Source organism: Vitis riparia, chromosome 1 (genome assembly GCF_004353265.1).
Source record: "Vitis riparia cultivar Riparia Gloire de Montpellier isolate 1030 chromosome 1, EGFV_Vit.rip_1.0, whole genome shotgun sequence".
Taxonomy (NCBI): domain Eukaryota; kingdom Viridiplantae; phylum Streptophyta; class Magnoliopsida; order Vitales; family Vitaceae; genus Vitis; species Vitis riparia.
In genome coordinates this window covers 4,543,113-5,103,371 of record NC_048431.1, presented here as the reverse complement: position 1 = coordinate 5,103,371, position 560,259 = coordinate 4,543,113, and the positions used below count along the sequence as shown (strand labels likewise).

At 33.9% G+C, this 560,259-nt stretch overlaps 44 protein-coding genes, 2 non-coding genes and 5 pseudogenes across 59 annotated transcripts; 20 read left to right on the top strand and 31 right to left on the bottom strand.

The window, feature by feature from the left end:
• Window positions 1-21,564: 21,564 nt before the first annotated feature.
• LOC117917147 (myosin-binding protein 2) lies at window positions 21,565-26,134 on the bottom strand. Its single transcript, XM_034833398.1, has 5 exons — window positions 24,361-26,134; window positions 24,079-24,261; window positions 23,836-23,994; window positions 22,339-23,743; window positions 21,565-22,197 (listed from the first exon to the last, which is right to left on the bottom strand). Exons 1-4 carry the CDS (start codon window positions 26,012-26,014, stop codon window positions 22,362-22,364), a joined length of 3,378 nt encoding a protein of 1,125 aa, XP_034689289.1. The 5' UTR covers window positions 26,015-26,134; the 3' UTR covers window positions 21,565-22,197; window positions 22,339-22,361.
• A 4,722-nt stretch (window positions 26,135-30,856) lies between these two features.
• On the bottom strand, window positions 30,857-43,668 carry LOC117917116 (putative clathrin assembly protein At2g01600). 2 transcript variants are annotated; one of them, XM_034833341.1, is made up of 15 exons: window positions 43,287-43,668; window positions 43,128-43,197; window positions 42,913-43,010; window positions 37,641-37,779; window positions 37,332-37,459; window positions 35,368-35,460; window positions 35,170-35,220; window positions 34,525-34,590; window positions 34,364-34,429; window positions 34,129-34,209; window positions 33,941-34,021; window positions 33,014-33,187; window positions 32,773-32,854; window positions 32,540-32,664; window positions 30,857-31,459 (listed from the first exon to the last, which is right to left on the bottom strand). In XM_034833341.1, exons 1-15 carry the CDS (start codon window positions 43,374-43,376, stop codon window positions 31,103-31,105), a joined length of 1,701 nt encoding a protein of 566 aa, XP_034689232.1. In that variant the 5' UTR covers window positions 43,377-43,668; the 3' UTR covers window positions 30,857-31,102. The 2 variants fall into 2 exon arrangements, with proteins under 2 accessions (XP_034689232.1, XP_034689241.1); XM_034833350.1 differs by having other exon boundaries at window positions 32,540-32,661; window positions 43,287-43,667.
• A 3,971-nt stretch (window positions 43,669-47,639) lies between these two features.
• LOC117911716 (probable NAD(P)H dehydrogenase subunit CRR3, chloroplastic) lies at window positions 47,640-48,718 on the bottom strand. Its single transcript, XM_034826117.1, has 3 exons — window positions 48,433-48,718; window positions 48,181-48,320; window positions 47,640-48,041 (listed from the first exon to the last, which is right to left on the bottom strand). Exons 1-3 carry the CDS (start codon window positions 48,648-48,650, stop codon window positions 47,917-47,919), a joined length of 483 nt encoding a protein of 160 aa, XP_034682008.1. The 5' UTR covers window positions 48,651-48,718; the 3' UTR covers window positions 47,640-47,916.
• A 272-nt stretch (window positions 48,719-48,990) lies between these two features.
• Window positions 48,991-55,801, bottom strand: LOC117919286. The gene is made up of 9 exons (XM_034836431.1): window positions 55,401-55,801; window positions 53,723-54,073; window positions 53,416-53,631; window positions 52,362-53,008; window positions 51,869-51,965; window positions 51,721-51,774; window positions 51,528-51,646; window positions 50,282-50,472; window positions 48,991-49,891 (listed from the first exon to the last, which is right to left on the bottom strand). Exons 1-9 carry the CDS (start codon window positions 55,665-55,667, stop codon window positions 49,254-49,256), a joined length of 2,580 nt encoding a protein of 859 aa, XP_034692322.1. The 5' UTR covers window positions 55,668-55,801; the 3' UTR covers window positions 48,991-49,253.
• Window positions 55,802-55,978: 177 nt separating this feature from the next.
• On the top strand, window positions 55,979-57,096 carry LOC117919301 (NAD(P)H-quinone oxidoreductase subunit L, chloroplastic). The gene is made up of 5 exons (XM_034836455.1): window positions 55,979-56,160; window positions 56,240-56,329; window positions 56,408-56,515; window positions 56,615-56,709; window positions 56,807-57,096. Exons 1-5 carry the CDS (start codon window positions 56,035-56,037, stop codon window positions 56,952-56,954), a joined length of 567 nt encoding a protein of 188 aa, XP_034692346.1. The 5' UTR covers window positions 55,979-56,034; the 3' UTR covers window positions 56,955-57,096.
• A 276-nt stretch (window positions 57,097-57,372) lies between these two features.
• Window positions 57,373-64,062, bottom strand: LOC117919292. Its single transcript, XM_034836443.1, has 10 exons — window positions 63,409-64,062; window positions 63,184-63,321; window positions 61,079-61,267; window positions 59,352-59,489; window positions 59,119-59,240; window positions 58,895-59,027; window positions 58,674-58,803; window positions 58,482-58,561; window positions 58,228-58,362; window positions 57,373-58,100 (listed from the first exon to the last, which is right to left on the bottom strand). The coding sequence occupies exons 1-10, from the start codon at window positions 63,889-63,891 to the stop codon at window positions 57,864-57,866; spliced, it is 1,785 nt and encodes a 594-aa protein (XP_034692334.1). The 5' UTR covers window positions 63,892-64,062; the 3' UTR covers window positions 57,373-57,863.
• Window positions 64,063-66,307: 2,245 nt separating this feature from the next.
• On the top strand, window positions 66,308-71,132 carry LOC117920222 (annotated as a pseudogene).
• A 9,371-nt stretch (window positions 71,133-80,503) lies between these two features.
• On the top strand, window positions 80,504-82,897 carry LOC117918321 (DELLA protein GAI1). The gene has a single exon (XM_034834881.1). It carries the CDS (start codon window positions 80,756-80,758, stop codon window positions 82,526-82,528), a length of 1,773 nt encoding a protein of 590 aa, XP_034690772.1. The 5' UTR covers window positions 80,504-80,755; the 3' UTR covers window positions 82,529-82,897.
• Window positions 82,898-97,724: 14,827 nt separating this feature from the next.
• On the bottom strand, window positions 97,725-99,018 carry LOC117925890 (uncharacterized protein At4g22758-like). Its single transcript, XM_034845003.1, has 2 exons — window positions 98,232-99,018; window positions 97,725-98,125 (listed from the first exon to the last, which is right to left on the bottom strand). The coding sequence occupies exons 1-2, from the start codon at window positions 98,464-98,466 to the stop codon at window positions 97,941-97,943; spliced, it is 420 nt and encodes a 139-aa protein (XP_034700894.1). The 5' UTR covers window positions 98,467-99,018; the 3' UTR covers window positions 97,725-97,940.
• An 8,570-nt stretch (window positions 99,019-107,588) lies between these two features.
• Window positions 107,589-108,979, top strand: LOC117925992 (protein C2-DOMAIN ABA-RELATED 7-like). The gene is made up of 3 exons (XM_034845090.1): window positions 107,589-107,748; window positions 108,275-108,370; window positions 108,484-108,979. Exons 1-3 carry the CDS (start codon window positions 107,638-107,640, stop codon window positions 108,775-108,777), a joined length of 501 nt encoding a protein of 166 aa, XP_034700981.1. The 5' UTR covers window positions 107,589-107,637; the 3' UTR covers window positions 108,778-108,979.
• Window positions 108,980-115,795: 6,816 nt separating this feature from the next.
• LOC117904431 (phosphoethanolamine N-methyltransferase-like) lies at window positions 115,796-119,565 on the top strand. Of its 2 annotated transcripts, none has more exons than XM_034817138.1 (12): window positions 115,796-116,004; window positions 116,193-116,313; window positions 116,542-116,679; window positions 116,763-116,900; window positions 117,037-117,180; window positions 117,346-117,429; window positions 117,546-117,687; window positions 117,961-118,241; window positions 118,566-118,727; window positions 118,817-118,870; window positions 118,970-119,044; window positions 119,141-119,565. In XM_034817138.1, the coding sequence occupies exons 2-12, from the start codon at window positions 116,230-116,232 to the stop codon at window positions 119,243-119,245; spliced, it is 1,407 nt and encodes a 468-aa protein (XP_034673029.1). In that variant the 5' UTR covers window positions 115,796-116,004; window positions 116,193-116,229; the 3' UTR covers window positions 119,246-119,565. The 2 variants fall into 2 exon arrangements, with proteins under 2 accessions (XP_034673029.1, XP_034672952.1); XM_034817061.1 differs by having other exon boundaries at window positions 115,796-116,107.
• A 2,065-nt stretch (window positions 119,566-121,630) lies between these two features.
• On the top strand, window positions 121,631-125,564 carry LOC117922526 (phosphomannomutase/phosphoglucomutase). Its single transcript, XM_034840701.1, has 7 exons — window positions 121,631-122,383; window positions 122,856-123,119; window positions 123,766-124,282; window positions 124,400-124,599; window positions 124,694-124,806; window positions 124,896-125,036; window positions 125,134-125,564. The coding sequence occupies exons 1-7, from the start codon at window positions 121,847-121,849 to the stop codon at window positions 125,213-125,215; spliced, it is 1,854 nt and encodes a 617-aa protein (XP_034696592.1). The 5' UTR covers window positions 121,631-121,846; the 3' UTR covers window positions 125,216-125,564.
• A 4,083-nt stretch (window positions 125,565-129,647) lies between these two features.
• On the top strand, window positions 129,648-133,368 carry LOC117924788 (phosphomethylethanolamine N-methyltransferase-like). Its single transcript, XM_034843505.1, has 12 exons — window positions 129,648-129,984; window positions 130,100-130,215; window positions 130,648-130,785; window positions 130,881-131,018; window positions 131,133-131,276; window positions 131,401-131,511; window positions 131,597-131,738; window positions 131,972-132,252; window positions 132,427-132,588; window positions 132,674-132,727; window positions 132,824-132,898; window positions 133,027-133,368. Exons 1-12 carry the CDS (start codon window positions 129,972-129,974, stop codon window positions 133,123-133,125), a joined length of 1,473 nt encoding a protein of 490 aa, XP_034699396.1. The 5' UTR covers window positions 129,648-129,971; the 3' UTR covers window positions 133,126-133,368.
• Window positions 133,369-136,650: 3,282 nt separating this feature from the next.
• LOC117930578 (MLP-like protein 28) lies at window positions 136,651-139,736 on the bottom strand. The gene is made up of 2 exons (XM_034851238.1): window positions 139,451-139,736; window positions 136,651-137,151 (listed from the first exon to the last, which is right to left on the bottom strand). The coding sequence occupies exons 1-2, from the start codon at window positions 139,635-139,637 to the stop codon at window positions 136,883-136,885; spliced, it is 456 nt and encodes a 151-aa protein (XP_034707129.1). The 5' UTR covers window positions 139,638-139,736; the 3' UTR covers window positions 136,651-136,882.
• An 11,984-nt stretch (window positions 139,737-151,720) lies between these two features.
• LOC117924253 (MLP-like protein 34) lies at window positions 151,721-154,252 on the bottom strand. The gene is made up of 2 exons (XM_034842848.1): window positions 153,980-154,252; window positions 151,721-152,205 (listed from the first exon to the last, which is right to left on the bottom strand). Exons 1-2 carry the CDS (start codon window positions 154,164-154,166, stop codon window positions 151,937-151,939), a joined length of 456 nt encoding a protein of 151 aa, XP_034698739.1. The 5' UTR covers window positions 154,167-154,252; the 3' UTR covers window positions 151,721-151,936.
• A 16,394-nt stretch (window positions 154,253-170,646) lies between these two features.
• LOC117924263 (MLP-like protein 28) lies at window positions 170,647-172,364 on the bottom strand. Its single transcript, XM_034842860.1, has 2 exons — window positions 172,069-172,364; window positions 170,647-171,221 (listed from the first exon to the last, which is right to left on the bottom strand). Exons 1-2 carry the CDS (start codon window positions 172,253-172,255, stop codon window positions 170,953-170,955), a joined length of 456 nt encoding a protein of 151 aa, XP_034698751.1. The 5' UTR covers window positions 172,256-172,364; the 3' UTR covers window positions 170,647-170,952.
• Window positions 172,365-196,081: 23,717 nt separating this feature from the next.
• LOC117925228 (MLP-like protein 43) lies at window positions 196,082-196,933 on the bottom strand. Its single transcript, XM_034844185.1, has 2 exons — window positions 196,696-196,933; window positions 196,082-196,408 (listed from the first exon to the last, which is right to left on the bottom strand). Exons 1-2 carry the CDS (start codon window positions 196,880-196,882, stop codon window positions 196,140-196,142), a joined length of 456 nt encoding a protein of 151 aa, XP_034700076.1. The 5' UTR covers window positions 196,883-196,933; the 3' UTR covers window positions 196,082-196,139.
• A 6,016-nt stretch (window positions 196,934-202,949) lies between these two features.
• On the bottom strand, window positions 202,950-204,702 carry LOC117922055 (MLP-like protein 34). The gene is made up of 2 exons (XM_034840051.1): window positions 204,435-204,702; window positions 202,950-203,484 (listed from the first exon to the last, which is right to left on the bottom strand). Exons 1-2 carry the CDS (start codon window positions 204,619-204,621, stop codon window positions 203,216-203,218), a joined length of 456 nt encoding a protein of 151 aa, XP_034695942.1. The 5' UTR covers window positions 204,622-204,702; the 3' UTR covers window positions 202,950-203,215.
• A 5,372-nt stretch (window positions 204,703-210,074) lies between these two features.
• LOC117914830 lies at window positions 210,075-223,503 on the bottom strand (annotated as a pseudogene).
• Window positions 223,504-232,618: 9,115 nt separating this feature from the next.
• LOC117914819 (MLP-like protein 34) lies at window positions 232,619-247,334 on the bottom strand. Its single transcript, XM_034830308.1, has 3 exons — window positions 247,097-247,334; window positions 236,309-236,460; window positions 232,619-232,762 (listed from the first exon to the last, which is right to left on the bottom strand). The coding sequence occupies exons 1-3, from the start codon at window positions 247,281-247,283 to the stop codon at window positions 232,619-232,621; spliced, it is 483 nt and encodes a 160-aa protein (XP_034686199.1). The 5' UTR covers window positions 247,284-247,334.
• Window positions 247,335-254,478: 7,144 nt separating this feature from the next.
• On the bottom strand, window positions 254,479-256,220 carry LOC117919903 (MLP-like protein 34). Its single transcript, XM_034837557.1, has 2 exons — window positions 255,953-256,220; window positions 254,479-255,002 (listed from the first exon to the last, which is right to left on the bottom strand). The coding sequence occupies exons 1-2, from the start codon at window positions 256,137-256,139 to the stop codon at window positions 254,734-254,736; spliced, it is 456 nt and encodes a 151-aa protein (XP_034693448.1). The 5' UTR covers window positions 256,140-256,220; the 3' UTR covers window positions 254,479-254,733.
• Window positions 256,221-261,856: 5,636 nt separating this feature from the next.
• LOC117919040 lies at window positions 261,857-268,533 on the bottom strand (annotated as a pseudogene).
• A 7,468-nt stretch (window positions 268,534-276,001) lies between these two features.
• On the bottom strand, window positions 276,002-277,758 carry LOC117907331 (MLP-like protein 34). Its single transcript, XM_034820876.1, has 2 exons — window positions 277,471-277,758; window positions 276,002-276,602 (listed from the first exon to the last, which is right to left on the bottom strand). Exons 1-2 carry the CDS (start codon window positions 277,655-277,657, stop codon window positions 276,334-276,336), a joined length of 456 nt encoding a protein of 151 aa, XP_034676767.1. The 5' UTR covers window positions 277,658-277,758; the 3' UTR covers window positions 276,002-276,333.
• Window positions 277,759-290,376: 12,618 nt separating this feature from the next.
• Window positions 290,377-291,961, bottom strand: LOC117923455 (MLP-like protein 43). Its single transcript, XM_034841748.1, has 2 exons — window positions 291,665-291,961; window positions 290,377-290,753 (listed from the first exon to the last, which is right to left on the bottom strand). The coding sequence occupies exons 1-2, from the start codon at window positions 291,849-291,851 to the stop codon at window positions 290,578-290,580; spliced, it is 363 nt and encodes a 120-aa protein (XP_034697639.1). The 5' UTR covers window positions 291,852-291,961; the 3' UTR covers window positions 290,377-290,577.
• A 6,639-nt stretch (window positions 291,962-298,600) lies between these two features.
• On the bottom strand, window positions 298,601-299,765 carry LOC117904207 (MLP-like protein 43). The gene is made up of 2 exons (XM_034816752.1): window positions 299,510-299,765; window positions 298,601-299,243 (listed from the first exon to the last, which is right to left on the bottom strand). The coding sequence occupies exons 1-2, from the start codon at window positions 299,694-299,696 to the stop codon at window positions 298,975-298,977; spliced, it is 456 nt and encodes a 151-aa protein (XP_034672643.1). The 5' UTR covers window positions 299,697-299,765; the 3' UTR covers window positions 298,601-298,974.
• Window positions 299,766-308,620: 8,855 nt separating this feature from the next.
• On the bottom strand, window positions 308,621-314,128 carry LOC117914810 (MLP-like protein 34). Its single transcript, XM_034830297.1, has 5 exons — window positions 313,848-314,128; window positions 313,317-313,579; window positions 312,455-312,529; window positions 309,169-309,361; window positions 308,621-308,889 (listed from the first exon to the last, which is right to left on the bottom strand). Exons 1-5 carry the CDS (start codon window positions 314,032-314,034, stop codon window positions 308,621-308,623), a joined length of 987 nt encoding a protein of 328 aa, XP_034686188.1. The 5' UTR covers window positions 314,035-314,128.
• Window positions 314,129-315,742: 1,614 nt separating this feature from the next.
• LOC117914804 (MLP-like protein 34) lies at window positions 315,743-322,327 on the bottom strand. Its single transcript, XM_034830283.1, has 5 exons — window positions 322,141-322,327; window positions 320,164-320,276; window positions 319,649-319,895; window positions 316,428-316,601; window positions 315,743-316,175 (listed from the first exon to the last, which is right to left on the bottom strand). The coding sequence occupies exons 1-5, from the start codon at window positions 322,325-322,327 to the stop codon at window positions 315,907-315,909; spliced, it is 990 nt and encodes a 329-aa protein (XP_034686174.1). The 3' UTR covers window positions 315,743-315,906.
• A 2,888-nt stretch (window positions 322,328-325,215) lies between these two features.
• On the bottom strand, window positions 325,216-325,909 carry LOC117911460 (annotated as a pseudogene).
• Window positions 325,910-328,321: 2,412 nt separating this feature from the next.
• Window positions 328,322-329,285, bottom strand: LOC117922282 (MLP-like protein 28). The gene is made up of 2 exons (XM_034840360.1): window positions 328,780-329,285; window positions 328,322-328,642 (listed from the first exon to the last, which is right to left on the bottom strand). Exons 1-2 carry the CDS (start codon window positions 328,964-328,966, stop codon window positions 328,377-328,379), a joined length of 453 nt encoding a protein of 150 aa, XP_034696251.1. The 5' UTR covers window positions 328,967-329,285; the 3' UTR covers window positions 328,322-328,376.
• Window positions 329,286-329,738: 453 nt separating this feature from the next.
• On the bottom strand, window positions 329,739-334,368 carry LOC117922272. The gene is made up of 7 exons (XM_034840347.1): window positions 333,854-334,368; window positions 333,325-333,566; window positions 333,116-333,238; window positions 332,830-332,946; window positions 332,526-332,708; window positions 331,710-331,851; window positions 329,739-330,183 (listed from the first exon to the last, which is right to left on the bottom strand). Exons 1-7 carry the CDS (start codon window positions 334,269-334,271, stop codon window positions 330,020-330,022), a joined length of 1,389 nt encoding a protein of 462 aa, XP_034696238.1. The 5' UTR covers window positions 334,272-334,368; the 3' UTR covers window positions 329,739-330,019.
• A 1,834-nt stretch (window positions 334,369-336,202) lies between these two features.
• On the top strand, window positions 336,203-339,040 carry LOC117912505 (pentatricopeptide repeat-containing protein At2g01510, mitochondrial). Its single transcript, XM_034827102.1, has one exon. It carries the CDS (start codon window positions 336,314-336,316, stop codon window positions 338,144-338,146), a length of 1,833 nt encoding a protein of 610 aa, XP_034682993.1. The 5' UTR covers window positions 336,203-336,313; the 3' UTR covers window positions 338,147-339,040.
• Window positions 339,041-351,671: 12,631 nt separating this feature from the next.
• LOC117925657 lies at window positions 351,672-356,533 on the top strand. Of its 2 annotated transcripts, XM_034844723.1 has the most exons (7): window positions 351,676-351,892; window positions 353,308-353,580; window positions 353,733-353,785; window positions 353,902-353,980; window positions 354,072-354,210; window positions 355,101-355,214; window positions 355,990-356,533. In XM_034844723.1, the coding sequence occupies exons 2-7, from the start codon at window positions 353,411-353,413 to the stop codon at window positions 356,179-356,181; spliced, it is 747 nt and encodes a 248-aa protein (XP_034700614.1). In that variant the 5' UTR covers window positions 351,676-351,892; window positions 353,308-353,410; the 3' UTR covers window positions 356,182-356,533. The 2 variants fall into 2 exon arrangements, with proteins under 2 accessions (XP_034700622.1, XP_034700614.1); XM_034844731.1 differs by lacking the exon at window positions 355,101-355,214 and having other exon boundaries at window positions 351,672-351,892.
• A 1,419-nt stretch (window positions 356,534-357,952) lies between these two features.
• On the top strand, window positions 357,953-360,633 carry LOC117912792 (WUSCHEL-related homeobox 1). Its single transcript, XM_034827508.1, has 4 exons — window positions 357,953-358,834; window positions 358,942-359,253; window positions 359,479-359,558; window positions 359,916-360,633. The coding sequence occupies exons 1-4, from the start codon at window positions 358,639-358,641 to the stop codon at window positions 360,339-360,341; spliced, it is 1,014 nt and encodes a 337-aa protein (XP_034683399.1). The 5' UTR covers window positions 357,953-358,638; the 3' UTR covers window positions 360,342-360,633.
• Window positions 360,634-362,545: 1,912 nt separating this feature from the next.
• LOC117924907 (phytanoyl-CoA dioxygenase) lies at window positions 362,546-373,803 on the bottom strand. Its single transcript, XM_034843647.1, has 9 exons — window positions 373,645-373,803; window positions 373,440-373,564; window positions 373,290-373,350; window positions 372,775-372,843; window positions 372,538-372,656; window positions 363,952-364,099; window positions 363,697-363,841; window positions 363,520-363,606; window positions 362,546-362,872 (listed from the first exon to the last, which is right to left on the bottom strand). The coding sequence occupies exons 1-9, from the start codon at window positions 373,697-373,699 to the stop codon at window positions 362,830-362,832; spliced, it is 852 nt and encodes a 283-aa protein (XP_034699538.1). The 5' UTR covers window positions 373,700-373,803; the 3' UTR covers window positions 362,546-362,829.
• Window positions 373,804-374,779: 976 nt separating this feature from the next.
• LOC117918714 (protein ESMERALDA 1) lies at window positions 374,780-381,648 on the bottom strand. Of its 2 annotated transcripts, none has more exons than XM_034835566.1 (10): window positions 381,075-381,648; window positions 380,438-380,507; window positions 378,430-378,497; window positions 378,213-378,301; window positions 377,276-377,473; window positions 376,889-377,093; window positions 376,610-376,777; window positions 376,062-376,229; window positions 375,765-375,976; window positions 374,780-375,564 (listed from the first exon to the last, which is right to left on the bottom strand). In XM_034835566.1, the coding sequence occupies exons 1-10, from the start codon at window positions 381,438-381,440 to the stop codon at window positions 375,402-375,404; spliced, it is 1,707 nt and encodes a 568-aa protein (XP_034691457.1). In that variant the 5' UTR covers window positions 381,441-381,648; the 3' UTR covers window positions 374,780-375,401. The 2 variants fall into 2 exon arrangements, with proteins under 2 accessions (XP_034691457.1, XP_034691464.1); XM_034835573.1 differs by having other exon boundaries at window positions 375,786-375,976; window positions 381,075-381,645.
• Window positions 381,649-384,662: 3,014 nt separating this feature from the next.
• Window positions 384,663-385,544, bottom strand: LOC117918726 (10 kDa chaperonin, mitochondrial-like). Its single transcript, XM_034835585.1, has 3 exons — window positions 385,340-385,544; window positions 385,114-385,256; window positions 384,663-385,024 (listed from the first exon to the last, which is right to left on the bottom strand). The coding sequence occupies exons 1-3, from the start codon at window positions 385,439-385,441 to the stop codon at window positions 384,976-384,978; spliced, it is 294 nt and encodes a 97-aa protein (XP_034691476.1). The 5' UTR covers window positions 385,442-385,544; the 3' UTR covers window positions 384,663-384,975.
• Window positions 385,545-388,637: 3,093 nt separating this feature from the next.
• Window positions 388,638-388,719, top strand: TRNAS-AGA. The gene has a single exon. It is a non-coding gene; the product is annotated as a tRNA-Ser (tRNA).
• Window positions 388,720-389,448: 729 nt separating this feature from the next.
• TRNAS-AGA lies at window positions 389,449-389,530 on the top strand. The gene has a single exon. It is a non-coding gene; the product is annotated as a tRNA-Ser (tRNA).
• A 2,548-nt stretch (window positions 389,531-392,078) lies between these two features.
• Window positions 392,079-396,521, top strand: LOC117916896 (probable sulfate transporter 3.3). The gene is made up of 12 exons (XM_034833153.1): window positions 392,079-392,729; window positions 392,826-392,874; window positions 393,010-393,217; window positions 393,335-393,506; window positions 394,122-394,187; window positions 394,586-394,699; window positions 394,801-394,917; window positions 395,024-395,150; window positions 395,228-395,514; window positions 395,617-395,902; window positions 395,988-396,064; window positions 396,147-396,521. The coding sequence occupies exons 1-12, from the start codon at window positions 392,433-392,435 to the stop codon at window positions 396,303-396,305; spliced, it is 1,959 nt and encodes a 652-aa protein (XP_034689044.1). The 5' UTR covers window positions 392,079-392,432; the 3' UTR covers window positions 396,306-396,521.
• A 1,352-nt stretch (window positions 396,522-397,873) lies between these two features.
• On the top strand, window positions 397,874-408,814 carry LOC117918173 (SEC12-like protein 2). The gene is made up of 10 exons (XM_034834688.1): window positions 397,874-398,217; window positions 400,842-400,936; window positions 402,293-402,443; window positions 404,991-405,082; window positions 405,232-405,331; window positions 405,741-405,816; window positions 405,923-406,043; window positions 406,664-406,780; window positions 406,872-406,939; window positions 408,474-408,814. Exons 1-10 carry the CDS (start codon window positions 397,936-397,938, stop codon window positions 408,554-408,556), a joined length of 1,185 nt encoding a protein of 394 aa, XP_034690579.1. The 5' UTR covers window positions 397,874-397,935; the 3' UTR covers window positions 408,557-408,814.
• Window positions 408,815-411,157: 2,343 nt separating this feature from the next.
• LOC117917850 lies at window positions 411,158-434,239 on the bottom strand. 3 transcript variants are annotated; one of them, XM_034834283.1, is made up of 26 exons: window positions 433,960-434,234; window positions 433,342-433,454; window positions 433,058-433,184; window positions 427,533-427,631; window positions 427,347-427,415; window positions 427,089-427,223; window positions 426,950-427,018; window positions 425,821-425,876; window positions 425,532-425,691; window positions 423,930-424,094; window positions 422,751-422,835; window positions 422,400-422,633; window positions 422,186-422,280; window positions 422,020-422,062; window positions 421,084-421,241; window positions 420,031-420,141; window positions 419,326-419,394; window positions 419,063-419,206; window positions 418,445-418,519; window positions 418,177-418,353; window positions 417,974-418,059; window positions 415,913-415,967; window positions 413,433-413,555; window positions 413,216-413,329; window positions 411,941-412,054; window positions 411,158-411,727 (listed from the first exon to the last, which is right to left on the bottom strand). In XM_034834283.1, exons 1-26 carry the CDS (start codon window positions 434,074-434,076, stop codon window positions 411,662-411,664), a joined length of 2,859 nt encoding a protein of 952 aa, XP_034690174.1. In that variant the 5' UTR covers window positions 434,077-434,234; the 3' UTR covers window positions 411,158-411,661. The 3 variants fall into 3 exon arrangements, with proteins under 3 accessions (XP_034690174.1, XP_034690184.1, XP_034690192.1); XM_034834293.1 differs by lacking the exon at window positions 433,960-434,234 and having other exon boundaries at window positions 433,058-433,176; window positions 433,342-433,432; XM_034834301.1 differs by lacking the exons at window positions 411,158-411,727; window positions 411,941-412,054; window positions 415,913-415,967 and having other exon boundaries at window positions 413,222-413,329; window positions 433,960-434,239.
• An 11,378-nt stretch (window positions 434,240-445,617) lies between these two features.
• Window positions 445,618-450,939, top strand: LOC117925880 (nudix hydrolase 25). The gene is made up of 6 exons (XM_034844992.1): window positions 445,618-445,742; window positions 447,504-447,554; window positions 447,941-448,033; window positions 448,866-448,960; window positions 450,100-450,211; window positions 450,308-450,939. Exons 1-6 carry the CDS (start codon window positions 445,677-445,679, stop codon window positions 450,410-450,412), a joined length of 522 nt encoding a protein of 173 aa, XP_034700883.1. The 5' UTR covers window positions 445,618-445,676; the 3' UTR covers window positions 450,413-450,939.
• A 382-nt stretch (window positions 450,940-451,321) lies between these two features.
• LOC117919324 lies at window positions 451,322-453,798 on the top strand. Its single transcript, XM_034836500.1, has 2 exons — window positions 451,322-451,932; window positions 452,260-453,798. Exons 1-2 carry the CDS (start codon window positions 451,720-451,722, stop codon window positions 453,382-453,384), a joined length of 1,338 nt encoding a protein of 445 aa, XP_034692391.1. The 5' UTR covers window positions 451,322-451,719; the 3' UTR covers window positions 453,385-453,798.
• A 1,858-nt stretch (window positions 453,799-455,656) lies between these two features.
• LOC117919310 (mitogen-activated protein kinase 9) lies at window positions 455,657-465,081 on the top strand. Of its 3 annotated transcripts, XM_034836478.1 has the most exons (12): window positions 456,040-456,130; window positions 456,427-456,495; window positions 459,197-459,605; window positions 459,694-459,821; window positions 459,906-459,965; window positions 461,300-461,449; window positions 461,599-461,754; window positions 461,878-462,015; window positions 462,147-462,220; window positions 463,633-463,734; window positions 463,822-464,080; window positions 464,646-465,081. In XM_034836478.1, exons 3-12 carry the CDS (start codon window positions 459,200-459,202, stop codon window positions 464,718-464,720), a joined length of 1,548 nt encoding a protein of 515 aa, XP_034692369.1. In that variant the 5' UTR covers window positions 456,040-456,130; window positions 456,427-456,495; window positions 459,197-459,199; the 3' UTR covers window positions 464,721-465,081. The 3 variants fall into 3 exon arrangements, with proteins under 3 accessions (XP_034692360.1, XP_034692369.1, XP_034692378.1); XM_034836469.1 differs by lacking the exon at window positions 456,427-456,495 and having other exon boundaries at window positions 455,657-456,130; XM_034836487.1 differs by lacking the exons at window positions 456,040-456,130; window positions 456,427-456,495 and adding an exon at window positions 456,586-456,688.
• A 561-nt stretch (window positions 465,082-465,642) lies between these two features.
• LOC117914795 lies at window positions 465,643-467,086 on the bottom strand (annotated as a pseudogene).
• Window positions 467,087-467,964: 878 nt separating this feature from the next.
• On the bottom strand, window positions 467,965-470,052 carry LOC117925683 (serine carboxypeptidase-like 50). Its single transcript, XM_034844753.1, has one exon. It carries the CDS (start codon window positions 469,410-469,412, stop codon window positions 468,054-468,056), a length of 1,359 nt encoding a protein of 452 aa, XP_034700644.1. The 5' UTR covers window positions 469,413-470,052; the 3' UTR covers window positions 467,965-468,053.
• A 1,081-nt stretch (window positions 470,053-471,133) lies between these two features.
• Window positions 471,134-473,548, bottom strand: LOC117919454 (serine carboxypeptidase-like 50). The gene is made up of 2 exons (XM_034836664.1): window positions 473,083-473,548; window positions 471,134-473,006 (listed from the first exon to the last, which is right to left on the bottom strand). The coding sequence occupies exon 2, from the start codon at window positions 472,694-472,696 to the stop codon at window positions 471,377-471,379; it is 1,320 nt and encodes a 439-aa protein (XP_034692555.1). The 5' UTR covers window positions 472,697-473,006; window positions 473,083-473,548; the 3' UTR covers window positions 471,134-471,376.
• Window positions 473,549-474,273: 725 nt separating this feature from the next.
• Window positions 474,274-480,712, bottom strand: LOC117919464. 2 transcript variants are annotated; one of them, XM_034836674.1, is made up of 6 exons: window positions 480,590-480,712; window positions 480,221-480,277; window positions 478,396-478,536; window positions 478,225-478,306; window positions 478,014-478,130; window positions 474,274-474,714 (listed from the first exon to the last, which is right to left on the bottom strand). In XM_034836674.1, exons 3-6 carry the CDS (start codon window positions 478,512-478,514, stop codon window positions 474,664-474,666), a joined length of 369 nt encoding a protein of 122 aa, XP_034692565.1. In that variant the 5' UTR covers window positions 478,515-478,536; window positions 480,221-480,277; window positions 480,590-480,712; the 3' UTR covers window positions 474,274-474,663. The 2 variants fall into 2 exon arrangements, with proteins under 2 accessions (XP_034692565.1, XP_034692568.1); XM_034836677.1 differs by lacking the exon at window positions 480,590-480,712 and having other exon boundaries at window positions 480,221-480,383.
• A 622-nt stretch (window positions 480,713-481,334) lies between these two features.
• Window positions 481,335-527,562, top strand: LOC117912767 (ATP-dependent DNA helicase homolog RECG, chloroplastic). Of its 5 annotated transcripts, XM_034827507.1 has the most exons (19): window positions 481,335-481,466; window positions 481,780-481,836; window positions 483,080-483,171; window positions 489,877-489,959; window positions 490,056-490,191; window positions 492,049-492,612; window positions 492,704-492,816; window positions 493,841-494,075; window positions 494,489-494,652; window positions 494,904-494,985; window positions 497,922-498,011; window positions 500,187-500,420; window positions 513,545-513,616; window positions 513,845-513,997; window positions 514,074-514,217; window positions 519,449-519,607; window positions 520,283-520,366; window positions 521,448-522,020; window positions 527,186-527,562. In XM_034827507.1, the coding sequence occupies exons 3-19, from the start codon at window positions 483,133-483,135 to the stop codon at window positions 527,276-527,278; spliced, it is 3,018 nt and encodes a 1,005-aa protein (XP_034683398.1). In that variant the 5' UTR covers window positions 481,335-481,466; window positions 481,780-481,836; window positions 483,080-483,132; the 3' UTR covers window positions 527,279-527,562. The 5 variants fall into 5 exon arrangements, with proteins under 5 accessions (XP_034683398.1, XP_034683567.1, XP_034683646.1 ...); XM_034827676.1 differs by lacking the exon at window positions 483,080-483,171; XM_034827755.1 differs by lacking the exon at window positions 500,187-500,420.
• A 2,286-nt stretch (window positions 527,563-529,848) lies between these two features.
• Window positions 529,849-533,115, top strand: LOC117911521 (homeobox-leucine zipper protein HOX3). Its single transcript, XM_034825929.1, has 4 exons — window positions 529,849-530,031; window positions 530,379-530,575; window positions 530,665-530,744; window positions 532,611-533,115. Exons 1-4 carry the CDS (start codon window positions 529,941-529,943, stop codon window positions 532,918-532,920), a joined length of 678 nt encoding a protein of 225 aa, XP_034681820.1. The 5' UTR covers window positions 529,849-529,940; the 3' UTR covers window positions 532,921-533,115.
• A 9,231-nt stretch (window positions 533,116-542,346) lies between these two features.
• Window positions 542,347-546,120, top strand: LOC117917982 (auxin efflux carrier component 3-like). The gene is made up of 6 exons (XM_034834487.1): window positions 542,347-543,972; window positions 544,061-544,361; window positions 544,450-544,535; window positions 544,932-545,089; window positions 545,203-545,279; window positions 545,384-546,120. The coding sequence occupies exons 1-6, from the start codon at window positions 542,712-542,714 to the stop codon at window positions 545,448-545,450; spliced, it is 1,950 nt and encodes a 649-aa protein (XP_034690378.1). The 5' UTR covers window positions 542,347-542,711; the 3' UTR covers window positions 545,451-546,120.
• The last annotated feature ends 14,139 nt before the right edge of the window (window positions 546,121-560,259 follow it).

Sequence of the window (560,259 nt, the reverse complement as noted above, 5' to 3'; positions counted from 1 at the left end):
AATTAGTATTTAAAAAAATTCCCCATTTACAAGGGAACTCGTCTCTTGAAGAGACGAGTTCCTTGAAAAAAAAAATATATTTTTTTTTTAAAAATCCCAAATTATTATTTAAAAAAAAAAAACAACAATTCTCAAGAGACGAGTTCCCATGGGAAAAAAATATATATTTTTTTAAAAAAATTTTTTAAAAAAATTCCCAAAAAAAAAAAAAAAAAAAAAACACAATACCACAAGGGAACTCGTCTCTTGAAGAGATGAGTTCCCATGGGAAAAAAAAAATTTTTTTTTTAAATATTTTTTTTTTATAAAAAAGTTCCCAAATTAAAAAAAAAAAAAAAACAATTCTTCAAGGGAACTCGTCTCTTCAAGAGACGAGTTCCCAGGGGAAATTTTTTTTTTTTAAATATTTTTTTATAAAAAAATTCCCAAATTAAAAAAAATAAAAATAAAATTCCACAAGGGAACTCGTCTCTTCAAAAAAAATTTTTTTTAAAAAAATTTTTTTATAAAAAAATTCCCAAATTAAAAAAAAAAAAAAAAAAAAAAAAAAAAAAAACAATTCCACAAGGGAACTCATCTCTTGAAGAGACGAGTTCCCATGGAAAAAAAAAATTTTAATTTTTTTTTTAAAATACCCAAATTAAAAAAAAAAAAAAAATCTTCAAGGGAACTCGTCTCTTCATGGGAAATTTTTTTTTTTTTAATATTTTTTTTATAAAAAAATTCCCAAATTTAAAAAAAAAAACAATTCCACAAGGGAACTCATCTCTTGAAGAGACGAGGTCCCATGGGAAAAAAAAAAAATTAAAATTTTTTTTTTTTAAAAAAGAATACCCAAATTAAAAAAAAAAAAAAACAAAACAATTCTTCAAGGGAACTCGGCTCTTGAAGAGACGAGTTCCCATGGGAAAAAAAAAATTTTAATGAAGAGACGCAACCACACAATTCAATTGAAGAGACGAGTTCCCAAATTAGTAATTTTTTTTTTATTTTTTTTTATATTTTGGGATTTTTTTTTAATGAAGAGACGATTTCCCTTTTGCAATATTTTTTTTTTAATTTTTTTTTATATTTTGGGATTTTTTTAAAAAATATATTAAAAATATTATTTTTTTTTTAAAGAGACTATTTCCCCTTTGGAATTTTTTATTTTTATTTTATAATTTGGGATTTTTTAAAAAAAAATAAATATATTTTTTTTATGGGAACTCATCTCTTCAAGAGACGAGTTCCTTGAGGAATTGTTTTTTTTTTTTTAAAATAATAATTTGGGAATTTTTAAATATATATATATTGGGAACTTTTTTTTTTTTTTAAAAAAAGACGAGTTCCCTTGAGGAATTGTTTTTTTTTTTTTTAAATAATAATTTGGGAATATTTTTTAAAAAATATAATTTTTTATTTTTCATGGAACTCGTCTCTTGAAGAGACGAATTCCCTTGAGGAATTTTTTTTTTTGTTTTTTTTTTAATTTGGGGACTTTTTTTAAAAATATATATATATTTTTTTCCATGGGAACTCGTCTATTGAAGAGACGAGTTCCCTTGCGGAATTGTTTTTTTTTTTTTTTTTTTAATTTGGGAATTAAAAAAAAAAATATTTAAAAAAAAAAAATTTCCCATGGGAAACTCGTCTCTTCAAGAGACGAGTTCCCCTTGTGGAATTGTTTTTTTTTTTTTTTTTTTTTAATTTAGGAATTAAAAAAAAATATTTTAAAAAAAAAAATTTCCCATGGGGAACTCGTCTCTGTTCCCCTTGTGGAATTTTTTTTTTTTTTTTTTAATTTTGGGAATTTTTTTTAAAAAAAATATTTAAAAAAAAAAATATTCCCATTGTGGAATTGCTTTTTTTTTTTTTTTTGAATTTAGGAATTTTTTTTTTATTTTTTTTTTTTTTAAATATTTTTCCCATGGGAAACTTGTCTCTTGAAGAGACAAGTTCCCTTGTGGAATTGTTTTTTTTTTTAATTTGGGAATTTTTTTAAAAAAAATATTTAAAAAAAAAAAATTTCCCATGGGAAACTCGTCTCTTGAATTTCCCTTGTGGATTTTTTTTTTTTAAGGAATTTTTTTTAAAATATATACCTTGAGGAATTTTTTTTTTTTATATATATTTTTTTTCATGGAACTCGTCTCTTGAAGAGACGAGTTCCCTTGTAAATGGGGAATTTTTTTAAATACTATTTTTTTTTTTTCATGAAACTTGTCTTTTGAAAAGACGATTTCCCTTTGTTTAAAAAAAAATTATCCGCTGAACCTCTCTCCTCTCTCCTCTCTCCTAAGTGGCAAATCCTCTTTCCTAGGTGGCAAAAACTACCGTATATTTGTAATAACTTCTTCTACTACAGTAATTTAAGCATAACTTTTTTAAATTACCGTACTATTGAGAAAAATCCGCTAATAAAATCCTAAACCTTGATATGTGGCACTTGTATTTAGGAATAGCAATGGGACAGGTTTGGGATGGGGTACTCTTATCCCATTCTTGTTCCAAAATATAAAACTATTTTCCATCTCCGCCCCAAACCCGAGTCAGGTGGGGTAAGCGTTTTCATTCCAATTTTCAAACCAAAATTATAATTTTGTCCCCATCCTTGTCTCGCCCCATTTGGCAAATGCAAATCTCAAATGCGTAATGAAATCTTGTTTCCGAAGAGAAATTATCACCTAAGATGCAACAAATTGTAATCAATTTGAAGGGAAAATACCTTTTTTTATTTATTTATCACAATGAACCCATAAGATTCAACTCAATATCCGAAACATTTAGATCAAATAGCAACAACCCACGTCAATAATACAAACATTAAAAACCAATTTTTGATGACACCCATAAACATCTTTACAAAAAAACTCAAATTACAAATCATACAATGATTCATTTGGTAGCTGAGAAAAAAACTCATAAAAAATATAATAAAACCAACAAGAAAATCACATTTGGAATTATAATAATGAGTGTCAAAATTCCATGGTTTTAAAAACCAGACTGGACTAGTCGGTTCGACCGTTGATCGGTCATGGTTCCAGTCCGGTCTGACCAATTAGACCGGAATGGTATTGAACCAAGGTCGGACTGCTTGAACCGGCGGTCCAATCGGTAAACTGGACGAACTGTCTTGTCTATTCGAACTGGCCGATTCGATTAAAATTATTTTTTCCTCCTATTGTTGTCGTCCCTCGCCGGCAACACCCCCGTGCTGGAAAAGAAAAACTTCCCCTTTTTGCCCATCAGAACCCACCCCTGCGCTGGAAACCCCATTTTTCCACGACCCCGTCGGAACCCTCGCCCCCACCCCCATTCTCGCTGGAAAAGGTTCCATTTTTTGCCTGTTGGAACACCCCCACGCAACTCCCAGGAACCCTCGCCCACACCCTGCGCCGGAAAAGCCAATTCCCCTCCCCCTTACCTTGTGTTGCTGCTGCTGGAGGAAAACACCCCCACCTCGTGCTGTTGCTGCTAGAGGAAAAACCCTCTTCCTCCCAACGACCCCCACTGGAACCCCCCACTAGAAAAAGTAGCCCCTTTTTGCTCGACCCTCTCATCCCTTCTTCCAGATTAATTTATTTTTATATTTATTATTTTTTTACTTCATATTTAAAACTTATTATTTTAATTTAAATTAATAAAAATTACAATTTTAAATCAATTTCTGATTTTAAAATAAGTTTTTTATTTAAAAATGAAATTTTAAATTTTAAATTAAAATTATGATATTAATTTAAATTTTAAATTTGAAACTAATTTTTTGATTTTCAAATAAAATTTTAATTTTTAAATAGTATATAAATTTTTATTTTTTATAATTATTTTAAATTTTAATAATTTATAAATTATATATTTATGACGTCATCGGTTCGACCGTCGGTTCGACCAGTGAATCGTGAACCGGTAACTTTTCCGATTCAATGATTGGTCTGGTTCTGAAAACATTGAAAATTCCAAATTAATGAGAAACAAATGGGGAAAAAACTCACATAGAGGTGGAGTGAAGAGTGGGGGCCATGAAAAATTTGAGATATGGCATAATGAGATTGAAGAGGAATGTTGTGGAATGAAGAGATGAAAACAGTAAGGAGCTTGAGAGCCATTGAAGTGGGTGTGATTTTGGTTGAACTCTGCATTTGTGAGAAAAATCGACTCCAAAAAGGCATTGAGTGAGAAAGAGAAACAAAGAGAAGAATGTCTCTACGATTGAGAAGATGATAAAATCTTGAAAATGAAGAGAAATATTTATAGGGGGTTTTATTGGAATATTGTAAGCGGGGCTGGGCGGGACGGGTTATTACAAAACCCAATCCCGGCCCAAACCTGATTCAGGTTGTAAAAAATAAACCCAATCCCGCTCATTCCCTGATTAGTATACTCCCATACCTGTCATAATAGGGATGGGGCAAAGCAAGTAACCCAAAAAACCCATGAAGTTGTCATTCCTACTTGTATTGAATGCAACAGGAATTGGTGTAGATAAAAATGAGAAATTTGAAAGAAAGAAATATGTATTGCATTACATGAAGAAAACATAATAATGATTTCATATTTAAAGAATTTTGAGTGTTAACATGATCCTAAACATATTAACTGGAATGACGCCATATTTATTTTATTTCTTCATTTTCATCCATTCTGCTTTGTCACAAAGCATGAACGTTTTTTCCATAATTTTTTCACGTTATGTAAATAGTTAGAAACCCTTTGTAATAAGGAAAGCAATAAAAAGTGAGACAAGACACACAAAGTTATAAGGTTTCCCAATTTGTATTACTTATGTCATGAACCCACTCTCCACTCGATATTGTTTGGTCTAAGGTTGTAGTAGTACACATATGGCTCACCAACCTACACCCTTAAGAAAAGGTTTTGATAGAATATCGTAAAAACCCTTTATATATGGCTTTAGGGCTATTGTGGTACACACATGGCTCACCAGCTGGTCTCGATTTTGCATTTTTATTGGGCTTATGCCCTTAAAAAATTGTTTTGATAGTATGTTGTGAAAGCCTTTCATATATGACTCTTCCCTATTCATTTCTCGAATGATGTAGGACATTACTATCCATCATTCTTAGGGCTCAGCGTCCTTGCTGGCATACTTCTGGGCGGAGATGAGACTCTAATACCATTTTGTTACGATCCCACTCTTCACTTGATATTGGCGGGTTTAGGGTTACAGTGACGCACACATAGCCCACCAGTTGACCCCAATTTTGCTTCTTTATTGGGTTTACACTCTAAAAAAAATGCTTTGATGGTGTGTTGTGAAAGCCCTCCATATAGGACCCTTCCTTATTCACTTCTCGAGCGATGTGGGATATAGCAAATTCTACACAAAGTTGATAAAAACACTTGATCTTTCTTTTAAGCATGGCTCTTATACTCTCTTTAGTGAGTTTATGCTTTGAATAGTTGATGGGCACACTATCTATAGGCTTTTTCAACCAATGGCTTCCCACATATATGTGAACAACCTATTTGAATTCAAATGTAAACTTAAATGTCTTTGACCTATCTCCATGCTTTAACCATTTGTTACATGTCCTTTAATCGATTTAAAGTCCTCAACTACCTCCAGTTGGCAACATATAATGCCACCATTTAGGAACTATTTGCTTGCATATGTGCTTGCGACTTAGTGCTTACCATGGAAATTGACTTGGCCCATGCCAAGCCTTTTTTTTTTTCAACCCACATGGTAGTCCATCAAATGTCAAATCCTTATTAACGACCCTTTAGTTTTTTTCGCCCTAACTCCAAGGTGTCTTTCTTACTTGGGTTGGCCCTAATGTCATGGAGTCTTCCATGTGTCATACATGGTATTAACCCATGCTTGTTGTTGAGCCCATGAGCATCAACCCATTTAAGTGTTTAGTTAGCCTTTTATATGCCCAACTTATTGCTCGTGTGTCTAGGCAACCCATGTGTGTGCCAAGTCCTCTTTTAACCTACATGCTTGCACCTTGCCTTGGTGATAAGCCCTCTCTTAGCTCATGATATGTGTTACTATTTTGGCCCTTATGTGTGCCAACCTAGTTGATCCATCCAACTTGAGACAACCTTGCTCATATGCGTGCCATAACCTCACCCTATGTTATTGCACTCATGAGTTGCACCACACCTCATGGTATTTTGCCCATGTGTGCGTGTTAGTAAGATTTATTCATGTTGTGCTCTTGGTATAGCTCAAGCCACCATCATCACTTTTGAGTCATGCATTGCTTCCTTAAAATGCATTTTAAGTAATTTTTAAAGTACTAGGATGAAACATTGTAAGTGCTTGAGCATACATAATGATTTTGATAAAAAAGATAGAAGATCAAAAAAATCAAAATTTCCTTTGAAATCTCATCTCAAAGCCTCTTATTCCAAGGAAAAATACCAATAACCCAAAATCCCACACTTGAAATTTCACCTATGTCCATGTGTTGAAATTTCGACTACTACCCCTCCTTGAAAATGTTAGAAAAAAAAAAACTCTTCTTACCACAAGAGACTCAAACCCAAGTCTATTTCTATACCCTATGAACAATTACAAGGTTGAACCATTGGGCTAAGGACAACAATTGCTTTTAGTCAGCAAAATTTGTATGTGTACTAAAGTTGCATTGCCTAATGTAAAGTGTTGGCGCCGCCACTGTGTGTTGCACCTCAAGCCACCACCAAATCTCCACATGATGCCCTTGTAAGCCTTGATTATCACATTACCTTGCTCAATAGGCACTTATGGGTACAGGGTGCAACCCCATGAGGCCTTGGTGCCACATTCTCTAAGTCAAGGTGTTAATACTCTTCCATGCTCACAAACTTAATTTGGTTACCATTTATTAACTTATAAGTCTCTATAACCATAAATAAAATTTCAAACATACTATTAGAACAAGACCCTATATTTTGGGTTTTTGATATAAATTGTGGGGAAAATGTTATGTTACAAAATAAGTGTTATGTGTACTTAAAATCTAGAGCTTTGAAGTACATGATTATATTTGAATTGTTAAAGGAATATACGAAAAATGAAACTCAAATATAAGAAAATGAGATCAAAATATCAAAAAAAAAAAAAAAAACCTAAATATAAAACAATGTAGAGGCGCAATGATCCACCGACACGTGGATTGATCAAAAAGCAGTATTGGGCGATGCACTATCCCAAATCTGGGAAGTTGCCTTGTCATCTCAATTGAGCCCCTCCTCATCACAATGTAAAATGTGAGTTGAGCCTTACCATCATTACTTTGATAGGATGTTATGTAGGATGGCAAGGGTGGACCTTTACTCAAACGAAGACAAGACAATAGATGACCCTACACTAATGAATTTAATGAATAACCCCTCATTAATGATATGACAATCATGAACAATAAATATAATTAGTCCTAATAATCATAACTAATGTAATGATACAATTCAAGTTGTATAATGGTAGGTAAATAAAGTTTATCACCATTATGACCTTCTTGTAATCAACCTTGAAGGATTGGTAAAAAACAACATCTACTCTCCAAAGTGTCATATAGTAAGGATGAACTAGATTCAAATTCTTCTCACACAAAACAAAAGAAACCAAAGATGAACAAAACAATAGCAAGTCTATAAACAACCCAAAATCAATAAATCAACGGGTGAATTCTAATATTCATACCCAACCAACAAGAAATTTATGATAATGGTGGATGAAAAGATAGGGAAACTAAACTAAGCATTGATTCCACAAGTGAGAGCTTACCTCAAAGAAGTATGCCTATAAACCTCCTCATCTTTTCCTTTGGTTCTTTGCTTTCTTCTTTTCAAAGTTGTTTTTCTCCCTCTCTTTCTCTATCCCAAAAATCCCAATGAAAAAAATATTATTCTTTGCCAAAAGAAACTTCTTTTTCTCACAAAAAATAAAAAATAAAAACTGCTCTCTTTGAAAAAATGCCAAAAAAATAGTTTTTCTCTCAAAAAGCTAAAAAGGTTTTTTTAAAAGAGCAAAAAGCAAGTGAGATTTGAACACTTGTCTTCATCTCCACCCAAGCTCCAAAATACCTTTAAAAACTCCTTAAGCTAACCTAAACTAAGAACCAAGCAAGGACATTAGGTCATGGCTCATAAACAATTGCACTCCTAGACCTAAGCCTAAAGGGTCACTCAAAATCATGTTAGGATCCATAAAATCCTTCCTAATGGTCTCGAAAAAGGCTTGAAAATCAATAACAAACTGAGCAATAGTGGACTACCAAGAAACGCAACAAATGACTAAACAAAAGAGGATCTTAAACTTATATCACAAATAAGTAAACTAAAGGAAGACAAATATGAAAAATACATGTGCCACGAGGACAAAATGGAGGGTCTGCACTTGCATTAATGAAATTTATTTTATTTGTTTAGGTGAAACCTAAACTTAATTAACTTTTCTACTCAGTTCAAATTTTACTTTTGCATATAAAAAATCATGACTTTTAATTTTTTTTAAATGTTATTTTCTAAAAGAGTAGCAAAGTATTTTATCATTATAAAGAATTTTATATTTTTAAAACATATCAGTAATGTTCTATACTAAGTGTTAGGAATTTTAGGCTAATCCAAACTATGGTAATCACCCTAGAGGGGGGGGGTAAATAGGGTGATGGTCTTTTTTTCTCAAATTTAAACTATGTAAAAATAAGAGACAATTATATGCAAATATATAATAAACAAAATAAACACAATTGCATATAATTTAAAAGAGTAAGGGAAGAGAGAGTGCAAACACAAGATTTATAGTGGTTCGGCGCAACCCGGCCTACATCCACTCTCCTCTAGCTTCAATCCCAAGCTTGAGGTTCCACTAATTCAAGGCTTCCAAACCAAGCCTTCAAGCAATACAATTGGATTATGGTTCCAATCCACCCTCTTGGACTTTTGGCTCCAAGCACCCTTTACACTTCTCAAGAGATACCACACTCTTGGAAAACTTCCTCTCAAAGATATACAAATAAAGATCTCACAAAATCCTAGTACAAAAGCTTTAGGCTCAAATGATACAAGAAACTAGGATTGAATGGTGCACTAATGATATGCAAGTTTTGGAACAATGGTGCACTCAAAAACACTCTTCTAAGGCTCAAATATATTCAAGAATGATTTAGGAAGGTTAAGCTCTTGAAACAATGAAGATTGGAGCCTTTTTATAGAAGAAAAAAGCCAAACTAGCCGTTTGGGGTTCGACCGGTCGAGCTGGGGGTCGACCGGTTGACTAGCCGTTAGCATTTAATGCTTGGCAGGTGACCGTTGGGCCTCGACCGGGCCTCGACCGGACCTCGACCGGACCTCGACCGGACGAGGTTCAACCTTGACCGGTTGAACAACCGTTCTGGAAGAAAGAGAAAATTTTTGCATTTTTCGAACGGTCGACCGGTTACTGTTCATACCCCTCAACCGGTTGAGCTGAGGGTCAACCGATTACTGTTCATAACCTCAACCGGTTGAGCTGTGGGTCAACCGGTTACTGTTCATCCGGTTCAACCGGTTGAGCCATTTTTGGCTCAACACCCAACTTTTTCAATTTAAAACCTTTAAAACAAGTTTGGAAAATATTTGACATAAGGTTTTAATTGAAAACATGAAATCATCCAATTTTAAAAGGATTTAAAATGAATTAATTATTGGATGATTTTGGTGCATAAGTAAATAATGCAATGCATGAAAAAACCTAGTGCACCAACAACCTTACAAAGAGATCTTATGAAGCTTGGGTCTTGAAAAGCACTTCTCTTTGAGGTGGTCTTCTTCTTCATGATTTCTCTTTGGCTTGATATGTCTTTGTAATTGCCACTTTGGAAATCATCTTGCCTAATCACAGTTAAAATATAATCATTAGTTCTAAACCTTGTTTTGTTATCATCAAAATCAAGATTAACCAAACCTTGGTTTCACAATCTCCCCCTTTTTGATGATGACAAAACCAAGGTTGCTAAAAAGCTCCTCCTCAATATATGCTCCTTTGAATTTAGAAAATATTCAAGTTTAGAAACTTCAAGGAGTATATTAAGGATGCTCAAAATGATATAATCAAACATAAATAGCATAAAGAGCAATTTAGCAATTGGCAAGACATTATTATTAAATATGATGCATGCAATTATAACCAATAAAGCACATAGCATCAATATGGATAGGATTGCTAAAACAATATTGACATTTCTTCCCAAGTTAGCAACCTACCATTATTTCTCCCCCTTTTTGTCATCAACAAAAAGTTTCAATAAAGTATATAAGGGGAATCACATGATATCAAGAGTTAAAAATAAACATTAAGCATAATATCATTTCTCATGAATATGGATCTCCCCCTTTTTCATTTGAGAACATTTTCCAAATAAAAGATGCTCAACCTTAGAGCATTTCCAATTTAAGGCATGATTTGGAAAAAATATGTGAGAGAACATATGCATTTAAAAAGATATATAATATGCATTGAATGACACTATTTAAAGCATACAAGCATATGATCATTTAATATAGGTATATATAAAAAAACTTCTTTTTAAATCCAAAACCTTGGTTTAACAAATTGTAGACCCCCATTTGGGGCTCATTTTCTGCAGCTGACTTTGGACAGGTGTCACAATCTCAAGGAACCATGTGTCACCTGGTAATTGGCTTTTAGTGAATCAAAATAGTGGAATTGATGGACCAATCAGAGATTGACACCTGGAGGGGAGCTGCAGGTACGTTTCTGTTATGAGGAGCGTATGAGAGAGAGAGAGAAGGGGGGTGCTTCGGCAGGTGGTGCTTTTTCAGGTGGTGGCTTTGAGAGAGGAAGGGGGCAGAGATCCTTGAGAGAGGGAGCTTTTTGGTTTTGGTTTTTTTTCAGAGAGAGCGGCTGCTAGAGAGGGTTTTTCTGAGAGGAGAAGGAGGTTTTTCTTTGGAGAGGATTGAGTTTGGGGAGAGAGCTGCCGAGAGGTGATTTCCAGGCTGCCAGTGAGAGAGCTATAGAGAGGTAAACCCGCTGGTTTTGAAGGCTGTTCGAGGAAGATCAGAGAGCGCAACTAACTTGGGAGGAGGAGCTTGCTGGTAAAGAAAGAAAAGCAGAGGAAAGCCGTGTTGTAGACTTCCAGGTAAGGCCATCTTGAGCTTGGTATGTTCCTGTTTCTTAATGTTTTGCTTCGCCCCTTGTTGATCTCTGAATGTTGTCTATTGTTTGCTGTGGACACCAAGGGTCACAGAGTTGTGTTGGTTGAACATGCCTATTTGCATATAATGCCCTGTTTGCTCCTTTGCATATTCTTGATTTTCCCCTGTAATTGGCTAGATTCTTCTTTGTGTTTGAGTTGGAAGATTGGTAAGTATATCATGGACCTTTAATTCATCCCACCAATTTGCAGCCCGTTTGTCATTCTTGAAACGAGGTTTTTGCTTAATAAAACCTCAGGTCTCTTATTCTTGCTGAGTTTTAGCGATTCCTTTTTATATATTTTTCTGTTCCTGGATGTCTAGTTGTGGGATGTTTTGGTTGGTGCATTGCCATTTGAGGGTTCCAGCATAGGGAATGAAAGTTGTAGTCGCTGAGTCCATGTATCCCTATCAAGAAGACAAGTGCTCCATTACTCTTGATGCCTTAAAGTGGGCTGATTGAGGAATTGAGAAGTTGTCCTCGAGCGACGCCGGCGGCTTGCCGCCGGCGGCGAAGCACCTCCGCCATCACCACCACCACCACAGCGACCAGCTCCAGCAGCAGTAGCAGCAGTACCAGTGCAGTTGCCAGTATCTTTGCTCCAAAATTCCAGGAGGTAGCTGCATTGGCTTTCTTCAATTGGGAGATATTGGATTGAAGGTGAACCTAGCAGTTTATGGTAAGTTGGTTGCTGGGTCTGGGTTTTTTTTTTGTATTGATGCATCCTGGAAGAATGGTATGTCTGTAAGAGATGGATCATCCCTCCTCCTTGTGGACCAAAGCTGGAGTTGCATGAACGGGAGTGATTCGTGGTAGAAAGTCATTGAGGTCGAAACATGGGAGGAGATTGTTGCAGCCACTGGGTCTTGTTAGAATCTATTTGCCATTGGGATTATTCTGGAGGATTGAATGCTACTTGATATAGAATTTCAAGTTTCTGAGACGCCATGTTTGGGAAGGGCATTTGTGTTTATCATATCTCAAACTGCTGGGAGTGTTCTTTGTTGTAAATGATGCATACTGATGGATCACTATACAACCGAATCTCTTCAATAGAGATCAATGTATCAACTATAGCCAAAGAGTCACCTGCTCAGCACATTCAAAGTCCCACTGCTATGGTTCCTGCCTGTGTACATGCGAGGAAAAAGATTGTCCCTCCAAAAGCAATATTGAAACTATGGGTTCCAACCTTTTCATCAGCATCCCGACTTCGCATGCCTGTGCATGCGCATGTTGAGAGTTAGACAACAGCAGATTGCTGACTACAGTGGTGATCGGTGGTTTTCAGTTGATGACATTGGATCCCTCTCTGTTATCTACCAGATGCTTAAATCTGATGCTGCAATGGGTGTTCTTTACTTCAAACAGTCTTTGCTTCTCCTGAGGTTGAACTGCCCCGATGCAGCCATGCGAAGTTCATAGCTTGCTCGTCAACATGCATCTAATGAACATGAATGCCTAGTATATGAGGGACGGATCTTATATGATACAGGTCACTGTGCTGAAAGGTTTTAGGAAGCAGAGATACAGAGGGACAAGAGAGTGAAGGTCATTCTCACCTGGCCAGAAGTCAAAAGTTTCATCTCCATTACTGGGCGTGTTGTGAGAATCATTATTTGCTATACAGATATCATAGTGAGCAGTGGGAATCTGAGGTTAGACTAAGACTTTGTTTTTTTTTCCATCCGAAAACAAACTGGCAGAAACTGAAGTGAGGGTTCGAATTGGGGTTCTAATATTCATTGATGAGGGTTTGGCAGGGGTTCTAACCATATTAGATCCGTTGGAGCCTGGTACTCATGATGGCAGATCTATTCACTGGCCCATGAATGTGGAGAACATAATAGTGATGGATGACAAATAGAGAACTGCAGATTCCATAGTGAAGGAGGTTGGGTTGAGAACTGTTATTGTTGAAACCAAACTTGAACAGAAAGAGGATATCCTATGGGGTATCCAAAAATTCATATGGGTTCGGGATGCAGGGAATACTAATTGAATCGATTTGGATGATCCTAATGGTGTCGTGCTAGATGAAAACTGCCAAAACACTAATTCCAAACCCACTATCTCTCTATCCACCATGCCTATCATCAACATCCATCATCACATCCCCACATCATACTTCATTCCCTCTTACCTTGTTTGTTAATCTCTGCCCACTTCTTACATCATACCTGACCATTCTTATTTTTCCTCATGCATGAAAATCCTCACTAACCCCTCTTTCACGTTACACTTCTCATCATCCATGCCGTTCTTGAATGACACCACCAACTCCTCCTTCTCTCATTGAATGGTCCACCACCTACTTTCGATCCATTACCCATTCCACCCATGATGCCCATTGTTTCCCTTCATTACACCCATCTGCTACAACTCATTCCACTGATCATACTTACTTTATCCTTTTCCATCACTACCTTCTGCCACTCGTTCAACTAATCAATACCCATGTATTCATTAAATCACTTCTCATTCATCCCACTCACGACTCATGCTAGCCATTTCCTCAAACCATCCCATTAAACCCATTTCATCTCTCAACCCTCTCACTTATTTCAATAGTGAAGCTGTTTGAGGAGAGATATGATGAGACCAAAAGGTGAAATATTTTCAGCTGAGGATGCTGACAGTGCTGAATCTGAAGATGCTACAAGCAGTGATGTTATTCCCTTGAGATTTAGCTGGCTTCGCATAGGAGTTATCATCACCAAATAGTGGCAGCATCGTTATGGCTGGCTATCCCACCTCCATTTTCAGAGGTTCAGGAAGATATCGCTAATAAAAATGCCCTTCTAGCATGCTGTTCTCACTGCCAATGAATCTATCACCGTTGATAATTCCGAGTCATTTTTTTCTCGTGATTGAAAGTGACGTCCCAAATTGCTTTTGCCATAAACAAGAGAGCATGAGACTCATAGCAGGAAAGATGTGCCGCAGCTGCTTCAGAGACTGAACTAAGTTTCAGATGAGCCAGTAGACTCTCATCTTGTTTGCTCTGGATCTGACTTGGATGGTGCCAGCCTTAGAGTGGGGTTGGAAGTTTTAGTCTCGAGGCCACCCTCTGATCTTGATATGTTTGTGAAGCTCAAACAACTTGATTTTGATGATATGGAAGATTGGCGTCAATACCAAGACATCCAACAAGGAATCTGATTGCTGTTCAGGCCCTTCCTGCCCAGAATCAGTTACCAAGTTTGGTCTAGCATACAAGATTGATGCCCACTAGAGCCGCTTACACTGGTTCTCAAACTACCTCTTTCATGGCACTCAGTGTGGAAGGGTGAGATGCGGTTAATGGAGTCGCAGAAGGAGATCTTCAGTTTTCAAGGTCATTAATGGGTTCATTTCCGGTCTCTGGTCAATTAGTCCAATGTGTGGGTAGCCTTCGAACCTGAGAACAAATCAAGCCATGAAATGAGCCACAGAACACCATCCACCCAGTGATTCATATCCAATCCGTGCAACGTCAGCAAAGAAGTGATGACAATCAGGTCATGGGTTCAGTACATAACAGGCAATCATCACATGCAATGGTAGCTCTGCATGATAGTCCAGGTGTCAAGATCACCACCCTCAGTGCTAATTCATGCTCCAATCAACACCCCCACTCAAGCATTTTTGCATGGCCACCTTGAGTCACTTGCCATTTTTCTCATCCTTCGTTTTTTTTTAAATGATTTCTCTACATCTCATCTTGTAAATATCCTTTCAAATTCAGCTTTTCAAATAATCCCAACTCCTCTACTTTTTCATCCTTCGTTTTTTTAGATACCCAAACATCCCGCTCCCAATAAAATTTGATCGTCATTTTCTTTCCGGCGAGCCGTTTTCAAATTTTCTTTAATTTTCTAAAATATTTTTAAAATAAGCAAGAATCAAATTTTGTAATTCCTAATGATGGAATTTACGGATTTGGTTCATGCAAAATAAACGGGCTTTGGTGGGGGCCCTACATATGAGATTTCATTGATTATTTGGTTGACTTGTTTGCCATGCATGACTGACTTATTTCTGTTCTTTGACATGCGCATAAATTATATATATTCCTTGTTCACTAATCCTGCCTCATGATAGCGCATTTGTCACTGGAGATCCAGGTATGCATCCACTTTCACCTCGGTTATCCTCTATTGCATATTCTGATACTCATATGTGCGTGATTGATTCGAGTGTTCGTTGATTTTCTCATTGATTGCCATGTCACCTTCATTTTATTAGTAGAGACCCGACTTTAGGGACTTAGAGGGGTGCTACGGTCTTTACCGTACCTTCCCGATAAGTAACCTGACCCCCGAACCCGATCCGGTTTTTCGTAGATCACCTTTTCCAAAATAAGGAGTCACACTTAGGGTTTTTCTTTCTTATTTTGTTTACCCTTTAAAAATAAAACAAAAATAAGTGGCGACTCCAAGTCATTTTTCCTAATCAATAAAAATCAAATTTTCAAAAATAAAAATCGAGTTTCGCCATCGAGTGGGAAACGCATTGAGCCGAAATGCGGGGTCCACACAAATATGCCAATTTTATCAAAGTGATACCAAAATTTATATTATCAAAAGATATACCAAGTGTTAGCAAAGGGATACCAATTGCAAATTTAGCTTTAGAAGGGATACCATTACCAATATTATCAATGCATTTCTTCCAAGGTAAGCATATCCTCCTTTTTGCATGGATCCCTACAAAACAAATTTTGTAACCTTTGGTACCCATATCTTTTGGGTCCTAGAGGGTTAGTCTTTCTTCCCTTTAGAATCCAAAATAATTTAGAGTTTTGAAAAATATGAGGAGATTTTCTTAAGGGACAAATATTACTAATGTGACCTCATTTTTCACAAAAATTGCAAATAATTGAAGGTGAAAAACTAGAGGTTTCCCAAAAAAAATGATTTTTGAAAGGCTTGTAGGCTAACCTCTTTTTATCAAAAATGTAATTTTTGATTTGCCAAAATCATATCAAAAGTCTTTTGGCCATTTGAGAATTTTTAGCTCCTCATTTTCCTTTTCAAAAGGGATTTTTGTCTTCTCAATATTTTCAAAATTTTCATTATCCTCATTGAGCTCATTTAGAAGACAAGAAATCTTTTTCTTGAGAGGGATATTTTTGGAACCAAGTTTTTCAAGATTAAAATATAATTTTTGAAGCTCATCTTGAAAATCAAAATGGTTAGAGTTGGAGTTTACCTCATCACTTTCACTTTCACTTTCTTCCTCTTCATCATCATTTGTTATGGCCATAAAGGCTATACTTTTCTCATTTTCTTCAACTCTTTGATGATTGTACAACTCTATCTCATAAGTCATGAGTGACCCAATGAGTTCTTCAAGTGAGAGCTTGGTGAGATCCTTCGCTTCTTGAATAGCCATCACTTTTGTTTCCCATTTCTTTGGTAGAGACCTTAAGATCTTCATGACTTTCTCTACTTCGGTGTAGGTCTTTCCCAAGGCTTCAAGTTCATTCACAATCACAAGAAACCTAGAAAACATCTCAACAATAGATTCAAAATCCTTTATAGAAAATAATTCATAATCATGCATAAGGATATTGATTTTAGACTCTTTAACTTGGTCATTTCCCTCATAAGTGACTTCTAATAGTTTCCAAATTTCTTTAGCCGACTTACAATGCCAAATACGATTAAATTCATTTCTATCAATAGCACAATGTAAGATAAAAACGGCTTTGGCATTTAATTGAATTTTCTTTCTATCAAGTTGATCCCATTCATGCTTAAGTTTTGGAACCATCACTCCATTTTCTAATTTTGAAGGAATGTGGGGACCATCTTCAATGACGTCCCATATATCAAGACTAGTAGATTGGATAAACCAAGTCATTTTATTTTTCCAATAGGGATAGTCGGTTCCCGTGAAAAGTGGAGGTTGGGTAGTTGAAAAACTTTCAATTTTGGATGAGCTTGATGGAATAGCCATTTTCCTCTTAGACGATTAAGTCTTAAGCAAGAGGTCTAGCTCTGATACCAATTGTTAGGAATTTTAGGCTAATCCAAACTATGGTAATCACCCTAGAGGGGGGGGTAAATAGGGTGATGGTCTTTTTTTCTCAAATTTAAACTATGTAAAAATAAGAGACAATTATATGCAAATATATAATAAACAAAATAAACACAATTGCATATAATTTAAAAGAGTAAGGGAAGAGAGAGTGCAAACACAAGATTTATAGTGGTTCGGCGCAACCCGGCCTACATCCACTCTCCTCTAGCTTCAATCCCAAGCTTGAGGTTCCACTAATTCAAGGCTTCCAAACCAAGCCTTCAAGCAATACAATTGGATTATGGTTCCAATCCACCCTCTTGGACTTTTGGCTCCAAGCACCCTTTACACTTCTCAAGAGATACCACACTCTTGGAAAACTTCCTCTCAAAGATATACAAATAAAGATCTCACAAAATCCTAGTACAAAAGCTTTAGGCTCAAATGATACAAGAAACTAGGATTGAATGGTGCACTAATGATATGCAAGTTTTGGAACAATGGTGCACTCAAAAACACTCTTCTAAGGCTCAAATATATTCAAGAATGATTTAGGAAGGTTAAGCTCTTGAAACAATGAAGATTGGAGCCTTTTTATAGAAGAAAAAAGCCAAACTAGCCGTTTGGGGTTCGACCGGTCGAGCTGGGGGTCGACCGGTTGACTAGCCGTTAGCATTTAATGCTTGGCAGGTGACCGTTGGGCCTCGACCGGGCCTCGACCGGACCTCGACCGGACCTCGACCGGACGAGGTTCAACCTTGACCGGTTGAACAACCGTTCTGGAAGAAAGAGAAAATTTTTGCATTTTTCGAACGGTCGACCGGTTACTGTTCATACCCCTCAACCGGTTGAGCTGAGGGTCAACCGATTACTGTTCATAACCTCAACCGGTTGAGTTGTGGGTCAACCGGTTACTGTTCATCCGGTTCAACCGGTTGAGCCATTTTTGGCTCAACACCCAACTTTTTCAATTTAAAACCTTTAAAACAAGTTTGGAAAATATTTGACATAAGGTTTTAATTGAAAACATGAAATCATCCAATTTTAAAAGGATTTAAAATGAATTAATTATTGGATGATTTTGGTGCATAAGTAAATAATGCAATGCATGAAAAAACCTAGTGCACCAACAACCTTACAAAGAGATCTTATGAAGCTTGGGTCTTGAAAAGCACTTCTCTTTGAGGTGGTCTTCTTCTTCATGATTTCTCTTTGGCTTGATATGTCTTTGTAATTGCCACTTTGGAAATCATCTTGCCTAATCACAGTTAAAATATAATCATTAGTTCTAAACCTTGTTTTGTTATCATCAAAATCAAGATTAACCAAACCTTGGTTTCACACTAAGATATCTTGTCCTAGTCAAGATGAGTTGTATTTTTTACCCTTACTCGTCTAATTGTATAAGGATTAGAAAACCTAGTCAATATGGTAGTTACTGATCTGATGATACCATGTGATTGACTAGGTCTTTTTGAATTGAATGGTCATCTCTTTATGAAGGTTTCACAAGTTTAAAAAAATTTGTTTGTTTTATATATTTGATCATTATGTTATATATTATGTTTTTTTTTTTAATTTTCAAAAAAAGATATTATTAGTATGTTTTGTGTTGAACTAAAGTTCACTATTTTTGTTTTGAAAACCCCTTTCAAATATCCTAGATGTAGATAACAATGAGTGACATGGTAGCTAAGATGTGTTCTCATTAGTTTAGTATTTGTTTTGCCTTAGTTTAGACATGTTGATTTGGATTATGTGTCATATTTAATTATTAGCTTAACTTGAATTAAATTAGTATTTCATAGTTATATGAATTGTTAAACTTTTATATTGAAAAAACTCTATGAATTCACACTGAAAGGAATATCTCTAAGGTTTGATTAGTGTGACTATTTGATAATTTGTACATGTTTTACCTTTCTATGAGATACACAAAATTGACAAGGTTACCCTTATCCTCTTGGGTGTCACATTTGCACTCTAGTTTTAGATCTATGTCCATCTTAATTTATGATGTGGTATGGAAGATGAAAAAACCAAAGACAAAGACATGGCAACAAAGGTAAAATTAATTGAGAATGATATAGCAAGCTAAAGAGAGCATGAAAAGATGTTCAATTGGGTTTGGGGACATATTGGAGGACAAGACAAACTAAGAAAAGGAGGAAATTAGCAAAATGAACTTTAAAATATTAAAAGAGCGAAAAACAAAAGTCATCCGAAATTTAGAAGAAATTTCATATAGGAAAAGTGCATTGGAGCTAGTGGCAAAGGTTGAATTCGAAATCATCCATCCATTTCGAATTCGGCCATCCAATTTCTAATTCTTCAAAGTTGAATTCCAAATGCAGGTTAAATTTAAAATCATTTCAAATTCACATGTAAATTTCAAATTCAAGGGTTGTCATTTCAAAATCAAACACAAATCCATTTCGAAATCCCCATTTTTAACATCCATTTAATTCAAAATTGCTTTATATATGTGAGTTAGTAGAAAATAAAGAAATTATTTTGAGTTTTGTTTTCCTAAAATTAAATTACACATATTTTTACAAAGTCAATCAATGTGTGGAAAGATAACTCAAGAAGAGGACATATAATGAAATTTGAAGAACATAATTAAGCTAAGATCATATTTCTTTTGTTTGTTAGAATTATTTTACTGATATTTGAGTTAGATTTTTCTTAGGATTTGGAATCCTAATAAGTTTAGTTTCTATTAGAATTATGGTTTTATACTTACTTGTTTAGTCGTGTGGTGGAATTGTTGTAGTGTCGGAAAGATTGTTTTTGGTGGTTGTTGTTCTTGGCATTACCCACTTTGAACATGTCCGAAACCGAGCACAGGCCCAAAATCCTAAGGATAGAATCATGGAACCTTGATGTCTTTTTCCATAAACCCAATCTGCAAAATGGTTTGGGTAGCCTTCATGACATCTCGTCAACTGCAAGGTCTCACCACCCTTCATCACGTTGCACCCAACTCACCACCGAATAAAAAAGAAGCCACCTCCCCAAACCAGATTATTAACAAAACTGCCAAAATTCGGTAAGCCATATCCTCCAATAGACGATAGAATTAATTAAGTGCAGCATCTTCTTATACTGAACTGGCCCCTAAAATAAAAAATAAAAAATAAAAAAATAAAGAAAAAGTCCTGTCGACACAGACCCTAAAAAGACATGGCCTTTGATTCTGCATGTGGGTATAATGAGTTATGGCAGTGGTTATGTAACTTTACTGCGGAATTAGTCTATTTGGTGGGGAATGTGGCAGTGGATATGAGAAACTATAATCTTACATTTTTCTTTTTTTTTTTTTTGTGGTGATAAATTATAAAAATGGCTATGAACCAACTCAATTGACAATTCCGGCAACGATTTGATGAAGCAACCCCAACAACCTCTAATCAGGGGTATAGTTACAAATATTTTTAAAGATAGTAAAGGCTGGTTGTTATGAGAAAGGTGATAGCTAATCTAAAAAGGACTTCAAGCCAAAATTATTGAGTTTGGTTGTGAAAGCGCTTGAACTGTCTGGCCTTGGGTCATGTGCCCTTTGGCTTTGGCTATGCGGGATCGGGATTGGGGCGTGGCTCCTATTTTCCTGACAATATAGCAAAATGTCCACTCTCCTGATTCCTTTTCACCCAAACGAGGAAAAAGATGAAGATATGAATGAGACCATTCCATGGTGAAATTCAATTTTAGAAACTGATGCACTGACCGCATGAAATTTGTGATGGGAGGGTCGCCTAAATTTTGAGGAGACATTTCACCAAATTAGCTTTGTAGGATGCTTTGGCAGCATTAGAAGCTTTGGTGAATGTGGGTGGCCCCGGTACATTACTAGATGTTAATGGAAAGGGTCCTACTAAAGCAGGCAAACCTGTTGCCTATTGGGAATTGGGATTACCTCCCCTCTTGTACATGAGATCCAAAACAATCTCTCTTTAAGTTGGAAGGAGATAGGTCTTGGTACCAGGTGCAAGTAAAAAGGTAAGTCACAATGACATTTAACAGCAATTAGGTGAGAGATGATCCTCCAGTGAGATTAATACAAAGTGAATATGAATAATATATGAACCATGAGCTTATCCTGATCCAACCAAACAACAATGATGAGTTGATCTCCACAGGCAATTTGGGATCAAACATAACCATATGATTGGGTAATTCTCCTAGCAGGTAAGACTGCCCAACAATTGTTGTTGTTGTTGATTAACTTATTTTACTAATTTTTGTCTGTCCTTACCTACCTATAGTTTTCTTCATTGCTTAAAGCTACAACAACCATTGTTAAAGCAATCTTTTGATTCTTCCTTCTTCAGATTGTTTTATTTTATTCCAATTTATGTACATCATCTGCCCCATGAACTTAGAAACAAAGAAAAGAATGTAAGCTGACTCCAAGACCAGTGTAAACAAACACTCACTTTATATACTTACAAATGGATACATATAGTATACAAGTAATCCAACTTTGCCCCTCAAATGATAAACAAACCCCATATGATGAAATGATGCAAAGGTGAGAAAGAAAAAGGGAGTTACTTACCCCTTCTTTCCTTCTCTGAAAAAGGAAAAAAAAAATTAAAAAATGAAGAAAGAAAGAAAAAAAAAATCCTAGTTCTAACTGTCTATAATAAACTAATGCTATGTGCCTGGCACTGGAATCTTTGTTGGATCTCTCCAGCTTTGCAAGCCAGACCTTTTCTCACAACGACATACAAATGACAGGGTGGCTTCACCTCACTAGCCTACACACACATACACTCATCAACCACCTTTCCCTCGAAAGTTGGTGATGGGCACAACCCACAAAAATTTGGGCTCACTTGGATACAAAAACCAGGAAAAGTAGGCAGACCTCAATTTCTTGGTCCACCATTATCACCAAAACAGACCATAACAGGAGCTTCCTCTCCATCAAGGGACTTCCTGTTGAATTTTTGGAAGGCTCAGGGTACAATCAGCTTTTCATTTCATCAATGCAGAGTGGTGGGTGCTCGTGTCCAAATTCACTGACGTTAAATCAACTTGAAAAGACCAATCTGCATGAAAATAAAAATAATAGTAATAATAATGAAAATAAGAAATAAGTCAAGTGAAAAAAAAATGTAATCACAATTAAACAGTAGATTCATTCTAGGAGAAAATGTAGCCCTATGGAGAACAAGGAATATAACATTTACCTATTCTCTTGTTGAGGATGAAGTCATACTAGAGCACCATCACTGAAATTCCTCACTCGGAGTTCCACACTCCTCAGATCACGAAGATGTTGTAAGATCTCCTGGAGAAGATCCATCCCCTTATCTCCTTTGTTCAAGGAGCTTATGCAATGCTTTAGAAATTCCCTATCTGCCTCAAGAGCTTGTAGCCTCTCATAGAGATTATCCACCTCCTCTTCAATCGCATTCTTCTTATTCTCTATATCAAACTTGGTGACTGACGAGTCTTGTAAGAGGAATGAGTCAAACACTATGTCATTTCCATCCAATAACCCATCTTCAGTTTCTGCAACAATTGCATCAAAAAGAGGAAGAAGTCTCTTTGCCTTTGGTCCTGAGATTCTTCTCTCTTGGTGATGCTTTCCATTCATGTCCTTGGAAAATCCATTTCCAAGACCATTTACTTCAGGGCTATGGTCACAATTCTCATCAAAATCTTTGCAATTCTCTTCATAGGAATGCTGAATTGGCTTCATATTGTTAGGGTCATGTTCCTCCTCATCAGCCAACGTGAAAAGCTTCTCTTCTAAAACCTTCAGTTGCTCAAGAATGGAAAGCCTCTCTTCCTCAAAGGTAGCCAAAGATTCCTCCAAACTTAGAACTGCATCAGCAGGGGTGTTGTGGTCGCCACTTTCTCGAAATCCATATGAGCTATCTTCTTCCTTTTCTTCATGATTCAACTCAACAGATAGCCCATCACTATCTTCTGCATTGCTACAAGATGCAGAGGAAGTTCTGCTTCTGGCACTACCCTCTTTCATTCTTCTTAACATCATTTTTTCTCTTGCCTCATAATCTAAGACCTTCTTGCGATATATTTCCAGCTCTTTCTCTAGCTCTTGTTTCTCTTTTTCCCTCTTTATCATAAGCTCATTCAAAAGCTGCAAGGCTTCCTGGTCATACTCAGATTGTTCTTCCATCATTCTCTGGTACTGCAAAGCTTCCATCTGCATTGCTGCCTTCTCTTCCTGCAGTCGATTTATCATTGCCATAGTCTGATTGGCTGCTACTGCGGAAGCACTTCTTTCTTCTTCTAGTTCTGCATATAAAACACTTGAAGCCTTTCGTTCAGACCTCAGTGCTGATTTCAGCTTTTCAACGGTCAGACAAACATCACCACCTTCAAACTCACTTATGACACTACCATCCAAAGACTCTTCAGTTCCTGATTCTCGTTTCTCGAGGAGCAGTAATCTCTTGTGTAAGTGATTGAGCCCATCAATGGAAGTGGGTGTATCGGGAACTCTCTCCTCCTCGATTTCATTAAGCTCTAAACATGTTGAGAAATGAGTGTCTATAGCTTGCTCACTTGTCTCAACAAGTATGGTTTTGCATTGTAATGTTTCTTCCTCGGCTGGCGTAGGACCTAATATGGACAAACGCACATCAATACAAATAAATTCGATTTCTAAATGTGGAAAAATAAGAAAAGTAATTTTGTGTGCAAGTGAAGGAGACCTTCAATGGAAGCGGGTGAATTAGGCACTTTAGCTTCCTCAATTTCATCCTCAATTTCATTAAGCTCTGTACACAACAAATGAGTGTTTATTGCTTGCTCACTCATCTCAACTGTCATGGTTTTGCATTCCAAAGTTTCTTCCTCAGCTTGCTCAGAACCTAAGATGAAAACACTCAAATTATACACAATAACTATCAACTTATCAATTTCTAAAGACAGTAAAATAAGAATTAGTTGCATACAATGATCATCATCAGCATACAAATTAGCAGAACTAGTCGATGGATCTTCCTGGATGCAAGGATCTGAAGGAAGAATTTCTTGAGCTCGAATCTTATCTGTGGGTGCCTGATCAGGCATCTCTGTCCCTATCAAGATCTCTACTTCAGTTTCATCAATCCTCATCCGAAACACTTCAACAGATGCTGCATATATCCTCACATTACTAAAAATTTCTACTCCAAAATTAATATACGAGTAAAAGCAAAACTAGAATCAATTGGAAAAAGATAAAATCAATATACCTGGATTAGTTTCTGAAATCTTTTCTCCTCCGGCCGCTGCATCAGTTTCTTGAACATCAACTACATCATTAAATGGGGTTTGAGTTGCTTGAGTAATGGCAACAGGTTGATATACCTCCCACACTAAATCCCCTTCTTCACCACGTAAAGTCGAAGAATTCTCATTCTCATCTATCTCCATGGATTCAACCAATGCAAACTCCAGTTCGGGTTCCTCCTTAGTCTCATGAGCACAAAATTCTACTGCCACTGGCTTTCCTTGACTGCATTTGTTCTCCATAATTGATTCAATTTGCGCCTCTGCACCAAATTCAGAACCCAGTATGACTTCTCGGCGATCCCAGTTTGCTTGACCTACGTCCTCTGTTCTGTACCCATTCTGGATATCGGCAGCAGTGAAATCGATCAACTCAACCGGAACCAATCGAAAATCATCACGATCAACGTAATACTCAAGATGCTGAGGCGGAATTTTAATAGATGCATCTTCCTCGGCGCAAACTCGACTACTGTTCCCATCACAAAACGGATCTTCGATGCAAAAATTCCCACCTTCCTCCTTCGTACCTTCCTCCTTGATGGGTTCTTGCGCTTTCTCTACGATCATCTCCACTTTATCATCTTCACTAGCCATCGTCTCCCTGCAACCAAAATTAGATACGGAATATGAACAATCCTCCTCTGCCTCCTCTTCTCTTGTTCCAGAGCTTGCATCAACATCAGAAAGTATCTGATTTCCCTTGTTTCCATTAGTCCCCTCATCTTCCTCGCATCGATCAGCCGCAAAATCCGATCTGCTTCTATCGGAATTATCGACTTCGTCAATGCCATCGTCGATCCCAGTTTCGGTTATCAAATTCCCTTTCTGAGTATAATCCAAAACCCCCCAAGAGGGTTTGATCAGAAAATAAGGAGAGTAGAATTTGCTGTTCAAGCTAACATCACAGCAGGAACACCTCAAATTTACCTCCCCATTTTCCACAATCTTCTCACCATCACTCTGAATCATACCAATCTGCTTCACCCATGGAATGAAAGCGATCTTTTTCGATAATTCACAATAATCAGGCCGCGATGAGGACGAGCAATCCTCACACATATCTTGCAATTCAGCCAACTTCCGATGATTCGAACAGTACCCCAGTTTCGAAATCTCCGCAGCGTGGGTTTCACACACAAGACCTCTGTAAGAAGTCTTGCCCTTCTCAGACTCAAAAATGTGATCGAGCCTAGAACACCAGAGGCAGGGTCTCTTGAGGCCGAAGTAGTCTGCAAATTTCACGATTAGATAAGAGAAAAGAGAGTTAAGAAGAAGAAGGACGATCAGAATCCATTCGAGAACAGCATAGATGAGAATAAGCGTGATCTTGTTCGTGTTTCGATGCAACATCGTTGCAAACTTGTTTGCCGCCATTGATGATGACGATGATGATGATGGTGATCTGTTCTTGGTATTTACAGAGAGAAAAACAGAGACTATTTGAGAGAGATTATGAGCAGCAGATGGAGAAGTGGTTCTATTTTTTAGACTAAAAAAAGGCGGTTTGAAGGGAGGGACTAGGGAGTAGGGAGAGACAGCCAACGAAGACCCAAAAGCTCCGAAAAGAAAGAATCGGAGAGAGTCAGTCAGAGAAGTAGAATGTTTTTCAAGCATCCAATCCTTTTGACAAAGTTCCAAGTAACCACTACTATTCAACCATTCATCCTTTGTTTACGTATAGTTTGATTGTTCTAAATCCATCTTTTCATATAAATTTTTTTCTTTTTTTTTTTTTTTGGACGTTTACAGAAAACCATTTGGCCTTTAATGGGCAACTAAGAACACAGCCTACTGTGAAAGGTAATCCAACTAAAAATGGAAACTATTTTCTCATAATTAATGTTCAATGACATGGGCCAAGAATTAAATCCCAGAGGGGGACGGAGTTGGTGTAAGTTTGCATCCAAACACCCAGAGAGAGCCATTTGTGCTTCTGTTTTCTGGAAAACAAAAATAAGGTGGCCCACCAAACCATATCGGTAAGTGGGTAATGGGTGGGTGGGCCATTCTCAAAGTAGGGTGTGGGCTCCATTTTCAGGATGCCCAGATGCTGAACTTCATCGTATGAATCTCATTTTTTGAATTTTAACCAAAGGAACTATTTTCCACTATAAAATTCATTTGAAGGCTGTAATCACCGAATGACAAAGTAATCTTACTTTAATCAATAACAAATCTTTATTCACAAACCTAACTCATTGCCATTCCAACCTTTAACTTTTCTAATTTTTGTCAATAATCATTTTTTACCTCTGCCTCAATGCCCTGTACCCCATAGCTTTAAGATTTTTTTCTTTTCTTTTTTGGTTGCCTTTAATGTTTCCTGAGGAATCTCACTTTGCAAATGTTTTTATTTTGCCTCCACCAGCTATAAATCATGCAAATATCTATCAGTTCAAATAATTTCCACCACTGAAATGAATCCATAATTAAACCCATGGTGTTTGCTTAAAGCTTTGGATGCATTTGGTTGGCAAGCTCAAAGGAGACCAAAGAAAAGTGACATTGAAATTTGTACTCATTGCCGGGATTTTGATTTGAACTGGCCGATGCTTTTCACATAAACAAAACAAATTTTCTTTTGCAAAATATGTACTAAGCTTGCTTAATTTTTTGCTTTAGTGCCCAACTGTTATTGTATGATGATCTTCTTTTCTAACCCCGAAAAAAGAAAAAAAGAAATGAACTGTTTGATTAGAACATTATGGTCTGTGAAATGAAAGAAAGTCTTGGCTTGTGGTCAGGACAGGCATGGAGATTGAGATGGAGGATGGATTCCAGGATTTGCAGTGGGGCGGTCTTGGAAGCAACTTTAAAGCTAAACCCTTATTACTTTCCATCTATATTTTCCTTTTAGCTTTTTAATTTTTCTCTTTTTTTGACCAACTAAGAATTCCTAGGCAGAATTCAATGGCCATAACAGCATTTGGTGAGTGGTATTGTTTGTGGGGTATTTAAGCTAATAGATATATGTGGAATGATCTACACATTGACCGTTTAGAGGCGCGTATTAGTCTCAAATAATATGACCCACAGGCCACAGCTCCCAGTTTTCGATTGAGAAATTCAAATTTGACAACTAGAAGATCCGGCGACTGGAATAAAAGAGATTTATTGGCGGTACCGACCATTGAATGGTCTGAATTGAACTGGGGTCCCATGAGCATTATCAGTACACTTGCGTGGTTGCAAAGACATCATCTCAAAACACTAAGAAATGACTAAGTATTTGCTTAATCTGGTGTAGAAAATAATACAAAGGGGCCCTATGCTTATTGCCAATGAATATAATCATCCATCTAGACCCTGGTGAGTATGGGGGGGCCACGGCCACGGCCACGGCCACCTCTTGTTGGGATCATTGCTCGAAAAATTTAGATCCTACATACGCTTTACTTTTGTATGTTTTAATGTTGATTACGCCCTGTTGAAGGGGGTTTTTTATTGGTAAAATGGCCCCAAGAAAGGCACATCTTCCTTTTTTTTACTTCCTTTTTTCAAGTGGGCGTAGGGCTAAAGCATCAAATGAGACTATTTTCAATTGGGATAAGCTCCGGGGATGGTTGAACTGTCCAAATCTACATGGCCCAACCCCATATTTTGCTTCTCTGAGAGGACTGTTAGGATGCAAATGTGAAGTGATGAAAACCCAATTGAAAACACACATGAATTCAAGGTGTTTGGGGACACCAAAGCGTGACAAACCGCTGTGATGATTTTTCCATAAAGTATGGGACTATGGTCCCACGCATTGAGGCCCAGAATTTTGACTGTGTGATGTTATTTAAAGCGCAGTGTGTTAAAGCCTAAAGGCATGTGTGACAGACAATCATGATATATGCCCATGATGCTGCTCTTGTTATACCATTATGCATATCCATCCACCTTTTCCTTGTTAACCAGCATGCACTTCCTCTGCTAAGGACACTACCCAGTGGAAATGAAGTGTAAAATGAAAGATTTTAGAGAATCTTTTTAGTCCTTTTGCCTATTATATAGGGTCGTGTTCCTGTCTCCTCATTCTCTTCATTCTTTTTCTCACCTTTTGGGTGTTAAGGAATTAACACCCTGAACTGAACTTTCCATTAACTTCATTTAGATTATAATTGGAAGTTAATTATTACAATGTGGTAGCATGTTACAGGCATTCCAGGGCTACTAGACTTTATACCATGATTTTAAAACTATATAATTTAGTGGGTTTTTTAATTAACAATCTTCCGTGCAACATTTTCTTTTCTCAAGTTTCCAAAGAGGTGTTCCCATCAATGGCCGCCCGCCCACTTTTCAAACATTCAGCAGCCTAAACTTAAAATGAGTTTGGCTTGTTGAACAAACTGATCTTTAAATAATGCTTAAAATAGACTCATTTTAGCTTCCCATTAAAGCCAACAGGCCATGAGATTGCTTGGTTTGTTTGATAGCATAATTCCAATATAGAAGGATTTTTTTAAAAAAAAATTCTTTAGTAAGCTTCAACTCTCATGGGAAAAGTATCTATGCGTCAATTCAATGAGTCCCACAACAATTTAAATGTCGTCTCCTATGAGTACATTTCACAGTTCCCTTTCAAGATAGAAATCTTATAAGCTTGAATGTTAGAATTATTACAATTATAGGAATGTCTTCCGCCATTGTTCACCAGAGTGGGTGTTGTTTTTTTCCGGCTTTCACTCCTAGGATAAATAATGCAAACAAGATCTAGATCTTTCCAAATGTGGAATGGGTCCTTGTGATTCAAGGTGGGAGACCTCACTTCTTTCAAAATTTTTAAAAATTTGAGAAAACAAAAGCGTATGCTGTTAAGCATTCATTGAATTTCAATAGCTAAAGCCATGGAAGAGGGAAAAGAAACCTTGGAATTTAGATTTTTTTGTTAGATTCATAACTTTTTTGTGACCCTCTTTTTTACAGGCAAAGGTCCCATTGAGATATTGTGCTTTTCATTGCTGAAACTTAGGATTCTACCATTAAAATATGAGAAAGATGAGGATTTTATTTAAAAATAAATGAAAATACAGCTGTGAAAACAATAGGATTCCAAACAAGGCTAAGTAAAGAAATGGGAAAAAGAAAAAGGAAAAGGGCCAAGAAAAAAAAGAAAAAAAAAAAAGAGGAAGGAATTCTCAAGTGGGGTGTGGCATCGTAATGATGATGATTTGAGAGCGTTTGAAGATGTGTGCTGGGATGGGGACCCTCCCATCTGCTTTTTTGCCTCAACCTCACATCCCTCTTTTGCTTTTTTGCCTTCCTCCTCTCATGTATGTTTGTGAATATGTGCGCATTCCACATTTTAATTTTTAGGGCATCCTCCCTCTCCTATGGCCTTTTTCAGTTTTTTGCCTCCCCCTCCCTCTACCTAGAGTGTATTATTGGCCAATGTTTGCCATGATCCTTAGGCTTTAATACCATCATTCTAAGGTATTCGACCTTTTGTTTAAAAAAGTAAATAAAAATTAAAACTTTGTATTTTGAGTAAAGGAGAATTAGACAAAGGTAATTATGAATCCAACTAGAGAATTTATGAAACAAAGGACAGATGGGAAGGTGAAAAATCAAGGCATGGAACTAATTTTGTGAGTAGGTCCAATCAATGATGAAATCCATCTGCATGTGGGTATGTCCAATTAATATGAACAAGAAGTTAGATGCACATTATGCATAATCAACAAAAATGACAAACATTGAACTTTCCACCGCCGTGTGAAATATCAAGCAACTAAAAAAGAATATTAGGTAGACAACCAAAGTAGATGAACGACTGTATGGCTAGGCTGTTATGTGCTTGGCTACACCACATTTAGTTATTTTATCAACTACATACAGTGTAGCCCTTTTTATTAAAATAATTAAGCCAAATTCTCTTACGATCATTACAAGCGCATGGGCCACCACCAGTGAGCAAGGGGTCGGTGGGACGGTGCTGAAAAACTTCAAACTTGTTAGGAGTGGTTCAATGACGCGCTTGTCAGCTGGTCCTGCAAAATTCTAACATAATAGGAAGCATTAAACACGCTCCACCGCAATGGAAGGCTTCACCAATGAGTGCTCCGGCTCTCCTGATTCACTCAGTGCCTCAGGCTTCGGCCAGCCCTGGTTTTTGCTTCACCAAGGTTCCAGCTACATGGCTTTCCCACCAAATGAGTCTAGGCCCGATTCAAACGCAATACGTCTTTGATTCTTCTCTTTCTTTTGCACGTTTCTTAAATAAGTAGTCCTAGGCCGTTGCTGTACATAATCTATTAAATGTTATGATTCAAGTGAGGTCATAAAGAACCGATAAAAATGTTTTCTAAGTTGATTGATCATATGCCACAACTTGCTTGCACCACTCATTCAATACATGCACAATGGGTCATGCCTTATGAAACAATACCAAAGCTATGGCTCTTAGCAATCTATTGGAAATAATAATAATAATAATAATAATAATAATAAAGAAATAAGATCCCCTGATAGCTTAAGTGATTTGATGACGATATAATCAACCATTCCTCTTTACTCATTATACATCTTTCAGTATCCAATCATTGAGTCCATCTTTCATAATCCAGACAAACAAATGATCCATGCCCCAAACCAATAATCGATCTAATGGTGTGGAAAGGATACAAGAAACCACACTGCTTTACTCGCCTCAAATACAAAAAGAAAATCAACTGAACCACCAAGATTACATTCTGTAGATGTTCCAAACTGTCGTTACAGTAGGCCGGTGCTTCCAAAAGGATTGTTATTTTGAGGGTGAGCAGTAGTAGTGTTGGGAGGAAATGCCCCAAACCCTGTGTCCCCAAAAGGATTGGGTGGACCAAACATCAAATGTTGCTGTTGCTGTTGCTGCTGCTGGTAGGTAGGGTATGGAGCAAAGGGATTGGGCTGCTGTTGAGCCATCGCAGCCATTTGAACTGCTGGAGGAGCAGCAACACCATTAGATACAGCAAATGGATCTTGTACCTCAAATGGATTCGGGGCTGGAGCTCCATAAACAGGCTGCTGGGCAGCTCTGTATGCTCCTTCATCATACAAACTGTTCAAAGTGAGTGTGTCCAGTCCGCCAGCCTGAATGAGTAACAAAAAGGAGGAAACACATAAGATTTAATATGTTTTTAAACAATATTCCTAATTATATATATATAAAAGATCCAGGTTTTTGTTGCTCACTATTGTATACACACACCCACAAGAACAATAGTAAGCAGTAATAAGAATAAACCAACTCTCGAGAAGATTGTGACCAGCATAGAATACCTATTCAAAAAAATGAAACTTTTGAACACCGCCCTATATAGGCTAGAATTCAGGTACAAGGCATCCAGTCAGGAAAGCCCCTAGAAATAGCATTCCATTCTGATTTATACACAAATAATGTTATTTCTAGCATGTTATTCCGCATAGCAGGTTCACTTCAACTTGTTCCTTCCCTTTGATATCATAATTTGAGAGATTGGGAACTCATTCTCGAAGCATGTCCCGTGACTCCCTCCGCTTGAGACATGTAGAGACTGATTCTTTAAATTAGACCACAGAGGATGACTTACAGCATATTTTCTTGCTCAGAATTGTCACAAATTTTCCATCTTATGAAAGGTGTAGGCACCTCTTCTGTGACGCATACGTTTCTATTGATCCTCAAAGTTTAGTCCAGAAATTACACTTGGCGGCATTGAACATTTAAAGAAAACAGATGTGCCCACAGCTAGGTCTAACATGAGACCATCATTGAGGATTTAAATGAATATATATGGCTATGAAATCCCAGTCCTCATAGTTGTTCCAGGCTACCTAAGGCAATTTGTTTAGAGGCATTGCAATGTAGGGCATCTTCCTCTAGCTCAATGCAGATGATACTATTGTGTCATGTGGGGCAAAGAAGAATGAAATTAGTATATTTGAGGGTACTCTATTTGACACCAAGATCTAGATACACCTGCACCTAAGTTGCATATATCTGAGCCCATGTAACAAAGATGCCTACCAATGGGAACACGCATACCCAAGTCATAATAGATTAAAAGAACCATACCTTAAACTGTCTACTGCTCAGAAGGGTGACATTAAACAGGAATATCATTCCCTCATCAGAATAGCCATAAACAGAATGATAAAATGAAGGAAAAAATAATGAACACAATGACCTACCAATTGCCTCTCATTCGCTGAAGAAATATTGCTGCTTGGAGTGGTCACCAGGGCAAGCTCCCATCCAGTAGGATCAAAGTCTTTTGCTTGAAAAGCACCGGAGTCAAATGTTGGTGCAGCAGCTGCTAACATGTTTTTACAATGTATTCAAGATAAATGTGACAAACAATAGAAAATCACTTGAGTAGCATGACTAGGAAAACACTGAAGAAGAAAATTTAAGAAGACTATACCAGACCCAGATGGAACTATGGCTAGAGCCAAAGCATTGCTTTCCTCAATTGCAGATGCATCATGAGCAACAACATTTATTCCCTGAAACCACCCAATAAAAAATAGATAAAAATAAAAAAATAAAAAATAAAAAAGAAAAAAGAAAAAGGGGTATGAGAGAATAAGACTAAAAGGAAATGGGTATAAGTTCTAGGGTAAAACATTAACTGACTTAACAACACTGAAAACTGATAGATTTACCAGTAGATCTCCATTATCCAAGTTGTTCGGCGGGAGAGGAGGGGGAGGATGAGCAACCTCAACACTGGAGTCTTCAACATTTTCTGAAGACTCTAGCTTGGGTTCATCATCACTAGGTAATTTTGTGTCTTCAGAAGGAGAAGGAGCATCTTCTGATTTATATGTCAATTGAAGCTGTCAATACAAATTTCAAAAATTAAATCAATGACCAAATTATGAAGAGCAAATTTTTAGTTTTATTGTAGGAAGGGATATAATCTCTATGGTGTACTCATTCTACAATAATAATCATCATCTTCCCTGTTTGGAAACAAGGGCCCTAGAAACTTGTTCTTGACTCCAACCTTCAAGAGGACCTTTGAATCAACCATGTTCAGGAAAGATTGAAGATGATAATCATTCAAGAACTTATGAAACTTGTTCTCAACCAATTTGTTCATGGTTCTCTCTCAAAATTAACAAAGTCTCCAGAATACTGTTTCTTATTCTTTTTATTTATTTATTTTTAACAAAAGAACAATTAAGGAGCTATAACCCAAAAAAGGCATTTTTTACTAGAAATTTTGCCTATTAAGAAATTTGACTTCCTTGATTATATAATTTGAATTCCTCAATTAATGAGAGAAAATTTTTCCCGAATTGAAGTGAATTGGATCTCATATTTTTACATGTGTTTACTTGTGGACCCACACGAATTTCATGGGTTTTCACATCTTTTTATGATTCACAATGACTGCAGATTAGTTCTGCAGCACATTTTTTCTAAAACTGTAGCTCAATTGACATAGAAGAAAATGAGTACAGACCAAATATTACAGAAACCCAGAAAAAAAAAATGATGCTAAAGATAACTATGAAATCCAATGTAATATGAAATTATTTTTGTAAGGAGTGTTTTCTTGCACATCAAAAACTGTATGTACTAACCAATGGCTCATTTGGAACAGAAACCATCCGTGGTGCCTCTCTTATATAATCTTCCATGGTTGCAAGAAAAGATTGTGGAGGCTGAAAAAGGTGAGCAAAGCATCAGGCTGCCATCCAAAAAAACCCAAAACAAAACAGCAACAACAGAAAACAAGACAAAACAAGAAACCATGTCACAGCATCACTACCTCTCGCAAAACAGGAAACTGGAAATTTCTAGCAAGTTCCAAACCTTTGCAAACTTCATAGAAATCAGAAAGGCTCCCAGCCTGCATACAAATATAAATTTCTTTAGAAAAGATCACAAAACTGCTTTTTAATATCTCCTCCTGATATTATGATTAATGGTAAAATAAAAATTACTCATACTTGTTAATCAGAATATTGAACATGAATGAAATTCTAATAAACAATGGACATCACCTGCTGGCCAGCTCGTTTATAGATTTCAAGGGCTTTAAAAGCTTCATGTCTGGGCATCTCAAAGAACTGCCATGAAATAGAAATGTAAATGCTAATGCAAATAAAAGTACATAGCTGTGTTAAAATTAGGTTGCTCTAGCATGAATGATAAACCAATTTACCTTATCAACAAGATTGATAATTCCATCATTAATAGCACAATAAATTTTAAAGCTCTCTTTGAGTACCTGAAAATCAAATATATCAACAAGGCCAAGAATCATTTAGTCTTTCACAGGGCTTTTCTTGAGTAAGCGCATGGTTGGTGGCATTGGTCGACTTCCTTTCCTTTTAGGAGTTCAGGTTTGCAGGGGGGATGGGGCAGAGAGGTATTCTCATACAATTTTGGTAAAAAAAAGGTTCAAAATTAACCTGTCTTCTTCCACTTGATTAACCAATCTGTTGCCCTTTCTTCTTCCCTTTTGCATAGCAACCTAACTTTCTTGCCATGACTCACAGGGAAATTCTGAGCCTATCAACAGTTTGTTTGATATTCTCAAAGATTAAAACTATCTTCTTTTATTTATTATTTTTTCATTAGATAATCTTTTCCCCCCTAAATGCCCCTTGCAAGGAGCAGAACCAGTACATTTGTGCCATCCCTTCTTTACGTGAAGCTTTACACTCAAAGGAAAATGGTCGGGAATCAAATTTGGCACCTCCCACACCTCCCCCCGCACAACCACTTGCCCTATTAATATGTACAATCAAATAAAAACTTCTGTACAATTTTTAGTAATGCAACAGAAAAGAGATGCTGGACATACCAAAGCCAGTGCATACTGTATCACATAATTGCCAATAGCAGCTCCCTCCGGCTGTAAACTCAGAAGCAACACCAATTTTTCAAGCACGCGTTTAGAATTGAAGATGAACAGTTCAGTATTCCCATAAGAAGATGTATAATAAATGCAAATTTATGTGCACATCTCTTTAAGGAATAATAGAAGTTCCAAAAAATGTACCCGGCATCCAATAAGACGATGTAGCAGCTGCTGCAAAGCAGGCAACTGTTCCAATAGTTCTTCACTATCCAATTCCCTGGTCCTGCTGTAACCCTGTCGGTGAAAATATATCAAAGTTGAATGTTGGCCCTGATCATCGTTATGGTAAACCAATGACAATGGAATACCCAAAATTAAAAAATAATATAACCATGTTCTGAGTGGAGAAAGATCCAAAGAAGGTCTATATACATCAATAGGACAGCATTTTGAATCTCCTATGGCTAATAATCCTTACAAACAGAATACTAGAAAACATTCCACCAGTTCCCACAATTACAAATGGGCTACTAAAGATCATTTTTAGTAAAAGCTTCTCTTTGAAAGTATTGTCCAAGGACAAGGATCAAAATATTGGAAAATGCGAAAATATCAGTGGTTGGATCTATGGAAATATTGGATGAAAATCCAGGAAAAAAAACATATATCGATAGGAAGGAAATTGATAAAACTCATAGAAATGTTGAGAAAAACTTCCAAAAAAAATGATAAAACAAGCAATGACACGTATTGAAAAAATCATATATGTATGATAAAATCTGTAATATTCAAAAATAATTTGCAAAACTTGAAAATACATTTAATACTAAAATATGATCTATCTTGTTTGAATGTATTCAAGGATCTAAAAGAAATGATCATATATATATATATATATATAAAATATTTTATAACATGGGCACAATTGCCCTAGTGGCAAGGGTCCACCATTTCCTCTTTGAAGGGCTTTGGTTCAAGCCCAATGCCCCCTTCCCTTTTAACTTTTAAAGGCCCATCCAGTGCATGGTGCACATTGATGCACACATGGCACAATTTTATCACCAATATAATCAGGAAAATTGTGATAAATGGGAAAAAAAAACCATGATTTATCAGAAAAAAATAGTGAAAATCAAGATAAATTCAAGAAAAATCGGCAAAATTTGATTGGCCAAAATTGAGGCTAGGATATAGTTTGAGTGTTTGCCGAAATCTGAAACTCTGGGGACATTCACTGAAATTTGCATCCATGTCTAAGGACAAGTTAGCTGACTTCCATCCCCCAACAGAAAGCATTTGATCTGAGGTAAACCTCAGCACATTCTATGGCAACAACATGAGCTAGTCACTCCAAAGGATTCCATAGCATTCAAGGAGGTGCAGTTCCCAATAGAAGCATCTTGGAGTGGATTGATTCGATGGTTCTAGATGAGATAACAGCTTTGTATCCCTATGAACCTCACGCTTGTTTGAACATGACATACATGGATGGAAAAAGGAAAATTAATCTAAGTCTAGGGACATCACAAGAAATGACAAAAATCTGGTGACATCCCCATATGAACTTGCCTCAAAATTTTGAAACAAAGGAAACCGTACAAGGAAATATTTATTTATTTTCAATAATCAAGTAAACACTAAACACTAATGTAAAGACTATAGAGAGTTGCCTTTGTTTAGAATCCATCTATCCAGCACCCCTCCCACCAGTCGCCAAGATCTTAAAAGAACATTTGAGTAATTTTTTGAAATTTATTTTTTAACCAATCAAAAGCATAGTCTATTTTTATCAATTCTTAACAACTATGATGGGTTCATGATCATTCAAAGAATAAATGCAAATGTTACAGAGCCAATGATTGGAAAAAATAAAAAAGAAGCCAATTCCTAAAATGAACTTCACCAGGTCAAAAACAAGGTTTTATTTTTCTTTCTTTTATTTATTTATTCTTTATTTGGGCTCTATTTAAAGATATTTTATTACCATTGACCTTCACTCTCCTATAGTCACCTTTTGTCTATCAGAATATTATTACTTTTAAATTAAGTTTATTTCCCTTATCTATCAAATATATATATATTTGATAAATAAGAGTGTATTAAATAATGAAAAAAGCTTTTGTCTATCAGAATATTATTAATTACTTCCATGCATGGTTACATACCTTCTCCTGCCCTTGGGCAGGTCTGGGGAGGCGCTCAGCCTCAATGTCATACTTCAGAATTCTAAAACATTCAAGTCGTTCCTCTAGAAACAGTGCATATGTACGTACCCAGGCAGAGCAATCCCAAGCTGAAAAGCAAAATAAAACAACCCAACATTTTTTAGAAAATGCATTCCCTCCCTCATCCTAAATATAAGGCAATCCCTTTTGCCTATCCAAAACAAAATTATAATGCATTCTGTTATTCTAAATAAAGGAATAAGCTAATAATGATGACAAGAAGAAACAAAACATGGTGTCGAAGTTAACCAATAGGGCTTGAATCATCTTTGAAATTGGACAGTTGGAGAATGCGTCCCCTCTGTGAGAAATTAAGAAGTTCTTCCCGGAAAGTAGGATCACCCTCCCTTAATGCTCTATGGATAACTATGAGTGTCTTTAATGCCACCTGTTGATCAACAACATGAAAAATGATCATTTCAAAAATATAATAAGCATGGCTATCTTCAGGACATTGGTGAACTAGATAGTGGCAAGAAATAAACAAGAACTAGTAACTAACTTAATCAATTATTATATAGCTATGATGAATAGGACACATAATTCATACATAATGTGGTACTAATTGATGGAAATTTAATATTTTTTAGAACAATAATAAATTTATAGAAGAAGTCATAGCATTTCACAAATGTTGTAGCAAACCAAACCATAAATGGACGGTGTCCAAGCTCTATGAAATTGTAAAACGTGAGTAGAGGGGGGAAAAATATTCTACACAATAAATTAATTTCCTAGAAACCATCATAGTTGATAAAAACTTAAGATACATAATATGATAGAATGATAAGTTACATTTTCTATGGAAATTGATACTCATTGCAATCTCATCTTTAGCGCATCTTACAATACAAATACAACACAATATGAGAAATAATACAACATTTCAACGATACACACACCTTTAAGGATTCTTCACAATTTAAAAATAAATAAATAAATTCAAAAAAAAATTCTTAAAAAAAATTATTATATTAATTGTTTAAAATGTACAGTAAGATTAGAAATTGATCATAAAAGGGAGAGAAAGGTAAAATAATCCTATATGAAAAGCTCTATTCTTGTTGTCAAGGGTCAAGTTGAAAGTTAAGTGTTTTCTTTTTAAAGGTAATCTCAATTGAATTAAAAGTGCCTACTAAAACAACACACAACAGTATATACACGAAGGTGATAAACAAAGCAACTCCCCCTTTCAACTCAACCAAACAATAAAAACAAGCAATGATAAGGAGTTATCTCCTATGTGCCCCTCAGCCCATTCCAGGAACATGTACATAAGATTGTTTAATTGCTTAATTCACCTTCTTGTTGTTTTCAAAAGTTTTCCTATTTCTTTCCTTCTATAAGGTCCAAAATAAATACACAGAAGCTACCCATCATGCTTTTGTCCTTCTCTTCTCAACAAAAGATCCATGCTAGCTAAGAAGGATATCTTTGACTAAGGAGAATCACCCACTGAATGCCAAACAAAGCAAAAACTGTCATAGGATGATTGCTTTGAAACAATGAAGGATGACATGATCCACCATTTATTTCTCTCTTCTTTACACAAATAATATCTACTATGCAATCTCCAACCCCTCCTTGTGAGGGGATCTAGAGTCAAAATTCTTCCCCACAAAACTTCCCAAGCCAAAAAGCTTTCATTGGGACCCAAGGGTTCAACACAATGCGTAATGGAAATTGCTTTCAATTTGATAAGGAGGAATACAAAGATTTATTTATAAACTTGTCACTCTTTGATTCCTATCAAACCATATTGTCCTCTACATCCCTTCTAATTGTTTGCCCTTGCAACCTCCTACAAAAAGCCCCCTAACTCTCCCAACTCCGGTCATTGTTTCACCAAACTATTTATAGGCAAAAGTTTGATGTCCATAATTGGTTTTATTGATTCGTTGAGTTCGGTTCAAGGCAGAGAGTAGTTTTTTATTTACACTTCCTTTTTTTTTTACACTTTTTGGCAGCCGTTGTATACATTGTGTGTACTTTGGAGTGCCACTTTTTGGTGTTTTTCAATACTATTTTCAATTATTGATCCAAAAATAAAAAATTATTTTGCCTAGTGAACAAGGGATTCCAACTACACAAACAACCCCCTTCCCCAAAATTTTGCTCCCATAATTGGTCTACCCAAACATCTTTAGCAGCAATTATAGAGAATAGCCCAAGAAACTCCTCCGCACAAGTTGAAAGTTAAGTATTATGACGGTCTTTTCCTTATTTGGATATGCACGGGTATAACATGCATCGGTTAATGGTAGATTTTGTCAATTGGTTAGGTAGTAAGCAAGGGGAGGGATTGTTCTTTTATTTTCTCTCCTCTTATTCTTTAACTTGTAGCACACTTGTATATGTCATGTGTACATTGTACACCTTTTGTTCAATGTTGTAATAATTTGAGAATAAAAACTTAAGTGGTGTTTGGATGCACTTCTTTGTTTTTTGTTTTTAAAAATAAAAACTTCTCTAGAAAATGTAGGAACTCTTACACAAAAAGCAAGCATTTACCTTGTGTTCTTAAAACTCTTTTCAAAAATTTTAAAATTTGACGAAATGAAAATTTTTTATTTACTTAAATTTTAAAAAATGTTTTCAAATACATAAGGTATCTACCTACTTTTTGTATAAGAATTCCTATGTTTTATACAAAACTTTCTATTTTTAAAAACAAAAAATAAGAAATGTAACAAACCTAACCATCCCATCCAAAATTTATTATATATGGATTTTTTTTCTAGATGAGGAAGAAACAATGACATACATGAAAAGTGGGAACTTGACAACAACACACATAAGTACCGAATCTATACGTTAAACTCTTTTTTCTTTTTCTTTTTTAATTTAACTTTTCAAAACTCTAATATTCAATTTTTCATATGAAATGGTATGGCGACGATGAGTATAGAGTATTTATATAACAAGTTTTCACCATCCTTTCCAAGTGTTCCACACCATCAAAGCATTATTCTCAGGCCAGATGGATCCCATCATGCAAAGGGGTCCATTCCTCCATAACTCCTTCCAAATTCAACTAATTTCCCGTTCCAACGTAACAGAAGCTCCATGACTGAATGAGGAAGGCCCCAAGAGATGCCAAACAAAGAGAAGATCAAAGTCAACAAACCACTTGTCAGCCGACAATGAATAAGAATTAGATTGGCCAACTCTTCCTCCAGCTAGCAAAAGGTTTACAAAATGGTTCAAAATCCTATTCCTAGAGGAAATGGCAGACACTCGAGACAAACAAAATTCCCTTCCAAATTACCAAATAGTAATTGAACAATGCACTCTATCCCATTACATCTAGAAAGTTACTACACACTTTTTTTTTTGATAGATAAGAAGAAAAATATATTAATAAGGGCTAAAAGAGTAACCCATGGTATACAAAACGTTTACACCTACCACCACCAAACACCACCAAAAGCCAAAACTACAAAATAAGAATGATTTAAGTCATCCCACCCTCACCAAGATCCCAACCAATCAAGAAAACTAAAAAGAGTTAAAACAACATCATTTATACACCACTTTCCTTCTTACCAAAGAAGACAAACAAAAGAACTTTTTAGACTTTGGATTGAAAGCTCATCCCCATCAAAGGTGATTCTATTTCTTGCCTTCCAAACTATCCAAAATAAGCATAAGAGGCCCACTCTCCACACCTTCTCACACTCCTTGGCCACAAACAAACCATGCCAACCTAAAAGTGTCTCTCTAATTGACGAGGGTAGCACCCAAGACACCCCAAAAATGGCAAAAAGCAACTCCAACAAGACCCTTGTCTTTACATAATGGACAAGGGGATGGTTTAGGGATTCTTCCTCAATATGACACAGAAAGCATCTCTACACAAAGAAAACCTAAAACTACAAAAATGTCTTTCTACAAAATACAACACTGCCCCACATTCCCCTCAAGCTGTGGATTGGTATCACATGCGCCTAACTTGCTCATAAAAAATTATATAGGTTTCTACTAGGCTTTCTTTCATCAAGGCATCTGCAAGTTTTTTTCTAGTTTTTGGAAAAAATATGCAAATAATACTGTCATTCAACTTTTCCTTGGTGAAATGTAATTGTTATGCTTCATTCTAACATGTTGGATTGGGTCATGAGCAACATCAATAACTGTATTGTTAATACAACATCATAGGGTCTCTAAAACCAAATTCCAGCTCTCTTATAATAACCCAACCACACCAACCCATAAACCTTATGCTCAATCTGGTAACCAATTGTTTCTTGATCCTCTAAGTGACTGCATATAGGTTATAGTCTAAGATAGACCCTCTGTCAACAACTCATTCAAACAATTAGCATCTGTTATAAGACTAACTTTAAATTGAGCCTTCCAAAAAGAAGATCCTTTCCTCAAAAGGGCTTCAGGTATCAAAGGATTCTAAAACAGCAGCCCAGTGAGAAGATTTAGGAGCCCGCACTGACTAAAAGAAACACAATGTTCTGACAATTTGGCAAACCAAATATATGGAGTCTGGCCAAGGTCATGAATGTTAAAGATTGTAACATATCCCAGAGATTATATGTAGTTGAATAACTTCATAGAAAGGGAGAAAAAAAGTATCAAATAAAAAAATTATCCAACATCCAAATATTCAGTGAAAAATAAAAGAAAAGCAATTGAGGATTCATGATTAATGTTTATTTAAGAAAACGAAGCTCAAAACATGCTCGAAAATTTTCTCATAGCCAGCATCAAATAAACTATTGTCATGTGCTTGATTGATAACTTCCGACAGTAACTCTTAAGGGAGATCCATTAATTCTTGCATCTACAATGTCAATGTGCTTGAATACAAATTGGTGGAAAAACTAAAAACTGATTTTAGATGCACACCAACAGTATAGATACAAAAACTTAATTCAAATAGGCAGAATCCATAATAAATAAATAAAAACTTACGAATTTTTAAATTATTTAATCTTTATATAGAAGAGTTAAAATAAGTTAAATGAGTTTGAGGCAACATACAAAAATAAGTCAACTCTAATCTATTTTTTATTCCTACTTTTCCTTTCTATTTTCCTTCCCTCTAATTTTCCTCAAATTTTCCAAGAACCAAGAATAGCCACCACATTTTGGGGCCTAAAGGTTTTTTATTGGAAGTTCTAATGCCTAAGGGCTTGGAACTGTACTTGCACAACATAATTCACAATTGCAAGCTTGCAAGCTTGCAAACTTCAATGAAAATCAGAACAGAAGCATAAATTTTCACTACTGCGTGTTAATAACCAAAAGTGCTTATTTTAAAGAATAATCTAGAATAATGGGTAGAGGTCTGACTATCAACAATAACTTAATTATATTCTACTTACACAATCCCAATCACATCAAACTCAGATCTAGAAATTAACTAGGTGTATGAACAAACCCTAGTTTCTTTCCAAATCAAGGCATACCCACAAATCAAATTGAGACCCAGAACAAATCTTAACTAGGAGAACAAAAATATACAATAGAACACCCTAGTTGAATCCTTAAGGCATAGAATCAGTACCGTCCAATTATGCGTCTTCGCCAATCGCCTCGAGAGCGCATGAATGCAGTAGGCAACATCGGCTCGTGGCCTGATCGCAGACGTGGCGACCAAAATTTCTGCCACAAATCAACATATACAAAAAATCATCAACTTGGAATGAAAACTGAAAAACCCTCGGATATATATATACAAATATATATATAAAAATGGATTTACGAACAAAAGGCACCGACTTCTGATGTGCCTCTCCTTGGGTGGACATTCGACGTGATTCGTAGCTTTGACGACCGCAACGTCCAAATCCTAATTATGGAAGCCAATCAAAGTATAAAAAATGGATTTAAAATAAGAATCAATATATATCCGAACAAAAGAAATGGAGGAAGGGTTACCGCGAAATCGCTGTTAACGTGGGCGAGGCCGACTTTGGTGGAGTCCTTGAGAGCACCATAAGCCTTCCTCCAAGTCTGAAGCGTGGCCATCTGTACACACCCCTCTACTCAATCGCCGTTGAGATCGGTGCCCCGCTGCTTTTCTCTCCACAAAAAAAAAGAAAAAAAAATTCTCTATATGAAGCGGTCCTCAGACCTTGATTCTCTGTCTGTGACTTTGGGCAAAGACACGGGACGATTTCGGGCTCGGCAATAATCAAAGAAAGAAAGAACTAGAAGAACTGAAATTTTGGTATTGTTTTGTGATTGGCTCTTTCTCTCTCTAGAAAGTTAATAGAGAGAGAGAGAAAGAGAGAGAACAACACCCGACGTCCTCGGCTTCTGGCGGCCCCTCTTTTGGTATGCGTCATCATCATTTTTTTAATTTATTATTATTATTATTTTGGCTTTTATTATAAGCGCACCACATTTAATGTAACAAATTATATTTTATTATAAAAGTAATTGACCTATTAAAAAAAATGAAAATGCTTACAAAAATTAAAAAGATGGGAAGTATAAGGAAGAAAAGAATTTAGACAGAAAAAAGCGTCACAAGAGGGATGAGACGTGTAAAGGAGGTTTAATAATACAAACTGGTAAGCTGCCACCCTCGTGACTTACAAAAAGGAATTGATAATAAATATATACAATATGCATATGTTACCAAATGAAATATACATTAAATCTTTCATAAATGTAGAAAAATGAACTGCACGGTCGATTTTAATTTTTGGATGAAGAAAAAGGAAATAGAAATAGAAATAGCACGTGGAAGATGTTTGAAAACGGCAAGGTCAATTGGGTCGAACGTTGATCCAGTCTGGATGTCCGTCTAACGAGAACAATAACTTTATGTTATAATAATATCGGTTGTTCGAAGTTTAGTGTGCGGATGATAAATCGAGTCCAAGGGCTTCATGGGTGAGCGGGTGAGCGGCCCAAGTGATTGGGTAAGGATTGTGGATGGTCAACGGGCCTAATGGCATATGATTGCCGCCCATAAATGGGGAGCATGCAGTTGGGGGAACTCCACTCTCTTTCGGTCTGTTACTTTCATTCCATCTGTATCATTGATCGGTTCAAATGGGTTTCACAAGCAGCACAAGAAAACTGAAAAAATGATCTTAAATACAGCATAGATTTTGTGATGGAATCTTCCATTGAAGGATTCTTCTCTCCGCAATCATCGCCACCGCAAAAATTGATTTATTAATGTGGGGGATTTCACTATAGATTCACCTCATCATTCTTAGCTGGAACAATTTAATATCACTATAGGTTTTTTACAACAAAAACCACGGTTTTAAAGCGAAAAAATGAGTGTTCACACGTTCACATAAAAATAATTACAATATAGAAATCCTTTAAATATAATTCAAATTTTATACACTCTTCAATCAAATATAGTATTTAAGATAGTCAAACGTAATATCTAGATTATTAAAATATATTATCTGAATGATTAAAAATATCATTTTAAAAAAAATATACAAAAAATATTAATTATTTTTCAATAACTATTTAAAATTTGTATTTTATAAAATTTAATTTTTATTTTATCATTTTTTTTTTCATATGAATGTACAAAAACACATTTTTCTTTTTCAAGACTGACGATTATTAAATTAAAGTAAAAATATAATTATCTTAAAAACATCTTAACAGGTTTTAAAAGTCATATTTTATAGACTTGAATTCTTATTTTATGATTTTTTTTTTTTTACACATAAGTGTAAAGAAACACATTTTTTCCTTTTTAAAAATGCTAAGTTCAAAACAGAAAATTAAATATTTAATAAATTAGATTATTAATTTGCAGTAGAAAAATAATTATCTTTAACATGGTTTTAAAAGTCATGAATTTAACTTTTTTTTTTTTTTTTTTTTACAAACCACCTTAATGGAATTATTATAAAATAATTAAAAAATTCAAGGATATAAAAAACAAAAATTATATAGTTAATAGTATTTTTTAGGTCATGACCAAAGTCCAAGTTTTTCCATGAATAATAAATGTCTCTATTTTTTTTTATGTAAGTGATTAACAATGATTTTATGAAGTATTTTTAATATTTTTAATATTTAAAAATAAAAACTTATTTTTAAATATTAAAAAAATCATAAACATTTCATAAAATCATTGTTTTAAGTATGTATTGTGATTTATTATCGGGATTCTTCTATGGTTTTCTTTTGTTATAATTATTATTATTATTTTAGGAGAACATTAAAAATTTTAATGAAGGTGACGCTTTATTTAGAAATGCTTTGTTTCTTTGCAATTTCTGAGAGTGAAAAAGCAAATATAGAATATTTCAGAGCCCAGCTCCTCTCGTTGTCGTTAGAGTGGAAAGTATTATTTTAAGTTGGATTTTGTTTTCATGTTTTATAAATGAAAGAGGTGTAATTGTAATTTAGTAGGCTGTTACACCCCTCTTCAATTATCTCTAACAACATTCTGCAACCACCGCTTTGCGGCAGCTCTCCTTTGCTGTCATTTTCCAAATCTGGATGTCTCTTCCCTAACCACTGCTTTTGTGTTAATGGTGTGCAAAGCCTTCATTTTTTAGCAATAAAACAACCTTTCCAGCCTTTTTACCAGATATTCTCCATTACTTTTATAATTTCAAGTGAGTCGTTACTCGGTATAAGAGTTGATTCCCAACCTCGATATAAAGTTTGTTTGAATTCATGAACGGCAAATTTCCCTTATATCAATATCGATAAGAGAGTTTGTTTTACCTTGTAACAAAAAAAAAATTTTTAAATTATATATGCATGAGCTATTCCCAAATGATGCCTCTTAAAGTCATCTACTTTAATTATGGTGTATTTTACGTGGAAGCACATGCAATCAATGAACTACCATGGGAAGCCAGGGAGACATTCAATGATGTTGGCCCTATTATCTTTTTGACCCTATAATCTACCTTTAGATGTGTCATTGATTAATTTATAGACAATGATTTAAAAATCCCTAATTCATAAAATCATTGTTAATTTTTCATTAAAAACTATGATTAAATTGAATCAATAGCCGTCAGCAGCACTGGAGGAAGCATAGGACCCTCCAGCCCCACCACCGGACAGCCACCACTATCACTGTTACCAACTCCCAAACACCCACCATTATTACCACTACTGCACGACCATCACTGAACTATCAACCTCGCTTTCTGCAATGCACCCTCTGCTAGTTAAATAGGACAAACATGCGTGTCCTATCGATCAGACCTGCAAATTCCCCAATCAAGACATGGGGTCATCTCTATATTATAAATATTTAGTGACCAACTAGGTGTGGGATGTAGGTAGCGATGTCAAAAAGCGTAGGACATGGCAATGGTGAATGGTTAGTGTGGATTGTCCTACAGATCATTGTGAATAAGAAATTAAGAACAACTATCCACACACTACAATCAGTAGTTAGCCATACCCATTGTAATGTAGAAAACACTGTTGCTGACAGAGATTGGTCCCAAACTTGCAAAAACACTAACAAATTGTAAGGCATATTTGTTGCGCTAATTATGGAAAATATATTGAAATAATAAATAAAGTAAATAGGAATTAAACTCACAATTAAGATTAATTAATATTAGAATTTGTGTCGATATTCTCAATATGAATTTACCTCACACTACATGTATTTCTTAGTGAATGAATGAATTGTTGCTCTTGGACTTCCGTCATGAATATCTTGGAGTCTTGTCATTTTGAAGTCATCAATTCTTCAAGCCAACATCCTCTACCCTGTACTTTTTCCTCAAGAACATTTATAGTTCCTTTGCAGTATTTATTAGACTATACATATTATACGGTTTGTTCTCCAAACCATTGAGAACGTAGTTTTTTCCATAGATTTCAAGCATTTGCTTATTAGTTTCACCCTCCTTTAATGTACCAAACATCCTTGATAAGACCTAAGCAATATTTACAATAATTTTTTTTTTGTTATTGCCACCTCTTGAAGTCTAATAATCAAACAATAAAATAATTTTATCTTAAAATTATTATGCTAATTATTGAAAGTTTATTGGAACAATAAGTGCATAAAATAAATAAAACAAATAAAAAACAAACTCACAAATAATATTTGATGGAGACTATAGTTTGACTCTATCTCATTGAAACTAGAGTTTGATTCCATGTGCTTAAGATAAATTTACCCCACCATGTGTTAATGGTTTCATAGTAATCATCTCCTTTTGAAGTGGTTTCCTAAAATCATTTTTCAACAATATTATCACGGCTACTCTCATACAGCTAAACCGTCATAATAACTTTATTATCTACAAAATGCACATAAGATACCATATTAAAAAATAATATCATATTGAACTAGTGATAAGGATGCTGGAAGCCACACATACGGTTTATCCCAGGAAAACAACTTAGAAGGATGGGTCCACCACAGTACCTGTACAGAACCCAAGCAACTCTTGTGCCCGCTTCCCTGGGACACCCATCAGAATAAGCGATGGCCGTTGGTATAGGATGTCAAATTGATATGTAAGCTGGATCATGGAATAGACACAGCTAGCAGTCACGCTGGAGCCAGGGCTTGAACTGAGATGGAAATTGTTGTTCACATAATGAGGTTTTCAAGAAATGGAATGCTGAATGGTAGCTTTAAGACTCCGGAAGCTACTAGGAGCAACAGAGTCCATGTTGGTAGAACCCATAGAAACGTAACCATTAGAATTTGCTTTGCTGCATAATAATGGTGAACAACAAGACTTGGGTAATCATAAGTGGAGTTTTGAAATGTCAAAACAGATAAGAAAAATTGCTTTTCCTTCATGTCGAGAAAACAAGAGAGAATAAAAATGAAAAGAAACCGATAAAATACCAGCAGAGCGTGACGTCCCCTCTGCTCTATCAATGATCCATTCGCCAGTCTCGCGGAGCTTCTTTTCGACAGACCCTTCGGTCTTGCCAATAGAATTGGACAAAAGTAGGTCAAATAGAGTCTTGTTTTGCTCGGAACCCCTGATTTTGCCCAAAATTCCCGTTATCCATAGACTAACAGAAATTAAATTGAAAACCCAATAAACGAAAATTGAAGAAAACGGGAAAGAGAAGCGAAGGGTTTGGGATGAACCTGGGGTCGCGGTCGCGGAAAATGCCAGCACCGATGGCTCTTTCGATTTGGATGACGGAGGGCTGCCGCTGTGGTGGTTGAGGGCGCTTAGTTTTTGGTAGGGTTGTAGGTTCAATGCGCTTGGGCTGAGGAAGAGGTGGTTGTGAGTGGTGATTAAGGGAGGCAAGAGCGATAGGTGTGGACATGGAAACGCACCTCATACTGTGTGACGCTCGCATCAACTTCGTCAAACCACCCAGAGTCAGGGAGTAAGAAGTGAGGACATGGTTGAGTATTCGACCAAGACGACTGGAAATATCTTCATTTATGAGATATTATTTTTAAACGCCCTTGTCCTATCTACGTCCTTTCTAATCTGACTCCAAAGAAGAATTATAACTTGGTAATTGGTTTGAATGGATTAGAAAAGAGCGGAAACACAACCGTCACAAAGGGGGGAAAGGATTAGTAGGCTAGTTGTATTAGGTTATTAATGAAATATATTTGAGAATTAGTCAGAATTTAAATATTCATGGCAGATTGTTTAGATAAGAAAGAAATTTGTAATGTCAGAGTCTATTATTTGAAATGGCTGTCAAAGGAGCACTTCTTATTGAAGATCATGCAACATAGATTTGTCAAAGTCACAGCATTTCCACTACAAGAATAAACCTCAACCTTTTCATGGTAGTAAATGGTAGAATCCATGAAGGGGGCTGAAATTTATATATGCTACGCAAATCCTGACTGGAAAAACAAGCACCAGAGTACAGCAAAAATGATGATAATTTACATAAGTATATCTTATTTGTGTAACTACGGGGGTTCACATCTTCATTTCTTCATGTAGGCAAAGTCCTCAGCAAATGAAGCGCTCGCATCCACTGTGGCCCTTGTGAAAGAACAATTCTCCTCAATGCTGGGATTGCTCCAGCAGCTATAATTGCCGAATGGTTCTCACTGTCCATGCTTATATTATACAGTATAGCTAAGGCAGCTTCAACAGCCAGAGCACTCCCTTCTTCAATCACCTTCACTAATGGGAATATTCCTCCCTCAGCAGCAACTGCACGAGTAGAATCCACCACCCCTTCCGAAATTATTCTGTTGAGTTCTATAACAGCAGCTTCTTGTGCTTCTGGAGAGAAAGAGGTTTTGATCTGCTCAACAAGTCTTGGGACAGTCTCATAAAGAGTTACCTCCAGGTTGACTGGATCATCAAAATCTTGGTTGGGACCAGACAAAGAACTCAGTTTAACTAGGCAAGCTGCAACCCAGTCTTTGTTGTGAAGAGGAATATTTGACCTGAGAGTTTTACGTAGCAATTTTGTGAACCGTGCAGCGTTTATTGTTTGGCGAAACTGCACAAAGTCAAGTAATTTTGTCAGTAAGCGTGATGCAGCAGATATAGCGAGACCGGCTTCTTCGACTTTCAAGGCATGTGGTTCTGGCCGCTGATCACCCATATCAGATTCTGTATCTGCCAAATGTTAAACCAAAAATTCATAAATTTGAAAAAGTACGATAATTTGAACACCAGGGAAATCAAATCCTTCTCCTTTTATTTTGCATAGAATTTGAAATGACCTATCTGCTTTTCATGGCATCCAGAATAAGAATTGTCACAGGTAGACTCTTAGGGACTCCCTTATCAACCAATGTTCCAAGCGAGCAAATGAAAATTAAATAAATGAAAGGGCAAATTGCACAGATTTATCATGGGCAAGATAAAGGCAAGGCCCACTTCCAAATTTCCAGTTATTTTGTAGAGTTAAGTTTTTAACAATGTTATTGGAAATGGAATATAGATGAAACCACAACATAATTATATAATTTTACATCATGAAGGAAAGAAAATTGTTCCCCATACCGTCCAAAATCTTCTGTTGGAAAACAGCTTCCAAACCAGATTCAATGTCTACTGAAAGGATTGTGTCCAAGTGTGGCTCAATAATTGTCAGGAACTCAAGGATGGAAGATGCTTTTCTCTGCAAATTTGGGGATGGAGTCTTTAAAATTTCAACAAGGCGAGCAATGATGGCAGAGTCCATGACATCTTTCCTATAAAGCAAAACATCAGTTTGTGTGATGCTCACATTTCCAGTTTTCTCATGGAAGTGCTCAATTAATCAGTACATCACAATTGGAACTTCAGATTGGTTTTGTGAAGATATAAAATATGACCAAAAAAATATGAATAGAAAAATAAGAAATATTGAAATTTGTCAATCATGCAAGAAGTTAAACACATATAATTAATGAATACAACTATCAAAACATTGCCAAACTGATACAGCTGAGCTGTTTCAACTTCAAAGTTACATCTTTTCACAAATGAGATAGACTTAACAAGGAAGGCACAACACCTGGCAGGAGAAGCCACAACCCAATAGATTGTGGTGATTTTTACCTAGCAGGAGGCTTGAGATTGCCTCAAAAGGGACCACCTGTTTATAAAATGTCAAACAAATGATAGAAGTTTACATAAAATTATGCTCTGTTTGATTCCAGAGAAGACAAAGGAAAGTGAATTTTGGAAACCCACAAACATCTGGGTTTGGAAAGGTTGTTGAAAGAATCCAAAGCTCACTTTCTTTACCTGGCACGCCTATGCAACCAAATGGAGCATTAGAGGGTTCCTGAAACTAAGCATCAGCCTGCAGTAGTAATAGCAGGACAAAAATTGCAAAATGGAAAATGCACCCAAAAAAGACAAAAAAAAAAAAAAAAAGAGAGAAAAAAAGAAAAAGAAAAAAAATCAATGATTGAAATTTAAGATTTAACTAGTTCCTTGTGTTCTTGCAGCAACCAAATTAAGGTGCTAGCAACGAGTAGTAGCTCGGTGATGGAATGGTTTATGTTGCTAGTCTACAAGGGATTGCACTTATTAAGCCCTCTCCCCAGGTAAAACTGTAAAAGTTCGTCTTATTCCACTTATAACGAAAGAAAAGTGAAGGTTAAACTCTGCATTTTGTTCACTTTATAATATCTATATTTCTAATGAAGAGTAGTGGCAGTAGGTAATATCAATAATAATCATACTAAGAAAGACGCTTACACAGGAGAATAAGGTGATGATGAAAAAGGAGGTTCTGCTATAGAAAAGGAGAACAAACCCTGTAGTTGATTTTGATACAGCTGTCTCGTCCATGTTTCCAACAAATTGAATAGTGGCATCAGGGCTTCCCATTGCATTCAATCCCTTCTTTGATCCATTAACTGGTCCATCATAAAACTGGAGTACATCATCATAGGGTTAGTTAATAGGAACTTGCAAGTTTTCAGGACAAGCCACAAAAAGTAACTAACCTTTGATTTCATTTCTTTACCAGGGTCTAAAATCCGTGCCAAAATATCCAAAGTCTGCAGTCCATGAGAGTTTCTTATCATTGAGAGATAAAAGCATAAGAAGTATTTTTCAGAAATTTTCCAGGGAACAGGAAACACGACTAAAGACCTTTTCCATCAAAGTTTCAGATGTCCCTGAGTGCTTCAGAGCATTAAGTAAAGGATATATAACACCTTCAGCTTCGATTAGCTGGCAGATGCTGTTGCTGCATTGAGGAGGATGAGAAAACAGTTATTTGACATTAGAGAACTCAAGCATGTACAAAGTACAATTTATTTTTGGAAAATCTTAGTAGTATAGAGGAAGTCTGATGTAAATAAATTGCATGAGTGAATTTTAGGCTATACACAAGAGCACTAACACAGGTATCAATTCCCGACTAGGTTTTTGACATAGCACACCATAAAGTCCTGCCCAAGCCCACAAACTTCACCCTCCAATGCTATCTTCCTCTCTTACACATATTTTCGTTAACCCAAACAAAATGCTTTCCATTTTGCTCTTCTAGTTTTTACTAGAAAATTTCTGATTCACAGCCTCAAGGTTAGCTTGCAACACCTATAATGGAACAGGGACTTGAAAGACAAGAAAAGGAAATTACCTGACAGACAACCTTTCCAAAGCACAAGTTACAGCAAATCTAACCGAATCATTATTATGGTGTAAAAGTCGAACTAGATGCTTCACAGCTCCAGCTTCCTTGAATGAGATCCGCATATGCTCATTAATAGATGCATCAGCAATTGATTCTGCAGCTCTTGAAATGGCCAACTCATCTTCAAGCCCAAGAATCAGAACTAACCGAGCAACACCATCCATCCATGGCAAAAGTGTAAACCGCTGACTTGTGGATACAGATTGGGATTTTCTTTCATCTTCCACCTCTATAGCCCCAATACGAGCAAGAAACTGTTGCTGTGTACGCCCAACTACTGCATTTATCTTGCTTTTATCTATTTCAGCATTCTTGTCATCAATATTCAATCCAAGGAGTAATTCAGAGGCGCCATACTTTGAGGGAGCTTTGGAACTCTGTTCGATCTTCGTACCATCAGGTAAAGAAGGCCATGAGTACAAACCTGGTGTCAAGGCCTTGTAGGCAGCTGCACCAATCATTGGCACTATGACCAGACCCTCCTCAATGATGAGAATTCTATTATATTCATCCTTAGCAAGTTCCAACAATGCATTTCTTGCTTCCTTTTTAATGACTTTAGATCCTTCTACATCAATTCTTAAAAGCTTTGCCTGCACTCAGTATATAAGGTGGTCAAGATCCCTGGTATTTGATCATGAAAAATCAAATAGGATCATGATTAGATGTTCAATGGAAATTGAAATGAATGATTGTCCATAAATCCATCATCCTAAATGGAATCACCGCAAGAAATTGCAGCTAGTATAAATCTTTGAAATGGGGTTATCTACGGAGATCCTAAAACTTGTCTTATAATGAATGCTACATAAATGGGTCAAAGACAATAGAGTAATTAAGTTTCCATCACACATCTGGGAAATAAAAGTTTAATTTTTATTTGAAGTATATTATGTCAAATAGCATTTACTTCTGAAGCTCAGCAAAAGAATTCATCCAATTATTCAATTCTTAGGCATAATCTTCCCGATTAATAAAACAGAAAAAATGGAAGTCTCACCAATTTTGGAATAACACCTGCTTCAACCATGATGCTGTGAAGAGATGTGCTTAATGCCAAATTTGCCAAAACCCCTCCAGCTGCCTCCTTCACTTTAATATCCTCATCCTCCAGGGACCTGATTACTAGCGGCAGAAGATCAGTGTTAGCAATTTTCATTCTGAGCTTTTCATCTACAGACAGATTCCATAAAGTACAAATACTTTGCTCCTTCACCTGCAGAAATAGGTTCATGATAAACCTTAATCATCAGTGCTCAAAAAAACTCTGAGGATGCTGGAAAAATTCCAATGATGTGTTTTCATACCTCAGATGTCAAGGAAGAATGCCTCAACAAACCAGTTATCTCTTCTATTGCCCCACTTTCTGCTACTGACTCTCTGTATAGATTAATTGAAGCTATTTCTCGTAGAAGGCCTGCAGCTGCTTCACAAGTAGAACTGGAGTCTGATTTAAGGAGATTTACTGTGAGATTTAAGCAGCCTCGGAATTGCATTATGGCATCAATATACTGCTTTCCTCCAAGTGAATATTTCCACAATGCTACTATTGCCTGTTCCCTATCAAGAGGATCATTATCTAGCCCAAGCATCCGAACAAACAATGCCACATAACCATCACCAAGACTAGGAGAGCTGCTGTTTATTGTATTTCTGTCCTGCAACAGTAAGTGAGAGGATGCATCATCATGTAAAGCCAGGAGGGAAGAGCACATGCCATCATTGATGAAATATAAGCACAAGTAAGAAAAAGAAAACAAATATAAACAAATCTCAAGACATTAAAACAATCTCTGCCAAATGAAGATATACTAATTCTAAAATCAAGAAGGATAATTATAAATTCTTTGGATCCTTTTTCAAACTTTAAATAATAGAGGCAGTCAAATGAAGGTTTTAGGGGCAAGAGGATATAAGAGCTCAAGCTGTTGGTATCAATACTCAATCTTCCATATCTTTCCTAGCTGGCATCAAAACAATTGTTTCACTAAACTTACAGTCTGCATAAACATGACAATCCATTGCAAGCTCTGAGTTGCTTAAAATGGGGCATCTGGACACCCCAAAAATCTTGAATGAATCCAAAGTCACTTTGTTTTATAAGCTATGTGAAATTAAGACAATTTTCCTCTGCTAGCTTTTAATTGAGTCTATACGTACTTAGTAGGACCTTTTTTGTAAATGACCCCACAAGTTCTTGTGCAATGGCTTTCTTTCAATCTTCAAATATCAATTCATCCATGGCAAGGGCTATGGTTTCTGCACTGTTCACATTCTAGAGTATGTGCTTTTGGCTCTAAAAACAATGCATTACAGACAATTTGGATTGCACAGGACATCAAGCACACTCTACATAATCATTCAATTTTACAGTTGAAAAAAGAATCCTGATCCATTACTTCATCTCTTGAAAATGGGAAACAAACACCCTAGCTTCTTATCTTCCACCCACTTTAATTCGCCAAAATCAGTTTATGTTAAAAAAATTATCAAACCATTATCCAACATACAGCACAAAAATATCGAACCTGTTATCCACTTACATTACATCATAGTTCAAATAATGATATAAGAGTCTAATAGCAAGTAAAATGCATTCAAATTCATTAGTTCCTCCGTGTTGATAAGGTAAGGAACGCCCAATTTTTTTCTTCAACTGGTTTCCCTAAAAATGATCACGACTAAGTAAAGAAACTCCCAACAGCGCCAACATTCAATATTCCGCTTCATACCCATACCATAACTCAAAGAGGAAAGCATTACCAAATTCACAGAAAAGCAAATTCCATCATCAACACCAACCATTGCTAAAATTTAAACAACCAAAAACGTATCTTTGGGACACAAACCCTTTCTCAACAAGCAAGGTATCATCAGTACCCAAATACCAAATTCCCACCCAGAAAATCCAGGGAAACGTGGAATAACTAAACCCGACGGGCGGAGCGGCATAAACATTAAGAGAAAGAAAAGTTCAGAACTCACCGCAGAAGCAGACTGTTGTGAGGCGGCATCAACAATACCTCCACCATCGCCGCTGACCCTTGTGAGGACTGTACGGATAGAACTTGATTTGTGGTTGAAGATATGATGATGAAGAAGATGATGCTGATGGGTAGAACAGAATGAGGCAGTTGGACTCCTTCGGGTTCTTGTGGGTCTAACTGCAATAACATCCAAGTGGATGTTTGGGTGTGGATGATTGTTCCAAACCTTAAACTTGAAATGAGGTGGTATTGTCGAAGCCATCATTGAATCGAATCTTAAAACGCAGAGTCTAGGGTTTAGAGGAGAGATGGAGAAACTTCAAGTCTTCAACAAAAAAACAAGGTTCCAGGGTTTTCAGTTTTCACTCATCTGAACACTCGTTTGGGTGATGGACTGTACTGGATGACAGAACGACACCGTTTTCCGAGGGCCCAGTAACAACCAAAAGTAGTATAATCAAACGGTCACAAACAATTATACCGCGAGTGGTCTATAATGAAACATAAGTGCCACGTGGCACTCCTAAAGCTTTTCAGATACAGTTTTTCTGTTGAGGGAATGAATGTACTACCATGAAAAAATGAAGCAACAAAGATAAGGAAAGAGAAGCAGAGGGAGACAGAGCTCTAAAATGAGCTGCTCATTCAGTATCCAAATTCCAAAGGCTTTGCCTTGTCTCTTCCATTCTCAATGCAAATTCCCTTCTCTCAGTATTTCTTCTATACAAAAACAATCCCATCATGCCAAACCCATCAAGGTATGCATTTTTTCCCCTTTTCTTTTCAGCAATCTTCAATATAACCATGTAACTCACAACCCTTCTGTTCGAATCGTAGACAATTACAAGCATCATCAAGAAGTCGGTTGATTATATCAGTACAAATAAACATAGTTTGGCAATACAAGTTGGAGCACTCTTGGCCACTGTAAGGCTGTAATCCTTCTTTCTTTGCGGGTATGGCATCCTTTTCTTGAGACTAACTGGTAGGAAATAATTCTAACAGGTTGAGAAACCGGCATTTGCAGTAACCGGAGTGAATAAGGAGGTGGATTTGATATGGGTTTTGATTCAGTTGGGAATTGTTTTGTTTTGGTACTTTCTTATCATGCCAGTGAGTAGATTTGTGTGTGAGCTTCTGTTTTCTTGCTCTAGAGTTCTATCGTGTTATTGGAACTGAATCCAGATGATAATGGTTTTGGGTGGTCTGCAGCCAATCATCATGAACTGGCTTAGGATAAGATGGTATGAAAGAAACCTGTTGGAGATGTATTTGCAGTTCATGTTTGTCTTCATGTTCTTTCCAGGGTGAGTTCGGTTCTTCATTTTACTTTGATACAGAGAATATGGGGAAAGGGTATGGATAATATTATTAACCCAATTTTTTTGCTCTTCCCATGTGTAGTGTGATGCTCTGGGCACCATTTCTGAACTTCAGGAAATTCCCAAGAGATCCGTCAATGAAGTATCCTTGGTCCACGCCTCAAAATCCCACACAAGTTAAAAATGCCTTTCTCAAGTACCCTTTTGCTAAACCTGAAGACTATCGATGACCTAAGAGGTATGAATATCTGAAATATCGATCGGAATTTAAGAAACCTATCGTTTCATTGATGTATCATATATGGTATATTTGGCTTTTTCAAGCTTATCACAATGGAAAAATGTATTTATTTTTTTTATTTTTTATCCTTCTTTCCTATCCATAGCTAATGTTGCTAAGAAAGCCAACTGTGTCTTTTTAGAGAATAACAAACCGGCTGAGAAAAAGAATGGAACTTCCCGCTCCAGGGCCAACCCCACTTCTGAAATCCACATGATAGGTCTTTACTACCACTAAAGAGTGGCCAGGAAAGGAAAATTAAAATGTTAAATCAACTTTAAAATCGAATTTCAATCAGCCATGGCCCTGTGTAAAAGATCCTTTTACATTCTTCCCGCAACATTTTTCCACAAAAAGTGAACCAAACATAAAATGAAACCTCCAAGATGGATCGTACACCAAACATAAGATAAAACTTCCAACTTATTCAACATGATTGCAGCTACAAAGACTACCAAACCACATGTTTACCGCATCCAAAGCATATAAAAAACTACATAACAACCACAAATCAAAACTAAAGAAAAAAAATAAAAGGCCTTGTGTCATCAAATTCCCTTCCTGATAACTGCATGACCCTATCTCCTTGATATCATTTTGCTGGTATTGCAGATGTTAGAGATGAATAGTCAGTCCTAAGAGACTCCCAAGAAATTGAAACAACTTCCATGGAATTCACTTTGAACTCTCATCTAGTTTCAGCACCCTATCAAGCCACATAAAATTACATGAAAATAACTCATCCTCTGCCATATTATTATGGGGCAAAATTTGTTTACTTCGCTGATGCTGAATTTTTGGATTTAAAAGAGAAAAAAATTGATAGTTTGCACCACTGGCTGCTGTTGCGGTGTTCCAATCAGAAGGATGGTGAGGAGCTGAACACTACAGACAGCTTCTTCAAATCCCAGGATTCCATGTTTGGGGACATTAGTGCGGCACCAACAGCTACAGCGGCAATGACAGCAAAGGTCAAACTTTTCATGCACCCATGGCCACGAGATACCCTTCCTAAAATTCCCTTACAGTACTTGTCTGCATCCTTGAGGAATGCTTGATGAGCAGCATCCTCTCCACCAGCCAATTCTTTCTCATTCTATAGGTAAAGAAATGATAAAATTAAGAATTTCCTCAAACAATTGTTGAGGAAAAGTATTTGTTTTTTTGGGAAATTTAATGCATGGCAATATAAATTTCAAAAAATCTCAACAAGGAAAAACTACCTTGTGCCTAAAACTCTTGAGAGTTTCCCTTAAAGGATCAAGAGAAGATTGTTTCAGAGATAACTCCTTCAATTGCTCGGTAAGCTTTCTCAGAATTGCAACACTAGCTTCTAGATTATCCAAATAGATCCTGTCCTGTTAACATTGAATTTTGAGAGAAAAGAATAGATTTTTCATTGCTCAACCCAAGAAAAAGATGAAAAGATAAATCCAAGAAAAATGCAGAACTGCATGATAATAAAACAGTTCCTCACCCATTGCTTATAACAATCAGGATTTTGAGTCAAACACCAGATAAAAATGCTACTTGCTTCATTGGATAATTCTGGGATACCTGCAAAAAGCAACAGAATTTCTCAAGATCAACCGTAAAACTAAAATTTCCACATAATTGTTAAGAAATAAACTATAGAGAATAGAATCAGTCAGTTCAAGGTTTAAATTACTTTCTCCTGCTGCTTTGATGGTGAAAGTCAGTATCTGCTGTGAAGCCTGCTTCATTGCTTTGCTTCCAGCAGGACCAGCTAGGGCTACTTCTTTTAGAGTGGGGTATACTGCCTCAAACCTTTCAGTTGCCTGCATAAAATAACACTTGAAATTTAAAAACTATAATTTATTGTATATCCAGGGAAAATTCTACAAATAAATGCTTCTCGATATTACCCACCTTTATCCGTGCTGAAGATGCAGGGAAGGTAGCTCGCATCAATATCTCAAATGCTGAGGGAGGCACTAATCGCTCACCCTTCCTAATAGCTCCATTTACTAAAATAGTTCGGGCTTTTGGGGCAGACAAAATTCTGCAATCAAAGAAAGAAAGAAAGAATCAGACCTACAAAATCCAAGGAACAAGAGACGAACAAAGACAGTAAAAACTTCATGCGTACAAACCTTTCCACTAATTGTAGAACCAAATCCCTGGACTGTGGATTACAACTTGATTTTCCATTAACTATAGGCAATATGTTATGTGCCCATAAATACAACCCTACAGCCAGGTCTCCTTGACAAGCCTACATGAGAAAAATAAAAACATCAAAGTTAAAAGGAAGAAAGGAGAATATTTAGTGATTTTTATGCTTCAAAAGACTGCCTTAACTGCACTTATATTGCTATTCACTCACCTGAGCCACCATCCATACTATAACCGAAAGCTTATCCTGTCCTTGATACTTCGAATTTTCCCTCAATGTTGGTAACAAATTAATTAACACATCAGGCTTTCTCCTCAATACCATTGCTAATACTACAAATATTGCAGCCTGCCATTTCATAATTTGTCAACTGAACATCAGCCCCTTTAATGGGTAAAATTTTTGGGTGAAGCTAACACATGATCACAGGAAAGTACGCCAGGAAACAAATACATAAAAACCGAAATTATAGATATACGAGAATATTTAAAGACATGCAAGCCTAACTTATTAAAGAGATAAAAGTATCTGACAGCAGAATGAACTGGACCACAAATGGAAGAAAATCTCTTTATGCCATTTAACATTTTAATTCCGAAAGTATTTTTGAGCCAGTATCATTATTTAACCATGAAATTACTTTAAGCCAGTCTCATTTACCAAAGTGCACTCATAGTGTGTTAAACTCATGTCAGTAGACAACCATAGTAAAACTGAGAATCCCAAACTAATTGCACCTATTTTAAGCTAAAATTACCCATACCCTATTAATTATCTACCAAAGCCGGCTCGTTATCGTGTATTATCCTGCCATGGTAGTAGTCAAACATGGTAAAACTAAATATCCCCAAATAAACCAAAGCAGAAGGTACATAACATCAGTTGATGCAATATATCAAAACCAATGGATCTATTAGATAGTGTATAGTTATTTAGGTTATTTACTTTTCCTTTTCCTTTTCTTTCCTTATTGTATTGTGGGTCCCACTAACATGTATATATATATATCCAAGTCCAATGTGTATTATTAACAGTTTTTTCAATAACAAAAATTAGGGATTCTCCATTTTCTCTCTTTTCACAGAATCCATAAAATGTCCAACACTGAAAAAACAACAGAAAACAGAAAGACCATTATGCTAAATTAGGAGTCCAATGCAAGTTTCTTAAAGTAAGCATTCTAAACCATAGCAGCCATCTTGACCATACTAGTAGAAAGATCCTGGCAATTTCCTCTTGAAGAACCTGATAACTCCATCATATATGCTCTATCCACTTGAAATTATCAAAATTTGGTGTAGTGCAGGATCAACTTAGAAAAAAAGGGAAGGGGAAAAAAAAGAGAGAAACACTCTTTTCTTAAGTTTAGTAATTCAAATTCCATATAACTACCACACTACATAAACCAGTCCTAGTTATAAAGAAGCCTACTGCAAGGAATCCTAAATTTACAACTGTTCAAACAGCTAAAATTAAAATTTTCGAAATATTCAAAATATTCTAGTACTGTAAGTCAACTCTCCTAATTCCAAATATCCACAAATCATCCCAACTCTTTCCAAAATAAATAAGATCTTTAAAATCTTCCTGATCTATGAATAGAACAACCATATCATTCATGGTGCTTAATCGCATTGTTGGAAATTTCAGAAATATAATAGCTGAAAGTACCCGTTCAGATAAACTGAGAGTGCATATAGAAACAAGTTTTCCCAAGGATCAAAGAAGCCATTGCTTCTTTGCAATCAGAAATAGCATTTTCCAACGAATTATTAAAATAAGATGAAAGAAAAAAGAACCTACAGATGGTTGAGCACATCACTATTGTTACCATCAGTATTACTAATAAATGGTACCATCAATCAAAATGGTGCATGGACAAGTCTAAGATAACACCACATGCAGAAGAAAAACCAGTGTCCTCAACATTAAATTACCTGAGATTTCGATGATGCATGCTGCAAGCCCTTTTTGGAGCCTTTTGTAACAGCTTGCTGGCTTGCTAAGTCAGAAAGAATGCAGTCTAAAGACCATAACACAAAGGAACCAAGTGCCTCAGAGGAACGTTGGTTGATCCAGTCAACTGATGTCTTATAAACAACATCCGAAATATGACAAAGAGGGACCTGTTGAACAGAATGTTAATTAATTAGGCCAAAAAAAAATATTCAACAAAATATGTTGAGTCTGAATAATTTAAGACATCATTAAAGTTCTAAAGATGCTTAATCATGTCACATCTATTCCTGGTATACATAAAGATGCAACGGTGCCTGGGTTGCCTTTTCAATCAATCTCCACCACTCAGAGTTGCTATCGGCGCAAGTTGTAAGGAGTGTAGTCTTGGGCCTAAAGTCAAGCTGGGGTGTCATTTCAATCTTGTAACAGGGGTGAGTGCACCACAAGACCAGACAACTTGCTCCCTCGCCTTGCAGCGACGGCATTTGTCTTTTAAGTCAAGTAATTTCCTAAGACTGCTCCTCTTATTCTACAATAATCCAAGCAGCAGCTCCACGAGTCCACTTGGAACTGGTCATTTCCTGAGCTATTCGTCCTCCCCTCTTGGTTGGAGTTTTCCAGCCACTAGAACAATAAGAGAAACTACAGTGAATGAAAGAACCACAGATTTTGACCAGATTCCACACCTTTGTGTCTGGCTATGTATATGGATGGGTGGGCGTAAAGAAGGGACAGGACATCTCTCTCCTTTTGGGGGGAAAGAGAGAGGAAATAAGCTGCAGCAGCACTTCACAAACTTCTGGTATAGATGATAGATTCAATCACGCATGGATGTGATGTGTGAGATGCCCGCCCTATTAAAGAGATTTTTTTTTTTTTTTTTTTTTGATAGATGGCCTATTAAAGAGGATTTCATTCGCTACACCCTAATGGGAACAAATCTAATTCCTTGGCCAATACATATTAGGATTGGTAAGTATGGTTTTACCCAAACTGCTAATATAGGTTTTTATGGTAATGGCACTGACATACCACTTCTCTAAATGAGTTCTCTTTCATCTTCCACCATTTCCGGAGTTCAGATTGGAATTATGATCCAATTGAACAGTAAGCCTATTCCTTTCTGGTTCTAAGACTGGAATTTCTAGCAATGGACTCAAATCATTGAAAATTAGAAACCTCTGGCCTGTTCTAAATAACTTTCATGTATAAATCAACCATACACTTTCCACAGCATCTAGTGTCACATAATCCATTAGGAGTTGGTTACATATTTCCCACAACATCTAATGTCACGTATAATCCATTTGTTGTTGGGTAGTGTGAAAAAGAGTCATCCATAGGGCTGCAACTTGGGTAGGACAGTCGGATGGATGGCTAACCTGAGCCCAACGGCCCCAACCCAAATTAAGAAACAATCAACCCATGCTCAACCCAGCCCCTAACCTGAGATGCTTAACCCAAACCCAACCCAGCCTCTTATTGGTCATGTTAAACTTGGATTGGTTGTATTAAACTCGAGTTGGTCATGTTAATCTTGGGTTTGTCATGTTAAACTCAGGTTGGTTGTGTTAAACTCAGGTTAATCAAGGTAGACTCGGGTTGGTCATGCTGATTCAAAACGTTTACCCAAATCTAGCCAAACATTGGGTTGGGCATCCAAGTTGGACCTCTAGGAGTCCACTTACAACACAATATTTTTTGATAAGGCATATTAGAACCACAATAATGTATAAAATGTATAAAACTCTACCTGTTCTGAAGCTTTATAAAACCCAATCTGGCAAACTTATAAAATTGCAAAACACAAAACACTGTTTTTACGATTATGATGGTTAAATTTGATGAGAAATAAAATTTCACAAAAGACTTGAACAGTGATAAACTTTATACCAATTTATCGTATAAATTAGATGTCCAAGATTTCTTAAATTTTGATTTTAGATTTAATATTTCCTTCATTCACTCTGACTCACCCAAACCCGTCCCCTGAAAAATAAATTGGAACGCTGGAACGCCCAAAGCCTTATTTAAATTGAACTGTTAGGTATGTCTAAATTCCAAAGAAAGAAATATGACTTACATCTGCGATCTTGGCGACCGTTGACTCCCTGAACATCTTCATCCAAGGAAACTGCGAAGAATTCACAGCTGAAAATGCACGACCAAAATAATCGGCAAACCGCATTAGCTGTATATCCTCTTTCGATTCGTACGATGCCTACGCCCAAAGGATCCGATCTTACACAATTCCATCACAAAAACACCAGATCAAACAAGAGTGCATCAAAATCAACCAGAAACTCACCGAAACATCAACAAGAAAAGCCGCCAGATCAGCCGCATCAATCTTGGAGGCCGCATCAGCCACCGTAACCTTGGGCTTCTTCACCTTAGGCTTCTTCACCTTCTTCTCTTGGACCTGCCCGTTCTCCGCCGCGACTTCGCCATCACTGTCGTCATCTTCATCATCGGACCTGTGCTTGGACTTCGATCTGACCTGATGATCATCGGCAGCAGCAGCAGCCACCATCTGAGCTTCCAGGACCCGCCGGCGCCGCTCCTCCGCCTGCTGCTCGAGTGATCGGAACACATTAGGCTTGTCCCCGGTGGCGAGCGTTCCATTGACACGAACCTTCTCAGAATTCCCAACGGAATCTGAGTTATTGGACTGCTGCTTCCGATTGCGCTTGGCGTAGGTGACCTTCTGCCAACCGTGGTTGCTGTGAGCATTGGTGACATCGCCTTCGCCGTTGACCAGATGTTCAAGAGTGACTGGCCTTTCATCCATGGCTCCGAAAAGAGAGAAATATAAATATCAGAGAGAGAAAATCGCAGAGAAAGAGAAAGGATAGAGGAAGAGCGAAAATGTGAAAAGGGGTGTCTATATAAGAAGTTTGACCGGAAGAATTTGACCTCTGTCAATATCCGGAATTACAGGGATGCCATCAAGAGCATGCGGCGGGCGTCGAAGAGTGAGATTTGGAGGAGATGGGGTTGGGTGAAGAGTCAAAGCTGTCCAACTTATTAATCTGACACGCAGCATTCGCACGTGCCTCTCCCTTTCTTTATCCTATCTTCTCTCTTTGTTTTTTCAAAAATAATTCAATTATTAGGAAATGTATTTTGTTTCCATTTTTTCTCGGGGTGTGTTTGGGTGTAAATTTAAGAGCTTTGACCCAAAATAGTGTGTTTTAAAAAAAAATTTCAAAAAATAAAGTTATTTTGAAAATAATGTCCGATCTAATGCGTCTATGCCACATAAACTGTCATGTCATAAAACCGTAGTTGGTGACTACGGTTTTACTTTTCTAAAGTGGTTAGTAAAGCCGTAGTTGGTGACTACGGCTTTGATTTTTTTTTAAAATGGTCAAAATCGTAGTCACCAACTGCGGTTTTAACTTTATATATATTTATATATAACTTTAATTTTTTTAATAAAAATATTATATTATTTTGATTTTAAATATAGTTATTTTATTATTTTAAAAATAATAATATACGAAATTAAATAATTGATATTTTTAATTTGATATAAATATATTTTTAAATTTTGTTAAAATAATATATTCTATATTTAATATAAATATATTTAGTTAATTATATTTAAATATAAATAAAATATAATAAATTATGAAAGCCTATTAAAAAACAAATAATATAAATTATTATATTAATTAATAATTTTTTATATACTATATGTAAGTGGTATATAATGTCACATGTATATAAGTTCAATTAAGTTTAAAATTTATCATATTTTAATTTAAGTTCATAATATTATATCGATATGATAATAATTTATTTATATATTTAAATAAATATGTTAAATTTTAAACTTTTATATATATATATATATATATATATATATATATATATATATATATATATATATATATATATATGTGTGTGTGTGTGATATTATGTACTATTTACATATAATATATAAAAAAATTATTAATTAATATAATAATTTATATTATTATTTTTCTCAAAATAGGCATGTATAATTTATTTATTTTAAATAAACATAATTTATTATATTTTATTTATATTTAATTTTAATTAAATAATTATATTTATATTAAATATAGTGTCAATTGTTTTAATAAAATTTATTTATATATTTAAATAAAAATGTGATAAATTTTAAACTTAAATTAAACTTTTATATATATATATATGTGTGTGTGTGTGTGAAAAATTATTAATTAATATAATAATTTATATTACTTTTTTATTTTTCTAAATAGGCATTTATAATTTATTTATTTTAATTAATTAATTATATTTATATTAAATATATTGCCTATTGTTTTAATAAAATTTAAAAATATATTTTTATATCAAATTAAAAATATCAATTATTTAATTTCGTATATTATTATTTTTAAAATAATGAAATAAGTATATTTAAAATCAAAATAATATAATATTTTTATTAAAAAAATTAAAGTTATATATAAATATATATAAAGTTAAAACCGTGACTACGGCTTTGACCATTTTAAAAAAATGTCAAACCCGTAGTCACCAACTACGGCTTTAAACTTAAAGTTAAAAAAAATAAAACCGTAGTCACCAACTACGATTTTATGACATGGCAGCTTATGTGGCACAAACACATTAGATTAGACATTATTTTCAAAACAACTTTATTTTTTGGAAATTTTTTTTAAAACACACTATTTTGGGTCAAAGCTCTAAATTTAAGGCATTGGGAAGGGAATGGACCTCAATCACTTCCTCAATAAAATAATTCGAATCACCTATTTTAAAATCTTATCCAATGGACCGATACTTTTACCAAGATCACATTCCTTAGAAATTAAAAATGTTTTTTAAGTCAATAATAATTATTATATTATTTTCACGAATTTTATTTAATAAATTTATAACTTAAAAAATAATTTAATATAAAAATAAAAAAAATTATTTCATATTTAATAAAAAATTTATAATATTAATACGGATGATGATTCATAAGTATTATGATATGACACATTCTAATTTGGTATTTATGTTATAATATCATCTTAATGATGTGATGTATCACTAATGTTGTGGAAGACCGGCTTCTTACTTGTCACTAATGTGGTCAATTCCATAGAGCTAATGGGTGAATTTTTTTGAGGTTTTTATTCAAGTGTGAAGGATTAAACCATTTTGGCGGAGAAGTAAATTAACTACCGAGGATTAGAAACTCATTGTAATTTTTCTCACATTTTCTCAGGAGCTAAGCAAGACCAAATCAAGTAAGTTAAAGAAAACCAGCACCTAGATTTACGTTGTGGTAGTAAGCGAAAGTGACAACGACGATGTCCTGGATCTACGTCTTCTACACCGTAGTCTGCTACATCAGACTCCCGAGGTTTCTGAACTGCCCAACTCGCCTGATTGTGAGTACCTCCCCTCCCCTTCTTGTGATTCCGTATAAGCAGGTCCTCTTTTTTCTATACACTCTCTCGTTTGGGGTGTTCAAATATGTGATATGATACTGATTAAGGTGCGACTCGGAGCTTCTAGTAGAAGTAAACTGCACTTTCTGATTTCTGTTGAATATTAATCATTTAGGAACTGTTTGTTTTTGTGTGGATGACACTCCGGATGTTTGATGAAGGGCACATGTGAATCTTAGAATCTGGTATATGGGTTTGGATTGTTTGAATGTTCTGAATGATCAAATGTATGGTTTTTTGTGACTTGATTCTGTAGATTATCCTCGACTTTTCTGCCTTAATCCGTGTTGTGTTGGTACTTGATTACCTAAACTATTGGATTAAGCAAGTTTTACTGGGTTGTTCCTATCCATCACTCTGCCATATGGCTGAATTTTTTTCTATAATATCAAAGACATCAAAGTCTTAAAAGAATTTGCTATCAAACAGTCTCCACTCAAATTTTGACCTAAATTTGCTGAATGTATGTAATTAGATTGGTACAGGTCAAGGAGATGCCTCGAAAGCCAGCAAGGCGTAGGCGCCGCCAATTATTGAGACCTCTGCCTTTTTCCTTTTCCCCATTTTCTCGTACGGTTTCTCAAGTTGGTTCTTATTGCATGGTTAATCATCAAATCCATGTGTCCAAGTTGGACAGGAAATCTCCCCCTAATGCTGCAGGTATCATCGTCTTATTGATTTTTTTCTCCTACAAATGTTGCACTCACTTCTGTTTTTTCAAATTTCCTTCTAGTTTATGTGAAATCAAATGTGTAACACCAGGCAACAGATTTATTAATCACACTTTGGAAGAGAAGAGTGCACGGTCTGAATCTTCAGAAGAAGACAGTTCTGAAGTAAGCACACTTTTTGGCGGGATTCGATATCAATATTAGCGCATTTATATCAACTGATTGATGAAGTCATTTGTTTTGGGAATTGTTGTTTGATTCTTCTTTAAAATTTTGTAGTTATCATAAAGCTCAATGATCTAGTTCTTCCTCTTTTCTTTTTTTTGAAGGTGGTTGCCCAAGCAGATTTTGCCTTCTTTGATCCAAAACCAGATGACTTTCATGGAGTGAAAATCTTGCTGCAGACCTACCTTGACAATAAGCAATGGGATTTGAGTGGGTTTGTAGACTTAATATTGGGACATACGACAGTAGGAACTGTTGTTAAAATAGAGGATGATGAAGATGATGGAGTTTTCTCTCTTATTACTGCCCTTAACCTGGGGAGATACAAGGCAATGCACTTTAACTCCAACCATTAGTGACCTCTTATCCGTTGGTTTGGGTATTATATATTCTTGTCCTGACTTCTGAGCTGTCAACTCTAAATCCTTCAATAGCCAGCTTACTGGCAAGAGCATTTTTTTTACAGCAGGGTAGAGAAGGTGCTGTCATTATTTCATTAAAGCACACTCTTAATTTGGTATCTGATTTTAGTACTTTTTCACTGATATGATGCCAGTGCCCCTCTATTGTGTAATCTGATGCTGTATGCCCCTCATTCATACACTTGGCACTTTTAGGGTGCATTTGGTGCATGGGAATAAGAATGGAAATAGGATGTGAATAGAGGTGAATCACAATACGATGTAGAAGATAAGAATCAAATTCCTGGTAAGAGTAGGATTTGGTTTTCATGCTAATGAATTTTTTATTTGTATTCCTATCCTAAAAAACAATCTAAACGCATTAATAAGTGGTAATGGAATTGATTTCTCATTGTCATTCTCCATTCCAACGTTCTGAACATGATCTTAATGAATTCTTTTCTTTCCAAAAAATGTGGTGTTATATGATCGGTGCACCATAACAGGCTGGTGACTGCAACAATTCAAGATGGGTTCACCCTCTTCTGTTGAATCCTCATTTGAAATGTTTCTGATGTCACAGGTTTTTTTCTTGCCAGGATCATAAATGTATTATGGAACTCAAGGAGTTCCTGCTAAAAGTAGGGCCCTGAGGAGGATGTAAAAGATTCGTTGAGATTACTTTTGGGAGAAGAAGCACACAATGTGGGTCTCTCAGTCTCACAATGTGTGGTGAATCTTCCTCCCCAGCTTTTGCCACCTCTTTGCGATGCCCTCTTTGATGAAGTCTCATGGGCTACAGAAGATGAGGTTAGATGAGAATTCTGTTTGTGATAGATGAAGCTTGAGAGATATTCCTATTTTTTGTGTTGCCGGACATGAATTTCACAACTAACTTATTTTTGTTTTTCTATGTTTTGAAGCCTTCAGTGGAGCTCAGGAGTTCCTTTTCCTTTAAGATTTATCTACTGATTAGTAGAATCTACAAGGTATTTGATTGTAACATTTTTCCCATGTTCTAGTACTTCATTGCTTATCTTATCATATATGGGTTAATTTCACTCACACCCCCTCAGATTTTGTGTAAATACACTTAACCACCGTTGGTTTCAAATTTCATCAAATAGCACCTTCTTAGATGTATTCTATGTATAAAGTTTATCTTTTAAAGAATTGTTAAATCCACCTACCTAAAATCTATCTAAAAGATAAATTTTATAAATGGAATACATCTATGGGGTGCTATTTGACAAGATTTGAAACCAATAGCGACTCAGTGTATTTACACCAAACATGAGGGGGAGTGAGTGGAATTAAATCTCTAACAATTCCCTAGAGGATAAATTTTACAAACAGAATACATTTATGAGGGTGCTATTCGATGAAATTTGAAACCAATGGTGGCTCGATGTATTTACATCAAACCTGAGGAGATGTGAGTAAAATTAACCCTATGATATATTAGTTGGCTCTAACAAATCTCTCTCTCTCTCTCTCTCTCTCTCTTTCTCTTCCTGGTTGTGAAACTACAGCATAAGAATGCAGACCAAAAAAAAGGCCCAAGAGGTGATGTTGATGAAGCAATAATATATATTAAGCTTGAAGATGAAATTTTTCATAAGGTACCAATTCTTTGATATCTAGATTTGATAATCTCACACTGTTTTCTAATTGTTTTTCCAAATCCATTTCAGCTCTCATGGTCCTTCAGTTTTCCTCTGCACACAGTATGTTGCAACTCATAGGGCAAGTAGTGGTGTCATCAGCTTATCGCTGTTTTTGGTGATGGCCTTCCTTGACTAATCTTGAACAGATCCATAGGAAAGTTTTTCATGTCTAATTTCAATTCTGCTTGTTAATAATTATTTAGAAGACTCAATCCATGCCTTAACTAAACCTGAACTATCCATATGAAAGTTTTAGTGGATTGTAAAATCCATGATTTTTTTTCATGTATATATTTTCTTTTGCATGTTGAAAATTTGCACACGTGGCATAATGCAAACAACTGGATATGTTACAGTTACTACTTGGTCCTTTTTTCTTTGGTTTGGTTTCCCATCTCCTTTTTGGGTGGATGGGGGTAGGTGTCAAGGCATAGTGTTTGCATGTTGGTCAATTCTCTCAGTTGTCTGCATATTGTCTTAATTGGCTATAAATAATATGACCTGGTTGGTTTCAAGGAGAAGAACTTTTAAAATTTGTCCTTGTTCCCAGGCCTGCAGTCTCTGTTTAAAAGGAGTGAATTAGAGTTGTTATTGTAAAAATAAAAATAATATGAGGAAAGAAGCAGTTGACTCCCAATCTCAACCATCTGGAAACCACCCCCCCCCCCCCCCCCCCCCCAAAAAAAAAAAAAAAAAAGAGAGAGAGAGATTCTGAACACCACTTGTTTAACCACCTTCAAGTGTCATATTTCAACTAGATTTTCTGGTTGATGCTTTTGAAGTTGATAGTTGTTTGTTATTAAATAGATGATGATAACTTGCTCTGTTTTGCTGATGGGGTCCTTTGGTTGTAACAATTATTGCAGCTAAGAAATTACCAGTTAATGTGGTTGGTCATGGCAATCAAAGCAGACAAAGCTTCTACATTCCGGAAAGAGTTGCACACTTTGATAGATGAACCCTGAGGCCATGAAAAGGTAGACGAATTTCTTAGGGTAATTGCTTTGTTTTCCTTGTCTCACTTTTTCTGTTAAAAGCTTTTAAGTTCATCAATATCTCAGCTTTATTTGCAGGTCTAGGGCTTCAATTTTGGTATGTCTTCAACCTATTCCAGGGCTTTACCCTCTGTTTCCTAGTGCCCAATTTTGTAGGGTTTTCTAAAGTAACATTTGCAGTGAGTAATTAGTTCTATATTTGGATTTGGATGTGGTCAAATGATGTATCAGTTTGGTCAATGGAAATACATTGCAAAGAATCACAGCCTTCATAGAGTCACCTTTGATCAGTGTCTCTTTTTGAGAATGGTACCAAAAATCCATGTCTTGCTGAAATAACAAGCCCAAATTTTTGTTAACTCTTTTTGTGTCGTGCATGGCCAAGAGAAGAAAAAAGAGAGGATATGTCTGGATCATCTCAAGGTTCATGACTGGTAATTCCCACAGGGGTGCTGGGTGCTAAAAGTACTTACAGGTTTGGGGTTAAAGTGACTCTTCCTTTTGGTAGATGCTTGTCATTTGAATGGGAGACTTTATGATCATGGAACTATCAGGAGGGGGTTGAATATGTAGTCATTATATATCGACTCAAAAATGTTATTTTTTATTTTTCCGAGTTCTTTGATTAGGATATTGTTAATCAATAAGAACATTCAATCGCACAAGACCTTACAGATGTAAAAATCATGGGTTTAGAGACCACAAAGCTAAAATTTAAACAGCTTTATCTAGTAGTTACTACTCCCTCAAACTAACAATACTAGCACCTACACCTAATCTCACATTGGCAATGCAACAGTTTTGTGCTTCTTAGTGGAATCCTCCTACACTTTGAGAGGATGTGATCCTAATATCATAAACCCACAAACAACAATGAATTCTTTTGAGAGTGTTGGGTTAAGTGTAGAGAATAACGGCATGAAGTCTAGACATATGAAGGGGAAATCACACAATATTAGACATATACATATGAGATAAACCCTAATAAACTTGGCGGCCATGATTTAGACATCTTCTTTTGCCAAAAAAATGACTTAGGAAACTTAGAAGATCTTAGAAATTAGTGATTTTGGGTCAGTCTTTTGTTGAATGTTTGAATGCCATTTAAGGCCGTTTGCACTGATATTTAATTCAAGTTTGTTTCCATATTAATTTTATATCTGATTTTCTATACGTCTATTATATGTCTGTGATATCATTACTATCAATTAACTCAACCATATTTACTTGCAAAATCAACTATTTACTTGTAAAATCCAAGTTGATTTTGCAGTAATCTTAATTCCTACTAAAGAGTGTAAAATTGTAAAACATATGGAAAGATGTGAAGTCTTCAGTGAGGATCGAATGAAAAAAAACTTACCAACAGAAACTAAATACAATGTATAGACCATGAACCCCACCTTCGTTGTTGCCATTGATGCGGGATAAAGGCGTTTATGCGCCTATTGATGCATTTATTATACTGCAACTGCCTGGTAAGTTTAATGGAAAGTGAGAAGGCGTTGTACAAACGCCTCCCTGCCAGATTGAATGGCATTAATGGGTTATATTTGTTACATTTGAAGATTTTATAGTGTGTGTTGGATTGACGATTTTGGTTTTTTTCTTTTCTTTTTCTTTTTCTCTCCTTTTTGAAGATTGAAGACAATTCATTTATTAACTGTTTAGTTAAGTGAGTGGAGTCAAAGCCATGCCCTTCAATTGTAGAATTTCTTATGGTAACATTCGGTTGGAAGTCAACTTAAATTGAGGACGGTCCTCAGTTGCTTGGATTGGCTACATTTACTTACTTTGTATTGTCGTGAGATCAATTGCATGATTGATCAATTAAACACCCCGGAAACAAATTGTTAAAATATGTTATTAGATAATATAAAAGCTTGCATAAATTATTATGATCATCATTCTATATGAAGACAGAGTTGGACTGTATTGGTAGCAAACCCAACTTAACCGGCTGGGCTGCAGCCCTTGTTATATCTAGGGCCAGCCAGGATTCGGCTAGGTGGCCCAAGTTCAGCTCAGTTCAATACAAAGTTTCCAGCCCCGGCCCTCCAAATACAAATTTGAGCTCCCGCCTCTCTCTAATTTGTATTTGCAAGCCATCTATCTTAAAATGAATATTTTTGGCTTGTTCCCATGTGCCCATGAAGGGTTCCTTCTGCCATTTGAGAAGCTCTCCCTTCAAATCTACAAATCCATATAGCATAGGGGATGGCTGCTATTTCTTTTCAAATGATGATTTGATTTTCAGCATTTGTGGTTGTTCAAAACTTGAGGCTCCGTTTGAAGGGGGTGATGGAAAAGCCAAAAGTTGGGTACAGCAACGCGTGGTAGTTAATGAAGCAAAGGCTACAAGTCAGGGTTGCACTCTCAATACTAAGGAGCAGTCAATTTTGAACAAGCAAGTTGGCCGCCTCATCTCACTCATTAATAAATGTTGTCTAGAGAACCATGATACCATTGGAGACGCATTTATTGTTTTCTCATTTCATAGTAACATGTCATTTGAACTTTTATTATACCTCATATCTTATACCTTAAACCTTATACCTTACATCTAATAATTGTCTTGGGGAAGTGGTTTAAGTACTCAACAAAATATGTTGTGATCCAGTCCCACAGTCCAAAATATGATGAGCTGTTTCAAATTATGTAAGGAGCCAAAATAAAATGAACAACTTGAGGTCCTAGAGTCCAACTCTCTCTAATGAACCCTCTAAAATTTTCATATGCTAAGGCATTTTAACTTGTCTGATATACTTGTAACCATAATTACATTGAAGAAAATGACTATAGCTAAGAGATTTCTTCTTCTTGTCCAATAGCAAAACCGAAAGTATCATGAAGTTGCCCCATTTTCGCGAAGCCTACAGCGAAGACGCCAAGATGGATGACGCGCGATGCCTCAACAGTCGGTTAACAGCCTTGTGCTACATCACTCCGCATGTGAAGAAGCTTTCATACATTAAATTGGTATGCGCATACTCCATGTGGTCATTTTCTTCTGTGATGTTTGCAAGCTAGCATGATGCACGTTTTGGATAGCATTGCATCCAACACCAAAACCAGAATGAATATGAATTTCTTCCCATTTTCTTCTGAGCTTTGATGACTTCAATTATGAGTTTGTTTTGGAAGTTTTTTTTCCCCTTATTTAATGTCAAATGAAGTTCAGCATTGCATAAGGGATAGATTGAACAAATTTGCAACACTTGAAAAGGGTTGGGCCATGGTTAACCATGGCTCAAGCCAGCATTATGAATTTTGGCCCAAACTTGACTTGTCTCGGGCCTTGAACTAGTTCATAATAATTTTTTTTTTTCATAATATATAGACCTGAGGGGGCCCAGGGTATTTGGCTACATCCAACATGATAGCCCTGTGCCACGTGAAGCCATGTTTCTTGCACCTGAAAGAAGAGATAAGACTAGTATCATTTTTATCCAGAAAACTTGGTGCACTGCATGAAACAGTTTTCAAGTATGAAGCTATGCCTGCCACTTTTCACCATTTCTATGCACTAATTGGTCCTTGTTTGGTTAGCAAGAAAGAAAGAAAGAAAAGAAAAGGAAAGGAAAAGGACAGAAAATTTTGAATCTGGTAAAAATATCTCTAACCCGGTTACTATTTCCAATCATTCTAATTTCCATCCACCAAAGGACCAAAAATGGAGCTGTAATTAAATAGCAAATTACGGGTGGTTTATCTTTTCCCTTGGGTTTTTATTTTTTAAAATTTCTCTATTTATGGCTGGTAATACAAAAGCTTTTTAGTTCACCCTTCTTTTTTGGACCTACCCATAACACATGCATAGATGTGTGGGAATTGTTAAGAAGGATAGGAGGCCAATATCGCAACAAAAAAGGAGCCCACTTCCCATTTCTCTGCCCCTTTCCTTGGGGCAAAGCTGCCTTAAAGACATCAAGAACAGCAATGCCAGCCCGTAATATGGGACCCTAAAAATTAAAAGGGAGGGGGGACTGAGTTTTTGCATTTAGGCCTCCAAATGGTGTCTGAAGCAGAGGCAAAAAGTGAGGGGACATAATGCACATGGTAGGGGTTGGAACACACTGTCCAGTACCCTCACTTGGCCCCACTTTGGATATTCATGTATCTATAAGTGAAGTTCCCAAAGGTTCAGCCATGTGTCCTCTTACTTCATCCCCTGCCATTTTATTTTTTTGGAGATTTTTCTTCTTATTGGGTTTCCATTTTCTTGGATATTTTGTAAAAGTTGGAATACAATATCACATGGTTCTTTGGAACCCAATGAGGGGAGAAAACAATAGAAAACATCGAGAAAGAAATCCCAACAACACGCTAATTCTCTTGTAATAAATGAGAGAGATGAATATGAATGAATGGAATAATATTTATATCCTCTGTGATGTTATCAACTGTATATATAAATGAGTGTTGACTGCACACAGCAATACCCCACTCTTGGTGGATGAATCAGATGAATTAATTTTACATCATTATTTTACATGGTTGAGTGAAGTTGCCTCTCCTGATTGCTTTCCGGGAAAATGATTGAATTCACAAGTGCCTTTTGCTAGTGTTGTCCAATCAGATCGGAGGGGCAAGGCAGGCAGATCATTGTGGGTAGTGCAATCAGTATTTGGTTAGGCAAGTGTTTGGTGGCGGGGGTGGAAGACTTAATGCTACTTAAAAAATTATAATTGAATGGAACCCCCCTTCTACTTCTATTTCCAGGACAAGTAAAATTGAAAAAAAAAAAGAAAAAAGAAAAAAGGAAAAAGGAAAAAGGAAAGTGTAGAGACTTTGATTAAGAGATCCCAGGACGAAGACACTATGTGGATAGTACAATTATTTGCTGCAGGTCAGGTCATGGCCCATAAAGGCACCTGCGCTGGGGTCTATACCTATCAAAGATAAAATATTAAAATAAACAAGTCTCTTAACTAACGATTTTGTACAACTGCCGATGGTAAATTATCCAACTAACCACCTATTTCTTGTACTTCTCTACAGTTAATGCCCTTGGACCAGATTTGAATTTCCACTTTTTGATTTATAATTGCGACCCACATCGGAGCTTTGAATTCTAAGTTCTGGGTCGTCTCTTGCTTCTGGGGTCTCATCAAAATGGTACGCCAGGACCCACGCTTGGCTTGAACATTATAAAACGCGTGCGAACCATTCTATTTCTGTGTGTTATAAAATTTTGGGTCAATTTTCTTCACTGTTTAACTAGTTTACCATCAAAATTTAAAACAGTGATGGGTCCGTAGTAACTTAGATTTAACTCATGAACCAATGTGACAGTTGAAATTGGTGGGCTATCCATGTTCCCACAAACCTAATTAGATTTACATGTCTCGTGGAGGCATGAGGTTGAAAGCAAATCTGTCAAAAATGAAGAAAAGTGGTTTGTATGTCTTAAGAAATCTGATTTGAGATTTATGAAGGTGGGGTGAATGAGGTAAGGATTTGGTATACAAACAAAAGCATCAAATTCAGGAAACAGTGACGGTGGGAAGGGGGAAATGATAAGTGGGGGCCATCATATATGGTACGTTTCTTATCTGGAAAGACAGGATTTGACACCATTCCATTTTGGTTTCTAGATTTTACCCCTCCTCTCTCCCCCCCACCAAAAAATAAATAAATATGCTCCTTACCCAAATAAATCAACAAATAAGGGATAGAAAAGTTGGGTTGATAGTAAGTCAATTACGTGACATGGATCGACTTGACCGTAGTCTTACCTATATTAAAGGTTTATACAATTCTCAGAAAGTTTGGAGGCAAAAAAATTAAAGTAGAGATAGAAATGGCAATAAATAAAATAAAATTTTCTAGCCATTACCTTTCTCTATAGATTTAGAATTATAACTTCTTATTAATATGTAGGAAAAGTGGGTATTGTATAGCTTTAACTATGAAGTATTGTAGTTGAAACATTGATTTGAATATGGTTCAAACATTATATCTAAGATTATATTCAACCAAAGGAAGAGATGTGGGGTTTTCTTTCCACATGTCCCTTTTTAGCTCAGACACCTTAGCCATTCAGGACAAGTATGTAATTTATTCGATCATTTTATTCGGACCAAGATAAGTTTCGTCTGACATTAGAAGTAAGAAGATTCATTTCCTCAACAAGGTTAGACAGCATCGGGAGCCCGAACTCTCAAACGAGAAGGACTGTCTAGTTAAGTCTTAAAGACTTCTAGCATGCGTGATCATTCACACTTGATTTTTGAGCGATCGATAAGACTCTATTTAGCTTACAAGTTTATGTCAATTAATGGATGCATATAACTCTAGACGTTGATAGATTAAATGAACAGATAGTTGCACAGTCCTAGAATTTGGCACATCAACTGATGACACCTACCAACCGCCCTTAATCGAGATGATTGCCCAATCGTCTTATAGATAATTATCATTACAGAGGAGGTTAGAGTGCATAGTCAGTATTATAGTGGCGATGTTATCAGTTCTATATAAACCCTAAAAAAAACACGAACAAGGTATACATGCACATACACTCACTATATCTCACAAATAGTTAGAAGCACTCTAGTCTGACTTAAGTTTCGGAGGAACGTATCTAGACCAATGTCTGAACATTTTTTTGTGTAGGAAAGAAATCCGTCTGATTTTAATACAGTTAAACGGACTCTTTGAGAGACACAAAATAGGAAAAAAGTACGTTTGCTTCAATGAAATTAAACGAACCTGAGGGGGGGTGTTTAAACAGAAGGATATATCCCATGACTTATCATTTTAAGGATCGAAAAAGCAGTATGATGGTAAATGGGGCATGTGCGATGGGAGAGAATGGAAGAAGCAGGGTCATATACTCATATGCTATCTCTTTTTTTTCATCCTCCCTTTTTGTGTACCCGGACAGACACCTGATTTGACACCATTTTCATCTACCTTAACCACCACCTCCCCACCCCTTTCTCCTTGGATAAGCATCACTTCCACTCCATGCCCATCTGGAATTACTCTTTCCCACATCCCCTTTTTACCCATTACCCGCCGGCTATTGATTGGATTTCAATCACAACACCTTGGAATACCTTGCCCGCATAAAACAAAACCACCCCCTTTTCTCCCCCCCCTGTTACATCAAAATTGAATCGAACTTTTACTCATCTCAATTTTCTCACGCCATTTATTTAATCCTCAATGTATACTTCAACGTACTTGCTTGTTCTTTTTTTAATCCCAATCCCTCTTTTCAATAATGTACCATGTTGTTATCCTTTTCAGCCGGCTCAGGTTGTTCCGGTACGCGGATCTCAACATTAGTTTATTAAATGAATGAAGTTGTCCATGCATGTTCTTCGAGATTTTGTTTCATAATTTATCCTCCGAGATCAGCTATGGATTCCTTTCGGGTATTATATTATATGGCATGGTTGTAGACTTAATACTATTATATAGCATGGGCATATAATGTTGATGTGAACTTAGTTGTTCTTAATATAAGATGATGTATTAATTTATCTTGGGGACCGCTTCAACCATGAAACTTGGATAAAAGTAATGGCAAAAGAAAAGGGTGAGGATGCAGTCATGAGCTGGCCTGGCTCGTGGAGAGGTAGGGCTGCCTGGGCTGGGGGGTTCAATTATAAGGGCCCTCGCCCATAGAGCGGGGTGGGCACATGCTTTAATGCACTATGATTCGAGGTTAGGGGCTGACTGTAGCCTGCGGGTGATGCCTGAGGCGAGTAGCTAGCCTTTTATTCTCATTACTCCTATTATTTAAGCTTAAAGCCTTGAACTCGCTGCCAAACTTGAAGGGGTCAAATGATACACTTCATTGTTCTTTTCTTCTTGTTTTTCTTGCTTCCCTTCCAAAATCAAAAGCTCTGCTACTAGCCATGCACCCTAAATTACTTACATGCATTCTCAAGCAATGATCTAGTGAACATGATTGATCATCAAGATGACACCAAGCTGGTTGTGGTGTTCCGTTTATAATCATACTTCATTGTATGCAATGATTGTGTATAAGGAATTTATGAATACGTGAAAGGACAATGTATGCATTCAACCATAATTAGTATTTATCTTTAATTTTTTTTTTTTTGATGACTTTTGTTCATTCGGTCAATATATTTCGTCATGCATACTCTTTCGTCCAATATAAACATCACCGATGAAGATAAGTTTTAAACTTTATCATTACAAAATTTTAATATGTCAATTCAAAATTTACAAGCATGGAACATTCATCTTCACTATGATATTATTTTAGTCTATTTGGGTATTAAAATTCAATCTTTTCTCTTTGATGATGAGTCGAGCTTGGTTTGATTTGTAATCAAGGTAATTATAATTGAATATAAAAAATGTGACAACAAATATACACGCATCAATCATAAATTTTAATGTCAAATTTTACCATAAAGTCATATCTTTGCTATCACAATCTATAAACCTATTTATGTGATGAACGATATTTAATATTCTGAATATATGATGCAAAAAATAATTAGTTTTATTTTCTTTCGAGCATGATAAGTATAAAAATTCAAGATATTGTAATGCCAAACACATTTGGCCTTCAATTACACAAGAAAAAAATAGGAGAAAATTTTGAGATCAAAAAATAAAAAATCCAATTTTGAAAAAGTGGGCGTAAAAGATAAAAAGAAAAAAAACGGGGGCTGGGCAAAAAAAAAACTGGGCAGGAAATGAAAATGCTAAAAATAGAAAAGCAACAGCCTCCGAGGTGGGGGTGGGGCCACCAAAACAGAATCAAAACACGTGTCAGAATCACGTGGAGGTGTGGGGGTGGGGGTACAGTAGCTGTGGGTGAGAAAGAGAGTGTCAGTCAGTTGGGGCGTCGCCTGTTTCACTGTGCGTACGTCACCTCCAGATGCAGAAGAAGATGGCAACTCCATCCTTTTTATTTATTTATTTATTTATAAATAACAAAAAAATTATTTTTATATAATAAAATAAAATAAATGGTAAAAGTAGGGTGACTTTGGAGAAGGAAGTTGCCGTGACTAACGCCGTTAACTATTTTTCAGGGTTTTTTTGTGGACTGCCGGCGGTCGCATATGGTGAGTTGGAACCCAAAACCCCACCACGTGTACGCCTTCAATGTACCACTCTTTTTTTTTTTTTTTTTCTCTTCATAGCATCCATTTCAAAAGTATGAAGTATTTTCCTTTAATAGGATAAAAGTTTTACCATGACATGAAGCTAATTTGAAACAAAAATAGTTTACATGGAAGTAGTAGTGCTTCTTAAAGGATTGATACGAAGAAAGAAAACTAAGTGGGTAAGTGGGATTACTAGATTGTGGCTAAGTGCCAACTGGTTTTAATCAACCAAAATCCCCAGATATTTTTCTCTCTGTAAAGTTGAGAGAAACGGAAACCGGAATGAAAAGTGAAAACAACTGCTTTTGGTCCTCGAGGAATAAGAACCTTTCTGTTTTAGGGGCTGAACAGAAAAAGGGATGCGTTGGCTAAAATTGACACATTCTTGACAAAATTTGCATATTTTTTTCTTCAAAAAAAAAAAATTACAATTTTTTTTTTTTAAGCTAACATCACGTACTAAACCTCAAATCAAATCCCGTTTCGCATGTTTTTTTTTTTTTTTTGTTTAATCACGTAAGATGGATTTATGAATCGATATACATGAGGGTCTCAAATTGTCTCAAAATGAGGCGGTCACGTGGGTCGGTTTCGGAGTAGGCGAACTCCAATTTGAGTCCAAAATTAATGAGGCCCAAAAATGTACCGTTCCGATGTTTGTAGTAAGATTTAGAAGAATATAGAGGGGTGGTTTGAATTAGAAAATGGGTGAGAGAGATATAAAAAAGGAAAATGTGGTCTCCCAGCTGATCTGTTAGATTAGAGGGGGTTCGTTGGAGGTCGAGCCCCGTCACGAGCGTTTCTCATTACTCATTGGTATTATTTTGATATGTCCTTTTTTTTTTTATATATCTCTCTTTGATTTCCCATTTGCCCTTTTTTTTCTCTCTCTCTGGTTTTTATTTTTATTTTTATTTATTTTATTGGGCTCTGATGATGTAGTAGGAGTAGTAGTGAAAAACCAAGCAAAACCCCCAATCCCCAATGCTTAGATTCTTCACCCATTCATAGCCCCCTTTGGGTTCCGAGACCCACTCTCTGCAACTCCTCCTTTCATCTCCCCCTCCTCCAATACAAGCGGCACTAGTATTCAACATACCCACCGCCTGATTCCCATCAACCCCCCTCACACTATGAAGAGGGAGTATCATCATCCTCATCACCCAACTTGCTCCACGTCCCCCACCGGCAAGGGTAAGATGTGGGATGCCGACCCCCAGCAAGACGCCGGCATGGATGAGCTTCTCGCTGTTTTGGGCTACAACGTCAAGGCCTCCGACATGGCTGAGGTCGCTCAGAAGCTTGAACAGCTTGAGGAAGTTATTGTTAATGCTCAGGAGGATGGCCTCTCTCATCTCGCTTCCGAGACTGTTCATTACAACCCCTCCGATCTGTCTAACTGGCTTGAAAGCATGCTCTCCGAGTTCAACCCCACTCCCAATTGCGCCCTTGACAACCCATTCTTGCCTCCCATCTCCTCTCTCGATTACACCAATTGCAGCACCCAACCAAAACAGGAGCCTTCCATCTTTGACTCCCCGTCTTTGGATTACGATCTCAAAGCAATTCCAGGTAAGGCTCTGTATTCCCATATCGAACAGCCGCCGCAACAGCCATCGGCCCCTCCTCTCTATCAAAGGGATAACAAGCGATTGAAGCCCACGACTTCAGCTACAGCCAACTCGGTTTCCTCTGTTATTGGGGGTTGGGGAGTTCCCACCGAGTCCGCTCGCCCAGTTGTCCTTGTTGACTCGCAAGAGACCGGAATCAGGCTAGTCCACACCCTAATGGCCTGTGCAGAAGCGGTCCAGCAGGAAAATCTGAAGCTGGCTGAAGCACTCGTCAAGCAAATCGGGTTCCTGGCCGTGTCTCAGGCGGGAGCCATGCGGAAGGTAGCCACCTACTTCGCCGAAGGTCTAGCTCGTCGAATCTACCGACTCTATCCTGATAAGCCTCTCGACTCGTCGTTCTCCGATATTCTCCAGATGCACTTCTATGAGACCTGCCCCTACCTCAAATTCGCCCACTTCACCGCCAATCAAGCCATCCTTGAAGCCTTCGAGGGGAAAAAGCGGGTTCACGTCATCGATTTCAGCATGAAACAAGGGATGCAGTGGCCTGCGCTGATGCAAGCCCTAGCCCTCCGTCCCGGCGGGCCGCCATCGTTCCGTCTAACCGGAATTGGGCCTCCTTCCACGGACAACACCGATCATCTGCATGAAGTGGGTTGGAAATTGGCCCAGCTGGCGGAGACGATTCATGTGGAGTTCGAATACAGAGGTTTCGTGGCCAACAGTTTGGCAGATCTCGACGCATCCATGCTTGAACTGCGAGATGGGGAGTCCGTGGCAGTGAACTCGGTGTTCGAGTTGCATAGTTTGCTGGCTCGCCCTGGGGGTATTGAGAGGGTGCTGTCGGCGGTGAAAGATATGAAACCAGACATAGTGACGATAGTGGAGCAGGAAGCCAACCACAACGGCCCCGTTTTCCTAGACCGGTTCACTGAGTCGCTTCACTACTACTCCACTCTGTTTGACTCATTGGAAGGGTGTGGTGTGTCGCCGGTGAACACCCAGGACAAGCTGATGTCGGAGGTATACTTGGGGCAACAGATCTGTAACGTGGTGGCCTGCGAGGGGCCTGAGCGAGTGGAGCGGCACGAAACGCTGGCTCAGTGGAGAGCCCGGTTGGGATCGGCGGGCTTCGACCCGGTGAACCTAGGGTCCAACGCTTTCAAGCAAGCGAGTATGCTGCTGGCTCTATTCGCGGGTGGGGATGGGTACAGGGTGGAGGAGAACAATGGGTGTCTGATGCTGGGTTGGCACACTCGCCCCCTCATTGCCACCTCCGCCTGGCAACTCGCTAACAAACCTGCCTTGCCCTCCTCCACACCTGCCTCCAACTGAGTCGAGTCCCCCCGTGTTCGTGTTCACTTACCGAACGAGTTGACTCACCCTAACCCGCTTGTATGACCGTGCCTTGTGACCATGGGTGAGATGAGTGAGTAAGAGAGAGAGAGAGAGAGAGAGAGCGAGGGTGAGACCCCACCACTCCTTGTGGCATGTGCTGTGTCACCCTTTTGTTTTCCCCTCCTTTTTTTCCCCCCTTAATTTCTTTTATTTATTAGGTATTTTTTGAGGGTTTTCTTTTTTTGGGTGGAATCTTTGTATTTTTGAGGGTGAATCAAAGGTCAATGTGTATTTATTATATATATAAGTATATAGTTTGGTAATAAAAGAATAGGACCTTTTTTTGGTAGCAATTCTATGATGAAATCACTATTTCAGTTGAATCTTGATTTCTGATGTAAACTCAGTCTTCCATTTAAGACTTAACCTTCAATGCATGCATCTATTCATTTATGGATTCGGAAAATAGATGTGGAATTACTACCTTCCCAGAAAACAGTTGGCAAAAATCCTGGATACGTTTTGGGAAAGAACAACAGCCCTGTAGGAAAGTGAAAAGCTTCACCCTTTTTTTCTTTTTTTGAATTTTTTTTTTAATTTCCCTTCTGTGTAAAGTTGTATATTACTGGATTCACTGCTCTTCTGCTTTTGACTTGAAAGTTATCAAAGTCCCTTTCTGAATTATGAATAACCCACTCATGAATTCATGTCTTTCTGAGTTCCCACAGTTCTTACTTGGTTTTTCTCTTCAACCGAGTGGGTCGAGTTTTAGCTTAAGGCATAGTGTAAGCATCTTTTAATGTGCGTGTGAAAGCCTTTTTCATCTCTTTCTTTTTCTTTTTCCCTGAATATCATCAACTCAACCACACCTATTTGGTACCACTTCATTTCTATGGTTCTTGCACATAAAGGCCATGGAATGGATTCTTTTTTTTTCTTTTTTTTTTTTTGGGGGTTTCTGAAAAAGCATATCCCTATCATTTACATAAACAAGAGGAGAGCCACATCTCTCCCCTAATACCCAATGATAAAATCCATCATTGTGTTTTGGCATGCACTGGGAGCCTTACAGGTGTTGAAATCACAACATGGGTGCACATAACAGAGGGATAGATGTATGGAGTACCATTTTTCCATCTCCCCCATTGCCCTCTGAAAGAGGGCAAAAAAATAAAATAAAATAAAGAGGAACAACAAAAAACAAAGAAGATTTCTGAGGATTTGTCAACTCGGAAGGGGGGCATTAATTAAGTGTGTTCAGTCCAGTAGATGAGTGAGTGAATGAAAGGAAAGAACATGCCATATAATCCCCTATGGATTGGACTATGTTCCATTATTTTCCACTATATATATTGTAATAAAAATGTAGAGCCATGGATACTAGAACAAGGTAGTGTACACCAAGGCCATGATATTTTTTAATTCCAACTTGCCAACTTGAATGGGTTGGGGTTCACCACCCCATACCCCACTTCACCAATATTTGGAGATCACATCACACCCCATTTCAAGCCTCACATATGTGCTTTTCCTATTATTACTTTTTTTTCACATTTTCTCGAGAAAATTTTAGAGAGAGATTAGCATTAGGAAGCAAAGTCAAACTAAAATTGTTGATGTTGGTTCGGAAGCCAGGGGAGCGAACATGAGGGAGAAGAGTCAAACTAAAATTGCTGATGGTTTTCTTGTTGAGAAGCCATTAAATTGGAGAGGGAGAGGTATAGAGAAAGAAAAGTGGGCGCTGCTTTTTCAGCAGTGTCTCATTGTTTTTCAAACATTCCATGGACTTAAGAGGTAGTGAGTGTTTAAGAGTCAAAATCACTCGTGAGTTTCAAACAGTGTTTTTATATGTTTTGGTATTTGAAAATGACTCCTAGTCGTAATGCTTTTTTGAGTACTGAGTTTTGACAACCCCACTTTGTTATGTTTTTCTAGTTTGTGACAATCCCATTATACAATGTCTCCTCCTTCTCTCTTCTAATCATAGGAACTCTTTGACGCTTACCATTTCCCAATCGTCCCTTCTCCCTCGTCACACAACCTCCAAGCCAATCAATTTTCAAACCAAAATCATGCGTATTCTTTCTTATTTTCTCACTCTGGTTAGGCTATTTCCAACTGTCATCCCCCGATCCGAATTCAATTTTTTTTTTCTCTAATCCCTTCTCTGCTCACACATTTGCAATAATACTGCATGCAGAAAACATCATAAAATATTCTCTCCACCAATGGTTTCTCCTTGGATGAAGGAGTGTAGATGTCTACAAAGTTTTGGTGGAGAAATTCAAATGCCATTTCCCATAATCACGATTTGATTAGTAATGACAGCTTTGAATTGGGAATGGGACAAAAAAAAGGACAAAAAAAAGGGGGTAATGAGGCATCATTCATGTGCAAATCTTTTGACATGGGCTCTTGGTTAAGACTTAAAGAGAAGATTGTTCATTATAAAAGTTGGGCTTCCTTTGTTGGTTGGTTTGGGATTTCTGTGCGATAAGAGGAAATATCACTTTGTATGGTGACAATACCACCACTTGCAATCCCACTTGCATTGTTCTTTTGCTTTTTGAAGTACTCCACTTTCATATTGTTTTTGAAAATGAGAATTACAAGACACTACTCTGCTCTCCAATTACTGTATGATTTCAGCTCCAAATTACTTTGATCTGACCACAACCCAGACTATTCCTTAATATAAGACCTGAAGTTGCAATTTTGTTTGGGGTCAGGGACCCATTAATGCCGGTGGACCAACCCATTGCCCAAGTTGAATCAAAGCAGGAAACCTTTCTCTTCAAACTTAACTTAGCACTCAGCTGTCGCAATCTGAATATACCTGGATGTTCTGTAATCACACTAATTTTGTTACTTTTTCTCATCAGTAAAGAATCAGACCTTTTACTTTTCTTTAAGGCCTGTTAGTCCTCTCCCATGTTTGGTAAAGTTCTGAGGAAAAGGTATCCAGTAACCACCGCCCACAATTTGAAAGGACAAATTAAGAATATATTTCTTAAAAGCATAAATTCAAGGTCCCCTATATCTTCTAACCCAAGTGCGGGATGCAATTTCCCAATTGACAGACTGCCCAACAATGAATAGGTTCGTTTTCAAATTGCTGGTTGGGTTACCAGAAACTAATACAAGACTACACCAATCAAATTTATGGATGTGGGTGTCGAAGATGCATCGACATATTGAAGGAATATGGCATGGGCTGATTCCTAGACAAACCAGTGTTTGTTCCTTAAGTTTGACAATTTCTGTATGTTTTTGCCATTTGAACCGATGAAGATGAAGGAATACCACATTTCTTTTCTCAACACTTCACTTCCCACGTGCAGCTCATGAAGCCTACGTAGGGTTTAAATTAAGTTAGCTATTTGTCTATAGACTGAATGCGGATGGCTAAAGAGTAAAGAGCCACATGGGCAGCAGTAGATGGGGGCCTTATTTGGAGTTGCAGTGTTACATGTCTCCGGAAGTTGCCTACTACAATCAAAATCGAGGTATAGGGGCCAAAACCCAAATTCATATGCATCTGATTCACCAGATGAAGGAAGCTGTGAATTGACAGAAGGTAGGTGCATGGATCCAGAAGGGGACACATGATAGTTGTCAAATCTTGCTTCTGATTTTCATCTTTTGTTTTTCCCCTCTCTGAATTGGCAAAGATTCAACTCAGAATCAAACTAGAGTTTTCGGTTAACAACTCTGCTGACCTGATTTGATCATTGAATGAGAATCCAGCCACTAGGCCAAGCAATGGGATGACAATCTTATTATAACTGACATCCCACGAATTCACATCAAACCACGTTGTGGCAAGCTGCAACTACTAACAACTGGTTTGAAGATAGTCAGCAAAGGTGCCTAGAAAAATATTAGCGGTAGGTAGATTTCTGATTAAATTAATGACATGCTTGTAGTTGCTTTCGAAACTTATGGAAAGGGAATGATGAAATCCAACCATTAAGAAATGGATGGTTTGTATGCTGGAGAAGAAAAGAAATTCAACACAATATAATATGTGGTTAAAGCGAAGGACAGATTAGAAGAGGAAGATTGCACGGTAAGCGAGGAGCATTTCCTTGATAATGAAAATGACACAACATAATATGTTAGTACCCAAAACGTTCTATTTCCCTTTCAAATGAAAATCTACAGCCAAGCAATTTAGTCAAGGGAACATAAAAAATAAACCATTAAGAAAGACTAAGATATTTAGAGTTCTAACGTGATATTGATTTTAAAAAGTGTTTTTAAAAAATGTTAGAAGTGCTTCGTAAAATCATTGTTAATGGATTTTTTAGTTAATTTTTGTGCTTTATTCAAGTTGAATGTCAAAATTTTGGGTCTTATTTGCATGACAAGTACAGATTTTGGGTTTCAGAGGATGAAACCCCTAGAAGACACCGTCTACATTGACTCCAAACCTGATCCATATGGAATGACGGGCAAGCAAAATTCTATCCACTTGGGTTGGATCCTATCACCTTTTCTCTATTTCTTTCCCTCATCTCTTGAAGGGTGATGTTTGGATTTGGGCTGGGCATGCACTGAAGGGTGGACCATGGAGCAATTGTCTTTGGAAATGGGTTTCATTTATTTCTACCTAATTGGGTACAAGGGTTTTGTTATGTATAAATTAGATATTTTAATGGAATATTTAATATCAAGAAATTATATTTGGAAATATATTTACACAATGAGTCATAAATATAATATAATGACTTTTATATTAACAAAATATACCTTATATGTGAAATTACACTTTTAAAAATTTTCAAATTAAAATAATTGTTATAATTGAATAAATGTTATTACTATTTAATTTTTTTTTTGTATCCAAATAATATTTTTTGAGCATATGAAATTTAACTATTTTTTAAAATTAATTAATTTTCTACTTCAAATAACAATAAGATTGTTAGTTCATGTGGGTTACACTTAAAATTGATGGAAATTATGATTAAAACAAGTTAATAAATAAAAATTTTAAAATTGGAGAGGGTAAGAAGGATGTAAAGTCCAATTTTTTTTATATTTTTATTTTTTTAAAATTCCATTTCAAATAGCAATGTTATTGTTTATTATGCTAATTAAGCTTATAATTGATGAAAATTATAAGAAAAAAAAAACTAAAATTAAAAAACTTCAAAATTGGAAAGGATAGAGAATCCTCACATTCTTGTACCTTTCCTATATTTTTCATACCCTCCAAATTTTACATTTATTTTAATTTTAAGAATTTTTCTATAATAATATTGTTTATTCATACTAATTTTACTTATAATTGATGAAAATTATCCACAAAAAATTTAAAATTTTAAAAACTTCAAAATTGGAGACGATACAAAAAATGTGAGGATTTTTTACATTCTTCTTACCTTTTTACATTCTTTGTACCTTTCAAAATTTTCATTTTTTTAAAGTTAAAGAAGTTTGTTTCCATTTCCACATTCTTTGTACCTCTAATTTTTTTTTTTGTTTAATTTAAATATTTTTTTACTTCAAATAACAATAATATTGTTTATTTATACTAATTACACATAAAATTGATGGAAATTATTATTAAAAACTTCAAAATTGGAGAGGGTACGAAGAATTCTTTACATTTTTTGTACCCTCCAAATTGTTCAATTTTCCTAATTTTAAGAATTTTTGCCTACTTCAAATAATAATAATATTGTTTATTCACACTAATTACACTTGTTGAAAATTATGCAAAATAAATAAATAAATTTAAAATATTAAAAATTTGGAGAGGGTACGAGGAGTGTGAGAATTCCTCACATTTTTTGTATCTTCCAAAATTTACGCTTTGAATATATATATTAACTTCCACTTGAAATAGGTATGAAACTTTAAATACTAAAACATTAGGGATGATATGAAAAATGTGAGGAATTTTCACTTTCTTTGGACCCTCCCAAATTTTTATTTCTTTGATTTTAAAAATTATTTTTTCTACTTCAAATAACTATGATATTATTTAAAAATACTTAGTATACTTAGAATTGATAAAGAAAATGATGCACAAAAAAGTTGAAAACTAAAAATACTAAAAAAATTAGGGAGGGTATTTTGTACTCTCCAAAATTTCCATTTTTTTGAATTGTTTTTTTTTTTTTTTTTAAAAAAAAAAACTACTTGAAACAGGTATGAAATTTAAAAATACTAGTTATGCTTAAAATTGATGTAAATGATACATACAAAAATTAAAAACTTTAAATACTAAAAAGTTGGGGAGGGTACAAAGAATGTAAGGATTTTTCACATTCTTCATGCCCTCCCAAATTTCCTCATTTTTTATTTATATATTTTTTTCACTTTAAATAGTTATGATATTGTTTAAAAACATTAATTACACTTAGAATAGATAAAAATGATACAATAACTTTAAAATATTAAAACATTTGAGGGAGTATGAAGAATGTGAGAATTTGTACTCTCCAAAATTTTCATTTTTTTATTTATTTTAGATTTCTTTATTCACTTCAAATATCAATTATATTGTTTTTCTTACTTTCAATATTTTATATGAAATTCTTCACAAATAAATTGAAATTATAATTAAAAAAATTAATAATACAATTTCATCACCATTTTAATCTTTAACAATAAATACTTATTCTTAGGTTAAATAATACAAATGTGTTGTAAATAAAGCGGTGAATGACCACATTGATGGTTATTTATGAACTCCATTTACTCATCTTTAAGATGAGTAATGGGAGTTCATATGGTGAAGCCTATAAAAGGCTTCTTACACCCTATGTAAGGAGCATCCAGATAAAAAAAAACTCTATTCCTCTCATTCTCTCTCTCTTATTCTTTCTTTCTTTCATTCTCTCAACACTTCTCTTCTTTGATTTCTTTCTCCCATTTATATATACTATTAAAGTAATATATAGTCATTTCTACTTTTATTTGAGTCACATTTATTTTTATTTTGCAACACGTTATCAGCACGAATTGCTTTGAAGGTAATTCTCATATCTTAAACTTGAAGTCATTTATATAGAATAAAATTTTACATATTTATATTATTGTTGATTTGTTTTGTTAAAAGTTATAAACAAATTATTTGATTTTGTTTATAATCAAAGTTATACCAATGCTATCAATTAATTAAAATTGATTCTAATAATATTGTTTTGTCATATATATGAAGTTATTTGACAATGTCGAATATTACAAAACTCGAATTTGTGACACTTGACATTTCGGGAAAGAATTATCTATCTTGGATCCTTGATACTGAAATACATCTTGATGCAATGAACCTTGGAGCTACAATCAAAGAAGGAAATCAAGCATCCCTGCAAGATCACGCAAAAACACTGATTTTCCTTCGTTATCACCTCCATGAAGGTTTAAAAAATGAGTATCTTACGATAAAAGACCCTTTTACTCTATGGAGTAATTTGAAATAAAGATATGACCACTAGAAAAATATGATTCTCCCAAAAGCTTGATATGATTGGATGCACTTGAGGTTGTAGGATTTTAAAACTGTTAGTGAATATAACTCCGCACTTTTCTAAATCAGCTCTCAATTAAAGCTATGTGGAGAAAAAATCATAGAAGAAGACATGTTAGAGAAAACTTTTACTACATTTCATGCCTCGAATGTGCTCTTACAGCAGCAATATCAAGAGCGTAGATTTACAAAATATTCTGAATTAATTTTATGTCTTCTTGTTGCTAAACAAAATAATGAGTTTTTGATGAGAAATCACCAGTCTCGTCCAATTGGATCTGAGCCATTCCTGAAGTGAATGCAATATCGTCCCAAACTTGTGGACGTGGACGAGGACTAGGACGTGGTCATGGTCGTGGAAGAAATCCCCGATACCATGGTTCTTATAGTAATAATTCATCAAATTCCCAGAAAAGGAAAACCTCATTGCACCACCAGAAATGGAACAATACTGAGGCAAAACAAGAAAATGGGAAGTGTTTACAAGATAAACCTCCTAAGAACCATGATAATAACTGTTATAGATGTGGTGTGAAGGGGCATTGGTCGCGTACCTGTCATACGCCCAAACATTTGGTCGATCTTTACCAAGCATCAATAAAAGCAAAAGGAAAGAGATATAGATGAATTTTACCAATGATGATGGATTGGACCTAACCTACTATGACATTGATTTCTTTGGAGGTCTCAGTGAAAAAACAAACCATTTAATAAATGATGAGAAGATTAACATTGATTAATGTTACTTTATATATCAAATAATATATTATTATGTCTTATATTTACATATGATTTTCTTTTGTTATTTATATTATGTCTTTTTATTTATTTATTATATCTGAAATCAATGTGTTATTTGGTCTCAAGATGAATGAGGATAATGTATGTCTCACAGATTGTGCAACCACACACATAATTCTTTTAGATAAAAGATATTTCCTCGAATTGACATTAATAAAAGCTAATGTAAGTACCATATATGGTACTACAAACTTAGTTGAAGGCTCTGGAAGAGCAAACATAATGCTACCAAATGGAACAAGATTCCACATAAATGACGTTTTATATTCTAGCAAATCCAGAAGAAATTTGCTTAGTTTTAAAGATATTCGCATAAATGGATATTATATTGAAACAATGAACGAAGATATTATAGAATGTCTTGACATTACTTCCATTATAGAATAATCGAACACTCACATGGGCATCCACTAAAGAACTAGAAGATTCTTTCACCCAATGAATACTCATGTGTTGCCTATTCACAAGGTAAATTAATAATCAGACCATCTTTTACTAAAGTCATATCTGAATCACCAGTCTTTTTAGAAAGAATACATGAGAACATATATGGGCCTATTGATCCACCATGTAGACCATTCCGTTATTTTATGATCTTAATAGATGCTTTTACTAGGTGGTCATATGTTTGTATCATTTCTACACGTAACGTTGCCATTGCTAAACTCCTTGCACAAATAATCAGAATACGAGCACAATTTTCATATTATCCAATTAAGATAATACGTCTTGATAATGTTGGTGAATTTACTTCTCAAACATCCATTGACTATTGCATGTCAGTAAGGATACATATTGACCATCCTGTTGCTCATACTCATACCCAAAATGGTTTAGCAGAATCCTTCATTAAACGTCTCTAATTAATAGCTTGATCATTACTAATGAAAACCAAATTACCTACTTCCGCCTGGGAACATGCTATTATGCATGCTACAGCTTTAGTCTGTATTCGACCTACAACTAACCATGAATACTTCGCTTCACAACATGTGCTTAGATAACAACCAAATATCTCTCACTTACGAATCTTTGTTTATGCAGTATATGTACCAATTGCACCTACACAATGCACTAAAATGGGTCCCCAACGAAGACTTGAGATTTATGTAGGTTTTGATTCTCCATTTATCATAAGATATCTTGAACCTTTGACATACGATGTTTTTATAGCCCGTTTTGCGGATTGTCATTTTAATGAGAATGTTTTCCCGTCATTAGGGGGAAAAAAGTTGATTCCTAAAGAACGACGAGAAATTAGTTGGAAGACATCTACTATGTCTCATCTTGATCATTGTACAAATCAATGTGAATTAGAAGTTCAAAGGATCATTCATTTGAAAAATATTGCAAATCAACTACCAGATGCATTCATTGATACAAAGAAAGTGACAAAGTCACATATCCCGGCTGCAAATACTTCAGCACGGATTGATGTTCCTATAAGACAGTTAACAAATGAATCTAAGATATGCCTGAAGCATTGTAGACCTATCGACTCAAAGGATGTAACTCCCCGAAAGAGGAGAACCCAATAAAAACTTGACACTCTAGAAGAGACCATCAAGACAACTGATCAGTTTAAAATTGATAAATCTATAGCCCCAAAAGAGGCACAAATAATGAAAAAAGCCCTTAAAGAGGCACATATTGAACAAGAAGCCCTTGAAGAGACATATATTGAACAAGATGCCCTTGAAGAGGCACAGGTACCTGAAAATTATGAAATCTCAGTAAGTTATGTACACAGAAGAGAAAAATGGGATCGAAATAATATCGTTATTAACAACATTTTCGCTTTCCAAGTGGCCTCCGATATCATAAGAAATGATGAAAATCTTGAGCCATGAAATGTGGAAGAATGTTGACATAGAAATGATTGGCCAAAATGGAAAGAAGTTATATAGGCAAAGTTAAACTCATTAATAAAACGAGAAATTTTTGGACCTGTAGTCCAAATACCTGAAAAATGTAAAGCCTGTTGGGTACAAATGGGTATTTGTACGAAAGTGCAATGAAAATAATGATATCATAAAATATAAAGCGCAATTAGTAGCACAAGGTTTATCGCAGAAACCTGATATTGACTACAAACAAACATATTCTCCCGTCATGGACGCAATCACATTTTGTTTCTTAATTAGTTTGACAGTCTCAGAAGGACTGGATATGCATCTCATGGATGTTGTTACAACATATTTATACGGATCCATGGGTATATATATATATATATGAAAATCCCTGAAAGATTTAAATTGCCTAAAACAAATAGTGCAAAGCCTCGTAGCATGTACTCAATTAAGTTACAACGATTCTTGTATGTATTAAAGCAATCTGGACGCATGTGGTACAATAATCGTCTTAGCGAATACTTGCTAAAAGAAGGGTATGCGAATAACCCTATATGCCCATGCATCTTCATTAAGAAATCAGAAATCGGATTTGCAATTATTGTAGTGTATGTTGATGACTTAAATCTTGTTGGAACTCCTAAAGAGCTCACAAGAACAACAATTACTTGAAAAAAGAGTTTGAGATGAAAGATCTTGGAAAAACAAAATTTTGTCTCGACCTGCAGATCGAGCATTTTCTAAATGAAGTTTTAATACATCAATCAACATACATTAAGAAAGTTTTGAAGCGTTTTTATATGGATAAAGTGCATCCTTTAAGTTCTCCAATGGTTGTCCGATCACTTGATATGAAAAATGACCCATTTCATTCTTGCGAAAAAGATGAAGAATTACTTGGTCCTGAAGTACCATATCTTAGTGCTATTGGTGCACTTATGTATCATGTCAATTGTATATGTCTAGACATTGTTTTTTTTATGTCAATTTATTAGCAAGATATAGTTCTACTTCAACTTGAAGACATTGGAATGGTATCAAACATATACTGCGTTATCTTCACGGAACTACTGATATGGGTTTATTTTACTCAAGGGAATCAAAGTAACAATTGCTTAGATATGCAGATGCAGGATATCTTTCAGATCTACATAAAGGTAGGTCACAAACAAGGTATGTGTTTAATTGTAATGGTACTGTTATTTCATGGAGATCTGTCAAACAAACAATGGTGGCCACATCATCAAATCATTAAGAAATATTGGCAATTCATGAAGCAAGTTGTGAATGTATATGACTAAGATCTATGATCCAACATATTCAGGAATCATGTGGACTCTCCTCTATCAAAGGTGACTCGACAATATTATTTGAAGATAATGTTGCATGCATTGCACATATAACAAGAAGTTATATTAAAGAAGATAGAACTAAACACGTTTCACCAAATTTTTTTTATACACATGAACTCCAAAAGAGTGGTGAAATTGATGTGCAACAAATACGTTCAGTGATAATCTAAAAGACTTATTCACAAAATCATTGTCAACCTTAACATTCAAGAAGTTAATACACATTATTAGAATACGTCAACTCAAGGATATTGGCATGGGGAGGAGTATGCTTGTAAAGGGTGTTAGTGTACTATACTCTTTTTTTTCCTTTGTTCAGGTTTTGTCCTACTGGGTTTTACTGGCAAGTTTTTAACGAGGCGGTCCTAACATACCAAGAAAAGAATATTGCATTTTTTTTTCCTTCACTAGGTTTTTCCTATTTACTAACAAGGTTTTAATGAAGCATATTCTTTTAATATGGTGGTCATCCAAGATGGAGTGTTGTAAATGAAATGGTGAATGACCACATTGATGGTTATTTATGAACTCTATTTACTCATCTTTAAAATGAGTAATGGGAGTTCATATGGTGAAGCCTATAAAAGGCTTCTTACACCTCATGTAAGGAACATCCATAGAAAAAAAAAAAAAAAAGCTTTCTCTCTTACTCTCATTCTCTCTCTCTTATTCTCTATTTTTTTTCATTCTCTCAACACTTCTCTTCTTTGATTTCTTTCTCCCTTTTATATATAATATTAAAGTAATATATAGTCATCTTTACTTTTATTTGAGTCACATTTATTCTCATTTTACAACAAAATGATATTTTTTATTTTTTATTCAACTCACCTTTGCATGTGTTGATTTGCTATGGGTTCGGTACTGAATACTAGATTTTGGTATGATAGAATGACCCGGTAAGGAAAATGGGTTGAAAATTGGCGCACCATGAAACACTACTTTTCATCTCTTGTAACTTGTAAGCAATTTGGCTAAGAGGAATTAAAAGTTAGCCAGTTTCAAAGAGAGTATACACGTTCTGTACACCGTTATAATCAAGCATATAACAAAAGAATGGGTCAGCATTCCTGACATCCTTTTCGGATTTCTACTTACATATTTGGTCGGTGAGCATCCATTTTGACCAGACCTAACAATATATGCATATTCTTGATCCCTCATCCCCTTTTGTTTTTGATTTTTTCTTGAAAGGTATTCTTAACCAAACTTGTGACTATATAATGTATAATAATTCACATGTTCCTTAAAACTCAGAGGTAACCAAGTATCAAAACCCAAAACAAACTCTAGACACTTGGAAAATAACTCTTCAACTGCCATGTATGCGATCATGACCCCCCGAATGAGGAACAAAAATAGGTTAATCATAATTACATTCATTAGAATTGGTTTTTCCTTTATTGAGCGTAACATCCAGGTTTTTAATGATACATTAGATTCCCGGAGCATAAAGTCTTTTATAAAATAGTTAGTCAAATAGTCAAAAAAAGAATAATAAAGATCTACATGTTAATATTTAATTGAGAGAAATTTTGGGAAAAGTTGGTTAAAAGTCAATAATTTAAAATTTTAGTCAAGTTAGATGTAAAGATAAATTAAATTTAAAATTGAAGAAAAAAAATTAAAAGATTATATTTTGAAAAATTGAATATTAAGTATATTGCAAGAATTAATTTAATTATTATTGGGTAATTATCAGAGAACTGTAGAAAGAAAAATAAAAATTTATACTATATCAAATTGTTATAATGGATAATTAAAAAGAAATTGAATATAATTTTATAACAAATCAATTTAATTTTTATAATTGGAATTAAACTTTATAAAATTACAAAACATCAAACAAAATTGAATTGAAATTAAATTAAGAATAAATTATGATATGATGTAGTAAATCTCAGTTTAATAAATTCATTTGAGATTAGATGTTTTATAAAAAAAATTAAAAAATCTAAGTGTTTAATTAGCTGCCAGCTTGGATTAGGAGAAACTCTTAAATTCAAACATTTGATACGGGTGATGGGTCAAGTTTTGGACTGTCTAGAATTTGGGTCATGACAATGAGTGTGAACAAGATGAAGCTAGTGAATCATAATTCACACAGTAATATCAAACGAGGAGCAAAAATAGGTGATAGGGCAAAGCTATGACTACTGAGATTCAGAAACCCAATAACATGTGATCACATACTAACTGAAACATCCTTCTAACTTGACTATCCATTTGTCGGTACCTTTTGCCAAGATCAATCACAGTAGTGCAGAAAATGAGAAGCATGTTTCATCTGGTTATCAGTCACACAGCCCTATTCAATAAACCTTTTTTAATGGCAAAAATTCCGCCTCCTTTCTTGAAAGTCGAAACTTTACACATACAAATAGACAATGCAGTGTCCCCTCACAAAGGCATGTTCAGTCAATAATTAACTCTTTGAATTCGTCAACCTTGCCATCTAATTTACTTAGTTAATAAACTACGAGTCAATACTAATACTAATAATAATAAATAGTAGCCTCGAGAAAAAGAAAGCTTTACCACATGGCATCACATTCACATTTGGGTGGAACTTTGGTTCCACGCATGCTTCGAATCTCAATAATTACCGATCTAAAGTTAAAATCCCCAATCATCATTAATTGCCATACGAGATTACAATTCATATTAAACAATCTTTTATTTTCCTGCAATGTTGCCCTTTTGCCCCTTTCAAATATGGTATTGGCCAAAAATGATGGCAACATAATAATCAACGTGTTTTGTGGAACACATAGGTGGCATCACATCAGCACCCCCCAAAAAATTCCTGTATCAACTCATACTTGGAAAAGGACTTCAAAGCCCATGCAAAACATGGGCCCCCAAATTAAATTCAAGAAATTTAACATAGAATACAAAGTTAGCAGTGAGTATAAATGGTAAGGGTAATTCGGTCAAGCTCAAATTTCATACAAACTGACAAGTGCAACCCAACAGTGTGGAAATGGTTCAAATTGATCATACAAGAGAGTGCCTAGATTCTTCTTGATTTTGTCCCCAAGAAATCTGAAAACAAAAGCAGGGAATACTTGGGTGGAATAGTTTGTGCAGCAAATCTACCTATGGTGTGTAGAAACTAGAATGGAGTATAAAAGCTTGACCTCTTATAAACCACATAAGGTGTGTCCATCCTTGATGGTCTTAGAAGCTTGGGAATGATACTCTGCTGCTCATTTACTACAAATAGGACCATGAAGTCGATAAAGACAATTTACTATAAATTTGGACCATCCACCTCTTCCCAATAACCATAACCAATAAACCTAAAGAGCAAAAATATGGCAAAGCATTAACATGACAAGAAAAGACTAAAAAATACAAGACAATTTAATACAAATGTGGACCATCCAAGAAAAGACCAAAAAATACAAGACAATTTAATACAAATGTGGACCATCCACATCTTCCCAGTAGAAAAACATACCTCTACAATGGGTATCCACAAATTCAAAAGATTACCCCTTCCAGTTTCTATAAATCTTATAACCTTGATAACTGCAAGAATCTTATACAAGAATTCCATACTATACATACTTGATGGTTGTTGGGTCAAGAATTAGTTTAATTTTTAATCTAATAATAATCATTAGATGGCAAGCTAATTGATCATCTTCTTCAAATTTTCTATTAAGCCTTCCCACCAAGCAATATACAACTGGGAAGAAAAAGAAAAAAAAAACCAAAATTTTCCATTTTATTCATACTGAAAGTTCAAACAGTACAAGATATTCCCGAACAACTGTATTTTTTCTGAAACCAACCCTTAAAATCACAGAAACACACAACTCATAGAAGGGGCATACAAATTACACTAATGGGACGAAACAGAGCTCCAAATTAAGCTCTGAACAATAATAATAATCATCCAGTCGATTAGATGTGACTTAATGGGAAGAAACCTTAAGATTAAGCGACTTATTGATCCAAGCCTTCCAACTCCCACTTCCCTTCCGGGGCATACCAGCTCTCCCCTCAACACCCACTTCCGTGGTATTCTGCGGCTGTGGCTTTTTGCACAGCATGAAATTCCGAGCGCCATTACTGCCGATAGTCTCCCACGGACTCAGAGCTACAATGAGATAGAATTCAAAAAAAAAAAAAGTAAAAATCTTGAAAACAAAAAAGATAGAAAAAGAAGAAACAAAAGTAAAATTAATATATGGATTTTAAATTACCATCTGATCCGGCATTGGAGCAGTAGAGGAGGAAGTTGTTGAGATCGGAGCCCAGAATGGGGAGGCGGCCCTCACGCGCGTAGGATTTGAGGGCGGTGTCAATGACGGCGGCGACGAGCTCGTCCTCGCTGACGACGAACCGGATCGGACCAGCGCTACCAAGAACATTGATACTGATCAAAAGGCGATTGGCCTTTCCAGCGCTTTGATTCTTCTTTTGCTTATAGAGCAACATTGTTGTTCCAACAATTGTCACAAAAGATTGGGAAAGAGACAATCTTGGCGGATGGAATGGAATCAAAAAGAAAAAGGCAAAAAACCTAAAGAAAAAATCAAGAACAGAAGGCAATAGCAAGGAGAAGAAGGCTCAAGGGTCGACGCCAAGGCAGCGGTAGTACCAGCCTTCCTTGCAAGAACCGAATGAGAAGGCAGAGGAGGCAGCAAGAGGGAGGAGGATGCAAGAAACACCGTAGTGGGACTGCGCGGACTGCGTACGCGCGGTCGTACCAAAAGACGAAGGAGAGAGCATGAAATTCCGATGGATTTCCACCATTCACAACCTGCTAGGGCTTGATCGGGGAAACACGATGCTTCGATTCTTGATTAGGGCTAGGGTTTCCCGTGGCTAGAGAGATGAAAGAATGAGAAGTAGGTAGGGAGTTTGGGACGCGTTCGTGATGTATTAATAAGGGGCGTGTTAGGGTTGAGTAGCGGGTTTGGTTTCTCTCTCTCTCTCCCCTCCGTCTCCTCCTCGGTTTCTATTTCCTTTCCCTATCAATTTCGTAATTTGTTAGCATTAGGATGCCGCCTCCCCCTTTCCCATCTACTTCGCCTCACCTCTATTTCCACTTTTCTTGGCCATTTTTCCCTCTCCGATTTGTTGTCGGATATTTATTGGTGGTAAGAGACATTGGAATATCTTTCCCGACCTCCACACGCATTTCATGAGTATAGGAAGTCTTTCCACCTATGAAAATACTTTTAATTAGACTAAATTAAATGTGGGATGATTCCTACTCTTCTTTCCTTTTTTTCTTTTTCTTTTTAAAAAGTAAAATTAAATATTAAATATTAAATGAATTAATTTCTAATTAATATTTAAGAAATTCAACAATTTTGTGGTATTTGTATTAGTGTTGTTTGTTTAATTGAAAAACATACTTGGAATTTGGTAATCCTTGTTCGTTAAGGGATATACACGTTTATAGTAAACAAAATACTTATAAAAATATCTATCTTCCATACATGTAACAAACAATAAATAATTACAAAATATTTTTTATTTCAATGTTCAATTTTAGTTAGTATGAAGGACAATTAAGAAGTCTAATCATATACCAATAGCTATTAATTTTGTTAGGTCATGGCTAAGGATTGAAAATCAAATGGGATTATGAACTCCCTTCAAGCGTTTTTTTAAAGATATTAAATGCAACATAAATGTAATCCAAATTTGGAACACTTCATGCAATTGATTAGAGCCATTTTCAAATTCTTTCTAATTTTTCCTTTGGTCTATTGATTTTTGTGTCTTGCGAGTTAATGAAATTATTATTAAATTAGTTTTTTAAAATTATGATTTCTCAATTCAACAAAATTTAACTCGATAAGTGATGGGTCGATATTTGACATATGATATATATATTCAAAATGTGACATGTGATACAATTGAGAAGATTATAAAATTTGGTTTTATGAATTAAATCAAAATTTTTAATTGAAATAAAAAAGATAATTAAAAGAAAATTCTCTTATTGAGAGATTTTTAAAAGAAATAAATCTTTTGATTGAATTCAAAAGAAAATTTAAAAAATATATTATCTTATTAGCAATTTCTTTTTTTCTTTTTCTTTTTTTTTAATAAAAGAGATAAATCGTTAAAAATCAAGGAATAATTTTTTTTGAACTAAGTAAATCAAATTTCAAAAATTTTAAATTTAATTTTCTAATTTCATTTATAAATAATGGTGATTTCCTTTAGGGGGTGTTTGGTACGTCGGAATAGGGAATGGAAATAATATTTTGTTTTCTTTCCTATTTCTTAGTGGAATGAAATGAATTTGATGATTCCATTTCTAGCATTTGGACGAACTTAGGAATGCAAAATTGGAATGATTATTTGTTTCAATTCCAATGTTTGATAATAATAGGAATGAAAATGAAAAAGAAATAAATTTACAATAATATCCTTACATATAATTTAAAATATTTTTTTATTTTTACTTTTATTTTTAAAAAATAAAATTTGAGAGGTTTTTTGTTATTAAATAATAAGACTAAAAAATATATATATATACTCAATAAATAAAAAATTAATCATAAAAAATCGTATAACTCTAATGCACAAATATTCAATTATTATTTTTATTAAAAATTTGAATAATTTGTCATGCTTAAGTAGTTATAAAATTATATTTTTCAAAAAAAATTATTTATTATAATATTTAAATTCTCAAAGCTAGCAAATGTTTTTCCTATTTTCAAAAGAGGAAATAAAAGAATTCAAATTTATTTTAATTTTCAACAAGTATCATATCCAATAAAATCCATAACCTTAAAAAATTTAAATATTCGTTTTTTTTTATCAAAATTTTAAATAATTTGTCATGCAAAAAAAGCTATAGAATTATATTTTACTAAGAAAAAAAAGAAAAAAAAAATAAGAAGTGGATGATGAATGGATAGACCTTTACAAAGAAGATAAACATTGGGTTTGAAAAACAAGATAAGATGGTAAAATAATAATTTAGGTTATTTTATATTATCAAATAGGTTTAATGAATTAGAATACCACTTATTTTTAATGAATGCAAATCCGACTCATAAGTTGGATTTGATTTCTGCCGGAATAATTTTTTATTTCATTTCCGCCTTCTTAACATTTATCCAAACATAGGAATAAGGGAGAAAAGGAATGAGATGTCTATTCCCACTCCCTATTCCCGTGTACCAAACACCCCCTTAATGAGCTCAATTTTGGATGGACAAAAATGACCCTACAAAGGGAAAAGAGGCTTCACATAAGAAAAATGACTTTACAAAGTTGCCTTGTAAGTCCAAATTCACAAAATTGTCAAAAAAATGCGTGTTTTTTGGGAATAAGTTATTCAAGACCCTCGATTAACTTTTAAAACAAAGAAAATAAGTTTATCTGAACAACTCACTTGTAACATTCGATTGATTTTTAAAATAATATTTTTAGTTAATCTTTGTAATTTTAGCCAATCTTAATGACTTTACCCAATTTTATTTGTGATTTTGATTTGAAGATTAACATATTGATCATGATTGTGAAGGACGGAGGTGTACGCGCTTCCACTACACAATACTTATAAGTATTAATTCAAATGTTTTCTATAGTTGTGTCATATTTTAATTAATTTTTTTTTTGAGTTATTTTACTTATTAAATTAAAAGTATTGAAAAAAATATAATGTTCAGATACGATGAAAATGGTGGGTATATTAGGAGAGGGTAGGTAAAGGAGTCATGAACTCAACCCATTAGTCGTTCAACTTACGATAGGACGGACCGAAGATTCAATTTCACCACCCCAGTTGTTTACGGTTCTCAAAATAAAGAATAGACGTGTGGCGCAATCTTTCTTTTGAAAAGGAAGGCATATTTTTAGTCAAATCAAAGGGTGCGGTGGGGTGGGGAATGGGCTTGGAGAGAATCAGAGAAGCATGTGAGGCGTAGCAGTGCATTATGGACTTCGGTCCAAAAATGATAAAATCACGTGCCATTATTAGGTCAACATAGCTGTCATTTTACTCCCTCAGTTGAACTTGAACCTTAGAAGTTAAAACTCTATTTGAATTCTGCTTTCCATCCGCCAAATCAAATTATTGTTCAGGGGAATATTGGGATCAAATCAACCTTAGCCATCTTTTCCCTAAGCCTAATCCTCTGCCCCTGCTTTTCAGGAGCAATTAGAGCCACCCATTTGCTTCCATAATTTTAAAGTGGATGCATTTTTCTTTACGGACACGTGTGGCTCTCCGGCCGTTCAATTTATTTATCAAACAGCTGTTGGGCATCAAAGATTCCATTCCAGATATGTGTGAGGCTGCAGTGAAAAAGTGGAACTCTTCACTCTTGGAGTAAAAGCCCACTCCTCCAGCCAATGTATGTATGTATTATTAGCTTATTTCCAATAGTTTAAGAGACTTGGGAAAAGAATAAAGTTGTTTAGAAAAGGGAATTGGTGCAGGCAAAGCAGCAACTTTGTCCCACTTGAGACAATACTACCCAGAAAGACCCTTCTCATGCTTATACTATTCTTTACATTCAATTTCTCTTCAAAGTCCAAGCCACAATCGTCTGATGTTCACATACTGTGTTGGTATAAATAAATAAAGCTGGTCTAGACTCTAGACTCTAGACTCTAGATAAAGCCTAAAGGTGAGTCCAAAGATCCCAGTCACCTTTTTGGAGTGAGGGGTGGGTGGTCTCTGGCTCCCCTCCTGATTTGGGGTCCCATAAGTTGATACCAGTTTGGAGCAGGGGGGCCTAGGGTCCACCACTGCCCCATCCTTTTAACCTACCCCCCACGACATATCAACGTGTTTTACGTTTCCAATTGTGGCAGATTCCGAACTATAGGCTATGTTTGGGAATCCTTATAGGATATTTGCTTTTTATAACAAAAAAAGAAGAAGTGAAAATAACTATTTTTAAAAAGTGTTTTATAAAACATTCTGAAAGAGATTGAAAACGTTTTCAAAAATCATTATTAAAAATCAGTTTTCAGTTTTCAGTTTTCAGTTTTCAAATATAGGTCTATGATGTTTTTAGTAAAACTGTATTTGGAAATTCAAAATATTTTTAAAAAATAAAAAATAAAAATTCATCTAGCATAAGTTACAGAAAAAAAAAAAAAAATCATCATTTGATTCTAAAAAATTGAGTATCATATTAAATATACTTGTGCTTTAGCAAGAATTCAACTCATTGATGGTCTTTCAATAAATAACTAAATGTATTTTGTTTTTATATTTGTTTATAAATTTAGTCTAAATTAAATAGGACCGGAACTTTCGTGAGTTGGGTTGATGGTTAATTGAACCACCTCTGACCAAAGAAATTCAACTCAATCCAATATAACCTTATTTTCCAGGGTTAAATGATTTAGATTTAACAAATTAAATTTAAGTTGGTTAGGTTGCATGATTTAAAATCCATCACAATAATTTTTTTGTTATTTTTCTATATATTTATATTAGAATTTAAATAGAAAATGAGACCAAAATTCAATATAATAATAAAAAAAATAAAAAGAAATTTATATATTTTATTTTCCTACCTTAGGCTTGAAATTTTCCCTCTCAAAGGTTTACAAGAAATAATGGAAAATATTTTGACAAATTCCTAATATAAAATTTAAGCTTAAATGATGCAAGATAAATTAGGATTAAATGATGTACTAATAATATATAAGTTTTAAAAAAAGGTGTACTAAAAAAAATACTTCCTTAAGACTCAAATATATTCTAGGAAAATTTTAGAATGTGAAGCTTACAAAACAATGAAGTTTAAAGTTTTTATTTATTTATTTATTTTTATAGGAGTTGGAAACTTATATTAGCTATTAGGCACAATTTGGGGTCGTTTGATCAATCACTGGTTTGACCAATTTATTGATCATTAACAATTATTGCTTCTAGTAAGTTATTATTGAGTTTCAAGACTTCAATCAAGCCTTGGTTGGTCCTCAACTAATTGAAGTTTAATCTCAACTGAACCTTGATCGGTTGAATACATGTTACTAGAAGAAAGAGTGTGTGTACAAATGCGTCTCGATTAATCGAGCCAACTAACTCAACCTGTTCCTTCTTACATCAACCGATTGCACTATAAAGTGTATAAAAGACCTTAGTTTAAGGTCTAGAACCTTTGATAACTTGTATTCAACTACTAATTAAAACCTTTTAAAGTAAATTTAGAAAGCATTTGACGCAATGTTTTAATTAAAAGTATAAAATTATTCAATTATACAAGAATTTAAAATAAATTAGTACTTGGATGATTTTTTATTCTTAAGTAAAAGATAAAATGCATGATCCTAATATACTAACAACTTTAGAGAGAGATTTTAGATAAAGTCTTAAAAGCATGTTTTTTGAGATCTTTTTCTTCTTATTGATTTTTCTTTAGTTAAATTTATCTTTATAATTGCTTTGGAAATCATCGTACTAATCACATTCAAGATGAAACATTAGTTTATACTTTATTTTGTTATAATTAAAATTAAAATTAACCAAATCTTGGTTGAATAAGTATCAACTATAAAGTGCTTAAAAAAAACCTGCGCCAAGCTATTCTATGTCAACCAATAGATAATGATTGGTACCAAAATAGTATATTTATAAAAATGCACATAAAGATTGACAAGAGGTCTATTTGTTTATTGTTGTGGCAGGATAGAAAGTAAGACAAACTTGTTTTGTTCTTGAGTTTACTAAAATCTAAAGAAGTGCAATCGGATTTGCATAGGTAAAATGGTGAGTACTACTTAGCTAGGCTGCATAACATGGTGTACCACCCAAGCATCAAAATAGGATGGCCCTGGAGGCTGTTTAATACAATCTCAAATTTGTCAACCCTGTTTCTTTAGCTCTTAGAAAATTTATCCAAAAATTGAGGATGACCCTTGTTATGGTTTGAAGAAGCACAACACTTCACAGAGTACATACCAGTGGGGCCATTCTAAAAGAGGTTTAGGAATCCAATTTGGTTAGTTTTTAATTTATGTGAAGGGAGCCATTCTTATTCATGCTTGGGCATTTTTCTATTTTAGTATTTCTTTTCTGTGCCATTTTTATTTGTTCCACTGTCACGAGTTTGAACTCAAATGGCTATTCTACTCTTTTACAAGCAGCAAGATTTTAAGGTCCACAACTTTGGTGTGGGTATTTTAGTTTAATTCAATGTTGATCCATTTCTATGTTCAAAAGAGCTCAAGGAAGTATTATTGATACGAGTGTGGATAAAGTCATTCTGAAGTCAAATTGGTTTTCTCATGTGTTGGATGGATATGTAATTTTTTGATCAACTATATGTATGGTAGAGTCTAGAGTCATAAGGTCGAAGGGATGGCGTGCTAGGTTTAGGTTTAATTTAGATGTGGAACTGTTGGCGGTGAAAGTAGTACCCACACCCTCACAACCATCCGGAACTCAATGCTACAAGATTTCTGGGAACATATTGTTATAAAACAAATGGCTTAGTGAGTGAGAGAATCACATATCAACCATGGAAGCAACCTCCTATGAGATTTCCATGGCATGCTCATGCCACCCTCATCTTCAAGCTCTGCAACCACTTGGCTTGCTGTAGGTGCTCTTTAAAGGGTAAGGATGAAGCTTCATTGGAGCTTGGAGAGAACCATTTTTTTTAGGGGGATTTGACTTTTTGCTCGATTCCAGAAAAATGGGCCGTGCTGCAAACTGATGTTGTTTGGCTTCTGTTGAACAAGGAAACACCCTTTCCTTGGTGGAAGAGTATTTGCAAAACAAAGGGTGTCCCAGGGGGTCTCCGGATCTCTCTTTAATGATCAAGTGAGGTCAAAGAAAGAAGCTATTCTTTTCTGGGGGATTCGAGCGCTCACCTGCTTTGGTTGCCCTTTGACCAGCACGGACACGTGGTCGAGTGGTAATTTGCCAAGTGCCCCTCCATAACTAGCACTACGATTCTCAACAAAGGATATGGCTGGCAAGATGTGCGAGGGCTGAGCTGGTCATGGGTCGTTATTGGATGTTGGGCACACTCATGCTCGGATCCTACAATCTCTGCTTCATTAATGCATAATCAAGAAAATGATTACAAATATTAACAACAATGAGATATAAATCACAAAAAAGTCAAATAATGTTATAACTAAAGTAATGAATACAACCCCATTAATTATAATAAATATTAATTAAGTATTATTTATGACTTTCATTAATACTCATTAATAAAAACCATTAATATTATTTATGAATTCTTTTAACATTTATTAATGAGAATATTCTAAAAAAGAAAAAAATTTCTTACTTTTTCTTATTCTTTCTATCTTTCATTTTCTCAACCTCTTATTTGATTCCTTCTTCCCATTATATATATTGTTAAAATAAGATATATTTTATCTTTACTATTTTATTTGTGTTATATTTATTCTTGTTTTACAATAGACAAGAGAATAACATAATAATAATAATACATTAAAATTTGGATAAAGAGGAATGTGTGGACAAACACGTGGTTGAAAAATTTGAAAAAGAGTTTTTTTTTTATAAGGTAAAATATTAGACTAGAAAATAATAAAAAGGAAAGATTAATATTATATCTAGTTCTCCAAAAATTTGAAGAATAATGCAAACGAAATAAAATAAAAAGAAAAAAGCGAAAGAAAAAACAAAAATTTAAGTCAATAAAGTATGTTGATATATTACTTCAAATTCATTTAACTTATTTTAACTATTTGATACAAAAATTCAATAATTTAAAAATATATAACTTTTTTTATTAATTTTAATTATATTTAATTTTTTTTATATTTTTTATACTACAATTAAATAAAAAAAATGCACTTTCTTTAGCAATTTTTTTCCCTTAATATTTTCTGAAAACCACCGTGACCTAAGACCATGTTTGATTCCAACAAATTTGAGTGAAAATGCAAAAGAAATAAAATAGAGAGGAAAAATGGAAAAAAAAAAAACAAGTGAATAAAAAAAAGTTTAAATTTAATAAATTATTTTTATATATATTTTTATACTTATTTTATTTATTTTTATACATAAAAATTAAATAATTTAAAAAATATATAAAATTTAAATTAATTTTAATTATATTTATTTATTTTTTTATATTTTCTACATTGAAATAAAATATAAAAAAATTATTTTTTAATAATTTTTTTCTAATATTTTTCGAGAGTGAAACATAGCCTAAAAAAATTGAAAAGTAATGTCTAGTGACTGAGTGTTCTCTACTATTTTATTTTTCAGTTAAAAACAAATGAACAATATGATTTAGATATCAATCTCACTTGTATAGGGCGCGTTTCATGTCATCGTCCCAACCTTAACCTTAATCCCATAAACTTTAACAATCATCTAATAATTGGTACAAAAAAGAAAAGCAGTCGGATGTTCACACTTCACATGACTGATTAGAAAAGAAAAGAAAAATGGACCGTAGAGCAGACTGAGAAGTAAAGACTGAATGGACTTGCGGGGGAGAAATAATATATGAGTCAGAATAAGTATTGAACTGACAAGTGTACAAAGATTCGTTTGATGGGGCCCTCGCATTAAATTCTCGTGTAAGGATATGGTGTCAAGTATGAGTCATTTCCTTTTACGCATATGAAAATCCTGGCCTCATACAGAGATTAGGTCGAAGAGAAAGGAAGAGGGAAATGGAGAATTTGTTGGGTCTTCTCAGGCTTCGAGTGCGCAGAGGAATTAATCTAGCTGTTCGCGATGCCCGTAGCAGCGATCCTTATGTTGCCGTCACCATGGGTGAACAGGCCTGTCTTCTCCCTTCTTCCTCTAATTCTTTCTCTTTATCCTAAATATTTGATTTAGGGCTGCTTAGATTTTCTTTATTTATTTAATTATTTTTCATTTATGTTTTGTTTGAGGGGCTGATTGATTCGTAGGAAAATTTATTTATGTTTCTTTCTGGGCGGTTCCCTGGTGATCGTATTTAGATCATTAATTGTATGTGCGATTCTCGACGAGTATTCGTCTTCCGAGAATGAAAATTCAGCACAAGAGAAAAGTCATTTTGTTTCATTTTTCGTGTGAAAATCATGGTGCCGAATTTCTTCTTGTATCCATTATTATGATTTCTCACTTTGCCCCAATTTACCTTCTGCAACTGAATTGCTAATTTGAATGTTAATATGAGTTGGGGCCCTTTTCCCAAAGGCGAATATTGAAACTGGGACCTGGTTCTAGTTCTTAATAGCTTTCATGTCAAGCTAGCGCATGGTAGGGAATTCATTCCCTTGGTTGCTTGAATTTCCTTTGATGATACATGAATTGATGCAGAAATTGAAGACCCGCGTGGTTAAAGACAATTGCAATCCTGAGTGGAACGAGGAATTGACTCTCTCTATTGCCGACACCGACGTTCCAATCAATCTAGTAAGGAATTTGAAGAATGTTCAAAGAATATTTTCCTTTGCAACTTCATTTAGAGCGTGTCTGATTCAGACAAGAAAAACAGCAATAGAATTGAGGAGAATTCTACTTTGCAGGTAGTGTATGACAGCGACACATTCACCTTAGACGACAAAATGGGGGACGCAGAGATAGACATTAAACCATATGTGGAGTGCCTGAAAATGGGCCTGGAAAACCTTCCCACTGGGACGGTTATCTCCAGAGTTCAGCCGAGCCGGACGAACTGCCTAGCTGATGAGAGCTGCTGTGTTTGGGACAATGGCAAAATCCGGCAAGACATGCTTCTCAGGCTGAGAAATGTAGAATGTGGGGAGGTAGAGGTCCAAATTGAATGGATTAATATTCCAGGCTGCAGGGGACTGTTTTGAGTGAGGTATTAGTTTGCTGTAATGTGTGTACATCTATCGGTTGGTAACTCATAAATAAGCTTTGGACCTATGAACCGTGGTTGTATGCAACATAGGCAATTGAGCAGTGGCCCCAGTTCTCTTGTAATCTGAAGTTACAGGAACTACCATGTTATATGTATTTTTGGTTTGCTGTTAACCTAATATCCTCCTTCTGTGATAATCTCATAATTCTCATTAGTCCATACCTACAATGTCACGTCTCAAGACCCGGTCCAAAGGTATGACGGTCATTTCATACCTTAAACCTGGTAGATTGTGCAAAAGAGATTTTACTATTAACATTGATCCATCACCACCCTAGTCAAGGTTGTGCAAGGGTGCAAGTTAAAAGGAAACTAACCAATAGGTATTTCCTGTCTGAAAATTTATTTAGTAATATTTAAGATAAATTTCACTTTTTATTAATTTGATGAAGAGTTTGCTTTGTGAATTTTAATTGAGAAATCTATAGCAACATTCCATGAATGGATGCATTTTTTTTTTTTTTTTACTCTGACTAGAGAATGTCATAAGCCCTCTTGAAAATTGGGCAAGAAAACATAAATAATTAAATATTAAAAATTCCAAATATGTTTCTTATGGTATATATTTCTTTAATACATGATCTTTTCATATTGCTTAAACACTATTTTACCATTTTCAATATATTATTTATTTTTATATGGAATTCTAAATAATTTATTTACTTATTCTTCTATTTCAATATTTCCATATGTATATTTTTCTTTTTATGAATAATTGTAAATAATTTATTAACTACTTTAAATGTTTAATTATCTTTCTTAAAGTCTAAAATTTCTCTTTCATATTTCTTCAATGAATTATTCCTTTTAATTTTTTTTTGTATATAAAAAATGCTCTTAATCAATATATCAAATAATTTATTATTTTTGGATATATTCTTGGTCAATAATTTGTATTATTTTGTATCATTAAAAATTAAGTAATTAATTTTTTTTTATATATAATATATACTTACCATTTTCCCTTTCTATATATTCTTTTCTAAAGACTTTTTTATTAGTAAAAAAACTACATGGAGTTTTTACTTTCAATTTTTTCCTATCATATATTTTTATAAAGACTTTCTTATCATTATAAAAGATATATGTTCTTTGCATTATATATTATTATTATTATTATTTTTATTTTTTTATGTTTTCCCTTGGTGTGTTTAATAATTAAGTTGATAGAGTATTATTATTTTATTAGGAAAAATATTTACTCTTTCTTATAAATTTCTCTTACTATATTTTCTTTGTAAGGATATCACCAAACTATGAGAGGGGACCCATTGATCCGATGATTGGGAATTAAATGGACTATCATTGGTATTCACTTCATTACCTAGTTAGTTTCTATTTTTGTCTTCTCTTTTTTGTTTTAATTCTTTATAAATAAATATTTTTTTAATTTTATTTATTATTTTTATTTTTATAATTTATCTATTTTTGTGGATTTGGGCCTTTTATTTTATATTATATTAAAAAATAAAAATATGATTATTATTTTTTTAATTGCATAGAAATGCAATGTTTTAAGAAATAATGTTACTTCCATGTTTGAAGCCTAAGATTCCCTTATACTTGGGCATTTCTCATGATTCACGAAGGGACATTTTCATTTGTGAGTTACTATGAACCAAGGCCATTATACAACTAGTTGAGTACATTTGAATACATATTTAATTTCAAGTTTTTTGAAGTTCTTAAAATCTTGTACATCTATGGTCTTTATCCCAATTATCATGAATGTTGTTAAGTAGGTTTCAATCTCTTAAGAAGCGACCTTACTTCTATACTTATTTAAGTAAGTCTATCAAAAATGTTCCGATTAACCATCCCAATTGCTATAGAGTTATTAAGAGTTTTTACTCAATCTCTACAATGGCAAGTGTTCTAGTAATGTTAGATGCAAGAATGAGATTATTATACCCCAACAACTACTTAATCGTCTGTTCAACTTGTTTTTCCATTAAATCTAGCAGATATTTCAAAACCCAAGTTGAGTTTTCATCGAAAAGATACTTGTTACTTTACTGACCCAAATCCCATTCTTTTCGATATTTTCTTTATCATCTCTCGAAAAGTTCTTTTGTTGTAAGATTTACCAAATTCTTAATTGACTTAACATATGTCACACTATTTGCCCCTTAAATAATTATTTAATATAGTTGTATCTAAGATCGACATGCCTTGACTTTCTATGATGTATTTTGCTTATCACTTGAGCTAAGATTGCTTGCCCATTACAGTAAATTGTAATGAAAGAAATAGCTTTAGAAGATAATGGAATTTTAATTAATAAATTAATTTCAAGTCCTTCATATTCTTTACAAGTAGCGCTTAGGGCAACTTAGATTCCATTACAGGATGAAATATACAAGATTGTTCCTTCAAAACCTAAGAAGTAGTTCCCCACAAAGGGTAAAATTTCAATATACCAGTAGATTTGGATTCCATGTTAGTATTCCAACTTATATCACTAAACCATTCTAAAATAGGTGGATATCCTTGATAATATAATCCATAAACGATTGTTTCTTTTAAATATTTAAGAATTTGAGATATGACATTCCAATATTATTCTTAGCTAGGATTATTAGTAATATACTTAACATACCATCTGCAAATTAATGAAACATTTGGCTGCTTAGTGCATGATCTACATAAGACTTTCAATAATCTTGGCATACTCTAAAGTGATTTATGTCCACTAGTATGCCTTACTAACCTTTTGTTTGAATCAAAAGATGTTTGGATTGATTTTAGACCAAAATGACCAAATGTCTTTAACACTTTTTCTATATAATGCAATTGTGTTTGTGCTAACATATTATTATTTCTTTTGATTTCAATGCTTAATATCATATCATGCATATCTATAATTCAAAGCTAGTTGAAAGAAAATTTTTAGTCTCCATCACATATTCTAGGTTGGCTCCAAATATAAGTATGTTATTTACATATAAACATATAATAATACCATTGATTTCATCAAACTTTCTACAAATATACTTATTTGCATTTTTTATATGAAAACCATTTGACAAAATCACCTTGCCAAATTTCTAATGCCATTGTTTTAAGAGCTTACTTCGGGCCATACAGAGATTTAATAATTTTATATACTCTGTTATCTTAATTACCTAATTGTCTAAATCTTTCTAGTTGCTCTATAAGAAAATTTTCATTTCAATCTCCATTAAAAAAAGACTATTTTAACATCCCTTTGATGAACCACTAAATGATTAATATAAACAAGAGATACAAGTAATCAAATTATACTAGTTCATACAATAGGACCATATGCATCAAAATCTCTTTCGGTTAAAATCTTTGGCAACTAGATTGACTTTCTATCTATTTATAGCTCCATCACTATTCTTCTAAATGCTCACTTACAACCTATTGGCTTTGACCATCAAGGAAGATAAGCTAGTTTCCATGTTCCATTAGAAATAATGGAATCTCATTCATCTTCAATTGCTTCTTTCTATGAAAAAGCATCTAAAGAAGGCATTGCTTCTTGATAGCTATTTGAATCACTACTACTAAAATAGAAAATCATAACGTTTTATATATTTGATTTCCTTTCTAATTTCATTTCCATCTTTTTCAACAAGAATAAAAATTTGGTTCAAACGAATATTCAATATTCCTTGTGCAAATAACTTTTTTTTTTAGCATATATATGCTGAATTTTTTTTGTATCCATTCATTTTATAATCTTGTACTTATAGTAAGATTTAAGAATCTATATGTCTTATTTTTTATTTTTTATTTTTTTAACAATAACCAATGAAAGCACATTTATGGGTTTGTTGGACCTAACTTGGATACTTTAATATCATGTGTTCTCGTATAAGAAAGGCAACTCCATACATTAAAATAACCTATATTAGGCTTTTTTATTAAACCATAACTCATAAGAAGTTGTACTAGATTTTTTATTACTAGGAAGACTAGAACTTATGAGAAGAGAATTCATCATTTCACTTCAAGAACTATTTTTCCTCTCTACATGGCCGTGTTCTATTGAGGAGAATATGGAACTGTGATTTCATGTCTAATTCAATGAATTTCAAGAAATTCTTTAAGCTCATTAGGTAGATATTTTCCTCGACAATCACTCAAAACTTAAGTCTTTTTAACAAGTGGATTATCAACCTCAACTTTAAATATTTTGATTTTTTCAAATACTTTATCCTTGCTAGACAGTCAATAAATATATGTCTATCTTGAAAAATCATCGATAAAAAGCTACATAATATTTCTTTTTACCAAGAGTAACAAAATTTGAGAAAACATCACAATGAGGTGACCTAGAAGTATCATTGGGGATTCAAGAAGAAATAAGGACCATTACTCTTGGGTGGGACCGTGGGAGACCGGAGGCCCTTGAAAATAAAAATGAAAAAGTAAAAATATCATCATCCTTCGTGGGCCCAAAATGGAATCATTTTTGCTTCAATTTCGGAAGCTATTAATAGGATATCAATAGTCATTGACGAAGAAGTATGGGGGGCCAGTGCTTGTCTGTTTTAGATGGGAGTTTCTTGAAATAAAAGCCAAAGATAGACATGGAATGATTCTTTGGTGGGCCAAGGTGAAATTATTTGGTTCCGATGCCTGGAGCTACAAATAGAATATTACTTGTGATTGAAGAAGATGAGAGACCATTACATGTTGGTGCCATCAGGGGGTTCTCGAAATGAATATGAAAGATTGAAATAGGATGATTCTTGTAGCGAGGGAAAGCTTGCAATGTAGTTACATCCTTCTCATCCCTTGTTATTCTTAAATATCAATGTTATATCATTTAGAGTATCAATAATATTTTGTTAAAAAGCACTTTTGTGTTTATTCTAAAACAACAAAATCACTTTAGGTATAAATGTTTTTTCGAAAAGCTATACAAATGAAAAAAAAAGGTTAATATGTTGAAATCACTTCATAGATTTTTACCACACATTCTTACCTAAAAGTGCTTTATGATTAAGTATTTTCTAAAATCATGTTTTGAAATTTTTATAGGTAACACATCAAACAAATTTGCGAGCTTTGACCCAAAATAGTGCGTTTTAAAAAAAAATTCAAAAAAATAAAGTTGTTTTCAAAATAATGTCCGATCTAATGCGTCTGTGCCACATAAGTTGTTATGTCATAAAACCGTAATTGGTGACTACAACTTTGATTTTTTTTTAAAATGATCAAAACTGTAGTCACCAACTGCGGTTTTAACTCTATATATATTTATATATAACTTTAATTTTTTTAATAAAAATATTATATTATTTTGATTTAAAATATACTTATTTCATTATTTTAAAAATAATAATATACGAAATTAAATAATTGATATTTTTAATTTGATATAAAAATATATTTTTAAATTTTATTAAAACAATAGGTACTATATTTAATATAAATATAATTAATTAATTAAAATAAAATATAATAAATTATATTTATTTAAAATAAATAAATTATAAATGCCTATTTAGAAAAATAAAAAAGTAATATAAATTATTATATTAATTAATAATTTTTTATATATTATATATAAATGGTATATAATACCTCACACACACACACATATATGTATATATATATAAAAGTTTAATTTAAGTTTAAAATTTATCACATTTTTATTTAAATATATAAATAAATTTTATTAAAACAATTGACACTATATTTAATATAAATATAATTATTTAATTAAAATTAAATATAAATAAAATATAATAAATTATGTTTATTTAAAATAAATAAATTATAAATGCCTATTTGGAGAAAAAAATAATATAAATTATTATATTAATTAATAATTTTTTTTATATATTATATGTAAGTAGTATATAGTATCACACACACACACACAGATATATATATATATATATATATATATATATATATATATATATATATAAAGTTTAATTTAAGTTTAAAATTTAACATATTTATTTAAATATATAAATAAATTATTATCATATCGATATAATATTATGAACTTAAATTAAAATATGATAAATTTTAAACTTAATTGAAGTTATATACATGTGACATTATATACCACTTACATATAGTATATAAAAAATTATTAATTAATATAATAATTTATATTATTTGTTTTTTAATAGGCTTTCATAATTTATTATATTTTATTTATATTTAAATATAATTAACTAAATATATTTATATTAAATATAGAGTATATTATTTTAATAAAATTTAAAATATATTTATATCAAATTAAAAATATCAATTATTTAATTTCATATATAATTATTTTTAAAATAATGAAATAAGTATATTTAAAATCAAAATAATATAATATTTTTATTAAAAAATTAAAGTTATATATAAATATATATAAAGTTAAAACCGCAGTTGATGACTACGGCTTTGACCATTTTAAAAAAAAAGTCAAAGCCGTATTCACCAACTACGGCTTTAAACTTAAAGTTAAAACCGTGGTTGGTAACTACGGTTTCTAACCACTTTAGAAAAATAAACCCGTAGTCATCAACTACGGTTTTATGACATGGCAGCTTATGTGGCACAAACGCATGAGATCGGACATTATTTTGGAAACAGCTTTATTTTTTGGAATTTTTTTTAAAACGCATTATTTTGGGTCAAAGCTCCAAATTTGCAATGGTCATTTGTTCCTTCGATAACGAAGGTCTCTCATCCCCTACTTTGATCCTCAAGGGCATATTTTTGTATTCAAATATCACTAACCATGAATCTCTTCATCAATCTCAAGGGACACATTTTCACTAAAATATCATCAATTATGAAAATGTGGTGCACGCTCTTATATACAATATGCAGTGGTTTTCGTTTATTTATTGGTTAGTGTTTTATTATAGACTGCATGTGAAACGAAGGAGCAAGGGCCAGTCCAAATGCATGTGAAATAAAGCAGTACTAGCTGGTCGTTCCTCAGCGTTACTTGACCTCTTCTCGAGATTCGGGTTCTGCAACAATCTCCTTCTGGTTTTATTTATTTATTTCGGAAAAGCCAGCAAGAAAAATTGATTGATGCTGGTAGCAGGCTATGGAGATGCACTGACCAGAAGCATTTTCATATAAAAGTATAACCATTCATACTCACGAGCTCTGGTTATGCTGTAGAGATCAGTCAGGGAGGTTTCTGTGGCTATTGTGATTCAAGCAGGTCGTTTTTCAGTCAAGGGCAGGAATTTATTTTGAATTTCTGTAGATGAATACATAAAACTTAAGTAGTAGAAGCGGAAAAAAAACCAACATTAGCTGCCCAAGTTGAGATTTCTGACTCAACTTTGCATTCATTGTTACTATTCATCATTCTTTGTTTAACATTTTCATTTGGATCTGGTTTTATAGTTATAGGTAAGAAGGTGACCTTCAAAAGAGCCACTGGATGGAACAGTCTGGACAAGTGACCGTTGAAGCTAGGATGCTTGATTCAAAAGCATCTCATCTCCAGAAAGAAGAAATGGCTGAGGTGAGAAAAGTCACCACCCTCCAATTTTTGGTAAAGGAAAACCCTCCCTTCACTGTCAATAATTTGCTTTTTGATGGAAAGCCAAAGCCAACCTCACCAAATAGTGAAAAGAAAAGAAGACGATTCCAAGAAATAAGAAGTGGGTCATGAACCACATTTGATCCTTGTCCATTGTCATCTCTTATGACAGTTTCTCATTTATTTCAATACAAATTTGATCTTCCACAGTTACTCTCTCTCCTTCCGCCTCTTGAGGGAAAACATGTTGTGGAGATAGGGAAAGGGATTGGGCATTTCGCAGATAAATTAGCCAAGCAGGCTGCTCAAGTTCTTGCTATTGATTTTACTGAGAGCAAGATCCCTAAGGTAAATTTTTATTCTCATCCTCCCCAAATTCATAGACACCTAAAATATAAATGAATCTCATCCATACCATGGAAACTTTGCAGAATGAGTTCCTCAATGGGCACTTCAACAATGTCACGTTCATGTGTGCTGATGTTACTTCTCCTAACCTGGATATTTCACCAGGTTCTGTGGACTTGATTTTCTTAAATTGCCTACTAGCACATCTCTCAGATAAAGAGGTAATAGCAATGCTTTTTCCAGGGCAAACGAATTTTCAGTAAGATGTGGAACATGATTGCTTGAACAACAGTTTTGCAGAATTAGTTTATGTTTATTAATTCAGAGCGCTGTCTCTGTTCTTTTATGGACTAGCAGGTTGAGAATCTGCCTGAAAGGATGGTTAAATGGTTGAAAGTTGGTGGTTTTCTCTTCCTAAGAGAGTCTTCTTTTCATCAATCGGGTGATTTTCAAAGCAAAAACAACCCCACACGCTATCGTGAACCAAGATTTTATACAAAGGTTGACTTTCATCTTACTACATGTAGTCCATTTTTGTGATTCCTACACTATAACAAGAGAAAGATTATTGTTTAAGGAATTTGTACATAAAAGCATCCATATTGAAGGGCTTAAATATGTATATGTTTTTCTTACTTCATATTTCTATTTTGAGTTGTAATGCAGGTATTTAAGGAATGCTGTACGTGTGATGATTTTGGGAACTCCTTTGAACTGTCGCTTGTGACCTTCAAATGCGTTGGGCCTCATGTATGACAATCGACTGCTGTTCAGCTCAAGTTTTTATTTTATTTTTTTTCTCCTAATAATAGAAGTAGCACTCATCAATTGAAATGCTAATGCTTTTTTCTAACCACACTTTGCAGATCTATTGGCTATGGAAAAATGTTAATTCACAGGATGACAAGGGATTTCAACGTTTCCTGGATAATGTGCAGTACAAGTGCAGGGGCATCTTACGATATGAGCGCATCTTTGGTGAAGGTTTTGTAAGCACTGGGGGACTTGGTATGGCTACTAACCAGGTTTTCTCTAACTTCAGCAAAGTGACTTATTTTACTTTACTTGATGGCTCGTACATTAATATGAGCTCCATCTCAACCAAATTGGGCATGAGGAATTCATCCTTGATGCTGATTTTGAAAAGCGCCTCAAAATTTTGTGTTTTCTAGTTTCTATTCCTAAGCACAAATTTACATTCATGAGAAATTATTCGTTTAATTAACTATAATAAATTCCAATTACCAATTCTTGCACTGAGAAAATCCCGAATTTGATCAGAAACAACAAAGGAATTTGTGGCTAAGTTGGAGCTTAAGCCCGGCCAGAAAGTCCTGGACGTAGGTTGTGGCATTGGCGGAGGTGACTTCTACATGGCTGAGGACTTTAATGTTGAAGTTGTTGGCATTGATCTGTCAATAAACATGATTTCCATTGCCCTTGATCGTGCCATTGGACGCAATTGCTTGGTTGAATTTGAGGTTGCAGATTGCACCAAGAAAACATATCCTGATAGTACATTTGATGTGATCTACAGTCGTGACACTATTCTTCACATACAAGTAATCATTCTTATTTCTTTATCCGAATTTCATGATTGATTAAGGCTGTTCTGTGAACAACTATAAAGGGTCTTGTTAATTTTGTGCACATTCCGTTCTTTTCTCTGTTGTTGCTACTTCACAATCAGCTTAATATGCCTTGTCAACATGATGAGGTGTTAGCTTGGTTCTTGCCTAAGTGTCATTTGAACCCAAGGCCCCAGATGGAACATGGTCCAACTTCTAAGTGCTAGTCACGGTTTCGGCTTGAAGTTGCAATAATTGTTCTTTCCCTTCTCTTTTTCTTCATCTCCTGCCACTTGATAGAAACTGTGAAACTTTCAGGACAAACCTGCATTATTTAGATCTTTCTTCAAGTGGTTGAAGCCTGGAGGAAAAGTTCTAATTAGTGATTACTGCAAAAGATCAGGACTTCCTTCACCTGAATTTGAAGCATATATTGGACAGAGAGGATATGATTTGCATGATGTAGAGGCATATGGACAGGTAATAGTCATATCTGAACTTTAAACATTAAGCTTTTGTTTTAATGCTGCAAGCATATTCAAACCCACTACCCCATGAATCAATGACAGATGCTTAAAGATGCTGGTTTTGATGAGGTCATTGCAGAGGACCGAACAGATCAGGTTGAAATGAAGTTACATTTTCGTTCACATGGTTTTTATCGATTATTTTCGCATTCAGTTTTTACAAGTTAATGGAAGCTGCCTCTACATGTTTTTCAGTTCATCAAAGTATTGCAAAAGGAAATGGATTCTATTGAGAAGGAAAAAGACAAATTTATTAGCGACTTTTCTGAAGTGGGTTCTTTACTTCTTACTTTTCTTGTTTAATTGTCATAGCCTCTTTCTGAAGTTCTTTTCAATATTGATATTTGTATTTTAATTCCTTCTCAGGAGGACTACAAAGATATAGTTGGTGGATGGAAATCAAAGCTGGTAAGGAGCTCGATGGGTGAGCAGAGGTGGGGATTGTTCATTGCCAAGAAAAAATTGAGCTAATGAGAAAAGTTCCTCCCCATGAAAAAGACTATTTGTGGTCAAGTCTGGTATTTCTAGTGCAAGCAAGTCATTTAGCTTGGCTGAGTTTCATGTCTGCTGGCCTTTAGTGTTGCCATTCTATAATTATCTCGAGTAGAATAAAGTGGCAAATCAGTTTACTGGTTTATTTGTAGTGTATGGCTCCATGTTCTCCTTTCTCAAACCTGTGTATTGACACTCACCAGTGCTGTCTGGTTATCTTGGTCCTATCATCTAGTAAAAATGATGAAAACTGCTTCGGCCATCCGTTCCATTAAGATTATATATTAAGTTGTTTTAAATTTGATCACTAATTTGTTCACAAGTATCTGTGTCACTGTATGCCAGTACTTATATCTGAACCCTTTAAGATGATGGATGAAAATAAATGAAAAGCTGAGAATACTGAATGAAATGACCATTCTCTGGTGAGAAAAGCTTATTCAACTAAATTTTTCTGGTTGATAAATATCAAATTAAACTAGAAATAAAGCAGGGATGCTTCTTCGGCTGGAGGAATATGAACTTAATTTTGGAAAGATTATGAACAGAGGAGCAACATGCTTGTGCTGTGGTGGTATTCAAATGGATCTAGGATTGTACTGATGATGCACTAGTGATGTCAAGTTCCTAGCCCAAGACCCTCAAATTACCCGTCACCCAGGGATCCAAGAATTTTAGATATTAGAAATGAGGAGATGAGAGAATTGGGGGTGGTGCTGATAGTGCTTAGTTATCTCAGAATTGGTTGAATCGATGGATAAAATAAAAAGTTCAAATCCATGAAAACAGTAAGGAAAGCAGGTATTAAGAGTAGAAATGACCATTCTTAGTTCAAACCCTCCTCCTTAATCAGATGCTTTTGGCCTAAGATTAAGCGAGATACCAAACAATGATCCAGTTGCTTTTGGCCTAAGGATCATTGCCCAATCTATACCAAAAAATTCTTTCCTCAGTTAGAGTTGAAGCCATCTCAATTATGCACCAACATACTCCTAAGAGTATTTGACTTTTGGCTCTCATACCCTTGCAGCATTCATTTGCTGTGGTATAGTCCCACTCAAACATTGCAGATCACTGAACCCCAATGGAAGCTTGGACTGAGATATGGATGAATCTCAGTTTCGCTCACTTATTTGGTGCTTAGATACTTAGCTAAAGACAGGCTGCTAAATGCTTTAAAGAAGAGACTGGAAACTTAAAAATGGAAAACTAAAGATCGTGGAGAAAACTAAACGAGCAGAATTGGAAAGAGAAATGGAAATTGAAGAAACTCCAAAAGCCAAATAAACAGATTGAATTGCAGTGCTAACAATTATGATTTAATACATCAGAAAGTATGGATGTATTGAATGATAACTATAAAGCTAAACCTAAGTTATGCCTATTGCAAATCACAGAGAGTAATCCTGTTGCTAATTACAAAGACTAAATTAAATTGGCATTCAATTACCGAGAATGATTGGCTTGTACTTGAAAGAAGATCAAGATAAACTTTTTTTAAAAAAAAATTCCTCCTGATGATAAACCTTGGCTTGATTGTTCTTCAGGGTTTGCAGTGATCATTTTTGCTCCATGTGCCAAATTGCTTAAGAAATCTGCAGGATGCATACATGTAATTGGGTTCTCCCTTGATTGTTTTGCCCTTGGCTTGAAGATGTGGCTCACACGTGTTACTTTGCTCGGGCGTTTTGCTTAGTCCTCTCAAAACACCAAGGGTTTAACAATAAACATAAGCAAGGGATAGATTTTTAAGCTTTCAGATTCATTCTAAAAGGCTCCAAAGGATCCTTAGGAATGTCAATTTTGAGTCCTCATCACAACACAAGACCGATCAAAAATGATCTACCATTTGAATGAGTTTTTTTGTCAGGTAACAAATTTTAGAGAACAAGATTGGAATAGATTTGTACAAACATATCACATTGAAGTTTGACGGCAATAAACTTATATGCCAATGGAACAACACATTGATGGTCAGTCAATTAACAGCAGAGCCCATGTTGGTAAGTTCAAGATGCACATTACAAGCATATAAATTGCCGGCAGATACACCTAGGTTCAAATCATATGTAAAACTCAGGATAAAAGTGAATTTGATAATAATATTATGAAAAATGGAATCACTTTTGTTTTGATTTCTGAAGCTAAGTAGAGATATAATACCGAGACAGAAGTGACTCAAGAAGAAATAGGCACTGTTACTTGTTTGGTCCCCCCTATTGAAAAGGATATAGGGCGATTACGGTTTGGCGACGTATTACAGGAGTACTTTGAAGAAAGAAGAAAAAGATGCCGAAATTTCTCCTCTTCATGAAGCCTGAATGTTAAAAATTCCCACAGAATATACTATTATCCCTTGTGTGAACTGCTCATGTACGTGAAGACAACATAAATCCCTCAGATAAAACAACCAAAAAATCTAAGCGTTTGCCAGTTTGTCTACAGATATTTTGTCTTCCTGGATAGATATATTGAATTGTAGGGTTACGGTTCATTGGGCTAATCTTATCTTCCCCAGACCTCTCCTCAAAGGTTTTCAAACAAACCAATTGCAAGGGCGCGCCAACTCCACCAAAATCAATGTCTTCCACTTCGACACTTTCGCTGCCTCTACAACGCAATGCCCGGAAGAAAGGCTTCCCATCCTCCCCAGTCACAAAGCCATTCAAAACTAATCTTACTTTTTCGTTTTCATTGCGTTTAACTAAAGCTATTCACGTAAAATCTTCCAGAACTGCAAAGTTTAATGAAGTTGTGGTGGATGAAGAGATAGACAAGATTAGGAGGCTCCAAAATGGCTCAGATGTTCGAGGGGTTGCGGTGGAGGGTGAGAAGGGCCGAACTGTGGATCTCACGCCACCGGCTGTGGAAGCAATTGCTGAGAGTTTTGGTGAGTGGGTAATGAATAGATTGGAGAGTGAAGGAGGCGTGCCAGTTGAAGGTGTTAGGGTGTCTCTTGGGCGTGACCCTCGAATCTCTGGCGCATCTTTGAGTGCAGCAGTGTTTTCAGGTCTCGCTCGAGCTGGTTGTTTAGCGTTTGATATGGGACTTGCAACCACACCCGCTTGTTTCATGAGTACATTGTTGCCTCCGTTTGCCTATGAAGCTTCTATAATGGTAATTAATATCCAGAAATCTCTATTGTTTTTTACTCTCTAGTGTTGGTATTGATGGTGCAAGGCCATGCAGATGTATTTTTGTTGCATGATATTCAGGTTCATGGCACCACAGATTCAACTAAGAATTTATCACTTAAAAAACTACTCAATAACACACATGGATTTGCCTTTGGAAATGATTTTCCTTGACTTGCAGCCACCTCAACAGTAATTTTTTATTTTTTTTGGTTAAGTACAGAAAATGCAAATCAACAAATCTATTCAAGAAGTTTCTTCATGCCAAAATTCAATGGTGAAATTGTAACCCATGACGTAGAGATTTTGATACTCAGAACTTTCTTAGGTTTTACTTCCTTTTTGCGGGAGTGTAAAGGGATAATGAAAAGGAAATTCTAGAGATGGGAATGTTAGAGAATGGTGGGTACATAGGTAAGATTATAAATGAGACCAATTGAATGTTTGTGGTGCAGATGACAGCATCTCACTTACCCTACACGCGTAACGGCCTAAAATTCTTCACTAGGAAAGGGGGGCTGACCTCGCCGGAAGTGGAGGCAATATGTGACAAGGCGGCCAGGAAATATGCCAACAGGCTTACAAAAGTATCAACCACGCTGAGCATTCCTCCAACAAAAGTTGATTTCATGAGCACTTATGCGAAGCATCTCCGGGACATCATCAAGGAGAGGGTGAACCATCCCTTGCACTACGACACTCCACTCAAAGGGTTTCAGGTTCCATTTTATTCCTTCTATTCTTTTGCTTTCTCATTTTCTTTGGTTGTGTGGTATCTTCACGGGTGTGTGCAGCTATCACCTGTAAATTTTTGAGGACCAAAATGAAAGTGGGAAGATATGGATCTGATCTGCTATCTGCCCATTTGTTGGTTCATAGAATTTGGCTTGTCAATTGGATCTAAAATGGGCCACTCAGGCCCCGAACCCTGGGCCATGTTTTGAAGAATCTTCACAGCTATAGGCCAATATTGGGCCTCTTTTATGTTAATTATATTTGGGCCAGATGATGATGTACCAGATTAGGCGATTCAACAAGTGGCCCAATCATTCAGGGCCTCATGCAGCATACTGCACTCGGATAGGCCGATCCAGCCCAAGGGCAATGTTCATATATGATTGAAATGGCCCATTTGCTCTATTACGAGTTTTTGGGTCAAACTATGGTATCGAAAATCAATTTTTTGTACCATGTCTCCGCCTATTATCAAATAGGATACTCACATGTGTAAAAGTGTGATAAAAATTAAATAAAAATCTTATTAAAATGGATGAGTAGACTATGGATAATTTTACGTATTTAACAAATCCAGAGTTAATTTTTGGCAATTAATTGAAATTTTATTATTTGTCACCCGATTGGCAGATAATTGTGAATTCTGGGAATGGATCAGGAGGCTTCTTCACATGGGACGTGTTAGATAAACTTGGTGCAGACACCTTTGGCTCCCTAAACCTCAGCCCAGATGGAATGTTCCCCAACCACATTCCCAACCCTGAGGACAAAACTGCCATGGCCCTAACAAGGGCTGCAGTCCTCGAAAACAATGCTGATCTTGGAATTGTTTTTGATACCGATGTAGATCGCAGTGGTGTGGTGGATAGTTCAGGGAACCCCATCAATGGTGACAAGCTCATTGCACTCATGGCTGCCATTGTATTGAGGGAACACCCTGGATCCACCATTGTCACCGATGCTCGCACAAGCATGGCTCTCACGCAATTCATCGCCAACAGAGGGGGCCATCATTGCTTGTATCGTGTTGGCTACAGGAATGTCATTGATAAGGGAGTTCAGCTTAATAAAGATGGCATTGAAGCACATCTCATGATGGAAACATCTGGCCATGGTGCTCTTAAAGAGAATCATTTCCTCGATGATGGTTAGTTTCATTTCTCTTTTTCCTTGTCATCTGTTTTTTCTCTGGGCAGGAACTTTGAGGCAGTGATTGGGACCCATTATAATGTCGAGTGAATGAAATCCATGTTGTACTCTATAGGGGCTTACATGGTGGTAAAAATCATCATAGAAATGGTACGCATGAAGCTTGCAGGATCATATGAAGGAATTGGGAGTCTCATAGAAGACCTACAAGAACCATTTGAATCCGTTGAGCTGAGGATGAACGTCATCTCTGAGCCTAAACATGCAAAGGCAAAAGGTGCTGAAGCAATTGAAGCATTCCGAAACTACATTGAGGTATTTATCCATTTTAAACCACAATGTACACATGACATTTGGGAAGACATGTATGGCTTCTAGGCATGATAGCAAACTACTCATTTACTTGTAGGAAGGAAAGCTAGAGGGTTGGGAATTGGATTCCTGTGGAGACTGTTGGGTAAGTGAAGGCTGCCTCGTGGATTTGAACGACACGCCAGCTGCCATTGATGCTTACATGTACAGGTGAAATATGAACCAAAATGGAAAACCATACTGTGTTATTTCCTTTTGAATTATTTTGTTCTGAAACCTGTTCCTTCCTAAAAATTCAGGGCTAAGGTTTCAGACAAAGAACATGGACAACATGGTTGGATACACCTTCGGCAGAGCATTCACAACCCAAATATTGCAGTAAACATACAATCATCTGTGCCTGGTGGCTGCCAATCCATGGCAAGAGTACTCAGAGAGAAGTATGCCATATTGTGACATTGTGGCCCATGACACACATTTCACTTCTCATATAGCTACTGCTCTCTTCGATGACTAATATTTATTAAATTTTCTCAGGTTTCTCATTGCAAGTGGAATGGAGAAAAGTCTTGACATATCTCAGATCGATAAGTATGCAAAAAGTGGACAGGTAGGTTAAGGTGCAATCTCCTTTGGAGGTTGATACAAAGCATGAAGCTCAACCTAGCAACAACTACATACCATGCATTTTGTATCCAACATTTTAGTTGTACCATAATGTACAGTGGGCATGTGTATTCTTCCAAAGTTAAACAGAATAAAAAAAAAAAAAATGATACATAGAAATGAATGAAGCCTGCTTGGATATATATAAGAAAGAAGATGGAGTGCAAAATTAGCAACCAGCTTACCTTCGCATGGTCTGTTAACGAGGATTCCCACATCCTTTCTGTATGGCCTTGTTTGTTCCAAAGTCAATGTCGTTCGTCTTATCTTATCGAAACCTTCACTTTTGCTTTTATTGTGAACTACAGTTCAACATTTTCTATCATTTTCCCCCCATGATGATTACCAATCGCTGTGGTGGCTTTTTTCATGGGCACTATATAACCGCTACAAGATTAAGTAACAAATTTTTCTTTATTAAAAATTAATAATTCTATCACTGTCTGTGAATCTTATACGAGGTTTAGGTTGAGTGAGAAATTTTTTCTATGACCAACTAAAAATATTGTAAATCTTATGCTACAAATTATAAAATATTTAATTATTAATTTTTTTTTAAAAGAAAATATTTAAAAATTGCATATTTTTAAATGTAATATTATCACTGTATATTCTTTGAAATGAATATATGCTATTGTATGCCTTATAATATTATTTATTGTACAAGTAATTGTTAATAGCAAGGATTTTATAAATATATTATTTTTTTATTTAATTAATTTATATATTAAATATTTCATTATTCTTAAGTGTTTAATATAATATAGCATTTATTTATTTTACATGTGTTTCTAACTTTTGTATTTAAGTATTTCATCCTTTTTATTTTAAAAATGATATTAGTGGTTTTTAATTTCTAATGATAAGGATTTTATTTTATGAAATTTTCATTTAAAAAGATGCACTTACATGTAATGATATTCATGGCAATATATACTTATGTGCGATTTAGGTGACTTTAAGACTATATTTGGTTTTTGGAAAATATTAAGGAAGGGGGAAAATATTAAGAAAATAATTTTCTTATATTTGATTTATCATAAAAAATGTCAAAGAAAATTAAATATAATTAAAATGAATTAAAAATCTTATGTTGATGGAGCATATAAAAATAATTTAGCTTATATTTGAATAAGAAAATGTTTTCTTTATTTCTTTTAAAAAAATAGTTTTTATTTTCTATTTTCATTTCATGGAAACAATTTTGATTTTTGTTTCTTTTTTTTTTCTTAAAAAGGAATTTGATTAAAAAAGTGATTTTTTTTTAAATAATCTAAAATCTTGTTTGATTTTAAACTTTTATTATATATATATATAAAAATATAAAGAAGTATAATTAAAATATTATATAATAAATAAGTCATGTTATAAGATATATTATAATAAAAGATAATAATATTATTTTGTGAATTATATATTTATTTATTTATTGTTAAATATTGTTATGCATAACTTATATGTGACATTAATATATAGAACAAAATACTTATACCCTATTTAAAAGATAATATTTGATTTAAAAAGTTCATGAGATAATATTTTATTCATATTAATATTTCTTTTATAATTATAACATTTATGTTTCTTTGATATTGTGAATCCCTTATTTATGCCATTTTATTTTCCTTTTTGTTTCTAAATTTTTTAAAAACCGTTTTCACTTTTTTTTAAAAGAAAATTTTGGCAAAATTTGAAAATATCATATTAGTGTTTTCACTTTTTTTTTTTTTTTTTTAACTCAATTTTCTGAAAAATGAAAATAGAAAAACATTGTCTAAACATGTTTGTAAACTTAATTTTATTTTTTTATAAATGAAAAAAAAAAAATCTAAATGAATAAGGTTTTATTAATTTTAATTTTTTTCTTTTCCTTATATTTCGTATTTTACTCCAAATTTTCTTGCAACCAAACATAATCTAAATGTTTGCAACTTTTATTATAAGGAATGAATGACACTACTTTGTGAACTTTTATGATAATATTTTGAGTCATAAATTGTGTTTATTTGGTAGTAATATCAATTTTATTACCATTGACTTAATTGTTAATAAAAAAATATAATATTTATAAGTATTTTTATTCTCAACAGGCTACAATTTTTACTCTTGTGATAAATTTTTTTTGTCATAAATTACACATTATGATGAGTTTTTCTGTTTTCCTTACCAGCCATCAAAGATCATATTTATTGTAGTGGCTAACAAATTTCCACATAAATTTGTTATAAGATAAAGTAGATTGGAATTATTCAATTTCAAAAAAAGAAAATGGTACCTAATGAAAAAGATAAAATATATAGATCATCTCGAAGAAATCAGGAAAGATAAATAATGAGACCATAGGACCCTTGATGGAGACTATTTTAATTGAAGTGGTGTGCTCCTTCCGACTCATAACATGTTCGTTGTATCCTGGGATTGGGCCCCCAGTATTAGCATTGCACACAAACTAACATCGTCGATCTTGAGTATGAAAAAGGTGATTAGATTCTAAGGACGTGCTATTCAATAATGACCAAAGAAGTTCATTTGTGGTTTGTCCCAACTCCTCATATTAGAGGTGAGGCTCAAGCTAACGTGCCTCTCAGTTGAGCCCCGGCCAATCGCTCTAATATGCTTTTCCAATGGTGAGTTTCACTGCCACACCATGTATTACATTAATTCCGATAAGAGTCATTTTCGTAGGGAAATAATTTTTTAATAACTACCGCCATAAACGATGGTAATTTTTGGAGAAAAACTAATCTAAAAAAGCTTCTTTCAAATTTCCCACATGCAACTCTATTGGCTATTGAGTTGATCCGTCTAGAGACCAGTTCCACACTCCTATGGTGGCTTCCTACAAAAATGGGCATTTTGGAAGATCTTTTTGATGATCAAATCAAAGTTCAAATTTCATATGAAAAAACAAAGACAGAAGGGAAAAACGAAAGGCAAGGATGTCAAATGCATGATTAGAGGCTACTCGATGGATCTTTGACACGTGGATTTACCTTATAAGAGGTAAGACGGTGAATACTGTTAACTCATGCTATGGTAGCACGTACCTTGATTGCCCATCCACCCACATGGAGTATGAGTAGGCAAAATGTTTAGCCGTCGTATTGAAGGAGTCAAGACATTTACTCGACTTGCAAGGGGATAGATAGAATCATAGAGGGTGACAACGACTTCGACTTACCAAAGTGAAGAAAGCAAGAAAAACAGTGAATGAACTTTGCTACCTTTCGAATCTCCGCGAGATTTGCATATTGTGGAAAAAAATCCTCTTGCATCAATAATATTGGGGGTGTTTGGTCATATCTCCCACTACAGGGTGTGGATCACTTTGGATGCATTGTATCTGTGGTCCTGGAGAGGACTGGCTCTGAAAGAAGTCAAAAAAGCAGAAAGCAGCCAGACCCAAGAAAAGGAAATGATATGATGGATCGAATTTTAGCTCCTGGCCCGTTTTTACGTGCCATTATTGAAGCCTTTAGGGTTTCATATTTAAAGCGGGGACGGTGAGTCAGTGCGTACGTTCCATAAAAATGTTACCAACTTTGTATTTTTCGCAGGATTTGAGATGTACGCCAATTGCATAATTAATAGAATGTACCATGGACGACGCATTATCTCCAAAAGGAGACAAAAACAATCTAAAGCCAATTCACAATGCGTTCTCTATGGAGTAAATTATTATTATTTTTTCCTCTTTCGAAAACCACCTAAATAAAATACTCTTTCCCGTCCCAAAAACTTTTATTAGACTCTCATAATGGCCTATTAAAATAAAATAGTATAAATTAAAATATTTAACATCCTTTTTTTCTCTTTTTATTTTTTATTTTTAAAATAAAAAAAAATATTTTTAATAAAAATAAAACATCTCAAAATTATTAATTTTAAAAGATTTTAAAATTTGAGATAGTAAAAATTTTTATTTTTGTTTTTGTTATTTAAATATACACTTGAAAAAAAATATGATAACAATAACAATAAATATGGGGACGTTATGATTAAAAAGGAATTGGAATCTTGATGTTTCAAGGAAACAGAACAATTACTCCAAAGAAAAAACAATCAACAACTGCTGCTGTTTTCGTATATTTCAAAGGCCATTGGCAATGCAATGATGCAACCGCCGAAAGATAATCCCACAACTACCTTGGTTCAGTACTTCATCCCCTCCCTTCATTGGCCTCAAAGGCCATATATTTTTATTCAAATATCCTTGATTATGAAAATATGTGGTGCAATTTTAAAGAATATTGTGTTTTATTATAAGATTGAGTGGGAAATAAGATAGCTAGGACTGTCCAAATGTAGCCTCAGGCAACGGGTCGCTCTCAAGTCTCAAGCAATACGTGGCCTAGGCCCATTAATTTCACATAGCCACGGGTCGCCGCTACTTGGCTCTTTTGGTAGACTCAGATTCTGTGATCTTCTTCCTGATTCATTTTAACAAAAGCCAACAAGCAAAGTGTGATGATAATAGCCGTAGATCCCCACCTGCATTTTCCTATATAAACATTCACACACTATCAATGTTCTAACAATTTCTGTGGTTGCACTTGGTGTGTGAGAGGTGTGCGTGTGTCGGTGTGTGGCTGTTGGTGTTATTCACGTGTACCTTGTTGCTCAGTCAAGGATTGTAGCATGCATTTGCTTTGAATTATACATATAGGGCATATAAAATTAACTAAACTAGAAGCAGCAGAACAGCAACCATGGCTTCCTTGGGTGAGATTTCTGATTCAGCTTTGTCTGCTTCCATCACGTTTAGAACAAGGGGACACAAAACATTCTTTGTATGACATTATTTTTTATTGGAAATTTTGCTCTGGTTGTTTGATAGGGGAAGAACGTGACGTTCAAAAGAGCTACTGGATGGAACACTCCGCAGAATTGACTGTTGAAGCTATGATGCTGGATTCACAAGCGTCCGATCTCGACAAAGAAGAGAGGCCTGAGGTGAGAAACGTTATGTTATACAGGGGACTTCATTGGAAGTTTTTCTTATAACATTGACTAGGTGGAATTGGATTGGGTAGTTCTGTTGTAAATTATTGACTTTCACTTTCAAAGAAAGGAAATAATTATTTTTTTTCCTTTTCCCTTTTTTTTTTTCTTCCTGGGTTAGTTCTATCTTCGGATACATGCTAAAGCCAACCCCTCCCTTCATTGTCATTAATTTGCTTGCGGCACAAAGCCCAAAAGCTACCTTTCCAATTAAGGAAATATGATAACGATTCAAACAGATTAAAAAAAGGAAGAAATTGGTCATAAGTGTGATGCATGGTAGCTATTTCTTGATGGTGATTCATTGTCATCTCATATCATTGAGGTTCTCAATTCTTTCACAAATTTGAGCTTTGAAACTGAGTTTAATCGAATTTCTCCCAGTTACTCTCTCTCCTGCCGCCCCTTGAAGGAAAATATGTCGTGGAACTAGGGGCAGGAATTGGGCGTTTCACAGGCGAATTAGCTAAGCAGGCTGGTCAAGTCCTTGCCATTGATTTCATTGAAAGTGTGATCCGTGAGGTGAATTTAATTCCAGCTCACACGAACCAATTTTATAGAAAATTCTCACCTTGTATATGCTTGAATCTTCTCTTAATACCATGGGAACTCTGCAGAATGAAGTCATCAATGGGCGCTTCAAGAATACTAAGTTCGTGTGTGCTGATGTTACATCTCCCGACCTGGATATTTCACCAGGTTCTGTCGACTTGATTTTCTCAAATTGGCTACTAATGTATCTCTCAGACAAAGAGGTAGTAACCATGGTTGTGTTTAATGCCCCCAACCTCTGGAACACGATCTTCGATCGATCATGCAATTATGTTCATTAATTTGAAGTGCCTTCCCTGTTTTTGTATGGGCGGCAGGTTGAGGATCTAGCTGAAAGGATGGTTAAATGGTTGAAAGTTGGAGGTTTTCTCTTCTTTAGAGAGTCTTGTTTTCATCAATCAGGTGATTTTAAAAGGAAAAAGAACCCGACACACTATCGTGAACCCAGATTTTACACAAAGGTTAGTCTTTTATTTTGACACTATCACAAGAGTGGAATTTGTATCAGCGACATAGTCAACATTACACAATGAAACACTTGTAAAAAGAACTTACTTTATATTTCTTCCTTGAGTTGCATTGCAGGTCTTTAAGGAATGCCATATGTCTGATGACTTTGGGAACTCCTCTGAATTCTCACTTATCACCTTCAAATGTGTTGGAGCTTATGTGAGAAACAAAAAGAATCAAAACCAGGCAATGGCTTTAACTGCTGTTTAGCTGAAAGTGGTTTCTTTCCATCTGAAATTCAAATAAGCCTTCTCGGTTTTTTATCATGCAGATCTATTGGTTATGGCAGAAAGTTAATTCACAAAATGACAAGGGGTTCCAACGTTTCCTGGATAATGTACAGTATAAATGCAGGGGCATATTACGCTATGAACGTGTCTTTGGTGAAGGCTTTGTGAGTACAGGGGGACTTGGTATGACGAATTTCCAAGTTTTCTCCTAAGTTTAGCACAATAACTTGCTTGTCCTTCGTTTTTGTTGCTCGCATATCAAGTTTCAGACTCCGAATTTTGAAATCACTGCTACAGAGAACGATTTTATGATCCCTTCCAGTTTCAGTCAAACAAAATTTTCGCAATCATTGGAGGTTATTCGCATTCTTAACTGCAACTAATTTAAATCTCTTTACTTTATTTGATTTGAACAGAAACAACAAAAGAATTTGTGGCAAAATTGGACCTTAAGCCTGGCCAAAAGGTCCTAGATGTAGGCTGTGGCATCGGTGGAGGTGACTTCTACATGGCAGAGGATTTTGATGTTGAGGTTGTTGGTATCGATCTATCAATAAATATGATCTCCATTGCTCTTGAACGTGCCATTGGCCGCAAATGCCTGGTCGAATTCGAGGTTGCTGATTGCACCAAGAAAACGTATCCTGATAATACATTTGATGTGATCTACAGCCGTGATACCATTCTTCACATACAGGTAGTCATTTTCACATCCTTTGCAGCGGTTTCATGAATCATGATAAACGACTCTGAAGGATCTTTTGAACCTCTGACCATGCACATCCAACACAGCCGAATTTTTTTATTATTAATTATGGTTTTTCCTTTTCTTCATATACCGCCATCTGACGGTAGCTGTGGAATTTTTTAGGACAAGCCCGCCTTGTTCAAGTCCTTCTTCAAGTGGCTGAAGCCTGGAGGAAAAGTTCTTATTACTGATTACTGTAAAAGAGCAGGACCTCCATCACCAGAATTCCAAGAGTATATTGAACAGAGAGGATATGATCTGCACGATGTAAAGGCATATGGTCAGGTAATAGCCACATAAAATATTACACATTAAGCTTTTGTTTTTAGCACATGTTAATCTAATTTACTGCCCTTTGAACCACTGCCAGATGCTCAAAGATGCTGGTTTTGGTGAGGTCATCGCAGAGGACAGAACAGAACAGGTCCAAATAAGTTCTGCTCTCATTCATATTCTCTCTGTTGGTTGTTTCACCATTTATATTCATAAGTTAATACAAGTTGTTTTCACCATCTTTCAGTTCATCAAAGTGTTGCAAAGGGAAATGGATGCTGTTGAGAAGAACAAAGACGAATTCATTCAAGACTTTTCTGAAGTGGGTTCTGTAAATTTTTTTTCCCTTCTGTAATTTTATTTGTGGCATCCTTTCTTTTTAACTTCTTTCCATCATTGGTAATTGAGTTCTAACTCCCTCTCATTTCCTCGGCCGTGGAATAATCTTAGGAGGACTATAACGAGATTGTTGGTGGATGGAAATCAAAACTGAACAGGAGCTCATCGGGTGAACAGAGGTGGGGATTGTTCATAGCCAAGAAAAATTGACTTGAGGGTTCTTCTTCGCCAGGCAAAAGGCATATTGGCCATTTGGGTGTTTCTAGTACCAACAAGTGGTTGAGCTCAGCTGAGTTTCGTGGTTTCTGGGCTTAGAGTCACTGTTCCATAAATAAGCTTAAATAGAATGAAATGGCAAGTGGATGTATTAGTGATCTACAATATGGCATTTTCATGTTGTCCTTGCTCAACCATATCAATGACTTTGAAAGTGATGGACTTGTTTTCTTCATCTATATCCTCCACGACATCCTTGGCAACATGAATATTTCCACCTTTAATTGATTTTAGATACGAAAATGATCAATTTCAAAACCACTTCTCAATCGAAGTATGTAGAAATTAATAAATAAATAAAAGTTTTTATTCTCATTTAAAATTTTTTTTAATACTCGTTAGCTTTGGTAATTGGTGTGACATTTTTACATTGTATTTAAAAACTCTTCAAAAAAAGAGTTTTTCAAGAACAATGAAGTCCATTACTTGTAGGGGCTAAGGCAGGAGGGTGGTTTGAGGAGGGACATTATATGGAATTTATTTCAAAGAGGGTAGAATAACATCAAAATTTTAATATAGTCTAATAGTAAGATAGTTTATTACCAAAAAACTTAAGGTTATGGGTTCAATTCCCATTACCTACTATATTTTTAACAAAATTTCAAGCAGTGCAATGCACTCATTGGCTCCACCATTGAATTTACTTGCCTTTGTTTTAGGTTTCAAATTTTATATTTTTTAAATCCTTTAATTTCTTTTTCTTTTCTTTCTTTGTTATTATTGTTATTGTTTTTAAAAATTTTAGATTCAATTTGTTATATATTCAAAGGTGCTCAAACTTACAAGATACTAACCAAGTCCAAACAATACTTGAACCTGATTGTTATCACTATCTTGGTCATTATATATGTAAAGATTACTAGCAAACTCAATTTTTTATATGCAGATCTTTCCTTCATTAACAATTTCATGCATATTGAAACTAAACATCAATATATTTATGTGTTCAATAAATTTGGTTTTTAGCTAACTATGTAGTACTTTGACTATCACAACATGCACTAATATGTTTTTGTATAACTTCCAAGTTTTCAAGCAGTTTATGTAACAAAATTGATTCCTTAACAACTTCAGCCAATGCAATATACTTTCTTCTATTTGTAGTTGACAAAGTAATTGTAGATTGTAAACTATACTTCCTACTTACAAGTCCTCTAACAAGAGTAATACAAAACTTGAAATTGATCAACATAATCGATTACCACACATTTATCAAGATCATCATCTCATTGAAAAACCACACCAAGATCTAAAGTATGCATAATGCATGACAAAATTCATTTCACAACATATTAATGTACTTTACCAAGATCATGCATGTACTTGCTTATCAAGCTAGTAACTTGTGAAATATTTGACCTTGTACACACCATAGTGTATATCAAGCTACCTACGCATTAGAGTAAATAACTCATGACTTAGACTGATGTTCTATATTTGAGTTAGAAGATAAAGTTGTACTAAGCTTGAAATGAGAAGCAAATAAGGTACTTCCTAGTTTTGATTGTTCAATCATGTCAAAACATTGCACCAATTTCCTCATATATATTGATTATATGTAAAACTAACTTTGTCTTTAACTCTATCTTGTAGATGTGCATGCCAAGAGTCATTGTGGCTTCACCTAGAAGAGTTAGGAGGATGGCACCAATTGAGTTGGGTATAATTGATTCTAAATTTATCAAATTCAAAATGTTCATCAATTCTAAATTCAAGGTTTTCAAAATCTAGGTTGCTAAGGCCCATTTTTAATTTAAAGAAAAGTAAAGGGGAGATTAAGAAAAAAAATTATTTAAAATAATTAAATATAAATACCTAAAGTTGTCCAAATGTGCATTTCTATGTAGCTTGTAGAAAATTTTTGTTTCTACAAAAATTAGTGACTTGAAATTGAGCTTAAATTGTATTTTTAAAGTAATTGTAATTGTGAGAGAATAGTGTGAAAAAAAAGGAAAAATGAGAGAGAGAGAGAGAGAGAGTGCACGTTCAAGGTTTTCAAAACCTATGAAAAATTTATTAATAAAAATGAATTTTTGTTAATCTAACAAAATACCATCACAATGGGTCATTATTTGAACGTTGGAAAGGGTGTTTTGGTCATTTAACTATCATAAAAAAAATGAATTTTATTAGTTCATCAAAATACTCTCACAAATTAGTCCTTTTGCGAATGTATGAGGTATGGATAACAATCGGGAAGAACTGAGTATTTGAAAAAACTTGTTCCCTAATGGAAAGGGTTTAGGATAAAGATAAATGAGTTTGGATCGGATTTAGAAAGTTTTTAAAAACCTGAGATGGATTCGAGTATGATTTTTTATCACTCTATTCCGTCCTGATTATATATAATTTTAAATAAAAAATTATTTTAGTTGATTTTTTTTCATTTTTCAATTTTTTAAACATAAATAGAATATTACTTTTCATTAAATTAAATTATAAATATTTATAAATTATATTTAATCAAAGTAAAAAAAAAAAAAAAAAATTTAAAATTTGAAAAATGTAAATGGGACATGACAAGAAGGGTATGAGAATTTCCTATATACTATCCACTCTACTATGCCCTATTTAACATTTTTTGTTTTTGTTTAAGAATAGATATAAATAAATGAGATAGTATTGAGATAGAGGTGAGTTGAGAGGGGTAAAATTGGCATGAGAGGGGAGTTGACGGGCGGGCCATGGCTGGTACAATGGGCCACCACTCATGGCCCAACACGATTTAATGGACAATACTGTTCTAGCCCAACATTATCTTGTGATAGAATTGTCGTGCCTGGGCTAGCCCGACATGTCCCGAACAATGCTGGGTCGTGGGCAAGCTCGGCCCCGCCTAGCCTACTCGCCATGATTAGGTTTTTGATGTCCCATATGATATAGCTCCATGAGGCTTAGTGGCTGCAAAGGTATCATGCGCCCATCCTACCGATGACCAATTGAAGTTGAAGCTTTAATTTTATATATATTTGTGTTCCTTGATTTTAAATTTGAGTTACATTTATAATATTTCTAAAAAAAAAAAAAAACACTAAATTTGAGTTGAAAAAGGAAGAGGGCAGGGTTAGAATTTCCAATTCAAATTGCATATTAAAAAAAAAATGACTTCTAATTTTATTTTTATTTATTTATTTTTTTTTTTGAGTTCTTCATCTTCAAATTGGATTTGCACTTGAAGTATGTTCAACTCAAATTTTATGAGGGAAAAAAAGTTAACATAGCTAGCATGTTAACTCAATTGTTTATTAAATTCAAGATGATAATGAAGTGGAATCACTTTTATTACAACAAGATTAAGATTTGCAAAACCATGATACACCCACGTCAATGTCAACATTTGAAACATGGTGACTTGTATACCTTTCAAAAGGTCAATAAATTACAAACAAAGGTTTTATAAGGTAACTATAAAAATGGATTACTTGATCATAAGATAAATATCTCAACGAAAACAAATAATGTAGTGAACCAATAGACAAACCAAACCAAACCAAACTTTTCTCTCACTAAATGTAGGCAAATAAACAATTTGTAATAATAAAATATTTCAAAAACTAGAAACCTTCCCACACTTGAATACATGACTAAAACATGGTTGAGCTATAGATCATTCATCTCACACATAACACACAATATTAACATTATTTATATGAGAAGCCGTCAAGTAGCACCAAACTATGACAACTTATGTTTATGCCTGAATAAGGTGGTCATCTAGTTCTTCATTCATATGAATTACAAATCCAAGCAATTTAACAGGAGCAGAGATTTCTTTGTTGAGCTTCTCATACTCGAAAGTCCAACGCACCCAAGTGGTTTCACCTTTTGAAATAGTTTGGACAATAGCTTTGAAGGATTTGTATTCCTTCAAGAGATCTCCTTCAATGACTTTAAATGTAACCGCTTTATTTTCATTGTCTATGGCTTCCACAATCTCCTTAGCAACATGATTTTTCCCATCTTTGGTTTCAAACAAAAATAATCTAATTAGAAGAATTGTATTTCATTGAAATTAGTGTGTTTAGGAAAAGTGCTAGTCTTACGCAAGTAAAGTCAATTTTTTAACATACTATCAAATTGTAAAATTCAATGGTAGATGTACTTCATCATGGTCGGCAAAATTAGTTTTTGATCAAGGACAATTGAAAAGGAAGAAGGGTGACCCATGGTGTAGGGGTTGCACCAAGTGTCAAGGCCCATGTGGTTGTACTGCTAAGTGCTAAGTACTTTTGAATTATCATATTAACTTCCTGGTATAATGTAAAAAAGAAGAAAACGACATTTGTTTGAAAAACCATTACATTAATACTTATGAAATTCAAAATAAGAGACCATGTGAATGGGTAGTTGGCAATGACTTATGTCACATGCCATAATTGAATACTCGTCGAACCAGTCAATTTTCCATCCGATCATTACTAAAAGACACCAATAAAAAAAAGGGACAAAAATTTTAATGGACAAATCTTGAGGAAAATCTTGCCAAATCCAAGTCTAATAATGCCACTAGAGATTTTTGTTTTGGTTTATGGGTGCGGTCCAATTAAAATTCAGGCCCGCTACCAAATCGAGCCTTCAATGCTTAATTGAGACCTATCAAAAAGTAAAAAGTTAAAAACAATTTACATCTATCGAGAAACATATTAATAAAAATAATGATTACATTTAAACTTTAGAATTCACGTTTTGTATTTAATCTCATTATTTTATAGTTGAACTCATTTTTATATTTTAAGTTTATTTATATGTTTTATTTATTTATATCATCATCTAACCGTCCAAATTTTCATTACTATTTTTTATAATTCAAATTGCATCTTCATTCTTATTTTTATATATTTTTTTTAAAATGACTATTTAAGAATTAAAAATAATTAAAAAAAATTAGGTGTTTATTTGGTAATTGTTTTCAAAAACGATTATTTTGTTCTTTATAGCAAAAAAAAAAACACATTTAATGATAAAAAATTATTTTCTATTTTATAAAAATGTCTTTTCCTTGTTTTTTGAGAATTATTTTAAAAAATAATTATACAAACATGTAAAATAATTAAAAATAAATCAGTAGTAGACGTAAAAATTATTTTTAAAACATATGTAGAAATATTTTAAGTTTTCAAATAGACTTTTGTTTTACAAAACATCATATAATGGTTTTTAAAAACTATTTTTTAGAATTATTTTTAAAAATAATCATCAAACAGACCCTAACTACTACTTTTAGTTTAAAAAATAATATTAATAAATTATGTTCATTTATGCTCATAATTTAAGAGATTATGTGTTAGTGTGGAAGGAATCATCTCCTATGCCAATTAAATGTTAAAAAAAGACATTTCTTTTATCCTTTCGAGTGTAAAAAAATATTAAGCTAATGATGAAATTTTTCTTCAGAAAATATTTTTTTGAATGATACTTCAAGTATGTTAAAAAATGGTGAAATAATTTTGCCAAAAATGGTGAAATAATTTTGCCAATCTACAAGACTACAACCCATATGTATCATCAAGTAAAAACTAAATATTAATTTGAAATCATCGATCAGTATGTATATATAATCATGTGTAATACTTCTTAAGTAAATCTTTAATTCATGTTAAACTATCAATTAATTTAACTAATTAGGTAAAGGCTAATAATATATACCAAATTTATTTTAGCTTTAATCATGCAATAAGAAATTTTTTACAAAATTAGTTATGATTTATTTTTTAATATTAAATGAGTATATAGTAAAATACAAAAAGAAATTTATTTTATCCAAACTTAAATTATTATATCATGGAAAGTGGTATATGCGAAAATACGACGTATAATAATAAAAATCCATTTGAAATAATATTATTTTATAAATTAAGAATAATCAAATATTAATCCTCTTTATTATTTTTATTTCGTGTTCCCATATTCATTCCTTTAATAATTGTAAAATATATAGAATAAAGAATTAAAGTGTTTAAAAAACGTTTTCAATTTTTTAAATACTTAAATAATAAAAAAAAATTAAGTATTATAAATATTAAAAATACTTCTTAAAATCGAATACAAGTATATATGAAAGTAGAACATGGAATTTGTGCTTCAAAAATGCGGATTATATGCAAGTGATGCTAACAAGGCGAATATGCGTCTATGAATCACTTGTCCAAATAAAAACATATTATAAAAAGAGCAGATTATTTCATGATGTAAAGCATTTTTGCAAAAATATACATAATGTTGAGTGGATAGAGGTGGTGTGGAGTGAGAGTTGGCTTACCAATAACGTAGCTCCACTCGATGACAGAGCCGACATTGCCCCAGTCACCCTCGTGCAGGTCAACTTTCTGAACCTTTCCAGGGGAGACACTGGACATGTGGTGAGGCCTGCCTCCCCAAACCTCATGAAACTTATCAGCAGGAGCCAGGATCAGAATTTCAGCCTCAAGCTTACCTACTAGACCCATGTCTCCCTAATTCCTACTTTCTAGTGAGAATTCTCAGGAAACAAACTGAGAACCAAGGAAGTGGAAGAGAAGCTTAGGCAGTGGTGCAGAAAAACACTTGGGACTTCGCCATTAAATAGAGGGGATGGGAATGGGTATGGATCCTCTGTGGCGCCATTAGCTTTTCTCCAGTTCATCAAGTTTTCATTCAAAGCATGCCACCTGTTAAACCAAAAATTAATGTCATGTCACATCCTAGATAGACATTGCACTGCCATGTGTCTATCATTATTGGCTTTGCGATCAAGGTTACCATTTTTTTCTTTTTAAATCTAGATTTCCTTTAAAAGCCCTCGTCAAAGTAACGTGTCCCCGCCACGTAAACATCCCTATTTTATATTTTCATTTTTACTCATGTTAAAAATAATTTATTTTAGAAAAAAAAAAAAAAGGTTTTATGTGAAACTCTGGTGCTGAGCAAGGGAGATAAGAGCACAAGGTCTAGGTATTTTAGTCTTTAGTGATTGTGTTTGTAGTAGATTTGTATATCATGAGTTTTTATTAGAGAAAAAATTATTCTTCTAAAAGATTTCCTCTAAAAATTAATATTTATTTTGGTTTAAAAGGTTTCTCACCCTTTATTTTCTCTCATATTCTATATGCACAAATATCTTTCATACAATCTTATTTGGGCATTTTTAAAATATATATATATATATATATATATATATATATATATATATATATTAAATTTTAAAATTATTTTCAAATCTATCACATTTTTTAAACTATTAATTAAAAGTTATATTTAAAAATTATATTTTAAAGGATAAATTCAACTTGTCTTTTCAAAAGATATTTTTTAATTAAATTTCTGTCCTGGAAATATAAGATAATTTCTAATTAAATGTCTCTTATGGACTTGGAAATACTTTTTGAATTATCATGTCTTAAATTTGCTGTATTTATTTTAAAATCCTATCTGGCTTCCACTGGAACACTTGATTGAGCTTACCATCCTTGAATCTTACCTACTGCACTCATGTTTTTTGTTTTTTCTACCTGCCAGTAACAATTCTAAGGAACCAAGGAGTAATGGTGCAAGAGACACTTGGGCCTTCTATCGATTATTATATGTAGGGGGATGTGATGTGAGGAGTCATCGCTTCTGGCCAGCCATGCATGCTTTCACAGCTAATTTACCAACTCTTCGTCCTACCCGTCAAAACATTAGCTACCTTTCTGACTTCACGTACCACACCCGAATGCATGCATTATCTTTCTCTGTTATTATTGAATGGATAAAGGTGGCTGTCACCATCTTATATATACATTTGGACAAGCTTTCTCCACGTGTACAACGGGTCTCCTCTCATAAAAATAAATGAAAATGTGTAAATATAATAATAGCATAAAATAAATGATCAATTAATGAGAGATTAAAGTCAACAGAGTGGATCAATAATTTTGGCCACCATGCATGAATCGTATATCAATAATATCATCTCATATTAAATTAAAGGATATGATTTTTTCGTAATACCAAAAATATCCAAAGGACATGAAAATTATATAAAATCAATTTATACTATATGACTATATTGTATCATTTGCAATGCATCTTCTTGTAATTTTTTTCTTTGGGCTTTTAGTTTCTCTAGTGATTTATTTTTTTAAATGATGAAGATAAATAAATTAAACCCACTTGCAAAGTAAAATTTTGGCCACCATGCATGAATAGGGCGTATCTCAATAATATCATCTCATATTAAGTGATGAACAACGGTACGTGAAAGCAATAATAAATGAAAAAGCGCTTAAAGTGAAATGACTAGATCTAGCTAATGCAAGTATAATGAGCATAAATCAGCCCCTTCTTCTTTGGAAATAAAAGAAAAGAATGAACGTTTTGAGGTGCACTTTTCTAATGCTATTTATTGGATTCCCCACTTATTCAATAAAGAGTTTTTCGCTCTTGAATGAATGTCACGATCCAAGACAATTATATTTTAGGGATAGATAAAATTGATAATAGGCCTAAAGTCCATAAAAGACGTAAAATTCAACTTAAAATTAACAAATATTTATAATTAAATTGAAGGTTATGATTTTTTTCATAATGCCAAAAATATTCAAAGGACATGGAACTTATATAAAATCAATTTATACTATATGACTATGTTGTATCATCTGCAATGCACCTTCTTGTAATTTTTTTATTTGACCTTTTAGTTTCTCTAGTGATTTATTTTTTTAAATGATGAAGATAAATAAATTAAACCCACTTGCAAAGTAAAATTTTGATTTGAAAAGTTTATTTCAATATATGACTTTAAATTATTTTTCAAAATAAAATTTAAAATGAAAATATTAAAAATATTTTTTAAATGATTTCAACATGATTTTTTATTTCATATAATAATAACATATACGTATGAAAAATCTAAAATATATGTAAAAAATCTAAAACAAAAAAGTTATTGCTCTCTTTCAAATATATGAAAATTAAATTGTAAAACTGCTATTATTAATATTAAATTTTAATGAAAGTTTTATTAATTACTTTCAACAACATTACTAAGATGTTATATTATTAGTAATAAAATAAAATAAGAAAATTAAAAAAAACTAAAAATAAATTTAAATTATAGAAAATATTTGTTTTTACTTAAAATTTAACTTATTCAATAATAAAATATAAAAATTAAATTAAATTAAAGATTAAAAATGTATAACTAAAAGTCTATTAATATATCTATTGTCCTGTCATTTTTCAAATTTTTTTAATAAAAAGAGATATGGAAAAATATTAAAATATTTTTAGAAAAGAAATTTAAAAGAAAAAGTAAAATAAATGTGACATTTGGAAATCAAAAGGGGAGAGTAAAGAAAATGGGAAAGAATATGTAAAAGGCAAAAAATTATAAGAATGAGACCTACAAGCATATTCACTTTTCCTTATTTCTTTTAAGGTTATTTTTGTTTTTTATACTTCATATCCTAGCATCAATTTTACTAAATATGTAAACATTAAATCCATTATTTGCTTTAACTAACCCTAAATCATAATTGTTCCATTTAAATTTGTGAATCTCTAGCCCGCATTCACTTATCATGAATTGATGTCAAAATTAGATTATAAAACAACGGTAATTCATTTAATTGGTGACAAATAATAAATAACTAAAAGAAATAAACAAGGAGAGAGATTGAAGTTGACTAATAAGAGACTAAAGGAGAATAGGACATATCAAAAATATCATCTCAAATTTAGTGTTTAACAACTATGTGTGACAACGACAACAAATGGAAAAGCACTTATAGTGAAATTATTAAATCTAGCAAATGCAAGTAGGGTGTATAGAAGAAATAACACTATTGTTTTCAATGAAAATTTTCACACACTTTTATTGATGTAATAAGAGTTTACTTATATGCATAGCTAGAAAAAACTATTTACGGCAATGTACATCAATTTGTCTACAACTATGCAGTAGTTACAGATTTGTTAAAGTCAACACAACAAACAATGATTACAAGAATATACAAAATTGATTTTGAATGATTGATGTAATAAGAGTTGACTCATTTACATAGTTAAGAAAAACTATTTACGACAATGTACATCAATTTGTCTACAACTATACAGCAGATACAAATTTGTTAAAGTCAACACAACAAACAACGGTTAGAAGAATATATAAAATTGATTTTGAATGATCTTACTTGATTGTAGGCTATCTGTTCAATCATTGCAATCTATCTTTATACGCCCGCGCAAGATTGAGCTTCCATCAGCAAGCCCAATCTTGTATCTCAACATTTCGGTTCTTTGTCTTGACAATGGCTTTGTCAACAAATCAACCAATTGGTCTTGTGTATGAACATGTCGAACTTGGAGAGAACCACGTTGAACTATATCACGAACAAAATGGAAATCAATTTGTATGTGTTTCATGCGTGAATGTTGGACTGGATTGAAACTTAGATACGTAGCACCAAGGTTATCACAGAGTAATAAGGGAGTTGTTTTTAGTGGAAAACCCAACTCGTGAAGAAGTCCAAAAAGCCACATTGTCTCGGATGCCGTATTTGCAAGGGCTTGATATTCAGCTTCGGTGGTAAATCTTGCAACTACTCTTTGTTTATTTGAGCTCCATGAAATGGGATTTGGGCCTAAGAAGCTAATATAGACAAATATGGAGGTTTGATCATCAATATTTCTAACCTAATCGGTATCGGAATAGATAATTAAAATTGGAGGTTCAGATTTTGTGAGTTGTATACCGTGGAAGATGGTTTGCTTTAAGTACTGAAGAAGCCTTTTTGTTGCTGTGAAGTGAGTAGTGGTAGGCTTGTGCATGAATTGGGACAACTTGTTTACCACGAATGAAATATCTAAATGCGTTAAAGAAAGATACTGCAGGCTGCCAATGATTCTTCGAAATTATGTGTTGTCCACATTTGTTGTGCCATCAAGTAATTTAAGAGATTGAATTGCTGAAAGAGTGGTTGAGACATCTTTGGTACCACTCATGTTGGTATTTGATAGTAACTCTCAAATGTACTTGTGTTGTGAGAGAAATAGTCCTACTTGAGTAGGTACAACTTCCACACCAAGAAAAAAATGAAGTAGACCCATATCCTTAAGAGAGAAACGATCTCCCAATTGCTTGATAATTGAAACCACAAAATTTTTGTTATTTCCTGTAATCACAAGATTATCGACATACACCAAGAATAACATATTATAGAGTCTTTTTGATAAATAAACAAAGACGAATCAGCTTTGGAATTGTCAAACCCAAGCTCAAGAAGTACATTTTTCAGTGTAGTGTACCAAGCCCTAGGAGCTTGTTTGAGGCCATATATTGTCTTTTTAAGACTGCAAACATGATTGGGTTTAGATGGATCTTTGAAACCCGGGGGTTGCATCATATATACAGTTTTAGATAGTGCACCATGTAAAAAAGACATTACTAACATCCATTTGCCTTAAATCCCAATCATTCACAACAGCAATAGACAAAACGATTCTAATGGTGACTGGTTTAACTATTGGACTGAAGGTCTTTTTGTAATCAAGCTCTGGACGTTGATTATAACCATTTGCAACTAAGCACACTTTGAATCGATCCGCAGATCCATCAGGTTTTCTCTTGACCTTGAACACCCACTTGCAACCCACCGGGTTACAGTTCAAAGGGATTGACACTAAATCCCAAGTTCCATGCTTCATGAGAGCTGTAAGCTCACTAGACATAGCATCACGCCATTGTGGTTGAGATAAGGCCTGACTCACACAGGTTGGTTCAATGGTCTCAGGGAGTGGATGTTTAGGCCCAGAATTGAGTTGTTTGGGTTTGAAAATTTTGCTCATTGACTGAGTGGTCATTTGGTGAAGATGTTGAACATATGGGTTTGAGAGAATTTGAGCATTCGAGTTTTGGGAATTTTCAATCTGTCCTAGTGTTTGCTCAACAGGTGAGGAGTGAGAAAGCAATGAGTTTGAATCAAGCAGACAAGTATTGGGACTAGAATTAGGAGATGAAAAATTCAAGTGCAAGGAATTTTGACCTAAATTTTCAGATGAAATCGGAAGATAAGAAGAAAGAGGGTTGATGAGATTACTTGAGGAGGATGCGATGATGACGACTACACCTTCCAGAGTCGTTGATGCGGGCAGCAGGGCAGACGGCATTGGCGAGGGCATGGACGTGACCTAGGCATCGAAGAACAAAAGGGCATTGTGAGATTCTGGTGTTTGGTGGTAGAAGATAGAGTGAGAGTGTTTGGTTTGTCGAATAGAACATGCCTAGAAATGTAAATCTTGTGAGTTTTAAGGTTAAGACATTTGTAGGCACTTTGGGTTTGAGAGTACCCGATAAACACACAAAGTGAAGATTTTGGCTGCATTTTATGAGTGTTGTAGGGTCGGGTAAGTGGGCAACATAGACACCCAAATTTTCTTAATTTGAGGTAATTTGGTTTTTGACCAAAGAGAGCTTCAAAAGGAGAACGGTTTTGAAGAAGAGAAGTGGGTTGTCTATTGATTAGATAGGATGTTGTTTGGAAAACATGAGGCCAATATGAAAAAGGTAGCGATGTATCATGGAGAAAAGTGAGACTCGTTTCGACAAGATGACGGTGACGACGCTCAAAGACACCATTTTGTTGTGGAGTGTGTAGGGCGGTGGTATAGTGACCAATACCATTGACCAATAAAAAGGATTTTAAAGCAATGAATTCCCCACCATTATCAGAGTACAAATTTTTTATTTTGGTTTGGAAACGTGTTTCTACAAGTTTTTTGAAGTGAGGAAAAATTGTAGACACCTTGGATTTTGTAGCCATTGGATAGAACCGCATGTATTTTGTGAAGTAGTCAACCAAAATGAGGTAATAACGAGATCCGTTGATTTCGGTATAATGTGCAAGTCCCCAAACATCAGTTTAAATAACTTCAAGTGGTGCATGACTTTGAAGATTATTGGTAAAAGGTTGTTGATGTGCTTTATTAATGGAGCATGAACTACATAATTGAGAAAGATTTTCTTCTTTAACAACGGGAAGAGAAAAATTCTTAACAAGATGTTGGACTATTCAAAGAAATGGATGTCCAAGACGCTTGTGTCACCCATCAATTGAGGTCCGTTCATGCACATTAGCAACCATTTTGGAAGTGGGAGACATCATTGATTCTGGAAAAATGTAGACACCATTTTCACATGCTCCTTGAAGTAGAATCGCCCCCGTGATCTTGTCCTTCACAAAGAAATGAAAATGGTGAAATTCAACAATAATGTTATTTTGTTTAGTAAGATGATGAACGGAAATTAAATTTTTGGAAAGGTTTGGAACACAAAGGGTATCACTGAAGATGAAAGTATGGTTGGGTGAGTGTAATTCCAAAGAACCAATGTGTGAGACAGTCAAACCTGAACCTGAACCATCACCAAGACTTACTTCATCAATACCATCATATTCATTGTGAATGGACAAATTTGCAAGATCACCCGTTATATTGTGAGAGGCCGTTGAGTCCATGAGCCAAGTTTTGTCTTTTCCGTTAGAAGAAGTCACACAGTTGACTATGAAATCTTTGGACTGGAGTTAAAGACAATGATTTGCAGTATGACCCATATGTTCACAAAACTAACAACGTGGCGTGTAACGTTTATGGTTGTTAATGGGTTTGTCAGACCCATAGTTGGAGCGACGTCCATCACGTTGATGGCCATTGGATTGGCGGGCTGAGCTTTGGCCTTGATTACGTTGAGACCTGTTGGGTTTATAAGACTTCTTTGAAAAGTCACCTCCAGATAAAGGTTGGCATTTGTTTGTGAAGTTTGCTGTCATCACCATCTGTTGAGTAGCAACTTCCAGACACCGAAGGTAGGATTCGTGACCCACTAAGAGGTCGTGCAACTCTTCAAACACCAAGGACTTCTCCCGTGCTTGGATTGGTGTAGTGATCTCATGAAAATCAGGCCCTAACCCATTCAAGACATAGAAGGTTAAATTGTCATCAGAAATTGGATGATCGATGATGGCGATTTCATCCACCAGAGCCTTCACAACATGCAAAAAGTCAAAAATTGACTTATTTCCACGTCGAATCAAGGTGAGTTCCTTCGTGAGTTGCATAGCCCTTGTTCTTAAACGACTAGCATATAACGTGTTGAGTTTATTCCAAGCCTTGTGTGATGTTTTTGTTGTGGCTATGAGCGGTGTAATTGTGGAGGATGTAGATGCTAGGATGGCACTAAGGATAAGTTTATCATGTCGAACCCAATCAATTTTGTTGAGATTGGTAGTTGAAGTGCCAACGAGAGAATGACAAGAAGATATGCTATTGACATAGTCAAGCAAATCATAGCCAATAAGGAGTGCTTCAAATTGATCACACCATTGAGGAAAAGTGGAGGGTGTTAACTTTTCATTGATTTGGGCAATGATATTGAGGGCAATAAGTTGTTTATCAGTGTCGGAAATGGGATGGGTATTGAGTGGGATGGATTATGAGGAGGACGACATATTTGGGATCGGATGCTCTTGAGAGAATAGCTCTGATACCATATAGAAGAAATAACACTGTTGTTTTCAATGAAAATTTTCACACTTTTATTGATGTAATAAGAGCTGACTTATATACATAGCTAGGAAAAACTATTTATGGCAATGTACATTAATTTGTCTACAACTATATAGCAGTTACAGATTTGTTAAAGTCAACACAACAAACAACGGTTACAAGAATATACAAAATTGATTTTGAATGATCTTGCTTGATTGTAGGCTATCTGTTCAATCATTGCCTAGATCCTTGCAATCTGTCTTTATAGAATGAGCATGAATCAAGTCTTTATCTTAGGGTAAAATAATAATAATAATAATAATAATAATGAATTATTTATGCTTTGAGTTACATCTTTCTTAATGTTATTCATTGGGCTCTGTTTACTTGGCAAAGGGTTTTTCATGCTTTCAAATACAACCAAACTTTTCATCACATTAGTTTTAATTTGTGAATCTCTAACTCACATTCAATCATTATGAATTGATGTTTTTAGAGTTTGGTGACCTGAATTCTATATAGTCTAACCTGAAAAATTCATAGTGTGACATATATAATGAAACAATAATTATGAGATTTTTTTTTAGAGTTTATGATGGTAGTAAAGAAATCGAATCGAATTTTTATAACTATTCGCAACCTTCCCATTTTGTATTGATATAATGAATTTCTTTCTTTATTTATGGTTTTTTTTTTTTTTTAGGATTTTTCACTATTCTTTTTTTTTTTATTGCATATTTTCATTATTGTATAACAAATATCAAAATTAGGTAATGAAACGACTGTTATTTGTTTAATTGATGACGAATGATAAATAAAAAAGAAAAAAAAAACAATAAGAGAGATTAAAGTTAACCATTAGGACATATTAAAGTCAACAGAGTAGGTTAATAGTTTTAGTCGCCATGATAAGACATATCTACAACATCATCTCACTTCAAGTGATGAACAATCATGTGTGAAAGTGATAATAAATGAAATCATACTTGAAGTGAAATGATTAAATGTAACAAATGCAACGTATTCTTAGTGTCTTACATAGGTATTAAACACACGGACAATTATATTCAAATCTTTGTATTTTTAAAATTGTTTAAAAAGGTTGACCACATTTGCTTTCATGCTGGGCTTCAACTCTCACTCTAAACTATTTATTTTTACTTAGCCTACACACAAGGATAGGCCTGCAGACTATAGCCAAAAGGCCTATGATCCCCTAGGCCTATGGGTGGCACACTTCATGGGCAGAGCTAGACCACGATAGTTATAGGTTTAGGTTGGGCTATGCCCCGATCGATGGGGGCAGGCAGAAGCCCAAATAGCCACGGCCGGTACAATGGGCCACCACTCATGGCCCAATACGATTTAATGGACAGTACTGTTCTAGCCCAACTTTATTTTGTGACAGAATTGTCGTGTCTAGGCTAGCCCGGCATGTCCCGAACAATGCTGGGTCGTGGGCAAACTCGGCCCGCCTAACCTACTTGCCATGATTAGGTTTCTGATGTCCCATATGCTATAGCTCCATGAGGCTTAGTGGCTGCAAAACTATCATTCGCCCATCTTAATTACCTATTACCAAAAAATTGAAGTGAACCAATACACAAACCAAACCAAGCTTCTCTCTCATTAAATAGGAAACAAATAAACAACATTCAATAATAAGATATTTCAAAAGATTGCAAACCTTCCCACACTCAAATAAAAGACTAAAACATGGTTGAACTATAGCTCATTCATTTTATACGACACATGATATTAACATTATTTATATGAGAAGCTATCAAATAGTACCAAACTATGACATTTTATGTTTATATCTAAACAAGGTGGTCATCAATTTCTTCATTGATATGAATTACAAATCTAAGCAATTTAACAAGAACATAGATTTTTTTGTTGAGCTTCTCATACTCGAAAGTACAACACACCCAAGTGGTTTCATCTTTTGAATTAGCTTAGACAATAGCTATGAAGGATTTGTATTCCTTCCAGATATCTCATTCAATGATTTTAAAAGTAACCGTTTTATTCTCCTTGTCTATGTTTCCACAATGTCCTTAGCAACATGATTCTTTTCATCTTTGGTTTCAAACAAAAATAATATAATTAGAAGAATTGTACTCAATTGAAATTAGTGTGTTTAGGAAAAGTGCTAGCCTTAGCAAGTTGGTCGATTTTAAAAGATACTATCAAATTATAAAATCCAATGTCGATTATATTACTCCCACCCCCAAACAACCAAATTTAATGATTAAAACCTATTCATGAATTCACTTTATGATTGCTACATCACATTCATCATTTGCTACATCACATTCTCTTCAGTTGGCACCTAATATCCTGTATTCCATTTCTGTAGATGTTGCAGATATCGGAACACCCAAACCACAAACCAGAAAATGAAGACTACAACAGCTTGTACTCAGGGACAGTATTTGGAAGGTGAAGATGGGGAACTCTCATGGTTCAATGCTGGAGTAAGGATGGGTGTTGGGATTGGCCTCAGCATTTGTCTCGGAATCGGCATAGGAGTGGGGCTGCTGGTCAGGACCTACCAAGGCACCACCAACAACTTCAGAAGGCGGCTACTGTAACCATCCATTCTACTCTCATAGTCATAACCCAAAGAGGACAGCTAACTTGGTAGTGTTTCTGAGGGGCTCATATCTTGCAAATGAGTGCAGGAAATGCATGAATCGGGTCCGTTCTACTGTAGAGACCATCGAGCCTTTGAATAAGAAGGGGGTCATCGTTAAGATGCAAAGGTACTATCATAATTGCAGGAATTTTTCCAGCATTCCTGCACTAGATGTTGGACATAAGCTTGTTAGTAAATTGTGATCCTCAGTCTGTGTCACCTTTAATTTCTGTGATTTTTTTTTCCCCTGATCTGTAAGTTTAGTAAGGGTGTTGATAGCAGTGAAACTATGATCATGGAATTGGAAAGAGATCTAGATATCCTTCTTTGAGTTGTTCTATTTGCTTATGGTCTCAATTTTCTATTCCATTGGAATGTATGGTTTTAAAATTTTATGCAAAATATGGAAATATATAAGAAACTTGAGAAGAGGAGAACCATTGCGAGGAGTCATATAAAATCAATATATAAAAAAAAGAACGCTGTCAAAATCTAACTACGAACCACTGAGGTCCTATTTTGGATCTTTGTGCATGTGTGTTTTTCTTGAAGTTTAATAAAAGCTTTTATACCGGTTTACTTAATTTTGTTTAAAGAGTTTATGATTATTGTTAATAAAACTTTTACAATACCTAAAACCCCTTTCAACTAAAGCCAAAAATAGAAAATTACGCCAAACAAGGCATGAGAAGGCTTGAAATAAGCAAAAGTTCGGAAAGTTGGAAAATTTACGAAACAGCGGCTTTAAGACAAGTTGTTCATACTAGACTCTCCTAGAGTTTCAAGAGGTTCCAAACCAACCCGGGAGACAGGTTTCCAGAGAGGGGGAGATGTCCCTGAAAGCATACGTCTTGTTAGCTTTAGAAAATACAAATTAAAAGTCCAGCACAGTGATCAAATAGGGAGTGCTTAAACCAGTTCGTTTTCTATTGCAAAGTAGGGAATATTCAGATCTATGTACAAATGCACAGTTAAGTAACACTCATAACGCTAATTTTGTATGCACAATATTTGCAAAGGCTGTGACTAATGGACGAAGCATCGCCCATGCACAAACAACTGCCACATTCTAACAAAGGCTGTCAGCTTGTGGGGATCGAGCTGCACGACAGAACCAGGTGTTGAAAACAGTAACCAAGTGAGGGCAGTCATCAACATTTCGGGTTGCAAAGATGATAATGAAGTGGAATCACTTTTATTACAAGGTTAAGATTTGCAAAACCATGATGCACCCACGTCAATGTCAACATTTGAAACATGGTGACTCGTCTACCTTTCAAAAGGTGAATAAATTACAAACAAAGGTTTTATAAGGTAACCATAAAAAATGAATTACTGGATCATAAGATAAATATTTCAACAAAAACAAATGACATACTAAACCAATAGACAAACCAAACCAAACTTCTCTCTCATTAAATAGTAAGCAAATAAACAACTTGTAATAATAGGATATTTCAAAAGACTAGAAACCTTCCCACACTTGAATACATGACTAAAACATGGTTGAACTATAACTCATTCATCTCACACATGACACATAATATTAACATTATTTATATGAAAAGCCGTCAAGTAGCGCCAAACTATGACAACTTATGTTTATGCCTGAATAAGGTGGTCATCTAGTTCTTCACTCATATGAATTACAAATTCAAGCAATTTAACAGGAATAGGGATTTCTTTGTTGAGCTTCTCATACTCGAAAGTCCAACGCACCAAAGTGGCTTCACCTTTTGAAATAGCTTGGACAATAACCCGGAAGGATTTGTATTCCTTTAAGGGATCTCCTTCAATGATTTTAAAAGTAACCATTTTATTTTCCTTGTCTATGGCTTCCACAATCTCCTTCGCAACTTGACTTTTCCCATCTTTGGTTTCAAACAAAAATAATCTAATTAGAGGAATTGTATTTCATTGAAATTAGTGTGTTTAGGAAAAGTGCTAGTCTTATGCAAGTAAAGTCAATTTTTAACATACTATCAAATTGTAAAATTCAATGTTAGATGTACTTCATGGTAGGCAAAATTAGAATTCATGTTTTGTATTTAATCTCATTATTTTATAGTTGAACCCATTTTTATATTTGAAGTTTATTTATATGTTTTATTTATTTATATCATCATCTAACAATCCAAATTTTCATTATTATTTTTTATAATTCAAATTGCATCTTCATTCTTATTTTTATATTTTTAAAAAATGATTATTTAAGAATTAAAAATAATTAAAAAAAATTAGGTGTCTATTTGGTAATCGTTTTCAAGAATAATTTTTTTGTTTTTCAGAAAGAAAAAAAAAAAAAAAAAAAAAAAAAAAAAAAAAAAACACACATTTGATAATAAAAAACTTTTTTTGTTTTATAAAAATATATTTTAGTTGTTTTTTATTATTTTCCCCTATTTTCTGAGAACTATTTTAAAAAATAATTATACAAACATATAAAATAATTAAAAATAAAATCCTAGACGTAAAAATTATTTTTAAAACATATATAAAAATATTTTAAGTTTTCAAATAGACTTTTGTTTTACAAAACATCATATAACGGTTTTTAAAAACTATTTTTTTAGAATTATTTTTGAAAATAATCACCAAACAGACCCTAATTATTACTTTTAGCTTAAAAAATAATATTTGTAAATTATTTTCATTTATGCTCATAATTTAAGAGATTATGTGTTAGCATGGAAGCAATCATCTCCAACGTCAATTAAATGTTAAAAAAAAAAACCTTTCTTTTATCCTTTTGAGTGTGCAAAAATATTAAGCTAATGATGAAATTATTCTTCAAAAAATATTTTTTTTGAATGATACCTCAATTATGTTAAAAAATGGTGAAAAATTTTTGCCAATCTACAAGACTACAATCTATATCTATCATCAACTAAAAACTATATATATATATATAATCATATGTGTAATACTTTTTAAGTAAATCTTTAATTCATGTTAAACTATCAATTAATTTAACCACCTAGGTAAAGGTTAATAATATATACCAAATTTATTTTAGCTTTAATCATGCAATAAGAAATTAAAAAAAATAGTTATGATTTATTTTTTTAATATTAAATAAGTATATAGTAAAATATAAAGAGAAATATATTTTATCCAAACTTAAATTATTGTATCATGAAAGTAGTATTTGCGAAAATATGAATGACAAAAATAATAAATTAAATGAAAAGAATTCGACATATAATAATAAAAATCCATTTGAATTAATATTATTTTATAAATTAAAAATAATTAAATATTAATCCCCTTTATTATTTCTATTTCATGTCCCCATATTCATTCCTTTAATAATTGTAAGATATGTAGAGTAAAGAAGTAAAGTGTGTTTGATATCAATTTTAAAAAACAGTTTTAATTTTTAAAATATTTAAATGATAAATAATTTTAGGTAGTATAAACATTAAAAATATTTCTTAAAATTACTCGATTGTTACTATTTTCGCTAATACAAGTATATATAAAAGTAGAACATGGAATTTGTGCTTCAAAATGCGTTTATGAATCACTTATCCAAATAAAAACATATTATAAAAAGAGCAGATTATTTCATGATGTAAAGCATTTTTGCAAAAATATACATAATGTTGAGTGGATAGAGGTGGTGTGGAGTGAGAGTTGGCTTACCAAGAACGTAGCTCCACTCGATGACAGAGCCGACATTGCCCCAGTCACCCTCGTGCAGGTCAACTTTCTGAACCCTTCCAGGGGTGGCACTGGACATGTGGTGAGGCCTGCTACCCCAAACCTCATGAAACTTATCAGCAGGAGCCAGGATCAGAATTTCAGCCTCAAGCTTACCTACTAAACCCATGTCCCCCTAATTCCTACTTTCTAGTGAGAATTCTCAGGAAACAAACTGAGAACCAAGGAAGTGGAAGAGGAGCTTAGGCAGTGGTGCAGAAAAACACTTGGGACTTCGCCATTAAATAGAGGGGATGGGAGTGGGTATGGATCCTCTGTGGCGCCATTAGCTTTTCTCCAGTTTATCAAGTTTTCATTCAAAGCATGCCACCTGTTAAACCAAAAATTAATGTCATGTCACATCCTAGATAGACAATGCACTGCCATGTGTCTATCATTATTGGCTTTGCGATCAAGGTTACCATTTTTTTTCTTTTTAAATCTAGATTTCCTTTAAAAGCCCTCGTTAAAGTAACGTGCCCCCGCCACGTAAACATTCCTATTTTATATTTTCATTTTTACTCATGTTAAAAATAATTTAGATATAATTTATTTTAGAAAAAAAAAAAAATTATGTGAAACTCTGGTGCTGAACAAGGGAGATAAGAGCACAAGGTCTAGGTATTTTAGTTTTTAGTGATTGTGTTTGTAGTAGATTTGTATATCATGACTTTTTGTTAGATAAAAAATTATTCTTTTAGAAGATTTTCGTTAAAAATTAATATTTATTTTGGTTCAAAAGGTCCTCATCATTTTATTTTCTCTCATAGATATAAAATATCAAAAATATGTTTCATATAAATATAATGTTATAATTAAAAGAAAAAAATTCAAAAAAAATTTAAAAAATTAAAGTTTAAAATGTTACTTCAAACTCGTTATATATATATATATATATATATATATATATATATATATTAATTTAAAATTATTTTCAAATCTATCACATTTTTTAAACTATTAATAAAAGTTATATTTAAAAATTATATTTTAAAGGATAAATTCAACTTGTCTTTTCAAAATATATTTTTTAATTAAATTTCTCTTATGGACTTGGAAATACTTTTTGAATTATCATGTCTTAAATTTGCTGTATTTATTTCAAAATCTTATCTGGCTTCCACTGGAACACTTGATTGAGCTTTCCAGCCTTGAATCTTACCTACTACACTCATGTTTTTTGTTTTTTCTACCTGCCAGTAACTATTCTAAGGAACCAAGGGGTATTGGAGCAAGAAACACTTGGGCCTTCTATCGATTATTATATGCATTCTTTCACAGCTGTGATGTGAGGAGTCATCGCTTCTTGCCAGCCATGCATGCTTTCACAGCTAATTTACCAACTCTTCATAGCATCCTACCCGTCAAAACATTAGCTACCTTTCTACTAACTTCACGTACCACACCCGAATGCATGCATTATCGTTCTCTGTTATTATTAAATGGATAAAGGTGGCTGTCACCATCTTATATATACATATGGACAAGCTTTCTCCACGTGTACAACGGGTCTCCTCTCATAAAAATAAATGAAAATGTGAAAATATAATAATAGCATAAAATAAATGATATCATCTCATATTAAATTAAAGGATATGATTTTTTCGTAATACCAAAAATATCCAAAGGACATGAAAATTATATAAAATCAATTTATACTATATGACTATGTTGTATCATTTGCAATGCATCTTCTTGTAATTTTTTTCTTTGGGCTTTTAGTTTCTCCAGTAATTTATTTTTTTAAATGATGAAGATAAATAAATTAAACCCACTTGCAGAGTAAAATTTTAATTTGAAAAGTTTATTTCAATATATAACTTTAAATTATTTTTTAAAATAAAAATATTAAAAATATTTTTTAAATGATTTCAACATGATTTTTTATTTCATGTAATAACAACATATATGTATGAAAATTCTAAAATATATGTAAAAAATCCAAAACAAAAAAGTTATTGCTCTCTTTCAAATATATGAAAATTAAATTGTAAAAATGCTATTATTAATATTAAATTTTAATGAAAGTTTTATTAATTACTTTCAACAACATTACTAAGATGTTATATTATTAATAATAAAATAAAATAAGAAAATCAAAAAAACTAAAATTAAATTTAAACTATATAAAATATTTGTTTTTACTTAAAATTTAACTTATTCAATTATAAAATATAAAAATTAAATTAAATTAAAGATTAAAAGATATAACTAAAAGTCTATTAATATATCTATTGTACTTTCATTTTTCAAATTTTTTTAATAAAAAGAGATATGGAAAAATATTAAAATATTTTTAGAAATGAAATTAAAAAAGTAAAATAAATGTGACATTTGGAAATCAAAAGGAGAGAGTAAAAGAGTGAGTAAAGAAAATGAGAAAGAATACGTAAAAGGCAAAGAATTATAAAAACGAGACTTACAAGCATATTCACTTTTTCTTATTTCTTTTAAGGTTATTTTTGTTTTTTTATACTTCATATCCTTAACATCAATTATACTAAATATGTAAACATTAGATCCATTATCTACTTTAACTAATCCTAAATCATAATCGTTTTATTTAAATTTATGAATCTCTAGCTCGCATTCACATATCATAAATTGATGTCAAAATTAGATTATAAAACAATGATAATTCATTTTAATTGATGACAAATAATAAATAACTAAAATAATAAACAAGGAGAGAGATTAAAGTTGACTAATAAAAGATATTAAAAGAGAATAGGGTAATAATTTTGGTTAGCGTGAATGGGACATATCAAAAATATCATCTCAAATTTAATGTTTAACAACTAATGAAAAAGCACTTATAGTGAAATGATTAAATCTAGCAAATGCAAGTAGGATGAGCATTAATCAAGTCTTCTATCTTAGGGTATAAATAATAATAATAATAATAATGAATTATTTATGCTTTGAGTTACATCTTTCTTAATGTTATTCATTGGGCTCCGTTTACTTGGCAAAGTGTTTTTCATGCTTTCAAATACAACCAAACTTGTCATCACATTAGTTTTAATTTGTGAATATCTCTCTCACGTTCAATCATTATGAATTGATGTTTTTAGAGTTTGGTAACCCGAATTTTATTTGGTTTGACCTGAAAAATTCGCAGTATGACATATATAAAGATGAAAATATTGGTAATCACAGATATATCGGTACTTCAATTTTACGGATATATCGGAGATATATCGACGGATATTTTGAAAAAAAAATATCGATAAGCCTAAAATTAATCAAAATTTATAAAAATATGAAAAAAAACTTCATAAAAATATAATTAGAAGTATAATGATATTTTCAAATTATTTTATTAAATAATTTGATATATGTATAATATGATTTATCATATTTGATAATAATATCGTATACATCGATAAAAATATGAATTTTATAAGTGAACATTTATTATTAAATTACATCAAATATTATTTCATAATAATATTATGATATTTGATTATAATATTTCTAATTTTAAAATATATATTAATATTAAAATTATGATTCATTTAATTCAATTATATTAAATAATATAAAATAAATTGTGATATATGTACATTTTTTTAATATTTAATTAATTATTAATGATATTAAAAACACGATAAAGAAAATTATCATGATAATTTTTATATTTTTGGTAATCAATTAAAATAGATTTTTGCATTTAATTATAAAATAATTATAATTAATTTAGTCTTTAAATGACTAAAATATGATTGAGCTATAACTCATTCATCTCACACGACACACGATATTAACATTATTTATATGATAAGTCATCAAATAGTACCAAACTATGACATTTTATGTCTATGTCTGAACAAGGTGGTCATCAATTTCTTCACTATGATGAATTACTAATCCAAACAATTTAATAGGAACATGGATTTTTTTGTTGAGCTTCTCATATTCAAAAGTCCAATGCACTCAAGTGGATTCACCTTTTGAAATAGCTTGGACGATAACGTCGAAGGATTTATATTCCTTCAAGATATCTTCTTCAATGACTTTAAAAGTAACTTTTATTCTCCTTGTCTATGATTTTCACAATGTCCTTAGCAATATGATTTTTTCTATTTTTAGTTTCAAATAAAAATAATATAATTAGAAGAACTGTACTCAATTGAAATTAGTGTGATTATGAAAAGTGCTAGTCTTATACTCTTGCGCAAGTAGGTCAATTTTTAAAGATACTATCAAATTATAAAATTCAATGTTGATTATATTACTCCCACCCCCAAACAACCAAATTTAATGATTAAAACCTATTTATGAATACTTTATGATTGTGGGCAAAATTATTTTTTGATTAAGGACAATTGAATATGAAGAATAGTTACTCATGGTGTACATGTGTACACGTGTCAGGCCCATGTGGTTGTACTGGTAACTACTTTTGAAATATCATATTGACTTTCCAGGTAAAAAGACACATGAATGTAAAAAAGAAGGATACGACCTTTGAATGAAAAACTATTACATTAATATTCATGAAATTTAAATTAAGAGACCATCTGAATGGGTTGTTGGTAATGACTTATGTCACATATTATAATTGAATACCAGTCGAATCAGTTAGCTTTCCATCAAATCATATTGAAAGGTAGTAGAAAAAAAAAGGACAAAAATTTTAATGGAGAAATCTTGAGGAAAATCTTACCAAATCCAAGTCTAATAATGTCACTAGAGATTTTTGTTTTGGCTTATGGGTGGTCTATTTGGATTTTTCTCAATAGTATGATAATTTAAAAAAATTATGCTTAAATTACTATAGTAGAAGAAGTTATTACAAATATACGATAGTTTTTATCACCTAGGAAAGAGGATTTGCCACTTAGGAGAGAGGAGAGAGGTTCAGCGGATAATTTTTTTTTTAAACAAAGGGAAATCGTCTTTTCAAAATACGAGTTCCATGAAAAAAAAAAAGTATTTAAAAAAATTCCCCATTTACAAGGGAACTCGTCTCTTGAAGAGACGAGTTCTATGAAAAAAATATATATATAAAAAAATAAAATTCCTCAAGGTATATATTTTAAAAAAAATTCCTTAAAAAAAAAAAAAAAATTCCACAAGGGAAATTCAAGAGACGAGTATCCCATGGGAAAATTTTTTTTAAAAAAAAAAAAAAAAATTCCCAAATTAAAAAAAAAAAAAAACAATTCCACAAGGGGAACTCGTCTCTTCAAGAGATGAATTTCCCATGGGAAAAAAATTTAAAAAAAAAATTTTTTTTTTTTAAAAAAAAATTCCTAAATTAAATAAAAAAAAAAAAAAAAAAAACAATTCCACAAGGGGAACTCGTCTCTTCAAGAGACGAGTTTCCCATGGGAAATTTTTTTTTTAAAAAAAAAATTCCCAAATTAAAAAAAAAAAAAAACAATTTCACAAGGGGAACTCGTCTCTTCAAGAGACAAGTTTCCTATGGGAAATTTTTTTAATTTTTTTTTTTAAAATTCCGAAATTAAAAAAAAAAAAAAAAAAAAACAATTCCGCAAGGGAACTCGTCTCTTCAATAGACGAGTTCCCATGGAAAAAAATATATATTTTTTAAAAAAAGTTCCCAAATTAAAAAAAAAAAAAAATCCTCAAGGGAACTCGTCTCTTAAAGAGACGAGTTCCATGAAAAATAAAAAATATATATATTTTTTAAAACATTCCCAAATTATTATTTAAAAAAAAAACAATTCCTCAAGGGAACTCGTTTTTTTTTTTTAAAAAAAAGTTCCCAATATATATATATATTTTTAAAAATTCCCAAATTATTATTTAAAAAAAAAAAAACAATTCCTCAAGGGAACTCGTCTCTTGAAGAGATGAGTTCCCATAAAAAAAATATATTTATTTTTTTTTAAAAAATCCCAAATTATAAAATAAAATAAAAAATGCAAAGAGGAAATAGTCTCTTTAAAAAAAAGTAATATTTTTAATATATTTTTTAAAAAAATCCCAAAATATAAAAAAAAATATTGCAAAAGGGAAATCGTCTCTTCATTAAAAAAAAATCCCAAATTATAAAAAGAAAAAAAAAATCCAAAAGGGAAATCGTCTCTTCATAGATAAGCCGTTTGCGATGAACAATACCGTTTGCTATTTTGAAAATACCGTTTGCTATTTTGAACAACACTGTTCGCTATCATAGGTAAGTCGTTTGCTATCATAGCTAGCCCGTTCCCTTGTGGAATTGTTTTTTTTTTTTTTTTTAGTTTGGGAATTTTTTATAAAATTTTTTTTTTTTTTTTCCCATGGGAACTTGTCTCTTCAAGAGACGAGTTCCCTTGAAGAATTGTTTTTTTAAAAAAAAAAAAAAATTAAATTTTTTTTTTTTTTTTTTCCCATGGGAACTCATCCCTTCAAGAGACGAGTTTCCTTGTGGAATTGTTTTTTTTTTTTTTTTTTTTTTTTAATTTGGGAATTTTTTTATAAAAAAATATTTAAAAAAAAAAAAAATTCCCATGGGAACTCGTCTCTTCAAGAGACGAGAAGAGACGAGTTCACTTGAAGAATTGTTTTTTTTTTTTTTTTTTTTTTTTTTTTAATTTGGGTATTTTTTTAAAAAAAAAATTTTTAATTTTTTTTTTCCCATGGGAACTCGTCTCTTGAAGAGATGAGTTCCCTTGTGGAATTGTTTTTTTAAAAAAAAAAAAAAATTGGGAACTTTTTTATAAAAAAAAAATATTAAAAAAATTTTTTTTTTTCCCATGGGAACTCGTCTCTTGAAGAGACGAGTTCCCTTGTGGAATTGTTTTTTTTTTTTTTTTTTTTTTTAATTTGGGAATTTTTTTTTAAAAAAAAATATTTTTTAAAAAAATATATATTTTTTTCCCATGGGAACTCGTCTCTTGAAGAGACGAGTTCCCTCGAGGAATTGTTGTTGTTTTTTTTTAAAATAATAATTTAGGATTTTTTTAAAAATATATATATTTTTTTAAAAAAAAATATATATTTTTTTTTCAAGAGACGAGTTCCCTTGTAAATGGGGAATTTTTTTAAATACTATTTTTTTTTTCATGAAACTCGTCTTTTGAAAAGACGATTTCCTTTTGACTTTTGAAATTTGAAAAGATGATTTTAATTTTAAAAAAAAATTATCCGCTGAACCTCTCTCCTTTCTCCTCTCTCCTAAGTGGCAAATCCTCTTTTCTAGGTGGCAAAATGTCACGCCCCAAGACCCACTCCAAGGGCGTGACGGTCATTTCACACTTTAAACCCGAAGGCTTATAGTGTAACCTGACCCAAACACTTATCTTGTAATTGGAAGTTACCAACTACCAAATACCTGTTCAGAGTAGCAGAACAAATTCTAAAATCCTCAAAATTCAATTTCAAAACTAAAACATCCACTATCCAAAATCCATTGTCCAAATATTTGCAAACTTAAACAATTCAAGTACTAGAACAAATTTCAAATCTCCAAAACTCAACTTTGATCTAACATAAAATTTGAAAGATCAATATCCAAATAACTTCCAAATACCAAATGATCCAAATGAGCATAACTAACAGTTAAATAAAATCCAACATAAAATCCTAAGTCAAATCCTAATGATGACCATTCCTCAGCCTAGCCATCACTCCTCACCCGAACTAAGAGTACCTGAAAAATTTTCAACAATTGGGAATGAGCTCACAGCCCAATAAAGAATATTAATGCAATTCATGGATCAAATATTTTCATTTCAAATAGGAGATATCATTTTTTTTTTCTCATCAAATATCAGAGTTTCAACAATACTAATATATTCAAAATTCAACCAACCATTTTCATATCAAATTCAAACACTTTCACATAAGATTCAATCAAATCCATTCAATTTTCATTACTCTGGTTATCAAATATCAAATGCCCAGTTAGGTGGGACTTTTCAAATGGGTGGCTAGCCTCAAATTGTTCCTGGTGGAAGGAACCAAACACTACTAGTACTAGTGACCTCTAACTAAACCCTTAGAGGCTGGGGTCCAAATCAATTACATTCCCACCATGAAATGTAAAGATCAACTATTATATCCCGTTGACAGGGCCGAATAGTCAACTATTATATCCCGTTAACAAGGGCCAAATAAACCAGAGTGATGTTTTGTTCAAGTATTTAAATTTACACAACATAATATCTCCATATTTTGTGTCATAAATAAAACAAAATATTCCAACATAATATTTAGTGCAAAACAGTTTGATCCATGCATGGTAACAAAATATCATTTTCTTTTCCACAATTCAAAATAACATATAAAATAATTTAATTTTATAAATATTGCATTAACTTCCCTTACCTCAAAATATGCAAAGACCTTGAAGGAAAAATAACCCTGAAAAGTCTACTCCTCACCTAACACAATAAAAAGACCACTATTACTATTTACCTCAAAATATAAATCTGATAATCCTAAAATTTCTAAATGTTAAGATTAATATTTTTTTTTATTAACAAAGTAATAATTTAATTACTCTATTCCTTATTTAATTATAATTAATAAATTCCCAATTTGTTTCTAATAACACATTTCTAATTTAATTAAATTACAATTTTATTTCATTATAAAATTCTATATATATATATATATATATTGCTAAATCTCTCATTCTGTTTATTACAAAAAAAAAAAAAGAAAACCATTATTACTAAAATCTTATTTATTAATCTAAAACTAAATATTATTACTATTATTATTATTATTATTAATTAAACAATTCAAAAGCAAACTCTCGGGTACACCAAACCAAGAAAAGCAAAACAAGGTTTTGTTTTTTTTTTTCTCCCATTGCCATCATCATGATAATGAATCATTATCTATATATATATATATATATATATATATATATATATATATATATATAAAAGCCTCCCTCCATCCGGGCACACGCCCATTTTTTTTTTTCTTTTTTTTCCCTTCCATTCCATACTGTGCACACGCGTTTTCCCTTTTTTTTTTTTTTCTTTTGTTTTGTTCCATGCTTCCAGTAGCACAGTACATGTACGCCATTTTTTTTTTTTTTTAAATTAACCCTAACCTAAAATCGAAACTTTCCAAAGAATTATTATTTTTTTTTTCATCTAATAAAATTTAAGATCTCCTAAATTCCAACAATAAAATCAAAATCTTAAATTTTTATTATTTTTGATATTAAAACGAATTAAAAATAAAATAATCTAACCCTAATCTAGATTTGGGGTTTTCCAAAAAATATATCTAATGTGTTTGAAATTAATCAATGAATCTAAAATATTAAACTAGGGGTTAGATTCTTACCTATAGAGATCTGTTCTTCAACCCTGAAATCTGACTCCACTCTACGTTCTCTGGAATTCTGCGAACAGGAACTCTATTCAAAAAAAGAATGGAAAGAATAAAATTTCTAATTTATACCTAGGGTATTTATTCGTAAAATTACCCTTTTACCCCTCTTCCTTTTTATTTTATTAAATTAATTAATTAATTAATTTAATATCATTATTAAGAATTCCTAAATTACCCTTTAAAAGAAAACTTGGGCGTTACACAAAAACTACCGTATATTTGTAATAACTTCTTCTACTACAGTAATTTAAGCATAACTTTTTTAAATTACCGTACTATTGAGAAAAATCCTGGAAAATGTCATGTCACATGTTCCATATTTTATATTTTCATTTTTACTCATGACATTTTGTTAGAGAAAAATTATTCTTTCCTCATATTTCCTCCAATATCTAAAATTTTACATCTTTAAAATATGTTCATAAGCTTAAAAAAAATTATATTTATATAATATTAAAAAAAATTTATCTGATATTAGACATTATAAACACTATTTATATGAACACGATATTTTTATTGTGTCTCATAAAATTAAAGCGTCAAAAATATTATTTATTTTATAAAAAAAATTAAATATATGATAAACAAAACATGTTCATACAGCATTACACCTCCAATGGGATCTATACTTATAGTGAAAGGATTTTGGATTGAATAAAAAAGAATTCGGATGACATAACTCTAATATATATATATATATATAAAGAGGGTGAGGTATAAATGATATAAATAGTGTATAATTTGGGGACTGATAAAATTTAATATATGATATATGGCATATGGACAAGCTTTTTCCCCGGGTACAACCGGTCTCCTCTGAGAAAAGTAAATGAAAAAGTGTAAATATAATAAATAGCATAAAATAAATGATCAATTAAGGACAGATTAAAGTCAACAGAGTGGATCAATAATTTTGGCCACCATGCATGAATAAGGCGTGTCAATAATATCATCTCATATTAAGTGATGAACAACTATTCGTGAAAGCAACAGTAAATGAAAAAGCGCTTAGAGTGAAATGACTAGATCTAGCTAATGCAAGTATAATGAGCATAAATCAGGCCCTTCATCTTTGAAAAGAAAATAAAAGAAAGGCCAAATAATGAACAGTTATATGCTTTGAGAATCACTTTTCTAATGCTATTCATTGGGTTCCACTCATTCGACCGAGAGGTTTCAGTGCTCTCAAATACCATGGGCGTAGGGTGTAAAATGCTGGGATTGAGTTTTATGGGCCCACCATGACTAAGGTTTAGCATATCCGAAGGGAAGGCCAGAGACCCAAATCCTTGGCCCCTCAATCAAAATGACATGAAAATTATATAAAATCAATTTATATTATGTGATTATATTGTATCATTTACTATGCACGATGTTTGTTATTTTTTTTCTTTAGATTTTTAGTTTTCTAGTGATTTATTTTTTTAAATGATGGAGATAAATAAATTAAACTCACTTGCAAAGTAAAATATTGATTTGAAAAGTTTATTTCAATATATAACTTCAAATTATTTTTCAAAATACAATTAAAAATGAAAATATTAAAAATATTTTTTAAATGATTTCAACATGATTTTTTACTTCATATAATAACACTATATATCGTATGAAAATTCTAAAATATATGCAAAAAATCTATAAAGAAAAAAAGTTATTTCTCTATTTCAAATATATGAAAATTACATTTTAAAAATGCTATTATTAATATTAAATTTTAATAAAAGTTTCATTAATTATTTCAAGAACATTACTAAGATGTTATATTATTAATAATAAAATAAAATAAGAAAATAAAAATAAATTTAAATTATAGAAAATATTTATTTTTACTTAAAAATTAACTTATTCAATTATAAAATATAAAAATTAAATTAAATTAAAAAAATTAAAAAATATAACTAAAAGTCTATTAATATATCTTTTGTGATTTTTTTTTTAATTAAAAGAGAAAAAAAAATATTAAAATAATTTTAGAAAAAAATGAAATAAATATGACATTTAGAAATAAAAAAGGGCGAGTAAAAGAGCAAGTAAAGAAAAGGGGAAATAATATATAAGAGTCTAAGAATCATAAGGATAAGAGCTATAAGCATATTCACTTTTCCTGGTTTCTTTCAAAATTATTTTTGTTTTTCATATTTCATATCCTTAACATCAATTATGTTAAATATATAGGCATTGGATTCATTATTTGCTTTAACTAGCTCTAAATCATAATTGTTTCATTTAAATTTATGAATCTTTGGCTCACATTCACTTATCATGAATTGATGTCAAAATTATATTATAAAACAATTGTAATTCATTTAATTGGTGAGAAATGATAAATAACTATAAAACAAATAAACAAAGAAAGAGATTAAAGTTGACCAATAAGAGAGATTAAAGTCAAGAGAATAGGGTAATAATTTTGGTTAACATGTATAAGACATATCAAAAACATCATCTATTAAAGTTGGCCAATAAGAGAGATTAAAGTCAAGAGAATAGAGTAATAATTTTGGTTTACATGAATAACACTTATAAAAAACATCATCTCAAATTTGGTGCTCAACAACTATGCTTGAAAGCGACAACAAATAAAAAAAAACACTTATAGTGAAATGATTAGATCTAGCAAATGCACTAGGATGAGCATAATTCAAGTCTTTCATCTTAGGGTAAAAAAAAAAAAAAATTCTTAATGTTTTTCATTGGGCTCCATTTACTTGACAAAGAGTTTTTCATACTTTCAAATACAACCAAATTTGTCATCACATTAGTTTTAATTTGTGAATCTCTAACTCACATTCAATAATCATGAATTGATGTTTTTAAGGTTTGACGATTTGAATTTTATTTGACTTGACCTGAAAAGTTTATGGTACAACATATATAATGAAACTATAATTATAAGAATTTTTTGAGAGTCTAAGGTGGTAGTAGAGGGATCGAATTGAATTTTTTTGTAATTATTCGCAACTCTCCCAATTTGTATTAATCTTTTGATGTAATGAGTTATTTCTTCTTTACTTTATGGTTTTTCTCATCTAGAGTTTTTCACATAATTTTATGTATTCTTATTCTATTTTTTTTTATTGCCTGTTCTTATTATTGCATAACAAATGTCAAAATTAGGTAATGAAATTACCGTTATTTGTTTAATAGATGACGAATTATAAATAAAAAAGAAAAAAAAAAACAATAAAAGAGATTAAAGGTGACCAATAGGACATATTAAGATCAACAGAGTATAGGTTAATAGTTTTAGTCACCATGATAAGACATATCAACAATATTATCTCACATGAAGTGATGAACAACCATGTGTGAAAGTGATAATAAATGAAATCATACTTGGAGTGAAGATATTAAATGTAACAAATGCAACCTATTCTTACTGTCTTACCTAGGTATTAAACACACGAACAATTATCTTCAAATCTATGTATTTTTAAAATTGTTTAAAAAGGTTGACCACATTTGCATTCAAGCTGGGCTTCAACTCTCACTCTCAACTATTTATTTTTACTTAGCCTACACACAAGCATAGGCCTACAGACTCTAGCCAAAAGGCCTATGGGTGGCACACTTCATGGACAGAGCTAGACCACGATAGTTATAGGTTTAGGTTGGGCTATGCCCCGATCGATGGGGGCAGGCTGAAGCCCAAACAGTCAGGTGTTATAAATCCTTGATCTATGAACTGAGAAGGTGACATATGTTGTCTTCTTATTTGACTGTAATATACACATATCAAAAGGATTAAATAATTTATGATAAAATAGACATACACAATTAATACATTATATTGAAGGAAACCTTCTCTACAGTAATACATTATTTGAGGATGCAACCAAAACTTATAGAATCAATTTTATCTCTAGCAATCCAAAGGAAAAATCCCAATTTAGTTTGAATTAACAAATCTAGCCAATAATGAAATCCTCCATCAAAAAAAAAAAAAAACCTGAAAATTTGCTTAAGCGAGAAGGAGACATCTAATTGATAAATACCAGTATCTATTGCTAAATAACATTCAAACTTTGCAATCTTAAGAAGTTAGCAAAAACGACAACTCAAATATAAGCCCAAATGAGCAGGGGGACCTTAGGCGTTGCTAAACATGAATCTATTACTTAAATTATAGAGTACCAGAACAAAAACAAAGTGGATTACCCCCTAATTTTGTCGAAAGCCTATTTTTATATTGATTTTCGGCCCAATTTATCCGTGAATTTCAACTTCTATTGCATATAAATTTTGGCCTACTCATACACTTTGAATCCTAGCCCTTTTATTTTATTTATATTTATTTAATTTCTTTTCTTTTTTTCTTTTCTTGTTTTTTCTTCTCCATACGCACCCTCACTACCAAACCCTTATTTCCTCTTTATTGAAAATGGATTCCCCTTTTCCTCTTTATTTCCTTTTTCTTTTTCTTCTTCCTCTACCTTTTTTTCTCCTTTTTTTTTTTTTTTTTCATTTCTTTTTTCTCCTCTCACCACTAGCTACTCCCTTCCCATAACCATCTTCTCTCTCTCTCTCTTTCACCCCTTAATACAACCTTGGAAGAAGAAAACAAGTTGATAAAACTTTATTTCTAAAAATTCTGAAAAAGAAAATACATTAGTTAGATGATTTTCCCTTTCACTTACAATATCTATCATATAAGAAAAAATAAAGCATTTCATGCCCACAATCTCAGTAATCCTAACCTTATTATCTACATAAATGAAACATCTTAAAATGAGGATGGTCAACTGATTCTCAAATTTTTTCCTTAATTTACTTTGAAAGATATATAACATTCTCTTCCTCTTAAAATAACCTTGTCCTCAAAGTTTGAAGTGAGGAAAGTGGTAGTTGAGTGATTCCCAATCTTCCCATATGACATCCCTAATAAAAGAATTGGACAAGTGAACCAAGACTTGAGTCTTGGGGTAGTTGTCATGTTTAACAATAAAATGATCTAGAATTGCAAATGGTTCAAATCAGACTTATCCATTGTCATTAACTATTAGTAATTGGGGTTCTACAACTAATTTTTGACCAATCTTCTTTTTTAGGCAAAAAACATAAAAAAAATAAGATGCATTTTGTATAAGGTAATGTCAAATGATAAGTAATGGATCCAATGTGAGTGAGAACTTGAAAATGATTGTAAAATTAAGGAGAAAACTTCTTGTTTTTGTGGAGTGTAATAAAAGATTGTCAATATGGTTGATGACAAAGATACAATACTTGAAAATGATTGTAAAATTAAGGAGAAAATTTCTTGTTTTTGTGGAGTGTAATAAAAGATTGTCAATATGGTTGATGACAAAGATACAATACATTCCCCACCTCAAAGGATCTCTCAAAATGATGTAACTTATTACTTTATATGGTGTTGAGCCTTCTCTAAATTACCTTTCAATATCCTAGATTTATTGCAAATAAGTTAATAATGAGTAATGAAATTATTTCATTATGAAACATTTTAGAGATTAAAGAATTATAACTAGAAACAAAATTATTTGATCTTGAAAAAAAACTGCACAATGAAAACCTCAAATGATGGGAGAAAAAATGATTTTACATGTAGAAATTTGTTTGTGTACATGCTAACAATCATTTCATCCCTAAATAGTGACTAGAGAAATAAAAAGTTACTTATGATATCAAGTATAACAAAATCTTAATCTTATTATATTACAAATATTTTGAAATATTTTTTTTTTTGGGAACAATTTGCATTACACTTCAATATTTAAAAACTATATATTTATTATTAAAATAAAAAACAATAAGAAGTTACATGATTATTTACTAATTTTTCATAAATATAGCGTGAAGAATTGTTCTTTTAGTTTGTGCTAATTCAAAATATTTTAAGGTAATAAAATGCTAAAATAAAAAATAAAATGTATGATAATATTAAATTTCCAACCTGAAGCAAAGATTTAATTTTCCTTGGTGATGCATTTCTAAATGTAAAATTTTTCTTCTAAATTTAGTCAACAACTGAATCAAATCAGAATTTTTTTTTTTTTGAAAAAAATATTTTTTGTCTAAAATTTACTCAACAATTAATCAAATCAAAACTAATCTTGTTAGAGCCAATGGGACCTAATACTCTTTTCATTGGGAGATCCATTGTAACACTTTGGGTGTGGTTGTGTATGGAATCATGCTAAAGAAAAAACTCATATTGATACAAATTAAAGTAAATAATGATAAAAAAAATAAAATAAAGATTTAGAGTTAAGAATAAATTAATTATTTAAAATTATTTTTTACTTTAATTTATATTATAAAGTTATTTCATTAAATATATTTAATTTATTTAATAATTTAAATTAAATTATTAAACCGCTTTAAGGTAGTAAAGATATGATTTACACTTTTTTTTGTAAGAACTTTTTTATTGCATGAGCGATGATCGAGTAAGGCACCTTGTGGGTGTGGCTTCTGTATTACTATTATCTTAAGTTTGCTTGTTGACTGGTTTGTTTGATTTTCCTCAACTACAAGCAAACTTGCCCTAGTCAGACCTTATGAAACATAGACACCGCATTATGTCGGTCCACTGTGGATGTCTCATCCTACCAGTACATTGCTGATGTGGACCCCAAACAACACACATCCCCATTGCCACGTGGAGTTCTTCCATGGTATAATAGATCCATCTAACCTCCCCCCATCATGACCTTTCTCCATCCATCACCGCCCATATTAAAAATAGGGTAGCTGCCATTTTAAATACAAGACGCACAGCATGGTTGACATTTTCTCTTAAAATATACATTTTATTTATTTATTTATTTTATCATTTAATCTTATTGGACATTACATTACATGTTCCATTATTGAAGGATTCAAAATAACTGTTAAGGCCAAAAGAGCCATGAATCCTCCTTCAGGACATTGAAACTATACTAGGAGAAATTTATAGTACGCTTCTTAATTTCGTTCTCTACTGAAGTAAGGCGTGGGAATATTAAGAACAAGAAATTACAATAACCAAATATAGATTATTTAAAACATGACTGAATAAGTAGAACATTCTTTAATTAAGGAATATATAACCAAATAATTATAGAAAGTGTAATTATTTTTGTTTTGATATTTTACATGTGGTTGCATGAGGCTAAGGTTTCAAAACCATTGTGCACTCATCCTAATCATCATTAAAATTTAAAGTATTGAGAGTGACATATCTTTTCTGACATTAATAAATTATAATAAGAGACTTTATAAATTAAAGAGGAGGTGATTTCAATAAATTACTTGATCATAAGATAAGCATGCATATTATAAGAAAATAAATATGTATGGATGAATAATCAAATAACAAACTAAGTCAAATATTCACTTACCATTCAACAACATACAAATTGACAACTTCCAATTACATAATATGGATCTTTATTTTGGGTACAATAAGAGAAACACCTAACACAAAGGTTTGCTTAGAAACCCTCCCACAATCCAACAACGCACCAAAGCATACTTGAGCCTTATATGGCTCAATGTTCCCATACATTATGCATCATATATCACTTTAGTCATAGGACAAGAGGCAATTAAAACTTTCAAACTTGTCTCATACTCGTACACAACATTACCATATCATATGCCTCTGATGTCTATGCTTGGACAAGATGGTCATCGATGTCCTTGCTAACACGAACTACAAATCCAAGTATTTTAATTGGATCAGGGACATCTTTATTTAATTTCTCATACTCTAAAATCCAATGCACGAAAGTGGCATCACCCTTTGGAATTACTTGAACAATGATCCTAAAGCTTTTGTATTCCTTCATGAGATCTCCTTCGATGACTTTAAAAGTGACAGATTTGTTTTCCTCATCTATGGCTTCTACAATCTCTTTGGCTATATGATCATTCCCATCTTTGATTCCATGCAAAAAAAAAAAAAAAAAAAGACTTCGTTAAAATTAATAGATTTGGAAAAAAAATTCATTTGGTAATGAATTATGTTTTTCAATATATTATCAAACTAAGAGAACTCATACACTATATTAATAAATTAGAGTTGAAAAAAGAGGATACTCTCTCATCATTTTACATCAATAAAAAAATAATAATGGAGTAAATATTTATGAATTTGATCCAAGTTGAACTAAAAACTTCAAATTTAATTTTACTTAAGGCTTATTTGGTAATATTTTAAAAAGATTTTGAGAATAGATTTCAAAAGTATATCTTAATTCTTTTTGACAAACTCAAATATGAATAACGGTTCTCTTGATCTATTTTTTTTTTATTATGCTTATGAAAACACTTTATACTCATGTAATTAATTCTCAGAAAACTTTATAGAAAATCTATGAAAAAAATCTTTAAATTTATTCATGCTTTTAGAACAAATTTGCAAAATACTATTTTTTAAACAAAATTTGTCAATCAAGTTTTTAACATTACAAAACTATTTTCTTTAATAACAAAAAACTATTCCCCAAAAAAAAAAACCTAATCTATTTAACAATTCAATGATGATAAAGTGATGGACAAAATCTTTGTAGAAAAGCTAATCAAGGAAAAAAAAAAAAAAAAAAACAAAGATAGTAAACGAAGGCAACCCATGGTACTGATCAATGGGCAAAGCGGTAATAATTAATCTACAAATATTTAATAATTAAAATATGAAGTTCTATACAATGAACTTAACATATAGAGTTGAAGGTTAAGTACAGTGAATATAGAGGTGGGTGTGGGTTGGGAATTGGCCGGCTTACCGATATTATAGTGCCACTGAATGACAGCGCCGGAAGTGCCCCATTCACCCTCATGCAGATCAACTTTCTGAATATTTGTAGGACAGACATTAGAGATGTGGTGTGGTCTGCACCAGAAAATTTCATAAAACTTATCAGCAGTAGTCCTGATGAGAGTTTCAGCCTGAAGCTTACCGATCAGACCCATGTTTTCTCCTTTGCTACTACTACTAAGAATTCTCAGGAACCAGACTCAGATAGAAACAAGGAAATATGGACGAAGAGCTCAAGGCAGCGTTGTGAAAAAAAAAACACTCCGCCTTGCACCCTTAAATGCAAGGGGCGGGTGTGGGCATGCCACATGGCCCCCCTATACGCGCGCATCGGGTCATCAAGTCTCCATTCACAGCATGCCACGTGTGAGGATCCAGGCTGTGTCCACGTCCCATTTCCGTAGGCATTTATTACCATTAAAAAGGTTATAAGTGACTTATAACAACCAGGATGACGTACGGTGTTCTTCAATAATTGATAATTCAGTCGTTCGACTCATTCCCTTCACGGCACGCTCTTCCTCGTCCAAAAATATACATACGGTTAATTTCATTCACCTATTAAATATATTTGATTTTTTATATATTTAAAATTTTATCAAATACTTTCATCATTTTTCTTATTTTTATTTTCATTTATCTCTTCTTTTACTCGAAAAATGTACGGTGAAATTCAAAACCTATAAAAATTAAATATATTTAAGTAAAACTTTGAAGAAGACAAATGAAATTTACCCTTATATTAAAAAATTAATTTTTTTAAAAAACAAATTAACAAAAAACAAAACACTAATGTTTGAAATTGTAAGTATATGACCTTTAATGGATTAAAATATCTCATATTTATTTAATAAAAAATTATTAGCTTTAAAAAATAATTCAAAACTAAAAAATTAAGTCAATGCGTGTGATTCTAGCCTACATGCAATTCTAAGTGTAAAGGTATCAACCTAGTCATATGAGAACATCTTAGGACTATCAATGAACAATTGAGAATCTGCTTAATATTGGATGAAATTGCTTTCATTGATTCCCATAAAAAATACTATCCTTCCTTGGCTTATAACCTTTGGTGTTGGTTGATTCCCCATTCATGTTGGTAGATGGATTTTCCTTTTATAAGAGTCCAACTTTATGTTACTTCTTATTGCAATTGATTTGTAGTCAATTTTGGTATAAAAGAATTATTTAAGATATGATTTTGAATGTGTAATTAAGTACAAATCATTACTTTTAATTTGAATTCTTGTTAAGTTCTCATTAGATTTTTTTTTTTTAAGAAATATCTATATATGTAGTAAAAAAAAAAAAAAAAGAGTTGAAAGAAGAAACCAAAATTGATCTGTGCTTGAGATCTAGCAATGAATGAGGAAATGCGAGAATGATTAAATAGAAAAAACTAACTGTTGAAAGAGAGAGAGAGAAAAAAAAAAAACCTTAATTCTCATTCATATGATTAACTTCTTACAATAGAGAAATATATATACAAGGTTAGGTTGAACTAACTACCATATATGTGACCTATATTAAGAAAGGAAAGAAAGATTGTACACTATAAATACATTATATTCAATACTCCCCCTCAAGCTGGAGCATATATGTCATATGCACCAAGCTTGTTACAAATGTATTTAATCCTAGGACCTCTGAGAGATTTAGTGAAAATGTCTGCTAGTTGATCATTTGAATTAACAAAACTTGTAGCAACACATCCTGATGCGATCTTCTTTCTAATAAAGTAATAGTCAATTTCAATAGGCTTAGTCCTTTCATGAAAGACTGGATTGGATGCAATATGTAATGCGGCTTGATTGTTACAAACTAGCTTTATCTGTTCATCTTTTCCAAATCTCAATTCCTAAAGGAGTTGTCTCAACCATATGAGTTCACATGTTACCAAAGCCACAACTCGATACTCAGCTTCGACGCTTGATCTGACCACTACATCTTGTTTCTTACTCTTCCAGGATATTAAGTTACCTCCAATAAAAACACAATACCCTAAGGTAGAATGCCTATCTAAGGGTGAACTAGCCCAGTCTACATATGTGTAACCAATAATTTGGATATGACCCATGTCTTCATACAACATACCTTGGCCTGGTGTTCCTTTAATATATCGAAGAATGCGGATCATAGCATCCCAATGGTTGCCACATGGTGACTGTAGAAATTGACTAACCACACTCACAGGAAAATAGATGTCTGTCCGAGTGATGGTGAGATAGTTCAGTTTGCCTACAAGTCGTCGATATCTCCCAGGATCTCTTAGAGGCTCCCCCTGTCCTGGTGTAAGTTTGACATTTGGATCCACAGGAGTGTCAACAGGTTTACATTCTAACATACCTGTTTCTTCCAAGATATCTAAGACATACTTTCTTTATGACATAACCACACCTGAACTGGATTGAGCTATTTCAAGTCCCAAAAAGTACTTGAGTTTGCCCAAGTCTTTGGTTTGAAAGTGGTTGAAAAGGTATTGCTACAAGGTTTGTTAATTCAAATGATCAACTAGCAGACATCTTCACTAAATCTATTAGAGGTCCTAGAATCAAATACATTTGTAACAAGCTTGGTGTATATGACATATATGCTCCAGCTTGAGGGGGAGTGTTGAATATAATGTATTTATAGTATACAATCTTTCTTTCCTTTCTTAATATAGGTAACATATATGGTAGTTAGTTCAACCTAGCCTTGTATATATATTTCTCTATTATAAGAAGTTAATCATATGAATGAGAATTAAGGTTTTCTCTCTTGGCTTTGATACCATGTTGAAAGAGAGAGAGAAAGAGAGAAAACCTTAATTCTCATTTATATGATTAACTTCTTACAATAGAGAAATATATATACAAGGTTAGGTTGAACTAACTACTATATATGTGACCTATATTAAGAAAAGAAAGAAAGATTGTACACTATAAATACATTATATTCAACACTAACAATTACACATTCAAAGAAGGAGGATCACTCATTTTGAATATAACAATGAATTGCCCTTTTATAAGTGTTTAAGAGAGGAGAAAAGAAGTTGAATTGAGTATATGATGATCACAATTACAATTAACGATCCCCTAAAGAACAATTGATGGTTTTGCATGTTAGGGCAACAATTGAACATCTTAGACTATAAAGTTGTGGTCATCTTTGCCAAATTGAAGAATGATTAAGTAGTCAGGTTGGATTAAAATTGACCATTCCCCTTTGATTGTTCTTGTAGATGTCACAATCATGATTCTAAATTCTGGTTCCTTTGTGCTGTAACTTTTTCTTGGACACTTGAACTTCATCTAAACTTGATTGTGTGGGATGTTAATCACATGGAAACTACAATTTTAATATCTCATCTATGATCCACTTGACTATATTGATAGCACCAAACCTTGCCCACCTACCGCCATTATTGCCACTGGTATCACCTTACCAAACTTATCCACTCTTTAACCATTTTTTCTTTGTTTTTTTTTTTGTTGAAGAAAATACGTAATGCTACTTGAGAAAACTTTAGTGAGATTGTTAAGTTTCTCTCCATTTTCTTCTCATCTTCTTTCTTTATTTTTTTATATTTTTTTCCCACTATTATAAACTTTATCCTTGTTTCTGTCTTAGTCTTAACCGTAAAGATAAAAACCCTAGACCATCTATTTCATGCCTTTTTTTTTTTCTCACCTTCAGCTTAGGTTAAGTCACTTCATTATACTAGCTTAGTTGTAGGTCTTCACTCCATGTTATATGATCATCTTAAACAACTTTCTCTTATTGTATCCTGAATTGTTGCCACCTTTATTATTTTCTGAAGCATTTTTCCTTATTCTATCTTCCCTTTTAGTGACATTCATTTATCTTAACATCCTGACTTTAGCTACAATTATTATCTCTTTAACATTTTTATTTTTAAAATTTGTGTCTTAACTTGATAACATTCTGAACAATAACTGTTAATTGTCCTTGTAACATTCTTTAAAATTTTGCCTTTAAATTGATAGGGGTAATCTATAATCCTCATTCTACTCTAAATACCCTTCTTTGTTAATTTATTTGCTTTGGTATTATGACCAACATTCTCCTCATATTTGCATTGCTTATAGGTAAGCATGTGGTCATTGATTTTCAATTCAATCATGATCAAGTTCAAAATGGTGCTTTTCTAGTTGCTTGGGTGTTGTCAAAAGATCAATTAATAGATGCTCTAGCAAAGCCATTACATTGTAGTTGCTTTCTTTCTCTTAGGACCAAGATTGGAGTTTTCCATATTGATGGAGCATGTTAGAGAAAGTAATGTCATATTTATATATTATTTATTTAATTTATAATAGAAAACAATTATTAATTATTAGATTAAATTAGAACAGAAGGTGGAGTTTGAATTTAAGTAGAAGATAGACCCGAATAATCTGAATTAGAATACAAGATAAACTTTATTTATATATAAATATTTATCAATCATTAAAAAGAAACCATGCTATATTTTCTCAAATTTTTTTTTCATTATAGTTTTTGTTTTGGATTTTAGAACTGATTCATTCAATGTTATTGAGAAGTTATCATTACGTTTTTTTATCTAAATCTTGTTTACATATTCCTAGCCACTCTTTACCTCCTCTTTTTTTAACCTTAGTCACATATCTTATTTATTTATTTGTTTGCATTTTTTTATTTAATAGTCCAAATTTCACTCACATGTCAATAATTTAGATTTAAAATTTGAATTGCGTATGGAAGCGGTACCTTCAAATATTTTATCTTTAGAATTTTATATTTTAAATCCTTTGAAAAAAAAATGAAAAGTATAAGATTATTAATTGGGGACATGATAGGACAACAAATCATTTAATGATACCAAGCTACCTCTAACGAAAAAAATTATATTATTTATTTACTGTTTTAATAAAATAAAAAAACTTAATACTTTATTAATGGAGTAGGTATACATGGCTAATGAACCTGATATTGAATGAAGTGTGACACATATGGTGATATGCATGACAAAAGTATCATTTAATTATAAGATTGAAATTAATGAAAATTACTAAATTTATTGATACAATATTTTTTCTAAAGAAATGTTACAGAAGTATAGAAAAAAAAAATCATATAAAGTGAGATAATGCAAATCTGTAACTATGAAAATTCCTTATTTATTCATGCAGTTTTACGTGTGGTTTCAATTATTGAATTGATAAGGTTCATTGAAAATAAGCATAAATAATTGCTTTTTTTTTGGAAATGTTGATAAGGTTCATTGAAAATAGCATAAAACACCACTTTTCACGTTAATGCATTCGGATTGGGTCATCGAGCTTCAATAAGGAAAAAAATAATGAATAATGATTTGCTTCCAACTTGGCATCTTCTTTGTGACACATTTCGGATAATTGGTATTCTATGAATTTTGTGAAAAGTCTTTAGATTAGTTTATAAAATAATTATAGTTCTGTTATTTAATAACCATGCAAGGACCAATGACAAAGAAAGAGGCTTTTAAGATAATAAAATTGTCTTAACAATGATATGAGAATTAGGAAGAATTAATATTAAAAATAGGATAGTTGTGCCGGAGTTGTTGATAATAATATGATCATGGTGATTTGAGAAGATAAGAGTCGGTAGAGGATAAAGACAAGTTGATTTGAAGTCCCTCTCAAAAGATTTGCAAATATACAGAATTTATTGAAGTTATTGATCTTCTATAAATGATCATCTCTACTAGTCAAGCTATGGGAAAGGCATGTGAAATGGAAAGTAGAGGAGGTAGGTGTGTTTTGTCCACCAGGTTATGTTTTTCCAACTAACACATTAATTGAAGAGGAAGATGGAAATAGAAATCACTGGGCAACATGATATAGTATTGATAAATGTTTTTTCATAATCTTTCTTAACATTAAGAAAAACTTTGTTAATAAAAGTTAACCATTTATTTGATCCTTCCATTAACATTTCCTTCAATAGTTACACATCATGTAAAAATTGAAGTATCAAATGATTCAACGGTAGAAAAATAAGAAGTTTAATGTTAATAATTCAATGATAAAAAAAAAAGAAAAAGAGATTTGACATTATAATTTGAGAAGTACTAAAGAGGTATTTATCAAAAAATGTGATTAAATTAACATATCATGTCACATGTATATTTAAGTTTTATTATTTTGTTCTTTAGTTCCATTTATTTGTATATTAATCTTGCTTTCCATATCTGATTCTATTATTTTAGTTGTATATTAATCTAGTTATTTGCATTTTTATATGTTAGAGATTTGGAATATACTGTTTTTATACTTCAGTTTTTCTTGTAAGTTGACATTAAACCTTTCAAAAAAATATCCCCTTAAAAATGTAAAAGTAAAAATCCAATCACAATCGTCTTGGTTAACCTAAATTCAATCTTAAATAGTTAATCTAAATTTAGATTAACCTAAATCCAACCTTTGTCTCGTGGCCCATCTATATGTAAATGCAATCTAATTAATCTAAATTAACCTAAATTCAATCTTAAATAGATATTACTCAAGTGATCTAAGATGTGACATGTATCAAATTGTTTTTATTAAAATTTAAAGGTTATTAATTTATACCTTATAAGCAGCTTAACTTGGGGAGCATTATCTCCATGAAAAAGGTTTAAAATTATTTTGATATTTTTATTTTCATATTAAAAATATAAACAAAATATTAATACTTAGCATCATCATAGATTTTCAAAGAGGTAGGCAAAGGATTGCAATCTCACCCCTAATAATTCATTATTAGATATTCGATTTGGATGAAACAAAATGTGCAGTTTGACTTGGGGAGGTTAATTTGATGCTGCCTATCCTGAAAACGATGGTTCTATAATAATAGTAAATTAATTATATTATTAAGTGCTGGGTTTGGTGGGTGTCGGCCACTGGTCCATGCCATTTATGGCATCCTAGCTAGTAGCTAGAGTCTTCCAAATTCCAATCACTTTCAAGTAATTTATGCCTTTTATTATTTGCATGAGGTTGCATGATGCAAATCCTACTTGATCACATTTTATGGAGTGTCACCACCAAGAAGTTAAAAAGAAAAAAACTTTTACTAAGATGCTTTTCTTTGTAATCTTCTTATTTTCTTATTAATTTTTTCTATTGTGTGTAGACATGATGATTTCTTTCATAGGCAATCAATTATCAAAAGAATGTTGATTTAGTTGTAGCCAGCCTCACTAAGAGCCCACGTGATTCATCCTGGGTTATACAATTGAATTTTAGTTTATTTATGTGAAAAACAAACAAATAAATAAATAATGGGTTGAAATATCATAACTTGGAAATAATTAAATTTAAAATTTAAAATCTTAAATTTAAATAGACACCACATTTGGTAATTAGAAAAACATTTTTTGAGAATAGTAAACAAATGGTCGGTTTGGTAATTGTTTTTTTAAAATAATTTTAAAAAATAATTTTTTACAATAGTTTTTGAAAATTATTTTTTGATTCTTGTAAAATAAAAATTTATTTGAAAACTTAAATATTTTAAACTTGTTTTTAATATTTTAAAATATATTTTAAAAATAATTTTTATGTTTAATATTTTTTAATTATTTTACATGTTTACATAATTATTTCTTAAAACAACCTTAAAAAAAATAAGTAAAAATAACAAAAAAACAATTAAGAGATGTTGTGTGAAAATTAACATATGGTATTTTAATCTTAAGATTAGAAAACAAAAAACAACTTATAAAAACATAAATTAGAAAACAAAGAATACATTTGACAATTAAAAACTATTTTTTGATTTTATCTCAAAGAGTATTTCTTAATTGTTTTCACTTATTTTTTTAGAATTGTTTTAAAAAATAATTATATAAATATGTTTAATAATTAAAAATAAAACTTTACATATAAAAATCATTTTTAAAACATATTTAAAATATTTAAAATAGATTAAAATATTTCATATTTTCAAATAAAATTTTATTCTATAAAATGTTAAAAATAATTTTTAAAAACCGTTTTCGAAAAAACCGTTATCAAATGATAACTTAATTTCTCCTTCTATCTTTAGTATAATTTTATCAAAATCATTACAGGTTGGCTGGTAGAATGGCCATCTCGTATATAGTTTAGTATTATCTTTCAACAGAAATGATAATGAGGCCATGTGAAGCCCTACGTGATCGGGTTGGTTGGGAGTTGGTGTGGGAATTATGGTGGGTGTTGGGTACCCTAGCAATCAGTCCACGTTCTTCAATACGGTAAAGGCTGTTACGATATTTCATTATTGTGGACCTCGCATTTTCGTGCTCAATGCGTTTCCCACTCGATGGCGAGCTCGATTTGTATTTGAAAAATGTTGATTTTATTGATTAAGAAAATGACTTGGAGTCGCCACTTATTTTTGTTTTATTTTTAAAAGGGTAAACAAAATAAGAAAGAAAAACCCTAAGTGTGACTCCTTATTTGGAAAAGGTGATCTACGAAAAACTGGATCGGGTTCGGGGGTCAGGTTACTTATCGGGAAGGTACGGTACAGACCGTAGCACCCCTTTAAGTCCCTAAAGTCGGGTCTCTACTAATAAAGCGAAGCAATCATGACAATTGATGAGTAAATCAATGAATATTCAAATCAATCATGCACGTGTGAGAATCAAAACAAGCATAAGGAGTGGTCATGATGCGAGAAAATACGTACCTGGGTGGCGAACCGATATACGCTATCAAGAGGAGGAGTTAGTGAACCAATATAGGATGAATATATGTGTATCACAAAGCAGAACAAATCAATCACGCATGATAATCGGATCGGTCAATCAATCAATCATCATAAAATCACGTATGTGGGGCCCCCACCAAAGCCCGATCGATCTTGTATGAATTAATCTCACAAATTCCATCATTCTGAAATTATGAAAATGACATTCACGCTTATATAAAATTAAGAGAAAAAAAGAAGATTATTTAAAAACCAAAACGGAATTAAAAACTGTTCGAGTGAAAACTGGATTTTTGAAATTTATTTGAAAATTGGAGTCTCGAAGATTGTTTGATAATTGGAGTCTTGAAAATTATTTGGAAATTGAAGTTTTGGGAATTGAATTTAGGAATGGGAATTTTGGAAGTTAAATTTTGAAAATTGGAATCCTGAAGAATTATTTAAAGATTGAGTTTCAAAAATAAACGAATAAATAAAATGATAATGATTAAATAAATCGATATGAGAATTAAAAATTTCGGAAATCGGAATTTAAATTTAGAAATCGGGATTTTGAGGAATTGTTTGAAGGTTGAATTTTAAAAATAAACGAATAAATAAATAAATAAAATAATGACGATTAAATAAATTGATGTAAGAATTAAAATTTCGGACATTGGAATTTAATTTAGAAAACGGAATTTTGAGAGATTATTAAAGGTTGAATTTTAAAAATGAACAAATAAATAAATAAATAAGATAATGACGATTAAATAAATTGATGTAAGAATTAAAATTTCAAAAAATTGGAATTTAATTTAGAAAACGGAATTAATGTTTTTAGGAAGATAAGTCATGCAAATTGAAAACAAAAGGGCTAACTTGAGGTGGGTATGGCTTTGGAATGGGCATGGGCCAACTTAAGGTGGGTGAACAAATCAATTGAAGTGGGCATGGGTCAACTTAAGGTGGGTGAACAAAACATGAAGTGAGCATGGGCTTGGAATGAGCATGGGCCAACTTAAAATGAGAGAACAAAACAAGGGGCCTTTAGGAATGGGCCTAAGGGGAAGAAGGCCTTCAAAGGACGTCCATGGGCCTTGGGCTAACTTAAGATGGGTGAACTAAACAAGAGGCCTTTCATCAACACATACAGGCCTGGGCTCCAACTCAAGCCCATATCCACTAGCATAATCACATGAGGCCTTTCACCATCAAGTTTGGACTTGGGCTTCCTCTCAAGCCCATATCTGTTAGCATGAGTCCCATGCACGTGGATGGGTGAATTGGAGGAGCTTTGGACAGCCATGCATGAGGCAAGATTAGGCTACGGGTTGGTGGAGTGGGTGTATGCATGGAGGTATAAGATATGGGTATGGTTGTGGTGTATAGAGAGATAGGTGGTGATGGGGAAAATGGGTAAATGGGAGATGGTTATGCATGGGGGGGTGATGATAAACATGATTCCATGCATGGTTTTATGCATGTGGATAGGAAGTGAGCATGAAGAACGTGGTGTAGAGAGAGAAAGGTGGTAAGAAAGAATGGGTAAGGTGGGCATGAGAGGGTGATGATATGCATGATTCCATGCATGGTTTCATGCATGTGGATAGGAAGTGGGCATGAAGAACGTGGTGTAGAGAGAGAAAAGGTGGTGAGGGGATTGTGGTGTGGTGTAGAGAGAGAAAAGGTGGTGAGGGGATTGTGGTGTGGTGTAGAGAGAGAAAATGGGGTGAGGGGCATGTGGTGTGGTGTAGAGAGAGAAAATGGGGTGAGGAAGAAAATGAGGGAGTTGGGTATTGAAGGTGAGAGATAGACGGGTGAGGAATGGGTGGTGAGTGAAAGTGTCCATGGGGGGTGGCCATGCATGTTGGATAGGGTGTGTGAGCATGGAAGGTTTGCATGGATATGAGGGCTAGGGTATACAAACGTGGAGAGTTTGCATGGGTATGAGGGTGGTGATGTGCATGGGTAAGTATGGAGGTTTGAAAGGATGGGTATGTGTTGATGAATGGCAACCATGAGGGGTGGCTATGCATGCATGATTCCCATGCATGTAGGTGGGTGGCTTTGGGATTCCTATGGAGATGAGCATGGCATGGGTATGGTGGGCAGCCGGGTATGAAAATGGATGGTGAGATTAGTTTCTGTAAGTGGGTGTGATGAATGGATGGGGAAGAATAATGAGGAGTGGGCTTAATGGGCTTGGGATTAATGGACTGGGTGGCCGGATTTAGTGAGAGAAATGAGGCAACAGTCTGGGTACAGAGAGGTGATGGTGTGGGGTCTATAAAGGTGGTGGACTTGGGAAGATCTCCACCAGCTAATGCAGCTGGATGGAACTACATGAATGCTGTGTTGGAAAATTACAGCCTAGGAGTGACGTGCCATGGCTATACCAAGAGTAGATGAAGATAACAAAAACAGAGCACAAAAAGTGGATTCAAGCAACGAGCCCATACAAGCCATGCTTCATATCTTAAACAACAAGCTTAAATGGGGGTGGGAGAAATCAAATGAGTATCATATAAAAGGGTAAAACACGGTTACAAAATATCTCATGAAGGAATCAAAAATAGGAGCAAACTAATCTACAGCAAAACTGTTAGCAAAACATGAACATGGTCAGTCCTAGTCCACAAACAATAGAGAAAGAAAAGAAGAGCATGCCAGTTGGAACAAGTTAGAAATCCATAATAATCATACCTGAAAACGATCTTATCCAATAAGCTATGTTGGATCTCTAGCTGTTCTTGCTCCAACATTTTTCCAGAAAATCCATGAACTGCTCCCCTGGTTCACTATCCTTCCCTCCTAGATATCTTTTTCCTCAAGTCACCTCAAAAACACACATCTCTCAAGCAATCTCCCTCATTTTCTTTCCTCCAGTTCTCTCTCCACTCTCTCCAGTCACTCTCTCAACCAAAAACCCCCCTCTCTCTGCCCGAATCATGCTCTGTTTTCTTTCTCTTCTTAGAGCTCACTGCTACCCTAAAAAAATCTCTAACGGCAGCGCTCTGCCTCCCTCCTTGCAGCTCCTCTCCTGAAAAAAATCTTAACCAACTCTGAAAAGCACCCTCTTCTCCAGCTGCCAGAGACGCTCCTCCATAACAGCTTCCAGATTCCCATGCAACGTGTCCCCTTTTCATTTGCACCACCAGCCCACTCCTGAGATTCATTGACAGCCAATCATGGGTCGACACGTGGCCTCCCGAGGTTCTTCCACGTGGCAAAATCAGCTGCAGCAAAGAATGACCTAAACGGGGTTCTACAATTATCCTTTCATTTTTATAGTCTAGTGGCAGATAACTAAATCCTTGAGAATTTGTTCTCCATTTTTAAAATGTCTCCATTTTCTCATTTGATATTAGGCTATTAGCAAAGAAGTGAAAGTATGACGGCCTAAACAAAGAAAATCCTCGGTTATAACTTTACTTGCATGGGACTTGATCTCCACTTGGAACACCATCTTCGCAAGTTGAGCCATTATTTTTGTTTTGTTTGAAAACCAAGCACTAACTGCCAAGAATATGAAGGCTTGAAGAAAACACTTGACTACCCTTAGCCCTATATAGACCGAAGGGAAGGGTGGGATACCAGAGCATGGTAACCTTACAGAAATAATAAGAAATTTTCAGGTATATATATATATTAACCTTGCAATTTATTTTTATTTTATTTTTTATTATAATTGAAGAACCTTTTATAACCAATCCCTTAAGATTTTCTATAAGAACCCAAACCTCGGATGATCGTTTACAATAATTAATATCAGATAAATTCAAGATATTATCGCAGAATTCTAACCTAAAACCATATGTCGTTTACTGATAACACTTTTTACTGTTCACTTCAAAACTTGTAATTTTATTTTGATCCATAGTAAATAAATTAAATCAAAATATAAAAAGATGAAATGAAGATAAAAAAAAATATATTCAAAATATAAACACATGGGAAGCAAGTAGAATGTAAAGCAATTGAATCATGTTATACATTGATTGATCTCCCTTCTTTGGTAGACCAAGATCACTATGGTCAGTTTAAATTTCTCCTATAATTGTGATAGTTGGTGAGTCATAAAAAAGCCCAAGTCCAACCAACAAAAGTCTCTCCATTATTAATGATGTGACATTTTCCCATTTGATTTCAGGGAGGTTAAAAAAAGTAAGACTAGCATAACAGATAAAATCTTCGACGGGCAAATTTTTATATAGACCCACTCAGGGAGACCTAAAACAAGAATGTGATACCCAATGACTTTACTTTCATGGCGGAGAAAATCAGATTCTGAAAGTGATGTGCCAAGACAGGACGCAAAATGTGACGCTGATAAATTGCTCTCTCTCCAATAAAAAACTCGAGAAAAAGAAGAGTGAACTTTTCTTTCTTATCATAAAGAATGATTGGGAATTTTGCGAATGGCCAATTTTGAGTAAGTGATTAGTGGCAACTGAAAGAATCTAGACTGATGCATATATTCAAAGGTTCCTCATGATGGCTTATAACGTATGTGAAATAATTAAACTGCTTTTGCGCATACATACAGGTTTTATATACATAATAATGCCTTCATAAAAGAAACCAACCGATCGCAAGAGGCAACTCTCAGTAGCCCAGAACCAAATTACAAGCACTAATATTTATGAAGTAAATCATTCAGGGAAACTCATGAATATCTTCTCAGTATTTACTCGGCCCAGAGGGTATTGAACTTCCCCTAAGCTTGTGCTTATTGAAGAATACAAAGCATATATGCACTTCCACGTTCTGGTCTTTTATATACAAGTTTTTAGGATTACACTACCGAAGGATATGATCTTGATGTTATGCGCTGAGATAGTGACCCTCAATATCTTTAGTGATATTCACAGCAAACTCCAGGTCAGCATGTGGATCTGGAACGTCCTCATTTACTTTCTCATATTCTCTCCATTTCACCAAGGTGCCCTTATCCTTTGCTGTTACCTGCATGGAGGACTTGAAGCTTCTTGAAATGATTCATGACCTCTGCATCCAAAACCTTGGAAGTGATGGATATGTTTTTCTTCATCTGCTGATTTCCAGAGTCTCCGTGGCAGTCTTGGAAGTTCCTCCTAGCTTCAGTCCAAAATGAGGGGTTAATTAAACATATATAATTGGAATTAGGAAAAGATACCATAGGAGTGTGCAACGCAAAAGGTAAAATATGAGATTGTTAGATTAATTTTTGTAATTAATCTATAATTTGGGCCACACATGTAAATAATTAAAATGTGTGTGCTATCATTTAATTAAGCCTAAATATAGTGATCTAATTAATAATTGATTAATTGGTTTAAGGGTATAATTGTCATGAGATTATTGTGTAAATACCATTAGATAATTATTATTTCTATGAGGGGTAGAAATATAATTGTGATAAAATTAAAACTGCCCTAGCAGTTTATAAATAGGGTTATGGTCCCCATTCTACCACTACGCATTCCAATTTCCGAAAATCCTCTCAGAGAGAAATTGACACAGAATCTAGTGGCCAGAATTGGAAGACCATCTCAAGGGTTTTCTTCCTATAAGGTTTCTCCTTCAATGGATTCAGGTATGTTTCCGCTATTATTTTTCTACTCATTTTTAATCAGGAGATTCCAGTATATATGAAATTAGGGTATTCATCTTGGTTGAGTTATAACAAGAAATATTACAGTATATATGAAATTAGAGTATTCACCTTGGTTGAGTTATAACAAGAAATATTCCAGTATATATGAAATTAGGGTATTCACCTTGGTTGAGTTTTAACAAGTGGTATCAGAGCCAACTCCTTGATTAATTCTTTGAGTTATTATTTTAATATATATATATATGTCAATGGATTAAGATTTATGAAATATTGAGTTGATAAATTTTTTTTTTATTACTATTATTATTATTATTATTATTATTATTTAATAGCATTTTATGATATTAATATTTAAGTTATTGATCTAACATTTTTAAATAGGCTAATTAAAGCGGAAAATCACCAAAGTGACATCTTTCGTGTTAGATTAGTCTGTTCGGGGTGTTAGATATTTGTGTGTATGTGATTCATGCGGGTATTGACTGGCCCAAAGGAAAGTTAATATTTGGTCAAATTGCATACATACCTGTGGTGATAAATTTGTGATGATTATAAAGGTAACTTAATGTGAATAATAAATCAATCCAAAGATAGATTTATTATTTGACATAACTTATCATCAATGTTTGATCACTACAACAAGAGTACCACTTACAGTCAATATTACTGTCCAAAGACTTGATATTAATGTTGTGCTAGGTATCTTGAAATGTCATAATTTGCTTTTAAATTTAAAGATTATGTGTTTAATTGCTTATTTTATGTGAGCATGATGGTTTATTTGATTCATTTTATTTTGTTCTGGATTCAGCTTTTATATCAACTATTTCTATATCTGCCAACATCAATAATGTCCCTATGTTAAATGGGACTAATTTTAAGGACTGGAAAGAGAATATGATGATTCTCTTAGGCTACATGGATATAGACTTAGCCTTGAGAATGCCCAAACCCGATGAACTCAATGAGCAAAGTACTCAAGAGGATGAGGTTTATTGGGGTAAGTGGGAACGTTCAAATAGGCTAAGTCTTATGATCATGAAGCGCGGAATTCCAGAAGCTTTCAGAGGTGCGGTAACCGATGAGGTTACTAATGCCAGTGACTTCCTTGCAGAAATTTAGAAACGTTTTGCCAAAAACGATAAGGCTGAAACGAGCACGCTTTTAGCAAGCTTGATTTCAATGAAGTATAAAGGCAAGGGTAATGTTCGGGAGTACATCATGGAGATGTCTCATCTTGCTTCAAAACTTAAGGCTTTGAAACTTGAGTTATCTGATGATTTACTCGTGCATTTGGTTCTCATCTCTCTTCCTGCACAATTTAATCAATTCAAGGTCAGTTATAACTGTCAAAATGATAAATGGACTCTTAATGAGCTCATTTCATTCTGTGTGCAAGAGGAAGAGAGATTGAAGTAAGACAAGACCGAAAGTGCTCATCTGGCTAGCACTTCCAAGGATAAGGGCAAACGAAAGAATAAGGATAATAAGGTTGCTGCTTCTAATGGCCTAGAACAAAAGAAACAGAAAGTTGAGGTAACATGTTTCTTCTGTAATAAGCCTGGACATACTAAGAAGGAATGTACCAAGTATGCTGCTTGGCATGTTAAGAAAGGTATAATTCTTACTTTGGTCTGTTCTGAAGTTAATTTAGCTTCAGTATCTAGAAACACATGGTGGTTAGATTCTGGTGCTACTACTCACATTTGTGTTTCTATGCAGGGTTGCCTGAGTTACCGAAAACCAAGTGATGCTGAAAGATGCATCTATGTCGGAGACGGTCAGTCGGTAGAAGTAAAGGCAATAAGGCATTTTAGATTATTATTGAAATCTGGTTATTTTTTGGATTTAATAGATACTTTCGTTGTACCGTCTTTCAGACGGAATTTAATTTCAGTTTCTATTTTGGACAAATCAGGTTATTCTTGTTCATTTGGAAACAATAGATTTGCATTATCTATTAATTCAAATGTTGTAGGAACCGGTTTACTTAATGTTTATGATAATCTATATTTGTTGGAAACTGTTCCGTCCTATAATGAAACCTTGCATGTGGAATCACGAGGTACAAAACGTAAATTGAATAAAGATAATTCGGCCTCATTGTGGCACAAACGCCTAGGTCATATCTCTAAATCTAGAGTTGAGCGACTTGTGTCCGATGGGATTTTAGATTCACTTGACTTTTCAGATTTTGATATTTGTGTTGAGTGTATTAAAGGAAAACAAACCAAAACAAAGAAATTAGGTGCAAATAGAGCTACATACGTCTTAGAATTAATTCATACAGATATCTGTGGACCATACCCTACGGCATCTTGGAATGGTCAACAGTACTTTATAACATTCATAGATGACTATTCAAGATATGGCTACCTATTTCTTATACATGAGAAATTACAATCATTGGACGTGTTCAAAACATTTAAAGCAGAAGTTGAGTTACAACTCAACAAAAGAATAAAGAGCGTCAGATCTGACCGTGGTGGTGAACACTATGGTAGATATGACAGATCAGGTGAACAATGTCCAGGACCATTTGGTAAATACCTAAAGGAATGTGGGATCGTCCCTCAATACACCATGCCAGGATCACCTAGCATGAATGGTGTAGCAGAAAGACGAAACCGAACCCTTAAGGACATGGTAAGGAGTATGATTAGTCATTCTACTTTACTCGAAAAACTCTGGGGTGAAGCACTCAAAACGGCAACTTATATCCTAAATCGGGTGCCAACTAAAGCGGCTGCTAAAACGCCTTATGAGCTTTGGACGGGTCGAAAGCCCAGTTTAAAGCATTTTCATATTTGGGGATGTCCAGTTGAAGCGAGACCTTATAAGCCTCATGAAAAGAAATTGGACTCTAAAACAATTAGCAGCTACTTTATTGGCTATGTAGAGCGATCAAGGGGTTTTAAATTTTATGATCCTGCTATTAGGTCAATTTTTGAGACGGGAACTACAACATTTTTTGAGGATGTTGAGTTTGGGGGGAGAAATCAGGCTAGGAATATTGTCTTTGAGGAGGAAGAGGGATCTACTATTGCTTTTGATAATGTACAGGTTTCACTACCTATCATTGATCAAGAAGTAAATTTGGATCCTCAACCAACAGACAATATTGTTCAACCCTTAATTGCAAATGAGGACATTGCTCCTGAAGAACAAACTCAACAACCTCAAGAAAATATGCCATTAAGGAGATCCACTAGAGAGAGGAGAAATGCAATTTCGGACGATTATATCGTATATCTCCAGGAACGTGAGGTAGAAAGTGGAATGATGGAAGATGATCCAATCAACTTCCAGCAAGCCATGAAAAGTTCCAACTCTCAGAAATGGATGGAAGCCATGAATGAAGAGTACAAATCTATGCAAGACAATAAAGTTTGGGAACTTGTCCCATTACCAGTTGGTACGAAGCCCATTGGTTGTAAATGGATATTTAAAACCAAGCGGGATTCAAATGGTAATGTAGAAAGGTATAAAGCACGTCTTGTAGCTAAAGGCTTTACTCAAAAGAAGGAATTGACTTCAAAGAGACCTTCTCTCTAGTTTCTACGAAGGACTCTTTCAGGATAATCATGGCACTAGTTGCACATTATGATCTTGAGTTACATTAAATGGATGTTAAAACAGCGTTTCTCAATGGTGACATTGATGAAACAATTTATATGGTACAACCAGAAAATTTTGTGTCCGAAGACTCAAAGAATATGGTTTGTAAATTAACTAAATCCATTTATGGGCTCAAGCAAGCTTCTCGTCAGTGGTACTTCAAGTTTCATCAAATTATTGTCTCATATGGTTTTGAGGCAAATCTTATGGATGAATGTGTGTATCACAAATTCAGTGGGAGTAAGTATATTTTCCTGGTTTTATATGTCGATGACATATTGCTAGCCACAAATGATATTAGCATATTGCACGACACCAAGAGATTTTTATCAAAACATTTTGAGATGAAAGATCTTGGTGATGCCTCATTTGTCTTAGGAATCCAGATACACCGAGATCGTTCTAGGGGTATTTTAGGATTGTCACAAAGGACCTATATTGATAAAGTCCTCCAAAGGTATGGCATGCAAAATAGTAAACCAGGTGATACCCCTGTCGCTAAAGGAGACAAATTCAGTCTTAATCAATGCCCTAAAAATAGTTTAGAAAGTCAAGAAATGCAAAAGATTCCTTACGCTTCAGCTGTGGGGAGTCTAATGTATGCTCAGGTATGTACACGTCCGGATATTGCGTACATTGTTGGCATGTTAGGCAGATATCTAAGTAACCCTGGAATGGATCATTGGAGAGCAGCCAAGAGGGTTATGAGATATTTACAGAGAACAAAAGGGTACATGCTTACATATAGGAGATTGGATCAGTTAGAGTTCATTGGGTATTCCGACTCCGACTTTGCTGGATGCCAAGACAGTAGAAGATCCACATCAGGCTATATTTATCTGTTGGCTGGTGGAGCAATTTCATGGAGGTTTGCCAAACAGACACTCGTAACATCATCCACCATGGAAGTAGAGTTTGTAGCATGTTATGAGGCATCCAATCAAGGAATATGGCTACGAAATTTTGTCACTGGGCTGCGTGTTCTGGATGGTATTGAAAGACCACTGAAGATATTTTGTGACAATAAATCAGCAGTTTTATATTCCAATAACAACAGGAGTTCTACAAAATCAAAATACATTGATATCAAGTTCCTAGTTGTAAAAGAAAAAGTACAGAGTGGACAGATATCCATAGAGCATATTGGAACAAAATCCATGATAGCGGATTCGCTTACAAAGGGATTACCACCTAAGGTCTTTCATGAGCACACTGCTCATATGGGTGTTGTCTCATTTGAGGATATCCAAATTTAGTGGGAGTTTATATTATTCATTGTATATTGCTCTATGTTATGTTTAGACTTTATCTATAAATTTGGATTGTATTCTACAGAAATAAAGTATTCATTTTATTGCACTCTGTTAAATTATGCTAAAGATTTGATCTCAATAAAGTTAAGTAGGACCAGTTGGAAATAGGCATGAATAGATCACATTGCATGTAATTTCCATGCTATGCACTCATGATTGATCTATGTCATTTAGTTGTATAGATATATGTGACCATTGATTGGTCTAGTAACGATTGATGTAACAAAGACCACCTTGATCCTATGTCAGCATAGTTAATGGACGAGATTGTTCGGATATACCCTAAGGACATGATAGCAAATTTTGAGCTCATAAGGTTAAGCACATTTATTTTATTACATATGCATGTGGCCCAGTGGGAGATTGTTAGATTAATTTTTGTAATTAATCTATAATTTGGGCCACACATGTAAATAATTAAAATGTGTGTGCTATCATTTAATTAAGCCTAAATATAGTGATCTAATTAATAATTGATTAATTGGCTTAAGGGTATAATTGTCATGAGATTATTGTGTAGATACCATTAGATAATTATTATTTCTATGAGGGGTAGAAATATAATTGTGATAAAATTAAAACTGCCCTAGCAGTTTATAAATAGGGTTATGGTCTCCATTCTACCACTACGCATTCCAATTTCCGAAAATCCTCTCAGAGAGAAATTGACACAGAATCTAGTGGCCAGAATTGGAAGACCATCTCAAGTGTTTTCTTCCTATAAGGTTTCTCCTTCAATGGATTCAGGTATGTTTCCGCTATTATTTTTCAACTCATTTTTAATCAGGAGATTCCAGTATATATGAAATTAGGGTATTCATCTTGGTTGAGTTATAACAAGAAATATTCCAGTATATATGAAATTAGGGTATTCACCTTGGTTGAGTTTTAACAGAGATTACTAGTTGTTAATTTGTTTTAAAATAATGTATGAAAAGTTAATTTGCTGCAGGAAAACGCTTCTTTTCACAACTCTCCTCTTTTATTTATTTTTATTGCAAAATTTATTCCATGATTGAGCAAACGTTTGATTCTAAGAACGTTTCCACTTTCAATAAAGCCTGGTTTGTCATTCCGACATTAATTCAGGAAGTTCATATAATTAAGCACAGCAAGAAGTTACATGGAGTACAGCAGTAGCCGGTAGATGTTAATGATATGGAGGTTATACGTATAGCAATCCCATTCCCAGGAGGACCCAAGCTAGGATGCTTTCAGACCAAGTCAAGGATATAGGCCTTCTTGTTATGCCACTTATGCCTTGAGAAGGTAAGCATTCGATATCTATACTCATATTACAAGGCTGAGGTAAGCATCTGGAGGCAGCAGACTCTCATTTGAATTCTCATATTCCAAAGTCCATTTCACCAGGCTGCAGTTATCCTTTGCAGTCACTCAAAGAGTGGAGAACTTCAAAAACCTCGTATGAGGACCCTTCTTTTAATTTGTTATTATTATCTTCCACTGTGATAATAATTAAAAACAAGAAGGGCCATGTGCTGGGTGTATGATTGTGTTTGATTGAGGGTGGCATTGGAATAATGGTTAGCGTTGCGTTACCTATACAATAACTCCGGAGCTTGACATAGCCCACACTCTTCTAATCACCTTACGGAAGGTATGGTGCACTGTCCATATATGGGCACTCTATCTCTATCCTAGTGAATATCAAGGTTGGACAACGAATGTTTGTGATTGGCACTGAATTTTATGTGGCCGAAGATCTAATAAACAAAAAATCTGGCATAAGCTTTATATATATGGGAATTTAATTTTCTAATGATGTGGCGTTTTCAATAAAAGTTGGATAACGTGGTTGCACGCCAAAAAAAAAAAGGGCCAAAAATGGTAATGTGATAGGCCAATGGCTTGATTTTGATTTTAATTTGCATGTGCAGAAGATTCTGAATGTGATCCCCCATTATGACGCACAAAATGGGGCATTTATTTACTGCATAGCTTCAGATAAATTTCAATATTAAGGGAAGGAGTCTCTTTTTTTTTTCAGGTACCACAATGGTAGCGATTTCTGTGACACTGATTTGATTTCTCCTACATGATTGGAAGCAACTGTTAGAATCCATATCTGATAATCTCGAATTGAGGCCCAAAATGTTTTTTGGAAGACATAATAAATGAAGCGTCCACTTGATCTTAAATCACAAAACCATATTGCATACTAGATTGCTTTGAAGATTGGTAGGTTGATTAATAATTCTGTAATCTAAAGGCACCTACAAAGTCAGCTGCGACGCCCCAAACCCGGAGGTCAAGCCCTTCATGCTAGTTTCACGTATCAAATATTAGAATCCAACATGTGAACGACTTTAAGTAACAAATTTAAAACTAATTAAAATATCTCAATAATTAATTTAATTTTCTCAAATTCTTAAAAAAGAAGTTTAGAAATTATAATTGAATTCAATATGATAAATAATCCTAAAAATAAATCAATTCCAAAGTTGTTTCTAATAAAAATACTTTTCTTACCTCATCCCTCCTTATATCATATATAATTGAAAAGGAGAATAAAGAGAAAAGTGAACTCGATGGCTCAATGATAAAAGTTAGTGTAAGGAAGATCAATTATTATATATAATAAAATTTTGGAAAATACCACATCCTTATAAAAGCCCATTAACATGTAAGCTCATTTGATTCAATAATCAAATTCATTGTTTTTGAAAAATTAAGCACTTTCAATTTAAAGATAGAATTAAATAATACATTTTGCATACTCAATTCATATTAAAAAAGTTTTATCAGCAAATATTTCACTTTGACTCGCTAGTAATAATATTGTGCCAAAATATTAAGACTAGTACTTGGTGGCTAGCCTTCTTTCTTCTTATTGGTGGACAAGACAATTTTCAATCAATGATATATCAAAGACTAATAACATCCTTAATGACTAAGGTTACATTACATCGTGTACTACTCCTAACAAGGGTAATAAAGGTTGATAACTTATCCTCTCTATTGACCAAGGTCACTAATAACTAGTTTTAAAAGGATATTTTTAAATCAATGTATATCAAGGCTAATAACATCGTTATTGGCTAACATTACATCGCATCGTTAACTACTCCTAACAAAGGTAATGAAGGTTAACAATTCCTCTATTGATCAAGGTCACTAATAACTAGTTTTTGTTTATTATTATTCTTATTCTACTATCCTCATAATTAATATATAATAGAAATCCAAAGAGAAATTACATGTGAAGAACTTACCTTGAATTTTAAAATAAAACAAATGCAAAAAATTCTTCTTTTCTAACTCTTCAAATCAAAGTTCTCCGAGAACTTTGTATAGTTTTTTCCCCAGTTTACTTTTGTCCTTCATTTTTTGATAATGCGGAGAAACCAAAATGATATCAAAGATAGTGGGTGAATTTTAGAATTTTCTAACTTTTCGAATCAAAGTTCTCTACAAACCATTGTATAATTTTTTTCTCTCTAGTTTATCTTTTCATTTTTTTTATAACGCAGAGAAACCAAAATGAGAGAAAGATAATGGTTATCGAAACCAAAATTATTTCATTTATCTTTGTAAATATCCCTAAAATTTTCTTTTTAAAATTTTAAATTACATAGATATCTCTAAATTTAAAAGTTGGGATGGTACATACATATAAAGAGAGATATACTTATTAGATTTTAGTTAAATTATTTAGATTATGTGTAAAGTGGGATTTTGCCCTTTCAATGAATAAAACTTTAATTTGTAGAGACTGATTTTGACACATGTGACTAGAATGCAAGAATGTAGGCTTGTGGACTTACTCAAAGGCTCCTCATGATGGAGCCCATGGAAGTTTTCACTTAATTTATTTCCCCATGCATCATATAGTCTTCACATTACATGTAGTAATCCCATTACAAAAGACACAAAGCAACTCCCGGACAAGATAGCATACAATCAATCACACTCATGCACTAATATTATTGCACAAATAACCAAGGCAAACCTAGTTTATCTTCTCGGCATTAATCACCAAGTCCACACCTGGAATTTACGTTTATTGAAAGATAGAGATAGTACGTAGATGGACTTCCAAAGGGTTTTTCTCAATAGTACGGTAATTTAAAAAAGTTATGTTTAAATTATTGTAGTAGAAGAAGTTATTACAAATATATAATAGTTTTTGCCACCTAGGAAAGAGGAGATAGGAGAGATGAGAGAGGAGATAGGAGATAGGAGAGAGAGTGAACGAATAAATTTTTTTTAAACCAAAATCATCTTTTCAAACTTTTCAAAAGGGATTGTGTTTAAAACAAAAAGATTTAAAAAAGAGATGAGGAATTGTGTTTTTTTTTTTTTTTAATTTGAGAATTTTTTTTCCATGGGAACTCGTCTCTTGAAGAGACGAGTTCCCTTGAGGAATTGTTTTTTTTTTTTTTTATTTGGGAATTTATATATATATATATATATTCATGGAACTCGTCTCTTGAAGAGACGAGTTCTTGAGGAATTGTTATTTTTTTTTTGTTTTTTTAATTTGGGAATTTTTTTTATAAAAAATTTTTTTTTTTTTCATGGAACTCGTCTCTTCAAGAGACGAGTTCCTTTTGAAATTTTTTTAAAATCGTCTTTTGAAAAGACGATTTCGCCTTTTGAAATTTGAAAAGATGATTTTGGTTTAAAAAAAAATTATCTGTTCACCCTCTCTCCTCTCTTCTAGGTGGCAAAAACTACCATATATTTGTAATAACTTCTTCTACTACAATAATTTAAGCATAAGTTTTTTAAATTACCGTACTATTGAGAAAAACCCGACTTCCAAGTTCCAAACTTTATTTACGAGCGAGATACTAGCAAAGGGTAGATATGGCCTTGGTGTTATGCATTGAGAAGGTGACTTTCGATATCTTTGGTAATATTAACTGCAAACTCTAGGTAGTTATGGGGATCTGGGCCACCCTCACTTGCCTTCTCATATTCGATGGTCCATATCACCAAGCAGCCCTCCCCCTTTGGTATCGCTTGTGCGGTGAACTTGTAGCTCTTGTATTCTTTCAGCACCTCCCCATCCAAAACCTTGAACGTCATGGACCTGTTTTCTTCATCTATTGATTCCACAGTCTCTTTAATACTCTGAGAATTCCCACATAGTTAAAACCAAAATGTGAGGTTAAACATAATTGAAATATGTTGAAGTTATTATTAGATGTCATGTACATTACTAAGAACCATCATAGTCACTAGCGGCCCAGACCCGATCACTTCTTTGCAAGAAAAAAAAATGTACAAAGACGCATGCGTTTATTATTCTAAAAGAATAATTGAAAGGTGAAGAAAACAACAATGAAATGAAACAAAAACATAAAAAATTATTTTAATTAACAGAATATAACGCTAGTGTTTTGGGGTTCTTAGTTTGAGTTGCATGTCATACCAATGGTGTAACTCCAATGCTTGACGGAGCCCTGAGTCTCCCAGTCACCTTCATGTACCTCGATTTTGTGTATTTTATCGGAGCAGATATTAGGAAGGTGGTGTGCTTGGCTCTTGAAGAGTTTAAAGAACTTATCAGCAGGTGCTTTGATCTTTGTTTCAGTCTCCACTTTAGCAATTAGAGCCATGTTTTTCTGATAATAACACTAGCTGGATTGATAAAACTAACTACAAATGATTCAAACAGAAGACAGTGACGAGAGGAAGTAGATAACCTTGTCCTTATATATAGAAGAATGAATTAGGCAAAGCTCCTTCCCGATACCCACTTTGGTAAAAATTGCTATGATTCCGAAGTACTTGCTTAGGTAATTACTACGTACGTTGCCTGTAATCTTGGGCAATGTGCTTTAGAGGGAGGATTCAATCGGTCTTAGGTTGGCTGGATGAAACATTCTGGTGTGAAAAAACATGGTTTTGAGAATTTTGAATTTTAAGTTAAGCTTTTATTCATCTCCCAACGCCTTAATTGTATTTTTTTTCCCATGGAATTCTACATGTACGTAGTTAATAAATCATTGTTTTTGACGTGCATGTTGACAAGGTTCATTGAAAATGAGCATACGACATTGCTTTTCACGTTAATGAATTCAGATTGGGTTGTCAAGCTTTAATAAAGAAGAAAATAATGAATTATCATCTGTTTCCTGTTCGGTATCTTTTGTTGATAAACTTTTGTGGATCTTTTCTGAGCATGGATTTGGTGATTTTAAAAAACATACTATTTTAAAAATATATATACTTATTAAATTTTAAAATTATTTTCAAATTTATCACATTTTTTAAACTATTAATTAAAAGTTGTATTTTAATGGATAACTTCAGCTTGTTTTGTGAAAACAATTATTATTAGATTAAATTATAACAGAATGTGAAGTTTGAATTTGAGTAGAAGACAGACCCGAATAATCTAAATTATAATAGAAAATAAAATTTATTTATATATAAATATTCATCAATCATTAAAGAGAAGACCATGCTATATTTTCTCAAATTTTTCTTTCATTATAGTTTTTGTTTTGGATTTTAGAACTGATTCATTGAATGTCATTGAGAAGTTATCATTTCGTTTTTTATTTGAATTTTGTTTACATATTTCTAGCTAATCTTGTGTACATATTCCTAGCCGCTCCTTGCAGGAACATTTTTAATTATTATTTTTTTTTCTACTTTTTATTTAATAGTCCAAATTTCACTCACATGTCAATAATTTAGATTTAAATTTTGATTGGGTATGGAAGCGGTACCTTCAGATATTTTATCTTTAATATTTTATATTTTAAATCCTTTGAAAAAAATGAAAAGTATAAAATTATTAATTGGGGACATGGCAGGACAACAAATCATTCAATGATACCTAACTACTTCTAATAAAAAAAACTATATTATTTATTTATTATTTTAATAAAATAAAATAAAAACTTAATACTTTATTATTGGAGCATATATACATGGCTGATCAACCTGATCTTGAATGAAGTGTGACACGTATGGTGATATACATAACAAAAGTATCATTTAATTATAAGATTGAAATTGATGAAAATGACTGAATTTATTAATACAATATTTTTTCTAAAGAAATGTTACAGAAGTATTAAAAAAAGAAACTATATAAAATTATATAGAGTAAGATAATGCAAATCTGTAACTATAAGTTAAATATCTTAAATTAATAAATTATATAATTTTATATCTTATTTATATATTGCATAACTTTATTATTCTAAGATTATTAATTTATTGATAAATAAAATATTCATTTATTATTATATTTATTAATTTATCTTTATTAAAGTAATATTATATCTTTAAGTTTAAATATATATATTTTTTATTATTAAAGTATATATTTTTAAATTCAATAATAATTTATAATTTAACATTTTTAATTAAATTTTAAAGTGAAAAAAATAAAATAATTGAAGCCTCAATTGATAATTGAGGTTGTAACTTAAATTTTGAGAAAACAAAAATTCTAACATGACTCTTATATCACAATAAAATGACTAATTTGAACATAAATTTTGAAAGGAAACTAAATGTTATATTTCTTGTCAATCATTATTGCCTTTGCAATAAAGGTTACCATCTTTTCTTAAAAGAAAAAAAGTCCCCATCACATAAACATCCAAATTTTATATTTTCATTTTTACTCATATTAAAAATAATTTAGATATAATTTTTTTAGAAAAAAAGTTTTATGTGAAACCCTTGAGTTAAACAAGGGACATAAAGCATGAGGTTCAAGTATTTTAGGTGGTGTTTGTTTTTTGACTGAATAAAAAAAATAAAAATATTTGACTTTTTCTATTCAGTTAAAAGTAACCTGTTGATATCATTCAACATAATTAAAGTGCACTTGTTATCAATAAATTTAGTTTAATTATATTGAATAATGTCAATAGGTTACTTTTATCTAAATAGAAAAAGCTAAGTATTTTGACTTTTTTTATTCAGCCAAAAAACAAACACCACATCTTTAGTCATTGTGTTCACACCGGATTTGCATCATGACTTTATGTTAGAGAAAAATTATCCTTTTGGAAGATTTCCTTCCTGGAATAAATTTTATCACTTTATAATTAAATTTAAATGTAACAAAGACCAATATTTGTTTTAGTTCAAAGAGAACTTTATGACTTTAAAATGTGTTATAAGATTAAGAGAAGTTCATATTTATATAATGTTAATTTTTTTTTTTTTTCAATTCAATGTGAGACGTCATAAACACCTTTTATATAGACACAACATTTTCATTGTATCTTATAAGATTGAGAAGTGAAAAACATTATTTTTTTTCATAAATAAAAGGAAAAAAAATTAAATATATAATAAACAAAGCATGTCCATACCACAGGGCTGAAGCTCCCACACCTCAAACGGGATCTATGGTGGTAGCAAAGAGATTTTAGGTCAGACCAAAAAGGACTTCGGATCACCATATATATATATATATATATATATAGAGGTATACATGATATAAATAGTTGATAGTTTGGGACCGATAAAATTCAATATGTGATATATGGCATGTGCAAGTTGCATATTAGAATGAATTTTGTGAAATACTGCTTCACCAAATGTAGATCTCTGTAGTTGACTATTAAGAGCCATGACCACACTAGCTGCCCCACGTAAATCAACTTTTGTGGATCTTTTCTGAGCATGGATTTGGACATCTAATCTTGACTTGGGGATTTTAAAAAACATACTATTTTTAAATATATATATACTTATTAAATTTTAAAATTATTTTCAAATTTATCATATTTTTTAAACTATTAATTAAAAGTTGTATTTTAATGGATAACTTCAGTTTGTCTTTTCAAAAGACATTTTCTAATTAAATTTCTCTCATTGACCATTTTTGTCTTTCTCTCTCACCCTCTAATACAACCTCGAAAGAAGAAAAACAAATTGATAGAACTTTATTTTTAAAAATTCTAGAAAAAAAAAACTTCAATAAGATGATTTTCCCTTTCACTTACAATATCTATTAAATAAAAAAAAAAATATAGCATTTCATACCCACAATCTTAGTAATCCTGGCGTTATTTATCTTCATAAATGAAACATCTTAAATTGAGGATGGTCAACCGATTCTCAAATCCTTCCCTTAATTTACTTTGAAGGGTATATAACTTTCTCATCCCCTTGAAAAAAACCTTGTCCTCAAGGTTTGAAGAGTGAGGAAAACGGTAATTAAGTGGTTCCCAATCTTCCCATATGGCATCCTTTAGAAAAAAATTGGATTAGTGAACTAATATATATTGAGTTTTGGGGTAGTTGTCATGTTTAAAAACACAATGATCTAGAATTGCGAAGGGCTCAAATAAGACTTGTTCATCATTGTTAACTAGTGGTGGTTGGGTTCTACAACTAATTGTTGACCAATCTTCTTTTTTAGATAGGAAGCATAAAAAACAAGGTGAATTTTGGAGGAACTAATGTCAAATAATAAGTAATGAATCCAATGTGAGTGAGAACTTGAAAATGCCCATAGAATCAAGGAGAAAACTTCTTATTTTTGTGGAATGCAACAAAAAATTATCAATATGGTTGGAGGTGAAGATACACTATATTCCCCACCTCAAAGGATCTTTTAGAATGATGTAGCTTGTTGCTTCATATGGTGTTGAACCTTCTCTAAATTATCTTTCAACATCTTAGATTTGTTGTAAATAAGTAAATAATGAGTAATGAAATTATTTCATTATAAAGCATTTTAAGATTAAAAAATGATAATGAGAGACAAAATTATTTGATATTGAAAAAAAAAATGCACAATGAAACCCTCAAATGATGGGGGGGTTGAAATGATTTTACATATAGAAATTCATTTGTGGTACATGGTAACAAACTAGAGAAATAAAAAGTTACTTATAATATCATGCATAACAAAATTTTAATCTTATTATATTACAAAAATTTTGAATTTTTTTTTTTTTTTGGAAAATTTGCATTACACTTCAGTATTTATAAAAACTACATGCTTATTATTAAAATAAAAAACAACAATAGTTACTTGATTATTTACAAATTTTTCATAAATATAGCTTGAAGACTTGTTCTTTTAGTTTGTGCTAATTCAAAATGTTTTAAGGTAATAAAATGCTAAAATAAAAAATAAAATGTTTTATAAGTAAATCTCACATATATTCTATTATAGAAAGATTCAAAGAACTTTCTAAGGGAAACTTATCATATGCTTCTTTGGTTTCCTACTGAAGGAAGGTGTGGGAATATTAATTGAGATAAAGAAATTACAATAATCAAATACAAATTGATTAAAACATGACCAATAAAACACAAATTTCAAGATTGTCAACAAAACAAAGTCGTAGAAGAGGAATTGGAAAGAGAAATGACTCATTTCATATTAGAAAACCCTTAATCACAATAATATGGAAATGTTTGGTAAAATTTAATATTTATTAGTTAATACTTTAAGTTGACTTTAAGTTAAATTATATTTAAATTATTAAATTAAAAATTATTATTTAATTATTACTTTAAATATAAAGATTGTTTAATAAAGTTAATTTAAAATTTATTCTATATTATCAAATTGACATATTTATCCTTATAAATTATAATTAGAGTAAAAAAGATCAAATAATAGTAAAAATCGTGAAATAGTAAAAAATATTATGAAAGTAATTAGAGTAAATGAGGGTAAAAACATAAAATGAAGATATGGACTTAAGAATAAATTAATTATTTTTACTTATTATTTAAATTTATTTTTGATTTTAAATCATATCATTAAATTATTTTATTAAACATATTTTATTTATTTAATAACTTAATTTAAATTATTGTCGTGATCAAGTATAAGACACATTGTGGGTGTGGGTTGTTTGATTTTCTTCAACTACAAGAAAAATTGGCCTAGTCAGACCTTATAAAACAAAGATACCACATGATATCGGTCCACTGTGGATGTCTCATCGTACCGGTACATTGTTGATGTGGACCCCTAATAACACACGTCACCACTGCCACGTGGAGTTCTTTCATGGTACAATAGATCCATCTATAGCCTCACCTCCCATCATGACCTTACTCCCATCACCGCCCCCACATTAAAGCTAGGATAGCTATCATTCAAATCCAAGATGCTTAGCATGATTGACAATTTTTTTTTTTTAAATATACCTTTTTTTTAATCATTTAATCTTATTGGACATTACATTACATGTTCCGTTATTGAAAGATTCAAAATAACTATTAAGGCCAAAAGAGCCATGAACCCTTCTTCAAGACATTGAAACTATACTAGGAGAAATTTATAATATGCTTTTTAATTTCGTTCCCTATTGAAGGAAGGTGTGGGAATATTGAGAACAAGAAATTACAATAACCAAATATAAATTATTTAAAACATGACTGAATAATTAGAACATTCTTTAATTAAGGAATATATAACCAAATAATTAAAGAAGCATAATCACTTTTGTTTTGATATTTTACATGTGGATGCATGAGGCTAAGGTTTCAAAACCATTGTGCAACCACCCTAATCATCATTAACATTTGAAGTATGGAGAGATAAATTATAATAAGACTCTTTGTAAATTAAGGAGTTGATTACAATAGGTTACTTGATCATAAGATAAGCATGCATATTATATGAAAAAAAATGTGCGTGGACTAATAATCAAACAAATTAAGTCAAATATTTACTTAGCGTTCAATATGTTAACTCACAACTTCCAATTATATAATATGGAACTTTATATATAGAGCCACATAAATTGTGGCCTTATTTTGAGTACAATAAGAGAAACACCTAGTACAAAGGTTTGCTTAGAAACCCTCCCACAATCCAACAAATCACCAAAGTACCACATATTATGCATCATATATAACATTATTTATAGGACAAGACGCAATTAAAACTTTCAAACTTTTCTCATACTTGTACACAAAATTACCATATCATATGTCTCTGGTGTCTATGCTTGGACAAGATGACCATCAACTTCCTCGCCAACAAGAACTAAAAATCCAAGCTCTTTAATTGGAGTAGGGATATCTTTATTTAATTTTTCATACTCTAAAGTCCAATGCACCCAAGTGGCATCACCCTTTGGAATTGTTTGAACTACAATTATAAAGCTTTTGTATTTCTTCAGGAGATCTCCTTCAATGAATTTATAAGTGATGGATTTGTTTTCCCCGTCTATAATTTCTACAATTTGTTTGGCCACATGATCATTCCCATCTTTGATTCCATGCAAAAAAAAAAAAAAAAAAAACCAATTAGAAAAAAGCATACTTTGTTAAAATTAATAGTTTTGGAAAAAAAATCATTTGATAACGAATTATGTTTTTTGATATATTATCAAACTAAGAGAACTCATACACTATATTTTATTCAAAAATATGTTGAGTAATTCAATAAATTGGAGTTGAAAAAAAGAAAGATATATATTTTTTTTACTTCAATAAGAAAATTAATAATGGAGTAAATATTTGTGAATTTGGTCAATGTACAACTAAAAACATCAAATTTAATTTTACTAAAGGCTTGTTCAGTAGTACTTTCGAAAAAAAATTGAAAATAGATTTTAAAAGTATATCTTAATTATTCTTACGATTTTTGTTTTTGACAAACTCAAATATGAATAATGTTTCTCTTGATCTTTTATTACTATTATTATTATTATTATGTTTATGAAAACACTTTATACTCATGTAATTAATTCTCAGAAAAATTTATAGAAAATATATGAAAAAATCTTTAAATTTATTCATGCTTTTAGAACAAATTTTAAAAATACTATTTTTTGAACAAAATTTGTCAATCAAGTTTTTAAAATTACAAAACTATTTTCTTTAATAACAAGAAACTATTCCAAAAAAAAACCCTAATCTATTTAACAATTCGATGATCTTTGTAGAAAAGCTAATCAAGGAACAAACAAATAAAGATAGTAAACGAAGGCAACCCATGGTACCAATCAATGGGCAAAGTGGTAATAATCTATAAGTATTTAATAATATTACACTTTCCTTTTTTATTTAATAAATAAATTAATTAAAATATATTAAAATATGAAGTTCTAAAAAAAATATAGATGTTCGAGGTGGATATACTATGAACTTAATATATAGAGATAAAGTTTAAGTACTGCGAATATAGAGGTGGGTGTGGGTTGGGAATTGGCTTACCGATATTATAGTTCCACTCGATAACATAGCCGGAAGTGCCCCATTCACCCTCATGCAGACTAACTTTCTGAATCTTTTCAGGACAGACATTAGAGATGTGGTGTGGTCTGCACGAGAACATTTCATGGAACTTATCAGCAGGAGCCACGATGAGAGTTTCAGCCTGAAGCTTACCTACTAGACCCATGTTTCCCTAATTCCTACTTTCTAGTGAGAATTCTCAGGAACCAAACTGAGAACCAAGGAAGTGGAAGAGGAGCTCAGGCAGTGGTGCAACAAAACACTTGCGACTTCTCCATTAAATAGAGGGGATGGGAGTGGGTATAGATCCTCTGTAGTGCCATCAGCTTTCTCCGGTTCATCAAGTCTCCATTCAAAGCATGCCACCTGTTAGAACAGAAGTTAATGTCATGTCACATCCTAGATGGATAATGCATTTGCCATGTGTCTATCATTATTGGCTTTGCAATAAAGCTTACCATCTTTTTCTAAATAAAAAAAAATCTAGAGTTCCTTCAAAAGTACTCGTTAAAGTAACGTGCCCCGCCACATAAACATCCATATCTTATATTTTCAGTTTTACTCATGTTAAAAATAATTTAGATATAATTTTTTTAGAAAAAAAGAAAAGTTTTATGTGAAACCCTTGTGCTGAACAAGGGAGATAAAGCACAAGGTCAGGTATTTTAGTCTTTAGTGATCGTGTTTGCACTAAATTTATATATCATGACTTTTTATTAGAGAAAATTATTTTCTTAAAAGATTTCCTTTAAAAAATCAATATCTACTTTCATTCAAAATGGTATTTATGATTTTACCTTTTTTTCATATCTAATGTCGAATATCACAAACATTTTTCATATATATATAACGTTTTTATTATTTTTTAGATTAAAAAGTTAAAAACATTATTTTTCCATAAATAAAAGAAAATTTTAATATATATATATATATATATATATATAAATAGTTGATAATTTGGAGACTTATAATAAAATTTAATATATGATATATGGAATAAGCGGGTTGCACATTAGAATGAATTTTGTGAAATACTTCTTCACCAAATGTAGACTTGATACTAAATCTGTAGTTGATTTTTTAATTAAATTTCTCTCACCGACTTGGAAATATAAGACAATTTTTAATTAAATTTCTGTTATGGAGTTGGAAATACTTTTTGAATTGTCCTGTCTTAAAATTGCTGTATTTGTTTCAAAATCCAATCTGACTTCCACTAGAAGACTTGATGGAACTTACCAGCCTTGAATCTTTCCAGCTTTCGGTAACAATTCTAATAAACCAAGAAGTAATGATGCAAGAAACACTTGGGCCTTCTATCATTATATGCAGAAGGGGAATGTGATGTGGGGACTCATCGCTTTCTTGCCAGACATGCATGCTTTCACAGGGAATTTACCAACTCTTCATAGCATCCTACCAGTCAAAACATTAACCACCGTTCTACTAACTTCACGTGCCACACCCGCATGCATGCATTATCTTTCTCTGCTATTATTAAATGGATAAAGGTAGCTGTCACCATCTTATAAATACATATGGACAAGCTTTTTCCACGTGTACAACGGGTCCCCTCTCAGAAAAATAAATGAAAAAGTGTAAATATAATAAATAGCATAAAATAAATGATCAATTACTGAGAGATTAAAGTAGCCCCCATGAATGACTAAGTGATGAACAACCATTGGTGAAAGCAATAATAAATGAAAAAGCGCTTAGAGTGAAATGATTAGATCTAGCAAAGGAACAGTTTGAGGTGCACTTTTCTAATGCTATTCATCGGTTCCTGCTTATTCAACAAAGAGTTTTCCGCTTTTAAATACAATCAAACGAGACAATTATCCTGTAGGGATATAAAATTAATAATAAGCCTAAGGTCTATCAAAGGTATAAAATTCAAATTAAAGGTTAATAAATATTTATAATTAAATTGAAGGATAAGATTTTCTCGTAATACCAAAAATATCTCGAGTACATGGAAATTGTATAAAATCAATTTATACTATATCACTATGTTGTATCATTTACAATGTATCTTCTTGTATTTTTTTTTTTTTTTTTTTTGAGATTTTAATTCTCTAGTGATTTATTTTTAAAAATAATGAAGATGAATAAATTAAACCCACTTGCAAAGTAAAATTTTGATTTAAAAAATTTATTTCAATATAAAAATTTAAATTATTGTTTAAAATATAATTTAAAATGAAAAAATAAAAAAATAAATGATTTCAACATTATTTTTTATTTCATATAATAACAATATATACTGTATGAAAATTCTAAAATTTATGTCAAAAATCTATATAAAAAAAGAGTTATTACTCTCTTTCAAATATATGAAAATTAAATTGTAAAAATATTATTATTAATATTAAATTTTAATGAAAGTTTTATTAATTACTTTCAACAACATTACTAAGATGTTGTATTATTAATAATAAAATAAAATAAACAAAAAAACAAAAAATAAATTTAAATTATAGAAAATATTTGTTTTTACTTAAAATTTAACTTATTCAATTATAAAATATAAAAATTAAATTAAATTAAAGATTAAAAATATATAACTAAAAGTCTATTAATATATCTATTGTGCTTTCATTTTTCAAAATTTTTTTTAATAAAAAGAGAAATGAAAAAAATATTAAAATATTTTTAGAAAAAAAAAATTAAAGAGTAAAATAAATGTGACACTTAGAAATCAAAAGGGGAGAGTAAAATATTAAGTAAAGAAAAAGGAAAAAAAAAATGTAAAAGTCAAAGAATTATAAAAATGAGGCCTACAAGCATATTCACTTTTATTGATTTCTTTTAAGGTTATTTTTGTTTTTTATACTTCATATCCTTACCATCAATAATGCTAAATATGTAAACGTGAGATCTATTATTTGCTTTAACTAGTCCTAAATCATAATTATTCCATTTAAATTTGTAAATCTCACTCGCATTCACTTATCATGAATTGATGTCAAAATTAGATTATAAAACAATTGTAATTAGTTTAATTGGTGACAAATAATAAATAACTAAAAAATAAATAAATAAGGAGAGAGATTAAAGTTGACCAATAAAAGAGATTACAATCAAGAAAATAGGGTAATAGTTTTGGTTACCGGGAATAAGACATAAAAAATATCATCTCCAATTTAGTGGTTAACAATCATGCAAAAAGTGACGACAAATGAAAAAGTACTTATAGTGAATGATTAAATCTAGCAAATGCAAACAGGATGAGCATAAATCAAGTCTTTCATATTAGAGTAAAATAATAATAATAATAATAAATTATTTATGCTTTGTGCTACATCTTTCTTAATGTTATTTGTTGAGCTCCATTTACTTGGCAAAGACTTTTCCATGCTTTCAAGTACAATCAAGCTTGTCATCACATTAGTTTTAATTTGTGAATTTTTAGTTTACATTCAATCATTATGAACCGATGTTTTTAGAGTTTGTGATCTGAATTCTATTTGATCTGATATAAAAAGTTCACAGTACAACATATATGATAAAATTATAATTATAATTTTTTTGGGGAGTTTATGATGACAGCAAAGGAATTAGACTGAATTTTACTATAATTATTCACAACTCTCCCATTTTATGTAAATTTTTTGATGTAATGAATTTTCCTCTTTTTTTTTTACTTGTAGTTTTTCTTGATAATTAAAAAATAATAATAATGAAAAAAAACAATAAGAGAGATTAAAGTTGACCAATAATACATATTAAGGTCAACAGAGTAGGTTAATAGTTTTAGTCACCATGATAAGATGTATCAACAATATCATCTCACATCAAGTGATGAGATGTGAGATGAACAACCATGTGTGAAAGTGATAATAAATGAAATTATGCTTAGAGTGAAATGATTAAATGCAACAAATACGGCCTAATCTTACTGTCTTGCATGGGTATTAAACACACGAACAATTATATTCAAATCTTTGTATTTTTAAAATTGTTTAAAAAGGTTGACCACATTTGCATTCAAGCTGGGCTTCAACTCTCACTCTCAACTATTTATTTTTACTTAGCCTACACACAAGCATAGGCCTACAGACTCTAGCCAAAAGGCCTATGGGTGGCACACTTCATGGGCAGAGCTAGACCACGATAGTTATATAGGTTTAGGTTGGGCTATGCCCCGATCGATGGGGGCAGGCTGAAGCCCAAATAGCCATGGCTTGTTGAGAGAGTATTGAACTGAGCCCAAATAGTCAGGTGTAATAAATCCTTGCTCTATGAACTGAGAAGGAGACATGTTTTCTTCTTATTTGATTGTAGTATACACATACCAAAAGGATGAAATAATTTATGATAAAATAGACATACACAATTAATACATTATATTGAAGGAAACCTTCTCTATAGTAGTACATTATATTGAGGATGCCACCAAAACTTATAGAATCAATTCCATCACAATCGGGTTATTATTTGAACGTTGGAGAGGGTTTGTTGGTCATTTCACTATCATAAATAAATAAAATAAATAAATTTTATTAATTTATCAAAATGCTTTCACAAATTAGTTCTTATATAAATATATGGAATAAAATGACAATGGAGCAAGATGGGAATTTGGAAAAACTTGCCCCCTAATGAAAAGGATTTAGGATAAAGATAAACGAGTTCAGTTAGGATTTAGAAAGTTTTTAAAAATCTGAGATGAGTTCGGGTATGAGTTTATCTCATCCCATCCCGTGATTATATATAATTTTAAATAAAAAACTATTTTAGTTGATTTTTTTTTTTCAACTTTTTAAACATAAGTAAGGTATTACTTTTTATAAAAATAAATTAGAAATATTAATAACATTTTTTATTTATAAATTATATTTATCTTTAATAAAATTTAAAACTTTAGAAATAAAAAAAATTAAAAAAATTAAAAATATAAACCAGGCAGGATAAGGGGGTATGAAAATTTCTTACACCCTATACACAACCCTATTCTGCCTCTGCCTTGTTTATTTTATTTTATTTTATTTATCTGTTATTTTTTGTGGAGATAAGAATATATATAAATAAATCGGATCAAGTTGGGATGGAAGTGAATACCGTGAACCCACCCAATTGTCATCCCTAATTGGGAGGGGTAAAATTGGTATGGGACGGGAGTTATGGGCGGACCATGGCCGGTACAATGAGCCACCACTCATGGCCCAGCACGAACCAATGGACAGTACTGGTCTAGCCGAACACTATCCACGAATAGAATTGTCGTGCCTGGGCTAGCCAGGCATGTCCCGAACAATGGTGGGTCGTGGGCAAGCTCGGCCTGCCTAGCCTAGCCTACTTGCCATGATTAGGTTTTTGATGTCCCATATGATATAGCTCCATGAGGCTTAGTGGCTGCAAAACTATCATTTGCCCATCTTACCTATTACCAAAAAAAAAATGAAGTGAACAAATACACAAACCAAACCAAGCTTCTCTCTCATTAAATAGTAAGCAAATAAACAACTTTCAATAATAAGATATTTCAAAAGACCTCAAACCTTTCCACACTCAAATAAAGGAATAAAACATGGTTGAGCTATTACTCATTCATCTCACACGACACACGATATTAATATTATTTATATGAGAAGTCGTTAAGTAGTACCAAACTATGTCGACATTTTATGTCTATACCTGAACAAGGTGGTCATCAATTTCTTCACTGAGATCAATTATAGATCCAAGCAATTTAACAGAAGTAGAGATTTTTTTGTTGAGTTTCTCATACTCGATAGTCCAACGCATTCAAGTGGCTTCACCTTTTGAAATAATTTGGACAATAGCCTTGAAGGATTTATATTCCTTCAAAATATCTCCTTCAATGACTTTAAAGGTAACCGTTTTATTTTCCTTGTCTATGGCTTCCACAATGTCCTTAGCAACATGATTTTTTCCATCTTTGGTTTCAAACAAAAATAATATAATTAGAAGAATTGTACTCAATTGAAATTAGTGTGTTTAGGAAAAGTGCTAGTCTTACACAAGTAGGTCAATTTTTAAACATACTATCAAATTGTAAAATTCAATGGTGATTATATTACTGCCCACCCCAAACAACCAAATTTAATGATTAAAACCTGAATACTTTATGATTGTGGCAAAATTATTTTTTGATTAAGGACAATTGAAAATGAAGAATAGTGACCCATGGTGTACGGGTGCACACATGTCGGCCCATGTGGTTGTACTGCTAACTATTTTTTAAATATCATATTGACTTCTCTGATAAAAATACACATGAATGTAAAAAAGAAGAATACGACATTTGTCTAAAAAACCTTTACATTAATACTCATGAAATTCAAATTAAGAGAGCACGTGAATGAATAGTTGGTAATGACTTATGTCACATGTCATAATTGAAAAAGGACAAAAATTTTAATAGACAAATCTTGAGGAAAATCTTGCCAAATCCAAGTCTAATAATGCCACTAGAGATTTTTGTTTTGGTTTATGGGTGAAGTCCAATTAAGATTGAGGCCCGTTGCCAAATTGAGCCTTCAATTCTAAATTGAGAGTTATCAAAAAGTAAAAAGTTAAAAACAATTGACATCTATCAAGAAACATTTTAGTGAAAATAATGATTACATTTGAACTTTAGAATTCGTGTTTTGTATTTAATCTCATTAGTTTATAGTTGAACCCATTTTTATATTTTAAGTTTATTCATATGTTTTATTTATTTATATCATCATCTAACAATCCAAATTTTCATTACTATTTTTGATAATTCAAATTGGATCTTCATTCTTATTTTTATATATATTTTTAAAATGACTATTTGAGAATTAAAAAAAAAAAAATTAGGTTTCTATTTGGTAATTGTTTTAGAGAATAATTTATTTGTTCTTCAAAAAAAAAAAAAAAAATAGGAAAACACATTTGATAATAAAAAACTGTTTTCTGTATTATAAAAATATTCTTGAGTTGTTTATTATTATTTTTACTTGTTTTTTAAGAATTATTTTAAAAAATAATTATACAAATATGTAGAATAAAATAAAACACTAAAAATAAAACACTAGAGGTAAAAACTATTTTTAAAACATATTTAAAAATATTTTAAGTTTTTAAATATATTTTTGTTTTACAAAACATCATATAATAATTTTTAAAAACTTTTTTAAAAAATAAAAACTGTTTTTTCAAAACTATTTTTAAAAAAAAAAATCACCAAACAAACCCTATCTATTACTTTTAGTTTTAAAAAATAATATTTATAAATTATTTTCATTTATGCTCATAATTTAAGAGATTATGTGTTAGGGTGGAAGCAATCACCTCCAACGCCAATTAAATGTTTAAAAAAGACCTTTCTTTTATCTTTCTAAGTGTGCAAAAATATTAAGCTAATGATGGAATTATTCTTCAAAAAATAATTTTTTGAATGTTTCTTCAATTATGTTCAAAAATGGTGAAAAAAAAATTGGCAATCTACAACCTATATATATATATATATATATATATATATATATATATATATATATATATAATCATATGTGTGATACTTCTTAAGTAAATCTTTAATTCATGTTAAACTATCAATTAATTTAGCCAAATAGGTAAAGGCTAATAATATAAATCAAATTTATTTTAGCTCTAATCATGCAATAAGAATTTTTTAAAAAAAATTAGTTATGATTTATTTATTTTTAATATTAAATGAGTATATAGTAAAATACAAAAAGAAATATGTTATATTCTAATTTAAATTATTGTATCATGAAAGTGGCATCTACAAAAGGGAAAAGATGATAGAATATGGAATGCTCAAGTATGAATATTAGATGATAGAATATGGAATGATCAAATATGAATATTAAGACACGAACTAGGTATAATAAATGAAATGCATAAAATTCAATAATAAAAATCCATTTTAATTAATATTTTTATAAATTAAGAGTAATCAATATTAATCTTTTTTATTATTTCTATTTTGTGTCATGTTATTGATTTTCTTAATAGTTATAAGATATACGGAGAAAAGAATTAAAGTGCGTTTGATAATTATTTTAGAAAATATTTATAATATTTTAAGCACTTGAATAATGAAAATTTTTAAATATTAAAAATTTATTATTACTTCCTAAAATCACTATTAAATGAGTTATTACCATTTTACCATTGTTATCATTTTACAGGATATATGAAAGTAGGATGTGGAATCTTTGCTACAAAAATACGGATTATATGCTGTGAATATGCGTTTATGAATCACTTGTCCAAATAAAAACATATTATAAAAAGAGCAGATTATTTCATTATGTAAAGCATTTTTGCAAAAATATACATAATGTTGAGTGGATAGAGGTGGTGTGAAGTGAGAGTTGGCTTACCAATAACGTAGCTCCACTCGATGACAGAGCCGACATTGCCCCAGTCACCCTCGTGCAGGTCAACTTTCTGAACCTTACCAGGGGAGACACTGGAGATGTGGTGAGGCCTGCCTCCCCAAACCTCATGAAACTTATCAGCAGGAGCCAGGATCAGAATTTCAGCCTCAAGCTTACCTACTAGACCCATGTCTCTCTAATTCCTACTTTCTAGTGACAATTCTCAGGAAACAAACTGAGAACCAAGGAAGTGGAAGGCCTCGCTTAGGCGGTGGTGCAGCAAACACTTGGGACTTCACCATTAAATACAGGGGGGATGGGAGTGGGTATTGATCCTCTGTGGTGCCATCAGCTTTCTCCACTTCATCAAGTCTCCATTTAAAGCATCCCCCACCTGTTAGAACAAAAGTTAATGTCCTGTCACATCCTTATTGGATGATGCATTGCCATGTGTCTATCATTATTGCCTTTGCAATAAAGGTTTCCCCATCTTTTATTTTTTTTTTTAAAAAACTCTAGTTTTCCTTGAAAAGTACTCGTTAATGCATTGCCATGGATAATGTCATGTCACATGTTCCATATTATATATTTTCATTTTTACTCATGACATTTTGTTAGAGAAAAATTATTCTCTCATCCGATATTAAAATTTTACACCTTTAAAATATGTTTATAAGATTTAAAAAAATTTATATTTATATAATATTAAAAATAAATTATCTGATATTAGACATTATAAACACTTTTTATATGAACACGATATTTTTATCGTGTCTCATAAGAATAAAAAATGTTATTTATTTAATAAAAAAATTAAATATATAATAAATAAAGCATGTTCATACCACGAGATTGAAGCATTACACCTCTTACGAGATCTATACTTGTAGTGAAAGGATTTTAGATCACATAACTCTAATATATATATATATATATATATATATATATATATATATATATAAAGAGGGTGAGGTATAAATGATATAAATAGTGTATAATTTGGGGACTGATAAAATTTAATATATGATATATGGCATATGGACAAGCTTTTTCCCCGGGTACAACCGGTCTCCTCTGAGTAAAGTAAATGAAAAAGTGTAAATATAATAAATAGCATAAAATAAATGATCAATTAAGGACAGATTAAAGTCAACAGAGTGATCAATAATTTTGGCCACCATGCATGAATAAGGCGTGTCAATAATATCATCTCTTATTAAGTGATGAGCAACTATTCGTGAAAGCAACAGTAAATGAAAAAGCGCTTAGAGTGAAATGACTAGATGTAGCTAATGCAAGTATAATGAGCATAAATCAGGCCCTTCATCTTTGAAAAGAAAATAAAAGAAAAACCAAATAATGAACACTTATATGCTTTGAGATACACTTTTCTAATGCTATTCATTGGGTTTCACTCATTCGAGTGAGAGGTTTCTGTGCTCTCAAATACCATGGGCGTAGGGTGTAAAATGCTAGGATTGAGTTTTATGGGCCACCATGACTAAGGCTTAGCACATTCGAAGGAACGCCGGAGACCCAAATCCTTGGCCCCTCAATCAAAATGACATGAAAATTATATAAAATCAATTTATATTATGTGATTATATTGTATCATTTACTATGCACGGTGTTTGTTATTTTTTTTTTCTTTAGATTTTTAGTTCTCTAGTGATTTATTTTTTTAAATGATGGAGATAAATAAATTAAACTCACTTGCAAAGTAAAATATTGATTCGAAAAGTTTATTTCAATATATAACATCAAATTATTTTTCAAAATACAATTAAAAATAAAAATATTAAAAATATTTTTTAAATGATTTCAACATGATTTTTTATTTCATATAATAACAATATATATCGTATGAAAATTCTAAAATATATGCAAAAAATCTATAAAGAAAAAAAGTTATTTATCTATTTCAAATATATGAAAATTACATTTTAAAAATGTTATTATTAATATTAAATTTTAATAAAAGTTTAATTAATTATTTCAAGAACATTACTAAGATGTTATATTATTAATAATAAAATAAAATAAGAAAAACAATAAAATAAAAAATAAATTTAAATTATAGAAAATATTTATTTTTACTTAAAAATTAACTTATTCAATTATAAAATATAAAAATTAAATTAAATTAAAAAAATAAAAAAAAATAAAAAATATAACTAAAAGTCTACTAATATATCTATTGTGCTTTCCTTTTTTAAAATTTTTATTAATAAAAAGAGAAATAAAAAATATTAAAATAATTTTAGAAAAAAATGAAATAAATAAAATAAATATGACATTTAGAAATCAAAAGGGGAGAGTAAAAGAGTAAGTAAAGAAAAGGGGAAATAATATATAAAAGTCAAATAATTATAAGGATGAGACCTATAAGCATATTCACTTTTCTTGATTTCCTTCAAAATTATTTTTGTTTTTCATATTTCATGTCCTTAACATCAATTATGTTAAATATATGGACGTTAGATTCATTATCTGCTTTAACTAGCTCTAAAGCATAATTGTTTCATTTAAATTTGTGAATCTTTGGCTCACATTCATTTGTCATGAATTGATGTCAAAATTATATTATAAAACAATTGTAATTCATTTTATTGGTGAGAAATGATAAATAACTATAAAACAAATAAACAAAGAAAGATTAAAGTGGACCAATAAGAGAGATTAAAGTCAAGAGAATAGGGTAATAATTTTGGTTAACATGTATAAGACATATAAAAAACATCATCTATTAAAGTTGACCAATAAGAGAGATTAAAGTCAAGAGAATGGAGTAACAATTTTGGTTTACATGAATAACACTTATCAAAAACATCATCTCAAATTTAGTGCGCAACAACTATGCTTGAAAGCGACAACAAATAAAAAAGCACTTATAGTGAAATGATTAAATTTAGCAAATGCACGTATGATGAGCATAATTCAAGTCTTTCATCTTAGGGTTAAAAAAAAACCCAAAATAATGAATTATTTATGCTTTGAGCTACATCTTTCTTAATGTTATTCTTGGGCTCCATTTACTTGACAAAGAGTTTTCCATGCTTTCAAATACAACCAAGCTTATCATCACATTAGTTTTAATTTGTGAATCTCTAGCTCACATTCAATCATCATAAATTGATGTTTTTAGAGTTTGGTGATCCGAATTTTATTTGGTTTGACCTGAAAAGTTTATGGTGCAACATATATAGTGAAAGTATAATTATGAGAATATTTTGACAGTCTAAGATGGTAGTAGAGGGGTCGAACTAATTTTTTTTGTAATTATTCGCAACTCTCCCATTTTGTATCAATCTTTTGATGTAATGAGTTATTTCTTCTCTACTTTATTGTTTTTCTCGTCTAGGGTTTTATACATAATTTTATGTATTCTTATTCTATTTTCTTTGTTGCCTATTCTCATTATTGCATAACAAATGTCAAAATTAGGTAATGAAATTACCGTTATTTGTTTAATTGATGACAAATGATAAATAAAAAAGAAAAAAAAAAAGAGAGATTAAAGGTGACCAATAGGATATATTAAGGTCAATAGAGTATAGGTTAGTTTTAGTCACCATGATAAGATATATCAACAATATCATCTCACATCAAGTGATGAACAACCATGTGTGAAAGTGATAATAAATGAAATCATACTTGGAGTGAAGTGATTATGTAACGACTCACACCTAACCATGTAGATATTATTCGCTTTGGGCCCAAGAGGACCCTCACGTCTTTAAAACGCGTCTACTTGGTTAAGAGGAGCCTCTACATATATAGCGCCATGAACATTCTCTCATATCCGATGTGAGACATCATAAACACCCCCCCTATGCAGACACAATGCCCTCATTGTGTCCTATGGGATTGCGGGGCCAAACAGACAAACACCCCTTACGGGACCAAATAAACCCCCACACCGAGGTCGAGGATCGGCTCTGATACCATTTGTAATAACCCACACCCAACCATGTAGATATTGTCTGCTTTAGGCCTAAGGGGTCCCTCACGTCTTTAAAATGCATCTACTTGGTTAAAAGGAATCTCTATATATATAACATCAGGAACATTCACTCCTATCCGATGTGGGACATTACAAATTGTAACGACCCACACCCAACCATGTAGATATTGTTCGCTTTGGGCTTAAGGGAGCCTTCATGTCTTTAAAATGCGTCTACTTGGTTAAGATGAGCCTCTACATAGCGCTAGGAACATTCTTCCCTATCCAATGTAGGATATCACAAACCCCCCTCCCCCCCATGCAGACACAATGTCCTCGTTGTGTCCCATGGGATTGCGGGGCCAAACATACAAACATCCCTTATAAGACCAAACAAACCCCCACACCAGGGTCACAGATCGGCTCTGATACTATTTGTAACAACCCATACCCAATCATATAGATATTGTCTGCTTTAAGCCCAAGGGAGCTCTCACATCTTTAAAATGCGTCTACTTAGTTAAGAGGAACCTCTACATATATAGCGGTAGGAACATTCTCCCCTATCTGTTGTGGAACATCACGGATTAAATATAACAAATGCAACATATTCTTACTATCTTACATAGGTATTAAACACATGAACAATTATATTCAAATCTATGTATTTTTAAAATTGTTTAAAAATTAAACACACGAACAATTATATTCAAATTTATGTATTTTTAAAATTGTTTAAAAAGGTTGACCACATTTGCATTCAAGCTGGGCTTCAACTCTCACTATCAACTATTTATTTTTACTTAGCCTACACACAAGCATAGGCCTACAGACTCTAGCCAAAAGGCCTATGGGTGGCACACTTCATGGGCAGAGACCACGATAGTTATAGGTTTAGGTTGGTCTATGCCCTGATCGATGGGGGCAGGCTGTGAAGCCCAAATAGCCATGGCTTGTTGAGAGAGTATTGAGCTGAAGCCCAAACAGTCAGGTGTTATAAATCCTTGGTCTATGAACTGAGGAGGTGACATATGTTTTCTTCTTATTTGACTGTAATATACACATATCAAAGGGATTAAATAATTTATGATAAAATAGACATACACAATTAATACATTATATTGAAGGAAACCTTTTCTATAGTAATACATTGTTTGAGGATGCAACCAAAACTTATAGAATCAATTTTATCTCTAGCAATCCAAAGGAAAAATCCCAATTTAGTTTGAATTAACAAATCTAACCAATAATGAAATCCTCCATAAAAATAAAAATAAAAAAATCTAACCTTTAATCAAAATTGGGACATCTACAAGGCCACAAAGAAAATCAAGACTTTACAGCCAAAAAAAAAAAAACTGAAAATTTTCTTAAGCGAGAAGGAGACATCTAATTGATAAATACCAGTATCTATTGCTAAACATTCAAACTTTGCAATCTTAAGAAGTTAGCAAAAACGACAACTGGAATATAAGATGAAGAAACAACAGACTTAGGAAGAGTGAGAAATGACAGCAAACAAATCTTGGGAAGAGTTAGACCTATGGAAGTAGGAGGAGGATTTGACTAATGTCTGAAACCCAAATAGACATAGCATGTTGAAAGAGTATAAAGTTGAAGCCTAAATGGGGCAGGGACCTGGATCTAGACTTGTAGGTAGCCTAATTCATAGTTTGGACCGAAGTACTTACAGGGTCAACTTGGGCTATGGCCCAATAGGGCAAGCTGAACCCCAAATGAGCAGGGACCTTGGGCGTTGCTAAACATGAATCTATTACTTAAATTATAGAGTACCAGAACAAAAACAAAGTGCATTACCCCTAATTTTGTCGAAAGCCTATTTTTATATTGATTTTCGGCCCAATTTATCCGTGAATTTCAACTTCTATTGCATATAAATTTTGGCCTACTCATACACTTTGAATCCTAGCCCTTTTATTTTATTGATATTTATTTAGTTTCTTTTCTTTTTTTCTTTTCTTGTTTTTTCTTCTCCATACGCACCCTCACTACCAAACCCACCCCTTTTCCTCTTTATTTCCTTTTTCTTTTTCTTCTTCCTCTACCTCTTTTTCTCTTTTTTTTGTTTCATTTCTTTTTTCTCCTCTCACCACTAGCTACTCCCTTCCCTTAGCCATCAACCATTGTCATTGCTATCATAAACCATCCGCTTGGCCCTCTTTCTCTCTCTCTCTCTCTCTTTCACCCCAATACAACCCTAGAAGAAGAAAACAAGTTGATAGAACTTTATTTCTAAAAATTCTAAAAAAGAAAATATTTTAGTTAGATGATTTTCCCTTTTACTTACAATATCTATCATATAAGAAAAATAAATCATTTTATGCTCATGATCTCGGTAATCCTAACCTTATTTATCTTCATAAATGAAACATTTTAAATGAGGATGGTCAATCGATTCTCAAATTCTTTCCTTAATTTATTTTGAAAGGTATATAACATTCTCCTCCCCTTAAAATAACCTTGTCCTCAAAGTTTGAAGTGAGGAAAGTGGCAATTGAGTGATTCACAATCTTTCCATATGGCATCCCTTATAAAAGAATTGGACTAGTGAACCAAGACTTGAGTCTTGGGGCAGTTGTCATGTTTAACAATAAAATGATCTAGAATTGCAAATGGTTCAAATTAGACTTATCCATTGTCATTAACTATTAGCAATTGGGGTTCTACAACTAATTTTTGACCAATCTTCTTTTTTAGGCAAAAAAACATAAAAAAAAATAAGGTGCATTTTATAGAAGGTAATGTCAAATGATAAGTAATGGATCCAACGTGAGTGAGAGCTTGAAAATGATTGTAAAATTAAGGAGAAAACTTCTTGTTTTTGTGGAGTGTAATAAAAGATTGTCAATATGGTTGATGACAAAGATACAATATATTCCCCACCTAAAAGGATCTCTCAAAACGATGTAACTTATTACTTTATATGGTGTTGAGTCTTTTCTAAATTACCTTTCAACATCCTAGATTTATTGCAAATAAGTTAATAATGAGTAATTAAATTATTTCATTATGAAACATTTTAGAGATTAAAGAATTATAACCGGAAACAAAATTATTTGATCTTGAAAAAAAACTGCACAATGAAAACCTCAAATGATGGGAGAAAAAATGATTTTACATGTAGAAATTTGTTTGTGTACATGCTAACAATCATTTCATCCCTAAATAGTGACTAGAGAAATAAAAAGTTACTTATAATATCAAGTATAACAAAATCTTAATCTTATTATATTACAAATATTTTGAAATATTTTTTTTGGAAACAATTTGCATTACACTTCAATATTTAAAAACTATATATTTATTATTAAAATAAAAAACAATAACAAGTTACATGATTATTTACTAATTTTTCATAAATATAGCCTGAAGAATTGTTCTTTTAGTTTGTGCTAATTCAAAATATTTTAAGGTAATAAAATGCTAAAATAAAAAATAAAATGTATGATAATATTAAATTTCCAACCTGAAGCAAAGATTTAATTTTCCTTGGTGATGTATTTCTAAATGTAAAATTTTTCTTCTAAATTTAGTCAACAACTGAATCAAATCAGAATTTTTTTTTTGAAAAAATATTTTTTGTCTAAAATTTACTCAACAATTAATCAAATCAAAACTAATCTTGTTAGAGCCAATGGGACCTAATACTCTTTTCATTGGGAGATCCATCGTAACACTTTGGGTGTGATTGTGTATGGAATCACGCTAAAGAAAAACTCATTGTGAAATGTATATTTTTATTATTGATACAAATTAAGGTAAATAATGATAAAAAAATAAAATAAAGATTTAGAGTTAAGAATAAATTAATTATTTTTATTTATTATTTAAAATTATTTTTTACTTTAATTTATACTATAAAGTTATTTCATTAGATATATTTAATTTATTTAATAATTTAAATGAAATTATTAAATCACTTTAAGTTAGGAAAGATATGATTTACACCTTTTTGTAAGAACTATTTTATTGCATGAGCGATGATCAAGGCACCTTGTGGGTGTGGCTTCTGTATTATCTTAAGTTTACTTGTTGACTGGTTTATTTGATTTTCCTCAACTACAAGCAAAATTGCCCAGTCAGACCTTATGAAACATAGATACCGCATTATGTCGGTCCACTGAGGATGTCTCATCCTACCAGTACATTGCTGATGTGGACCCCAAATAACACACATCACCATTGCCATGTGGAGTTCTTCTGGTATAATAGATCCATCTAACATCACCCCCCATCATGACCTTTCTCCATCCATCACTGCCCCATATTAAAAATAGGGGAGCTACCATTTCAAATCCAAGACGCACAGCATGGTTGACATTTTCTCTTAAAATATACATTTTATTTATTTATTTATTTTATCATCTAATCTTATTGGACATTACATTACATGTTCCATTATTGAAGGATTCAAAATAACTGTTAAGGCCAAAAGAGCCATGAACCCTCCTTCAGGACATTGAAACTATACTAGGAGAAATTTATAGTACGCTTCTTAATTTCGTTCTCTACTGAAGTAAGGCGTGGGAATATTGAGAACAAGAAATTACAATAACCAAATATAGATTATTTAAAAGATGACTGAATAATTAGAACATTCTTTAATTAAGGAATATATAACCAAATAATTATAGAAAGTGTAATTACTTTTGTTTTGATATTTTACATGTGGATGCATGAGGCTAAGGTTTCAAAATCATTGTGCACACATCCTAATCATCATTAAAATTTGAAGTATTGAGAGTGATATATCTTTTCTGACATCAATAAATTATAATAAAAGACTTTATAAATTAAAGAGGAGATGATTTCAATAAATTTCTTGATCATAAAATAAGCATGCATATATTATAAGAAAATAAACATGTATGGACGAATAACCAAATAACAAACTAAGTCAAATATTCACTTACCATTCAATAACATACAAATTGACAACTTCCAACTACAATATGGATCTTTATATACAGAGCCATATAAATTGTTTCCTTATTTTGGGTACAATAAGAGAAACACCTAATACAAAGGTTTGCTTAGAAACCCTCCCACAATCCAACAACTCACCAAAGCATACTTGAGCCTTATATGGCTCAATGTTCCCACATATTATGCATCATATATGACATTAGTCATAGGACAAGAGGCAATTAAAACTTTCAAACTTGTCTCATACTCATACATAATATTACCATATCATATGCCTCTGACGTCTATGCTTGGACAAGATGGTCATCGATGTCCTTGCTAACATGAACTACAAATCCAAGCACTTTAATTGGAGCAGGGACATCTTTATTTAATTTCTCATACTCTAAAGTCCAATGCACGAAAGTGGCATCACCCTTTGGAATTGCTTGAACAATGATCCTAAAGCTTTTGTATTCCTTCATGAGATCTCCTTCAATGACTTTAAAAGTGACAGATTTGTTTTCCTCGTCTATTGCTTCTACAATCTCTTTGGCTACATGATCATTCCCATCTTTGATTCCATGCAAAAAAAAAAAAAAAAAAAAAAAAAGACTTCATTAAAATTAATAGATTCGGAAAAAAAAAAAAAATCATTTGGTAATGAATTATGTTCTTCAATATATTATCAAACTAAGAGAACTCATACACTATATTAATAAATTAGAGTTGAAAAAAGAGGATACTCTCTCATCATTTTACATCAATAAAAAAATAATAATAGAGTAAATATTTATGAATTTGATCGATGTTGAACTAAAAACTTCAAATTTAATTTTACTAAGGGCTTATTTGGTAATATTTTAGAAAAATTTTGAGAATAGATTTCAAAAGTATATCTTAATTCTTTTTAAGATTTTTTTTTTTGACAAACTCAAATATGAATAACGGTTCTCTTGATCTATTTTTTTTTATATTTTTTTTATTATGTTTATGAAAACACTTTATACTCATGTAATTAATTATCAGAAAACTTTATAGAAAATCTATGAAAAAATCCTTAAATTTATTCATGCTTTTAGAACAAATTTTCAAAATACTATTTTTTAAACAAAATTTGTCAATCAAGTTTTTAACATCACAAAACTATTTTCTTTAATAACAAAAAACTATTCCAAAAAAAAAAACCTAATCTATTTAACAATTCAATGATGATAAAGTGATGGACAAAATCTTTGTAGAAAAGCTAATCAAGGGAACAAAAAAAAAAAACAAAGATAGTAAACGAAGGCAACCCATGGTACTGATCAATGGGCAAAGCGGTAATAATTAATCTACAAATATTTAATAATATTACACTTTCCTTTTTTATTTAATAAATAATAAAATTAAAATAGATTAAAATATGAAGTTCTAAAAGAATATAGATGTTTGAGGTAGGTATACTATGAACTTAACAGATAGAGTTGAAGGTTAAGTACAGTGAATATAGAGGTGGGTGTGGGTTGGGAATTGGCCGGCTTACCGATATTATAGTGCCACTGAATGACAGAGCCGGAAGTGCCCCATTCACCCTCATGCAGATGAACTTTCTGAATCTTTGCAGGACAGACATTAGAGATGTGGTGTGGTCTGCACCAGAAAATTTCATGGAACTTATCAGCAGAAGCCATGATGAGAGTTTCAGCCTGAAGCTTACCGATCAGACCCATGTTTTCTCCTTTGCTACTACTACAAAGAATTCCCAGGAACCAGACTGAGATAGAAACAAGGAAATATGGACGAAGAGCTCAAGGCAGCGTTGTGAGAAAAAATACACTCCGCCTTGCACCCTTAAATGCAAGGGGCGGGTGTGGGCATACCGCATGGGCCCCCTATACGCGCGCATCAGGTTCTCAAGTCTCCATTCACAGCATGCCACGTGTGAGGATCCAAGCTGTGTCCACGTCCCATCTCCATAAGCATTTATTACCATTAAAAAGGTGATAAGTGAGAACCAGATGACGTACGGTGTTCTTCAATAATTGATAATTCAGTCGTTCGACTCATTCCGTTTACGGCACGCTCTTTCCGTCCAAAAATATACATACGGCTAATTTCATTCTACTATTAAATATATTTGATCTTTATATATTTAAAATTTTATCAAATACTTTCATCATTTTTCTTATTTTTATTTTCATTTATCTCTTTTTTTACTCAAAAAATATATGGTGAAATTCAAAACCTATAAGAATTAAATATATTTAAGTAAAACTTTAAAGAAGACAAATAAAATTAACCCTTATATTAAAATATTATTTTTAAATTATTAAAAAATATTAATGTTTGAAATTGTAAGTATATGACCTTTAATGGATTAAAATACCTCATATTTATTTAATAAAAGAATTATTAGCTTTTAAAAATAATTCAAAACTAAAAAGTTAAATCAATGCGTATGATTCTAGTTTACATGCAATTCTAAGTGTAAAGGTGTTACCTAGTTCTTCAAATTGATAAATGGTAGTTTTTTTCATTCATACTTTCATTCGTTCATGTACAGAGTATATATAGAGGGTAATCACCATTCTAAGAATGGGAAAGAATGATACAAAGAAAGAATGATATAAGGAAATAACAACTAATATCCTAATATCTCAACTTTCCTAATATCTCAATATTCCTAATATCTCAATATTCCTAATATCTCAATATTCCTAATATCTTAATATTCTTAATATCTCAATATTCATAATATCTCAACTTTTCTAATATCTAAACATTCCTAATATCTCAACACTAAATGATATAAGGAAAACATTTCTAATATCTCAATACTCCCCCTCAAGTTGGTGCATAGATGTCACACATGCCCAACTTGTCTAAAAATTTTGAGAACACTTGACTTAAGACAGCTTTGATAAGGATATCGGCCAATTGATCTTCTGATCGAATTTTAGGCAATTCCACAATCTTATCATCCAACTTTTCCTTAATGAAGAATCTATCCACCTCGACATGCTTTGTACGATCATGTTGTACTGGATTATGAGCAATATCACATGCGGCTTTATTGTCACAAAATAATCGGATTGGTTGCCTAGATAGGTAACCTAAATCCTGTAAGAGGAGTCTTAGCCATAATGCCTCACAAAGTCCTACAGTCATACCTCTAAATTCCGCTTCTGCACTTGAACGAGCGACGACATTCTGCTTCTTACTTTTCCATGTCACAAGATTACCACCTACAAAGGTAAAGTAACCAGATGTAGATCGCCTATCATCCATTGCACCGGCCCAATCAGCATCAGTATTACTTCTATACTCTGATGATCAACATTTTTAGCGAACAAAATTCCCTTCCCAGGAGCATTCTTCAAATACCTCAAAATACGCATGACTGCATTCATATGTTGCTCTCCAGGATTATGCATGTATTGACTCACTACATTGAATGCATAAGCAAGATCTAGTCTTGTATGAGCTAAGTACATTAATCTCCCCACAAGTCTCTGGTATCTTCTCTTATCGGTTGATACTTGATTAGGCTCAACACATAATTTCAGACCTTCTTCTATTGGTGTATTAGCAGGTTGACATCTCGACATTCCAGTCTCCTGTAAAAGATCTAAGGCATACTTTCTTTGAGACAGAAAAATTTCTTCACTTGATCGAGAAACTTCAATCCCAAGAAAGTATTTCAGAGGACCTAGATCTTTCATTTCGAATTCTCTAGATAGATAATTTTGCAGAGCTTTTCTTTCTTCAGGATCACTTCCTATAACTACCATGTCATCCACATATACGATGAGTGTCGTAATCTTACCATGTTGCTTTTTTAGGAACAAAGTGTGATCTGAATTACTTTGACGATAACCAAAAGCTCTCATTGACTTTGTGAACCTTCCAAACCATGCTCTCGGGGATTGCTTCAACCCATACAATGACTTCTTCAATTTGCACACCTTCTGACATTGCTTTTCTGACACCATGCATTCTAGTGGAAGATCCATATATACCTCTTCAGATAACTCGCCATGCAGAAAAACATTTTTCACATCGAATTGTTGTAATGACCAATCTAGGTTTGCAGCTAAAGACAGTAGAACTGTGTTGATCTTAGCTACAGGTGCAAATGTCTCTGTGTAGTCAATTCCATAAGTTTGAGTGTACCCTTTTGCTACCAGTCTTGCTTTAAATCGTTCAATACTACCATCTGCCTTGTACTTCACAATATAGATCCAACGACACCCAACTGGCTTCTTTCCTGGTGGACATTCTACGAGTTCCCATGTTTCATTCTTCTGCAATGATTTCATCTCTTCATTCATGGCTGCTTTCCACCTTGGATCAGCTAAGGCTTCCTGCACACTGTTAGGAATAGTTATAGTAGCTAATTGATTTACAAATGACTTATTTGATTCAGACAAACGATGGTTAGACACATAGTTGCTCATAGGATATTTGACTTTGGTAGACAATTTAGGTTCATATGTGGGTTTAGGAATACCTCTATTATGACGGTGTGGTAACCGTTTCATGAATGGATCAGGTTCCAAATTAAGAACACCCTCAACAGACGACGATTGGTTTGGTATTTGAATGAAGACATCTTCGGGCCCAAATTGTTGACCACTCATATCCAACTCATCCGCTTCCTGGTTCACTAGTTCAGATTGTCCAGATTCATCTTCCTTAGAGATATGATAATCATAATCGAGAGTCTGAATTTCCTTATGGTACTCCCCCTGAAGTTCAGACTCAGATGAAAAATACATCGAATCTTCATGAAACACCACACCCATTGTAATATACATTTGTCGAGTTGGAGGATGGTAACATCGATATCCCTTTTTGTGCAATGCATATCCAACAAACACACATTGCAATGCATGAGAAGTTAACTTAGTGCGTTGGTGCTTGTGTAGATGCACAAATGCCACGCAACCAAAAACATGAGGAGGTAGATTTGGGACGGTTGGGGCAACTACGACATTAGTAAGAGCTTGGAGAGGTGTTTGAAAGTTAATTGAGCTAGAAGGTACCCGATTGATCAAGTATGCAGCAGATGTGATTGCTTCTCCCCAATAAGATATCGGTGTTTTTGCTGCTATCAAGGAAGCACGAACAATCTCTAACAAGTGTCGATTTTTTCGTTCAGCGACTCCATTTTGCTGGGGTGTATTGGAACAAGTAGTCTGATGAATGATGTCATGTCCTTCCAAATACTTTTGAAGATCAGAACTTTGATATTCTCCACCATTATCACTACGTAGAACCCGAACCTTTGCATTGTATTGAGTTTCAATCATTTTATGAAAATTTTGAAACAACAAGTTCACTTCATCTTTGGTCTTCATCAAGCATAACCATGTCATTCTGGTACAATCATCAATAAAAGTAACAAACCAATGTGAGCCACTCAAAGTTGGGACTTTGGATGGTCCCCAAACATCAAAATGTATAACCATAAAAGGAAACGGACTTTTATTCAAAATTAACGGAAACGAAGCACGATGGCTTTTAGCCAATTCACAAATATCACAACGGAAACCAGAAATATCATTCTTTGCAAACAAACTAGGAAACAATTTTTTTAAATAACCAAAGGAAGCATGTCCCAGACGTCGATGCCACAACCAAATTTCAGACTTTTTCTTCTCCCCCTCAGATCCATCTACCATCAAGGCTTGTTGCAACTTATTTGAATCCTTTGACTCCAAGTCCAAGTAATAGAGTTTTCCCCGCTTAATACCACAACCAATCGTCTATCTTGTTTGGATGTCCTTAATCACACAAAATTTAGGCCAAAAAATGACAATACAAGATAAGGCTGCAGTGATTTGAGAAACTGACAAAAGATTGTAATCTAAATATGGAACAACTAAAACAGAATCCAAATTCAAAGTATCAGTAAGAGTTAAGGATCCTTCCTCAATGACTAGGGTTGTGTTACCATTGGTTGTGGAAACAATTTTTTGTGAGGAAGGTCTAAGGGGTGAAACCTGTCTAGAATCAAAAGTCATATGATCTGTAGCACCAAAATCAATTATCCATGCACTGTTAATAACATGTGTAAAAGTATTTAAAAACTTACCACCATGATCAGTAGCGGCTACCAATGCAGAGGCTTTCTTAGCAACATTAGCCTCTGTTTTTATTTCGGCAACAGTTACAATCGAGGTTTTCTTGGAATTCTTCTTCCGTTGATCACGATTATTATCATTAATAACAAAGTGTTGATAGCCTAAACATGATCTAAAGGTCCATGGTTCAAACCCTCGGTTCCTTATTGTTTTCCTAGTCATACCAAGAGTCGTTGCTTTGAAATTGTGGGATATCCAGACTGGTGGGACCAGTCTTATTGCAGTGAGTGCATTTGAAGGTTGACTTCTCAATATTAAGGCTTGTCTTAGGATTGTTGATCGCTGTCGGACTACCATAGCGACAAAATATACAGAATTTCAGTTCCATGGCTCTGATACCATCTTCAAATTGATAAATGGTAGTTTTTTTCATTCATACTTTCATTCGTTCATGTACAGAGTATATATAGAGGGTAATCACCATTCTAAAAATGGGAAAGAATGATACAAAGAAAGAATGATATAAGGAAATAACAACTAATATCCTAATATCTCAATATTCTTAATATCTCAATATTCATAATATCTCAACTTTCCTAATATCTAAACATTCTCAATATCTCAACACTAAATGATATAAGGAAAGAATGATATAAGGAAAGCATTCCTAATATCTCAACACTAGTTTCCTTCACTATTTAGGAACAAAGATTTAAATGTGAGAACTTAGGGATAATACGGAATGAATATGAAAACATCTTAGGATTATCAATGAACAATTGAGAATCTGCTTAATATTGGATGAAATTGCTTTTATTGATTCCCACAATAATACTATCCTTCCTTGGCTTATAACCATTGGTGTTGGTTGATTCCCCATTCATGTTGGTAGATGGATTTTCCTTTTATAAGAGTCCAAATTTATGTTACTTCTTATTGCAATTGATTTGTACTCAATTTTGGTATAAAAGAATAATTTAAAATATGATTTTGAATGTGTAATTAAGTACAAATCATTACTTTTAATTTGAATTCTTGTTAAGTTCTCATTAGATAAGTAATTTTTTTTTTTAAGAAACATCTATATATGTAGTAAAAGAAAAAAAGAAAGAAGAGTTGAAAGAAGAAACCAAAATTGATCTATGCTTGAAATCTAGCACTGAATGAGGACATGGGAAAATGATTAAATAAAAAAGCTAACAATTGCACATTCAAAGGAGGATCACTCATTTTGAGTATAACAATGAATTGCCCTTTTATAAGTGTTTAAGAGAGGAGAAAAGAAGTTGAATTGAGTAAATGATGATCATAATTACAATTAACGATCCCTAAAGAACAATTGATGGTTTTGCATGTTGGGGCAACAATTGAACATCTTATACTACAAAGTTATGACCATCTTTGCCAAATTGAAGAACAATTAAGTACTCAGGTTGGATTACAATTGACAATTCCTATTCACCTTTGATTGTTCTTATAGATGTCACAATCATGATTCTAAATTCTAGTTCCTTTGTGCCATAATTTTTTCTTGGACGCTTGAACTTCATCTAAGCTTGATTGTGTGGGATGTTAATCATATGGAAACTAAAATTTTAATATCTCATCTGTGATCCACTTAACCATATTGTTAGCACCAAACCTTGACCACCTTACCACTATTATTGCCAATGGTATGACCTTACCAAACTTAGTCATTCATAAAGAGCTACTTGAAAAATAGTTTGATTAACTTATCCACTCTTTAACCCTTTTTTCAATTTTTTTTTTTGTTGAAGAAATGATGTAATGCTACTTGAGAAAACTTTAGTGAGACTGTTAGGTTTCTCTCCATTTTCTTCTCCACTTTATTTATTTATTTTTTATTTTTTTCCCACTATTATAAACTTTATCCTTGTTTCTGTCGTAACCCTAAAGATAAAAACCCTACACCATCTATTTTATGCCTTTTATTATTTGCATGAGGTTGCACGATGCAAATCCTACTTGATCACATTTTATGGAGTGTCACCACCAAGAAGTTAAAAAGAAAAAAACTTTTACTAAGATGCTTTTCTTTGTAATCTTTTTATTTTCTTATTAATTTTTTCTATTGTGTGTAGACATGCATGATGATTTCTTTCATAGGCAATCAATTATCAAAAGAATGTTGATTTAGTTGTAGCCAGCCTCACTAAGAGCCCACGTGATTCATCCTGGGTTATACAATTGAATTTTAGTTTATTTATGTGAAAAACAAACAAATAAATAAATAATGGGTTGAAATCATGTCAAGAGATCATAACTTGGAAATAATTAAATTTAAAATTTAAAATCTTAAATTTAAATAGACACCACATTTGGTAATTAGAAAAACATTTTTTGAGAATAGTAAACAAATGGTATGTTAGGTAATTGTTTTTTTAAAAAATAATTTTTTACAATAGTTTTTGAAAATTATTTTTTGATTCTTGTAAAATAAAAATTTATTTGAAAACTTAAATATTTTAAACTTGTTTTTAATATTTTAAAATAATTTTTATGTTTAATATTTTTTAATTATTTTACATGTTTATATAATTATTTCTTAAAACAACCTTAAAAAAAAAGTAAAAATAACAAAAAAAAAAAAAATTAAGAGATGTTATGTGAAAATTAACATATCGTATTTTAATCTTAAGATTAGAAAACAAAAAACAACTTATAAAAACATAAATTAGAAAACAAAGAATACATTTGACAATTAAAAATTATTTTTTGATTTTATCTCAAAGAGTATTTCTTAGTTGTTTTCGCTTATGTTTTTAGAATTGTTTTAAAAAATAATTATATGAATATGTTTAATAATTAAAAATAAAACTTTACATATAAAAATCATTTTTAAAACATATTTAAAATATTAAAAATAGATTAAAATATTTCATATTTTCAAATAAAATTTTATTCTATAAAATGTTAAAAATAATTTTTAAAAACCGTTATCAAATGATAACTTAATTTCTCCTTCTATTTTTAGTATAATTTTATCAAAATCATTACAGGTTGGCTGGTAGAATGGCCATCTCGTATATAGTTTAGTATTATCTTTCAACAGAAATGATAATGAGGCCATGTGAGGCCCTACGTGATGGGGTTGGTTGGGAGTTGGTGTGGGAATTATGGTGGGTGTTGGGTACCCTAGCAATCAGTCCACGTTCTTCAATACGATAAAGGCTGTTACGATATTTCATTACCCTTTCATTTTTATGTCTAGTGGCAGACAACTAAATCCTTGAGAATTTGTTCTCCATTTTCTCATTTGATATTAGGCTATTAGCAAAGAAGTGAAAGTATGACAGCCTAAACAAAGAAAATCCTCGGTTATAACTTTATTTTGCTAGTAGAGGAGATTATCACAAATCTAAATGGATAAGAAAAGACATAAAATGTGTTGGAGTTTGGGGTTTCCAAATTTTATTTGATCCAATCCCCGTAGCCCACCATTGATACCGTGGAACTTACTTGCATGGGACTTGATCTCCACTTGGACCACCATCTTCGCAAGTTGAGCCATTATTTTTGTTTTGTTTGAAAACCAAGCACTAACTGCCAAGAATATGAAGGCTTGAAGAAAACACTTGACTACCCTTAGCCCTATATAGACCGAAGGGAAGGGTGGGATACGAGAGCATGGTAACCTTATAGAAATAATAAGAAATTTTTAGGTATATATATATATATATATATATTAACCTTGCAATTTATTTTTTTTTATTTTTTATTATAATTGAAGAACCTTTCATAAGTAATCCCTTAAGATTTTCAATAAGAACCCAAACCTCGGATCGATGATCGTCTACAATAATCAATACCCGATAAATTCAAGATATTATCGCAGAATTCTAACCTAAAACCATATGTCGTTACTGATAACACTTTTTATTATTCACTTCAAAACTTGTAATTTTATTTTGATCCATAGTAAATAAATTAAATCAAAATATAAAAAGATGAAATGAAGATAAAAAAAATATATTCAAAATATAAACACATGGGAAGCAAGTAGAATGTAAAGCAATTGAAATCATGTTATACATTGATTGATCTCCTTCTTTGGTAGACCAAGATCACTATGGTCAGTTCAAATTTCTCCTATAATTGTGATAGTTGGTGAGTCATAAAAAAGCCCAAGTCCAACCAACAAAAGTCTCTCCATTATTAATGATGTGACATTTTCACATTTGATTTCAGGGAGGTTAAAAAAAGTAAGACTAGCATAACAAATAAAATCTTTGACGGGCAAATTTTTATATAGACCCACTCAGGGAGACCTAAAACAAGAATGTGATACCCAATGACTTTACTTTGATGGCGGAGAAAATCAGATTCTGAAAGTGATGTGCCAAGACAGGACGCAAAATGTGACGCTGATAAATTACTCTCTCTCCAAATAAAAAACTCGAGAAAAAGAAGAGTGAACTTTTCTTTCTTATCATAAAGAATGATTGGGAATTTTGCGAATGGCCAATTTTGAGTAAGTGATTAGTGGCAACCGAAAGAATCTAGACTGATGCATATATTCAAAGGCTCCTCATGATGGCTTATAACGTATGTGAAATAATTAAACTGCTTTTGCGCATACATACAGGTTTTATATACATAATAATGCCTTCATAAAAGAAACCAACCGATCGCAAGAGGCAACTCTCAGTAGCCCAGAACCAAATTACAAGCACTAATATTTATGAAGTAAATCATTCAGGGAAACTTATGAATTTCTTCTCGGTATTTACTCGGCCCAGAGGGTATTGAACTTCCCCTAAGCTTGTGCTTATTAAAGAATACAAAGCATATATGCACTTCCACGTTCTGGTCTTTTATATACAAGTTTTTGGGATTACACTACCGAAGGATATGATCTTGATGTTATGCGCTGAGATAGTGACCCTCAATATCTTTAGTGATATTCACAGCAAACTCCAGGTAAGCATGTGGATCTGGAACGTCCTCATTTACTTTCTCATATTCCCGAGTCCATTTCACCAAGGTGCCCTTATCCTTTGCTGTTACCTGCATGGAGGACATGAAGCTTCTTGAAATGATTCATGACCTCTGCATCCAAAACCTTGGAAGTGATGGATATGTTTTTTTTCATCTGCTGATTTCCAGAGTCTCCGTGGCAGTCTTGGAAGTTCCTCCTAGCTTCAGTCCAAAATGAGGGGTTAATTAAACATATATAATTGGAATTAGGAAAAGATACCATAGGAGTGTGCAACGCAAAAGGTAAAATATGAGATTACTAGTTGTTAATTTGTTTTAAAATAATGTATGAAAAGTTAATTTGCTGCAGGAAAACGCTTCTTTTCACAACTCTCCTCTTTTATTTATTTTTATTGCAAAATTTATTCCATGATTGAGCAAACGTTTGATTCTAAGAAGGTTTCCACTTTCAATAAAGCCTGGTTTGTCATTCCGACATTAATTCAGGAAGTTCATATAATTAAGCACAGCAAGATGTTACATGGAGTACAGCAGTAGCCGGTAGATGTTGATGATATGGAGGTTATACGTATAGCAATCCCATTCCCAGGAGGACCCAAGCTAGGAAGCCTTCAGACCAAGTCAAGGATATAGGCCTTGTTGTTATGCCACTTATGCCTTGAGAAGGTAAGCATTCGATATCTTTACTCATATTACAAGGCTGAGGTAAGCATCTGGAGGCAGCAGACTCTCATTTGAATTCTCATATTCCAAAGTCCATTTCACCAGGCTGCAGTTATCCTTTGCAGTCACTCAAAGAGTGGAGAACTTCAAAAACCTCATATGAGGACCCTTCTTTTAATTTGTTATTATTATCTTCCACTGTGATAATAATTAAAAACAAGAAGGGCCATGTGCTGGGTGTATGATTGTGTTTGATTGAGGGTGGCATTGGAATAATGGTTAGCGTTGCGTTACCTATACAATAACTCCGGAGCTTGACATAGCCCACACTCTTCCAATCACCTTACGGAAGGTATGGTGCACTGTCCATATATGGGCACTCTATCTCTATCCTAGTGAATATCAAGGTTGGACAACGAATGTTTGTGATTGGTACTGAATTTTATGTGGCCGAAGATCTAATAAACAAAAAATCTGGCATAAGCTTTATATATATGGGAATTTAATTTTCTAATGATGTGGCGTTTTCAATAAAAGTTGGATAATGTGGTTGCACGCCAAAAAAAAAAAAAAAAAAAAAAGGGCCAAAAATGGTAATGTGATAGGCCAATGGCTTGATTTTGATTTTAATTTGCATGTGCAGAAGATTCTGAATGTGATCCCCCATTATGACGCACAAAATGGGGCATTTATTTACTGCATAGCTTCAGATAAATTTCAGTATTAAGGGAAGGAGTCTCTTCTTTTTTTTTAGGTACCACAATGGTAGCGATTTCTGTGACACTGATTTGATTTCTCCTACATGATTAGAAGCAACTGTTAGAATCCATATCTGATAATCTCGAATTGAGGCCCAAAATGTTTTTTTGAAGACATAATAAATGAAGCGTCCATTTGATCTTAAATCACAAAACCATATTGCATCCTAGATTGCTTTGAAGATTGGTAGGTTGATTAATAATTCTGTAATCTAAAGGCACCTACAAAGTCAGCTGCGACGCCCCAAACCCGGAGGTCAAGCCCTTCATGCTAGTTTCACGTATCAAATATTAGAATCCAACATGTGAACGACTTTAAGTAACAAATTTAAAACTAATTAAAATATCTCAATAATTAATTTAATTTTCTCAAATTCTTAAAAAAGAAGTTTAGAAATTATAATTGAATTCAATATGATAAATAATCCTAAAAATAAATCAATTCCAAAGTTGTTTCTAATAAAAATACTTTTCTTACCTCATCCCTCCTTATATCATATATAATTGAAAAGGAGAATAAAGAGAAAAGTGAACTCGATGGCTTAATGATAAAAGTTAGTGTAAGGAAGATCAATTATTATATATAATAAAATTTTGGAAAATACCACATCCTTATAAAAGCCCATTAACATGTAAGCTCATTTGATTCAATAATCAAATTCATTGTTTTTGAAAAATTAAGCACTTTCAATTTAAAGATAGAATTAAATAATACATTTTGCATACTCAATTCATATTAAAAAAGTTTTATCAACAAATATTTCACTTTGACTCGCTAGTAATAATATTGTGCCAAAATATTAAGACTAGTACTTGGTGGCTAGCCTTCTTTCTTCTTATTGGTGGACAAGACAATTTTCAATCAATGATATATCAAAGACTAATAACATCCTTAATGACTAAGGTTACATTACATCGTGTACTACTCCTAACAAGGGTAATAAAGGTTGACAACTTATCCTCTCTATTGACCAAGGTCACTAATAACTAGTTTTAAAAGGATATTTTTAAATCAATGTATATCAAGGCTAATAACATCGTTATTGGCTAACATTACATCGCATCGTTAACTACTCCTAACAAAGATAATGAAGGTTAACAATTCCTCTATTGATCAAGGTCACTAATAACTAGTTTTTGTTTATTATTATTCTTATTCTACTATCCTCATAATTAATATATAATAGAAATCCAAAGAGAAATTACATGTGAAGAACTTACCTTGAATTTTAAAATAAAACAAATGCAAAAAATTCTTCTTTTCTAACTCTTCAAATCAAAGTTCTCCGAGAACTTTGTATAGTTTTTTCCCCAGTTTACTTTTGTCCTTCATTTTTTGATAATGCGGAGAAACCAAAATGATATAAAAAATAGTGGGTGAATTTTAGAATTTTCTAACTTTTCGAATCAAAGTTCTCTACAAACCATTGTATAATTTTTTTCTCTCTAGTTTATCTTTTCATTTTTTTTATAACGCAGAGAAACCAAAATGAGAGAAAGATAATGGTTATCGAAACCAAAATTATTTCATTTATCTTTGTAAATATCCCTAAAATTTTCTTTTTAAAATTTTAAATTACATAGATATCTCTAAATTTAAAAGTTGGGATGGTACATACATATAAAGAGAGATATACTTATTAGATTTTAGTTAAATTATTTAGATTATGTGTAAAGTGGGATTTTGCCCTTTCAATGAATAAAACTTTAATTTGTAGAGACTGATTTTGACACATGTGACTAGAATGCAAGAATGTAGGCTTGTGGACTTACTCAAAGGCTCCTCATGATGGAGCCCATGGAAGTTTTCACTTAATTTATTTCCCCATGCATCATATAGTCTTCACATTACATGTAGTAATCCCATTACAAAAGACACAAAGCAACTCCCGGACAAGATAGCATACAATCAATCACACTCATGCACTAATATTATTGCACAAATAACCAAGGCAAACCTAGTTTATCTTCTCGGCATTAATCACCAAGTCCACACCTGGAATTTGCGTTTATTGAAAGATAGAGATCGTACGTAGATGGACTTCCAAGTTCCAAACTTTATTTACGAGCGAGATACTAGCAAAGGGTAGATATGGCCTTGGTGTTATGCATTGAGAAGGTGACTTTCGATATCTTTGGTAATATTAACTGCAAACTCTAGGTAGTTATGGGGATCTGGGCCACCCTCACTTGCCTTCTCATATTCGATGGTCCATATCACCAAACAGCCCTCCCCCTTTGGTATCGCTTGTGCGGTGAACTTGTAGCTCTTGTATTCTTTCAGCACCTCCCCATCCAAAACCTTGAACGTGATGGACCTGTTTTCTTCATCTATTGATTCACAGTCTCTTTAATACTCTGAGAATTCCCACATAGTTAAAACCAAAATGTGAGGTTAAACATAATTGAAATATGTTGAAGTTATTATTAGATGTCATGTACATTACTAAGAACCATCATAGTCACTAGCGGCCCAGACCTGATTGTAGTGCCAGCGAAAGCTTTGATGCCAACAATGTTAGTTCAAGAACACAAAGATAAAACAATCACACATACGGTACACGAGGTTTTAACGTGGTTCGGCCAACCATGCTTACGTCCACGGATGAGAGATAATGATTCCACTATACAATAGAGAATATTACAAATGATAGAACCAGATACAACTATTGGGTTCCCGAAACATCCCATGTTTCCCCACTCCTTGTATCTATACCTTACTACGAGCCATCTTGCTCCACCGGGTACCTCCCGTTCTTCCTCACATCTCTATCCACCTTGTATAGTCTCTACATGCCCATCTCCATCTCATAACTTTTTCCCCTCATGACCTAGAATATTTATAGAGATATTTCCAATAACCTTCCTTATTCTATAAGGAAGTCTAATATTACAATAATATATCAACCTAGAAATATTCTATATAATATTCTTTACAAAAAGGAATCTATACTAATTAGGAATTTGGGACACTTCCTAACAATCTCCACCTTGGACCAAATTTCATGAAGTTAATTTTTAATCTCTCCATGACCCAAACCTTTTTGTATCATATCATCACGAAAGAGCAATCGACTCCACCTTCAGTGAAAATTCCTTTTGTTTTCATCTTGCGTGCTTTGTGATCTTTTGCTCTTCCAGAAATCTTCAACCCAAGCTCTGATACCAGTTGTAGTGCCAGTGAAAGCTTTGATGCTAACCCTAATCCCTTCTGGCCACCTCTTATTCAGGCCATCATTCATTCCGGCCAAATCTCTCTGGCCATCTCTCAATCCGACCATCTCTCATTCCGGTCATCAGTCCCTGTTCTCAGAGCCAAGGGAGAAAACACTTTCCGGTCGGTCGAATCGTCGTCAGAAAAACATTCACCGCCGGCGACTTTTCCGGCGACGGTTTTTTTCACACCGCAAGGAGCGTCTGGAGGAGATCTACAACTTTTCCCAAAACACCGGAGCCAGAAAACCATCAACGCGCCACCCACGCGCGTTTTTCCGGCCGGCGACTGCACCTCACGCGCCGGCGCGTGAGGGCGCGTGAGCCACTTTCCGGCGACGCGCTTCCTACTCCAAGCTCGCCTGACGCCGACCAGCCACCCTACGTACCTGTTTCTGCCATCCAAGCCCTGCACGTGCCTCTTTTGGGGTCTTTTTGCCTCTGCGAGCCCTCTGATCAGCTTTTCCGACGTCCTCCGGCTATTTTTCCTCAACTCCAATCCCTGCACGTGCCTTGGGAAGTGTTCTTCTACCTTTCCGGTCCATGACGAAATACGGAATGGCATCATCACAAGTATCCAGCGTCACGTCACCAGAATTAGGAGGCAGATCTGAAATTCCAAACCTTGGTGGCAATGATTCCTCTCCTATTCTCATCACAGGACACAAATTAAATGGTCATAACTACTTACAGTGGTCACAATCTGTGTTGCTGTTCATTTGCGGTAAAGGAAATGATGAGTACCTCACTGGAGAAGCAGTCATGCCAGAAACTACAGAACCGGGTTTCAGGAAGTGGAAGATTGAAAACAGCATGATCATGTCATGGCTTATCAATTCCATGAACAATGACATAGGTGAAAATTTCTTGCTGTTTAGGACTGCAAAGGACATATGGGATGCAGCCAAAGAAACTTACTCAAGTTCTGAAAATATTTCAGAACTTTTTCAGGTTGAATCGGCCCTACATGACTTCCGCCAAGGAGAGCAGACAGTTACTCAGTATTACAACACACTCACAAGGTATTGGCAGCACCTTGACTTATTCGAGACTCACTCATGGAAATGTCCTGATGATGCAGCAACATACAGGAAAATTGTGGAACAAAAGAGACTGTTCAAGTTTTTCCTAGGACTAAACAGGGAATTGGATGATGTTAGAGGCCGAATCATGGGCATTAAACCCCTGCCAAGTCTCAGGGAGGCTTTTTCAGAGGTTATGCGTGAAGAAAGTAGAAAGAAAGTGATGATGGGATCCAAAGAGCAACCTGCCCCAACATTGGATGCCTCTGCCCTTGCGGCTCGGTCATTTAATAGTAGTGGTGGAGATCGTCAGAAACGGGATAGGCCTTGGTGTGATTATTGTAAGAAACCAGCCCATTATAAGGAGACTTGCTGGAAGCTTCATGGCAAACCGGCTGATTGGAAACCAAAGCCACGGTCTGACAGAGATGGCAGAGCACACGTGGCTGCCAACTCTGAGAGCACATCTGTTCCCGAGTCGAGTCCATTCAACAAAGAGCAGATGGAGATGCTACAGAAACTATTAAGCCAAGTTGGCAGTGGCAGTACTACCGGTGTAGCCTTCACTGCTAATCGAGGAGGAATGAAGTCGTGGATAGTGGACACAGGTGCTTCTGATCACATGACAGGAGATGCTACCATTCTTCAAAATTACAAGCCAAGTAATGGTCATTCATCCGTCCATATTGCTGATGGTTCAAAGTCAAAAATTGCCGGGACAGGTTCTATAAAACTTACTAAAGACTTATATCTTGACTCTGTTCTCCATGTTCCAAACTTGGATTGTAATCTTTTGTCCATTAGCAAATTGGCCCGTGATCTCCAATGTGTTACTAAATTTTATCCAAACTTGTGTGTTTTTCAGGACTTGAAATCGAGGAAGATGATTGGCAATGCTGAACTGTGTTCCGGGCTCTACCTCCTCTCATGTGGCCAATTCTCAAACCAAGTCTCTCAAGCAAGTTGCGTACAGTCTCAGAGTATGTTAGAGTCTTTCAATTCTGTGTCAAATTCTAAGGTCAATAAAGATAGTGAGATTATAATGTTACACTATCGCCTTGGTCATCCTAGCTTTGTTTACCTTGCAAAATTGTTTCCCAAATTATTTATCAATAAAAATCCAGCATCTTATCATTGTGAAATTTGTCAGTTTGCAAAGCATACTCGAACAGTCTATCCTCAAATCCCATACAAACCTTCGACTGTTTTCTCTCTAGTACATAGTGATGTGTGGGGTCCCTCCCGGATAAAAAATATTTCTGGCACTCGATGGTTTGTGACATTCGTTGATGATCATACACGGGTAACATGGGTTTTCCTTATGAAAGAAAAGTCAGAGGTCGGGCACATTTTTCAAACATTCCATCTTATGGTTCAAAATCAATTCAATTCCAAAATTCAAGTCCTCAAGTCAGATAATGCAAAGGAATACTTTACTAGTAGTCTCAGTACTTATCTTCAAAATCACGGCATTATCCACATAAGTTCTTACGTTGACACCCCACAACAAAATGGGGTGGCTGAACGCAAAAATAGACATCTCTTGGAGGTTGCCCGGTGCCTTATGTTTTCCTCTAATGTTCCAAACTATTTCTGGGGGGAAGCTATTCTCACAGCTACTTATTTGATTAACTGTATGCCATCCAGAGTGCTTACCTTTCAATCCCCACGTCAACTTTTCTTAAAACAATTTCCTCACACCCGTGCAGCCTCTTTTGATTTACCACTCAAAGTATTTGGTTGCACGGCATTCGTTCATGTGTATCCTCAAAATCGTAGCAAATTTGCTCCTCGAGCGAATAAGTGCATTTTCCTAGGGTATTCTCCAACCCAAAAAGGGTACAAATGCTATTCTCCAACCAACAAAAGATTTTACACCACCATGGACGTCTCTTTCTTTGAACATATCTTCTTCTATCCCAAATCTCATGTTCAGGGGGAGAGCATGAATGAACATCAAGTCTGGGAGTCTCTTCTTGAGGGTGTACCTTCTTTTCACTCAGAGTCACCAAATCCTTTCCAATTCGCGCCCACTGAGTTGTCCACACCCATACCGTCATCAGTCCAGCCATCTCCTGTGACCATCCAGTCTCCCATGCCTATTTAACCTATAGCCCCACAACTTGCTAATGAGAACTTACAAGTTTACATCAGGAGGAGGAAAAGACAGGAATTAGAGCACGGATCACAGTCAACATGTGGCCAATATATTGACTCCAATTCAAGTCTTCCTGAAGAGAACATAGGTGAGGATAGGGCTGGAGAGGTGTTAATTCCCAGCATTGATGATTCTACTCTGCCGATTGCATTGAGGAAGGGTGTTAGGAGATGTACAGATCACCCAATTGGGAATTATGTTACATATGAAGGGCTATCACCATCTTACAGAGCATTTGCTACTTCTCTTGATGATACTCAGGTTCCCAACACAATACAAGAGGCATTAAAAATTTCAGAATGGAAGAAGGCAGTACAAGATGAGATTGATGCACTTGAGAAGAATGGGACGTGGACTATCACAGATTTGCCGGTTGGGAAAAGGCCCGTGGGGTGCAAGTGGATTTTCACCATAAAATACAAAGCAGATGGATCAGTCGAGAGATTCAAGGCTCGTTTGGTAGCTAGAGGGTTTACACAATCCTATGGGATAGACTATCAGGAGACTTTTGCTCCTGTTGCAAAACTGAACACTATCAGGATTCTTCTCTCATTGGCTGTCAATCAAGATTGGTGCTTGCAACAACTGGACATAAAAAATGTGTTTCTAAATGGTGACCTAGAAGAGGAAGTCTACATGGAAATACCACCTGGTTTCGAAGGAAGTATGGCAAAGAATCAGGTTTGCAAACTCCAAAAATCCTTGTACGGCCTTAAACAATCTCCTCGAGCCTGGTTTGATAGATTCACAAAAGCAGTCCTGAAGTTGGGCTACAAACAAGGTCAGGCTGATCATACTCTATTTGTCAAGAAGTCTCATGCCGGGAAAATGACCATATTGATAGTCTATGTTGATGATATTATTCTATCTAGGAATGATATGGAGGAATTACAGAATTTGAAGAAGTATTTGTCAAAGGAGTTTGAAGTTAAAGACCTTGGAAATTTGAAATATTTCCTTGGTATGGAAGTGGCTAGATCAAGGAAGGGAATTGTAGTCTCTCAAAGAAAATACATACTCGATCTTCTTAAGGAGACCGGTATGCTTGGATGCAAACCAATTGATACTCCTATGGATAGTCAGAAGAAACTTGGTATCGAGAAAGAAAGTACACCGGTAGACAGTGGGAGATATCAACGACTCGTCGGGCGCTTGATTTATCTTTCACACACTCGGCCAGATATTGGCTTTGCAGTGAGTGCTGTAAGTCAATTCATGCACAGCCCCACTGAGGAACACATGGAAGCAGTCTACAGGATTCTTAGATATTTAAAAATGACACCAGGGAAAGGTCTATTCTTCAGAAAGACAGAGAACCGTGACACTGAAGTATACTCAGATGCGGATTGGGCAGGAAACATCATTGACAGGCGGTCCACTTCTGGATATTGTTCTTTTGTCTGGGGAAATCTTGTTACCTGGAGGAGTAAGAAGCAATCAGTTGTAGCCAGAAGTAGTGCAGAAGCTGAGTACAGAGCTCTTGCACAGGGAATCTGTGAAGGGATTTGGATAAAAAGGGTTCTTAGTGAACTGGGGCAAACGAGTTCATCTCCAATTCTGATGATGTGTGATAATCAGGCAACTATAAGCATAGCAAAGAACCCCGTGCATCATGACAGGACCAAGCACGTTGAGATTGACAGACACTTTATCACAGAGAAGGTGACTAGTGAGACGGTTAGATTGAACTATGTTCCTACCAAGCACCAAACTGCAGACATCCTCACCAAAGCTTTACCTAGGCCTAACTTTGAAGACTTAACTTGCAAGCTGGGATTATATGATATATATTCTCCAGCTTGAGGGGGAGTGTTGAAATTTGGCATTCAAAGTTAGGGTTTTTTAATTTAGGAAAGTATTTTAGGAATAAAAAAGGAGAGATCATTTAGGATGATTCAGTTTCCTAATTTTAGGAGAGAATCAAGCTAGATTGATTTTTCCTTATTCAGTCATTTGTGTATATATATGTGTATGGTGTGTACCTAAAGTATCAATAAAGGAATTCAGAAATTCTTCATGGTCCACTTCTTAAAAGTTTCAAATACATTAGATTTATTTTTCAAAAAATAAACTCATACCTTTCTACTTGAGTCATCAATAAAAGTGATGTAGTACCTTGAACCTCCTAGGGATGCAACCGGAGAAGGCCCCCACAAATTAGTGTGTACTAGTTCCAATTTTTCAGCCTTCGGTGTCCTGCCAGTTTTCAAGAAGCTTACCTTTTTTTGTTTTCCTAAGATGCAACTTTCACACATGTCAAAATCAATGGATTTCAATTCTGGTAGTTTTCCTTTTGACAACAGCATCTTCATCCCTTTCTCACTCATGTGACCAAGTCTACGATGCCATAGGCTTGTATCAGTACTTGCATCAGCAACTGCAATTGTGTCTCTTGGACATGAGGTCATATACAAAGTACCAGTCTTCTTTCCACGAGCCAATACCCTAGCTCCCTTTGTAACCTTCCAAGTACCACCAACAAATAGTATTGCATGTCCTTCATCATCAAGTTGTCCAACAGAAATTAGATTCCTCCTCAGGTCAGGAATATGTCGAACCTTCTCCAGTAACCAAACAGACCCATTGGGCAACGATATCCGGACGTCTCCCAGACCCACAACATCCAAGGCTGAACCATCAGCCAAATACACCTTACCAAAATCACCTGCAATATAATTCTGTATGATTTCTCGGTGTGAAGTGGTATGAAACGAAGCTCCTGAATCCAAAACCCAATCATTAAGTGGACTGTCCATTGCAAGAAGTAATGCATCATGTACCTCTTCTGTTACAACATTAGCATAATCATCTTCATTCTTCTTCTTAGGGCTTTTGCATTGCCTTTTAAAGTGACCTGTTTTTCCACAATTCCAGCATTGTACTTGTTGGTCTGATCTAGATTTGCTTCTGTTCCGATTAGAATTTCTGGAATTTGATCTACCCCGATTTGAATATCTGTCATTACCTTTGCCTCTTGTCTCAAGGTTTAGGGCAGAACCAGATCCTGAGGTTTCACCTGCATCTCTTCGGCGAATCTCCTCAGCCAGAATTAAATCTCGTATATCATTGTACTTGAGCTTTTCCTTTCCTGTAGAATTGCTTACTGCCATCCTCATTGCCTCCCAACTGTTTGGCAAAGAAGCCAAGACGATCAGAGCACGAATCTCATCATCAAAATCAATTTCTACAGACGACAATTGATTTGTGATTGTATTAAATTCATTCAGATGTTGTGCTACTGATGCATTCTCTGTCATCTTCAAATTGAACAACTTCTTCATCAGATGCACCTTATTGTTTGCGGACGGCTTTTCATACATACCGGACAAAGCCTTCATCAAATCTGCTGTGGTCTTCTCCTTTACAACATTATGTGCAACAGACCTAGACAGAGTTAACCTAATAACTCCTAGAACCTGTCTGTCAAGAAGCGCCCATTCCTCAGCCTTCATACTCTCAGGTTTTGTCCCCAAAAGAGGCAGATGCAATTTCCTCCCATAGAGATAATCTTCAATCTGCATCCTCCAATACGCAAAGTCTGTGCCATCAAACTTTTCTATTCCAGACGCCTTTCCTGCTTCCTCTGCCATTGCTCCCACTCAAACCTAACCCTAGGCTCTGATACCAGTTGTAGGGAATTAAACCGAATTCCCAACCCGTGAGAAACAAAATTAAAGAAAACACACGCCAAAGAAAAGATAATCACACGCACAAGACAGTATTTACGTGGTTCGGCAATTTGCCTACGTCCACGGAGTTGCAGGGATATCACTATTATCAAGGAAGAATTCAGAGTACAACATGGCGGCTACAATATTCTCTCTATATATATAACACGACAACCCCACCACACTAAAAAAACCCTAATCATAAAGGGTGGTTCCACAATGGGCTAAACGGCCCAACAGGCCTCAATAAATCTCCCATTAAAAAAGCCATGCAATATTATTCGGGTCGGGTCGTCAAATTGGATCAAACAAAACTAGGCTCCACAAAGCCCAACAAATCTCCCACTTGGAGACTAGTCCAATCACCAACATCAAACCGCTATCCTCCAAGAAACAATCCCTCATCCCTACAACTCATCCTCCTGTCCTCAAGCTAGAAGACCAATTGAAGCTGCGCACAGCTTCAACTTCTCAATAGTGACACCCTTAGTCAACATGTCTGCAGGGTTCTTAGATCCACAAATCTTCTCAAGTATTACCAGTTTATCCTCAACAAGATAACGGATAAAGTGGTATTTTGTTTGTATATGTTTCGACTTTGAATGAAAAGCCGAATTTTTGGCAAGAAAAATTGCACTCTGACTGTCACTGTGTAGAATGCCCATCTCCTGCTTCTTACCCAATTCATCTAAGAAACCATGTAGCCAAATCATCTCCTTTCCAACTTCAGTTGCTGCAACATACTCAGCTTCTGTAGTAGACAAAGTAACAATCTTCTGTAGATTTGAAACCCATGATATAGCTGTACCACCTAGAGTAAAAACAAACCCAGTAGTACTCTTTCTACTATCAATATCACCAGCAAAATCAGCATCTACATAACCCTGCAATTTCAAACTTGCACCTGTGAAGCAAAGACATGTATCTAATGAACCCTTCAGATATCTTAGAATCCACTTGACTGCCTCCCAATGCTGCTTTCCAGGCCTACTCATGAATCTGCTCACAACTCCCACTGCATGTGCAATGTCTGGCCTTGTACACACCATAGCATACATCAAGCTGCCAATAGCTGAGGCATAGGGCACCTTGCTCATATGGTCCCTTTCTTCTTCTGTCTTCGGTGACTGTTCTTTGCTTAGTTTGAAATGGCTCCCCAAGGGTGTGCTCACTGGTTTAGCTTCATTCATGTTGAACCTGCTGAGAACTTTCTTCACATACTCTGATTGTGAAAGCTTCAATGTACCATTAGCCTTATCTCTAATGATTCTCATACCAAGGATTTGCTTTGCAGCTCCCAAATCCTTCATTGCAAATTGTTTGGACAATTGCTTCTTCAGATTATTAATCTTCTCAATGTCAGACCCTGCAATAAGCATATCATCCACATACAACAGTAATATGATGTAAGAATTGTCAAAAGACTTAACATAGCAACAGTGATCAGCTTCACATCTCTTGAACCCAATTCTATGCATAAAACTGTCAAACTTCTTGTACCACTGTCTAGGAGCTTGTTTAAGGCCATACAAGCTTTTTCTCAGTTTGCAGACTAGATTCTCTTGTCCCTGAACAATGAACCCTTTTGGCTGAATCATGTAAAGGTCTTCCTCCAAGTCACCATGAAGGAATGCTGTCTTCACATCTAACTGCTCAAGATGTAAGTTTTCTGCAGCCACCATTCCTAGTATAAGTCTGATTGTTGACATTTTCACAACTGGAGAAAATATCTCTGTGTAGTCAATGCCCTCCTTCTGCTGGAACCCTTTAACAACTAATTTGGCCTTGTAACGTTTACTACCATCTTGCTCCACCGGGTACCTCCCGTTCTTCCTCACATCTCTATCCACCTTGTATAGTCTCTACATGCCCATCTCCATCTCATAACTTTTTCCCCTCATGACCTAGAATATTTATAGAGATATTTCCAATAACCTTCCTTATTCTATAAGGAAGTCTAATATTACAATAATATATCAACCTAGAAATATTCTATATAATATTCTTTACAAAAAGGAATCTATACTAATTAGGAATTTGGGACACTTCCTAACAATCTCCACCTTGGACCAAATTTCATGAAGTTAATTTTTAATCTCTCCATGACCCAAACCTTTTTGTATCATATCACCACGAAAAAGCAATCGACTCCACCTTCAGTGAAAATTCCTTTTGTTTTCATCTTGTGTGCTTTGTGATCTTTTGCTCTTCCAGAAATCTTCAACCCAAGCTCTGATACCAGTTGTAGTGTCAGCGAAAGCTTTGATGCCAACAATGTTAGTTCAAGAACACAAAGATAAAACAATCACACATACGGTACACGAGGTTTTAACGTGGTTCGGCCAACCATGCTTACGTCCACGGATGAGAGATAATGATTCCACTATACAATAGAGAATATTACAGAGGATAGAACCAGATACAACTATTGGGTTCCCGAAACATCCCATGTTTCCCCACTCCTTGTATCTATACCTTACTACGAGCCATCTTGCTCCACCGGGTACCTCCCGTTATTCCTCACATCTCTATCCACCTTGTATAGTCTCTACATGCCCATCTCCATCTCATAACTTTTTCCCCTCATGACCTAGAATATTTATAGAGATATTTCCAATAACCTTCCTTATTCTATAAGGAAGTCTAATATTACAATAATATATCAACCTAGAAATATTCTATATAATATTCTTTACAAAAATGAATCTATACTAATTAGGAATTTGGGACATTTCCTAACACTGATCACTTCTTTGCAAGAAAAAAAAATGTACAAAGACGCATGCGTTTATTATTCTAAAAGAATAATTGAAAGGTGAAGAAAACAACAATGAAATGAAACAAAAACATCAAAAATTATTTTAATTAACAGAATATAACGCTAGTGTTTTGGGGTTCTTAGTTTGAGTTGCATGTCATACCAATGGTGTAACTCCAATGCTTGACGGAGCCCTGAGTCTCCCAGTCACCTTCATGTACCTCGATTTTGCGTATTTTATCGGAGCAGATATTAGGAAGGTGGTGTGCTTGGCTCTTGAAGAGTTTAAAGAACTTATCAGCAGATGCTTTGATCTTTGTTTCAGTCTCCACTTTAGCAATTAGAGCCATGTTTTTCTGATAATAACACTAGCTGGATTGATAAAACTAACTACAAATGATTCAAACAGAAGACTGTGACGAGAGGAAGTAGATAACCTTGTCCTTATATATAAAAGAATGAATTAGGCAAAGCTCCTTCCCGATACCCACTTTGGTAAAAATTGCAATGATTCCGAAGTACTTGCTTAGGTAATTACTACGTACGTTGCCTGTAATCTTGGGCAATGTGCTTTAGAGGGAGGATTCAATCGGTCTTAGGTTGGCTGGATGAAACATTCTGGTGTGAAAAAACATGGTTTTGAGAATTTTGAATTTTAAGTTAAGCTTTTATTCATCTCCCAACGCCTTAATTGTATTTTTTTTCCCATGGAATTCTACATGTACGTAGTTAATAAATCATTGTTTTTGACGTGCATGTTGACAAGGTTCATTGAAAATGAGCATACGACATTGCTTTTCACGTTAATGAATTCAGATTGGGTTGTCAAGCTTTAATAAAGAAGAAAATAATGAATTATCATCTGTATCTTTTGTTGATAAACTTTTGTGGATCTTTTCTGAGCATGGATTTGGTGATTTTAAAAAACATACTATTTTAAAAATATATATACTTATTAAATTTTAAAATTATTTTCAAATTTATCACATTTTTTAAACTATTAATTAAAAGTTGTATTTTAATGGATAACTTCAGCTTGTCTTGTGAAAACAATTATTATTAGATTAAATTATAACAGAATGTGAAGTTTGAATTTGAGTAGAAGACAGACCGAATAATCTAAATTATAATGGAAAATAAACTTTATTTATATATAAATATTCATCAATCATTAAAGAGAAGACCATGCTATATTTTCTCAAATTTTTCTTTCATTATAGTTTTTGTTTTGGATTTTAGAACTGATTCATTGAATGTCATTGAGAAGTTATCATTTCGTTTTTTATTTGAATTTTGTTTACATATTTCTAGCTAATCTTGTGTACATATTCCTAGCCCCTCCTTGCAGGAACATTTTTAATTATTTTTTTTTTTTTCTACTTTTTATTTAATAGTCCAAATTTCACTCACATGTCAATAATTTAGATTTAAATTTTGATTGGGTATGGAAGCGGTACCTTCAGATATTTTATCTTTAATATTTTATATTTTAAATCCTTTGAAAAAAATGAAAAGTATAAAATTATTAATTGGGGACATGGCAGGACAACAAATCATTCAATGATACCTAACTACTTCTAATAAAAAAAACTATATTATTTATTTATTATTTTAATAAAATAAAATAAAAACTTAATACTTTATTATTGGAGCAGATATACATGGCTGATCAACCTGATCTTGAATGAAGTGTGACACGTATGGTGATATACATAACAAAAGTATCATTTAATTATAAGATTGAAATTGATGAAAATGACTGAATTTATTAATACAATATTTTTTCTAAAGAAATGTTACAGAAGTATTAAAAAAAGAAACTATATAAAATTATATAGAGTAAGATAATGCAAATCTGTAACTATAAGTTAAATATCTTAAATTAATAAATTATATAATTTTATATCTTATTTATATATTGCATAACTTTATTATTCTAAGATTATTAATTTATTAATAAATAAAATATTCATTTATTATTATATTTATTAATTTATCTTTATTAAAGTAATATTATATCTTTAAGTTTAAATATATATATTTTTTATTATTAAAGTATATATTTTTAAATTCAATAATAATTTATAATTTAACATTTTTAATTAAATTTTAAAGTGAAAAAAATAAAATAATTGAAGCCTCAATTGATAATTGAGGTTGTAACTTAAATTTTGAGAAAACAAAAATTCTAACATGACTCTTATATCACAATAAAATGACTAATTTGAACATAAATTTTGAAAGGAAACTAAGGGCCTATTTGGTTGCTGTTTTTGAAAACTGTTTTGGAAAACAGTTTTTGAGAATAGTTTTTAAGAACAGTTTTTGGTGTTTTTCCAAAAAAAATTCTGTTTGGAAACTGAATTTTAAAAAACAGTTTTTGTTCTCAAAAACAAAAAAAAACATGTTTGGTTGAGTTAATAAAAAAAAAATTAGAACAAATAAAACAAAAAACACGTTTGAAAGATGTTTTTTTTTTTTCAATTAATAAAATATTTTCTTCAAGTAATTTTATATTATAAATTTATAAATAATTTTTAGATATATAGTTCATTTAAATTAAAAAAATTATTTATTTTATTAATTTTAAAATAAAAATATATTTTTATATTTTTTTAAAATAAATCAAACATAATAAAATTATTTTTATTAATATTTTTTATTTAATCTTTAACTTTATTAAAAATTATAGCATATTTTATTAAGTTGAGATAAATTTGTTCTTAATTTTTTTTTATCTCTTTCTCTCACTCGGGCATCAAGAAGCCCTTTTCTGAAGTTGCCCTCCAGCCGGGAAAATCCCCTTCTTCACTCTGCCACTCTCAATCCTCGCAGGTACTAATCTAATCAAGAAGCCCTTTTCTGAAGTTGCCCTCCAGCCGGGAAAATCCCCTTCTCTCACTCTGCCACTCTCAATCCTCGCAGGTACTAATCTAATCATGTTATTATTTTTTTTTTCAACCTCCGTTTGATTCCCAAGAAAATCCATGCCCCATTCAATTTCCGGGAAAATTCATCCTCGTTTGATTTCCGAGAAAATCCATGCAAAACCCCCAAGAAAAAAAAAATTGCTTTTCTTTTGCTCACTGTGTTTTCTGGATCCGTTTTAGGGGTCTCCTTGCTATTGTGCTATTGGATTTAAATTTCACGAACCCTGAATCAAAAATGAGAAACGGGAAAAATCAAGAAGAGGTGACGGGACTATGCTGGAGATGAGATGAGAACGGGAAGGAAAAAAAAACACGGAGAACAAATGATTTTTTTGTTGTTTAATTTGTTCTGTAAACAGTAAAAAAACGGGGAAAACAACATTTTGTTGTTCTCTAAATAGTGCCATTTTGAGAACACGGGGAACAACAAAAACAAAAATGACTCTCTCAACCAAACGAGTTTTTGATGTTTTTTGTTTTCAAGAACAGAAAACAGTTCTTGAAAACACTAAACAAACAGGCCCTAAATGTTATATTTCTTGTCGATCATTATTGCCTTTGCAATAAAGGTTACCATCTTTTCTTAAAAGAAAAAAAGTCCCCATCACATAAACATCCAAATTTTATATTTTCATTTTTACTCATATTAAAAATAATTTAGATATAATTTTTTTAGAAAAAAATTTTTATGTGAAACCCTTGAGTTAAACAAGGGACATAAAGCATGAGGTTCAAGTATTTTAGGTGGTGTTTGTTTTTTGACTGAATAAAAAAAATAAAAATATTTGACTTTTTCTATTCAGTTAAAAGTAACATGTTGATATCATTCAACATAATTAAAATGCACTTGTTATCAATAAGTTCAGTTTAATTATATTGAATGATGTCAATATGTTACTTTTATCTAAATAGAAAAAGCTAAGTATTTTGACTTTTTCTATTCAGCCAAAAAAACAAACACCACATCTTTAGTCATTGTGTTCACACCGGATTTGCATCATGACTTTATGTTAGAGAAAAATTATCCTTTTGGAAGATTTCCTTCCTGGAATAAATTTTATCACTTTATAATTAAATTTAAATGTAACAAAGACCAATATTTGTTTTAGTTCAAAGAGAACTTTATGACTTTAAAATGTGTTATAAGATTAAGAGAAGTTCATATTTATATAATGTTTTTTTTTTTTTTTTCAATTCAATGTGAGACGTCATAAACACCTTCTATATAGACACAACATTTTCATTGTATCTTATAAGATTGAGAAGTGAAAAACATTATTTTTTTCATAAATAAAAGGAAAAAATATTAAATATATAATAAACAAAGCATGTCCATACCACAGGGCTGAAGCTCCCACACCTCAAACGGAATCTATGGTGGTAGCAAAGAGATTTTAGGTCAGACCAAAAAGGACGTCGGATCACCATATATATATATATATATATAGAGGTATACATGATATAAATAGTTGATAGTTTGGGGACCGATAAAATTCAATATGTGATATATGGCATGTGCAAGTTGCATATTAGAATGAATTTTGTGAAATACTGCTTCACCAAATGTAGATCTCTGTAGTTGACTATTAAGAGCCATGACCACACTAGCTGCCCCACGTAAATCAACTTTTGTGGATCTTTTCTGAGCATGGATTTGGACATCTAATCTTGACTTGGGGATTTTAAAAAACATACTATTTTTAAATATATATATATATATATATATATATATATATATATATATATATACTTATTAAATTTTAAAATTATTTTCAAATTTATCATATTTTTTAAACTATTAATTAAAATTTGTATTTTAATGGATAACTTCAGTTTATCTTTTCAAAAGACATTTTCTAATTAAATTTCTCTCATCGACTCTGACCATTTTTGTCTTTCTCTCTCACCCTCTAATACAACCTCAAAACAAGAAAAACAAATTGATAGAACTTTATTTTTAAAAATTCTAGAAAAAAAAAACTTCAATAAGATGATTTTCCCTTTCACTTACAATATCTATTAAATAAAAAAAAATATAGCATTTCATACCCACAATCTTAGTAATCCTGGCGTTATTTATCTTCATAAATGAAACATCTTAAATTGAGGATGGTCAACCGATTCTCAAATCCTTCCCTTAATTTACTTTGAAGGGTATATAACTTTCTCATCCCCTTGAAAAAACCTTGTCCTCAAGGTTTGAAGTGAGGAAAACGGCAATTAAGTGGTTCCCAATCTTCCCATATGGCATCCTTTAGAAAAAAAATTGGATTAGTGAACTAATATTGAGTTTTGGGTAGTTGTCATGTTTAAAAACACAATGATCTAGAATTGCGAAGGGCTCAAATAAGACTTGTTCATCATTGTTAACTAGTGGTGGTTGGGTTCTACAACTAATTGTTGACCAATCTTCTTTTTTAGATAGGAAGCATAAAAAACAAGGTGAATTTTGGAGGAACTAATGTCAAATAATAAGTAATGAATCCAATGTGAGTGAGAACTTGAAAATGCCCATAAAATCAAGGAGAAAACTTCTTGTTTTTGTGGAATGCAACAAAAAATTATCAATATGGTTGGAGGTGAAGATACACTATATTCCCCACCTCAAAGGATCTTTTAGAACGATGTAGCTTATTGCTTCATATGGTGTTGAACCTTCTCTAAATTATCTTTCAACATCTTAGATTTGTTGTAAATAAGTAAATAATAAGTAATGAAATTATTTCATTATAAAGCATTTTAAGATTAAAAAATGATAATGAGAGACAAAATTATTTGATATTGAAAAAAAAATGCACAATGAAACCCTCAAATGATGGGGGGGGGGGGGGGGGGGGGGGGGAATTTTTTTTTTTTTTGGAAAATTTGCATTACACTTCAATATTTATAAAAACTACATGCTTATTATTAAAATAAAAAACAACAATAGTTACTTGATTATTTACAAATTTTTCATAAATATAGCTTGAAGACTTGTTCTTTTAGTTTGTGCTAATTCAAAATGTTTTAAGGTAATAAAATGCTAAAATAAAAAATAAAATGTTTTATAAGTAAATCTCACATATATTCTATTATAGAAAGATTCAAAGAACTTTCTAAGGGAAACTTATCATATGCTTCTTTGGTTTCCTACTGAAGGAAGGTGTGGGAATATTAATTGAGATAAAGAAATTACAATAATCAAATACAAATTGATTAAAACATGACCAATAAAACACAAATTTCAAGATTGTCAACAAAACAAAGTCGTAGAAGAGGAATTGGAAAGAGAAATGACTCATTTCATATTAGAAAACCCTTAATCACAATAATATGGAAATGTTTGGTAAAATTTAATATTTATTAGTTAATACTTTAAGTTGACTTTAAGTTAAATTATATTTAAATTATTAAATTAAAAATTATTATTTAATTATTACTTTAAATATAAAGATTGTTTAATAAAGTTAATTTAAAACTTATTATATATTATCAAATTGACATATTTATCCTTATAAATTATAATTAGAGTAAAAAAGATCAAATAATAGTAAAAATCGTGAAATAGTAAAAAATATTATGAAAGTAATTAGAGTAAATGAGGGTAAAAACATAAAATGAAGATATGGACTTAAGAATAAATTAATTAATTTTTACTTATTATTTAAATTTATTTTTGATTTTAAATCATATCATTAAATTATTTTATTAAACATATTTAATTTATTTAATAACTTAATTTAAATTATTGTCATGACCAAGTATAAGACACATTGTGGGTGTGGGTTGTTTGATTTTCTTCAACTACAAGAAAAATTGGCCTAGTCAGACCTTATAAAACAAAGATACCACATGATATCGGTCCACTGTGGATGTCTCATCGTACCGGTACATTGTTGATGTGGACCCCTAATAACACACGTCACCACTGCCACGTGGAGGTCTTTCATGGTACAATAGATCCATCTATAGCCTCACCTCCCATCATGACCTTACTCCCATCACCGCCCCCACATTAAAGCTAGGATAGCTATCATTCAAATCCAAGATGCTTAGCATGATTGACAATTTTTTTTTTTTAAATATACCTTTTTTTTAATCATTTAATCTTATTGGACATTACATTACATGTTCCGTTATTGAAAGATTCAAAATAACTATTAAGGCCAAAAGAGCCATGAACCCTTCTTCAAGACATTGAAACTATACTAGGAGAAATTTATAGTATGCTTTTTAATTTCGTTCCCTATTGAAGGAAGGTGTGGGAATATTGAGAACAAGAAATTACAATAACCAAATATAAATTATTTAAAACATGACTGAATAATTAGAACATTCTTTAATTAAGGAATATATAACCAAATAATTAAAGAAGCATAATCACTTTTGTTTTGATATTTTACATGTGGATGCATGAGGCTAAGGTTTCAAAACCATTGTGCAACCACCTTAATCATCATTAACATTTGAAGTATGGAGAGATAAATTATAATAAGACTCTTTGTAAATTAAGGAGGAGTTGATTACAATAGGTTACTTGATCATAAGATAAGCATGCATATTATATGAAAAAAAATGTGCGTGGACTAATAATCAAACAAATTAAGTCAAATATTTACTTAGCGTTCAATATGTAAACTCACAACTTCCAATTATATAATATGGAACTTTATATATAGAGCCACATAAATTGTGGCCTTATTTTGAGTACAATAAGAGAAACACCTAGTACAAAGGTTTGCTTAGAAACCCTCCCACAATCCAACAAATCACCGAAGTACCACATATTATGCATCATATATAACATTATTTATAGGACAAGACGCAATTAAAACTTTCAAACTTTTCTCATACTTGTACACAACATTACCATATCATATGTCTCTGGTGTCTATGCTTGGACAAGATGACCATCAACTTCCTCGCCAACAAGAACTAAAAATCCAAGCTCTTTAATTGGAGTAGGGATATCTTTATTTAATTTTTCATACTCTAAAGTCCAATGCACCCAAGTGGCATCACCCTTTGGAATTGTTTGAACTACGATTATAAAGCTTTTGTATTTCTTCAGGAGATCTCCTTCAATGAATTTATAAGTGATGGATTTGTTTTCCCCGTCTATAACTTCTACAATTTGTTTGGCCACATGATCATTCCCATCTTTGATTCCATGCAAAAAAAAAAAAAAAACCAATTAGAAAAAAGCATACTTTGTTAAAATTAATAGTTTTGGAAAAAAAAAATCATTTGATAACGAATTATGTTTTTCAATATATTATCAAACTAAGAGAACTCATACACTATATTTTATTCAAAAATATGTTGAGTAATTCAATAAATTGGAGTTGAAAAAAAGAAAGATATATTTATTTTTTTTTTACTTCAATAAGAAAATTAATAATGGAGTAAATATTTGTGAATTTGGTCAATGTACAACTAAAAGCATCAAATTTAATTTTACTAAAGGCTTGTTCAGTAGTACTTTCGAAAAAAAATTGAAAATAGATTTTAAAAGTATATCTTAATTATTCTTACGATTTTTTTTTTTGACAAACTCAAATATGAATAAGGTTTCTCTTGATCTTTTATTACTATTATTATTATTATTATGTTTATGAAAACACTTTATACTCATGTAATTAATTCTCAGAAAAATTTATAGAAAATATATGAAAAAATCTTTAAATTTATTCATGTTTTTAGAACAAATTTTAAAAATACTATTTTTTGAACAAAATTTGTCAATCAAGTTTTTAAAATTACAAAACTATTTTCTTTAATAACAAGAAACTATTCCAAAAAAAAACCCTAATCTATTTAACAATTCGATGATCTTTGTAGAAAAGCTAATCAAGGAACAAACAAATAAAGATAGTAAACGAAGGCAACATGGTACCAATCAATGGGCAAAGTGGTAATAATCTATAAGTATTTAATAATATTACACTTTCCTTTTTTATTTAATAAATAAATTAATTAAAATATATTAAAATATGAAGTTCTAAAAAAAATATAGATGTTCGAGGTAGATATACTATGAACTTAATATATAGAGATAAAGTTTAAGTACTGCGAATATAGAGGTGGGTGTGGGTTGGGAATTGGCTTACCGATATTATAGTTCCACTCGATAACATAGCCGGAAGTGCCCCATTCACCCTCATGCAGACTAACTTTCTGAATCTTTTCAGGACAGACATTAGAGATGTGGTGTGGTCTGCACGAGAACATTTCATGGAACTTATCAGCAGGAGCCACGATGAGAGTTTCAGCCTGAAGCTTACCTACTAGACCCATGTTTCCCTAATTCCTACTTTCTAGTGAGAATTCTCAGGAACCAAACTGAGAACCAAGGAAGTGGAAGAGGAGCTCAGGCAGTGGTGCAACAAAACACTTGCCACTTCTCCATTAAATAGAGGGGATGGGAGTGGGTATAGATCCTCTGTGGTGCCATCAGCTTTCTCCGGTTCATCAAGTCTCCATTCAAAGCATGCCACCTGTTAGAACAGAAGTTAATGTCATGTCACATCCTAGATGGATAATGCATTTGCCATGTGTCTATCATTATTGGCTTTGCAATAAAGCTTACCATCTTTTTCTAAGGCTATGTTTGGTTCCCGGAAAATTTGAGGGAAAATGCAAGGGAAAGAAAATATAAAGGAAAAGTAGAAGGAAAGAAAAAGTGAAGAAAAATAAAAAAATAGATTAAAAGTTGATAAATTATTTTTTTTGTTACTTCAAACTCATTTTATTTATTTTAACTCATCAATATAAAGATTAAATAATTTAAAAATACATAAGTTTTTAATTAGTTTTAATTATATTTGATTTTCTTTTATATTTTTTATAGGCAACCAAACATGAGAAAATCATTTTCCTTACCATTTTTTTTTCTTTCCTTTGTACTTTCCGGGAACCAAACATAGCCTAAATAAAAAAAAATCTAGAGTTCCTTCAAAAGTACTCGTTAAAGTAACGTGCCCCGCCACATAAACATCCATATCTTATATTTTCATTTTTACTCATGTTAAAAATAATTTAGATATAATTTTTTTAGAAAAAAAGAAAAGTTTTATGTGAAACCCTTGTGCTGAACAAGGGAGATAAAGCACAAGGTCAGGTATTTTAGTCTTTAGTGATTGTGTTTGCACTAAATTTATATATCATGACTTTTTATTAGAGAAAATTATTTTCTTAAAAGATTTCCTTTAAAAAATCAATATCTACTTTCATTCAAAATGGTCTTTATGATTTTACTATTTTTTCATATCTAATGTCGAATATCACAAACATTTTTCATACATATATATGACGTTTTTATTATTTTTTAGATTAAAAAGTTAAAAACATTATTTTTCCATAAATAAAAGAATTTTTAAAAAAAATATATATATATAGATATATAAATAGTTGATAATTTGGAGACTTATAATAAAATTTAATATAAGATATATGGAATATGCGGGTTGCACATTAGAATGAATTTTGTGAAATACTTCTTCACCGGATGTAGACTTGATATTAAATCTGTAATTGATTTTCTAATTAAATTTCTCTCACCGACTTGGAAATATAAGACAATTTTTAATTAAATTTCTGTTATGGACTTGGAAATACTTTTTGAATTGTCCTGTCTTAAAATTGCTGTATATGTTTCAAAATCCAATCTGACTTCCACTAGAAGACTTGATGGAACTTACCAGCCTTGAATCTTTCCAGCTTTCAGTAACAATTCTAATCAACCAAGAAGTAATGATGCAAGAAACACTTGGGCCTTCTATCATTATATGCAGAGGGGAATATGATGTGGGGAGTCATCGCTTTCTTGCCAGACATGCATGCTTTCACAGGGAATTTACCAACTCTTCATAGCATCCTACCAGTCAAAACATTAGCCACCGTTCTACTAACTTCACGTACCACACCCGCATGCATGCATTATCTTTCTCTGCTATTATTAAATGGATAAAGGTGGCTGTCACCATCTTATATATACATATGGACAAACTTTTTCCACGTGTACAACGGGTCTCCTCTCAGAAAAATAAATGAAAAAGTGTAAATATAATAAATAGCATAAAATAAATGATCAATTACTGAGAGATTAAAGTAGCCACCATGAATGACTAAGTGATGAACAACCATTGGTGAAAGCAACAATAAATGAAAAAGCGCTTAAAGTGAAATGATTAGATCCAGCAAATGAACAGTTTGAGGTGCACTTTTCTAATGCTATTCATCGGTTCCCGCTTATTCAACAAAGAGTTTTCCGCTTTTAAATATAATGAAACGAGAGAATTATGCTTTAGGATAGATAAAATTAATAATAAGCCTAAGGTCTATAAAAGGCATAAAATTTAAATTAAAAATTAATAAATATTTATAATTAACTTGAAGGATTTGATTTTCTCGTAATACCAAAAATATCCAAAGTACGTGGAAATGGTATAAAATCAATTTATACTATATGATTATATTGTATCATTTATAATATATCTTTTGTATTTTATTTTTTTTTGGGGGGTGGATTTTAGTTCTCTAGTGATTTATTTTTTAAAATAATGAAGATAAATAAATTAAACTCACATACAAAGTAAAATTTTGATTTAAAAAATTTATTTCAACATATAACTTTAAATTATTTTTCAAAATATAATTTAAAATAAGAATATTAAAAAAAATTAAATGATTTCAACATGATTATTTATTTCATATAATAACAATATATACTATATGAAAATTCTAAAATTTATGTAAAAAAATCTACATAAAAAAAGAGTTATTGCTCTCTTTCAAATATATGAAAATTAAATTGTAAAAATGCTATTATTAATATTAAATTTTAATGAAAGTTTTATTAATTACTTTCAACAACATTACTAAGATGTTATATTATTAATAATAAAATAAAATAAGAAAATAAAAAAACTAAAAATAAATTTAAATTATAGAAAATATTTGTTTTTACTTAAAATTTAACTTATTCAATTATAAAATATAAAAATTAAATTAAATTAAAGATTAAAAAGATATAAATAAAAGTCTATTAATATATCTATTGTGCTTTCATTTTTCAAATTTTTTTAATAAAAAGAGAAATGAAAAAATTTTAAAATATTTTTAGAAAAGAAATTTAAAAAGTAAAATAAATGTGACACTTAGAAATCAAAAGGTGAGAGTAAAAGATTAAGTAAAGAAGAGGGAAAATAAAAATGTAAAAGTCAAAGAATTATAAAAATGAGACCTATAAGCATATTCACTTTTATTGATTTCCTTTAAGATTATTTTTTTTTATATACTTCATATCTTTAGCATTAATTATGTTAAATATGTAAACATTAGGCCTGTGATTTGCTTTAACTAGCCCTAAATCATAATTATTTTATTTAAATTTGTGAATCTCTAGCATTCACTTTATCATGAATTGATGTCAAAATTAGATTATGAAACAATTGTAATTCATTGGTGACAAATGATAAATAACTAAAAAATAAATAAATAAGGAGAGAGATTAAAGTTGACCAATAAAGGAGATTACAGTCAAGAAAATAGGATAATAGTTTTGGTTACCGGGAATAGGACATATAAAAAATATCATCTCGAATTTAGTGCTTAACAATCATGCGTGAAAGTGACAACAAATGAAAAAGCACTTATAGTGAATGATTAAATCTAGCAAATGGAAGTAGGATGAGCATAAATCAAGTCTTTCATATTAGGGTAAAATAATAATAATAAGAATAATAATAATAATAATGAATTATTTATGCTTCGAGCTATTTCTTTCTTAATGTTATTTGTTGAGCTCCATTTACTTGGCAAAGAGTTTTCCATGTTTTCAAATACAACCAAGCTTGTTATCACATTAGTTTTAATTTATGAATTTTTAGTTCACATTCAATCATTATGAATTGATGTTTTTAGAGTTTGGTGATCCGAATTCTATTTGATCTTATCTAAAAAGCTCGCGGTGCAATATATATAATAAAATTATAATTATAATTTTTTTTTGGAGTTTATAATGATAGCAAAGGAATTAGACTGAATTTTACTATAATTATTCACAACTCTCCCATTTTATGCAAATTTTTTGATATAATGAATTTTTTTCTTTTTTTGCTTGTAGTTTTTCTTGATAATTGATAAATAATAATAATAATAGAAAAACAATAAGAGAGATTAAAGTTGACCAATAAGACGGATTAAGGTCAACAGAGTAGGTTAATAGTTTTTGTCACCATGATAAGACATATCAACAATATCATCTCACATCAAGTGATGAACAACCATGTGTGAAAGAGATAATAAATGAAATCATATTTAGAGTGAAATGATTAAATGCAACAAATGCAGCCTATTCTTACTGTCTTGCATAGGTATTAAACACACGAACAATTATATTCAAATCTTTGTATTTTTAAAATTGTTTAAAAAGGTTGACCACATTTGCATTCAAGCTGGGCTTCAACTCTCACTCTCAACTATTTATTTTTACTTAGCCTACACACAAGCATAGGCCTACAAACTCTAGCCAAAAGGCCTATGGGTGGCACACTTCATGGGCAGAGCTAGACCACGATAGGTATAGGTTTAGGTTGGGCTATGCCCCGATCGATGGGGGCAGGCTGAAGCCCAAATAGTCAGGTGTTATAAATCCTTGCTCTATGAACTGAGAAGGTGACATGTTTTCTTCTTATTTGATTGTAGTATACACATACCAAAAGGATTAAATAATTTATGATAAAATAGGCATACACAATTAATACATTATATTGAAGGAAACCTTCTCTATAGTAATACATTATATTGAGGACGCAACCAAACCTTATAGAATCAATTCCATCACAATCGGGTTATTATTTGAACGTTGGAGAGGGTTTGTTGGTCATTTCACTATCATAAATAAATAAATTTTATTAATTTATCAAAATGCTTTCACAAATTAGTCTTTATACAAATGTATGGAGGAGAGATGACAATGGAGCAAGATGAGAATTTGGAAAAACTTGCCCCTCTAATGAAAAAAGTTTATGATAAAGATAAACGAGTTCAACTAGAATTTAGAAAGTTTTTAAAAATCTGAGATGAGTTCGGGTATGAATTTATTTCATCCAATCCCGCCCTGATTATATATAATTTTAAATAAAAAATTATTTTAGTTGATTTTTTTTTTCAACTTTTTAAACATAAGTAAAATATTACTTTTTATAAAAATAAATTATAAATATTTATGATATTTTTTATTTATAAATTATATTTATGTTTAATAAAATTTAAAATTTTAGAAATAAAAAAATATTAAAAAATTAAAAATATAAACTAGGCAAGACATGGAGGGTATGAAAATTTCTTACACCCTATACACAACCCTATTCTGCTTCTGCCTTGTTTATTTTATTTATTTATTTTTTTTGGTGGAGATAAGAATTTATATAAATAAACGGGATGAAGTTGGGATGGAGGTGACTATTGTAAACCCACCCCATTGTCATCCCTAGTTGGGAGGTGTAAAATTGGTATGGGAGGGGAGTTATGGGCGGGCCATGGCCGGTACAATGGGCCACCACTCATGGCCCAGCACGATCCAATGGACAGTACTGGTCTAGCCCAACACTATCCACGAATAGAATTGTCGTGCCTGGGCTAGCTAGACATGTCCCGAACAATGGTGGGTCGTGGGCAAGCTCGGCCTGCCTAACCTACTTGCCATGATTAGGTTTTTGATGTCCCATATGATATAGCTCCATGAGGCTTAGTGGCTGCAAAACTATCATTCGCCCATCTTACCTATTACCAAAAAAATGAAGTGAACAAATACACAAACCAAACCAAGCTTCTCTCTCATTAAATAGTAAGAAAATAAACAACTTTCAATAATAAGATATTTCAAAAGACTTCAAACCTCCCCACACTCAAATAAAGGACTAAAACATGGTTGAGATATTGTTCATTCATTTCACACGATACACGATATTAATATTATTTATATGAGAAGTCGTCAAACAGTACTAAACTATGACATTTTATGTCTATGCTTGAACAAGGTGGTCATCAATTTCTTCATTGAGATGAATTATAAATCCAAGCAATTTAACACGAGCAGAGATTTTTTTGTTGAGCTTCTCATACTCGATAGTCCAACACACCCAAGTGGCTTCCCCTTTTGAAATAGCTTGAACAATAGCCTTGAAGGATTTGTATTCCTTCAAGATATCTTCTTTAATGACTTTAAAAGTAACCGTTTTATTTTCCTTATCTATGACTTCCACAATGTCCTTAGCAACATGATTTTTTTCATCTTTGGTTTCAAATAAAAATAATATAATTAGAAGAATTGTACTTAATTGAAATTAGTGTGTTTAGGAAAAGTGATAGTCTTACGCAAGGAGGTCAATTTTTAAACATACTATCAAATTGTAAAATTCAATGGTGATTATATTACTGCCCACCCCAAACAACCAAATTTAATGATTAAAACCTATTCATGAATACTTTATGATTGTGGCAAAATTATTTTTTGATTAAGGACAATTGAAAATGAAGAATAGTGACCCTTGGTGTACGGGTGCACACATGTCGGCCCATGTGGTTGTACTGCTAACTATTTTTAAAATATCATATTGACTTCTCTGGTAAAAATACACATGAATGTAAAAAAGAAGAATACGACATTTGTGTGAAAAACCTTTACATTAAGGATTTTTCTCAATAGTACGGTAAATTAAAAAAGTTATGCTTAAATTACTGTAGTAGAAGAAGTTATTACAAATATACGGTAGTTTTTGCCACATAGGAGAGAGGATTTGCCACTTAGGAGAGAGGAGAGAGGGTGAACGGATAATTTTTTTTTTTTAAACCAAAATCATCTTTTCAAATTTCAAAAGTCAAAGGGAAATCGTCTCTTCAAAAGACGAGTTCCATGAAAAAAATTAGTATTTAAAAAAATTCCCCATTTACAAGGGAACTCGTCTCTTCAAGAGACGAGTTCCATGAAAAAAAATATATATATTTTTTAAAAAATTCCCAAATTATTATTTAAAGAAAAAAAAAACAATTCCTCAAAGGAACTCGTCTCTTCAAGAGACGAGTTCCATGAAATATATATATATATATATATATATATATATATATATATATATATATATATATATATATATATATATATATATATATATATATATATATATATTAAAAAAAATTCCCAAATTATTATTTAAAAAAAAAACAATTTCTCAAGGGAATCTCTTCAAGAGACGAGAAAATAAAAATATTTTTTTTAAAAAAATTATCAAATTAAAAAAAAAAAAAAACAATTCTCAAATTATTATTTAAAAAAAAAAAACAATTCCTCAAGGGAACTCGTCTCTTGAAGAGACGAGTTCCCATGGGAAATTTTTTTTTTAAAAAAAAAATATTTTTTTTTAACAAAAAAAACCCAAAAAAAAAACGAAAAAAAAAAAAACAAAACAATTCCTCAAGGGAACTCGTCTCTTGAAAGAGACGAGTTCCCATGGAAAAAAATATTTTAAAAATTTTTTTAAAATATTCCCAAATTAAAAAAAAAAAAAAAAAAAAAAAACAATTCCAAGGGAACTCGTCTCTTGAAGGGACGAGTTCCCATGGGGAAAAAAAAAATTTTTAAATGTTTTTTTTTTAATAATACCCAAATTAAAAAAAAAAAATTCCAAGGGAACTCGTCTCTTGAAGGGACGAGTTCCCATGGAGGAAAAAAATTTTTTTTTTTTAAATGTTTTTTTTTTTAATAATACCCAAATAAAAAATAAAAAAATAAAAAAAGAGAGAAAAAAAAAACAATTCCAAGGGAACTCGTCTCTTGAAGGGACGAGTTCCCATGGGGGAAAAAAAAATTTTTTTTAAATGTTTTTTTTTTAATAATACCCAAATTAAAAAAAAAAAAAAAAAAAAAAAAAAAAAAAAAACAATTCCAAGGGAACTCGTCTCTTGAAGGGACGAGTTCCCATGGGGGAAAATTTTTTTTTTTTTTTAAATGTTTTTTTTTTTAATAATACCCAAATTAAAAAAAAAAAAAAAAAAAAAAAAAAAAAAAAAAAAAAAAAAAACAATTCCAAGGGAACTCGTCTCTTGAAGGGACGAGTTCCCATGGGGGAAATTTTTTTTTTTTTTTTAAATGTTTTTTTTTTAATAATACCCAAATTAAAAAAAAAAAAAAAAAACAATTCCAAGGGAACTCGTCTCTTGAAGGGACGAGTTCCCATGGGGAAAATTTTTTTTTTTTTTAAATGTTTTTTTTTTTTAATAATACCCAAATAAAAAAATAAAAAATAAATAAAAAAAACAATTCCAAGGGAACTCGTCTCTTGAAGGGACGAGTTCCCATGGGGAAATTTTTTTTTTTTAAATGTTTTTTTTTAATAATACCCAAATTAAAAAAAAAAAAAAAAAAACAATTCCACAAGGAACGAGTTCCCATGGGGAATTTTTTTTTTAAAATATTTTATTTTAAAAAAAATACCCAAATTAAAAAGAAAAAAAAAAAAACAATTCCTAATGGGAACTCGTCTCTTGAAGACGAGTTCCCATGGGAGAAAAAATATATTTAAAAATTTTTTTTTTTTTAAATTCCCAAATTAAAAAAAATTAAAAAAAAATCCTCAAGGGTCCATTATATTTTTTTTAAAAAAAAATTCCCAAATTATTATTAAAAAATATATTTATTTTTTTTTAAAAATAACAAATTATAAAAAAAATATATTAAAAAAAATTTCTTAATGTAACTCGTCTCTTTAAGACACGAGTTCCCATAAAAAAAATTCCTCAAGGGAACTCGTCTCTTAAGAGACGATTTCCTTTTTGGAATTTTTTTATATTTGAGATTTTTTTAAAAAAATATATTAATTTTTTTTCATGTGAAGAGACGAGTTCCCTTGACGAATTTTTTTTTTTTTTTTTTTAATTTGGGAATTTTTTTAAAAAAATATATATATTTTTTTTTCATGGGATCTCGTCTCTTGAAAAGACAAGTTCCCTTGAGGAATTTTTTTTTTTTTTTTTTTTTTATGGGAACTCGTCTCTTGAAGAGACGAGTTACACTGAGGAATTTTTTTTTTAATATATTTTTTTTTATAATTTGGGATATTTTTTAAAAAAATAAATATATTTTTTTTATGGGAACTCGTCTCTTCAAGAGACGAGTTCCTTTGAGGAATTGTTTTTTTTTTTTAAATAATAATTTGAGAATTTTTTTAAAAATATATATATATTGGGCACTTTTTTAAAAATATATATATATATTTTTTTTCCATGGGAACTCGTCTTTTGAAGACGAGTTCCCTTGAGGAATTGTTTTTTTTTTTTTTTTTTTTAATTTGGGAACTTTTTTAAAATATATATATGAACTCGTCTCTTCAACAGATGGGTTCCCTTGAGGAATTGTTTTTTTTTTTTTAAATAATAATTTGGGAATTTTTTATATATATATTTTTTTTCCCATGGGAACTCGTCTCTTGAAGAGACGAGTTCCCTTGAGGAATTGTTTTTTTTTTTTTTTTTTTTAATTTGTGTATTTTTTAAAATAAAAATATTTAAAATTTTTTTTAAAATAATATTTTGGGAATTTTTTTAAATATATATATTTATGGAACTCGTCTCTTGAAGAGACGAGTTCATTTTTTTTTTTTTAATTTGAGAATTTTTTTTTTAAAATATTTTTATTTTCTCGTCTCTTGAAGAGATTCCCTTGAGGAATTTTTTTTTTTTTAAATAATAATTTGGGAATTTTATATATATATATATATATATATATATATATATATATATATATATATATATATATATATATATATATATATATATATTTTTCATGGAACTCGTCTCTTGAAGGGACGAGTTCCGTTGAGGAATTTTTGGGAATTTTTTTCCATAGGAACTCGTTTGAGACGAGTTCATTGAGGAATTGTTTTTTTTTTTTTTTTAAATAATAATTTGGGAATTTTTAAAAAAATATATATATTTTTTTTCATGGAACTCGTCTCTTGAAGAGACGAGTTCCCTTGTAAATGAGGAATTTTTTTAAATACTAAATTTTTTTTCATAGAACTCGTCTTTTGAAGAGACGATTTTCCTTTTAACTTTTGAAATTTGAAAAGATGATTTTGGTTTAAAAAAAAAATTATCCGTTCACCCTCTCTCCTCTCTCCTCTCTCCTAAGTGGCAAATCCTCTCTCCTATGTGGCAAAAACTACCGTATATTTGTAATAACTTCTTCTACTACAGTAATTTAAGCATAACTTTTTTAATTTACCGTACTATTGAGAAAAATCCTTTACATTAATACTCATGAAATTCAAATTAAGAGACCACGTGAATGAATAGTTGGTAATGACTTATGTCACATGTCATAATTGAAAAAGGACAAAAATTTTAATGGACAAATCTTGAGGAAAATCTTGCCAAATCCAAGTCTAATAATGCCGCTAGAGATTTTTGCTTTGGTTTATGGGTGAACTCCAATTAAGATTGAGGCCCGTTGCCAAATTGAGCCTTCAATTCTAAATTGAGAGTTATCAAAAAGTAAAAAAGTTAAAAACAATTGACATCTATCAAGAAACATTTTAGTGAAAATAATGATTACATTTAAACTTTAGAATTCATGTTTTGTATTCAATCTCATTAGTTTATAGTTGAACCCATTTTTATATTTTAAGTTTATTCATATGTTTTATTTATTTATATCATCATCTAACAATCCAAATTTTCATTACTATTTTTGATAATTCAAATTGGATCTTCATTCTTATATATATATATATATATATATATATATATATATATATTTAAAATGACTATTTAAGAATTAAAAATAATAATAAAAAAATTAGGTTTCTATTTGGTAATTATTTTAGAGAATAATTTATTTGTTCTTCAAAACAAATAAAAAAAATAGGAAACATGTTTAATAATAAAAAAATTGTTTTCTATATTATGAAAATTTCCTTGAGTTGTTTTTTATTATTTTTATTTGTTTTCTAAGAATTATTTTAAAAAATAATTATATAAATATGTAGAATAATTAAAAATAAAACACTAGAGGTAAAAACTATTTTTAAAACATATTTAAAAATATTTTAAGTTTTCAAATATACTTTTATTTTACAAAACATCATTTTTTTTAAACTTTTTTAAGAAAAAAAAAACTGTTTTTTCAAAACTATTTAAAAAAAAAAATCATCAAACAAACCCTATCTATAACTTTTAGTTTAAAAAATAATATTTATAAATTATTTTCATTTATGCTCATAATTTAAGAGATTATGTGTTAGGGTGGAAGCAATCATCTCCAACGCCAATTAAATGTTAAAAAAAGGCCTTTCTTTTATCCTTTTAAGTGTGCAAAAATATTAAGCTAATGATGAAATTATTCTTCAAAAAATATTTTTTTGAATGATTCTTCAATTATGTTCAAAAATGGTGAAAAAATTTTAGGAATCTACAACCTATATATATATATATATATATATATATATATATATATATATATAAAATCATATGTGTGATACTTCTTAAGTGAATCTTTAATTCATGTTAAACTATCAATTAATTTAGCCAAATAGGTAAAGGTTAATAATATAAATCAAATTTATTTTAGCCTTAATCATGCAATAAGAAAATTAAAAAAAAAAAAAGTTATGATTTATTTATTTTTAATATTAAATGAGTATATAGTAAAATACAAAAAGAAATATGTTATTTTCTAACTTAAATTATTGTATCATGAAAGTGGCATCTACAAAAGGGAAAAGATGATAGAATATGAAATGACCAAATATGAATATTAAGACGGGAAATAGGTATAATAAATGAAATGCATGAAATTCAATAATAAAAATCCATTTTAATTAATATTTTTATAAATTAAGAGTAATCAATATTAATCTTTTTTATTATTTCTATTTTATGTCATGTTATTGATTTTCTTAGTAGTTTTAAGATATACAGAAAAAAGAATTAGAGTGAGTTTGATAATAATTTAAAAAAATATTTATAATATTTTAAGCACTTGAATAATAAAAAATTTTAAATATTAAAAAGTTATTACCACTTTCTAAAATCACTATTACCTTTTTCTAAAATCAGAGTTATTACCAATTTACAGTTGTTATCATTTTATAGGATATATGAAAGTAGGATGTGGAATCTGTGCTACAAAAATACGGATTATATGCTGTGAATATGCGTTTATGAATCACTTGTCCAAATAAAAACATATTATAAAAAAGAGCATATTATTTCATTATGTAAAGCATTTTTGCAAAAATATACATAATGTTGAGTGGATAGAGGTGGTGTGAAGTGAGAGTTGGCTTACCAATAACGTAGCTCCACTCGATGACAGAGCCGACATTGCCCCAGTCACCCTCGTGCAGGTCAACTTTCTGAACCTTACCAGGGCCCAGGGGAGACACTGGAGATGTGGTGAGGCCTGCCTCCCCAAACCTCATGAAACTTATCAGCAGGAGCCAGGATCAGAATTTCAGCCTCAAGCTTACCTACTAGACCCATGTCTCCCTAATTCCTACTTTCTAGTGAGAATTCTCAGGAAACAAACTGAGAACCAAGGGGGTGGAAGAGGCGCTTAGGCAGTGGTGCAGCAAACACTTGGGACTTCACCATTAAATACAGAGGGGATGGGAGTAGGTATTGATCCTCTGTGGTGCCATCAGCTTTCTCCACTTCATCAAGTCTCCATTTAAAGCATCCCACCTGTTAGAACAAAAGTTAATGTCATGTCACATCCTAGATGGATAATGCATTGCCATGTGTCTATCATTATTGCCTTTGCAATAAAGGTTTCCCCATCTTTTATTAAAAAAATAATAATAATCTAGTTTTCCTTGAAAAGTACTCGTTAATGCATTGCCATGGATAATGTCATGTCACATGTTCCATATTTTATATTTTCATTTTTACTCATGACATTTTGGTAGAGAAAAATTACTTTTTCATAATATTTCCTCTGAGATCTAAAATTTTAGATCTTTAAAATATGTTTATAAGATTAAAAAAATTTATATTTATATAATATTTAAAAAATTTATTTGATGTTAAACATTATAAATATTTTTTATATAAACATAATATTTTTATTATGTCTCGTAAAATTAAGGAGTTAAAAATGTTATTTACTTTATAAATATATATATATATATATATATAATAAACAAAACATGTTCATACCACGAGATTGAAACATTACATCTCTAACAGGATCTATACTTGTAGTAAAAGAATTTTGGATTGAATAAAAAAGAATTCGGATCACATAACTCTAGTATATATATATATAAATAGTGTATAATTTGGGGACTGATAAAATTTAAAATATGATATATGGCATATGGACAAGCTTTTTCCTCGGGTACAACGGGTCTCCTCTGAGTAAAGTAAATGAAAAAGTGTAAATATAATAAATAGCATAAAATAAATGATCAATTAATGAGAGATTAAAGTCAACAGAGTGGATCAATAATTTTGGCCACCATGCATGAATAAGGCGTGTCAATAATATCATCTCATATTAAGTGATGAACAACTATTCGTGAAAGCAACAGTAAATGAAAAAGCGCTTAGAGTGAAATGACGAGATCTAGCTAATGCAAGTATAATGAGCATAAATCAGGCCCTTCATCTTTGAAAAGAAAATAAAAGAAAGACCAAATAATGAACAGTTATATGCTTTGAGAATCACTTTTCTAATACTCTTCATTGGGTTCCACTCATTCGACTGAGAGGTTTCAGTGCTCTCAAATACCATGGGCATAGGGTGTAAAATGCTGGGATTGAGTTTTATGGGCCCACCATGACTAAGGCTTAGCATATCCGAAGGGAAGGCCAGATACCCAAATCCTTGGCCCCTCAATCAAAATGACATGAAAATTATATAAAATCAATTTATATTATGTGATTATATTGTATTATTTACTATGTACTATGTTTGTTATTTTTTTTCTTTAGATTTTTAGTTTTCTAGTAATTTATTTTTTTAAATGATGGAGATAAATAAATTAAACTCCCTTGCAAAGTAAAATATTGATTTGAAAAGTTTATTTCAATATATAACTTCAAATTATTTTTCAAAATACAATTAAAAATGAAAATATTAAAAATATTTTTTAAATGATTTCAACATGATTTTTTACTTCATATAATAACAATATATATCGTATGAAAATTCTAAAATATATGCAAAAAATCTATAAAGAAAAAAAAGTTATTTCTCTATTTCAAATATATGAAAATTACATTTTAAAAATGCTATTATTAATATTAAATTTTAATAAAAGTTTCATTAATTATTTCAAGAACATTACTAAGATGTTATATTATTAATAATAAAATAAAATAAGAAAATAAAAATAAATTTAAATTATAGAAAATATTTATTTTTACTTAAAAATTAACTTATTCAATTATAAAATATAAAAATTAAATTAAATTAAAAAATTAAAAAACATAACTAAAAGTCTACTAATATATCTGTTGTGATTTTTTTTTTTAATTAAAAGAGAAATAAAAAATATTAAAATAATTTTAGAAAAAAATGAAATAAATATGACATTTAGAAATAAAAAAGGGAGAGTAAAAGAGCAAGTAAAGAAAAAGGGAAATAATATATAAAAGTCTAAGAATCATAATGATAAGAGCTATAAGCATATCCACTTTTCCTGGTTTCTTTCAAAATCATTATTGTTTTTCATATTTCATGTCCTTAACATCGATTATGTTAAATATATAGGTGTTGGATTCATTATTTGCTTTAACTAGCTCTAAATCATAATTGTTTCATTTAAATTTATGAATCTTTGGCTCACATTCACTTATCATGAATTGATGTCAAAATTATATTATAAAACAATTGTAATTCATTTAATTGGTGAGAAATGATAAATAACTATAAAACAAATAAACAAAGAAAGAGATTAAAGTTGACCAATAAGAGAGATTAAAGTCAAGAGAATAGGGTAATAATTTTGGTTAACATGTATAAGACATATCAAAAACATCATCTATTAAAGTTGACCAATAAGAGAGATTAAAGTCAAGAGAAGAGAATAGAGTAATAATTTTGGTTTACACGAATAACACTTATCAAAAACATCATCTCAAATTTAGTGCTCAATAACTATGCTTGAAAGCGACAACAAATAAAAAGGCACTTGTAGTGAAATGATTAAATCTAGCAAATGCACGTAGGATGAGCATAATTCAAGTCTTTCATCTTAGGGTTAAAAATAAAAACCAAAATAATGAATTATTTATGCTTTGAGCTACATCTTTCTTAATGTTATCTGTTGGGCTCCATTTACTTGACAAATAGTTTTCCATGCTTTCAAATACAATCAAGTTTGTCATCACATTAGTTTTAATTTATGAATCTCTAGCTCACATTCAATCATCATGAATTGATGTTTTTAAAGTTTGGTAATCCGAATTTTATTTGACTTGACCTAAAAAGTTTGCGGTACAACATATATAGTGAAACTATAATTATAAGAATTTTTTGAAAGTCTAAGGTGGTAGTAGAGGGATCGAATTCAATTTTTTTGTAATTATTCACAACTCTCCTATTTTGTATCAATCTTTTAATGTAATGAGTTATTTCTTCTTTACTTTATGGTTTTTCTCATCTAGAGTTTTTCACATTATTTTATGTTTTCTTATTCTATTTTTTATTGCCTATTCTCATTATTGCATAACAAATGTCAAAATTAGGTGATGAAATTACTGTTATTTGTTTAATTGATGACGAATGATAAATAAAAAAGAAAAAAATAATAATAAGAGAGATTAAAGGTGACCAATAGGACATATTAAGGTCAACAGAGTATAAGTTAATAGTTTTAGTCACCATGATAAAACATATCAACAATATCATCTCACGTCAAGCAATGAACAACCATGTGTGAAAGTGATAATAAATGAAATCATACTTGGAGTGAAGATATTAAATGTAACAAATGCAACCTATTCTTACTGTCTTACATAGGTATTAAACACACGAACAATTATATTCAAATCTTTGTATTTTTAAAATTGTTTAAAAAGGTTGACCACATTTGCATTCAAGCTGGGCTTCAACTCTCACTCTCAACTATTTATTTTTACTTAGCCTACACACAAGCATAGGCCTACAAACTCTAGCCAAAAGGCCTATGGGTGGCACACTTCATGGGCAGAGCTAGACCACGATAGTTATAGGTTTAGGTTGGGCTATGCCCCGATCGATGGGGGCAGGCTGAAGCCCAAATAGTCAGGTGTTATAAATCCTTGGTCTATGAACTGAGTAGGTGACATATGTTGTCTTCTTATTTGAGTGTAATATACACATATCAAAAGGATTAAATAATTTATGATAAAATAGACATACACAATTAATACATTATATTGAAGGAAACCTTCTCTACAGTAATACATTATTTGAGGATGCAACCAAAACTTATAGAATCAATTTTATCTCTAGCAATCCAAAGGAAAAATCCCAATTTAGTTTGAATTAACAAATCTAGCCAATAATGAAATCCTCCATCAAAAAAAAAAAATACCTGAAAATTTGCTTAAGCGAGAAGGAGACATCTAATTGATAAATACCAGTATCTATTGCTAAATAGCATTCAAACTTTGTAATCTTAAGCAGTTAGCAAAAACGACAACTGAAATATAAGACGAAGAAACAATAGACTTAGGAAGAGTGAGAAATGACAGCAAACAAATCTTGGGAAGAGTTAGACCTATGGAAGTAGGAGAAGGATTTGACTAATGTCTGAAACCCAAATAGACATAGCATGTTGAAAGAGTATAAAGTTGAAGCCTAAATGGGCTGGGACCTGGGGCTAGACTTGTAGGTAGCCTAATTCATAGTTTGGACCGAAGTACTTACAGGGTCAACTTGGGCTATGAATAGGGCAAGCTGAAGCCCAAATGAGCAGGGACCTTAGGCGTTGCTAAACATGAATCTATTACTTAAATTATAGAGTACCAGAACAAAAACAAAGTGGATTACCCCCTAATTTTGTCGAAAGCCTATTTTTATATTGATTTTCGGCCCAATTTATCCGTGAATTTCAACTTCTATTGCGTATAAATTTTGGCCTACTCATACACTTTGAATCCTAGCCCTTTTATTTTATTTATATTTTAATTTCTTTTCTTTTTTTCTTTTCCTGTTTTTTCTTCTCCATACGCACCCTCACAACCAAACCCTTATTTCCTCTTTATTTCCTTTTTCTTTTTCTTCTTCCTCTACCTTTTTTTCTCCCTTTTTTTTTTTTTTTGTTTCATTTCTTTTTTCTCCTCTCACCACTAGCTACTCCCTTCCCATAACCATCGACCATTGTCTCTCTCTCTTTCACCCCTTAATACAACCTTGGAAGAAGAAAACAAGTTGATAGAACTTTATTTCTAAAAATTCTGAAAAAAAAAATACATTAGTTAGATGATTTTCCCTTTCACTTACAATATCTATCATATAAGAAAAAATAAAGCATTTCATGCCCACAATCTCAATAATCCTGACCTTATTTATCTGTATAAATGAAACATCTTAAAATGAGGATGGTCAACTGATTCTCAAATTCTTTTCTTAATTTACTTTGAAAGATATATAACATTTTCTTGCTCTTAAAATAACCTTGTCCTCAAAGTTTGAAGCGAGGAAAATGGCAGTTGCGTGATTCCCAATCTTCCCATATGGCATCCCTTATAAAAGAATTGGACAAGTGAACCAAGACTTGAGTCTTGGGGTAGTTGTCATGTTTAACAATAAAATGATCTAAAATTGCAAATGGTTCAAATCAAACTTATCCATTGTCATTAACTATTAACAATTGGGGTTCTATAGCTAATTTTTTACCAATCTTCTTTTTTAGGCAAAAAGACATAAAAAATAAGGTGCATTTTGTAGAAGGTAATGTCAAATGATAAGTAATGGATCCAACATGAGTGAGAACTTGAAAATGATTGTAAAATTAAGGAGAAAACTTCTTGTTTTTGTGGAGTGTAATAAAAGATTGTCAATATGGTTGATGACAAAGATACAATACTTGAAAATGATTGTAAAATTAAGGAGAAAACTTCTTGTTTTTGTGGAGTGTAATAAAAGATTGTCAATATGGTTGATGACAAAGATACAATACATTCTCCACCTCAAAGGATCTCTCAAAACGATGTAACTTATTACTTCATATGGTGTTGAACCTTCTCTAAATTACCTTTCAATATCCTAGATTTATTGCAAATAAGTTAATAATGAGTAATGAAATTATTTCATTATGAAACATTTTAGAGATTAAAGAATTATAACTGGAAACAAAATTATTTGATCTTGAAAAAAAACTGCACAATGAAAACCTCAAATGATGGGAGAAAAAATGATTTTACATGTAGAAATTTGTTTGTGTACGTTCTAACAATCATTTCATCCCTAAATAGTGACTAGAGAAATAAAAAGTTACTTATAATATCAAGTATAACAAAATCTTAATCTTATTATATTACAAATATTTTGAAATATTTTTTTTTTTGGGAACAATTTGCATTACACTTCAATATTTAAAAACTATATATTTATTATTAAAATAAAAAACAATAACAAGTTACATGATTATTTACTAATTTTTCATAAATATAGCCTGAAGAATTGTTCTTTTAGTTTGTGCTAATTCAAAATATTTTAAGGTAATAAAATGCTAAAATAAAAAATAAAATGTATGATAATATTAAATTTCCAACCTGAAGCAAAGATTTTATTTTCCTTGGTGATGCATTTCTAAATGTAATTTTTTCTTCTAAATTTAGTCAACAACTGAATCAAATCAGATTTTTTTTTTTGAAAAAAATATTTTTTGTCTAAAATTTACTCAATAATTAATCAAATCAAAACTAATCTTGTTAGAGCCAATGGGACCTAATACTCTTTTCATTGGGAGATCCATCGTAACACTTTGGGTGTGGTTGTGTATGGAATCACGCTAAAGAAAAACTCATTGTGAAATGTGTATTTTTATTATTGATACAAATTAAGGTAAATAATGATAAAAAAATAAAATATTAATTATTTTTTGTTATTATTTAAAATTATTTTTTACTTTAATTTATACTATAAAATTATTTCATTAAATAAATTTAATTTATTTAATAATTTAAATTAAATTATTAAATCAGTTTAAGTTAGGAAAGATATGATTTACACTTTTTTGTAAGAACTTTTTTATTGCATGAGCGGTGATCAAGGCACCTTGTGGGTGTGGCTTTCTGTATTATCTTAAGTTTACTTGTTGACTGGTTTATTTGATTCTCCTCAACTACAAGCAAAATTGCCCTAGTCAGACCTTATGAAACATAGACACCGCATTATGTCGGTCCACTGTGGATGTCTCATCCTACCAGTACATTGCTGATGTGGACCCCAAATAACACACATCACCATTGCCACGTGGAGTTCTTCCATGGTATAATAGATCCATCTAACCTCACCCCCGATCATGACCTTTCTCCATCCATCACCGCCCCATATTAAAAATAGGGTAGCTACCATTTCAAATACAAGACGCACAGCATGGTTGACATTTTCTCTTAAAATATACATTTTATTTATTTATTTATTTTATCATTTAATCTTATTGGACATTACATTACATGTTCCATTATTGAAGGATTCAAAATAACTGTTAAGGCCAAAAGTGTCATGAACCCTTCTTCAGGACATTGAAACTATACTAGGAGAAATTTATAGTACGCTTCTTAATTTCGTTCTTTACTGAAATAAGGCGTGGGAATATTGAGAACAAAAAATTACAATAACCAAATATAGATTATTTAAAACATGATTGAATAATTAGAACATTCTTTAATTAAGGAATATATAACCAAATAATTATAGAAAGTGTAATTATTTTTGTTTTGATATTTTACATGTGGTTGCATGAGGCTAAGGTTTCAAAACCATTGTGCACCCATCCTAATCATCATTAAAATTTAAAGTATTGAGAGTGACATATCTTTTTTGACATTAATAAATTATAATAAGAGACTTTATAAATTAAAGAGGAGATGATTTCAATAAATTACTTGATCATAAGATAAGCATGCATATTATAAGAAAATAAATATGTATGGACGAATAATCAAATAACAAACTAAGTCAAATATTCACTTACCATTCAACAACATACAAATTGACAACTTCCAATTACATAATATGGATCTTTATATATAGAGCCATATAAATTGTTGCCTTATTTTGGGTACAATAAGAGAAACACCTAATACAAAAGTTTGCTTAGAAACCCTCCCACAATCCAACAACGCACCAAAGCATACTTGAGCCTTATATGGCTCAATGTTCCCATACATTATGCATCATATATCACATTAGTCATAGGACAAGAGGCAATTAAAACTTTCAAACTTGTCTCATACTCGTACACAACATTACCATATCATATGCCTCTGATGTCTATGCTTGGACAAGATGGTCATCGATGTCCTCGCTAACATGAACTACAAATCCAAGTATTTTAATTGGAGCAGGGACATCTTTATTTAATTTCTCATACTCTAAAGTCCAATGCACGAAAGTGGCATCACCCTTTGGAATTGCTTGAACAATGATCCTGAAGCTTTTGTATTCCTTCATGAGATCTCCTTCGATGACTTTAAAAGTGACAGATTTGTTTTCCTCGTCTATGGCTTCTACAATCTCTTTGGCTACATGATCATTCCCATCTTCGATTCCATGCAAAAAAAAAAAAAAGACTTCGTTAAAATTAATAGATTTGGAAAAAAAAAATCATTTGGTAATGAATTATGTTTTTCAATATATTATCAAACTAAGAGAACTCATACACTATATTAATAAATTAGAGTTGAAAAAAGAGGATACTCTCTCATCATTTTACATCAATAAAAAAATAATAATGGAGTAAATATTTATGAATTTGATCGAAGTTGAACTAAAAACTTCAAATTTAATTTTACTAAGGGCTTATTTGGTAATATTTTAAAAAGATTTTGAGAATAGATTTCAAAAGTATATCTTAATTCTTTTTGACAAACTCAAATATGAATAAAGGTTCTCTTGATTTATTTATTTTTTATTATGCTTATGAAAACACTTTATACTCATGTAATTAATTCTCAGAAAACTTTATAGAAAATCTATGAAAAAAATCTTTAAATTTATTCATGCTTTTAGAACAAATTTGCAAAACACTATTTTTTAAACAAAATTTGTCAATCAAGTTTTTAACATTACAAAACTATTTTCTTTAATAACAAAAAACTATTCCAAAAAAAAAAAACCTAATCTATTTAACAATTCAATGATGATAAAGTGATGGACAAAATCTTTGTAGAAAAGCTAATCAAGGGAAAAAAAAAAAAAAAAAAACAAAGATAGTAAACGAAGGCAACCCATGGTACTGATCAATGGGCAAAGCGGTAATAATTAATCTACAAATATTTAATAATTAAAATATGAAGTTCTATACAATGAACTTAACATATAGAGTTGAAGGTGAACTTAACATATAGAGTTGAAGGTTAAGTACAGTGAATATAGAGGTGGGTGTGGGTTGGGAATTGGCCGGCTTACCGATATTATAGTGCCACTGAATGACAGCGCCGGAAGTGCCCCATTCACCCTCATGCAGATGAACTTTCTGAATCTTTGTAGGACAGACATTAGAGATGTGGTGTGGTCTGCACCAGAAAATTTCATGGAACTTATCAGCAGTAGTCATGATGAGAGTTTCAGCCTGAAGCTTACCGATCAGACCCATGTTTTCTCCTTTGCTACTACTACTAAGAATTCTCAGGAACCAGACTGAGATAGAAACAAGGAAATATGGACGAAGAGCTCAAGGCAGCGCTGTGAAAAAAAAAACACTCCGCCTTGCACCCTTAAATGCAAGGGGCGGGTGTGGGCATGCCGCATGGTCCCCCTATACGCGCGCATCGGGTCATCAAGTCTCCATTCACAGCATGCCACGTGTGAGGATCCAGGCTGTGTCCACGTCCCATTTCCGTAGGCATTTATTACCATTAAAAAGGTTATAAGTGACAACCAGGATGACGTACGGTGTTCTTCAATAATTGATAATTCAGTCGTTCGACTCATTCCGTTCACGGCACGCTCTTCCTCGTCCAAAAATATACATACGGTTAATTTCATTCACCTATTAAATATATTTGATTTTTTATATATTTAAAATTTTATCAAATACTTTCATCATTTTTCTTATTTTTATTTTCATTTATCTCTTCTTTTACTCGAAAAATGTGCGGTGAAATTCAAAACCTATAAAATTTAAATATATTTAAATAAGACTTTGAAGAAGACAAATGAAATTAACTCTTATATTAAAAAATTAATTTTTTTTAAAATTAATAAAAAACAAAACACTAATGTTTGAAATTGTAAGTATATGACCTTTAATGGATTAAAATACCTCATATTTATTTAATAAAAAATTATTAGCTTTTAAAAATAATTCAAAACTAAAAAATTAAGTCAATGCGTGTGATTCTAGTCTACATGCAATTCTAAGCGTAAAGGTATCACCTAGTCTCCTTCATTATTTAAGAACAATGATTTAAACATAAGAACTTAGGGATAATATGGAATGAATATGAGAACATCTCAGGACTATCAATGAACAATTGAGAATCTGCTTAATATTGGATGAAATTGCTTTTATTGATTCCCATAAAAATACTATCCTTCCTTGGCTTATAACCATTGGTGTTGGTTGATTCCTTATTCATGTTGGTAGATGGATTTTCCTTTTATAAGAGTCCAACTTTATGTTACTTCCTATTGCAATTGATTTGTACTCAATTTTGGTATAAAAGAATGATTTAAAATATGATTTTGAATGTGTAATTAAGTACAAATCATTACTTTTAATTTGAATTCTTGTTAAGTTCTCATTAGATAAGTAATTTTTTATTTTATTTTAAGAAACATCTATATATGTAGTAAAAGAAAAAAAGAAAGAAGAATTGAAAGAAGAAACCAAAATTGATCTATGCTTGAGATCTAGCACTGAATGAGGACATGGGAGAATGATTAAATAGAAAAGCTAACAATTACATATTCAAAGGAGGATCACTCATTTTGAGTATAACAATGAATTGCCCTTTTATAAGTGTTTAAGAGAGGAGAAAAGAAGTTGAATTGAGTAAATGATGATCACAATTACAATTAACGAGCCCTAAAGAACAATTGATGGTTTTGCATGTTGGGGCAACAATTGAACGTCTTACACTACAAAGTTGTGATCATCTTTGCCAAATTGAAGAACAATTAAGTAGTCAGGTTGGATTACAATTGACCATTCCTATTCACCTTTGATTGTTCTTATAGATGTCACAATCATGATTCTAAATTCTAGTTCCTTTGTGCCATAATTTTTTCTTGGACACTTGAACTTCATCTAAACTTGATTGTGTGGGATGTTAATCATATGGAAACTACAATTTTAGGGCCTGTTTGGTTGCTGTTTTTGAAAACTGTTCTGGAAAACAGTTTTTGAGAATAGTTTTTAAGAACAGTTTTTGGTGTTTTTTTAAAAAAAATTGTGTTTGGCAACTGAATTTTGAAAAACAGTTTTTGTTTTCAAAAACAAAAAAACATGTTTGGTTGAGTTAATAAAAAAAAAAATTAGAACAAATAAAACAAAAGACACGTTTGAAAGATGTTTTTTTTTTCTTTTCTAATTAATAAATTATTTTCTTCAAGTAATTTTATATTATAAATTTATAAATATTTTTTAGATATATAGTTCATTTAAATTAAAAAAATGATTTATTTTATTAATTTTAAAATAAAAATATTTTTTATATTTTTTAAAAATAAATCAAACATAATAAAATCATTTTTATTAATATTTTTTTATTTAATCTTTAACTTTATTAAAAATTATAGCATATTATTAAGTTGAGATAAAATTGTTCTCGTGATTTGTTAAGTTTTTTTTTTATCTCTTCTCTCAAAATAATGAAATGACCTTTTCTCACTCGGCCATCAAGAAACCCTTTTCTGAAGCCCTTTTTTGAAGTTGCCCTCCAGACGAGAGAATCCCTAAAAAGGCCCTATTTTCCTCTGCCACTCTCAATCCTCCCAGGTACTAATCTAATCTTGTTATTTATTTTTATTTTTCTGCAACCCCGTTTGATTCCCAAGAAAATCCATGCCCGTTCAATTTCTGGGAAAATTCATCCTCATTTGATTTCCGAGAAAATCCATGCAAAACCCCAAGGAAAACCAAAAAAATTGCTTTTCTTTTGCTCCCTGTGTTTTCTAGATTCGTTTTAGGGGTCTCTTTGCTATTGTGCCATTGGATTTAAATTTCACGAACCTTGAATCAAAACTGAGAAACTGGAAAAATCAAGAAAGAGGCGACGCGACTGTGCTGGAGAAGAGATGAGAACGGGAAGAAAAAAAAAACACGAAGAACAGATGGTTTTTTTTTTGTTTAATTTTGTTCTGTAAACAGTAAAAAAACGGGGAAAACAACATTTTGTTGTTCTCTAAACAGTGCCATTTTGAGAACACGGGGAACAACAAAAACAAAAACGACTCTCTCAACCAAACGAGTTTTTGGTGTTTTTTGTTTTCAAGAACATAAAACAGTTCTTGAAAACACTAAACAAATAGGTCCTTAATATCTCATCTATGATCCACTTGACCATATTGTTAGCACCAAACCTTGCCCACCTACCACCATTATTGCCAATGGTATGACCTTACCAAACTTAGTCATTCATAAAGAGCTACTTGAAAAATAGTTTGATTAACTTATCCACTCTTTAACCCTTTTTTCAATTTTTTTTTGGTTGAAGAAATGATGTAATGCTACTTGAGAAAACTTTAGTGAGACTGTTATGTTTCTCTCCATTTTCTTCCCCTCTTTCTTTCTTTATTTTTTATTTTTTTTCCCATTATTATAAACTTTATCCTTGTTTCTGTCGTAACCCTAAAGATAAAAACCCTACACCATCTATTTCATGTCTATTTTTTTTTCACCTTCAACTTAGGTTAAGTCTCTTCGTTATACTAGCTTAGTTATAGGTCTTCACTCTATATTACATGATCATATTAAATTAAACAACTTTCTCTTATTGTATCTTGAATTGTTGTCACCTTCATTATTTTCTGAATCATTTTTGCTTATTCTATCTTCCCTTTTAGTGATATTCATCTATCTTAGCATCCTGACTTTAGCAACAATTATTATTTCTTTAAAATTTTTATTTTTAAAATTTGTGCCTTTGATAACATTCTGAACAATAACCGTTAATTGTCCTTGTAACATTCTTTAAAATTTTGCCTTTAAATTGATAGTGGTAATCTATAATCCTCATTCTACTCTAAATACCCTTCCTTGTTAATTTATCTGCTTTGGTATTTTGACCAACATTCTCCTCATATTTGCATTGCTCATGGGTAAGCATGTGGTCATTGATTTTCAATTCAATCATGATCAAGTTCAAAATGGTGCTCTTCATGTTGCTTAGGTGCTATCAAAAGATCAATTAATAGATCGATGCTCTAGCAAAGCCATTACATTGTAATTGATTTCTTTCTCTTAGGACCAAGATTGGAGTTTTCCATCTTGATGGGGCATGTTAGAGAAAGTTAATGTCATATTTATCTATTATTAATTTAACTTGGAATAGAAAACAATTATTAATTATTAGATTAAATTAGAATAGAAGGTGGAGTTTGAATTTGAGTAGAAGATAGACCCAAATAATCTGAATTAGAAAAGAAAATAAACTTTATTTATATATAAACATTCATCAATCATTAAAGAGAAAACCATGCTATATTTTCTCAAATTTTTCTTTCATTATAGTTTTTGTTTTGGATTTTAGAACTGATTCATATTGAAAAGTTATCATTTCATTTTTGATCCAAATCTTGTTTACATAGTCCTAGCCACTCCTTACCCCCCCATTTCTTAACCTTAGTCACATCTCTTTGCGTGAACTTTTTTATTTATTTATTTATCTTTTTTCATTTTTTATTTAATAGTCCAAATTTCACTCACAGGTCAATAATTTAGATTTAAAATTTGATTGGGTATGGGAGCGGTACCTTCAAATATTTTATCTTTAGAATTTTTTATTTTAAATCCTTTGAAAAAAAATGAAAAGTATAAAATTATTAATTGGGGACATGCTAGGACAACAAATCATTTAATGATACCTAGCTACCTCTAATGAAAAAAATTATATTATTTATTTACTATTTTAATAATAAAAAAACTTAATATTTTACTAATGGAGTAGGTACACATGGCTAATCAATCTGATATTGAATGAATTGTGACACATATGGTGATATACATCACATAAGTATCATTTAATTATAAGATTGAAATTGATGAAAATTACTAAATTTATTAATATAATATTTTTTTCTAAAGAAATGTTATAGAAGCATAGAAAAAAAAAACCATATAAATAATATAGAGTGAGATAATGCAAATCTGTAACTATAAAAATTCTTTATTTATTCATGCAAGTCTACGTGTAGTTTTGACGATTGAATTGATAAGGTTCATTGAAAATAAGTATAAATAATTGCTTTTCTTGGACATGTTGATTCAATGAAAATAACATAAAACACCACTTTTCACGTTAATGCATTCGGATTGGGTCATCAGGCTTCAATAAGGAAAAAAATAATGAATCATGATTTGCTTCCAACTTGACATCTTCTTTGTGACATATTTATGATAATTGTTATTGTATGAATTTGTGAAAAGTCTTCAAATTAGTTTATAAGATAATTACAGTATTGTTATTTAATAACTATGTTGGGACCAACGACAAAGAAAGAGACTTTTAAGATAATAAAACTACTTGAACAATGATTTGAGAACTAAGAAGAATTCATATTAAAAATAGAATAGTTGTGCCAAAGTTGTTGATAATAATACGATCATGGTGATTTGAGATGATAAGAGTTAGTAGAGGATAAAGACAAGTTGATTTGAAGTCCCTCTCAAAAGATTTGCAAATAGACAGAATTTATTGAAGTTATTGATCTTCTATAAATGATCATCTCTAGCTACCAGTCAAGCTATGGGAAAGGCATGTGAAATGGAAAGTAGTGGAGGTAGGTGTGTTTTGTCCACCAGGATATGTTATTCCAACAAACACATTAATTGAAGAGGAAGATGGAAATAGAAATCACTGGGCAACATGATATAGTATTGTTCTAATAATCAAATCACTTGAAAAGTAAAATTAGAAAGAGACATGACAGGGAAAGACAAAGTAACATCAGTTAAAATTTGAGTTTGATAAATGTTTTTTCATATTTTTTTTTTTAACATTAAGAAAAACTTTGTTAACAAAAGTTAGCCATTTATTTGATCCTTCCATTAACATTTCCTTGTGTAACTATTGAAGTATCAAATGATTCAACGATAGAAAAATAAGAAATTTAATGTTTATAATTCAATGATAAAAAAAAAAAAGAGATTTGACATTATAATTTGGGGAGTACTAAAGAGATATTTATCGAAAAATATATTTAAGTTTTATTATTTTGTCATTTAGTTCCATTTATTTGTATGTTAATCTTGCTTTCCATATCTGATTCTATTATTTTAATTGTACATTAATCTTGTTATTTGCATTTTTATATGTTAGAGATTTGGAATATACTGTTTTTGTACTTTAGTTTTTCTTGTAAAAAAATATTTGAGTTTTAAACCTTTGAAAAAAATATCCCCTTAAAAATGTAAAAGTAAAATGCAATATCCAATCACAATCGCCTTGGTTAAGGCTCCACCAACCTTTATCTCGTGGCCCATCTATATGTATATGTTATCTAATTAATCTAAATTAATCTAAATCCAATCTTAAATAGTTATTACTTAAATGAACTAAGATGTGACATGTATCAAATTATTTTTATTAAAATTAAAAGTTTATTAATTTATACTAAGCAGCTTAACAGGGAGCATTATCTCCACGAAAAAGGTTTAAAATTATTTTGATATTTTTATTTTCATATTAAAAATATAAATAAAATATTAATACTAAGCATCATCATAGATTTTCAAAGAAGTAGGCAAAGGATTGCAATCTCACCCCTAATAATTCATTATTAGATATTCGATTTGGATGAAACAAAATGTACAGTTTGACTTGGGGAGGTTAATTTGATGCTGCCTATCCTGAAAACGATGGTTCTATAATAATAGTAAATTAATTATATTATTAAGTGCTGGGTTTGGTGGGTGTCGGCCACTGGTCCATGCCATTTATGGCATCCTAGCTAGCTAGAGTCTTCCAAATTCCAATCACTTTCAAGTAATTTATGCCTTTTATTATTTGCATGAGGTTGCATGATGCAAATCCTACTTGATGACATTTTATGGAGTGTCACCACCAAGAAGTTAAAAAGAAAAAAACTTTTACAAGATGCTTTTCTTTGTAATCTTCTTATTTTCTTATTAATTTTTTCTATTGTGTGTAGACATGATGATTTCTTTTATAGGCAATCAATTATCAAAAGAATGTTGATTTAGTTGTAGCCAGCCTCACTAAGAGCCCACGTGATTCATCCTGGGTTATACAATTGAATTTTAGCTTATTTATGTGAAAAACAAACAAACAAATAAATAATGGGTTGAAATCATATCAAGAGATCATAACTTGGAAATAAATAAATTTAAAATTTAAAATCTTAAATTTAAATAGACACCACATTTGGTAATTGGAAGGTATGGTGCACTGTCCATATATGGGCACTCTATCTCCATCCTAGTGAAAATCAAGGTTGGACAACGAATGTTTGTGATTGGTACTGAATTTTATGTGGCCGAAGATCTAATAAACAAAAAATCTGGCATAAGCTTTATATATATGGGAATTTAAATTTCTAATGATGTGGCGTTTTCAATAAAAGTTGATAATGTGGTTGCACGCCAAAAAAAAAAAAAGGGGGCCAAAAATGGTAATGTGATAGGCCAATGGCTTGATTTTGATTTTAATTTGCGTGTGCAGAAGATTCTGAATGTGATCCCCCATTATGACGCACAAAATGGGGCATTTATTTACTGCATAGCTTCAGATAAATTTCAATATTAAGGGAAGGAGTCTCTTCTTTTTTTTCAGGTACCACAATGGTAGCGATTTCTGTGACACTTCTTTGCAAGAAAAAAAAATGTACAAAGACGCATGCGTTTATTATTCTAAAAGAATAATTGAAAGGTGAAGAAAACAACAATGAAATGAAACAAAAACATCAAAAATTATTTTAATTAACAGAATATAACGCTAGTGTTTTAGGGTTCTTAGTTTGAGTTGCATGTCATACCAATGGTGTAACTCCAATGCTTGACGGAGCCCTGAGTCTCCCAGTCACCTTCATGTACCTCAATTTTGTGTATTTTATCGGAGCAGATATTAGGAAGGTGGTGTGCTTGGCTCCTGAAGAGTTTAAAGAACTTATCAGCAGGTGCTTTGATTTCTGTTTCAGTCTCCACTTTAACAGTTAGAGCCATGTTTTTCTGATAATAACACTAGCTGGATTGATAAAACTAACTACAAATGGTTCAAACAGAAGGCAGTGACGAGAGGAAGTAGATAACCTTGTCGAAGAATGAATTAGGCAAATCTCCTTCCCGATACCCACTTTGGTAAAAATTGCTATGATTCTGACGTACTTGCTTAGGTAATTACTACGTTGCCTGTAATCTTGGGGCTGGATGAAACATTTTGGTGTGAAAAAACATGGTTTTGAGAATTTTGAATTTTAAGTTAAGCTTTTATTCATCTCCCAACGCCTTAATTGTATTTTTTTTCCCATGGAATTCTACATGTACGTAGTTAATAAATCATTGTTTTTGATGTGCATGTTGACAAGGTTCATTGAAAATGAGCATACGACATTGTTTTTCACGGTAATGAATTTTGTCAAGCTTTAATATAGAAGAAAATAATGGATTATTATCTGTTTCCTGTTCGATATCTTTTGTTTATAAACTTTTGTGGATCTTTTCTGAGCATGGATTTGATAATTTTAAAAAACATACTATTTTAAAAATATATATACTTATTAAATTTTAAAATTATTTTCAAATTTATCACATTTTTTAAACTATTAATTAAAAGTTATATTTTAATGGATAACTTCAGCTTGTCTTGTGAAAACAATTATTATTAGATTAAATTATAACAGAATGTGAAGTTTGAATTTGAGAAGAATACAGACTTAAATAATCTAAATTATAATGAAAAATAAATTTTATTTATATATAAATATTCATTAATCATTAAAGAGAAGACCATGCTATTTTCTCAAAATTTTCTTTCACTATAGTTTTTGTTTTGGATTTTAGAACTGATTCATTCAATGTCACTGAGAAGTTATCATTTCGTTTTTTATTTGAATTTTGTTTACATATTCCTAGCTAATCTTGTGTACATATTCCTAGCCGCTCCTTATCCCCTCCTTTTTTTAACCTTAGTCACATCTCCTTGCAGGAACATTTTTAATTATTTATTATTTTATTTTTTTTCTTATTTAATAGTCCAAATTTCACTCACATGTCAATAATTTAGATTTAAAATTTGATTGGGTATGGAAGCGGTACCTTCAATATTTTATCTTTAATATTTTATATTTTAAATCCTTTTAAAAAAATGAAAAGTATAAAATTATTAATTGGGGACATGGCAGGACAACAAATCATTTAATGATACCTAACTACCTATAATAAAAAAAAACTATATTATTTATTTATTATTTTAATAAAATAAAATAAAAACTTAGTACTTTATTATTGGAGCAGGTATACATGGCTAATAAACTTGATTTTGAATGAAGTGTGACATGGTGATATACATGACAGAAGTATCATTTAATTATAAGATTGAAATGGATGAAAATTACTGAATTTATTAATACAATATTTTTTCTAAAAAAATGTTACAAAAGTATTAAAAAAAAACTATAGAAAATCATATATAGTGAGATAATGCAAATCCGTAACTATGAAAATTTCTTATTTATTCATGCAGTTATACACATAGTTTCGATGAAAGGTTCATTAAAAATAATCATAAATCATTTCATGGTCATGTTGACAAGGTTCATTGAAAATAACATAAAACACTAATTTTGACGTTAATGCATTCAAATCGGGTTATCGAGCTCCAATTGGGAAAAAAATAATGAATCATGATTTGCTTCTAGCTTGACATCTTCTTTGTGACACATTTCCGATAACTAGTATTATATAAATTTGTGAAAAGTCTTCAAATTTGTGGATAAGATGATTACAATTTTATTATTTAATAACCATGTAGGGACCCACAACAAAGAAAGAGGTTTTTAAAGTATGAATTTGTGAAAAATCTTCAAATTAGTTGATAAGATAATTACAATTTTATTATTTAATAACCATGGACCAAGATAAAGAAAGATGTTTTTTAAGATAATAAAGCTACCTAAACAATGATTTGACAACTAAGAAGAATTCATATTAAAAATAGGATAGTTGCGAGAAGTTGTTGATAATAATATGATCATGGTTTAATTAACCAAAATGTAATCTAATTAATCTAAGTTAACCTAAATCCAATCTTAAATAGTTATTACTCAAGTGAATTAAGATGTGATATGTATCAAATTGCTTTTATTAAAATTAAGGGTTATTAATTTATACCTTATAAGCAACTTAACTGGGGAGCATTATCTCCACGAAAAAAGTTTAAAATTATTTTGATATTTTTATTTTCATATTAAAAAGATAAATAAAATATTAATACTAAGCATCGTCATAGATTTTCAAAGAGCTAGGAAAAGGATTGCAATCTCACCCATAATCATTCATTATTAGATATTCGATTTCGATGAAATAAATTGTGCAGTTTGACTTGGGGAGGTTAATTTGATGCTCCCTATCCTGAAAACGATGGTTCTATAATAATAGTAAATTAATTATATTATTAAGTGATGGGTTTGGTGGGTGTCGGCCACTGACCCATGGCATCCTAGCTAGCTAGAGTCTTCCAAATTCCAATCACTTCCAAGTGATTTATGCTTTTTATTATTTGCATGAGGTTGCATGATGCAAATCCTACTTGATCACATATTATTCGGGTTTTTTTAACTTATGCGGCTATTTTAAAAATTAATTATTAAAAAATAGAACTTTTGAAAAAAAATTCTTAAAATATGATAGTTATAAACTTTTTGATAAATTTACGACACTTTTTACCACTTTAAAAATTATTTTTTAAAAAGATACCTTCTATATTTTTCATATAAACTATATATGTTAAAGGTGTCTTTTCAAGAGATATCTTTTATAATTCTATAAAATTAAATTTATACTAAAAGTATTTATTCAAAATAATTTTTTGTAATTTTTTATTAGTTATACCCGTTAAAAAAAATTGAATTTATGTGTCTTTTCAAGAGATATCTTTTATAATTCTATAAAATTAAATTTATACTAAAAGTATCTATTCAAAATAATTTTTTGTAATTTTTTATTAGTTATACCCGTTAAAAAAAATTGAATTTATATTAAAAAAAATATACTTTCCACAATACCATAAAATCAAATTTATATTAAAAGTGTCTCTTAAAGGACATTTTCCATAATGTTCATATTAATCACACATTAAAAAAAATTTTGAATTTATGTTGAAGACGTCTTTATAATTTTATAAAATTGAATTTATAATAAATGTGTTTTTTGAAGAAACATTTTTCATAATTTTTATATTAGTCACCTATAAAAATAAATAAATTTATATTAAAATTATAAAGAAAAACATTTCAATATAAATTTAATTTTATGAAATTATGGATGATGTCTTTTAAAAAGACACTTTTAGTATAAATTCAATTATTTCAATTGATGATTGACACAAAAATTATTGAAAAATACACTTTTAATATAAATTTTATTTTATGAAATCGTAAAAAATTTCTTTTAAAGAAACATGTTTAATATAAATTCAATTTTTTTATTATACAACTGATATGAAAATTATAAAAAGTATATCTTTAAAAGACATTTTTAATATAAATTTAATTTTATAAAATTATAAAAGGTGTTTTTTGAAGAGACACTTTTAATATAAATTCAAAATTTTTTAATATGTATTATTGATATAAAAATTGTGAAAAATATTTCTTAAAAAGATACTTTTAATTTTTTTGAATGTGTATGATTAATATAAAAATGATGAAAGATGTTTTTTTTGAGACTTTTGAAAGTGGCAAAGAGTAACATAGATTTGAAAATATTTTTTAATGTGCCGTATTTTAAAACATTAATTTTAAATTCGCCGCACAATTATCAAAAGTCCATCGAGTGTCACCACCAAGAAGTTAAAAAAAAAAAAAAAAAAACCTTCTACTAAGATGCTTTTCTTTCTAATCTTCTAGTTTCTTATTAATTTATTCTATTGTGGGTAGGCGTGACGATTTCTTTCATAGGCAATCAATTATCAAAAGAACGTTGATTTAGTTGTAGCCAGCCTCACTCAGAGCCCACGTGATTCATACTGGGTTATACAATTGAATTTTAGTTTATTTATGTGAAAAACGAACAAATAAATAAATAATGGGTTGAAATAATATCAAGAGATTATAACTTGGAAATAATTAAATTTAAAATTTAAAATCTTAAATTTAAATAGACACCACATTTGGTAATTAGAAAAACATTTTTTGAGAATAGAAAATATGGACCTATTTGATAATTATTTTTAAAAATAGTTTTTAAAAATTATTTTATGATTCTTGTAAAACAAAAGTTGGTTTGATAACTTAAAATATTTTAAACTTGTTTTTAATATTTTTAAATATGTTTTAAAAATAATTTTTATGTCTAGTGTTTTATTTTTAATTATTTTATATATTTATATAATTATTTCTTAAAAAATCCTAAAAAATTAAGTGATTTTAAGATTTGAAAACAAAAAACAAATTAAAAAAAACACAAAAAACATAAAACATGTTTGATAATAAAAAAAATTATTTTCTGTTTTTTTATCTTATCTCAAAGAATATCTTTTAATTGTTTTCAATGTTTTTTTAAAATTGTTTTAAAAAATAATTAAATAATTAAATAATTAAGTAAAATAATTAAAAATAAAGCTCTAAATATATAAAAATAAAAAATGTATTTGAAATATTAAAAATAGATTAAGAATATTTTATATTTCCAAATAAAATTTTATTTTATAAAATATTAAAAATGATTTTTAAAAACTGTTTTCGAAAAAACCGTTATCAAATGATAACTTAATTTCTCCTTCTATTGTTAGTATAATTTTATCAAAATCATTACAGGTTGGCTGGTAGAATGGCCATCCCGTATATAGTTTAGCATTATCTTTCCACAGAAATGATAACGAGGCCATGTGAGGAGGCCCTACGTGATCGGGTTGGTTGGGAGTTGGTGTGGGAATTATGGTGGGTGTTGGGTACCCTAGCAATCAGTCCACGTTCTTCAATACGGCAAAGGCTGTTACAATATTTCATTACCCTTGCATTTTTATAATATTCTTTTATAGCATCGCAGCGTCGATGAAAAGTAATGGAATTATGCCTCAGGAAGGTGATCTTCAATAGTTTAGTGAGCATTGGATCCGGGCCATCCTCATTCACCTTCTCACATTCCACTTAATTATTGACTCTAAAGTAGGGAAATCATTCATGATCTCTCGATTCCAAACCATCCTCATTCACCTTTGCTTTTACTTGCAAGTTGGACTTGAAGCACTTGAAATGGTTCATGATCTCTCCTTCCACAACCTTGAAAGTGATTAACTTGTTTTCATCATCTACTGATTCCACAGTCTCTTTAAGGCTCATAGAAGTCCCTCCTAGTAATTTCAAACCAAAACAAGGGGTTAAACATAGTATTTTGAAACTACTAGATTGCGAAATCTCAAGCAAATTGACATGCATCGTCACTTCGTGGCCCAACTAAAAAAACATCTTTTCATAATGACTATATTTGATTCTCAAAAAATTTAAAGAAAATACAAAAGAAAAGAAAATGAAAAAACAAAAAAGAAGTTAAAAGAAAAATAATAAATTTAAAATTAAGAAATTAATTATTTTTACATTTTCATTCAAATTTACTTAACTTATTTTAATTCTTCTATATAAAAGTTAATTTAAAAATAAATAAAATTTCAACTCATTTTTATTATATTTGATTTTTTTATATTTTTTTATAAAAACAAAATCATTTTTTATTTTTATTTTTCTTAATATTTTGTAAGTTTTCTTCTGTTGACACAACCTTTTAAAGCAATCGCCAATCTCTAAATCAATATGGTAAAAGTCAAGTAAGGTCATCCTCTTTCTAGGTAATATCTAAGAAGATCAAAACCTTACAACTTCACTGATCATTCATAATCCCTCTTCTAAGTTCTAACTCGGGGGACCTAAACTTTAGGTTCATAATCCCTTTAGTAGCGGGCAGTCACCTGGGAGAGCCCCATGCATAGCGGTCATGAAAAAAGGGTCCCATAGACTTTGACCATCAATTCTACATGCTTTAGGTTGAATTAAACATAAGGAAGACATACAAAGCTGAATTCATAACAGAAGCATAAACTTCCACATGATGGGATCAACTCCGAATTAATGCAGTTAAATTAATATTCTAAAGGGGAAAATGCCAAACAAAAAAACAATCAAATGAAATAGAAAAACTAAAAAAAAATCATTTTTTTTACAGACTAATAGTGCTAGGGTTTTGGGGTTTGAGTTGTGGTTGCCTTACCAAGAGTATAACCCCAGTTCTTGACGGAGCCTGGAGTCTCCCAGTCACCTTCATGTACATCAATTTGGTGTACTTTATCTGAGCAGATATTAGGAATGTGGTGTGCTTGCCTCCTGAAGATGTTATAGAATTTATCCGCAGGTGAATTGATCTCCATTTCAACCTCTAGCTTGCCAGTTAGAGCCATATTTTTCTAATAATAGTAGTAGTTGGAGTTGGAGATGGAAATTAATCAACTATATATTAACTAAGAAACGATATCCTAATACGAGGCAGTGGGCAGTGGTGGAAGGAAGAAGATACCTATAACACTTGAAAGCAATAGATATTTTATATAGAAGGATTATGAGTTAGCTAGGGAACGTTGCTCTCCAGTTCCCACTTGAAAGCAATAGATATTTTATTGCTATGAGCTTGGCCTATTAGCCTAGGTAATTACAAGTGGGTCAATGTGCCTATCCATGCGCTTGGCCTAGTCACCAAGGGGTAGGAATTAATTACTCTGAGGTCTCATAGACAAGAGATTTTGAAGTTGAGAAATTCAAAGAAACAGTGGAAACTATTAGGTTGTGTTTGGTTACTGAAATTTTGTGGGAGAACATAAAAAAAGAAAAAAAAAATAGATCTAAAATTAATGACTTATTTTTATATATTTATTTAAATTCAAATTATATAATTTTAAAATATATAAAATTCTAACTAATTTTAATTATATTTATTTTTTATAATAAAATTAATCATAAAAAATTATTTTTCTTAACACTTTCACTTTCTCTAATATGTTTTTTGGATTTAAACATAACCTTGTAATTTTGAGAAATTTGGATTTTATATTCTACAATTGGATTCGTATGTCTCTATGTCCCTCACCTAAGTTGCCTCTTATATTTATAGCGGGGTACCTAGATGTAGGTTCTGCAGACAATTAGATGGTCAATACATTTTTCTACCTGGATGAATCTTTGGTGTTCAGCTTCTTCATCACAGAAATTAAACGCTGCTATGACTGGTTCAAATATGCTAAAATTGCATTGAAGTTTTAACCATATATGTTTTACTTTCTATTTCCTTTTTTAAAAAAAATTATCAATTGCTGAGATAATGTATCAAGCAAATTGCTTAAAATTTCATCTTCTAGGCCCATCTGAACTGAGCTTCGTCCTACGCTTGTAAATATTTTCGGCTCTGCAGAAATGTGATGTCTGCAGAACCCACTTTCGAATCTAAATCATTGCCCAACATGCATTTTCATATTCTTGAAGAAGGGCCTAAAATCAAGGTTTAAGGCAATTCTTTATTTTAAAGTCACCGTCAACTGTACAACTCTTTAGACACCATTTGAAAATGGGGTTGGCATTGAATAGGGGGACCATGCCTCCCCCAGGATGGGTTGTCAATTTCTCGGGATTTACCAAATCATAGCAATATCTGGGTTTGGATTTTTAATTCCAATACAAAATACAAAATGATGGGATTGGGGTTATTTTATATCTCTCCGGCCGGCCCCCCGGGTGGATGGATTAGGCATTACGTTGTTGTGTGTGTATATCTAAATTAAAAGATATACAGCGCTTGTATACTACCACATCCGTTAGCCCATTTGGTCCATTCAATATCTGAGATATCTATCCAATTGTTTTAGTATCCATCGGATGCTTGCCATGACATGATTTTATATTTAAGAAATATCAATAGAGAAAGTTTTGTTTGGAAAAGTGTGGCATTGGTTACTTTGGGCGATGTTGAATTAATAATTACTGAAATTGACATATATCAATATATTAGAAAAAAACATAATGAAGTGTAACTAACTGTTGCCTTTCATATGTAGATATTTTCCTCACTCAATCAATCTTACCAACATTGAGACATGCATAAACGATTAAAAGTACCCCAATGAATCAATTAGGGATTGTCTCATTGAATTGTAGGACAAAACACACAAACATCTTGTGTTTTTACCCAATCAACCTTAACAACTTAAAACATGTTTACATGATTAAAAAGACTTTGATAAATTAAATGGATGTTATGTCTCACATAATTATAGAATGAAACACATAAATATTTTTTGTAAAATCAAACAAACTCTTATATAAAAATTGGGGATTGAGTTTGATGTTACTTGCATATAACACGTCATTCCGTTTAATATAGATACTATTTACTTTGAGCTTAATAGATCCTCATAACTTTAAAACATATTTATACATATATTGCAAATCATGGGTCATGGAAAAAAATTTAATACTATATGTATGAGTTTCTTTTAATCATATAAATATATTTTAAAGTTTCAATGATTCATTAAGTCTAAAGTGGATGATATTTACATGAAAGAAAGTAGACCATTACAAATAGTATTAAAGTTAATCCTTTATCCTAATATGAAAATTTGTTTAACCTCACGATCCTATAACTTATAACAAAGATGTTGTGTTTATGAGTGATGATTGCGGTATCTCACATTGAATAAGAGAAAATTATCTAATATTATATATTTATAAGTTTCTCTTAACTATTTAAATATATTTTAAAGTTATAAGGGTTTATTGGACTCGAAACAAGTAATATCTACCATATTGTAATTGAGTCATTAAAGTAAGATTTATAAAAAGGAAATGTAATTTTTAGGAAAGAAAAGATATTTGATCATCAAATTTGTTTGAATAAAAGAATTTAACATTATTCATCCATAAAAGTGGATCAAACTTTGAAGAGCCTGTGAAATTCTTATGACGGATCTCAATGAGGTGGTGAGTTTGAGTCAATAGGATAAGAGTTATATTTCAAAGAAGTGACCATCATGTTTTTGGGAGTGAAGACTAGCTAGGTAGTCATTGGACTTCAGTAGCTATAATTCTTATTATGATATTATGTATAATCTGGCACCATATTTTGGAGGCAATGGTACATGCGTTAGAGATGGGATAAGGCACTCAAGCTTGATGAGGTCTGAAGACATATGAGAAACAAAAGTACTACTTATCATCATCTTTGCTACATCAGTGGTGAATAAGCTGAAACAAGCTTCGTGAAGAACCTAATGGAGTTGGGATCCATGAGAGAAAGTGAACCATTAATTACAAATAACATTACAGTCAATCTTCTATTTCAATGAAAAAATTTGTTTGGTTTTACAATCTTCTGACTTACAACAAAGATGTTGTGTCTACATGTGTGATGATTATGGTATCTCACATTAAATGAAATTTTTTTTTTAATATTATATATGTATAAGTTTCTCTTAACTATCTAAGCACATTTTAAAATCATAAAGGTTTATTAAACTCAAAACAAACAATATATAAATTGATCTCCATCCTAACCTCTAGTTTACTAATTAGTCATATTTTCCTAATAATAGCACTAGTTGGAGATTGAAATTAACCAATTATATATTAACAAAGAAACAATCAAAATATGATGTAATGGTGGGAAGAAGTAAATACCTAATTTGAACTTATAAGGAAGAATTATGAGTTAGCTAGACAACATTCCTCTCTAATTTCCATTTGAAAGTAATAAATATTTTATTGAAATTCCATGAAATTAGAAAATACATTAATAGAATGAGTTTATATAATTAAGTGTGAGTCGTTACAAAGAGTATTGAAATCGAACCTTATATAGGAGTTTATTTAGCTTTGAAAATGATGTAATTTTATGGGACGCGACTAAAAAGAGTGTCTCCTTGTAATATTTTATATTGGATTGAGGAAAAAAAAATTTAGAGTTATATAGGATACTATTTATATGATTAAGAAGTCTTACTCTTTATATATAGCTCGCCGAACTGTCCAACAGTACTCTCGGTACTCTTATTCTTCAGCAATTATTGTACCTTGTCTCATTCTAAGGCCTCATGGATGAGATTTCGATGTAAGAAAATGACCTAAATTCCTACGAGATTCAAAGAAACACTAAAAAACTATCATACTTTTGAAATTTGGATTTTATGTTCCACTCTTTTACTCACATCTATCTTTATGTCCATCACCTGTTATATTTACAACAGGGTCCCTAGATGTGAGTTCTGCGGTTAGTTACATGCTCGATACTTCTTTCTACTTAGATAAATCTTTGGTGTTAGTTTCTTCTACATCAACGAAATTAGACGTTGCTATGACTAGCTGAAATAGGCTAAAATTGCATTGAAGCAAATTGCTTAAAATTTCATCTTCTTCTAAAAATAGGGACGAAACTGTAGAATGTTCAACCACTCTATAGGGCATCCATTTTCATTGCCCCATACGGATTGAATCTCACCCTTAGCTTGAAAATATTTAATTCCAGATGATAAGGCAATTTATGAATTGAAAACATTGTCTAATGTCTCTCATGATGACTAGGAAAATTCGCTTGGCTCTGCAGATTTTCTTTCGTCATAACGATTGCTAAAAATTGATGTGATATCTATGCATGCAACCTGCTCTCGAATCTAGTCATTGCCCAATATTTTCATATTTCTGATAAGAGCCCAAAGTCAAGGTTTAAAACAATTCTTTATTTAAAAGTCACTGTACAACTCTCTGGACCCATTCGAAAATGTTGGCATTGAATGGAACCACGACTCCCCAGCGTAGGAAGGTCGTCAATTTCTCGGGATTTACCAAATCACAGCAAGATCTGGGTGGTGTAGATTTTTAATTCCAAAATGTTGGGGTCGGCGGTATTTCATTTCTGTGGCCCGGCGCCTGGGTGGTGGATTAGTTAAGCATTTTGTCGTTTGTGTATATTTAAATTAAAAGATAACAGCAACAGCTCTTGTATACTATAGCATCGGTTGTCCATTTGGTCAATCAATATCTGAGATATCTAATTGTTTTAGGATCTATCGGATGTTAACCATGACTCCATGAGATTTTATATTTGAGAAATATCAATAGAGGAAGTTTTCTTTGTAAAAGTGAGGCACCAATTACTACGGGCAATGTTGAATAATAGTCCCTGAAATTGACATATATCAAATATGAGAAACGAAGATGATGAAGTATAACTATTTATTTCCTTTTATATAGATAGTGTTTGTATTAAGTTGAATAATTTTTTTTTTAATTTTAAAATACATTTACACAATTAAAAGTAATATAATGAACTTAATGGACATCATGTCTTATAGGATTGCATGGTAAAACATGAAATCATATCTTGTAGTACTAAATAAAGTCTCATAGAGGAATGGAAATCAATTTTAATACCATTTATAATCAATCATTCACTGTTATATAAGTATTACATTTTTCTAAACCCAATAAATTCTATATGAGATATTACAAATTATGCATAAAAAAAATATAAATATGTAAGTTTCTCTTAATTATATAAATGTATTTTAATACAATGAACATCTATTAATGAGCCATTGAAAGTGAATGATTATAATAAATTTTATAATTATTTTTATAAAGAAATGTTATTTAAATTTGAGAAAATAAGAGATATTTGATCATCAAATTTGTTTGAATAAAATAATTTAACATTGCTCATTTACAAAAGTGGATCAAACTTCGACCACACTCTTAATAAGTCGATCCTTGTGGAGGATCTGAAAGAGGTGGTGAGTTTAAGTCAATAGGATAAAGAGTTATATTTCAAAAAAGTGGCCATCATATTTTTGGAGTGAAGACTAGCTAGTCAGTAGCTATATAATTCCTGTCACCATATCTTGGAGGCAATGGTACATGCGTTAAATATAGGACAAGACACTCAAGCTTGAAGAAGAGGTGACACATGAGGTGATAAGGACGCTATCTATCATCATCTTTGCTGTATTGGTTGTGATCCATGAAAGACGAGACATCCTTTTCCAATAATTATTATGCCAGAAATGCTTTAATGTCAGCATCTAGAGTTATGACCCAAAATTATGCTAATACAAATTTGGCCTACATGATGGATGGGCCATGGATAAGTTTGACAAAATTGGCCTACATGATGGATTGGCCATGGATAAGTTCGACCAGAGTATAAATATTAATAATAATAATAATAATAATTTTACTATGTGCTATAATTTAAAAAATTCATGATTTGCACTTGATGGTTAGTTTTACTTTGTTTTTTTACTAGTGGACGAAATAATTTCTAATCAATGAAACCCCAAAGCTAATTACACCCTTATTGACTAAAGATATATTTTATCACTACCATTACCAAGGGTAATGAAAATCAACTTGTTCTCTATTGATTAGGATCACTAATAACTAGTTTTAAAATGATAATGATGGTGATGATGATGATGAATATTATTATTATTATATATTTTTACTATTCTCATAATTAATAGATAATAGAATTCCTAAAAAAAAAAATTATATGTGAAAAACTTACCTTGAATTTTAGAATGGAACAAATGCAAAAATTTATTATTCATTTCTAAGTCTTCAAATCAAAATTTCAAAGACCTTTGTATAGGTTTTTTTTCCTCTTTGTTTTATATTTTCATTTTTTGATAACGGGGAAACTAAAATGAGATAAAGATAGTGAGTGACTTTTAGAATGAAACAAAGGCAAAATCAGAACAGAAAAACACCAAGAAAGAAAGAAACTTCTACAAATCCAAGTTGTCTTTTTTCCTCTCTATTTTATCTTTTTATTTTTTGATAACGTGGAGAAACTAAAATGAGATAAAAATAACAAGTAAAAAAAGTGGGTGGTCATACGAACCAAAAATATTTCATTCATTTTCGTTTTTTTTTTAAAAAAAAAAATTAATTTGTCCTATATCCAAAATTTTCTTTTTATAATTTTAAATTACATAAATATCTTTAAATTCAACGTTGGAAGGTTACATACCTGTAGAGAGAGATATTCTTATTAGATTTTAGCTAAATTATTTAGATTATATGTAAAGTGGGATTTTACCCCTTCAATGATTAAGACTGTAATTTGTTAGGGTCTGATTTTGACACATGTGACTAGAATGCAAGAATGTAGACTTGTGGACATACTCAGAGGCTCCTCATGATGGAGCTAGCCCCTGGTAATTTTCACTTTATTTCCTTATACATCATATAGTCTTCACATAACATGTAGTAATCCCATTACAAAAGACACCAATTAACAATCACAAAGCAACCCCTAGAGTCCAGACAAGCATACAACCGATTACACGCATGCGCTAACATTATTACACAAATAATTAAGGGAAACCTAGTTTATCTTCTCAGCATTAATCACCAAGCCACAGCTGCTAAAAGTTCCCCTAAGCCTTCGCATATATTGAAGGATAGAGATCGTAGATGCCCTTCCAAGTTCCAAACTTTATTTAATAGAGATACTAGCAGACGGTATGTATGGACTTGGTGTTATGCATTGAGAAGGTGACTTTCGATATCTTTGGTGACAGTAACTGCAAACTCCAGGTAATCATGGGGATCTGGCCCATCCTCACTTGCCTTCTCATATTCAATGGTCCATTTCACCAAGCAGCCCTCTCCCTTTGGTATTGCTTGTGTGGTGAACTTGTAGCTCTTGTAGTCGTTCAGCACCTCTCCATCCGAAACCTTGAACGTAATGGACCTGTTCTCTTCATCTATTGATTCCACACTCTCCTTAATGCTCTTAGAATTCCCTCCTAGTAATTGGAATATGTTGAAGCTAATATTAGATGCCATATACATTACTAAGAACCATCGATCATAGTCACTGGCGGCCCAGACTTGACCACTTCTTTGCAAGAAAAAAAGAAAAATTGTACAAAGAGCCATGCATTTATTCTAAAAGAATAAAAAAAATGTGAAGAAAACAACAATGAAATAGGGAAAAAAAATCAAAAACATTTTAACAGAATATAATGCTAGCTAGTGTTTTGGGGTTCTGAGTTCGAGTTGTATATCCTACCAATGGTGTAACTCCAATGCTTGACAGAGCCCTGAGTCTCCCAGTCACCTTCATGTACCTCGATTTTGTGTATTTTATCGGAGCAGATATTAGGAAGGTGGTGTGCTTGGCTCCTGAAGATTTTAAAGAACTTATCAGCAGGTGCTTTGATCTCTGTTTCAATCTCCAATTTACCAGTTAGAGCCATGTTTTTCTGATGGATTAATAAAATCAACTTCAAATGATTCGAACAAAAGGCAATGGCGAGAGGAAATACATAAACTTGCCCTTATATAAAGAAGAAGGGTTGTGAGTTTGGAAAAGCTCCGGCCCAGTACCCACTCTGGTAGTAACTGATACTGACAGTGGTTGGGTGGAGCCCAGTCAATGAACTGAAAAAAAAAAATTGCTATAATTCTGACGTACTTGCCTAGGTAATTACTACGTCGCCTGTAATCTTGGGCAATGTGCTTTAGAGGGAGGATTCAATCGGTGTTTGGTTGCCTGGATGAAATATTTTGGTGTGGAAAACATAGTTTTGAGAATTTTGAATTTTAAGCCAAGCTTTTATTCATTTATGAATGCAGTAGTTGTATTTTTTTTCCTCATGCAATTCTACCTGTAGTTTCAATAATTTCATTTTACATATAAAAATAAGCGAATTGATAAGATTTATAAGCATAAATCATTATTTTTCATGTACATATTGACAAGATTAATTGAAAACGAGCATAAAACACTATTTTTCACCTTAATGCATTTGGATGGGGTGTCGAAGTTCAATAAAGAAAAAAATAATGAATTGTCATCTACTTCTAGTTTTGTATCTTATTTGTGATGCATTTTTTACAACTTGCATTAATTTAAATTTGTAAATATGTTGATGAATATATTATCAAAATTCGTTTTTAAGACAATGACAATTTTATCATTTAATAATCATGGAGGGAATAGTGACAAAGAAAGAGTTTTTTAAGGTGATAAAGCTAACTTGAACAATGATTTGAGAACGAAAGAATTCATATTAAAAATTGAATAATTATGTCAAAGTTGTTCATAATGATATGATGATGTTAATTTGAGGTGGGAGTTACGTAACATTGAGAAATAAGATGAGTTAATTTGAATTCCCTCTTAAAAAATATGCAAATATATGGAATTCATTAAAATTTTGATCTTTTAAAAATCGTCACCTCCTCCTCTCAATCTATGGGAAAGGCACGTGGAATGGAAGAAATTTATAATAGCCTTTACGTTTAATTTTATAATAATGCTTAAAGATAGAGTTCATTGTTACATTGGGGATTTGGGTAGTAGGTAGGCGTTATTTTGTCTAACATGATATATTATTGCATTAAACAAATCAATTGAGAAAAAGAGATAGAAAGAGAATCACAAGCATGATATCTAATAAACAAATCGCTAAAAAAGGAAAATTAGAAAGAGATATGACGAGGAAAGATAAAGTAAATAGGAATCAAAATTTGAGTTTGATAAATGTTTTTGGATGATTTTTTTTTTTCAACATTCTTAAAACCATTATAAGGAATAAGAAAAACTATTTCAACAAATTAATGTTACCCATTTATTAGATCCTTAACATTTAGTCCAATAGTAAAACTTGGAGTGCTAAATGATTCAATGATAGAAATAAAAAATAAAAATAAAAATAATGTTTACAATTCAATTATAAGAAATAAGAAATTTAATGTTATGATTTGGGGAGTATTAAAGAGGCATTTATAAAAAAATACAATCAAACAGATGTCGTGTTTAAGTTTCATTGTTTTCTATTTTAATCTTATTCATTTGTATATTAGTGCGTGTTTGATAAGCTAACTTAATAACTTAAAGTAACTTAATATTTTAATTATATTATTAAATAAATTAAATATTGTTAGGAATATTAGGTTAATCCAACTTATGGTAATCACCCTAAAGGGGGGGGGGGGGGGGGGTGAATAGAGTGATGGTCTCTTTTCGCAAATTTAAACAAGTGAATGCAAAAGACAATTATATGCAAGTATATAATAATAAATATATAGACAATTGCATATAAATTAAAGAGTAGGAAAGAAAGAATGCAAACATAAGAGTTTATAGTGGTTCGGCACAACCCGACCTACATCCACTCTCCTCTAGCTTCAATCTCGAGCTTGAGGTTCCACTAATCCAAGGCTTCCAAACCAAGCCTTCAAGTAATACAATTGGATTATGGTTCCAATTCACTCTCTTGGACTTTGGCTCCAAGCATCCTTTACACTTCTCAAGAGATATCCCACTCTTGAACAACCCCTCAAGTGCTACCCCACACTTGAGAAACTTCCTCTCAAAGATTTACAAATGAATGATCTTTAAAAAATCCTAGTACAAGAACTTTAAGCTCAAATGATATAAGAAAAACTAAGATTGAATGGTGCACTAAAGTATGCATGTTTTGAAATAATGGTGTACTAAAAAATACTCTTCCAAGGCTCAAATATAATCAAGAAAGATTTGGGAAGGTTAAGCTCTTTAAACAATAAAGATTGGAGCCTTTTTATAGAAGAAAAAAACCAAACTAGCCATTGGGGGTTTGACCGGTCGAGCTAGGGGTCGACTGGTTGACTAGCCATTAGCATTTAATGTTTGGCGAGTGACCGTTGAGCCTCAACCGGTTGAGGTTCAACCTTGATTGGGAAGAGAAGACCACTGGGAGAGAGAGAAACTTTTTGGCCTCCCCCAACCGGTCCTCGATCGGACGAGCACAATCGGTCGACCGGTTGAATCAGTTGAGCTATTTTTTTGCTCAACATCCAACCTTTTTCAACTTAAAACCTTTTAACACAAGTTTGAAAATCATTTAACACAAGGTTTTAGTTGAAAACATGAAATCATCTAATTCTTAAGATATTTAAAACAATATTACTCTTGAATGATTTTGGTGCATAAATAAAGAATGAAATACATGAAAGTCCTAGTGCACCAACAACCTTACAAAGAGATCTTATGAAGCTTTGGTCTTGAAAAACTCTTCTCTTTGAGGTGGTCTTCTTCTTCATGATTTCTCATTGGCTTGATTTGTCTTTGTGATTGTCACTTTGGAAATCGTTTTGCCTAATCACACTTGAAATATGATCATTAGTTCTAAACTTTATTTTGTTATCATCAAAATCAAGATTAACCAAACTTTGGTTTCACAAATATGTTTGATAAAATAATTTAATTGTATGCCTTAAAATAAAAAACTTAATAAATAAAAATAATTTATTTAATTTTAAATCAATATCTTCATTTTATTTTTTTATCTTCATTTGTCTCAATTACATTTATGATCTCTTTTGGATTCCACAACCTCTATTGTTATTTAACTTTATTTGTCTTAGTTATAATTTATTAGGATAAATATTTTAATTTGATGATTTAAAATAAATTTTAAGTTAATTTTTTCAAATAACCTTAATACTTAAAATAAAAATTAAGTAATAAGTTTTAAGTCAACAACTTAAATATAATTTAACTTTAAATTAATTTAAATTATTAAATAATAAATATTATGTTTTATCAAACATCTCTTTAATCTTATTTTGTATATTTGATTCCATTATTTTGTACGTTAGTTTGTATACTTTGATTCAAGGATCAAAAGTTTTATTCATATACTTTCAATGATAGAAATTGGATCAATATCGGAAAGATTCGGCTTTTATGGTTTAGGTTTTTCTTATAAGCTAACATCAAACCTTTAAAAAAAAATTATCCCCTTAAAAAATATAAAACTAAAATATATCACTATCATCATGTCAATGTTGTACCAACTTTGTTTCGAGGCAACGGAAGTGTAAATGCAATCTAATTAATCTAAATTAGTCTAAATCCTATCTTAAATAGTTATCAATCAAGTCAACTAAGATGTGGTATGTACCAAATTGCTTTTATTAAAATTAAAAAATTATTAATTTATGCCTTGTAAGCAGCCTAACGGGGAAGTATTATCCCCACTAAAAAGTTCTAAAATTATTTTGATATTTTTATCTTTAATAAAATAAAATATTAATACCGAGTATCATCATAGATTTTCAAAGAGCTAAGCAAAGGATTGCAATCTCACCCATAATTATTTATAATTAGATATTAAAATTGGAGTAAAATGTACAGTTTGATTTGTACCATAATTTAACGGGGAGAATATTTTTAAAAGTAATCTGCAACAGAAAAGGTAAAATATGAAATCACTATTTGTTAATTTGTTTTAAAGTAATGTATGAAAAGTTAATTGGCTGCAGGAAAAATGCTTCTTTTCACAACTCTCCTCTTTTATTTATTTTTATTGCGAAATTTATTCGATGATAGAGCAAATGTTTGATTCTAAGAAGGTTTCCATTTTCAATAAAGCTTGGTTTGTCATTCCAGCATTAATTCAGGAAGTTCATATAACTAAGTAGAGCAAGATGTTACATAGAGTAAAGCAGTAGCCAACGGATGTCGATGATATGGTAGTTTTGGGGCAAAATAGCCTTTTTATGTAAAAAAAAAAAAAACATATAAGCTTTAACTATTTTATAAAACTTATGTTCAAACTAGCTCATTTATTGTCATAGGAGTCATGTCATATTTTTTTTTTTTTTTCAAAATTTAAGTTGAAGTCTCAGTTGCCAACTAAGACTTAATTTTTTAACTGAAATATCAGTTATCAACTAAGACTTATTTTTTAAGTAAAGCCTCAATTGACAATTGAGGTTTCAGTTAAATTTTTTTTATTTTAAAATTTAATTAAAAAAATAAATTATAAATTATTATTGAAATTAAAAATATATATTTTAATAATAATAATTTATATATTTAAACTTAAAGATCTAATATTACTTCAATAAAGATAAATTGATAAATATAATAATGAATAAATATTTTATTTATCAATAAATTAATAATCTTAAAATAATAAAGTTATATGAAATCTAAAAAAGATATGATAATTGAGGCTTCAGTTTTTTTTTTAAAACTTTAAAATTGAATTAAAAATATTAAATTTTAAATTATTATTGAAATTAAAAAATTATACTTTAATAATAAAAATTTATATATTTAAACTTAAAGATCTAATATTACTTCAATAAAGATAGTTTGATAAATATAATAAATAAATATTTTATTTATCAATTAATTAATAATCTTAAAATAATAAAATTATATGACATATAAATAAAATATAAAATTATATTATTTATTAATTTAAATTATATCACATGTAATATTAGGGAGGGGCATTTTTTTTCCATTATATAAATGTTTAATGGGTATTTTTTGTCACTTTGATGAAACTACTAAAAATTAAATTTTATAGTAGACTTTTTCTAATTAATTTCATTAACTAATTTCAAAATGTATCTTTAAGGCATATATATTGTGTGTACAAATAATAGTATTTTTTTTTTTACGTAAACTATAAATATATGATTTAAAAAAATAAAAAAAATCTACATATGAAACTTAAGAATATACTATAATTTTAATAAAATTTGTCAAAATATAAATAAATTAATATCTTAAAAATATAACAAATTAAATATCTTAAATTAATAAATTATATAATTTTATATCTTATTTAGATTTCATATAACTTTATTATTTTAAGATTATTAATTTATTGATAAATAATATATTTATTTATTATTATATTTATCAATTTATCTTTATTGAAGTAATATTATATATTTAAGTTAAAATATATAAATTATTATTATTAAAATATATATTTTTAATTTTAATAATAATTTATAATTTAATTTTTTAATTAAAATTTTTAAAAAATTAACTAAAACCTCAATTATAAATTGAGGTTTTACTTAAAAAATGAAGTCTCAATTAACAACTGAGGTTTCAATTAAAAAATAAAACCTAATTGGCAACCGAGGCTTCAACTTAAATTACAAAAGAAAATTATGACATGACTCCCATGACAATAAATGGACAGTTAAATATAAGTTTTGTAAAGGGCTAAAGCTTATATTTTTTTTTTTTTCCATAAAAGGGCTATTTTGCCCCAAAACTGATGATACGGAGGTCATACGTTTAGCAATCCCATACCCAGGAGGACCAAAGCTAGGATGCTTTCAGACCAGGTCAAGGATATAGGCCTTCTTGTTATGCGGTTTATGCCTCGAGAAGGTAAGCATATGGAGGAAGGAGCCTCTGATTTGACTTCTCATATTCCAAAGTCCATCTCACCAGGCTGCAGTTATCCTTTTCAGTCACTCCAAGAGTGGAGAACTTAAAAAAAAACTCATGTGAGGAGGCACCCTTCTTAGGGATGGCAACGGGGCGGGTTTTTTTGGGTACCCTCGCCCTGCCCATAATGGGACAGGGTTAAAATTTATTAAACGGGTTTGGGATGGGTTTGGGATTTTTTTTTAAAACCCGGGGCGGGTTCGGGTATTGCCCCACCCCGTCCCGCCCCGCCCCGTTTACATATAAAATTAATTTTAAAATTTAATTTAATTTAATTTTAAAATTAATTTAATTTAAAATTTAATTTTAATATTTTTAATTAATATATAGATAATAATAATTTTTTTTAATAAAATAAGTTATAAAAAATATAATAATTTTATTATTTATAAAATATATTTATTTTAATGTAATTAAAATTTTTTAAAGTAATTAAAAAAAAAAAAAAAAAAAAAGCTAAACGAGGCGGGGTGGGTATGGGAAATTTTTAAATGGGACGGGGATGAGAATTGGTTTTGCTAAACGGGGCGGGGTTGGGATAGGGGCGACCCGTCCCGAACCCGCCCCGTTGCCATTCCTAACCCTTCTTTTAATTTGTTATTATACATGTTTTGAAAATCGGACTGGACCGATCTATCCAATCGATTCAATGTCACATTTTCAATCCGATTTACTCTATTAAACCGTCTAAGCATTAGATCGGTCACAAATCATCTAAATCAATCATCGGATAACCCAATGGAATCGGGCGATTCTGAGCGAACGAAACGGTAAATTTTTTTAGCAAAAGCCCATTCTAGGCCTGTCTTGATGTGACAAAGCCCACACCCCACCCAACCATTTTGTGGGCCGAGTCTTAAGCCCACCAGATGAGGTGATGCCTTTGCCCACAATGAGGCTAACTTTTATAGGCATCCTTATTCCATTCGATGTGGAATTGCTAACCAACCTAATCAATTGAAAAAAAAAAAATTAACAAATCCACCAAAGGATTTCAACCTTAGACCTCAAGGTCTGTAACCAACCTAAGACCACTCAGCTACACGCCTTTTGTTATTTAATATGCCAAACAAAATAATATATATTGAATTTTAATTTTTTTATAATATTAAATAAAAATAATATAATATTTTTAAAATTATGAAATTAGTTTAAATTTTCATTTTTAATATATTCAAATTTAAATATTATACATATTTTATTCAATAAAATTTAAAATATTAATATGATTTAATTTGATAATATTAAAGATATAAAATAATATTATTGATTTTTAATTTATTCATATATATTTAAAAAAATTATAATTATTTTTAATTTCAATAATATATAAATTACATATTTATGACGTCACCGGTTCAACCATGATTTGATCGTCGGTCCGATTAATGAATCGATAATTTTTTTTATTGGATGACTATTCTGATTATGAAAACATTGGTTAGTATTATCCTCCACTGTGATAATAATTAAAAACAAGAAGTGCCATGTGCTGAGTGTATGACTGTGCTTGATTGAGGGTGGCATGGGAATAATGGTTAGTTTTGCCTTACCTATACAAATAAGTCCGGAGCTTGACATAGCCCACACTCTTCCAATCACTTTACGGCAGGTATGGTGCACTGTCCATATATGGGCACTCTATCTCTATCCTAGTGAATATCAAGGTTGGACAACGAATGTTTGTGATTGGCACTGAATTTCACGTGGCTTTATATATATGGGAATTTAATTTTCAATAATAATGATGTGGCGTTTTTGTATCTGATAATGTGGCGTTTTCAATAAAAGTTGGATAATGTGGTTGCTTTTTATATACACGCCAAAAAAAAAAAAACAAAAAACAAAACAAAAGGGCCAAAAATGGTAATGTGATAGGCCAATGGCTTGATTTTGATTTTAATTTGCATGTGGAGAAGATTCTGAATGTGATCCCCCATTATGACGCACAAAATGGGGCATTTATTTACTGCATAGCTTCAGATAAATTTCAGTATTAAGGGAAGGAGTCTCTTCTTTTTTTTTAGGTACCACAATGGTAGCGATTTCTGTGACACTGATTTGATTTCTCCTACATGATTAGAAGCAACTGTTAGAATCCATATCTGATAATCTCGAATTGAGGCCCAAAATGTTTTTTTGAAGACATAATAAATGAAGCGTCCATTTGATCTTAAATCACAAAACCATATTGCATCCTAGATTGCTTTGAAGATTGGTAGGTTGATTAATAATTCTGTAATCTAAAGGCAAACCATTTTTTTTCTCTCTAGTTTATCTCTACAAACCATTTTTTTTTATAATGCAAAGAAACCAAAATGAGATAAAAATAATGGTTATCGGAACCAAAAATATTTCATTTATCTTTGTAAATATCCTTAAATTTTTCTTTTAAAATTTTAAATTACATAGATATCCCTAAATTTAAAAGTTGGGATGTTACATACCTATAAAAAGAGACATACTTATTAGATTTTAGCTAAATTATTTAGATTATGTGTAAAGTGGGATTTTGCCCTTTCAATGAATAAGACTTTAATTCGTAGAGACTGATTTTGACACATGTGACTAGAATGCAAGAATGTAGGCTTGTGGACTTACTCAAAGTCTCCTCATGATGGAGCCCATGGAAGTTTTCACTTAATTTATTTCCCCATGCATCATATAGTCTTCACATTACATGTAGTAATCCCATTACATAAGACACAAAGCAACTCCCAGACAAGATAGCATATAATCAATCACACTCATGCACTAATATTATTGCACAAACAACCAAGGCAAACCTAGTTTGTCTTCTCGGCACTAATCACCAAGTCCACACCTGGAATTTGCGTTTATTGAAAGATAGAGATAGATGGACTTCCAAGTTCCAAACTTTATTTACGAGCAAGATACTAGCAAAGGGTGGATATGGCCTTGGTGTTACGCATTGAGAAGGTGACTTTCGATCTCTTTGGTGATATTAACTGCAAACTCTAGGTAGTTATGGAGATCTGGGCCACCCTCACTTGCCTTCTCATATTCGATGGTCCATATCACCAAGCAGCCCTCCCCCTTTGGTATCGCTTGTGTGGTGAACTTGTAGCTCTTGTAGTCTTTCAGCACCTCCCCATCCAAAACCTTGAATGTGATGGACCTGTTTTCTTCATCTATTTGATCCACAGTCTCTTTAATACTCTCAGAATTCTCTCCTAGTTGAAACCAAAATGTGAGGTTAAACATAATTGGAATATGTTGAAACTATTATTAGATGTCATGTACATTCCTAAGAACCATCATAGTCACTAGCGGCCCAGACTCGATCACTTCTTTGCAAGAAAAAAAATGTACAAAGAGGCAATCTTTTATTCTAATAGAATAATTGAAAGGTGAAGAAAACAACAATGAAATGAAACAAAAACATAATAAATTATTTTAATTAACAGAATATAACGCTAGTGTTTTGTGGTTCTTAGTTTGAGCTGCCTTACCAACGGTCAAACTCCAATGCTTGATGGAGCCCTGAGTCTCCCAGTCACCTTCATGTACCTCGATTTTGTGTATTTTATCGGAGCAGATATTAGGAAGGTGGTGTGCTTGGCTCCTGAAGATTTTAAAGAACTTATCAGCAGGTGCTTTGATCTCTGTTTCAGTCTCCAACTTACCAGTTAGAGCCATGTTTTTCTGATAATAACACTAGCTGGATTGATAAAACTAACTACAAATGATTCAAACATAAGGCAGTGATGAGAAGAAGTAGATAACCTTGTCCTTATATATAGAAGAATGAATTAGGCAAAGCTCCTTCCCGATACCCACTTTGGTAAAAATTGCTATGATTCTGACGTATTTGCTTAGGTAATTACTACGTTGCCTGTAGTCTTGGGCAATGTGCTTTAGAGGGAGGATCCACTCGGTCTTAGGTTGGCTGAATGAAACATTTTGGTGTGAAAAACATAGTTTTGAGAATTTTGAATTTTAAGTTAAGCGTTTTATTCATATCCCAATGCCTTAATTGTATTTTTTTTTCTCATGCAATTCTACATGTACGTAGTTAATAAATCATTGTTTTTGACGTGCATGTTGACAAGGTTCATTGAAAATGAGCATAAAACATTGCTTTTCACGTTAATGCATTTGGATTGGTTTGTCAAGCTTCAATAAGGAAGAAAATAATGGATTATCATATGTTTCCAGCTCGATATCTTCCTAATTTGTGACGCATTTCCTATAACTGGTATTGATTTAAATTTATGAAAAATCTCCCACAGAAATGGCACTCAGCCATGACGATGACTATATTATCAAAATTAGTTAATATGACAACAACAATCCTATTATTTAATAATCGTGTAGGGATCATTGACAAAGAAAAAGATTTTTAAGGCAATAAAGGTAATAATGATTTGAAGTTCATATTAAAATTTGAATAGTTATGCCAAAGTTATTGATAATGATATGATCATGTAAATTTGAAGCGGTGGAAGTTAAGTAGCATTGAGAAAATAAGATAAGTTGATTTGAATTCCCTCTTAAAAGATATGCGAATAGATAGGATTCATTAAAATTATAAATCATTCAATAATGATCATCCCCACCACTCAATCTATGGGAAAGGCATGTGAAATGGAAGAAACTTTTAATAACTTTATGCTTAATTTTATAATAATGCTTAAAGATGGGGTTCATTGTCACGGAGGGGATTTGGGCAGTGGAGGTATGTGTTATTTTGTCTAACATAATATATTATTCCAATAAACACGTCAATTAAAAAGGAAGATAGAAAGAGAAATCATAGCATAACATCATTTATTGTTTTGATAAACAAATCGGAAAATTACAAAGAGACATGACAAGGAAGGAAAGACAAAGTAAATAGAAATTAAAATTTGAAAAATTATTTTATGCAAGAAAAAAAACTCTTTCAACTAATTTTACCCATTTATCATATCGTTATATTAACATTTCCGTCAATAGTTATACATCATGTAAAAATTGGAGCGCCAAATGATTCAATAATGAAAAATAGAAATTTGATGGTGATAATTCATTTATATTTGATTTCATCATTTGGTACCCTAGTCTAATTATTTGTACTTAATTTTATTCAAAGACCAAGATATTTTTTTCATATGCTTTTAATGGTAGAGATGAAATCAATATTCCAAATATTTATAATTAGATTTTCAAAGAGCTAAGCAAAGGATTGCAATCTCATACATAATCATTTATAATTAGATATTAGATCCGGATGAAATAAAATGTACAGTTTGACATGGAGAGGTTTGATGTTACTTATACTGATGATGATGGTTCAATAATAATTATTTAGCGTTGGGTTTGGTGGTTGTCGGCCAGAGACCCATGCCATATCATCCTAGCTAGAGTCTTCCAAATTCTAAACACTCTAAAGTAATTTATGCTTTTTATCATTTGCATTAGGTTGTGTAATTCAAATGCTAGTTGATCACATTTCATGGAGTGTCACCACTAACAAATGGAAAAAAATAAAAAAAAAACCTTCCACTAAGATGCTTTTCTTTGTGATCTTTATGAGGAGACATGATAATTTCTTTCATGGGCAATCATTACTAAATGAAGGTTGATTTAGTTGTCATCGAAAACCCGGCCAAGTGAATCATCCTGGATTATACAATTGAATTTTTGTCTCTTTATATAAAAATAAATGATTAATGGGTTCAAATCATATCAAAAGATCATATCTAGGGAATAATTAAATTCAAATAGACACCCTTAATTTCAACTTAATTTTCCTTCTATTTTTAGTATAAATTTATCACCAACTTTACAGGTTGGCTGGTAGAATGGCCATCTCGTATGTAATATAGTATTATCTTTCAACAGAAATAATAATGAGGCCATGTGAGGCCTTACGTGATTTGGTTAGTTGGGCGTTGGTGTGGGAATTATGGTGGGTGTTGCGCACCCACGCAATCAGTCCAGAGTCTTCAAGGAAAAGGCTTTGACAAAATTACATTACGTCTTCATTTTCATAGTATTGTTGTATAACATCTAAGAAGCATCGATGAAAAGAATTGGAATTATGCCTCAAGAAGGTGACCTTCAATGATTTAGTAAGCATTGGGTCTGGCACATGCTCATTTACCTTCTCATATTCAGCTTAAAAGTAGTGAAATTACTCATGATCTTTCCATTCCAAACCTTGAACTTGATGGACTTGTTTTATTATATTCCAAAGTCTTCTTAGCAGTCATACTGATATAATTAAGCCCTCTTTTCAAACTGAAATAATGCGGCTAGAGGTCAGGTGGATGTGAAGTTGAAGTTATGTTTGCTGAGATTACTCTTTAAAACACTTCACGTCCCTGAAATTACTAATTAGAACCTTCTCAGTGTGTCTAAAATTTGCCCAAAATAATGTCTTCTTTGAATTTCACTTCGAAACAGTGCTACTGGAGGGGTAGGCCTAAAGATGGTCTTTATGTTTTTTATCAGTCTCAAATCGATCTCATTAATAATCAGTGGCAGCTTCTCTCCCTCAACTCCTCATATGCCAGTATGTCAACACAACCCTTAGTATACAATTCTTCTGTAGTTCCAACACCTTCTTTTTCTTCTTGTTCTGTATATGCATTGTGGCATAATAGGCTTGGTCGCCCATCAAAAAAAGTTGTTAGAAATGTTCTTTCAACGTCTCAAAAACCTGTTATATATCAATAAAATTGGTTCTATTTTTTGGTCATCCTGTTGTCTTGCTCCACTGAAACAAATTCTATTTCAGGAGAAAAGAGGTACCTGCAACCTCTCAAACTCCACTGAAGCAATTTCAGAAACATCAAAAGAATTTGGGGAATAAACAACACCTAAAGACTTCACTAAAAGCAAAATCAAAGTTACATTCTTAAGCAGGAGCAGGACGGTAATATCACAGGAATTTCATAAAAATCTCAATCAAAAGTCAAAAAGAAAGTTGCCTTTATCAGCAAACCCAGGTATAAAGAATGAGATTAAAATATAAACATGTGATATTAAAATAAAAAATAACGGACACAAAACAAAAGGGTGAGATCAAATGCATCCCTGAAACGACCTGATTTGTTTCATTTTCGGTGGAACATAGAGTTGGTTACTGGGACCTGCTGGGTATTGCATTGCCCATGGGCCATAGCAAAGGAGACTAGAGTCTTCAAGTGGTACTTTATATGGTCGACCGGGGTAACTGGACATGAGATAAGACTTTTTAAATCGTTTCCTTGTTTTTCAAATGAAAATATTGTTCAACCAACAATAGAAATTTTGACGCGTAGGAGTTTGGTGGGAGGGCAACAAATGTGGTTAAAGGATGACAGTCATGGGTCCATAATGCAAATGGTAGTCGTACGTTGAGATTCTCAGCAGTGAAGAAAGAAAGAAAGAAAGAAAAGTGTCGAAGGGCAATGCTCTTCATCGTGATTTTCTATTTTTATTTTTAGATAATAACAGTTCAAGACACAAAGTACTTGGAAGGTATATAAGTAGAATAAGAAGTTACTATTAATATTACAGCGATGACCAGTAGAAGTTGAGGACATGGCGTGTAGTACATTATTCCCAAGTTTTTATTGTACCAGTGCTTCATACCATGTCATGACTCATGAATACGCCTTTGTTGTCATGCCTTGAGAAGGTAAGCATCCACGTTCTCAACGATACCCATTGCAAAGTTGAGGTAAGCATCTGGAGCGGGGCCACTCTCATTTAGCTTCTCATATTCCACACTCCATGTCACCAAGCTGCCCTTATCCTTTACGGTTACTTGAATAGTGCACTTGAAGATCTTGAAATACTTCACGATATCTCCTTCCACAACGTTCATAGTGACCGTTTTGTTTTCCTCGTCTACCCTTTCAACCACCAACTTAGCCTCTTCGGTATTTCCTCCTGTTTTTCAAATGGAAAACATGGTGCTAAGCTTAGAACTCATCTATCTACGTATAAATATAGGGGACACACTTTACCTTTATTTGATATTCTTTTGTTTGATAGCAATTTGAGATCAAGATTACGGGGTTTATATCGGCATGAGTAGAGTCACATTACCATTAGTTTATCATTATTTCCAAATAATAGTAATAATAATAGAAGTACAATTGAGCTCTGTGTCCTTGTGTTTGTTGGGGGAGGCGTGGAATGATGGATTTTGCCTTACCGATGAAATAAGTCCAAAGCTGGACAGAGCCCACAGTCTTCCAGTCACCTTCAACTACTTCAATGCTCTTAATTTTTTCAGGGCAAGCCTTGGGTACGAGATAAACTTTACGGCTAGAGACCTCGTGGAACTTACTGGCAGGGGACTTGATCTCTGCTTGGACCTCCATCTTGGCAATTTGAGCCATTATTTTTGTTGTGTTTGAAAACCAAGTGCCTAGTTACTGCCAAGAATATGAAGGCTATTGAAGGAAACACTTGACTACTCTCAGACCTATATAGACAGAAGGGAAGGGATACGAACTCTGAGTCTTTACTTTTTGGGATAAGAGAGAGGCCAAGGTGGAGAATGTAAGTTATGATCGTGGTTAGTACATAATAAAGTGTAAGTGGTCCACTACTTTGGGTGTAGATTATAGCATCTTACAGAAATAATAGGAAAATGTCAGGAGAATATTTGGTAATGATATCTACATAAGAAACAAGTAGAATATAAAATAATTGAATCAAGTTATATGCATGATATGTTACGATTCACCTTGCTTCTTGGTAGACCCAAATCAATATGGTTACTTCAAATTTCTCCTATAATTATGATAGTTGCTGAGTTATATAAAAGCCCAAGTCCAACCAACAAAAGTCTCTCCATTATGGGTCAATTGTCCAGTAACGATATGGCATTTTCCCATTTGATATCAGGAGGTTAGAAAAAGAAAGACTAGCATAACAAAGAAAATCTTCAACTGGCAAATTTTTATATACACCCGACCCACTCAAGGAGACATAAAACAAGAATGTGATACCCAACTGGCTTTACTTCTATAGTGGAGCTAGGAAATCAGATTCTGAAAGTGATGTGCCAAGAAAGGTCGCAAAATGTGAGGCTGATAAATTGCTCTCTCCAAATAAAAAACTCGAGAAAAAGAAGAGTGAACTCTTCTTTCTTATCATAAAGAATGATTGGAATGTTTGCAACTGGCCAATTTTGACTACGTGATTAGTGGCTGCGAGAATCTAGACTCATGCATATATTCCAAGGCTCCTCATAATGGTTTATGACTTAAGTGAAATAATTAAATTGTTTTTTACTTATTAATTTCCTGATCATTCATGCCTAATAATGCGTTTATTAAAGAATCCAACCGATCGCAAGAGGCAACTCCCGTTAGCCCACAACCAAATTATAGGCACTGATATTCATGAGAGGAATAATCCAGGGAAATTTATTAATATCTTCTCGGGATTGACTAAGCCCAGAGGTTATTGAACTACCCCCTAAGCCTGCGCTTATTGAAGAATAAAATGCATATATGCACTTCCACGGTCTGGTCTTTACATGCAAGTTTGAGATTATACTACCAATTAAAGGATATGTTTTTAATGCTATGCCTTGAGAATCTGAGATAGTGACCCTCAATATCTAGTCTCCATTTCACCTAGCTGCGCTTATCCTTTGCTGTTACTTGCATGGATGACTTGAATCTTCTCGAAATGATTCATGACCTCTGCTTCCAAAACCTTGGAAGTCATGGATTCTTTTTTTTTTTTTTCTTGATCTGTTGATTTCCAGAGTCTCCGTGGCAGTTTTAGAAGTCCGTCCTAGCTTTAGACCAAAATGAGTGGTTAATTAAACATTTATAATAGCAATTTTGAAAAGATACCATAGAAGTGCCTGTGGGGAGAACATTTTTAAAAGCAATCTGCAACGGAAAAGGTACAACATAAGATCATTGTATGTTGATTTGTTTTAAAAACAGTGTATGAAAAGTTAATTTGATGCAGAAAAAAAAGCTTCTTTTCATCACTCTCCTCTTATATTTATTTTTATTGCGAAATTTATTCCATGATAGAGCAATCATTTGATTCTACCATAAAGCTTGATTTATCATTCCAACATTAATTCAGGAAGCTCATATAATTAAGTACAGAAAGAAGTTACATGGAGTACAGCAGTAGCCAGTAGGTGTCGATAATATAATATGGAGGTACGCATAGCAACTCCGTTATTCCCAGGAGGACCCAGGCTAATCAAGTCAAGGATATAGGGCTTGTTATGCGGCTTATGCCTTGAGAAGGTAAGCGTCGATATCTTTACTCATACTAATTACAAGGCTGAGGTAAGCATCTGGAGGTAGGAGTTTCTCATTTGACTTCTCATATTCCAAAGTCCATTTCACCAGGCTGCCGTCATCCTTTGCACTCACTTCAAGGATGGAGATGACGCTCTTGAAATCCTTCATGACCTCTCCATCCAGGGCCTTGAAAGTGATGGACTTGTTCTTATCGTCTTTCTTTTCCACCCTCTCCTTGCTAGATGAAGTATTTGCCCCTGCAGGTTAATTTAAAATGAAAATAAGGTCAGATAAGGGATGTGCCTAACGATTGATTTCTACTTTAGTTTGCATGGAGAACTTCAAAAAACTAATATGAGGAGGCACCCGTATCAGAAGGGGTCATCCCCTTTGTTTGTGATTATTCTCTTCCACAGCAATAATAATTAAAAACAAGAAGGTCCATGTGCTGAGTGTATTATTTTGTTTGATTGAGGGTGGCATGGGAATAATGGTTAGCGTTGCCTTACCGATACAGTAAGTCCAGAGCTTGACAGAGCCCACACTCTTCCAATCACCTTCAACCACTTCGATGCTCTTGATTTTGTCAGGGCAGGCCTTGGGAATGAGATGAGCTTTGCTGCTGAAGACCTCGTAGAACTCATTTCTTCTTTCTTTGGAAACCAGATAGTAACTAGCCAAGGCTGTGTTTGAAGAAAATAGTTCACCACCCTAGAAAACTTTTATAGGCGGAAGGCCTGGTGCACCGGGCCCATAGATGGATCGATACTCTATCCTCTTCGGTATCAAGATTGGATAACGAATGTTTGTGATTGATACTGAATTTTATATGGCCGAATATCATCCAATCAACAAAAAATCTGGCATAAGATTTATATGTATGGGAATTTAATTTTCAATAATAAGGATGTGGCATTTTTGTATTTGATGTTAGGAGATTAGGAAAGAAGTGGTGGGAGAGTGGTAGGAGTGTGACAACCAGAGTAAAAGATGGATGGTGTGGTTATTACTCTTTATATGCACACCAGAAAATGGCCAAGAATGGTAATGTGAGAGGCCAATGGCTTGATTTTGATTTTACTTTGCATGTGCAGGAAATTATGGAGCATTGATTTATTGCATGCGTTCAGATAAATTTCAAGAACAAGTGGAGGAATCTCTTCTTTTTTTTTCCAGTACCACATTGATAGCGATTTCTGTGACACTCATTTGATTTCACCAACATGACTGGAAGCAACTGTTAGAATCCATATCTGAGAATCTGGACTTGGGCCCACTTGACCTTAACCCACAAGATCTTTCTGCATCTTAGATTACATTGAAGATTGGTAGGTTAATTAATATTCTGTAGTCCGAAGGCACTTACAAAATCACCCGCGACACCAAGGGAACCACGGTGACTTTATATATCAAACCTTTGAACCAAATAAATGAATCACTTTAAATCACAAATTCAAAACTAATAAAATATTGTAATAATAAGTTTAATGATTCTCCTAAAAACTTAAATAAAAAATATAGAAATTACAATCAAATTGAAGTAAACAATCCTAAAAATAATTTGTTGATCAAATCATGCACACCCGATTAGAAAATAAAGAAAAACAATAGATTTTTAACACGGTTCCACGATTAATGTAATCCCTATATCCATAGAGTACACCAACACTTAATAATTCAATAATTAAAAAAAAAAAAAAAAAAAGGAGTACAATGATGAAACACTCATTATCCTTTCGATTGCAGTTACACACTTTCTAAAAAGAAATTTTAAATTATAATAAGGTTAAATATACAATTAGAACAAACTCGTTATTCTTCGTATTAAAAAAAAAAATCAAAGGATATTCTTTTAACACCATGAGCCGATAGGACAACTCAATCCCAATGAACTGATCAAGACTCTTGATCCCTGCAAGCTCAATGGGACACTCGTTCTCTAGCATTCCTTGCAAAATACAACAAATTAAACCGGTTCACGCTTCACAATCCAACATAATTCAATTTCAAGGTTGTTTATAATTGAAACACTTCTCCTCCCCTAATCCCTTCTCACTTATATCATTTGTATATAAAAAGGGGAATAATAAAGAAGGGTGACTTCAACGGTTCAATAAGAAAAAATGGTTCAATGAAAAAAATCAGGTATCATAGAGAATTAAATTCTAAGAGATATCAAATCTTTATAAAAATCAATTACCAGGTTAATTTATTTAATTCAAAAATTAAATTCACTTTCTTCAAAAAATTAAATTCACTTTCTTGGAAAAATTAAACACTTTAAATTTAAAGATAGAATTAAAAAATACAATTTGCATACTCAATTTATATTTAGAAAAAAATTATAAATAAACTATTTATTTTTGTTTATTAATTAATAATAACGTTGTGCCCAAACATTGGGACTTACATTAGGTGGGTCACCTCACTTTAATACTCTCATTGGTGGACATAACAACTTCTAATCAATAGTATACCAAGACCAATGACACATTTATTGGCTAGTGTTATTCTACATCCCTTCACGGACCAGAGGCAAAGAAGGTTAATAACTTATCCTTGTTGACTAAAACCACTAATAACTAGAGTTTTTAAATTATTATAATAAATTAAGTAATAAAATTCACTTTCATAACAATCAAACAAATCACAAAATATTTTTTTTAAAAATACTATTTGATCCACTTTAAAGAATTTACACATTTTGATACTTTAAAATCAATAAAAATATATAAGGAATTATAAAATGACTTAATGAACTATAACCTTTACCTTGAAAAAATTACTCAAATTTCTAAAAGACTTAATTCTCACCTATCATAAGCATTAATAATAATAGTAATAATAATAATAATGTTATTTTCACTTAGCATATATAATTGCATTTATTATATTTATTAAATGATTAACATGAATATTATTATTATTTTATATTTTTTGTTTTCTATTTTCTATTTCCATGCATAAACTTTATTAATCTATTTTCCTCATTGTATCACCACCTCACAAAAATTCAGTAGAAGCCATTGTCCTTAAACCCTATCACTTCATACTTCATGTCCTCATCAAATTTGCATTTTTAATCATCTTGGTCGATTTTTTATTTAATTAATCTGAGAAAGTTGATTACATAAGTATTTACAAAATTAAGGTAGGTCTTTTAAAAATTTTCAAATTATATAAATATCCCTAAATTTGAGATGGGGATATTACATTACCTTACCTCTTCATTTTTGGTACATATAGATGGAGAGAGAGACTCCTTCTTAGATTTTTAGATAAATTATTTAGATTATGTGCAAAGTGGAATTTTCACATATGTGACTTGAATGCAGGAACGTAGGCTTGTGGGCATACTCAAAGGCTCCTCATGATGGAGCCTGAGTAATTTTCATTTAATTTGTTTCCTCATGGATCATATGTTCTTCACATTACATGCATGTAATAATCCCACTACAAAAGACACCGATTAACAATCACAAAGCAACTCCCAGAACCATACAACTAATCACACGCATGCACTAATTAATATTATTGCATAAATAACTGAGGGTCGGGAACCTAGTTTGTCTTCTCGGCATTAGTCACCAAGTCCAGTACAGCTGGAATTTGCGTTTATTAAAAGGTAGAGATAGTACATAGATGCACATCCAAGTTCCAAACTTTATTTAAGAGAGAAATACTAGCAAACGGTACATATGGTCTTGGCGTTATGCATTGAGAAGGTGACTTTCGATATCTTTGGTGATATTAACTGCAAGCTCCAGGTAGCCACGGGGATCTGATCCATCCTCACTTGCCTTCTCATATTCAGCGGTCCATTTCACCAAGCAGCCCTCCCCCTTTGGTATCGCTTGTGTGGTGAACTTGTAGCTCTTGTAGTCGTTCAACAGCTCCCCATCCAAAACCTTGAACGTGATGGACCTGTTCTCTTCATCTATTGATTCCAGTCTCCTTAATACTCTTAGAATTCCCTCCTAGTTCAAACCAAAATGTGAGGTTAAACATAATTGGAATATGTTGAAGCTATTATTAGATGCCATATACATTACTAAGAACCATCGATTATAGTCACTTCTTTGCAAGAAAAAAAAAAAGTACAAAGAGGCATGCATTTATTATAAAAGAAAAAATGAGAGGTGAAGAAAACAACAATGAAATGAAACAAAAACATCAAAAAATATTTTAGCAGAATATAATGCCAGCTAGTGTTTTGGAGTTCTGAGTTTGAGTTGCATGTCATACCAATGGTGTAACTCCAATGCTTGACGGATCCCTGAGTCTCCCAGTCACCTTCATGTACCTCGATTTTGTGTATTTTATCGGAGCAGATATTAGGAAGGTGGTGTGCTTGGCTCCTGAAGATTTTAAAGAACTCATCAGCAGGTGCTTTGATCTCTGTTTCAATCTCCAACTTACCTGCAGTTAGAGCCATGTTTTTTCTGATAATAACAATAAAACTAACTACAAATGATTCAAACAGAAGGCAGTGGCGAGAGGAAATACATTAACTTGCCCTTATATATAGAAGGGGGTTGTGAATTAGGCAAGGCCTCCTCCAGTCCTCCCCAGTACCCACTTTGGTAGCGCGCTCTCTCTCTATCTTTTCTTTTTCTTTTTTTTTTCCTGTTTAACTGTCAGTGCCTAGGTGGAGCCAACTCAATAAATTGACGCGCTGCTTCCCTAGGTAAATTCCACCCAACCTTCTGGGGCTTGCGTGTCTCTTCTTCAACAGAGTGGACACAAGTTTCCATGGGTTTTTAAAAAATAAAAGTTCTTTTAAAAAATTATTATTAAAATATAATCATTTATAAAATTCTTTTTACTTATTTTTCAATGGATGTTTTATATATCTCTACATATATGAAAAAATAATTAAAAATAAAGTATTAAAATAAAATTTATTTTAAAATACAAAAAAATTAAAAATTAAAAAAAAAAATTTAAGTTTCTAAACTTTATGACATGTTTGGCAATTGTTTTTTATGTTCTCTAAAAAAAATAGAAAAATGCATTTACTAACCATAAAACAAAAAATATTTTTTTTTGTTAAAGATATAAAACATGATATTCTCGGAGAATATCTTATAATTGTTTTTAATTATTTTAACTTATCTTTTAGGGATTTAAGAAATGTTTATTCAAATATGAAAATGATTAAAATAAAATATTATAAATAAAATTTACTTTTAAAAATATATTTTAAAATATATAAAAAAAATTTAAAACATAAACAAATTTTTATTCTCCAAAATATTATAAAATAATTTTTAAAAACTATTTTACAAAATTTATTTTCAAAAACACCTCTCAAATATAACTTGTAATTTTGTATTTTATAAAAGTGCATGTTATGTCGGCGGAAGATTTGATACAAACATCGTTAATCAAGAATACAAAGATAAAATAATCGACACAAATGGATCCACGGGTGAGAGATAATTATTTTACTATACAATATAAAATATTACAGAGGACAGAACTAGAATATTATAAAAGACATAACTAATTCAATTATTGAGTTTATGAAACATCTTATGTTTCCTTACTCTTTGTATTTCTACCCTACCACAAGTCTTCTCGTTCCATCAAGTACATCTCATTCTTCCTTATATCTCTATCTACCTTATATAGTCTTTACAAACTTATTTCCATCTCATAACTTTTTTCTTTCATAACCTATAATATTTATAAAAATATTTTTAGCAACCTTCCTTATTCTATGAGGAAGTTAAATGTTATTTATATAATATTTTTTACAAAAAAAAAAATTTATGCTAATTAGAAATTTGAGACACTTCCTAACAATGCATTTAACAATTATTTTAAGAAGTCTTTTTAACCTAAAAAAACATTTAAAAAAAAAATAAGTTTTTGGTAAAATTTAGAAATCATTTTTAAATATTTGAAAAATCACTTATTTTATTTGAAAATCATTTGTAATTGTTTTTGAAGATATCTAAAAAAGTACTTTTAGGAAAAGCACTTTCGCTTAAAACATTCAAGTAAAAACATGCCTTCTAAGTGTCCTATGCTATGAAATCCTTAAATAAATACGTTTACATGATAGATGGAGCTATTTACATGATAGGAAGGGCATCCCTTTTGTTTCGTTATTACCTTCCAATGCAATCATTATTAAAAACAAGAAGGCCCATATGCTGAGTGTTGTATTTTGTTTGATTGAGGGTGGCATGGGAATAATGGTTAGCGTTGCCTCACCGATACAGTAAGTCCAGAGCTCGACACAACCCACACTCTTCCAATCATCTTCAACCACTTCGATGCTCTTGATTTTGTCGGGGCAGGCCTTGGGAAGGAGATGAGCTTCGCTGATCAAGACCTCGTGGAACTTATTGGCAGGGGACTTTATCACTACTTGGGCTTCCATCTTAGCTATCTGAGCCATTTCTTTTTTCCTTTTAGTGCTTGGAAACCAGATAGTAACTAGCCGAGGCTGCGTTTGAAGAAAATAGTTCACCACCCTAGAAACCTTTTATAGAGGGAAGGTATGGTGCACCGAGTCCACATATGGATACTCTATCCTACTCAATATCAAGGGTGGATAACGAATGTTTGTGATTGGTACTGAATTTTATGCGACCGAATATCCAATCAACAAAAAAACCGGCATAAGCTTGTGGGAATTTAATTTTCAATAATAAGGATGTGGCATTTTTGTATTTGATGTTAGGAGATTCGGAAAGAAGTGGTGGAAGTTTGACGACCAGAGCAAAAGTTGGATGATGTGGTTATTACTCTTTATATACATAGCAGAAAATGGCCAAGAATGGTAATGTGAGAGGCCAATGGCTTGATTTTGATTTTAATTTTCATGTGCAGGAGATTATGGAGCATTGATTTATTGCATGCGTTCAGATAAATTTCAAGAACAAGTGGAGGAATCTCTTCTTTTTTTCCAGTACCACAATGATAGCGATTTCTGTGACACTCATTTGATTTCACCAACATGACTGGAAGCAAGTGTTAGAATCCATATCTGAGAATCTGGACATGGGCCCTGAAGTTTTTTTAAAGACATGATAAATATTGAAGCGCCCACTTGACCTTAACTCACAAAATCATTCTGCATCTTAGATTGTTTTGAAGATTGGTAGGTTAATTAGAAGTTTGGTTTCAATGATTTTAAGAAGTGTGTTCAGCTTAAAAATGTTTTTGAAAAAGTTTAAGAAATATTTTTAAAATTTTGAAAAATAACATGTAATTTTAAAAAATCAATTATAATATTTTTTGAAAAAATATTTAATAGGTGACTTTCTTAAAAACATATTCAATAAAAACATTTTTACTAAAAACACTCAGAGCATGTTTGGACTGTTGGAATAGAAAATGGTAATGAGAAACCAATTTCATTATCATTTATTAACGTGTTTGAATTGTTTTTTTTAGAAAGAGAATAAGAATAAAAAAATTCAGTGTTATGAAAACCAAATACCCCCTCTAGGATTTTGATTCTTCTCTTGTACGTGAGATTATGATTCACTTCCATTCTCATCCTATTTTTATTTGTATTCCTGTATACCAAACACATCCTTAAAATAAAAGTAACGAAACATACTCTAATACTCTATAATAAAAATACTTATAAAATCACCCACGACACCACAATACCAAAGAGTAAGGAACACGATTATTTTGTATGTCAAACATTTGTTTCAAACACATGAACACTTTAATTAACAAATTCAAAACTAATTAAAAAATCTTAATAATAAATTTAATGACTCTTCCCACCATTTAAATAAAAACTCTAGAAATTATAATTGAATTCAATATTAAGTAAACAATATTAAAAATAAATCAATTCCAAAGTTATTAAGTAAACAATTTTAAAAATAAATCAATTTCAAAGGTGTTGCTAATAAAAACACTTTTCCTATCATGATCTCTCCTGTAGATACCACTTTTACCTTAAAATAATAATAATAATAATATAGAATGGTGAGTCAAATAAGGTAGTGTACAAAATTAAATTATAAGACATTAACAGGCATCTATAAAAATCAATTAGCAAGTATATTTAATTCAATAATTAAATCAACTTTTTTCAAAAAAAAAATTAAACACTTTTAATTTAAAGATATAATTAAATAACACACTTTGTATACTCAGTTCATATTAAAAAAAAATTATGAACAAATTACTTTGGTCCATTATTAATAATGTGGTGTTCAAAATTGGGACTTGTACTAGGTTGTTAGGCTCCCTTTGTTCCTCTTACTGGTGGACAAAACAATTTTTAATCAATGGTACACGAAAGGGTAATAACATCTTTATTAACTAGATTTGCATTGCATCACTACCCCCACCAAAGATAATAAGGATTAACAACTTACCCTTATTGATCAGGGTCAATAACAACCAAAGTTTTAAAATAATAATAATAAAATTCACTTGCATAACCATCAAACAAATCATAATATATTTTTAAAAAAAATATCACTCGATTTATTTCAAGAGATTTAAATATTTTGATACTTTAAAAAAATAAAAATGGATAGGACAAATTTCTAAGAGACTTAATTCATTCGTATCATAAATAAAAATAATAATAATAATAATAATAATAATATTATTATTATTATTATTATTATTTTCATTTAGCATAATTGTATTTATTAAATGATTACTATTAATGTTATTATTACTTTCTATTTTCTTATTTCTATTTTCTATTTGGTTGCATGAACACTATTAATCTATTTTCCTCATTGCATAATTTATAGCTGACCACCTCACAAAATTCTATAGAAGTCACTAGCCTTAAACTTTATCACTTTATACTTTTATGTCCTCGTCAAATTGAAGAGAGAGAGAGAGAGAGAGATTCTTAGATTTTTAGATAAATTATTTAGATTATGTGCAAAGTGGGATTTTGCACTTTTAAGATTAAGAGTTTAATTTGTTACAGGCTGATTTTTCACTTATGTGTGGACGTACTCAAAGGCTCCTCGTGATTGAGCCGTTGGTGATTTTCACTTCATTTATTTCCTCATGCATCATACGGTCTTCACATTACATGCAATAACCCCATTAAAAGAGACACCAACTAAAAATCACAAAGCGACTGCTAGACAGGCATACAACCGATTACACGCATGCACTAACATTATTGCACAAATAATTAAGGAAAGTTTATCTTCTCGGCATTAATCACCCAGTCCACAGCTGGAATTTGCGTTTATTGAAGGATAGAGATCGTAGGTACATGCACTTCCAAGTTCCAGACTTTATTTACATGATAAATACTAGCAAACGGCATATATGGTCTCGGTGTTATGCATTGAGAAGGTGACTTTCGATATCTTTGATGACATTAACTGTAAGCTCCAGATAGTCATGAGGATCCGGCGCATCCTCACTTGCCTTCTCATATTCAGCGGTCCATTTCACCAAGCAGCCCTCCCCCTTTGGTATCGCTTGCGTGGTAAACTTGTAGCTCTTGTAGTCTTTCAGCACCTCCCCATCCAAAACCGAACGTGATGGACCTGTTTTCTTCATCCATTGATTCCATAGTCTCCTTAATACTCACAGAATTCCCTCCTAGTCGAAATCAAAATGTGAGGTCAAACATAATTAGAATATGTTGAAGCTAATATTAGACGCCATATACATTACTAAGAACCATCGATTATAGTCACTTCTTTGTAAGAAAAAAAAAATGTAAAAAGAGGCATGCATTTATTCTAAAAGAGCAACAATGAAATGAAACAAAAACATCAAAAACTATTTTAACACAGAATATAACGCTGGTGTTTTAGGGCTCTTAGTTTGAGCTGCCCTACCAATGGTGTAACTCCAATGCTTGACGGAGCCCTGAGTCTCCCAGTCACCTTCATGGACCTCGACTTTGTGTTTTATCAGAGCAGATATTAGGAAGGTGGTGTGCTTGGCTCCTGACGATTTTAAAGAACTCATCAGCAGGCGCTTTGATCTCTGTTTCAGTCTCCAACTTACCAGTTAGAGTCATGTTTTTTTTATAATAACACTAGCTGGAGATAAACTACAAATATGCAAACAGAAGGCAGTGGCGAGAGGAAATAGATAACCTTGCCCTTAAATGAAGAAGGGTTGTCAATTAGGCAAAGCCTCCTCCACTTCTCCCCAATAACCACTTTGGTAGCCTTTTTTTTTTGCCTGTTTAACTGACAGTGCCTAGGTGGAGCCCTGGAGCCAAGTCAATGAACAGAAAAAAAAAATGCAATAATTCCCGCTTGCTTGCCTAGGTAATTACCACATTGGCTGTAATCTTGGGCATTGTGCTTTAGAGGGAGGATTCAATCGGTCTTAGGTTGGCTGAATGAAACATTTTGGTGTGAAAAACTAGCCAAGATTCTGCAAAAAAATTCCAAGAAACCCTGGGAATTACTGTTATAGATTTGAGAATTTTGGATTGTAAGTCAACCTTTTATTCACATCCCGTGCGTTCGATCCATAGGTCCCATTGTCTGCGCTTTACTATGAGGCGGTGCCACCCAACTGTTATGGGCCTGCGTGTCTCATCTTCATCAAAGTGGACACAGGTTTCCAGGGGCGAATCCAACGTAGGTTTCCAGAGGCGGATGCAGGTTTGATGTTTCCACGTACTGCCTTATATTTTTTTTATACCAAGAATGGATAGTCTTATACATATTTAGAGAAAAAGTTCTTAAATCTTAGAAACTAATGGCATATTTATTAATTGTTTTTAAAAATATTTTTTTATGTTTAAAAACAAAACGATTGAAAAACATGTTTGATAGGTTAAAAAAAAACACATTTTTAATTGAAAACTAAAGATAGAATCCTTTTTAAAAATATATTTTAATCATTTTCAATTGTTTTATGAGGGGTATTTTAAAAAAATAATGAGATAAATATAAAGAATAATTGAAAATAAAGCATTACATATCAAAATTTATTTTTAAATCAAAAGGAGAAGAAAAAAAAAAACCAAGACTACATATTGAAAGTTTCAAAGGAGATATTGACAGAAATAACCCACAAAAAACTACAATATTGAATTTATTAGTTTTAAAGTTTTAAAAAAATATTGTAATATGATATTATCATGTATGAAAAATATTGTAAACTTTCAAAAGATGATATTATCATAAAAGGGAGTAGATGTATAATAAATGTTAAAATGTTTTGTGAAATACATTTTGTAACGATTCACTTATATTATCGTGCAATCGTGTATAGATATTATTTGTTTTGAGTCTAATAGACATTCACAATTTTGAAACACATCAACAAAATTAAAAGAAGTTTATATCATAAGAATTTTTTATATCCCATGTGATACTTATATAGTCTTAAAAACTTTTTCTTACATCCAATGTGAGACATCACAATCACTGCTATGCAAATAAACATTATTGTTTTATTCATAAGATTATGAGATCTTGTGAGTAAAAATCAACTCTAATACCATTTGCAATGATCATTTTCCAACATGTGGATATTATCCACTTTTGAGTTCAAACTCTCACAACGTTAAAACATGTCTATAAAATTAAAAAGAATTTATACTTATACAATTTCAATAACTTTTTCTTCTGTCCAATATAAAACACCACACATTTTTTATTTCTCTTTACACCCATTAATATTTTTTTTATTCTTCAAGAGATGTGGGAGAAAAAGTCGGATTTAGTGATAATCTATTAAAAATTGATACAATGAATTAGTTTTGAGTACAAGGATTGAAGTTGTCATACTAGAAAAATAAGGGTTTTTTTTTATATACCTATTGTATCGCCGGTGCATGGATCGAACTTCTCATTATCCATCAAATAAAGCGGGTCGGCCCGTCAAAGTAGCTAGCCACATTGGGCCGGGAGTCATACTTCATTTATCTTGGGCTGGAGTTAATAAAAGAAAAAACCTGAGCTCTACAGCACTTCAAGAACGGGCCCTCTACGAGAAGAAATCAACCCAATATGACACACACCTCAGGTACCAACTATAAATTTTTACCGCAGATGAAAAAATTGAGCCATAATCATGTAATTTTAATATATTATGTGAATCATATTCCATTTAGCAAGGGTCCCTCCATAAAGAGAGGCGGGGACGCTAAACCCAAAACATTTAAAATACCATAAATTCATAGACACAAAAGCTCAAATAATATAAATCCCCAGGCACAAAAGCTCATCAGCTTTTATTCGAAGATATAAACTAGTATTATAAGTGAAATTAAGTAAGAGTGTGTTTGACAGTATTTTTATTCGAAGTATTTTTAGTAAAAGGTTTTTTTTTTTTTTTGAAGTGTTTTTAGAAAAATTATCTATCAAGTATTCATCCAAAAAACACTATAAGCAATTTTTCAACACTATAAATAAATTTTCAAATTTTATAAAGTACTTATTTTTATTTTTTGAAAAATATTTTTAAAATTAAAAACTTTAATTGAAATTACTATCAAACGCACTCTAAGCCTTATTTCTTTTTTATATCTTGAGAAGGTATGCATCCACCTCCTTAGAAACATCGAGTAGAAAGGCAAGATGAGACTCCGGGGAGGGGACGGTTTCATTTGCTTTCTCATATTCCAGACTCCATTTCACCAAATTCGTATTTGCCTCTGAAGTAGCCTCGATGGTGGCCTTGAAACTCTTGTAATAATTTGTCACCTCACCACCTATGAGGTCGAACGTCATGGACCCTTTTTCCTCGTCTATGGCAACGATCTTATCCTTGGCAATTACGGCACCACCTGTGTTGGATTTTAACCAAAAGAAAACATCAGAATAATCTTGCTCCTTTAAACTACATATATAAAGAGGGAGTCATGGACTCCTTTGGTAATGAGGTCAGGTAGTATGTATACATGCATGTGGCAGAATTTCTTACCCATGACATAGGTCCAGAGCCTGACAGAGCCCACACTCTTTCCATCTCCCTCGAGTACTTCAATGCTCTTTAGCTTGTCAGGGCTGATCTTAGGCATGAGGCTGGTCTTGTTCTTGTAAATGTCGAATATCCTGTCTGGAGAAGATTTTATCTCCGTTTGGAGTTCCAGCCTACAAATTTGAGCCATATTTTCAATGAAAACAGGGAGAAAATGAAAGAAAGAGAGAGGTGGATGTCAGAAGGGAGAATGTGGAGTTTATATAGGATAAAGAAGAACATCAGGTACATGCTCAGGCTGGGTATTAATTCCTTTAATGCTAAAATAGTGCAAAACAACAAGAGAGATCTAAAGGGAGAGAAGAAAAAAAGAAGATAAAGTAGTCGGGGTGGGGGTTGCCTCTTTATGGACTTTCTAGATGAGGAACTTTAGACAAAAAGAATCCATTAAATTGCAGGCGGATAATTAGGACCACATGCCTTTCAGCAAGTAGCATCAATGTGCTCTCCTTTCATGACAGAGATCAGTCTTATTGACGGAGATGCTCTTGGGCCATTGGGGCGCAGTGAGGGGTGGCAGGGGCTGCCCATATTAGTTCTCTATTATAAACAAGTATCAGCATGCCAAAGCTTTGTATGAACAATACCAAGGTGGACCCTTTTTACTTCAAAAACCAGAAGTCAAAAGAGACAATAAATAACGGATGATAGCGTGGAAACAAAGCCATACTCAATTATGAATCTTGCAGAACTCATCAACTTATCAATGGAAAGGAAGATTCGGTGCATTTTACAATATGTCATTTTCAGAAAATAATTATACTATGCTTGAACTTATAATGAAAATTGCACTTTTTGGTTACCAACAAAATTTCCTTATCGTAAAGCTTAATTTACAAGAGTAGAATGAATGGGGTGGTTACAGGTCCAGTATCTTGGTTAATGAAGATGGCTCAAACACATTAACAACTGCTCAGACACCGAGCTATTCGTCATTAACAACAACATTGGAGCTTTTTTCAGAATACAAAGGTCCACTAAATACTAAAGCTCTTCCAGCTTTCCAGTTTTACAATTATTTAAATGTCTATATGTATATCATATCTACATGTAAAGGCAAAAATCCTTGACGCCTTCAGTGGCTGTTCATAATTAGGACTGTTTCTGATCCAGAAGGGAACTATATGATTACAAGATGTCACTAAATCAACTTTGTAAGAAGGGGAGAAAAAAAGTATACGTCTCATATATCAGAAGCATCCTTTCTAAACTTGGCAACAACAGGAGAAGTAGAAAAACCACTTTGTTTATCTGGAACCAGCAGATGATCATCTTTCTCATCATGCTCTTCTTCTCTAGATTTGTTGGGAGATGATGATCCAAGTATCTGCACTGTTAAGCTTCCACCTACAGAGAGACAAAGGCCCCAAACATTTATATACATTTTTAGCACAAACACTCATGATAAATGATATCATCAATCATTAAATAAGATGCATGCAGATGAACCCAACTCAGAGAATCAAAGGTTAGATTATTTTTCTTGGTTAGAGTTTTAAAGGTAGGAGCTTTACATTCAGAACCTTAGGCTACCAAATTGTCTAATTGGCAAAATCTAATAAGGGGAGGGGTTTACTGCTTTTTCCCATCTTTTTGTTTTTACCTTTTGGCACCCTTGCATACAATTCATGTACTTTATGCGCCCTTTTGACAGGCCCTATTTTATTTTATTTTCCTTTTTATTTGATATGTAGGAAAACTCTATCAAAGCCTTTGCTAATTTTTTGCTGCGTGTAAACATAGAATTTTTAATATTTATTTCTACCAATTCTCACCATGCTTTTCTTTTCTTAACTTCAACATACTAAAATAGAAAATCCTAACAAAATTAAGCAAAACTGACTCTTCATATAACCTGTACATATTTTCTTGAACATGAAAGGATGAACAGCAGTATGTCATATAGTATGTTTTTGTTATCATTTTCTTCCTCTAGAATGGTTTTTTGCTTAATTACTTACTACTATTGCTTTTGCTGGTGTTTTTGCTGTCACTTGGGGTTGGAGTGAAAGCAAGTATGAGCCACACTGTGCTCAAGCTTAAGGCCACATTTCACACCTTGCATGGCTGCATCTGGGCAACAGGAAAAGCTTAGTTCTCTAAGAATACCAGGAGTCTTGATCTGGAAAAGCTAATGTCTGATCATCATTCAAAAGGTAGCTTCCCTTATAATGATCAAATACCACAAAGCTACTGATAAGCAGTTGAAAGGCACAGAAATTTAGTGTGAGGGTCAACCTTCAGTAAACCTCATGGAAAATGAAGATAGTCAGATAGCAGATAATAAGTCTTAGAACTTGACCTATGGCAGCAATTAGGTATCAGCCATATCTCTAACATTCCTGGGGAAGCCCATCATAATAAGCCTGATAAGCAAAAAGATTCTCTCCTTTTGTTTGGTAAGAAAAAGGTCATTTCCTATCATAGACCATCATGATTAGGTTTCTGTAAGCTAGTTAAAGGTAAAAGATTGGATTCCCATCTAAACATTTTCCTTCCCTCTAAAACCCACAGCACTCTTTTGGTTTTTTCATGTGCATGAGTGCCTGGTGATGTGTTTGCTAAAGGATCTTAGTTGATCAATGAAGCACATAGAAGGTAAACATAAAGTAAAATTGGAAAGAGAATAATTCATTGTGAGCCCAGAGTTCATGAGAAATTCAACATGAAGGTCCACTTCTCCCCCCCATTTCTTGTGTTGAGTTGGTCTGCAGAAATTTTATGATAAGAAGTAAACTAAAAATAGAGGGACCCCATAACCACCATTCTATTACTTCCAAAATAGACATTAAGACTTCTGTGGTCCAGTTTGGCAATTCTGCATTGAAAAGTGTGGTAATGAATGATAACCAGAAGACAAAAAGTTAATTTACTTAGCACAAGAGCAGCCCCAATCCAGCCAAGGGAACCCCATCTTTCACCAAGGAGAAACCATGCAAAACCAGCACCCCAGACAGGCTCCAATCCATAAATTATTGCAGTTTCTGTGGCTGATACATCACGCATTGCATCCATCTGTATGAACATAAATAAATTTAAATTGTAAGTAATTCCCAGAAGATTTTCTTTCGAGAATATGAGATTTATAAAGCAAAAGGGATTTCCTAAGAAAGTCTAGTGTGTGGGTTTGGAAACCCTGACCCTAAACCCTACCCTCCCCATATAATATAGACTCTGTTCGTTGCTAACTTTCTTATTAGAGAAGTTATATATAGAAATGGCTATGAAGTCAGACATTTTCATCAACAGGTTGCAGTACAGAAGAAGATAAAATTAGAAATGCATACATTAAAAAAAATAAATAAGGAAGAAAAAAATGTGATCATAGCACAAGTGGGGGATGAATCCAAAGAAAGTCAGCTGAAGCTCCTCAGTCATATAATACAAAGACTAAAAACCAGCCAGCAAACAAAGGAAAAGGAGCCAAGGACCAGTAGATAGAGATACGAGGACTGATAGTTCAAGTCAATGAGGCTACAGGGAGAAGAAAAATGCCAAAAGAAAATGAGTAACGCTATGTGAAAAGACAGACGGCCGTTTATTAACCATAAAATTATGTTGCACATGGTGTGATGGTGTAATAAAAGGAACTACATTGATACAGGGGGGCGCAAGCAGAAGAGGGGGAGAAGGAAAGAGTTGGAATCCTAATAAATATTGTTTGTCATCTGACAATGTAAGAATCTTACCTCTATCCATAAGCATAACCCAGTAGAGATTATGCCTGTGTAAAATGCCGGTATCCATGGAAATGCAACCATCCAATCCCACAACATTGTCCATGTCCATGATGACAGGTCACATCCTTGGATGGCACCAAACGAGCCTCCGACAAAATACCAGATGGTTGAAAATAGAGCAACGACGCATACCTAAATAGAAACTTAGAATTATTCAAACCACACATTAAGGTAACGAACCCACAATTTTCAATATGATCGAATAAAAGTAAACCAAGACAGGTAAAAAGCTCACTCAAGATCAAAAAACTACCTCATAACCAAGGAGAGGTAAGAAGTTTTCTCTACTTGTACTTCTTGAAATATGTTCAGTTCTTAGCATATGAACACCAAAAAAAACTGCACTTAAAAAGTTTAACAGATCTCCAACCTGAAATAGATTAGTGGAAAATGATAAATATATTAAAAAAAAACGGTTACCTTTAACACCAACATAGTGGCATTCGAATTCTAGTTCTTATACTTTCTTTCAAAAGGCTTTGTACCACAAACACTGCAGGAATGGAGAAACAACTAATAAGTATCTACATGATACATACACTTGGAGGAGATCCACTGGACTCCAGCATAGCAACCCCCAAGATGGACATCAGAGCTCCAAACCAGGTATGAGCAGGAACTGTTGCTCCTAACATACCATCAAGCAAGGGAACCACAATTACCTGATAAATTCACCCAGATAAGTCAAGATTGTTCCTTGTAAGACTCACACATATAGATCTATTGGAATTTAAATCAAGGGGCTTACAGTGAACATAGAGAGAAATGAAGCTCGCCCAGCATCCGATGTGAGCAGACCAAGTGACTGCATAAGGTATCCTAAACTGACCCAGAAACCCAACTCTATCCCCGCATTACGGGTCTGAACATCACCTCGTGCTCGTACTACAAAGGGGATAAATGGTATGGCAGACACAACAAAGCGCACAGCAGCAAAGGTTGCTGGGTCCATGATTGCTTCAACCTCTTTCACAACTGGAATATTACTAGCTACAACATGAAATGAAAAGCTTTAAAATCATAACCCATGTGATGAACCAGTCATTTGGGTATATCATTTTGATAACACTGAACCAACCAAATTCACCAAAAACCCTTTAATTTGCAGCCATTATAGCAAAAATTAAGCAAACCCATTCAAGAGAACTGTGTACTGAGGAATTAAATTAGTTATTTCTATCTTAATTTTTCGCAAATAGAACCAAATACAAGAAAACAATTTTCTAACGAAATATTGAAAAATTGAAAGAAAACAGGAAAAAGAGTGAGAAGCATACCATAGACAACAGTGAGAACATTGAGCAAAATGATGCCCCTGACCTTTCTAGACGCGAATAAGATCCTCCGCCACAGAGACCGCCTTCCGAACAAGGACTTCAGGCTTAAGGTTGGTGGCTTGGTAGCACCATTATGCCCAAATGTAGTGGGTTTTTTGTTATCAGGAAACACCGGTAATTGAACTGATTTTATCGGTCTCCTTTTGGGAGTGATAGGGGTGCAAGAAAAAGAAGAGGATGAAGATGAGGATGAGGATGAGGATGATGATTGAGAATCCTTCAGGGAGGAAGTGGTGAGACCAGCTCTTCTTCTTCTGTGAATAAAGCAGTGTAGAGAATTGAAGGTCGAGGGATTGCATATGGCAGAGTGGGCGGTGTTTGGCTTCCGTGACAATCTCCATGGTGATGTGGAAGCCATGGAAGAACACCCCCCTCTTCCTCTCTCTTAATGGGATCCTTCAGAAAATCATCTATAGATTTCCAGTGGAGGACACACTAACGGGAGCTCAACACGTGGGCAAAATTTTAGTGCCCGAGTGTGTATAAGTTTTAAGAAAGGGTTGTGATTTTTAGAATCATGGATATTTTATATTTTGAATGGCCTGAATCGCCTGATCTCTCTTTAGTCTTTACGACCATCTATATGATATTTTTTAAAAAAAACAAAAGCATCCTTTATGAAAAAATTAGACTGTCCTCCTAAAAAATACACCTTAATCTTCCCGATCCACCGCACTAACATTGTACATTTATATGATGTCAACCTCTTTAGTGTCAAGCTTTTTATGTTAAGGTGGTGTTTATTTTTTTGATTTTTTATTTAAAATAATTTATTTTTAGAATTTAGGTTATTTATTTTCCTAATTTTTTATGATTTATTATAAATTTTTTATTAAATAAAAAAACAAAAATATATAACTTTTTCTAAATAAAAATAATAATAAATTAGTTTTTTTTTACTTTTTAATACTTAATAGAAATAAAATACTATAAAATCAAACGACCTAATATTTAACATTATTAAGTATTAAAATTCTATTTAAAATTAAGTAAAAAAATAAACACCATCTAAACTCTTCCCAATGTACAACACATTAAGCTCAAATATTTGCATGACATACGACCTTTCAAGTTTGAATCCCATAAAATGAGTTTTTTTTATTCATTTTTCTTATTATCCTACATGATTTCTTATTTTTAAATCACCTCTAACTTATTTTTAAATATCTTTCAATTATTTTTATATCAATTAATCATTTGTATTAAGATTATACATTTATACGATATTCGACTTTCCATATCTTAATTTCTTTTTAGTGCCTAACTTTCTAGATTTAAACTATTCTCTATGTTTTACACATTTAGCTCAAATACTGCATGATATACGACCTTTTAAGTTTGAATACAATAAAATAAGTCCTTTTTTTTCGTCTTCTTCTTTTACATGATTTCTTATTTTTAAATCATTTTTAAATTATTTTTATATCAATTAATCCTCTTGATCCGTCGTATTAACATTTTACATTTATACTTTTCATGTCTCAACCTCTTCTCAATGTCTAGCCTTCCAAATTTAAGTTCTTTCTAATATTTGACACATTAACATCAAATATTTGCATGATATACCTTTCAAGTTTGAATACCATAAAATGAGTTTTTTTTTTCTTGTTCTTCTGCATGGTTCCTCGTTTTTAAATCACTTCTAAATTATTATTTTCTCTTATTTTACCCTTTTTGGTTGATAGGAGTTTTGAACTGTTTCCCGCGAGTCTTGGCTATATCACGCAAGCCATATGAAGCAATTGGCAAGTGGTGGGCAGCCTCCCATGATCCGCGGACTCGCATTTACGATGTTACTTATTCGACTATTAAGGTCATGTCTATTTCACGAAAAATATTAAGCAAGGAAAAAAATGTTTAGAAAATGGATTTTCTCATATTTCGTACCATTATAAAAAATATATGAAAATATAACTCAATAAAATTAAAATTGATTTGTTTTAAAATTATTTAATATTTATATAATAAAGAAAAATAAGTATAACATGTTTGAATAAACATATACAAAAAAAAATCTCAAAACATTTTAACTCAACTTGTTTACATTTATTCAAAACTCGTTTTATTAGAAATAAGATTTCAGGAATATTCAAAACAAAATCTACTGAATTTTTTTTTCTTTCTTTAGGTTTTTAATTTTTTAGTGATTTAAAATTTTAAAATAATAAAAATAAATAAATAAATTAAATCAACGTGGAGAAAAGTTTATTTCAATATACGACTAATCGTGTTGTTTTTACTTAAACAAATCAAACTTTCTAGGTAGGTTATTCAAAATGTACCATGAAAATGAAATTATGATACAGAAGTAGAACGAGGAGAAATCTGAAAATTTGCATTAACACATCGGAAATAGAAATACACAGTCGTTTGAAATTTTCCGAAGCCTGTGGAGGAAGCATGCTATCCAGAGAGCGATCCACCAAGGTCTTCCGCTTGGCACTCAATTTCTCAAATCTTCTTCACGCTCATGGTTCCTCCACTGGCCAATCACTGCCCATTACCAAACAAGCCTTGACAACCCTCCTGCAATCATGTTCTTCACACCCAAGCCTCCTCAAACAACTCCATGCTCTCCTCCTCACAACAGGCCTTTCCATCAAGAACGCCCTCATCACCCAGCTTCTTACCTCCCTGACTCTCTTAGGGGATATGTCATACGCTCGTCAACTGTTCGACGAAATGCACAAGCCAAGGCCCTTTTTGTGGAACACCATCATGAAAGGGTACGTGAAAAATGGCATTCCCGATAAGGCAGTCTCGGTTTACGGGAAAATGCGTCATCTTGGTGTTCGTCCCGACCCCTTTACGTTTCCTTTTGTGATCAAGGCCTGTGCTGAACTGGCCGAATTGTGGGCAGGTTTGGGTATGCATGGCCATGTTGTGAAACATGGATTGGAGTTTGTTGCTGCTGTGAGGACTGAATTGATGATAATGTATGTTAAATTCGGGGAGTTGGGTTGTGCTGAGTTCTTGTTTGGGAGTATGGTTGAGAGAGATTTGGTAGCTTGGAATGCTTTGATTGCTGTGTGCGTGCAAACTGGATTTTCCAGCAAGGCTCTCCAGTCGTTTCGGGAAATGGGCATGGCCGGAATAAAGCCTGATTCTGTAACTATTGTGAGTGCTCTTTCGGCTTGTGGTCATTTGGGGTGTTTAGAAACTGGTGAGGAGATTTATGAGTTTGCTAGAGAAGAAGGGATTGATAGCAATATAATTGTTCATAATGCAAGGCTTGACATGTACGCAAAATGTGGGGACATAGATAAGGCCATGAATCTATTTGATGAGATGCCTCAAAGGAATGTAATTTCTTGGAGCACTGTGATTGGAGGGTACGCAATTAATGGGGAGAGTGAGAAAGCATTGGCTTTATTCTCTAGGATGAAGAATCAAGGAGTACAACCAAACTATGTCACCTTTCTTGCCGTTCTATCTGCTTGCAGTCACACTGGACGAGTGAATGAAGGGTGGCAATATTTTAATTTCATGGCTCAATCAGATGATAAAAATATCCAACCTAGAAAAGAGCACTATGCTTGCATGGTTGATCTTCTTGGCCGGTCAGGACATCTTGAAGAGGCTTATAACTTCATTAAAACTATGCCCATTGAGGCAGACCCAGGAATTTGGGGTGCTTTATTGGGGGCCTGTGCTATTCATCAGAATATCAAATTGGGTCAGCATGTGGCTGATTTACTCTTTGAATTAGCTCCTGAGATCGCCTCATATCATGTTTTATTGTCCAACATGTACGCTGCAGCTGGTAGGTGGCATTGTGTTGAGAAGGTGAGGCAGAGAATGAAAAAGAAAGGGGCAAGAAAAGTAGCTGCTTACAGCTCAGTCGAATTTAATGGTGAAATTCATATCTTATATGGGGGAGACAAGTCACACCCACAGTCAGCAAGTATATTGGCGAAATTAGAGGATTTACTTAAACAGATGAAGAGTATGGGTTACATTCCAGAGACTGATTCTGTATTCCATGATGTGGAGGATGAGGAAAAGGAATCCACACTCAGCACTCACAGTGAAAAGCTTGCCATCGCATTTAGTCTTATCAATGGAAGTCCCAAGTTCCCCATTAGAGTAATGAAAAATTTGAGAATTTGTGGTGATTGTCATACTTTCTGCAAACTTGTTTCCAGAATTACAATGAGAGAGATCATCATGAGAGATAAGAACCGATTTCATCATTTTAAAAATGGCATTTGTTCATGCAGGGATTTCTGGTGATTCCAAGGGATAAAAAATACTTTGAAGCGGGCCCAAAATTCAAAGCATATTGGATAATCGTTTCTCTAAATTGCAAGGAGAGGTGTAAGAGGAACTAAAAAGAAGAAATTAATCTGGTATGGCTGAAGGCTAGCTCAGTTCTTGAACTCCCATTGAAATAGAAAACAGTGTTCTTATAAGCTATATGAGCCTTCTGATTGAGCAGATTCTTCAGGCAGTGGAAATCTATATCCCCTGGATGAGGACCAGCAATTAGATCTTCCATTAAGTTTATAAATGGATAGTGGAAATCTATAAGCCTTGGACAAGGACCATCATTTTGATTCCTCTGCACGGCCTGGATGGCAAGCTAACAAAGGCAGAGACTAACTGATTCACTTTATATTAAGTTAAAACTATTATCTTGCTTTATTTTTGCATCTTACATCAAGCTAGAGGATGCAGTTGTCCATCTCATATGCGTTGATATCAGGCATGAAGTGGCAAGCTTCTTGTCAAGATTTTTAGGCACCCATAATCGATCTCAGATATTCTTTTTACAACACATTCTTCTACTCAGTATAATTTTGCTTTTTAATAAGAAGCACTAAATTATGCTTTGAAGCTGTGGAGCATGGTTACTCCCCATGCCAAAGGTTCGGACAAAGAGCATGAACCACCTGCTTCTATTGTAATAGATTTCTTCCCCACCGAATGTAGTAGGAATTTCCAATATTAATGCAATCCAACCGGGCAAACAGTACTGGATTAAACAGGTCATTCCCTTTATCCACAACCTCCTAGTTTTCATTTAGAGAGATCTGTCATCCATGAATGACAAAATGTCAATATTGAGTATTAAATTCCATTAATCTCTCAATTTGAAGTGCTCTACTCAGTTTCCTGTGGTTGTAATTGATTATATCTGCTCTCTACTTTTTGAATTGAGCTTTCTGGTTCTGAATGCAGATTTTGAGCGAGTGATTGAAGAATATTATTCCCAACAAACATGTACTTAGCATAGAATTTTTATTTCTGGAACAAATTAGAATTGATATTATTATTATCCAACCATATTCAGTATGCTTATTAATCTCCTTGGCTTATACTACATAATTTCCTGACTTAATATGGATCAATGTCCATTAGTAAGATTACTTGTTACTTTGTGTTGAAGTTAGGATGACACCAAATGTAGCTGCCTCCTAGAGGCACTAGAAATATGAACTCCTGTATCTCCTTAGCCTATCTTAACCTTTTTTTTTTCCTCATCTGTTATTATTGCCCTCTTGCTCATGCCACTTAAGTTTGCGTTCCCATGATCTCAATCTCAGAAAGTGGTGTCCTAGACTCATAGAAGCTGATTGAATGCAGAAAATCTGTTGACTATTTAGTGGACTTAAGTATGGAGATTTATTGTGCTTGTCCTCTTGGCAGCCATGTTATTGCAGTTGTGTAATTAGGATTTCAATCAAATACTGAATCATTTATAGGCATTTCTTGTAAGATTGAAACAGCATAATTTTGACTTGAGGAGAAGTTAGTTGAAACCCTTTAATGTTATTATGTAAGGATATGGAAGGCAAAGTTTTCCCTTTCACTAGTGTATTCGCTGGACCATATGTTTTCGCTCTTAGCATATGCACTGTACCAGTAGATGAAGTCTCGAGATCATCTGATTATTTTTTGTTTTTTTTTGGGGGGGGCGGCTTTTATAATTCATGTTTCTGCAGGATATTTATTTTTGGTGCCTTCAAATCATTGTTTGATGGCTCTTCCTTGCAGCTGCAGCATATGACCCATGTTTGCTTCCACAATAGCTCCTTCGATTTTTGTAATTATTATTACTTTGTTTGAAAAAGCTATGAAGTGGGTGTTGTGATATGCTTACAATGAAATCCCCCTGCCATCAGTATACTTAAGCAAAATTTAAATTTGGCCCTACCAGTATAATTTCAGCTCATCATTGTATTTGGTTGTACATGCATGTCAAACTTCAACTTATTTTCTGTCAGTTTTGCATCTTTTACCATGAATGCAGTCTGACCAAAATTCAATTGAAGGTTTACAGGGATTCACGTGTTGGGCCCATGGAATAGGCTAAACGCATTTCAGAGAACGGGTCCATACACAATTGTACTGTTACAAGGAGAGCTGCTAGAAAAGTACTTGTTAGAGCTTGTGACTTTTCAAGTTAGAAACAGATCATAACAAAGGGAAACTGTAATTTATCCTTCTTTTTACTGAATTCCCTTCTCTTGTTTCCCTCTACCCCAAAAATTTTCCACCCACCCATCTCAATTCAATGAGCTATAAAGATGAGCATGCCCTTGTATATCTTTTTTCCACAAAATTTGTTCCTGCGTTGACGCCCTGTACTTGATCCATGAATTAAGTCAGGGTAATAAAACCTCCCTCACCAGTTACCATGCCTTCTTGTTTCCCTGATACCGAGATACTCTGTTCCTTTGGATCGCTTCAACAGCCCTATAAATTCCCTTTTCTCGAGTTACTAATTGTAGTAGTTGTACTGGACTGTGGGTTGTCACAATAACCAAAATGTCAAAAATCACCAACGCCCAACCCGGAAGTGAAGGACCCATATTCTCCTTTCAGAAGGTCATATACACTTGTATTTTCTTCCGAAAGACCCATATCCATTATACCTCAAAAGGGTTTTAGGAAGTTCCGAATATTTCATCTCCAAATGCTTTGTTTTACTTGAAATTAATAACATGGCATTTACTCAGTTTGAAAGTCGTGGACCCCAAGAACATCTCCAAACAGTCCCTGGCCAAGGAAAGAAATCCGGATGGGGCTTTGTGTTTCCTGCAATATATTGGCATCCTTATCCACCGGACCCTTGTGAAGTCGGATTCAATTCTTGGGTATACAATGAGAACATTCCCAGTAAACTCTTCACAACATTTGTGGAGGACCAGCAAACTTGAATATCTTTTTTGAATCAAGCCATTAATAAAATCAACTACCTTCACATGGAGGGATGAATATGACCTACATTGATTAACATTAATACAGAGGTGTTTGGGTGGTTGATAACTTTAGGTCTTCTAACCAGGCTGTGAAGCAGTGTGGGACCTTTTCCATTGATGCATGGTTTCCATATCGGTGAAGAAAATGGTGACGATAAGGCAATGAAGAAGGTAATGGCCCCCAGAGAAAAATGCAAGCTAGCATAGGCCAGACCAGCAAACAATGGCAATGACTTAGGGGTGGGTGGCAGCAATAAAATACAGGTTTTTATGAGTTCTCAACAAAGAAAGAGATGAGGTAGTTGACACCCTCTTTAACTCCCTCATTTATAAGCTCTATAATGCCTCCAAGCAGACATTCATTTCATATGGAAAAACGACTTGCACAGAAACAGAGCCTTCCACCTTTCTTCTCACTCTTCAACCGAATCTTTTGAACTACTCAAAACCTTACTCTACAACCAATATCTAACCCCTTCTCCACCCTTTTCTAGACCTTTTTCTGTGTGTATTGAGAAAACCAATTCCAAGGTAGTTTCTATTAGCTTCTATGCGAATCTCGCCTTCACAATATGAACTTGGTTTTGGTAGAGCTAACATCGATACAACAAATATGTATTATTTGATGGTTATAGTCCCCACGAACAGAGGACATACCCACAAAGTGTAACGTTATTTTTCTCCAAACAACCATCAGGTTACACACAGTGGCGGGCTTCTGGAAAAATTGGTGGCAATAAAATCATTAATTTAGACAATTTTGGTTATGGGTGTACACTGAAGAGTTGAAGGAGGGAAGTGTCCCAAGCCTTGAGAAAGCGTGTTGGGCTGGCGAGACGGGCATAGTGATTGAGGAAATGAATAAAAAATAGGGGATTGCATTTAAGTCAAAAACAGATAGGACTTCTAGGAATAATCAATCGAAGACCCCACACCCACATCCCCACCTAATAATTAAAACCCGGGACAACCCATTTCGCCTCTCCACGTTCCATGCTGACCCGCCCTTCATCTCTTCCATGATCAATGCATTGGCATTGATATTATGCACACCCAACGGCCATGATCCTCGGCATTTTGCTAGGGTTTTATGACTCGGGTTTGGTGTAAGGAACTATCAATCCCACAATCATGTGGATTGCACATTGATTAGATGGATACAATGACTGCCATACATTCTGCATCATTATAACTCGGCTGGTTAATTACCATTTATTCCTATTCCTAGGACACCCTTCTGAGCCTCCTCATGAAATATAATATTTCATTCTTTAAGATACAAGGGTGTATCATTTATTGATTCCTTTTCTTTTAAAATCTAAGTAATCATAGCCACACATATTTGAAAAAGCATTTTCGACAAGACTTTCAAAGATTATAATAACAATGATAGTGAAATATGACTACAAGCTGATTATAAATTTTAAGATAAGACTTCTTTTGTTAATAGTACAACACTTGGACTTGACTTGTTCATACAAATTTTGAACACAATAATTTATCTATCATGAGAGGCTGCCTTTTCTTTCTTGGAAGTTGCGATAGGAGACGAACCGAGATTTTGAAACCAAATGAAAATAGGTCAAAAGCACACATGCTCCCTACTCTTGTTAAAAGAAACTGAAACCCAAAAGCGAAACCAGAGTCTTAAATCTTAATTAATGTGGCACCTCCTTGTAAGTAACGCCTCATTTTATTTACCCTACTTTCTTTTCCTTTTTCTTTCTGCAAAAAGGAGAAAGAGATTGAGAGAGAGAGGAGAAAATTAAAAAAGGAATGACTGGGATTTGGGGCCCAAGAGAAGATTTTGATAAACGGTTGTCGCCTTACAAGTTACAATTGAGGAAGGTTGGTTGAAAAGTCTGAACTGCCCATCACTTCCTAGGGCATATTGTCTTTGGTTGAGGAGCATAATGTCAAAGCCCCACATAGGGAACCCTAGTGAATCAAGGGTATGTAGTGCCCATATCAGAGACAAAAGAAAAGATGAAGTAGATGAACAAGAGTAACTACACCAATTAATACAGAGACAATGAATTTTTAACAGAAGGTACAGAAGAAGAACACTGCAAAAGAAACAAGAGCATTAAAGCTAGCCTAATTATCAACCTTTCTTCATTCTCACCATTGCAACACTGCACATAACCTCATTAAACATTGACTGGAAAAGGCTAAAGTAATGCTCTCATTGATTCTAATTCAGAGAGAAAGGAAGGGAAGAAAAAAAAACAAGGAACAAAAGCTGATAACAGAAAGAACTTACACCGTCTTAAATTCTTCACTTGACTTCTACCACTACCACTAACCATTAGCATGAACAGTAGCAGTGAGAACCCAAACCAACCCCACCTCTGATTTCATATCACTAGTTGTGAAGAGGATTTGGGCCAGTGTGAATTAGTCTTTTGTCTTCTCCATATAAGGTGTTGGAATCACCAACGGTGCCTGCAAACTGAGCTGGGCTTGAAACCACATGAAATCTAGTCGCCCCGTTGAAAAATCTGGCTTTTCTTGCCGTAGAGCTAATGGGTCGACCGGTTTGGTCATGGAAAGCAAAAAATAAATCCAACTGAGCGAAAATTAAGATAACCCACAAGAAGAAGACTGCAGTTCTGGCTCCAGGATGCCTCCTCCTTCTTGTTCTTCTTGCACCTTCTGTGGGAACCGACATTGCACCAACTGCAGTGGAGGGCAGCAGAGTATATACCGCTATAGAGAAGGCTAAATGAGACCTCCAAACTCTTGAACTACAGTCTTTAAGTGTAAATGGAAACAGGTGTTGGATTATTCTTGTGTATCTTCTCTTTGGAACTTCAAAACTCTGTTGAACCTGAGTATAAGAGCTGGGAAGAGAAGCACTCTTGCTCCTTGTCTTATGGGTCTGGTCACATGATCTTGACCCTTGATTCCTGGAACCTTCTTATATTTCTTATTTCTCCTCCAAATCTTCGAACTTTGAACCTTTTACTTACTTACTTACACCACTGCTTTGCCTTTTGGCATCTATATTGTGTAGTTTTCTTTTATACATAATTTTTTTCTCATGTTACTTGAAGAGGGTGTGGGTCTGTCCGAGTATTAATAGCCGTTGTCTCCGGAATATTCAAACTATATGAAAATAGAGGGACCGGCATTGGTAAACTTGATGCTGTGCCTTCTTTTGCTTGTGGACAGCAAGTTGGTTCTATGAGAGGGGTTACTTAATTCTAAATCTCTGCCTTCAAAGGTCTCTGCTCTCCCTCTTCAGTCTTCACATTTCCAGCTTTTTCCTTGCTGTGATGACTGAATTGCCCCTTTTGTTTTGGGCTTCTATTCTGCTCTGACTCCCTTACTCTTATCTCTAGGGAGCTGTAGGGTTTGACTTTCATATGACGCCCATTTTCTCCTTCTCCCCCATCTCCAGGCTTGTCCCCCTCCACGTACAAATATCACAAATCATTGATTTTCTGATGGGGACGCTTCCTTCCTCATATGACGAGCCCACGGGTGAATGCCTCGCCGATGCCTCCTTGAACAAAATCACACATGCATTTTTCTCAACTTTGATTTATTTATTTATTTATTTTTACATTATATACTTTTCCATGCATATAATTCAGTTTTCAGGTTCACTAAGGATCTCTAAATTTTAATCACCTCAAACAGTGAAGAAATATTGTGAAAGGTACAAGATAATTCCACATACATGATCTTCATATGTTGAAAATTGCAAATATACCATTAGTTTTTTCAGAAAAATACTTGAGTGTAACATAGGAATCAATAAAAAATAATGGAGGGTATTTTTGTCCAAAAAAATTATATTTCCTAGAAAATGAAGATTAATATACGATTGTTTATCCTTATAATCAAACAATCTAAAAATAAACGGTTTGGGATTGTTAGGGTACACTTGTTGAATTCCCAGCACTGGGATGTCTCCTTCAGAATTAAGATCGATGATAAAGTCCCGTGCGAGTGCAACGTTGACGGGTGCTGTAGTGCAGCTGCATTGACAAATGACAGGTGGGGAACGACAGCTAAACATAAATGCTGCTTAGGTATTATACACAAATCAATTGAATCTAACTTGCTCAAGAAAATCATCAAGTTCCTTGTTTTGGAAAAGTCACGGTCTCCATTGATCAGCTGTTCTTACCAATAAGAAGGTGGGTTCTTGAATTAATCCGTTGTGGGTTGGGCCCCAGTATTGACACTGAATGATGCTACAAGTTCAAGTCGGCATGCCCCTCGTCCTCTTAATCATCTTCCTTCCCATCTCATAGTTTGTTACCTTCCATTAATGCATCCAAAACTGATTTGTAACAAGTAGACATTTTTTTTCTCTGACGTAACGCTGCAATCCCCCAACCAAACCGAAGTAAGTAATGGAACCAATATTAATTGTGAATTTAGTTGTGTCATCACACTGAGTATGGTCGCCTAAATTAAGCCTGCAACACTTCCGGAGAAGATGAAACAAAGGATGAAACTATAACAAGGGAGCAAAGAAGGTGACTTTATGAAGAGCCAGCCAATCACAAGAGCAGATATAAAGAAAAAGATTAAGAACTTTAACTTGGTTTGCCTGTCAACATCATCCTTACATTAGCTTAAGAATACGCTAATCGATCAAAAGATAGGAGGGTTACAATAATGAAAACTCTTTTTATCCTCTCAATTATGGATGAATAATTCTTTCACTATCCTAAGTGAAAAAAGGACCCGGTGAATTAATCAGGCAACTCGACCACCGTGAGCTCAATGGGAAGCTTGATCCCAAACATCCTCTAATTAGAGTAACAAGATTGATTCAAACTTTACAATCCACTAAGATGGGCCGCAGAGGTAAAGAAATGACACCATTTTCAAAAGCTAGGAATCCTATAAATAAAGGGAGAAGGAGAGGAAGAAGCACAGGATGTTTGACAAACAAAGGAATATAAAAAGACAACTAGAGAAGGTAGAATAGTGAAGCAGAAGAACGATGGGATTGGACCTCTACAGGAAGAACCAGGAAAAGATGGCCTCCTCTTTCTAAAACCCCAAAGCAAGGTGGGGACAAAGGATCTTATAAAAGCAAATTTGCCGTCAAGCTGCATGAATGATTGATTATCCAGAGTGTAAAGGGTTTTAAGTTGCGTAAGAGAGACATTATCCAATCAAAAACTTTCCAGGAAATTAAACAGAAAGACAAGGACGTGTTTAGGCGTAATTTTGGCATTTCGATGGGGCCTGTTTCAGTTTTTTGCCTTTTTAGATTCCTAAGGCTAGCGTGGAAAAACTTAACGTTAGTGTTTCTGTCATAGTTTTGTGAAGCGAGGCCTCCATTTGGGTTCTGGAGTGTTGATCCAGGGAAGTAAAAGATACTAGAGAGTGAGTTATTTGCTCGGATGATTAGGCGTTCTTTTCTCGGTCCCCTCCGGAATTCTACCTGCCATTTTCCTGGAGAACAGACGGATAAAGACGTCACAGGAAGACGAAAACAAAAAGCGACATGGTTTTGGGCCTGGCTTCCATTGGATTTCGCATTTCGTAGAGTTTCTGGAAACGACATCGTTTTGTGTTCTCAGCTTGTGGGATCCTTTTCCCCATTCTGATGCTGTTTTGTACAGCTTACTCCCGCGGTTTGAAATAAATCTCAATCAGCAGTTGTTTGCCCTTTTAGTCCATGTACATAATATAAATTTGATTTGAATTAATTTATTTAATAATTATATTGATTAACATATTTGTAATTATAATTTATTTAACCCATATTTAATTTATTTAAAATTTAATTTTCAATAATTAGGTTAATTCAATCATAAATATAAAGTTAATTATATTCACTCAAATAAAATCTAATTATTAAATAAGACTCGATAATTAAATAAGCAATACAATTTATTTAATAATTAGATCATATTTAGATTCATACTTAAATTTTTAGCCTATTCTTATCTATATTATGTTTGAATTGATCTATTTGGATCAAGTATTTGAGTTTTAACTTTTAACACAACATAAACATTCATCCATTGATACCAATTGTAACCTTAATCCTTAGACAACTTTGTATAAAACATTCCTAGAGTTTGTTTTCCTGCCTTTTCTAAAATTTATAGGGATGTGTGACCAACTTTTTCTTCAAAATGAAGAACATAAGGTCCCAAATGGTTGAAAAATGGATTTGATACATTTATCGTGTTAATGAAATATTCAAATTTTATTTTGATGGATCAATGATAGAAGATAAAAGCATTTTAGGATGAGTGACCAAAGACACTAATAGAATTGGAAAATGGTTGCAAGTAGACATTTAAGTAATGCATCAACAATTGTTGTGGAATATACAATTTTAAGAGATGACATGCTATATTTTAAGAATGATAACTTTCTTAACCTAAAAACTCGAGACAACTCAAACACGATGATAGATTGTCTAGTTCTATTAGGTTTTTAATAGAAGACATTTGAAAGATAACTCAAGTCGAACATATCTACAACTATCATCATATTTATCGAAGATAAAACAATAGATTGTTTAACTAAAAAAAAATATTTGTAATACAGAGTCTACATTATGAGAGTCAATTTTTCTTAAAGATGTCATAAAATTTAGATTTAAAGATTTTTATAATTCTTGTAATAGAATTTATAAATATTTCATCTAAACGGTTTTTTGTACCATTTTTTTTTTACCAAAAAACAAAAGTTAATGCTACCCAACTTCTCATGTTCGAGAGTCCATTTCACTAAGATGCACTATTTGCATTTTAATGTTTTACAATTAGTCAATTAATGTCACAATAAAATCAAAATAATTCTTGTGTTTGTTTGGATAACGATTTCTAGTTTACATGCATTTTCTATTTTTATTTTTTAAAAATATTTTTTATTTTCTACTTTTCTTTTCCTTGAAAATATGTTTGGTTACAAAAAGTGAAAATTGATTTTTAAAAATGAAATCGAAAACTTTATTTGGTGTTGAAATTTTAATACATGAAATATAATGAAGATAATCAAATTGCATTTATTGATTATCCTTTTTCACTTTCTATCCTCTATTAGTTATTTAATATAATAAAAAATATAATAGGTCTATAATTAAGAAAAGAATTGACCATTTGTACGTGTTCTTTTGTTTGGTACTAATTTTTTTTACAAGAAAAATAATTAAATAACTAAATATATTTGTTCATTATTATTATTATTTTGTTCTAAACATAAAATTTTAATAGATCTGTAATAGGAATGGATCAATTACACATATTTGTGACTTATTAAAATGATTTATTTTCTAATATAAAAAATAATATTATTTGTAAAAAGGGGAAAATATTATAATATTGTAATATTATTGGTAAGTATTGTTAGATATTTTAAATTATTTTATTCATCTCATATTTTAATTTTTTTTAAAAATTTCACCTTTTTAAAGAAAATTTTGGGAACACTATATTAACTCAGAAAGACACAACAATTTATTTGGCCCGTTTGGTGGTGTTTTTTAAAATTGTTGGCAAAATAAAGAACAAACAACAGTTTAAAAAAAAACTAAAACAAACGTGTTGGGCAAAATGTTTTAAAAAATAGTTTAAAAAAAAAACAAAAAATAAATACCTTGTTTGGATGAAAGAATTTGTATTGTTTTTAAAAATAATGTTTTACTTTTATTTTATAAATTTAATTTATAATAATACGAAATCAAATTCAAGTTAAGTCTTATTAAAAAATAAAAATTAAATTTACAATTATGTATGAGTTAAAGATAAATCATTTTTTAATTATGAAACAGTTTTTTTATTCTAATGAAACAAAAATTTCTATAAAATAAAAATAATTTTAATATTTATTTTTAATGCAAGTCAAATAAGTACTTTAATTATTATTATTTTTTATTTCTTGTTTAAACAATTTTCAATCTTTTCGACCTTGGTTCCGTAGGAGCAAGTAAGGAAGATTGAGAAATAAAACCATCTAATTTGATTCTTTCTCAATAGCCATGAGATGATCATCTTAGGGTGATCATTTTGTCGACGGATGCTCTTATTACACTCATAGTATTTGAAGGATGATAACCAACTATGTAGCATCTACATTCTTATTATACTCCTGAATATGAGACCAAACCTACTGATATCTTGGCAGTGGGTCGTGTCTCAGTCTCAATGTGGCTGATCATCCTCTCGAACCAGCTGCTGATCATCGCTTTGGTAAGCTATTGCCTCACCAACTAGCTAGTCAGACATGAGCCCCCTTTCTCCTTGGTCCACAGAGACAAAATGTAGGATTGGTGCCAACAGTTCATCACATAAGAAAGGTCCAAATAAGAACATCCACGCCCAGACTGATAAACTATTCATACCAAAAGGGTTATACCCATTGATAAGTTGTGAAGAGTTTAACCATAGATAATCTCTTAACCATCCCATCAAATAAGTGGAAGATTCATTAAACTGTGAAACGTTACCCTGCCATAATGTGATGTGCTTCCAATGCCAATAAAAAGTAACCCATCCAATAGTATTTAACATCCAGAAAACTGCCAAATAAAATGCGTCCCAAGCCGAAATATCACAAGTACCGCCTCGTCCGGGACCATCGCAAGGAAAACTATAACCGAAATCCTTTTTATCTGGCATTAACTTGGAACCACGTGCATCTAAAGCGCCTTTTACTAAGATCAATGTAGTTGTATGTAAACCTAGAGCAATAGCATGATGAACCAAGAAGTCTCCAGGACCTATTGTTAAGAATAATGAATTACTATTCTCATTAACAGCATTTAACCAGCCAGGCAACCATATGCTTCGCCCCGCATTGAATGCCGGGCCAGTTGTTGAAGATAAAAGTACATCAAACCCATATGAAGTTTTACCGTGAGCAGATTGTATATGATTTCTTATACTTGTTTTTAGAAATTGTTTTTAAGTTGAAGAGCCAAAAAAAAAAAAAAAGTTTTAAAATATTTTAACAAACTAAGGATATTTGGAAAGTTGGTTTTATAAAAGGATTTTAAAAATAAAATAAAATAAAACTTTTTTGGATAAATTGTTTTTAAACAAAAAAAAATTGTTTTGATTTTGTAAAAACATTTTAATTTCAATTTATATAATATTAATTAATTAAATTTAACTGAAGTCTTATTGCAAGTGAAAATAATTTTGTAATTACAAATAAATTAAAAAAATAGTTTTTAATAAAATATAAATAGTAATATTATAATAAAATCATAAATTATATTTTTAGTATTATATATTACAAAAATAAGGATATTAGCATATTTGCATTTTATTTTATTTTATTAAAAATGAATAACACTAATTGTCAATAGTATTTTATTTAAAATAAATAATTAATAAAGTTTTAATTTTTTTAATATATAAATGAGTCAAGTTTTTTTATTACATATCCATACATTTGGTACTCAATTTTGAGCATAATATTTTAGAATTTTTTATTTAATTTAGAATTAATTAGATTGATTTTTTTATTGTAAGTTATTTTTAAAAATTAAAGGATTTATTAAAGAATTTAAATTATTAATTATGTCTTAATTTATAATCTATTTACCGAGAAAATTTTAAAAACATACTTACAATAAATAGTAAAGTCATGACTCATGATATATTAGTTTTCCTCTTTTCTTTTTTCTTTTTTTTCTTTTTTTTTTTGTTTTCAACCGTTAGATTTATTTTTGAGTTCCAAGTTATTTTTAAAAATTGTTAAACTCATTAATAAATTCAATTAAAAAAATGTTACTCGATTTGAAGATGATTGTTCTAGTGGAAAAATTTATAAAAGTATAATTATGTGTAGAAAATAAATAATAGAATTATTATAAACCAATTTTTATACGTAAATTTCTGATATTAATGAGTTTATTATTTAAATTTTAAATTATTTTTAAAAATTAATAGACTTGTTAACAAATCAAAGTCATTAAATCTTGTTTAATTTAGAATTAATTTGCCTAGAAAAAAAAAATAATGATTCCATATAAAAGAGAAATATAGAGTGTGTGTTTTATTATTTGAAAAAACAGGTAAAAACAATTTTTATTTATTATTTAAAAATTATTCTGTATTTCACTTTATTTTTAAAAACTGAAAACGGAAAAAATAACTATAGAGTTTTTTAAAAACTGTTTTATGTTTTTAAAAATAAAAAACTCCTTAAAACGCTCTTTGTAATTTTACTCCATGAATTATATGTACTAGTACTATTATGACAAATAAATACATAAATTAAAACACAAGCTGTCAAAATTAATTCAATATACCAAAGAAAATAAAGGGGGAGAAAAATTAATGACATAATAAATAATGTAATATAAAAACTTTATTTCTTATTTAATGACAGAATAAATAATTTAACATAAAAGATTTATTTATTAAAAAAAAACTATTGTAAAAGTGTATAAAAAATCTAGGAGAATCATTTTTATATATATTCTTTTAAAAAAATAATTATAAAAAAAATATCTATGACTATGGATTCTAAAATCAAAGAAAAAGAGGACTTAATAGATTATAGTGTGAACAGAAGTCATAAACTGACAGCAAAAGTCCATGTCACGTTGACGGTAAGATGCAATTGGTGGTCTGCGAGAGAGTCTGCAGAGGAAGGCAACTTTACTATTGCCAACGCTACGCGGAATATCCTGTGTCTTCCAGGAAGATTCGTGGCTCTAATGCGAATCTTCCTTCCCCCAAATTCTCCCACACCTGAGTCCTCAGCCTTTTATACTCTCCCTCTGCTCCCATCTTCTTGTTTATTTTCGCCAACCTCACTTCGATTCTTTTGCCAGGTTCTCTCCCTTTCCTTCTCTCTTGTTTAACGTTGCCGTTTTGTTTATTGCTCAACTGCTTTCTGTACTTTTATTGTTTCTATATTATTGATAATTAGAAATGAAGAAGTTGGAATCCCGAGTTTACAAAGGAAAATGGGATTTGGTTATTTTCTTCTCCCCTTCTGGTAGGGCCCCAAATCCGGGGGGTTTTGGTAATGCTGATAAGATGTTTGATAAAATGCGACTTGATGATCTGAATCGAGTGTGGTTTCCCAAATTGTATTGGAATGGCGAGTTTTCAAATGGGTTTTGCACTGCCACAAACTTCTGCGAATTTTCTGATTGATTAGGGAGGTTGTAATACAGATGAATTTTGATTTGGGGTTCTGTAATCAGCTTTATAGACAATAGAACAAGCTTGATTTTGAGTTTAAACTTTAAAGTGTTAACTTGTCCTTAGCCGGTTCCTAATTGACAGCAATGCAAATGTATCTGTTAGTAAGATATAGATCCTATCTCAATCTTTCTGGTAGAGCACACCACTTTCACGAATCCAATGTCTTATGATTTTGTTTCATTCAATTTGAGACAGATATATCTAACTTATTCCATGTTAATATTTCTTAATTATGGTACAAAAAGAGAAAATAACATTTTTTGGAGCATCATAAAGATTATGTAAATACAACAACAAAGCCTTATGCACTAGTTTCTTGGATTTTAACTCTTGTTCAATCTAAGATTAAATCTTCCATTGCATCCCAGGCAATCATATTTTTCCTCACCACCTTGACTCCACTTTCCTTTTTGCCATCTTCTTATCCTAATAGCTGCTTCCACTTGAGTCAGCCTTCCACAGGTGTAGTTGGAGGGTTCAAGCATCTTACAGCAGCAATAAAAACACAAACAATAGGATCAATGATGATGTGGTGTATACATAAAAAATAAAAGTAAAAATAACACCCACAAACTTCAACAATTTTTTACTCACCTCTGCCATCATCCTTGAGTTTCTTTAAGTTTTCACTAAAGTCATGCCATGTTAACTAAAAAAAGACCAAGACCATCATTGATATGTCCTGCTTAGTACTCCAAATGTACAAAAGGAAAAGAAATGTTAAGTAGATTCTAATATTCTTTTTCTTCTATGCATTCTCGTTACTTGTGGATGTGGAAGATGAGGTGGACCAAACCCATTTTCAATATTGAGTGCTCGTTTGGTGTCCAAGGAGCCATATTTTCCTTGACAACCTTCTCCTAAATCATATGGATATGCTGATTGGATATAAACTATCTTTATTCTATTGGATATTATAACTCTCTGTATCATGAAGGCATCATTCTTCTGACTTTTATTGGTTCTTAATATACTTGAATTCTGATATTCTATTTGCATGTTAATAACTATAGCACTTCTGCTTGTAATGGTACAGTACTTGAGCATCACTTCTGCTTGGTGCTGGCACACTTCCACCAATTTGTTTGTGCAATTTCTTGCTGCAAGTCAATCTAATTCAACTTACTATAAAATAGCTTATGAGTCACCAGAGCAAATCAAATCCTAGTAGAGCTCTAGATGGTGTACATGGAGTGCGTGTGGTGCCTCATTCACCATTTGCACTGGAGGAGATTACTAAACCTGGGGCCTTTGATCGATCAACTTGTGAAAGATCATCTATTGAAGCTAATCAGCGGCTATTAATGCAGTGAGTTGATGGGCACTTTGTCTACACAGATCCCTATGATGATCTCAAAATTTTGAACTCTGTCCCTATTTTCATTCAATTTTGCATAGTAAAATAGGTGCAAATTTGTTCCATGCCACTTACAATATCCTATCATCAATTTGTTCTTCCAGAGTATGGCAGCAAAGACCAGCATGTCTGAGACCCGTTCGATGTTGTCTTAATGGTATTGTAGATCAAATTCTTTTTCTTGTTTGATATGTCATCTTTTCCTATCCATTGGTTCCGATTTCTTGAGCAAAACTATATGTTTACTCACAGTTTTTTTCTCACTTCTGTTAGGCGATGAGAGTCTTGGGGAAACAGTTGCTAATGTTCTTACTTCACTTCCCTTTATTGCTCTTGGAATTCAAGCCCCAAGGTAGGTTTTTTTTTTTTTTTCCATAATGAGCACCATTACCATCTAGTATTCATTTCTTGCATCTGATTACTTGCTTTTACTTATGGCACAGGAAGAATCTTAACTGCAAGTTGTATGCTAATTCATTAATTGGAGTTGGGATTGCCTCAGGTTTATACCACTCTTCAAGAGGAAAACTGAGGAAGTATTTGAGGTGGGCTGACTATACAATGATAGCCACAGCAACAGTTGTAAGTTAGAACTTGTTCAAAATTTTAAGTAACAGATGCAGAAGGTTATTTATGTATGTTGAAACTTTGTCATATATAATGAATTTGATGATACATGACATATTAGAATCATAATTTGTCAGTGTTAAACAACACAAATAAATTAGTCCCGACTAAATTTTTCTTTACATAGAATTAATTTTGTCTCATTCTCTTTACGGACTGAATATTTAGCTTCAACTTGTTGTTAGATGATGCCAAATTGCTTTTTCCAATTTGATATATTTGTGAAGAAGTGATGGATGTGCTACCATGCTGTGTCCTGGAATAATTGTTTGGTGTGCAGAAAATAATTTATTGATTAATATTTTGTACAAGGGAGACAAGCTTTCCATTTTTGTGTGTGCTTGGTGGGAGTACTTATGTCATTCTATTTGCAGGTAGTTGAGTGTGAATACTCATTGGAGTTTGGAACTTTGTGGTCATTTAGATCAATTTAATTAAGCTTGTCCTAATTATTTGTGTTGTCTGTCTGAATTTTATATTTTCCTTTTGCTTTCTCTAAGACCTTAATTTTTAGCTAAAACCTAGGTGAGCAACTTTATTTTTTACCTTGATTCCAATTGGGCACTGACTGTCACAATTACATGCACAATAAATAATTAGTTATAAAAGAGTGTCATTTTCAAGGCACTCCGATCAAACAAATTCTAAAAATTCTTTTTAATTAATTCTTTCTTTGCCTATCAAGAAGTTTTTCTAAAATATTGTACTATAGAAAAGTTTTCTACATGTTTCATAGGTTTACAGATCTTCCTTCCTAAATCATTAGTTCCACTGTTTGACTTTTGCTCCAAGATCTTCTTGTTGCTCAATTGGACATGTAACCCAAAATTGGAATCTTTTGGCAGTGTCTATCAAGAGCTATCAGAAATGAGAATCCAAAGTTGTTGATGGCAGCATCGGCCTTTTTTCTGCCTATCCAGCCTCTGATGGTTTCAGCCGTTCATACTGGGATGATGGAGGTAACCATCTGCCTTTTGACCTAATATTTTTAAGGAAATTGAAATCCAATTGGCCTTTTAAGCCTACTATTTTTTGGTGATTTAAGAAACCATACATACTGCAGTGGAAATTCACTCTGTACATTCCTCTTTTGATGATTTGATGGTTGTTAATTGTTTCCATCCACCATATAATGACCGAGTATGTCATTCCTTTTGTACTATGTGAGCTAATGAGCACTGTTGGATGATGTTCTCCAGTATTTGGATAGATAATGCATTGATGCCTGAAATTTGGAATATCATTCTGCTGGCACAACAACTGCTTTTGCTGTGCATATCTGTATTTCCAGACAGTAGCTATGTATATATAATTTCATCATTTTGTTGGTCCTTTTGGTGGGGACATCTGCTATTTTACCAATGCAATTGAATTCATGTTTACTTGACTAGTTTATGAGTCATTGTCATTGACTGTGATCTGTGATCACTGACAATCTATTCATCACATGGTTACAGTTATATCACTATGAAGTATTAACATTTTATCTTCAAAGCTATTGAAATGTCTGTGTTTGCTGCTAATGATGAGGGTTGCAAATAGAAGCTTGACAAATGGAATACACACCTTTATCCATATCAAGTGCCTCTCACTTGCAGCTATTCTATTCACTTAGTTTGCTGTCCTGATGACAAATTAAGTTAGCAATGTTGTCCAGAGTGATCTTGTCCTCAAAATTTGGGGTCATGATGTTCTCTTGCTGGAATGACTTCTCATTTTATATATTCCTTCCAGGTCGCATTTGCAAAAAGAGCATTAGATGATCCAGACCTGAGGATGGTCCACAATGTCCATAAGATGTCATCACTGTTGGGGGGTGCTCTTTTCATTGCTGATGACGTCTTTCCCAGAACTCCATTCATTCATGCTGCTTGGCATCTCGCTGCGGCTGTTGGTGTAGGAACCTGTAATAAACTACTTAAATAGTGCAAATATTCAAGTCGATTGTGCATTTAATTGATTTTTCTCAAGGACCTGCAGCCTTCATTCAAAAGACCAACATGGCTATGGTACCCAGATAAACAAATACAGAGAGGCTTGGAATCTTGGATCGGCTTACTTCAGTTCAAAGATCTGAATATTGGGTTTCCTGGGATATTTTTCTACAGAAAAAATGTAATGCTCTTGTTGTCCAAAATATTGTATAAATTGGAGATGGGCCATTTTTTTTTTTGTATACCAGTGGCAACATTCATTAACTGGAGTCTGAAGGAGCAATAGTAACGGGATAAATTTTCCATTGAGTATAAAATTAGGCTTTCTTAATTACCCCTGCAACTATCCTTCTGTGCTACCTGATGAAACAAAAGCGAGGGTATCACAAAGCCCAATGACAACAGTCTCCTTTGACCATGCACGAGGAGACCTAATTGAGCATATACAATTCCATCTACATTTTTTTTTTTTTTTTTTTTTTTTTGTTTCTCTTTGAAATGAGCAGTCCATCATTGCAGTACACCAGCTCTTGGAATCCTATACTTGCTTTTTATTTTTAAATTCATTTTACTTCACTGCAATCAGATATCAATCCTTTTATACTAGTTTGAATTGCTTGGTTGTTTATGTGGAAAAGATCTAAACTGACTGAAATTCTCGAATGTTGAAAAATTTAAACTGCCCCAAAACTCAAAAGAGTAAACATTGTTGGCACATGGACAAAGTTGAGCAGAACTTCTCAACTCAGATGCAGAATCCTTGAAACTGTCTAGTTTTAAAGAACTGCCAGCTTTGAAGTAAGAAGTAAGATGAATTTAACAACATTCCAAAGTCTAGAAATCAAAATCATTATGCCTCTAATGCAGAAACAGACCTCCTCTGGAATCACAATTCTCAGCTCCTACATCTGGTGGCAGGTGCTTCATGTATCTTGTCAATCTTGTTGTGTATTCAAACACAGATAAAACAATAATCTTCAGGGCTTCCATTTTCCATAGTTCAATTGTTTCAGGCATGGGACTTGAACCTGAAAACAATGCATCAGATAGGAGAATCTACCTGGCATGCATGGGCCAGTCTGGCCACAGTTTCAGGGCATGTACTGGCCACAGCTTGCTTCATAGCAGTAAACATGTACTCAATTTGCCAGTAGTCTGAACATGGCATTGCACTTTTGAATTTATTTCAGACAAAAAATAACAATGCCATGCTCATTTCTTTTCCCCCATTTTTTTTTGGGCAAACATATCAACACCTCCAGTAAAAATAGAAGCAGAAATTAATAGTGATATTTGTCACTGCCATAATCACTCATGTCTTTTTTAGGTTTTCTTTTATATTCTCCCCTACCCAAAAAGAAAAGTATGCCTGCTTGTCTGATAAATAATTTTCCACCCATCTGTACTGAAAGCTCATCACCATATACAGACTGTCCTGGATTCCCCCGGGATACCTTAGGCCATAGATACTTAACTATGAAGAGATGGATCAAAACTCATGACCTCTGAAAGTTGAAGTCTTGCAGCTGATATATGTGGATATATTAGTAACCACAACAAATTGTTATAAGTAGAGATTATGATCTATGATGTCTAGATTCGCTATATATTCCGTTCATGGGGTTGCCGACAGCAGTAGCAAGAAAGAGTAGGCATATGGAACCAAAAATATTATCGTCCCTCAATAATTTTGAATAAGAGTAAAGCAAGGCATGCATAATTCAGCCTCTAAATGTCTAATCCACAGGTTGGCCAAAGAGGACATTTTTGTTCCCATGTGTTCCATGTCCTAGAGAGGTTAGGCCATATATGACCGGTAGCACAAGCTTCACAACATAATGATAACCAGTTGGACCGCATCCTGATAAAATTTCCAAATTCTATTATCTGCATTTAATTCAACAATAATATGTTCCAGAATGATTAGCGGGCACAAAAAGGCTAGAAGTCTCCATTTTCAAATGGGAACAAAAAAAGAAAGAAAAAGGGGGAGGAAATGAAGGAAAAAGGATAAAGAATGAGAGAGAAAGATGGGGTTGTGTCAAGGGTTGAAAGGAACTATACAGAGTGAAGTAGTAATAGTGTAGTGTGGGAGGAGAAGAGGCAAAGAAGCAAACAACTACAGGGTCATAATATGGTCACGTCGTTGTTATTCCCCGCCTTCCAATAACTCCCAGAATTCCACGCTTCGTATGCTCCCCCTCTGCTTTTGCTTTGTCCTTGTTACTACATACCCCGTCTCTCTCACAATTCATAAATAAGAGAGCATGGTCAACCTACTATATTCCTTGTTCCCTTTTCACTTTTCTTCTGTTTCAAAACCAGAACTCTTCTTTCTCCATTTAATCTCTCATTCTTTCTTGTCCACTTTACACCTCTGAAGCTCTCAACGCCCCCTCTTCTTGTCCACTCTACTACCCATTTCCCTACGAAGCACACTCTTAGTACCATGTGGACGATGGATTCTAGTGATAGCAGCGACCTTACCATGTCTGATTCCTTCCATGGTCGGAAACTTCGGCCTCTCGTTCCAAGGCCTAATGCTTCTGTCCTCCCCAAGATTACAGTGAATTCTACAGTGGCAATCTCTCCTTGTATTAGTCACCTTCATGGCACTGATCTTTTTGCATTGAATCACCATCTGGGTATATGCATTATTCTCTTCATTTTTAGTCAGTTTCCAATCGTTTTTTTTCCCCTCTTTAAGTATTTGAAGTTTGATGCCTGGATGGTGCTGTTATGGCTTCCGTAGGTGGTACATCTGATCAGCAAAAAAAGACAGATTTCAACACACAACCCTTCGGGAGCTCAAGGTGGAATCCAACACCAGAGCAGCTACAAGCCCTGGAGGAGCTGTATCGACGAGGAACGCGAACACCCACTGCTGAACAAATCCAACAAATTGCTGCACAACTTCGTCTGTTCGGCAAGATTGAAGGGAAGAATGTGTTTTACTGGTTTCAAAATCATAAAGCGCGAGAACGCCAGAAACGCCGTAGAGAGTTGGAGTCAGATTCTGAAGAACAACAGCGTGATAATGGTAGCCTAGAAAGGAAAGAATCAGGTACTACACCCACACAGTGATTATAATCTGCTCCGACCATACTTGTTTTTTCATCAAATGTAATCCATGTTGAAGTAGAAGTGGAACACTACAAAAATCACAACAGTGACGAAGTTTTGGAATGTGTGTGCGTGCGACAGAGAGAGAGCTTTGTTGCTTTCTCACCTTTTGTTTGAATCTTTGAGATATAAAGTGGAATTTACTTTGTTTTCTTCATGTCTACAGTGATGAGAAGGACATGTATTGAAGTTGAACAGACAAAGAACTGGGTGGTGCCCTCTTCAAACTGCAGTACACTCTCTGAGGTCTTTGTAGTATCATCTTTGTCTTTGCTCATGCATTCAACTTGGCTCACCAAAAATGTGACCTTGGAGACAAAAGTTTCCTTGTTTGAAAAGATAAAAAAAAAACAATACATATTACGAAGAAAATTAGAAGCTAATTATTTGATATTCAAAAGGTCAAAAGAAAGTTCAGTAATGGAGATGGAAGGAAGAAAGGCAAAAGAGTGAGGAGATGAGCAAGGCTTTTGTATATTGGAAAAAAGAGAAGGGTTCAAAAGCTGCCTTCCTCACTTTCTGTTGGGGCTGTTGTTATGAAAGCGTTAGGATTCTTTGGACACTGTAGGTTTAACTCGCTTTTATTATTTGTAATTTTTTCAGGAATCTGTTTCAATACAGAGAGCAGCGGTTGCAGAAAGTAGAACAGATGTGTGGTTTCAATTCGAGGAGAGAGAATTACAGCAGACAAGAAGCACAGTAGAAAGGCAGGCCACATGGCAGTTGATGGGGCTCACCTCTTCTCCTCCTTCCCAACTTATAGACACCATAACCACAACCACCGTAGCCGAAGCATTGAATACAATATACCCAAAGCAGAAGCCATTAAGCCCTCAAAGTCTCAGACCCAACACACACCTCGAACACGAAACCAGGGAGTCTCAAACCCTTCAACTCTTCCCAGTTCAGGGGGGCCAGAGCTTCAATGCTGCTAATGAAATCATTAGCGTGGCTGAGATGGAGAATGGATTACCCATCACAACCATAGACACCAACTTCACTCCAAACCAGTTTTTTGAGTTCCTCTGAACAAGTGAGAAGAAAGCAGGTCGGACCCATGTGGTCACAGTTAATTGCTTTGCTGTTTATGTATGACGATAAATCCGACTTAGGTTTGCTTTTTCCGTTGGAATCTGCTACTGTTCTTAACCGTTTATATCATGCCAAGGTGCAACACTAGGATAGGGACATGTAGTTATGTTTTGATGGAAGACATTGCCCTAAATTGCATTTGGACCATGTCGCTTACACCAATGTAGTTCCTTATTTTAGAGGCCATGGCAATCAATATATCTTCAAAAAAATATTATTATTTCATGCATGAGTAACATTATTTTTTTATAAAGGACAATACTAAAATACCCCATCTTATAGAATTCTCTATTAGCTAAGGAGAAAGAAAAATGGAAAGCTGAGAAAGGCTGCATTATTCCAACTCAGAAAAACAAAGAAAGCCATGCCAAAGAAGGAGAAAGAAACAAATTAAGGGTCCATGTACAAAATGGGAAGGCTTGTTCCAAAGCCCTAGAATTAGAAAGACAGAAATTCTACGGAGGGGGATAGGGTGGAACATTAACAATGAGGAATTCAAGAATGATTTTTGTACATGGATGCCATTACATCCCGTGACATACGGATGACCAGCCATCCTGAAAGTTCCAAATATTTTTGAAAAGAAAAAAAAAAATTTCTGACAAACTCACACTTTTTACCTATTTTACATGATGATTATAATTACCAACAGAATGTTGATTCCTTTGATTGCTGTCCCATTACACACCCATGTGAACTTGTAAGCCATCAGTTGAGATGGTGCGGAGAAAAGTCATGGATGGAAAGGAGAGGGTATAAACTCAAGACTTTTAGGCTTCAGGAAGTGAGTGAAGTAATAAGAGATTTGAGATCATTTGACCGAACCTCCCAAAGAAAATCAAACTTGGGAAATGCCAACCGGAAATCATGGCTACAATCACGACCACTGTTATGTTGGGGGATGCTCCTGGGGGGGACCAAGTGACATCACCAAGGGGGAGAAATGAAACGGTTGGTCACATGTCCCATAATCATCTCAAGGCCACAAGTACAACCCACCCCACCCTTCCAAAGTCAATAATAATGAGTTGGAAGACATCAGTCATCAATGATTCAATGGGAAATGCTTTGCTCACCCTGTTGTTACATGAGTCCCATTTGAAGATTCCCAAAACAGAGTTGGATATTTATTGCTTATTGCAAGTAGATATGCTCCCACCCAAGCCTATATATTTTCCTTTTGCTCTTTCTATTTTCTTTTGTAAAGAAAACATTTAATATCGCAAACAAAGCGTTGTCTTGCAAGAAAGTATGGACTCGATAGGATAATAGATGTGAGGGATGGAGAAGCAGAGGAAGGGGAGGGGAAATGAACAGAGGGGGGAGATTGTAAGGGACCGACCACGATCTAGTGAAAATCTAAGTGGCTCCTTAAAACCCAAGCATTTAATGCCCTATGGAGAAAGGAGGGAGGCGGGGCTGAGTCCTTCACCCTGACCTACACCGTCCTGCATTGTCTCAATAAGACAATAACAAACTAATTCTGTCCACAATTTCCTCTGTACCCCAGACACCCTTCGTTTTATAAACAAATACCCTGTTTGAATTTCAAAATTTTCCGACTTAGGACCTGTTTGGAATAATCTGCATGTAATTACTCCTACTATAAAGCAAGAAATAATGAATATTGACTAATGTGTAACAAAACACCACCACAAAGGCACAAACATCCTAGATATGAATATGATATGGACCGCCCCCGTCCCATCAAAGTCCTTTAGTGACAAAGAAATAATGCATGAGATTTAATAATTCCTAAAGATCTGCTCGGCTGCCTGGAGACCCACCTTTCTGTCCAGGATTGGGATTTCATCACACTAGGAGAAAAAAAAATGACAGGAAAGATAGACTGGGTAACATTTTAAGAAGAGTACTGCTATGCTTACTACTACTTTCACTATATTCTTTATCTATATTTACATGGCAAATGGTAATTGAGTGTGTTAAAAAATGGATACAGGATTCTTTGCCATCTAATCGTCACTTGCCATGTAAATAGGTAGTTGATGGAAAGAATTTTAATTAACATTATTCTGTTAAGAAATTGGGTCGTGCTCAATCTCTGCCTCTTGATTACCAAAATGATTCAGGACTGGAGTTTGCCTGCAGTTGCGCTACATGGTTGTACAGATAGATCCAAATGGGCAACTGTTTGGAGGAAAAATTTATTACACCAGAGCATCGCTTGATGACACAGTACAGATATGTAGGACAACAATTATTAAATAAAAAATAGTTATCACACATATTTTCATGCACGTGTTGTATCTCATAACACAGTAAGTTTATGTTGTAATTCTTTATTTCACAAGCAGGGATCCTATTGTACAGATGACTAAGAAGAAAGAACACAAAGTTGCGACTGAATGACAGACATGGGCAGCCTTCCGAATGACTATCAACTGATGGACTGCCGGGCTTCGGATCAAGATTCATAGAGAGGCTCAGGGTCCACTTTCCTTCTGATCCTGATAACAGTTTCAACACAAACAATGGCAGACATTAGAAATAAACCAGTAGGCTGGTACAAAGAAGTTGAATCACTGGAAGTCCAACATCATACAATTTTCTGAGAACAAGACTAAGGCTACTAGTATAGCTGGCCTGTTCAGATTAATTTAAGATAACTGACTCAAATCAGTTAAGTTTCTTGTTCCTCCGATAAGGTAAATCAGATCTATTTTTTCTTAAAAGAACTTCTAAAAAATGCTGAACAAAATAACTAGGTTCAAACTAGGAACTCTACTTTCCTGCAAAAAGAACAGATTTTCGTCCAACCATAACCTATAGGTGTAGTATTAGACAACCAACCAAGCCTAAAATTTGAAACAAAATACCACTACTTTAATAGAAGTACATAAATTACAAGAAAACCAGCAGGAGAACCAGATATCAAATCCTCTCACAGCAAGTACACAAGCCAACTTTTTCAGAAGATACAAATATTGTAGAAATAAAGCAGAAAAAAAGTTATTGAATATGAGATACTCCTATTCCCCCACAGAGGAGTCAGTTAAGTTATAACAATTTTCAGAGTACTATAATCAAACACAAAATAAAGAAAGATTCTATCAAGGGAAAGGGATAAAACAATAAAAAATTCTTGCATACTCACCAGTTCTCTTGGGCCCATTTGCAGCCATCCGTATCCACCACATGCAAGCTGTAGGCATGCCTTGATTTTGGGGACTGATTCTCAAAACTAGAATCAAGAAAACAAAAAAAAAAGGAGGAAAAGTTTTTAGCTTAAAGGCTATTTCAGCTGTAAAGAAAACTCCTTAAGATAACTTACCTTTGATGAATAAGATCGCCATGAAGGACAACCAAAGAGCCAGCTTTCACTTCAACAGGCACAAAATCTTTATCATCATATGATGGGGAAGGCTGGTCAAAGTAAACCCCTTCATCACCTCTGATGAACCTTCTCACAAGTCCATCTGGAAACACCACAAAAGAAGCTAAGGTTAAATTACACCCGATGTCATGCATGCTTCCTTGCGCTCAAGGGAAGAAACATTAATGAGAAACTTAAGGGAAAGATAGCTACTTTTATGGGATCCAGGAATGGCCCAGAGGCAACCATTTAGAATTGTTGCATCTTCTAGCGCCAGCCACAGGCCCGTGCAAGTTGGTGGTTCAGTATAAAGGAATGAGTTATCCTGGTGCGGCACCACTTCACCTCCAATGCCTGGTTGCTGACAAATAAAAACTACTTCAGGCAAATAGAACTCAAGAGGACTATGACACAAAACATTTACATTTGAAGATTGGTTACCCAATTACTTCACTAATTAACAAATTAAATCTGTGCAAAATTTCTTGCAATACAATTTACTTGGACGCAGATACTTTTACATGTAAACATGATTTTACGGTACTGTGCAAAACATTCCTCTAAACTAAACCCATTAAATCATAAAAGTTAAAAGAGTGTGAATCTTTAATCACAAATATTTTCACTGATCTAGCCTTTTAAGTACTTAAAATGATCCAGCTTTTCTCCACCAAGGTATTGTGGATTGCATGTATGATTGCACTCTTGTGATAGGAAAAGGCTCCAAAGGAACAGTGGCAGTCACAAGATCAACATTATCATTAGAATTTTAAAATCTTCATAACCAATGTCATAGTTAAAACTCACACAGAATGTTTCCCTTTTTTGATAGGAAAATGGAGAAACTAATTCAGAATGTTTCCTTAAGAGACTAGAAAGCAAATTTCTAACAGAAACACAAATTAAGAATCAATTGCATTGCAAAAATATGAATTATTACTAAAGCTTATGAAGAGCAACAATATTCAAGTATTAGACAAAAATAGGTTGAACCAGTGTCTAGAACATTAATGAAAGTGAGCACATTTCAATTTTAGGCTGCCAAACTCTGAAAAACTTCAATAGTTAAGCACATCATACAAGGTCTATCATTAGTGCGGCATTTCACATCATTGCATTTCACTTTGTTTGACATGTATATTTAAGCACAAATAAGAAACTGTAATTATAACAAGCATATAATTGCATGCTTGTCAAATAAGTACTCCCAAAGCCAACACCCAATAGTATAGAGACCTAACAACAACTCCCTTTGTAGAGAAACAGAGAAGAAGTAGAGAGGAAATAAATGGGTATCAGTTTATTCAAAAATAATAATTGTTTTTGGGCTCTGGGCTTCCCCTGTTTTAATACAGAGAAGGGGAGCTAACCAATACATGTCATTTTCAAATATAAAACAAACTCCAAACAACCTGTATACGAGCCACACTCCTTGACAATAATTCACTACCACAACATTTACGCATTACCAGCTTCAATCCTTCCCCTCTAGCTAATCAAGGTCAATGAGACCATGTTTAGCTTGCCTTTTAGTCTATGAAAGTGTGAAGCTGATAAAGCCTTTGTGAGTATGTCTATTGTTTGATCCAGAGAAGGAACATGATGAACTTATAGTTTTTTTTCAATGACTCTCTCTCACAAAATACAAATTGAGTTCAATGTGTTTTGTGCGTGAATGTAGTATTGGGTTCATGTTTAGCTTGCCTTTTAGTCTATGGAAGTGTGAAGCTGAAAAAGCCTTTGTGAGTATGTCTATTGTTTGATCCAGAGAAGAACATGATTGACTTGTAGTTTCTTTTCAATGACCTTCCCTCTCACAAAATACAAATCAAGTTCCATGTGTTTTGTGCGCAAATATACTAGTAGGTTCACTGACAAAGAGATTGTGCTGAGATTGTCACACCATACCAATGGTGGCTTGGTTTGTTTGACACCCAGTTCTTCAAGAAGACTTTGTAACCATAGGATCTTTGTAGTTACATGAGCTAAACCACAATATTTTGCTTTTGTTGAAGACCTTGAAACAGTTTGTTGTTTCTTGGAGCTTCATGACACCAAATTTCCACCTAAGTACACACAATAACCTAAGGTAGATATTCTATCATCAGGGTCAGAGGCTCAATCAACATCGGAGTAGCCTGTGACAAAGAGATTGTTGGGTTTGTGAAGCAGCAGACCATGATGAGTTGTTCCCTTCAAGAATCTCAATATTTGTTTGACTGTCTTCCAATGAATGTCGAAGGGATCTTGCATGAATTCACAAACTTTGTTATAATATGAGATCTCAAGTCTGATGATGGTGCCATAATGCAGAGCTCCAACAATGCTTCTATATAGTGTCGGATCTTGCATAAGATTGCCAAGTTGAGCTGAGAGGAGAGTGCCTATTATCATAGGAGTTGGCATAGATTTTGTATTGAGCATTTTTGCTCTTTCAAGTAGATCTGTCACATACTTCCCCTGACTGAGATGAAAGTTGCCATCATGGAGTTTATGAACTTCAATCCCCAGTAAAAAATTCAGAGGACCTAGGTCCTTGAGAGCAAACAACATATGCAGGTGACTAATGAGGGATTGAACCTCATAAGATTTTCTGCCAGTGATGATAATATCATCAACATAAACGAGAAAGAAAAATGCAGGATTGGGCAGTGCACTTAATGAAGAGACAGACATCAGCACAGGAAGACTTGAAACCAAGATGTTGTATTTCAAATTTAAGCTTTTCAAACTAAGCTTGAGGAGCTTGCTTCAATCCATAGAGCCTTATTAAGTTTGCAAATTGTAGTGGAGGAATTACCTTGCTTAATCCAAGAGGTTGAAGCATGTAAATATCATCTTCTAGAATGCCATTGAGGAAGGCATTATTGACATTTAATTTTTTTTTTTTTGATAGGAAACCACACAAGAATATATTAATAAAAAAAGAAGTACACAAGGAGGATGAGGAATCCTCCCTCAAAAAAACTAAACAACATGAAAAAATAACAATACACTAGGCCGTCCCATTGGAACTATTGGAACTACACACTGATAGCCAATCAAGTAGTAATACGTTAAGGGGGGTGCCCTTAAACCCGCTGAACAAAAAGCCCAAAAGGACGCAAGGAAATGAATGGAATCCCAAAGATTCCCTGAATTCCTAGCCTTGTCCTCAAATATCCTAGCATTTCTTTCCCGCCACACAACCCAGATTAACGCTATACTCGCGTTTTGCCATAGCAATACCCCTCTCTTGGACTTGCCGAATCCTTTGTAATTGATGAACATCATGTCTGAAATGCTTTTCGGAGGAACCCAATCCATCTTGGCTAGCTGAAAAAGTCTGTGCCACAACCCCAACGTCACTGAACAATGGAGAAAGAGATGATCTGCTGATTCTCCTTGTTCCATACACAACTTACATATGTCAGGGCTAATAGCTTTGTGGGGTCTCCTCAATTGTAGCAAGTCATTGGTATTCACCTTCTTATGTGCCACAAGCCAGACAAAGGCCTTAACTTTGAAAGGGACTTGAGATTTCCAAACAAACTTAGTGGGGAACAATGGAGATGAATCCGGCATTTGGGACATGGCTGTAAAGAAAGATTTGACTGTGAACAAACCTGAAGAACATAAGGACCATGATCTCGCGTCTGAAACGGAAGTGGATAAGTTCATACAATCTAGGGATTGCATGAGGCGTTCTAGATCTTCTATCTCAAAATCGGTTAGATTACGACGGAAATTAAAGTTCCATGAGAGAGGGCGAGACGATCCAAAGATTGAAGATATTGGAATATTTTTATCCATTACTACTCGATATAGTCTTGGATATTGGTCTTTTAAAGTTTGGTTCCCCCGCCACAAATCTTCCCAAAAGCGAATTCTTTCCCCATCTCCTACGATAAACCGAGTATACTTGGAAAAATCCTGAAAGCCTTGTGCTATGGCCTTCCAAGGACAACGGTGTGACCATCTAACAATAGTATTGGCATCCCAACCATTTGAGTGTGTCCCGTATATGCTAAGAATGACCTGATGCCAAAGAGTGTTCTGAATGTACTCTCCCTAGGGAACCTCCACAACCATTTCCCTAGAAGAGCTCGATTCCTTAAAGGAATCTTCCCAATCCCCAAACCCCCTATAACCCTCGGCTTGCACACTGCTTCCCACCTAACAAGATGATCTCTTTTACCTTCCCCAACCCCTGACCATAGAAAGTCCCTTTGCATCCTCTCTATTTTTGCAGCCACTGAAGCTGGAATCTTAAACAAAGAAAGGAAGTAGCTAGGGATATGGGAAAGGCAAGACATTTAATTGGCGAATACATTCTAAGTTAGGGCCGTGGTGAGAATAACCCGCATTATTACTGGTTTGACCACAAGGTTGAAGGTTTCATTGAAATCAAGGCTAGCGGTATGATGATACCCTTTGGCAATCAAGCGAGCTTAATACTTAGCAATAGTGCCATCAACATGTCATTTAATGTGAAAGATCCATTTGCAGAGCACAACTTTCCTATCAATAGGGGTTGGAACCAAGGTTCAGGTATTGTTGTGGGGAAGGGCATCATACTCTTCTTGCATTGCATTTTTCCAAGTCTTATCAGAGAGAGCTATCTGAACATTGGGAGGTTCAATGACTTCACATACAAAAATGGCAAATACTTTGGGTTTGTAGATACCATCCTTGGCATGAATAATCATGGGATGAGTATTCAACTCATTGACCAATTTTAAAGAAGAAGGTGTAGAAGGAGTGGGAAAGGAAGAATGAGGTATGGAGGAAGCAGTAGGAGGTAGCACTAGAGTTGTGGTAGATGGAGTGTGCAGGGAAAGTGTGGGAGAAAAGGAAAGAGAAGGTGCAAGGACTGGTGGTGCAGCAAAGGGAGTTGACAAGGGAGAAGATTGACAAGACTGTGGTAAAGAGGATGAACTAAACTGGGCAAAAGGAAAGGAGATATAAAATTTACCATCATGAGATATACACTTGTAACCTTTGTGATGAGTGTTGTATCCAAGAAAAGTGTAAGGAGATGATCTGTATTCAAGTTTATTGGCATTATAAGGTCAAAGATAGGGAAAAGAGGTGCAACCAAACACTTTGAGTTCTAAGTAATTTGGCTTGATATGAAATAGAACTTCCATAGGACAAGTGTTGTTAAGCACTGGAGTTGGCAAGCGATTTACGAGATACAATAGTGCCAAAGGCATGATCCCAATATGTCATAGGTAGGGATGCATGAGCTAAGAGTGTAAGACCTTACTCAACAATATGTCCACGTTTACATTCAGCCACTCTATTTTGTTCAAGAGTGTGAGGGCAGGAAAGTTGATAAATGATGTTAGAATTTTGTAGGAGTGTTCTCAAGGAATGACATTTTCCTCCCGAGTCAGTACTTGAAGTTTTTAAGCGGCAGTTGAGATGCAATTCAACTTGTGTTTTGAAGTGTTCGAAAACATGAACACCTTAAATTTATTTTTAAGAAAATAAATCCAGATGAAACCAGAGTAAGCATCAATGAATGTGACATAATATCTAAAAGTAATTGTGGAAATTGAAGGTGAAGGACCCCAAAGCTTGTATATTGAGTTCCAGAAATAGGGAAAGGGAGCTTACGACTTTTACCCAAATGATAAGCAACACAAAACAAAGATTTGTCATTAGATGAGAAAACTTCATTACAATGAGAGAGAACAAGTTTTACAACCTTGGCATCCGAATGACCCAGTCTTTGATGCCACAAAGCAAAATTGTTTTCATGTTGTGAGTTACAACTTGATTGAAAAGAACCTGAGCTAGAAACTGCATAAGTAGCAATTGAACATATAGGAATGGTGATAGTAGGGATGGAATTGGGAGAGACTGAAGTTGTGACTGGTGAACTGAGCTGATATTTTGAGCAAGATAAGTTGAACTGGTACAAGCCATTCCTAAGCATCCCTTGGAGTAGAATTTGACCCATTTCCAAATCCTTGACAAAACAGAGAGAAGGGTGATATTCAAAATAAACCTGATTTTCCCTTGCAAATTGAGATAAACTGATTAGATTTTTGGTTATATGAGGAACATGAAATTCAGATACACTGAATAGATTTTTGGTTATATGAGGAACATGTAAGAGATTTCGAAGAATGAGTGGATTAGAAGAAATGGGTAAAGAGAAAGTAGATTGGCCAATGTGAAGGATGTCCAAACCTGCTCCATTGCCCATATTCCGCTTGTTGTTGCCTTGATATTTAGTACCAATGTTGAGATCGTTGAAATCATTGGTGAAATGGTTTGTGGCTCCAGAGTCAGGGAACCATGCTTTATCAAACATGCCATTGTTTATTCCAAGTACAACAACCATAGCTCTCATTTAGTCTTTTCCCTCCAAAGAATTAAAGCCATTACTAGCAATATTGTGTGAGGAACTGTTGAGTCTGGTGAAAACAAGGTCAAATCGATGATAGCATTTTATCACTGTATGACCAAATTTTCCGCATAGTTGGCATTGAGATTTAGACCCACCACCAAATTGTCCACCATAATTTCTACCTTTTCCTTTCCACTTATTTCCTTGATTGCTTTGAAGCCGATTTCCTAAGTTGGGAAAGAATTTCTTTTGTTATCCTTGAGAAGCCAAGTTAGCAGTCATAACAGATCCAACGGTAGCAGTGTTATACTGTTCAATTATCTTCTCATGAGCCAGTAAAAGAGTAGACATAAGAGAAATTGTATGAATCCAGGTGTGAAGTGATCTAAACAACAACAGATTCATATTCTTTGTCAAGCCCTATAGTAACAACACGGATCTGATCACATTTGGAGATGATATCTCCAACTGAAGCTAGTGAGTCCATGAGGGTTTTCTCCTGATTAAGATACTCTCTCATTGTGGATCCTCCCTTTTGAAGCTTTTGCAAATCAGATTTATATTACATTATTTGACCCCATTTTGAGCAGCAAAGTAAGATGATAAAAAATCCCAAATGGAGCCAAGCAACCAGGAAACTATCAATTTGTCTTGGCTATTCCACCAATCAAAATTCGGGTTACATTTGAGCTAAGAGTTGCTACCAGAAGTGATGGAGACAAATTCAGGTGGACACATGATAGATCCAAATGTGAATCCCTCCAAACCTAATCCTTCTACAACAATAGAGATTTGTTGCTTCCATAGAAGATAGTTATGGTCATCCAGTTTTATGGCAATGGGTTGAGTGGTTGGATTAATATTGTTGTCAAAACTATTGTCGATTGTTGTTGCAGAATACTTGAGTAGCTTGATGGTGTTTGGGAAGAGGATTGGATTTCAAGCTCTTGAGAGCTCTGATACATGTAGAGAAACAAAGAAATAGAGAAAAAGTAGAGAGGAAATAAATAGGTATCAGTTTATTCAAAAATAATAATTGCTTTTGGGCTCTGGACTTCCCCTGTTTTTATACTGAGAAGGGGAGCTAACTAGTACATGTCATTTTCAAATTTAAAACAAACTCCAAACAACTTCTATACTTATCACACTCCTTGACAATGATCCACGACAACACAATTTACACATTGCCAGCTTCAATACCTTTCAAGGCCTCAAAACTTTATTTATTTATTTATTTATTCTCAATAAGCCTGATGAGCTCAGCATTTTTTAATTTTCTCTAATTGCACTCCTCCCAAATGCACCAAAAATTTCAAAAACAAGCCAAGTCCTAAGTTTATGAAGCTTGATTACTGGATCTGATATTATACCACCATCGCAAAGGATTACCCCTTATTGCCATGGGCACACAACTAAACACAAAAAATAGAAAAACAAATTTTTGTGTATTTCAATATGTCATTTTAATATTTCTCCCTTACAAATTTTGTTCATCGGTTTTTATTTTTTAAAACTAAATCCTGTTTTTTTTCCTTTAATTTTTTATAGGCGCTAATTCAACTATGCCTTAACAATGAAAAGATGTTGAACTATATAGGGTAATAGATTAGAACCACAAGTAATAAATCATCCTAAATGACTCCACATACAACTAAGCACAATATAGGCAACATGGAAGAGAGGAAGTAACAACAAGAAATGATTTTTAGTTTTTAATTCCTTTGCTTTGCTTATGTGTAACTTGTCTAACTTATATTTCTAAATCATCTCAAAATTTTCCAAATATTTTATTGTTTTTCAATACAGAAATGAAACATTTTTTTATTCTTTGCCATTTTGAGGAATCTTGTGATTATTGACACAATCCTACTGTTCTATCTTGGCAACCTTATTTTCAATCCTATCTAGAATCCGAATGCCAACAACCACGTTTAACCTAAGTGACTGGAATATTAAGTATCAAAGAACTTTTGCAAGTATGTCTGATAAAAAATATTCAAATACAAGGAAGACGTAATAGTTTCTCTCAAGCCCAACCCAAGTCAGTCTTGAAATCCTCAACAATGATTTTGCAACTCATGCAGTATAGCAAAGTGTTTTTCATTCAGAAAGGGAGCAACTGAGTGCAAAGAGGTGGGATTCATTTCAAACGTTTACTGATAATATAGTGTATGTCTTCCCATTCACAAGTCGATACATGACACGAATGACGTGATTGCCCATGAGGCCTAGCTCAAGTGGTAAAGAATGGATGATGTGATCATCTTCTAACAACCAATTTCTGTATGCAAACAGTGTAATTCCAAAGCTATAGAATGCAAAAGTTATAGAAGTTTGTCATAGTTGTGATATAGCAGAGCCTTTTCATAACTGAAGCCACAATTTCCACAAGCAGAAAGGGAGGGTCAAAAGAAATTGTAAGAAGAAACTAAAATACAATTATAAAGAAGATCAAGTACCTTAAATATATACATTGATTGGATGATCACTGGCCTCTTGTACCCTAAAGAGAGCATCAAACTTGAGAGTTTCTCGGAACAAGAGAATGTTTTAAATACTGGGTCGATCTCATGCAATGCTGCACAAGTAAAACCCATGAGTTGTAAGTTCAGTTCCAATCAAAATGCAAAGAAAAATGCTAACTGAATGAGCATCTCAAAACCAATCATCAAAAGACCATACGAATCACAGCATACCATGGCCAACTTTGTTGATGGAAAGTTGTTTTGCTTGCTTCAAGTTGCCATCCTCACCGAATGCTTTCTCTGACAAAAATCTCAGGTATTAATGTCAGCACTGCGAACTACAAAAGCCCTTCTAGCAAGTGGCCTAAGTAATCAAGAGTACACAAGTAAAGTAAGATTGCTAAGTGATCGACTGAATATACTTTTCTAACAGACAAAACATCAGTGACCCTCTGTGATCTTGTCATGACAACACCAAAAAGGAATAGGACCCATTTTCCGATGGGTTCCACCTAAGAGTTAAATGCATCTAAAACTATCCAGGGATCAAACATCCATATCCAATCAAAATCTCCAAATTCCATTGACAGTTAATCCGTTAACTTGGACCCACCAGGTGGTAGGCCCCTTTTTTCCTTGGCTGAACTTAGGTAAAACAATATACCACTAGTTCATCTTTATAAATACAAAAGCAAAACATAGTACAAGGTAAGCTTGCTTTCCCGAAACAATAAGTAAAACAATACCCTCAAAGAAAAAGGAAATCTTCTCGGCACTCTCATAGAAGTAATCATCGGTCAATTTTTGCTGAAAAAAAAAAATTGAAACAGCGAAATAAGTTAAGAGAAATGGAATAAGTAAAAGGAATGAGTTTAGAAAGGGGAGAAAAGAGAAACCTGGTTTTTGGTAGAGAAGATGGAGGCAGCAGTGGAGCAGTCAAAGCCGTCAAGCAATTGATCCATTCTCCTTCTCATGTCATCAATCTCTTCAGGGCTTGAAAACGATTCAATCACAAGAAACCCTGCAACATTTTTTTCCGTCCTTTTTAAGGGAAATTGATTGAATACGGAGCAGAGGAAGAAGGGAAGTGTGATAGGATACCTTGAGAATGGAAGGAGTGGAGCTGTTCTGGACTCAGTTTTCCTGAAATCCCCATGGCTACCGATATGGGTGGTTGGTAATCCTATGGAATATTAGGAATCAGTGTTCTGAATGACTAGGTCCGATTATGGCGGTGGTTATTTCCATTCGCGACACTCACATATCCTAATGTACGAGATATTGAATTGAATTTGAAGGAGATGAAATAATTTCCAAGTTTAAAAAAATTACGATTTTTCATCTGTAATGTTTTTAATCAATATTTAAAAAAAGGAAAAAAAAAAACATAAATGATTTTTTTTTATTTGATTTTACTATTAAAAAAAATCAAATATAATTAAATTAATTAAAATTTTATATATTTTTAAATTATTTAATTTATAAATAAAATAAAATTTAAAAATATATGAAATAATTTATTAATTTTAAATTTGTTTTTATTTTTTTTTCACTTTTTCTTTACGTGTGTTTGGAAATGCGTTCAAGGAAAGCAAAAACGCTCCCTAAATAGGTGGGTCAATTGTCGACGTGGAAAAAAAATGTTGAAATGGGATAAACCCTGAATAGGTAGGTCAATTGTCGACGTGGAAAAAAAATTTTGAAATGGATAAAACAATACAAAAAAATTGAGGTTTTATTGCAGTTGTGTCATGTGTGTTAGCTAATTTTTGTTTTTTTTTTTTTTTAATTTCCTTTTTGAGTGGGGTTTCGTGTTGATCCCATAAACTTGACCTGCCAATATTAAATTATTATTTATGATATGTACAACTTTTCTAACACTTGGCAAAACATAATCTCCATTCCTACATTAAAAAAGTGACAGCGTCATCATGAATCATAGCATGCTCAGATCCAAAAATTCCGCCCATGAGTTGCACCTGCCTAAAATTAAATATCTTCTGTGTTGGCTTTCTAAAAAATATTAAGAAAGCAAAACAAAAATTAAGGAAATCAACTTTTTTATATTTAAATGCTACCCAAAAAAAAAAAAAACAAAGGAAAGGGTTACTGGGAAAAAAATGATAAAACATTACCATTTCTAAAGAAGAAAAACAAGAAACAATCTGGGAATTTTTTTTTAAAAAAAAAAAAATCAATCTTTTAATTTTTCCTTTTATCAAACAAGAAAACCTTCCTAAATCCGAAGTTACTATTGCCAATGAATATTGGCAAGTACAATGCAAAGGAAATTACAGTGCACATGTCTTACAGAAGAGGCGTGAGCCTAACATAAAAGAAATGAAAAATGAAACCCAAAACAAGAAAATCGATACCCTAATTTTGACAATGTACACAAAAGTTCGTTTCCTTTCTCCCTGTCTTACACTTGCAAATCAAAATCAAAATCATGTACAAAAACGTGGCAAAACCAACTGGCTAACGAATGTGGTGTGTCATATCACAGCTTGTTAGATACAGCAGCTGCAACAAGAAATATGAGCCAATCAAATATGCTCGGTCAAGGCCCGGGCAACTCCAGCTATGAAAACATTTCAGTTTTGTGATTGTCTTCCAGCATCATTTACAAAAAGATGCAACTCCCCCTTCTTCACCAATCCCGGGAAATAATCAGATCAATCTCTTCTGTCCAACAAAACTCTCCAAGCTCCAAAAATTTAACTGTGCACCCTCTCTCTAAATTGAAAGGGTTCAAAAAAATGAAAGAATGACGACTCAGAAAAGGGGGTCAGCAGCTATCTGTGCTCACAAAATTACAAGGAACTAAAATCACCCATCATTGTCTCTATATATGCAAATCATGTCGCTGATGATGATCTTGAATCTTCTGATTTATTCATCCGGCACATGCAATCTGGGCATGGGAATGTATATATGGAATCATTCGGTCTTTTGAGCTCAAATCCCTTGGCATCACTATGAGCTCGCATATTCAACATTTGCCGCTTGAAGGATTTCCATCTGGGAAATTAGAACAAAGAAAAATCCATCAGTATTTCTTCTATGCATCATTCTCTTTGCTACACAGAGACCATTCTGTGATGCCACAATGAAAAGAAGGGGAAAGGGGGCGGGGGGAACTTGCTGTCTCAAGAGGGATCCTAACAGTTTTATTAATTCCATTTCACTCCACCCAGCACTTGAGCCAAATGGTAACTTACAGATATGAGATGGATGCATACCCAATATTAGGATTGTCAAACAGTAATGCTAACTTTCGCTTGTCCGGCCTAACTGTTTTGGAGTGTCCGCCATACAGGTACCTTCTGTGGCCCATTAGAAAATGAGGGAAGTTTCCACCTTGAGTTGTCACAAATACTTCACTGTGAAGACAAACAGTGTAGTCTATAGCAGCCATCCTGGAAGAATAGTTCTAGAAGCAGCAACCCAAGTCAAATCAACATCGGTGAATCAGAGATCCCAAACTGAAGATTGAATAAAACTGGCAACACTCGTACCTTAAACGGAGCAAGTTCCTCAGCAGATGCCAACATCTCTTTTGTTTGTAAAAGGGGAAACATCTCGAAGAGCGGAGCCATAGTTTTCTCAGATTTGTATATCTTTCCAGATGCCAAATAGATAGATGTGCTTTTATCAAAGCCCATTCCTCTAAGCATCAAGCCAACCTAGTAACATGAAAAGGGAAAAGGAACAGGTTTATTACAATGCATGTGCAGATATACACAGAAATTTAAGTGCACCTCAACAATGCAATACAACCTCGATAAATTTTTATCCATTGGTTTTTGCAGGCATGATGAAAACAAAAAAATTAGCCCAATGCAGAACAGCAATGTTTGCATCACCAAACAACTATTATTGCGTGTACATAAACTAAAGAACAAATTCTGTGGAAATGATTTAAAAAAGAACACGAAATAAATTTGAAAGTTTAAACACATTATCATTGCAAAATAACAGAGTTTGAAAAACAGAAACCACAGAAATAGAAGTTTAAGCATCCCAATAAAGAATAAATGGAACTTAAAAAGGTGACAGATATTACCTCTAAAGGAGTAAGAGGGCATTTTCCATTAATCCTGATTGCTCCAGGTCGTATAACCCGACCAGGTTTTGTAAACTTTCCCCTCCAACCTCTTTCCCTTGCTGCATTCATGTCTTGTATTTCTTCCTCTCCACCATCAAATACACAACAAGAGAAAGCAACCATATCCTGTAATGAGAGAAGATATGATGCACAAGCTACCAAGATTGAGATAAGGATCCCATTTTTGGCGCTCAAAGTAACAAAGAGGAAAGCTAAACACTTCTGAGTAAAACAAACCTCCTCAAACCGAAGGTGCACAGAAATGTATTTGCCACTGTTGTTTGCACTCAGTTTTTTCATTCTTGCAACCAAACTTTCACCCAAAGTTAATATGGGACTTGAAAACCTTAAAGCTTCATAATTAGCCAAGCATCTAAGCCGTTGGACTGCTGGAGGAGCATCAAATGACAATCGATTCGCAAAAGGAGAAATCCTTATGAGCCTGGGTCATTGAAATACAAAACAGATACTTCAACAACATAATGAACACAGCTCACTGTTAAGGAACCACTAAATCCAAGTCTCTAAGAAATTTTAAGTTACAGCACTTGATTGTTCGAGATGGAACTTTTTTAACATTAAATAATCAGTAGAAAAACAAAAATGCTGGTACTCTTAACTCACTTTTCTTCAAGTAGCTTTGGGAGGACTGCATCCCTATAATACTGAATGGATGACCATGCTTTTATTCTGAAGTTGTAAACATTGCTCATATTGTGGTCAAATCGTTCCATAATATATTCAGGAATTGTGTTGACCACCTGTACGTCATTTTCCAATGTAGTAATAAAATAATCTTCATCGTAAATGTCTTTAAATTTGCTGGACAAGAAAAACCCCTAGTCAGACATTCCAATGTTAAAAAAAAAATGAACTCTTTTGTATTATATCTATGTAAGAAAAATCAGTAACCTCTGATCAACAACTTTAAAAAGCATACTACTCTCACATGCTTCTTACACACTAATCACAACAAACCCATGCAATATGAACTGGTAAAAAAAAGAACAAATCAAAAGATGAAAAATGAGTTTTTCAGTTTTCCAGGCTCATTTAGTAAAGGAATAATGAAAAACACTGGAATGAACTTTATGCAAATGGTTTTCCATTTTAGCTGGAGGTAATTCTGGATTTCTGTAATATTCATTTATCTGGAGCAAACAGCAAAGTACTACACATATTCATATTCCAAATATATTGTTTAAAGCTCCTGTAATATCGGTCTTATTTTGATTGGCAGATTCTGAGACCTACTTATGTCATCAAGTGTGTTGTCATTACGTAACTTAAGCAAGAAATCAATAACATAAATATTAGGTACTAACATGGCATAAAACTGTTTTATCACATGGTTGATTCATTTGGTTGTCCAATTCAAGTGAGAAGCTATTTATCAGTAAAAAAGGTTCCCCTTGAGAGAATCAGGTATCATGGCTGTACGAGGAATTCTTAACATCTTTTTCAGTTCAAAAGTTGTGGTATTTATAGTTCTTAAACAAGTGCAGTACCAATTGGCTCTGCACAAACAAAATATTGAAGAAAAATGAAAATATCAACACACCTGGGATCTCTCCAAATGCTATGATAATGAAAATGGGGGATTATAAGTGTTGCATTAAGATAGCCCGCCACAGCAACTGCATTGCCTATCTACAAAGTATTGATAGTAATCATGTACAGAATATGTGTCAATAAAGCTACAAGATGGACATCTTTCCGAGGAAAAAATCTTAAAAAAGTGTAACAAGACTAAAATGGAGGGGGAAAAAGAAAACAACCGATGTTCTCTGCTGATTCAAGCCACCATTTGCCTCAACATATATGTAGCCATTTGATTCGGGTAAGCCTACATGGATAAACAACAACCTCATGTTAAAATCATAGCTATTGAAAGGACATTTGTGCACATAATACTACTAAGATTTTGCAAAAACAAGAAAGGGTTAGACAAAATAATTTCAATATGTATTAAAAAATAATAATAAGTTTTTGCAAATATGAGATGGGATAAGATGATATAATTTCAATGTGCATTCAACAGATGCCTAAAATGATGTAACAATCATGAAGTCAATAACATAATGACATATACAATCAATTTCATAGATAGGGCAAAATATGCTTGAAAATAAGATAGTAGCAGAAAACATGCTGAAAGCAGTGGTAACATATTTATGGTAGTGCGGGTTGGTGCTGATGATAGGAATGGCAGCTAGAGGAAAAGCCAGAGTTGATGATAGCCAGAAAAAAATTGGCAGCAGTAATAATGTTCTAGCAGAGCCAACCACTCTAGCTCAAATGATACCAACAAAGGTGGACGGGGTACCTGAAGATAATGTTTGTGGTTGTTTAATATCTTGTACAGTTATATTTGAGTCACTGGTGGAAGCGGAATTATGATGATGCCAATGGCTTCAAAGAAAGTGAAAGTGACAGACTACACTGAAAAAATCTTTACATTTTTTTTTTCTTTTGGCTTTTTCTGATTCCAAAAAAATGCTTTCTGTGTCTGTTAGCAAAATGTCCTTTTTCTGCTTTCCATTCTTCCTTTCTTACATTCTTTCAAAAAGCAAGAACATCACTTTTAAGTTATTAATATTGTTTGACTATATTATAAACTCCTACATAGCCATGAACCAACCAAAAAAACTTCTTGGCCAATTGAATTTTCTACGACATATAACAATTAAACATCTAATATCAAATTAAAATCACCAATAATAAAACCTAATTCCTAACTCTACAATTTTTCTTCGCCAAAATGAAAATATGCATATGAACCGCTGATCCTGCAATGAATCGGTATCAGATCCTCAATAGGACCTAATACATTCACATCATCTCAGATGGCGTGAAGTTGTGGTTTTAGGTTAGTGAATCATCTGACTATCTAACAACAAGAAGCAAGGATTTCAGTCATTTTCATATAGAAAAACCAGATCCTTAAATAAGTTGGAAACACATTTGGTACCCTTAGGCGGCCAAATGTTTACAAGATGAATGCAGTTCCCAACATCAAAATGGACCTCTGACGAACTAGCCTAAGTCATGTCAAAAATTGAGTGAACCAAGACCATGGCATGACCAAAATATCACAGCCCAATGATATCAGGTAACAATCGTAAAAGATCCCTTCACTCACCCTAGAGCAATACTGATATTTTAATACCATGAAAAGACATGTGCAATCCCGCCAATGATCTATGTGTTAGAATAAATTACAAAAAAAGAAAGTGGGAAGAAGAAAGAGACAGCAATTTCCTAATTATGCAGGCAAAAGTTTGGAATTTTGACATTTTTGCAGCAGAAGAAATGCAAACAGAGTGTTGCGATAATGTTCTTCTGTAAGTAGCCTAGCTCCTCATCCAAACTTTCCACCTATTGGAAATATTAAGTAGTGTTCAGGATTAAGCATCAATTCTCCATTAAATTGCTACATTCCATTTGAGCACTTGGTATTTTGATTTCTTTTGTGCTGGCATCATCTTGAATGGCAAGAGAGCAATAGACAGCATACACAGAATAAGAACATTCTATATATACATATACAAAACACAAACATGCCCATACATACAGACATATAACTTTTACACAGAACAATAGCCACCATCACAAAATGACGCAGGAATATTTATTAGCACAGAACTTCCAAGAACAACTGGATCTGGTCAAGCCCTACATGATATTTAAGATGTCCACAAAACTTTATCGGTAAACTAAAAGAGGAAAGACCCAAACAATTAGAAACTAGATAAAAGAAAACACCTTCGAGGACATAGTTCATACCTCCTGAGGACCTGTTTACACACGGTTGCCACTCACCGCTTTTGTAAGAGTGTTTCCATACAGTCGATATCTAACATAAATTCAATAGCAATGTCAATAGTAGGTAGTGACACAAGAAACCAATAAATCAGAATCCCAAATTTGTCGGAGGACTATAAAAAGATATAAGAACAACCTGACAATATCTTAATAGAATAGACCAAAATTGGACAATCACATCACAAAATTGTGGTTAATTACCAATTTAAGTTGGCAAATAGAAAGGTCTCAATCGATGAAACCATTTGAGCAAGGGCATTTGGATGTAGGTCAACAATGTGATGCAAATCCGAACCCTTTCATTTCAATAAAAAGTAAATGTAGAACTTCAATTTTTCGTTTCGTTTCAGGTTTCCTCGGTTTTATAAGCTTCCAAATACAGCCCAAGGAGGAAATCTCTTTCCCTATTGTTTCTGATTTGAACACATGCAATGCCAACAAAACACTGCATTGGCTAATTCCCCTTAATATCAAGATCACAATCTCACCAATCCAAAAAATGCCCTAAGTCCGAATCAAACAAAATGGATCAAATCCACTTCAGAAGCTTAAAATTTCTGCCAAAAAAAAAAAAACCAAAATTGGACCTAACACTGACCGTGTCGCTGGTCGAATTATCAGAATCCATTTCGGGGCGGAGCTTGGCGTAAACCTGCGGGCTCCGGTAGACAGAGCCGGGAGCCGGGCGGTGCTTGATGACGGGAACGACGTCGAAGGAGACGGTACCCATGTAAAGCAACATGCCGGAGATGTAGATGAGGGGAGCGAAGAGGAAAATCCCCTGGCGACGGAGGAGTACCGATAGGATGAGCCAAGCAAGACGTTGGGCGAAGGTCCGACCGGGCTGCTGGCCAGCGGCAAACCTCCCCTGCTTGGAGCGGCGGAGGCGGGGAGAACGAAGCGGCGAGGGCGGTGGCGACGGAGTAGATTGGCCGCTACTGGGTATCCTATTGTATGGGTGCATCGCGACTCTTTTCTACGTCATATGAGCCCTCCCTCTCTCCCTCTCTCTCTCTCTCTCTCTCGACTCTCGTTTTCCGGAGAGAGAAAGTTGGAAGAAAGAGGTGGAATGGTGTGGCGTGTACGAAGGTAGTGAGAGGGAAGGAAGGGGGATGCACGTGGGTATCACGTGGAGAGGGTGGAATGAGGATGGCTGGATGGCTGGATGGCTGGATGGCGAAGGTGTTTGTTGTTTTGGTGTCAAGTTCTCAACTCAAGGAAAGAATTTTCTTTTTTGTTTATGGCGTCGCACGTGGGTTGATGGGCTGTCGTGGGTCTTATATTGGGTCTGTTTGGGCCCTCGCACTCCTTCCTCCTTCCGTGGATGCCTAACCTCCATTAGGAAATGTTTTTCTCCTCCCGATGAAATATCCCAATCTCTCAACTTCTAATTTCGGTCACAGCTTTAAGTTTCATATTGAAAGTTGTGACGAGGAAAAAATGGAAAAGTGTTTTGATATGCTAATTTTTAAAATAAAGAAAGAAAATCCTTTTTTAAGAAAATAATAAATTTTAAAATACATTTGAATCCGATGCATTTTTAATATGTCAAATAATTGTTCCTAAACGTGTTGATTATTTGTCATCTCTCCAAAAGTTAAATGCCAGGTGGACTCTTAGTTGGAAGCCCTAATGTCTTACTTCCCCGCCTGTAACTCGCCAGACTTTTATCATTTTGGTTTTCTAGAAATCTTTGTGATGATGTAATAAAATATATATATATATATATATATATATATATGATAAAGAGTTTGGAGTAAATCTGTGAACCGCTAAAACACTGGGAAGGATGTGTACCATAAATTTCATTAATTTAATCCACTAAAATTTTTTATGTTTATAGACGAAAAATTGAGATACAAAAATAGTAATTAAGGATGAGAATTTATGTTAATGAGTCATATTCGTATTGTATCAAAGTGTAGATAGTTTAATACATAGATTAACCCAAATCCGATATGGATATAATATCGTAAAAAACAAAAACTCAAATACTATCTAATTATTAAATAGGTAACACATTATATAATTTATTTAAAACAATTTAATAATTAGATCATCATATTTAATAATCATATTGATTTAGGTCTTGTATAATTCTATGTGAATCATGATTAATATTTCAATCAAACATGTTTATGACTCAATCGATTTATTTATTTAAAAATAAATTTAAAAAAATTTAAATATAAGATTTATTACACTTTACCCCAACGTATAATGTGTTTTTCACATTATCCCCTCATATTTAAAATCCAACCTTGTACACTTCATATTTCATAAAAAACATACAATGTACATTTGTTGTGTGATAATTTTAGTTGGGGTTGTGTGATGATATTAGTTGTAATAAATGGAAAGTGCGTGTGTTGAATACGTGATGTGTTTGAGTGATGGTAAAATTGTCATTTCAATTAAAATACCCCCAAAACCCCAACCCAGCTCTTCCTCGTTCGGTCGTCGTTCATTTCCTTGGAGCCTTAGATCCCAAAAGCTAATATAAGCATCAAAAGGCTAATATTGAAGACATTGAGCTCAATAATATGTTTTTTTGTGTTGCAATGTTAAGCTTGTTCTTTAATGGCTACAAAAATCTTGACAAAGAGGGTTAGGGTTAAGGTTTCATTTTGATGTTTCAGAAAAATTGAGGAAAATTTAATTAGGCGGAGATAGATGAAAATTTGATAATATGCATTTATACTTTAATTTTAGGGTTAAGGTTAGGATTTCATTTTCTTGACAATAATAAATGAAAATTAGACGTTATGCTTTCATTTTAAGGTTAGGGTTTTGTTTTGATGTTTGAGGAAATTCGAGGAAACAAACACATTATTACCTTGTATTTATCGCATTCCATAAGCTTTCTACCCGAATTTAAATTAGTCTAAGATGTCAAAATACGAGTATCATTACCACAATAATAATGGACTGGAAGATCCATTGATCTTCCAACTATGTTTTTTTTTTCGGGCCACGTCGAGTAATTTCGAGGGTTAGGGTTTCAACTATAATTTGGGTTAGGGTTTCGACTATAATTTAGGGATTTAGGAAAATTCCAACTGAGGATCGAAGGAGAAGGGCTGGGTTGGGGTTTTTAAATTAAAATGACAATTTTACCTTCACTTAAACACGTCAAGGATTCAACACATACGATTTTCGTTTATTACAAGTGACACTATCACATAATAAATGTATATTGTTGAATTTTAAATGTGAAAAGACAATGTAAAAAACACATTATAGATTAAGGGATAAAGTATAATAAGCCCTTAAATATAAGTTAAATAATTTAAAATTATAATTAGATTCTAAAATTATTAAATGGGTTCATTCACGCCATGCATATTACACGAAAAATTATTTATTTATTAAATGCTATTGTGGTATGGTAGGATACCAATTTAACTGAAACTCAATCGTTGTTAACCTAAACCCCATCAAAAACATGTTAGGTTGAAATTGTACTACGAAAAGTGTACTGGGTCCAACCAGTGTTGGGGGATCGCCTCAAACCTTACAACCCCTGATAGAAAAAGGATAATGATGATCGGGATCAAATAGCGTTGGGGGATCGTGTCAAACCTTAGAACCTCTAATAGAAAGGATAATGATGATCGAGTAGAATAGTTTGAAGTTGGGCATTGCATTATGAGGGGGGTTGTTGGCTCTAGCTGCAGCCTGAAGGTACCATGGTACAATTATAAGTCTGAGAATTTTTTGGATGGATTTTGCCTCCTCTTTGAGCTCCTCAGCTGGTCGGCAGCTACTGCAAGAAAATATTCAAAGCAAAGATTTGTCTATCTGTGGACCAAAATTCATTTCACAGCCGATGATTGTATATGATCAATGTATACTTCAATCAAGATCAAAAAAATAAATTGAATTGATTGTTTACAAGTTTTGCAACTTAATTTAAACCTACGTCAAATTGGTTCTTGAAAATAATTAAAACCAACTTAGGATTAAAGATTAAATTCCATTTCATGATGGATGCGTTATGTGAAGCACAGGAGTAGGTCAGGTGGTGGGGAACCCTCAGAGGTTGTGGGAATCAAATGTTTGTACTGAATTGATAAAGCAGATTGGAGATGTTCTTAGGCGGCTTTACAACCTCCATGGCTGCATCCATCCTCATCATATGAAGCAATAATGGCCAACAAACAGGCAAATTCTGTGATCTTAGCTCTTCACCCAGTAAAAAACCTAGATTTATTTGTCTGTCTTCTCAGACATGAAGGGTTGGGAGACCCCAGAAACTAATTTCTAAAGAAAACAGCGTTTCATGGAACAACCCCATCACAAGTCTTTAAACCAATGTCAATGTTATGCCTAACCAAAATAGTCTCCAGTTCAGAAAATTTGAAGGAAAAGAAAGAAAAGCGAACACAGAAATGGCGAAAATGTTCTCCTTTAGCATATTCCAATGTCCCTCACAGCATCCATAGAAAAAAAAAATGAGTTACAGCATCCATCGAGAAGCCTCCAGACATGAAAAATACTCAATCATGCAGAGTACCCAGGATGTCCTCATCCCTATACAAATGAAACCTGCACAATACCCACCACATATAATTAATACAAATTAAAAGAAGTAAACAGCTGTAGACTTGAAATGAGAAGAGGGCAGAGACACGTACTCTTTGTCGTCAAGCTTGATTTGGGAGCCCCCATATTCAGGTAAAAGAACAGTGTCCCCTTCCTTCACACCGACTGGAATCACTTTCCCTTCTCTATCACGTAGACCAGGTCCTACTGCTATCACTTTCCCAGAGTTCAGCTGTCCACAATCATCGAACACATCCATCAATCACAACCCTTGATCATAGACATATAAAGATACGGAGACAATAGGGTACCGTACCTGGGGGACTTCTCCGGAAGAAGAATACCAGCTGAGGTTTTGGATGGAGGAATGATCTTCTCCACCAAAACTCGGTTCAGAGTCGGAATCAGACGCTTCGCCATTGCTTCAGACTAGGGTTTTTCAGCTTTCCCACAGATGATTTCGTCTTCTGTTCTTAAAGCCGGGGTTCAGACTCTTGAGGGTAGTAGAAGGTTCTAGGCTGTAGGGTTTTGGGGTTTCTAGGGTTTCTAGGGTTTTACCTTCTCTGATCTGGGCCGTAAATTTGGGTGGGCCATCTTAGGGTGCGGTTGGCCCTTTTGTTTTTTAAACTTGTGTAGGCTGATTGATGAGTGGATTTGGACTGGGCTTTGAATTTAAATTAAAGCGTCAGTCGAGCCTGCTTCAGTGCTCTCTTGCGTCGGACATCAACGTAATGGCTCCGTTTGTACCCAAAAAATATTTGGGCCCCTATTTCTTCAGCTCGATCTCAAATTGGGCTTAGTGAAAAAACATGTAAAATGGACCGCGCAATCTCTAGTAATTGTTCGTCCTCAGACGGGCCCATAACTTTTGGTTTATCACAGGACTAGATTCACTTGAACCCAACTTTTTGTGAAGCTAAAGTTTTGTTTGGAAATTATTCTTAAAAATAGTTTTCTATCTCATATTCACAAACTTTTAATAAAACAGTTTTTCGAAAATTTATTTTAAAAATATGTTGTTTTTAAAAATAATTTTAGGGTTTTTCAGTTATTTTTTAAAATATATTTTGCTAGTAATTAAAAATATGAAAAATACTTCTAAAACTTTTGCTTTGTACATAAATCAAAAAAATGTTTTTCATATTTGACTTTGCAAACTAAATTCTTTTATCGGATTTAAAAATTTAAAAAACCCTCGCTTTCACCATCCTCAAAACCCTATTCTCCAATTTTTATTTTTATTTTTAAATTTTTTGGCCTTGACATAAAATTGAAGGTTAAATTGAGTTTGACTTAGATCATTTGCATGCCATAACATGAATACTTAATGCCATGACTAACTACTTGAAACCCCTAGGAATAAATTTAATTTCTATGCAACATATAAAAGTAGGAGAATCAATTTCAAAATCAATTCTAGGATAGGGAGTTGTAAGCAGAATACTGCCCTTCATCTCCACATTCCTTTAATTTACAAATTTTGTTTGTGCTTATCGCTTGATACAAATTTGGTCACAAAATCGATCCATGTGATATATGGTCAGACATGAACGATTTGACCCTTTAATATCTCCATATGTGTAGCTACTGATTACATATGCCACTGACAGTGACAAAGAAAAAAAGGTGACAAGCCTCCATCATCTCTCTGATAATCCAATTTTATATGTTGGAATTAGGACCGGATAATTTCTACCCGATCCAAGGGATGGAATTAGTCCTGATGAGTCCTGACAGAATAATTCCTACTTGGCGGATGGGATTTGATTGCAAAAGTGAGGGCAAGCGTGATCAACCTTTCTAGGTGATATTGTTAAATATTTGAGCAGCATCGTCTGTCCCTAAGGACCCTGTGTTTATGGGTTAGGCTTATTGTTCCCTTTTAGGCCTAAAAAACTTACACTCAACTTCTTTAATGTATATCCGATTTAGGTATGCATCTTTATGAATGAATCCATGTATTAAAATGGCTTAGGGGTGGAAAAGTGCCTTCTTTAACTAGACAATGCAAAAGAAAAATGACAAAAAAGAAAAGGTGCATCTTTTTTAGCTTATTCCTATAATCAATAAAATAAGATGCCATCTTTCCGGCCCTCGACGACCCTTCCCTATCAGCATTAAAAGATCTGTGTTGCTTTGAAGGACCCTCATTGCCACTACACAAACCATCAGTGAAATGAATGCAAATTTCTCCTTCAATGGATTGAGACAAAAGAAGTGAGAGGTAAACCCCATAACCGATGCACCACAATGGTTTGAGTGGAAGATGAAGGTGCATGTCTTACTTTTTTCTCTTCCCAAGTCAAATGTAGAGTTGATAAGGCTGTACCTGTATGCCTTGTGTGAAGCATGGTAGTTTGAAGCTTGTACTTAAGAGGTATTGACTAGAGACACACCAAAAGTCCCATTTTTTCTCAGGGACCCATTGCCTAATGGCTTATGGGTTTATGGGTCCAAGCCCGTGAAAAGGACGGGGTCACAGGGGCACCCCACTTGAGCATTCAACCAAACTACATTGGCATAATGAATAATGATCATTGCACTAGTTCTCATGTGACATGTGTTGTGGCGCCGAGTCATGCGACCCTAGGCCCTAGCATTATATCAAACACATACATGCCTGCCTTCTCCACCAATTGTTTGTCGTGTTTGATAGGTATGCCGGAAAGAGAATCTTCAAACACCTACTGCTTTTGAAACACGGTTGACATTCATAGGACCAGACCATTATTCTTTTAAACTCATCATCTCTTTAGGCACCCCAAAGAGCATGTGACCATATGGCCTGTGTTTGCAGATCAAAAGTTGCCCAAAAAAGAATTGGCTGATCTGCTTTAGGACCATTACAAGTAGGCTGAAGGAATGGTGCACATGAGCTTGGTATCTTCCACAAGCAGCACCTTTTAATTTCTTCATGTGGGGCATGCAACCATTTTCTCATATCCACTTCCGTCAAATCTTCTCTCGAAAACCCCACGACCTTAATCAACTAATGATTTTCCTTAAGAAAATTTTGAGGTATACAAACCATAATTACAGGTAGATGGCAAGTCAATTAAGGTGCAACAGTCGATAGGACTACGCCATGTCTATGGTGCAGCAAAAAAAGAAAGCCACTGATTAAGGCCATGATATCAGATAACTACAACAACAGTGGGATTCATATATGGCCAAGGCGATGAATCTTAGCCAGAAGCTCACTGATTCTTCCTTTTTTTTTTTATATTTGCAAAAGGTTTGTGATAATGTGAAAGCATACTGGCATGCATATATGGAAGCTGTCCAATCCATGGTGGCTGTGCCGCGTGTATGGCCATGGTATAGTTGGAGGTGCGGAAGTGATAAAATCACCAACTTCCTTATCGGAGAAAAAGAATTCCATGCCAGAACATTAGTGTGGAGTCTGTCCTTTTTCTAAGAAATTCTCGAACAACCTCGCAGCCTACCAGCAGGAGAGATTATTACTGATTGGTTAAGTTTTACAGATTTGATGAGATTAAGACAAATAATTTTCCCGAAGAAGTTTCTTAATATAGCAAGGTACGTTGTTTCTGTTCGTTTCTATATCTTGGACTCTTTAATGAATATGAAAAAGATGAGCAGGTGAGAGCAACACGTGGGCGTGCCGGAGTGGTTATCGGGCATGACTAGAAATCATGTGGGCTCTGCCCGCGCAGGTTCGAATCCTGCCGCTCACGCGCAATTGATTCTATTCTGCGTTATTGGTCACATTCATTTTCAGACGCCTCTATCTCATGTTGCCTTTGCCCAAAACTTGCCTGTCTTCTTTTATTATTGACGGGGTGGTGGTGGGGCTGCCATTCCTGACAATGAGTCGCTGGTCCAATTACCCTTTCTTTCTTTCTTTTTTTTTTTTGTTTTTTCCTTCTTTCTATGCGTTATGTTATTTCTACTCTTGAAATGAATCAAACCCTTTAATATACTGCATCCATGTATACTAGGCTGGGACGAAATAGGCTAGCAACTTAGCTAGCTAGGTTGACAAAGTTTTTCAATTTTCTACTGCACTGAATTTTCATTCAGCAAGAAGACATTCCAAGTGGGTAATGTTTGATTTAGCAGTTTCAATGTGGGATTTTTGTGCTCCGAAGATATATCATCTCATGAACTGAACGCTGATTTTGGACGGTGAGTGAGTGGACCCTTAATCAGTCGACTTGGTCTAGGACGAGTCTTTTCTTCTGACCTAAAAATCAAATTACCATCATTGAGGTTTTTAGTCTTCGTTATTCCTTTTTTCCTCTATTGATGGGATGACGTCTTCGTGTCAATTCAGTCTTCAGATCCCCATTTTCTAGTGAATATTTGCGGGTCCCTTTTAAATTCCAGAATCTCCCAAAGGGAAGTGGCTTTAATTCTTCTGTCCTTATCAACAAATAAAATTTTTATCTCCAATTAAGCATCAAGTGGGCGTGCCGGAGTGGTTATCGGGCATGACTAGAAATCATGTGGGCTCTGCCCGCGCAGGTTCGAATCCTGCCGCCCACGTTTTGGCCTTCCATAATCTCCCCTTCCTTTTGCTTTAGTTTTGCGCTGATGAAGTTGGTGAATGGATGGGGCATTTACAAAGTTGATACCCACTTCCATTTCATCCTTCAATTCTCTTTTCCCCCATCACCTTCACCCTGTCTTTATATTGGATTTCCTTTCCCTCCCCTTTCTTCGTATTTTATCTAGCAGAAAAGTTCACCTTCTAAGAGACTCCACAGGAGCTTCTGTCAGTTTAGGAAAAAGGAAAAAAGAAGCATTCATATTTTGATCATGAAGGAAAAAGAAGCATTAAGATTTGGCATTATTATATTAAGGCCATTTCTATGTACTACTATTATTTATATTATGATTAATAAAAATAAATTTTAGTTAAATAATTTTATTATTTTGTACTAGTACTAGTACTAATGTTAACATACCTATTATTATGATTATTATTAGTATTATTATCTATACTATTAATATTATTATTCTTATTTTAATGATGATTATTTTATTTTTATATTATACCCTATCATTGGTACAAGTCATCATAATTTTACTTCATTTGTTTCACACATTAAAATATTAAATGCATTCATTTATTTTTATAAGATGCTTAAATGCCATAGGAATATTTAAAATATATATATATCTCTAGGTGGCTTGTGGAGGATGCACAAATGTTGACTTATGCTTAAAAAAACACTATGTTTTTAGTGTACTTGCTTCATTCATATTTTTGTTGTTTATCTCGTACATGAGCGTAATCACGTTATAGTATGATTTTTATAAGAAATTTAAATTTCTTGATAAGGCTAAAAAATTTGCTTCTAAAGTTGGTCATGACACATAGTTAATGCATATAGTACAAGAGTTATGTATAAACATTAACTTATATTGGATTATATTGGGGATGGTAATGGGATGAATTTTTTCATACGCCTACTTTACTTTACCCTTAAGTGAAATGGTTTTAGATAAAAATAAATGGATTTAGAAAGTTTTTAAAAATTTAGGACAAGTTTAGAGCAAGTTCAAGAATAATTTTATCTCAACTTATCCCTCGATTATATATAATTTAATTTTTTTTTTCCATTTCTCAACTTTTTAAACATAAATAAAATATTATATTTCATAAAAATAAATTATAAAAATTTATAATACATTTTTATTTATAAATTATATTTATTTTAAATAATTTTTAAATTTTAAATAAGATAAAATGGAACAGGTAAGTATGAGAATTTTCTATACATCTCCCATGCCATTTAATTTTTTTAGGTAATGATAAAAATATATAAAAATAAATAGGACTAAGTATGAGAATTTTCTATACTTCTCTCGTGCCATTTAATTTTTTTTTAGGTAATGGACGGAATTAGGATGGATGAAGGTAACTCATCCTGAACCTATCTTGTTGTCATTCCTAAATCGTATATATGTATTAAAATTTTGATGATTCATAAAATGTTTATTAAATATAAAGGATTTACTTTTAATTTAATATTAAAATAAACCTTGAATAAATAATAAATTTGTATAACATTTTTATATCTCAATTTTTTTTATTAATATGGTAAAAATCAAAAGGAAAACTTTAAACTTACAAATCATGAAAAAAAAATTTTGGATACTTATTTATTCTTTATTTTTTTTAGGATAATATTATAAATATAAAAAAAAAAAAAAAAAAGTGGGGAAAGAAACGATGGCTAAAAGAAGAAGCATAGGAGGGAGATGTGAAGCCTCCACTCACACAACCCATGTTTAGGATTAGATCAATCCACATTTTTTTTCATGACTAGACCCTTCTTAATTATATCGACCTCCAATCATTCCAAAAAAGCTACCCATCCTTATTACAAAGCGTTATTTCAACGCACCTTCCATACGCGCGTGAAACCCATCCACATCTTATGACACTGTTCACTGCCACGTGGCATTACGACCCATCACCATGATTCGGTGTGGAGGTTCAGGCAGCTCGCTGCCCACCTCCTCCCTCACCCTCCTCTGCCCACCACGATACATTGAAGCCTCTCCAACAAAACATCAAATAATCCAAGTAGAAAAATTCAAAATTTTAAGATGGGAAATTAATAAATCGGCTATGATCTTATTTCCGAAAACGTTACTTAAGGCCATAAATTTGAATCCAGGACAGAGAACAGAGATGGTCAGCGTATCGGACTGCCATCATTGCCTAGTAAAGCTGCCATTTGATTGGATAGAGCCCACTGATTGAAGTGGGTGCCTTTGGCCAACCGCTAGCTGTATCATAATTCATAAGCTGGTGAGTTATTTATCTCTCTTCTTCCCTCCCCTCCATGCGTCTGAAATGTATTAAACACTTTGTATCTATATATATTTATCAAATTCATAACCAGCTTAGAGAAGTGCACCATCCATGAGTGAGAGAAGTGAAGAAGAAGCCGAATATTCTTCATAATATTCCATATTAACTTCCATCTGCACGTGCCCAATTGCCATTTTGATGGCACACTCGTTAATGTACCTTCAGCATCCTATCTCTGTCTCTCTACGTCTCTGCTGTTTTATGTGTATGGGCGTGGTGTTTGCCGCCTTCATTTCCTTCCGACTGTTGTAGTAGATAGATAAAATAACTTAATTGATACCGATAATAATTGTCTTCTTTTTTACAGTGCGAAAGTGGGTGGGTTCAATCACAAAGCCAAATCGATAAGGTTCTCATCTCACCATAAATATTCAGTCTCTCTTTTGTAGCTCCCACTAGCTCCGCTTTAGCTTTACGAGTTCCACCTTGTAGACAAGTACTCCTTTGTTTTATTGCGGTCTCTGGGGAAGTTGATTGATGTGGGGACTGGAGCTGGCTTAGATAAAATAGAAGCCTACGAGGCTATAATACAAGCCCACCAGACCAATAATCCTCTCATCAATGGAGCCAAATGCGAGCAATTTGCACTCTCACTGCGTGGAGATAACCATGGAGGTGCATAAGGTGGTTCCACCACCCCATAGGAGCACCTTTCAGAAGTTCAAGACCAGGCTCAAGGAAACCTTCTTCCCGGATGACCCTTTGCGCCAATTCAAGGGACAGCCACCCAAGAGGAAGTGGATACTTGGAGCTCAGTATGTTTTTCCTATCCTTCAATGGGGTCCCAACTACAGTCTCAAACTCTTCAAATCTGACATCGTTTCTGGCCTCACCATTGCCAGCTTAGCCATTCCTCAGGTTTTCCTCATACATTTCATTTCCTTCTCATGCTTCTCATCAATTTATACATACTCATTTCACTTCTCAACTTCTTTAATTTGGGTTCTTCGTCAGGGAATCAGCTATGCTAAGCTTGCTAATCTACCTCCCATAGTTGGCCTCTGTGAGCACTCTTTTTGCTTTCAAATTAAGCTTTCCTATTTTTAAAGCCTTTTTTCTTAATATATATACATACCTTTTAAAGCATGTCATCACCTGATTGAATTTTTTTCTCCTATTTGTTTATTCAAATATGTAGATTCAAGCTTTGTTCCTCCTCTTGTATATGCGGCTCTAGGAAGCTCGAGGGATCTCGCAGTGGGTCCTGTTTCTATTGCTTCTCTGATACTGGGATCAATGCTTAGGCAGGAAGTCTCTCCGTCCAAAGACCCAATCTTGTTTCTTCAACTAGCCTTTTCTTCAACCTTTTTTGCTGGTGTTGTTCAAGCTTCCCTTGGAATATTAAGGTCATTTTTTTCTCTTTCCCCTTTACTCCTACAGCTTTTAATATTCCTCTCATCGTTTTATTGATTAAAAGATAAATCAAAATAGATAATACATGGGAATATCTGTTGCTTCTGCAGACTTGGATTTATTATTGATTTCCTTTCAAAGGCTACTCTTATCGGATTCATGGCTGGAGCTGCTATTATAGTCTCTCTGCAACAGCTGAAAGCCCTCCTTGGCATTACGCATTTCACCAAACAAATGGGTTTGGTTCCTGTTCTGAGCTCTGTGTTCCACAACACAGCTGAGGTAACTTGCCTTGCTAAAAGCAACGTTATACATCCTAAGATGGGAAATATATGTTTGTCTCTCTCAATGATTCCCCCACATTTAATCCTGACTTTTCCTTTTATGTCAGTGTTGCTGGTCTCTTCTTACCGTATAAGGGGTTGAATAGATAAAAGGAAAAAAGAAATCATAAGCTAAATAGAAAATCCTAGTGGTAATCACTACAAGATTTAAAAGGCATTAAGCCCATCAACTAGACCATTCCACCCACTTATTAGATGTTATTTTTATAATGATTGGTCTCATCCAAACCTTTTACCGTGCATTCACGTGATGTCATAACATCCAAACCTTAAAACAACAACATTAATTTTAAATATTATTCAAAAATATAATCATTAAACATTTTCTATCATATGATTGATTTTTGAAATTTTATTTTATTTTGTTCCTTCTCCCCAGTAATTTTATACATAGTGTTACTGATTGAATTATTTTGTGGACGTGGTTGTCATAAATTGGGAAACCAATTTTAGGTGGAGTAAAACAAGAAAACAAAATTAGTGATGAATCATAGACCAAATATTTTATTTATTTATTGATTTTCTGAAAAAACGAAATTGATGTTATGTGCAGTGGTCATGGCAAACAATAGTGATGGGGTTCTGCTTCCTATCGCTGCTTCTGCTGGCAAGACACGTTGTACGTTATTCCTTTCTCCTCTCTCTCTCTTTCTCTCTCTTCAACCATGGTCAAACATATCAAACAACCCATGACCTCATGACAACATCTTCATCTATTCCCTATTTAATATTTATTGCCGACAGTGGGACACCCATGGTCCTCTACACACGTGCTCCTACGGTCTATATATATATCCCCAATAGCCGATTTGTTTCTGGATGATCATAGCCGTTGCATGATCGTGTACGGTTATGATGACATACGCATACTGCCCTCACGCCACACAACCACGTCATGTATAGGACTCCACAATATTCATACTCCTTAGTCTGATGAAACCCGTCGGTTTGGATTCTAGTTAAAGCTTCCATGGTATTTGAGAATACCAAATTGATATTGGGTTGTGTGCAATGCAGAGCATGAAGAAACCAAATCTGTTCTGGGTCTCAGCCGGTGCTCCTCTTGCTTCTGTCATCATCTCGACCCTATTGGTTTTCGCATTCAAAGCTCAACATCATGGCATCAGCATAGTAAGTTTTCTGATCGGTCTGTCACTAAGTGGTAATTACCATATGCAGCTCTCAATCCTCATCCTCCTTTCACTGATTACTTTTTATGGGTCTGTCATCAGATTGGAAAATTACAAGAAGGTTTAAACCCTCCCTCGTGGAACATGTTGCATTTCCATGGAAGCTACCTGGGACTAGTAATGAAAACTGGCCTTGTCACTGGCATTATTTCCCTTACTGTAAGCAATTTCCAGTGCTTTGGATTGTGCAAATTTAGCTTAACTAATGTAGTTATATTGAGCCACACCAGCCATGGCTTATATTGGTTTCTGATGGTTCAAACAGGAAGGCATTGCAGTGGGAAGGACTTTTGCTGCTCTGAAGGGCTACAAAGTGGATGGGAACAAGGAAATGATGGCGATTGGGCTGATGAACATTGTTGGCTCCTCTACTTCCTGCTACGTCACAACAGGTTCAAAGCATTACGAGAGATCCCAATTGTTGATGCAGAGTAAAACATGAGTTTCTAACTGAAGTTTAAATTTGCAGGTGCTTTCTCTCGGTCTGCTGTGAATCACAATGCAGGAGCCAAAACTGCAGCCTCTAATATAATAATGGCGGTGACTGTCATGGTGACTCTCCTCTTCCTCATGCCTCTGTTCCAATACACACCAAACGTAGTGCTGGGCGCGATCATAGTCACAGCGGTGGTGGGCCTCATCGACCTCCCGGCTGCTTATCAAATTTGGAAGATTGATAAATTCGATTTCATTGTGCTGTTATGTGCATTCTTGGGTGTCATCTTTATCTCTGTCCAACAGGGTCTTGCCATTGCAGTAAGTTCTCCTAATTCCTTTCATTTGCAGAGGAAATAAACCATTCGATTTCTTTATTTAATCATTCGTTGAGATGCTGATACTCATTATGATGATGATCAGGTAGGAATTTCCATTTTCAAGGTCCTCCTGCAAGTCACTAGGCCAAGAACAGGGATGTTAGGGAATATACCAGGGACAGATATATATCGCAATATTCATCATTACAAGGATGGTATGAAAGTTCCAGGCTTCCTCATTTTAAGCATTGACGCTTCAATCAACTTCGCAAACACCACTTACCTCAATGAAAGGATTTTGAGATGGGTAGAAGAATATGAAGCACAAGATGCAGAAGAGGAGGGGAAAAAGCACTCATCCCTCCAATTTGTGATCCTAGACCTGTCAGGTGAGTTGTATTATTCGATATGCTCATGTTAGTTTAAAACCATAACATAAACATGCTCTTATATATGTATTCGTATAATTTCCAGCTGTGAGCACCATAGACACCAGCGGAGTCTCAATCTTTAGCGACTTGAAGAAGGCACTGGAAAAGAAGGGCCTTGAGGCAAGTACACATATATATATTGTTCATCTCTTTCAAGTCTGTTGTTACTGATACAAAGTTTGATACTTAAATGGTTCCACAGATGGCGTTGGTGAACCCGGTGGGTGAAGTGATGGAAAAACTGCAGCGGTGGGATGAAGGCCGTGACATTCTGAGACTAGATAGTGTTTACTTGACGGTCAGTGAGGCTGTAGCTTCCCTCTCGTCCGCCGTCAAGTGTCAACCATCAAACCGGGCATAGATGGAATGGTTCTGGCTAGGAATCATCATACTAATTCCTCCTTTCACTCTAGGCAAAAATTAAAATTTTCGATTGTGTAATGAAGCTTTCTAGTTTCCAAGTTTTTATTTATATATGGAGCACTACCATTTGCTTGTCACAAATCTAAAGGGATGGAATGGAAATTACGGAAGTGAGTGAATGAGCAATGAATTTGGTGCTACGACTTCTTATTTATTTCTTTGTCCCCCAAATCCACCGTTTTGTTATTAAACATATCTAAAACTAGAATTGAAACGGCAACACATTCACTGGAATTTTTCTTACCCACTCTTATTTAAGAACCCTTTGATAGTAATTATAGCAAATATTTTTAATATTTAAATTTTTTTATTATTCAAGTATTTGAAATGTTAAAAACGTTTTCTAAAATCACTATTAAATACACTTTTAAGTCTTTTTTTGTTAACCGTCAGGAAATTTTCACGAATTTTAAAAAGTGTGAGGGAGAGTGTCAAAACACTTGAAAGGAAATTGGAAGGATAAAGAATGAAAAACAAAAAAAAAAAACTTCAAATTTAATTAATTTTTTTCTCATTTTTTCCTTTTATAAGAAGACCATGGAATTTTGAAAACTTATTATTTTCTAAATAGTTTTTATTATTTTTAATTTACCATTATATTTTTCAATTAAGAGATTTTAGATTATTTTTAATTTTTTTCTGTATGTTTGGTTCTTAGAAATTTTAAGAAAAAGTAAGCGGAAGGGAAAATAGATTAAAAGAAAATATAATAAAAATAAATTTAATAAATTATTTTATATCTTTGTTAAATTTATTTTACTTATTTTTCTTCTTTTTATACAAAGATTAAATAACTTGAAAATGAACAAATTAACAATTTAATATTAATTATATTTTATTTTCTTTCATATTTTTATCATAAATCAAATATTAAAAATCATTTTCTTTAATATTTTTTTTCTTTTTCTTAATATTTTTTTTGAAATCAAATATAGGGTAGTATTTTCATGATCTAAACAAAGGATTAACCCAATGTTTGGATTTGAGAGAAAATACTATGGAAAAAATAAAAATAAATTTAAAATTAATAAGCTATTTCATTTATGTTTTCTCTTCTATATAAAGAGTAAGTCATTAAAAAAATTTTAAAATGTATAACTTTGAACTAATTTAAATTATATTTTATTTTATTTTTAATATTTTTTATGGTAAATCAAACATAAGAAAATTATTTTTCTTAGTACTTTTTTTTGAAATTAAACATAACATAAAAATTCAGTCTTTATCCTTAGCTACAAAAAAGAGAAAAAAATGCCCAAAAGAAACAAAAAATCAAACACTACTACAATCTATGGAAAAAAGAACATATGCAAACTAAAATGTGTAGAAATTTTAGGTAACACTTATTATTTTACTGTTGTTTTCGTTATAAAGAAAAGTAAAATGGGCTGGGCTAATAGGGCCCATATTTGCCAAGCAATCAAGTCTATGGGAACCCCTCCAGTCTCTAAGACACGTAACCAGGCCTGACCCACCAGACTCTCAAGTTTCAACGCTACAAGTCGAGCTCAACGCTGAAAATTGAGATCGACAGAAGGGTAAGCGAAGGCGAAGGTGGGCTAGGGACTATGGGGAAGGCCAAGAATCCAGATCCTCCGAACTACAAGAAGTACGGTGTCCCTTTGTATGGAGCTGCGTGGGCGCCGTCCACCATCATCAACGACGCTCCCCAACCCCTCGATCAAAAGCAAGAAGCTGATGAAGTTTCGGGAGAGGGATCCACGCCGTCGCCCGCTGCTCCAACCTATCTAGTTTTCTGCGGCGGTGGGGGCGAAGGCCGCAGCGGCATCCCCAACGCTCTTCTTCTCGCTGAATTCGATTTCGCCTCCAATTCTCTCTCCGATATGCCCGTGAGTTAGATTTATTTTTCTTTTTATTTTGGGGTCAGATTTGATTTTTTTTTTTGTTAATTCGATTTGTTGTTTTTTTATTTTGTGTTTACATTGAATTCGGAATTTGATTGATTTTTGGAAACGCTGTTAAATAAAATGTTCTTTATGCTGCATGTAGGAGGTGTAATGAAATAGTAACATTTTTAGTTCATGTTCTTCATGTTGAAGGTGCATGTAGGCAAACATTAATGCTTGCAAATAGCTCCTATTATCACATTGTGTCTGGATTTTCCGAAATCGAGTAGCACCAAGAAATCCCTTTTTGTTTTGGTTTTGGCTGAGCAACAGAATATTATTTTAACCCCAAAAAGAGAGAGAGAGAAAAAGAAGAAGAAGAAAAAAAGCCTTAAAAGGTTTAAAGCCCTTCCTTCTAATCGATAATGGATGAATGGGATGATGAGGATAAGAAGAAAATATCCTTGAAAGGAACCCCATCCTGGAATAACATCCCAACAAATAGACCCCAGAAATCAAGAAGGAAATAGGGGTGGTGTCTAAAGTGCATGCTTGCAGGAGCCTCACTCTTGGCCAAAAAAATCAGCTTCTATTCTGGATCTAACCAAAAGTTACTTGTATTGCATTAGGATTTTGGAAGTCTGGTCTCATAATGTCATCATATGTGGAGTGCCATTTCTGTTTTTGTTTTTATTCAATCTGAGGATTGCTGATTAGTTGCCCTCAACTGTTGCCTTCACAATCCCAAGGGAAGCAACTTTGTTAAGGCCGTCTTATAGAAATCAATTCTGCGTTATTTGCATCTTGATTTCTGGACAGCTTTATATGGTTATAAGGATGTAGAAGCTAACTGGCATGTATAGTGAGGTTCAATGGTGCTATGTATTTCCCCATGATATAATGTGAAACAAAGTCAGTCTGGATTGCTGAAATTTATTTGTAATTAAAAATTTTTTCTAGGAGGACAAAGACAAACTGATTGTGGGCACAATTTTAGTAAACTAGAAAAGAAGAAGTTAGGAAATAGCTAAGATTAGTGATTTGGAGATACCAAAGAGTATCCATTGATCACTAATGCTACTTGAGTGTTGTCATCCAAAAGGAGGCAGATGTTGAACATGATGTTGCCTACAGAACTAGAGTGGAAAAGAGTGGGGTGGATGAAGTGGAGGAGTATTTCTTTAGCTTATGTGATTGACTCGTACCTGTAAAATTGAAGGCAAGGTATTAGAAAATATCTATGAATCTAACAATGTTGCAAGTGCCATAATGATCAATTAAGAAATAATATGTTCATAAAATATGGTGAAATGCTGTCCTTTTTTTTAGAGCCTTTTGTATACCACTTGTGTACATTGAGTGTGTGTTCTCTTAATATATTTTTTATTTTCCTATAAAAAAAGGGGTGAAATGCATTTGTCTACCAAAAAATTATAATAATAATAATAATAATAATAAGAAAATAACACAACTGTGGCTAAAATATGGATATTGAGATGGATGAGTGGGAAGGTGGGAAAAGGTAGAATTAGGAGTGTATATTAATGTGGCAGGAAATAATTTGATGCGCTTTTGCTAATATATACAAGGTTGTGTGCTTATTAAAAATATTAATGTGGCAGGAAATATCAGGAAGAAGACTGCCATCTTAACCTGAATAAAGCATCATATCCATGGGGTTTGGGAGATGCTTAAATACACAAGGAAGATGGAACCTCTAGAACCCACTAGGAAAAATAGGAGAAGTTTTGTTGGTCAATCAATCCATATTGTTGTATGATTGAATGCCAATTTAAAGGCTCTATAAAATCCCAAAAATAAATACCTAAGATTGGACCAACCTGATGTAGTAACTTATAAATACTCAATTTTGACAGTTAAAACCATAAAGCCCTCACATAATTTAAAAAAAAATTGGAAACTCCTAAAATGAAAATTACCACAAGACAGAGGAGTTTTCCAAACAATGTTAATTTTCTGGGGCTATCTTGTCCTACATCAGCCCATGCCATTTGTGGAACCTGTCCTCAAGGTGATCTCTAGGAATTGATCCCCTCTTTGAGAGGAATGGATATTTGGAACATCCTACCCTCTTGCTTTCTTTCCAGACTTGTTTTTCACAGATTTGGAGGCCCAAAAATCCTACACAAAAACATATTTATTAAGCTGGAGGCACATTGTAGCTAAGGGGAAACAAAATTGGTCAGGATAAAATTGATTAAAATGGTTTAGACATGTGCTATGAAGATAACTACAGCCAAGAGTGCTTGAAAGATGGGAGAAGGGCCAGTTAGTATATGATCAAATAGTTGTGCTCTTGGATATAGGAGAATAGTGAAATAAGATTCATCCGCCGACCTTAAATAGTTGTGACCAAGGCTTTGTTGAGTTGAGTTTTGTTGTTCAACATCACATGGTGTGATCTGTATGCTATAACAGCTTAATGTTAACCCTGCTCTCATATTGCATTTATTTTGATGAATTATCTTATATGAGTCTGAGTTGTTGTGCTGGTCCCTCTGTATACTTTTTATGTACTAGGTGTGCACCCCCTTTTTGGGTTGGTGCTTTTAATATATTCTTATTTGTGTAATAAAAAGAATGATTTCGCTATTCTTTTATTTCAGGTGTTTAAACTTGGAATAGGTGCTGATTTACCTTATAGAATGGCTGTGCATCCAGGTGGAGAAGGTCTTATCTGTTCGTTGCCAAAAAGTTGCAAGTATATCTTCTCGCTCTTTTCTCTTTGACAAGTAACCACAGGGTTGTTTGATAACACAATTCATCACTGAGCAGTGCATTCCTTTTTTCTTTACCTCTGCCACCATTGACTAGTATGTTATAATATGATTCAGTGCTGAGCATCCCATCCGTCTTCTAAAATTGTTCTTCTTGGATTGGAAAAGTACATTCTGTAGGATCAAATTACTGAAATTAACAGATTCACTGAAACTGTGGCTGAAAGTTTAAGCTGGAGTCCCGGCTTGAAACTTCCAATTTTATAGATTTGCACCAAAGCTTCTTTTAAAATCCAGCAGAAAAAATGAATTGAGGAAAAATGGAGAAAACTATAGATGAAAGAAATGTTATACTAGGAATTGATTTTGGCAGGCAGTTCTGCTTTCTGATTATCGCAAATCAGTGGAGTGATATTTGCATATGAGAATCTATGAGCAGAGGCAGAGTTGGTTCATCATATTGAAATTGTCTCAGTAAATTTACGTATTACATTACAGAATTGTGTTAATGTTATCACAATTATGTCACAGAGATAAATTAAAGATTAAAACTGATATCTGAAAAGTATTCACATGATCCAAGATTATTTTACCCAATTTTGTTATGGTACTAATACCTTCTAAATGATTTTTTTCCTAGCAAAGGTGGGAAAAAAAAAAAATCTACCAAACAGTATATTGGATCATAGAATTTTGTATATATCATTACAATATACCAATTCACTGTATTTCTTCTTTATTTTCAATAACCTAAACCATCAATATTCTGTTTTTGGGGAGTTCTTTATGTGCCCCTTTAAGATCCTCAGTTGAGAACCGTAGGTAGCAGCTAAGAACAGGAATGCTGTAGGAAGCAGTAATGACTGCAGAAGATAATAGGCATTTGCTTTGGCCTGGTCTGAAACTAACCTTAGGGATCAGATGAGATTTAGTGCAAATTGAAGAATGATTATGAAGGAGAGGGAATGAGGACAATAGTGAGAGCACATGAAATTGTGACAATAATACAAAGGTAGAAACTTCTTAAGAGTTGATTTTGTGGAAACATTCATTTCTAAAATTGTACTGAAGAACACCCCTAGCATTTTGCCCTTGATATTTTTTATGTTTTTGATGTCTTCTTGTTGTTTCTTTTTTTGTTCGGGTGCTACCTTAGTATACTCCTGTGTACATAGGGTGTGCCCCTTTTTTTATGGCGCTGTTTATTATTTATGTAAATTTTTTGTTGCCTATTAGAGAAAAAAGAAAAGAAAAAACACTAGTGCTTTAAGATGGATGTTCAATTTTATCCTTACTAGTTATTAAGGATTATTAATTGATTATTTGACCTTTTTGTGTAGATGGTTTCAGTGGGATGAAATTAAGACTGAGGAAGTCCATAAACAGGGTTTAAAACTTTCTGAGAAAGTTCTCACCCACTTGGAAGACGTTGGACAACAGTTAGCACTGACATTCAATAATGATGGTTCAATGCTTGCTGTTGGTGGCGAGGTAGAGACTATCCTTGATTTTTTTTCGCTGTTCAATTTAAATTCATTTTGGTAAATAATTATAATACTCAATATGGTTACTAAGAAAATAGGAATAGAAAACAAATTAAAATTTTGAATTTAGTTCTGCATTTTTTAGGACCCATATGAACAAATTCGCTACTCAATTGAGCTTTAATATATCAATTTGTCTTAGTTGAAGTAAGTTTTCTTTTTTCGTTTTTTTCTTTTTGAAACAAAACGTCATAAAATATATATTTGAAAATTTTCTTCTTCTCTTTCCTGCATTTTCCGTAGCAAATAAAAACACTGACAATTAATCCCTATGCTTGTTTAGGTCCATAATATAAAAGCACAATAATTATGTATGCATGTTGTACCCTTCTCAGATTTTCTATACATATATATATACATTTTTTTTGTTTTGAGCAAAGATTTAAATTTCGGAGAATTTCTGAGAAATTTGGGTCAAAATATTGGAAATCTAGCCTGCCTGAAGCAAAAAACAGCAGGGGAAGTCGGATGGGGCAAGTTTTGGCAATTTTGCAAAAAAAATCAATGACCACAAGGCTCCAGCAGCTGGGAGTGAGTTTCAGTGATTTATTACCGATTATTTACCCATTTTTCAGTTTCTTTTCTTTTTTTTGAAAAATCATCGATAATTATCCTTGTATTTTAATTTAATTTTTTTAAGTTTTAATTTATAGTGCTTTTATTTTACATTATCTTTTTTAAAGAGACTTTGAAAATGAACTTTTAAATAAAATATCCGATATAAAATCTTATTTAAAAATTTTGAATGATTTAATTTTTTATTTAAAATGTAATAAAAAAATATTTCAATAAAATTAATAATTTTATTGTCAGGGTTTGTTTTCAAATAAATGAATATAAATGAATTGAAAGGAATTTAAGATAATTTTAGTAGAAAGTAAGATAAATATAGATTGATTAAAAATTTAAATAAGTTCTAATTAATTTGAAGTTATTTACTTTCAAGACATTATGTTACAATATTTTTAAGTTAGTTTTTTTTAATATGAAAATATTTCTTGTCTAAAATTTAAATTATTTTATAAATATAACGTGTTTTAAATTTTGAAATATTATATGTTTTCCTATAATGCAATTCCATAAAATAAATTTTTTATCTCCACATTAGTATTTGTTATTCACTAAACTCAAATTTCTTGCTAGAACAATGACACTAATTTTTTCAAACTAGTATTATTTTGTTAAAAACTTTGTTTAGTTTTTTTAAACTTCACATTAGTATTAAGTCTATACTTTCAAAATTCATATTTCTGATTAGTGCACATTATATTATTGCTCAATGTCACAAATTTTATCATAAATGGATTGTTTTCTTAAAAATAACAACTTCAATATGTGTTTTATTGCTTATTTCATCATTTCTTAAAGTTTTTCCAATATTTTCATGAGTTTTGATCAATTTCCGTTCTATTGGTTTTTTTTCTTTGAATTCTTATTCAATATTTATGATATCTCTGAAAAAGCCAACTATGGATATTCCACAATTTTTTATATTTTCATCCTTGGTTTTGAGTTAGCCAAGAGTATCTTGGTCCATGGAAACAGTTCCTGGGGAAGAATTTTGTCTAGCAAGGATTTGAGCTGGTTATGTCTGAAACTATACTTAGTTTTAAATAAGTCCACATGCAGCATAGAGTTTTCCTACCAATTTCTGTCAGATACATTCTTGAGGGGGAGTTTTGGTGGGCATCTGCAGCCATAGATTTGATCCTCTGTTGATTTTCTTTGTTGAGTTTGAAACTTTATCCAAAAAGCAGCTTTTAGTATAAGGTTCATTGCAGGTTAGCCATGTTCCATCTCCCAAAGGTAGACAATCCTTGGTTTGAAGGTTCGAAATTTGGTGCAGATGGATCTTTATTTTTCGCTTTATGCATTTGGTAGTTTTGTGCATCAGTTGTACTGTTTTAGGCTTTATTTTATTTTATTTTATTTTATTATTATTTTTTTTCTGTCAAAAAACTTTTTCTGGAAAGCATTCAGCATTTTCAGTTGTTCACTGCAGTAAGAAAAATCTGATAGTTTTTCAGAGGGAAAACAAAATGGCTATATGACGGACGCCACTGCCACCAGGACTCACCATCACAACCATGATGACTAATGCCACACTATCAGCAATTCTACTGCCCATCAATACACTGCCTAGCTGCCACCAGTGCATCCCAGCTACTACCTCCTTATCCATTGCCAGAATACCATCATTGCCCTTGTCTAGGGATTAATTTGGATTCTTCATCAATAGGCAACTTTAGGGTTTACTTTTTCTAATCGCCAGTGCATTTTAAAGTCTTAACCAAAGGCCAGAAGATCCATAATCACTAATTTATTTCTAAATCAATTTACTTAAAAAAATCTTTCTGGTGTGAAGTTATACTGAAACAAACAGAACCTTGTATAATGAAATTAAATACTGTTTTAATGCTCAATAGCATGTTTGTTTTTAATAGGTCATGCTCGATAGCATGTTATATGACACTCCAATTTTGTTGCAGTACAGGACGGCAATTTAAGGGTGTTCAAGTGGCCTAGCATGGAAAATGTTCTCAGTGAGGCTCAAGCTCATACAACCGTGAAGGATTTAGATTTCAGGTTCATGATGGTAGCAGCATTAAATGGGAATGTTACTCCTGAAGCTGCTAGCTTGCAAAAGGAAAATAAATAAAAATAAAACTACATCTTGCTTTCTACTTCATTTGATGTTTTTGTGCTTAGATGTTTGGCTCTGTTATGTCTTGCAGTCCTGATGGAAAATTTCTCGTCTCCTTGGGATCTGGTGGTCCTGGTAGGGTTTGGGATCTAACATCATCAACGGCTGTAGCTTCACTTCCCAAGGAAAATGTAAGAAATTTTTGTAATTCTCATATCGAGGAACTGTCCTGGATTAATGATTTGGTGGAATGGCAGGATCCTTGACTTTCTAAGTCTGTCCATAATCCAGGTGCCTCCATGATCCACCACAAGAGTTCTTGGTTAGTGGATATAGATCGGTTTTTTGTTAACATCCAGGGCGTAATATTTTCAAACCTATGTTCCTTGAACCAAAAACAAGGACAGAGCATTTACCACCATAGAGACTCAGCTTTCCTTGCCTTGTGAGACCTACAAATCATGATCCTACCTAGTGGCTGTGTGTATGGCAGAAATGAAAATATTACTCTCTTTTGGAATTCTCTAGCTTGTACTGCTATTCAAGTTGCTCATACTATTACATGTTTCTGAACTAATTGGATTTGCTCAACACATCCAGGATGAGGTTTTTGCATTCTGCAGATTTTCTCAAACTAACGTCAAGAATCAGGTTCTGTATATTGCTGCAGTTCGAGGTGAATATTCAGTTTTGGATGATGTCCTCTTTATCTTTAGAAGAAAGTTCTTTCTTTCTACATTACTGTTTTATGGGTTAACCATTATGAGTCTTATTTTATACAGACCGAGGTGCATGCATTGTGACATGGAACACCACCACATGGAAGAAGGTGGGATCAAAGCAAATAGTCCGTGACTCAATTTCTGCTTTCAGTGTTTCAGCTGATGGAAAGCTCCTTTCAGTGTATAAGTTTTCACCTTTTACTTTCAATTACTCAAGGGAATATAATTTCCTCCTTTTTTTTGAAGATGATCCCAAAATTCTCTATTAATAAAAGGGGATTTATCTCACTGTTATAAATGATCCACACATAGGAAATCTCTAATGTAGAGAATTTATTAATATCAACATATTTGTTTCTATAGCATCTGTAGAACAGTGGCAAATTCTCGAGAGAAAAAGAATTTTGTAGATCAGATCTTACCATTGTCCTGTCTCTCTGATTTACTGTTCTTTGGATACATTCACGAAGGCAACGATTAAACAATGATTTATCTGTCAATTGGCTTATGTCATAGCTTTGCCATGACTTATGCCTGTTCTGGAGTAACCAAAAATATTTTACCTGGCTTTTCTAACTGAGCCAAATGTATGCAATCTTGGGATAGTATACACTTTTGCTTCCTAGGGTGTTTCCATATTTTTGTGATAAGGGTTTCCTCTTTTCCATCAAGGGGATACTTAACCAACTCTTTTTTTCTTTTTTTGGTGACTAGGCTTGTTTTACCATATAATAGAGTGAACTTTTAGTTCTTACAAGCAATTCTGTTAATTTTTTTCCTCTGTGGTTGGTTGACATGCAGTGGGACAATCCAGGGAGACATTGTGATTGTGAATTCTGCAAGTATGCAGGTGCAGGCAGTGGTTAGAAAAGCACACCTTGGCATAGTGACAACAATGAGGTTCTCCCAAGATTCAAGGTTCTCTCCAACTTGTCTAAGTCCTCATACTGAAAATCTGTCCTTTCTAAGAATAATTGTTAATAGTTAACCATGCAACTTCTACATCCAGGGCTTTGGTCTCTGCATCCATGGATTCCAGTGCAAGGGTGACAGTAATCAAGGAGATGAAGAAAAATGGTATGTGACTTCCACAATCCTCTGACTCAATAATGCAATTATTCACCCTGTATGTCCAGGAAACCACCATGGGTTAATATCAGAAGTAGGCTACGATTAGAAGCTAATCATCATATTGTTTCTGGTCAAATAATAGGACCAATTAGACAATGGTCTAAGCTCTAGTTTTGCCAGAACTTGAAATGTATCACTTACTACTCCCCATATAGAACTTAGAGAGTTTGCAGGGATGACCTTCATTATTACCCGCTAGTTCTATTATATCATGATTCCCAGTTGTGGTTACTTGAGTGCATAATTGATGTTCTTTAAGCTAGTATGTGATTTAGGCTATATTATATATTTGATAGGTAAATTTTTGTCCATTGGGACTTGAACCTAGAACCTCCCACAAACCCTCTCCATCCTTTTACTACTTAAGCCAGGCCTCAAGGGCACATGATTTAGGGTATATATAATTCTCCTATCATTACGAAAATACTGCTGACTGGTCTTGGGTTTAGTTTAAATGAATAGTTCCCTAGAGGAAACGTAGGTGTGTATGGACATGGTGAATAGTCCCTAAAAATTTGAGAACATGAAGAAATTTTCGTTGAAAAGAATTCTCTAGGGAACATGTTTGCTTGCGTAGAAGGGTGGGAAAATTAATTGTATTGGAGAAAACACTAGCACCAACCATCAACTTTTTGTTTCTTCTTCATTTCCTTAAACTTTTATAGGCTTTCCCATCCTAGTTTTGTGATATCCCACATCGGATAGGGGAAAAAGTTCCCCACGCTATATATGTATAGTGTCACAAGATGCTCCACTTGTCTTAGTGCTGCACGAGCTTAGGAAAAGACTAAGTTCGTGACAATAGACTCCTCTTAATCATGTAAACGTGTTTTAAATCCACGAGAGTCCCTTGGCTCAAACTAGACAATATTTACTTGATTGGGAGGCAATCATTACAAATGGTATCAAAACCGATTCCCAACCTTGATGTGAGAGTTTAGTTGGCCCCTCAAAGAGTATTTATTTGTTTAACCCCACAATTCTGTGAGACGCAACAAGGATGTTGTGTCTGCATGAAAAGGTTATTGTGATATCTTATATCGGATAAGAAAAAGGGTTTTTGTTTTGTATTTGTATAAACTTCTTTTAACCATGTAGACACATTTTAAAGCCTCGAGAATTCCTTGAACGTAGAGTGGACAATATCTACAGGATTGGGAACCAACTATTACATGTTTCCTAACATGTTTGCCATTTATTTTTCATTTTAAGGGAAACCACTTCGTATCCAGTTTTGAGACCAGTTCTGGGACAAGTTTCCTGAGAAACCATGTTCTCAAGGAGAATCCGTTTCGTGGTTACTATTATTTTAGAAGTTTTAAAGGTCTTTTTAAGGGATATAGAAGGCTGGCCTTCAAAGAACCATGTTTGGCTCTGTCAGAACATCCTTTGTGAAATTGGCTTGGAACTTTTAATATAAATTTTGTTCAGCACATTTAAAAATTAAATACTTCTTCTCTATTTGTTTTTTATCTTGCAGGATTTAGCTTATGGATCATTATCTTCATCATCATAGTTGCAATTGCTGCTTACCTCATGAAGACCAAAGGGATCGTTCCTTAATTAGAGAGTTATGTCTTTTATGAATAGGATGATGAACGTACTCTTTAACTTTGCATAAGAGAGCTTGGAGGTTATCAAAAGTGTTAAATTTATTTTTGGTGATATGGGTTAGAGATGCGATGGTGAGGGACCGTTGGTTGGTTGAGCTGATTCAAACAGGCTTGAGACAGATTGCTTTTTGGTCATGCATATTATTTGTATTTTGTGAAGGACTTTGATCCCTGGTTAGAAGGCTGTTGTTCCCCGTTTCTTGGTTAATTTTACTGGATGCAAAAGTATATATCGGCATGTTAAAGAATCCAAGTTAAAAGAACATAGCAGAGGGATAAGTAGGGCTTGTTTGGCAACTTTCACAAAAACAGTTCTTCAAAAATGGGTTTTAGGAACAGTTTTGCAATTATTTTCAGAAATAAAATTTTGTTTAAATAATTAAACATGAAAAACAGTTTTCTCCAGACTTATTCTCTATAAAGATATTTTACACTTGCGTAAATGTGAAAGCTTTTGAAATATTTTCTATTTTTTAATTATTGTTCAGAAAACTCTATAAATTGCATGGAAATCAATCAAATCATCCTTTTAAGAAACCCTTGGCTCAAAGTGTTTTATATTTGAAATTGCTTTTCAAACCATCTTTTTGGGACACTTTCTGCGTTGGGCAGTTGTTTTTCCTATGTGATTAAAATTTTTGATTTGGTAACTACATTTTAAAATTGATTTTATTCAAGATGAAAATAATTATGATATCTTTTCAAAAAAATAATTAAACAAAACTTTGGAAATGTGAAGCTCAGGGTTATAATTTTTATTCAAACTCATTTAAAAGTGCATTTCACTTTAAAACGTTGTTTTTAGCCTTAAGATTTAAGCTTCACCAAATAAGCTTTTATAAAAAATAAAAATAATAAAAAAATGGAAAATTTCCTGTAGTTGTGTTTTAAAAAAAGAAATAATATTTTTGATTTATTTCTTTGGAGTGATTACCTAAATTCTACTTGTATCCATCTTTCTTTTTCCTCGGCATAAGAAATAAAAAAAATACAAGTTGTAGCATATGAAATTGCATTTATGAATGATCCAAGTTTGAAGGTATTAGACAACTAGTTTGAGAAATGATTAAAGGTTTTAGTTGGGTAAATCTTTATACTCGGTTAATTTTCTTCATAATGGAAGTTTTTTATTGCTTATATGTGTATGATTTTTTTTTTTCTAAAGGTTTTCCACGTTAAATCAATTGCTTCTACTCCAATTTCATCTCATTTCCTTAATCAACTGGTATATTAAATCAATTGAAATTTCATAAGCTAAAATAAACAATTGAAAAGTTGAGATAGAGATGAGGAGATAATAATAAGAAGATTTAATGTGGAAAACCTCCAAAAAAAAAATAAATAAAATCATAAGCTTATAAGCAATAAAAGACGTTCACTACAAAGAAAATTAATTGACTATAAAGATTTTCCTAACTTCAATCTTCAATCCTGTTTTGGACTAGTTGTCTAATACCTTCAAACTTTAGCTACCTACTTTCTTTTATCGAAATATGTTTTGGAATTCAAACCAAGATTGATTTTGATCTCTTCTTGAATCCATATAAGAAAAAAATTGGGTTTTACCATAAAGATAATAAATGTGAGAGTAGGAATGAAATCTACGGTGAACAACGAACAAATTTTGAAAGAAATTTTCTCACTCAAAAGATTTTTAGCTTAAAAACCCATCAAAGTTTCTTTCAAACCAAAAACCCCTAAAATAGGTAAAGAACTTGAAGCCCAAGAAGGGTCACATAGCTCTCACAATTGTGAAACCTTGTTCTACAAATAAGACTTAAATACTAGGGGTTTAATCTCCATCCGATGACTAAGATTTATTTGACAAAAAAGGAAGATATCATAGTTATTGAATCCTGATTGATGAGAATGAGAATGTAAAATTCTCATTAGAATAGAAATTGTTGCCCTTTACTGTGATCAATTAACAATCGATCTAAATGTTTTAAACACAAATTTTGACATCTGCAAGTCTCAATTCTAATTTTCCACAAAAGAATAAAAATTTAAAATTTGGTTGAACAATATTTGATATCATTATCACAACACTTATCATCAAGCAATTAAGTTAGGAGAACACAATGAGAATTTTGGTATGGAATTACCAATACACAATGATGCTTACAATCTTCTTCTAGCTAGGCATCCGGAATGTATGGAAAACAACTTTGTAACAAACAGCATGTGTTCGGGTTCACCATGGGTGAAAAAACTGTGGTGTTAATGAAAACAAAAGAAACCCTAGAATTTCATGCATGGATGTAAGGAAAAATCTGCCTGCCTGCAATAAACCACTTGACAAAGGCACCCTTCTCTGCTAGAGTCTCTTCTGACCCCTCATTTTCATTTCCATTCAAGTAAGAGTGTGAATGGAAAAACACTATATAACCCACAATTTCTTATATTGTATTCTATCCTGCCAAAATGCACTCAGCATCAAAGACAGACCTAAAACCTAGCTAACAGAAACAAGTTAAATGCGAGCATTTCCTTTGGTTCCAGCTATTTTCCTGTGCTTCACAAAGAAATCAACTTGAGTATGAGTTCCACATTTAAATTAATTATTAAGTTATTTTATTAAATATACTTAAGCAGCTTACCAAACCCCACCTCCAGTATACTCACACTTAATCAACCCAGATACAATTATGGAAATCAATAAATTATCGTGGTTGGCAAATTCAGACATGGTCATACAAAGCTTTTGGTTGCCCTAAACGGACTTGATGGTGGTTAGATTATCATCCAATCATCCAATCAATTCCAATAACTAGGTTCCTTGAGACCATGTCCTCCCTCTAGGTCAGCACAAGAAATGCTGGGAGCTCACATTTCTACTCTTTAGGCTATGAAATGTAACTATCATTACCAATTGTGGTTTAAATCATCAAAACAGCCCAGGGTGACATGTAACAGTGGCTAGCAAGTCTTTGTTAGGATCAGCATTTCAGTAGTTACTTTGCACAATTTTGAAGGAGGATAAGGGGCTCTCCGGATGTGAGGCAAAAGTCTTCCTTGTGGAGGGGCTCTCCGGATGCTCTCCGGATTAAAATCATTATTGGCGTTTCCTTTGGTAGAGTGAATAACCAACAAGGGCAGACATCACAAAAGTCCATATCACCTGTCAAGAAATGACCGCATAAATGGACTATGACATATTTGAAGTCGAAAGAAAAAAAATTACAACATGATGGTTTGAAGAAGATGGAACAATATAAGAGAAACTCCAAGGGAGTACTAAGGAAAAGTAACAGTTTAATGGTTTAAAGACCATTAGAGCAGTTCAAGAGAAACTTTGATAATTAAGGATTAAGGAAAAGGGTATTGGAATTACTGTATTGATTGTATTCCACCGTTCCAGCCTTCTTATCCTTAACTGCATCTCATCTATAATGCCTTCAATTGTGACTTCCCTACTTGGTGAGGATTCTGAAGCTGAACAGCTGCCCTGCTTTTGCACCTCAGTATTACAACAGAACAATAGAAATGCCAAAACAATGAAATAAAATTCATGCTTGGATAAGTGAGTTCTCACAAATGAAAAGAAATATGAGATCTTCCTCGCTTTTGAAGTTACATGGTTTTCAAAGAGCTCCTGATTTGTGGCTTTCTTATCACAACTCAGTGGGGGTGGATTGGGACAAAGGCATCTCATAGTTACAGTAATATCATTCTTAAGTGATGACCAGTAGAATTGCGAATGGGATGTCAGCGAAAACAAGGTCTTGCTACTCTATCTGGAGGCTTGAGTTCAAGTGACATAGTATTGCAGCTATTGCCACTCACTCAACAACTTTTGGTTTATATCAGCAATAAAGTTGGAAAGATTCCTGCAGAGAAATCCTGAGATTTGTATTAAAATGTTCTGCTCCAGCCAAAACCTTGTACAAACAGATCAACATCTTGATTCTATCTTAAAACTTTTGAGTAAGAAAAGGGCGCTATTTTTGGGTAAGTGGGGATTCAGGGGAAGTTACTAAAGCCTACTTTGCATGATGTTCAGATGATAGTATCAAACATTTATGGCCATGCTAGCTCTACGACTGACTGCATCAATAGAGCAATTTCCATATCAGAATTCGCCGAGTTATCACAGCCAGATTCACTTCCAAGGCCCCGATAAGTGGTTAAAAGAGCATTAATAGTAGCCCTTGACCTAGAAACAGAGTTTGAAATTGTATTTGAAATCCATTGGGATTCAAATTTTTATAACATGAGAATGACGTCTAATGAACAAAAATAGACTGTTAGGAGGTGCAAATGCACAGGACAAAAAAAGGTCATGGAACTTTAACCAAATCACCGTTTCCATGCAGAAACCAGGACCTCTGCCACTACTTTACAGCTACTGATGGTCAAAGGAAAGTGAAGAGGATCTTGGTTTTCTCTTAATTGGTTCATTTGTTCATATTAAATATTATATGTTTATTTTTTGGTTTACAGGAATTTCTAATCATCATTTCATTGCAACTGCCTAGCACAATACAACATTGTGGGATCCCAATGAACTATTCAGTTAGGTAGATTCTTTTTATTTCAGTTTGAACTTTATTAGATAACCAATTTTCATGAAATACATGCTTATAATCCCCATATAATGAAAAAATACCTGAGATTGAATAAATTCCACAAGTTCCTGCAACCTTGCAGCTTGGTGTGAGTGAATGCCGCTGGAACTTCTTTCAGATGCTGGCAAGCTTTCCAGAATTATTTGAAGATAACTCTAAGAATGCAATAAAATAGTCAGCTCTATTGACTTAATGATCATATAGTGGAAACAAAGCAAGCAAACAACCACCAAAAATATCATGCAAGCATAAAACAACCTTTGTCGTATATGACCCATCCAGCTTGAGTGTTGACCCAGCAGCTGCAACGGCTTCTTTGTTAACCCCTTTGATTTGTAGGTAAGGGCTGACATCTTGTAGATTATCAACCTCAATAAGAATCTAAAAGAAAAAAATCCAATAAATTTAATTTCATTTCAAAAAATAGAAGCATATTGATTTAGGACTTTAAACACCTATAACTAATTCAAACATGATAAACAAAGTTGCATGGGCTACATAGATTACCAACCAAAATGATAAAAAATTTCAGAAGGGAATCCAGAAGACAACCACAGGGAGTTGATCATCATGGGAAAATACATCAAGCATTGTTAAAAAGTCCAGGAATTACAGTTGAAACTTAATTTTCATTAATGTTGTGGAGCACATGCATTTTTTTTCTCTCCTCTCTTATTTTCTTCATTTTTCTCCTCTTCTTGTCAAACAACTAGATCAAATACTGCATATTCTAGAAAATCTATCATAAAAGTTTGAATTACAGAGATATTTAAAAACAATGTTCCATTCTCATAAAGAGTTTATCAGTAGTTCAATGTCAAAGTAGGATATTTGGTCAAAGAGAGCAATTAAAGGTTGTCAAGAACCCAATTTAGGAATATGTGGAAACATAAGAAATAGACACAGATGACATCGCAGATGAGACAAGAGAGAGTTGAACTGAGACAAGATTTTAGCCATCAAGAATTGGATAGCCATAGTTAATGATTGGTTCTTCATTGGAATAAGGATAGGATCAGAAAACATTAGATAGGTTGAGACAGGATATCCCCAATCCTATGGATATTTATATTTCATCTATTTGAGTGGAATTTTTAAATTCCATCTAGACACCAATATTTCATCCAAACCTCAGTTTCCTCCATGATGCTTCTATCTTCTGGGGGAGAAACCACAGGCCTAGGAGCACAAAAATCTCCACTCCAACACCCTGTTCACCTTTGGTGAGATCTTCAGAACTCCACCAAACCCTACACCTTACTACCCCTCCTTGAAACTCCACCAAGGACTTCACTCTTCTCCATGAAAAGGAAACAAACAGATCATGATGATAAGACAAAGTGTTTGATTAGTTGGTTTTTCAAAATCTCAATGAATCTACAATGGAAACCCTTGATTTTTAGAACCAAAAATCCAATAAGAGCAAAAGTTGTCTCATAACTGACGGGCCTCTCTTGTGAAAATTGTAGCTTTCCTTCCATTTCATGGACTTTGAAATTAAGGAAACCGAGTTAATGTCAAATTAGGAAACTTTTACCCAAGAAAAGTTTCCAAATAATTTCCCAAAACCTATTATAAACATGGATTCCCTCAAAAACCCTTCTTAATTTGTAAAAGCAATTCTAGAAGCCAATTTGTTATTAAAATCTTAAGAGTTTTGACTTTAGGAAAACTTTGCAAAATTCACCCAAAAAATGCCCAATTGGTCAGAAATGTGAATCAATAAGCCATTGCTTCTTATTAAACCTGCTAGATGCAAGCATATTGCCAATCAATCCACATGATATGCCTGGTGCAACATGAACTAGGGAAAACCCAAGTTCGAAAAACTATGTGAGTCTAGAAAAGTCGTTTTCACAACTTCAAACCATTTTTCCATGACCTTTTTAAACAAAAATCACCAACTTATACCCATCACAACATTTGAGATAGAATAGCCAATCCAATTCAGATGATGCTTCACTCTCCATAATTAAAAATCCATTATCTGGAGTGAGGTACTTGAGTAACTCAACCATTATTGGAGCTGAATTTCCATATACAACAATTTTGGACAAAACCCAAACAATTTGAAAGGTACTAGGGAGTAGGGACAATAGGAACAAAACTATATGCATTTGAATGCTTATAGGTATTTCAGAAACAACTCCTCTGTCAGTTCCTTGCAGTTGGGAAACTGCCAGTGCAGGTAGATGTGAGCACATTGCATATATGGGCAATGTGCCTCCTTTTTACTTAAAAAGGTCCACACCTTACCTAGGCAAAAGTTAAGCAAATTTCATATCAGATAAGATAGCAAAAAAATAATTAGGTGAGGAAGTTTGTTGGAAAAGAAGGTACGGACATTGGGTTTTCCTGACGATCCACAGCCTTTGAATCATGTAGCTTCGTTTACCAATAATGCTAGCAAAGCTTAATTTTTTATTAAGAAAACAAAAACCTTATGTAGCATCAGAATCTCATATACAAGCAAAAATAAACAAACACAAACCAAACCACCCAAACACCCCATGCCACCATTCCCAAGACACACCAACATTTTCATGAATGCAGAAAAAACAGGAGTACAGATATAAACTCCTGAAAATGGCTTAAGTTCCAAGAAATAATGCACAAAGTGTAATTTAACAAAGTTTTGGATAAAAAATGCATGCTCATTCTTTGTTCAATAGGTGAGCTTGATTAAAAAAATGTAAATCCTCTCAACCAAAAAATATGCATGAAAAAAATAATATAACCTTTCCATCTTGATAGATGAATGCTGATGCTTCAATATAAGCGACAGCTTGATACCTATCACCACAAAAAGGATAAAACATAGCACTTAAACAGAAAGCAAAGAAATCTATCAGGTGTGAGGCATGGAAAAGAAGAAATATAGTATAATATAACATAATATTTTATATATATAACACAAGGCTATCACAAAATTGATATCATGGTATGCTACATTTACTGCAAGCTCAGTGACTGCAAGCAGTTCGACAGAATGAAAAATATTCAAGTATATATAAAAATAAACAAGCATCAGTTCTTCCAATTTCTGCGCTCTATAGAAACTTCATCTCTTAACTAGCCATGGAACAAAGTGAAGATCATTAGTGAAAACAATTATCATTGAAAAGTAACTTGACCAAACAAGAGTTTTTTGTATTAGGTGAGAAAATCAATAGAATGCAAAACTGGAGTAGCTAAATCCGTCACAAGTAACAAGGCACTGAATCACTGTGCTTTTGTCAGAGAGGATGAGCAATTAACTATCTTCTATTGCTTGCTTTTATCATGAAATAATATTGTCAATTCCAGTGATCTCTCTGCAGCTTTACATATATCCTTTATTCTACTTTTGACCCATGGCAAATTGGTGAGCACAACATGGATTTGTATTGTATCTGAAGTCATGATTGAAAACTAACTTGACCAAACAAGAGTTTTTAGCATTGGCTGAGAAAATCAATAGAATACAAAACTGGAGGAGCTAAATCCATCACAAGTAACAGGGCACTGAATCACTGTGCTTTTGTTATGAAGGATGAGCAATTAATTCTCTTCTATTGCATACTTTTGTCTCACCTCAACAAAGCCTTAAACAATCTGTACAGCTTTATTTATCTCCTTTATTCTTCCAAATGAAATGTTTTCCCATCATTCATCTTGCTTTTCTTGATTCTTCGAAGTCCATTAAACAATTTCATTGACCATGATACAACATCATTTCCCATATTCTCTCTCTCAGAGCAACCCACCTCAACAAAGCCTTAAACAATCTGTACAGCTTTATTTATCTCCTTTATTCTTCTATGCAGGCAATGAAATGTTTTCCCATCATTCATCTTGCTTTTCTTGATTCTTCAAAGTCCATTAAACAATTTCATTGACCATGATACAACATCATTTCCCATACACTTCCAATTCTGAATAGAATCCCCTCCGGTCATAGAGTTTTCAAAGCTTCACCTTCTTAAAGCATCTGTAACCCTGAAAACCCTTATTTTAAACACACTCCCTAGACCTAAGCTCCTCAAACCACTCTTCCTCTTCCTGCACGAAAGCTCTGCAATATCCACTTGATGCAGTAAAACAAATTAAAGATTCCATTTTCCATTTGTCTTAGTGTAGCAAGTGTTATTAGACCATTCTACCATCAATGCTACCTGCATTACTATTAAAATCACCTCCTATAATAAAGATTCCACCCCATTCTCTTACTGTAGCAAGTTCTGTTAGATCATTCAACTATCAATACTACCCACATTACTATTAAAATCACCTCATACAATGAAGACTCCATCTCCCCTTTCTCTTACTGTAGCAAGTTTTGTTAGACCATTCCACAATTAATGCTACCTGGATTACTATTTTTTTTTTTGATAGATAAACATCAGAATATATTAGAAAAGGCTGAAAAGCCGCATGTATACAGGGGGTATACACAAAAGCCCATTACTACCTGGATTACTATTAAAACCACCTTATACAATACTTCACCTAGCTCATTACTTTCCTAACTTTTCAACAATGAATCTAACAAAGTTTGTAGCTTTATAAAGAATCTAAGAACACTGTAATCAAGTTCAAGTTCTTTTCTTTGGCCCTAGAAATGAGGAAAACCCAATTTGTTTAAGTTCGTATCAATATCACTATGTTTAACCTCCAAAATTAGTAGCACAAAACAAGAAACTCATCAATCCAGTTAATGAACTTAATGAAATATGCCGTAAAATAGCTATTGTCTTCATAACCAGGAAAGGAAACAAAATTGCATGTTAGTGCTACAGAATTCCAAATATGTTGCTTACCCAAGATTAAGGAGGCCAGAGACTGTACTAATGCTAATATCAAAATCCACTTTGGGTTGAATGATGAAGTTCCCTTCTCTAATTGGCTAATAAAAACAAGTTACAAGTACATAAGAACCATGAATTCACCATGATTTGAAAGAAGAAAGTCTTCAGTATTACAACAAGAAAAAAATATATCATAAATACATTGAACTACAAACCTCCCGTATCAGTAATGCAAATCTGCCCTCGCAAATTCTGACTCGTATGCAATCACTCTCAGTCAGAAACCCATTAGCAGATGTTCCAGGAAGCTTCAAATATATATCAATGAAATTTTGAACAGAACTACAGAATTTTGCAGGGTCAAGAATTTTTAAAATATCTTGATAAGCCACCTGTAATTGGTTAGAAAAAGTGTTAAGAATATCACAGGGGGAGGGAACCACCTTGAATGGGCCAGGGATAGTAGCATTATAATGAACTCACTTGCTTGTTACTCTTTAAAACAAATAATGAACTCTCAGGGGAAAGAACAGGATCAAAGTCATTTCGAATTTTGAGCTGCAATAATTTAAGAAAACATTAGCACTAAAATTACAAGTCAAAATCAAATAGTTTGGATGAAGAACGATAGAATATCAATCTTACTAAAAGGACAAAAAAAAAAAAAAAAAAGAACGAAGAAAATGTGTTCCATCTGCAGGGATAAAATAACTTTCAAGTTTCTTATATTTGATCCAACATCCAATAATTTGTGGTCAAAATCTTATAAAGTCAAAAAATCAGTTCTTCAAAATTTAGGCTTTATTTGGATCTCACAAGAAATGAGAGAAAGAATATGCTAAAAACTGCCTGAGAAAGGCATCCATCTTTAACCAATATTCAGGGTCTCTCATCTTTCTCTTGTTCTTTCCAATATAAAAAAGGAGCCTCAATATACTGTATGGAAGGTTGACATTTTAAAATGACTCAGAATGAAAAAAAATGCTGAAATGCTCTGAACTGGTCAATATTTAATAGAACCCTAGCAACTTTTGGAATATCCTTACACATAGAACATGAAAAACAAGGCTAAAATTGTTGGATGACTCCATTTCTACTAACATGTGCATGAACAAGATGTGGTTCAATGTGCTGCTGAAACATTGGAAAAACCGTCATCATGATTTCATTTTGGGACATAAAGCTTCTTGCCCTACTTTTATCCCTTTGAACACGAGAAATTAGATGTGAATGAACACCTCCAACCTGGTTGCAAAGAAGAAGTAAGTTAGTTTTTTCATCATCAATTAAGACTGACTAATGAAAACATGAACACAGTGATAAAAAGGAAAGTAAACCCAGATGGAATGAGAAGTCATACGTACAACAGCAATCCACAAGTCAAGTGATTTTCGGATCTCAGGATGCAAAGCATAAACCCCTTCAAAAATCACCTGGCCAATTGAAAAAAAATAAAATTTTCACGGATCAAAATTTTCAACTGAAGTTAGTTAATTAGCACAATTCATAAAAAAACTATAAGCCAAGGAGTTCTCTCTTAGAGATATCAGATGCTCAAGAGACCATTCAATCCATGAACATGTTGTATCCAATCCATTATCCTCCAGCTTAACTGCATCACCTAGAAAAAGCATCCCAGCTCTTGGAAAATAACTAACCTGACTATTATCAGGCACATTTTGTACACCTACAAAAATAGAAAGCTGACCATATTTCTTAAGTTGCTATTTCTTGGCCTTCTTTGAATCTTCAGAGTGCATTTTCCTACTCCAAATTATTCCCTTAGGCCTTTATTCACACCCACACAGGAAAATTTAGAACATTCTTAAGACTCGGTTCTCAATATGAAGCTGTGATTAGGATAGCCATGGTAATGGAGCAAGGCATCTCACAAAATTTCAAGAAAGTAATTGCTCAAAGGAGGCATTAGCCGAAAAAAATTTCCCTTTACTTATTGATTTTTGCCTCTTTATAACACATGTTAATTTGCAGTGAATCAGTGATTCAAGGTAAACTAAATCCAAGAGAAGGAGGCCCTGAGAGTGATTTTAATAAATGTAATAGCATACCACTCCACAATCTTCAGAAACTTCAAGTTCCTTGAAGCCACTCCGAGCACCAGTCTCCAAGTCAAATATAGGAACTTTTGTTCTTCGGCAGTTTTTTACATCATCAATATTCTGCGAAACAAGTTATAGAACTATGATATTAATATGATTAAAATAGTTGTTCTACAAACTAAACATAAACAAAATGACAAAAAATGATAAATGCATTCTCTTTTATATGCAATTATAACTGCCATTAAATTTGAAATTATATTACTGTTCATGGACAATTTAATCAGTTAAAATTACAGCAATAAATAGTTAATAAGTTAAGATGTGGTTTGCCAAAGGTTTAGAATTTTGACATGCACTATAGGGAAAAAAAATTCAGAGAAGAGTTAGAATAGTCCAGTTGCTCAAATGTTTTTAGGGAAATCCAGAAATTATATGTATAGCAATACTTCAACAGGGTGACATAAGGATTCTTTCTTGCTCTGCTGCCTCCAAGTTTCCAACTTCTATGATGGGCAGCCTGCGGCCCTATAGGTTCTCCCATTAAGTATCTTTGATAAATGACCAAGGCATGGAAATTTTACTTCCAATAACTTAGAATAACTCCATTAATACTGCCTGTTATAAAACTTGTTTCCCACTCAGTATCATCATTTGAAAGTTTGGGGGGTCAATGGCACTGCACAACAAGGTCCCAGCCCCATAGTGCCAGCATGACAAGTGGATCAGGAAAGGATAAGTGAAAAATTGAAATCAGGAACAAACTGATAGAGTTTCCTTGGGAGTGAAAAGTTGGATTGGAGCAGAAATGTAAAAATCAATAATATTCTTGTTATAACTTTTGTTCATCAACCTACCTTAAATCATAAAAAGGTTGGTTGACTGTTGTGCATCCACTAGACCATAAAAACCTGTTATTTCATCTGCTTCTAAGAATATTTTGGCTTACCATTTCTAAGTCAAGTTCGTTTATCTGATTAGCCATCTCATTTAGCCCAAATTTATGACAATAAAGAAAATAGTATCAAAACAAAATGGTCAATTATATACAAGATGTGTTACCTTTGAAAGCAAAGACAGATCAAGAGAACTAAAATCATCGCACTTAAAGTCCTTTACATGTTCAGATTTATAATAGCTTTCAAGGGAAACTACTTCACAGCCAACAATATTTGCCATTTTATGAGCCAAACTAGTTTTTCCAGATCCACTTGGACCTCCTGCAATAACAATTACAAACGTAAGAGACCATTTCAGAGCTCAAACAATTGGAACAACTACATTAGCGCATGTACCAAGATGACAAATGTCATTGTAAACCATTGAAGACATCGGTTCTAAATCTTTTTAGGGCCCTCTTTTTTTATTATTATTTTTCCCTTTTATTCTTGAATAATAATATTAAATATATTATGGCCCTCATTCAACAAAAAGGACAGGATAATTGAGAGTCCCCTAGAAATAAGGACATAAATGAGAATCGGATATTAAGTTTTTCCTAGCTTCATCTGTGTCTATGTAGCATGGTTGAGTTGGTAACTTCAATAAAGCATGGCCTCATGTATAAAAAAATTGGGTATACAAAATTGTCAATCATGCATCCTAGGATAGCAGCCAACCCTGCAACACTGGATTGTAAACAAGCTAGCTACAACTCTTAGTTGGGACCATGTATTGCTGGGTGGGATCCTACTCTACCTGAAAATTGAAACTTACGTAAGAGGTTGTGTGTTTGAATAGATATGAGAACTCACCAATTTATTTAGACTAGTTTCATGCGCATATGTTAAAAGTAATACTGCTTTATGACATTTTAACACGTCAATTTCTATTTAGTATAGGCCCAACTAAACATATGTTATCACAAACTTGAATAGTTGATTAATCCTGACAATCCAAGTACTTAAGAAAAATGCAAGTATTGGTAAGAATATCCTGAAACATGCAGAGTGGGAAGGAGGGGAAAGACAAAGAAAGAGCTATTAAACTCCATATTACCGATTCCAACTATGACTGGAAGACCTTTATTCTCCAACAGAGCCTGAAAAGAAGAAAAAATAGTGCATGAAATGTGGATCTGACAAAGATATTAATGAACTCTCTTGGATTTGAATGTCACAGAAAGGGAAACTCTGACAATTTCCTATCAATTTAATCTTCTTACCTGTATTGCCTGAACGGAGAGAAGCAATCCTCTATCCAAGTCATAAGAATCAGGCATTGGAGCAAGACGCAGGGTATCCCTGAAAGATGAAGGATCTGTGGTTGCTTCATGAGAGAAGTCTAAACCTATGAAGTGATCACACAAGAAGGAGACAGCTACCTAGCAAAACTACTGAACACAGAAAAAATATATCCTCTCAGTAGAGTACCCATACCTGTGACAGAACTATCAGCATGCAGAGGATCTGGTGATATGAAATGCCATGTTGCCAGCACAGGTTCCATTTTGGATTTGGTTGGGGACCGCGTCCATGGCTGAGATAGATCTTCAAGCCGAGTAACAAGGTTTGGTGTGATACGAATTGGCTTTGGTGCAACAACCACCTTTTCTTGATTACTGGTAGGAGATATACTGGACAAGAGTGGTGGTGTATTAAGACGTGGTACACCTGTAACAAGCTTAACGAATTGGAAAGAGCAATGACTAAAATCTGAAAGAAAATAAACCAAAAGGGACATGTATAGGTGGGGAGAAATGAAAATGAAAAAGAAGCCTTGATCTCAACCCTTTCTCTCAAGAATCAACTCTAGATACGATTTAGTGATCCATGGTCCATTGACACCCATCCTCAACACCTCTGCACCAACTGTCTGCAAAAATGAAAAACAACCATGGTAAAAAGAAAGTACTAATCCACATTCCTTCCTGGTTCAAGGGATGAAACAAGACACTAGACTGCCAAGAACAAGAAACAGCATACAAGAATCCAAATTTTGTAAAAAGATGGTGAAGAGAAGCATATAAAACTAAAATTTTAGCAAACATTTGATTCATACAAATCCATGAAACATATATAAATACAAAATATATCATGTAGAAAGATACAACCAAATCAAATAAGATGAAAATAATAGAATATACATCTGGCTTTCGAGTCTTCCCAAAAATTCAACCAGAATCCTAATCAGAAATACTAGACAACAAAGAAACCAATAACTATGAAAACTCAGTGTTGACATTAAGTTCCATCTCTAACAAAGAATCAAGTTGTGGCAATAAATATGAACTTTTGAGCCTTTTTCCGCATCTAACAAGAAGTCCAAGGTCCTCACAAGAAGATGAAGAAGAAGGTAGTATTAGATTCATAGCTAAGCCAAGAGTCATTTGAACTTTCACACATTCAAAAGGCTATGCTAATTTATGAGGAGCACAGCAACATTTCACTTTTTAAATAAGAAAACCACAGAATAAGCCATCTATTTTTGGGAGAGTAGAACAGCTTTAGAAAATTGTTAAGGACAAAAAATAAAAATAAAAATCAGAAAAGGTCTTCCTTGTTAAAGGTGGGGAAGTATATGGTGAAATAAAATTTTGAGATAAATCTATCCTGAGACATGGTTAAAAGTATGAATTTAAAAATTAGGATGCATCTCATGGATACATGGTGCTATCACTGCTATGTATCAAAGTGAGTTTTTGGTCATCTCTTGTTTTGGTTGTGTTAAAAATTAGCATTCATTTCTGTTCCCTTTCCAATAAATTATAGAACTTAAACAAAAGCAACTTTAAGAAGGGGAAAAACAAGTCTCTCATACATTATCGTGAACAAATAATAATAAACTCATGAGAATAAACTGATCTTGTAGGGCCTCATCTGATACTTGATTGGTAACAACCATATGTCAAAAATATTAGACAAAGCTATCCTGACTAAAATTCTTTAGCAAGATCAATAAGTCCTTACTTTCCTATCTGTGCCCCTGAGCACCATGAATGTTTCACCAAGACTATCAATAGTTTCAAATGACATGGAAAGATGTCCATTACTGACTGATGTAGATGCCCGTTTATAACTCACTACAACTGTGTAGCCCAAAGCTAGCAACCCGCCCAGTGTCATCCGCCCAACCTGTTCCAATATTGAAGAGATGAAACAGATAAGTAAAATCAACTGAAGTAAAACAAAATTTATTTTAAAAAAATACAAAACATTTGACATGGCTCATTTCACAGAATTTCCTGCAGCATGAGGAATACTTAAATATACGGAGATGGAGGAACAGATGCAAAAAAACATGATACCTTGAAACTTCAACACAAGGTCAGCACAATATTTTTTTTGATAGGTCACTATATAGGAAATATTTTATTCAATGAAGCAAGAAATTATTGTTCGATCAATATTTCAATCAACTAAATTACATTAATTACTTCCAACCAGATTGGTTCATCACAACAACACAAATAAATATTTCAACTTTTCAAGAAAGTTTGTCCCTCAAGGATGGCTGAGTGAAATTACCCAATTGCCCTGCCTTCTTCCTCCTACCACATTTACACCAAAGCTCTAATCTTAATCTTATTTTCTTCCCGTTCCACTTTATTATCTTGTTCCCCTTCCCCGCTTCATCTTCTTTCCCCTCCGCTTCTCATTTCCATCTTCAATTAATAAATAAATAAAAAAAGATACCAAGGGCAGCTGTTATAGCAACAGTGCCATGCCTGCTGCTCCTCTTTTTTTCCCCTTAATTACAAATAGAGACAAGAAGAGAAGATGAAAAGGTGAGGGAGAAGAAAAAGAAGATGCGACCGGGGTTAGGCTTTTCGGTTGTGTTGGGTGGAAGAATTAGATTGGGGCTATGAGGTAGTTTCAAATGCCAGTTTTTGTTTCTTTTGCTTTCTTCAACACCCCCCCCCCCCCCACCACCACCTTTTTTTTAATCTAGGGGTATGCAGACAAAAGGGTGGGGTCCAAATGGGATCCCCTGCATGGGAATCAATTGACCAAGGGAATGGAAGGCTTCAAAGTTGTTATTCACTACCTGATAAACACACAATTCATCAGGAGAAAAAAGAAAGGAATCACTCATTGGTCACTTCAAAGCAAGAAATATCTAGGGACAAACTTGATTGAAAACCAGTCTCTCAATCAGGCTTGTGTATCTATTGTAGGGGTAGGAGCAGGGTGGGATGTTATATGGTATCTATTGTTTTATGTTATAACAGGATGCTGTGTATGAAGGCGTAATATAACATCATGACATATATAGAAATTCCTAAAACTGTTGCTTTTCCTCTTCACTCTTCTTCTAAGTTATTTCTCATTTTATTTTATTTTTTTGTCTAGCATTCAACAGTGTTACTCAAAAACCAACTTAATATCAGAGCATTCAACTGCCGAGGCCAGTAGAAGGGTTTTACTTCTAGATGAAAGTTTCCAGCAAGTTGATGACATTAGCAGCCATAGTCTAAAGTAGGTATCGAGACCTAATATCTATTAAAAACTTTGAGAATTGGCTTACATTTGATTTGAACAATCCTCAAAATACCAGGAAAAAGTCTTTACCTCAAACTCAGCTTTTGGCCTAATAATGTAATTTTTGTCAACGATCCTCTGGTCACCCAGTGATAAATAATATCTGATACCAGATTGCCGCACTTTAATCCAATCATTTATCCGTGCTTCTTCATTTGCTGATGGAGGCCTAAGGTACATCTCTATAAAACTGAAAGCAAAATGAAGGTTCTGATACATTAGTTGCAACCAAAGTTAATAGAAACCAAAAGAAAAAGGAATGTAGATTTATTCAATATTACTGTCAGAGATAGGAATGAATAGTTATCAACACACTTACTTATCTGTTTGTGCTTCATTTCCGTGAAAAGAGTAAGCAGAATGTCCATTTGGCGTCTGTTTCAATTGCTTAACATTTTAGTTCAGGAGGATAGTATAGCAGGTATCACTAGAAGTCATGAGAAATGAAAAATTTAACATCGGTCGTTTCATTGAGAAAAGCAGTAGTGGATGGGGAAAGCAAGTGCAATGAGAACCATATTCCTAGCATATCATCATCAAGGGAAAAAGGCAGATTTGCATCAAGCAGATCTTGAAGCTATATGAGTTGTTCAGGCTCCATCATGAGATATATTTTACAGTAAAAGATCAGGAAATTAAATGAAACAAGACTATGAACTTGCAAAGCTATGAATCAGGGCACTACATGCAAAGTAGCGTTCATTGGTTGTACACCACAAATTACAAAGAACCTTCCAATGCCTTCGAAATATGAAAAAGATCAATTCAGCCCTCTTATGATGATAAGTTACAAAAAACTCATAAAAAAACTCACCTTTTACCAACTTAAGCACACTTTGGGTTCATTATATGAGAAAAAGGATGACTATGCTAGTGTGTGTGAGAAAATATCAAAGAAGCTAAAGCTTAAATAAGCAAATGATTAAAAAATTTGAGTAGAAGCAAGATTTACAAACTAATTTAGAAGGACAATTAAATTGAAACTATACATTTATATTGTTAACTTGATAGACATTGTTGACCCACTAATTTACAATTTAAGCTTTTAGGCAAATTGGCATTGAACATCCAATCAAAGCCCACTTTCCCGGAGGTTTGAGGCAGGAACATTTATTCCCTAGTTCTTTTTCTCTCTATTTCTCTAGATTTGTTAATTCACTGTTTCCCATTCTATGTGCAGGTTAGCACAGCACAGGGTGGACATGAAGGGGGATTTAGCCTAATATACATTATTAAGCCAACACTTAACAGCATAAGATTTTGAGCAAATTGGTGGTTTAACATATATCAAGGATAGGACTTTGTGAAGTTTCTATCGAAAATGTCTGAAAGTAATAAAATAAATAGTTGCTAGCCATAAACACAGGAAAGAAAAGTGTAGATGCATTTCCTGAATATGTGAATTGGCCATAATAATCATTAAGAAGAACTAGAGAATATTTACCAACCTCACTTTTGCATTTTAGCTTGTAGATTGCTTCTCTAAATGATGAGACAAAGCTGTTATTTATTCTAATCTGCAGAAAATTTTAGAAAGATTAAGAATCAGCAACAAGGTTTACAAGGTGAGGGCATTTAAACACTAACCTGAGCATGATGAAGGTCTGGCTCAATATGCTTTCTGAATAATGGGAAAATGCTGTCAATAAGGTAGTCCAAAGAACAAGAATCTCCAATATCATATCGAACTTTGGAAAGAAGGCTAAAATGAACACCACCAACCTGACTCACCAAACAATTTTCACTTAACATTATATTGATATTTTCTTAACAACCAATGATTTAAGTTAACAAAGGGTCATAAAAAAACAGAATGTGACTCCAAGGAACCAAGGAAAATATTACCACTGCAACCCGAATATCAAGCAAAGATCGCAATCTTGAATGTAGAGCATAAGTACCATCAACTATTACCTATAAATAAAGTGCAAAGTCATGAACCATATATAATTTCCTATGAACAAACTGGAACATAATGAACCAGACAGAAATTGTGTTTAATCATAGAAACAGTTATATACACATACTTACCACACCAGATGAAGCACTCTTTATGGCTCTTGAATCAACACGTCTCTTTTCTTGGAAATCAAACACTGGGATCAATGTATCTTTACCTCTTATCAAATCCTATTTCAACATAAAACCCTATTTCAGAATGTGCAAACACAAGAACAACTTTACAAAAGTTAAGATTCAGGATTCAACATCATAATTTTCTAAGGCCACCGTTGAGCAGTGAAATATTGGAAATGTGACCATCCTTATTTTGAGCTCATGTCAGGTTTCAAAGTTAACTTGCAAAAGAGCGAGATAATTCCAATTGGTGAAGTGGAAGAATTGGACACTTTGGCTTCTTTGTTTGGGTGCAAGGTTACATCTCAGGCTGCCATTGGGAGCATTTCACAAGACTTGTATAGTGCGTGATTTAGTCGAGGAGAGGCTTAAAAGGAGATTTACCCCCTTGGAAGAAACAACACTTATCGATGGGAGGACGATCGACCCTCATAAAGAGTACCCTCTAAAGCCTTCCCATATGTTTCATGTCCCTTATTATGATGCCTAGGAAAGTGTGGAGAATGTTAGAAAAATATCAAAAAGGTTTCTTGTGGGGGAGTCATTCTAAGGGGAGAAAGATGCACCTTGTGAACTAGAGCACAGTGTGAAAAATATAAGAGGAATGAGGGATTGGGAGTTAGAAAGTTGGATGTCCTTAATAAAGCGTTGTTAGGCGAATGGTTGTGGAGAAATGCCCTTGAGTGTAACAAGAGATGAAGTAAGGTAATCCAACACATATCTTATTAAAAAAATTCCAAGGCAAATATGGCAAGGTGGAGGGAGGTTGTTGTACTCTAGATGTGAGAGAAGCTTTTGGTATGGGTTTATGGAAACCAATTAGAAGAGGATGGGAGGAATTAAGTCTTAGGACCCCTATTCTACTCAAGAATGGCCTCAAAACCAAATTTTAGTTGGATAGATGGGTAGGTGAGTGTCCTCTAAAAGAGGAGTTCCCTCAACTGTTCAGAATTGCCTCTAATGGAAATGCAACAATAACTGACTAATGTATGGCAAGGAAGGAAGAAGGCTCTTCATCCCTCTTGTTCAAAGGACATTTCCAAGACTAAGAATTGGGAGTTGTGATGCAATTTGTAGAGCTGACCCACAAGATGAGAGTGTTAGAATTGGTCAAGAATAGTTGACTTTGGAGGAAGGAGAAGAAGAGGACTTTCCAAGTGAAACCTTTCTATAACTCTTTTTCTTTTCGATATTAGATAAGATGGGTTTTGGTGAGAAGTGGATCAGATGGATTAAATGGAACATATCTACAGCAAGATTCTCTATCCTCATGAATGGCACTCCATCTGATTTTTTTAAAAGCATTAAGAGGCTTGAGGCAGGAGGACCTGCTCTTGCCCTATATATTTATGCTTGCTATGGAGACTCTTAGCCACCTTGTCAAGATGGCTAAGGAGGGGGGTTTCTTGTCGGGGTTTAGGGTGAGAGACAAAGGTGGTGCAAGGGTGGAAGTATCTCTCCTGTTGTTTGTTGTTGATCCTATTTTTTTCTGTAAGACTTCTTTGAACCAAATGACTTATTTGAGTCGATTTTATGTGGTTTGAGGCTATATCTAGGTTGTAAATTAGTCTAGATTAGAGCAAATTAATTCCAATGGAAATGGTGGAGAACTTGGAAGAGTGGGCTTTAGAGATTGGTTATAAGGCGGGTGGTCTTCTGTCTACTTACTTAGGTCTTCCTCTTAGTACCCCTTTTAAATCTATGGTGGCTTCAAATGGAGTGAAAGACAGGTTCCACAAAAGACTAGATATAAGAAAAAGGCAATATATCTTTAAAGGAGAAAGGCTCACTCTAATTCAAAACCCTTTATTTAGTTCTTCTATCTATTTTGTGTCTTTATTTTGCATGCCAAGGACAATCAAATTGAGGTTGGAGTGGATTCAAAGGGATTTCCCTTCGGAAGCCAGGGGCTCTTGAAAGAAAATCACATTTACTAAGGTGAGCAATTGTTTGTTCAGATAAAAGGAAGGAGGCCTTGGGTATTAGGTGTCTCTCAACACTTAACAAAACACTACTTTGCAAATGAAGTTGACGTTATGCTGATGAAAAAAGGGGGGGCTCTATGGAAGCAGGTTATAAGTGGAAAGTATAGGGAAGAAAATGGGGGTGGCCATCTCTTGAAGTGAGAGATGGGTACAAGGCTAGGTTATGGAAATCCATAAGGAAGTATTGAGATGTTTTAAGTAGTAAAGTTTCTTTCTTAGTGGGTAATGAGCAGAGGATAAGGATTTTCTAAGGATAAGTAGTGTAGAGATGAACCTTTGTATGTTATTTTCCCTTCTTTTTTTGTCATTGATGATTCGAAGGAGAAGTGGGTGACGAATGTATGGAATCAGTCAAATGAAATGGGGGATTGTTAGACTCCTCACTTCTCTAGGCTTTTTAACAATTGGTAGGTGGAAAATGTGGAGCAACTCCTTTTGAGACTACAAGGGAAGAGAGTGTATAAGGAAGAAGAAGATAGGTTGATTTGGATAGAGTCAAAGAGTGGTAAGCTTTTCGTCAAAGCCCTCTACACTAAATTAGAGCCAAGAAGTTCAATATCTTTTGGAATTCATGGGTGCTGCCCGAAGATGGGTTTCCTTGCTCATGAGGCTCTGTGGGCAAAAGGTATTAATTTTAGATCAACTTCAAAAGAGAAGATGGCCTTTGGTAAATATATATATACATTTGTCATAACAAGGAAGAATTCATTCATCACATCCCTATTCACTGTGTCAAGAAAAGATTTTTATGGTAGTTGTTGTTTTTATTTGTGTGCCATGGGTACTTTCCTTATCAATTAGAGGAACCCTCTTAGGATTGCATATCCCTTTTGTGGGTAAAAAATGAAAAAAGACAAGGTGGGCAGCTCCCATATGCATTTTTTTTTGGACAATTTGAAGGGAAATGAACAGAAGATTGTTAAAAAACGAGGATCAATCTAGCCAAGGCTGAAATACACTTTTCTTTGTAATCTTTGGTCATGGACTAAGATGTTTGTAAATGATGGCATAGTTGTAAAAAACTTATGATACATGATATGATACAATAATACAATACATTTTTTTATGAAAATCGATACATATCACAATCCATATCTAATTTTAAAAAGTATTTTATGATAGATAGTACAGTACGTGATATTACGATACAAGAATACATACATCTTCAACTATTTTTTATAATTTTTAAGAAAAATCAAATTAATTTTTTTGTTTAAAAAATTGTTATATTAATTGTTTAAAATGTACTAAAAGATTAAAAATTGATCATAAAAAAGAGAAATAGGTAAAATAATTTTATATGAAAAACTATACTCTTGTTGTCAAATGTTATATTAGAAGTCAAGTAAGTTTATTTTTACAATAAATATTGGAAAGTTTTCATTTGAATGATTTGAATGTTGACAATAAAAATAATGGTGATTAGTGAACAAAAATTTCTACTTAATATATTAGTTTGTTTTATTTCTCTTTTGGTGGAAAAGGAATAATGATGAACTTGAAAGGCTAAAACTTTAAAGATGACACATAAAATGTTATATACATATATATATCAATGAACAACACAATAAGTGCATATGCCTAGTTAGAATTTGGAACTAAAAATCATAGATAAAAATTGAAGAAGTTTATTTTTGTGAATTATGTGATGAATCTATCTATTAAAGTCATATTTTATTAATTTGAACTTGTCAAAACTCTAACATTTAATGTTTTCATATGATATAATATAGTTTAACTCTTTTGATCCTATTATCTTTCATAAAATTTGTTATATATTAGTTAATATTTCACACTTTCAATAGATATACACGCACATATACATACCTTTTCTATTTATCTTTCACTATATAAAAAAATTTACAATACACGATACAATACACAAAACAAAAAAAATAGAAAAAACGATAAACGATATGTTTTACGAGTTAACAACTATGGATGATGGTCCTTTGTCTTTAATGACTTTGTTGATTGGTTAGGTTCTTATTGTGAGTGTAGTTTTTTGTAGCCCTTCTATTCTTTTGGTTGCGCGTTAGGTGACCATTCTATTACTTCCTACGTACTTTGGGGCACTCTTTTTTATGCTTTCTTTAATATAATACTCTCTTCTTTTATCTATTAAAAAGAAGAGCCATGTTCCTTACCAAAGAAATTTGGGCCACTTGTGCCCCTTCCAGAATATTTTTTTTCTTAGGAGGTTGCATGGAGAAGGATCTTAACCATTGATGTTCTTATGAGGAGAGAATGGTCGACGATCAATAGATGTAGTCTTTGTAAATTCAATGAGGAATCAACAAACCAATTCTTATCCATTGTGACGGAATTGGAAAGATGCGGGACATGTTGTTAGCAATCTTTAGGCTGCCATGAGTATTTTTAGATTCTATAAAAGAGCTCCTTTTGGGTTGAAAAGTCAAAGGCATGAAAAAAAGGCAGAGGGGGGTGTGGAGTATGGCTCCTCTTTGTTTGTTTTATGTGTGTGTAGTGGAAAAGAAATAGAAGGATATTCTATAGGGAAGAGCTCAACAACCCTAAAATGAAATAAACCCTTGTTAGGTTTTTTATGAAGTGGTCTAGAATTGGGAAGGGAATGTGCTTCTCTGATTGATTTTATTGATGATTTGAATTGTAGATCTTGCTTTCAATGTCACTTCTTTTATCTAGGTGGCTCCTCTTGTTTACATAAGGTGCATCCCCTTTTTTTTATTGGTGCTTTCTAATATTGTTTGCCTATCAAAAATAAAAATAAAAAATAAAATAAATAAAAAATAAAAATAAAAAGGAGGGGAGAGGAGTCTTTACTTCAGCAAAACTGAAGGAGACCCCTTCTTGGCAAAGAAAATTGTTCTCTCCCAAGGAGTGGACATCCACATGGCGGTGCTTCTTGACAATAGCACCTTAGTATGGGAAACAACCTCTAAGATAATTGTACATAGATGTCCATAGGCATGAGATGAGTGAAATCACATGAATGGATAATCATAAAATCTACTTGTCAGCAAATCATCAGCCATGTGTTGCTGCTTTATAGATGCTTTGATGTGAATCTTAAATGTCATATTGGAACCTACGGTGTGGGTGGATAGATCCACTTGGTAAACTGGAAATTGGGGATCAAGTATCAACATAACTTGACTAGGTTTGACACATGATCAAGGCAGGTATTACCACAACAAGTGAAATGGAAATTGGAGGTCAAGCATAGGTTTGACACATGATCAAGGTAGGTATTACCATAATAACTCTACCCAAAAGTTAAGTGAGAAAACATAAATGTGAATCTAAGAGTTATTCTTCAAAGAAGCCTCATAGAATAACATGGTACTGGCAGCACCTCATAAAAATAGTAGGAAAGCTTCTAGGTTCATTCAAGTCTTCAAAACTGTTTTTGGGCAATATCTTTAAGGTTTGAGCCCAGTCCTGTAACAAGTTTTAAATCCTCTAAGATATAAACTATGTTATGTGATTAAAAGAAGAGCAGTAAATGCAAACCTCGAGATTTGAAACCAGTGCATCAAAATCTATGGAATTCAAATCATTTCCATCATCCACTCCATCACGATAGTTCTCCATGGATACAACAGTACAGCCAATGACAGATGCTACCTTCTCTGCTAAGCTTCAACAGTTGAAGTTGCACAATTAGTCAGAACGATTCAAGAATAAGGCAAGCACCGATGAAGTAGAGATTATTGCCACTAATTTCCTTCCCCTTTTCCACCGAACGGTTGCAAAATAAGGGGACAAAAAATAAACTTCACAAAGCATATTTGTACCTTGATTTACCAGAACCACTGGGGCCGCCAATGCCAACCGTCACAAGACCATCTTTCTTCTCCCGAAGTTCTTGAATGGATTTTACCAATAAATAATACCCATGATCAAAAGACTGCACAGTGCCAAACCAGCAGGAATTAGCCTTCTCAAACGAAAACACAGAATGATTAAAATTTCAATGTTAAGACAATAAAGCTCTGTTTGATTGTGGGAAACAGAGGAAAACAATCATAAAGATCGAAACTTTATGTTGCCTGTTCCATTTCCCAATAAACCCAATTCTTTCCATCCGATTTCTCGGCAACCAAACAGGATATTACATATCATCCACTTTTCACAATGATCGATTTCTACACCCTAGACAAAATTCAAAATGCCAACAACAATCTCAGGCAGACACCCAATTCACCACCAAAATAAAATAATAAAACAAACCCTCATAGATAATTTCCGTGTCCATTTTATTGCAGGGAAATCGTGGCTACCAGGAAAAAAGATAAAATTTTAAAATTTATAACTGGTTGGCAGTTACAAAATTATTATTTTTGCTTTCTGGGCAACCAAGTGGAACGTGAATTGGAGAAGAAAAAAAAAACCTAGGTAATGGGTGATCGTACCACATGGAGAGGGAGGGATTGGAGAATGGAAGAGGATGACGAAGAAGTGGATGGCTGCTGCTGGTAGTAGTCTCGACCTCCTTCTTGGAAGGCTCTCTGCACCACTTCATCATCCATATCTGTGCCTCACCCTCACCCTGATTCTTCCTCTTCACCTTTTTCTTGGTTTTCCTCCCAATTTATTAAAGATGAAAACAGAATCAAAAATGCGTTTGCTTTGGTTGCTTGTTGGCTTCACACTTTTAATTTATACTTTCCTCCTCGCCAAACGCTCTTATCTTTTTCCCCTTTTATTTATTTATTATTTTTTTCCTTTTGAGGACAGAATTTGCACTCCCCATGTTCTCGCTACCATTCCCATGTTCTTTTCCTTTGGTTTTTTGTTTCGTCCTTTTACAACATGTTTTTAAAAAAGAGGGGAAAATAAATAAATTATGCCATGTTGGATAATAATTTTAAAAAATGTTTTTATAAATAGTTTTTAAAAGCTATTTTATAAAGTAAAAATCTGAAATATTTTTTTTAAAAAAATTATACTCAATACCTTATTTTTAATCATTTACATAATTATATGATTTTTTTTAAAACAAATTTTATAAAACAAATAAAAATAATCAAAAAATATTATTTTAAAACACTTTATTTTCTGAAAATATAAAATATAAAACAATTTATGATTACTAAAAATATTTTTTTTCTTAAAAATAAAATATTATTCTCAAAAACAGTTACGAAACATGTCCTAAAAAATCTTATCAACATGAATTGAATTGATTGAAATTAAACCATCAATTGCATTTTGAAATATTTGGAACCGAAATGAAAGTAAAATGATTGCATTACTTGCACAAACTTTTCAATATTAAATGAGTGCTCCATAAATTTCATTCAAAATCTCAATAAAAATGAAATCCGTTGTTCATATTGATTATGTCTCATATATTATGATGATGCACAGATATGTTTAATAAAATTTTCAATTTTTTAATAATTTGAGATGTAGAGCATGATGATTTCTTGTCATCGTCTGATGAATTTCGGTCTGAATTTTGATGACATGTATACAAATATAATTAGTTGACAGAGTAGCCATAAAATAGTAGAAATTGAATCCTGTGCCACCTAAAAATAAGATTCATAAATAAGAAAAGGTAGAGAGGCTTACGTTAAGAAAAGTTAGGTGAGAAAGTGTTGGTCCATGCCATTTTGCCTTAGAGGTGTTGACTACTGAAGCAATCTTAATTCTGAAGTACTTTAGCTTTCAAATACACCGTGGCACCCTCTTCTGTCAAAGGTTTTAGGCAGAAGATCACCAAATATTTATAAAAATAATAATATTTATTTAAAATGAATTCTTTAAAGTTAATATTTTTTCAAGCTCGGTGGGAATTTTTTACACTTTTTTTTTGTTTAATAAATTTAGTATGAAAATCAATAATATATATAAATATATATTTGGTAGAAGTTTTATTTTGGTTAATATAAAAAAAATTCATATTTAATAAAATTTTATAATCCCGATATTTAATGATTTATAAAAGTGAATGATTAAGTGGTGCTGACAGGGTTGCCATTGGTTTTTAAAATAATTAGCAAACAATTTAAAATAGAAAATTGAGAGTGTTGGAGTAGTAGATTACTTCGACTGAAAATATAATAAGGAGACCAATCAAATTCAATGAAAGTGAAGTAGATTAGTGCGCTTTGGATTGATGAGATTTTCTTTTAGGATTTTGAATACCGGAGGTCCTCATTATGTTGGAAGAATTTTGGATTTCTATCAACGTCTCATTGGTTGGATAAAGGTATTGTAAGGGCACAAAAATTAATAGCGGTGACACGGTTGGGTTGCACATTAGTCTTCTTTCCTATTTTTGGTTGTTTTATGAGATTATCTCTTAAAGAACGATACGTAGACTTGTCATTATAGTGTAGTCAGATAAGTAAATGTATTAGAGTACTTTGTAAAAGATAAATCTACTCATCTATTAAATTAGTAGTTCTCTTTATTTACTCGGGGACTTTGAAAGCATGTGATAGAACTAGTAGAAAGAAGAACAACCCACTCTTTCCCCATTTGATGTGAGTTGTTCTTTTAACATGTTGTAACTTAGACGACAAGTACTTTCTCTCATTCATAAACTCTCGAGAGGCATGACTCCTTAGGAGTGACTATGCTACGTTATAATTCAATATTCAACAAGTGGGTGGTGTATTTTCCCAAAGTATTTCAATATTCAAAACAACATAATACCTAGAAAGGATGAATTATCGAAAATCAGGTCATGTGTCATTCAAAATCTTGGGGATTCCAAGGTGCACTCAAAAGGGGAAAATTTATTCACGAGCATGCCCTTCCCATAAACTACAACACCATGGCTGCTAAGACCTTCATTCTTCAACACACGGGTAAGTTTTGCAACTTTCCTTCCAAATCCTTTGGTTTCATATCAAGATCCTTTCACTTTTCCTTCTGATGATGGCACCTCGAAACCTCAAAAAATCAATAGAGATTTTTAGGCCTCCCATTGATATTGACTTTGATTGGGAGGGAGAAATTCATGGTGCCCATTTTAGCATATAAGTGACTCAACAATGTGCCCAAAAGAAACAACAATAATAAATCCCAAAAATCTAGTTTTACTCAACCAAAAGAAAATCTAAGAGCGGAAAAATGAGCAAGGATAAAACAATCTTCCATAGGTGACCAACTAGACTCCTCATAAAGAACAATGATAGAAAATTTAGTTCTCAATGCCCTAATAAAGATTGAACACTCTCATCTTTTACCCTTATGTCAGTTTGGTTAATTTTTCCTATAAAAAGCGATTGAACTTACACTCTCACTTGTTATTGTTCCATTCTCTTCTATAACGTATTAAGTGGGTCCTTTTCCAACACATGATCCCCTTCAACCAACCATTGTCATTGCTCCAGATCTTGAGACAAACATCCTTCTAATTGTCATTCCCACAAAAGATGCCAAATATAAGAGCATAAAAATTAATGATAGTCCAAGGTCCTCTTTCTTTTCATCATTTCTAATATTTATAGTTATATTGTAACATAATCACATTCTTGCATTTACCTTCTTTCTTATTTTTTTAAGAAGTGACAATGATAGGTTGTTGCTCTATGAGAACTTTTTTTAGAGAGCAACATATGGTTACATAATTTTATACTAAACTTGCCATGACAAAATACTCAGATTTTGTTTAGTACTTTGTAAAAGGCAAATCCATGTAAGAACTTTACACTTTCCTCCATTAAATCAACAGTTCTCTTTATTGACTTAGAACTTGAAAGCATGTGACTGAAAAAGTGAACAATTACATGGAATTAGAAAATTTATATGACCTAAAATAGTGATACTTAGGTGAAATGTTTAAAGGAAAAATACAAGAAAAGTTATAAAAATAATAATAATAATAATAATAATGAAATAAAAGAAAATAAAAATTAGTTTTATAAACAAATAATAAAAAAGATTGGAGTAAGGGATACCTTTGTTAAATTTAGATTTCCAAGATTTGAAGAACATATTGAACTAGGAGAAAGTAAATGAATCACAAAGGTTGTTTAAATCAAACAAAACTAGTCCAAACTAACCTTATTAGATTAGTTTTAAATTGTAAAAGGCTTGGTTCGGTTTTCGCAAGAGAAAAAACAAATTCAATTAATTTGGTTTTCAGTTTGGAAATATTAAAACAAAGAAGATCGAATAGACCAAACTTTGTATGTGTTGGCCTCCATTTATACACCAATCCATCTCCAATGGGGTTGAAGCTTGCCAAACATGCCAAGTGTTCATCTCTAACGGGGATAACACTTACCAAACATGAAAAAAAGTGGTCTTCAGAAGCAAATGACTGTCCCATCTTAAAAAAGAGAAGAAGATGGACCACCCAGTCACTAAGGGAAAAGAGAAACACTTGAGTTTTTTCTCTTTAATTTTTGTCAACACCATGAGGCCTTTCACAGGAGCAAAAGGAAATCAATCTGAGAAATCGACCATCATTACCATGACATCTACATCCTCACCAAGATCATTTTCATGACCATACCAAATACAAGCTACAACTTCCCCTCAACATCCACACCATAGACCTTTAGCCCAATCACTATCTCTACCCAACTCATCTCCACCATCATCCCTACCAATCATTTTCACTCCACCATCTTAGTCCCCATCGATTAAACCATCTTCTACACCTTCACAATTCTGAATTCATACCCTTTGGGTACCCACGAACTACACCCAGTGAGTGTTGTAGAACGAGTCGAGGAATGAGGTTGAAGTCTAAAATTAGGCTCATACCAATCCTTTAGAACCAAATCAAATTGATCTCAATATGCTTGGTTCGGATCAATTTTTCTCATTGCATAGGTACGATTCGGTTTACTTCAAACACAAGCTGATCAAGTCAATTAGATCACAATTTTCCCTAATAACCAACTGAACCAAGCCTCCTTATACCCCTAATTACAAGTCTCCCTTGGAATCAAGGTTTTTGATGTTTGAAGTATCTTGCTATTAGCCTATTATAATCGTTTATAAATTCGTTTGGAAAAACTTATCACAGAAAAAAGCAATCCACAAGTCAAATGTGTAGTATTTGTTTTTAATAGTAAATGATACTAATGAAAATAAAGGTCTGTACTATGATTAAAGCGATGTGATATCTTGTTGTATATTTTTATCTTGTCTATTTCAACTTTTGATTGTTAGAAATGTCGGAAATAACCTAGATATCTCAATTCTCAACCTTGGATCATTAATGTACATGCAAAACTATCCTAAGGGCTTTCTAGATCTAACAAGTAGAAGCATAATAAATCTTAAAACTTAGATCTAGAGAAAATGGTATTTTTCTTTTGATCTAGATGTTCTAAGATCAAATCCAATTGGTGAAGAATCGATATGGATCTCGCAAACTAGCAAGTCTTCCACCCGATGTCACTTTCTTGGATCTTGGCATGCAAGGAGGTGGAATCCTCTCTTAGATGGGTAGTGGTTAGAGCTTTCTCCCTAGAAATATGAATAACAAGAATGTTGAAACCCTAACTCCTAAGAGGGTTTATATAGACTTCCATGTGGGTTTAAGTGATTTCAGCTCATTTTGGGCTTAGGTTTCTTAATCCAACTCACTTTGGTTCTAAATAATTAATTAGCCTTAACATGCTTCAATTAATCATATAACGTAATCCAGATATAACATTCATAAGCTCTTATGCAATATCATATATTTACCAAAATATCTTTATGCATACATGTAAATAAAGAACTCCACTATCCCTCAAGTAATGTCCCCTAAGAATTTGAGTTCAAGCAGGGATCAGTAGGGCTCATAAGAAAATACTAACTCCTTTAAAATTTAATTCTAAAGTTGACTTAACATTTCACTATAGAAAATGATCTATACTCTAGTATCTTATGATATTAGAGCAAGATACTAAAACTCGAGTTCGTAACCTACTATCCACTATATGTAGGCTTCTCATAAACTAATGTTTGTAATATAACAAGATAAATATTATTAATATGTTGAAATTACCCTCATACTTCTTAAGTCTCATATCATCACATTACGTGATCAACTAACATACTCTTAACTTTCTACGAGTACATATTAAATTCCACTTAAAAAATTATTACAACCATAGATTCTCTTATTAAATGTCTTTAGGATCATTTAAGGGAACACATTGTTTCAAATTCATAAGATATCATGATGTCTCTCTTGAGTATACATATTGTCACTTACCTTAATCAATAATGACTCAATCCTTAAGGAATATATTACCATCTTAGTGTTTCACTCATAGGTCAAAGTCACTAAAGACCTTAGCAATAGCTCAATATCATCTCAAAATTAAAAGTTTAATATAACATAATGGTTTGGATAAATTATGACTACTTGATAGCCAATGCCATGACCTACCATAGTTTTTGTCCAATATGTAACCATATGTACTAATGTACCCACCATAGGAAATCTATCTCGATAATCAAAACAAGTCATTCCTCCAATTAAGAGGTAGTACACTACAACCTCAAATGGATTGTCTAAGTTCATAAATCAATTATGAACAACCCATCTACTTGTAATGCACCAAAATTATGTACAATACAAAAGATATTATGCTCCGAATATAATAGATAAATTAGGAAACAAAAATCATATTATAAATAATAAAATCTATTTATTGTTACGTCATATCATACTTTTAAGGGCTTTATCTTAACAAGAAACTTTTTCAATCCATTATTCTTAAAGACAACGTTTGGTTGATAGGATAAAATTTGCATATTCTAATATATCATATCCAATTGAATAGGAAATACATATCCTATGATATGATTTCTAATTAAATATGATATTTATATATATATATATATATATCATGTGAACATGGTATTTTAAGGTGGCATATTCAATGAGATCTGTTATGTTATATCATGTTTATATTTAATTTGTGAAATAAAAAAAATGAAATATATATTATTTTCAATTTTTAAAATAAAAATTATATCACTTTCCAATATTTTCTATTTAAAAAAAATTAAAATTTCTATTATATTTAACAATATTTATAATTAAAATATTTAAACTTTATAAAAAAAAAAATATATTATGTTATTCAATAAATAAAAATAATTAATATTAGTTTATAAATTTTTTTTAGTTTTTCTTTTTTAACCATGAATTTAATTTATAAAAAAAAAATTATTTTGCAAAATGAGTATATAAAAAATGATAAAAATAAATAAATTTATGATACATAGTGTTAGCCCAAGGGTTCTCCTAATCGGGTTTTGATGATAACAAACCATGGTTAAGTAACTAATTGGTTTATATGTTTAAGAATCCCAGGTATAAACTCGAAAATTCATCAAATAACCAAATGGATATAACATCGAGACGTTTGGAAGACTTGAGATCATAGGAAACTAATGTAAGATGAATGCATGAGTGCACTTAGGATTTTCATACGTTTTAATGCATCTTAGAAAACTCGGTTTATTCTTTAAAACGTCAATTTCATTAAAACCCGAGTTTTTAACTAATTTACCTTAGGAAAAATGTTTCAAAATTAGCTTAATAATTTACCTAAAGATCTTGCATAAGTGTTAGAAAAGAAAGGAATAAAAAAATAGGTTTTTCGGGGCCAAAAAGGGTCAACCGGTCGAGACTATGGCCAAGCGGTCAAGACTATGGCCAACCGGTCAACCGGTTGAGGAACCAGTCGACCGGTTGAGGTCGTCCGGTCGAGGACCGGTCGAAGAAGGTTAAAAACCTTCTCTCTCTCCTAGTAGCCTTCTCTTCCCGGTAGAGGTGATTCCTTTACCGGTCGAGGTCCAGTCGAGGTTCGGTTGAGGCAACGGTAACCTATCATGCATTAAATGCTCCAACGGCTAGTGATCCGGTCAACCCTTTGCTCGTTCGATCGAGGCTACTTTCTGCTGTTTTTGTCCCCCGAGCTTAGAAACCTATAAATTGAGAGCTCCACTTCATTTATGACTAAGAGAACCTTTACAATCAATTGTCTACCTACCTGTTCTTGATAAAAAAAAGCCCTCATTTCTTTCTTAGTGCATTAAACCATCACTTGCATATTCTTAGTACACTCTTGTAAATCATCCTAACTTTCTCTTGTACTTGAGTCATCCTTAAGCTAGGTTGAGAGTTTCATCTTTGTGTAAATTGAGTGTGAAAGCCTTCAAGTGGTTCAAATCTTGAAGAGATTGTGTAAGAGCCTATTGAAGCCGAAATCCAAGTGTAAGAAGATTGAAAGCTTGATTGAAGCTTCAAGTTAGTGGAACCCTCACTCGGTTAGGAGATTGAGGAGAGTGGACGTAGGTAAGGGAGTGTCGAACCACTATAAACCCGAGTTTGAATTCTCTAACTTTATCTATTTCCTTTATTTATTTTGTGCATATATTATTGTGTGGAAAAATATTTTGAAAAACCCAATTCATCCCCCCCCCTTTGGGTATTTTACCATTTATCTTATCTCATATTTGGTTGAACATATGATAAGATAAGTGATGAGATAACTTATTTTATCTCATCACTAACCAAACATAAAATAGATATCTCATATTATATCTGGTCAATTAAATATGACCTAAATTTCTTACCCTGATTTCATGCAAGAGTCTCATTTAACCTATATGGATGATGAGAGAGGACACATTCAAGAAATTTAATATTTTTTATTATACACTTCTTTAAATTTATTTATTTATTTATTTTCTCCATTCAAAATATTTGAAAATCTATAAAATTGTAAATAATTTCTATTATATTTGTTTTAATTCATATCTTCTTCAATATGCATACTTGATTTTACTTACCATTTTTCAATGATAAACCATACAAAAGAATTTGAATTATTTTCCCCGTTCTTTTTCATTTTCTCAATATTTTCTATGACCTAAATATAAGAATAATTGTGATATTTTAAGAAATTTTACTTCTTAAATAAGAATTGCTTTCATGCGACCCAAAAACACTTCTTTTTTATTTTTCTAAAACATGGATATTCATATTACATTATAAAGTGAAAGAGGGTTTTATTAAGCACTCTTACAAGTGATATTTTACCTTTAAATTATGCTTTTATTATTCAAAAAAAAGCTTATAGAATTGTAAGTTAGGAGAGCTTCTCAAGGACTAAAAAGTGGCATTTAAAAGTCAAAAGGAGGACTTTCAACTAGAAGATTCATACTCTCAAGCATGATTTTTTTTCATGTTTTTGAAAAAGTATAACATTCATGCTTTTCCCCAAATAAAATGCATGAAGCAGCAAATGTTTTACAAGTATTTAGAGAGAACTTTCAACTATGAGACCCATATCTTCAAACATGATTTATTCATGGTTTTGAAAAAGTAGACACATTCATGTTTTTCCTCAAATACTATGTGTGAAGCAAATTTTTATTTAATTATTTTTTTTAAAATATCATAATTATTCTTCTTTTAATAAAGTAAACACAAAAACTTAAAATAAAAAATATATATTTAAATATAAAATAAGCAATAAATTGTAATATAGAATACTTAGTGCTCGCTTAGATTTTTCCGTTTTTTCAAAATAAAAGAATAATAGTAATTTTTATATGAGATACAAGAATTTTTAGAGGTTTGCTACGAAACAAGACTAATTAATTAAGGAAAAACATCTAAGAAGATGAATCGAGTAATTTAAAACTTTTAAAAAATATTCGATTTAAACTATAAATAAGCATCAATTGAAGTAAATAAGTAAAAAGTAAAGGGAAGAGGGATGCAAGCGCTTTTATAGTGATTAAGAAAACCTACATACGCCCACTTTCCTTAATCTCCTAATTCCAAACTTTCGATATTGTGCACTTGGATTCATGGCTCCAATGGCACTTGAAGTCTCAAACGCGTAACTTTGAATAAGTAAATGAGATTTTAGAACATTCAATCAATCTAGCACAAGTGAGGCTCAATACAAATGAATAGTTAAGATGAAATCAAAAAGGCAAGTGAAAGATTTAATGCATTTGAATAGAGAGATTTAAATGAGAGAAAATTGTTGGCAAGCAAGTTAACACAAATGTTCTCTTATCAATAAATGCCGGAGAGCTTTCCAATTTATAGTTTCAATTCAACCAATTGAGTAGTCATTAATGCATTTAATGCTCAACAAGTGACCATTTGTCATTTTTTAGGCTTAACCAACTCTCGACCAAAAAAGTCAAAGGCTTTATCGGCATTGTCAAGGTTTTAAAAAAGAAATGATATTTTAAGGGAACTTAATCGGTCAGGTAAAGCCTAACTAGTTCAACCAATTCAGGGCTTCCTTGATTGATTAAGTTTAAAACAATCGAAAATACTTCCATTTTTATTCCTAACATTTTATTTAAAAACCTATAAGGGTATTTTTGAAAGGATTTAACAAGAGGTTTTGAGGTAGAACACGTATTCATTCATTTTTAAAAGCTTAAGGTCACTTTTTAAGAAAAAAAAAAGGTATGAATGAGTACATTTGAAGTGTATAAAAAACAGTTCAATCCTAAGAGCACCCATGAGATTATCTTATAATTGTTTTCAGACTTTTAAGTCTTCAATAATTCATCTTTTTATACCATTTGAATTTTTTCAAAGCATATTTTGAACTTTCTTTTAAAATTGTCAAGAACACGTGATATTTTGAACTATTTAAAAATTTAACTACCTCAAATTTTATAATTTTTGAAAGTGATATTTAAACACGGGAACATTATCTTTTGTATAAGAAATTATATTTTTCTTTATACAAAAGATATTACTATTTTTAATTATAAAAATAAAAAACACAAAGCATATCTAAACAAACACTCAATTATTAGTCTAAAACAATTCATAAAGCAGTTGAAAAGGAGCGGGTAAGAACGTAACACATAGGATACTCAATTACCATCCAACTTCTTATCATGTGATTCCTATTTTATTGTAACCATGACAAATAATTGTTTTTGTAATTTCACTCTTAACCATAGTTTTCGATTATTCAACTTCAAACGTAAGATGACATAGTCTACAGACACAGCCGATACCAACTCCAAGCGAATGGAGGATGACCCATTTTGTGATGCACGCATCCCATAAATTCTCAGTGGCTTCATCCAAATCCAAATGGGGAGCAGGTTTGAAAGGAAGACAGAACGGTTTATCATTTTCAAATTAATAATCTACTGCACTTATTTTTTGAAAATATTTAAATTTTTATTATAGAAAAATTATTTTTGTAAAAGGTGATAATTTCATCTTAGCCCATTGATTTATGTGAAACACTTTGACCTTTTTGACCTTTTTGGTTTTCTGCAAAAGTGCAAACGAGATTCAAATTCATTTGTTTATTTACGGTACAAAAGCTTAACGAGAAACAGCTGGCAGCCTGACACGTGATAACAATTATATTTATATTTTTTCTTTCTGAACGATGTTTGACCAAACTGGGCGTAGGACCAAATGTGGGGACCCCAGGAGGGTGCTGTGGTGAATAATACAATTCGCAGATTGGAGCGTGCGCTGCACGCCTCATAGAGGGGCGTTATTTGTTTATTTATTTTTTTGTGATATCCAGCATCCAGGAGGTGATGATGAGATTGATGAAATGGCACAAAAAGGGAGATGCGGTTCCACAATCCACTCTCTTTGGCTCAAAGTCAACGACCCTCCCTCGCCCACTACTTTTTTCCTGCGATCTCTTTTGTTTTTTATGCTCCTCTTCATGTCCGCGTGTCCGCTTCCTGACTACGTCACCATCCTCATGTACTTGCTATTGTGCGCCAGGCCGTTTCCTCTGCGCTCTTTACGGGTAGGAACACCAAGTGACCGCCCTCATTTGCCTTGTCATGTCCCTCCTTTTAAAATTTTTTAACATTTCTTATGAAGTGAAAAAAAAAGGGTTAGTTAAATTGTAACCGTCCATCAAATGGTGCTGGTGGTGGGACCAAGCCAGAGTGATAGTATCTGGACTTATCGGACATGGTGATCACCAGGAGCGCATGAGGAAGCAAGTATGGGATCTCTACCCTCCCATATTTTAGTATTTGATTGTGCAAGTGTGGGTGCGCAGGATAAGGGACGTAGGATTATAATTTATAACACCAGCGCAAAGTCGACTCCGTCATCGTCACCGTCATTCCCCCCTATAAAGGCACCAAATCTCGCTGAAAACTGAGCTTAGAGCAGCTAACCATGGAGGGACTCCCTTCCGGTTACCGGCCGAATGTTGGAGTTTGCCTCATCAACTCCGACGATCAGGTACTCACAGTTTGCTACTCTCAATTTAAGAGTTTACTCTGCTCCATTTGGTTGGTGAGAAATTTCAAATCATACGAAAACGAAACAAAATTATAAATCTACCACACTATATGCGACTTCAACTTGTTATCGGATTTCTTTTAAGTTTTCATTCATTTTCCTGAGGCTTCTCGGTGACCAAACGGGCCGTTGCTAGTAAATGATTGTGAGCGGTGATAATTAAGCTAGGCTTAATATGATCCGGGTTTTTTTTTCCTTTGATTCGAAGCCCTAGAAATCTTTTTTTCTAGATGATAACTGATTTGAGTGTTCGCGTGATCTTTCTGTGATTGGATTGAGAAGTGCTTCTGGGATCGTTTTATTTTATTCTTTTTTTTTTGGAAATTAATGGAGAATTTGGAGGTTGAATTCTAGAGGCTGTTTAATATTTTGAAACAGTTTTCCTTTTTCTTTTCTTTTTTTTTCTTTTGAAAATGAGCAATTTTTGGTTTCAAAAGCAAGCAACTTACGTTTAATTTGTCTGTAAACAGAGGTTTAGTCATTTGTCTGCATTAGATTTTACGATTAAATATCTTTGCTCCTGTTCTTATGCTAGTTTTCTCTGTCTACCTGTAAAAGGAAGATGAATTAGTTAGTTGGCTCCCTGATTAAGCGTTCAAAGCACTCAAAGAAAAAGAATTGAACAGAGGAAGCAACGAGCAGAACGTTTGCTAAAAAAATTTAGGAGGTTATGGCTTGATATATAGGGATGCAAGTAGAAGTATAACTAGATTTTGACTGCTTCAGGCGGATTTGGCTACTTTTTTGGGAAAAAATGTTTGCTTTGTATAATTTTTATTTTATTGTTGAAAACTTAAGATTTTAGCCTTATGATTTGTAAAAGTTGGAAAAATTAGAGCTGAATCTTTGGATTCAAGAAATTTCTGTTTTCTTAACTCCAGCTGATGAAAATCTTGGAATCTGGACCAGTGTTACCTTAAACATTGGCTCTGAGGTACTGAAACAGAATTGTATGGTATTTAATTTGGAATGTGGAATAATAGGGATAGGCATATTTAAATTACTTGATAGAATGTGATAAGCTAGTTGAACTGCAAGCCTACTTGTTTTAGGTGATGTAAGTTGAATAATTGGTCATTATCACAAAATTCCCATTTTCCATTCTATCAGGCTTGCATTTCTTATTACTATTTTTTTAGTTGTCTTACAAAAGATAAAGATACTGTACAATCAACCGAGGATTTTGGAATCCTAAGTTAATGTTTGACTAGTATTTTCGAGGTACCATTTTTGTTGTTAGAGCCTAAACAAGAGAAAAAACTTATCTTTAATGCAGGAAAAGTACTTTCAAAATGTTTAGCAATTGATGCATGAAGTTAACATTTTGTTATGCCAGTTTACCACATCTGGATCTCTGTAATCTGGATGGCAATTTGATTGGCTACAGACATTTCATGGTTACTCATCTTTGTACTGTTGGGTCAAAATCAAGCTGAAAATTGAAAATTGGAACTATAATCATACTGATTTTTAGCTTGTCATGCTTTGTGGCTGAACTCAATCAAATGCATTGAAAATTGTGCTGTTTGAAAGAATTCCTCAACATGTGCAACTTTTGTCTTGAAAAGAAGACACTATATTGTGATTATATCCATAACTTAGGTGGAGTATATTGGAAATAGAGAGCATTTTTCATGGTTAGTATTTTACACTTCAAATAAGCATACATTTACCTTCTTTTTTTTCTTTTTTTTTTTGCAGGTTTTTGTGGCTTCCAGATTGAATGTTCCAGGTGCATGGCAGATGCCTCAGGTTATACCTAGATAGATGCTCTGTTTAAATATAAAAAACCATTAGATCTTATAACTTAAGAATATATTATTGTCTTTGTGACCTGATGGGAACTTTCATACTTATGGACAGATACTGTGGAGACAAATCATCTATTTAATTTTGCTTTATATTCTTTTTAGTTATATAGTAGGCACTTGCCCTGTTTTGGTGCTGATCACTAAAAAAATAGCCCTCTTATACATTGTTACATTGTATTAAGATGCTTCTATACACATACACACACACACACACACACATACATATTAGCTTGGCTTTACTTGTAATATTCTCATTTTTTTATCACCAATATGTTGGCGACATCTCTCAACAAGCTTAATTGCCACTTTTGGGATTCTCAATTTTAGGGGGGTATTGAAGATGGTGAAGAACCCAAGTCTGCAGCCATGAGGGAATTGAGAGAAGAAACTGGAATAGTGTCTGCCGAAATTATTGCTGAGGTTGGTAAAAGAAGAAACTTTTACATGCTCCAGTTTTCTGTTGCATCACACACAAGGGTATGCTGTGCTTAATGCTGACATGAAGTTCTCCTGTAATTATCAGGAGAGGAAAATTATGTAATTCTCTAGTTGGCTGTTCTTGTAGTTCAATATTGGTGTGTGGCACACCGAGTTCATGTGCAACTATATTCATGTTTTAGTGATGACACAACCCCCACCCCACCCTCCACCATCCTTTTACCCTTTAAAGAAACACCCAGATCTTCTAATTCATCCATTCTTCTCTCTTTTGGTTTTTCACAGGTAATTTTTTTGTTCCTAGGCATTGAATCTGGAATATTCCACATCCACATCCCCATCCCCACCCCGTGCCACTTGAGCCAGGCCCCAAGGGCAATTAATCTATTCCTTCTCTTGTGAGAGAGCTGAGGCTCATTTGAGAAATACAGTTAGTTAGTTGCTCCATCACATATTGATTTGAACAATTCTTTGTCCCTAGTTTTAAAATTTTTAGAATCTTTTTTATGGTTAAGAGTCGGGATATTTAACTTGACTTCACTACTTGAATGCTTAGCAGTTCCTTGAACTCTCAATTCTATTACATAATAGTTTCCCTTTTAGTTACTTTTTGAGCTTATGTTTTATCCTTTTAGAGTCATCCTGATGAAGATATTAAATATATATAACATGAGCATGGTATAGCATAATCAACTGAATGCATTATACATCATTCTTTATGATATGCTCTTTAAAGTTGCCTTCCTGTTAATCTAGTGAACTAGTATGCAATTAAGACCTTTTTTTGCTCTATAATTAAGGGTGTCTTTGACAGGTCCCAAATTGGTTGACGTATGACTTCCCTCCTGCTGTGAAGGCCAAAGTCAATCGCCTGTGGCGAGGTGAATGGCATGGTCAGGCGCAGAAGTGGTACATGCTATATCATTCTCAGTTTTCATTGGAATTGCAATGTTTATAAAATAACAATAATAATGGCAGCCATTGAATATGCCTGATTTTTTGTTTGAATCTTACTTTAATATATAGTTTCAACATGTGTCTAGATCATACATATCATGTAGGGATTCAACTTGGTTATGATTGTTATGAAAAATGGATATCTGTGGTATATTGGATGCGCATGTGACAACAAAGAGAAAAATATAATTATCCCTCTTAGGGTACCTGGTTGTATGTTCAGAAAACCTTTGGAAGTTGAGTTTTCAGGCAACTTTTCTGGCACTTTTTCAAATTGATAGCAGTAAAGGTTCAACCTCAATTACCTGGTTTATTCATGATTCATTCACTTGATTATCCCTCCACAATCATTCTCTCCACATGTGGAACTAAGAGAATCATTTAACCCTAATTTATGGATTCCATATTTATGAAATTGGTCTTGGCCATTTGATGATAAGAAAATCATTGTCAACAAGCCCTCATGGAATCAATGCGAGGCCAATCATATCCATAAATTCACATGTAGCAAAAAAAACTGAAGATTTAGATGGAAATTAAGATGAGATAATGATTTTTAAGTCTAGGTAACATTTACCTATTTAAACAGAATTTATAGTATTCTTTCTGATAGATCAAACAGGATTCTAGCATGTTAGTGAAGTTTTAGGCATAATTTGGGAGATTGGAATGAACTTTCATTTTCTCCAAAGTGGAAGTAGATACTAATGTTTTAATTTACAATTTCAAAAGCTTGTGCTCATCAACTAGATATTGTATCCTGTGATCAGTTAGGATATTCTTTCTTGTGTTATGAATTGCAGGTTATGAAGCCTAAATGAAAGGTTTTGATATTCTAACAAATACTGAAAAGAGGGGAACATCCCTGCTGAAATCTAACACTATATTTGGCTTCAGGAATGAGAACCTTTTACTGTCTCTGAAAACAGAATACACTTATTCTTTTTATTGTACACATGTCTTCAAACTTTGTGCTATCAAAATATTTGTGGGATTTTTTCTTTTTTCTTACTATTATATGAGGCTGTGAAAATGAATGAGAAAAAAAATGAAAAGAGAATCTTTAGTCTAAAAGTTTGGAAAATTGACAGGTTCCTTATGAGATTAACAAAAGACGACAGTGAAGTCAACTTAGCGAGTGGTGAAGCAGAACCAGAATTCTCAGAGTGGAAATGGTCAAACCCTGAAGAAGTTATTGAGCAGGTATGCTGCAAAAACTTCAATCACGAATATTCTTAATTTTGGGGTTATTTTGTATGTATTAAGGGCTTAGTAAGCATGGGAAATGATTGGCAACAGGCAGTGGACTACAAGAGGCCGACATATGAGGAAGTGATGAAAACCTTCAGACCTTACTTCAGTGGGAATGCAAACTCTGCCAAATGTAGATCAGCAAAATGGTGAATGCAGTGGGTGTGGGAGGTTTTGCAGCTCTGCAACTTCATCTCTCACTCTATTCGTTTAACTTGGGACTCAAACTTTGTTGGCTGTAAAAATGGATGTGGCAGGTAGACTTCGTATTTAGATGGTTGGATAATTGTAATAAAATGTTTATGCAAAAACTCACTATGTTTTCATGATATCGCTTAGAAGGATGATTGCAACCTAATGAACAGAAAATGTTAAAAAAAAAAAAAAAAAAGAAAGAAAGAAAGGGAAGTTTAGTGAGGTTGGGATATGTTGCAGTTATGCCTGTCTACCTTTGTATATATGTTATGTTATTGATTAACTTTTATCCCATAAGATGGACAAAACCATGGTCTGGATCAATCCCCTATGGAAGTGTTTGGATACCTTCACGTTCCCCGTGTGAGGCAACCGAACAATGATTTATTACCTCCCTTTTTCCCCTGGTGCTGTTCGGTTTCTCCGTGTGATTATTCTGAGAAGTTCTAGACCTTTAATGAATTACAATCCAACTTTTCTTCTGACGTGGTTGTCTAAATGTATCATTTTCGATTTATTTACTGATTGATTCAGTTTTTTAGTTTATTAATTGATAGAATTCTTTGTCCATTTTTTTTTTCTTCTGTATTCAGTTCAAATTCGTATATCAAGATTGCGGTTCTTATTTTTCACAAGAAATCTCAAGATTTCTGGATAGAAAGCAATAAACAGGGGTGGAAGCAGCAGGTTGCAGGCAAATGCAGCCTAAATTTTAAAAAATATATCCAAACCTGGATAATATTTATATTAACAAGTTAAAATTTTGTTACATCTTTTTAATTCAACCAACTTAATTTTTTCTTCATTTTTTCTCGAATTAATCATGCTACAGAAAAAAGAAGAAAAAAAAAAGCGAAAAAAATATTATTTACGCTTTAATTTGCTTTAATGGGAAGCGTTTGTTGTAACGTTATAGTGATCACCTAAATTATCGGGTGCGTACTATTTTCTGGAAAGGGTAGACAGAAATAATAAAAAGGAGATAATTAATTTAGATACATTTTTTTCAGCGGGTACGTGCTCTTTGTTTTCGCTTTAATTTAGATATAATTGCCCTTTAATTTTGGTTTTCCACTTCGAGCTAAGTTTGACTTTGTTACTAATCCACGTTATTAGGTGGTTGATAATTATCTCAAAATATTTTACAATATGCTTGCCATAGTGTTCTTCCTCCTTCACTCCTCTCTGAAATTTTGGTAGATATTTTTTTTCCATGATTTCGATTTTCTATCCCTGATTTCCCGCTGTTGCTTCGCTGAACCCAAATGGATTCTCAACCCCAAAACCCTAATCCTCATACCACTTCCCAAAATCACAAACAAAAACCAAACATGGACAAGTTGAAAAAAGCAGTATTGGGGGCAATGACCTTGGATTCAGCTACCCCATTGTCTGAGGAAACAAAGAAGTGCATCGAAAAGCGTCTTCTCCAGTTATTCCCCGTGATCCGAACTCCTGATCACCCTCCCTACGCTTGGGTACTTTTCTTTTTTTTTCTTTTTCTGCTATTTATTTTATGAAAATGAGGAGGGTTTAAAGTTTTTTGAATCGAGAACAAAGTTCTCCACTTGATTTAATCTAATTGCCAAAAAAAAATTCCCGGGAAAAGAGCAATCTTGTGGTGTGAGTGTATTTATCATGATTGTTTGAAGGAAAAAAAGGGTTCTATTCATTCCAAAGTCATAAAATTTGGGAAACCAGTTCAATGTCTGTATTGATTTTATTGAGTTATAGAGCTACATGTAATCGCATTGATAAGTTTTGATTTCCATTTGTGAAATGGTGAAAGTCTGGTTTTTGTGCAGATGATATTGGATGCGATTAAGACATTGAAAGAAAAAAGGGGTTCAAGTGAGAAATCTCTGTCAGAGTTCATTAAATCAAATTATGAAGTGCCTTGGGCTCATTCAAGTTATCTAAGTCACCATCTTTGTAAACTTGCTCAGAATGGTGACATTGTTGTTACATCTGATGATCATTATATGATTCCAACCGGAAACCCTAACCCTAAGCGGAAAGAAAAGCAGCAGAAGCGGAAGCGTCATCAGGGTAGGGGACGCCGTGGTATTTATGACAAGGAAGCAGTGGTTGAAAAAAAAAATCAACTAGGAGAACAAGAGAAAGTGGTGATTAAAGAATTGAGTCAAGCACAAAAACATGAAAATTATGTCATTGATGGAGCAAACGAACAGGATTATCAAGTGAATGAAGGAAAAAATCAATCACAAGGACAACAAAATGAGGTGAGATCCGAGTTACTGCAATCATCATGCCTCAATGATGATAATTGTGCTACTTTGATGGTCATACCTGTTGAATCCTCTAGCCCTAGGGTGGAAGATGAGGAGGGGGAATCTGTAGAGGAGCTGCCAAAGCAACGAAATAGGAGGAAGAGCCCGTTTGATTCATTGCCCCCAGTCAATACTCAGCATCATTTTGAGGAGCAACAGCCACAATCTCAACACCAAGGCATAGCTTCTATACCAGAAGAGGATACAGATGCAGGGGCATTGCTGCCCATAGGTCCTCCTCAGCATACATTCTCCCAGCATCGAGGCCACGGAAGGCCTCCTGAACCACAACCTGATACAATTACAAGAGATGAAGCATTGTTGCCTTTGCAGCATGAGTCTTATCAACAGCACCCACCACAGAATCGAGGGCGAGGGAGACCTCGTAAGCTAAAACGAGACACAGAGATTACGGTTGGGGATTTTTCAACCTCTCAGAATCTAAGACGAGGAAGACCTCGAAAGCCAAAACAAGATGCAGAGACTATGATGGGGGGTTTTTCAACCTCTCAGAATCTAAGACGATCTAAACGAAAGCCTCATTTTGACACAACTATGGAGAATCATTGTCCCCTCATAACTGAGCAGCAGCAACCAAAGCACATCCATATTGGGGAAGTCCTTCAAAACCTTGATTGAAGGAACCCAGGACAGCTACCACGGTGCTAAAAATTTCCTTTTAGAATTAACAATAAAGAGTGGTGGTAGTATCTGTAGTAGTGTTGCAGTAGATCGTTGTGGGGGAAAGATGAATTGCTTTACAATGGTTATTTTGTAATTAGGGTTTTTCTCCTTTTAGTTTTAAAAAGTTACTACTCTCCATTTTCTTGTATGGCCAAGTCCTTGAATGGGCAAACTATTGGCAAACAAAGTGTTCCAACCAAGTTATAGTGGTAGAACATTGTATTAGTTTTATGGTTGGAAGTAATAGGTTAGTAGAACCGGTAGTTTGAAAGCATACACCTTAGCAGCAGAAGCTTAGGGTGTGTTTGACAGTAATTTTTAGAAGTGTTTTTAATATTTTTAATATTTAAGTAACTATTTGTTTATCAACCGGTTAAGAAAATTCGGCCTCAATCTTTTGAATTTTAATTGTTAGCGCTTCAATAAATTTCTAGTTCCTACATGCATGGTGCCATTGAATGTAAAGGTTGTCAGCAATGGTGCATGTGTAAAGTCAAACTCAGTTGGAAATTAGACATGTTTGGAGAGTTTGAAGGTTGTGTACGTAGATGTGGTCACCCACTATGCATGCATTTGTAGAGCATGGCCTTCTATTTTAGGCATTGAATTATTTGATCAAGTGGATGGCTTTCTGCATATTTGTAGGGCTATGGAGTATGGGCCCCCCGAATTTTATGTTTTGGCTTTAAATGGCAAAATGACGACCCATCTCGTTTCCTGATTTTGACGTTTCTATGGAATGCATAAGACAGTCACTTGAGTGTTAATGGCTTCCCTTCTTAACCATTGTTAAGGCCTAGAGATGTGGTAGCGGGGTTGAGGTCTATTGTCAGCCTCACTCCCATTCAAGTCAAGCACTCTTCATGGCTCTGCATGTATAGTTTGCAAAGCTAGGGACTTGTTTAGTAAATGTTTTTAAAACATTATTTTTGAAAATAGTTTTTGAGAAATTTTATTTTATTTTTATAGAATAAAAGTTTGTTTGGAAACTTAAAATATTTTTAACATATTTTTAATATTTTTAAACGTGTTTTAAAAATAATTTTTATATATAGTATTTTATTTTTAATCATTCTATATATTTATATAATTATTTCTTAAAACAATCCTCATAAAATAAGTGAAAAATAATAAAAAATAATTAAATTATGTTCCTTAAAAACATTTTGTTTTTTTCTTAATAATAGAAAATAAAAAACAACTTTTAATTATTAAATGTGTTTTTCATGTTTTTTGTTGTGAATAATAGAAAATTGTTTTCAAAAACAATTTTAAATCCTAATTTTTTATTTTCTTTTTGGAGGAAATGATGTCCGAATAATACCTTAAATTTCATCAAACTAATACCATTTTTAAGTGCTTTAATTTTTCATCTTTTAAGTGTTTTAATAGAGGGTGTTTGTTTTTTTTACTTAATTTTAAATAGAACTTTAATCCTTAATAGTATTAAATATTAAATTATTTATTTTTAAATATTTTATTTTTATTAAATTTTAAAAAGTAAAAAAAAAACCAATAAAATATTTTTTTATTTAAAAAAAATCAAAATATTTGATTTTTTCTATTTAATAAAAAAAATTTATAATAAATTATGAAAAAAATATAAAAACAAACTATCTTAATTCTATCCGTGAATTACTTTCAACAATAAACTTATAAAAAAAAAATTCAAATGCTTTCCAACAAAATATTCCATAAGTAATTTTTTTAATAATATTTTTTATAAAAAATTATTAAATTTATTTTTAATACATATATTGTCAAACTCATTTTAAGACTTTGATTAAAGGTATACAAAAATTTAGAAAATATTTTTTAAAAGATTAAAAAATTATTTGTAATGGTTCATGGAGAAGCAATTAAAAAGATTGCTTTACAAGAAAAATCGCTTTCTACAGAGAGACTTTGAAATGTACTCCAAAAGTTAAGAACGAAAGACAAAGACTTTGAATTAAAATTTGGAAAAGTGTATGTAAAATTTGGGACATATCTGAGAAGATAATGACAGACAACCACCGTTTTAGACCATGGACCATGACAATCTCGGCCCAATAGTCAAGGGTGCACACGCCTGATGGCACCGTTTCTCCACGTCTAATCCCACAACCCCCTTTCACTGTAGCTATGATTTTTAGAAAGATGAGTGTATTTTACGGACTTTATTATTATTATTGAAAAATAGCTTTTAAATTAAGCAGTAAAGATGTTAGTAGTGAAGAAGAGCCTTCTTTTTAGGCCATTAGCTTCCTCGAATGGCGTAAGGAAACCAACTCCTAACAAAAGTGCTCTCTCCGCTTCCCAGGCATATTTATGATCCATCCGTCCGGACACAGAAAATAGTGGGAAAAAATTCCGACTGAAATGACCGGAAACGTTGTCGGCGAGTCATCGATGATACGAGGGTGAGCCTGTGAGGGAGATGGGCGGAGGAGTAGGAGGTGGAGGGGCTATAGTCGATGGCTTTCGCCGCTGGTTCCAACGTCGCTCCTCTCGTTTCAATCATAACAATAACAATGATAATAATAAATATACTGAAAAGATTCAAAACGCCAGAAACGACCAAGTTTTGCTCAGCGATGACGGCGTAGACTCCACAAGTGAGGAAGTAGGACAACATCTAGAAGATCGGGTGCGGTTGAAGCTCATCAAAGTCCCCAAGCGAACCAATCACAGACTGACATCCATGGATTCTCACAGGAAGGTCTGTTCTCATACGACTCCAACTACTTTATCTCTCTGCAAAAGCTTTGTGCGTGTTGTTGGATAAGATAAGGTTCGCATTTTTAGAACTGCCTGCATTAATTTCGTCCTTTTCCTTGGCTGAAGATTGGGCGAAATTTAAGGTCTTTTGGATCATTCGGTTTGTTTTCGCAGTTTCTGTTTTTTTACAGCAAACTGTTTTTATTCTGAATTTGTTGTATTTACATTTTACACAACAGTCGAGTTGACAAGTTCAATTTTTTTTGTCTATATAACGAAATATATATTTATATATAGACACATGCGTATCATGCCACCGTTCTCTGGGAGCACTTCCTCGAAGATTGGTCTTTGGACTGACTCAAGGTTATTTTTCCCTCGTGTTTATCATCATTTTGCGTTGCTCTGTTTGGTTGTTGAGAAAATGTAGGAAAAGAAAAGGAATTAGATTTTCATAACGTTGATTTTTCATCATTTGGACAGAAAATCAACATAAAGCATACATTAAGAGTTATATTTTCTTTTCTGTTCTTTTCTTTAATTTTTATCACAACCAGAGGTAAGGTTTGTGGTTCGATCAGAATACTTTTCTACGAGTTGGTTATTTCTTCAATGCAGCTCTATATGATCAGATTCACCGTCTTGGTTTCCTGCGAATCTATTTTTGCATTAGAAATTTTGTGTTTTGTATGATATTGAACCTATCAAGTGGGAGATATTTTGGGTTGGCTTGGTTCTTCTGATGCATTAGAACATTGAGATTCTTGGAGAACGTCGATTCACAATTTTTGACTACTTATTTTTTTGGTAGCCTATGTGTCTGTTTCTCCTTGTTCTTTGCTGTACTTAACTCAGTCATGGTCTTTTAGTGTTCCATGAGATTCAAATGGGTTAATCCAGTTTTGCTAGATCATAATAAGATTAAATTTAATTAAAACATTTGGATGAAGCCTACAAAGATGCAATTATGATTGTAAAAATGATACTAAATGGTGATCTGTTGGAACCTATGCTTTGCTTTTATGATGTCTATGTTACCTAGTGCATTATTGTATTCTTGTACATCATTGTCCTATTTGATTCTATCTATTGAAAGTTGATATATTGCACATGAGTGTGATTCATCTATGATCTACTTGCATGGAATCTCTCTTTGTTGAATATCTTGTGCTAGGTGCCTAACAAATTTTTTGTCATCAAACCTATTACAAAGTAGTAATTATTATATCCTTCTTTTGATTTTTTTCCTTTCATGGGGGCTACACTTGGAAGTGGTTCTTCCATTCCCCCTTCCTTTCCTGTTCTGGTTTGTGCTCTTGTGCTGTTATCCCTCTTGCCTTTAATCACTGAAACCTAGTTCTCTCAAAGTTGTTTGTTTTATCATTTGTTGAATTTAAAGTATTAATTAACCTCCATTAACTTGGTGGTATCAAAAGAGGAGTGGGTGGTGGAGGTTTGGGACCCTTCAGTTGAGGGGGCGGGGGGGAGTTGGAGTCTTCATTTTTCTAGGGCTTTCAACAATTGAGAGGTGGACTTGGTGGAATGACTCCTCTTGACAATTCAAGGGAAGAGGGTAAGTGCAGATTTGGAGGATAGGGTGATATGGAAAAAGACTAGCTGAGATTTTTTCTGTTAAGTCCCTGTACAGTGCAGTCGAGCCTGGAAATACAGTCCTGTTTCTGAGGAGTATCATATGGGGCCCTTATGTTCCTCCCAAAGTGGGTTTTTTTGCTTGGGAAGCCTCCTGAGGGAAAGTCTTAACATTGGATTAGCTAAAGAGGAGGGGGTGGACCCTAGCTAACAGATGTTTCTTTTGTCTTGCCAATGAAAAGTCTACTAATCACATCTTAATTCATTGCACAAAGACTAAGGTTTTGTGGGAGTCATTATTTGCTCTATTTGGTGTGACATGGGTTCTTCCATTCTCAGTTAGGAAGACTCTCCTTGGTTGGTATGAGTCCTTTGTAGACAAGAAGAATAAAAAGGCTTGGATGCTGGCCCCTTTATGCCTTTTTTGGGTGGTGTGAAAGTAAAGAAACAGAATAGCTTTCAACAATGAAGAGCTTTCAATTCATAGGATGGATAATTTTTTTGTGTGTAGTTTTTTGTCATGGACTAAATTGCATATAGATGATAGTCCTTTACCTTTAATCGATTTTTTTTTATTAGTTGGGTTCTAGGTGAGGAGGGTGAGGTTTTTTGTATCCCTTCTTATTTTTTGTTGTTTTTGCCTTTTGGCGCTTGTTGTATACTTCCTGTATACTTTGGATTGGCCTTAGGGCTCCCTTTTTTCCTCATTTATAAATTATCTTATGCTTTTACCTATCAAAAAAAAAAAAAAAACAACCTTTACCTAAGCATAATGGAATTTTGTTTCACCTCCCTCATAGGTGCATGCTACTTAGGATGTCCTATCAGAAAAAGGAAGGGGAAAAAAGAGAAGAAGAAGAAGAAAAACCCCCATGCTCTTGAATAGCTCAGGAAGCCAGGATTTTGCTCAGATGGGGGAGGATGAAAAGGACTAAAAATTGAAATATGGTTGCTTCTCAGTGTAGTTGCAGTTGATCATCATCATTTGTTCAAAACTCTTTTTATTTAAAGTGTGAAATATATGGAGATTCAATAACAAGTAATTGGCATGCTTGATGGGCTTTAATCATCTGGCTTTGAATTTCTGTTAAATTATCATCAAATCTTTTCTTTCTAAAAAATGTTTTTGAATACTTATATGCTTCTCGTTTTTCTTTTTCAACATGAAAGGATGTGATTTGTTAGTGGGTTTTAATGGGGAAGTAAAGAGGCACTGATACAGAAGAGAGACTAAAACCATTCCCCTTTGCATTGCTTATGGACTAAACCTTTAGACATGCTTGGTGCAACCTATAAAACACTACCACAGTGCTCTAGTGACCTCAATCAAGTATGATTGAATGACTAAAACATCTTCTCATGTATACATGAAATACCATCTTGTAATCTTCTTGAGTAGGTCAAGTAAATAAATGATCAGTTTCATTGACAATGTTGGATCATTTGAAGGTTGCTGATATTAGTTTGTTTAACACAGAGCATGCTTGACAAAGAATTCTTCACAGAATATGGTGAGGCAACTCAATATGAAATCCAAGAGGTAGTTGGCAAAGGAAGCTATGGCGTTGTTGCATCTGCAGTTAATACTCACACTGGAGAGAGGGTAGCTATAAAGAAGATCAATGATGTTTTTGAAAATGTTTCCGATGCCACCCGCATTCTAAGAGAAATTAAGCTCCTTCGGCTGCTTAGGCATCCTGATATTGTACAAATAAAGCATATAATGCTTCCTCCATCTCGAAGAGAATTTAAAGATATTTATGTTGTTTTTGAGTTGATGGAATCTGACCTTCACCAAGTAATTAAGGCAAATGATGATCTCACGCCCGAGCATTATCAATTTTTCTTATACCAGCTTCTTCGAGCTCTAAAATATATACATACAGGTTGGACCTTTGTTTAAAATTGTGCCATTATCGTATTTCTTTTGGTTCTATATTCTCAATGACCAATAATATTGTCTTTATTTTGCAGCAAATGTGTTTCATAGAGATTTAAAGCCAAAAAACATCCTTGCTAATGCAGACTGCAAACTGAAGATTTGTGATTTTGGGCTTGCTCGCGTGTCATTTAACGATGCCCCATCAGCTATCTTTTGGACTGTATGTATCTATTTTTTGCAATGAAATTATGAGCTTTAGTGTTATTTTAACAGGATGAGTCTGTAACTTATCTACATTTTGAAGGATTACGTGGCAACTAGATGGTATCGTGCTCCTGAACTCTGTGGTTGCTTTTTCTCCAAAGTAAGCTTATGTAATCTAGGGCTTTTGTGACAGTTTGTGGTTTCAGTTGCATTTGTCTGTATGTATCTTTTACTTTGTTGGATTATCCTGTTTTATATTTTTACTTTTATTCTTTTGATAGTCAATGAATTGATATCTTTTAATATGATAATATGCATGTAACCTGGTTACTTCTGTGGTTGCTGCTAATAGTTTATGACTTCCATGCAATTTCCTTTGATTGTACCTATGTACCTGTGTTTCTAATGCATGAATTGATGTTAATCTTTACATTATTTAGAAGTTTGCCTATTTAGTTATCAAATCTGGCTTCAGGAATTTGATTCATGGTTTAACTATTTGTTACACTGTTGTGCAACTGCACATGCTTTTTGGTTCCCACTTCAAGAATGTTAATCAATCCTAGTGGTTCAGTGAACATTTATTTATTACTACCAAGTTGCATGAAGAAAACTCATGAATTCCTGAATTATTCCAGCTATTTTTCATGACTACCCCCTGAATCTCAAACAAATTTCCAATCTCAAGTTGGCTGCCATGTTCACAATCTAAAGCTAACTCTCTAGAGTTGTCTTAGTATTGGTCCTAGGAAGCATTTCCATTGGAAGAATAAATACCTGAATTTTGATGGCCTCTGGTTGCACACAAATTTCTTCAATACAGTAGTTCTCTATTCAGACCAAATCCCTACCTTCTACAGTCAGTTTTTATGGCTTTTCTTGAGGCAAATTGTGGCTTGTACATTCATTTCTAGAATTGTACAGTATTAATGAGATTCTATTCACAGCACTTACAAGAGAATTTTTTACAAGGTTGAACCATACATAGTTTCGTTCAGATCAAATGGTACCAATCATTGCAGACTATGTAATTTGGAGATTTGTATATGTGATAGTAATTTTTATGTATGTTCCTGTTCTAGTAATGTCAGAATTGAATTTACAAAGAGCCCTGATTTTCCTTTTCATTTTTTTTTCCTTCATCCTTTTTCATTGAGGTCATGGTCAATTATTATCCGGGGTGGAGTTGCTGGCAATACTTAAAAGCCTGCATGAACTTTTGTTTCTGATATATGATTTTAGCTTAGATGAGCATGTGACTGGCTGCCCTTGTTCTACCTGTTTTGTATCTTATTTTTGACAGGACGGATTGATCATCTGTAATAATGTATCTGTTGCTTTTGTTTATCAAGATCTCCTAACATTAAGAAATATTTTGTAAAAGCAAGCAAGGAGTTTTATACTAATATCTGTGTTATTTATTTCGATTGAACTGATCATACACCATAATCCCTCTGAAATGGTACAGTTTCTAAAGCTTTTCATCTTTTGCAGTACACCCCTGCTATTGATATTTGGAGCATAGGATGTATATTTGCAGAAATGCTTACTGGAAAGCCCTTGTTTCCTGGTAAAAATGTGGTCCAACAATTGGATCTGATGACTGATTTGTTTGGCACCCCTTCTTCTGAATCTATTGCGAGGGTATGTTCTCAATTTTCAGTTGGTTTTCCTTCTAGGGAAACTAGTCATGATTTTAAGCAGTAGCCACTCTGAGTTTTAATGTTACATTTATTCTAAACTAGGATGTGCTCTTGTTTTCTAATGATTTTCATCTTTTACAATGCCTGCAGATTCGAAATGAAAAGGCTAAAAGATATCTGAATAACATGAGAAAAAAATCACCAATTCCTTTCTCGCAGAAATTCCCCAATGCAGATCCATTGGCTGTTCGCTTGCTGGAGCGTTTGCTTGCATTTGATCCTAAAAATCGACCATCTGCTGAAGAGATAAGATTTAGTTGAACTGGCTATAGTTTTGCATCATATGTTATATTTATTTACATGTGAGATCTCTTTAATATGAATTGATATAATTATGTATCCTGATACTGGCAATTGTTTTGTTTACAGGCATTAGCTGATCCATATTTTCATGGTTTAGCAAATGCAGACTATGAGCCATGCACACAACCCATTTCAAAATTTTTGTTTGAATTTGAGAGAAGGAGATTGACAAAAGAAGATGTCAGAGAGCTAATTTATAGAGAGGTATGACCACAGTGAGTGATATTGTTTTTTTTGGTTATTATGCTTTACTTCTTGTCGCTTTGCCATCATTCTTTCTTAGTTTTACTTGTGATGTTTTTGTTTTGATTTTTATTCTTTTTGAAAGCAAACAGATTTTAGAATATCACCCACAGATGTTGCAGGAGTATCTTCAGGGCACTGATTTGACTAGCTTCATGTATCCAAGGTTTGACATTCAAACATATTTTGCATTGAATTCAGTTCAAGTCAATCTTGGGTCTGCCAACTTGTCCTGGATCAGTACATAATTTATTTGTTTATTCTTTTCTTCATGCTCATTTGCATAAGGTAAAATTTTATATCAAGTTTGCTTATATTATTAGTTAGGGGCAAAGATTCTTGTATCTTTTTCAAAGGATTAATCAAATATGCAAGCAAACACCACAGGTTTCAACTTTCAAAATTATTTTTTAATCAGAAATTTTCAACTAATACAACTGTGCTCAATAAGTTTTTTGTAGGTTTGCTTATGCTATCTAATTAAAATAAAGTAATAAAACACAGGTATATGATCTGTGTTCAAGTTTTTTATTATTAAAAAGAAGAGGAAAGTTGGGCACTCATTGTACACTTCTGGTGTACATGGGTGGTGCCCCCTTTCTTGATGTGCCTTTCCTAATAAATTCCTTCTTACTTAGGCAAATAAATGGATAAAAGAAGGAGAAGAAGAAGAAAGAAAAAGAAAAGAGTAACTCATGGATTTAGGGGAAAAAACAAATTCAAAGGAATAGAAACTGTGTGGAAAGTTCATTAAATATATGATCATGCAATCCTCTTCCTTCAAAGCATCCTATTAAGCTCATTTTAATGCTCTATATGATTAAATGAGGGTGCCAAGTTCCAAATCAATTGTTTTGTTATTATGCATGATGAATGGGAAAGCAAAGCATTAAAGTAAGTGTTCAGAAGACTAAAAGCCTTGCTCCTTTTATTTAGCATCTTTGTTGTTAAGAAAATTTGAGGCACAGAACAGATTACTAGTGTGCTGGAGGACCTTATTAGCAGGCAGTTACAGTCTGCTTGGTTCACCAGGAGAGAGGTGAAAAACATAAAGCGTAGAAATCTTTTGGTTTGTCCATTCAACATAAAGAAGGATCAAAAAACAAAGGGAAAATGGAGACTATGAAAGAAGTTCTCCCTGGGACCTCTAAAACTATTCCCAAAGTTGAAATGTTTGAGAGAGAACCTAAAACTGAAGTTTATTGAAACATTTTATGCACAAAGTACAAGTGCTTTAGAAAAAGGATTTTCTCATCATCAAACAAACTGAAGAAAATCCTCAATCCTTCTCTTCTCCTCTTCTTTTCTCTTCATTATTGTCTCTTTTTCTTTTATTGAAGCAAACTGGCTGGTGGTTTAAGCAGCCTAATTTCAGTGTCATGATTTGCATCTAATGTGTAGGCTGTTACTTCCTGACCGGCAATATTCACCATCTATGGGCTAATTTGAGATTTATGGTTTTAAATTTTGCATTCAACGAGGGGGCATTTCTTTCACTTGGCATTTATTTTAGTTCGCTGTTTTATGTTAAGAGTTAAAACATTTATTAACCCAAAAGAATTCTTTACCTCAACCCAGTGGAGTTGATCGATTTAAGCAACAATTTGCCCATCTTGAGGAACATCATGGTAAAGGTGAAAGAACTGCGCCACGCCTGAGGCAGCATGCCTCCTTGCCTAGGTGAAGTGTTGGATGAAATATATTCACCTTCTTCTGTTTGAATGCTCTATGTTTTTTATATTGATTTAAAACTTTTTTTGTCTGCAGGGAGCGGGTCTGTGCTCCCATAGATGACCCTGTTAGCCAAACTAATGATTTTGAAAAGCGTACTGCTGCTTCTGTTGGTCGCACAACACTTCAGAGCCCTCCAAGGTTTCAGGCAATCAATGTATCAGAATCTGCAAACAAGAAGGTAACCACCATGCAGAATGGGGCTAATAAACCAAACTATAGTGCTTGTAGCTTGATGAAGAGTCCCAGCATTAGTGCTTCTAAGTGCATGGAGGTAAAAGAAAGAGACTGTGAGGTAAGAGTCTTTTAATAGTGTGGCTATTATTAATGTATAAAAAGTCTGCATTGGAATGTGAATAAACACTTTTCCCGACACAAGCTATGGTTTCTATTACTAGGGTTTTAATCCTATTCAGATTTAGTTAGAGAAACAAAAGGCTTCTGCACTGCTATATGGAATCTAATGAGTTTTTTTTAAGAGTAGAAATATGCATCTTATAAATGTCTTAATGTTTCCCTTTGTTGGTAGTGTGTTTTTAAGTCTTTGTTTTACAGTTGACTTGAGGTCCCTTTCAAATTTGATTTGCCAAAGTTTTCACCAAACTTGGATTATCTGACTTCAAATTTCTGAATAATGTTTAAGCTTTCTGTCAAAAAATAACTGGCCTCTCCATTCTAGTTTCATATGAAATTTTTTAAAATCGAACTTCTTCTATTCTAGTAAAATATTTTTCTGTCCACACTCCACTATTATCATAACAAATCTTTACTCACTTTAGGAACCAAGCTTAAAAATGAAGCATGAAACTACAATATATGCCCTGTCATGTTATGTGATATGTGTTCACATTTCCCTCCAGGATGAAGCAATTCCAGAGCAGAATGCAGAGGCAGCTGAAAGGTTATCACAAAAGGTAGCAGCATTGTATGCCTGATGGCCAGATAAACAGTGAACTGCATGGCTTTATTTCTTTATTTAATGAGACCCGATTATTGCTGGTCAAAGGCAATACTAATTGTTGAAGGTTACTAGAAATGTGCTATTGTTTGCTACAATTGAATACCTTGTAGTTACTATTTCATTGGGGCTCATAAAATACATATGGGAAGAGACGCATCTATTGAAGGGGAAACAATTGAAGTGAGAAGGATTACTGATCACTGGTATGATTCATACAACACTGGACAGCTACAAAGCCATTATATTTAGCATTTAATATCTATTAATCCTGAATGCAAGATTCTTGTTTGCTGTTCCAAACTTCCATAGCCTTATTATCAGTGCACTTGAACTAATTACCTTGTCGTTTTAACCATATAACTCGTACATTTACTGTCTAAAGAATATGGTATCATAGTGTGACTTTTGTGCTCGGTTTTGGGATCACATCTTGGCCCCCATTTTTCCCATGAACCTGGCTCCAAGAGCCACTGCATCGTCCTGGATGCTTCTCAATGGCATTCCACCCTAAATGTTTGTATTGTTCGTTTTATCATCATACAAGCTTCATTTGATTGATGGGAAATTGTATTAGAAATAGATGAGAATATGTATTTAGTTGAGTTCTGTTTTAATGGGGCCAGTTTGATTTTATCACCATAGTCAAGCTGAGTTCTATTTTAATCGAAATTGTTTCTATTCAGTTGCTTTTTCCTAGCTATTGATCGATATGCCTTTTATTTTTTTACTTTTTTTTCTCTTCATGTCAAAATAAAAGGAGCCATAGCCAGGCCTTAATGGGCCATTCAAGATTTTAAAGTATCTCAGCATACCATTTAATTGGTGTTTTAATTTTTACTCAAAATTGCATTGCCCATTGAAGGATGCTAAACCATTTTAACAAAGAATCACTGGCTATATAAGCATTTTTTCAGTTTGATATCCATGATTTCAGACCCGCTCATAATTTGGATGACTAATAGGTCATACAAGAACTAGTACCAAAAAAACAAAACAAAAAACAAGAATAATTTCTCTCTTGCTCATTGGCAAACAGTCCCCTCTCTAGAACCCAAACTTCGATCATTGCTTGAGAATACATTGCCTGCCCAGCCACTGAAACCACAACATGGCTCAAGCTTCCCCATTTCTTCACATATCCTGCAAGTTTTCCATTCACTTACGAAACCTTTCTTGCAGCTGCTTGACCCACTTAAGTTTCTTCACCCAGGCTTCATTTGATGTCACACTCTCAAATCAAACTGCCCTTGATAGAAATCTCCTGACTCCATCACTAGATTCACTACCAATTCCACCATGAATTTTACACTGTTCATCGCATCTTCATGCAATGCCTCTCCTACCACATCACTGCATTCCTCCCAAATCAATGAAACTTTGCTTTCAATGCCTTCTTCACCGCTTTGTTACTCAAACTCGTCAGCCAAATTTACTTGGTATGGAAGTCTCCTTCCAAGATCATGGGGTGCGGCCAAGCCTTTCACGTCTTGCAACATATGCAAGACCCTGTATCTAGGATTTGTTGCCTCTCTCCAATTCCCCTCAGTCAGCCTGATAACCTCAAATTGAGCTCTCTCACTGAGGTTTTTTGTTTCTCATTGATCAATCCTGAAAAATAAGCATTTGCAGCATGAGTAGCCACTTGTCTCACTGCATCTGTGAGCGCATTTCCTATAGCAACACCCCTCAAATTCACGTGCTGTGACTGGTAATGGTGCATTCTTTTTGTCCAAAATATAGTACCCAATTGCTGGAACATATTTCCCTGCATAGCACCCCCCCATAACATAAATTGAGCGAGATCTAAACGATGGGTCTAATTCAAAGAATGAACTTATGGCAGTAAATAGATGCGAGGCAACAGAATATTGATCTATTGGGATTTCTTTTGGTGAGGAAGCAATGCTAAATCCTGTTCCTATTGGATTATCAAGAAAAAGTAGGCCATTCCATGCACTCAAATTGGGCTCAAGTTGAAGGTAGTATTTGCTAGAATTTAAGTGCCAAGGAAGTTGCCAATCATGGAGGAGCAACCCAGCCACCTTGGAGCCAAATTTGAAGTGGGGTTTTGGGGAGAGATGAAATGAGGTTCCGGGCTTCATAGAAGGTAGAACATGGCTGAATTGGTGGTGGGATTGACTGGGAAGCAGCCTGATCTTGTGGGGAGGGGAAGGGTTGAAGTGGGAAGTGATTTGGTATGAAAACCGAGGAGGAAGGAAAAGAGGAGGAGCTTGATCAAATTGCATACTGTTGACTCCCATCACTCTGTATGAGGATTTAGTGATAGTGGTCTGGCATGGTTTACTTTATAACATAAAGCCTATTGCTGAATTGGCCCATGATAACGACAGATGAAGAAAAGGATGCAGGTCAAGCTGACCACCGAGCTATCTTTACAACCTTTCAATGCTTTCCTCAAATCACCACTCAATAGAAATAATACTGCCTCTCAGATAATGAGCAGTGCTGAAAAGTTTAGGATCTTAATCATGAGTGTTCTTTTGTAATGCTTAATTCCTTTAAGGTTCAAACCTCTCTTGCACTACGTGAATAGAGAAGGTTGTCAGGTTGCACTGTCTTCTCCAAAGTGCCACCACTTTTTTTGCACAACTTTGTGTTGTAGAACTCCACTACTTCTAAAAACTAGGATTTGAAGTTTTCCTTTTCACTAGAACTCAGAATACAGACCGCTATTCAAAAAGAGAGTCCACCTGACAAGTAGATTCCAGTGTTTAAGTAGGGCTAAAAGCAAGAAGGGGCAGGTGGTCCGGCATAGGAAATTGGTTAGCTGAAAATGGGGAATTGAAGTACAAGGAAGGAAAATTTTTATGAGCTCGCAAACTTGCAGGTTCAGGGCGCCATTCTATATTATCACCCACTGAATGTAGAGGATTGAATCCTTTTCTTCTAATAAACTTACCGATGATGGCTAGTAAAGAAAAATTGTAGCTATGCAGTGGGGAACTTCAATTTTTTATACAGCCTCAAAATATTTAATCACATTGCGATAAAAAAAACAATAGAAACAATGTAGAGTACACAAAAAATCAGAAATTGATGTCATTGAGTTTATTGCATGATAAGCTTGCAGTCATTTCCAATGAGATTGTACAAAATCTCAAAATTATTTTTTGGATATTACTTCTAAATTTTCATAAAAAATTGAAGTGCTCATTAGTGTAATTTTATGAGGTTCTATGCAGTGAGATATCTGGAAATTTTAGTAAACAACAACTTGCTGCATAAGCATTTATTCAATGAAACATCCATGATTCCATACCTGCCCATAATTTGGGTCTCTAACAGGTTATACATAAAAACCATTACCAGTTGAAAAACTAGATGGATTAGCCTCTTGCTCATTGGCAAACAATCCCCTCTCCAAAACCCAGTCTTCAATCATTATCTGAGAATTCACCGACTGGTCAGCAGGCACAAGGTGCCCAGCCCCTGAAACCACAACATGGCTCAAGTTTCCCCATTTTTGCACATACCCTGCAAGCTCTCCCTTCACTTTCCAAACCTTTCTCTCAGCTGCTTGAAACTTATCAATCCCTTCCCACTTCATTGTCTTCAACCAAGCCTCAGTCGATACCACACCATCTCTCAAATCGAACTGCCCCTGGTATAACAACACCTTGCTCTTCTTCACCAGCAATTCTACCATGAATTTCACGCTCTTCATCACATCTTCATGCAATGCTTCTCCCACCACATCACTGCAGTCCTCCCAAGCTATTGACACATTTGCTCCCAAAGCCTTCTTCACCCCTTCGCTACTCAAAAACTCACCAACCAATTCGAATTCATAAGGAACTTTCCTTGTAAGATCATATAGTGTGGCTAGGCCTGTCATATCTTGCAACATATTCAAGACCCTGTTTCTTGCATTTGTTGCCTCACTCCAATTACCCTCCTTAATCAACTTTACGGCCTCCAACTGAGCTTTTTCCAGCTGGGTTTTCTGTTTCCCATTGATCAATCCTGAAAAATAAGCACTCGCAGCATGAGTAGCCACTTGTCTCACTGGGTCTGTCAACCCATTCCCTATAGCCACACCCCTTAAATTTACGCCTTGAGACTCTGACAACTGTGCATTTTTCTTTAAAATGTAATACCCAATTGCAGGAACATACTTTCCTGCATAGCTCTCTCCTGTAATATAAATTGAGCGAGATTTAAATAATGGGTCTAATTCAATAAATGACCTTATGGCAAAGAACAGATGCTTGGCAACAGAATATTGATCTGTTGGAATTTCTTTAGGTGATGAAGCAATACTGAATCCCGTTCCTATCGGATTGTCAAGAAAAAGTAGGCCAAATATGCGGTTCCATGCACCCAAATTGGGTTCAAGTTGAAGGTGTTTGTCACGATTCAGGCGCCAAGGGCCAAGCTCAAGGAAGTTACCGATCATGGAGGAGCAGCCAGGGCCACCTTGGAGCCAAATCACAAGTGGGGTTTGGGTGAGATGTGATATGGGGTTCTGTGCTTCATAGAAGGTGTAGAACATGGCTGAATTGGTGGTGGGATTGACAGGGAGGTAGCCAGATTTTGTGGGAAGAGGAAGCGTTGAAGTGGGTGGTGATTTGGCATGAAAGCAGGGAAGGAAATAGAGGAGGAGGAGGAGGAGGAGCTTGATCAAGTTGGACGTTATTGACTCCATCGCTGTGTGAGAGAGGATTCAGAGATGAGTGGTTTGGCAGGGCTCATTTATTGATATAAAGTCCATTGAACTGACACATTTATGACAAGAGAAAAAGAATCTCTTTGGGCGTCTTGACAAAAGCAGCTGACAAAAATGTCGTTTTCCCGCCAGTCGTATTGGATAACCTTCTCTCAGTCCTCCCTCCCTAATCCTGCAATTTCCAGAGTTCCTGTTCATTCAACTTCGAATCTGGGCAAAAGGTATCATTCCATCTTTGATGGTGTCATTTAAGAATCAACTCAGTATGTTTGGTCTCTTAACGCTCTCTCAAATCAAGATAATAAATGTTCACTCCCCACACGAATTAGCAAAACATCAGGTTAGTAAAGACATGATGGAATCACCCTATAAATTTTCCAGGTCATCATAAGACATCAGATATGGTCAACAGAAGTAATTTGATGCACCCTGCTATATGGATGAAGCAAATATATTTAACTGAGTCAATCCTTTTTCTGCAATTTGCACTTACCTGTAATAGCAGCTCACTGCACTGACCAAGGAACTAAATCCCGGGAAACTGATATTTGACAAGCCAGTCTCTCATCATTCAATCCAACACCCCATTTTCTTCTTCCTTTGTATGGGGTTTTGAGACTATGGTCTTCCTAAATACTCCCTAAATTTTAAGCTTATGGGTTTCCTAAATACTCGATGAAAATCAGGGCATGGATCACTCCCATCATGACTTCTCACCCGTCTAGGAGAATGGGCATTTTCTCTGCAACTACTCCTTTCTCAACAATTCACAGGATTATAGACCGTCCAACTGCAACCAATTAGCCCCCAAAAAAATATAATGTCCCATCGGTATTAGAAGTTAATACATTATCTCCTCATTGTATGGTATTAGGGATCAACAAGAACCGAGCTTGAAGTATTGATACATCAAAATGATGAATGGGCAAACATAATATTCCATAAGATTGTTACAGATCTTGTACATCTAAGGGCTACATTGATTTGGCTGATGACTCAGTCTTGCCCTCCAACTAACCCATGACAATTCTTAAATGCTTGCCTTGATTCAATTTCAAGTAGTTGAGACTTAATAGAAATAATATATACCCACCGACAAGGAGATCAATATTCCTACTTTTTATCCTATAACACCACATAGTACAAGAATAAGCAAGAGATAAGTAGATTCACATGTTAGATGCCTTGAGGAGGTTCTGGGTTTTTGAATTTGAGGTTGATTGAAGCCTTGAGGGAATGAGCATAAAGCACTCAATACTCCTCAAGTCCTCTCATTTTCAGGAAATATCTTTTCAGTGCTTTATATTTCTCATAAAACTAAAAAAGGAACCCATGGAAGCTTTCTCAACCCAACACCATGCTGCTGTCTAGCTTACTTGTAGGCAAGGCAGCAAACCCAGGAAGTCTAGAGTTTAAATGCTCATAAACTCGTAAGCATTAGCTCAAGTCAATTATTTTTCACGCTTAACCAAAACTCTAGAAGGAAATCATTTTCATTTTTTGGTTTATGAGAAAGATTCGCATCCTTTCAAGGTTTTAAGAAGTTTACTAAAGAGCACAGTAATGCAAACAAGAGATTAATCTTATGATTTTTTTTTTATATCCATAAAAATCTTTAGGAGATTTTGTGAGTTATTTTCCACACTTTATCTCTAATTTTTTAAGAGGAATTTAAAAATAAAAATATGAGCCAAAAAGAATGAATACATATCCACTCCGCATAAGGTTTTTCTTAAACTTCGAAAGTTCTTACATTTTCATCTAAATTATAGTACTTATTGAGGAAATATTTCAAGTTGAGATGCACCCATCGATCTAACGATATTAATAAATAACAAGTGGGTAGATGGATATTTATTCAATGCTATCCATAATTTCAGACCTACTCATAATTTGAATTTCGAACAGATCACACAAGGTCCAGGGACACGAGAACGAGAAGATTAATTTCTCTCTTGCTCATTGCCAAACAATCCCCTCTCCAAAACCCAATCTTCTATCATGATCTGAGAATTCACTGGCTGGTCAGCAGGCACAAGGTGTCCAGCCCCTGAAACCACAACATGGCTCAAGCTCCCCCATTTCTGCACATACCCTGCAAGCTCTCCCTTCACTTCCCAAACCTTCCTCTCAGCCGCTTGAAATTTATCAATCCCCTCCCACTTCATGCTCTTCATCCAAGCTTCGGTTGATACCACTCCATCTCTCAAATCGAACTGCCCCTGGTACAACAACACCTTGCTCTTCTTCACCAGCAATTCTACCATGAATTTCACGCTCTTCATCACATCTTCATGCAATGCTTCTCCCACCACATCACTGCAGTCCTCCCAAGCTATTGACACATTTGCTCCCAAAGCCTTCTTCACCCCTTCGCTGCTCAAAAACTCACCAACCAATTCCAATTCATAAGGAACTTTCCTTGTAAGATCATATAGTGTGGCTAGGCCTGTCATATCTTGCAACATATTCAAGACCCTATTTCTTGCATTTGTTGCCTCACTCCAATTACCCTCCTTAATCAACTTAACGGCCTCCAACTGAGCTTTTTCCAGCTGGGTTTTCTGTTTCCCATTGATCAATCCTGAAAAATAAGCACTCGCAGCATGAGTAGCCACTTGTCTCACTGGGTCTGTCAGCCCATTCCCTATAGCAACACCCCTTAAATTCACACGCTGAGACTCTGGTAACCGTGAGTTTTTCTTCAAAATGTGGAACCCAATTGCTGGAACATACTTTCCTGCATAGCTCTCCCCTGTAATATAAATTGAGCGAGATTTGAATAATGGGTCTAATTCAATAAATGACCTTATGGCAAAGAATAGATGCTTGGCAACAGAATATTGATCTGTTGGGATTTCTTTAGGTGAAGAAGCAACACTGAATCCCGTTCCTACTGGATTATCAAGAAAAAGTAGGCCAAATATGCGGTTCCATGCACCCAAATTGGGTTCAAGTTGAAGGTGTTTGTCACGATTCAGGCGCCAAGGGCCAAGCTCAAAGAAGTTACCGATCATGGAGGAGCAGCCAGGGCCACCTTGGAGCCAAATCACAAGTGGGGTTTGGGTGAGAGGTGATATGGGGTTCTGTGCTTCATAGAAAGTGTAGAACATGGCTGAATTGGTGGTGGGATTGACAGGGAGGTAGCCAGATTTTGTGGGAAGAGGAAGTGTTGAAGCGGGTGGTGATTTGGTATGAAAGCAGGGAAGGAAATAGAGGAGGAGGAGGAGGAGCTTGATCAAGTTGGACGTCGTTGACTCCATCGCTGTGTGTGAGAGAGGATTCAGCAATGTCGTGTGGCAGTGCTCGTTTTAAAACGTAAGGTCCACTATTGAACTGACAGATGATGACAAAAGAAAGGTCGTCTCCCCGGCGGGCTTGACAAAAGCTGCTAATAACATTTTTCCACCCAATGGTATTGGAAAACTTGCTCTCATGTGCCATGTGAAAACAGGACTGCCTCCTCCCTCTCTAATCCTACAACATTCATAGTTTCCTTTGAATCTGGGCAAAAGATAGAGTCCATCTTTGATGCTGCCAGCTAGCTCAACTCTGTTGGTCACCTGACGCTCTCTATAATCAATATAATAAACGTTCACTCCCCAAAATAATTTAACAAAAATCAGGTTAAAAAAGATAGCGGAATTACCCTGAAAATTTTCCAAGTTGTCATCAGGTATAATCACCCAAAGTGCACTGCAATTTGATGCACCATTCTAAATGAATGAAGCAAATCTATTTACCTGAGTCATTCCTTCTTCTGCAATCAACTGAGCGAGTATCGTCACCTCTAATAGAACTCAGTGCACTGACAAAGGAACCAAATCCCAGGAAACTGATATTTGACAAACCAATCTCACTTATTCCAACCACCGACCCTTTTCTACCTTTCTTCTTCCTTTATGTGGGGGGTTTGAGGCTATGGGCTCCCTAAATACTCACCAAGTTTGAAGCCAATGGGCTTCCAAAATACTCAACGAAAATCAGGGCACGGATCACTCCCATCATGACTTCTCACCCGTCTAAAAGAGTGGGCATTTTCTCAGCAACTACTCCTTTCTCAACAATTCATAGGATTATAGTGTCCAACCAGAAAATAGGAAGATTGCTTTATTCTACGCATCTGAAAATGATTTTTCAGGATATGGTGCATTACTATCCTATACCTGTTCCTTTGGTATTAGAAGGTTTGAAACATCCATACATCACAAAAATGAATGGCAAACATGATAATCCATAAGATTTTCACATATGGCGTACATGTAAGTACCAAAAGGTATTAACATGTTTTAGTAAAAAATTAAAAATACAAAAAGAAAGCAAATTAGTATGCATCCAAGGGATACATTGATTTGGCTGATGACTCAGTCTAGCCCTCCTACTAAACTCTGGCTAGTCTTCAACACGTGCCTTGACTCAATTTCAAGTAGTTTAGACCAAATAAAAATGATACTACCTCACATAAGGATCAATATGCCAATTAATTATGTAAATTCAAGGTGGTATTGATTGGTCCTTTTAATTTCAAATAGTACTAGCATAAGTAAAAGGTGAGTAGATTCACATGTTAGATGCCTCATGGATCAGGACGACTTCGACATTTGAGGTTAATTGAACCCCTGTGGGTCATGACTTTGACTCTATGGGAAATGAGCATAAAGCACTCAGCTTCTCAGGCCAACACCATGCTGTTATCTACCTCAATTGTAAAGAGCACAACAAACCCAAGGAAGCCTACAGTCTAAACCTGTGAATCGAAAACTCCATCTACTGAAAAATTCAATGCACAACACCTTCTAGGTAAGTCCCAGAGAAGTCCATGAATTTTTACCTATCTCCATTCAAAAGCCAAAGAAAAAAAAAACTATTCACCATACAAGCATAAAAACTCCAACTAAATTGGCAACATAGTTAGCTCCAGATCAAGATATAACATCTGAGACTGGCCTATAAATATCTGAGAATGAAACTCTTACCATTCTTTCACTCTCTTTTATTGAGAACCCCTTTTCCTAATGTAGAATATCTGAAACTCAGTGGTACAATGAGATAACAAAATTTAGAAGCAGTTTTATATTTCACATATGTCATAGAGGGCACTGGCATCACTAAACTTTTCATTCTGTCGATTATCACCAAATATCTTCAAACATTTCATGAGTATCGTTTCATGTTGATATTAGTAAGAGGTTTTCCACTCATCCATGTGGTGGGAATTTGTACTCTTTGGCTAGCCACTTCCATCAAGTTGTCCAAGAGAGAGAAGGTGAGCCATGTATTGCTGAAAGCATGGAAAATAAAATGAGCGAAAAGAGTGATGGATTAGTAATTTGATGTTGTCTCTTTAACAAGCTTAACTCTCTAGCTTAGTGCATTCAGTTGACTTGATAAGAATTATTCCAGCAAATAAAACTGAAGTACTGATATATGATAAAAATTAAAGGACCAACATCATAATAATTTCATAAGTTAAAGATCTTGTACATTTTAGTTCAAAAATCAGATGTAACAAAAGTCCATATTTAGTTTTTAGAGAAAAAAGTAGAGCAGTTTAGCATGTGTATACCCAAGCAGTAGATTGATAACAAAGATTTTTGTTCCAAAGGTTGGCTTAGTGGGTCGGTCTTGCCATGAACTAACCTAATGACATTTTTTGTAAAGATTTCATCAAAAGCCAATTCCAAGTCGTAGCGACTAAATGGAAACAATTCATATTTCAAATAAAGAGGAAAACCAAAAAGGCTAGAGCACATCTTAATCATGAGTCTTTTTTTTTTAATAAGTAAATAAGAGAATAGATTAAAGAGAACTAGAAAAAGGCACATCCAAGTTCACACAGAGTATACAAAAAAGGCCTAAAGGCTAGCAAGAGAAGGAAGAGGAAAAGAAAATACAAACCACCCTCGTATAAAACTAGGTTGGGCCAAAGCAGCAAAAGTTGAACTTCTAGTCCCCCTTTCCTCCTAAGGGCCCAAACTGAGACCCGACCCATTTGAAAGGCCCACAGCCTCAACGGTCCCACTACTAGACCCAATACCTGTTGCAGTTCCCATCCTATCGCCTTGGGAAGAGATGCTACAGAGAAGTCAGCCTCCATCCTTTCAACTGCAGAAACTTTCCCTCCCCCTGTAGGGTTCCTCAAGTCTTCCAATGACACCTAGAAAGTTGCCTTTTTAGAGGACCCTCCTGCTCTCTCTATGGCAAGTGACCCAACTCACCTTCTTCTCCAGTCCCCCATCTACTGTAACTCAGAGAAGGCTCCACCTCACTCTACCAGGGAGGAATCTCCCACCACAACTAAACCACAAAAACAGAGGTACCCACCACCACCTGCAACGAACTTGGAATCTTTTGCCCTTTAATCCCAACCAGAACTCTGGCCCACTGCAGGTTCCTTCGATTCGCCATGTCTTCATCAACGGCCACAAAACTCCCACAAGCTTCTCCTAGACTTTTTAAAACAGGCTTTCCCCCAAAGATGCAAGGGGAAACCCCTGATTCTCACCCAAACTTCGCTTTTGTCCCTATCCTCCTTGAGACACCCAATCGAGGAGTTTCACCACTCCAAGAATAAACTTTTACCATTGAACCATTTCACACTCGAGTGAATCACCCTTTCAGCTTCACCAATGCCTTCAAACTCAAAAAGGATGAAGGGCCCTCCCAACAAAGCCAAATGGACCTTCCCTGCCAACTTCCAGCTAGACTGTGCCCATTTTCTCAAGACACTAAGGTCCGGGGGCTGCTCAGACAATTACACCACACCCCCCCCCCAATCTTCCTAGAAGGCTTCTTTTAAGAAATTCCTCATTTTTGTCTAGCACCTCCATTTCCACTTCAATCCATACAACATTACAATGCTCAGCAAAACTACATGACCTCACCTCTGCTACCAAACCTTTTTTCCTTTCATTGCCCTCACTGGGGGCCAATACCTTCCTGGAAGAAGCAAAAGGCTCCTCCTCTCTTCGCAGTGCAAGGCTGAGGAAACACCAAGACTTCTCAACTTTGTGAACAAAATCTTCCATCCCCTTAGAAAGCCTCTTCCTTTAGGAAACACCAAAGAAAACCTTTTTTCTTCCGTAGACCACACAGAGCAAAACAAAAGCCAGCCTACTCCATTGCTACGTAACTCTAACAAATAATATCTACCCCCTTCCACCTGATCCTTTCTGAAGGGTTCCCCATCCTTGATAATGCAACAAGTCTCCACCAACAAAGCCAAGCCCTTTCCACCAAACCTAATCCATGAAGAAAAGTTTGGACCCCTCTCACAAATTTTCCCAAGCACCTTCCCTTTAAGCTCCTTGATCGAAATAAGGTTTTTGAATCAACACTGAACCAACACTTACCACCAAGAGAATCCACCAATATTGAGAATCTTAATCACGAGTCTTGTTTTATGGAGATTAGTTCCCTTCAGGTTTAGACCTCATCTCGACTAGGTGAATAGAGAATGTCAGTCAGGTTGCATTATGTTCTCCAAAATCTCACCAACTATCTCTAAGGCATATTGTTCTAGAACATTATTTGTTTAGAAAACTAGGATTTAGAGTTCCCCCTTCCTTCACTAGAACTGAAACCCAGATAGTTATACCAGAGTCACTTGACATGTAGGCTCTATGGTAAGCAGGGATGAAACAAGTAACAAGAGACCCTTGGAGTTCTACATGAAAAATTAATTAACTCCGATAGGGAATTGAAGCACAAAGAATGGAGTATTTTATATTTATGAGCTAGATCCAAAGTGGCACCTCAAGAAAGAAATTTTGAACAAAAGTACAGCATTCCTTCCCACCAATAATTGTCATGGACACTACTACTTTGAATGCTATCCCTAGTTTCCTGCCATTAGATATTGGATATTCTTGGGTGACTAACTCTGCAACATCTTTATCAAAGCATTTCCCTTTTTTGACAACTAGCCAGGAGTGGCTAAAAATATTTATCCAGTTCTAACAAAATCTTGCATTGGTCCCTACAATAAGCTACACTTTAATTGCTTCTCCTTTTGAAACTAAAACCATTGTAAAGCAGGAATTCAGCACCCAGTCCACCTAATCGTCAAGTAGTTCTAAATCTCGATATCAACCATAATCCTGCAACAGGAAGTTTTAACTGTTGAAGTTGATCTTCTAGCCTGTTTTGGTACCATCTTATTCCAAACCCTAACAAAATTTTAGTATTACAGAATGCTATGCCAAACTAAAAACCCAACTTTCTTCTTTAGGAAGTCATTTTACTAGGGTCTGTTTGAATCTCATGAGGAAATTGAATGGCTATGCTATATTGCATACAATGGAAGATACAAGTTCATATTTCTAATACAGTGTTTCATAAAATGCACCATACTATTTCATCCTTATTAAATGTAGATGATGGAATCCATTTCCTCTAAAGCCTTGATGAGGATATATTTGTACAAAAAATATTTGTAACTATGCAATGGAACATTTCAGTTTTCTATGCAACCTCAAACCATGTGCTTACCTCACAACCACAAACAAATGAGAACATAAAATTCAAACAGAGAAAATAAAGAATAAAGAAGGAGTAACTAATTAACGTAATAGAGCTTACTGCATGATAAGCATATGGTGTTTTTCCTTGGCGCTCAAAGTGTTTAGCCATGATGCAGTACTCAATCGGACCCCATTCTTCCACTTCAAAGCAATTGCCAAGTGCAGTTTTATATAACTAAGGACAAACCAAAAACTCAAACATCACATCTACAACTCAAGAAAATCTATCAACCAAAAACCCACATTCCCTCTTAAATGTCTCCACAAACCTTAGTGGTGTCAGTCAACAGCTCGGTTCCAGATGGGAAGGACGCATAGAATTGGTCAGCTCTTGAGTAACCAGCTCTAGTTCTGCAATATCACAATACACACACACACACCAAGAATCAAAACCCGGGCAGATTCCTGAGTTGTACATTCGTTTGAGTAGTAAAACTTACGTATTGTTGGTATAGGCATAGGCTATGACAGCAGTGAAGCAATAAAATCCAGTATAGGACACTAGCCTCCTGAATTTTTGAATCTTCAATATTTCTGTGAAACCATCATAGAGCCTCATGATTGATAATCACATTATTTTCCTGGTAATCAAAATATGTAAACTGTTGTCACTGGGATATTGGATCGAATAGTTCATGTGCATGAAGATTTTATTCATAAAAAGGGAAAAACTTAAAGTTGTTGGATCTTCACTTCTTTAATCAATGTGAAGATTTGAAAATTTCCGTTCATTGGACTTTCTTATGTTTTCCCATCACTTTAATACAAAGCTTCCCCTTTGCTAAAGAAACCCAGTATAGAGTGTAATTTCAAGTTTGGATTGAAAATTTTAGAAAACTTCCAGACAGCAGATGCCACAAATCAATGGGCAAAAATGATTTGGAGCCAAATTTCCACAAATCTTGTCAGAAGTATGTGATTCTGGAAATGTTTTTGAGATTTCATAGCATTGAATGACATAGAGAATATTGACAAAGATGAATAACAATGTCGAATCGGGAACATGGTTCTACCAATCCTGCCCAAAGGGTAAATCTGATACACTTTCCCAACACAGTGAGTAACACTGTGGAGAAGGAGAAAATAAAGTTAGTGAAATGAACTTCTCCTTGTCAGCTTTCTATGTTAATAAACATCACATAGAAATCATAACAAATGAGGTGTTGGGAGATAAAAAAGAATTAATAACACAATAATGAAAAATAATTTAAATTAAGCAAAATTGGATTGATCATTGAAATGAAGTTATCTTTAAGAATAATATTAAATTTAACAATATAAATCATTTATTCTGATTTTTTTATTATTATTCATGTGATGTAAAAATGGCAACCCATTCCTCTTTAGGGTATATTTTTGAATGCCAAAACAAACAATGAGACTGAGAAAACTTCATGCTTGTGAACACTAAAATTCACTCTTACAAGATTCACCTCCATTCTCATTGTTACTTCCATGTATCAAACACACTCTGATATGGCTATTAATTGGAAATATATACTTATAAGAAAATTATATTTTATCAACCATGAAGAGGAGTATTTTATCAACCATACTTCACAAATCAAAAAGAAAAACCAATTTTGATCCAAAACTAGCTTGTCACATTCTAAAACTAGAGTAAGATGTAAGGTAGCTGTGATGAAGATACAGCTGAACTTAACAAGCGTCAAAAGAAAAAGAAAAAAGAAAACAAAAGGTAACCCAAACTCCATCCTGACATCCTGGAAGGTCCAGTTCATCAGGCCCACATTAGGACTATGAAAGGTCATAACTCTTAAGCAAAGCAAAGTTCCCAACCGTGTGGTGCTAAAATGGGAGATTTCACTACCACGGGCAAACATGAGATTTACTTTCTAGGTCTGCCATGTTTTTGGATTTCGATGAAGCATTGATGCAGTAGATTAGTCAGCACTATGTCCAACAAGAATCATTTATCAATGAAGTTACCATTTTCTTTATTGACTTGATTTACATGTTAATGAGATTAATCCTTCAGTCAGTAATTGTTTTCCAAATTTTAGATATGGGTAAATAAGAAGTCCCTTAGATTTCTATTGCTTTAATTTCTAAAAGAAAATAAATTTTTCAGGATTCATTTTCTGATTTCTGTTTTTCTCAACATATTAAATAGTAAAAAACCGATTACAAATTCTGCTTTCTTTCTTTTCCTACGATCTATCCAAAACCAACTACAGGGAGATTAAATTTTGAAAACCAAAAAACCCTAGAAATTTGATAAGGCGCACGAGAGAGATTACTCACCGAAAAATTGCCGGATGTGGAGGCTCAATTAACGTGGTGTAGACTTGCAGTCGATCGCTGCAAAAGAAGTTTTCGAGTTTCGAGTGAAAAAAGATACAATTTTTTTATTGTTCTCTACTGCGCGGACAACGAAAAATTTGGTTTAATTTCCAAAGAAATAGATAGATAGAAATTTCGACTCAACTAAGTAGAGCATTACGAGTACATTGCATTCTAAATAGTAAATAATGAAAAGATTGTACTAAAAATTCTGGTTTCTCCCTGCTTTTCTTTTTTCTTGACATTTTCTTGACAACCAAATAAATATAGAGAAAATTTTTGTGAAACCTAGAAAACCCTATAATTCCAGAAAAAGAATAAAGCACTCACCAAAAAAATCGCCAAACGTGGTCACCTGATGATGGGCCGAGAGGCGGGAGGGAGACGTTGCTATAAACTAGTTTAGCACTGCGTTCTTTCGCTAATTAGATGTCGCCACGTCCAAATCAAGAGCTGGTCCCGCAGCCAACACCAGATCATGAAAGAAGTGAAAATGATAAAAATTTAACTTTATTTAAAATATATATATATTAATTAATAAATTAATTTTAAATATTTCTTCAAATTTATTCAATTTATTTGAATTATTTTATATGAAATTAAATCATTTGTTAGTTTTTTTTATCAATTTTAGTTATATTTGATAATCTTTCATATATATATATATATATATATATATATATATATATATATTTTAAATAAAGTTAAATAAGATAATTTTTATCATTTTCAGTTCTTTCATGATCTGGTATTGGCTGCGAGACCCAGCTCTTGATTTGGACGTGGCGACATCTAATTAACGAAAGAACTGAAAATGATAAAAATTATCTTATTTAACTTTATTTAAAATATATATATATATATATATATATATATATATATATATGAAAGATTATCAAATATAACTAAAATTGATTAAAAACTTACAAATTATTTAATTTTATATAAAATAATTCAAATAAATTGAATAAATTTGAAGAAATATTTAAAATTAATTTATTAATTAATATATATATATTTTAAATAAAGTTAAATTTTTATCATTTTCACTTCTTTCATGATCTGGTGTTGGCTGCGGGACCAGCTCTTGATTTGGACGTGGCGACATCTAATTAGCGAAAGAACGCAGTGCTAAACTAGTTTATAGCAACGTCTCCCTCCCGCCTCTCGGCCCATCATCAGGTGACCACGTTTGGCGATTTTTTTGGTGAGTGCTTTATTCTTTTTCTGGAATTATAGGGTTTTCTAGGTTTCACAAAAATTTTCTCTATATTTATTTGGTTGTCAAGAAAATGTCAAGAAAAAAAGAAAAGCAGGGAGAAACCAGAATTTTTAGTACAATCTTTTCATTATTTACTATTTAGAATGCAATGTACTCGTAATGCTCTACTTAGTTGAGTCGAAATTTCTATCTATCTATTTCTTTGGAAATTAAACCAAATTTTTCGTTGTCCGCGCAGTAGAGAACAATAAAAAAATTGTATCTTTTTTCACTCGAAACTCGAAAACTTCTTTTGCAGCGATCGACTGCAAGTCTACACCACGTTAATTGAGCCTCCACATCCGGCAATTTTTCGGTGAGTAATCTCTCTCGTGCGCCTTATCAAATTTCTAGGGTTTTTTGGTTTTCAAAATTTAATCTCCCTGTAGTTGGTTTTGGATAGATCGTAGGAAAAGAAAGAAAGCAGAATTTGTAATCGGTTTTTTACTATTTAATATGTTGAGAAAAACAGAAATCAGAAAATGAATCCTGAAAAATTTATTTTCTTTTAGAAATTAAAGCAATAGAAATCTAAGGGACTTCTTATTTACCCATAATTAAAATTTGGAAAACAATTACTGACTGAAGGATTAATCTCATTAACATGTAAATCAAGTCAATAAAGAAAATGGTAACTTCATTGATAAATGATTCTTGTTGGACATAGTGCTGACTAATCTACTGCATCAATGCTTCATCGAAATCCAAAAACATGGCAGACCTAGAAAGTAAATCTCATGTTTGCCCGTGGTAGTGAAATCTCCCATTTTAGCACCACACGGTTGGGAACTTTGCTTTGCTTAAGAGTTATGACCTTTCATAGTCCTAATGTGGGCCTGATGAACTGGACCTTCCAGGATGTCAGGATGGAGTTTGGGTTACCTTTTGTTTTCTTTTTTCTTTTTCTTTTGACGCTTGTTAAGTTCAGCTGTATCTTCATCACAGCTACCTTACATCTTACTCTAGTTTTAGAATGTGACAAGCTAGTTTTGGATCAAAATTGGTTTTTCTTTTTGATTTGTGAAGTATGGTTGATAAAATACTCCTCTTCATGATATGAAGTTGTGTTTCATTTTAGGAATTTATTAGATTTGAATCAATAATACAAGAGCATAACATCTCTTGAATCCTATCTACATTGCTCAATATGTTTTTCACCTTGCTTTTGCCTCATTTTTGTTGCCCCAAAATAGCATACTCTATAGTTATTAGATTTCAGTTGGTTTTCTTTAACGACTGCCTGACAAATAACAATCATGATTCATGAGGGAAGATACGAGAGACAGGCTTTCTGAATTGCTAAATTTTTGTTCTGGGAGAAAGGTGTATGGTAATTTGAACCACAGATAGCTGGGGTAATAGAGTTCTGTGGTGACAATGATTAGCCTCTGGGATCTCTGTGCAGTATAATTATTGCATCTTTCTTGGAAATGATTGTTTTTTGAAATCATTTTTTCATTCTCAGAACATTGGGTTCTCTAAATATTTGATATTGTTTAAATATTCAGATGCTATATGTTCACTTGGCCTAGTGATACTCACAAAATGCTGTTTTCCAGGTTTTATGTTTGTGCTTTAGGCATGTCATGCTTGTGCCGTAAGCTCATTGCATATGGCATTGGCAGTCTCAGTTGTGCGATCTTGTGGCATGGTATGAAAATTTTCTATGTAGTCCTCTTGATCCTTATAATTAAATCATTCTCATCAGTTATGGGTTGTCCTTTTTGCTAATCAACCAAGAGAGATTCAACTGTCATCTGAAATTTATTCTTGGAAGTGCAATATTTTTATGGAAAAAATTCTAACATAGACAAGTTCATTTTTTTATCATGGATGAACAGTTATATATATATATATATATATATATATATATATATATATATATATATATATATATATATATATATATATATATATAAAATATGAAAATGATGTTTGGAGAATTCTTTGCATAGGATTTATTAAGCTATAATGATTAGTTCCAAAGGAGCTGCTATAGAAGTGGTATTGATGGGCTTAAGAGTTTCAGACATGTTTGAAAGAGAATGGAATATATGACAGTAGGAACTGAAAGAGCAGAAGATTTGGGAGAAAGTGGTAACAAAAATAAGAGTAATGAAGGCTGTGAGTTGACAATCAAATGGCAAGGGTAACGATGATGAAGGCCATGAAGTAGGATAAAATCGTGACAATCAACTCCACCTAAAACAGAACAGCAATGAAGACTGCTTGTGAACTCAAGAGCCTAAATGGATTTGATACCATGTCAATTTGTGAAAGAAACATGAAAAACTGATTCATTTCTTAGAAAAAAAAATAGATAACAAGATAATGAGATATATAGAGTACACTGGTTGACCTATGGGGTGCTAAATTAGGAAAATATCCTAACCTTCTATACGCAGAAGATATAAATCAATGGTAATAATACAACCAGAAACACACAACCAATTTACTGAAAATAATTGCCCATTCTAACAAATAATTGCCTATTCTAATAGGTCTTCTCACGGAAAGCAAGTCATTGGTGTTGACCTTTTATTTGGCCACCAGCCATGCAAAGGCCTTGACCTTTGTCTGATTAAAAAAAAGGGCCTTGACCTTTGATAGGGCTTTTGATTTCCATATGAATTTTGCCAGAGTTAATGAAAATTAAAGTTTCAAGAAAAGTACACTCTTTCGGCCTTTTTCTCCTGAAACATGGTCAAATGACTCTCTTATTGATGGTATGGGCTCCTTATCCAAAATCTGACTGCAAACTTGGTTGTACTTTTGATTGAGGTCAACCAAGAAGTCAAAAATTTGTTCCATCTCAATCATATCTTTCAGTTTCTACGTATCAGCTGCTGATTCTGCCTCCACATCTCGGCAATTCTGGCCCAAGCCCTTGGTCACCAGTTTGAGTCCCCTCAGGGCCACTGGAGGTTTACCTAGTCGTTAACTTCAGGGCCCCGTGGGATTAGTCGAGGTGCGTGTAAGCTGGCCCGGACATCCATGGTTATAAAAATAAAAAAATAAAAAATTCTGGCCCAAGCCCTTTAAGAATAATGTAATACTCAATGATAGTCTTGGAACCTTGCTTGGTGGAGATAATTTTTTGCTTCAGTTCATATAATTGGGCTGCTACATCTTTCTTTGAGTATGCTTGAGTGACTGCTTCTCAAACATCCTTAGCAGTGTAAGAGATGAGTCTTACTGATTTGTTGTTGCATTGGGTGAATTAACCAGGACATCACCATTAAGTTTTTTGCCTCCCATGCCTTGAACTTGGGATCCTCTATATTCAGCGATGATTCAGTGCCCAATGCACATTTCATTTTCCCCTTGCTTTTCAGAAATAGCTACAGATTGAGATCACTCCATGAAGTTTGAGCCATTCAATTTCGAGGTAGTGATTTGGAGTGTAGGATTTTTTATTAAAAATTGAACCTAGGTTTGGCATGGGATTGGGAGAAGTAATGGCTTCAAATGCTTTTCACATTTTAGGTGAGAGACTGAATAAAAAAATGGTAGGAAAAAGGATGGAACAAGCCCAGATGATAACAGTTAAAGCTGGAAAGAATATCATTATTTCTAAGAGATTATTGACAACAAAATAGCAATTTCTGGCAATGAAGGCCAGACAAGAAGAAGCTTTTCTTGACAATCTAGGCCAAGGATGAAAAGATCTGACATCCACCTGCGCTGATACCATAAGGAAAAGGATGACAAATGATCTTGATTACTTTTCTAAATCAGTAGAAGGCCATAAATTATATACAGTAATTGACCTAGTCACAACCAAATAAGGAAATACAACTATCCTATTCTAATTACAAGAAAATTTACAACTATCCTATTCTAATTACATGCAAATTTCTGGGAATACAACTATTTTACAGGTGTGACGGTTATATGAGGTTATATTTACTGAAATGATAAGAATTTACTCAAATCTTCCCAACATAATCCATCTCACTTGTGAAATTGCAAGCATGATTTTCTGGATAGAGGTGAACTTTCATGAGATTGCTAGTGCCGTCAACAAGAAGATAAACTCTCTTGTACAATAGAATGACAAATGCTCTTGAGGAGTTTGAGGGTCTTTGTCATCTTGCTTGAGGTTGGTTTGACTGGTGAGGTTGTGTTAGCTTGTACATATTCTTTTGTTTTCTGTTTTCTCTAAAGGACTCAATGTCTGTCCTTGTATAGCTTTTCTTTCATTCCCCAGTGATTTCTTTTATTGTCTTATAACAAAAAGTGTCATCTTCAAAAGTGGATCTTTAGAAACAAATTGAAGGGTTTTGTAGGTTCTATAAAATAGAAATAATTCTACAATAATATCTATTTATTTTAAAAATTATAATAATATGGAAAATCCATAAGTTGAGCAAAATATGAGAAAATGTGGAGAGCAATCAGGGGGTGAATTTTTTTTTTAATAGACAAAGAGAAAAATAAATTAAAACACGCCAAAACAGGAGGCGCTCCCTACGTACACATGCAGTATACAAAGAAAGCCAAAACAAGGCAACAAAAGAAAGAAAAAACCAAGAGAGGAAGAAGCTAACCAACAAGCCAATCACCAAAAAAATTCAAAAAAGAGAGAGAGTCCAAGTCCAAAAACTATTGAGACCACTCAAGAAGAGACAGAAAAAAGAGGTTCCTCAAGCAAGTATCGGACATCTCTTCCTCTTGGAACGTTCTTCAGTTTCGTTTTCCCCAAATACACCAAAAAAGACAAATAGGCGCCAATCTCCAAACTGTTCTCTTTTTCTTCCCTAGCCCCTTAACTTTCCATTTTAGAAGCAAATTTCTCACTGAAGCCGGGAACACCCACACCACCCCAAAAGAAGAAAACAACAAAGTTCAAAGCTCCCTTATCTTACCACAATGAATTAGGATGTGGTCCGCTAATTCCTCCTCTTTACAAAGACTGCACCTATTAACCATAGACTAGCCCCTCCTCATTAACATATCTACAGGAGAAATTTTACCCCAAACTACTTCCCATGCAAAAAAACGAGTTCTAAAATGGGCATATAAACCCCAAACCTCTTTAGCTGGAAATAAGGAGCTATTCTCATCCTTTAAAGACCTATAATAAGATTTAACATTAAACTTTCCCCTCCTCTCTATCTTCCAAAATAAAGAATCATCCCTTTCTTGAATCTTTACTGCAAAAATATGATCCAAAAAACGAGTCACCTCCTCCAATTCCCAATCTTGGAAAGATCTTCTAAAGTGCACCTCCCAACCCCCGCCTCCACCTCCTTGTCTCCCCCAAAGATTAGCCACTACAGCAGAATTATGGGTTGCAATTCTAAACAACAAAGGGAAAAGATCCTTCAGCTTAGAATCTCCTACCCAAATGTCCCACCAAAATCTTGTGTGTCTACCATTTCCAATACGAATACTAGTTCTAAGAAGGAACTCTTCCCAACCCTTTCTAATGTCTTTCCAAAGGCCCATATCATAAGACTCCCTCACCTCTCTAGTGGTCCAGCCCCCATCCTCCTCTCCAAATTTACCAACAATGACTTTCCTCCAAACACTCTCTCTCTCTAGAGGAAATCTCCAAAGCCATTTTCCTAGCAAAGCATGATTGAAAATCTTCAAATGCCTTAACCCCAACCCTCCATGCCTCTTATCTTTGCAAATAACCGCCCATCTTACCAAGTGGATCTTCCTTCTCTCTTCCAAATCTCCCCACAAAAACTCTCTTTGAATTTTCCCCAATCTAAGTCTCACTTTCCTTGGGATTACAAAAAGCGACATAAAATAGATGGATAGATTTGAGAGAGTGCTCTTAATGAGGTAAGTTGATCTCCCTTAGAAATATATTGTTTTTTCCACGTAGCCAATTTCCTCTTGAATCTTTCCTCTACAACATCCCAAACTCTACACGAATTATGAGGGGTTCCAAGAGGTAAACCTAGATAAGTAGTAGGGAGATTCCCTACTTTACACCCAAAAACCACAGCTGCTCTGTCCACATCCTCTGTCCACATCCTCTACTCCCCCAATTGGAATAATTTCACTTTTCTGCATGTTTATTTTTAGGCCCGATACCACTTCAAAACAAATAACAACCCACTTCCAAAATTCCAACTGGTCCTTGTTATCCTCGCAAAAAAGAAGAGTATTATCTGCAAACAACAGATGGGAAACTGAAACCCCTTCTCCACGTCTCCCCATTACCTTGAAACCCCTAATGAAGCCTTTCTCCTCAGCTCTTGATATTAAACTGCTAAAAGCTTCCATAATTAGCACAAACAGATAAGGTGAGAGTGAGTCTCCCTGCCTTAGGCCTCTAAATGTTGAGAAGAACTCTATGGGAGTGCCATTCACTAAAACTACCATTCTCACAGTTGAAATGTAGAATAAAATCTAGTTTCGCCACTTGGGTCCAAAACCCATTTTCTCCAAAACTGAAAGAAGATGAAGTTTAGTCTGCAGCCTTTCTCTAATAACAAAGCTCCAGATACTGCTAAGCTCCACAACCATCTCCCTAGAGCCTACAAGGAAAACAACTGTCAGGGGGAGAGAGAGAGAGAGAGTAGATGAATCCGTTTCCCTACAGATCCATGCTTTGAGCAGGATCCTAGGAATATGTTCCCAATCCTGTAATAGATAGATGTGGCTCTGAACAACCTACTGCCTTGATCATGAGCCACTGAGCACAGAGGGCGCCACTCTTTACTACAAGAGAGTATTGAGAGACTCTTTACTACAAGAGATTATTGAAAGAAGTCTTCTATTTCCTCTGCTCGATCTCCCAACCATAACCTCTTGGAATCCAAACTTGCTGTTTGTGTTTGAAGAGGTATGAGGTGAGCAAAAACCTCAACATTCATGCCACTGCTGCAACTGGCTACCTCTGTCACCCCCCTCTAAACTTTCTCACAGACCATCCAGTTGGGCCTTGGAAAGTGATTAGGAAAGAGTGGGCTTCCTTCCATTCTAGGGCTTGTATTTCTTTAGAGGACAGGCACAGGATGAGGTTTTGGGATGATGTTTGGTATGGGTAACCCTTTTTTGAGAAGGTTTTGCTCAGTTTTTGAGTAGTGCTTCTCATACAAAAATTGGGTGGCGGATCTTTGGTTGGGGGGAGGGTGTCCAGGGTCATTGGAACCCTTGGTTTTTCAGGTGATTTCATGTCTGGGGGTTAGAGGCCGTGATGTTGTTTCCTAATTCCATTCAGTCAAGGTGTAGTAGGGTTGGCATGGAGGACGCTCTTGTATGTAAGGCTATAAAGAACTGTTGCTTTTTGTCAATTGTTTTATATCTCTCAGTTTGATGCTTGTGATTCTTTCCCTGAAAATATTTTGTGCTCATTGGCCCCTTCAAGAGCAGTTTCCTTGTTTGAGAGACATTTGAGAGAAGATCTTCACTACCAATCAGCTGATGAGGTAGGGTTTCTCCTTGGTTGATAGCTGCTGTTTTTGTAAGAAGGAAGAGGACACAGTTAAATCTTATTCCATTATTAGATGGCTAGCTTTTCGTGGTTATTGGTGGTCTCTTTGTTTGAGTGCTCCCTTATAAAGTTGAAGAGGTGGTGTTAGGGTGGCATGGAGTTTTATGGTTAAGAGACTATAGAATGTATGGGAAATAGTCTCTCTTTGCTTGTTTTTAATAGTGAAGGATATTTTCTTAAATCTCCTTTCGTGTGGTCTCTTAAAGTGGCAGGAGTTGACAATGTTGCTTTCTTGTATTTGCTGGATGCTTTGTGTAGTGCTTAGGTTTTTATGTTCTTTTTTTGTTTTGCTGCCTTTTGATGCTTTTTGCATACTGTTTGATAGGATCTTTTTAATAGATTTATAATTTATTTTGTGCAATTTAAAAAAAAAAAATCTTTCTCAAAACTCAGCATAGTATTGCTGCTTTTCTATGTGGTGGACAGTCATAGTAGGAGCTTTGCTGCTTTTCTATGTGATGGACAGTTGTAGATCTCATGGGGCCTCTTTATCATGGAGGTCAAATGTCTTGCTCTCCACTGTGCAGAAAGTTTTGTTTCAACCATTTTCAAATTCGAGAACATATGACCTTTTATTCACTCATGGAATATTTAATTTATGATAATCCATCTCTTCTAATCTGTTGGCATTCTTTTGTCATGTCCAAACTATTTCTATCGGATTGACCAAGTGTTCTTGTATGCGATTATTGCAAATGCTACTATTAGTGATATCTTATTCCTAGTTGTTCTACTAATCCATCACAAAACCTCTCATTTATCATATTAATCTCACAAAATATTGTGAATTTCATTTCTTCATAATAAATAAAGACATTATGTCTTTTGGTAATCTTATTGCATGTGTTCAACATTATACATGACTCATGGTACCTAAATTGAATGAGGTCTGTGTCTCAGTGTTGCAGTGAGAAACCCTTGAGAATTGCAATAGCATTTGAAGCTGAGAGAGGATATCAAAATGCTTTGGGTAGAAAAATGAGGTATTGTACTAATGCTTATGTTTGATATTTTTAGTTTATGGTAAAGCACAAGTAGGAATATGAGCATTGTTTGGTTTTTTCTTAAATTTCTCACAGGTTCAGCAATTTTCTCCTTTCCAAAATTTCAAAATTATGCTCCCGATCAAAGCATAAATTTCCAGAAAAACTCTTGGATGAAGTAGATAGTTATGGCAAGGCGAGCATCTCAGATCGGTCAAAGTTGCTTAATAAGGTTTGTGCATTAGGTATTGGCTGTCTATAGCTTGCTCTTATATCAATTATGAAGGAATGAATAATTTCTCACTCTTAATTCTCAAAAAGGATGAGTACATCTTATATGGATACAAGGTTGACTAGGCTATAGCTAATTTAGAACTAAATCAGGGAACCTAATTACATGCAGATTTCTAGGAAAGAAATAAAATATACAACCTTACAGATCGATTATAATATTTACAAACAAATTATAGCCATTCAAATCTGGACATAATTTGTCAAATCTTCCAACACTCCCCCTCAAGCAGGTGCAAAGATGTCTTGCATTCCTAACTTGTCTAAGATTTGATGAAAAACCAGATTTGGTAAACCTTTGATGAGGATGTCTGCCAACTGCCTAGTTGAGGAGACATGGTATACAAATCTGTCCGGAATCCACTTTCTTTTTGATTAAGCGTCGATCCACTTCCACATGTTTGGTGCAATCATGATGGACCAGGTTATGAGCTATATTTATAGCTGTCTTGTTGTCACAGTACATCATTGGCTCGTTTATCTTAATCTTAAGATCTATGAGTATAATTTTCAGCTATAGTAGCTCACAAATACCCTGAGCCATAGCACTAAACTCAACTTCTGCACTAGATCTGGCCACAACAGGTTGTTTTTTGCTTCTCCACGTGACTAAATTTCCTTTTGGAAATGTGCAATGCCTAGTAGTTGATCTTCTATCCACCATTGAACCTACCCAATCTGCATTGGTATAGGCTTCCAACTTGAAATCATCATTCTTTTAAAATGTTATTCCCTTAACCCGAGGTTGTCTTTAGATATCTAATAATTCTAGACATAGCCTCCATATGAGACTTAAGTGGAGAATGCATAAATTGACTTACTTACTAGTGTGTGATAAGTAAATTATGTTAACAATATTAGGCTAATCCAACTTATGGTAATCTTAGAGGTTTGCTTTTCATTTTCTGAACAATCCCTTTTGCGAGATTGGATTCTTATTATTATTGTTTTAGGCTTATCTTAGAGGTCCAAAAGGTGTTAATCTATTTTTATTCCTGAGATGATCCTTCTAAGCCTATGAGAATTTCTTCATCTCATTTTATGAGTCTTTTTTCTTTTTAATAAGTGAATTTGAGTTTTTCTCTGCTTTTTTTAGCTTTCTTCAGGACATGGCCTGATAAGATAGGGGCTAGGTTTGTTTGGCATCTATGCGAGGCACAGGCCTGGCCCAGCCAATTCCATCAAAGTATGCTTTTGTTTTGTTTGTTTGTTTTTTTTTTTTTTTTTTTTTTTTGTGAAGACCTTTTCAATGCTTTCAATATTGAGCCTACCAAATGTCTTTCAGAGTCTGCTAAATGTAATCGAGGGAAGTAGGCAGTGTTGACCAAGCTCCTGTGCTGGGGACTCAGCTTCCAAACCAGGATATGTGATGGCATGAGAACCATGGGAGAGGGATTGGTGGTTATCAAGGATTTTTTTATGGTTGTAGTGTTTTGATTTGCATTGAAATATTTCCCCCCGAAATCTCTATATTCTTGGTCGGAGGGTCTTCCAAGGCTTGAGAATTGGTCCTTTGAGATCTTATTGATAAGAAAAAGGGGGGTTAAGGTCTATTTCATGCATGTTGTGTTTTATTTCCTGTGATTCTATGGCTTTATGTGTGCATTGTATACCTCATGTGTCCTAGGTTAGCACCCTCCTTTTTTTGAGTGCCTTGTTTTACGCACACACCCACCCACCCACCCACCTCGTATTTGCCTGCCAAGAAAGGTATTCCTCTTTTCTGCAACTTAAGACATCCAAGTAGTGTTTTTTTTAAAGAAACTTCTCTTATTGTTGCACTTTGCTTTGCTTACAGGTATCAGTTTTGATGGGTTATGATAGTTTGCATGATCTAATTGAGAATGAGAGAGTTCAAAAGGAATCTGATATGAATCTTAAAGATGAAATCAATAATGTTGATATCTCCTTGGCATGTAGAAAATTTCCATCCATCATCTTGGGTAATTCTCCACCGGTGGAATTGTATGATGAGAATGTATGTCATAGTGATGTGAGGAGCCTTTTAGCAGCTCAAATCTGTGAAGAATTTCTCTCCAGTTCAGGTGCTGAGAAGTGGGATGGTCCAGATAGGTTTTCTGAAACATGGCCTTCTTTATGTCCCACCCTTCCAAATATTAACGCTTCATTATTAAGAAAAGAAAGTTCTTCCACTTTGCCCGTTTCTTCTCAGCCTCTAACTATGGAGACTAAAGAAAAGTCGGATGTCTTGGTCACAGTGGAGGGGCCTCCTGCTAATATGGTGCTTGAATCACAAAATAATGTTGAACCAGTTGAGTTGATTCTTGATAAATCTATCAGTTTCATACCGGGATTACAAAAGAGGCACTGTCGTCAACTGGAAAATTGTGGCTTTCACACGGTGGGCCTTAGTATGTTAAGTGCAACTACCTTTTAGGTTTAACATTCTATAAAAAGCTTAGGATGATATTTTTCTTTTTGTTTCCATGTAGTTGCGGAAATTGCTACAGCATTTTCCTCGGACGTACGCTGATCTAAAAAATGCACTGATTGGAATTGATGATGGGCAATATATGATCTCCATCGGAAAAATCTTATCTTCCAGGTAGATTATATAATTTTTTTTATAACAAATAACTTTTTTCATTGATTTTCTTGACTGGACCTCTGCATGTATAAGTAGATGGAAATTTTGATGTTTTCATCTTAAGTGGTTTAATCTGCAGTATTACAGACACATGCCCTGGGGAAAGGGAAAATATTGATGACCCACCCTTCTGTTTATGAAAGATGATGTGTTAACGTGGTTTTAAATATTTAAGGATGCATCTTGACAATGAATTGAGTTTCTGATATATAGGTTCAATGCTCTTAAGAAGCACAAAGTTTTTGACCAAATGATATTGCGGCAATGGTTGAGGATGGCCTTTTTCTCTCTCTAATTTTTTACAAAAATATGGAAATTCTTGTCTTATATGTTAGTTTACCAAAACTAATTGCAAGGAATTCTTTGATTAATTTTGTGTATGTATCTTCTTGCTTTTAATTCAGTTATGTCTTTTATTTTTCTTAGATTTTCATAAAATATGTTGTAAATTGTAGAGTTAAGTCAACTTCATGCATCAATTTATTTGAGATTATTCGACTATAGAACTTCAAATAGCAACTTAAATTTCCCATTTCCATGTTTATGGTGTTACCATGTTTTTATTTGTGGTTTTGCTATGTGTTTATGATGTCATGTATTTAATAATACAAGCAATTATGATGGTTATCATTGTGATTCATTATTAGGATGCCTATGTTCTTTACTTGTTTGGAAAAATGTTGTGATTTTTTAAAAAAAGTTTCAACTATGATATTGTCTTAGACATGCTACCATAATAGTTCATTTTCAATGTGATCATGCTTGTATATGACTCCAGCATTCGTAATTATTTATTAGACTTATTTTTACATCTACAAAAAATTTGTTTTTATGCTTGTTAGCATTGCCAAACTTTTAAGAATTTTACAAATCAAAATTGAATTCAATACCTTGATAGTGTTGATCATAAAGCAATGTAAAATTCTTTACTTTGAATCAGAAGTCTATTTTGATATTGATTATCTTTATCATTCACCTGCAGGGGGGTTAAAGCCAGTTGTTCCTTTTCGTTTCTTGAGGTAGTTGTGGGTTGTGAGATTGCAGACTGTGAATCAAAGTATGAGCAGATGATTGGTGCTAATGATAGTTGGGGAAAGAAAACAATTTATTTGCATTTGAAAAAATTTTTCCGTGGCACTCGTTTTACAAATGTGCCTTTTCTTAGATGTCTTCAGGAGAAGCATAAAGAAGGGGATATTGTATGTGTCAGTGGTAAGGTAAGCTTTTGGGTTGCTCTGTTGTTTGGTTATTTTCTTTCTTCTTCAATGTCGTTCTGTAAATATGATCAACAATGGTTTTCATAATTTTTTATTTGAAGCATGACACTTTCAGAAAGGTGGATATGCTTTTGTTCAATTGTCATTAGAAACTTTTTTATCATGATGGTGGTTGGAGTGAAAATGCATTTTTAGTCATGCTATAAATGGTACTTTTGCATGATCTTTGGAGGTTTCCTGAGGAGTTCTTTCAGTTTGCCCCCATGGGCACCTTAACTGGAAGCCACTCCCACTTGGGAACAGGAGGTTGATTTATGAATTGTTCACTACAATGTTGTATTTCCTTCATGAATATTATATTTTTTTTTTGTTTGAATTCAAGACCTTCACATAAATGTTTCCTTCTGATTTAGGTGAGGACTATGCGTACAAAAGACCATTATGAAATGAGAGAATATAATTTGGATTTGATTGAAGATGATCAAGATTCATCTGTTTGTCCCAAAGGGAGGCCATACTCTATATACCCTTCAAAAGGCGGTTTGAATTCAAATTTTCTTAGGGACATTATTTCAAGGTCTCTGCTTTCTATTTCTTTCATTACGATGTCCCATTGTCATCACTCACCTTAGTTGTTTCTGTAGATTAAAAGTCCACTAGATTATTTATTTGTTTGTTTGTTTGTCTCTTTTCCATGTTCATGCCCAACAATTTGTTTCCTTTATTTATTGCATCTGTTAAATTCCTTGAATTATGTGACTATGTGGTAATATATTTGTTAGTGTGCATGCCAACATCTTTAAGAATATCCCTTCTTTTGTATTCCAGAGCTTTACACAGTTTGCCTGTCAATATTGATCCTATTCCTAAAGATATTATTGAGGACTTCGGGCTATTATCCCTTCACAGTGTAAGTGAACCTGCTGCTTTTCTTTGTTCCTTAAATTTCCTATGGCACATGCTTGTGTTCTTCATACTACATGTCACTTTACCATGTTTTTCTTTTTATTCAACTTGCATGGTTGAACAATGGCAAACATTCATCTGTTGAACTGGTGCAGTTTGATTCTCAGGTGTACAATTATTAGGGTGTGTCATGACTAATATTGTTTCGATCTCTATGAATTGAATTATATCCATTCTAAACAAATACTTATTCCTTTCAGCAATTTGTCTTTTCTAGTGTTCCTTTCATTGTTCAAAATGAAAAAAAGTTTTTGTGGTGATTTTCTTTACTATTATTTGAAATATGTTTCTCCAACATTGTTGGTAGTTTTGAGCGATGGATATGCTTTATATTCAAAAGGTCTGATATACTAGCACGCTACAAGGCTGTAATTCCAACTTCTGGGTTTTGGTTATAAATGGGTGAATATCATGGTTGGTAGTGTTTTAGTTCTGATCTTCATTTTGAGTCCAAAAGAACTTGGGGGAACTACCTGACTACCTTTGTTTACATAATTCCCATTGTTGCAAATCTAGTGGATGCTTGCCATGTAACCTGAATTGATGTTAACACTGTTGATGGCAAACAATGCATTTGGGAAATTATGATGATTTTGGATGTAAGCGAGTCTCCTCATTGGGGATTGTGGCCTTCAAATGATTTTTGTCTCCCTATGGGCTATTTGTGTTTCTGGTGCTGGAAGGTTTCCATCCTTAGCAACAAGGCTTTTAGTGGTGTCTGCTATGGAGTATGTAAGCTTTCAATATTCTACATTCTTACCAGTATGTATGGTAGTTTGCAGAAGAATTTCTGTTGGAGTGTTTAGGATAAGGAAGACAATTTGTTTTGGTTGTTCTGGAAATGGAATGCTGAGGTTAATTAATAACTCACAGGTGGAAAATTATGGGGATATATGGTGAAATCAACTTAAAATTATCAAATCACCCATGACTGTTTCAGAGTAGTATATGAGCTGGTCAGATCCTCTTTAATGGCAGGCTAACTCGAGCATTATCTATATTTTAAAGTGTTGTCAACAAAGAAAGATAGTGTTATAAATAGAGGAGAATGTAGAGAGATGGATGATAAATCCTTCCAAGTTGGAGAAGTAATATGAGGAAAGACAAGAATGAGAGTGAGAGCATCAAAAGCCTCCCAATCACTAGCTCACACAAAAATGGTCTCAAGCAGGGTTCGAAGTATTGGCCTAGTCGTATCCGCCTTGGCCAAGCCCACTTCGAAACTGATATCCGAGTTTGACTCAAAGATGGTTTGGATCGATTCAAAAGGAGAAGTAGCCTAGAACTTGAGCCTTGAGGAGAATCAATTGTGGATGGTTTTATTCCCATTCACCCAGTTGTAGAGAAAGAAAAAAAAGGGTTTAAAAGAGAAGAAGAGGGTAGGGAGGATGAAGAAATGAGTCTTGGGTAATGAGGTAATGGGTTTACCCAAGAGGTTATTTGGGTATTGTAGATGGTTTTATTCCCATTCACCCAACTATAGAGAAAGAAAAAGAAAATGGGTTTGAAAGAGAAGAAGAGGACGGGGATGATGAAGAAGTGGGTTTACCCAATGGGTGTTTGGGTATTTATAAAATGGGTAATGAAATGTTTTGTGGTAGTGGGTGTTTGAAAGCTGGCATTTTGTGGCAATTGATTTTTGCTTTATTTAATGTACAATGGGTGATGAACTCTTCGATAAGAGGGTTGCTTTTGAGTTGGGGAGGCTTCTTTGTTGTAGAAAAAGGAAAAAGGTTTGGAAAGTAGCTCCTTTATGTATTTATTTTGGAATTGGACTAGATTGTATATTGGGGATGATTCTATTTCCTTGCTAGATTTTGTGGATTACCTAGGTTCTTCGTAGGGTGCGGTTGCTTGTTTTTGTGTATTCGCACCTTCATTGCTTTGTATACGTCATGTATTCTTTTTCTTTTATACAATTGTCTTTACTTATCAAAAAAAAAAAAGGGGTAATGAATATAGTGGTTTTTATACAATAGATAATGAATATAATGAGATAAATATAAATGTAAATATAATTTACAAGAATCTAATGTAATTACATTTTAAATAAATTACTCGTGTATAAATTAAATTTTTGTTAGATAAAATATTACTAAAAAAAATTAACAATTACTTGTATCAATATTAAATGTGATTCATAATTTGAAAAATTTAACATGAAGATATTAAATAAAAGAACTTTTAACATTAAAGATTGGTAAACATATTTTTATATTTATTTAAATAATATTAAATATAATTAAACTTAAAATTTTATAAAAAGTATATTTAATTGTATATATTTTGCGTATTGTCCGATACTGATCTGAGATACCGAGACCGATGTGCCTTAGGACCTCTCGAGTCAATGACCAAAACCGCAACTTTGAACCATGGTCTCAAGGAGGAAGGTGGTCCCCCATAAAGGCACAATGAAGCATATGCTTCTCTCTTAACCAACTATTAGCTTCTAGACTTGCCTCTCTAAGCTTCCATGAGATAGAATGACTTGCATCTCTAGATAGCTTCACCATCCCCTATGGTCAATAGTCACATCTTCAAAATCCTCTCTATTGTTAATCATCCAGGAAAGAACTGTTGCTGACATCCAGAATAATTTAGACATTGTCATATCACAAAAATTTTAAAAAGTTTTCCCGTCATCCACCCCTTTATATTTTAATGCCTAGATCTTTTTAATCTCACTTGCTTGTGGACTCGTCCATTTAATGCTGATTCTGATGTGATCTGCTTAATTATGCTTCCGAAATTTCAATTTATGACTGATAAGTTTGGTATTATGGTCATGGATGTGACTCCATATTGTTTGTCTCTCTTGCTTGTGTCTATCAATAACATTTCCCCTCAATATTTACATGTTTTCTTTTACCAATGTAGGCTTATGTGGGGATTCACCAGCCGAAGGATTTAAAAGAGGCTGATTTAGCTCGCAAAAGGTTGATATTTGATGAGTTCTTTTATCTTCAGGTGATTAAACTGCTTGTCATCATATCATAGTTCCATTTTACTATAGCTTTAGGTGATGTATGAATTGTTGGTGGCTGGCAACATTTCAAACCTTTTCCTTTCTGGTCGCTGCCATTTCAAGCCTCTTACTTTCTTTGTGATCAATCACTGAAACTTGTTTCTACCCTTCTTTTGTATCTAAATAAATTTCTTTCCATATATTGAGATTTTATCCTCTTGCTGCAATCATTTTTTTTTTCCTCCTAGAGCCATCACGTGCATTGCATGTGCTACTGCTGTTCAAGATATTATATGCACTTTGTTACTTGAAATTTTTTGTCTTAATTTCCTTTTTATTTTAAAATATAACCTTAGAGTTGCTTCATGAAATATGAGTCACACTATATTTTGCACAATGCATTCCAGAAAAATGGGCTTTTACTGCAAAAACTATTTTCCAATTTTTCACATTTGTTATTGTTGGAGTAACGGAAATACACTTTTCAAGAGTGAAACCCTTTATCTTTCTGAATGTTAAATATAAATTTCCAAAGAGAATGCTGTTAAGATTTTATTTCCTTGCGGTTGTTTTCCATTGATTTATATTGTATTTATTATTGACAGTTATACTGTGGATTCTGTCATTTTTTGCTTCATAGTAAAAAACGTCCTGTTAAATTAACTGATGTTGGTGTAGTTTATGTTTTTTTTTTTATAGGAAACGACAAAGGAATATATTAATAGAAAAAATAAGTACAAGAGAAGGATGAGGAATCCTCCCATTAAAGAAAACTAAACTACAAAATGGCTCAAAATGGGACAATTACTTTCCAATTTTTGTTTTAAATTGGGACAATTACTTTCCAGGGGCAGATGAGGCTCAAAATGGCTCTAAAGGGGTTAAAGTTTGCATAATTGTTGTGAAGTCTATGAAAATTTTTGGACAAAAATGCCCTTTATCATTGACACATCTCAATTTTCATGTTTTTCTTGAGTCTCATAGTTTGTTTTCAATATCAAACCATTGAAAATATTGTTTACACATGAATAAATATCAAATATTAGTTTTTTTTTTTTTTAATTTATATTTTTCGCATATGTACAAGGGACTTGTACTAAATGTATAAGACATTTATACTAAGTGTACAAGGCTTGTACAAGTTTGCTTATTGTGAATATATTTAGGTGTTTTTCTTCATTTTCTTTGTTTGTTTTTTATACCACTAGAAACATTGTTTACCCATATGTATACATGTTAAATACAATTTATTTCTATTTTATTTTTTATTTTTATATTTTCATATATGTACAAGACAATTATACTAAATGTATAAGGTATTTACATTAGTTGTATCAGGTTCTACAAGTCTGCCTATTGTGAATATGTTTACATGTTTTTATAGATGTTAATAAAAATATGAAAATGTTTTGTACATTTAGTATAGTTTAAAATTTTGTACATGTCTTATATAATTTTTATTTAATTAAATTTTAAAATAAAAATTAATAATAGTCAAATGTTAAATTAATGAAAAATAAATCAAGATAAATAGTTGTTATTTAATTAAATTTCAAAAATGAAAATTTTCAAATTTTCAAAATAAAAAATAATAATAGTCAAACATGAAATTAATGAAAAATAAATTAATATGAACATGTCTTGTATAGTTTTTAATTAAAAAGTAATAATAATCAAACATGAAATTCATGAAAAATAAATTAATATAAACATGTCTTGTACAATTTTTATTTAATTAAAATTCAAAAATAAAAAATTACAAATTTTCAAAATAATAAATAATAATAATCAATCATTAAATGAATAAAAATTAAATTAAGATAATAGTTGCAACTTGAAAAAAAAACAATACGAGTATTAAATAAATTTTGAAAAAAGATTTTATTTATTATTTATTTAATTTTCTTGAAATCTTAATATATTAATTATTATGAGTACTTAATTATCCCTTTTTTTTATTAAAAAAAAAAGGCTCTTAAAGGTATTTAGGGATGATAAATTAGCCTTATATCCTCCAAAGTAATTTCATAACTTTCTCTAACCTTTTACACCACTTACGCAAAGTTTAATCCCTTTAAAACAATTTTTACCCCCATCTACCCCTAAAGTATAATTGTCCCTTTTATATTCCATGAACAAGTCATATTTAAACTATCCTAATTATCTTTTTGTATCAGCTAGGGCGCTTATTCCAAATCCTTGAAGGTCTTGGTACAAAAATAGAGAAGGATGGATTGCTGGATAAGTACAGAAAACCTGAATTGAATACTATTTTTGTTGAGGAATGGTCCAGTCTCACCAAGAAATTCTTGAAGGCTCTTCCATATTCCCTCACTTCAAGTCAGCTCAGTGCTGCTTCAGAAATTATCTGGGATCTAAAGCGACCAGTCCCTATGAATCGACTTTTACAGGTCCTGGATTTTATGTGAATACTGCTGTTTTAGTCTGAAACAGCTCAGCCCAGTTCTGTTTTTACTTGTTCTCAGGTTTATTTTCCACTTCAAAAATATATATAGATGGTGTAGGTCTTGAATGTGCAATTTTCTTGATTTTGATCTGAACTGATTTGTTGGGCTTGAATACTCCATTCCTCTCTTTCTATTGTAATCTGTTTGCTTATTATATTAAGGAAGACTTGTTTGTATTGTCAGGAATTATGGTGGGTTGGTGATGCCAGTTTGTCGGATAAGAACTCTGATACAAAACTGTTAATTCCATACCATGTGTGTTGGGATTTTTTGGATCATGTGTTGGAGAAGAAGGGGTTTAGTCCTAGATGGAGGAAATGGTTGAGAGACTGTTTGTCCACGGTATCTTTTGCAGTCTTAATGAATGGAAACGCTAAAGAATGGGTCAAGGCATCCAGAGGCTTAAGACAAGGCGACCCTTTATCCCCCTTTTTGTTTACTTTAGTCGCAGATGTACTAAGCAGGATGTTATTGAGAGCAGAGGAAAGAAATTTGTTGGAGGATTTCAGGGTGGGTAGGAACAGAACAAGGGTATCCCATTTTCAATTTGCAGATGATACCATTTTCTTCTCTAACACTAGGGAGGAAGATTTGCATTCTCTCAAGAGTTTATTGCTAGTGTTTGGGCATATTTATGGGCTTAAGGTTAACCTCGACAAGAGTAATATTTATGGCATCAATCTTGAACAGAATCATCTTTCTAGGTTGGCCGAATTCCTTGATTGCAAGGTTTCTGGGTGACCTATACCCTACTTGGGTCTCCCTTTGGGAGGAAATCCTAAGACTTGTGGCTTTTGGGATCCTATGATTGAGGGGATCTCGAGAAGATTAGATGGGTGGCAAAAGGCTTTTTTATCTTTTGGTGGTAGGATAACTCTTATCCAATCTTGCCTCACCCACATGCCTTGCTACTTCCTTTCCTTGTTTAAGATACCCGCTTCAGTGGCTGCAAAAATTGAGAGATTGCAAAGGGATTTTTTATGGTCAGGGGTTGAGGAAGGTAAAAGAGATCATCTTGTTAGTTGGGATGTAGTGTGTAAGCCGAAGGCAAAAGGGGGTTTGGGATTTGGGAAGATAGTTCTAAGGAATGTCGCACTCTTAGGGAAATGGTTATGGAGGTACCTTAGGGAAAGTTCAGCGCTATGGCATAAGGTTATTCTAAGCATTTACGGATCACACTCCAATGGATGGGATGCCAATACTATAGTCAGATGGTCACATCGTTGTCCTTGGAAGGTTATTACTCAAGTCTTTCAGGAGTTTTCCAAGTTTACTCGATTTGTAGTAGGAGATGGGAAAAGAATTCGGTTATGGGAAGACTTATAGGGAGGGGGATCAACCTTTGGGTTCTCAATATCCAAGACTATTTAGAGTAGTCACGGATAAAAATAGTCCTATTTCTTTTATTCTCGGATCTACTCATCCCTTTTCATGGAACTTTAACTTTCGACACAACCTATCTGATCCTGAGATAGAAGATTTAGAAGGCCTCATGCGGTCACTTGATTGTCTACATGCGTCATTTTCGGTTCCAAATGCGAGATCCTGGTCTTAATCTTCTTCAGGGCTTTTTACAATAAAATCTTTCTTTGTTGCCTTATCCCAATGTTCTGGTTCTCCTCCAGTTTTCCCTACTAAGTGTGTTTGGAAATCTCAAGTCCCTTTCAAAGTCAAGTCCTTTGTCTGGTTGGTGGCACACAATAAGGTAAATACTAATGACTTGCTATAACTGAGAAGACCCTACAAAGCTTTTAGTCCTGATATTTGTAAGTTGTGCATGAGGCATGGAGAATCAGTTGATCACCTTTTCCTACATTGTTCTTTGACAATGGGGTTATGACACAAATTATTTCAGTTAGCCAAAATGGATTGGGTTCCCCCAAGGAGTATTTCTGACATGTTGTCCATCAATTACAATGGCTTTGGTTTATCGAAGAGAGGGATAGTTTTGTGGCAAGATGCTTGTATAGCTGTAATTTGGGTTATGTGGAGGGAAAGAAATGCGAGGATTTTTTAGGATAAAGCAAGGAATTCAGAGAATCTTTGGGAGTCTTTTCATTTCCTTGCTTCTCTTTGGGCTTTTTGTTCCAAGGTTTTTAAAGGGACTCCCCTTATTAAAAAATGTGTATGAAATGGAAGAGAGAGAGCGAGAGAGAGAGAGAGAGAGAGAGAGAGAGTGAGACAGCTAGAGCGAGGGAGTCTGAGTGCGATGGAGGCGAGCGAGGGTGTCTGCGACCAAAAGAAGGCGAAGAAGAAGAGCAAGGGTCCTTTCGTCCGAAGGAAACCGACGGAGGAGAGGGAGGGATTCTGCGACTGAAGGGGAGCGAGACAACTAGAGAGAGGGAGTCTAAGTGCGATGGAGGTGAGCGAGGGTGTCTGCGTTCTCAGGAAAGCGAAGGAAAAGAGCGAGGGTCTTCGCGTCTGAAGGAAGCCGACGGAGGAGAAAGAGGGGTTCGGCGACCGAACGGGAGCGGGGGAGAAGATCGAGGGCGCTCGAGTCGAAATGAAAGCCCAAAGGGAACGTCCTGCTCGGGGCACCGGGATAACTCCAGGAAGAGCATCTTCAGTGTGGAATCGAAAACTTTTGAGGTCGAGGTTGAAGAAAAGAAGGGCAAAACTCAAATTGTGGTGGTGGAGAGAAAAAAAGGGATCTCATCATGGGTACGGATGGGAATAGAGAGTCTAGGGTTTTTTCTTGAAGGGTTGGTCCAGTGCTGTAAGGACACGAGTGTGGGGAAATGGCGAAGAAGCTGGAAGGAAAATGGAAGGGCGTATTCCATGACGCGTGACGAAAATAGAGGCGGATGCTTCATAAGATTAGGAGTGGTGGATCTGGAGGGCAAAAATGCCAGTATTTTCATCCCCAAAGGGAGAGGAGCAGTGGGGGGATGGACTTCAATGGTAGAATCGCTAAGGAGTCTAGGCTTTGAGAGGAAAGGGGATGAGAGCCAGAAAAAGGAGGCGTTGCTGCTGAAGCCTATCACGACGAAAACTTTTGCGGAGGTAATCAAACAGCTGATGAGGAAAGACCGAGCAGTGATCAAGGTGGCGGTTAGAGAGAAGGAGATTAGCAGAAATTTGGACAAACTGAGGCACTGTTTGGTTGGGTCCTGGAACCCTAAATCAGGGAGAGGGGAAGACCTGAAGACCTGGGGGACTCTCTTGGCGAGAGCTTGGGAGTTGAAGGGTAATTTGGGTATTGCAAAACTGGAGAGGGGAAAGATTCTGCTAGAATTTGAAAGAGTTGAAGAATTGAAGAGGGTCCTAAGTCTCAGAAGCATTATGGTAAGGGGGGTTTCTCTCCGTCTGGAAGAATGGAGGCCCGAGACGGGATGCATGCCGGAAAGGGAAAAAAAGCGTGAGGCTTGGGTAAGAATCGTGGGCCTCCCGGTATCTCTTTGGGACCAGACCATCCTGAGAAGGATAGGGGAGGAGTGTGGGGGGTTCCTTGCAGTTGATACCCAAACAGAGAAGCTAGAAGAGCTACAGTGGGCGCGGATCTTGGTTAAGATGAACGGGGAAGAATTACCCAATGCGGTGGAAGTATGGATTGAAGATTTGTGTTATGTGCTAACTCTCTGGTGGGAGGTCAGGCCGGTGTTGAAGGTAGGACCGGCGGGGTTGAGAGGAGTGAAGATTGCAGCAGCAGTCGAGGTTGGGGGCGAGGCTCGTGCACGCGCGAATAAGTGTGTGATGGAGATGGGGGGTGGCACTAGGATCGAGGCATTGCAGAAGCTGGTAGATGGGACGTGGGGCAGTCTTGCGGGTCGGGGCAACCTGTGGATCCTCACTTGGGTGGGCCGAACCAGAGGGGCCCCGCCAAATCCCCTGGGTGCAATGACTGGGACTCTCCTGGGCCTGATCCACCGGATCTGGAGGCTGGGCCGTCGCGGGCTGGGTCGGCTAGGCTGTCTTACTCTGGATCACCTTCCTCTGGGCCGTTAAATAGGAAGGATCTGGAGCGGGCCAAGGTCATCTCGCCATCATTTGAGCCTGGGCTGGATTTAGGCCCGGCTAGTGAGGCCCGCACTGGGGGTTGGACTGGCCCACGTCTGTTGAAAGGGCCAGATGTAGGAATTTCTTCTTTTTGGTTGAAGAGCAAGGAGGATATGGAGGAACCATGTCCTGTGGAAAGTCCAAAGACTGACGGAGCCTTATTGGAAGAAGCTCAGAGGTATGGAAACTCATCTAGCCTTGGTGAATTATTGGTTCCGGCTGCTTTGTCTTCTTCCCTTCTTTTTTCTGGTCGGACTCCATTGGGGGAGTATTACGACTTCTCTGGGGCTGGTTGGGAGGTAGCCCAGAGAGACTCTCAGTGCCGCACTGTCAATGGGCTAGGGTCTATGGAGCATGGGGCAGCAGCCAACTGGGAGTTGATGGAGGCCAGCAATGGCAGCAATGGAGAAGGTGGAGGGGAGCAATGTCTGATCCGTTCAGTGCCACAGGAAGACAAAGGATGGGAGGAGGTGGATTGGGAAGATAGTGAACTGGCCAGATTCAGTAAATTTCTGGGGTTTTCGACAAAAGGCTTGGAGAAGGAAATTTTGGACTTTTTGGTTAAGATCAGAAAAAGGAGGGAAAAAGTCCACAGTAAAATCCTTCTGGACAAATCAAAATTTGAAAGGGAGCTAAAAAGATTAGAATGCTCCATTAACTATGAAAGGGGGAATAAGCTGAAGAGTGATATGCAAGAAAAAGGGGATCAGATGTTGGAAGTTTAATGAAGTTAAGGCTGCTAATTTGGAATGTGCGAGGAACTAATGATAGCTCTAAGAGGAAGGTGATTAAAGCAATGATTAGGAGTCAAAGGGTGGACCTGTTTTGTCTTCAAGAGGCAAAAATTCAGTCGATGTCTGAGGGAGTGGTTAGGAGTCTTGGCTCTGGGAGGTTCCTGGATTGGGGTGCTTTGGATGCTAATGGCTCTGCGGGTGGAGTGCTGATTTGTTGGGATAAAAGAACCTTGGAAGTGAGTGAGATGGAGGTGGGTCAGTTCTCTATTTCCTGTAGGATTAGGAATGTGGAGGATGGGTTCGTCTGGCTTTTCACAGGTGTTTATGGGCCATTCTCTAGGGAGGATAGGGAGGCCTTTTGGGGAGAGTTAGGGGCAATTAGAGGCATCTGGAGTGACCCGTGGTGTATAGGGGGCGATTTTAATGTCACCCTCTCCCAAAGAGAAAGGAGAAGTCAGGGAAGGATAAGTGGTGTAATGAGAAGATTCGCCCAAGTTGTAGATGATTTAGAGCTTATTGACCTTCCGTTGCAAGGTGGGGTGTTCTCGTGGAGTGGGGGTAGAAATAACCAAGCGTGGGCTAGATTGGATAGATATCTTGTAACCCAGGACTGGCTGGATAAATTTTGTGGGGTTGTTCAATGCAGATTGCTGAGGCCCATATCTGATCACTTTCCTATTATGCTGAAGGGTGGAGGGTTAAGGCGAGGCCCATCGCCGTTTAGGTTTGAAAACATGTGGCTAAAAGTAGACGGCTTTAAGGACCTTCTCCGGGAGTGGTGGCAGGGCACTGTGGTGAGGGGGAAGGCCAGTTTTAGATTGGCCTCTAAGCTAAAGGTGATGAAGCAGAAAATCAAAGAGTGGAATAGGGAGGTGTTTGGCAGGCTAGAAGTTAACAAGAATTTGGCTCTCCAGCAGGTTGAGTTCTGGGACAGGGTGGAAGGTGAAAGGTGCCTGTCGGTAAGTGAAACGGAATTGAAAAAAGAAGCTAAGGAATCCTTCAAGAAGTGGGTTCTTTTGGAAGAAACCCACTGGAGACAAGCGTCGAGGGAGTTGTGGTTGAAGGAAGGGGACAAAAACACAGGATTCTTCCATCGGATGGCCAATGCCCATCGTAGAAACAATTCCATGGACAGAATCAAAATCAATGGGGTATGGAGGGTTGAGGAGCAGGAGATAAGGGAGGGGATTGTGCAAAATTTTCAGCAACTTCTCACTGAAGTGCCAAGTTGGAAGGCGGATATTGAGGGGCTGCACCTCCCAAGACTAAACCCCTGTGAAGCTGAAGGACCGGAGGTGCCCTTCACTGTGGATGAGATTCACTCTGCCTTGATGGACATGAATGGAGACAAAGCTCCTGGGCCAGACGGGTTTACAGGGGCTTTTTGGCAAACATGTTGGGAATTTGTGAAGGAGGAGATCTTGGAGCTGTTCAAGGAGTTTTTTGTGCAAAAATCTTTTGCAAAGAGTCTCAACACCACCTTCTTGGTCCTCATTCCTAAGAAAGGGGGAGCGGAGGATCTTGGGGATTTTTGGCCAATTAGCTTGCTAGGGGGACTGTACAAACTCATGGCCAAGGTGTTGGCTAACAGATTGAAAAAGGTCTTAGGAAAGGTAGTCTCTTTGGATCAGAACGCTTTTGTGAGGGGGCGGCAGATTTTGGATGCATCTCTTATAGCTAATGAGGTGATCGACTTCTGGTACAAGCGTAAGGAGAAGGGGTTGATCTGCAAATTAGACATTGAAAAGGCCTACGACAACATCAACTGGAATTTCCTTATGAAGGTCTTAAAAAAGATGGGATTTGGGACGCGGTGGATGGAGTGGATTTGGTGGTGCATCTCCACTGCCAAGTTTTCTATCATGGTTAATGGGGTTCCAGCAGGTTTTTTCTCGAGCTCCAAGGGGCTGCGTCAGGGTGATCCCCTTTCTCCCTATCTCTTTGTCTTGGGAATGGAGGTGTTGAGTGCACTCTTAAGAAGGGCTGTTGGGGGGGGGTTCATCTCAGGGTGCAGCCTTAGGGGTAGAGGGAGGCTGGATTTGGAGGTATCCCATTTACTCTTTGCGGATGACACAATCATATTTTGTGAAGCTAAGAAAGAGTATCTAACCGCTTTAAGCTGGATCTTGGCTTGGTTCGAGGCAGCGTCTGGGCTAAGAATAAACCTAGCTAAAAGCGAGTTAATCCCTATTGGGGAGGTTGAAGAAATTGAGGAGATGGCAGTGGAGCTTGGGTGCAAAGTGGGAGCTCTTCCCTCAGTTTATTTGAGGCTGCCTCTTGGAGCCCATCACAAGGCTATTTCAATGTGGGATGGGGTGGAAGAAAGAATGAGGAGAAGATTAGCTCTTTGGAAAAGGCAATACATCTCTAAGGGCGGGAGAATCACCCTTATCAAGAGCACCTTGGCCAGCATTCCTATTTATCAATTGTCCCTTTTCCAGATGCCCAAGTTAGTAGTGAAAAGGCTTGAAAAAATGCAAAGAGACTTTCTTTGGGGAGGGGGGCGAATGGAAAGGAAAGTACATCTTATTAATTGGGAGGTGGTGTGTACCCAAAAGGAGAATGGAGGGCTTGGTTTACGGAAGATTGATCTTCTTAATAGAGCCTTATTGAGTAAGTGGATTTGGAGGTTTGCCTTTGATGAGGATATTCTTTGGAAGAAAGTGATTGGGGTGAAATATGGTCAAGAGGGCCTTGGGTGGAGGACAAATGAAGCTCGTGGGGCGTTTGGGGTCGGGGTTTGGAAGGAGATATTGAAGGAGGCAAATTGGTGTTGGGATAACATAAGTTTTAAGGTGGGCAAGGGGACTAAGGTAAAATTTTGGACGGATCTCTGGTGTGGGGAGGAGGTGCTGTCCAGAATTTTCCCCCAGTTATACACTTTGGCGGTGCATAAAAATGCAACAATCAACGAGGTTTGGGACTCTAGCCTTGGTCAAGGGGGTTGGAACATCAGATTTGCTAGGGACTCAAATGATTGGGAGCTGGACTTAATAGGAGCTTTGTTTAACATGTTGAGGGACGTCAAGATCTCCCAAGAAGAGGATTTGGTGGTTTGGAGAGGCGGAGGTAAAGGTATTTTTGGAGTCAGACACGCTTACAATCTGCTGGCTGCTCCTAATACCCTTGTCTTCCCAGTTAAATGCATTTGGGTGAACATGGTCCCTACCAAAGCTGCCTTTTTTGCTTGGGAAGCTACATGGGGGAAGATCCTGACTTTGGATAGGCTCCAAAGACGAGGGTGGCAGCTTCCTAATTGCTGTTTTTTGTGCAGTTGTGAAGAGGAAAGTGTAAATCACATTCTTTTACATTGTATAGGGGCTAGGGTTCTTTGGGATATCATCCTTGCCCTGTTTGGTGTTCATTGGGTGTTCCTAGAGACGGTCTTACAGTTTTTACTTAGTTGGAGGGGCTCCTTTGTGGGGAAAAAGAGGAAAAAAATCTGGAATTCCATACCGGTGTGTATTTTTTGGACGGTTTGGAAGGAGAGAAATAGATTAGCCTTTAGGGGGGGCTCGTTAGACATACAGAAACTCAAAAATTATTTTGTTTGTAATTTGTGGAGTTGGGCTAGATTGTACATGGGAGAGGAGTCATCTTCGCTTTTAACCTTTTTGGAGTGGCTAGCGGCTTATTAAGGGCCGTTTGGGGCTGCTTGTTTCTGTTGTTTTTTGGGGTGTGGCTGCGTTTGTATACTCCCTGTATGCTTTATGGCGATTTGCCCTTTATTACAAATTATGCTTACTTATCAAAAAAAAAAAAAAAAAGGGACTCCCCTTATTGTGTTACAACTTGATTGACTAGTGGCGTGTAATTCCTTTGGGTTTGTCTAGTCTAGAGAGTTTGTTCGTTTTTACTTTGTATTTTCTTGTTTTCGTATTCTTGTTGTTTAGTTTTATTTGGTGAAAGGATTTCTCATCATTCTCTTGTACTTCTTTTTTCTTTTAATATATTCCTTTGTCGTTTCCTATAAATAAAAAAAAAAAAAACTGTTAATTCCATACATAAAAGATAAAGTATAGTAATATCCTGAATAACATATTTATTCTCATATCACGATTACCCATAATCCAGATGTATAATATCCTTCATGAGGTTAGAGTTTTAGGTCATATCATCTGTTGTAACTCTTATCCAAGACAGTTCCTCACAATGCCCCTTGAGGTAGCCTTATTTCACAAATAAGTAATTTTGCGGATTTCCTCAACCGTCTATTCTTTAGTAGAACTGAAGAACAAGCAACCCCTACTTGAATTTAGTTGTGGTGTCCTAAGTTCTATTCCTTGTATGTATGCCAACTCCTTCTGGGTTTATATATAAGAGTCTTTGTAGAAGAATGAAATTAGGAAAGTTGTGTTTTTGTAGAGAGAATTAGGCAATCTCGTAATCAAAGGGATTTGATGTAATTAAGTTAGGAAAGTTTCTAATTTATGTGTTGGGAATTTTTGTATACCTTGTATATGTATGCGAGTCATCTGTATTTTTTCTTTTTGAGCACCACCTTTTCAATAAAGAAAAAATCTAGCTTCATTATCGTAGACTTGGACATCCATCATTTAGAACTCTTAAGATCTTGTTTCCTTCTTTATTTAGGAAATTAGATGTTGATAGTTTTCATTGTGATGTATGTGAACTTGCTAAACATATGCGTTCAACATTTTCCACTAATAATAAAAAAAAAAAAGAATTTTAGAGCTTTTTCATCTAATTCATAGTGATATTTGAGGCACTTCCCTTGTCCTTAATATATTTGGGTATGTTGGTTTGTGTTTGTCATCAATGATTGTACTAGGGTCTCTTGGATTTTCTTACTTAAACACAAATCTGTTGTGAGTTTTGTTTTACCAAATTTTCATAACATGATAAAAAACCAGTTTGGTGTCATTATCTAAGAGGTTTCGGTTCGACAATGCCAAATATTATTTCAATCAAGTCCTAACTCCATACTTTTAACATGAGGGAATAATTTATGAGTCATCATGTGTCAACACCCTATAGCAAAATGGAGTTGCTAAGAGGAAAATGGTCACTTCCTTGATACAACACAAACTTTTCTGTTCAAAAAACATGTGCTTAAATCTTATTAAGGGAAAGTCGTTCTAATTGCCACACATCTTATAAACTGATTACCTTTCAGAGTCTTAGGTTTCAAAAGTCCCATGGAAATACTCTCATTGTTTTATCCTAACATGAGAACCACGAACCATCTCATTCCTAAAATATTTGGGTGTGTGTTCTTTGTGCATACTTACAGTCAAAACATGGGAAAATTAGACCGAAGAGCAGTCAAATGTATTTTTATGGGATATTCCTCAAGTCAAAAGGGATATAAGTATTACCATCCACCATCCAAATTTTTTTGTCTTAGCGAATCTTACTTTCAAAGAGATTGAGTCTTATTTTTCTACTCCTTATCTTTAGGGGGAGAATTTTGTCAAGGAAGACAAGGATTAGGATTCCTATCTCATTGATCTGTTTTTCATTGACCTTCCTAAAGTCTCTGGTCTAATTTTTAATCTAGTATCTGTATTCTTTTTCTTTGTACCTAAATCATCATCCATAAAGCTTGCTCCTGGAAATCGAATGATTAGCAAAGTGTATTCAAGGAGGAAAACAACAGTCTTTAGGCTTATACAAGTCCAAGAATCTGAACCAACTTTTGGAAATGAGGTAACAGTCTCTCATCCTCCTTTACAAACCGAGTCAGAACTTCAGTTTTAGACCAAAATCTCCCTATTGCCATTAGGAAGGGAACAAGGGAATGCACTAAACACCCTTTGTATCCACTTTCCCATGTTGTGTTATTCAAAAAGTTGTCTCCATCCCATAAGAGTTTTCTTACAAGTTTGAACAATATTCATATTCCTACTACTCTATCTGATGCCAATGAAAATTGGAGGTAAACCATGAATGAAGAAATGAAGGCTCTGGAGAAGAATAAAACTTGGGAGTTAGTAGATTTGTCTATGGGAAAAAGGTCAATGAAATGTAAGTGGGTCTATACTTTTAAGTATAGAACACATGGGATATTAGAGAGGGTATAAGGTAAGATTGGTAGCTACAGAATACACTTAGACATATGATGTGGATTATCTAGAGAAATTTGCTCCAATTGCCACGATGAATATAATCAATTTTTATTTATTTATTTATGTATTTTATTTTATCATTGGCAGCGAATTATAACTGGGATGTACAATAGTATGACATAAAAAATGCATTTCTAAACGAAGATATGGAAGAAGAGATTTAAATGGAAGTCCTGGGTTTGGCAATGACGAGCCACTAAAAAGATGTGTAAATTAAAGAAAACTTTATATGGGTTGAAATAATCTCCGAGGCATGGTTTTGAAGGTTTGCTAAAGTGATGAAAAACATGGGATACATGCAAAGTCAAGGGGATCATGCGTTGTTCATCAAGCATTCAGATTTAGGGGGAGTTACAACTTTATTGGTATATGTAGATGACATCATCATGATGGGAAATGATGAAAAGGAGAGATAAACTTGGAGGCAATGCTTGACCAAGGAATTTGAGATTAAAGAGTTAGGAAGTTTGAAATACTTCCTAGGAATCAAGGTTGTACATTCTAAGTAGCGAATTTTTATTTCTAAACAAAAATCTTTAATTAACCTTCTCAAAGAAACATAAAAGTTGATGTGTGAACCAGAGGGCGCAACAATAGATCCTATTCATAAGCTTAGAGAGACTAAGGAAGATGTTGAAGTAGATAGAGAGATGTATCAACGTCTAGTAGGAAGACTCATTTATCTCTCTCACACAAGATCGAATATAGCATATTCTTGAGTGTGACTAGCCAGTTCATGCACAGTTCAAAAGAGGTTCATCCGCAAACTACTAACCGAGTGTTACAATACCTTAAGGGGTCTCCAAGAAAGGGCATCCTATTTAAACAAAGCTCGAGACTAGTATTTGAAGCATACACAGATGCAGATTATATTGGATCTATGGTTGATAGAAGATCAACCATTGGGTATTGCATTTTTTTTTATGGGAATTTTGTGATATGGAGAAGTAATAAGCAAAGTTTGGTGGTGAGGTCCAGTGCAAAAGCAAAATTTCACATAATGGCCCAAGGAGTTTGTAAACTACTATGGTTGAAGGTCATTTTGGGAGATTTTAAGATTAAATGTGATGATCGAATGAGACTTTACTGCAACAATAAATCTAAAATCAGTATTGCACATAATCTAGTGCAACATGATCAAACAAAACACATAGAGATAGACAAATATTTTATCAAGGAGAAACTAGATAGTGGATTGATTTGTACTTATGTATCTACTAACTGCCAACTTGCAGATGTATTCACAAAAGGTTTAAGTAGTGCAAAGTTTCAAGCAAGTGTATCCAAGCTGGGAATGGAAAATATCTATTCACTAGTTTGAGGGGGAGTGTGAGAGAATGCAATTAGGAAAATTCGTGATTTATAGAGAGAACTAGGCAATCCTATAATCAATAGTCTTTTCAGGGTTGGGAAAATATGGGTTAGAGTTTGAGACATTGGTAAATATATTTTTGTATTAATCTCTTTCATCAGTAAGACTTTCTAATAATCTTTGCTTTCGGACTCGGGTTTTGAACCAAACCATGGAAGAACCATGTGTGCTTTTTATGATTGCTCTTGTTTCTTTCCATCAATTTTTCTCTCCATAACATGTAAAATCTTCAGAAACTGGTGTCAGAGCCTCAATTAGGGTTTCAAGATGTTAGCACAGGTTTTAAAATTGAAGCTTGAACTGGTGAAGTTCAATGGAAAAATCAATTTAAGTTGGAAGATCAAATGCATGTTATGTTACTTTAACAGGATTTACCCTGAGATTTCAAGTGGAAATCAAATTTTCTAGCCTTGAACATTTACTTTCTTATCACTATTTTGATACTAGTTTTAGAAGCTAAGGTTCTTATCACTATTCAAATATGTGACAGTTTTAGTAGGAAAATTACCATCACTATCTGGTTGACCTGGGTCATGAATGGATTTATAGGGGGTGGTTATGCTCTTAATTGTGTCAATATTGCCAGTTGGCACTATTTTTCTAAGGGTTTGTCCTTTGTAAGTTGTTATGTCAGAGTCCTGGATAGATGGTGGTCGCATATAATTGAAGCATATTTGCTTAAGGTGGAATCTCTTGGAGAAAGGAGAAGAAATGCTAGCGGACATTTAAAAGAGCTGAAGTTGTCAAAAGAACAAACTATGATTTTTCACCATTATTTTTAATTACCTCATGGCATGTCAACTAATATTATTGAAAACTGAAGAAGGTGCCCATTTGCTAATATTTTCTGACTAATGATTGTACATTTCTCTTCAGGGTGATGTTGGATGTGGGAAAACTGTGGTAGCTTTTCTGGCATGTATGGAGGTTATTGGTTCAGGTTATCAGGTTAGGCACTGCATCAATTTTGACCTTTTATATTCTTTTATTTGTTTATTGAAATGTGTGTGAGTATACATACAGGCTTCAGTATCTGTATCCTTTTGTTTGTTATTTTCCCTGTATGTTTGCACATATGAGATATTTGGCTATTATTAATTTTGAAACTTACTCCATTTATAGATTTGATGCGGGATAGGTAATTGATTGTTAGATTTACTTTTCTAATCTTTTTAGGCAGCTTTCATGGTTCCAACTGAGCTGCTTGCTGTCCAACATTATGAGCAACTCATCAATTTGCTGGAGAATATGGAGGGGGCTGAGTGCAAACCTTCTATTGCTTTACTCACAGGTTCAACACCATCAAAGCAATCGCGGATGACTCATAAGGCATGTATTATTATCACATCCTTTAGCTTTCCTAGTTAATCTTTTCGGAGTAATAAGATTGTGCTTTGGTGCACAGGGTCTTCAAAATGGAGACATCTCATTGGTCGTTGGAACCCACAGTTTAATATCTGAAAAAGTGGAATTCTCTGCTTTACGCATTGCTGTGGTGGATGAACAACATCGTTTTGGTGTGATCCAAAGAGGAAGGTTTAACAGTAAGGTGGTTTGCTTCTGTTGACTTGCGATGATGAGAATTTCTTAAAATTTTTATAGTTGTTTTGTTGGCTAATTCTCAACCCACCTTTTTATGATTGATTATGGTGGATGTCATGTGTACGATGGTTCATATGTAACAAGAAAGGTTTTATTTAAATGCAGTTAGCATATGGCAATGCATTTTTCGCTGAGGCAGTGGTAGGTGATCTTAATAATGTCAAAACCTCATTCTAAAATCTTTTATTTGGTGTCTGACCTTTAGATCAACGTATATAAAAAAACCTTTTAGTTGGTGTTGATATCAACTGGTAGCATTGGTGTATCAATGTATGGTTGCATCCTTCAAACCTGGTAATTGGTCATTAACATTTTTAGGCGTCCTCCTTGGGAGTAACCTGAGGGTCCTCAATTTATAGGACATAATGGCAGACACAATCTTTAGGAGAAGTGGTGGACGTAAGAAAGCCTTCTTATCCTTGGTGGTAAAAATAACTCTTATTCAGTATTGCTCATGTTCCCACATACTAATTATTCATCCTGAAAAAACCATTAAGGTTTGCCTCTAGGATTGAGAAAATTAAAAGAGATTGTTATCTGGAGTTGGGGAAAAGAAGGAAGGTCATTTGGTGGGATGGAACCAAGTTTTTAAGCTGAAATGCAAAGGAAGTTTGGGTATAGAGGATCCCTGATAGAAAAAAGCTCTTCTGGGTAAGTTTTTGGAGGAGATTTCCTACTGACTGTGATTTGTTGTGGCATACTGTTATCTTAAACATATAAGCAGTGCAGTCCAATAGGTAGGATGGTGACTTTGTGGTTAGGTGTTCATATCGTTGTCCTTTGAAGGCTATCTCTAAAGTTACCTTTACTCATCTTTGGTTCATCATTGGGGATGTAGAATGAATGAGAGTTTATTTTTGAAAGGGTCTATGGTTGGAGGACTTTTCCCTCTGTTGTTGCCTTTGTCTAGCTCCTTTCCAGAATGGTAGGCTCTTTCATTTCTTTACCCTACAATTTCTCTCTTTTTCCTTTCTGGATGAGAGAGTCTGGATTATATAACTTTTAGGTCTTTTTTCTACCTTTGGCAAAGTGATTATCATTCCTTTCCTCAAGGCAGTTTTATTTGCAGATCTAAAGCTCCAACAAGCATTACAGCTTCACATGGATAATGACTAATAAAGCAACCCTTGAATTCTATGTCTTGTGTCTGAGGGTTGGGGAGACTACTGATCCTTCTTGCCCTCTACATTTTTTGTTACTATGGGGCCATAGCAGAGGTTTCTCTGTCAGATTCTAAGGTTCCCCCTAAATATGTTGCACGCGTGATTGATCTTGTGTTTCAGGGTTTTTGTTGGAATCGTAGCTAGAGAATATTATGGATATTAATTATTTTGTGGGTTATTTTTCAGAGAAGAAAGCTATATCTTTGTGGAGAGGAGGTCAATTAATTTTTATGGGATGTTGTATGTTGATCTCATTTCACTCTAGGCATCCTTCACTAAGAGTTCTGAGGAGTCCTCGTTAGTATGATGGCCTGTGGTTATTATAGGAGGGATTTGGTGATGAAGGCTTAGTGAGTTAGTCAGTTTGGTAAGTCGGTTTATGCACTCTCCTCATGTAGAACACCTTGAGGCCATGTATAGAATCCTAAGGTACTTGAACAATACACTAGGGAAAGGTCTATTCTTTCAGAAGAATGTTCAACAGAATATTGAGGCTTATATTAACACGGATTGGGCAGGTTCAATTACCGATCAGAGGTCCACATCAGGATTTTGTACATATGTGTGTGGTAACTTAGTTACTTGGAGGAGCAAGAAACAAAACGTGGTATTATGAAGCAGCACAAAGTCTGAATACAGGGCAATGACTCACAGAATATTTGAGATGTTGAGGTTGAAATGAGTTTGGAAGAGCTCAAGAGACCAATAAAACATGTGTATGAAGTTGTATTGTGACAATGAGGCTGCAGTCAGCATTGCACATGCAGTACAATACGATATGTATATAGCCAAACATGTTGAGATTGACAAGACATTTTATAAAAGAAAGGCTTGAGGCAGGTGCTATATGTATGCCATTTGTTCCAACAACACAATAGACGATTGATATTCTTACAAAGGGGTTGTGCAGACCTAACTTCGAGTTTCTCATCAAGAAGTTGGGCATGATAGACATCCATGCACCAATTTGAGGGGGAGCATTGAAGATTTAGGATGATAAAATTCGAATTTATAATTTGAATTTTTCTGGTAAATTAGACTGTTAGGATTTACGATTTTTATGCCTTTGGTTAGATTGGTTGAGATTATTGTAGAACCAATCTCTCCTATATATCTTTGTAAATTCTTAAGTATTGAATAAGCAGAACTAATTTTTCTTCTCTCAAAAACTAGTCATATAATTTGGAAATTCTTGTATTGATTCTCCAATAGCAAGCTTGCAATAAGTGGTAATTGCCTCTAGTAGAGGGGGATTCAACCAATGTGATGTAGGACAACCCTCAAACGGATGTCTATAATCAAATTGGTGGGCTTGGGTTTTTATCTTTTGGGGTTTGAGGAGAGGAACAAGAGATAAAGTTTATTATGACAAAAAAGATAAAATAAGAATACAAAGAAATAGGGTAAGAAGAAGGGATAGAAACTTCAGAATCTTACTAAGGCCTTCTAGGAAACTCACATAGAAGAAAAATAATGGTCTCATTGTTGAGAATTGGCAACACTTTCAAAAAAACTAATATTATGTAATTACTCTTTTTGTTGGTTTTTATCAATTTGCCTTTTCTAGAGGCTTCTCTAAGAAATCCAAATTCTACACGACTTCTAATGACCTATTATGACTCTAATCCTAGTCCTCCTATTCTGATTCTAATAATTAACTACTCCTATTTTAACTCATATAAATACTAATCCTAATTTAATTCCAACTAATATTAAGTCACATAAAGTTTAGTTATTTCTTTCCTTCCCTTTCTTGAATACACTTAAGAGGCTTTATCCCATGATGATGTCTACTTCTATGTTTCCTATGGTAGAAGAAAAGCTTGGAGATAGCAAAGATATTGGATCTCTCTGGATGCCTTGGTTGTGAACTTTGTTAGGAAGCTTATATCTGCCAATCAAATAGTAGATCATTTAACAAAGCAAGGGGTTCAGATGTTGAAGGTATTTGTTGGAGATTCCATAGATTTGACAAGGTCTTTGATAGGCTTTTGGTGGGTGTTAGTGGCCTTTGGATGTGCTTAGTTGTATTTGGTTAGTAGTTTGTTTACTTCTTGTTTCTCTTGGTGGATATCTTATCCTTTTTCTATTTTTTTTTTTAAATGAAGTAAAATATTATTTTTTTTTAATCAAAAAAATTAAAAGGAAAGAAAATGTGGACCATTCGTAATCAGCAGGCCATGAGGTGAGCTGATTTGGTACAAGATCTACACAATAGAACAGACAATATCACAAAAATTAAAATGCAGACACTGGATCTTGTACTGCTTAGCTGATACAGTTATTGTAATGTTTTAGGAGAACTTCTATGCATTTCCTGAACCATTATTCACCAGCAGGTTCCGTCACGCCTACGCCTGGTTCAAGCACGTGTGCTTGCTATTGCTTTTGCTTTTGCTTTTGTTGGACTGGTTTTTTTATTGTATATTAACAAGAGAACCGACCCCAGGCTAATAAGATGACAATTAACTGAGTTTCGGAATTTTCAGACTTACCAAATTGTTGGGAGTGATTTAACATTTTCTCTTTGACCATGATTGTTAAGCTCTTGTTCCCAAGGCATTCTGCTTAAGTTCCCTTGCAAGCACTTAATGTAGTTCATGTTAAATAGGAACTGAAAATTTTTCTGCATTTCTTCCCACCCTTTATTTTTCTGTGGCCACAGCTGAGGTTTTAAATGCTGATATGATGTTACATTGATGCCATGAAATAACTTGTATCTAACAAATTCATGGATTTTGGTAGCATATTAATGTTGAAAAGGAAAAAAAAATAAATGAAGCGATGTAGAGACTAGTGATGATTAGTGGAAACCGTAATGTGACTCCAAGATATGCGAATATAGATACTAATAAACAGTTAAATTTCATTTTTTTCAAATTTAAAATAATATATCACAAATTTCTGATGCCTATGTGAGAAAAATGCAGGATGGCAGGCATAAATAATCTTCCATAATAGAGTATAACATTTAAATACAATATATTGATTAATTACAACACCACCCTACTTGAGAAGTCAATTAGCAAGCATGTAGTGTCTATGGAAAACCCTCCCATCCTAGGCAAAAGGTGTGTTTTTTTCAAAAATAGAAATTAAATAAATGAAATAATAATTACAATAAATATTGTTTATACATATACTAAATTGTCATTAATATTAGGCAGAGTTGTTGGAATCTTAATATTATGACTGCTCTCCAGCAGTGCTGCAAGTATAATTTTGGTATTTCATCATGAGATACTCCATATTGGAGTAAGATTTTCCCAGTTCTCAGATTGTGTGAAACTTAAAATCTTTCATAAATTTAACAATCTGAGCTACTCCACTTATTTTGATTGACATGGGAAAAAAAAAAAAAAAAAAAAAAGGCTTTGTATGAGGGACTCCCATGAAAAAAAAACCGTCTACTGTGGTTACTTTAGTCATTTCAATAAAAAAGTGGGGGAAACTTCTTGTTGGAATTACTAAACCAACCTAAAAGTAGAATCATATCAGTTTTGGCACTGGTTTCTGTAATCCTGTTCTATCCCTTTGAATTTAAGTTCTTCAACATTTCCTTAAAACAATCCTTTCCCTCTCTCTCTCTCTCCCTCCCTCTCTCTCTCTCTCATTCACTTGTGCACACACACAAATCATTGTCAATTGATGTTTTCCTGCTTTAGATCTCAGTCAAATTGTCCATGAATATATGAGATTCCTATTGATATATCAGCATGTAGATTGATGTTTTGAAACTTGGACTATGATTAGTGATAATGTCCACGGGAATAGCTTCCATTTTTCATTTTCTTGAGAAAGCAGAATCATGGGGTTTTGCTTTGACTATCATTGGCATTTATTTTCCAATTAATGTTTAATGCATTCTACAAGGTAGGCCTTGGGTTTTCATTCTTCAGAAAATGACGGCTTTCTTATTACCTTTTAGTTGACATTAATGCTGTGCCCTGTCTGACTTTCCTTCTTATGCTCTACACCATTTTATAGTCTGAGATTGAGACTTGTGACCCTGCAGTTATATTATAATTCTATTAGCTCAAGAATGGCCGAGGCTAGCTCAGATGTGTTGTCAGAAGGAGATAAACGTATGGCTCCTCATATTCTTGCAATGTCAGCTACTCCTATACCAAGGACACTTGCTCTTGCTTTATATGGAGACATGTCCCTGACACAAGTATGTAAAGCTGTCTTTAAATTTACTAGCATGCTATATAGTTCAGGTCATGCTTAAAAAGATGTAGTTCTGAAACTTAGTGGTTTGTAATTTGAACAATTCTTCAAACTTTTTCAACTTTGTTGGTGTTATGGATGGTCCAACTCTGTTATATTAGGACGGGCATGTTTTTTTGATCTGAACATACTTTGGGCATTTTGTAGATGTCATTTTTAATGTGGACTTTTATGTGCCTTTTTCTCTTATTTGGCACTTTGGAGACTGTTTTATTTTAAAAACTAAACAGGCTGGAGATGGACTATTGGAAAGGGATATTGGATGGGTTTGAAGGATCTTTCCTCTTTATTTCATCTCCGTATGTTTTTTGTGCCTACTTAAGAATTTTGAAAATTATCTTTTAGGTCTATTTAAGGGACTTCAAGTACTTTGCCCTTTTTTTTTGTTTTTTTTTTCTTTCTAGTTTGGGAGCTGGGGATAGAAATTGGATGAGACATGTTATCTGCCTGTTTAACTTCCCCTTAGTTATGGCTTTGAAGATTGGAAATCTAGTCCTCTTCCTAGTTGATCTAAGTTGGCAATGCATTTTAACTTTTGGGTCTTCTAAGCTTGTATACTTCATTTTTTTATTTGTTTATTTGCCTACTGGCAATTATTCATTGGTTTCTATAATAACAGATAACCGATTTACCTCCTGGGAGAACACCAGTTGAAACATACACTATTGAAGGATGCGATGCTGGCTTTGAGGATGTCTACCAGGTGATGGATTTTCTTCTTTTACTATTTCTAAGTTACTTCTTAACATCTACATCTGTCCTTTTTTTGGAAAATAGGCGACCCCAGTTCCAGAGCATCTCTACGTTTGAAACAGGAGACATCATAATTTCTCTCCTTTGCTTATTGTCACACATATCAAATGGAAAAGGAAATGAAGTGAACATGATACAACATCTATTTTCTCTCAAAGTCTTTTAAACTTTGTTTACTTTTCATTTCAAAGCATTCTCTCTTTTTCTCATCTGTTCTGATTTTTATCAGAGCCACAGATACCACTGTTGACATTGCCATTAACCTCAAACTTCTTTTTTTTTTTTTATAGAGAACTTCATTTTCTTTTGGATCTCTACTGGGACTTGAATCTGGAATTTCCCACATCCCAGGCCTCAAGTGCTTTTCCATTAACTTGTGTACATGCTTGCATTTCTTTTTTCAGTATTGTTCTTTTGCAAGACTATCTAACAGAAATGCCTCTATTTATAATATGTGACACAAGGATGGATTCTAAGAAAGCAAATATATCACTCTTTTCCTCATCAAAAGTACTCTAGATGCCCAACAAATGGGTGCCCTTTAAGGTTGGGCAATGAAGAAGAAAAAGGAGGAGAGCCTGTTTTTTTTTTCTTTTCTTTCTTTCTTAAAGCATCCTCATGAAAGTATTGACAAATATTCCCATCTCCTGTGCAAGAGATTTTACCCACATCATCTCATAGTCTAGGTAGTAATAGCTTTATACTCTGCTGGGGGTAGAATAGAATATTCTAGCTGCTTTAATATTTTAAGAGAAGCCAATAGCATCATTGGTCTCTCCATTTTGTTTGGGCATGCAAAAATAAGGCACTAGGGCATTTTCCTTTCGTTGAATGAGGACTTGATTATGAAATTCATATTATAGAAGTAATAAAGGAAGGTTTTGATTTTTTAAAGGTTATAGGTAGATCCAGAGGTTCCCTTTTTGGGCACTTATGGGTACATGCTAAATCTACTGAGTATTGGTCTTCTTTCAGTGATTCTGCTCTTTTTCTTTTTGTCTTACCTGATGCTAAAGGATTTTATGTAACAGATGATGTTGGATGAGCTAGAAGCAGGGGGGAAAATTTATATTGTATATCCAGTCATTGAACAATCTGAACAACTGCCTCAGCTTCGTGCTGCCTCTACAGATCTTGAAACTATATCTAGTAGGTTTCAGGGTTACAAATGTGGTTTGTTACACGGGAGAATGAAAAGTGATGAGAAAGATGAAGCATTGAGACGATTTAGGTCTGGAGAAACAAATATCCTGCTTTCTACCCAAGTAATTGAGATTGGTGTTGATGTTCCAGATGCATCTATGATGGTTGTTATGAATGCTGAGAGATTTGGGATAGCTCAGCTACACCAACTCAGAGGACGAGTTGGACGTGGAGTGAGGAAGTCTAAATGTTTATTAGTATCATCTACAGCTGGTGGCCTAAATCGAATGAAGGTGCTGGAAAACTCATCTGATGGTTTTTACCTAGCAAATATGGACCTCCTTTTGCGTGGACCTGGAGACTTGCTTGGTAAGAAACAGTCAGGACATCTTCCAGAGTTTCCTATTGCTAGATTGGAGATTGACGGAAATATTCTGCAAGAAGCACATCTTGCTGCACTGGTAAGTGTGATTTCTCTGGACCCCTTTTTGTTGATATCTGTGGTGGAATTTTAATTTGCTATAATTTATATCTTGCTTCCAATAGGACTTAAATATTATTACTCTGAAATGCTTTAGAATATCTTATAGGAGTGATAGATTCTTTCTTTTTTGTTTCTGTTACAAATGTGTATTTGAGAGTAGTTTCACGTGATATGCAGATACTCACACACATGCACAGATGCACATACTGATGCAGGTTGATCCAGAAAGAAAGCAAGGTGATGGGTTGGGTTGGGTCCATTGGGTTGGTTTTTGTGGGTGGTTCAAACTTTCAGAGTGAGACCTGGAAATATTGGATCCATTTGCACCTTTTTAAGTTAAATTTACCCACAGGTTATATAGGTGATCCGCTTGTGTACCTCCTTGCATCATTGTAGTAGACTTCGATATAAATGTTCCATTTCATTTCAATTTCTCATGAGAAAAACAATATACAGATTCAGTACATGACCATTTTTTATCAAACCCACCTCACATGTAATCTTGTGGACCTCTTGATTTGTTGCTTTATGTAAGATCTTTCAATGGGCTAGTAGAGGGTGACTATAGGATTTAGAAAACTAAAACCTGGTGATATGTTTCATTAATGGATGAAGTTTTCCTTCCTTCTTGGTGACGAATTTTGCTTAAAAACTTCCTTGTTAAATCAGGTGCTTTCCTAAAGAAATTTTCATTTTTGTATAATGAAGCACTAGGCAAATGCTCATAGAAAACCTTTTGCAATAGGCTGTTGAGCTCTAGTGCTTTGATCCTTCTAAGTGTGTCCTGCTGCTACTTCCACTCCCACTCCCACTTTTTGGACTTCTAGTTGCCTTCATTCTCTGAAGGTGCTTTGACAACACATAAATATTTTAGGATAGGGATTTGACAACTTAAAAGCTAATCCTTTCCTTAGCCATTCTTTATTTAAAATGATGTGTACCCCTATACATAAAAATAACCAATACAAACATATCCTACACTACTTAGCATAAAAAGGTTGAGAACACCATTGTGATATTCTAAATTGCAATGACCTATTAGAATTCAGAATATTATTAATATTAACATTAAAATATAGGCATTACATGCCCTGATGATGTTTAGCAATGGGGGCTTTGGTGCTACTCTTCTGTTCACAATTTTTCTTGAACTTAAGGGAATGTGAGCTGGGAACATGATGTAGAACAAACCTAGGATTGTTGCCTTCTATCAAATAGGTGGGTTGGGTTTTTTTTTGGGGGGGAGGGGTGGTGTTTAAGAAGAGGAACAAGGGATAAAGTTTATGGTAGAGAAAAATAAAATAAAAAATATAGAGAAAGAAAATATGAAGAAGAGGAGATAGAAACCTTAGAGTCTCACTAAGACCTTCTGGGAATTTTACTCAAAAGAAAACCAATGGATCACTATTGAGAATTGCTTCACTCGAAAAAAAAAAAATAATATTATTTAATCACCAATCAATACTTTGGCTTACATTAGTTAGCCTTATTTATAGGATTCTCTAAGAAATCTAAAGTCTTCTAAGATTCTAATAACCTATTATGATTCTAATTCTAATTATCTTATAACCTAATTAACTACTCTTTATTTAGCTCTAACAAATACTTTAATTCCAAGTAATTCTAGTCCTATTTTAATTATAACTAATACTAATTCCCTTTGTTGATGTATATCTTGGAGATTCATACTTATCAATTTCCTCGACTTGAAAAAAAAACTCAACCTCGAGTTTTAGCTATTTTCCATGATCAATTGAAATTCTGAGCAATGCCTTGCACCCTTCTTTCTTCGTCGACTCTTTACCATGGTAAGATGGAATTTCAAGATCTCTTAAACTCGTTCAATTTCATGCAAGACAAGTACCAAATTTCGAAAGATTTTCTAATGTTGTGAAGCAAGTTGATAGTTCTTGAAATAATTATGTGTCATCAACAAGCTTGTGGCAAGTTGTTTCCCGGACTTTTCTTGTAAGAAGAATAAAATTCTTGAATTCCTTGTATTAAAAAAAAAATTCAGTAATTCTTATTATATCATGCAATTCTTCATATTTGCCACCAATCATGATAATATTTTGCCTGGGAAATTCAAGCACCGGTTCTTTTGAGGTTTTACAAATTCTTTGAGCTCTCCTTCATGTTTTTCTAGGATCGGTTTCATTACCTCTTGCATTCTAGATTCATCATTGACGATTTCTTCCTTCTTACTAGTAACTTTGAATTGCTTCTTAATGGGACTATTTGATGGCTCTTCCGGTTTCAAGGATGCTAGTTTTTCCTTTGGTTGCTTAAGTGGTGAAGTTTTCTTTATTGGATAGAGGATCTTCTTACGCCCATTACACATAAGTGTGTAATTGTTCTCATATTTATTATGTTGGACCCTTTCATCAAAAGCCACAATCTTCTGAGCATAATATGAACAATTTTCATTGGCAAAACATCACACCATACAAATAACTCAAAATTATTACTAAAATTAATTGTCACTGGACAACAAGAACTCACCAAAATAGATGTGTCATTTACCTATGCTATTTGATAGGGTTGTGGTTGCTCTTCTATCTTCATATTATGCTTCCCAACAAGTTACTTGGAGGTTAAGTTAGAACTACTAGCTTCATTAATAATTATAGGACATAGTCTCCCTTAGCAAGCAACATGAGTTTGGAAGATGGTAGTATGTGGCCAATCCTTCTCTTCATTTAGCCCTGGTATGTTCACCATCGGTTACATAAAAAAGTTCTAGCCTTCAACCATGGTTGCATATGTTGCTCCACTCCTCAATTGCATACAGTGTCTCAATGAGAGTTAGCTTTTGTGCTTGGGAAGCAGTTTGGGAAATAATTCCAACTCTAGATCTTAGCTAAAAAGGAGGGGTTGATGTCTTCCAAGTAGATGTTTTTTGTGTAAGGGTGATGAGGAGCTAGTAAACCATATCCTCCTTCATCGTCCTAAGGCAATCTTTCTATGACACCCCTTATTTTGGCTCTTTTTGATGTATAGTGGGTAATGCCTTTCTCAATCAAGGATGCCTTTGTTGGGAAGAAAATAAATAAGGCCTGGAAAATAGCTCATTTGTTCTTATTTTGGACTATATGGAAGGAGAGGAACCGAAGAGCCTTTGAAGATTCCGAATTGATAGACCATGCTATTCTACACTCCTTTATGGACATGTTTTTGGAGTGGGTTAGGGCATATTTAGGGTATAGCTCGTTGTCTTTACTTGATTTTATAGATTGACTAGGTTGTAAGTGAGGCGAGAGTGTTGATTTTTTGGTGTATTCCTCCCTTTTTTTGGCCTTGTATACATCATGTACACTTTAGGAGCTTCTTTAGTGCTTTTAATACAATTACTTTACCTATCAAAAAAATAAAATAAAATAAAATTGTATACACCTTCAAGCCAAGAACTTTTGGCTCCGATAACAAAATTGATGTTGGACAAACCTAGGGTTTTTATTTTATAGGGTTTAAGGAGAAGAACTAGGGATAAAGTTTATGGTAGAGAAAAATAAAATAAAAAATATAGAAAAAGAAGAGAGAGAAATCTTAAGAGTCTCATCTAGAAGAAAGTTAATGGAGTCTCACTATTGAGACTAATATTATTTAATCACCAATCAATACTTTGGTTTACATCAATTAGCATTATTTATAGGTTTCTCTAAGAAATCCAAAGTCTACTAGAATTCTAACAACATATTATGCCTCTAATTTTAATTATCTTATAACCAAATTAACTTCTTATTTAATTCCAAGTAATATTAATCCTACTTTACTTGTAATTAATACTAATTCCCTTTGTTGATTTTATCTTGGAGATTCATCCTCATCAGAACACCTAAGGGAAAATAATTGCTCTCAAATTGTAAGTTAAATTGAACCATGTGCATGAAGTCATTTGACCACTATGTTATTAGGGGATCATGTATTTATTGTGTGATCCTGCTGAACAAGTGAAATATGTCCTAGGTGTGTTATGACCTTTTGTGGCATGGAATAATATCTTCTTGGTTCAAGGGTACCAAATTTTCTTGCCTCTTACCTATATCTTGGCTTGTTGCATAAGTTTAGGGATAAATTTTTGTGCAGCGAAATTAGTTCCCTATTAGCTATTGGATGCTTTGTGGAATGGTATCATTATAAAGGAAGCTGCCCAAAGCATAGAGTAGAGAAATCAAAACCTTTCCTATTGCCTGCCTTGATAACTCAGAGCAACTTTGTCTATCTGCTAGAGGCAGCTTGTTGGGAGGAAAAATGATTTTAGAGACTATTTGCTGGAAATGTAATCATGCTGGTATGATTGCTTAAGCAGAATGGTATATCCTCTTGCTAGGTGGTTATACATCTTTAAGAACTAGGTGAACCCTACCCAGTTATTTTTGTAGCCTGCAGGGTGTTCCTCGGTTGAACAGGCATTTCTAGTCAGAGTTGAGGCAACTTGGTGATGGTAGAGATACTTTCTATGGTGTGCTTGGGGATGCATGAAGCATTCAAGGATGTGCTAGCATGACATCTTGTGAGCAATTTTGGTCACACAAGAGGACTTTTAACATGCTATGACTCTTAAATAGCACTCAGTGCTTTTAGCACATGGCCTGTTGTCTTGGAACTTTGTTCCTTTTAGTGCTTGCCTGCTTACAACTATTGAAGATATCCAGCTAGGTTTGACAACCCTATTTCATTCCATAGTGTCACATGTAAGGGAAGGCAGAGACATGATGGCCGGATCATTTCAAACTGGTGCTTGTGGGAATTTTGGGAGCATGTGGTTACTGTTGGAATATCCTTTTCTCTTTTAGCTCAGCTACTAGAGTGGAGTGTGCTTCTGTTTTGCTTTAGCCATTCTAACATAAACTAGTGTTTTATACAAAGCTCTGATGTTTGTCCTTGACTGTTCATGTCTAAGGTTCTAATACTCATCTGATAAATTGGCATCAGCTAATGGTTAACATATTTGGGGAAAATTCTTCCCATCTGCCTGTTGCTGCAGATACTATATATTTTTTTAGAAATTTAGGTGTAAAGTGATCCTATATTTGCAACAGAAAATACTCATTAGGTAAAATATGAATCAGCTAGTGAATCACATATGATGGTATTCTGGTGACAGCTATAACATATAAGCGGTGGTTTGTCAATGTGCAGAAAATTTTAGGCACTTCTCATGATTTGGAGCAATTCCCGGAGCTCAAAGCTGAGCTTAGCATGCGGCAACCGCTTTGTCTTCTGGGTGATTGAGCATCGGCTGTGGTGAAATTTTAAAGTTTTGATGGTTGTCCAAAACAGGATTATTTAGTAAGCATGGGGACTTTTTTATGGTATTTTGGCAAATTGTTGTACAGTGGTTTCATTGTAGCGGTCTTTGTGGATACAACTCTAGCGCATTTGTAGCTGTGTTTATGTTATTTATGGTAAATCGCATGCTTATACATGTACTGGCATGGGTTCTTCTAACACCAACTCTAATGTTCTTCTTTTCTGAAATACGAATGCAAGTTCAGGAAAATTGTTGCCCATTATAAGAGAGACGTCTGAACTTGCGAAGCTTATTGTGTAGCTGCATTTTGGGACACTTGGGCTGTTAGTCCTTCGAAACTGTGCTTTGCATGGCAAGCAGGGTATCCTGTTGTAGTCCGTCTGTGCACTTAACCCACTGCCATTGTTATTTGTGTTGACAAACCAATTATAGTTGCCAAAATTGAATTAAAATGCCCATCTACGGGAACATTGTATCATTATTATTTTTTAAATTTCAACAAATCTAGTGGACCCCTCTTAAATTGGAATGTTTTGTTATTATCCTCTTTCTTCATCTATGCTACCTGTTTGGTAAAAATTATCATCATTTTATAGTTGAGTTATATGCCGACATTAAGGACGTACCCTATTTTGTTGTCAGAGAAGATTTTTGCATAAGGCTTGCCGAAACGCGTAGGACCCTTGGATATTATAGAGAATTTTTTCCCACTCATGTTGGAGTGTGAAAGGAAGTTTAATTTGGTGGGTTGGCTTGATGGTGTGAAGGTGGCGTCATAAGTGGTATCGGTGTTCAATGGCTGTGAACATGCGTTGCCAGGTTGCTGCCACGGCGGCGAGACGGGGCTTTGAAAGAGAACACATGTAGTATTTTTAAAATATAATAATTCAAAAATTATTTCCAAATCAATAATATTTTTTTTAAGGCAATATTCAGTTTAAATAAGTATTGTTTTTTATTTTTATTAAATCCTCGTGGAGATATGGTTTGCCTTCCCTATGGTGTTGATTATTTAAAGAACATTCTTAAGGCAAGAGCGACAAGGGCTAAATAGTTGCAAGAAATCTTTCACAAAAAATATCATAAAACCAGTAGAATTTAAGAAGGGCATCTTAAAAAGAAAGGAAAAAGAAAAAAGGGTTAATAATAATTATAATAAAAAGAAAAGTAACCCAAAAAAGAAAGAGAAAAAAACACGGTTGATGAGGGGACAGTGAGGAAGACAAGCAGACAAAGGTGGTCCCTACAGGTTTCCTGCCCAATCATCAAAGTTGTATTGGTCCAAACCTAATCATGAAATTAATAAAAGAAAAACGAAAAGAAAAAAGAAATTGGCCCCTACATATCTGCCTTTTCCAGATTTTTCTCCCCTGGGTATGGTCTTCCGGCCGTGCGTGTATCACTGACTCACCACGCACATGACCTGACTCCCTCTCCACGCTTTCATATTTCAATTTGTTAGGCAAATCCCTCTTTCCACACCCTCGAGGAAAGACGAACGAGAAAAAAAAGACTCTCTATATCACAATCTCTTCTAATTCAACGTTGATTGGATAACAAATTCGTCGGACCATTGTCATCCGATATTGACTAAAATTATTCAATAACCGCTCCTCAAAACAATTCATTTGCTTCATAAATGATGTCATTGCATAAAACAAGTAGGGAGGTGACCAACTTGTCCAATGAAACAAGGAAATAGCTTGACCCTAATGATTTTTTCATTTGTTATTATGGTTGTTGTTTTTTTAATTTATTCCTAATTTAAATAAATAAATAAGTATATTTTTACAATGTCAGAACGCTTCACCACCTCTGCAAAAACAAGGAGGTGGAGTAGATGGGAGAGAAGAAATAAAGAGTTGCAGGGACTTGTTGTTTCTAAAACAAACGGCCTTTGTCCATCGCAGCATCTCTTGGGAGTAGAAGAAAGAGGCGTTACCGGTTTGTCAATTCCTGCGTCCACTGTGCCTCAAAACTGCTAAAACACATTTAATTGGACACATAATTCCCTCAAGTCAAAAGTCAAACCATTCAACGGCTGGAATGAAATCAAATGGGTTAAGTGTGTGAACGTGACATACACAAAAGCAACTGGTGTTGTCTGCGCATTACATCAATGCCGCATTGAATTGCTGTGAAGGGGAAAGGCCAAATATAAAAATAAATAATAAGAAGGGAAAGGAAAGGAAAAAAGAATAGGGAGGGGGGCAAAGTCTAGGGTTCCAATCATTTCAAGGGCAGAGGTGAGAACCGACAACCCGACTCACACCCATCCCTCAAATCAGAAAGGCTGCCGGGTACTATCACACTAATTTCATTGCCTGTACACGCGTCGTCCATCAGACGGTCAGAGTTTTGACTTGACGACCACGGTCAATATAACCCTAGGGAACTTCAAAGTTCAACCCCTCCCTCCCCCCTCCTTCCCCCCCCTCCCTCCTCCCATCATCATCATCATCAATTCTATTCTTCTTCACCTCTATTTATTATTTCACCTTTTTCTCTTTTCTCACCTTTCTCCATTTCAACCTTTCTTCCTTCTCCTCCTCCTCCTCCCTACTTTTTCTTTGCTTTCCTTTTTCTCTTCCAAGAATCTCTCTTTATTTTCCTCTTTTCATTTTCTGTCTGCTACCTGTTTCCATGGATGTTATACCTATGCGGTCTTCCAGCTTGGAGCTAACCATATCCGTACCTGGATTCACTTCATCTCCTTCTCTTCCTTCATCTGCAGGTAACCATCAAAGCCATCCAAACCTTTTTTGTTTCCCATGTTTGTGATGGGTTTTCTTCGTAATTTTCATGTGATTATAGTTTATTTGATGAGTTTTGAGCGTTTTAACAAATAAGTTTGGCTGATCCTTTGATTTGATGATACGTGATATTTTTGTTAGGTGTTTCTTGCATGGTTGTTGATATGCTTTATTTTTTATTTTTGGGATCTCTCTGTCAGAAGATTATTTTCTATTAGATGCTTCTTTGTTTGTTTTTTTTTTCTAAAAAAAAAATAAAATTTGTAAACCCTGGATTTTATGAGTCATATTGTTTGATCTAATACGAAAAAGATGAAATAAAAAACAGGAGAAGGGGTTTGTGGGGTGAGAGATTTGGACATAAACCAAGTACCGTTGGGAGCAGAAGAAGAATGGACGACTGGAAGCATGGAAGACGAAGAGGAGAGTGGAAATGGAGGTCCTCCTCGCAAGAAACTTCGACTCTCAAAGGACCAGTCTCGTCTCCTTGAAGAAAGCTTCAGACAAAACCACACCTTAAACCCTGTAAGAATGAAACCACCTCTCTCTCTTTCTCTCTCCCCAAAACTACTTATAAACCTTGAATCCATTTGAACTTGTTTATCTGGTTGCAGAAACAGAAAGAAGCTTTGGCAATGCAATTGAAGCTCAGACCAAGACAAGTTGAGGTCTGGTTTCAAAACCGTAGAGCCAGGTACTATACGGTATTGCACCTGCTAATCAAATTGATCTCTCTTTCCTTTTGTTTTTTTGTTTGTGTATGTTGGTGGTGGTTTGGGTTTTTAAGTGTGTAAGGTAAGAGATATTCACATTCACTAGAATACATCTCTAGCTCAATCAGATTCTGCCCACATATGTCGTCCTCAAAAAGAAGAAACCTATTTCTTTGAATACTGGAATACCATCTTGGTCTATTGACTATTATATATAGTGCCCACCACTTACACCGAGTGTATATAGTCTAGTTTTGGTCTTTACCTAAATTGGATTTCGTTAAGATCTTATCCAGAGATGTGTTCTCAAAAAACTAGCCACCCATAGTTTTGAGCATTGGCGCACTCTTTAGGGGCATTGTAGGTTTGGAGCTAAAGTAGAATTGTCAACTGGCATACCCAAGAAAGAAAAAAGAATAACTTGCGCAAATGGGAATGCCTCCACCAACCCTAAGGAGCCCATTATCGGTGAGTGTTGGAAGGATTCAAATAATATCCCACTGTTTGTTTAACTTCATATATGTACAATACATATATGAATACATGCATTTGTCTTGTATATATGAATATATATTATTTGTATTTATCCAAAAAAAAAAAAAAAATTGTCATTTGTTCGCACACGGAGTTTGGCTGATGACCCAAGTTGGGGTGCTGTGACTTTTAGTAAATGGCCTTGGATGCCACTTTCCAAGGCTCCATAGGAGGGAGGAGGTTGGCAAGTTGGCAACCATTGAAGGAAGGTGATACCGATACCCTCTTGGGGCACATATGGGAGGGGATATAATGAGATGGGGTGGCCTCATCTCACCAGTGACCATAGAGAAAAGAACATACGAATCCATAAAGGATTTAATGATGTGGGTGTGTATAACAGTGTATGTGGTGGGGTAGGGGGTGTGATTATCTCAAGGACTGAGCTTTTACTAGTTGTGCTGGTTCTTTTGGCCATGTTTTACTCACTTCAATAATGGCCCCTCAGCATGAGTTCAGTTTCGAAGATCATTACTGCAATAAGTGCCTGTTTGTACTCTTTTGACTATCCATGCATTTACATATCATTCAATACACTGAGTTATATTATTAAATGATAGCAATGAATTGGATTTTGCTCTTATTCCATTAATGATTTGCTATATTTATTCATTATTGCTGTTTTTTCTTTTTCTTTTTCCTTATTTCGTCCTTCACTTATTAAAATATAACAGTCTCGTGTGCTTCTAAATCTCATATTTATTGCTGCCTGTCGGTTTCGCTATCAAAAACATCTCTGTAATCACATTTACTTTCGCTCTTTTTAATACAATCTTATTTAACTGACGGAGAAATTAATAATTCTTGGAAATTGCAGTTTCCTGGAGTTTAATATGATGTCAGTTGATGGTATTTATGGGCCTGTAAAGTCTGTTTGGATCACATTATTGTTTCTATTAAGAAAAAGAAAATAGGTGCATCAAACTTTGACCTGGTTCGGAAATGTTCAAAATTATATTTATTGCCCTAAATAGTGAGAAATGTAGGGTAATCCCAGTCGGCAAGAAAAGAAGAAAAAGGATGAGAGAAGCTGCTCCGTTTCACTAGTCATGACCCATCCTTGTCACCCGGATGTTGGAACATTACTTAAATGTCATGTCTGCATTTATCATTTTTTCTTTTTTTCTTTTTTTCTTTTTTTTTTCTGTTTTTTTGGGTGATGAAATAATTAAAACATTGCATGATAAGACCAATTGCTGTGTGGGGGGATACATAGAACAAATAGAAGGGCTTAAAAAACTGATTAATTATGTAAATTTGATATAGCTAGAGATGGAATAATTGACTTGGTGAGATGAATATTGAAAAAACAGGAGCAAGCTGAAGCAGACTGAGATGGAATGTGAATACTTGAAGAGATGGTTCGGGTCACTGACGGAGCAGAACAGGAGGCTACAGAGGGAAGTGGAGGAGCTGAGGGCCATGAAGGTGGCCCCCCCAACCGTCATCTCACCCCACAGCTGCGAGCCTCTTCCCGCTTCCACGCTCACTATGTGCCCTCGCTGCGAGCGCGTCACCACCACCTCACTCGGCAAGGACCCCACCAATCGCACCACCTCGCCCACCCTGTCCTCCAAACTCCCCACCGCCCTCCATTCCCGACACTCTTCGGCGGCTTGCTGACCCACCTTTCCCAGAACAGGGAAAAACATATTTAGAGAATGTTCATATACTAGTAGATTTACTTTACACACATCTGTTTTGGGGGTTATATTATATTAATATCATATGATATCTTATCATTTGGGGGCATCCATTAATTTTACTCACTTCTACCTTTTTCATTAGTTTAATGGGTTAAATGTTTTGTTTGGTTGACGAGAATTTACTTTTTTATTTTTTATTTTTTGAGAACCAAAGTTTGAGACGTTACGACAGCATTTTTCAATGTTTCAAATTCCAAATGCTTGCTAAATTGTGAACGGTGCTTTTCTCTATTTTCCTCCCAACCCGCATTCCGAGACATGCCCTCCATGGTTCATACTTGCTTCAATTCTAAATCGGGTTCGCATTTGGCTGCCAAAACTCAATCTCTCATGTGAACCAGCTCATTTGAGGTTCTTTCACTAGTTTTCCATGCCCACTTGCAAAAATAAGTAACAGGTTAATATGATTGAATCCAGTTTGTCTTTAGTATATCTGGTCTTAACTGCTCGCACGTACGTCAGGGCCGTAACCAAGATGGAAGCCCATGTTTTTTGGGAAGGGCACATGGGCTAATTCGTCTGATCATTTTTCCAAACAGCACCAAAGCCCATTTATTGTTGTTACCTGAGCCCCGTCCGGAGTTTAGTAGTTAAGGCCGGCCGGCACTGTTCAAACCGTACTAAATGCGCCCAGTGTGCGCACATACCGGCTCAGGTCATTGAAACTGGCATTTAAAGATTATGTTGTAGTCTGTAGGACATTTGAAGTAAAGGGTAAGAGTTATAATTTCTCATCTATATTGCCATGGCTTCACATTCTGATCGATGATTCCAGGTGTTGCTTGGATTTTGGCTATGGGACTGCACGACTAAAACCTGGTTAAGGGCATATTCGAGTTAGTCAATTTCTAACTTGGGCTTCGAACCTTGATGATCTGTGCGTCGTATAAAGTCCCGATTCAGCCAAAGACGTGTAGCATTGGGCCAAGACCAACTTTTTGAACTACTTTTAAGGCTCTTTTTGTTGAGCAAAATGCCAAGGAGATATGGAGGATATTGACAACTAGCCACAATATGTGTGGAGATATATATGCTTTTAAAAGAACACGCTAAAGAAGAAGACCACTGAAAAGGTTACTAAAAAGTCAAAGATAAGAGTAGGAACATGTAACACTATAGCTTTCTGTTCTTAAAAAGAAAGTAAAAAGTTTTCTTCCTAACTTTAAAATATGTTTTCTAATTTTAATTTTTTTGAAAAAAAAAATTTAATAACATAATTTAATTATCTTAACTTGTTTTGAATGTTCTAAAAAAAATCTTATATAAATATGATGAATAATTGAAAATAAACCATTACAAACAAGTTATTTTAATAAATATTTGAAAATATACCACACAGATTAAGAACGTTATTTTTAAATCCAAATCAAACCCAAATTGTAAAAGGGTTGTTAAAGCCGGGCAAAATCGAATTAGGCTGGGTGTTTCACCTAGGGATATGTAGCGAGTTGGCTGGCACAAACCTGAGTTAACAGGCTTAGCCCATCAAGAATGGACTATGTATGTGTAAGCCAGCATCCATCTCAAAACCAAGTCCAAGCCCATTTGGAAGTACCAAAAGTCAAATGGCAGTGATCTACGAGGTTTGAGATGCTGCTGGCCTTTGTTCCTTTTGTCTGTGGCCTCTTGAGTGATCATGCCCCATGATTCATGCGCAAAAGGATGACACTGACATTGGGTTCAAATCTTCTCAATTTTACACAACAGGGAAAACAGGAGAAACGGACATGTATCATGGGTCTGGGGCTCAGTCGAGCTTTTGCCAACCAAATGCTGATAGGTTTACTCATAAAATAGATGAACCACCCTTGTGAATTTATGGCATGCCCCAGTCGACATTCTTTTAAAACCATGAGCTGGTCAGGAGGAAGGAGAAGCCAAGATGAAGAGTAGTTAGTACTTCTGAAGGTGGCCCAGATAGTTCTTCAAGGAACCCATAGTAGGGCAACAGCTAAGAGATGTGGGAGAGCCTATCCCCTTGAGCACTCGCCCAAGGGAACACCCTTCGATCTTGTCTGAGACAAGGACCATATCTTACAAGTTACAACTAATGCTTTTGTAGGACACACCCCATATCAATTTCCTCAATTTCAGAGGCTGAGGATATCAATGGGTGTGACTTTACTCTTTAGTCTGGTTATTAAATGATTCATTTTTCATTTATTGAGGATATACCCTTCACATCCACAATCAAAAGAGAAACATAGCAAACAACAATTCTAAAAAAATAGCCAACCGCATGGAACAACAACAGAAGAAATGGCTTGCTACATATGATGCTGTCATGATGTAGCTTGCCGAACTTGTTACAGTTATCCTGATCAGAAAATTGGATGAGATCCACAAGATATTTTTGTTGAAGTGTTTAGTTTGATCAACTTTGACATTTCTTTCACAATAACAAACCGACAAAACATAATGCACTAGAGCTAAAAAAATTCTTTCCCATATTCAAAGGATAACTATTAACTGAGTGTTGAATGATTGCACTATCAATGGGCTTGTCATCTTTACTTGAATTGATCTTTCTCAATAAAAAAAAGTAGGCGAATGGGTCCTTTAGAGCAGAATCAACATGTCACTCACATTCAAATGAACAAGCACTAGGTTCCATCTCTTTAGTTTTACAAAATCAAATAAGCACAAGTGACTATGATATCCTGAAAATCACTCCTCTAAGAAAATTGCCATTGTTTTTTCAGGGATGAAGCAGACTGTGCGGTACCTACATTTACAGTAAAAGAAAGATGGGATTTGGAAGAGAGTCAAACAGATACTAATCATGACATGACGTCCTTATTTTTGGTATTTTCCTACAAATCAACGTGGAAACCAATGAGAAGGGGGGTGAGGGACAGAAGAAAGAAAGCATGATTTGATGGGTCTGAAGTACCTCGTTTGAAAATTTCCTCAATCTCTTTAGAAATCGACGAATGAATGAAATGCAGTTCACAATCTGTAGATTATCCAATCATCTCAGTAGTTGGAACTTGGACACATACATAACTTAATTGGGACACACTTAATATAACCTCCCTCCCAACCGAACATTGAGAATAAATTGAAGGTCAGCACACCAAACCATATCACATGGGCCTTACATTCACCTACGCCTCTAGCTACGCGTCTGTGGCGACACCTTGTCAGAAATCTGTCATTTATTTTCCTACCTAAACTATTGCGTGTCAACACATAAGCTGGACGTGTCCCCAACCCCCAATGAAATGCTTTCCCAGTTTTATAATAATCGTAGTAAATCCAAAGCCATGAGATAGTCAGAGTTGAATACAAACTCAAGCTGTTTTGGGAGTTTGTGGAGAAATCTTTGAAAAAGGAAGAAGATAAAAAAGAGGTCTAGGCTAGGATGTGTGTGAGTGACACAATCTCAAAAGAATGTTCTCTCACATGGTTGGCTTTTGGAGTCAATAAATTATCATGACAAAACAACCTCACGAGCACGCAACCTACTTTTCATATACTAATTAATAGCCATTAATAAAATCGTAGGTACTGTAATCAATTTTAGTTAGTTTTATTATAGGGATCTTAACTTTGTAGTAGTCAAAGCACCTCCAATGGATTATGGTGGTATAATTGTCTGCATTGCAATGGACATATTCGTGAGCAACATGTGGTGCGCCAAGGACTGTTAAACGAATTTGGTTAAGAGTTAATCAATTATAATCTTCCACTCTTCTAATTATGGCATCCTTAATGTTGGGCCAAAGAATTTTGACTTTAGTTGATATAACGTTTTTGGCTCAGAAAGTGTGGAGGCATATTCCTCAACTTTTGAAACCTTCCCACTTTTCCTTTGTAAGAGAGATAGAGAGATAGAAAAGAAAGTATGAGTGGGTTGTCTGATGCATATTTCCAAGACTAAAGCTGAATCAAATGACATGGCCTTCAGTGATTTACTGGTGCCCCTTTACCTAACCTTCTCCCTTTGAGAGAGAGAAAAGGGGGAAATGAATTAAAGAGGCCCAGAAAATACCAAGTTTGGCCCTTAAATCAGTTCAATGACAATTGAGCCAAGCTTTACGTCTAACTTCACCAGGCGGAGGCAACTACAGCAAATAGAGCATGAAGGAATGAATCTGACTTTACAGCACAGAGCATGTAGTAGAACCAAGTTGTGGTGGGTGAGTTTGGGCTGATCCAATGTAAGCCCACCAGAACTGTGCCCAGCTGTACAGAAATCAACCCTTGATTAGTGGGAAAATAGAATAGAACACTCGTCAAATTTGTTTTTAATGGGTAGTACTTCTTCTCCAACGGCTATCCATGAATTTTGGTTGAGCCAATTGTTGTGAGTCGTGCGAGATTGGAGGAGATCTTATCACCCCTCTTCTAAAGTTTGGCAATGAGATGCAATAAGCGTGTTTAAGAATTCTTCAAACGAGTCGTGAAAGAGCCTTAGAATATCTATGAGAGCACCGATAATAATTTTTCTCCGATGAAATGGTAGTCAAGTTTGATATGTTGAGTTAAAGCAAAAAATGAATTATTGTACCATCCCCTAGTCCAAACTATACCTATAGAATATTTTGATTTCAATACTAATGCATTTACTTTTCATTTAATCCATTATTAGTTTCAATTACACTTATTTGTTTCTCATAAGTTCTACCTCTATTTCACACTTTACACCTTAAGTCAAATTTTTTAGTCTTTTATGGGTATGTTGTCTCGTACACAATCCATTAAAAAACTTAAAAGATCTATTCTTAAATTAAGAAGAATAAAAAATAGTATTTAAATAAAAATAAAAAGGATAATCAACCAAGATCTTCAAAAAATTCAAAAACTCCCTAAGAACCATAAAAATTGAGTTTTTATGGTTGGGGTAAAAATCCTAACATATGAAATGTTTCTATTGATCACTTATTCTTAAAAATTTTGTAAAAGTTATTAAAAATAATAAAATCATAAATTTCAAATGTTTAGGACCCACTTTGAATTGTAGAAATGCCACAATTTGCATAATTCAAAGGATTGTAGCTGAATTTGTTAAACATGGAACATGTCAAAATTTTCAACATGGGAAGTTGAAAATTTTGATACCTAGTGCTAAGTCAAAAAAAAATTCCTTAAAATTTTGTTGAATTTTTCGTAGTAAAAGATTTTGACATGTTAGAAATTTTTTTCCTTGACCTTCTACTCTTGCATTACTTGCATCAATCGACAATGACTTCTTTATTTCAACTCTATTTCATGAACTATTTAATGGGTTGAATTTATAACTTCTTAAACTTTAAAATAATATATATCTTGTTCCAAATTATCTCAAGCAATGCTCTAAAATTCAATGTGAAATGAGAGTTGGCTTATTCAATTTGTATTATCTTGCTCCTCCCCTTGACTTTTACTTACACTTGTTTCTACACAATTTCATCTTCGATCATCTTCATATACCTTGTCAGTCATGTCTAATATCCATGACTTAATACTTTTGATTTTGTTTTGATTCTTATGTTTTTTATAAGTCTTATTTCTCGTCTATGCATACTTAACCATTTCTTTCCTTTTTTTGGTTAAAGTAAAGTCTTCCTTTCGCTTTTTTTTTTATATATAAAATTAAGCTCAAAATATATATGTTTAGTATCAACGCTGAAGTTTGTTAGTTTCAATAATTTGAATCTTTATATTAGATAACTCATACCATAAATGTATCATTGGAACACATATTTTACCTCTGGGTTGAGTAATCCGATCGTAATCCTTAGGTTATTGGTAGATCCTTAACCCTATCATTGAATACATTTTATCTTTTAATCATGAAGAAAAGTACAGGTAACGAGGGCATGTGTTAAGAACAATGAGTAAGAAAGAAGGTTGAAAGGTACAGGGAAGGAGTTGGAAAGGAAAATATTGGAAAGAGGGGAGATGGGTTTAGGATGTGGGGCTCCAACAGCGTGGAGGTTGAGGGTGGTGGTGGTGGAGGAGGAGGTGGAGTGTGGGGGAGCCCAATGGGCCGACAAGCTCACATCTTTTGACTCACATGCCCCTCACTCTCTTTACTAACAATACTATAAGAGAGCGACTTTGAACCACTCAAAACTTGGACCAATTTCACTCTCTTTCCTCTCACTTTCTCATCAATTATCCCCCTCCCTCTTTTTCACTCCATTATTCATTTTCTTGAATGTGTACACTGTACATATCCGTTTATATCTTATTGATTTGGCAACCATTTTTCATTCTGAAAATTAATGCATTGATAAGCTTCCTTACTATACATACATAAATGATTTCAACACGTATCTGCGATATTTTCCTGTACCAATCCATTAAAGTCTTTCTAAATCAGTCTAGTTGATACATTTTTAATAAACTTCTTTCATCTATACTCTTAATATGTCTATATTTTCTCAATATATCAAAAATATGATCTGTTCCAACCACTTGTGTTGACAGTCTGGTGAGTTGAGACTAACTTGTCTCTCAAAATGTTGTACAAAAAGACTAATTTTGTGGGATTTCGAAACACTTCCTGCAGTGAATTGAAATTATTAAACCAAACCCTTCAATTCAAACCACAAAGTTCCTCTTCCATGGTCATCCAATTGATAAAATATCAACTTCAGAAACTTGCTCATCCAAGTTTAGAAATTCCTACTTTCCCAGCTTTTAATTGCAAGGGCACCCCTCTAACCTGTCTAACCTGTGAGAACGACACAAATTTTTGGACTCACGCAAGACCCATATACATCCAATTCCGGGCAATTTGAACCAGCAAAATCCGGGACCTATTGTGACATGACCTTGTTTTATGAGGCAATCAATGAATTCATTGCTTCACCCCAAAAATGGCATTAATTTTATCTATTTCTAACTCATTTTACTTGCTTCATGTCCTAGAGAATGGAACTAGAAATGAGCATTTGGCGGAGAAACTTATTAAGAGCAAGAAAATGATACATTCTTGTTGGTTCCCTATGAGAAAAAAAAGGGGGGTAGATTTTGGAGCAACGGCACAGGGGATAGGGTGGTCCAATAAATTTTCTTTTCCCCCTAGGACCATGTGCTTCTGTAGGCCTGTTGCAGTGAGCCCCCACAAAAGCTTGCATGTGCGTTAGCCAAGTGTCATCAGCAACGAGGACTATACACAACATGAGGCACTCACTCCCACCCCCGCCCCAAAAAAAATCCATTCTCTTTCCCAAAATTTTTCCCCTTTTTTTTTTCCTCTTTTCTTTTGGGGTGTTGGGTCTCTGTTGTGCTTTTGTGATCAGGTACACGTGGGACCCCTCCCTCTCGACAGTGGCCTTCCAAATGCTCTTTTTGCTTTTGAATTCCCATCTCATGGAGGCATCCAGGCCATGCATTATATGGAGTATGGGCTGATTTTGGACGATTTAAAGTGGACACAACGGTTTTGCAGTGGTACTTGGATTTTAATGTTGTAAGAATTCATATCATACTTTGCTAGATATAATATATACGTATATATGAAATTGAATTTTTCCTTTGATGGGTCTATGCTATTAATGTCAACTTGTTTTGAAGAGGATTAGAATGGAACTTTCCATGCCGTTTAATCTGAATATGATTAGAGTCCGTCTTTTAACCCATAATGAATTCGAAATTATGAAAATCAAAATATAAATGGGGTGGTGAAGGAAGCTGCTAACAACCCTACTTTTAGGTGGTGCCCACTTGATGATGAGAGTGAGACTGTGAGAGAGGGAGGAAGAGTTGTATTTAAATTGAGTAGATTCCTTGCTCTAATTTAATAGATTTTGCAGGGATTTCCTTATGGTCTAGCTCATGTCCGAAACAAATGTTGTTCCATTTTTTCTTTTTTGGTTTGGAGGAATGTCATGGTGGGTAAGCTTCACTGCCAAAAGTACTACCTTTTGTGTGATATGATAATCTAGTCAATCATGCAGACTGATACTTTAGGTATGCGAGTGCGACTGATGTTTATTACTCACAAAATTCCATCATTTACTATTCCCCTTGATGTGGATATCGTTCAAATCATTACCCCAATACTTGAAGCTTCATTATTAATTCTTTGCTTTTCCCCTTTCAACATTCATCTAAATATGATTAGTCACTAAACTACCAATGCCGCCCTCATCTCTTATTTCTCAATCTTAAAAGAAAAAAAGGCATCCCATTCTGGCAGTCTTGGCTCCCCCTATTCTGACGAAAAATGGAGGTAAGCTTTTGCTTCCACGCAACTCCATTTAATCATCCAGCATTGGTCAATTGGGACTGGAGTCACATGGATCACCGACGCCCTTTTACCACCTGAATTTTATGTTTGATTCTTATCAGCAAATGGGAGAAGGGGTGCATGAACATTCATATATGAAACGAGATTATGTTCTTTTGAAAATTTTTGATGGCCAATGATTCCCTTCGTACAACTTTTCTTGGTTGACCACCCCTTTGACTGCTTTTAGAGTAGGTCTCTGTCATGGATGGGAACTTCTCCGGAAGAGTGAAAGAAAGAAAGAAAGAAGAAAGAAAGGTGAAAATTGAAACAAGATAACTGTGCAAAAGTGGAAAAGAAAGATGGGTGTGGGGCAGAAAGATGGCCTCTTTCTTTTCCGTGTGGTTGGAATGGAAAGAAACAGTGGTGCGGTAACCGGAGAAGCAAACGGAATAGAGAAAAGGAAATCAATTCCCACATCTCAACTCTTTGAGATATGGATAATGGACTTCATTACCTCTCCCGTGACCATGATATTGTACACCTGGGCGTGGGACTCAAATCTGGTTATTAAATCCATCAATTGCCAAAGGATTGAGGGTGCGATTATGATGGATTTGAAGAATCTTTCACCGGGAGTTCACATGAGACTTATGTTGGGCTGGGCCATTTCTAATGCCACCATTACCAACACTATAATGATCCACGCTGGTACATCATACATGTGGTGAATTAATCCATGTTATGGGAAGGATGGGTGGGTGTAAATATCCTAATGAAAAATAGAACTGGGGTGGACGAAGCAGGCTATGAAGTATGAAGTGAATAATTTTGATTCGAGGGAAAGGTTCTACGGTTGAAAATCAAGTCCTCAAATTCAGCATGGGACTAAACGGTAGTGGAGGGTTTTCAACTTTTCCAGAAGAAGAAAATGAAAAGGAAAAGATAAAAGTGTGTCCACGTCATTGCAAGCCCCCATGCCATGCCCCATTAGCCACATCCCACATGTAACATATATCACCACAAATATTATTAAAATATTTAATTTTATAATACATTATATGTAGGGTTAAGCAAACCCTAGTAGGCGGTTAATTTCTAACCATACTTGATTCTTTTCATTGGTCCCTACTCCCAACTCCCAACTCAATCACAAGCTCAGCTGTGGACTGCGGAGACGCATCCATCCACAAGCCACAGACAATCCGCTCCCTCTCTCTGTATATATATGTATATAAATATTGTTGTAAAGTTACACGCAGCCCTTGTAAAATCATATCCCACTCGCGTTTGATTTCATAGAGACGACGCAGAGGCTGCTCTCGCCCTCTAGGTGGTCATCCCCTTTGGATCAGCCAGAGCAGCAGCAGCAGCACAAGTGCAGTTGCAGAGCAGCAGTTTCTCAGAGACATATATCCTCTTCCCTCCAGTTAGTTGGCTAACGGTTTTTCTTGTTTCCCCATTTTGCCCTTTCACTCCTTTCTAATTTACGCTTTGAATGCCATAAGTAAAGTACCGCTGCTCCACCATTTTCCACTTCGAAGATGATTTCGTGGAACGATCTTTACGTCGTTTTGACGGCGGTGATTCCTCTCTACGTCGCTATGATTTTAGCTTATGGCTCCGTTCGCTGGTGGAAAATCTTCTCGCCCGACCAATGCTCCGGCATCAACCGCTTCGTGGCCATTTTTGCTGTTCCGCTGCTCTCTTTCCATTTCATCTCTCAAAACAATCCCTACGCAATGAACTTCCGGTTTATCGCTGCCGACACGCTTCAGAAGATCATCATGCTCGTCGTGCTTGGCATATGGACTAACTTCACCAAGAATGGAAGCCTGGAGTGGATGATTACCATATTCTCACTTTCTACGCTTCCAAACACATTGGTCATGGGTATTCCACTCTTGATCGCCATGTATGGGCCATACTCCGGTAGTCTGATGGTGCAGGTTGTGGTGTTGCAGTGCATCATTTGGTACACCCTTCTCCTCTTTCTCTTCGAGTACCGTGGCGCCAAGATGCTGATCATGGAGCAGTTCCCCGAGACTGCCGCATCCATTGTTTCCTTCAAGGTGGACTCAGACGTCGTTTCCCTCGACGGTCGGGACTTTCTTCAGACAGACGCCGAAATCGGCGATGACGGCAAGCTTCACGTGACGGTAAGGAAGTCCAACGCGTCGAGACGCTCTCTCGGGCCATGTTCTCTTCCTGCATTGACGCCTCGCCCCTCCAATCTCACCGGCGCAGAGATCTACAGCTTGAGTTCATCCAGAAACCCTACGCCGAGGGGTTCCAATTTCAACAATTCAGACTTTTATTCTATGATGGGGGTCCCAGGGTTTCCGGGAAGGCCATCGGCGGACCTGTACTCGATGCAATCGTCGAGGGGTCCGACGCCGAGACCCTCGAATTTCGAGGAGAACTGTGCTCCGGGAGCTCAAGCTATCAGCTCTCCCAGGTTTGGATTCTACCCAGCCAATTCTTACCCAGCACCCAATCCAGAAATTTCTGCCACAGTTACTAAGAACGCAAAGAACCATCTCCACCACCACCAGCCGCAACAGACTCAAAATCAACAACAGCAGCCGCAACCACAAAGCAAAGCGAACCACGACGCCAAAGAGCTCCACATGTTCGTATGGAGTTCGAGCGCATCGCCGGTGTCGGAAGGTGGCGGACTCCATGTGTTTGGCGGAACCGATTTCGGCGCGGCGGAGCAATCTGGACGGTCCGATCAGGGCGCTAAGGAGATCAGGATGTTGGTTGCTGATCACCCTCCTCACCCCCAAAATGGGGAAAGCAAAGGTAACAATTCAATTAAAATAATATATCATTTCAATTTTATTTTTAAAAAATCTTCCTGAATTTCTTTGCCTTGTTCAATGGCGTGAAGCTATTCCGGAAGCCGAGGACTTTGGTGGAGAAGACTTCACCTTTGTTGGAAATAGAGGAGTGGAGGGAGAAGAGGAGAGGGAGAAGGAGGGACCCATTGGACTGTCCAAGCTGGGGTCAAGCTCCACCGCTGAGCTACACCCAAAAATGTTGGGAGCTCCAGAGTCCGGTGCTGGCAAACAGATGCCTCCGGCCAGTGTGATGACCCGTCTCATCTTGATCATGGTGTGGCGCAAGCTTATCCGCAACCCCAACACCTACTCAAGCCTCATTGGTCTGGTTTGGTCTCTCATTGCTTACCGGTGAGCCAATACAGATTTTACAATTTCCAAATATTCAATCTTAATTTGCTTGTAATTTCTTATACATTTTATTTGGGTGCAATTGTAGGTGGGATGTGGCTATGCCCACAATCATAAAGCAGTCCATCTCTATACTGTCGGATGCTGGTCTTGGAATGGCTATGTTCAGCTTAGGTGAGTGGTCCTCATTCAACAGTGCTGCTTCTGTATTGCTAATAATAGTTGCTCTCCTCTCAAAGATTCATTATTAAAAGAAATGGTTTTAAAACAGCTACTTTTTCATATTTCACAAAATGGTAGCAATGTCAGTTGTATTTGAAGTAATTAAGGAATGAACCAAGGATTTTCTACTGGGTACCGTAATTTTTGTGTGAGCCTGTGAGCCTGTGAGCCTGTGATCACATGAAATAGGAGTTTGTGTCGAGCAATAAATGGATTGACCACCCGACAAGGGGGGTAGGATTGCAACGTGGATTGTGGTCCATAGGGGCAAAAGGTGGTTGAGGATTCAAATTGTTAGTCAATAGTTTTGGAGGTATTCTGACCGGGGTTGTTGTTACGGTGTGATAGGTCTGTTTATGGCCCTGCAACCAAGGATAATCGCATGCGGTAACTCGGTGGCTACATTCGCCATGGCTGTGAGATTCCTAACTGGCCCAGCAGTAATGGCTGCAGCTTCCATTGCTGTTGGCCTGCGGGGCACCCTCCTCCATGTTGCCATCGTGCAGGTAAATTTATTAATTCACGCCCCTCACCCTCACAATCACATCCGTCTTCCATATTGCATTACATTCACATTGACGTGCATTACACATGACATGTTTGCTTTCCCATTTTACAGGCTGCACTTCCACAGGGCATTGTTCCCTTTGTGTTCGCCAAAGAGTACAACGTTCATCCAGCTATTCTCAGCACTGCGTATGTCCAATTCAACTTCAAATTTTCCACAAAAGCCTCGCCTCTTATTATCATGCTTTATTTCATAAGTAACTTTTCTTTTTTTTCACTTTATAAATTTTCAGGGTGATCTTTGGGATGCTAATAGCGTTACCGATTACCCTCGTCTACTACATCCTTCTGGGATTGTGAAATTTCCCAAGCAACTAAAATACAAGTGAAATGAAGAGAATTTTGATTGTGATACTTGGGAGCCACCTGTGGATTTTCCAGGAGAGAAGATCAATGTATGTACGGAGAAGTTTTTACCAGGCTCCTAAATACTAGGAGCAGCCCCCCCCATATTTGACTTGGTGAACCCCTGATATAAGTGAAGATGCACCCGCCTTCAAAACCCAAGGTTTTATCTAATTTTTCAAAGTTTGAGAGAAACAAGGCCCATACATTCAGCATATCATATGGGAGACAACACAGAGGAAAACAGGGAAATTCGAAAAGGAACAAAAAAAAAAAATACAAAGAAAGGAAGTGGCCAATGATTTCAGTTTCTCTTCATTCTGGTTTTGTTTGTGAAATCTGATATTTAAAAAAAAATTGATCTCTGCCATCGGATAGCGAAAGAATCGGCCCATGAATTGATGAAGAAGAAGAGAGAAGAAGGATATATATAAATATTTTTTCTCTTTCCTTTGTTCTAAATGTTGGTTTGATTGCCTTAGATCATGCAATTAATTTAGTTAAGTTTGTCGTCTCTGTAATTCTTCCGGTAGGACTTTATGATGAAAAGGGGGGCCATTACTCGTTAGCCATGCACCTTGTTAATACTAAAAAAGAAATCATGTATTTCGTTTTCTCTTCTCAATTTTTCTTCTTCTTCATTTTTCTAAACAGCTAATAGTCCAAGACAGAGACGTCTCTCTGCAAACTTTTACGCAAAGAAATAAAAGGCGCGAGCGGGGGATCTTTGAAAGCATATAGCCTTTGGGCTGAGTGGATTTTGTACCTTGGAGCAGAGTCCTTTTCTTTGAGGAGGGGGGGTGAATATAAAAATATTAAAATGTGAGGTTCAAAAAGTTATTATTTGAGTCAAAAGCTGCTCTCCTTTCCTTTCCGCTTTTGATGCGCCCACAATCCTACCCTATCCTCCAGCCTTTCACACTTAGTAGGGTGGTAGGTCGTCCAATCTTTCCACTTTATTTGTTTTTTTTTTTTTTCCTCTTTCCTTTTTCACTCGTTATAAACTTAGAAAGCAGAATTAAAAAAAAAAAAAGAAAAAAAAAAGATTGAAATTAGCACGCAATCATACACTTGAGGACTTGCACATTTGATTTGATTGGTGGAAAGGTGTGAGCACAAAAAATCTGAACCAATTGATTAATGTTATACACAATACCAAAAGTTGGTACGAATTAGGCTGATGCAATCTCACATCAATATACAAAAATATAAATTCTGTAAGATTATCACCTTGCATTATGTTACAACTCTAATTAGATAAGATTAAGGTGAAAGGTGAATAGATAAGATTAATTAGAGTTGAGTTTACAGGTGTGCAAATGTGGGGTAGGTGCAGTCATCCGAAATTACAACTCTAATGGGGCAACCCTTCCCAAGAGAGGGTTGACACCTGGCACAACATTCTCATGAATGCACTACATAAGTAAATGGGCGGTTCCAACCCCAATATATAGATTTGATGGGAGTGTAGGATTGAAGGGGGACACACGCACTACAGGGTGGCTTTGAAAATAGAAACTCAGGCACACGGAGGAGGTGGCAGTGACACGGCGGTTAAAACTTAAACCCCCACCCCCACCCCCATCTCCATGAAAATTTCATTTCTTTTGACCAACTCCGTCCACACATTTCCACCAAATCCGTCATCTTTTGGGGATGTAAAACCAACATACCCCAACACAAAATGACTGGCTCTGTTGCTTTACGACACCGTGTCACGTGGCATGCATCTGAGCCCCATGCGTGGGCGTACCGCTAAAATCCACCCCCTTTCTTCACGACAATTTTTACCCTTAATGCTCCATCTGTACATGCTACATTCGAAATTTATTTCATGGAGACGGAGCCATGGTCCCTCTTCCCCAGATTTCAAAATCATGGACCATTTTTCCACACCCTTGGTAGCTGATAGTGGGGATTTCACGGATCACATGGTTTGACCATGGAAGCCTCTCACAACATGACTACTCCGTAGTTTTAGTTTGAGCCCACTTGGACCTAATTTCACCCATGTCCAGTATTACTCAACAGTCATTTCCAAAATTTATGCAGCCTCACACTGCATTTCTTTTCCCATATATCAACAGCCAGCCAGCGTCATGATAAGTTTCCCAGACCCTATTGCATGCCTAAGTACTTAAAAATGAAAACATTTTTACTGAATGGCTCCTATTGTCCCCAATAATGGGAGCCGCATCCTTATCCAATAGCAGCTGTTCTGCCCCTGCTGAACCAATGATTGTGAATCAGAATACGAAATGACTAATGACTGTGCATGAAATGATGACATGCACAGCCTAAATTCAAATTTCGGTGCATGCATGTGGACAAGATAATTGGTGTAGCCAAGAGATAAAAGGCCAAAAAAACCAAAAAAAAAATATTTGAGGATCTTGCGCCTTCCTCTAGTATTCAATTGGTAGGTTAGGAAGCCCTATAATTGTCCATTCCGATGTATTGACCCCTCCCTTTGCAATAGTATATACAGCATGTTAAGAGTTTTCACCTTAGCCACAAGGATAGATTCTTGAAAATCCTGCAACCTTAAGAGGATCTAACTCAGAACTCCTCAATTCATTTGAGGCTCTGAATTTGAAATTGGTTAAGTTCACCTACTCTGCCAAATAAGGCAACGACCCCATGATCAATACTGTTAGTGACACGACCCCACTCCAGCTGGCACCATGGGAAAATGTTAAATGTGATTTAATTCTCTCAACATATGGCCAGAATTTAAATAGAATGCACTGCTGAGCAACAAAGACCCGACTATATTCCAAAATTGTTGACAGAATATTCACCTAGTTTCTAGGCTTTCAGAGTTCCAAGCTGAAAAGCAGCTTTCTTCCCATCATCTCTAGAAAAGGCCTTCACGAGGCTGCAGATTGATAAATTAATCTTTTCCATGCTATGATGCGTGGATCGACATCCATGCTTCAGTCAAAATAAAATTGCCCAACTTTATGCCAATATTTGACCATCCAGCTAGCATTCCTGAACGAGACGTGAAATACTTGTAGAAGCAACTGGGCACTGAAAAATCTTTGCTACTACTTAAAGGCGGCATTCACTGTGAACCAGCCAGAACCCCACCCCACCCCACAGAGGCAAATAAAAAAACTGGAGGTTTAACCAAGGGAAAAAAAAATGGTTTATTTGTATTATCAATAATAGAAGCGTCATTAGATATGATGATGCCCATATAACAAGACACGTGTGAAGGAGTCCATGTATGAAGTTGATGAAAGCATTTAATAGCTTTATATTGAAAGACAGTGTCAACTTCATTCATTTGTCAACAATGGACACCTCACATGAATTATAGGTCCCCCCTCTCTCTCTCTCCCAATAAATAAATTTATGAAAAGAATACATTAAAAGGGCGGAAATAGACTGGAAAAACCTGAAATTGACCTCCTTCAATTTGCTGAGAGAGTTCATGGGAATTACGGTAGAATTTATGTATGCTCTTGTGCATGCACTTGTTTGTTCATGCACGAGACAATGTTTGTGTATCATCCAGACCTGGGTCCAATTCTCGTACGGACGCTGTCCGGCTGCATACATGCGTCTCAGATCCAGGATGCAGTACAGCTGTTATGTATTTATGTAAATAGTCCTGCGTTTAATTTTATTTCTATTTTCCGATCACTGACAAAATTCGAATTAATTTGGTGCTGGTTTCATTTTCTGGTACGTATTTTAATACGAACCCCATTTTCATTTCAAAAAGTAAAAGATAAGATTGGAATGGGACAAGAAATTGAGGATTGGGTCAAGTGGCAGTACTATTTGGACCACGTTTTTATCCGGAGGTCCAAGGAACAATCATTAATTTGTAACTTAGAATTTTGTCTTGTTGAATCTGTGGCCGAAGTTTTAATCGACCAAATTTCTCAACATTAATTTTGATTGTTTTAATCAGTCTCATCAATTTTATTTTAAAAAAAATTAACTTCACATTTTCATCTAAACTAATGCCAACATCTCAAACCAAAATTTTTATTTACCAGCCACCTATATTTTCCTGGACAAGAAGGGCCGGGAAGAATGAAAGATTTGGTAACCGTGGTAGTCGGAGGGTGTTGTGTGCATATCCATGTTTATTCACGTGTTATAGAATAATAGATGTGGCTAGGCCTTCACGTGAGGGGAGGAACCACAAATCATCATCTTTTATCATTTTCCTTAGTTTGAAATTCATTTACAATCCTTTGTCGTGTATCACCACCATATGTACAAAGAGGGCTCTTACTTTTTCTTATCTAAAAATACTAAAAAGGGATGTTAGATTTTATAAATTACACCATATTTGATGAAGAAGCAGTTTAGAACTTTAGATCAATGGTATTGATTCAGAGAACTTACTTATCATACTTGTTTTCTTTACAATAAGAAGAGGACATTAAAGTCGGTAGCGTAGCAGGCCAGCTAATAATCCAGCCAACATGAGGGAATGTGGAAGGTTTCATGTATGGCATATGTTTATATAGATAAAAGGGGTTTTGATTAACCAATGGCTTCCATTGTTATTCTTTGAATGTTCTGATGTCACCCATCATTCATCTCCTTGTTTGAATTCATGATGTTATTATTCGCACCTAAAGAGATAATCTCCAGATTTTGCTTGTTTTGGAGGTACTTGGTTTGTACTAGTGTGCTCTCCACGGACACCATGGCCCCTCCTCCAAGCTCTCACCATTATAGTTTGCTTTCCTACTCCATCTTTACAGGGCAAGCTGACAGGTTATTACTGTCACATGAACTGGTCACTCATGGCAACGTGAACCTTACATGCTTCCCCCTCCAACAATGCGGCATTTTTAATCTTTGAAAACTAAACTTTCAAGCTGTCCCCCATGTGTTCAATCCCGAAGGAGGGAGCATGAAATTTATATCACGTTGTTCAGTAAAAGAGACATCCAAACTTCAATTCGATCAGAACTCGGAAGCTAAGTTGAACTGGTGCCGTCAACTTCAATCCATTCTTGGTGGGCATCCACACCCACAGTCGTCAATGGGGCTTCTATTCCCATCGAGAGACAAAGGAGAAGCAGACAAGCACCGTGGGATAAAGATCAGACGGAGCATGTGAGGCCGGGCAAGATATGGGATATGACAAGCAAGCGCATGAGCATGGAGGGAAATGGGCATGACACTGGCACTGGGTATTTGACAGAGACAGTTGGGCAGGGTTGAAGATCATCGTACAGATTAGGGACACACGTGGCCAAGGGAAATGGTGGGGCTGAGGCTCATGTGGATGCCCCCATGCCCATCCTGTATTCATGTGGAGTTAGGGTTTGAAACAGTGATTGAAGCCAAACTGCGGTGTGTGTATTATTGAAAGAAGGTTGGAGAGGATAGGATCCAACTAAGGTAGGGACTATTGAGAATGAAGGTTGGCAGAAAGTGTGGACTTTGTAGTTACTGATTTTTAGGTGTTTTCTTTGAGTACAAAGCAATGGAGCCCATTCTGATATTAACTACTCTTTGGACCCTTTCTTTATTCACAATCTTCTACCTAGCAGGCGTACGTGTGGATGAGAATAGTGTACCCTGCACTAATAGTCCCACCACGCTTGGAACTTGAAAGTAATGGAACTCCAAACTTCAAAATTCCTGAAATTTTCTTTACTCATCCTGTCAAACCCACCACCTAAGGGCTAAGGTTCTCCATTTTTGGTACTTTCTTGTACAACACCACAAATCAGTAATCAGTATAGCACGAATGATGCCTGACAACAGCAAGGACGAGCAGAATCACTTTGCAAAATCCCAAATGGTTGGGATATCCTCGGTCATTCATACATTTAGTTTGAATTCCATTAAGAAATAAAAAAATAAAAAAAATCAAGTCACAAGAAACATTAGTTGCAGACTGATTTCTTGACCAAGACATCCCTTCTTAATAATCCCGTGAGACATGCTCCTAATTACTTGCAATATGTGAAGTTCAATGACTATTTGATACTTGTATAGCTTATAGCCTCCAATTAATTAAAGGGAAGTTGGGAGTCTAGATGATTGGATTTGTTTATCATCTAATTAATTAATAGCATAATACAAGGTTCTTCACGTAAGTTAACACATGGCCATGCACGTGAACCAAAGGAACTGGACAAGAAGCACTTAACTTAATGATGCTAGACAAAAAAAAAAAATCATGATTATATAAATTAACAAGGGACACTAGGTGGGCTTAAAAATGATAATGAGCAGTAGGGCAAAAGGAAACATATGGTGGTGTCCTCGTGTGCGTGGCCTCATTCTCCAGCCTACGCGGGGGCCCCTATGTAGGCTCTCTGGAAAATGAATAAGCTTGCGTTTGGTGAATTCAACTAAATCCAACCATTTCCAAACAGCCCCATTTAATAATGGATTGGTTACCAATTATAGGTCTCGTGACTTGACGAGCGCTGGACGAGTCACAAATGGATATGGATCTCCATTACTACAAAACCTGCTAAAAGGGTCAATAACCAATTAACCCAATTCATTAAAAAAATAGAAATTAATAATTAGGGCAAGTGGGTCGGGAGGGGGGAAATTTAAGCCGTGGTGGTGATGAAAATAAATACATGGAAACAAGGAGAAATGAATACTGAGAGAGGGGGGTCATGGTCAGTGTAGGGTGAACAACGGACATGGGCCTGGAGAGTGGGGTCCAGCCCAGGTTCGGGACCACTAAGTTGGGTTGAGATGGACAGTGCAAAAGAAGGTTCCTTTTACAAACCGAGCCATGACAATACAGCTTTTCCATCAAACTTTGGGATACATCTTGTCAAAAGGCCCATCTCCCTCTTGATTGCACCACTTTTATTTTTTTAATTTTTTTTCCTCTTTTTTTCTTCCTCTCTTGATCCCATACTTGACACTTCCTGTACTTTTGCCAAAGAATAGAAAAATAGGTACACTTGCATAACACTCATATGCAGGTTTTATCTGATTTGAAGAAAGCAAAACTCATGGGCCTTAACACGGGTTGGCCTTATTTGCAGGGGTCACCTGCCAGTGCACCAATGTTTGAACCCTGTCATCACATGTCTGTATGAACAAGGACTAAGGACTCACATGGTGTGTCACAAGCCACTCCCCTCTTTTGCCTACTGACTCTACCACTCTTTGAAATGATACGGTGATCCGCGCAACTCACAAGTCAATCTTGGGCTGGCCTGGGGACCAAATTTTTTATGTTTCCCAAGAATCCATGTCTGATTCCACTTTTTAAGTTTTTTTTTTTTTTTCTACTTAATAGTCCAACCCTGGTGAGAATTTTCCCTTCTCATCCATAACTGTAAAGGGTGTGAAGCATCACACATGGGAGGTGGTGGGAGATCTAATTGGGATGACCCACGGATTTGTGGCCAAAAAGGAGGAGGCGACTAAGATACCTATAACTTTGCTATCAATGGTAGGGTCCTTGGAGAGCTTAAAGGGTGTATGCCTCTCTGTACGCGTGCGCACACCCCCTCATGCCGGTGCTTCTTATCCAACTAAGCTGCGCTCGAATCACCCAAGTATTGGACAATGGCATTAACATTTGATTTCATCTGGAATATCGTTACTTTTCTGAAAAGGCTGCAACTACTGCATCGTAATTAACGCATATTCAGGGAAAAAAGGAAAAAGAAGCATACCTCATTTTCATGGAAAAACAAAGGTAAAAGGCGATATCAATGCTTGAAAAATAAGATGGAAAGAGTTGCGTTCTAGACAAGAAATTATCAGGACTTGGCAATGAATCATGACAACTGGGCATGGCCCCAGTAAGACATTGGCCATACGAAGCTTATTTCAAGGTTGAAACAATAGTATAAATTATTTTATAAGCATGAAAGTTCACTGGATAAATATAGCTCCGATTACCGAATCGACAGCGGATTGTCTTCCTCGTTCCAAATTTAGGCCCAAGCTGGGCTTGCGCGAAATGGGACTAAGATAGGCTAGTAGTGCTCGGGCTTGGGCCTTTCGGGATCGGTACAACCTAGCTCGTTTATTGGGCTTGAAGACGAGGAAAGCTAGCGTAGTGGCAACGTTTTTGGATGGTTGAAATAACACTCGGCTATTGGCAAGGCCCCATTGTTCACAGATTGTCCACCTAAACTATTCCTATATCAAGCCTTTAAGCCCCTCAGAATGGCACGTTTGTCCAACCCTCCATCGCTTGGAAGCTGTTGGGCTAGCCTTATGAAGAAATCCATATAATTACAATCAGATTGAGCTTGGTGTCACACCCCTGAGATTCACCCCAAATTTTTGTTCGAGTGTACGGTGCTAAGAACCTTTTTTTAGCCAACCGTCTTTGATTGCCTCATAAAAACAACATAAAAAGGCCAAGTCAATTACGAGAATCCTTTCCCAACTTGTGTTATTCAATCAACAACTACAAGATATAAAACCGGTTAAGTGTCTCTACACTTATACAAGAGTCAAAGAACCACAATGCTTACAACTACCTAAGCATTCAATGTCTATCCCTCTGTCTTTGATATGTAGAAGCCTTTATATATCTCACAGCTTGTAGTTTCTCATTCAAATTTCAAACCAGGAGTTTGTTGGCGGTTATGCAACAGTCCATAACCACCCAACTGGAGACACCCTCAAACCAAGGTATCTCTTTGCACCAGCTACAGTCCATCAGCTACCTACATGTTCTCTTTGCTAAGTCAAGCTATCATGTGTTGCATTGATCACTAACCTTCAAGATGCCACTAGCCACTAGCTTAAGTCATCTCTCATAGACCTACTATTGATGAGTCCCCCTAACAAGGTGTCTCATCCTCACAAAGTATCTCCTGTGAACGAGTGCCCATCAAGGTGTCTTTAATCAAGGGCTCTCTGAACCAACATCACACGTCAACCGTCTGATCCTGTCTATTTGATGCATCAATGTGTTTTCCCTCATACTACTGCTCGAGCCCATGCCATATTAGGGTGCCCATGGCATTGGGAGTGTGTCAGGCTTCATCTGATTGCAAGGCTTACTAGTGCCTTGCTCATGCCATGTACTACTAATCCCACTGGTCTGTCTCATGTATCAGTCAAGCCATCTAAGTCACAACACCGAGCCATGGCACTACGCCCATGGCCTAGTTTCCCTCATATACAAGGCACTACATCCCTGTGCTATGCATAGGCATGTCGGGTCTGAGTTGATTGCATATGTAGTCATCCCATCGAGTCATGACACTGTACCCATGGCTTCTCGAACTAGTTCAATGCACAAGTCTTTAGGCATCCTTGTGTCAACGTAAGGAGGGGATAGGTCACACTAAGCCTCGTGTCGTTACGACCATGAAGTGCATGCCACACATGTCGTGGAGCCCATGTGTGTGCATTAGTGTGTTGTTCATGTCCTAGGTACGCCCAAGGTGGTGCCATGGTGCCCCCTTAGTGTGGCCAAGGCTTGGCCTTGGTGGTGTCTTTAGTTACCTACCCCACCCTCCTTAAAGAGCATTATGAGCCATTTTAGAAATGTATGAAGGAGACATCAAACCCCCTTAAGGAGACATAATAGAATATTTAAATAATTAATAAATATATTCCACCAATAACCTTACCCTCCGCTTGCACCGTCACCATAACCATCTAAGGACGCAAGTCAACTATTGAAGACGCCCAAGTGTGTAGGATTTGTGCCTAGTGCGCATGCAACCTATGTCTGTCACCTCACTTAGATTTTTGGGGTTGAACCAGCAAACCTCCATGTTTTCTTTGCTCTCTACCTAGGGTCCCCATGGGTGTAAAGCCTACCCATGAGGCCCTTTGTTCCATCATTGGGTCAAGGGGCCAAGGGATAGACACTTGGCCTCAAACTTGATTCACCATCTTGATGCATCTTACTACCCAGATTGAAGAGAGGTTGAGAGATAGGGAAGTGAGGGACTGATTCACTCATGAAACTCTATGGTGTTAGATTTCACCTCAACAAAAGAAAAAAAATTATAAATTGATGTAGAGACCAAGTAATTCCATTTGCATTTATTTTTTAGAAACTCATCCATTAAGCTAAATACACTTTTTTTTCTATCATTCATAAAAAATATCTCAAATTCTCAATCTTAAATGAATATTAAAATCATATTATTTTGGTAAGAAATGAATAATAATATTTTAAATTTTTTTTAAAAGAATTATAATACTCTAAAATTTTACATAATTTTAATTTAATTTAAAATAGATATTAAATTTATTTTTTTCTTATAGTTTCAACCTATTTTAAAAAATTATAAGACTTGTCAATGGATATAATGCTTTAAGTGTCATTTAATTAAGGTTCATTTTCCTAATAAGAAAAATTGAGAAAATTAGAAAACCCATTAAAGGAGCTATAAATTTTGCTTAATGATCAAATTAATACATGTTTGAATAAAAGATAATACATGCTTGAATAAGAGGTGAGATATGCATGAATAAAGAATACTATACACCTATATGCATCTACTTATAGTTATATCAAATTTTTGATGAATTCCCCTTAAATTCCTTCAATTTTAAATTTCACAACTTATTAGGTTTATAAGTGAATCTAGTAATTTTTACAACTAGTTAAAAATTCAAAGGTCAAAGTAAATAACTATGTCGATTTTTATCCTTTTTATATAATTTTATTTTTTTGAATTTTCTTATTGGACAAACAAGCGAGATTTGATACATTAGATTTGTTAATGAGCCTAATTATTTGAAAAGGAGCAAAGATTTGTTAACAAAATCATTTTAGACTAATTTTGATCTAAAAATTTTTAGTATCGAGTCACTCAACTTTTGAGTTCTATAATAGTTTTACGACTTATTACACTTGCTAATGAATTTGGCACATTATTTACTTTGAAGTTTTTTTTTTGTCTAAGATGAAAATTCGAGAAATTAACAAAAAATAAAAAAAGACATTAAAATTTAGGCGTGACTAATGGTATATAAGGTTTTGTTTTGACAACTATTTTTAATAATAATTTTATATTATTCAAAAAAAAAAAACACATTGACCAATCAAAAAACTATTTTTTGTTTTTTGTTTTTAAAAACAGAAAATATGATGTTTCTAAAAAATATTTTTTAATTATTTTAAATCATTTTCACTTTTTTCTAATAATTATTTTTTAAAATAATTATATAAACAAGTAAAATGATTAAAAATAAAATAGTAGACATAAAAAATATTTTAAAAACATATTTAAAACTATTAAAAATATTTTATGTTTTCAACAAATTTTTATTTTATAAAATATTAAAAAAAATCATTTTTAAAAATGATTCTCGGTGACCAGTTTTCACAAAAGTTCTCGAAAAAAGTTATCACACAAGCTGAAGTCTCTGCTATGCTTCATCCACGCATGGAATCAGGCATATAAGCTAATCAGACTATTGAGCGACAGGGTTTTGCTGTATTGGGCTGTTCATCCATATCCCTTATTTGTTGAGACATGATTTGGCGGTTAAGACAAGTAGATGACTAGATAATCAATATCGTTAGTGATGGATGATGGATGATGGATGATGGATGGATCTCTACTTATCAGACAAGAACAAGACTCATTTCTTTTCTTTGTTTCATTGCATTCGATATGCTGTCTTTTCCTCATCGCGGAGACAGTCACGTGGATCCCATGTGGAATTCACTAAACTCATTTCAGACTCCTGAAAAGACACTGACAAAATGCTGAGTTTGAATCCATTTTGAACCATGCCCTGCAGGGTGTTGCTTTTGTTTGTTTGTTTTTTCTTTTTCTTTTTACTTTATAAATTTATGATGGGAGCCAAATATTTCTAGATGAGGCCTTGGATTGTAACACCTCATGCCACATGGGTGGGGACGTCACAGCTTTCACCTCCTTCACCACAGGTGTTTTGGTCAGTAAAATTATATTTATGTTAAGTTAGATCACCTGCTCTAGAGGCATGGATGGATTTCTCCGTATATATATGTTGCATGTAACTTTGTACATCTACCCTTTTAGGGGAAAAAAGAACAATAAAATGTTTTATTTTATATTTCAAGGTCTAAATGATCAAATGTGGATATTGTTGAAGAGCAGTCAATATAATGAACCTAAATTTTATAAATTTAAATTTTTAGAAAAATTGGTTGTTCAATATTGTATTAAAGTTTGGAAAGACAATTTGCATATTTGTGAGTCTAAAATGACTATTTACATTCTCTCTCTTGACTTTTTGTATCTCCGTATATGGAGATGAAATTACATGTGAGAAAAGATGTTAAGAAGTATGAAATGCATATTGATCAAAATTTTAAAAGTTTAAGCTCTTAGGAAAATTAGTTGTTCGGCAAATATCACAACAATTCAAAAATCAAAACATGGAAGTCTAGATTCATTTTAATCCTATAAATATATTTCAAAGTCGTGAGGGTCCTTTTAAACCCAGAACATATAATTTTTACACATTTAGGTATGAGTCATTACAAAAAAGCATCAGAGCTGATTCTCAACCCTCATGTGAGAGTTTATTTAGCCTCGTGAGGGATATTTGTTTGTTTAGTTTCGCAATTTTATGATACACAACGAAGACATTGTGTCTGTATGGAGAGGTATTTACGATGTTTCATACCGAATAAAAAAAAAAAGTTTCTAACACTATATATATATATATATATATATATATATATATATATATATATATATATATATATATATATATATATATGTGCTCCTTTTGATAGCGCGTGTTTTAAAGTCATAAATGTCATTTTGAATCAATAATGATTGGGTGCAAGCAATTACATTTCAAGTGGTCAGAGCAAACAATGACAAAAAAATCAACCATATTTGGTGGATTTCATTAAAATTTGAAGCAAAAGACCAATGTTTATAGAATTGGACCGGTCATCAAACCGAAAAAATTACCAGTTCACTAGTCGGACCGGCGGTTGAACCACGGTCGAACCGGTGACATCATTAATCTATATTTTATATATTATTAAAATTTTAAAAATTATATAAATAAAAATAATAAATTCTATCTAATTTTTTACAGTATCTATTATGTTTGTTGAATTTTTTTATAAATTTTTTTTACCTATAGTTGTCAATCAACCCAATATTTTCAATAATTTTAATAAATTAAAATTTTAATGTGCAATAAATATAATAAAAATAAAAATAATTAAATATTAAACATATTACTACAATTATAGTCAATAAAAATTTAAATATAAAACATATAATTAAATTTTAAAAAACTAAAATGGAAGGCAAGACTCTAGGTTCCAGTCGTAGGGGGACGGGAAAAGGGGAGGGGTATTGAGGCCTGTTGGGCCTGTTTAGCCCATTGTGGAACCACCTTTTGTAATTAGGGTTTTTTAGTGTGGTGTGGTTGCCATGTTATATATAGAGGGAAAATATTATAGCCGTGTAGGTTGTACTCTGTATTCTTCCCTGATAATAGTGATATCCCTGCAACTCCGTGGATGTAGGCAAATTGCCGAACCACGTAAATACTGTCTTGTGCGTGTGATTGTTTTTCTTTGGCGTTTGTTTTCTCTAATTTTTGTTTCTCACAGGTTGGGAATTCGGTTTAATTCCTTACAACTGGTATCAGAGCCTAGGGTTAGGTTTGAGTGGGAGCAATGGTAGAGGAAGCAGGAAAGACGTCTGGAATAGAAAAGTTTGATGGCACAGACTTTGCGTATTGGAGGATGCAGATTGAAGATTATCTCTATGGGAGGAAATTGCATCTGCCTCTTTTGGGGACAAAACCTGAGAGTATGAAGGCTGAGGAATGGGCGCTTCTTGACAGACAGGTTCTAGGAGTTATTAGGTTAACTTTGTCTAGGTCTATTGCACACATGGAGGAAAATATCGGTAATCACGGATATATCGGTACTTCGATTTTACGGATATATCGGATATATCGGAGATATATCGGCAGATATTCTGGAAAAAAATATCGGTAGGCTTAAAATTATTAAAAACTCATAGAAATGCAAGGAAAACCTCATAATAATATAATTAGAAGTATAATGGACATTTTAAAGTTGTTTTATTGAAAAATTTGATATATATATATATATAATATAATTTGCGATATTAGATGTAGTTATATCATATCGATCTATAAGAAATATTAATTTTGTAATTGTTCTCATTATAAAGTCACATAAAATATTTCATTTCATTAAATATCAATAATTTGTACACATTAAATTCATTAAATAAACATATTTCATATTCAAAATATACTAGTTCATGTTAATTAAATTAATTAAATAATTTAGCATGTTAATTAAATTAATTAAATAATTTAGCTAAGTTAACTAGTTTAATTTAATTCTAGATGTGAAAATAAATTACAAATAATCATCTAAAATAAACATATCAATTTATAATTAAATAATCAAATTAACCTAAGTTAATTCAATAAAAATATAAAAGTTAATTACAATTGAATGTAAAAATAGCATTAAATCATCCATATTGCAAACATACTAATTAATTGAAAATACATGAATTAATTACAATTGCAAACAAAATTAATTACAATTTAAAACAAATATATCTTAAAATGATTAAATAATTGAGCAACCTTAATAAAAATTGGAGTAATGAGAGAGCAAATGAAGAATGAAAGCAAAAATGGATGAAATGGATGAAATTTGGGCTATTTATAGAATAAATTTAGGCCAAAATAGCCGTTGGAACATTAATTTACCGTTGAAAATCAATTTTGGCCGTTGGATAAAAAATTGGGAGCAATCTGGCCGTTGTATCGCCATATTACCATTGGAATCACATCTAGGCCGTCG

Excerpts from the sequence above, each read along its gene's own strand:
- LOC117925683 (XM_034844753.1), bottom strand. The coding sequence starts at position 469,412 with ATGGAGTCAATAACGTCCAACTTGATCAAGCTCCTCCTCCTCCTCCTC.
- LOC117924907 (XM_034843647.1), bottom strand. The coding sequence starts at position 373,699 with ATGGGGATTTCAGGAAAACTGAGTCCAGAACAGCTCCACTCCTTCCAT. Across the intron at positions 373,351-373,439 it reads TCTTCTCTACCAAAAACCAG|CAAAAATTGACCGATGATTA; the intron begins GTTTCTCTTTTC and ends TTTTTTTTTCAG. Across the intron at positions 372,657-372,774 it reads CATCAACAAAGTTGGCCATG|CATTGCATGAGATCGACCCA; the intron begins GTATGCTGTGAT and ends TTACTTGTGCAG.
- LOC117919324 (XM_034836500.1), top strand. The coding sequence starts at position 451,720 with ATGGATTCTCAACCCCAAAACCCTAATCCTCATACCACTTCCCAAAAT. Across the intron at positions 451,933-452,259 it reads ATCACCCTCCCTACGCTTGG|ATGATATTGGATGCGATTAA; the intron begins GTACTTTTCTTT and ends GTTTTTGTGCAG.
- LOC117914819 (XM_034830308.1), bottom strand. The coding sequence starts at position 247,283 with ATGGCTCTAATTGCTAAAGTGGAGACTGAAACAAAGATCAAAGCATCT. Across the intron at positions 236,461-247,096 it reads GCATTGGAGTTACACCATTG|ACTGTGAATCAATAGATGAA; the intron begins GTATGACATGCA and ends AGTATTAAAGAG. Across the intron at positions 232,763-236,308 it reads GGACCATCGAATATGAGAAG|GTAACAGCAAAGGATAAGGG; the intron begins GCAAGTGAGGGT and ends TCCTCCATGCAG.
- LOC117911716 (XM_034826117.1), bottom strand. The coding sequence starts at position 48,650 with ATGCGAGCGTCACACAGTATGAGGTGCGTTTCCATGTCCACACCTATC. Across the intron at positions 48,321-48,432 it reads TTCCGCGACCGCGACCCCAG|GGGTTCCGAGCAAAACAAGA; the intron begins GTTCATCCCAAA and ends GGGCAAAATCAG. Across the intron at positions 48,042-48,180 it reads GGGGACGTCACGCTCTGCTG|CAAAGCAAATTCTAATGGTT; the intron begins GTATTTTATCGG and ends ATTATTATGCAG.
- LOC117904207 (XM_034816752.1), bottom strand. The coding sequence starts at position 299,696 with ATGGCTCTAACTGGTAAATTGGAGATTGAAACAGAGATCAAAGCACCT. Across the intron at positions 299,244-299,509 it reads GCATTGGAGTTACACCATTG|GAGGGAATTCTAAGAGCATT; the intron begins GTAGGATATACA and ends TCCAATTACTAG.
- LOC117916896 (XM_034833153.1), top strand. The coding sequence starts at position 392,433 with ATGGAGCCAAATGCGAGCAATTTGCACTCTCACTGCGTGGAGATAACC. Across the intron at positions 392,730-392,825 it reads CCAGCTTAGCCATTCCTCAG|GGAATCAGCTATGCTAAGCT; the intron begins GTTTTCCTCATA and ends GTTCTTCGTCAG. Across the intron at positions 395,903-395,987 it reads TGTGATCCTAGACCTGTCAG|CTGTGAGCACCATAGACACC; the intron begins GTGAGTTGTATT and ends TATAATTTCCAG.
- LOC117924253 (XM_034842848.1), bottom strand. The coding sequence starts at position 154,166 with ATGGGTTTAGTAGGTAAGCTTGAGGCTGAAATTCTGATCCTGGCTCCT. Across the intron at positions 152,206-153,979 it reads CGAGTGGAGCTACGTTCTTG|ATGGGAAAAGTCAAGTTGCG; the intron begins GTAAGCCAACTC and ends TTGAAACCAAAG.
- LOC117907331 (XM_034820876.1), bottom strand. The coding sequence starts at position 277,657 with ATGGGTCTGATCGGTAAGCTTCAGGCTGAAACTCTCATCATGACTACT. Across the intron at positions 276,603-277,470 it reads TCAGTGGCACTATAATATCG|ATGGGAATGATCATGTAGCC; the intron begins GTAAGCCGGCCA and ends ATGGAATCGAAG.
- LOC117923455 (XM_034841748.1), bottom strand. The coding sequence starts at position 291,851 with ATGGCTCTAACTGGCAAGCTAGAGGTTGAAATGGAGATCAATTCACCT. Across the intron at positions 290,754-291,664 it reads GAACTGGGGTTATACTCTTG|GAGGGACTTCTATGAGCCTT; the intron begins GTAAGGCAACCA and ends TGAAATTACTAG.
- LOC117925992 (XM_034845090.1), top strand. The coding sequence starts at position 107,638 with ATGGAGAATTTGTTGGGTCTTCTCAGGCTTCGAGTGCGCAGAGGAATT. Across the intron at positions 107,749-108,274 it reads CCGTCACCATGGGTGAACAG|AAATTGAAGACCCGCGTGGT; the intron begins GCCTGTCTTCTC and ends GAATTGATGCAG. Across the intron at positions 108,371-108,483 it reads CCGACGTTCCAATCAATCTA|GTAGTGTATGACAGCGACAC; the intron begins GTAAGGAATTTG and ends TCTACTTTGCAG.
- LOC117919292 (XM_034836443.1), bottom strand. The coding sequence starts at position 63,891 with ATGGATGAAAGGCCAGTCACTCTTGAACATCTGGTCAACGGCGAAGGC. Across the intron at positions 59,241-59,351 it reads TAGTATGGATGGTGGCTCAG|GCTTGTCAAGGAGACCTGGC; the intron begins GTGAGTGAATAG and ends TTTCTCATGTAG. Across the intron at positions 59,028-59,118 it reads GTTCTACAATTAGTGGAAAG|AATTTTGTCTGCCCCAAAAG; the intron begins GTTTGTACGCAT and ends CTTTGATTGCAG.
- LOC117912505 (XM_034827102.1), top strand. The coding sequence starts at position 336,314 with ATGCTATCCAGAGAGCGATCCACCAAGGTCTTCCGCTTGGCACTCAAT.
- LOC117919464 (XM_034836674.1), bottom strand. The coding sequence starts at position 478,514 with ATGAGGCTCTATGATGGTTTCACAGAAATATTGAAGATTCAAAAATTC. Across the intron at positions 478,131-478,224 it reads TGTTGACTGACACCACTAAG|TTATATAAAACTGCACTTGG; the intron begins GTTTGTGGAGAC and ends GTTTGTCCTTAG. Across the intron at positions 474,715-478,013 it reads CACCATATGCTTATCATGCA|CAATACATGGCTCACCTTCT; the intron begins GTAAGCTCTATT and ends CCATGCTTTCAG.
- LOC117917850 (XM_034834283.1), bottom strand. The coding sequence starts at position 434,076 with ATGGATGATGAAGTGGTGCAGAGAGCCTTCCAAGAAGGAGGTCGAGAC. Across the intron at positions 427,416-427,532 it reads AGAGTGCTTCATCTGGTGTG|GTAATAGTTGATGGTACTTA; the intron begins GTAAGTATGTGT and ends CTTTATTTATAG. Across the intron at positions 415,968-417,973 it reads TCTGGCCTCCTTAATCTTGG|GTATCAAGCTGTCGCTTATA; the intron begins GTAAGCAACATA and ends TTGTGGTGATAG.
- LOC117914810 (XM_034830297.1), bottom strand. The coding sequence starts at position 314,034 with ATGGCTCAAATTGCCAAGATGGAGGTCCAAGCAGAGATCAAGTCCCCT. Across the intron at positions 313,580-313,847 it reads GCTTTGGACTTATTTCATCG|GAGGAAATACCGAAGAGGCT; the intron begins GTAAGGCAAAAT and ends TTTGAAAAACAG. Across the intron at positions 312,530-313,316 it reads TGGATGCTTACCTTCTCAAG|TCTTTAGGTGTTGTTTATTC; the intron begins GCATGACAACAA and ends CTTTTAGTGAAG.
- LOC117919286 (XM_034836431.1), bottom strand. The coding sequence starts at position 55,667 with ATGATGGCTTCGACAATACCACCTCATTTCAAGTTTAAGGTTTGGAAC. Across the intron at positions 51,775-51,868 it reads CTGAAACTTTGATGGAAAAG|ACTTTGGATATTTTGGCACG; the intron begins GTCTTTAGTCGT and ends CATGGACTGCAG. Across the intron at positions 51,647-51,720 it reads GTAAAGAAATGAAATCAAAG|TTTTATGATGGACCAGTTAA; the intron begins GTTAGTTACTTT and ends GATGTACTCCAG.
- LOC117912792 (XM_034827508.1), top strand. The coding sequence starts at position 358,639 with ATGTGGACGATGGATTCTAGTGATAGCAGCGACCTTACCATGTCTGAT. Across the intron at positions 358,835-358,941 it reads TGCATTGAATCACCATCTGG|GTGGTACATCTGATCAGCAA; the intron begins GTATATGCATTA and ends TGGCTTCCGTAG. Across the intron at positions 359,559-359,915 it reads ACTGCAGTACACTCTCTGAG|GAATCTGTTTCAATACAGAG; the intron begins GTCTTTGTAGTA and ends TAATTTTTTCAG.
- LOC117917982 (XM_034834487.1), top strand. The coding sequence starts at position 542,712 with ATGATTTCGTGGAACGATCTTTACGTCGTTTTGACGGCGGTGATTCCT. Across the intron at positions 544,362-544,449 it reads TGGTCTCTCATTGCTTACCG|GTGGGATGTGGCTATGCCCA; the intron begins GTGAGCCAATAC and ends GTGCAATTGTAG. Across the intron at positions 544,536-544,931 it reads AATGGCTATGTTCAGCTTAG|GTCTGTTTATGGCCCTGCAA; the intron begins GTGAGTGGTCCT and ends ACGGTGTGATAG.
- LOC117919301 (XM_034836455.1), top strand. The coding sequence starts at position 56,035 with ATGAGCTGCTCATTCAGTATCCAAATTCCAAAGGCTTTGCCTTGTCTC. Across the intron at positions 56,516-56,614 it reads GGTACTTTCTTATCATGCCA|CCAATCATCATGAACTGGCT; the intron begins GTGAGTAGATTT and ends GGTGGTCTGCAG. Across the intron at positions 56,710-56,806 it reads GTCTTCATGTTCTTTCCAGG|TGTGATGCTCTGGGCACCAT; the intron begins GTGAGTTCGGTT and ends TCCCATGTGTAG.
- LOC117917116 (XM_034833341.1), bottom strand. The coding sequence starts at position 43,376 with ATGGCCACGCTTCAGACTTGGAGGAAGGCTTATGGTGCTCTCAAGGAC. Across the intron at positions 43,198-43,286 it reads ACGTTAACAGCGATTTCGCG|GATTTGGACGTTGCGGTCGT; the intron begins GTAACCCTTCCT and ends TTCCATAATTAG. Across the intron at positions 37,780-42,912 it reads CGAAGACGCATAATTGGACG|GTGGCATTAAAGACACTCAT; the intron begins GTACTGATTCTA and ends GTTGATCAACAG.
- LOC117912767 (XM_034827507.1), top strand. The coding sequence starts at position 483,133 with ATGGCATTGGCAGTCTCAGTTGTGCGATCTTGTGGCATG. Across the intron at positions 483,172-489,876 it reads TTGTGCGATCTTGTGGCATG|TGTTGCAGTGAGAAACCCTT; the intron begins GTATGAAAATTT and ends TCTGTGTCTCAG. Across the intron at positions 520,367-521,447 it reads GCTTTGAGGATGTCTACCAG|ATGATGTTGGATGAGCTAGA; the intron begins GTGATGGATTTT and ends TTTATGTAACAG.
- LOC117930578 (XM_034851238.1), bottom strand. The coding sequence starts at position 139,637 with ATGGGTCTAGTAGGTAAGCTTGAGGCTGAAATTCTGATCCTGGCTCCT. Across the intron at positions 137,152-139,450 it reads CGAGTGGAGCTACGTTATTG|ATGGGAAAAATCATGTTGCT; the intron begins GTAAGCCAACTC and ends TTGAAACCAAAG.
- LOC117924788 (XM_034843505.1), top strand. Across the intron at positions 132,253-132,426 it reads ATACCATTCTTCACATACAG|GACAAGCCCGCCTTGTTCAA; the intron begins GTAGTCATTTTC and ends GGAATTTTTTAG. Across the intron at positions 132,728-132,823 it reads CAGAGGACAGAACAGAACAG|TTCATCAAAGTGTTGCAAAG; the intron begins GTCCAAATAAGT and ends ACCATCTTTCAG.
- LOC117925890 (XM_034845003.1), bottom strand. The coding sequence starts at position 98,466 with ATGTTGCTCTATAAGCAAAAGAAGAATCAAAGCGCTGGAAAGGCCAAT. Across the intron at positions 98,126-98,231 it reads CTCCAATGCCGGATCAGATG|CTCTGAGTCCGTGGGAGACT; the intron begins GTAATTTAAAAT and ends ATCTCATTGTAG.
- LOC117922282 (XM_034840360.1), bottom strand. The coding sequence starts at position 328,966 with ATGGCTCAAATTTGTAGGCTGGAACTCCAAACGGAGATAAAATCTTCT. Across the intron at positions 328,643-328,779 it reads GCTCTGGACCTATGTCATGG|GTGGTGCCGTAATTGCCAAG; the intron begins GTAAGAAATTCT and ends AATCCAACACAG.
- LOC117924263 (XM_034842860.1), bottom strand. The coding sequence starts at position 172,255 with ATGGGTCTGATCGGTAAGCTTCAGGCTGAAACTCTCATCAGGACTACT. Across the intron at positions 171,222-172,068 it reads TCAGTGGCACTATAATATCG|ATGGGAATGATCATATAGCC; the intron begins GTAAGCCGGCCA and ends ATGGAATCAAAG.
- LOC117919903 (XM_034837557.1), bottom strand. The coding sequence starts at position 256,139 with ATGGGTCTAGTAGGTAAGCTTCAGGCTGAAACTCTCATCGTGGCTCCT. Across the intron at positions 255,003-255,952 it reads CGAGTGGAACTATAATATCG|ATGGGAATGATCATGTGGCC; the intron begins GTAAGCCAATTC and ends ATGGAATCAAAG.
- LOC117922055 (XM_034840051.1), bottom strand. The coding sequence starts at position 204,621 with ATGGGTCTAGTAGGTAAGCTTCAGGCTGAAACTCTCATCGTGGCTCCT. Across the intron at positions 203,485-204,434 it reads CGAGTGGAACTATAATATCG|ATGGGAATGATCATGTGGCC; the intron begins GTAAGCCAATTC and ends ATGGAATCAAAG.
- LOC117922526 (XM_034840701.1), top strand. The coding sequence starts at position 121,847 with ATGTCTTCCACTTCGACACTTTCGCTGCCTCTACAACGCAATGCCCGG. Across the intron at positions 123,120-123,765 it reads CTCCACTCAAAGGGTTTCAG|ATAATTGTGAATTCTGGGAA; the intron begins GTTCCATTTTAT and ends CCCGATTGGCAG. Across the intron at positions 125,037-125,133 it reads GCAAGAGTACTCAGAGAGAA|GTTTCTCATTGCAAGTGGAA; the intron begins GTATGCCATATT and ends AAATTTTCTCAG.
- LOC117919310 (XM_034836469.1), top strand. The coding sequence starts at position 455,849 with ATGGGCGGAGGAGTAGGAGGTGGAGGGGCTATAGTCGATGGCTTTCGC. Across the intron at positions 459,966-461,299 it reads GTGGTTGCTTTTTCTCCAAA|TACACCCCTGCTATTGATAT; the intron begins GTAAGCTTATGT and ends CATCTTTTGCAG. Across the intron at positions 462,016-462,146 it reads GAGAGCTAATTTATAGAGAG|ATTTTAGAATATCACCCACA; the intron begins GTATGACCACAG and ends GAAAGCAAACAG.
- LOC117917147 (XM_034833398.1), bottom strand. The coding sequence starts at position 26,014 with ATGCTTGAAAAACATTCTACTTCTCTGACTGACTCTCTCCGATTCTTT. Across the intron at positions 24,262-24,360 it reads GATTTCAGAAACTAATCCAG|CATCTGTTGAAGTGTTTCGG; the intron begins GTATATTGATTT and ends GGATATATGCAG. Across the intron at positions 23,995-24,078 it reads GTATGCTGATGATGATCATT|GTTCTGAGCAAGCTGAGGAA; the intron begins GTATGCAACTAA and ends TTTTCATCTTAG.
- LOC117914804 (XM_034830283.1), bottom strand. The coding sequence starts at position 322,327 with ATGGCTCAGATAGCTAAGATGGAAGCCCAAGTAGTGATAAAGTCCCCT. Across the intron at positions 319,896-320,163 it reads GCATTGGAGTTACACCATTG|GAGGGAATTCTAAGAGTATT; the intron begins GTATGACATGCA and ends GGTTTGAACTAG. Across the intron at positions 316,602-319,648 it reads TATCACCAAAGATATCGAAA|CCTTGGCTAGTTACTATCTG; the intron begins GTCACCTTCTCA and ends CTTCAAACACAG.
- LOC117918321 (XM_034834881.1), top strand. The coding sequence starts at position 80,756 with ATGAAGAGGGAGTATCATCATCCTCATCACCCAACTTGCTCCACGTCC.
- LOC117918714 (XM_034835566.1), bottom strand. The coding sequence starts at position 381,440 with ATGCACCCATACAATAGGATACCCAGTAGCGGCCAATCTACTCCGTCG. Across the intron at positions 380,508-381,074 it reads ATAATTCGACCAGCGACACG|ATATCGACTGTATGGAAACA; the intron begins GTCAGTGTTAGG and ends AATTTATGTTAG. Across the intron at positions 377,474-378,212 it reads AGCATTTGGAGAGATCCCAG|CAAATTTAAAGACATTTACG; the intron begins GTGTGTTGATAT and ends TTTCTTGTCCAG.
- LOC117925880 (XM_034844992.1), top strand. The coding sequence starts at position 445,677 with ATGGAGGGACTCCCTTCCGGTTACCGGCCGAATGTTGGAGTTTGCCTC. Across the intron at positions 447,555-447,940 it reads GTGCATGGCAGATGCCTCAG|GGGGGTATTGAAGATGGTGA; the intron begins GTTATACCTAGA and ends TCTCAATTTTAG. Across the intron at positions 448,034-448,865 it reads CTGCCGAAATTATTGCTGAG|GTCCCAAATTGGTTGACGTA; the intron begins GTTGGTAAAAGA and ends TGTCTTTGACAG.
- LOC117904431 (XM_034817138.1), top strand. The coding sequence starts at position 116,230 with ATGGAACAGTCTGGACAAGTGACCGTTGAAGCTAGGATGCTTGATTCA. Across the intron at positions 116,314-116,541 it reads AGAAAGAAGAAATGGCTGAG|TTACTCTCTCTCCTTCCGCC; the intron begins GTGAGAAAAGTC and ends GATCTTCCACAG. Across the intron at positions 117,181-117,345 it reads AACCAAGATTTTATACAAAG|GTATTTAAGGAATGCTGTAC; the intron begins GTTGACTTTCAT and ends GTTGTAATGCAG.
- LOC117918726 (XM_034835585.1), bottom strand. The coding sequence starts at position 385,441 with ATGGCGAAGCGTCTGATTCCGACTCTGAACCGAGTTTTGGTGGAGAAG. Across the intron at positions 385,257-385,339 it reads TTCTTCCGGAGAAGTCCCCC|CAGCTGAACTCTGGGAAAGT; the intron begins AGGTACGGTACC and ends GATGATTGTGGA. Across the intron at positions 385,025-385,113 it reads ATCAAGCTTGACGACAAAGA|GTTTCATTTGTATAGGGATG; the intron begins GTACGTGTCTCT and ends GGTATTGTGCAG.
- LOC117925657 (XM_034844723.1), top strand. The coding sequence starts at position 353,411 with ATGAGTCACCAGAGCAAATCAAATCCTAGTAGAGCTCTAGATGGTGTA. Across the intron at positions 353,786-353,901 it reads CGTTCGATGTTGTCTTAATG|GCGATGAGAGTCTTGGGGAA; the intron begins GTATTGTAGATC and ends CACTTCTGTTAG. Across the intron at positions 355,215-355,989 it reads TTCATACTGGGATGATGGAG|GTCGCATTTGCAAAAAGAGC; the intron begins GTAACCATCTGC and ends TATTCCTTCCAG.
- LOC117911521 (XM_034825929.1), top strand. The coding sequence starts at position 529,941 with ATGGATGTTATACCTATGCGGTCTTCCAGCTTGGAGCTAACCATATCC. Across the intron at positions 530,576-530,664 it reads AAAACCACACCTTAAACCCT|AAACAGAAAGAAGCTTTGGC; the intron begins GTAAGAATGAAA and ends ATCTGGTTGCAG. Across the intron at positions 530,745-532,610 it reads TTTCAAAACCGTAGAGCCAG|GAGCAAGCTGAAGCAGACTG; the intron begins GTACTATACGGT and ends TTGAAAAAACAG.
- LOC117919454 (XM_034836664.1), bottom strand. The coding sequence starts at position 472,696 with ATGGAGTCAACGACGTCCAACTTGATCAAGCTCCTCCTCCTCCTCCTC.
- LOC117918173 (XM_034834688.1), top strand. The coding sequence starts at position 397,936 with ATGGGGAAGGCCAAGAATCCAGATCCTCCGAACTACAAGAAGTACGGT. Across the intron at positions 402,444-404,990 it reads TGCTTGCTGTTGGTGGCGAG|GACGGCAATTTAAGGGTGTT; the intron begins GTAGAGACTATC and ends GTTGCAGTACAG. Across the intron at positions 406,044-406,663 it reads GATGGAAAGCTCCTTTCAGT|TGGGACAATCCAGGGAGACA; the intron begins GTATAAGTTTTC and ends GTTGACATGCAG.
- LOC117925228 (XM_034844185.1), bottom strand. The coding sequence starts at position 196,882 with ATGGCTCTAATTGCTAAAGTGGAGACTGAAACAAAGATCAAAGCACCT. Across the intron at positions 196,409-196,695 it reads GCATTGGAGTTACACCATTG|GTGGGAATTCTCAGAGTATT; the intron begins GTATGACATGCA and ends GGTTTTAACTAT.
- LOC117922272 (XM_034840347.1), bottom strand. The coding sequence starts at position 334,271 with ATGGCTTCCACATCACCATGGAGATTGTCACGGAAGCCAAACACCGCC. Across the intron at positions 333,567-333,853 it reads TGTTCTCACTGTTGTCTATG|CTAGTAATATTCCAGTTGTG; the intron begins GTATGCTTCTCA and ends TTCATGTTGTAG. Across the intron at positions 332,709-332,829 it reads TACCTCTCCTTGGTTATGAG|GTATGCGTCGTTGCTCTATT; the intron begins GTAGTTTTTTGA and ends GTTTCTATTTAG.